Below are 576,716 nucleotides of genomic sequence, written 5' to 3'. Positions count from 1 at the left end.
TAATAGCAAGAATTCATTAGGGTCTATGCTTACTTTGTATTGAGGAATCAAGGACTAAAAACTATATTTTTTAAAGTTGCAGCTAGAAGTTTCATTTATGTATTCTACTTCCTCACTCATACATAGCTACAAAGCCTTATTCATTAATGACAATTGTTTTTGTTAGGTAGGTAGAATAGGGAACAGAATGACAGTGGCTAAAAGACAAGGAAGGGAAAAGCCCTCGAATAAAATAGAGCTGTAACACTGATTTGTCTAAGAGCTATGACACGGTCTGTTTGAGACCTGAGAGCTATAACACAGTCTGTCCAAGACCCAAGAGCTGTGACGCGCTGAGGGCTTTAATGTCCGTCACTTCAAATCTTTGTTGTGACGAGATAGAACCGAGGAGCATACACTCGCCTGACATTTTGATCCTAGCTGATCTGTAAAATGGGGGTCACAGACTTCTCAACATACACAATCTGGAAGAAAAGGTTCTAGTTTATATTTCTTATAGTCATCTGAGCTTGGGAATTTTTAAAGAAGACAACCAGAAAGAGTTTTTCCTGCAGCACTATATTTAGTCTTATTTGTTTATCTTTCTTGTTGCTTAATTGAAATGTAAACATAAAATAATCTGATTTCTGGTTTACCAATCTACAACTGCTGAGCAGTAAATAATGGCATGTCCTTTCTAACCTCAAGAAATCTCAGAGTTGGGAAGGGCAGTTAATTGCCATCTTAGAAGTTCACCAGTGGTGAAGAGCAATGTACCGCCTTTCTTTGATCATTAAGATTAATTGTTCTTTGTAATTCTCAGAAATGGCAATCTGTAAGGTTAATAATATAGAATGGCACAATGTAGATTTTTCTGCCCCTTGTTTTTCTTAACAAATAAGGGCAAAAGTTTAATATTAATTAATTATCACTCATTAACTCATGCTCTTAACACAAACAAAAAACAGTTTTGTGAACTTCTGTTTTTCTAAAAATTTTTTTGTCCCTGGGTTTATGAGAAGTCCTTCTATGTATCAGGAGACTGAATTTTAAAATTATTTTTAAGAATTGCTTTCTTCTCCTTACTCGTCAGTCTTTCTACCTGCCAAAAAAAGAAAACTAACATAACAAAACCCAGGAATTTAGATTTCATGAATCCTCTAATTTCAGCTTTGCTTGAGTAATGGTGGATAAAGTGTCTAAGATGAATCTAAGAGGTGGAAAGACCCTTGACCTCACCTGCTCCATGTTCTCTTTTCCACACCCACAACTCTGGTCTCTGGGCAAGAAACATGCCTGGTTTGTTCTTCACTGAACCCCATTACAGAAGACGAAGTTGAGGTCCAGAGAGTGGAGACTGTTCTCACTCCACCAGTCATTAAGGGAGCAGGGCTCCTAATTTCCTGTCCAACTTTTATTTCCTGCATCCAGGGTCCCTGGAGGATGTGAAAATTCAGAACAGTAATCAAAATAATGATGTTGATATGATATTAGAGCTAAAGGAATGTAGTCATCTAGTCCAATTCCCATATTTTCTAGATAAAAAGTACAAGACCCAGATAGATTATAATTTGTCTGAGGTCATATGCTTTGTCAGAGGAAAAGCAGAACCCAATGATGTTGCTGCATGACCCCCATTACCATCAGAAATCAACAAGTTCCTTGTAGTGGGACCTGGAAAAGAGAGGCCAATTCCTGGAATTTGATAGCTCTTTCATGTCTTTGTTTCTCACAGATAAGTCCTGTACAGGTGACTTTCTCCAAATTGAGCACATAAAACTACTTTGGAGGCCAAAATGATGAAGATCTTCAAGACATTCTTAAATTTCTTGGGTTAATGATGTCATACAACTGGCCTTTGAAAGGAAGCAGGTTAACTCGCCTCCTCTCATCTTGTTGTACATCAAGAACAGAGCCATCTTCTGCCCTAATTGGAGCTGAACATCACAATACATTCTAAACACTCCAGTAAATGTAAGTCCAGTAAATGTAAGTAGTAAATGGAAGTTCCCAGGTGCCATTGGAGCATATATCCAATATGTCACTTTTTAGCTTAAAGAGAAAACATGTCTTAGGGGAGGGGTAGTGTTTAATGGATTGGAGGAAGACTATTGCTTTTAACTGTACTTTTTACTTAACCTATCTCAATGCTCTGAATATTTGTTTCCCCTCATGATGCATATGCTGAAATCCTAACCCACACGTCAAGGTATTAAGAAATGGTGCCTTTAGAAACTATTTGGTTGAAACATACACATTACTATATGTAAAATAGAAAGCCAGTGCAAATTTGCTGTATGACTCAGGGAGCTCAACCTAGTGCTCTGTGACGATCTAGAGGGGTGGGATGGAGTTGGGGGGGCGGAGTTCAAGACGGAGGGGCCATTAAGTATACCTATGGCTAATTCATGCTGATGGTAGAAACTAACACATCATTGTAAAGCAATTATCCTCCAGTTAAAAATAAAAAACAATGGGAAAAAAAGAGAAAATATTTGGGTCTTGGGGGTAGATCCTCACGAATGGGATATACAAGGGACCCCAGAGAACTCTCTTGCCCCCTTTCCATCATGTGAAGATACAATAAAGATGACTGTCTGTGAACCAGGAAGCAGGGTCTCACTAGGCATCAAATCTGCTGTAGTCCTTAATCTTGGACTTCCCAGCCTCAGAACAATGAGAAAGAAATGCTTGTTGTCTATGGGAGTCTTAGATATGGTACAAACCTTCTTCTACTTATGATGGAGTTGAAAATATCACAATTCAAAAATGAATTTAATACACCTAGTGTACAGAACACCATAGCTTAGCTGAGCCTACCTAAAATGGGCTCAGAACACTTACATGAATGAGCCTACTTTGGAGCAAAATAATCTAATACAAAGCCTATTTTATAATAAGCTGTTGAACATCTCATGCAATTTCTTGCATTCTATGCTGAAAAACGAAGAACAGAATGGTTGTAAGTGTATTGGTTGTTCACCCTCATAACCTCGTGACTGGCTGAGAGCTGTGGCTCGCTGCCACTGCCAAGCATCGTGCGAGTATCATGCTGCATAATGCTAGCCCGGGAAAGATCAACACTCATCATTCAGAGAATAGTTTCTGATGAATTCATATTGCTTTCACACCATCATAAAGTCAAAAAATTCTAATTTGAACTATTTTAAGTCAGGGACAGGCTGTATTTTTGTTACAACAGCCCAAATTAAGATACCTATAGCCTACATTTTCAATAGGAAGAACAGTGAAATCTACCTTACTAGACCCTCAGACTTGGCAAGTCACTGGGGACCCTGGTGAGGGCAGCGCTGACTGGGTTTATGAGCGATGGCTTCTAAATGAGTGAAGACAAATCTTGTAACAGTCAAGTCCTTTTGATTCCCTCTCACGTTTATCTGATATTCCAGGATAAGGATATGTTTGCCACCATGGCTCCGAAAATCTCGACTCATTCTTAATTTATTTACAAGTCCTACTCTCCCTGAAGGAAAGACCAGTAACAAAAGCTGCCATTAAATGAGTTCCTCTTTTGTGTAGGTACTGTGCTTTAGATACATGATGCTCATTCTCATGATAAACTGCTAGATCTTATGAAGCTGAGAAGTCCAGAATTTGCCCCACAGGTAAGTTAAGGATAGAGATTATTCCCACTTGTGTCTCAACTGATTCAGGTGTTCTTTACAGATTTGTCTTCTCCTCTAACATAATTCTGGTTTACAGTCCTCATGCTTCTAGCTAAACTGAAGGGTTAAAAATGATGCCCAGCCTTGGAGAAACTGCCCTTGCTCTGGCTGGCTTGCCTTCCATTGTTAGGGTCTCAATAACAAAGAAGAACTGAGGAAGCTCAAAATAAGACTGCTGGTTTTAGTTTTGATTTTTATTTAACCTATAGTCTACATTTTCAACAGGAAGAACAGTGAAATCCACATTACTAGACTCTAACTCAGCGGGGCACTCGGGGACCCTGGTGAGGTAAGATTTGAGTGGGTTTAAGGAGATGTTTGAGCAAAGGAAAATTTGGAGATTGAAGCTTGACACTTCTTAATCAGAATAATATTCAAATCCAAGAAGTGGAGCAAAAATAAGTACTAACTATGGTATAGAGTGGGAGAAGGAAACAATAAGATTAAAAACGTCTTAGAAATACTAAGTACGATAGAGGGAATGTAGGAGGTGATGAGGGTGATAGTGTGGTTGGCAGGGGTGGGGTTTTGGCATAATTTTCAGTGTATACCTAATAAGATTTAAACATGAGCTGTCAGAGGAGTAGTTTCTAGGTTAGAACAAGGTATATACAAAGACATGAAGGATCAGAGGTTTATTACTGTCTTGAAACTTTTGTAAAATATTACATAATTATGTTGACTTCACCAGCAATAAAAATTGACCTACCCTTCACATAGAAGTTAAATCTTGTCCAGGGTTATTCAATAATCTTGTAACATCTAGATATGGCCCAAGAGGACTTAGGCTTTATGTCTTCAGTAAGACTAATGATTGAGTTGGTTTGTATATTAAATTTGTGCAAAACTAATTTTCCTGAATCCAGAAGCTTTCTCCTATCCTAGTGATAAATGAGTCACTCATCCGTACCTTAGTGGTGGCTTAGACACTAAGTCATGTCCAACTCTTGCGATCCCATGGACTGGAGCCCACCAGGCTCCTCTGTCCATGGGATTCTCCAGGCAAGAATACTGGAGTGGGTTGCCATCTATTTCTTCCTGTACCCTAGTAGGAGTGGCATTTTTATTCTCAAAGGCAGTAGCGGACCACAAACGAGTAAAGGTAGATAGTACATGACTGTAACCCATAAGTAAAAAATGTATTATCTCTGTTTCCTAGGACTCAGCTATTAAGCAACATATAAAAGAGGAAATCTTATTACTATTCACCCTAATTTATACAGGTCTTATTGCTACTGTAGTTACATTGCCAACAACTTGTCTGAGCAATAGATGTTGCTATGAAGCAATAGATAGAGGTAGGTAGGTAGGCAAAAGGATCGATAGAAACATAGAAATGCATATGTCTGTGTCTCCATGTGATGTGTGTATACTTAATTATTTTGATCAAATTTGGTTAATTGAAATATTTCTAGAATTCAGAATTTTTAAATGCACATTCAGTTCAGTTCAGTCACTCAGTCGTGTCTGATTCTTTGCAAGCCCATGAATCGCAGCACGCCAGGCCTCCCTGTCCATCACCAACTCCCGGAGTTCACTCAAACTCACATCCATCGAGTCGGTGATGCCATCCAGCCATCTCATCCTCTTACTAAACTCAAATATGCCTTTGTGGACTTTGAGTTTCTTGTCATTAGAATGTGTTATAAATTACAGAATTAGCCTGTGGTGCCACAACCAGAGAAAAAGATACAAAAAGAAAGAAAACAAATACCCTTGCCCCACAGCCTTCCTTTCCCAGAGACCATCCCTACCCTAGGGTAAACTTCATTGTCTTTTCACCTCTTTATGAGGTAGGGAGCTCAGGTTTGGGGTGAATCCATTTATCTCAATGTACCTGAGAGTTTTTTTATGCTATTTTTCAGCCACTAAGTGACAGAAAGGTGTGCCACATGTCCCCAGGTATATGTTTCTGTGTATGTGTGCTTTGTCATTCAGTCGTGTCTGACTCTTTGCGACCCCATGGACTGTAGCCTGCCAAGTTCCCCTGTCCATGGGATTCTCTAGGCGAGAATACTGGAGTGGGTTGCCACGCCCTCCTCCAGGGGATATTCCTAACCCAGGGATCGAACCCAGGTCTCCCACATTGCAGGTGGATTCTTTACCATCTGAGCCACAAGGAAAGCTCAAGAATACTAGAGTGGGTAGCCTATCCCTTCTCCAGAGGATCTTCCCGACCCAGGAATTGAACCCAGGTCTCCTACATTGCAGGCAGATTCTTTACCAGCTGAGCTACCAGGGAAGCCCATGTGTATGCATAAAGTTCTGAAATTTAACATCAAAGAATTCCCTTTACACTACAGGAAGGCCTATGAAAGCTCAGATTTCTCTGTCATGAGATGAGTGGAGTATCTGAGGAAATAGGTTAATCAATTTTAAGTATTCCTCCAATGACATTCTAGAGGTTGGGTATCCGATCCTTCCCATGGCTAGAATCTGAGGAGACTCCTAAAAAGAAACATTCTTAAATATTTGTTCTCATCCATCTCACATCTCAAACTCTATGAGTCAGTAATGTCACTCAGCCAATCCAGAGTAAGACATGTATTTCTCACCATTACTAAGTAAAGTTGTTTTGTACCCACTTCTGTATTAGTGGTTTATATATTTTTAATATTTTAGATAAAAGATGGAACATAAAGTGCCACTTCATGCTATGTAGATCTTCCTTTTCTTATTAATGATTATTTTCTGGATAGACAATATACTCTAAAATCATTAAAAGTGCTGTAGAAAATCAGTGGGTATTTTATTCTTAATCTCTTTGCATACTTCTCTGTGTTTCCCATGATGCCATTTCTGGGCTTTTTGCCCACTCTGAAGATTCTCCTTTAATTAGCTCTGAAGCATCTACTTGCGCAGAAGCTGCAGTTAAGATACAGGTAAATATCTTTCAAAAAAAACCTTATGCTCTACATAATATACCTACAACAAAGTCTAGAGATGATCATAAACAGTAAGATATTTGCTCAGATATTTGGAGAAGAACACACTCACATAAGCAATAGTTACTGAGTTCAATTAAGGATGCAGGAAAAATGTGGTGCAATTCCTGCCCTCCAGAGGTCACATCGATTATTCTCAATTTACAAAGAGTTCAACAAGGTAGACCTCAGTGTAAGTGGAGATTAAGAATGAGCTGTGGGAAAATCAGGGAGAAAAGTCCATATGTAAGAAAGCAATGTGAACAGAAATCTTTTCCATCCCAAGAGGGAACTTGGCTGGGGCATCTTCACCTAAGTCAGCAGTTGGCAAACACTGCGAAGGCCAAGATGGCAAATATATCAAACTTCATGGTCCACACAGTCTTTCACAGCTACTTAACTCTGCCATGTTCCTGTTAAACCTTCAATTTACAAAAACAGGTGGCAGCCAGACTTTGCCTTAGGGCCATAGTTTGCTGACCCCTGATATAAATAATCACAGTTTCAAGTTGGTATCATTAATAGACAAGGAAATAGAAGGGAAAGTAGATTACATGAGGAAAAAAATATGAGATTGGCATTAATAAACATTTGATTGAATATGACAAATATTTCCTGAGCACTTACTATATTCTAGATATGGTATTAGGTATTAGAGTAGTAAATGGCTACCCACTCCAGTATTCTTGCCTGGAAAATCCCATGGACAGAGTATGCTGGAGGGCTACAGTCTACAGAGTTGCAGAGAGTTGGACACAACTGAGCATACATTAAGGTATTGGGTATAAGGGGTAAAAGAAATGAACAAAAATAATCATACAATGTGATAAGATCATATCATGGAGCCACAGCTTTCTGTGTCCTGAAATAAGCAAGCCATGCACATGGGCTCAATAAAGGCCCTCCATTCAAATTACTTTAGTCTCCAAAACACGCTCGTGGCTCAGTAAACTGGGCTAAAATGGGCAAGTTGAAGAAGCTGCCAGTGAGTGCTAGTAAAGACAGGACATTTGATGACTTTTGAATCAAGTGGATGGAAATGAAATTTAAAACTTCAGACAGACAAAGGCTAAATTGTTACTGGCAGCTGAAGTCATGCTTGTTCCTTTAAGAAGAGTGGAAGTTGAAATAGAAGTGATAAAATATTGATACCATAAAGATACGGACTTGTGATAGGTAAGCATATCAACTACTTTAAACTGGATGTGCTCTATGTACCAGAAACTACCATTATAAAAAGATAAAATATGCATCTCTGATGTTACCACACACTGTGAGTATTCACTCAGAAGATTTGCCTATAGGTCAAGTTTGTGGTTATGATGGGGGAAAAGAATGAACCAATCCCACTCCTGGAGAAATTGAAAGAAAAAAGGGGAATACCATTTTGATTATCCAGTACAATGATTTTTAGTATTTGACAAGTTTATAGACCCTTAGAAAATGTAATGAAAAATAGATATAAGATTTCCCACACACACAAAAAGTGTATTTATACATAGAAACAAAATCTTGTAAATCCAGAGGATCAAAGATCTACTGAATCCTATCTGTGGAGCCTCTGCAAGCCTGTGAACCAGAATTTGAGAAACACTGCCTACAGTAAGCCAGACACTTTTCATGTTTATCTCAGGTGATCCACAGACAAAGAGAACAACAGTTGACAAAGGTCCTGTTAATATTATCACCATTTTACAGAGATAAAGGAATAAGGATCACAGCAGCTAAGGAATTTGCCCAACATCACAAGCTAGAAAGTGGCAGAACTGTCTGTGAACACCCGGCTTACTAGTGAAATGGAACTCACATGTGCCTTGTTGTAGCCTTCTACTTGCAAACTAGGAGAAAGTAAACGAAATCATTCTTTTATAAAAACAACTTCTACGAAAACCCAATGGAAGCATTCCCCAAAGAGAAATAAATTCTTTGTTCTTAAATATTGAAAAAGTGTTTTAGGTGAAAACTTGCTCCCCACTTGACCCCCTCCCACCCCTGAAGATATTCACACCCTAGTCCCCAGAACCTGTGAATATGGTACCTTACATGGCAAAAGGAACTTTGCAGATATGATTACATAAATGATCTGGTGATGGTGAGATTATGATGGATAATGCTTGTAGGCCCAATAAAATTGTAAGTGTTCTAATAAAGAACATGGGCAGGTCAGACAAAGGAAAAGACTGTGATGATCGAAGCAGAGGGTGGAGTGATTTGACCACAAGCCAAGGAATGCCAGCAACCCCTAAAAGCTGGAAGAGACAAGAAGACAGATTCTCCCCTAGAGCTTCCAGAGAGAACCAAGCCTGCCAAATCTTGCTTTTAGCCCTGTGCAGTCTTTTTGCAGACCTCTGCTTTTGAACTGTGGTGTTGGAGAAGGCTCTTGAGAGTCCCTTGGACTGCAAGGAGATCCAACCAGTCCATGCTAAGGGAGATCAGTCCTGGGATTTCTTTGGAAGGAATGATGCTAAAGCTGAAACTCCAGTACTTTGGCCACCTCATGTGAAGAGTTGACTCATTGGAAAAGACTCTGATGCTGGGAGGGATTGGGGGCAGGAGGAGAAGGGGACAACAGAGCATGAGATGGCTGGATGGCATCACTGACTCGATGGACGTGAGTCTGAGTGAACTCCGGGAGTTGGTGATGGACAGGGAGGCCTGGCGTGCTGTGATTCATGGGGTCTCAAAGAGTCGGACACGACTGAGCGACTGAACTGAACTGAACTGACCTGCAGAACTTGAAGAGGATGAATTTCTATAGTTTCAAGCCACTAAATTTATGGAACTTTCTTACCATGGAAACTAGAAACCAATACCAAAAGTAAAACCAAGTTATTTATAATCAAATTTCATTTTTTTTTCTGAGCTCCATGAGAGCAGGGAGTTTTATATCCTAGCACCTAAAACAGTGCAAAAAACAGAGTATATGCCCAATAAAATACACAATGAAGCAATGAATGTTCATTGTGGTACCATGAGATTTTACAAATATAGGAGAATTAAAAGTGAACCTAGAGGCACATTCCTACAGGGAGAAAAAAAAAGTTTTAAAATGCTATATATATTAATAGATATAGAGTATAAAGACAACTTTATCTTTGTCATGTGTTTACACCCCAAAGATGCAAATACAAGAGAATTATTAAATAAATGTTAAGGTGAATTGATTGATTATTCAGCCAAATTCTCTAATACACTAGTCTTTTCTTCATATAATCTTTTGTTATCTATGAATGAGGTGGTCCAAACTCAATCTGCTTAGCAAATGACTATATTTTTCTTTTTCCTCACTTCTGATCACTCCTGCTATTCTTCTTGGAACTCGGCAGGGAATGAATTAAGGAATAATGAATCATTTAGAGGTTGCTGTGGGGAGGAGGCTGAAGCTTATGACTCCTACAAACAATGAAGTTCATGTCCATACCTCACAGCATGACTAAAACAAAAGATGACTATCCCCATTCTCTTTACAACAAAAGCCTTCAAATTGATCTTCTATGGCCACTTTGCTTATATTAGGTTTTCCCTCCCAAGGGAAGCTGATGCGGTGATGTTTCGGGTAAAGGATTAAGAAAAAAAAAAGAACTGAAGTACCAAACTCAATAGATGCCTCTTTTCAAGTCCCACCTACTAAAAGCTTTAATAGTTAGGGTCAGTGATTGCTGATGATACCTGGAATTATAGCCATCAGAGGCAGCATCATTAAATAGATATTATAAGTGTGAAAGATGTCCAAGGACAAGAGAGAAGAGGATGAGAGAGAAGAATTCTAAATCCTGTGGCTTAACATAGTTGATTGTATTTTGTTAAAGCAAATATTCCTAGTCAGTAAACAGGAATGTGCTTAGTTAGAGACCAGGACTGCCCAAGGTCTGAATCCTCCATGAGATGGGAAATCAAGGAAATGAAAGAATTACACAGAACATTTACATGAGTAAGACTGTGAGTAATATACAGCACTTATACCACATTCCAGGGGTCAGATCCCATCACTTCATGGCAAAGAGATGGGGAAACAATGGAAACAGTGAGACACTTTATTTTTGGGGGCTCCAAGATCACTGCAGATGGTGACTGCAGCCATGAAATTAAAAGACGCTTGCTCCTTGGAAGAAAAGCTATGACCAACCTAGACAGCATATTAAAAAGCAGAGACATTACTTTGCCAACAAAGGTCCGTCTAGTCAAGGCTATGGTTTTTCCAGTGGTCATGTATGGATGTGAAGGTTGGACCATAAAGAAAGCTGAGTGCCAAAGAATTTATATTTTTGAACTGTGGTGTTGGAGAAGACTCTTGAGAGTCCCTTGGACTGCAAGGAGATCCAACCAGTCCATCCTAAAGGAAATCAGTCCTGAATATTCATTTAAAGGACTGATGCTGAAGCTGAAACTCCAATACTTTGGCCACCTGACATGAAGAACTGACTCACTGGAAAAAACCCTGATGCTGGGAAAGATTGAAGATTGAAGGCAGGAGGAGGAGGGGACGATGAAGGATGAGATGGTTGGATGGCATCACTGACTTGATGGACATGAGTTTGAGCAAGCTCCAGGAGTTGGTGATGGACAGGGAAGCCTGGCATGCTGCAGTCCATGGGGTTGCAAATAGTCAGACACGACTGAGTGAACTGAACTGAGGGGTCAGAACTCTTTTATATGGCTACACACTCCCACCTGCAAAGAATTCTAGGCAATACAGTATGGCTTCAAAACTAAGAAGCAGAGAAAACAACTTGGGTAAAGATAAGTATTCGACTCATTTCCTATTGTTCTTCCCCTCGTTTACTGTGTTCCAGCCATTTTGGCCTCTTTGTTTATTTTTAAACCTATTAAACCAAAGTTCTATCTCAGAATCTTTGTACAGACTGTTCCTAACAACCTAAATGCTGTTCCCGTTAGATATTCACATGACTTTCCCTCTAATTTCATTCTACTTAAAACCAGTTCTTCAAAGAGGAATTCCCTGACCCCCACCTCCATCTAAAAACAGTACCCTGTCGCTCTCTAGTCCTTCACTCTGATTTTTTGTTTTCCTTTATGTAATTCATCACTATTTGATATTATGCATGCATGTGTGCTCAGCTGTGTGTGTGACCCCATGGACCGTAGCTCCCCAGGCTCCTTTGTCCATGGAATTTTCCATGAAAGAATACTGGAGTGGGTTGCCATTTCCTATTCCAAGGGATCTTCCCAATCCAGGGATCAAACCCATGTCTCTTGCATCTCTCACATTGCCAAGCAGATTCTTTACCACTGCACCATCTGGGAAGACCATCTGACATTATCAGTTCAGTTCAGTCACTCAGTCTTGTCCAACTCTTTGCGACTCCATGAATCACAGCACGCCAAGCCTCCCTGTCCATCACCAACTCCCGGAGTTCACCCAGACTCACATCCATCAAGTCAGTGATGCCATCCAGCCATCTCATCCTCTGTTGTCCCCTTCTCCTCCTGCCCCCAATCCCTCCCAGCATCAGAGTCTTTTCCAATGAGTCAACTCTTTGCATGAGGTGGCCAAAGTACTGGAATTTCAGCTTTAGCATCATTCCCTCCAAAGAAATCCCAGGACTGATCTCCCTTAGCATGGACTGGTTGGATCTCCTTGCAGTCCAAGGGACTCTCAAGAGTCTTCTCCAACACCACAGTTCAAAAGCATCAATTCTTCGGTGCTCAGCCTTCTTCACAGTCCAACTCTCACATCCATACATGACCACAGGAAAAACCATAGCCTTGACTAGACGGACTTTTGTTGGCAAAGTAATGTCTCTGCTTTTGAATATGCTATCTAGGTTGGTCATAACTTTCCTTCCAAGGAGTAAGTGTCTTTTAATTTCATGGCTGCAGTCACCATCTGCAGTGATTTGGGAGCCCAAAAAAATAAAGTCTGACACTGTTTCCACTGTTTCCCCATCTATTTCCCATGAAGTGATGGGACCGGATGCCATGATCTGACATTATAACATCTATTTATTTGTTCATTCCATTTTTATGTTTTTCTCACTAGAATGTAGACTCCTAAATGTCAGAAACTTAGTATGGTCTCATAATTGCTGTATTTGCAGCACCTAGAACATTGCCCCATATATGATAAAACACTCAGGAAGAATTTTATTGAATGAAAGATGTTTCTTAATAAAGACTTCACATATATAAATACTGCAATGACTCTATTTTCTAATGACCCATTTTGAGCACAGCCCAGGTTACCTTCTTTCACAAATATCTCTTATTCATTCCACTTCATCCACTAACTCCTATCCATCTTGAATTTAACTCATCTCAAGGATCCTCTCTTTTCCCAAAACTCCAGCTGCTCTGTGCTCCATAGTGCTTCACACATAACTCCTTCCTGTATGGAAGTCAACTGATGATGTGTCTGTCTCCCCCAAAGTACAATTAATTCCTCCTGGGCAGGGCTGTGTATTCCTTAACTTTGTGTCTTTATTGCCTAGTATAATATCTGACATATGGTAGAATCTTAACAAATATCTGTTCATCAGAACTGTTCAATAAGTTTGAAGACTTCTTGCTGCAGAAAAACTTATCAAGAGAAAAAAAAAAAAAAACAACCACTTAGACTTCCCTAAGCAGATTTAATAAGAATTTGGCAAAACATGATTCCTCCCAGCTCCTTCCAAATTGCAAGAATACAAAAATTGTTCCTTGAATCATATATAATTAATGCAATGGTTATTAGAGCTGGATTATTTGTTTTAAATATGTCATTATTATGCAGTAAAGTGGTAACAGTTTAGTATTATAGATGTAATTTGTACATTGAGATCCATGAATAATTGATGCACACATCCTCTTTATGTCATTTTATAAAATTTAGAACATAATCTTATTTTAAATGACTGTAGAGATTTTAGTATTTGTTAGTTTTTAACTTTGGATCATTTTGCTGTTGAATGCATGATCAGAGAAGCCAGGCCTAATGGTAACATTATTGCTAAATGAAAAAAAGATCCATTTCACATTGATATCCTTAATGGTGTAACTTGCAGCAATGTCTTATAAAGAAATGTGGAGATTCCTTATAGGAAATGGATAATTGGAGAGACAAGTTAATCCTGGAACTAACAAGTAGAGAGCTTCCTTCCCAGGTGGCTAAGTGGGAAAGAACCCACTTGCCAATGCAGGAGATGCAAGAGACATGGGTTTGATCCCTGGGTCTGGAACCTCCCCTGGAGAAGGAAATTGCAAACCACTTCAGTATTCTTGCCACGAAAATCCTATGGACAGAGGAGGTTGGTGGGCCCCATTCCATGGGGTTGCAAAGAGTCAGACATGACTGAGCACACACACACAAGTAGTTATAATAACCCATGAGGTGATTAGTAAAATCAAGTATTTTTTCTTAACTAGAGAAGTCTTTATTGCATTCATTTTCCATGTGTATAAAAGGTTTCTAGAAAATATGGTAACAATTGGACAAATGTAACTCCTGTCAGAGACAGACACCTTCAATCTGTAAAAAATAAAACATATTATCTGTGTATCTAGACTTTGTGTATCCCCTTGTACATGTATATATTCTGTGATACAGACATATATTTATGTGTCTATATGCATAAGACATCTTCTTTCTCTCTCTCTCTATATATATACACATATATGTGTACATGTATGTATACATATATATATATATGTATATATATTTAGTATGGTTAATAACCATGCCTCCCAGGGTAGGCAATCATGACTTTTAGAAATCCTATTCCACTATGTTACTTACATTTCATGAACTGATTAGATGTTTGGTTCTGTCTTCACCCATGCCAAAAGAACAGGCTTAAGACACAGTAGCCAAACCAGATGTGAGTTTACAAAATGCATTTGTTCAATTTCTATTTGGATCTTTATCTAAAAATCAATAATGTCTCAGCCACCACCTCATGGTGAAGTCCACCAGAGAAAACTGAGCCAACTGGATATCAATATTAACACAGATATCAATGCATATGAGTCTATAAGATCACTAAAACCAAATATAGCTTAAATTTCTCTGGGATCTTGGGTAGGCATCAATCCCATTGACTCATCAATAATGAGTGCTGTAGTGACTTCAGGTTTCAGAAAGTAAAGTGAGATACCTGGTACAATTCTACGTTTGGGTGAAGGAAGAGGAAAGATAGGATATAAAGAAACAATTTTTCTTTGAGGTGCCAGGTTTTCCCACCATTCTATCAAATAAATCAGGTTCTATTTTGTTCAAATTTGGAAAACACCATGTATATAGAATACAAGTTGAGTTGTGCAATTTCATGATAATTAGATAAACAATCCATCTGGGGCAAATGAGATACATTCATCAGTCTACAAACAATATGCTTAGGATATAAGTTTATTCATTCATTAGTTCAGTTCTTACTGATTACTGATGTAGTAGTGATGCTGAAGGCCAAATCACTGTTCATTCTTGCCATGGTTTCACATCTACTACAGAAGACAAGATCAGTAACTATATATTATTTTCATTTATATTTGGTTTATTTTTCTTCTGTGATGTGATACTCCACATTTCCAACAGGAGTCTTTATAGTTTTGCATCAAAAAATAACATTCCATCTAATTTAATGTAGCTTAGACCTGTCAAGAAGAAAGGGCAAGAGGCCAACCTGCTGACTGACTAATAATTTTAGGCAGGGTCTCTTGGGGATTCAGTATCTGTATGTGGTTAATATAGGCCAGACATTTAGCTTTGCAGTTTGCTAAAATCAATTCCATCAGCTCATCTCAAGTGTGATCAAACTCTGGGGGAATTATTTGGACTGGAAAAACCACAAGAGATGGGCATGCAAACCAGAGTATCAATTTATTTGCATGGTTGATGTACTTGGCAGAGTAAGCATCATTGATCAGGGTAATGCACTAAGGAAACTGAATTAGAGATGAAAAACAGTTGCTCGCATGCTCAGCCTTAGAATTATGCAAGTTAAGGATTCTCAAAAAGTGGTCCATCCAGCTAAATTAATTGTTAAGATAATATTTTTAAACAGCTTTACTGAGATACAGGCTTCCCTAATAGTTCAGTTGGTAAAGAATACACCTTTAATGTAGGAGACCCTGGTTCGATTCCTGAGTTGGGAAGAAGCCCTGGAGAAGGGATGGGCTACCCACTCCAGTATTCTGGCCTGGAGAGTCCAGAATGTATAGTCCATGGGGTTGCAAAGAGTCGGACAAGACTGAGTGACTTTTACTATCACTTACTGAGATATAATTCACGTGTCATACAATTCATCCTTTTAAAGTGTACAACTGAATATTTTTATTGTATTCACCTCTAATTTTAGAACATTTCCAGCACCTCAGAAAGAAATCCTATACCCGTTACCAGTCATTACCCATTCCCTCTTGCCCTCAGCCCTACACCTTGAGGCAACAACTAATCTACTTTCTTTTCTATTGATTTGTGTATCCTGGACATTTTATATCAGTGGCATCCTGCAATATGTGTTTCTTTGTGACTGGCTTATTCACTTAGCATGTTTTCTTGGTTTTCCTATGGTGTATCATATATCAATACTTTGTTACTTTTTATTTCTGAATAAAATCATATTTTATGAATATACTAAATTTTATTTATCTCTTCATGGCTGATGTATATTTGGGTTAATACTAATTTGGGGCCACCATGAACAATGCTGCTATGAACACTCACATACAAGTTTTTGGGTGAACATATGTTTTAATTTCTCTTGGGTATTTCATAGGATAACTGTGGGCTTTCCTGGTAGATCAGATGGTAAAGAATCTGGCTGAAATGCAGGAAATCCCAGTTTGATTCTTGGGTAGGGAAGTTCCTCTGGAGAAGCCATGGCAAACCAATCCAGTATTCTTACCTAGAGAATCCCCATGGACAGAGGAGCCTGGCAGGCTATAGTCCATGTGGTCACAAAGAGTCAGACATGACTGAGCGACTAAGCACAGCACAGCACAGGTTAACTTTGTGCTTAAATCTGGGGGAGGCCTACCAAACTCTTCTTCAAAGGAGTTGTACCATACTTAATTCCCATCAGCAATTATAAGCATTCCAATTTTCTCCACATCCTCACCAGCACTTGTTATTTTCTATTGTTTGTTAGTAGACATCCTAATGGGTATGGGGTAGTATCTCATTGTGGTTTTGATTTGCATTTCTCTAACTAAGATCATGACATCCGGTCCCATCACTTCATGGCAAACAGATGGGGAAACAGTGGAAACAGTGGCTGACTTTATTTTTCTGGGTTCCAAAATCACTGCAGATGGTGATTGCAGCCATGATATTAAAAGACACTTATTCCTTGGAAGGAAAGTTATGACCAACGTAGATACCATATTGAAAGGCAGAGACATTACTTTGCCAACAAAGGTCCATCTAGTCAAGGCTATGGTTTTTCCAGTAGTCATGTATGGATGTGAGAGGTGGACTGTGAAGAAAGCTGAGCACCAAAGAATTGATGCTTTTGAACTGTGGTGTTGGAGAAGACTCTTGAGAGTCCCTTGGACTGCAAGGAGATCCAACCAGTCCATCCTAAAGGAGATCAGTCCTGGGTGTTCATTGGAAGGACTGATGTTGAAGCTGAAACTCTAATACTATGGCCACCTGATGTGAAGAGCTGACTCATTTGAAAAGACCCTGATGCTGGGAAAGATTGAGGGCAGAAGAAGGGGACGACAGAGGATGAGATGGTTGGATGGCATCACCTACTCGATGGACATGGGTTTGGGTGGACTCCAGAAGTTGGTGGTGGACAGGGAAGCCTGGCATGCTGTGGTTCGTGGGGTCATAAAGAGTGGAACATGACTGAGCAACTGAACTGAACTGAACTTTGGAGAAATAGCTATTCAGATCTTTCATCCACTTTTTAATTGGAGCATGTATTAACATTTCATTTGTTTTATTGACAAGCAATGTTATATTGTACAGATGTACCACATTTTATGTATCCATTTATCAGTTGACAGATATTGTGGAATAATGTTTGTATTTCTATGGAGAATGTTGGTGATGTCAGCAGGATGGAGACCCAGGGAAGTGTGTACTATAGAAATTAATTTGGTTTATGGGCCTAACTGCTGAAAGAAGTAATAGTGCCTGAAAGAATCCAGAAAATTTTATAATATACAGCTAACATATTTAAAGTAGGGGGAAGGTGAAGCAGTCTTAGTCTCTGCTCCCCTAAGAAGGTGAAGCCATCTTAGGCAAGGCAGCCAGCCTCTAGATAGCAGTTATACTTGAAGCCATGTATTAGTGCACTCTCTTTCTAGCTGTGTGCATGCTTAGTTGCTTCAGTCGTGTCCAGCTCATTGAGAACCCATGGCCTATAGCCTGCCAGACTCATCGGTCCATGGGGTTTTTCCAACAAGAATACTGGAGTAGGTTGCCATGCCTTCCTCCAGGGGATCTTCCAGAAGGTCCATCTAATTTAAAGCTGAAACTTTAATTACTGGAGAATTAAGTTACTGGAGAAACAGCACCAAGGTACAATTAGCCCATTGCCCTTGGAGAAAAAGGATTGGCAGGAAAAAGAAGGGTCAGGGTGTTCAGCAAGCAAGCTGAAATGCCAGCAAATGGAGCATTACTGAGAAATCAGGCAGAAGTGGGACCACATGAACCAGGAAAAAATGGTAGAGAACAGAGATGAAGGGGGATCATCATTGTAGGGACAGTAGCCCAGAGCCCACCTCAGTCATTTTATGTTCAGTGCAGAAATTTAGTGATATTATTTCTATATTTTACCAGCTAGAGGGTGAAAGTCCACTACCTGTCTTGGTCAGACTTGGCTTTGGATCTGAAGTCTTGAGCATACACGGTAAAAAGCCTATATTAATAGCAACGTAGAACGAGAGAAAAGCAGTGACTTCCAAGCCTCTGTAATCAAAAGATACAATCAACACTAGTTCATCTATCTATCAATCTATCAATCATCCATCAATTCTTTTCATTAGAAGAAAGTGGTAACTCCTCTTTTGAACCCTTTCTTTCAGCACTGGAACAGATTTCTGACCCTTTGGTCTAATACCAAAGCAAGTGGTAGATAGTGTTTATGCCATATTTTAAGATGGGGTGGGGGGGTGGGGGCAAATGGACCTTTAAACATCAAAATCATCCCCAGCCTGTTAAGAAGAAGCTACTATGAGAGCCTTACTGAGGGAATAGCAGGTTTTTGTCTCTTATCGCATGCTAATCCCTGGTCAGATGCTAAATGGTAGAATGTCCTGCCCAAATCCCATGTAAATTATTATTGCTATATTTCTTTTACCATCCCTTTCCAATACTATATATTTATATTTACATAAGTTAAATGTGCATATAAACTTTCAACTCACTCTACAGTTTTCTTTATATAAGCTGTATTTCAGTCCTTTTCCAGATGTTACACCTTGAATATATTGAGTGAACTAACTCTGGAGACCCCTTGCTGTTTTGGTCAATGGCATTTCTGATAGAGACTTGGGATACACCCTAATCTCACTGTTACTTATTTTATTCAGTAGTTAACCAAAATTATTTTTTATCTGTATTGTGCTTGATATAAGTCAAGAAAAAAATCCTGTCCTCAAAGAAATCATAGTCCAGGAGTGGTAGTGAAGAGGTGAACAAATAGACAATGAAATGCCAAGTAATGAACAGGTAGATGCTTTAGAAACACAAAGAAATACTTAACCCAATTCCAGAGTCTCAGACAGCTTTTGTAGAGGAAATGGCTTTCCCTGAGACTTGAAAGATGCATAGGCATCAGCCAAAAAGAGGTGGGGGGGGACCCTGGCGCAAGAAAACATGCCAAAGGGAACAACCTGTAAAAAAGCACTTCATATATTTAAGGGACTGTATCAAATAGCCAATCAGATTCTCTTTCTTGGGAAGTTTGAATGCAGGTTGTGCAGAGAAAAAGAAGAATTCAAAGAATAGTGGTGTAAGCAGAGAAACACAGTTACAAGGTCATTTGCAGGCTTCAGAAAAAGAAGCAATAGCAGATGGCTGCTTCTAAAAGAATAGCTTGACCAAGTCACCAGAGACCTTCTTACTGGACCACAAGCGTCATCGCCAAACACCAGGTGTGCTGCTCTATTCTGAGGGACAGACAAAGTCTCTCTGTGCATCTGTTGTAAGAGCCTACAAGAACTCTTTCCTTGCAGGAAACAAACCCATCTCGGAAATGACTGAGCAATGAAAATTTCAATAGTAGAACTTGAATCCGGGGATGGCTGAATGTAGTGGTTTAAATGATATCACCAGAAACAACTCATCTCTTCCTCTTCATCTGCCAGCCCTGCTTTGCTTTCTGTTGTCTTTATGTTTCCCTCATGCAAGTGGAGAAGGCAATGGCACCCCATTCCAGTACTCTTGCCTGGAAAATCCCATGGATGGAGGAGCCTGGTAGGCTGCAGTCCATGGGGTCGCTAAGAGTCAGACACGACTGAGCGACTTCACTTTCACTTTTCACTTTCATGCATTTAAGAAGGAAATGGCAACCCACTCCAGTGTTCTTGCCTGGAGAATCCCAGGGACGGGGGAGCCTGGTGGGCTGCCGTCTATGGGGTCGCACAGAGTTGGACACGACTGACGTGACTTAGCAGCAGCAGCAGCATGCAAACGTTCTCCAAGTGGCCCCCGCTAGTAGCCTCAGTTTTACATTTTACTAGCCAGGAGACCCCATTCTCCCAAGAGTTCCAGCAATAGCTTGGGTCTTGCACCTATCTGTGAACTGAACACTGTGGCCAGGGACAGGTGAACCTTCTATTGCTCTATCCTAGGTCTTATGTTCACCTTAGATCAAGGTCAGACCCACCTACTCACGTGGACTGAAGTGTGGTTCCTCAGTGGAAAATTGATCAGCAAGGGGTAAATGGAAGCTCAGAAGACAGAAACAGCAGTTCCCTTCCATAAATTGTCCTTGTGTGTCCTTCCCTCCTTGTATCTTTCAAACAAGTTTGCAGTAGCTGATGTCAACTCAGCACATTTTTGTGGGGTTATTTGTGTTTTTTTTTTTTTATTGTTTGCTCCTCATAGCCTGAAAATTCCTGGAAGAAAAATAATCATTTGAAAAATGGTCCTGTATAAAATAGATTTTTACATGTATGACATGCAATTTGTAAATAGAAGTGATGATTATTACCCTTAAGCACATATGGCTAAATTAGCCAAGTGTAAACCAAACACTGCCACACTGCATACCTATGAAGACAGCGTAGGCACAACGGCACAACCAGTGTTCAGAGCCTAAAGTAATTTAGGACTCCTCGCTCATCTTAAAGTTAACTGCATGCCTCTTGTTATAAAAGGATCATTCATCATCTCTGACTTTAAATAGACTAATAAACTTTAAATTGTCTAGCACAACTAAAGCATAGTAAGACCCTTTAAAAATTGAGTTGGCCTGGAATTCAAAAGTTGTTAACAATCAATAGGCAATGTGTCAAGTTTGACAACAGAAATAATATGCCAAGATTTAATCCTTCTGGAATTCAGAGTCTATTAGCAGAGAAAAACAAATAAAAATATAAAATTATAGTACAATTTTTAACTACAACAAAAACTGGTACTAGGTGTGTTTACAGAGGAAGAAGTAATTAAATATGGGAATGGGTGGTCTGGGCAAGGATTCCAGGAGGAGGTGATCGCTAAACTAGATTTTGCCAGATAGATTTGGTAAGTGGCTCTGAGCAAAGGGCACTCTGGAGGTGGGTTAAGGGGGGCACAGATCAAAACAAAGTCATGGTGCTGTGGAACAGTATACTTGTGTTTGCAAACTACTAGGGCAGGAATGGAAAATATGAGTTTAGGGAGCAGTAAAACATGACACTGGTACGACTAGCAGTTACTTGAGTGTCTCTTAGCCAATCAGTTGAACAAGCCTATTGTGAGAATATTTCTGATGGTGAGAATCTAAACATTTGATAGCAGGGCACTGATTAAATGTACAGTAGAATACTGCTGCTGCTGCTGCTGCTAAGTCGCTTCAGTCGTGTCCGACTCTGTGTGACCCAAGAGATGGCAGCCCACCAGGCTCCCCCCCTCCCTGGGATTCTCCAGGCAAGAGCACTGGAGTGGGTTGCCATTGCTTTCTCCAACAGTAGAATACTAAGTACGACCAAAAACGATGCTGTGGAAAGCCATTTAGTATTAGAGGAGGGGAGAAGGAAGGAGAAAGGGAGAAGGAAGGAAGGATTGAAGGAAGGAGGAACTGAAGGAAGGAAGGAGGGAGGGAAGGAGTGAAGGAGAAAAGGAAGGAAAAGTAAAGAAGAATGACAAAGGGGAGAGGAAGGAAGCGGGCGAGAGAGAGAGAGAAGGAGAAAGGGAGGAAACTAGGTAGGAGCCTGACTTAACATGACTTGCCAGAACTCGAAAGGCAGTCAGGAAACATCAAAATGGACCTTGTAGTGAGTCTTCAGCATTTCCATCCTGATTTCTCTGTGAAAGAACTGCTAAGGTCTGATTCTACAGCCTACCTTCCTTCTCTCTCAATAAGAGAACCTCGGTTTCAATTGGGGCACCAGGACATCTAGCCTAGGAAAACCAAAGCAAGCCTGTTCTTCCTGGCTACATGCTCACTCTCACAAACTCCTTGGGTGATCTGGTGACTGTATTCTGGTCAATGACTTGGAAATAGGAGAGTGGGTTCTGGAAAATATTTTTTCCTCCATAAAAAGAATATGTTCCCTTTTCCAATGGAATCCTTTTCTTTCTATTATAGAGGAGAGAAAAGGCTTTTTTCCCTCTATCCTCCTAGGGTCTCTAACTGGGGCCTTGCATATTAGACAGTGAAAATACATATTAATAAGAGAAAAAGAATTAGAGTTTATTAATACGTATCAGGCATAGATGCAGAAGAAACTCAGTGATGAGTAACTCAAAGGGGCAGTTAGAAACTGGGCTTAGAGAACATTTTCACAAGAACAATAAGCTTGTATAGAAATGACAAGACAAAGGAAAAGGGGGTTTAGGCTTTTAGAGGCAGCAAACTGTGGGAAGGCAAATATTAGGGGAAACCTAAGGAAAGGGAAGAATTCCTTTAATACGATTTGTTTGCAGACTTACCATGGTGCAGGGTTCCTATCCTCTTCATGGCCTTACAGTATCCCAGGACAGGGGATGTACGGTAATCCTCACTTCTCAGAAGTTTCTGCTTTTAGTCATATAAGGGAAACTCTAAGAAGGCTTCTTTCTGCAACTGTTGGTTCTCATTTTCCTCTGGTTCAAAATAATCCTCATTCCTAAGCGGCATATTTTGCCATGGCATATTTGAATCCCCTACACTGTCTTGAATGTGGTTTGTAAGGATATGGTTTTTAAGGCAATGGCAGCCATTTTGTAACCACACAGTGATAAAATCTATTTAGAGTCCAGTACTGGGCAGAATGGGCTTCCCTAGTGGGTCAGTGGTAAAGAATCCACCTGCCAACACAGGAGACATGGGTTTGATCCTTGGATCAGGAAGATCTCCTGGAGGAGGAAATGGCAACCCACTCCAGTATTCTTGCCCAGGAAATCTCATGGACAGAGGAGTCTGTTGAGCTACAATCCATGGGGTTGCAAAAGAACTGGACACAATTTAGCAACTAAAGAATAACAACTGGGCAGAATGCATGGATATATAAAAAAAAAAGTTATATAGTCCCTGAGCCAAAAAGTGTAATACAAAGTGTCAAGATACACACATATGAATTAACCAGAAAACAATTACAAAATAACTTACAGTATGACTCAGCATGCAGCACTGATGGGAGTCCTCAAGAATTGATGGTTGCTAACTTCCTCCTGTCGATCAGATCAGATCAGTCGCTCAGTCATGTCCAATTCTTTGAGACCCCATGAATTGCAGCACGCCAGGCCTCCCTGTCCATCACCAACTCCCAGAGTTCACCCAGACTCACATCCATCGAGTCAGTGATGCCATCCAGCCATCTCATCCTCTGTCGTCCCCTTCTCCTCCTGCCCCCAATCCCTCCCAGCATCAGGGTCTTTTCCAATGAGTCAACTCTTCGCATTAGGTGGCCAAAGTCCTGGAGTTTCAGCTTTAGCATCATTCCTTCCAAAGAAATCCCAGGGCTGATCTCCTTCAGCATGGACTGGTTGGATCTCCTTGCACTCCAAGGGACTCTCAAGAGTCTTCTCCAACACCACAGTTCAAAAGCATCAATTCTTCCACGCTCATCCTTCTTCACAGTCCAACTCTCACATCCATACATGACGACAGGGAAAACCATAGCCTTAACTAGATGAACCTTTGTTGGCAAATTAATGTCTTTGCTTTTTAATATGCTATCTAGGTTGGTCATAACTTTCCTTCCAAGGAGTAAGCATCTTTTAATTTCATGGCTACAATCACCATCTGTAGTGATTTTGGAGCCCCCCAAAATAAAGTCTGACACTGTTTCCACTGTTTCCCCATCTATTTCCCATGAAGTGGTGGGACCGGATGCCATGATCTTCGTTTTCTGAATGTTGAGCTTTAAGCCAACTTTTTCACTCTCCACTTTCACTTTCATCAAGAGGCTTTTGAGTTCCTCTTCACTTTCTGCCATAAGGGTGGTGTCATCTGCATATCTGAGGTTATTGATATTTCTCCCCACAATCTTGATTGCCTTCTGTCGATACTTCTTGCCAATCCAGCTAAAATGATGAAGTTTTTAGGCAAGATGTAACATTTAGAGAAGATTCTCATCTCAAATTCTTATCCTTTTAAAATACAGTACTGCCCCTGTTTAAATGCCCCTAAGACCTTTCAGTTAGAACTGGACATGGAACAACAGACTGCTTCCAAATAGGAAAAGGAGTACGTCAAGGCTGTATATTGTCACCCTGCTTATTTAACTTATATGCAGAGTACATCATGAGAAACGCTGGGCTGGAAGAAGCACAAGTTGGAATCAAGATTGCCAGGAGAAATATCAATAACCTCAGATATGCAGATGACACCACCCTTATGGCAGAAAGTGAAGAGGAACTCAAAAGCCTCTTGATGAAAGTGAAAGTGGAGAGTGAAAAAGTTGGCTTAAAGCTCAACATTCAGAAAACTAAGACCATGGCATCTGGTCCCATCACTTCATGAGAAATAGATGCAGAAACAGTGGAAACAGGGTCAGACTTTATTTTGGGGGGCTCCAAAATCACTGCAGATGGTGATTGTAGCCATGAAATTAAAAGACGCTTACCCCTTGGAAGGAAAGTTATGACCAACCTAGATAGCATATTCAAAAGCAGAGACATTAATTTGCCAACAAAGGTCCGTCTAGTCAAGACTTTGTTTTTTCCAGTGGTCATTTATGGATGTGAGAGTTGGACTGTGAAGAAAACTGAGCACTGAAGAATTGATGCTTTTGAACTGTGGAGTTGGAGAAGGCTCTTGAGAGTCCCTTGGAGTGCAAGGAGATCCAACCAGTCCATGCTAAAGGAGATCAGCCTTGGGTGTTCATTGAAAGGACTGATGCTGAAGCTGAAACTCCAATACTTTGGCCACCTCATGCAAAGAGTTGACTCACTGGAAAAGACCCTGATGCTGGGAGGGATTGGGGGCAGGAGGAGAAGGGGATGATGGAGGATGAGATGGCTGAATGGCATCACCAACTGGATGCAGATGAGTTTGGGTAAACGCCAGGATTTGGTGATGGACAGGGAGTCCTGGCGTGCTGCAATTCATGGGGTCGCAAAAAGTCAGACACGACTGAGCTCTGAGCGACTGAACTGAACTGAAATGAACTGAACTGAAGACCTTTCACTAAGAAAGGAAACAGACTATCAAAAAAGCATTGGGCTGGACCCTGGGCTTTAGTCTTGGTAAAGGCTCTGAACAGCTGTGAGACATCACAAAGTTTATTTAAATATCTGGCATTTTGATTCCTGATTTATAAATTAGAGTAATGATTCATTTAATTTGCTGAGCCCTTAATAGTGTAGCTTTAGGTGACAGAGATTTAGCAGCAAAAAAAGAGACATAGCCCCTGCCCTCAAAAACAGTAGAGAGACAATAAACAAATATATACTCTATCAGAATGCAGTAGGAAGTCTGCTAGAAACACATAAAGCAGGCTAGGGAGGACAGGAAGAATGACAGGTAAAGGGGGAGGGAGCTGCTATTGCATATAGAATGGATGAGAACACATCTTTGATAGGAAGGCTGTATTTCCTTTTCCTTGTGGCGTGAAGTGTATCTGTGTTCATGTGTCTGTGAACACATTGCCCTGCTTCTCCAGGGTCAGAGAAGAAGTCAAATAACTGAAAATATGTAAAAAGTGCTTGGTAAATTACTGGGCATTATGTGGACATAACGTATTGTTATTGTCATTATAATTTCAGGTTAAGTCTAAACTCCATAACTTGACATTTAAGATGCTTTACAAAACAATTTTCTAATCTACCTTTCCAGCTTTATCTCCACTCCCCTGCATAAACCTAACTTGCAAATAAAATTTTCACTTTAATTCACTTGGCAATTAATCATGTACCGACTCACATTGCTTCTCCTATTGTTTCTTCTGTTCAAATCCTTTATTATTTTCATTTCCCACAAACTCTGTGTTCCTAATGATATTTTAAACTTGTGTATGTCAGTCTTTCTATAAATTCCTTAAGGTATTCAATAATATGATTTGGCTTTGCTTCATGTACTGATATACTATTTATCATCACTCTGATAGTTATTATGTTTTGGAATTTGGTGTTATACTCAATTTTGTATGGGTTTTGAATTGCTTTATTCATCATGGAACAACGTACCCTTGAGAAGCAGAATTTTTTAAAAAAATTCTGTATTGCTGAAATGAGCCTATAACTGTGATTAGGACTTGCCTTAAGGATTACGTCAGTTCACTCAGACCAATAAGCACCTCCTAATCCTCTGCGTCCACTTCATGACCACAGTCCTAGCCATCCTCTTGGCTTTTTCATGGCCTTGGGATTTCTCTTGCTGGTATACATTTGTTATTGTCTCTTGAATGACTTTCAAGTGATTTTTTGCATTGAAAGAACTTCCCAGCAGTCTGAGAAATCAAGCAGAAGAGATGGATGAGTAAAATATAGTAGAAACTATAGGATAAGTACTAAGTGAAGCTTTGGTAGACATAATGATCCTACCAAAATAGCTAATCCCTGGAACCTCTATCTTACCTTGAATCACAAAAGGGCCTTTGCAGATATGATAAATTAAGGATTTTGAGATGGGGATATCATTCTGGGTTATCTGGATTAACCCAAAATAATCACAAGAGACTTTATAAAAGAGGGATGCAGGAGAGTCAGAGTCAGGGTAGAGGATAAAAGAGGTCTGAGTGATGTGGTCACAAGCCAAGAAAGGCAGGTGCCTCTAGAAACTGAGCAAAGAACAGTCAGGAACAGATTCTCCCCGTAGAGCTTTCAGAAGGAATACATAGCCCTGATGAACCTTTGATTTTAGCCCCATAAAACCAATTTTCAGGCATTGTACCTCAAAAACTATAAAATAATAAATTTGTGTTGTATTAAGCCACTAAATTTGTGGCAATCTGTTATAGCAACAGGAGAAAACTACTGCAGGAGACCTGGGTTTGATCCCTGGATTGGGAAAACCCCTTGGAGAAGGGAACAGGAACCCACTCCAGTATTCTTGCCTGGAGAATCTATGGACAGAGGACCCTGGCAGGCTACAGTCCATGGGGTCACAAAGAGTCAGACATGACTAAGTGACTAACAGGAAACTAATAGAGTAGTTTAATAATTTAAAAAAAAAAAAAGCCTGAGCTAGGGATCTGTCACAATCTAGCCCCTATCACGTTTTTAGTTGTGTAATATCAGGAAAATTGCTCTACCTCAGTTTCCTTTCCTGTAAAGTAAAATTATACCTGCCTTACAGAGTCATTATGAAGACAGATGAAATCATTCATACGAGCATTTTGTAAAGTATTTTGTGTTATGTAAACGTGAAGTGTAAAACTTTAAGTTAAGGCTTTCTTTTTTTTTTTTTTTCTTAACAAGGGTTGGGTATGGAATGAAGACACCCATCCTTATATGTTGCATTATAATAATTCTCAATAATCAACATGTTATTTTAAAAGTGGTAGAAATAGCCTACTGCCGGGATGGCCACCCAGCACACTTGTCACAAACTTCCCTCTATTAACCAAACTGGACATGGCGAATGTGCTTCCCTGGTGGCTCAGATGGTAAAGAATCTGCCTGCAATGCAGGGGACCTGGGTTTGATCCCTGGGTTAGGAAGATCCCCTGGAGAAAGGAATGGCTACCCACTCCACTATTCTTGCCTGGAGAACTCCATGGAGGAGCCCAACAGGCTACAGTCCGTGGGGTCACAAAGAGTCAGATACAACTGAGCAACTAACACACACACACAATGGAGTGCAACATTCTTTGTGCAAGAGCCAAGACACAGCCTTAGAATCCTTCTTAACCTACCTTTAGGAAGTTGCAATCAATCATCTAGAGCTGGCATAAAAGAAGAAATTTATTAAAATCCCTGACTTAGTGGTTTAGAAAGTTTGGTCCCTTGGCCAGCAACACAAACACCCCCTGTGAACTTGTTAGTAACCACAGATCCACAGGTCCACCCAAGGCCTACTGAGTCAGAACCTACATTTTAACAAGATCCCCAGGTGATCCCCATGAATGAGAGAATCTCTTTTGCAGTGTTTTGAATTCCAGTTATGCAGTTACTACTGTGTGACCTGAAGCAAAGTGTCTAAATCATTGAAGCTTTAGTTTTCTCATCAGTAAAGTGGAGAATATCACTCACTTCATTGGGTCCTTAAGAGAATTATAGAGACTGCATATAAGGCATTTTGCACAGTGCCTGCCAACAAATAGTCGGTGAGCATTACCTCTTTTCAGTTTCATTTGCACCATCTGCAGCTGCTAACCATACTACACATCCATTCAGTGTTGCTGGAGCCACTTTCAGTGGACGCTTTCCAAAACCATCCACGCCCAGGAGAGGGGAGTTGGGGCGGTAGGGGGCAGGGGGCAGGAACACTGTCAGCAATGCATTCTCCAAATACGCGGGGCATCATACTTTTTGCAACACCGAGGAAACCTCGGATGGTCTCCTTGGTTTCACATCTCTGCACTTGGCTCTACTGGAACCCGTGTGCTGGAGTCAAGACACAGCCATGGAGTCTGGCGACCTGCGGGTGGAGCGAGGGCCAGAATTCCTGCGGAGCTGCTCTGGGCCCCGGCCCTCTATCTTAATCTCCTTCTGAACTTTCCACCTGCTGCTGGTCTCCTTGCAGCAACACCGCAACCCGCCAGCGGGGGCCCGGATGCCCCCTGGCCCGCAGCAGCCGCCGCCGCAACCCCTTCCCGCGGGACGGAAGGCTGGGCGGGGGCGCGGCGGAGGCGGAGCTCGGCGTCCTGCTGCTGCTGCTGCTGCTGCCGCCGCCGCCGCCGGTGCTGCCGGTGCTTCGGCCGCCGCTCTCTGCGCTCCTGCCACCCCTTCCTCGGATACTCAGGCAGGGCAACACTGTCCGGCGAGGACAGATGGGCGCAGCCCGGGCCTGACGGACGAGCAGTCGGGGACGTGAACTCCCACCTCCAGTTTGGCTCAGTGCCGGGCGGCGGCGGCTGCAGTCCCGGAGTGTGGGGTGGCCCCCGCGGTCTCCGCCCGGCTCCTGCGCGCCGCCTCTGCTCTTTGCATAGTAATTTCAGTTCCTGCTAGCACCCGGCTCCCTACCGGAACAGGTCTGAAAAGGACCGCCGCTCCCGAGCCCGCTGAGGCATCGGTGTGGCGCCGGGAGCCCCTGCGTGTGATATGCGACGGGAAGCCCTTGCCAAAGCGCAGGCAGCGGCCCCGCCACGCCGGAGACAGCCGGGCAACAGCAGGTAGGTGACCGGCGGCCGCGGGAGGAGACGCCCCCCGCGCCACCTCTGCCCATCTTGCAACCCTGGGAGACCACAGCTTTGCGGTGTGCTCGGTACTGATGGGAGATGGATTCGGTCCCACATTTTGCCAGGTGATCCTTTTTGCCTGTTGCTCTCGTTCCCATCCCGTCCTGAGCTCCAGGAGGGGCAGCCTTTCGCGCAGGTGATAAATTTCTCGGCAAGGTCATTGCTCCTTTAGGCTCTGGCTTTGAAGGTAAACCGGCGAAGACGCCTGTTGTTCTTGTTCTTGAGAGAGGGGGATTTGCAATCAGGTCTGCATACTGTGAATATCCAAATAGGGGTGCGTGTGTGTATGTGTGTGTGTGTGTGTGGCAATACTACACATTTTTCTCATTTTTCTACACTTACTCCGTTTAAGGTCCGCATACTATCGTTCTATATAATATACATGCTTTTGTATGCGTGTGTATACACACATTACATACATAGTTTTTCTTGAGATAGGCAGAGAGAGAAGGGCAGGCAGAGGTTGATAAAGGGAAATCATTGTAGAGACCTGTTCAATATCTAGAGGTGAACTTTGGAACCACATTAAATCAGGGTAGACTAGAGGCTATAAACAGTTCTTTGGAGATGGATTTTAGAAAAGAAATCACTGAAAAACAGTCAACCAATACACACAAAAGATCCCTACGCCATCCAGGCAGATCCAAAAGATACAGACAAAATTTCAGACGCAACAATGGGCAGTGAAAGAGTGGGGGGGTGGGGGGAAGAAGGGGGAAGAATTTAGACACTCGAAAGTGATTTTGGCTGGTAGGAAGGCAGCAAAGTCTGGTCAGGTTTAAAGTGCTTTTTAGAGGGGCCTTGGCTTGGGGTGTAGGTAGTTCAAGGTTAAGATGATGTAAATGTCCTGAGAGAAGCATAGGCAGTGGGGAAAAGGCAATGGTTTGGAGGGGAAGGGGAGAAAGGAGGCTCTGAAAGTCATCAAGAAGCAACCACCTTTATTAAGGTATACTCTTCTTCCTGTCAAGGCAATACCTTGGATATGCTCTATCTGTTAATAAATATTTTTCACACCACATTTGTTAAAGATCCATTGGATCGTGTTTTCATTTTGTTTTTGCAAAGAATCTGGGTCATGGTGGGACTGGAGGAAACTGAAGTGTTTACAACACCAGCAAGATTTGGAGAGAGTTGATTAAGGCTTTAGCTTCATGAAATATTTACACATCTCTTGCGTGGGCTTTTGTTTGCTCTTGTTGATAATGCTGCATATTTTACTTTGATAATGCTTTGAGTGTACTTCTTCTGAATGTGCTTATTTTCCAGTTATAAACTCTTCTTTCTTTTCCATTGTGTTCACCACTGGCCTGCCCTGAGTAGCAGCTGTGGGAATAAAGATACAATGAGTCACAGTATAAAGAAGAAAATCTTCTCTGTTGCTATCTGGGAATGGCAGGAGTTTGTATTAGGGAATATTCTTTTCAAATAGGATCGCAAAGAACATCTTTCAAGAGTTTTGCTGCTTTTAGTTTATTGGCAGGGTGGGGGGTTGGTTGTTGATTCATAAACATAAAAAAAGTAGTAATTGCCATGGCAAGCCTAGATGTTATATGACTGGAATTTATTCTGGAAATAGTGCAAAGGAACTTATGAAAATCCATGCAGAATGTGTGTGTGAGACTTCACCTAATCACTAACCAGACTAATGAAAATGATGAGGACAAAATCGCAAGTGCATAGCTTCATGTGGGAAATGGAGATCTGAGGCATGGTCAGAACCCCTAACTGGAGGTCAGGGTGGGTTCCAACCAGCAGTTTTGTGTTGTTTTTTTTTTTTTAATTAATTATTTTTTGGAGGCTAATTACTTTACAATATTGTATTGGTTTTGCCATACATTGACATGAATCCACCACGGGTGTACATGTGTTGCCCATCCTGAACCCTCCTCCCACCTCCCTCCCCCTCCCATCCCTCTGGGTCATCCCAGGGCACCAGCCCCGGGCACCCTGTATCATGCATCAAACCTGGACTGGCAACCCATTTCACATATGATATTATACATGTTTCAATGCCAGTCTCCCAAACCATCCCACCCTCACCCTCTCCCACAGAGTCCAAAAGACTGTTCTAAACTTCTGTGTCTCTTTTGCTGTCTCTCATACAGGGTTATCGTTACCATCTTTCTAAATTCCATATATATGCATTAGTATACTGTATTGGTGTTTTTCTTTCTGGCTTACTTCACTCTGTATAATAGGCTCCAGCAGTTTTAAAATCTGAGTAATTTTTTAAAATTGCCTCAGTACACTTGCCCAATATACTACTTTATTTGTCCCTTCAAAACACCCTTGTTTGTGCCCTACATAAAATTGAAAGAATGTATTAGACACAGCTGTCCTTCACTATATGAATTTCCAGTCACAAAATCTGCACCCTTGAGGGAAACACTAAAATCATGGTCATAGAATCATAAAGTCATGAACGACTGGCCTTGGAGGGTCAAGACACACAATTCCAGTCCCAGATCACATTCAAGCTTTTTCAGTGGCCATTCTTTATGAGGTCACTTGTTGATTCATTTATGCCTTCTCCATATTTTTATCCTGAATTCAACATGGCCCTAGATTGTAGAATAGAAGTCTCAGCCTATAAATCTCGGGAGGGAGGGAGGAAGAGCACAGGGTGCTATGAAAGTCACATTGTGGGAGAGGAGAGGAGTAAGGACAGTTCCCAGGGATTTGAAGGATGAGGAACTAGCCTGGTAAAGAGGACAAAGAAGGGCATTCCTTGTATAGAGACCAAAATATACAGAGGCCGAAGAAGAACAAGTAGTTCTAGGTGGCTGAAAAACTGAGGCGATGAAGATGCAAAGATGGGGATAGAGAAGGAAGTGGATCCATCTTCAAACTGAAGTTCAGAAGAGCTGTTAACTCATTTGATCCAGACGAGTTAGGTAAATACATTCATACTGAGGCTCTGTGTTGTTCACATTACCCAAGTTTATCTCTTTTAAATGTCTAGTAACCATATTTACCTGAATTTATAATAGCCTGATTAAAAGGGAGATATGTCATTGAGAAAGTCAGAATTCTCTGTGCCTAAATTTCTTCATCCATGAAATGTCTACCACCTACCGTGCATATTGTGAAAATAAAAGAGAATGAGGGAATGGAGATTTCAGTTTTACAGAAATTCAGGGAATCTTATCTTTTGACCAGCAGTACTCAGGGCAAAAGAATGGAAAATACTGCATACGCCAAGCATTTAATTGTCCCAGATGACTCCACACATTGGACTACGGTAAAATGGATATCATATCATGCATCGTTTTAAAAAGTCTGAAATCTACTGCTTTAAGTGATACAAAGAAGAGATACTTCCAGTTTGCAAGTCACCTAGAGATCTACTACACAAGCATTTACACCATATTCTGAATAGCAATCAGAATATAGGGCTTCCCTTGTAGCTCAGTCAGTAAAGAATCTGCCTGCAATGCAGGAGCCCTGGGTTTGATCCCTGGGTTGGGTAGATCCTCTAGAGAAGGAAATGGCAACCTACTCTGGTATTGTTGCCTGGAGAATCCCATGGACAGAGGAGCCTGGTGGACAACAGTCTGTGGGATTTCAAGAGTCAGACCCAGCTTAGTGACTAAACCACCTTATAGCAAACTTGTCTTGAGAAAGGTAAAAAAAAAAAAATGAGTATCAAGGTGGGGGGAGAAAATAACAGCAGAATTTCTGTTTAGACTAAAATACGACTCGAAAATTGTTATTTATTTTCTATCTAAGGTTTCTTTTCTCAGTCCTACTACTTTAAGAATGCTAGACAGAAAGGCCATAACGTCAGTCACTTATCTGTTATTTTCTGCCATATTTTTTATTTCTTTTGCAATAATTTACTGGCTAAGCCTTGCTTCAAATGAATTTAATAGTTGAACTACTGAAATTATATGACATACCACAATATAGCATGATTATTTCATTTCTCGGAACACAAATATAGTCTTTGGCACAGAGCAGCAAGGGTGATCAAGTGATTGTCTTACATGGAGCAAATCTTGCTTCTGTTCTCAACAGGCTTCTTTCCTGAGTGCCTTATAGGTGTAGGCTCCCATGCTCGATACTGGCAGCTCTGTGAGGATGAATCAGACCACCTGATACTCAGAATCCCAAAAGGAAGGGATTCTGCCAGAATTTCTTTTACAGTTGCTCTGTGACTTGTCCATCATTTTAATTAAATCTGTAAATATATCTGTATGCATTTTGAGAAATTAACATCTACTGTAACTAAACAGTTATTTTAAGAAGATAAAATCAGAGAAGAAAGTGCGTTATGTGTATTTCTGAAAACTTTTGGTGGGCTTCTGTTAGCTCTTGCTGTCTTTCCTAAGCAATAAAACAATCTTAGAATTTGATATCCTCTTGAATAAACCTTTAACCAAAAGAACCATTGCCAGTTAAAAATAGAGCCTCATGTGCTTCAATTAGTTGATTTGGAAGGCAATCAATATGGAAATTCACTTTTTATAAATATGTCTCGGACTTCTCTTTCATCTTTCTCCACTTCAGAATGTTTACATTCGTGATAATCTAACTTTTTTGCATGAGACAAGTCTGGGTAATAAAAACATGTAGGGGCTGCATTTGAGTTGAAAAGGCATTTGTTAAATTTCATGGAGGAAGACATAAATACATACATATATATACATACTGTTACAATTCAAAGTACTGTCTTGAATGCCAGTGAGAAAAATTTTCATAGCTTTTGATCTGGGCATGTTACAGTTGGCAATACAATAGCAGCTTTCTAATTTTACATGCCTGTAATTAGACTGACAGCTTTATTTTGAAGCTAGCAGCATAACTGAGGGCCTGAATTATTAATTCCAGTCAGTAATAACTCACCCTTAGCTGCTGTGACCTACGGAATCTGAATCTGTAGGTAGGGCTTAGAAATCTATATTCTATAATAGTTAACAAAGGATTTTAATCGCCAGTTGTGGACACTCCTGTTTAGTGTCCAGCCTTTACTTATAAGGAAGAGGAAAGATTACAGATGCGTCCCAGAGAAGTTAATAAATTGTCCGAAACCACTGAGGCAAAACAACCTAGACCTCCGCTTTCTAGTTCACTGATTCTCTGCAAAGGAGAGGAGGAGCAGGACCTGAAGTGAGGGTCTGAGGGGCTCCTGAGTGGTAGGGGGAGGGAAATCCAATTACTCCTGCCTCTTTCTTCCTGGATTGTGAGTCAGTACAGTGATCTCTGTCTCAAGGGTCTAATGAGGCAGAAAAATTTTGAGGATCTACTGTGTGATCTGAGACCAGGCCACTTTCTTGGCCTCACAAATCAGATTCCATTTTAAAATGTTAATTCTTGGGTCCTAAACCTCGTAGATCCCTAAGCTATCCCTAGGAAGATTGCTTTAATCAGTAGTCACAGCCTGTGACACTAGCAGAACCAAGCAAATCCTGAAAAAACTTAAGACTAGAGAGTGAAAATCTATAAAGTCACAAGCACCTTGAAGGACCTCAGGACTGCTGCTAATTCAGTAATGGAAAGCTGGACAGAGACCTCAGAGCTCCTTAAAAAATCACATTTGCATCTACTAATTTTCTGGAGGGAAAGGAGTTAGAATACCTTTTTTTTTTTAAGCCTGAATTGCATACGGCCCAACAAAGTAAGAGATCTAGTTTAGGGGGTATTAATCAAGATGGTTTATGTGGATAGCTTCTTGATTTTGTTTTTTCAGAATATTGACTTCTAAATAGACTCAAATTAAGCGAACCATATTGTGTCTATGGGAGACTCTTTCTTTATAACATAAAGCTTGGAGTAAATGAAATGCTTGAGGGAGTTAACTGTTCAGCGTATTTTCTGAGTAATAAGAGCATCTTTTTGTTTGAATTCTTGTTGAAATTTTTTCTGAAATCTAATACCCTATGCTTGTATGTCTGCCTTAATAAGGACAATATGGCAAATATTATCAGGATTCAGAATTTTGTATTGCCTCTGGGTTTTTATTCTGAATTATATCTGTGTAGGACAGGGCTGCTGAATATAACATAGGATTTTTGAACTGTTTTTTATTCATTCTGATGTGTGTTTTCTCATGATGTACTTTAAAAACTTTTGTTGTTGTTCAAAAATGCAAAAGATGTTTGATTCATTGTGGGTGTTACTTTGTTGGACTTTGATCTTTGCTTTTGCCGTTACATCATTTTGGAACGCTTACTTCATCTGAAATTAGTTTCTCAATCCCCTCAAAACATGGTTTAAAGCTCATTTAATTCAGCAAACTCTCCATGCTTCTTTAGACCTGTTTCTAAGTACTATTTTATACATGAATTTGTAATTTATCCTTACTTGTGTTATTCTCTAAGCATGCCTTACTTTGAATCCTATAAATGATTTCTCCTTGAAATAGGCAAGCAAAAAATGAAGTGACTAGAATTTTTATGCTAATGAGATTTTTAAATCAGAGCTAAGGTTAATAAATCGATGTACATTTCCCCCTGCATCCTTGAATGAGTAAAAATTGCTTATGACAGATGAGTGTAGAGGACTGGCCTTGTTTTCGTGTTGAACAAGTTCTGAAATCAGTCTGAGAACAGAAAGAAATCTGTCAGTGTCAGGGTCAGGGGCTAAGCTCCGACTGAGTGAAAATGCCTCTGCCTTTCCTTTCACTTGGGGGGTGATTTCTTGTCTGCATATGTAGATTCACAGAGCAGGAGAGTCCTTTGTCATTAGCATCTGAGGGGCCTGGTGTGCTTCACTTAAACCTCTCAGACAGGTTTGAGGATGTATGTGTGTGCTAAGTTACTTCAGTCAGATTCTTTAGCGCTGAGCCACCCAGGAAGCCTGAGAATGTAGGTACTAGATCAGAAATTGAAAACTGGCCAACAGGAAGATCATGTTCTATCTGATCTGCAGGTATTTCTTTTTAATTAAGCCAATATTTAAAAATAAGAAGATCTATTATAAAAATGAAACACCAACCCACACTCTCTAAGCCAGAGTTGACTACAGTATGTGCCTTTATTACACCTCAGACTATATTACACTTCAGTCTTTATTACACTTCAGACCCCACTGCTCCCTATTGTCTCCCTGACACTGAAACTGCGTATAATCCCTTGTACTCAACAGCTTCGCTTAATTGTGCGAGCTATAGGTACTGGGTTCTCAAAGCCTGAACTAGATGTTTTCTGAGTCCCACTGAGCTCTCCAGTGCTCTGAGTGTGTTCATGAAATTGATGGGCCTCTACAGAGTAGAGAGATTATTGTGCAGTGTGTAGTTAATTCCTATACACTCTCATGAGAATCTAAACAGTTCTCATCATCAAAATATGTAAATTCTGTGAAAGGGTAATGAATGCAAACTGAGTTGACCTGGTCTGTTAAGAACAGACTAGTGGAAATTTTTGTTTGCTTGCATGCTTTTTATGGTACCACATTGGAAAATATAAAACAAAGAAGCAAAAAGTTTGATCAGTTATCAGTTTACATTGGGTTGCTTTATGTATTGAAGTACAGTTGAATTATAATATTGTGTTAGTTTAAGGTATACAGTAAAGTGATTCAGTTATGTGTGTGTGTGTGTATTCCTTTTCAGATTCTTTTTCCTTCTGGGTTATTACAAAATATTCAGTATAATTCCCTGTACTCTATAGTAGGTCCTTGTTGGTTAGCTTCATATATTTTTAATGCACCATATCTTTGTTTTATTCACAACTCTTTCTGTAGACTCTACACATGTGTAGCCTCCTAAAAGCGCAAAGCATATCTCAAGCTTTCAGTGGATGGTGTTTGGTAGACTGGGCAGTTGAGAGTAAACTGTCAGGGGTGGTATTGACTTGTGTCCCAGTTTGTGACTGTGTCTGTGCAACTGAGGAAGGGTCATCTAATGACGGTCGCTGGTAACGATTCCAACCCGTGGCCACAGCGGCCCGAATCCCTGTGCAGTCTGACCACTACACTGTGTGGAACTGCTCTGTTAATATGGCTGAAAATGAAGTGACCCTGTCAGTGTTGATTTATTCATGCTGCAAATAAAAGCAAATGCCCTTTGGAGACAACAGGCAGAAAACGCAGGCAGAGCCCTGAAGTAGACAAAGCTCTTCCCAGCTCTCTGAAATCTCTGCTACTTTCTCAACTTCAGCTGCCACTCTCCTTCCTCGTGCATACTTCATGCCTGCCACCCCCACATCGTGCCTCCCACTTTACTTCTAAAAACATCCTCGCACCTAATTATTAATCCCAAAGTGTCGGTGCTTCGGCAGCTTCACTCCAAGAAGACAATGCTGAGAATAGTATCAATGGAGGCCAACAGAGGACACGGTGCCACATCAACTGTATGCTTCCTTGGGACAAGAGTGCATTTCCTTCTAGAATATTGTCTGTCCTTAAGTAATAGGCATCATATCCCCTGAAGTATATTGATAATATATATAAAACCAGAGGTGCCCAGTGACTTAAATTGACTGACACTAAAACTTTTATGGTCTCTTATGAAACTATCCTCCTTTTCCCCTGGTGGTTATTTTGACGTTTAAAATTGCAGCGATGGGCTTTTAAAGATCATCCCTCTGGGGTTTGTGGCTTTTGAGTGCTGGGTCCAGGTCTCAGGAGGGATGATAAAAGTTAGTAATCTGAATTGGACTGGGTTGAGGGTACATCAGCACTTCCGTTTGGTAAATCAAATAAAAACATTCCTCAAACTGGAAATAGGAATCGAGTTAGGAGCTGAAGTACAGAATGTGAGAAGGGATTGGCAGAAGGCCCTGATTTAAGGAAGACGGATGTTTGGTTCATTTGGTAAGTTGGATATTGAGTACTTCATAAGTAAGACCCTATGCTATGTGCTAGGGATTCATAGTTGGATAAAACGTAGTCTGAATTCTCAAATAATTCCCAGACTACTGGATTAGATAAATTTATTGATCAATGTGGCTCAGCAAAGTGACAGTGAGCTCTTTTCCTGTCAGGATCTCCAGGAATTCCCCTAGTCGCCTAACAACCAGGCTCCTTTCTCAGTCCCAACCACACACACCCCCGTGCCTCCCTCTTCCTTACTTAGGCCCTAGTGATTCAGATCACTTTCCATCCATCTTCACAGCTTCACTACCTGTTCATCACACCTGGGTTCCTTTTTTCCCCAGCCAGGCCAGCATGGAAACTGGAAGTCTTTCCCCCCCCACTATACTTCCTTCATGAATTTGAAAATAAAAATGTAGACACATGTATTTTCAACTTTATCCTGCTAAAAACAACTAAGAAACAGAAGATCACAAGAGTGACCAAGATGGGGAAGAGAGAAGATCAAGAAATCTTCTGAGTTTCTGCTGGTAGCTAGTCTGAATACTGTAGGGAGTTTCTTCCCCATGAGTATATAAGAAACTCTGTGTAACTCCATCCCCTTCTCTTTTCTCTATTCAGGAAAATATCTACAAATGCAAGTGAGGTGAATAAGAGTAACATTATTATAGAAGTGACTTTATTATCGAGATCAGCATGGTTGACATTAGAAAGAACTGCTTTAATTATTCTTTTAAGAAATCATTTACTGTCATTGATACTTTATCTTTGCTCATAAACTGTTTGTGATACACTAGTGAATTATTAGATGGTTTAAAGGTCATGGTTTTAGAGTATTGCTTAGATTCTCAGGGTTCACGTCCACCCTGGGGGGATGACTTTGAGTTAGATCATTACTGGGTCGTGTACCCACTTCAGGGCACTGAAAATACCTGGCTGTTTTCATAGTTGCCTGGCAAAATGCCTCATACCCTCATGCTGTCTTTTGTTTCTAAGGTGGTGCTCATCACTTTCCCCTGGTTTTCCTCCTCGGAGTTAGGACCCTGGAAGTTCCAATGGTAATCCACGTCTCTGCAAAGCCCTGGTGAATGAGCCCATCTCTGTGTGCTTGCCCCTACTTACAGAACTTCCTAGCCTTGTTGCCTAGAAGGCAGTAGTGCAGGGAGAAGGGGGACGGTACCTGGATTACAGAACTAATGATGATGAGTGGAGAGAACAAAAGGCCAGCCGGACACAAGAGAGAAGAGGAATTTAAGTGGGATAAATAGGAGCAAGAGACCAAAGGACCCACTCTGGCCACTTTGTCATCTTGGTTCCGGCGCATGAGAGAATGGACTACATTTCTTTTTATCTATTTGCTTTCCACTGTAAGGAAACTAAACATGAGCAGATTATACTGTGCTTAGTCTCTCAGTTGTGTCCTACTCTTCACGTCCCCATGGACTGTAGCCTGCCAGACTCATCTGTCTACGGGGATTCTCCAGGCAAGAATACTGGAGTGAGTTACCATGCCCTCCTCCAGGGAATTGTCCCAACCCAGGGATCGAACCCAAAACTCCCACGTGGCAGGTGGATTCTTTACTGTCTGAGCCACCAGGGAAGTTTATAGGTTGGTATAATTAATGACCTCCAGCTCTTTCAAAACTTCATTCTTTAGGCTCGTCTGCCAATAACATCTGCTAAACTCATTTCTCATTTAAACAAATCTATGAGGTTTGGACTTTCCTGGTGGGTCAGTGGTAAAGAATCCACCTTCCCTTGCAGGAGATATGAGTTCAATCCTCGGGTCAGGAATCCTCTGGAGAAGGAAATGCCAACCATTCCAGTATTCTTGCCTGGGAAATCCCACAGACAAAGAGCCTGGCAGGTTACAGTTCATGGGTTCGCAAAGAGCTGGACATGACTGGGCGACTACACAACAACATAGGTTTGTATAATACTATTATCTCCCCCATTTTGGAGAGGAGGAAACAGATTAAAAAACATCCCCAAAGTCCCTCAGATACTAAGTGATGGAGCTGAGAATCCAGAGTTGTCTAACTTTAAAGGCTACACCCTTTACCACTATGCTATATACCTTGCAATATTTTACTATGAACGTTATTAATACTGTGGGTCAAAATATTAGGAATGGACAGGATCTTACAGTCTGCTTTTTCCTATCTCAGATTTCATTCTGTGTTATTTAAAAAGAAAATATGAAAGCTTCTAGATCAGTGATAAGTCATTCTTTTAGCAAACAGGGTGAGCTCAAGGACAAACATTTTAAGTTAAAACTTCATAAGTCATAGTATAGGCAGAAAAATTGCAGAACAAAATGTCTTTTCAGAATATCCAGGTGACACATATGTCATACAAACAACATCTTTGTTTCTTGAAAGAAAAACCAAATATATTCTACGCAGTCACAGGTTTACACATGTGCGCATACACACATATAACAAGAAAGAAAACCGGGCAAGTCTGTGTTTAGCTTCACCTCTGGACTTTGGACCTAGAAACTATTTATAGAACTAGTGTTTCCGTGATTGAGGTTTTAATCACAGACAGTCATTTACTTATGAAAGTGAGCAATTCCTTATTATAGTTTGCCGCTAAGTGTTCTATTTGCAGACTGAAAGATGAACAAAAGGTAATCTATGCACAGGAGGCCCATTTGAGACAAGTTTCTTCTTAAAACTCTATTTCTAATAAACTAATGGTACGTGACAGGAGGATGAGTATACATAGATTTGTCTGTTTTGAACATGAAAATTCACTCATTGCTTTAAAGTCATGATTGCTGCTTTAATTTTTTTAATATTAAAAATAAGCAATTGATTTTTTTTCTAGTTAAAAATAAAAACAAAACAGAAGTCCCCTGCAGGCACTAGGCTTATTGCTGGACTCTTAGCTTCAATCTGGAATGTCTTTACCACTTGGTGTTGTTTCAAAACCCAAAGTCTTTGTTCCAGAGTGTGGCACAGTAGAATGCACTGCTTTCCAAAGTGCGAGAGGTTTCTACCAGTGACCTGTGAGATGAGCTTAGGTAGTATACATATTTACTTTGTATTGAATAGTTACAAATTTATCTTGAAAGAAAAAAGAGTAAATTGTAAAGTATATAATTTTAAATATGCTATATGAAAAATATATCACTGATACAACAAACCTGTGACTTTACAGGTACCATTTCCTAAGGCTGGGCTAGTATTTTTAACTAGTGCACCAGTTACATTCAATTGAATGAAAAATATTAAGTAAAAAATCATTTAGATAAGAGGGCTTCCCTGGTAGCTCAGTTGGTAAAGAATCCACCCGCAATGCAGAAGACCCTGGTTTGATTCCTGGGTTGGGAAGATGTGCTGTAGAAGGGATAGGCTACCTATTCCAGTTTTCTTGGGCTTCCCTTGTGGCTCAGCTGGTAAAGAATCTGCCTGCGGTGTGGGAGACCCGGGTTTGATCCCTGAGTTGGGAAGATCCCCTGGAGAACAGAAAGGCTACCCACTCCAGTATTCTGGCCTGAAGAATTCCATGGGGTCACAAAGAAAACTATTAAGTAAAATATTTTGTAAATGAAAATATTAAGTGAAAAATCATTTAGATAAGAAGTACATAAACCAGAAATCATGAGAGAGGTACACAAATGTCGCAATCTGTGCAGGTGGTATATGAAACCATTGCCCTACGCAGTGCCCTAGGGCAAATGTCATTGCCCTAGGCATCTCAGATTCTCTCTAGGAATGAGAAGGCTGGTCCAGAAATCCCTAAGATCAACTCTAGCTCTAAAGCCCAATTATTTTTAACAGGCTTGCATTTTTTTCTTTATCCTTGGGCCCATTTACTGAATTTTAAGTCTTTCAGCCTTTTCCAGATCTTAAAGACACCCTTCTTAACTGCCCCCCTCCTCTGTCAGCACCAAGCACTCATGCATTCATTCATTTATGCCGGGTACTCCTGAAACAAATATTCTATGGAGAACGTACATCCTAGGTAATGTGGGCAAACAAGAAAGCTGCGCAATTCTATACCCTTGACTTCATTCTTAAATGAGTATACATGTCTGTGGTTCCCACTAAAGTTAAAACCCTCAGAAACGCTGGACTTACGTCATAATCTTTTCTTTGTACTTCCTGAATGACTAAGAGATCCTCAATGGAAAGTCCCTTCATTGATAAAAGCACATTATCAAGGCTCATATTACAAATTTAAAACATGTGCTGTATAAATCCTGAGTAGGATTATATATGAGAATAGACAAAAAGGACTTTCTATATTTCATAGCTAGAATGGTCTAATGCTTGGGCCATTTTGAACACGAAGGGAAAAATACAGTACTTTTTTTTTTTTTTTAAACTTTACATAATTGTATTAGTTTTGCCAAATATCAAAATGAATCCGCCACAGGTATACATGTGTTCCCCATCCTGAACCCTCCTCCCTCCTCCCTCCCCATACCGTCCCTCTGGGTCGTCCCAGTGCACTAGCCCCAAGCATCCAGTATCGTGCATCGAACCTGTTCTGTAAAGGGTAATACAGTTGGTTGTCTAGACATTTTTACAGGTCTGAGTGAAATGAGGAATTTTAACACGTCAGGTGTTTTTTAATTCAGTGACACTGAGGGAGGAATTGAGTTTCAGCAGTGTTTACTGTTTTTCTGTATAATTTACCTGCAAACACATGATACTTAGTCACTTATCGTGTCTGACTCTGCGACCCCATGGACTGTAACCCTCCATGCTGCTCTGTCCATGGAATTTTCCAGGCAAGAATACTGGAGTGGGTTGCCACTTCTACTCTAGGGGCTCTTTTCAACCCAGGGATTGAACCTGCGTCTCCTGCATTGGTGGGCGGATTCTTCACCACTGAGCCACCTGGGAAGCCCAAACACATAGTTATGGTGTAACTATTATTATCACTAGTTTTCTTTGGGAATTTGTCCTTGAGAAACGTTTGAGAAAGTATTGTAAAGCACCTGAGTGTGGTGAGTAGAAATTGTCACAAACATCTGTGTGATGTCAGTAGAGTTCTTTTATGCTTGCCAGCAATTCATAAGATTTTCCTGTACTGGTAAAAAGGATATAGCTGTGGTTTCCTGCTGGGGTTTCTATATAATAGTGAGAAAAGCATCAGAGGATCAGTTCGTTGTGGTCGTTCATGCACTGCTGTTCTTTTCTTTTTTGCAAAAAAACAGGAAGTTGAAGTTTACTCTTTACTCAGTTCAATTATGTTTAATAAGGACTTATCCATGTCCTCCTGTAAAAGAGGATATAAAGATGAAAAATGCCTTTAAAGACCATAAACTCTTAATATTAAGAAAAAGTAAAGAGGTTGATGTACATACATTGTGATTAAAAACTGTGAAATTGTTATCAAAAGTTTAACGTTTATGTTTTATCTTAGCATATATAAGATTCCAAGTGTCACACTGAAACATATTTTGAAGAAACAGCTAGTTAAACAGGTGATTTTTAATGCTAGTAGTTACACCAAAGTTCAAATTATAGTAGTTTCTTAGTTCTGTATTCTCTAGTGATAGCCCAAAATCTTGATTTCCTAGCCCAGTAATTTTGAGGAGAATTGGGCAGAAGAGCATAGTCCAAGTCCTTTTCTCAAAGACAAAGTAAAATGATGTACTTAGATTTAATAAATCAGTATGATTACACTTAACACTATTATACATTTAAAAAGAAAGAAAGCCATGCACAAAAAGAACATTTGTAACCAAGTATGTATTCTGAATGGGGCTTTCCAGGTGGCTCAGTGGTAAAGAATCCGCCTTCCAATGCAGGAGAGGCAGGAAATGTGGGTTTGATCCCTGGATTGGGAAGATCGCCTGGAGGAGGGCATGGCAACCCACTGCAGTATTCTTGCCTAGAGAATCCCATGGACAGAGAAGCCTGGTGGGCTACAGTCCATGGGGTCGCAAACAGTCAGACATGACTGAGCGACTGAGTGTGCATACACATATATTCTGAATAAAAATGATTTAATGGAAACTGTATCAGTTAGGAAAGCAGTACTGTATGGTACTGAGCACACCGAAGAATTGATGCTTTTGAACTGTTGTGTTGGAAAAGACTCGAGAGTCCCTTGGACTGCAAGGAGATCCAACCAATCTATCCGAAAGGAAATCAGTCCTGGGTGTTCATTGGAAGCACTGATGCTGAAGCTGAAACTCCAATACTTTGGCTCCCTGATGCAAAAAACTGACTCATTCGAAAAAGACCCTGATGCTGGACAAGATTGAAGGCAGGAGGAGAAGGGGATGACAGAGGATGAGATGGTTGGATGGCATCACCGACTCAATGGACATGAGTTTGAGTAAACTCCAGGAGTTGGTGATGGTCAGGGAGGCCTGGCGTGCTGCAGTCCCTGGGATCGCAAAGAGTCGGACATGAGTGAGCAACTGAACCGACTCACCACTATGGTGATATGGAATAATGGGTTTATTATAAATTTTAGACCTTGCACAATTGTGGGAGCTTATAGAAAAGTTTATGAAAAGTAGTTGCTTTTGCATCTGGTATTGGGTCTGAAGTCATCATAGGTTAACAGAGCTGGTGTGTGTTGTGTGTGTGTTAGTCAGTCATGTCTGACTCTTTGTGACCCTGTGGATTGTAGCCCGCCAGGCTCCTCTGTCCACAGAATTCTCCAGGCAAGAATACTGGAGTGGGTAGCCATTTCCTTCTCCAGGGGATATTCCTGATCCAGGGATGGAATCCGTGTCTCCTGAATTGCAGGCAGATGCTTTGCCATCTGAGCTACTAGGGAAGCCCTAACAGAGCTGGTAGTGGGAAGAAAAGCTGGATGTTAAGTGAGGATGGGCAAAGGCACACTGGAAGCTATGTCGGACAACTGTCCCATCCAGTCCCAGTGATCTGGGAGAACTGTAGAAGGAGCTGGCACTCTGCATTGCAAAGCTGTTTGTGCACCTGGCCCAGAAGGTGAAGATGGGGATCTGTGTGCTCAGTCATGTCCAATTCTTTGTAACCCCATGGACTGTAGTCTGCCAGGCTCCTCTACCCATGGGATTTTCCAGGCAGGAATACTGGAGCGGGTTGCCGTTCCTTCTTCATGGGATGTGGATTTGGTGGGAGGCAAAGAACCACAACCTGGCTGCTACTTGACTTCACCAAGGTGAGCTGGAAGATCTGTGCCAGCACCTGTTGCACCACATGGCCCTTCTGAGAGTTGTAACACTACTGCTTCACTTCTGCCTTCCAAAGCTCACCTAGATTTTCCTTGTAGCCAAGTGTAATGAAGAAACATTTAGAGAAGAGAATTCTGGAAATGGGTTTCCATCTAAACTAAATTGGCAACTGGTACAAAACCATCACGGAAACTAGTCAATAAATAGAGAAATGTCTACGGTCAGACAGCCCCTTGTTTTTGAGTTCTGTGAGAATCCTTTAAACTGAAGGACTCAGGTTCCAGTCTGCTCATGGATTATGTTTAAGATGTTTTCTTCTATTTATACAAATTTTCTTCTGTGTGCAACTATGAGTTGTTGGTTTACTTACACTCAAAGACTAAAGCTTCAAAAGTAGTATCTATTAAAAAAAAAAGTTCCTGGATTCATGTCATTTAAGCCACTGAGCTCATCACTTCAAAATATATATCATCTTGCAATACAGAAGTTAATGAGATTAACTCAGCACATGGCTGAATGATGTAATGATGAACATATTTTCTGCCACAATAGATTCCAAACTCCATTTTTAGATTTCCGTAGGTGCTGCAGAAGGTTCATATAATATAATGTTACAGAAAAGAAAAGGTTCATTTAGAGATAAGCTGCCTTCTCCACCTCTTTGCAACCCCATGGACTGTAGCCCACCTGGCTCTTCTGTCATGGGATTCTCCAGGCAAGAATACTGGAGTGGGTTGCCATTCCCTTCTCCAGGGGATCTTCCCGACCCAGGGATCAAACCTGGGTCTCCTGCATTGCAGGCAGATTACCATCTGAATCACCAGGGAAGCCCAATGCAGCATGTGTCATTTGCCTATTGCTGCAAATCTCTGCACTGGGTTAGGGTGACAGTGCGCTGGCACCCCACTCCAGCACTCTTGCCTGGAAAATCCCATGGACGGAGGAGCCTGGTGGGCTGCAGTCCATGGAGTCGCTAAGAGTCGGACACGACTGAGCGACTTCACTTTCACTTTTCACTTTCATGCATTGGAGAAGGAAATGGCAACCCACTCCAGTGTTCTTGCCTGGAGGATCCCAGGGACGGGGGAGCCTGGTGGGCTGCCGTCCATGGGGTCGCACAGGGTTGGACACGACTGAAGCGACTTAGCAGCAGCAGGGCTATACATACAAAGGTGGCTAAGATTTACTCCGTGTGCGTGCTCAGTCACTTCAGTCACGTCTGACTCTTTGAGACCCTGTGAACTGTAGCATGCCAGGCTCCTCTGTCCATGAGAGTCTCCAGGCAAGAATACTAGAGTGAGTTGCCATGCCCTCCTCCAGAGGATCTTCACAACCTGGGGGTCAAACCTACGTCTCCTGCATCTTCTGCATTGCAGGCAGATTCTTTACTGCTGAGCCACTGGGGAAGCCCAAGATTTACTTCTTACCAAGAATAAATCTGTAATCTAGTGGGAGAGATAATACAGAGATTCAAGTGAGGGAGAGCAAGTGTTTAATGTGGGCCTAATATGGAAATAGAAATATTCTGGTTCTAAAAAGATGAAGTGTTAAAATACTGTCCCACACTATGCATATAGAATGACAAGGACAAAACAAAAACTTGACAATACCAAGTGTTGGCAAAGCTGTGGTATAACTGGAACTCTCACATGTCACCAATAGGAATACAAAATGGTACAGGGACTATGGAACGTATTTTGGCGGTTGCTTATAGAGTTAAACATTCAGTTACCCCATGATCTGGCACCTCCACTCCTATTAACTTAAGTGAAATTAAAACCTACAGTAACCCAAAGATCTATTTCTAGTGGCTTTATTCATAATTGCCATAACAAGACATACTGAAAATATAGCTCAACTAGAGAATGTATAACCAATCAGTGGCACACTTGTGCAATGGAATACTATCCAGCAGTGAAAAGGAAGAAATTATCGATACAACCAACAGCACAGATGAATTTCAAATATATTATGCCAAATAAAGAAGGCAGTCTGAAATAGCTCTGTACTTTTACTGTTACATGACAATCTGGAAAAAGCAAAGTCAGAAGTGGAAAACAAATGAGTGGTTAAGAGTGGGGGAGAATTTGACTCCAAATGAATGGTCAACAGTCAAGGACTTTCTTTGGGGAATGACAGGATAGTTTTGTATCTTGACTGTGGTGGTGGTTATACAGCATTTATCAAAACACATAGAATTGTACCCCCCAAAAGTAAATATTACTGTACATATTTTTTTTAATTCTTAAAAAAATAAATTCAGCTTTGAATCATGGTCCATAGTTTAGCATCCTCTTTGTTCTGAGATCAGAAAATCAAGCCATATGGAGAAGATGCTAATCCTATTCTCTGTTTATTGACATAGAAAAATGTGCAGACTGAACAGATTTGTGCTCTGATGTCCAGAAATCTTGGGTTAGTTTAGATCTCAAAACTCTCTTTAAATGGATGGAGGCAGGGATCATGGGGCCCTGAATATCAGCTAAGAATTCTGTTGCCAAAAATGCTGTTACGTTAACCATATGGTGGATGTAGGTGAGGGTATTGTGCGCTTGCTGTGTCTTCTACTGGCTGTGTGTGAATGGGCTATGACCCCTTCTCTCACCATATCTCACGTTCACAGACCCTGAAGGTGACTGTTCACTCCAATCTAATTTATTAAGGTCTTATAAAGGAAGTGCTAAACTACATGCTGTGAGCACTAATACCGAGCTACTTAGAGTCTATATCAAAAATGGAGCTTACAACCTAGGGTGAGAGATAAGACATGATAAATCCTGTAATAAAGGTCTTCTCACTGGACTGTGGCTGTTGAGAGATGGAAGTCACCACTTCCTGCCAGGAGTATCAGAAAGGTTTACTTTGAGGAGAAGATGGTGTTTGTCCTGAACTTTGAGATTCTTAGTTCCTAAGGTCTTTGAGAAATGGGTCTTTTCTATCTTATTTACTAGTTTCTTCCATATTTCATCCAGTCCCTGATACACTATGTTTTATTGATACATCAATGTTTTAAAATTAATAAATGAAATAAAAGACAGAGGTGGAGAGCACACACCAGGGGGACATGGGCTGAGCACAGAAATTCAGGCAAATGCTTGAGAGATGCATGTTTGAGAAACTGAGAGTTGTTCTGTCTGGCTGGAGTATTAGGGGGCTTGTGGAAACCAATGTGGTGAAATCAAAATGGTGTTGAAATCAAACTGGAGGTATTCTTCAGTGAATGTTAAATAATATGAACATGTTTCAGTATAGGAAGCCTCTGAAGGATTCTAAGCTGAAAGTGAAGTGATCAGTCTTTTAAGATAATGTCATTTGACAGTGATTATAAGACAGTGACTATTACTGATTATATAAGCTGTATTGAAGCAAAGCAAAAAAACCATACCTTAGGCACCTATACCAGCTCAAGCATGACTTGGAGAGCTCAAGGGTTGGAAGATCGAAACTGGAAAACAAGAGTCAGAAGCCCTGGGATCAATTCCTAACTCTGCTTCTGAGCTATGGTATAAATCACAGAAGTTCCTGAAGCCTTACTCTTTTTAATCTGTAAGGTTAATGTGGAAATTATAAGAAAGAATATCTGTGGGAGCTTTGTATATTCAAAAGAGCTATATAAATGTGAGAAGTATTGTTATTTGAGTCTTGGTTATAGGCAGGAAAGTTGCAAATATTTCTGGCAGAGCTGTGACAGGAGTTGGGGACTGCATGATTATAGGGGATGAGGGATCTGAAGCTGTCAAAACCGTTCCAGGATTTTAAGCCAGACCTGGCTGGGTGACCACTGGTGCTATTAATAGGAACAGAGATGTCAAGAGGGAAAGTTCATTTTGGCAGAATGATGTCGAATATGGGATAGCCAAATTCACCATCCAGTCGCTGTACCATGTTGAGTTTGGGATACTGGCATAACATGCAGGTACGCAGTTGTAAAATGTAGGAGGATGGGAGAGTGGGGAAAAGTGGTGCCTGTAAAGAAGTTACAGCTATTAGATCAGCACCATTAGATACTCTAAGTGTGAAAGAGATTTCCAAGGACAGGAAAGAAGAGGACTAAAGAGAAAAATTCCTGATAAAACCCATGTTTAAGGGTCAGAAAAGGAAACAGTTTCATCTAAGGCTACAAAGGGACTGTCCAAAAGTGGAAATGAAAGTCAACTAGGAAGAATGTCAGAAGGGTTCAGTGGTGAAAACCATGCCTGGAGTTCTCGGCAGATGAGTAATAAAATTCAGTTTCCTTATTTTAAAATTAATAAAGTAATACTTTCCTTGCTGGCTTATTGTGGAAAATAAATAAGACTTAGAGCAATATCTTATACATAATAGTCTTAAAATACGAGCTGTTATTATAGCATTTCTATTGCTATTAGAAATGAAGTCTCATTTTCAATATCTTTTAGGAATTAAAAAAAAATGTAATTACCCAGGCCTTGTGAGTTTTGTGTGTGTCGTGTTCCTTTATAAAACATAAATCATAGGCTAAATTTGCAGCATAATTAACGTCTACCAACCTTTAAAGCATAAAACCGAGCTCCACCATCATTTAAGAAGAGCTCCATACTGTCCTGACAAGAGCATACTATTTTTCAGTGATTCATGAAGGTGTCCTGCTTGAAAAAAATTTCTTCTATCCCTGCCAAAGTTAAAGCAAAGATACACAGGTTAAGAACTTGCCTGTCTGTTTCCTGCTGCTTCCCTAATGTGAAATGTATGATTTATATGGAATTAATGCTATATTTCAATCCTGAAGGTGGAAATGTAAACTTAGTTAACTCAGAAAATCACTAGTGGGGGGGAGAAAAATTAAAAGAATATCAGTTTTATATGTACACTTTTACACTGTCTTATGAATAAGTGACCAGACAGCATAGAATAATCATAAAATCTATTTGTACCATGCTGATTATTTTTTAGATTTATCTAAAAAACTGAGCATCTCTGCTTTGATTCAGGTAAAAACCAGTTTCCTTTAAAACAGTGGAAAAAAATCTTCCAGGATCACATCTTGTGTCTCATCTCAAACCAGCCACCTTGAAAATGTACGCTATTAAAGAAACAGAAAGCACAAAAGGCTTGGGGACGTTGGCAGTTACTCTGGGGAACACTATCCAAGGCAAGGAGCAGGATACTGTATCTTTTAAGATCCTCAGGGCTCTGAAATTCACTGGCACATTGAATATAAGTCCCTTGGTTTTCAAAGCCAGATGTTCTGGGCTTGTTTTCCTGGTGTAGGACCCCAAGCTCAGCCCTTTGTAGGCTTGGACCCTTTGCTCCTTGGGGAGGACCTGTGATTGGGACATTCCTTCCATTCATGGCTCACAGTCCAGGGGGATGAGTCCTGACTACACTGTGTATCTGCTCCTCCTACTCATATTGCTGTGATTTCTCCTTTGTGTCTTTAGTTGTGGAAATCTTTTCTGCACGTCTCCAGGTTGTTCTCATGGATAGTTGCTCTGTAAGTTTGGTGTGTCTGTGGGAGGAGGTGAGCTCAGAGTCTTCCTACTATGCCATCTTGGCCACTTTCCCTCTACAAGTTTTGATTAATCATTTAAACACATGAAGTAATGTGCCATTGAATTTCAGAGCCATGAGGATCTTAAAAGATCAGAGCATAATAGCCCCTTATCAGCTTCTCTCTGAGTCCTGGCACAGGCAGCAGTTTGAAAGAAGCCAGGGTCAAACCTACTTGATGATCTTGGAGAGCCTCCTGGAAAAACAGGAGGCAGCTGGGACTCCCCCTGGGAGCCTTCTTTGGGAACTCATTCTACCACAATAACATCAGCGTTGGCAATCACTATTTTGGAATTGTCTCTATAACCTATTAGTGTTAGGGACACAGCCTTGCCCACCAGTAGGCCATGCCAACCCCCAAAAGACTGTGTAGCACTTTATTTATAATGAAAAAAATCTGCATATAGGTGGACCTGAGCAGCTCAAAACCACACTGTTCAAGAGTCAACTGAATACACAATGGAATATTAGTCAGCCATAAAAACGAAAGCTTGTTATTTTTGACCACGTTTATGGATCTAGAGATTACTGTGAAAAAAGTCAATAAAAAAGCAAATACTGTATGATCTTGCTTATATGTGGGAATCTAAAAAATGAAACAAACAAAATGAAATGAAACTAGACAAATAGAAAACAAATGAGTGATTGCTAGAGGGAAGGGATGCAGGGGGCAAAATAGGTTAAGGAGATGAAAAGGTACAAATCTCCAGTTATAAATAAGCCACTAGGATGTTATACAGCATAACAAAGATGGTCAATAATATTGTAATGACTTTGTATAGTGACAGATGGTTACTAACTTGTGGTGATCATTGTATGGTATATGCAAATGTTGAATCACTGTGTAGTATAATTCTAAAATTAACGTAATATTGTAGGTCAACTATATGTCAATTTAAAAAAACTATGGGACCTCCCAAAGAAATTGATAACACATTTTGTCATCATTTGATATGAGTTGCTGCCCCAACACTGAAATCAAGCACATTTTCTTCTATATAGCAATCAGTAAAAATGAATCTTATCATGGAACCAGCTCATCAATATTTCTCTTTTCTCTTTTTTATTTTGTAAATTATGAAAGTATGATAACACATTTACAAGAGACTTGGAAAATACAGAATGAAGTTACATATAGTCCCACTATATATTACAATTATTTTTAAGTAGATAAATTAAGATCATCAATCTTTCTTTAGGATTTATTGTGATTTGCTGAATTTTCAGAAACATCTCTAAATATACACATTTCTTTCTGTACTTTCATTCTACATTTTAGTTAGTGATTTATTCTTTACTTATTTCAACGTATAGGCCTTTGAAATAATTTCTAGAATAAAATTCAATTTCTTAACTTGGCACTGAAGTCTATTCATAATAGACTTGGGCTGAGAGCCATATTTCCCAATGAATATCCCAAACCATACCCCATTTTCACACAACTCCCAGCTCTCCTCCTTTATATACTCTTAAGTTCCAGGCACAATGGACCACAGTAAGTCTATAATTTCCCATGTTTGAATCTTTCCTTAGGCTGTCTCCTCACTCCCAAAGCTCAACTTTAAAACCTCAACTAACACCCTTACCATGTGCTATGAAATAGCACACCGTCCAGTTTAGTCAGTTCAAATGTGTAAGCCACAGTAGACTAATTTCTAATAACATATAACCCCAAAATGTCAAGGCTTAAGGAAATAACCTTATATGTGTTTCTTAAAATCTTTACCAGCACTTGCAAAAAGCCTTTGAATTTTACTCTAGTGTCATTGAACATTTGCCCTCCTGTACTCTCCTAGCGCTTTCCTTAGTAAGCCTAGTACGGTAGTTGTTCTTAGAGGTATATCTTCCTTAAAATGTTCAGTTCTGGAGCCTATCAGCCAGCTTTTCTGGCATAGCCCACCCCCCAAACTTAACATAATGCCTTAAGCATAGCACTCCTCAATAACTGTTTACTTAGTTCAGTTTTCCATTGAGTTCAGTGTTGAAATTCTTCAGGAATTTGAGACTAGCATAGTAGAGTAAAAAATAATAATAATTTGCTTTATAAGTATTTTCGTGGTACTTCTAAATCCTTATAAAATTAACAGTTTTTTTTTTAAGTGGCTGTATTGTATCTAAGATATTTATCATATTTAAAGCATCTTTAATGTAATGAAATAAAGCATATATTTCCCAGTCAGTACTTGGTGACTTTTCTTCCTTGAGGTTTTTGTTTTCTACTCATTCTGAAAGTCAAAAAACTCCTGGAACCAATGATAAGAGATAAAATAGATAGGAATGTATTTATAATGTATAAGAGGAGATGTATAAAGAAAATGCAAATACATTGAAGCTGGAGTCACATTTTTTAAATGAAAAAAAGGACAAAGGATCTATAGTATTTTTTTAAAGTAAGCTTTCCAATTATGAGGTAGATTCTCAGATGAAAAGAACCTTTATCTGATGTCTTTATCTGATGTGATAAAGACAGAATACAGGAAAGCACCAATGAAAGGTGAATTTTGCTGGAAGAGAAATATCAAAGCCGGTCTGAAGTCAGTCCCAGCCAGAGTATGAAGAATTAAAACGCTGAGGACAAGATTTCTAGGTCATCATGATAGAATGGTTATAATGAGCATCACCCACCTGATAATGTTATCTATATAACTTTAACAAGATGATCAGCAAAAAACCACAATTTTGTTGAAGCAGTTCAGCTTTTGAAATGAACATTTTTGTGTTTTGCAAATCAGTATCCTTGACTTTTATTGACAATTCCTTTTACCACTTTTGTTAAAACATTCAGAGAACATGACAACTACTTAAGTATTGTGTCCTCTTAATCTTTATGTGTAATTACATGAGGAAAATATATTCCTTCTATTAGAAAGAAGGGGTGAGTGTGATTGAGCAACCTCTATGAAAAGGAAAATGTCTATCAGTTAAAGAAAAAGATACATAGATATTTTGCAAAAGAAAAAGGGAAAAAGTTGAAAAGATAAGCAACTGATGAAGTCAAGCTAGGAAATGATGTATCTAGGTGGAAAACTAGTGTATGACTTCTTGTCCACTGAGGATAGATTAAGCAGCTGGAGTAGCAGAGTTAGAGATTTAGGCAAAGAGTGGATGTTCTAATGAGCTCCTTGCTCATAGTGATTCCTTCCCAAACACCCAGTTTCTCTGCCAGTTCTTGTATGCTGAATTACTTTATGTGCCTTTTCCCCAATCTGTGTCAATTCCATTTTGTATAAAAGGTGAATCTTGATAATTTCTTTTGGAAATAATTATGCAGAAAGGACATAGTAAGATTTGAGAAAAGCAAAAAGAAGTGCATTGGAGGACAGAGTCGAGAACTGAGATCTTTTCAGTGCAGCCTAAGGTTCCAAAATATTTTCAGAATTAAAATGTCAAGTTATGGACCATGACCTTTGGTGGTTCTGTGATTATGGAGTGGATGGAGTAAGGGAAGGCAGGTGGGGAAGGGGCAGTGGACTTGGAAGGTTACCTGGCAGTAAGTTGATTAGTAAGAACCTGCAAGTGGTTGTACTGCGACTAACACCACATATGCTGCTGCTGCTGCTGCTAGCCAACACTGTGCAAAGCCTTCTTCCAAGAGCTCACAACAACCCCATGAGGTAGATGCTACTTCCATCCCTCTGTTATAAGCTCTAGGCGCCGAGGAGTTAAGTCATTTACCCAAGGCCACACAGTTCATAAGTGGCAAGCTGGGTGTGAATCCAAATCATCAGATTCTAGAAAATTCTTAACAGTCTTGCTAATGGAGCCTCTCCCACAGAGAAATGTTTCTCAAAGATAAGGTCCACAGTAACTCTAAACTGCTAGTAGTTCTCTAATGCCTTGTGTTCAGTCTCCTGCCCCTGCTCATGCTGTTTTCTTTGCCTTGAGTGACCTCCTCCCTTCCACCCTTTCCTTCACGTGGCTAACTCTTCACCCTTCAGGTCTCAGTTCAGGGGTCATCCTGCTCAGCAAAGCTTTCTAGAACCCTCCTGAAGGTGGTGGGGTCCCTTCCCTCACAGACTTATATGGTGTCTTATGAGCACCTTCATCACAGCACTTACCTGTTACTGTACTGCCTCATCTTGACATCTTGGATAGCCCAGCTAACTCATCCCTCGCATCCAGTCAGTCATGGTGCACAGGAGGTTTCATAGCTTCAGTATTTCTAGATCCATCCCTTCCTCTCTGTTCCTGTGACCATACCTTGGTTCTCTCAGTACCTCCTGCAGTCACCTTCTGAAAGGTCCTTTTCCCTCCAGTCTCCACACACCTGCCCCGTCAGGCCCGCAGTGACTTGCCTGTTGGCAAGGGGAAAGCCCAGCGCAGTCTCAGTTTGTTGCTCCCTTTAGTCTCATCTCTTGATAGATGGCTGCTTTGCACTATCAGCCCTGATCTGGATGGAGCTCCAGCAATGCTCAACAATACATCGTTCCAACCCCACCCCACCCTCAACCACTCCTGCCAACAAGCTGTCTGTCTCTTCTAACATCTGTCCATGAGTTGTTCTCAATGTGCACATGAAATGCCCTCTCCCCTTCGCTGACAACTCCTGCTCAACTTTCTTTTTTTTTTAAATTGAGATATAGTTGATTTACAGTATTATGGTAGTCTCAGATATACAGCATAGTGATTCAGTATTTTTACAGATTATCTCCATTAGAGTTATTATAAATTATTATAAGACAGTGGTGACAATTCCCTAAAATATAATCTATTTTATACTTAGTAGTTTGTATCTGTTCATCTCATGCCCATGATTTGTACTCCCTCCCCTCTCCCCATTGGTAACCACTAGTTTGCTTTCTGTATCCATGAGTCTTTTCTGTTTTGCTACTTACATTTGTTTTATTTTTTAGATTCTATAAGTAATATCATGTAGTATTTGTATTTCTCTGACTTATTTCACGAGTCATAATATTCTCTAGGTCCATCATATTGCTCCAAATGACATTATTTCATTCTTTTTTATGACTGAATAATATTCCATTATCTATTTTTACCACATCTTCTTTATTCATCTGTTGATGGACATTTGAGTTGCTTCCATATCTTACCTATTGTAAATAGTGTGCTCTGAACATTGAGGTGGACGTATCTTTTCTAATTAGTGTTTTTTTCTTTTTCTGGATATACCCAAAGTGGAATTGCAGGATCGTATGATAGTTCTATTTTTAGTTTTTTGAGGAAACTGCATACCAGTTTCCATAGTGGCTGCACCAATTTATATTCCCACCCAAGGTGTACACGTTCCCTTTTCTCTACATCCTCACTGGTATTTATTATTTGTAGTCTTTTTAATGACAGCCATTCTGACTGGTGTGGTCATGTTGACATATGTTCCCTCTATATTCACTTTGATGAGAGTCTTTATCCTGAATTTTGTCAGATGCCTTTTCTGTGTCTACTGAGATGCTTGTGTGATTTTTATCCTTCCCTTTATTAATATGGTGTATCACAGATTTGCACATACTGAACCATCCTTGTGTCTCTGGCAAAAGTCCACCTTAATCACCACGTATGATCTCTTTTGGAGAAGGCAATGGCACCCCACTCCAGTACTCTTGCCTGGAAAATCCCATGGACGGAGGAGCCTGGTAGGCTGCAGTCCATGGGGTCACTAAGAGTCGGACACGACTGAGCGACTTCACTTTGACTTTTCAGTTTCATGCATTGGAGAAGGAAATGGCAACCCACTCCAGTGTTCTTGCCTGGAGAATCCCATGGACAGAGGAGCCTGGTGGGCTGCTGTCTATGGGGTCACACAGAATCGGACACGACTGAAGCGACTTAGCATGATCTCTTTTATATATTGTTGGATTAGATTTGTTAATATGCTGTTGAGGATTCCTGCTTGACTTTCAAGGCAGCCTTGCTGTCACTTACTCTCAGATTCCCTAGGTAGGCCCTCTCTCAGTTTCACCAACAGTGTGATCTCCTAATGCCCTATATCTCATTCCTTCATGAAGCTCATTATATTATATTCCAATCAACCCTTTTTGTTTCTTCCTTCCCCCCTAGGGAGGAACTTCCTGAAGGTGAGAACTGGTATATTTATCATGATACTGTCAGTGCCTGGGATGTAGCAAAAGCTAGATAATGTTTGATGAATGAATTAATGAGTTAATATACATGTTTAAATGTCACATATATAAATACATATAAATAACATTATTTCCACCTTTTGTGCCTGCTGCCTTACCATTTCTCCTTCCCCCTTACTCCTCATTAAACTTGGAGCTGTTCCCGAAGTCCACTTTGCATGTACCATGATCTTTGTGGTTACTTCCACTGACTGCACAGATTGGAATGAGTCCTTTTCCTCTTGTGTTCCTGTTGAAATCTCTGGCACTTAAATTGCCTCTGTCCCCAGCAGATGCCAACCCCTATAGGCCGGAATGAAGTTTTGCTCATTTCTGTGTCTCTCTAGTACCTACCCCAGGCCCAGCACTAGTGTATGTTAAAAAATTTTGAATAGCTAAAAAAAAGTAGTATGTTTCATATTTAGTACTTCAGGCCCTTTATTTAGCTGTATAAGAGTTGAGTGGATACAAAAATAATTACTGTGAAGGCCCTACCTTCATCTCATCTTATAGCCTTCAGTTAAGCAAGAGGTTTTACAAAGCTACATGCTGAGGTCCTTGGCAAGCTTGGTTAATCTTAATAACATGTGGTCTTCTTAGGCCTGAGCAGATGTGGGTGATGTTCTTATCACTTTTAGAAAAAAATAGCCTCCATTACCATCTGAGAGTAATATAATTGCATGTATGACAAATTATTATATTAATGAATTCTTAAAAGCAAACAAGTCCAGCTCATTATAACTATATTAGGTGAATTTCCACAGATTTGTGAGATTTCTGACATAAATTCATAATCCCCATGATAATCAAGTGGGAATAGCCCACTAAGCCACTTCAGGCCATAAAGAGGTCATTTTTAATGAAAAGCACCAACACATCTGCAAAGTAAGTTCTCAGGGTAGCGCCTACACATTTTGGATTGATCCTTTTTAATTAATTCTTCTAAACCTGTGGGTTTATCCCAATAAAGAATGTGCACTGCTGAAGCAAGAGAGAGAACACAGCTGCTCATGGTCAGGCTGACAAGGCATGATGTAAACTTGCCTGGATTCCATTTATTTTATTGTTTAAAAAGGATATAGAATATTTATTTTTGTTAAAAACTGCTAGACAAAGCAGTGAATAAAAATGCAGAGCAAACAATTCATGAGTTGCGATGGCATGGACATGATTCTCATCATAGCTAGTGAATAAAAACTTCAATAATAGAAACAGCTCTTCCTTTATGTTTAAGTGATTTTGTTGGCAATACATTGCACATTATTGGTCTAATGTGAGATCTTATTTTCCCATTAACTTATGTCCACTCTACTTGATGATTTATAACTTTCTATTTGAAGGAAATAAGAGCACACTTCTTTTGAGGCATGTTAAACTTTTACCAGTGTTAACTGCACGCGTTTTTTTTTTCTTGCCAGTGCCAGGGAGGATACCAGGCCTGCCAGACAGGCACTCTCTTTACACTCTTAGACCTTACTGCTTAACAAATAAAAACAAAGGAACACAACTCAATGTTTGACAGCAAAGCAATACCTTATAAAGGGGCCATGCCCCTGCACCGATGCAATGAGAACAGAGGGGAGGTATCTAAATCAGGGGTTGGGAAACGCTTAGGGTGGGAGAGGTCTAAAAAAGTTACCCAGAGGAGGAGATGCTGAGCTGAACTGAGGTTCACAAGGGAATAAAGAGTTAGGAGGAGTGTATTAGTTTCCTAGATCTGTCATAGAAAAATGCCACAAACTGGGTGGCTTGAAACAACAGGGATTTGTTCTCTTGCTGTTCTGCGGGCTAGAACCCGAGACCAAGGTGTGGGCAGAGTTGGTTCCTTCTGGTGGCTCTAAGAATCTGTTCCATGTCCCTCTCCTAGCTTCTGGTGGTTGCCCACAGTGCTCAGATTGTAAACACATCACTCCAGGCTCTGCTCCTGTCTCTTCACAGGAGCTTCTCCCCAGTATTTGTGTCTAGGTCCATTTTCCCCTCTTCTTAATGAACTAGTCATATTGGATTTAGGACTTAACCTAACCCAATGTGACCTCGTGCTGCTGCTGCTGCTGCTAAGTCACGTCAGTCGTGTCCGACTCTGTGCGACCCCAGAGATGGCAGCCCACCAGGCTCCACCATCCCGGGGATTCTCCAGGCAAGAACGCTGGAGTGGGTTGCCATTTCCTTCTCCAGTACAGGAAAGTGGAATGTGAAAGTGAAGTCGCTCAGTCCTGTCTGACTCTTAGCGACTCCATGGACTGCAGCCTACCAGGCTCCTCCATCCATGGGATTTTCCAGGCAAGAGTACTGGAGTGGGGTGCCATTGCCTTCTACAAAGACACTAGTTGTGGGTTAAGCTTACATTCACAGGTTATGGGTGGATCTGAATTTTGGCGACAGTATTGAGAGTATAGAGGGCATTCAAGAAACAGGAAGCATCATGGATGCTTGTTTACAGTTGGATTAAAAGGCTCTGGAGATCCTAACAAGTTATGAGGCTTAGAGGCAACAGGAGCTTCATCACAAAGAGTTTTGTGTGCCAAGCTCAGGAATTTGAATTTCCTCATGGAATGTGTGGGTGTCACAGAAGGATTTTAATTCTGGAAGTTACATGATTATATTTGCATTTTAGAAAAATCTTTCTGGCAGCAGTGTGGAGAATAGAAGAAGGTACAGATTGGAGATAGAGAGATTATATAGGAAGTCCTTGAAATAATTCTGGCAAGAAGTGATAAGTGCCTACATCACATCAGCAGTAGGGAGACTCAAGAGAAAGTGGTCGATAAAGGAGATATTTAAAAAGAAGAATCTCTAAGACATGGTGGCTAGTTGTGTGTGAGGGAGAAGAACAGAGAGACAAGAGTGGCTTTGAAGTTTCTGGCTCTATGTGAGGAGATGGAGGTGACATTCGCTTAGCTAATTGAGAAGAAGGAACATGATTAGAGATCAAGGTGTGTTAGCATTTGAACCTACTTGAGGTAATAACACTTCTAAGTGGAGGGCTGCTGTTTTGGAGACTGACTGACAATTCTGGCTTGAGATTTGAGATTCATGAACATATAAGTAATGGTGCCCCTCAAGTTGAAAGTAAAAAGTGAGACAAGCAGAAGTTCTGGGAAATGCCAACATTTAGGAAATTAACTGAGAAAAAAAAAAAAAAAAGTCAAAGACTGCATTATGAAGGAGACTTCTATAGAAAAGAGGAAAAAACTCTCATATCTGTGAGATAAGAGAGCTTCCAGAAGGACAAGGTGTTCAGACTGTCAGTGCTGCTGAGAAGTCTACAAAGATAAGGAGAGAAAAGTGTTTGTTTTGGCAAAATACAATCATTGGTGGTTTTAGCAAGGGCAGTGTTGGTGGAATGACAGGAATGTCAGAGGAAGAAAAAAGACCATGGTGATCTGGAAGTGACTCTACAGGAAGGGAGGTATGTCGGGATCGTGGACTGTCATTTCAAGATGGTGGATTGTGAGGAATCAGAGCTCTGGTGGAATCAGTAGCTCCATGGGGTTAGGGAAGAGTTTTCCCCTGATGGAGATTTAAACAAGCTGTGATTCAATTCAAATGGGAGAATATGAGGTCTACGGAGTGGCCTTGGGGCAGAGGTGGAAGGTGGGAAATGAGTAGGGACATCTCTCCCAAATAAAGAAGTCTATGAGGGCATGTTCTTAAGGCAGTTCTGGGCTCTCTCGGAGAGCTGCTATGTGGTCATTGTGTTATATGAATAAAAATCTTTCATTCTCCATGAAATGGGCATGTTTTGCTGGCTACCTTTCCCAAACCTTAGAACTATCACATGAGGGGACCTATCCTCCTCCAGGCAAGGTCAGTTATGCCTCTCTCCTTGGGCTTTGCATCTGGAGCATTTAATTGATGCAGGCAGGGGTTTGGGAGATGTCAGTGGGGGTGATTAGAAATAACTTATCCCAGTGACAGTTTTTTCCCATACCCTGGTTTCTTCCTCTTCTACCCTACTTCTGTAGCTTTCTCTTCCATTCTACGGCTACCCTGTGTCTTTTGATAGGCTATAGTGCCAAACTCTGGGAACCACATGGCCTGGGTTCAAATCCAGACTAGCCACACTCTAACTGTGTGATTTGGAGCATGTTACCATTTAACTTCTCTGTGCCTTGGTTTCCACATCTGTGAGACTAGTGATGATGCCTATATACAGGGTTCTCTAGGAATTGATGATTTTAATGCTTAGAATGGTCTCTACTCAAAGCAGATGCTCTAGGTGTTTGTTATTACTTTTCTGATAAATTCCCCTTCTCTGTAAGCTAGTCCGGATCATCTGTTTCTGTGTGCCACCAAGGAATCTTTATGGATACCTCCTTCATTCCAAGTGGGTAACATTATATGATAGTATACTAAACTTGAATATCTCATGTAATTAATACTTTCATAGGGATTGACCACTACCATGGTTTAGAGAGGTGAAAGTTCTCATTTAAGTATCAGATAAAGGAGGTTAGCAAGAGACACTAATGGCATATTTGTACAGAATTTTAGAGAACAAATATGGGTGAATTTTTAAAAATTATTTTGAAATGTGATAACTCCACATTGTCTATTGATAGAAATGAGATGGATATGATAGTTCCTTTCTAAGTTCATAATACATAGAAAATGCAGTGGCCGGAGCATCAGATTTGGAGGCTTATGTCACTCATGTCCCCTATAAGAAGGTAGTATTTCTGAGTCTCAGTTTCCTCAGGCAGAAAATGCTCATGGCTATCTGACATTGAATTCTAGGGTAGTTTGTTAAACAGCAATATTGCAGCAAAGATAAGGAGGCTGATAAAGCGATGGGATTAAGATCTCCTTTAAAGGAAAATAGGGGATAGTGAAAAAAGCCAAGGAATAAATCTAACAAACTCTGGCAGTTAGAACTAAGGAAAAAAAGCTACCCAAGGCAGTCTAGACCAAAACACAGAAGAAAACCAAATAAACTGTGGGTCATAGAGGCTAAAAGAGACACACATCTCAGAGAAGAAACCTTCATGTGTTGAACCTGGCTAAGAGGTAAACTAAGATGAAGCCAGAAAGTGTTTTGGATTCGCATATGTCAGGGTCAGCAGTGATGACAGCATGAGGCTGGGTGGAATGCAGGGATGAAGGCTTATGAGTCAATCATGAGCAACTAGTGACAAGAAAATATTATATATCCAGGAGCCTCAGAACCCAAGGACAGAGGATGGAAAAAGGGAATTTGAAATGACTAAGGCCCAGCAGATGGCCCAGCAAACAAACATGACAATTTTTTCTTGTCTGATTACCGCAGACAAGTAACCAGAAGGTCACCATTGTGGACTGACTCTCCAAGGTCCCATGACAAAAGGGGAAAAGCCAAGTCGAAGATCTGACAGGTGGAGCAGTGAAGGGCAGGCAGCCGCACAGAACAGTATCTGCACGAGGAAGCACAGTGGTTCCGAAGCAGAAGAGTTCAGCCTGTGCTCCCTGGGGCTCCTCGCCTCTCTCCTGGAGTGCACAGTGTGTAGACTGCACACTGTTCCTTGGGGACAGGTGTTCTGCTTTTGCAGGTCTCTCATGCCTTTCCCTGAGATCATCTTGCCTCCCACCTAGACACAGACCCCACAAGGGCAGAATCTGCCACTTCTCCTGAAAGGTCAGCCCACAAAAAGAGGGAACAGTGGCCACTTTCTTCACCATTTAGGCTGGAATCTAAAATTCCTAAAACATTTTGAGAATTCAGCTGTGATCTCAAAAGCCACTGTTATGGAGAATGGACACTTCTGAGGTCAAAATACTCCCCAACTTTAAAGGTTCTGGGAGAAAAATTCTTTGTTTGGGCTGAAGGCCCTTCCCAAAATGTGTGAGAAGCTAATGAATCAGAATGAACTGCTGAAAAGGAAAAAAGATATTTAAAAAGTGTTATGTTTAGGTCTGCCCAAACAAGCATGTGTGTGTGCTTAGTCACTCAGTCATGTCCAGCTCTCTGTGACCCCATGGACAACAGCCCGCCAGGCTTCTCAGTTCATGGAGTGGGATGTCATACCCTTCTTCAGGAGATCTTCCCAACCCAGGGATCCAACTCAGGTCTCCAGCATTGCAGGTGGATTCTTTACTGTCTGAGCCACCAAGGAAGCACTAGAATACTGGAGTGAGTAGCCTATCCCTTCTCCAGGGGATCTTCCCGACCCAGGAGTTGAACCAGGGCCTCCTGCATTGCTGGAGAAGGAAATGGCAACCCACTCCAGTACGCCTGCCTGGAAAATCCCAGTTGAGAAGAGTCAGACACGACTGAGTGACTTCACTTTCACTTTCATGTATTGGATAAGGAAATGGCAACCCACTCCAGTATTCTTGCCTGGAGAATCCCAGGGACAGAGGAGCCTGGTGGGCTGCCGTCTATGGGATCGCACAGAGTCGGATGTGACTGAAGTGACTTAGCAGTAGCAGCAGCTCCTGCACTGCAAGTGGATTCTTTAGCAGCTGAGCTACCAGGGAAGCCCCCAAACAAGCATATTTGACACATACTTTTTTTCTTTTAAAAAAAATGATTCAGTTATACATATACACATATATGTATTCTTTTTTAGATTTCTTTCCATTATAGATTATTACATGATATTGAATATATTTCCCTGTGTGATACAGTATCCTTCTTGTTTATCTACTTTATGTATAACAGTCTGTATCTGTCAATCCCAAACTCCTAATTTATCCCTCCCTGCCCCCCTTTTTTCTTTAGTAACTATAAGTTTGTTTTCTGTGTCTGTGAGTCTATTTCTATTCTGTAAATAAGTTTGTTTGTATCATCTTTTTAAATTTCACATGTAAGTGAGATCGTATGATATTTGTCTTTCTCTGTCTGATTTACTGCACTTAGTATGATAACCTCTAGGTCCATCCATATTGTTGCAAGTGGCATATATTGCACTTTGGCACATATTGCAAGTTGGCCAGGAGGTTTGTTTGGGTTTTTCTCAGGGGAAAAAAAAAACACAGTATGATATATATGTATATCACATCTCTATGTATGTATATACACCATGTATCTTCTTTGTCCATTTATCTGTTGATGAACACAGGTTGCTTCTATGTCTTGACTATTGTAAATAGTGCTGCTATGAACACTTGAGTACATGTATCTTTTTGAATTAGTTCTTTTTTTTTTTTTTTTTGATATATGCCCAGGAGTGGGATTCCTGGATTATATGGCAACTCAATTTTTAGCTTCTTAAGGAAGCTCCAGACTGTCCTCCATAGTAGTAGCACCAGTTTGCATTCCCACCAACAGCGTAGGATGGTTCCCTCTTCTCCACACCCTCTCCAGCATTTATTATTTGTAGATTTTTTGATAATGGCCGTTCTGAGTGGTGTGAAGTGATATCTCCTGTAGTTTTGATTTGCGTTGCTCTAATGATCAGCAATGTTGAGAACCTTTTCATGTGACTATTTGACATCTATGTCTTCTTTGGAGAAATGTCTGTTGAAATCTGCCCATTTTTTTGATTGGGTTGTTTGTTTTCTTGATATGGGGCTATATGAGTTGTTTGTATATTTTTGAAATGAATCCCTTGTCAATCACATCAATTGCAGATATTTTTCCCATTCTGTAGGTTGCCCTGTTTTGTTTATGGTTTCCTTTGCTGTTCAAAAGCTTTTACATTTGATTAGGTCATATTTGTTTATTTTTGCTTTTATTTCTATTACTCTAGGAGATGAATCCAAAAAATGTTGCTGCAGTTTATATCAAAAAATGTTCTGCCTATGTTTTGTCTAGGAGATTTATAGTATCTGGTCTTACATTATCATATCCAGCCTTACTTTTGACATGTATTCTTATATGCTATCATTTTAAGAGTATATCTTCCCTCTACCCATTATGGGAATATTAAGTATATGTTCAAACTGAAGTTGCAGGAGCACAACTCCTGCTGCTAGATTCTTGGCAGGCAGAGCATCTCCCAGCTAACATATCCACTCGACAAATGAAGGTGGGAGAAATGATCCATCAAAGATACCTTTGACTTCCTATCATAGGGATCGCAGAGAAGAGGCTAGGAAACAATGACAATTCGCCTGACAACAATAATAATAATAATCTGTGACTGGTCTTTCCCCATTTCTTTGCATATTACGAAGAATTCACATTATTTTCTAGTACATTTATGTTTCTTCTCTTTTACTTTCAGAGGCTTTGGGGTGAGTGAGGGGAGGATGTACTTCTCATGTGTACCAGATTACTTGTTATTTCTATAGAGAAACATAACAGCAATGTCGAGTTTATCAAAGGAAACTAACCACCATTTATATTAGCCTCCCCCAAATGAAATACTTGAGTATAAATTTAACAAAATAGGTAGAAACTTTATGAGGAAAGCTATAAGACTCTGGTGAATGAAATCAAATGAAGAGATATTTCCATGTTCTAGGATAGGAAGATTCAAAAATGGCAAAATGCGAGTTCTTCCCAACTTGATTTATAAATTTAATGCAACACCAATTGAAATCTCAGCGTTATTTTGTGATCTTGCCAAACTGATTCTAAAGTTTATGTGGAGAGGCAAAATACCTAGAATAGCCAACACAATATTAAAGAAGAACAAAATTGAAGGACTGATGCTACCAAACTTCATGGCTTCCTATATAGGTACAATAATCAAGGCAGTCTGATCTTGGTTAAAGAACAGACAAATAAATCAATAGAGTAATAAAATGTCATCAGAGTTCAGATTTTGGCCCATATAAATATAGTCAACTGATCATCAAGAAAAGAGCAAAGGTAATCCAAAATCACTGCAGATGGTGACTACAGCCATGAAATTAAAAGACGCTTACTCCTTGGAAGGAAAGTTATGACCAACCTAGATAGCATATTCAAAAGCAGAGACAGTACTTTGCCAACAAAGGTCCGTCTAGTCAAGGCTATGGTTTTTCCAGTGGTCATATATGGATGTGAGAGTTGGACTGTGAAGAAGGCTGAGGGCCGAAGAATTGATGCTTTTGAACTGTGGTGTTGGAGAAGACTCTTGAGAGTCCCTTGGACTGCAAGGAGATCCAACCAGTCCATTCTGAAGGAAATCAGCCCTGGGATTTCTTTGGAAGGAATGATGCTAAAGCTGAAACTCCATTACTTTGGCCACCTCATTCGAAGAGTTGATTCATTGGAAAAGATTCTGATGCCGGGAGGGATTGGGACAGGAGAAGATGGGGACGACAGAAGATGAGATGGCTGGATGGCATCACTGACTCGATGGACGTGAGTCTGGGTGAACTCCAGGAATTGGTGATGGACAGGGAGGCCTGGCGTGCTGCGATTCATGGGGTCACAAAGAGTCAGACACGACTGAGCGACTGAACTGAACTGAACTGAAGCAAAAAATTAGTCCAGAAACAGACCTTGCACCCTTCACAAAAACTAATTCAAAATGGTGGATCATAAACCTAAATGCAAAATGTGAAACTATTAAACTAGAAAATCACAGAGGAGAAAACTCAGATGACCTTGGGTATGGTGATGACCTTTTAGATACGACACGAAAGGCACAATCCATGAAAGAAAGAATTGATAAACTGAACTTCATTTAAATTAAAAACGTATGCTCTACGAAAGATGATGCCAAGAGAATGAGAAGACCAACTATAGACTGGGAGAAAATATTTTTAAAAGACATATCTGGAAAATGACTGTTAACTCAAAATATACAAAGAACTCTTAAAATTCAATGAGGAAACAAACAATCTGATTTTAAAATGGGCCAAAAATCTTTAAGAGACACTTCACCAAAGAAAATATACAAAGAGCAGATAAGCGTATGAGAAGCTGCTCCACATCATACTTCATTAGAGAAAAGCAAATTAAAACAACAACCAGATGCCATTACACATCATTTAGAATGACTAAAATCCAAAAAATCAAAATAACACCAAAGGCTGGTGAGGATGTAGAATAAGAACTCTCATTCATTGCTGCTGCTACTGCTGCTGCTAAGTCACTTCAATCATGTCCAACTCTGTGTGACTCCATAGACGGCAGCCCACCACGCTCCCCTGCCCCTGGGATTCTCCAGGCAAGAACACTGGAGTGGGTTGCCATTTCCTTCTCCAATGCATGAAAGTGAAAAATGAAAGGGAAGTCATTCAGTTGTTGGTGGAATGCAAAAAGGTACAACCACTTTGGAAGATAGTTTGGGCAATTTCTTAACAAAATTAAACATACTCCTAACATACAATCCAGCAGTTGCACTCTTTGGTATTTACTCAAATAAGTTGAAAACACACCTCCACATGGATGCTTATAGCAGCTTTATTCATAATTACCCAAACTTGGAAGCAACCAGCACATCTTTCAGTAGGTGAATGTAATGGTTTATCTGGACAATGGAATATTATTCAGTGCTAAGAAGAAATGAAAATACTTGGAAGAACCTTAAATACATATTGCTAAATGAAAGAAGCCAATCTGAAAAGTCTACATACTTTAAAATTCCAACTATGTGACATTCTGGAAAAGGCAAAACTGTGGAGACAATAAAAAGATGAGTGTTTTCCAGGGGTTAGAAGGACAGGGAGGGTGCTTGCTTCTGCAGCACATATACTAAAAAAGAAGGGCTGGGAAGGGAGGAATGAACAGATGGAGCACAGAGTGAAACAGAACACTGAAACAACTCTGTGTGGTTCCCCTTATGATAGAAACATGTCATTATACATTTGTAAAAACCCACAGAATATACAACACCAAGAATGAGCCCTAATGTAAACTAGAGACATTGGATGATATGCACATGAAGGTTCACTGATTATAACAAACATGCCACTCCACTCTGTCGGGGAATGTTGATGGTGGGGGACTTTACGAATGCATGGGGACAGAGGTATATAAAACAAATCTCTATATCTTCTTCTCAGTCTGCTATAAACCTTAAACTACTCTAAAAAAATAAAATCTGAATTTAAAAAATTTTAATAGTATTTCTGAAGATTAGAAAAATTTATCCTTTAAATATTATATATTCTAAAATTAAGTTACAGTTATTAGTGATAGTTGAATTAATCTTAGCTCTCAACTCATTTTAATTTATGAGCATTGGTCTTTAAAGGACTCTGTCTTGTTAGTTAATCAAATAATTAATTTCTCTTTTTCCTTTTACCCCACTTCTATCCTTTTCCTCATCATTCACCCATAGCCCATCATGCCATTTTTACATGTTTTTATAAGAAGGACATTATATCAATATATCTCTTTCTATTGCATAAACTTTTTTAAAAAGAAACTACCTACTGAGGGTATCATTTTCAGCTAGTCTTTCTTCATGTATAAATAATAAGGAAAAGGAAAATCCAAATTCTAAGCAATAACAGAAATGTAAGTGCAACAGTAATTAATGAAATGAATCTCTAATTAAGACAGGGCAGGACAGGTTACATTAAAATGTGAATTAGAATATCATTGCTGCTGCTGCTGCTAAGTCGCTTCAGTCGTGTCCGACTCTGTGCGACCCCATAGACGACAGCCCACCAGGCTCCCCCGTCCCTGGGATTCTCCAGGCAAGAACACTGGAGTGGGTTGCCATTTCCTTCTCCAATGCATGAAAGTGAAAAGTGAAAGTGAAGTTGCTCAGTTGTGTCCGACTTAGCGACCCCAGGGACTGCAGCCCACCAGGCCCCTCCATCCATGGGATTTTCCAGGCAAGAGTACTGGAGTGGGTTGCCATTGCCTTCTCCAGAATATCATTAGCAAACCTATAATAATTTAATTAAAATAAATATTCTGAAAGGAACCTAAAGATCAGTGTATATTTTAATTTATATGTGGAATCTAAAAGATTAAACAAATGTAAGAAAACGGAAACAGACAAATAGAACAAACTGATGGGTTGCTCTCTGAGGCTAAGGGGTTCAGAGGATGGGCAAAATAGGCGAAGGGAATTAAGAGGTACAAACTACCAGTTCTAAAATAAAAAAGTCCTGGGGATGTAATGTACTGCACAGGAGATATAGTCAGTAATATCACAATAACATTGTATGGTGTATAAGCTATAAAAATAATTGAATCACTATATCATATACTTGAATCTAATAAAATGTTGTAAGTCAATCACACTTGAATAAAATGTTTTAAATCAATTTTTAAAAAATCAGTACATAGACGGTAGAATAAATACAAGGCGTAAGAATTGTTTAAAGTATAATTATACATGATTATACCTAATATATAGTAGGTGATCAATAAATATGAGAGAATGGTTACTAAATTCATTGTTAGTATCAAAAATACTCTATTATTTGCTATATGGCAGAGGGATAAAATAGCTCTGAGCTCTGAGACAGGTAATTCTTTTTTTAAGCAAGAATTTCCTGGATTCAAGCCCCTTGAGACAGGTAAGGCTCAGAGAACCTTCCCTTAAAATTAAGTCTGCCTGGCCTAGGTTAATTGTAGACATTATGGAACTGAGAGCTCCACATGAAACTGACCCACTGTTAAGATCAGTTAAGCAGGTTGGGGTTTTGATTTTCCCTTTTTTTTTTTATGAAATGTGTTGGCAGGACCCAGATTGTATTACGGTGACAACATTACAGTTTGTTATTCCTGTTGACGTGGACAGGGAGACAGACAAAGGTCTATTTCACTAAGGAAGAAATAAACAGCCGAGTAAGGGATTGCACAATTACTTTTCCTAGATCTCTTTGCAGGGCTGGCAGGAAATGAGTGAGGAGGAAGGAGGGCTACTTTGTGCTCCTCCTCCAAGGATGGACACAGTTCTCAAATGTCAGCAGGAGCACAGGACTGCCAGAGCAGATCTAGTACAACTGTCGGGGAATCCAAATCTGTTCTCAAGAAGGAAGAAGAAAGCTATCCTATTGTCTTTTATCTCTGATTTGATTCCTTTTTTCCTGATACCAAAATTACTCAAATACAATCAGGATCAAGAATGTGCTGACTCAGCCTGGCATTGAGTGGCTGCTGGCTCTAGGCAGGATGCTACTATTTTATTATTGATTAGAATATCTTGAATAATAAAATGTAGACATCCTTGGTAAAGCTTTAAAATTAGAGATCCAGCATTTGTTCTATTATTCAAGTCACAGGGCCAAACCTGTCTTCTATTTGAGTTCTCTTCTCAGGCAAAGGCACTGCTTTACTCTAAAGTTGCTTCCATTCCCCCCATACCCATGTGTGATTGTACACACTGAGCGTGCACACACACACACACACACACATACATACATACACAGAGGTTGCCTGTCCCCATCCTGGAAAATGTAGAAGTCACCATGACACAGTGCTTGCCATAGCAACTGAAGCTCCTCTGGCTACATCTATAGCTCCTATTGCCTGTCCATGAAGTTCAGATGATTTTAAACTCCTATTTGTTGTGGCTGTTGGATTTAATGCTACAGTTGGGATTGTCTGGGACTTGGGGACAAATTTACTAAGTTTGCAGATGGCATAAACTGAGATAGTCATGCAATGAATTTACCAAATCTTTTTTAAGAAAAATGGAGGATCTACCCAAAAGATGTGATTCCTTCCCTCTTTCCTATTTGCAACATTTCTAAAGCTTTACATGTTAGATTCTGTGTGGGCACCAGAGGCCCAAGATGACCACCTGGTTACCTGTTATTTGAAGCTCTCAGTTAAGCTGTCTGTTTTTCAATCTTTGGGTCACTATAGATATAAATTTGATGGATTTTAGTCAACACTTTTTAAAAATGTATTTTATTGACACATAGTTGCTTTACAACATTGTGTTTTTGGTGTATGATTTAGTTTTATGTATATAATACTTCATATATATATATATATTATAATATATATGCTATGCTATGCTATCCTAAGTCGCTTCAGTCGTGTCCGACTCTGTGCAACCCCAGAGACGGCAGCCCACCAGGCTCCCCTGTCCCTGGGACTCTCCAGGCAGGAACACTGGAGTGGGTTGCCATTTCCTTCTCCAATGCATGAAAGTGAAAAGTGAAAGCAAAGTCACTCAGTCGTGTCTGATTCTTAACGACCCCATGGACTACAGCCCACCAGGCTCCTCCATCCATGGGATTTTCCAGGCAAAAGTACCAGAGTGGAGTGCCATTGCCTTCTCCGAATAATATATATATATTGGCTTAAAATTAAATATTCAAAAAACTAAGATCATGGCATCCAGTCCTATCACTTCATGGAAAATAGATGGGGAAAATGTGGAAACAGTGTCAGATTTCATTTTCCTGAGCTCCAAAATCAATGCAAATGGTGACTACAGCCACAAAAGTAAAAGATGCTTGCCCCTTGGAAGAATAGCTATGTCAAACCTAGACGGTGTTTTAAAAAGCAGAGACATCACTTTACCAACAAAGATCCATATAGTAAAAGCTATATTTTTTTCAGTAGTCATGTATGGATGTGAGAGTTGCACCATAAAGAAGGCTGAGCACCAAAGAATTGACACTTTGACACTGTGATGTTGGAGAAGACTCTTGAGAGTCCCTTGGACAGCAAGATCAAACCAGTCAACCCTAAAGGAAATCAACCCTGAATATTCATTGGAAGGATTGATGTGAAGCTGAAGCTCCAATACTTTGGCCACCTGATGAGAAGAGTTGACTCATTGGAAAAGACCCTGATGCTGGAAAAAATTGAGGGCAAGAAGAGAAGAGGGCAACAGAGGATGAGATAGTTGGATGACATCACCCATTCAAGGGACATGGGTTTGAGGAAACTCCAAGAGATAGTGATGGACAGAGAAGCCTGCCTGGTGTGCTGCAGTTCACGGAGTCACAGAGTTGGACACAACTTAGCAACTGAACAACAACAACAACAATATAAGAATACACACACACACACACACACACACATATATTCTTTTTCATATCCTTTTCCATTATGGTTTATTATAGGATATTGAAATAGTTCCTGTGCTATACAGTATGCTCTTCTTGTTTATCCAATCTATATGTAAGTCTGCATCTAGTCAGCATTTTTAAATGGGATGGAATTGAAATATCAGAAGTATTGTTTTTAGTACCATTTTATTTTAGTGGGCTAAACAATTGTATAAAAATGTGTGTACTGGATTGTGAGGTAATTTTTTAAAGATACATTGTGTCAAAAAAACAAAAAGCTCGAAATCCACTAGTATAGCTAATATATTGACAGAAAAATTTGTGATAGCCTAAGTATTCCATTGAAGCAAAAATCCCATTAATTGCAGTTGTTTTCAAACAGTTGGAAACATGCCATCAGGAAATCAGTGGGAATGAAAGTTTGAATTGAATGGCCAAAGAGTGATTAAAAACATGAAAAAAAAATATTTTTAGAAATCATAAAATAGTAAGTGCTAAGATAATCATGACTGCCATAGTGATATGACCCACCATAAAGCTCTGAAAGGAGATTCCTTATGGGATTAGCAGAGTCAAGAAAATGCACTGATCATAATAAACACCCTCTTCCAACAACATAAGAGAAGACTCTACACATGGACATCACCAGATGGTCAACACCGAAATCAGATTGATTATATTCTTTGCAGCCAAAGATGGAGAAGCTCTATACAGTCAGCAAAAACAAGACCAGGAGCTGACTGTGGCTCAGATCATGAACTCCTTATTGCCAAATTCAGACTGAAATTGAAGAAAATAGGGAAAACCACTAGACCATACAGGTATGACCTAAATCAAATCCCTTATGATTATACAGTGGAAGTCAGAAATAGATTTAACGGCCTAGATCTGATAGAGTGCCTGATGAACTATGGAATGAGGTTTGTGACATTGTACAGGAGACAGGGATGAAGACCATTCCCATGGAAAAGAAATGCAAAAAAGCAAAATGGCTATCTGGGAGGCCTTACAAATAGCTATGAAAAGAAGAGAAGCGAAAAGCAAAGGAGAAAAGGACAGATATAAGCATCTGAATGCAGAGTTCCAAAGAATAGCAAGAAGAGATAAGAAAGCCTTCTTCAGTGATCAATGCAAAGAAAAGGAGGAAAACAACAGAATGGGAAAGACTAGAGATCTCTTCAAGAAAATCAGAGATACCAAGGGAACATTTCATGCAAAGATGGGCACGATAAAGGACAGAAATGGTATGGACCTAACAGAAGCAGAAGATATTAAGAACAGATGGCAAGAATACACAGAAGAACTGTACAAAAAAGATCTTCACGACCCAGATAATCACGATGGTGTGTGTGATCACTAACCTAGAGCCAGACATCCTGGAATGTGAAGTCAAGTGGGCCTTAGAAAGCATCACTACGAACAAAGCTAGTGGAGGTGATGGAATTCCAGTTGAGCTATTGCAAATCCTGAAAGATGATGCTGTGAGAGTGCTGCACTCAATATGCCAGCAAATTTGGAAAACTCAGCAGTAGCCACAGGACTGGAAAAGGTCAGTTTTCATTCCAATCTCAAAGAAAGGCAATGCCAAAGAATGCTCAAACTACCGCACAATTGCACTCATCTCACACGCTAGTAAAGTAATGCTCAAAATTCTCCAAGCCAGGCTTCAGCAATATGTGAACTGTGAACTTCCAGATGTTCAAGCTGGTTTTAGAAAAGGCAGAGGAACCAGAGATCAAAGTGCCAACATCCGCTGGATCATGGAAAAAGCAAGAGAGTTCCAGAAAAACATCTATTTCTGCTTTATTGACTATGCCAAAGCCTTTGACTGTGTGGATCACAATAAACTGTGGAAAATTCTGAAAGAGATGGGAATACCAGACCACCAGATCTGCCTCTTGAGAAATCTGTATGCAGGTCAGGAAGCAACAGTTAGAACTGGACATGGAACAACAGACTGGTTCCAAATAGGAAAAGGAGTTCATCAAGGCTGTATATTGTCACCCTGCTTATTTTTTTTTTAATTTTATTTTTAAACTTTACATAATTGTATTAGTTTTGCCAAATATCAAAATGAATCCACCACAGGTATACATGTGTTTAACTTATATGCAGAGTACATCATGAGAAATGCTGGACTGGAAGAAACACAAGCTGGAATCAAGATTGCGGGGAGAAATATCAATAACCTCAGATATGCAGATGACGCCACCCTTATGGCAGAAAGTGAAAAGGAACTAAAAAGCCTCTTGATGAAAGTGAAAGTGGACAGTGAAAAAGTTGGCTTAAAGCTCAACATTCAGAAAACGAAGATCATGGCATCTGGTCACATCACTTTTGGGAAATAGATTGGGAAACAGTGGAAACAGTGTCAGACTTTATTTTTTTGGGCTCCCAAATCACTGCAGATGGTGACTGCAACCATGAAATTAAAAGACGCTTACTCCTTGGAAGGAAAGTTATGACCAACCTAGATATATTCAAAAGCAGAGACATTACTTTGCCAACAAAGGTCCATCTAGTCAAGGCTATGGTTATTCCTGTGGTCATGTATGGATGTGAGAGTTGGACTGTGAAGAAGGCTGAACGCCGAAGAACTGATGCCTTTGAACTGTGGTGTTGGAGAAGACTCTTAAGAGTCCCTTGGACTGCAAGGAGATCCAACCAGTCCATTCTGAAGGAGATCAGCCCTGGGATTTCTTTGGAAGGAATGATGCTAAAGCTGAAACTCCGTTACTTTGGCCACCTCATGAGAAGAGTTGACTCATTGGAAAAGACTCTGATGCTGGGAGGGATTGGGGGCAGGAGGAGAAGGGGACGACAGAGGATGAGATGGCTGGATGGCATCACTGACTCGATGGACGTGAGTCTGGGTGAACTCCGGGAATTGGTGATGGACAGGGAGGCCTGGCGTGCTGCGATTCATGGGGTCACAAAGAGTCGGACACAACTGAGTGACGGAACTGAACTGTGTGGTGTGATACAGTGTGACCTGTCTCAGTACTCAACATCAGCAGTTCCATTTTGTGACTCTATTGCCTTCCCCTCTCTATCCACTCCCTGCAGTCTTATATTAAAAACCTAATTTTTGCAGCCTTCTCACCAACATGTAGGCCCCGTTTCCAGTTTTTCCATTATTCTCTCTAACTAGTTAGAATTCAAGTCCTGGTAATTCTTCCTTGAAAAGATGTATCGCATCCATGTCCTTCATCTTTCCACTCCCCGTCTCACTGTTAGTCCAGACTGTTGTTTTAACCACCTGTCCATTGCCTTGCTTCCCAGGTGGTGCAGTGGTAAATAATCCGTCTGCCAATGCAGGAGACTCAAGAGTCAGGGGTTTAATTATCTCTGGATAGGGAAGATCCTCTCGAGTAGGAAATGGCAAACCACTTCAGTATTCTCGCCTGAAGAATCCCATGGACAGAGGAGCCTGACAGGCTACAGTCCATGGGGTCACAAACAGTCGGACATAACTTAGCCACTAAATAACAACAAAAAGGGTTATTGTGGGTTTTAAATGAGATAAAGCTTATGAAGTCTTTAGGACACGAGAACACCTGGAGCATAGTACGTGCTCAGTAAATACGTTTCCATATCGTAACACATCGCTAACCTATATGATGGAGTGTACGTGCTTCCAAACAATACTCATCTTCCCTTAGTGTGACGTGCTGAATTTGTATTGTCAAATCCTCCTGATTCACAGACTTCCCACTGTAGCTGTCCTTGAACATGGCAGCCTGAGATGGTTGCCTTCTCCCTCAGTTGCTGCCTTTCCCATGCACTCTAATCCTTCTCTGCTGTGCCACGTTCCAACTTCTGCATCATTTTGCACCTTGTTTTCTGCCATCGTTTGGCTTTTAGCGATATGTGTGATGAGGTATTGTTTCTTCTATGTGTATCTCTAAGCATGAGATTTATAGGAGAGGTGCCATAGCAAATGAAAAGGTTAAAATGCCAGATACGATGAATTACATATAAGAAAAAATATGTTTGAAAGAGTAACAAATAGATGAACCATTTGTATTTCCAAACACAGTGGGGTCTGCATTTGTCTGGCAACTTTGATAAGCTAATTTGATTCTAGTTAACTGAACTTTGTTTTCTTAGTATCAAAGCAGATTGCAGGGAGAATGACTTAGTCACCAGATTTGATATAGGCCCCAGAGGGTATCAATGTGAAGCCACTTTCTTCACCCCTGAGAAACTGTACTAAGACCAGCAGATAAAGTGAAGCCTTTTATCTCTCTTTTTTCCCCACTCCTGTTGTCCTTTTGTACATCAATTTACCACATCCCTTTCCTCACTTCCTTTATACTTTTTCATGTCACTATGTATTCTGCTTTGGTAATTTTAAAATAGTAATTAATCAATAGGTCTCATAATATTTTCCCCCCAGAGAAGTAAAAATACTCAAGCTAAGAATAAATACTCAAGCTTTACATGCTATTAGTTGGTTAAATTAGGCTGACAGTTATACAATAGAATTTTAAATGAAAGGGACATGTATTGCCTAAGTTCCTCAAATATTTGATTTAAAACTTAGTGCAATGAGAACTCTACTGCTACAGAAAAATACTCCTGTCACTCCACAAATATTTTTGAGCACCAATTATGTATTAAACCACAGAACAAGAGATTGGATTCTTTGATAATGCCTAATCATTTCCTTAGGGCTTCCCAGGTAGCTCAGCTGGTAAAGAATCTGCCTGCAATGCAGGAGCCCCCGTTTCAATTCCTAGGTCAGGAAGATCCCCTGGAGAAGGGACAGGCTACCCACTCCAGTATTCTTGGGCTTCCCTGGTGGCTCAGATGGTAAAGAATCCACCTGTAATACAGGAGTCCTAGGTTCGATTCCTGGTTTGGGAAGATCCCCTGGGGGAGGGCATGGCAACCCACTCTAGTATTTTTGCCTGGAGAATCCCGTGGACAGAAGCCCTGGTGGGCTACAGTCCATAGGGTCGCAAAGAATCAAACATGGCTGAGTGACTAAGCACAGCACAGCACAGCCATCATTGTCTTGAAAATTACATGGGAATCTCTGTCACTCAATCTATAGTTTTTTCTAATACTTACGGAGGCTTGAAGAACTGTATTTTGTCCTGTATGGGAAAATATGGTTCTAAATAATGGGGATCTTAACCATGGACCACGACTGAGTAACCTGACTTTCACTTTTCACTTTCATGCCTTGGAGAAGGAAATGGCAACCCACTCCAGTGTTCTTGCCTGGAGAATCCCAGGGACAGGGAAGCCTGGTGGGCTGCCATCTATGGGGTCACACAGAGTCGGACACGACTGAAGCGACTTAGCAGCAACAGCAGCAGCCATGGACCATAGATCTTAACCTTAATCCAAACAAAATGTCATTTAGGCATAATAACCTATTGTATCCTGTCTGCTCTGGTTAATAATTTCTGTAATAAATTTCACAGTTGAGGGATTAAGCCTTAGAAATAATTATGAAATGAGTGAATACAAACTACATTAGCTGTTTGTAGGAGGGAGGAGAAAGACCAGGCAGATGGGGTTGTAGAGGGATGGGGTAGATGTTTTAACACAGACCTAGTTCCAGAAAGGTGCCCTAAAAGAGAAGTTTAGTAATATAACTTTGAGATGAATTACTATCTTTTTAAATAACTGTTTTACATATTGGGCTTCCCTGGTGACTCAGACAGTAAAGAATCTGCCTGTAATGCAGGAAACTCAGGTTCAATCCCTGGGTCAGGAAGATCCCCTGGAGAAGGAAATGGCTACCAATTCTTGCCTGGAGAATTCTATGGACAGAGGAGCCCGGCAGGCTATATTCCATGGGGTCACAAAGAATCAGACATGACTGAATGACTAACACTCACATATTAAGTATGCTAGCCTGCTGAAGAAAAGTCATTATTGCACAGTTGAATAATTCACCAGACTTGTAGAGGAAATCCAGCAGGATAACTGCTACAGGAAGGATAAGAAGCAGGAATTGCCTACAGTGGTCATCTTTGAAAAATATATTTATGCCAGAGTATTAAATATTGTTTTAAAAATCAAAAGCTTTTCCTTCAAGGAAACAATAGCTAACTTAGAAATATTTAGAAATTCCTTCTAAGTGGGAATAAATTCTGCCATCCCACCTTGCCTGAACCTTGATAGCAGGTATATCAAGCATACCTCAACACTATATGCTTCTACCTTTTCTCCTTCCAACTGATATTCTTAAATGTTGCCTTACAATCATTCAAGAGCATATATAAAATTTCACTATTTTTCTTGCTTTCATAGCCAATTTCTCAAGACAGGTATACATATTTAATAACTGGCTCTCTAGGAGAAAAACAGCCCTTTGTTTATAGTTTGGCAGTTTCTGTGTTGCCAGTATTACAGTATTCTGTAAATACTCCCACCATGGCCAGTTTCAAGCTACATGATGTTACTGATAGAGCTGCTGATTATGGAGATCCAGCCCAGCACTGCTTGTAGGCCTGCTATTCCCATCATTCATCACTTAGGTATCTTAGTAGTGGCTCCATAATTTCTATATAAAAAGGAATACACAGGACCAATGTCATTGGAAAGAGAAGCTGTATATTAAGTGCACTGTTTTTATTGGGTTATATGTTTATTTGGAGTTAAGAGGCACAGACAGACAGAGCAGTGCAAGAGCAGTGAAGAGGAGTAACCCCATTCATGCCATTTGCCAGCTTTCACACAGACACCCATTAAAAGTCTTCCAGTCCAGCTTTGGTCCTTGTTCAGTTTCTTTTTTTTTCTTCAGGTTAGAGCTTCTTTATTTTTTAAAAAGTTTTTATTTTATACTGGAATGTAGTTGATTAACAGTGCTGTCATGGTTTCAGATGTACAGCAAAGTGACTCAGTTATACATTTACATGTATCTATTCTTTTTCCAATTCTTTTCTCATTTAGGTTGTTACATAATACTGAGCGGAGTTCCCTGTGTTATACAGTAGGTTCTTGTTGGTTATCCATTTTAAATATAGCTATGTGTACATGTGCTTCCCTGTTCTTTAATCATCTTGTCAACCTTCCCAACATCCTCCCAGTCACTCTGATTTGAAATCTTGGAATCATCTTTGATTCCTCCCTAGCCTTGCTTCCCTCCCACATGGCACCTCTGCCCTAGTTTTCTTATCTCTTTTCTTTTTATATTCTTTATATTAACAACATTGATGGACTCTCCCTACCTTTTTAGGTGGCAGTAGCCTTGTAACTGATCTCCCTCACTGGATTCTTTTCTACTAGTCAGTGTAATTTGAAATCCGCTTCATTTGTAAACTTTCTAACTGTCTCACTGGCCTGTTGGAAAAGCTCTAGTAGCTTTATACTGCCCACTGAAGAAACCCAAATTTGTTAACAAAGCCAATAAAGGCTTTCCAGTCTCACCTGATGTATGGTATCAGCTTTTGGCTCCCCATAGCCATTTTTATGTAACTACATACCAGTATTGGTTGTTTTATACATAGCCTTGCATCCGATAAGTCAGGCACACGTAGGCATGTATTAACTGGTAAACATGTTTAGTGATACTCCTGCTTATGAGTACACTATATTTGAATTTTCAGGACAACCTACTCTTCCTTGAACAACTAGTATATTTTCCCCATGTCTGTGTCTTCTTTTTGTGGATTCTTCTGAATTCCTCCCCACTACAGTTGAAATCTTCTCTTATCATTCAAGGGCAGAGTCAAATTCATGTAGAACTTAAAGATATTAACAAACAAAAAGAGGATATATAATATGTCTTAAAACAAGCAGTAAGAGAGAGAAATGGCTGTGCCTTTTCAACGGCTTAAACCAGAAGCTAGAGACTGACTGCAGGCCAGAATGGAAAGAATGCCAAGGGCTGATGAAGAGCAGTGATAACTCCTAGAAAAGGCATGTTAATGCTGTTGAACCAGAAACATCAGGGTGATTGTAAACCTTTAAGGCAGCAACTACCTCAATGAGGCAGGTTTAACCCCAGATTTCTTCTCAGGTATCCAGTGGAGTCTCATTGTATACTTAGGACTAGAGGGCAGAACTGATTTAGTTAGACAAAGTAAAGAGCTGGTGTAACATCTGAAAATCCAAAGTGAATCGAGAGAAAATAAGATCTGAAAGTGCAATGTTAGAGAAAAACATCCTTCTTACTGATACCCTTAGCAATGGGGAACCCAGAGTTTTCACCTGGGTTATAAAATAGGAAACCTCAGGGTTCTGGAGTTTGATTTGGCAGTAATAATATTTTTCCATTCTTTACATTTTTTACTAAGTTTTACACAGTGGAAATAAGACTACAGGGTTTTAAAAGTACAAAAGAATAAAATTTTTTAAGTCATCCATAAAACTACCATATATCGCACACTAATATTTTCTATATTTCCTTCTATATTTTTTCTGTATATGTGTTTTCTCTACATATTACATTAGATATAAATTTCTTATAGCCTATAGCATCACAGCTTACTGATATAATTGATCAAAACTAGAGAACATAAGAAATTATGAAATGATATGTATATTCTTATTATTTTCCTTCCAACATAAAACATTTCAATTTTCATCATTCACTAGCCATTTGACACAGGGCAGATGGAACCACTAGTTTGAGTTTTGTATCCTTTTTCTTATATAAACTCATAATGGACTCTTTGATACTTTTCTACTTCAGTTTTATTAGAGTAAAGCAAAGAATTTCTAATTAAGAATAAGAATACTAATACTAAATGTTGTTATTTTCCCCTTTTATAGCCATCTTACCCATTCCTAATTTGATCACTCCTTTTTTTTTTTTTTAGTGACCTACCTTTGTCAAGTCTTACCAAAGCATTCACCTTGGTTTCCAAGAAGCAAAAACACTTTTGTTATCAAGTTTTATCCTTTTTTATGCAATACAGTAGTCAAATGATGTGGTGGTGAAAACACAAGCAATTGACATGAGCAAGTTTAGGAAGAGCCACTGACTCTTGGTTTTGATACAATGTAAGTGATAGAAACAGAATTGGGCAGGACCACCAGAGAAGGGGCTACCTTCTGTGAAGGTTCCATGAGTCACGATTCTCACCAGTAAAGCCTACATTGAGAATGGAAAGCTCTTTAGCTGGATGGAGGTTATTTAGAGAGCTCCTGCTGTGTAACCCTCCAATGAATGTCATTGTTCACCAACACTTGCACGTTGTTTTGTTTGCTTCTTTAGGCTCACTTCTCAGAAGTAGAATTATACATAAGCTTAGTAGGACTTCAGAAGTAACAGAGAGTGGAAATCAGAGATTGGCAATTTAATAATGGGCTGGTCTGGAGGACCTCATTGGGAAGCCAATACCTGAGCAAAGGCATTCAGAAGCCCTGTGCTGTCCCTTCACCTGCTTTCACTCCCTTGCCCTCCTGTTCAGCTCCAGCTGCCACGCTGAGCTCTCACCCTTACCCGCAAGTTCCCACCTTTGTACTAGTTGTGCCCTCTGCCTGGAGCACAAAGGGTGAGGTAAGAAGTGCCATTGGTACAACAGTTAACTACAGGAGATGAGAGACAGGACAATCAGAAAAGGTCCCAGGGAGACATTATAATTCCAAAAAGCTATGCATATTTACCCTTCTTGCTGTCTTTAATATGCATACATCATGAATTCATTTTTACCTCATTTTGTGCTTTTGGAAGCAGTAGAGTGTGGGTTCAGACTCACCAGGATTAGAATTCCAACTATTCCACTTACTGAATTTGCAACTTTGGTGAGCTGGATTTCTCTGAGCCAGTTTTCTCATCTGTAAAATAAAGATAATAACCCTCTCTGAAGCTTGTTGAAAGAAGAGTAAGCAACATACAAGGTCTGACAGATGATGAGAGAGGATGTCACTATTAAAAGACAACCGGATCAGATAGTGATGGACATTTTTTAAACTGTGTTAAGGAGCATGTATCTTATTTTATAGGCAATGGAGAACCATTAAAATTGTTTTGAACAGAGAAGTGACATAGTGTATGTTTGTTTTAGGAAGATAACACGGGCAGCAAGTGGAGGGTACGTTTTCAGAATTGGCTAAATGAGACCAAGTAGTATGGTACTGCACTGTTGTGAGACATGATAAATTCAGTTAAGCCTGGTAGAGACACAAGAGGTGGATTTGATAACTGGCAATTAAAATATGTTTTCTAAACTGTATATCTTAATATTTAGTCAATTCTCAAAATATAAACAAAATAATTTTAATCATTCTCATTGATGTTTTGACCCAGTTTCCCAGAGTCTGGCTTTAGGCCATTCTTGGATTTATTGAGGACCAACTGCTCAAGCTACCAGGAATAGGAAAGGAGGGAGGGAAAAAAAGGAAATCAACTGATAAACAGGAGTCAGAGAGTCTGGGAAAAGAATCTTAAGTAAACTTTATTTTGTGGCCCAACAGACATCGCTTTAAAAAGCATTTCTCAGCTGTTGACTTTGAAAAATAATTATATCGCCTAGCTTGGAGCTTGTAGATAACCAAGATGGATACGGAAATTATGGCTTCTTTTTAACTGGTTGCATTCCAGACTGATCTCCTTACAGAACAAAGAGTAGATGGAAAGAGTGTGAAAGGATAGATCAGCACAAATCCATCAACACTGATAGAAAAGATTCAGGGTGCAGATTTTTCTCAGTTTTGCCTAGGAGGGGAGCACGAGCTTTTAAATTTTTAATTATTTTTTAATATGTGTACATTCATATAACTTAAAATTTTAAAAGTACCAAAGAATATGAATGAAGTCTTCCACCCATCGTATTCCCCTAGACACCCAGTTCCCCTCCTCTGAAAACAATTTCTTATTTATCCTTGCAGAAATATTTTATGTATACACAAGCAAAAGCTACTCATTTTTCCCTTTCTAATATAGTTAGTAGCATTGGAAACATACTGCTCTGTATCTTAGGGATTTTTTTTTTTTAACTATCATTATGTTTTTGTCTTACTTGTTGTTTTTCCTAACAATATGTTTTGGACTATTCCATATCATTGGAGAAGGCAATGGCACCCTACTCCAGTACTCTTGCCTGGAAAATCCCATGGACTGTGGAGCCTGGTAGGCTGCAGTCCATGGGGTCGATAAGAGTCGGACACGACTGAGCGACTTCACTTTCACTTTTCACTTTCATGCATTGGAGAAGGAAGTGGCAACCCACTCCAGTGTTCTTGCCTGGAGAATCCCAGAGACGGGGGAGCCTGGTGGGCTGCCATCTATGGGATCGCACAGAGTCAGACACAACTGAAGCGACTTAGCAGCAGCAGCATTCCATATCAATATATAAAAGTTTCCTCATTATTAAATCTGACTGCTTATATAGCAAAGAATCTGCCTGCAATGCAGGAGACCCCAATTCGATTCCTACGTTGGAAGATCCTCTGGAGAAGGGATAGGCTACCCACTCCAGTATTCTTGGGTTTCCCTTGTGGCTCAGCTAGTAAAGAATCCTTCCGCAGTGCGGGAGACCTCAGTTTGATCCCTGGGTTGGGAAGATTCTCTGGCGAAGGGAAAGGCTACCCACTCCAGTATTCTGGCCTGGAGAAATCCATGGACTATATAGTCCATGGGGTCACAAAGAGTCAGACACAACTGAGCAACTTTCACCTAGTTGAACTTAGATGGACATGCCATAAATTTTGTAACTAACCTGCTCCCTATTAATGGATATTTAGAGTACATGTATCAATTAGTACATGTATTTTACTCATAAGTACCTAAGGTGAAATTGTTGAGTCAAAGTGTATTTGACCTTGTATCTTTGATAAATAGTGCCAAAAATGTTGTATTAATTTGCATTCTCAAAAAAATTTGCATCTCACAGGTAGAATATGAAGAACACTATGTTTGACCTGAAAGCAGAAAACTGTATCATTAATTCATATGTACCTGGAGTAAATTCAAAGGCTGTCACATCTACTCATGGTATTCATTCTGAAGATGCTGCTTTCTATCCAAGTGGATACATTTGTCTCCTAGATCAGAGGTTCTCAACTGGGGACAGTTTTGCCTCCCAGGAGACATTTGGCAATGTCTGGAGACATTTTTTATTATCACTAAAAGGAGGTGGAGGTGCCATTAGGGTACAGGCACAGGACCGTCATTCCTCTGTCCCTCCCCACAAAGGGTTATCTGGTCCAAAACATCAGTAGTGCAAAGTAAGAACACCTACCATAGATCAATGTCTACATCCTCCCGATCGTATTAAATATATCTTACAAAACTGCAGCTCCTCGACTCTGTAACCAAATGAAATAATGAGACCTCTGTGCTTTCACAGTACATTTGCTTTTGTTTTTTCCCCAACATTTATGTTGTATTGAAATTAACGATTTACAGGAACTGTGAGCTCCTCAAAAAAGATCAATGTATCTTATTTATATCTGAATATCCAGCATCAAGAAGGTACTCAGCTTATTAAATGAGTGAATGGATATAGAAATACTTTCTAGTTGTCTCATTGTGACTTAAAGTGTGACTTATTTTATATATTTATTTTTTTACTCTTACTTGCTCACTTTCTCTTACTTTCAGTTTTCTTCAGACTTACACAAGTAATTTTTTCTAGCAGACAGAGGAATTGTACCAGGAAGTGTCAGCTGAAGAAGTATGGGCCCCTCCCCTGACTTAAACTTCTATAAACTCTGGTTTATTACTATATCATTAATCACTTAATCATAGACTAGCTTGCTCATTTATAGCTCTGGATTGAATTTGTCTTGTCTCCTCAAATGGACTGAAATCTTCTGAAGGGCAAAATCAAAAATTTTAAGGACCTCAGTGAGGCCTAACTTAGGACTTTACAGACTATAATGCAGGAGAGTGACAGGTTGGTTCATCTTTTTGGCTAATCACAACTCAGACTTCACCCAAAGCAGATTCTGAACTCAACAAGGAAACTGCTGCTGCTGCTACTGCTAAGTCGCTTCAGTCATGTCTGACTCTGTTCCACCCCAGAGATGGCATCCCACCAGGCTTCCCCGTCCCTGGGATTCTCCAGGCAAGAACACTGGAGTAGGTTGCCATTTCCTTCTCCAATGCATGAAAGTGAAAGTGAAGTTGCTCAGTCGTGTCCGACTCCTAGAGACTCCATAGACTGCAGCCTACCAGGCTCCTCTGTCCATGGGATTTGCCAGGCAAGAGTACTGGAGTGGGTTGCCATTGCCTTCTCCCAACAAGGAAACTACTCCTTCTCAAAAGCAGAACACCCATGGGAATTCTCTTGAAGTCCTGTGGTTAGGGCTCTGTGCTTCCACTGAAGGGGGCACAGGTTCCGTCCCTGGTTAGGGAACTAAGACCTTGCAGTGCAGTGCAGCCAAAAATAAATAAAGACTAACCATTTGAAGAAAAAAAAAAAGAGCAGAGTATCCCAGACTGTCCCAGACATGCAGGTCAACAGCAGAAGGTCTGTGCTGCGAGGGATCCATCAGCTTCCTCACTTGGCTTTCTCCCTCCTCCCCACCTTGTTCTCTAAGAGAGGATGAAACAAGAGGAAAGGGAGCAGGGCATGACCTTTGAAAGAATGACATGGCCATAGAGACATGACAAAGACAGGTTAGAACCAGCTAGGTCCAAGATTCAACTTGCAGTAAACCTTGAGTTTCATGACAGGCTCATTGTAATATATTAGCATGTAAATGCCATACCCACCAGCACCATGACAGTTCTGAGGCGGAAGAGAAAAGGCCAAGAAGTGGGCGGTGGCCCAGTTCCTAGAAATCCCTGCCCCTTCCCCAAAATAATTAGTACAGTCCTCCCACTTCTTAGCCTAGGAAATTACTCAGCCCATAAAAACTAACCACGCTATATTTTTAATTTCTCTCTTTCTCTGTCTCTCTCTGTCCTTCTCTTGCACTCTCGCACACTCTCGCATTCTCTCTCCTTCTGAAGTGGGCCTTCTGAGGCCCACACTCCGCATGTGTGTGGGCGGATAAATAAATCCACTTCGTACCTATAAGTTCCTCTCGGAATTCTTTCCCAGGTAAGCAGGAACCTCAAATCCACTGGCCTTAAGAAGAGCCCTGACTGACAGTTGGGGAAGAGCTCTCTTTTCACATGTGTGTCTGGTCACCACAAATCCTGCCATCAGACACTTCATTGTCCGATTCAAGGCCCCAGTGTGACTTGAACTAAATGGCCAAAATCACTAGTAAGCTTTCCTACCACTGGCTGCTAGCTGCGGTCTCCGCCCAGCAGCCCCCTCCAGGGCTGCCACACGTGGGGAGGCACGTGGCCAGAAGGGAAGTGGGTGGAGCCAGAGGCCAGGTTTTAATGAGACGCACCAGTGTGGGTGGGGGAAGGGTGGCAACAGGCCTGCAAGGTCAAACGAAGCGAAGACGAGAATCCTGGTTTGTAACTCTCCCTGGCGCTAATGGATCTTGGAGAAAACTGGGCTGAGGGCAGCTTTGATCCTGTCTATCACAGCAGTTTAAAATGCAAATACAAAAAAAATATGCAAATATTGACTGCTGGGTTTATTTCAACCGCTTGTTGTTTATCTACCTTTAGCCCTGAGATCCTGTTGCCTTCTTTCCAATTAAGACAAGCTTGCAGCTGAAGATCTTCAAAGCTGAGTTGTGGGAGAAAACATTCAGATTCAAATATCTAGAAAGCAAAAGCCGAGTAAATGATACGAGACAGCTTGATTAGGAAAAGGTTAAAAAAAAAAGGCAAAACAAATGTTTAGTCACTCTTCCCTGGAATAGTTCAAGTTTAAATATTTTTAAGACGGTTTTGAAACAGCAACTTTGATATTTGATACCTTAGATACTTAAGTATCTTGGATATTTATAGAAATGATCTTAGGTAACTTTAGATAGTTATCTTCACAGGTAGGACAGTGGACCTACTGAGGGGTTAATTTTTGAAGGTTACTAAAGCTTGAGTCTTGACTTTGCTGAGAAAAAACCCGAAAAGGTCACATTTCCTACTATGATCTAAAAAGAATAGAGCTCACTGTTGTGTTTATTTTTAAGTTAGCTAAAACTTTCCTCTTCAAATGATGGTGTTTGGTCAGGGATTTGGGAGAACATATTGTAAACTTATTTAAGTATTGGGACGTTTAAGTTGGCTTTCTAGAAATAGATTGCATGGTTTCTACCTTCTTAGGTAAATGACTCCAAAATAATATTTTTAAATGATAATAATTTCTGATTGTGTATCTGTTATTTTCCAAGAACCAGCAGAGTGTTTAACTTATTTAAGCTCTATAACAACCCTGGGGCAGGTAAATGCCATTTTGTAACATTCTTCCAAGGCTTCAGACAAAAGGATATTCATGTGCAGTCTTAGAAAGTTTTCCAGACATGAATTTCCTAAAATTATGTACATACATATATGTGTGTATACACATATGTTTTTCTAGAAAGAGTACATAGTTTTCATCAGCTTCTGAGAAAACTCTGTGACCCTTAATGCATTCAAATTGGATAAATCATTATGAAGAGCAGGAATTTCTGTGTTGCCTCGTCTACCTCTATTAGCCTGAGCTAGTAAATGGTTTCAAGGCTATGTTTTCTGAGTTTTCTCTTGTTTCTTTCATTGTCGGGCTACGCTTCTTTCTTGCCCAGGTCATTGAGCTTGCCTCTAGAAGAAATGCCCATCTCTCTCCTGTGTAAAATTGGTTAACAACTTGGACTCTGGAGCCATATGGTCTGGATTTAAATCTGTTCTCTCTTACTGCTTGCTTGCATGACCTTGCCTCAGCTTTCAGTTCTGCAACATGGAACTCAGAGTAGGACCATCCACCTGGAGTTGTTCTGAGTCAAATAAATTCACATACAGAACAATGTTTGGAATATAGAGAACAGTAAGGGAATGCTTGCTGTACTGTGTGCTTCTAATCAGTTGTGAACTTAGAAGTCATCTTTTCAAATCATATTTGACAAAAAGGAAGGATATATTTGTGGTCTTCATGCTTTTCAAAGCTCATTTTTACACCTTTGTTTTTGTCCAGCGCTGCTTACCATGGAATTCAATGAGCTCACAAGCCATGCATTTGTTTTTCTGAAAAACTGTGGAACAAAAGAAAAGCTGAATGGGGAAGGGATGCAGCCTGTTTCTCATGTGCCTTTATTAAAATGACCATTATAACCCAAAGTCTGGGACACAAAAGTCTTGGCGCACAGCAGAGACTGCCTGTCTCTTGAGCCTTCTGATTGACTTTAGATGCAGTTCGAAGGGAAGAACCAGTTTTTCAGCTGATATCTTTGAAGAGTGCATTTGAGGCAGCTATTAGTGTGAGGGTATGATTTTTTAAAGAAAGAAGCAGCAACTGCTTTTCCTAGCCTGTGGGTGTTTTCCTGGGACTGAATCACCTCCCGCTAAAGCTGTGCACTGGCAGGATCTGCTGGGTTCAGAATGCAAATGATCTAGGCAAAGGTTCCAAGTAAAGGGAGCAAATCAAATCGGATTGAATAGGAAACCAGATGATATTTTTTCTTTATCCTTATTTTGAGGATTAACAGTCTCTTATCTCTCACCCCACTGTTCTCCAAGGGTCTTTGTGAACATCCAAATGATGGCTGCAGTCAGATGAGTGTAAGCAGGGACACCGGGGTCCCTGTAACGCTTTCCTAATGTCACTAAAGAGATCTGATGACATCCTGGAGCCCTTGTTCTAGCAGCGCAGACGTCGTTAAGTAGGCAAAGGTCATTGCTACCACAGGATTGTCACCATGATCTGCAGCATATTGGCATCTTGCTGGCCCAGGACTGCCAAGCCTCTCCCCATTCTTTGTTTGCATCTGCAGCAGCAGCAGCAATGCTCTTCCCGCCAGAGCAGCTTTGGAGCAAGTCACAAAGGGCTGCAATTCCCTGCTGCCCGTCTTATTAAGCGTGGGTGTCTGTTATGAAAATAGGCAGCGCGGCTGAGTAGTGGAACCCACTATTTTCAGAATGAGCAGTGGCGGTGTCAGCTTTCAACAAGTCGAGCTTTTCATAACGTGACCAGTGATGAATGCCATTGTAGTCGGTGTTAGTACCGTCTAAGCTGCTGCTAAGTTGCAAACCACTTACAGAAAGAAACTTCCCTCTCCTCTGAAGATACTTTTCTTTCCCCTCTTTTTTTACATTTTCTTTCCAGAGTTAGAGATAATAAGGAGGCAGCATAGAAGGGGCCCAGGCATTACCATTCATAAGAATTCAGTTATAACAAGAATTAGATTGGCCTCGAGTCAGTCTCTGGGCCTCAGTTACCTTCCCTGTAAAAAGTCAGTAGTGTTTACCCTGCAGGCTTGCTGCATTGCTGGAACAAGGCTTAAGCCTTTGTTCACAATTTTAAAGGCAAAAGCCAAAGGGACCTGCTGTCAAAAGGTCAGTTCTCCAACAGACTTAAAAACAAACTGACTTAATGATACCATCAGCTTCTGTGGAATTCATGCCCAATTCAGAAAGAAGTCATAATGCCCCAGAGAGTCTTGTAAGAAAATTCTTATTTGCTGCTGCTAATGAGATGAGATGATAAGGACTCTTTCCTTTACTCACCTCAAGTTGGGCTCCTGTGAGCCCATTTCTTAATTAGATCTCAGTCTTGGTCGTTCTCAATTTGTTGTTGTTCAGTTGCTAAGTCGTGTCTGACTCTTTGTGGACCCTATGAACTGCAGCACGCCAGGCTTCCCTGTCCTTCACTATCTCCCGGAAGTTCACTCAGACTCAGGTGCATTGAGTCGGTGATGCCATCCAACCATCTCATCCTCTGTCACCCCCTTCTCCTCCTACACTCAGTCTTTCCCAGCATCAGGGTCTTTTCCAGTGAGTCATCTCTGTGCATCAGGTGGGCTAAGTATTGGAGCTTAGCTCCAGCATCAGTCCTTCCAATGAATATTCAGAGTTGATTTCCTTTAGGATTGACTGGTTTGATTTCCTTGCTATCCAAGGGACACTCAAGAGTCTGCCAGCACTACAGTTCAAAAGTATCAATTCTTCGGCACTCAGCTTTCTTTCAGTTCAGTTCAGTCGCTCAGTCGTGTCTGACTCTTTGCGACCTCATGGACTGCAGCACACCAGGCCTCCCTGTCCATCACCAACTCCTGGAGCTTACTCAAACTCATGTCCATTGAGTCAGTGATGCCATCCAACCGTCTCATCCTCTGTCGTCCCCTTCTCCTCCTGCCTTCAATCTTTCCCAGCATCGGGGTCTTTTCAAATGAGTCAGCTCTTCGCATCAGGTGGCCAAAGTATTGGAGTTTCAGCTTCAACATCGGCCCTTCCAATGAACACTCAGGACTGATCAGCTTTCTTTATGGTCTATCTTTCACATCCATACATGACTACTGGAAAAACCACAGCTTTGACTATATGGACCTTTGTCAGCAAAGTGATGTCTCTGCTTTTTTATATGCTAAGTCTGTCATAGCTTTTCTTCCAAGGAGCAAGTGTCTTTTAATTTCATGACTGCAGTTACTGTCCACATTGATTTTGGAGCCCAAGAAAATAAAGTCTGTCACTGTTTCCGTTGTTTCCCCACCTATTTTCCATGAAGTAATGGGACCAGATGCCATGATCTTAGTTTTTTGAATGCTGAATTTTAAGATTGTTGCCTTCAGCAACAGTCCCCCTACCCTTGATGTCTCTTCTTAATCATTTTTCATACACTGACCTGCCCCCACCCCACCCCCATTCACATACAAACCTACTCCTTGGTCATAAATCCCTACACATTTTTGTGTATTTGGAGTTGAACACAGTCTTTCTTTCCTCCTGCCATGGGCTTTACCCCTAATGCAATAGCCTAAATGAAGTCTTTCTTATCATTTTAACAAGTGTCAGAATAAATTTCTCTTTAACACAGACCAAAGTTTGCACTCGTACTTCGTCGTGTCCATTGTGTCCAACTCTATGTGACCCAATGGACTGTAGCCCACCAGGCTCCTCTTTCTATGGGATTCTCCGGGCAAGAATATTGGAGTGGGTTGTCATGCCCTCCTCCAGGGCATCTTCCCGAACCCGTGTCTCTTATGTCTCCTGCATTGGCAGACGGGTTCCTAACCACTAGTGCCACCTGGGAAGCCCCAGATCAAAGTATAAATATGAGGTTTTTTAAAGAGGCTAACACTTCTTTGGTGCTTAACATGAGCCAAGACATAACTTGTTTTAAGAGCTAAGTCTATTCCTCACAAGAGCTCAGTGAGGCTGTATTATTATTATTAGCCTCAATTTATGGATTACACTGGGGCCCTGAGATGTTAAATTACTTGCCCAAGCACACAAAGCTAGAGCTATGTGGTGGAACTGATATGTGGTGGAACCCGGGGGCCTGGCCCCAGGGTTCATGTTCTTAAACACAATGCCCGCCTGTCCTCAGAAGACTGAAAATTAGGTTGGGAAGTCTACTGTGTCAGTGCTCTTAAAACAAAGCTCTCAAACTTACCCGTCCATAGGAGCCAGGGTAAATTATGCAAAGGAGTGAAGCAGGCTAGGTGAGGAAGGGTTGTGTGGAGTCTGAAATGCCCCTGCCCTCTAGAAAGACTGACCTTCACATCGCCACCTTGTTTTGTCTTCTGAGGTGGGCGGGAGGGCGGGGGAAGGCAGAGAAAGAGAAGAGAGAAATATGGATTTTTATGAATGATATCTTCAATAGACAAAGAGAAGAGAAAAAGGGAAAGGAGAGAGAGGGGAAGAGAAAGGAAATGGAAGGGAAAGTTGTGCAAGAAACACACAGACAGACCTGCAGAAGGAATTTATTCAGTCTGTGGGCCACCTCATTTAATAACCTCAATTTTAAAGGTTATTAAATCTTATCACAATGTGATCCTACTGATTTTAAAGACTTACTCCTCACTCTAAACCACCAAGTCATTACATTTTTTAAATAACCTATCTGTGTAACCTATTAGAGACTGTGCTGCTGCTACTGCTAAGTCGCTTCAGTCGTGTCCGACCCTGTACGACCCCATTGACGGCAGCCCACCAGGCTCCCCCATCCCTGGGATTCTCCAGGCAAGAACACTGGAGTGGGTTGCCATTTCCTTCTCCAATGCATGAAAGTGAAAAGTGAAAATGAAGTCGCTCAGTCGTGTCCGACTGTTAGCGACCTCATGGACTACAGCCCACCAGGCTCCTCCGTCCATGGGATTTTCCAGGCAAGAGTACTAGAGTGGGGTGCCATTGCCTTCTTCGATTAGAGACTGTAGATTTCTGCTACTTAGTTGGAGAGGAAAGGAGCAAAAGGAGGAGAATTGTTTCTTGAGGTTAAGCAGTCTGTCCAGGGCTCATGGAGATGCAGTGACAATTACAATAGCAAATATGTTTCAAGTAGTGTTGATTTCCTATCTACTCATGAATCAAGAGATTTCAAATTACGTGTGTTAACCAAGCAATCTGGGCTTTTCTTCTTGAATTGATGGATAATTTAACTGCTACTAACAAAGCAAACAAAAAGAAAATGTTCTTTTAAATGAAAACTAGTATAATCAGCTCTCTGTGGGAAATGGGGATCAACTCGGTGACTTATGAGATTTCAGTGAAGTCCCTCATCTTTTCTAAGTCTTCCAGCCTTCAGTTGCTGGACTCTGAGGTGTTCATATTTTACAGTCCTCTCTGGCAAGCCAGGCTTCTTGGCTCTAGCCATATAACAAGGAGATGTCCCCCAACCAGATGTTCTGACCTTCCAGCTTTTTATAGGAGGTGGCCAATGGACTTGTTTTTAATTATTTAAAGTCTCATAAATAAGATACAACTATTTTATTTCCAAAAAACAGCACTCTTTTAAATAGTGTTTTCATTACTATTTCATGTCATGGCTTAAATTTGCTTATTATTTTGAAATTTGGCAGGGCTTAATAATGGCCATTTTGGAGGGAAATGGGATCAATTAACACCTTTTTGTGCACAAGGTTCTGCACTGTGTCCTGAGGAGTGAACAGAAAAGAATCAATAAGATTGTCCCCTTCCCTCCTGGGACTTGAAGGACTTCTGGAGAAATGAGACATTTATACAAGCAACAACAGTACAAAAACAGTACATGAAAAGCACAATACAAAGAACACAGATGGCCATAGCTGTAGAATTTTGAAAAGAGAGAGAGATTTTATGACTTAAAAGGCCTTAGGAGCCTTCAGAAAGGATGGGGTTTAAGTGGGGTTTTGAAGAACAAGTCTGCTTTTTGAAGATGAGGTCAGATAGTAGTACTAAAGGTATAATAAAGACAGATGCCAAAGAGGCAGAGGGAAAATAAGCTTGGGGCACAACAAGTGACTGCAACAGAAAATTCTAGAAAGGAAGAAATGGAACATAAACCTGGGGAAGTGATTTGAATGAGCAGAAAGCAGTCAAGACCAAGGAAGGGAAAATCTTTAACCCATCAATATGAATAATGAAGTTAGAAGAAGAGCTGTTTGGGAAAGAAGATAAATTGGATTTATTGTTAAATGCCATATGATTGAGCAATCAAATACCATTAAACCAAAACACAAAAGTATTTATTTTCAAAATCTGGGCCCAACCAGATTGACCTTTGCCTTACTTTGACCCTAAAGCTGGAGTTATGATTGTGATGTTTGATTTATTATCTATCACATGCAAAAAGTAGGATCTTTGAAATTTGGAGCTGGAAGAGCCCTTAGAAATCATATAATTCATTTTGCCAATGAGTTAATTTGGGGTGCAGAAAGATTAAGTGATTCCCATGAGGTCATAGAACCTGTGAGTGATAGAAGTAATATCAAAACAGTCATCTGCTAATTTCTGAACCATTGCTGTGTCTTCATCACATAGTCTGGTTATTCTTTCTAAAAAAATGTTTATGCATGAACACACATGAATAAATTTTCATATATACTTTTAAAGACTCAGATATACTTGTTAACATCCAAAATTTTCCCACTTTTGGATACCTACATCTCTTTTTCCCTATTTCTAAGTCAGAAAACTCCATTTGCCACCTAATATGTCTCATTATGTATATTTTTGGGACTTATATAACTACACACAAACACACACATAACACATATGTATGTAGAGTTTTTGGTCATTGTTTTACAGAAATGAAAACATATATTCTTTTATGTACCTTGCTTTTCTCATTCAACCATACCTTGGTGAAATTTCTCCCAAGTGAAAAGTTATAACCTCATTAGCTATTTATTTTAATGGTTGTAAAATGCTCTACTGTAGAGCTATATCATGATTTATTCTGCCTCTCCGCCTTTTAAGGAAACCAGTTTGAGTTTTTTGCCTCTACAAATAGTTCTCCAATAGACATGTGTGCACGTGTTAGTCACTCAGTGGTGTCTAACTCTGTGATCTCATGGGTTGTAGCCCACCAGTCTCCTCTCTCCACAGAATTTTACAGGGAAGAATACTAGAGTGGGTTGCCATTTCCTTGTCCAGGGGATCTTCCCAACCCAGAGATTGAACCCAGGTCTCCTCCACTGCAGGTGGATTCTTTACCATCTGAGCTACCAGGGAAAGCATTTTTAATAAACATACTTGTATATTTATCTACATATGCTGGTATTTTATTTCTATTGATAGGATCACTGAGTGAAGGACATGTGTATTTTTAGTTTTAAAAGCTAAACTACTTCCCTAAGAAAGCTGCAACAATACACATTTGCACGTACAATTAATAGAAATACTTCCTTTCACAAGGTCTTCCCAGGCCATGGTGTTACAACATTTTTTAAAAGTTTTTGCAAGTGCAGTTGGTATAGAGTAAAATCTCATTGTTTCTTTATTTGCATTTCTTTGATCACAAATGAATTTGATCATCTTTTCATCAAGTTGTTGGCTATTGGATTTCCTACCTTATAAACTGTGCTTCCATATCCATTTTTCCAATGGATTAATTTGTCTCCTTATAAGTTTTTAAGAACTTCTACTATATTTCAGATATTTTTGCCTGTCCTCTAGGGTTGAAAACACTTTTTTAAACCTGTTGTACCTGTTTGTGTCATCTTTTGCCATGCACAAGTTTTGTCATTTTTTTTAGTCATCTGTGCTGATGTTTTCTCTCATAATTCTGGGTATATTTTCTGCCTTGCCAAAGAAACCTATCTACCATGCTCCTAGATATATTTATGAGCTTATATTTTCTTAACAGAGTTTTTTATTTAAATATTTATATTTTAACCTTTAATCTCTCTAAGTCTATCTAAGATTTATTTTTGGTATAAGAGAGAGTTTTCTTTTATTTAAGATGACTAATGAGTTTGCCAGCCCCTTATATTAAATAATCCATCCTTTTGTCACTAGATTGAAATGCCTCTTTTGTCATATATTAAATCCTCATTTTATATCTGGATCTATTTCAAGATAATCTAGTCTACATATCTGTTTGGGTATTTCTTATTTTAATACTTATTCATTTGATTATAGTTGCTTTATAGGATTTTCTGATATCTGGTAAATCAGATTACACAAATGACTTGAAGTTGTTAGTAAGTGCATATGTAAGTATTAATATGTTAAAAGCCTATTTTCTAGACAGCAATGGGATGAAGCAGAAACTAACATATCAAGATAATACTTGTATAATTAAAATAATTTTTCCATAATCTTTCTTCCCAAGATCTGCATTTATATCAACAGTTGTGGAAAGAAAAGATTTCATGTGCTTGTGAGATCCTATACAAGTGACAAATTGGTATAGTTTCAACCCTCAGATACTGTACTATATTAATGGTACTGTTTCCTTGATTCACAGATTGGTCCTTCAGAGGAATCACCCCTGATTGCATCTTCACTTTGAGCTTCGGCTGCTTCCCTAAAGGAGTGCTGTCCAGGTGCAAGCTCCAAGGTTTTTCCCGGAGAGAGATTCCATGGGGACTGTACCTGACCCTCTGAGATCAGCCAAAACATCCCTGATTGCAGCTTCTGGAGAAGAAGAGGGCCTGGGAGAGGTGCAGGTTGCCTCGCCCCAGCCTCGACCAGAAGTCCTGAGTGAGAACACCAATGGCCTTTCCAGCACTCCTGCAGAGCCAGACCTCAGCCCCAGAACAGCTGCCAAGGCCCTGATGCAGGCCAGTGAGCATGTGCCCACGCAGGCAGCCATGTCCTCTCCTGACATTGTCAGTGAGGTGGGGAAGGCATCTCCCACACTCAACTCTCCTGGCAATACTCAGCTGTCAGGGGGCAGAGAGCCCACAGTACCAGCCCTGTGTTCTGCAGCAGGCAAGGATCTAATACCTGCAACATTTACAATGCCAGCCAATCAGCACATCCACCCAGTTGTCCCAGGCAACCAGCCCCATGCCAGCCCCCAGTCAGGGCCTGAAGATACCCTGGTGAAATCACAGAGAACTGCAGATGGAGGGCAACCTGAGAAGTCAAGTTGTCCGGTGGTGGTCATCTGTGGCAAAGATCAAATGCCCTGTGATTTTCTTTCTCAAGAAACAATGCAGGGAATAGTGCAAACTGAAGATACAGCAGCCAGGTCGTTCAGTCCTACTTCCGCTACTGTAGGTGGACCCGAAGCAGAAAGGCAGCAAGCTGTTTGCACTTCCCAGACAAGGTCCTGTGGCTCTCCAACAGGAGAAGATGGATGTTCGGGGAACAAACCACCCTCTGCCGCCACCTCAGACACCCAGGCCATGACTTCGGTGATTCCTCAACCATCCCACCTCCCTAGCAACGGATCCACGTTTCCTCCAGATCCAGAGAAGGTGCCGCTGGCAGCACAGCCTCAAGTGTCAAGGTTTAAAGAAGCAAGTACGATGACCAGCCAAGCTGAAAATGAGATCAAGAAAACCCCGCCCAGGGCTCAGCAAGATGCCGAGGTGCAGGCAGTGGCGAGTGTCCAGAGCAGATCGGCGTCCACCAGCCCCAGCATCCTCGCTGCATTCTTAAAGGAAACCCCTGCTCCAGAGCGGTTCGAACAAGAACAGCTGCGTGTCATTTGCCACGGCAGCGCGAACCACACGTTGGAGCTGTCTGAGAACACCCTAGACCCCAGGGAGGCGGGTCAGTGCCGTGACCTTATGCCAGCGGTGCACATCCAGACAGCTACAGCTGTTTCTGCAGCTTTCCAAGGAGAAAATAAGTCAGGGAGCCTACCGGGGGAGGTCCTTAAAACCTCAGCCATCAACGTGTCATCCAGTGATGCTCAGGAGACGTGTAAACAAGACGGGAAATCAGCGGGAATGACCCTAGCAGGGCAAGAGCTTACCTTTAGACAGCTTTCGGGTACTACTTCTACCTCCCTGAAAGCTAGCCCCAGTGACCAGACTTCTCTTAGCGCAGGACGTCAAGTTGAAACAGGTCACGGATTAGGGAAATGTGAAACGAAGCCATCTGAGTTTGCAGTGGCAACCACCAGTGGCCACAAACCAGACCCCGACTGCAAACTCTCCGACTACTGTGGCCCTGCCAGCAGAGCCGACCAGTCCAGGAGCTTGGATCTCACTAATCAAGGGGATGCAAGAGAGAAGAAGCTTGCGTCTCCTCAGATAATGAAAGAACAAGAATCTCCTGGCATCGATATCCTGGAGGTGAGGGCAAGGGCAGAGGCCAAAAGCCTACTGCTCAATCCTAAATCTCAAGAAAGTGGAGGCGTGGCATCAGGTGCCAGCCCTACACCCTCCCCAGTTAGAAGGAGCCAGGAGGGCACTGGGGAAGAAAACAGACAGACCAAGACAGCTGCCAGCCTAAGCCTGCCGTCGGATGCCATTGGGGACTCTAGTCCTGGCTCTGGCAAAAGGACCCCTTCTCGCTCCGTCAAAGCCAGCCCCCGCCGGGCCAGCCGAGTCAGCGAGTTCCTCAAGGAGCAGAAGTTAAACGTGACAGCTGCTGCCGCCCAGGTGGGACTCACTCCAGGAGAGAAGAAGAAGCAGCTGAGTGCCGACTCCAAGCTCCAGTTGAAACAGTCCAAGCGTGTCCGGGACGTGGTGTGGGACGAGCAGGGCATGACCTGGGAGGTGTATGGCGCTTCCCTGGACCCGGAGTCCCTGGGCATCGCCATACAGAACCATTTACAAAGACAGATCAGAGAACACGAGAAGTTAATCAAAGCTCAAAGCGGCCAGAGCCGGAGGTCCATCTCCTCAGATACTTCTTCTAATAAAAAGCTCAAAGGCAGGCAGCACAGCGTTTTCCAGTCCATGCTGCAGAACTTTCGACGCCCCACCTGCTGCATTCGTCCTGCTCCTTCTTCTGTGTTAGATTGAAAAGGAACATGTCCAGAAGCCCTTGGATACTGCTACAAGCTTCAGAGGTGTCCATCTGTCTATGTCAGAGCTTACTTAATTTTCTTTCTGAGGGACCAGGAAGAGAAAGCATTAACTCACAGAAATTGCTACTAAGAATTGCTGGGTCCTTTGCTTGGGGCTCCATAAATAAAAAATATTGTTTCAATTTGAAAGGAAGTGAAGAAGTAAGCTTCACTGAAGGTTTACAACCTTAATTAAGAGGAAATAACACTGTTTTTTTTTAATATGATGTTTTTAGAATAACATGCTCATTACACATGTGTCATTTTATATTACTGCCTCAATTTATCACACTATGGTATTTCCATTAAAACCCCTGCTTTATATTAAAAGTAGCAAAGACACTGTTAGCAAATACAGTTATACTTTGTAGTCCAATGCAATAAGAATGCTGATACCACACAAAATTTAAGTAGGTGATGAGAAATATCATGGAAAAAAAATGGAAACAAATTTGACTCATTCCTCAGCTAGAGGATATAAATAAAGTACTTACATGCATAAAATGCCAAATATGAAATAATATTTGTAAACATCTGCATATAATCCTTTTTATAAACCTTGTTATACCTGTTAATAAACATAAGAAAGTTATATTAGGAAAAAAGTTAGCAAACCATTTGAATACTGCCCACATAAAACATGAATTTATGTATATACATTTTCCTACACTAAGGGCAAGGGTCATCTCTGTGATTGTGCTTAGATTAAATTCATATTTCCTTGCCCAAGAGGAAATACATGTGACTGAATTCTTGAAGAGAATTATCATATTATTGATAATACTGAGTTTTATGTTGTTCAGCTGTCTCCAATAACATTCTGCTGAGAATGTTAAGGTTCTGGTAAGGAATTATAAATAACCAATTACCCAACACTCCTTTTCTTATGTTGAAAAAAGGAAAGTCTCCTGAGTAACAAAAACAACAGGTTTAATTGTGGCTCCTGTAAACAGGATGCAGTTTGTATTTTTGTTTTGATTTGGTTCGGTAGCTTCTAATAGAAAATGTAGTCAAATAGAAATGAGCTCCCTTGCTGCTTTTGTATGCAGACTAATATCATCTAATTGCTTAAGACTAATCTGTGGTAAAAAAGGTAATCTCTTCAAGCCTATTAATTTTAAGAGAAATACCATCATATCTCATCCTTCCAACCCATTAAAAGAAGCTGCCTTTACTAAAACATCATTTACTAAAACAGCTTTAGTAAAGCTGCCTTTACTAAAACTAAGCTTTGGGTGAGCTTAGTCCTTGAGAATATAGGCACCTGTTTGAGCTGAGCCCTCACCTGTCTCCATAATGGAAGCGTGTCCTTGGGGCCCATGAGTGTTGTGCAGGGCACTGGCTGGGTGACCAACAGGGCTTGAGTGGGGCTCGTGGGGAAGAGAGGAGTGAGCCCTGGAGGTTGTTGGTTTCCACCTTGCATTTAGAGAATCACTGTTAGTGATGAAGGGGCGTTGGCTGCTTTCTCTAAACTCACTGCCCTGATGAGCCAGGAAAGAATTGTCCAGCTGTATACTATCTCTCCAGAGATTCATAAATGCCATTTGTGTAGTCAATGCAAAGTTTCTATTTTTTTTTTAATTTGGATTCTCTTTTGCAGATTCTGAACATATTGCAGGAGGATATCATACCTCAACTTTAACACCACAAGCTACATCAGACATAAATTAGTCAATAGTCATCAATTTCTTTCAAAGTAATTGGACTGTCTATGAAGCGTACATAAGCAGACCACAGAGCCATTCTCAGAGTCAGAGCCAGAGAATGGCAATTACAGGTGTTAGAATTGAAACTTACAATGAATTTTTAAATAAAGCACATGTTTGTTTCTTACCAGTTGGCCTCTACTAAGAAGACTATCTAAGTAGAAATTACCATCAAATTAGCAGCCAAAATTATTAATAATGAATTGCGTCTAAAACTCTCTCTTTGGGACTTAAATACCCATTGGCTGCAGTGTTCATGTCACTTCTGTAGGAGATGCCTTTGCCAGAGTTTAACCTCCCTCCTGTCTCACTCACTGGCTGTCTCCCTCCCACGTGCTGTGTACACATAGAGAACACCCTCTGTACACAGTGGCAGCTGTCAACAGTACCCGCTCCAGATGGGTGGGCCCAGGTCACCCTCTGCTCTGAACTGTCTAGAACAGGCTGTCCCTGCATTAAAATGGGAAAAAAGGAAGAATTTAGCATCTGGTAATAATATTAGTTTTCATGAGGTTGGAGTAACCATGTGATTTATAAATAGTGAAAGGAAACAGAGGCCAAAGAGAGTTGTAGACATTGTTGTTGTCACACATTAGAAGCAAATTAATAAAATTCAATCAATTAAAACTTAAAGTGTGCTAGAGTCACTTTGGTTTTTCTGGGGACTGAAACTAACCTTTACTTCTTAATCTTCAATTTTTTACTTTCAATCTTTACCACACTCTAAAGATTGTCACAAAATGTTACAAAAGCTTTCTTCTCACTTACTGAATCTTACAGAAGGAAAAGACCTGAAAAAAATTGTCACAGACATAGCTCATCAAATAGATAAATAAGACAGGAGCCTATTCAAAACAGTGGTGTTTCTGCATTATGATCCCCCAAAGATTCTCAGGATAAAACCTTGTTTTGAAAACGCTCTTTCACTTGGATCTATGACACATACACATTCAGGACATCATTTGTGATTCCTTAGGTTCACTCAGCAAATGAAGTTGCAAAACAATTTTCATGGCAGACTCTTTGAACTTGCTCTGCTTATTCGTTACCTGCATGACACACACAGTGTTGAAAGCTGTTTTTGTCCTTATTTCTTTTAGTTATCTTTTGGTCCTTTTAAATGTATTTTAGTTGTTGAAATAAATGGAGGGAATACTTTATTAAGTAGATCAGTATAAGATATTTTTTAAACCAGCAGGAAAAAAGGGATGACTTAGGCCATCCATATGTTTAACATGGGAAGATGTATACCCAGTGAAAATTTTTCATTTAAATACCGATTTTTCTATTTTATGACTACAAGAAAAATGTGACCATTTCAACTGTCATGTATCTACTTATCTTCAGTGTTTTTCTAATTATGTCTTTCTGGAGTATTACCCTTGATGCCACAGACCAACTACTTTACATACACTGAAATCCTAATTAAGCTTTGTGTTTTGGATCCATGGCACGTGTTAAATGTTTTGTTAGGCCAAAGTGGACCAGAAACCTTTTTTGTTTGCATCCAAAATGAAATATTTATAAAAAAATATTACTGTGTTTTCCTACCTTGACAAGTCAGCTCTATTGAATATAATTTGATTTCTGATGATCTTTAATCTTTAGAATGGTCGAATATTTATTATTTTGGATATCAGTGTTCTCCATGTTATAGGTTAAATATCATAACTGGAATAAATTGGACTGAATATGCATGTGTACCATATACCCTAGAGGTTGAATTTTGGAACCAAGTTCTTAACAAGAGCTTGTCATCTTAAGAAAGCAGAAAAGGAAAACTGCTTTGGGTTGTATCTAAGAGTATTAAGGTTTTTATTGTTCTAGCTTATTCTGATAGTCTTCCTCTCATCTCTGGGATTTCCTATCATTTGGGAAATATCTGTATATACCACATGAAGACTAGGATATGATGTGACTTTAAGATTTGTTTACAGAGGACCTATATGAATAGGCTGTTAATGTAAATTGTTTGGCCTCTGTTGTATCCTCTTTGTTACTGTTTTGCTTCCAAAATGTGAGAAACTGTCTTTTCTTCCTCCTACATATTGTGCAAGTGTTTAACAATTTGTCCATTTCTAGTACCGCATAATTTACCACAGCCCTTGTCTACTTTTTAAGAATCAGTATAAAGGAAAACAATACATTAGGATAAGGTTTGCATATATATATGTGTGTGTGTGTTTACTGAATATCACAAATGTCACTTGTAGCCTTGTGTAGGCCTCTACGTGTCTGATTTACTAATCATCTCCAATGCTGCCATGGAGATGACGCTGTTTACTCTCTCCAGCTTTGTCCTAAGCGGTATTTGAAAAACAGAGCCTATGAACTTCCCTTTGTGATAATAATGCAGTGAACTCAGCAGTATCTTGGATAAATAAACTGACCATCTTGTCTCTATCCCTGTTCTGTCTACACAGTGAACCAGAAGTCTCGCCCTCCTCTGCCTCAGTGCTTGCTGTTTTATATTCCCATCTGAGCATTTTCTTTTCTGTTAGCAATGTTCTTGGTTCCATGTGTGGCCCTTTGGGTTGAATCTCCAAAGGTGGGTCAGCTGCTGCCACCTGGCAAATAACAGGTAACGTGCCAGATCTCCTGTCCAACTTTGAAACTTTATCCTTCTTAATGAAATTCTGCAGCCAGCTGAGTAATTTATAAATGTCATTGTGTAGACACATAGGCTGAAGGATATCTACAAAGTTTTAGACATTTTTTTGCAAAAGGGGAAAAATTAGTCTTGGAAAGACTGAAACATATTTCCATGACCTTTACCCTACTGTTGGAAAAAAATGAATTCTCCTTGGCTACAGAAATAAACTTGATTTGCAATGACCAAGGACATAAATGAAGATGGATTGAAGTGGAAAAATTCTGTCTCACAAATCAGTGACATCTACCAGAGTTCATTACAGCTACTTTTAACTGTGAACATTCACCAGCTAAACTACTCACTTGCCACAACCAAATAACCTCTCTCAAAGCAAATCCAGTACATTGGTATATATGTGTAGATAGGAACAAACAAAACAAAAAAACCCTGAAAAATTACTGTTGGCTGTTAGGTGAATCAAGGTGATAATCAAAAGGACATTTGAATAACGGCAAGCCTTGGTGAAATGACTGTGAGGGCCAGAATGGTGCAACAAGGTGTTATTCCCAAGTTTGGTGTGTTTTTCTAAGACCCAGATATCTCAGCTACTCATCCTGAGAATAAAGACTGTTGATAATGAAATTAAAGTCAAGCAATAATGTGCCAAAAAGAGGCAGTTATATCACCAAGTGCATCTATTATGGGCACACCATTATATATTTATGGTTTGCTCCATGAAGACTGACCATAACCCATGGGATAAAAGTAGCAAAGGCATAATTTCTGCTTTCTTGCTGGAAAAACTTACGTAAGAGCTCCATAGAGAGGTACAACACTAGTGAACATTAGATCTGATGGTTAACAGCTCTGTTTTAACATTAGTCAAGACCAAAGGAATCACCAAGAGTCTTGCTAGCTTAAAATTCAAGACAGCTTCATCCAGAAACACGGTTGAAATGGAAGGTTAAATGTATAGTAATTACTCTCCCTGGATACTAGCCTATAAGAAAGCAATTCAGTTAACTCTGCCTGGAAGATTACCAGATTTAGCTATGAAATAAATGGGTTCTCAAATGAGGACTAGCTAAAACGTGAATATGATGTTGTAGATGGGCGTTTCTAAATACTAATTCTTCACCAAGTATTCTTTTGGGTTCAAGCTCGAAATCAACTGGCTGGAGTAAAGATCACGTGTTTCCGACTCAAGCGACTTAGCAGCAGCAGCATTTTACACTTTAGAAAAAGGTACTGATGATCAACCAGCATGATGATAGTTGTGATGACAAATACCCTAATGATTTAAGTGTGTTAAAGAGAATTGAGTGGGGAAGAAACACTAACTTCTTTCTCGATCTTTTAAGATATGGGAGGCCATCCGTTTATTTTGGAGTGAAAAGGATAGCTTGCTTTTTGACCTTGCTGCTAGCATTACTCTTTGTTCCTTTAAAAATTAAATTATTTTTAAGCAAAACTTTTGAGAAGTTAAACATTTTTTTATGGTTCATATTGTTTTTGTGTTATGTATAGAGCAAACTATGAAATGAGCAGAAGGGGCTTACCCATTTAGACTTCGTAGCATTTATTTAACCACATCTTTGAATAAATTATTTTGTAAAATGTTTTCCATCATTTCTGATGTTGGTAACTTGGAAGATTACAGTATTATTCTCACACTCCCCATTCCCTAAAGGGTTGGAGAGACTAAGTCTTGTTTTTAAGGGCATCTGGAAATACCTTTCCCAGGTATTTGAGAAAGGTCTTCAGGGCCTGTAAACCCAAGAAGGAAATATACTAAGAATTACTAAACTTCTAAATGTATTTATCTCTGCTGTACTAACATGTAAACACTATATTGTGCATTACCCTGTAGCTGGTTGTGGTACATCAGTACATTTTGTAAGTATGTACAGTCTGTGAGCAGTTGGTTTTCTATTTTTATGTGTAGGAAAAAAAAAACAAAACAAAACAAAAAAAAACGCTGCATCCCATTTTAAGGCCAAGTTCTGTCATCAGGTAGGCACATGGCCGAAAGTGAATAAAACCAACAGAAGTGTGCATGTGTGTTAAGTGACAGAATTTGTCCTTTCGTTTTTGAAGGTCAGAAAGGGCTGTTGTTTTCTTCTTTTAATCATCTCCCAGAGTAGATAACATAATTATCACAAAGGCTGAATGCAGTCATCAGTAGATTGGCCTGTTACCAAATATGCCAGGGCTAATTCCCCATGCCATTAGTCACAGGTAAGGTCAGTTCTTTGACCACTGGGTTGATTTACATTCCTCACACATCTTCTCTGTGTTGTGTGATTAGGATGTACATACTATGGGTGTGATTGTGTACATACCTTGTATGAATTATCTAAATTCTCAAAGCAGTGGAAAGTAGGAAGAAGAAACAGTTGTTCAAAAGCCTCAAAAAGGCTAATCAATGTGAATTTTCGTTTTCTACACATAAAAATGTATACGTAACATAACTGTAAATAGATTACCCACATATATATGCACACGTAAAGGCATTTTATTCATACTGGTACATTTAAATCGATCACAAATTAAAACAACTAATTGAAAATTGCATCTTTTCATGACTGTTTGGTTTCACGCAGATTGATACCAGATTATATGCTCCTCATTTAACGGTGTTACTCCCTCGTAGCACATTTCCTAAGCGCCAAGAAAGCCCAGCCCCACCGAGTCACGAAAATCTAGGTGATATTACTTGAGACACAGACAGGTACTTGAGCAGCTGCAAAGGTTTAGTGCTGTTCTTTAAGTACCTAATGTTTTATCTGGAAATGACAAACACCGGGGGAAACCAGTTGTGCTTCATAGACTCCTTTTGTGCGTTCGGTGGCGCGTTTATGTGCACAGGCTCAGAAAAGCTCTGTATTGTAGAGCTGTATCTCTAGATTTCAAAAGGGTATATAATCACTCAAGGTGAAACATGATTGCAGGCATTCTTCTCTTGAGATTGGCAAAACAATGTTTAGCAACACCAAAGACAAGTCAAAGAGTAAAGATTTTATTTTTAGAAGTTAGAAATGACACTGGTAGAATAACAGGATGTTAGCAATTGGGATTTCCTTAAAATGGACTCAAATAAATGACTGTTATTGACAGTTGGTGACACTGTGTGGATTAGATAACAAGATTAGAGTCATTAGCCAGCACATGTCAGTACTGGACAGTAGTCAATTTATCACAGTTCCAGTCAGTGAATCGATGTTGTTTTAGTTTCTCTCATTTCTTCAAAAGGAAGTACTCTGTTAGACATCGAAAAGTCTAATCTGGTCCTTAAAACCTAATATGAGTTGATCCTGATATTTTGACACTAATAATTATATTGGCTGGATATTAGGTTGAAGTTATGAAAAGAAATACCAGAATTGCCATCAACAGAAACTTCTGTATGGCAAAGTACAAATATAACCACTTCTCAATAGAAAGTCAATTATACCATTTCATAGGTACTCATATTTTAAAGACTGAATGTGCCATCTTTATATCTTAGATTAAAAAAGGTTAAACACCATAAAAATACTATAATTACAACTACACCTAGCTGTGTTTTTTAACTACCAAAAATGGATGTTAGAAAAGCATACATGAAATCTTCATGTCAATATTTACTGTTGCTTAAAAGATAAATTTAAATTTATGTAATTATTTTGGAAGTCATGTATTAATTTAAGTGCCAACCAGAAAAATTATAGACATCAATATAAGAATCATTTATGTGTGTACTCAGTGGATAAAGACCAAAAGTGTAGTATGATGTTAAATCACTGAAGAAACAGTAATAAAGTGAAATTCCATTTATGAATCTAAAGTTATGTCTTTTCATGATGCCTATAGACAAAGGTCATTAAATTGCTTACTTAAGAAAGTTCCCATCCTCTGTAAATTGACCTATCAATAAAATTTCATTACCTAGGAGAAAAGATGGAATATTATGATTTACATGAGGATAGATCAAGATTTTGAAATTACCTACACATCCACCCTCATTTTGGATTTGAGTTTTGAATGGATGAATGAATGAAATTCAACTGATGACTTAGTTTTATCCTTAAAAAATGTCAAATATGATTTTGTTGCTTTTTTTCACTTTCCATAATAAACGTAATATAGATTAAGAGATACAGTCTTTGTTTTTTGTTATTATTGTTTCTGCCATTGCTGGCAAAGTTGTTCCTTAGCCCTAGGATGTTTAGAATCAACTGATTTTCAGTATGACACAATTCTGCAGTGAAGCTGAAAGTATTTACACTGAAAGTATCAATTCCATTCATTAAAATAGAATTCCCATGCCTGCAGCTCATCTGAGACAGTGGTTTTTCCTGCTCAGCACAGCACAGTGGTATGTGTATACGTGTCCATGTGGCTGTCCATGTATGAACTTTTGCTCAGTGAGAGGTGATGAGAGGTTGATGTACATGGAAATATAGGAAGAGGTAGGGTGCAGGGTATATCTACTCTTATGGAAGCATAGAAACCTATATTCAAGCTTATATTGTCTCATGCCTCTGCCCATGGCCACCAGGTGTGTTGCTGTGGGGTTTCAGCTTTTCTGCCCGCTCCTTGGTAAATAAACCAGCATCCTGCAGTTTATGTTTCCAGAAGGAGATAGAAAACCCAGCCATGGCCTTAAATCCAGTTTAACCATGAATAAAACTAACACTATAGTTAGATCCCTTTTTGCCTCCTTGAATCTGTGAGAACTGGTGAGTTGGATAGATAAAACATTTATGAACTCTAAGGCTCAGATGGGAAAGAACCTGCCTGCAATGTGGGAGACCCAGGTTTGATCCCTGGGTTAGGAAGATCCCCTGGAGAAGGGAATAGCAACCACTCCAGTATCCTTGCCTGGAGAATCCCATGGACAGAGGAGCCTGGCAGGCCATAGTCCGTGGAGTCACAAAGTGTCAGACACAACTAGCACTTTCACTTTCTTTCAATCTTAAAAAATGATTTAGTGAACTTTCCATGAACCTTAAACAGTGATTGTTTCAAAACTTCCAAGGGCCTTGCTCTCCAATGATTGTATGTATAAATACACACTATTCCAGCCTAAATTGATGTCCTGGGGCTGCCATTACCTAACTCTTGAACACTGAGACATTCATTTTGGCAAATGAAACTTCATACATTTCCAAAGATATAAATGCTATTTGTGGAGAAGTTAGATGGTGCAAGGATCCTCAGGAGGGCTGAGATGTTTTATCTTGTGCCTGTAGCTGTTTATGTGCCACCAGCAGGCATTCCTATCATTAGGTGCCATTTACAGCCAACTGTTCTCACACACCCACATCTTTAATGTTAAGTAGTAAACACAAAACAGCCTTAGCATAATCTGGCTTCACTGGACTGACTGTGAATTCAAAATACTTATTTCTTGTAAAGAGTACACCTTTTGTAGACCATACAGGAACTCTTTAAGTCTAACATATATTCTTAATGAACTCATGAATACCAATATTGTTTAATTTCCCTTAACACCATTCTAGACTATCAGTAAGCTAAGTTACAGAGTTCTAAATTCTTTAGACTCTTTGAATCATCTTAATGTCCTATAGCCAGTTTTTCTAAAAATATCATACAGGACTAACATAGTAGAAATTCATATTATCAGGATGGAAGCTGCAAGTGCTCAAAGAAATTTCTGGTGGGAGCACTGGCTTCCCAGGGATGATATTTTCCTACGCCTTTTTTTTTTTTATTCCCACTTGACACCTCTCAATCAAACTACACAAGGACCTTGGCCTGTCATTCAAAACAAGAAAAAAAAGACCTAAACAGAATGTCACTGTCTAAGTGTTTAGAAGCAAGGTAAGACTTCTTAAAAGGCTGAAAGTATTTGATTATTTTCTGTGTTCTTTTTTCCTAAAGTCAATACAAAGAGTAATGATCAAGGGCTAAATATTCTTCTGGGCACTTCTACATATATCTCCACCTTGGGAAGTATTGTATAAAATTGCACATTTTTTCAGGGTTGGATACTTGAAATGGATGTTCAAAAAATGGATGTTCAAAAAGATATCATGGTAATTACCCAGGCTTAGAACCAAAGAATCCTGGGTTCAAATTTCAGCTTTAAAACTAAATTTCTTGGCCCAGTCACTTAATCATTTTAAGCTTCAGTGAGCTCACCTGTGAAATGGAGATAACAATACTTACTCTGCAATATTATGAGGATTAAATGACACAGGGAGAACAAATGTTAGGTCCTCTGGCTACTCCTTTGAGTTTTGTATTCTTTGCTTGAACTTTACCATTAGATTATAAAAAGGCTGGCATTTTGCCACTTTCTTCTATTTAGTAAACTTTTTAATAAATCTAGAAAAGCACTAAGACTGGTTTAAATATGACTATGACATACCTAAATTGTCACTTTAAGTATATTTCCCTTTTTGTTCAAAACATAAGGGTAACACTATTCCAATGTTTAGAGTTATCAGATCCTTAAGAATTAGTAAAAGATTTTGATTAGTTTAACTTTGTCACATCAAATATGATTTTTAAAATATAAAGTTAAATGCTAATTAAAATATTACCAATTCAAAAAAGGAGCAAAGGGGAGAAACAATTGGTAACTTTACATGAATATTTGAAACTTAGATATGATAAAAAAGATTCCATATGCAAATTAAGAGAGGTGATATAACTGACAAAATATTGGAATCTAGAAAAATAGGAAGAACACCTACAAACCAGTTACAAAAAGATGAATACAACACAGAGATTCATCAAACTGCACAAGCAAGCATCATGAACTTGTGAAAATATGCTCAACTCCACTAACAAATCTCTACCCCTCACAGCTGAGTGCTTTTGGAGGAGACCATCCAGATTTACAAAGGCTGAGTTAGGAGCTTTACATGCAAGAGTAGGAAGAGAGTGCTTCACCTGTATTAAAAAAAAAAAAAAATCTGCAAGTTGGAGAACCCTAGAGATGTGTGCATGAGAGGGAGGGAGAGAGAATCAGTGTGTGCGTGCATGCACCCAGAAACAGCACATGTTTGCATGTAAGGGAGGCAGAGGCACGGGGAGAAATCTTAAAAGAATCTGCAGAATGCCCACCAGCGTAGGTTCAAATAAGCCCTTGCCAGAGAGTGCAACACTCAGCAAAGTATGAACTTTCCAGATCCCCTCTGTTCCTACCTCTCCCTGGTCTTCATCCAGATTATCTGGCAGAAATAGAATCTTTTAGGGGTGTAGAAACAAAAAGCCAAATCACAACCCCCTTCTTTGTGTGGGTCTGTGAGGCTGATAAGGAGGGAACTTCCAGTTGTAAACAGAAAAATGATTACTCCATGAGACTGGGCATTTAAAATTTGTGTTGAGACTGCATTTGCAATTTGAATGAACTGTGCCTGCTGAATCGGGGAGGGTCCCCAAAGCTGAAACAGATGATGTCACTAATGATGACCTTGCCACCTGATGGAAAGCTTTGTGTGGACAGAAAATACTGGAAGTTCATGTGACTGAGCCCTGCTACCTGCTTGGCCCCTGAAAACAATTGCATTTGCAACTGCCACTAGTCCAGAGGCTCCAAATCTACCCCTGATTTTAGAAATCGGCAACATCAAACTTTGCATGGGTTGTGGAGGCAGGTGATTCCCAGGTGATTCCTCTTCCGCTTATCCAGACCCACTGCTGCTGCTGCTGCTGCTGCTAAGTCGCTTCAGTCTTGTCCGACTCTGTGCGACCCCATAGACAGCAGCCCACCAGGCTCCCCCATCCCTGGGATTCTCCAGGCAAGAACACTGGAGTGGGTTGCCATTTCCTTCTTCAATGCATGAAAGTGAAAAGTGAAAGTGAAGTTGCTCAGTCGTGTCCAACTCTTCGAGACCCCATTGACTGCAGCCCACCAGGCTCCTCCGTCCATGGGATTTTCCAGGCAAGAGTACTGGAGTGGGTTGCCATTGCCTTCTCCACCAGATGCACTGAGGTAGGCAGAATTCTAAGAGGGCCCTGGAGATTCCCTGCCTCTGATAAGCACATATCTTCCCTCAGTTATTCAGTCAAGCACAGCTGGGGGGGTGATTTTGTAATTAAAGTCCCAGGTCAGCTGACCTTAAAATAGAAAGATTATCTGAGTGGGCCAGACCTAATCACATAGTCCTTTAAAAGATAGTATTTTTTCCAGCTGGTACCAGAAGTCAAGGAGACACATTCTGTCTGGCCTAGGGGAAAACAAGCATCCCATTTGGCTGGTAGAGAGGAGGCCAAGTGGCAAGGAATTGGGACACCTTCGAGGGGCTGGGAGTCTCCTTGCCATCTGACTAGGAGAAGTAAAAACAGCAACTCAGCCCTACAGCCACAAGGAAATGAATTCTGCCAACAGCCAATGAGCTTGGCAGAGGACTCCTAAACTCAGGTGAGAATTGCAGCCTGGACCAACACCTTGATTTCAGGCAGGCAGGACCTGGAAGAGACTCCAGACATGCCGGACCTGTACTTCTGACAGTGGCGCAGTGGTGAAGAATCCACCTGCCAATGTAAGGGAGGCAAGATATGCTGGCTCGATCCCTGGGTCAAGAAGATCCCCTGGAGGAGGAAATGGCGCCCCACTCCAGAATTCTTGCCTGAAAAATTTCAAGGGTGGAAGAGCTTGGCGGGCTACAGTCCTGTAGGGCTGCAAAGAATCAGACGGGAATGAGTGACGGAGCACCAGCACAACAACAGAAATTGTTAAGATAACAAGTGTATACTGTTTTAAGTTTCTGAATCTCTGGTAACTTGTTACATAGCAATGGAAAACTGATACAACTCTCAATTAAGGATTTGAAATTGCCAAAGACCAGTTGCTAAGTCAAGAACTTGTTTCTATCTCTGCCACCCAAATCAAGACATAGGAAGCCTTCCATTCTGGAGTATCCATTTTCCTGAAACATCTGATGGGAGCTTTAATGGGTAAGTACCTGAGTCACTTTACCAATGAAGCGATCCTGGATGTTTTTAGTTGTGCTGGTTCTCTCTCCTGTGCTCTTCACCCTGACTCATCCTGCTCTGTGCACTTGGAGGCTGACCTGGACAGATGGGTACCTCAGCCCCTGTGCCATGCTGCTTCCCCACAACACCCATGTGCTGGCTGCAGACGGGTGGCAGGGAGAAGAGAGAGGAAGGCTGGGACATTTATTTCCCGGATTGGCCCCATGCGTTGTGTTATGCTTGACCAAGCCAGAACCCCTGCCGACAGACCTCTCCATTAGGTGACTCCTGGTTACTTCTCCTGCCTTTGACTTCTCAAGCCTAGGACTCATGTGCTGGGGGCCCCCACCCAGTCACTAGCCCCCTGGTCCTCCACTACTATTTAGTGATTGCCCTAAAACCTACCTATATTTGCACAAATCTCTTTGTAGAATTCTCTTCAGTTATGCTATTTTACAATGCCAACAGTTTCTTAACAGAATTTGACTGTTAGAGTACTCAAAGTGTCCATTTTTAAATGATAAAATGTGGGACTTAAGATACCTTTCTGTATCTTTTGGCTGGCTATGTCCAGCTGTGCCCCTTGACCTTAAAGTATTATTATCTTCTTATTCCCACCTCCCTGTTAGAATACTGCATAAAATTGGAAAACCATTTGTTGGTGTAAATAATGTAGATCCTATGAATATAAGATTTTCTTTACTGTATGATGTGTATGCTTTGTCACTCAGTTTGTGTCTGACTCTTTGTGACCCCAGCCTATAGCCCCCCAGGGTCCTCTGTCCATGGGGATTCTCCAGGCAAGAATACTGGAGTGGGTTGCCATGCCCTCCTCCAGGGGATCTTCCCAACCCTGGTCTTCCGTATTGCAGGTGGATTCTTTACAGTCTGAGCCACCAGGAAATGTCATTTTCAGTAAAGGAGAAGCCTCCTGGTGTGAAACAGGTACCAGAGTGTTACAAGATGCCTCAGATACCAGTGCGTGGCAGGGCTTTTAAGACAAAAGCTTATAAAATTAAAAAAAAAAGACAAAAGCTTAATGAAATGATCTGCCTCATCTTCCCCATTTGCAAAACAGGACAATTAGTATTATTTGTCCCCTACTCACAAATTAAATTAAATTTCATATACAAAAGATTATACTTTAGTAATTTTTTTTGTATTATTGCTATTAATAATAATAACTAAGGTGTATTGATGGTTGACTACATAATAGTCTTAATTCTAAGTTTCTTAGATACATTTCCTATTCAGTCAGTTCAGTCGCTCAATCGTGTCTGACTCTGTGACCCTATGGACTGCAGCATGCCAGGCCTCCCTGTCTATCACCAACTCCCGGAGTTTACTCAAACTCATGTCCATTGAGTCGTTGACGCCATCCAACCATCTCATCCTCTGTCATCCCCTTCTCCTCCTGCCTTCAATCTTTCCCAGCATCAGGGTCTTTTCAAATGAGTCAGCTCTTCGCATCAGGTGGCCAAAGTATTGGCGTTTCACCTTCAGCATCAATCCTTCCAATGAATATTCAGGACTGATTTCCTTTAGGATGGACAGGTTGGATCTCCTTGCAGTCCAAGGGACTCTCAAGAGTCTTCTCCAACACCACAGTTCAAAAGCATCAATTCTTCAGTGCTCAGCTTTCTTTATAGTCCAACTCCCACATCCATACTCGACTACTGGAAAAACCATAGCTTTGACTAGACCGACCTTTCTTGGCAATGTCTCTGCTTTTGAATATGTTGTCTAGGTTGGTCATAACTTTCCTTCCAAGGAGTAAGCATCTTTTAATGTCGTGGTTGCAGTTACCATCTCCAGTGATTTTGGAGCCCCCCAAAATAAAGTCTTTCACTGTTCCCATTGTTTTCCCATCTATTTGCCATGAAGTGATGGGACCAGATTCCATGACCTTAGTTTTCTGAATGTTGAGTTTTAAGCCAACTTTTTCACTCTCCTGTTTCCCTTTCATCAAAAGGCTCTTTAGTTCTTCTTCACTTTCTGCCATAAGGGTGATGTCATCTGCATATCTGAGGTTATTGATATTTCTCCCGGCAATCTTGATTCCAGCTTGTGCTTTATCCAGCCCAGCATTTCTCATGATGTACTCTGCATATAAGTTAAATAAGCAGGGTGACAATATACAGCCTTGACGTACTCCTTTCCTTATTTGGAATCAGTCTGTTGTTCCATGTCCAGTTCTAACTGTTGCTTCCTGACCTCCATACAGATTTCTCAAGAGGCAGGTCAGGTGGTCTGGTATTCCCATCTCTTGAAGAATTTCCCAGAGTTTATTGTGATCCACACAGTCAAAGGCTTTGGCATAGTCAATAAAGCAGAAGTAGACATTTCCTACTACTCTTCACAATAACTCTGTGATGGAAATATTATAGTCCTGCCCATTGTACATATGAATGATAAAATGAAATTTGTAGATGAAATGAAATGCAAAGAGATTCAGTGCATATAGCTAGTGGATGGTGACACCAAGATTCAAACCTACTCAAGCAGTGTTATTGACTTACATCTCACGAGTTCACTAAGGCTGCCTTACTGTACACAAAATGCTGATGACCAAAAGAAAAGGGGGGGGCAATATCAGGATGTTAGATACTACTTCAACAAAATCTAGGGGTTTTCTCAAGATCTATCTATTGGCCCTTACAAAGTTGTATTAACTCAGGCTTCCAAAGTGTTATGTAATGCCTCTCTCAAAGGAACAAACCTTCTCTAACCAGGGGAGGAGTATTAAGAAAACAGAACAATTACTTCTAGGAGAAAATGAAGTTTTCTCAAATGTATTTCCTCTAATTAGTGTGGAAATGGGAGGGAATTTTAAAAAGAAACATGTTTAGGTATCAAAATATCCATTCATACTCTATGTGAACCTCATATTCACAATCACAACACGTAACTATGCTAAGACTGCAAAAAACAGGAGAATGCTTACTGAAACTGTATAAAATTACATGCCCTTATCTGGAAAAAGAAAAAAAAAAGGATCCAGGTGTATGAAGTCATTATTTTATGTGCAATCTGAAGTACAGTTAACACAAATTGATTGAAAGTTATTTCTTGTCTCATAGCAAATGAGATTGCTTTCTACCCTCACAAGTGTTTTAATAATTATTAAGTTAAATTTTTATGAACTTTAGAAATGTAACTCAAAATATATGAACAAGCCTTGAGCATATTTTAAAATAATTGATACAGTTATTAGAAGGTATAAATTTTTAATTATAGTTGCCTTTGTGAAAAAAACAAGGCCCAGTACAACCTCATTTTTCCCTTGAAGGTGAAATCCTCATTTAAAGATACTAATTCTAATAACATTGGCCAAATGTACGGACTGAAACGTTTAAAGTAATTATGAATTTGTAAGTGATGTAATAATTTCATTTTGAGAAGATTTTTTTACTTAATCTTCTAAGGCTTTTGAACTTCCCTGGTGGCTCAGATGGTAAAGCGTCTGCCTACAATACAGGAGACCCAGGTTCAATCCCTGGGTCGGGAAGATCCTCTGGAGAAGGAAATGGCAACCCACTCCAGTACTCTTGCCTGGAAAATCCCATGGGTGGAGGAACCTGGTAGGCTACAGTCCATGGGGTCACAGTCGGACATGACTGAGTGACTTTACTTTCTTTTTTTCCCAAGGCGTTGGATGACTTGGAAGAAATATTCTCAATCTTTAAAAAGTGAAAACAAATCATTTCTCCTTCTGAGAACTTTCCAGGTCATTATAACCAGTTTTGCCTTTAACTGGGGGAATTTTTCTACAGTAGGTCAAATGTCAACCAGAATCTTAATCCAAGAACCTATTATAGACTTAAACAAAATGACATCAAAAGAGCCATTGTTTCATTCAGTAAACATAAATTAGATACCTCCACCAAGCACATGTGTGACATTGACAAACAGGTGTGTTGAAAATGTGAATTACCCACACTCTAATAGCTTCCCAGATATGTAAACCACGAAGCACAGCAGTATCAGAAAGTCCGCAGTGGAACTCTTATCAGTTACCACAGGAGCCCAGAAGGTGAAGCTCTGACTCCCTCTCTGGAGTTCAAGCCAGAAGTTAGAGGATGGGAACAGGAGAACACAGTGCGTAGTGTGTCACACTGTGCATTTGCACGCCTGTGTAGTTGTAGTAACTTGTACTGAAAATGAAAGTGAAGTCGCTCAGTTGTGTCTGACTCTTTGTGATCCCATGTCCATGGGATTCTCCAGGCCAGAATACTGGAGTGGGTTGCCATTTCCTTCTCCAGAGGACCTTCCCGACACAGGGATGGAACCCAAGTCTCCCACACTTCAGGCAGACTCTTTACTGTCTCAGCCACCATGGGCTTCCCTTGTGGTTCAGCTGGTGAAGAATCCACCTGCAATGCGGGAGACCTGGATTCGATCCCTGGGTTGGGAAGATCCCCTGGAGAAGGGAAAGGCTATTCATTCCAGTATTCTGGCCTGGTGAATTCCATGGACTGTATAGTCCATGGGGTTGCAAAGAGTCGGACATGACTGAACTTGTAATGTCACAAATTATTTGTCAGTGGATATATTATATCATAATACTGGTAAAGTTTAATGTATATTCTCACACATTCACACATTTATCAGTGAGCTGTGATCATTTTAAGTGGATAGTACCATGAAATGAGCCCCGAAGAATTGATGCTTTTGAACTGTGGTCTTGGAGAAGACTCTTGAGAGTCCCTTGGACTGCAAGGAGATCCAACCAGTCCATTCTGAAGGAGATCAGTCCTGGGATTTCTTTGGAAGGACTGATGCTAAAGCTGAAACTCCAGTACTTTGGCCACCTCATGCAAAGAGTTGACTCATTGGAAAAGACTCTGATGCTGGGAAGGGTTGGGGGCAGGAGGAGAACAATGGAGGATGAGACGGCTGGATGGCATCACCGACTCGATGGACATGAGTTTGGGTGAATTCCGGGAGTTGGTGATGGACAGGGAGGCCTGGCGTGCTGCAATTCATGGGGTTGCAAAGAGTCGGACACGACTGAGACTGAACTGAACTGAACTGAACCATGAAAAATAATTGAGTGAACACTTACAGATAGTATATTTACTATATAAAACATGTATTAGTAAGATATGAGGTAACATGTGGTGAGGTATGATGTGTAGAAATGAGCCCTCTTTATCCAAAACCCCTAAATCATTTTTGGAACCAGCAGTTGAGGGCAGCACATCATGACCTAATATAATGTTTTAGAGTATACTTTGTTATAGAAAAAAAATGTGAGGCCATTGTTTCCTTTCACCTTGACACTATTGAGTTCATGATCTCTGAAACATGAGCATGACAAAGAATACCATATGTCAGAGTAGGATTAAAAAGATCTACTGGCGTCCAGGGTTTGTTAACACAAAACTGTAAGTCACATGGCATTCTTGAGTGGAGATGACATGTGGGTCAAAACAGGTGAGAACTAGAATGTCAGTTGCTCATTGTATTCTCCTTGGGCCTCTGATGAAGTCCACCCTGAGGTGCTCAGACTGCCCCCCAGGACTTACAGCATGAGGGGGGGTGCCTCACGCAGCCATCAGGGTCCGGTATGTAAGGGTTTGAGGTGGACGCAGGGTAATGGCCGCCCACCTGTGGTAAGACCGCACTGGTGCCTCTAAGAAGTCAGTTCGGACCACCAGGCCCGTCACTGTCCACATCTTGCCTGTTGTGATGAACCTCAAAATGAAATGCCAAGAAGCAACAGAAGTCAATCAGAAATTATGCCATTAATCAAAAACTCTCTATCATGTCCTTCCATGTTAAAAGAAACGGTTATTTTCCAGCCTGGAACTCAAGGGTTAGAGGTTGCCCAGTTCTACCTCATAATGCTTATCTCATGTGTGAAGCCTGTCTTCATCACAGAGAAAGGCAGGTTAGCGTGGTCTGGGTTTTCTTTCTGTCTCTACTTCCACTCTTGGGATATTGGAGAGTCTTCAAAATGAAAATTCTCCCAGTTTAATGTAAAAGGGTCAGAGAGAAGCAAACCTCCTCTTTTCACTACTGGCTATTCCGTCTGCAGATTTCAGTTTCTCCTCCCATAGTATGAATAGGATTCAAATCTGAGTCCTCTGAGCCCACATCATTGCCTATAGTAGAAAATGGTATCTCAAAAATGTTAAGAATTTGTAGCTATCAGCCCCACTCCTCCTTCAATGCCCCTCCATCTGGGCACACAATCCTATATTCCTTTACGATGAGAGGGAGAGGCAGAAACTCAGTACTTTTTAGGATTTAGCATTGGATATCTCATACCATTGCTACTGAGATATCCATTAGTCAAGGACCAGACTCTAGGGAGAGAGGGAGCAAGAGAACATAAATCCCACTGAGAGGAGTGTCAATCACCTTGTAAGAAAAGCATGTGAGATTGAATAAACAGACTGATGCAACCATCTTTAGAGCATATAATCTTCAGTCTGTCACACCCTCTATCCGAGTAAGAAGGGCCCAGTCCTTAGAGATATAATGGCTGTTCTCTTCTTCTTCTCAGGGTAGGGAAAATAATTTTATTTATTCTCTTACAAGGATGGACAAAATGTTTCCTCTTAAATGAAAATTGCATTAAATATATTCATATCCAATTGGAAGTATATAAACTTGCTTCTGCCAAATGAATCCATCAGTGGGAATAATTAAACCAAGGTTCGTGTAGGAATTGGCAGAATTAGGAGGGAGATTGTGGACTCAAATTTCTGATTAGGTTGCTGTAGTCTGTAAGAAGTAAATATTTTATCTTCATCCTGTTTCCAGCACAGAGCTAACCCTGTTGGAATTTCCTAAATGATGAGAGCTTTAAAGGTGTCTTTTGTTCTGTAACTTAGGTGGGTTTTGGACCAAAACCTAAGGATGGGGGCTAGTTGCCGGGGAAACTAATCATGTGATTAGAGGTTCACTCAGAGAAGGATTCTTGCCTGGAGAATCCCATGGACAGAGAAGACTGCCAGGCTACAGTCCATGAGGTAGCTAAGAGTCAGACACAACTGAAGTGACAACTTAGCATGCACACACAGAGAAGGAAAGGCTTCCCATGAGAGTCCCATGGACAGCAAGGAATTCAAACCAGTCAATCCTAAAGGAAATCAACCCTGAATATTCATTGGAAGGACTTGTGCTGAAGCTGAAGCTCCAATACTTTGACCACCTGATGCGAAGAGCCAACTCATTAGAAAAGACCCTGATGCTGGGAAAGATTGAGGGCAGGAGAAGAAGTGGGTGACAGAGGACAAAGATGGTTGGATAGCAAAACCAACTCAATGGATATGAGTTTGAGCAAAGAGATAATGAAGGACAGGGAAGCCTCACATGCTGCAGTCCATGGGGTTGCAAAGAGTCAGACACGACTTAGCAAATGAACAACAGAGAAGAGGGGCTGGAAGCTAGTTCAATCACCAACGGCCAGTGATTTAATCATGTCTATGTAATGCTGCTACTGCTAAGTCACTTCAGTCGTGTCCAACTCTGTGCAACCCCATAGACAGCAGCCCACCAGGCTTCCCTGTCCCTGGGATTCTCCAGGCAAGAACACTGGAGTGGGCTGCCATTTCCTTCTCCAATGCATGAAAGTGAAAAGTGAAAGTGAAGTCACTCAGTCATGTCCAACTCTTAGCGACCCCATGGACTGCAGCCTACCAGGCTCCTCCATCCATGGGATCTTCCAGGCAAGAGTACTGGAGTGGGGTGCCATTGCCTTCTCTGGTCTATGTAATGAAGCCTCCAGAAAATCCAGAAAGGATGGGAATCAAAGAGCTTCCAGGTTGGTAACATATGAAGTTTCAAGGAGATTGGTGAAATGGAATGCACATGGGAGCTTTGTGCCCTTCCGCATTGCCTTGCCTTACGTATCTCTTCCATTTGGCTATTCCTGAGTTGTATCTTTTTATGATAAACCAGTAATCTAGTAAGTAAAATGTTTCTCTGAGTTCTGTGAGCTGCTCTAGCAAATTAATCAAGCTCAAGGAGGTGGACATTGGAACCTCTGACCTATAGCTTGTTGGTCAGAAAGACAGGTGGCAGCCTGGACTTGGACTGTCTCCAGGTAGAGAGTGTCAGAATTGAGTTGAATTGTAGGTCACCAGAACTGTTTGGTAATTTGAGGAAACATCCCCCACCCCTGATACACATACACACTAAAATTGGATGATGAATCTTTGAGAACAATTTAGAACCAAAGAGTACTTTACTTGTTATAATATCAGTAACTAGTAGCTTTATATCCATCATGAAAATATGTCCAAAAAGTACATAATAAAGAATGCTTTATAAAGCATTTTAAAAATAATTTTTATATTTTTTATAATAAAGGTAACACAATATTGTAAATCAACTATACTTCAATTTACAAAAAGAATGCAGTAGGTAAAAGTTTATTAGAAAAAATACTCAGCAGTTTATTGGAAAGTTAAGTCTCTTGCAACAACTTCCCTGTAGGGACAGAAAAACAGCATGGATAATTTGGCTAAAACACCCTTTGAATCCCAAACTCAAAAAAAGAGCAATTAATTTAAAACATTTGTACCACATAATGATCTAAGACTTGGTTATTAGTAAGAATGGAATAGCATTTCATTTTCCTATTAATAAATACAGAGTACAGAGTAAATTAACAAAAGAGTTGTAGACTATGGACTTGAGTAAATCATTCTAAGGGAGGAAAAAGAATTTTTCCACTATCTGTCTGAGTTCTTACCTGAGACCTCTTTAGTAAAACATAGATTAATAAGAAAAAAGCAAGCAGGTTATTAGCGTGTATACTTCATGAATACATGGGAGAAACCCAGGAAAAAAAAAAAGTGCATCTCTCTGAGGTAGGTTAGAATTCGGGCTTACATATCATCATAGGGAAAAGGGAAAGGGAAATAGACCTTTTGGGGCAGGGTAAATGATTTTTAGGAAAAGTGAATGGTCCCTTAGAAGAATAGATTGAAGTTATGGTAGTTAGTGACAAAGTTTGTCTGGGTGTCTGCTGTAATGTAACTCCTCAGAAGAGGATTTATGACAATTTAGTTTCTTTTGGAGGATCTGTCTTTTGGAGGAGGGTAGTTCAGAGAGAGTGTGTCTGTACAGTTGCCATTTCTCAAGTATCTACAGTTCAAAATAACCAGTATACTAAAGGGCACATTCTGAGGTGGTGCGCTACTCTTTATTATCAAGAATTTCTAGTAAAATAATTGATACAAGTACCTGCCTTCTAGGTGTTTGAAGTCCCTGAAGTAGGTGTTTGTTTTTTTTTTTCTTATACATTTCTGAAATCTGTTAAATACTTTAGGTTTTCTACATTTAATCACCTATATTTCCTCTCTTGCAAGAAATTTTCGGTTAAGCAACGATAATTTCAGTCAAACCTTTGTCTAACATACTGCATTTTGAACAGACATGGTCTAAAGAGAGAACTGGTCAAACTTGAGAGCAGGGAAGCAAAAAGAAAATCTTGGTGGATGGATCCTCAGTTCTGTGCCCTGAAAGAGAAAATGTAGCTAAGTTTCCAAGGTCCTGTCTGGATTTTGAGACCTTGATAAAAAGCCTTTTCCCTCTCTATGGACTGGGGGAGACTCCTCCTGCAGAAAAGAGAGAGCCGCCCTACCCCGTGCTTGAGACTCCAGAGTTAGCTCAGACCAAGGTGTGAAAGCTTGGAGTGCCTGAGAAAAACCAAGCTGTGACTGCCCTCTGCTGGACAGGCCTAGATGACCAACCTCTCTGAGACTGCATAGGACTAGATGCCAGCTCCCCTTCACTCTCCCTCCTGCCTACTAAGCTCATCACTACTCTCGCTAGGCTACTTGCTACAGCCTCTATGCCACCATGCTGGCCCTTTCTTCTCCTGAGATGTGTACTGTGGCTTCTTAGGTAGTGCTAAGTATGCACTGCATTTTTACTTTGCCCAATTTTTAAGCAAGGTGACATTCTGCCACAAGTCTGAGATACCATTCTCTCCTCAGTTCCACCCAAAACTCCAACGTACTTTATCTCTAGGATGTAATGGAATACCAGCAAATGTGACTACTTTGCAATTCACTAATTTCTCTTTACATTTGCCGAGTTCCCTTCTATGTAACAGATGGCTATGGGCTAGTGATCTTAAAATTGACTGAGAGGAACAGAGAATAAGAATAGAGAACCACTGAGTTAGAAAAAGAGAGCTGAGTTCCAATACTAACTTTATCACTCCAGGCCTCATTTATCTCTGTATGGAAAAAGATAAACTATATCACTATTCCGAATTTAAGGTCCTTAAGAGTTTAAAATGTAATCACAAATATCTGGGAAATACAAACAACCTATGCATATGTTAGCCAAAACATCACATTTCTAAAGACATAATTATATAATTATTAGTTAAAATATATAATTTAATAATTATTACTTTCAGTTCAGTCGCTCAGTCATGTCTGACTCGGTGATCCCGTGGACTACAGCACACCAGTCTTCCCTGTCCATCACCAACTCGCGGAGCTCGCTCAAATTCATGTCCATCAAGTCGGTGATGTCATTCAACCATCTCATCCTCTGTCGTCCCCTTCTCCTCCTGCCTTCAATCTTTCTCAGCATCAGGGTCTTTTCAAATGAGTCAGTTCTTCCCATCAGGTGGCCAAAGTATTGGTTTCAGCTTCACCATCAGTCCTTCCAATGAATATTCAGGACTGATTTCCTTAGGATTGACTGGTTTGATCTCCTTGCAATCCAAGGCACCCTCAAGAGTCTTCTCCAACACCACAGTTCAAAAGCATCAATTCTTTGGCACTCAGCTTTCTCTATAGTCCAACTCTCACATCCATACATGGCTACTGGAAAAACCATAGCTTTGACTTGATGGACCTTTGTCAGCAAAGTAATGTCTCTGCTTTTTAATATGCTGTCTATGTTTGTCATAGCTTTTCTTCCAAGGAGTAAGCATCTTTTAATTTCATGGCTGCAGTCACCATCTGCAGTGATCTTGGAGCCCCCAAAAATAAAGTCTGTCGCTGTTTCCATTGTTTCCCCATCTATTTGCCATGAAGTGATGGGACCGGATGCCATGATCTTAGTTTTCTGAATGTTGAATTTTAAGCCAACTTTTTCAGTCTCCTGTTTCCCTTTCATCAAGAGTCTCTTTAGTTCTTCTTCGCTTTCTGCCATAAGGGTGGTGTCATTTGCATATCTGAGGTTATTGATATTTCTCCCAGCAATCTTGATTCCAGCTTGTGCTTCATCCATCCCGGAATTTCACATAATGTACTCTGCATATAAGTTAAATGAGCAGGGTGACAGTATACAGCCTTGACATACTCCTTTCCCAATTGGAACCAGTCTGTTTTTCCATGTCCAGTTCTAACTGTTGCTTATTGACCTGAGAAATTGCAGATTTCTCAGGAGGCAGGTAAGGTGGTCTGGGTTTTGTTGTTGTTGTTATTATTACTTTGGCACTAGACTGATTATTACTTTGGCTCTAGACTAATGCATTTGGTTATTTTTGCTTTAATTTGTAAATTATCTACATAATACAAAAATCTTGGGACCACATCCTTCTGTGGATTTAAATGACTTTATCATTTAATCCAGAATTTATCTGATACATCACCCTCGTCCGTATAACTATCAGGTACCTCCTTAATCATTTTTCCCATAGTTACTTCTGAGAATACCTGGCTGCTAAGTCGCTTCAGTCATGTCCAACTCTGTACGACCCCATAGACGGCAGCCCACCAGGCTCCCCCATCCCTGGGATTCTCCAGGCAAGAACACTGAAGTGGGCTGCCATTTCCTTCTCCAATGCATGAAAGTAAAAAGTGAAAATGAAGTCGCTCAGTCATGTCCAACTCTTAGCGACCCCATGGACTGCAGCCTACCAGGCTCCTCCGTCCATGGGATTTTCCAGGCAAGAGTACTGGAGTGGGGTGCCATTGCCTTCTCCGGAGAATACCTGGAGAGTTATACAAATACCCACAAACCAGTGAACTCCTGTTTGCCCTCCTACCAACTCGATGATAACTCCACTCTGCAAATCCGAGATCGTAAGCACCACCACCTGGGTTGCAGACACTGTCTAGGGAGGTCCGCCAGGCCCATGAGGTTGTCTGCTTGACTTTCAGTGCTACAGGACTCTTGAGTTGCTGATAAGCTTGTACACCCTGTAGTTTTTGTTACACTGAGGTTAAGCCAGATTCAGCACAGAATGAAGCAGAATGGCTTCTCCCCATAAAGCCCAGATAAAGCCATGGGCCCTAGCCAAGTTGAAAGCTAAAGAACACATGCTGTCAACCACTGTCTTACAATCTCTGAAGCCCCACCCAACCCTTCTTCATTCTCCTCGACAGGAAAAAGAGGGGAAAGCATTCTCCTGTCCAGACTCTGTTCCCCCACGCTTGAGTTAATCCACTGGAACATCAGAGCTCTTGGTGAAACAGATTAATTCAAGGGAGTCAGTGGAGGAAAAGTAATAAAAAAAGATCTTAGTGGTGATAAAATTTGAGAACTCTGAGCTGGGTGACGCTTAAGCCCCCATTCAGTACTCTTGATGGTATAGCCCTCCTGGCATCACCTTGTCTCACCAGGAATGTGGGAGTTTTCTTGATTGGCTTTCTTGGAATACTTTGTCTCTGTTATTGTTGTTGTTCAGTCACTAGGTCGTGTCCAACTCTTTGTGACCCCATGGACTGTAGCATGCCAGGCTTCCCTGTCCTTCACTATCTCTTGGCGTTTGTTCACACTTACGTCCATTGAGTCAGTGATGCCATTTCTACTGCTCTGACCTGCCACCAATTCCACACTTGTTCTTCATTCTCTTTTTTCCTAACATGCATTACACATCTTGTCTAAGCAGTACAATTTCTATTGTTTGTAGTGAATTTATTTTTCCTACTTAGATGTCACCAGAGAATAATTTGATATTAATGAGCTTCTTTATATATTATAAAGGAGACAATATCCTCAAATTTGAGTACTTAGATGCTTTAGAGATATCACCTATTTTGTGATATCATGTAATATATGTGACAGATCATTCTAATACCATTTAGAGAACAAAGAATATGGACTATTTTATTTGTTGCCAATAAAATGGCAAAACAAAGATTTAAAACCAGTTCAGTCTTCAAATCCATTCTCTTAAATCTCTTCTCAGAAAAGCTAAGAAAAAAGGAAGCAAAAAAAGCTTTTGCAATCAAAATAAATTTCACATATCCATGCACTAAAGCTTATTAACTCTTCTCTAAGGGAATCTCTCAGACTCTGAATCAGAGCCTAGAATATTCACTCTAATCCCAATCCCGTTTCTAAATTATCTGTTTTCTAAATCTATGTCAGATAGAAAACAGCCTGTTGACAGCTGTGAGAGGAATAAATGATGTAATTATCAGATTCAGAGAAAAGAGGAGACAGGAAAGTTATAAAACTTAGTCTCACAAACTGAAAAATTCCCAGAAGGGTAGGCCTGCTTAGAGGCACACAGCGGTACATTCTAATATCAGATGAGTGCAATCGTTGGTGTTCATCAATTCTGAGGCCATTTTGTCACCCTTATACCCTACTTACAATAACTCCATTAAATTTTCCAAAAGACATGAATCAGCAGCTTCAAGTTCTCATTTATACACCTTTTTTCAAAACTTAAAGATAACTTTATGCATTGAGTATTCTAGAACCACTGTTGGAAAACAATTGATTTTATCCAACATGAAAGTTGAATTTTTAAGAGTTATATAAATCTGTTTTTGTAAAGCTCAAGAAGAAGCAAAGTAAAACACTGTTTTGTTTAAAGTGAAAAGAGAAAGTGAAGTCACTCAGTCATGTCCGACTCTTTGTGACCCCATGGACTGGGGTCTACCAGGCTCCTCCATGCATGGGATTCTCCAGGCAAGAATACTGGAGTGGGTTGCCATTTCCTTCTCCAGGGGATCTTCCTGACCCAGGGATTGAACCCAGGTCTCCCTCATTGAAAGCAGACGCTTTTAATCTCTGAGCCACCAGTTTTGTTTAAAAATATATGATAAAATAATTTTTTAAGCCATACATTATAAAAACAAAACTTTTATACACAAAGGAATAATGGTCCTAAAATTTGAGACAGTGATTTCCTCCAAGAGGAGACAGGGAGATGAAATAAGCAAGTAACCCAATTCAAAAATGGACAAAGGCAAAACCAATACAATATTGTAAAGTTAAAAAATAAAATTAAAAAAATGAATAATGCCAAAAAAATAAATAAATAAATGAAAAAAAATGGACAAAGGATTTGAATACACATTTATCCAAAGAAACTATCAATAAACCAATAAGGACATGAAAAGATTCTCAACGTCATTCTTTACTCATTAGGAAAATGTGTATGAAAACCACAGACACCATTTCTCACCCACTAAGGTGGGTATACAAAAAAGACAAGCAGTAACAAAGGTTGCCAAAGATGTGCAGAAACTGGCACTCACGCATGGCTGGTGAGAATGTAAAATGATAATTATATTGGAAAACAGATTATCATTTCCTAAAAAACATTAAACAAACTTACCATGCGACCTTGCAATTCCAGTCTTTCACATCTACCTAAGAGAAATGGGTAAATTCTAGGATACATAAAATATCTCAATAAAACTTTTTTTTAAGAGCATAACAGATTTCAACTTTTTCCTCTAACATTTTAGTAGGCTACCCACATATTCAAAGCCCCTGTGAAATTGTTCTTAATTGAAGCAACACATGACTGTGCTGTTAGGCTCCTTCTAGTTTGCATAACTGACAGGTGGAAAGGAGAGGCTTAATTACCCGCAAATTACTCTCATTATCATTCCTTCCAATTTAAACAGCCAAAGTGCGGTTGTGAGTAATGTCACTAAAAATGTGCCAGTTTGCACTCCTGAAAACAACAGGAAAAATACTGATGACTGGCGACCTTTGAGTCACTGGCCCTGGTAACATGGGCACAGTCAGCTTTGCCTCTGCCTTGGATCAGCCAGAATATGTCACATGTTTTACCTTAAAGTCAAAGAAAAGGAGTTGATAGTAACTCTTATTTAAAAGAAAATGATCAACTTTTGATTCACCTTTAAAATTATATATGTAGATGATTATCTACAGGGCAAAATAGAAAAGCAGATGAACATGAACATAGCTGAAATGCATCAAATCCAAAAAGGAAAAAGAAGATTCACTTGGAGACATACGTGCTGTTCCTCTGAGAAACTATTCCTTTGGTTCTTCACATAGGACTTGACAAGGTTCAACATGGCCTCTCATCCATATTTCTCTGGAGACTCAGGTGACTGTTTCTGTGATGGTTGTTTTGAATGGACACATATTCTAAATTTATGTCTAGTGTATTATTGCTCTATGGAGTTTATGGTGGTTGTTTTTTTAATGTAACTGTTCTGAAAGCCTTTTAGAAGACCTAGGATGAACTTAATGGCTTTGTTTATGCTGTTTTGGAGAGCAGGTTCTTTCTGCCCTGCAAAATGAAAAAGTTATTTGGGGAAACACAACCAGACTGGCATATTTTTTCTCAGATCTGTGGTAATGTTACCATGAGGCTAGAACTGTCAGACCAAGACTGCAAAGCCATCGAGAGTGCCATTAGCACTGAAATGCACACAGCCTAATTTTCTATTACTGGCGATGCAAAAGGAAAACACCGCAGAGCAACAAGAGAATAACATGAATTATTTCCCTTTTTATTCATCACTTTATATTCAACCAGACAGAAAGGTAAAGAGCAATGGAGAGTTCTCCATTTGCTAACAAAGCAATTTAGATTCATTAAACATCATTGGCCACCTTAGAGGAAGTATCCTGGACTTAGACATTGTTCAAGGACTTCCCTTTTTTATGGAATATCTTCCTCTTCAATCTTCTCCTGATAAAATTCATTACTTGAGTTTGGAATGGAGAAAGGACATTACTGGGAAAAATGAGGAAAATCTGAATAAAATCCGTCATTTAGTGAATAGTATTGGATCAGTGTTAATTTACTACTTTTGCTTATTGTGCCAAGAGTATGTAAGATGTTCACCGGAGGAACAACTGGGTGAGGAGTACACAGGAATACTCCTTTGCAACTGTTCTGTAAACCCAAATATATTTCACAACAAAACCACTCGAGAAAACAGAGAGTTACTAAACGTAGAACAACAAAATTCTACTCTTCCTGTGAGAAATGGGTCAGACAGCTTCCCCATGATGTCTGTTTTTATCCGCTACCAGTGAGAAGTGAAACTATTACATACTCTGATGGCCTTTTGTTTGTTTACAGCACATACCACATTCTAACATTTATAATTGATGTCCATGTTTAATCTCCCCTGTTAAGAAAGCAGAAAGGGTTAGGACCCCAAAAAATGTGAGTTTAAATTCTAGTTTATCAACCTTGGGTGAATGACTTAGCCTCCCTAAGTCTCAGTTTCTTCATCTAAAGAAGTGAGATTAACCAGTTAACTATAGATTCGATGATCTTACATGCATAAAGATCTTTGGGAAAAGCCAAGCACCTCACAGAAGCTCAAAATATGTATTTATGTGTTGATCCCATTACCCTTATTATTAGACTATGTTTCTTGGTATCAGGGACATTTTCATCACAGTTCACAGTGACTTGAAATATGGATGCTCAGAAATGGGTTAGTGAATTGAAGTGGTTCCAGAATATGTTTTTTTCAGATTGATGTGTATGTCAAACATTCCCATTTAACTCTCTATTCCAGTAATTTATTTCTCTAAATTATTATTTCACTTGTTACAATATTCTCAATTCTCAAAAGTATACATGTATATTCAATTATATCTAGCCCAAACCATTAAAATTTCACATGAAACTATTATAGGAGAAAAGGGTTGTTTTTTTTTTTCCCCATATTCAGTTATTGAGTAAACCTTAAATGTTCCCCTTTTCTATTTCTCTCTCTGGAGCAAGAATTTACCTCTCACTACAACTCAGTAACCCGTGGGCTTTACATTCTTGGGCTTGTCAGTGCCTGTTTCAGGGGACCCTGCTCAAAATCTGCAGTGCTTGCTCTGGTTTGTTAATATCTTCATTTCCAGTCACAAAGCAGACTCTATATATTCTAACCCTACTCATACCTATGTGTTTTGGGACTTATCAAAACTGAAGAGAGCTGGAGTAAAATAACATGACATTTTCACTTACTTTTTATATGAATATTCTGAAAACATTTATTAGCATAAATCTAATTGTTTTCTCATTCACTCATCCATTCTCTTTGACAAAGGGTGATTGATTATTTAGTACCTACCAGCCACTAAACAAAATACTGAAAATATGAAAAAAAAAAAACCCAGTTCCTACCCTAAATAAGTTCGTGTCCTCTAGACAGACAAACTTGTAAACAGCTCATTAAAATGCAATGTGGACTGTGCAATAAAAGGACGTTATGGAACATTATGGGATCATAAAAGAACATTTCAGTCTGGGGAGAAGAGGCGCATCATGACTCCAAAGCATAGTTCTCAGCCAGAGCTGCCATGGAAATTATCTGGGCAGCTTTAAAAAATACTGATTCCTGGGAGCCACTTACATACATTCAATTATGATCGGCCTGGGGTGTTTTCTTAGGGAATAGGATTTTTTCACCCTCTACTGTTCTAAAGAACGAGAAGAATCTAGCCAGGCTGAGGACTGGGTAAGTGAAGAAGGGCATGGAGAAAGGGTATGTCAAACAGACAGCAGCATGAGCAAAGCCACTGAGGCAAGGAAGAGGAAACTGACAAGCATTCCAGTTTTGTGAATGGGCAGTGTTGTAAGTAGGCTTTCGATGTTCTGAGAGCAGAGGTAGGAAGTGAAATGAGAGGTGAGCAAGGAAGCCACGTGCTGCATCAGGATAACAGATTTGGAGCAAAGAAATCCCATGGTCAGATTTACATTGTAGATCGCTTCCTCTGCTAGCTGAGTAGAGGGGGGGCGGGATTTTATTGGGTTGGCCAAAATAATCGCTCAGGTTTCTTTGTATGATGTTATGGAAAAACTGGAACAAACTTCTTGGCCAGCCCAATAGATAGCCACGACTGGAGGCAGGCAGAATGAATCAGGATGTCCAAATGAGACACGAAGGCCAGAGTCTTGCAACGGCATTAGGAAGAGATTCCTAAGAACTGTTTGGAAAGTCATATTAGCTGGCCTTAGATATTGCTGGGGTGTGGTGAAAGGGGTGAAAGGAGAAATCTGGTGAACGGGTGAATAGAGATTACTTCCTACTGAGACAAGTTAGTGATGGCAGTAGGTTTAAGAGGAAATGTGATCTGCTCAGCTTGGAACACAGTGCATTTGAGACATCTGTGGAGCTTTGAGATGGAGATATTGTACTAGGCCACCTGGTCCAGGTTTCAGGATGGATGAGAACATGGATTTGGACTCATTCAAGGTTGCTTTTGCTTTGCCTGGATCCTGAAGCAGCAAATAAGCAATGTAAAGATAGGGATGTGACAGGCTGACATAGTTCCTCATTGTCTCTCTTTTATCTTAAGGAGACATATTGCAAATGCAGTGTCTTGGCAGTGTATGTGAACAATTTTTCCACCGAGACAAAAGAATTACAGATCTATGGGCTTTCCTGACTTTTATATCCTCAGCCATGTCCGCACCCAGCAACTCATGGTAACATTTGAAGCTCCGGTTCTGCTGTTCCACAGACCATATTACACAAGCCTACTATCTGGGTTCTGAGGCTTGAAATTCTTGCCTTATTAGTACCAGATAAGATGCCTTATCTACCCAAGTCAGTCTGGTCACATATATCTTGTAGGTTCTTTTAGTTATATCTCAATAGGCAATGATATTTGGAGGAGTGTGAATAAGGGCTAAGCCTCCCTGTGACTTCAATACCAGGTTATAAAGAAAGCAAGTTGCAGACCAAATTCTGCCATAAACACAGATATTTATTAGTGTTCCACTCTCTACTCTAGTAACAAACCACCCTAAAACTTAATAGAGTATGTTAATAAAAAAATTGATCAGTCCATCTAAGAAAGAAATGGAAAATTTTCTTCAGGCCAAATTTGAGGATTATAACTCAGGACGAGCACCTCAGAAAGCTCTGAGAACTCTTCCACCCTTGAGAAGTCAAGGCACAGTTGTATAACTTTTTTGAGACAGAGAGCTGTACATTAGATGACGTATGATTGACAGTTTACATAATCCAGATCTAGGCTCCATGTGACCCCTTATGAGATGAAGAAGGAATGGCATCTTTAAGGAATTGCCTTGTTGATGCTAGGGGAATGTTGCTTCTTATGGTTGAGCAGGTATTTCTGCTGTTGGGAAAGGATACACAGTGCAGAATGTAGGGAGAGGGAAGGCCAAAGGGCAGAGAAAATTTTTGTTTTAATTTTTTTTGTCTTCCCATAAAATAAAAATTTTGTTTCAAAGCTGAAATAACAATCTTACTATTAATATCTCACAGTTCGGATGTATAACTGATCTCAGCTGGGTGATTTTTTTTCCCTGGGATCTCTCAGTTGTCATGTCTGCTGGAGCACAGACAGATTGAATATCCATGATGGCTACTCACACGGCTGGTTTGAAAGCTGGCTTTGGTTGGGAGCTCAGTTGGAGCCACAACACCTGTGTGTGTCCTCTTTTTTGTGGCCTGGCTTCTTCCCACCACACGGCATCTGGAAGCAGGGCAGTTAAGGGCCATACCCAGAACTGGCAGAGTCATTCCTGCTGTGCTCTATCACCAACCATTCCAGCAGCCACAGGAATAGTCCATATTCAGTGGGATAGAGAAACAGGTGCCTATAGCTTGACGGGAGAGTGACAAGGTCACATTGTAGAAGATCAGTCTGTGAGAATACAATCTGCCACAGTTAGCAAACTGGCACAATGCAGCCATGCAACCCGTTCTTTAAGAAAGATGAAGCCTCAGCTTTTCATCCTTTTTGTTGCTCCAAAAATATTTTTCATAAAAAGCTTCACCTGAGGCAAGTGTAATACCATTCCAGAAATAGGGTTTGGCTGACTGCGTTTTTTGTGGTTGGCGGTGGTGGCATATACATGGCATCAAGGAATATGGACTCCTTGAGGCCCATGGAACACCTCAGGGATTAAGCTCAGGACACCATTCCAAAGTTAACAGGGCTTATTAAAGTCATGCACTCTGTGTATTCAAGGTTGGTGAATGCCTAAAATATTCAGCACACGTATTCCCAGGTGGGTCAGTGGTAAAGAATCCACCTGCCAATGCAGGAGATGCAGGAGACATGGGTTTGATCCTTGAGTCAGGAAGATCCCCTAGAGCAGGAACTGCCAACCCATTCCCATATTCTTGCCTGGAAGATTCCATGGACAGAAGAGCCTGGCAGGCTACAGTCCATGGGGTTGCACAGAGTCGGACACAATTGAGTGAGCTTGCACACATACACTTCCCCACTATCAGTGATATTGTGAGATCAATGAGTATTTTTAGGCAATATGTGAAATGATCATCAGGCACTGGGGAACTGCTGCATTTGTCTACACAGGAGTTTCTGGGAATAGGTTTGTTCCTCACCCAGCACTGATTGCTAGAGACCATTGGATATGAAAGTCTGAGCCTTTGCAGAGACCTCAGGGTTGGAGATTTTAATTTAGAAAGTATTGGATATAAAGTTTTAAGCCATTTTTAAACTATTAAAAAAAATATGAGGTTGGATGAAATCCCCCAGGAAGGGTGAGTACAATGAGAAAAGCAGTGATTCTTGGTCAGTCTCTGTGTCTTCTTAAATTTCTTTCATCAATGTCTCATAGTTTTCAGTGTAGAGACTTTCATCTCCCTGGTTAAATTTATTACTGTTTTATTATTTTTGTTGCAGTTGTAAAAGGGACTGTTTCCTCAATTTTCTTCCTGATGCTCTGTTATTAGTGTATCAAATCACAACAGCTTTTTGTGTATTGATTCTGAAATTTTACTGAATTTGTTTATTAGTTCTAACATTTTGAGTGGGACTTTTTTAGATTTTCAATATATACTTTCATGTCCTCTCTAAATAGTATAACACTTCTTCCTTTCAAATTTGGATGCCTTTTTTTTCCCCCCTAATTGCTCTGACTGGGACTTCCATACTATGTTGAATAAAAGTGCAAGAGTAGGCATCCTTGTCTTGTCCCTAATCTTAAAGGGAATGGCTTCAGCTTTTCACCATTGAGTACGAAGTTAGCTGTGAACGTGTCTTCTATGGGGGCTTCCCTTGTAGCTCAGTTGTTAAAGAATCTGCCTGCAGTGCAGGAGACCAGGGTTTGATCCCTGGGTTGGGAAAATCCCCTGCAGAAGGAAATGGCAACCCACTCCAGTATCCTTGCCTGGAAAATCTCATGGACAGAGGAGCCTGGTGGACTGCAGTCCAAGGCATCCTTGTTTTGTCCCTAATTTTAAAGGGAATGGTTTCAACTTTTCACCATTGAGTACGAAGTTAGCTGTAAACTTGTCTTCTATGGTCTTTATTATGTTAAGATATGTTCCCTATTTACCACTTTGTTGAGAGTTTCATCATAATTGAATGTTGAATCTTGTAAAATGATTCTTCTGCATATATTAATATGATTAAATGATTTCTGTCCTTCATTTTGTTAATGTGATGTATCATCATTATTGATTTGCATATGCTAAACCATCTTTGCATCCCTGAAATAAATTCCATTTGAACATGGTATGTAATCATTTTAACGTATTGTTGAATTTGGTTTGCTAATATTTTTTGAGGATTTTTGCATTTATGTTCATCAGGGATATTGGCCTGTAGTTTTCTGTTCTTGTGGTGTCCTTGTCTGTTCTTGGTGTCAGGGTAATATTGGCCTCATAAGTGAGTTTGGAGGTGTTTCTTCCTCTTCTTTTTTTGGAAGCATTTGAGAAGGATTGCTATTAAATCTTTTTAAAATGTTTAGTAAAATTCGCCAATGAAGTCATCTGGTCCTATACTTCAGTTTGTTGGGAGGTTTTTTGATTACTGATTCAAGCTCCTTATTAGTAATCAATCTATTCAGATTTTCTGTTTCCTCATGATTCAATCTTGGTTGATAGTATGTTGTTAAGAATTTTTGTACTTCTTATGGATTGTTTTGAGGATAGACAAACCTCAAGTTTTTATTTTTAAAAGCTGAAAGTCACTGAAGGAATTGTGCTTGGTCATCCCTTTGGGGAGTGGGATGAGACTTGAATAACTTTAAGAGAAGAAATCAAAGTAGTTATAGAAGAAAGGATGTGGAAATCTTCAAGTAGGAAGGCATAGCCCTGGAGGAGGGCATGGCAACCCACTCCAGTATTATTGCCTGGTGAATCCCCATGGACAGAGGGGCCTGGTGGGCTACAGTCCATGGGGTCACAAAGAGTCGGACACGACTGAGCAACTGAGCACAGCACAGCACAGGAAGGCATAGAAATTTCAACGTGTCCTGGGAGAAACAGAGAGTAGTGTCTCCTATCTCTGAAACCATCTTAAGGCATAGCCAAACTCACAAAGGAATTAGATATGGGCCATATAGGAATGCTGAATACCAGGCAGAGTGGCACCCCACCTCAGAGAGAACTAGCAGAAAATAGGCACAAAATAGTAGAGCTGCCAGTCTTTGGGTGGGCCCACAGGTTTGGACACTGAAATATCAACATTATATAAGACTGGATAGTTTCACGGTCAAGGCTTTGGGGGAGTGGCATTATAATACTGGTATACATTTGGAAAACAGATGATATTTGTTCCAAACAATGGAGCCTAATGAAATTAACCATGCTTTAGCCAGTCATCTTCTGAGATAAGGCCTATACATGTTTAAAAATTACATGTTATTATTATTGCACTCTTTTTATCTCATTGCCTTGACTAGAGTTTGGTTCTCCACAGACGATGCTACTCTTTCTGTGGGAACTTGGTCTCCCAGTTCTCATGTATTGAAGGGTCACATGTAGGGCTGTCATGGCATTCTCTGGCAGTTCATTGCTTCCAGACCTTGGGAATCCTACCTTTGTAAAGCTTAGGTATCTAGCTAGGGCCTTCAAAGTGCCTTTTCTGTCAATGACCTGATCTTACGTCTTCCCCTTATTTATTCAATGTCTTGGGCTCTTGCTGACCCATCTACCCCACACTCATACCACTGGAAGTTTCAAGGAATATGTAGACTGTTGAGTAACCAGCTTGTGGACATGTGACCTATGCTTTCACACAGAGCTCCCCACTGAAAAGGGCTCAACACTTGGTTACATGTTCTACTTCTGCCATCTTAAAGTTCTCAGCATTTTTTTTTTTTGGTCCATGCCAAACCACTCTTGTACAAAAGACCCATTGTTAATTTTTTGTAATAAAAAGGGACTTCATCTTAATTACAAGGTTGTATTTAAGATGGCAGGTTTTCCAGTGTAGGGGAGATTTTGAAGCTAAGTGTTCTATCAGCTCCTGCTGATATACTTGCCCTGTATCTTTTGTTGTTTACTCCTTAAGAAATGTACAGTATATTGAAACTGCAGCTTCCAAGGACTGCTGTTCAGCTAATCATGAAAACTGTTTAATACTAGAATGTTGTCTCTCTGTGTGTCTTTCATTTAAATTACAAAGTTGGTACTTTCTTGAATACCTTTGTGTGGCCTGGACCACCAGTGTCTTTGTGAGGAAGATTAGGTGAGCAGTAAGCATGATTTTCCATCATTTTGGAGATGAAACAAGGTGAACAGCAACTAAATGACTTGTCCAAGGACAATAATGACAAAAAGTGTTGTGGTGTTCAGAATCTCAAATTTATAATTCTTTAAACCACTGTTCACAGTGTCTGCTTGGCAAGCTTTTCCATTCCTTCTCTGCCAGAGGGGAAGGCAAACAATTGACCTTATTTTTTCCAAAAGTAAAGATCTATTTGCTAAACATGCTATCTAAAATTCCTGCAGTTTTTTCATTTGATGATATGGACAACATTTGTAAAATTTGTACACAGCAGCATATGAGTGCCTATAGATTGAGCCCTTGCTAAGCCTGGGGTTAATTTAATTTTTACATTTGAGACAAACTGACATATGTGCCCTTCAGAGGATTCTCTAAGGTTGCAATGCCAGTTAGGTAATGTTTCTGCAAAAATGACTGCAATGGACTGAAGGTGACCCCAAAAATTCATATGTTGAAATCCTAACCTCAGTGTGATGGTATTTGGAGGTGGGGCCTTTGAGTGGTGATTAGCTCATGAGCAGGGCTCCCCAGCCTCTGGGATCTAATGCCTGATGACCTGAGGTGGAGCTGATGTATTAATAATAGAAATAATAATAGAGGTAAAGTGCAAAATAAATGTAATGTGCTTGAATCATCTCGAAACCATGCCCCCACCGCAGTCTGTGGAAAAACTGTTATCCACGACAACTGTCTCTGGTGCAAAAAGGTTGGGGACCGCTGGTGAGGAAGACCGGGCCTCACAAATGTAACCAGGCCCCGAGAGGTCCCTTGTCCCCGTCCGTTCTGCCTTGTGGGGACACGGCAAGAGAACAGTTACGAAGGAACCAGGAAGTAGGTCCTCATCAGAGTCAAATCTGCTGGCATCTTGTTCTTGGGCTTCCAGCCTCCAGAACTATGAGAAATAAATTGCTGTCACTTAGAAGCCACCCAGTCTGTGGCATTTTGTTATAGCTGCCCTTACCCAATGGCATTATGCAGCCCTAAAAATGAAAGAAATTCTGTCACATGTAACAACATGGATACCCCTCAAAGACTTTATGCGCAAAGGACAAATACTGTATAATTCAACTCATATGAAGTGTTTAAGAAGTCAAAATCATGGAATGAAAGTAGAAAGGGGCTGAGGATAGAGTTTGTTTTGTAAGAAGATAAAGTTCTAGACAGCTTTTCTGCTTTTTTCGGTGTCTGTTGTTACAGCAATGAGAATGTACTTTACACTGCTGAATTGTGCATTTCCTTCTCCAGGGGATCTTCCTGACCCAGGGATCGAACCCAGGTCTCCCGCATTGCAGGCAGACACTTTAACCTCTGAGCCACCAGGGAAGCCCCTAAAAATGGTTACAATGGTAACCAAAAACCATGAGAGAGACCAAAAAAAAAAGAATATCAGAGGGTAATAAGTGTTACAGAGGAAAATAATACAAGTAGGAAGAGCCAGAAAGCACCTGTTGGGAGGTGGAGAGAAGTCTGTGGTCCAGAGGATGGGGTGCTGAGGAAAAGACTTGCTAGATTCAAGGCGTCAGGGAAGTCCTTGCTGACATTTGAGGACATGTCACCCGTGTGGATAAATGAGGGAAGGTGCAAAAAGAGGGAACTGCAAATGGAAGGCCCTGAGGCATATGATGTCTGATATATTCTAGAAACATCAAGAAAGTCACTGTGGCTGGAACCAAACAAAGACTAGGGTGAGGAGTCAGTGATGAGGTAGAAGAGGGTTGAAGCGAGAGAAAGCCACAGATAATGTAAGACCTGGAAGCCATTTTGAGGAGTTGACTTTATCCGAGTGACACGGGAAACCATGAGTAAAGGCAGACACAGGCCCAACAGTCCAGAGCTATTAAAATTATCCAGGAGGGAAAATGGATTTAAGATTAAGATGTGTTTTGAAAGAAGGACCACAGAATCATCCTGACAGATTAAATAGAAAGGGAAAGGGGGGAATGAAGGATGATGCCATGATCTCCCCTCACATGATTACTCCTGCCTGGTCTCAAGTGGCCTGTGCTCCATTCACTATCTCATTTTGGGGGTGATTTGCTCAGATCTGTTCTCAAAAATTTACGGAGAAGGCAATGGCACCCCACTCCAGTACTCTTGCCTTGAAAATCCCATGGAGGGAGGAGCCTGGTAGGCTGCAGTCCAGGGGGTCACGAAGAGTCGGACACGACTGAGCAACTTCACTTTCACTTTTCACTTTCATGCATTGGAGAAGGAAATGGCAACCCACTCCAGTGTTCTTGCCTGGAGAATCCCAGGGACGGGGGAGCCTGATGGGCTGCAGTCTCTGGGGTCGCACAGAGTCAGACACGACTGAAGCGACTTAGCAGTAGCAGAAGCGGTTCTCAAAAATTTACTACATCTCATCTTATTTATTACCCTGCTTGAAAAATAAAACCCCTTCCACATAAGTCATAACTACAACCCCAAGCCTTAGTCACAAGTATAATCCAAAAGCAACAGTGATAAAATCTAAGGAGTCATATCAGTCAGCTCACCAGATAAGTGTCTTTGGCTGAGCTGCCACTGCCAGAAGGAGTAGGCCCAGACCCCTGGAAATGACTCATTCACATAAAACACATGAAAGGAAATAGTAAGTTTATTCTGAGATCAAACTCCGAGATGTATACAGTAGAATTCAAAATCTTCTTTCTTCTCCAACTTTTATATCATTTCTTCAGAAAGCATGTCATATTCCTGGGAGGAAAATAGATTGAGTTGCTCCAAAGCCATTTATTTGAAATGTCTAACTAATAAATTTCAGATGATGACTGTTCTGGCACATTTGAAGGACTTCCTGGATCATTTAAAAGAATATGTCTTAGTCTGAGCAATTATTGGGTAAGTCAAAATAGACTAATTTCTAAGACTAAAGTAGCTCCAAAATCTCAATGGCGTAACACAAGGAGATGTATTTCTTACATGCACACAGGGTCCTGAGGTAGATGCTCCTGGTTATCTTGCTTTCCCAGGAGGATCCACTCCACATGGTGACTCAGAGTGTCAGAGCCACACAGGCAGCACGGGAATCACCTTCAATATTCTTTTTTTTGTTTTTCTTCCACCGTCTCACGGGCCTTCATTTCCAGACAAATGGGCAGGGAAAGACAGAGTGGAAGATGACACAAGCATTTGATATCAGGTGTACAAGTGGCAACTTCCATTTACTTTGCTGTAGTCAGAACTCAGTCACATGTTCACAAGTTGTAGCAGGAAGGGTGTAACTGGAGCCTTCCTGCGTGCACAAAAAGCAGACAAAATGATGGATGGTGAACAAGTAGTGTCGTCTCTGCAATAATTTCCTATTTGTATCTTTATTTTTTTTTAATTGAAAAAAAATTACTTGTTTTTTAATTGAAGGATAATTGTTTTACATAATTTTGTTATTTTCTGTCAAACATTTTTATTTAACTTCTCGCCTAACCCCAAAGCACATGACTTAACAATTCTGGCCTATTTTTAAGTATCATGAAGACAAGCAGCCCAACATAAAATCTCTAACTTTCTGTTCTTGGAATTTGACAGGAAATCAGAAAGACATGTATACATGTATCATGTATTTGATCCCTTCAAATCAATATTCTGTTTTTTTAAATCCACTTATGTTGAAATGTGTCACAAACAAACCAAAAATCATAGAGAATAATGTAATGTCTGCTGTGTGTCCTAAGATGATTGGGCTTTTAACATTTTGATGATGTGATGACTGTGGAACAATATCTCTATGGTTTTAGTTGGCATTTCTCTGATAACTAGTGAAGTGGAGCATCTTTTCATGTTTGTGTGCTATTTGGGTTCCCTGTGATCTGCCAGTTCACTATCCTTTCTCCATAATTCTGTTGTATTGTATATGGCAATGGTGATTTCATCCCTAAGGTGTGCTCAACTCTTGCAACCCCATCTATCCATGGGATTCTGCGGGTAAGAATACTGGAGTGGGTTGCCATTTCCTTCTCCAGTGGATCTTCCCAACTCAGGGATCAAACTCACATCTCCTGCATTGCAGACAGATTCTTTATGCTGAGCCACAAGGGAAGCCCTGTATTGAATATATTTTTTCATATTGATATGATATGAATTGATTGATTCATATCAATATGATATGCTTGATATGATATTATAGTCATAGTGAAGTGGTAGTAAATGCTACATAAGAGCAGATGGTGCTACACTACTGCTGCAGTCTGACCCTTCTCTTATGACCTGTAGCTATTCCATTTGGCCCCAAACTAACATACCCCACTCAGCACAAAATAAAATCCTGCATGCCACCAGTACCACCCTTCTGAAAGACAGCCTGGTAACTACAACTATGCATTACTCCTGAAGACTTGCAATAGTAGAGTCCCAGGAAGAATTCTGGTCAGTATCATTTTCTCAATTTCATTGTATTTCTGAGGAGATTCTATTGCATCAGTGGTATTTCAGTGTCCATTATAAGCAGGCATCTAATCAGAATTTTAATCCCAATTTGAATTAAATAGTCAAAATTTGTATGAGGAAGCACAAAAAAGGTGCAAGAAACAAGAAAATGAGTGAACAAAGAAAGGATGCCATCGGCTGCAATTTTCTGGTGATCTTGCTGAGCTACATGGAAAGTTTGTTGCATGTGAGGATCTACTGTTTGCAAAAGTGTCAGCAAAACCTAAATGGAAATATCTCCTTGCTCCAAATGTGCTTAAAGCAAATATGCATAAGTACCTATATTTCATTATAAGCAAACATGCGTCAGGAACTTATATTTTACTAACACCATTGGAAGCTATAATAACCTAGATTTCTGCATTTGAAAATGCAAAACAGGGAGGAGGCACAGAATGCTTGATAAAGCAGTTGCCTTGTCAGAGGCTCCATTTATTCTCTTTTCTTATGCACAGACACCCATTTTATATTTGCTTTTCAGCATGAGCAGATAATACCATAACATATTTGCCTTCCGGCCAAATAACTTGTTTAATGAGACCAACATCTACTGGCAGATCACTGAAGGTCACACCAGTTTAACTATATTGCAAGACTCCTGTTTTTACAAAGACAAGCTTCACTCTTAATAGAAAAAGATTTAAACAGATGCATAGCAGGGTCAGAAGAAAATACCTTTTTCCTACAGGTACTGCTCTGACTTAGTTACCTAAAAACTAAAACACACCCTCTCTTCCTAAGTCCATCTGCCTTTGATGGTGTCTTTGGAAAGAAGGGAGGAACTCTTACTGGTCATTACTATGCAGCAGTGTTTCTTGATAAGGATAGGAGTTGAGGAAGCTGCCTTGCTGTCTCTCTTGGAGGCGTTTCAAGTCCAAAAAGCTCTACCAAGGTGTAAGGAAGGAAAGTTTTCCTTGACCCTCCTTAGGGTCTCTGGCTGCATCTGAAAATTAAAGGGACAAAAACAGATTAACAGGAGAAAAGTATACACATTTATTTATTAAAATTTATGTGATTTGTGAGCCTTTGTGAGGAAATGAAGACTCAAAGAAATAGTTCGACCTGAGTATTTGATGCTAGCTTTGATGAAGGGTGAATAGTCATGGAGCAGTATGATAGGTTAAGGATTATGGGTAAGTATAGCAAACTGGGAACACTTACAAGTCCTTTCCATTCAGATTCTTCTTGGCATACTTTGTATTCAAAGGTAAAGATGCTCCTTTCCTCCAGAAATAGGGAAGATACCTCTCACATGAGGAATTTATGATCTGTTTTAGGAAAGAGGGTGGGGACAAAATTAGAGTGATCTTCTTGCTTCTGCTGTTTTCTCCAACTCCCTCAGCTTAAAATATTTCATACATCAAGGTATCGTGTTTTGGAGTAGCCTGTCCTGAATCCCACTGAAGGGAACCCTGCAATGTAAACTGACATGGGCAAGACACCAAGCTGCTGATCTTCCTCTAGTCTCACACAGATCTTCCAAAGATTGAGTTTCCTTCTACAAAGTACCACATCCTCAGTATCCTCATTCTGCTGAGAGAAGACTGCCTCAGTGCACTGAGGTGGAGCTCTGGAAACCCTGACCTGGAGCCACAGTCATGGCCTCATCAGGGCTCATGTTGACTCTTTCTTGGTGATGTAATTGGCCGTTCCCGCTCCATGACACCATTTGGTGCTAAACCAACTCCAGATTTACAACAGCAGTCAACAAGAAAATGAAATTTCATTGGGAGGAAAGGAATATGGAGTCAAGTGTGGTTTCATATCACTTCTTATTTAGAGTGTTATGTTTTCTTAAAGCTCAACATTCAGAAAACAAAGATCATGGCATCTGGTCCCATCACTTCATGGGAAATAGATGGAGAAACAGTGTCAGACTTTATTTTTTTGGGCTCCAAAATCACTGCAGATGGTGGTGACTGCAGCCATGAAATTAAAAGACACTTACTCCTTGAAAGGAAAGTTATGACCAACCTAGATAGCATATTGAAAAGCAGAGACATTACTTTGCCAACAAAGGTCCGTCTAGTCAAGGCTATGGTTTTTCCAGTGGTCATGTATGGATATGAGAGTTGGACTGTGAAGAAAGCTGAGCACCGAAGAATTGATGCTTTTGAACTGTGGTGTTGGAGAAGACTCAAGAGTCCCTTGGACTGCAAGGAGATCCAACTAAAGGAGATCAGTCCATCCTAAAGGAGATCAGTCCTGGGTGTTCATTGGAAGGACTGATGTTGAAGTTGAAACACCAATACTTTGGCCACCTGATGAGAAGAGCTGACTCTTTAGAAAAGACCCTGATGCTGGGAAAGATTGAGGGCGAGAGGAGAAGGGGACAACAGAGGATGAGATGGTTGGATGGCATCACTAAGTCAATGGACATGAGTTTGGGTAAACTCCAGGAGTTGGTGATGGACAGGGAGGCCTGGTGTGTTGCAGTCCATGAGGGTCACAAGGAGTCAGACACGACTGAGCAACTGAACTGAATGTTAACCAAAGTCAGGTCTGGCTGCTTAAAATTCCCTACAAGAGACAAGTGTTGGTAGAAATGGAAAACGTTATTTTAATCAGAAGATCAGCAATCTTGAGAGAGGGTGGACTTGTGTCACAAATGTGTAGGCTTGTTGACCCTTGTCATCTTTCTTTGGATGCTATCTTTTTCACAGTTAGTTTATAAGAGTACTACAGAGGAAGCTGAGGAAAAGATGTGCTCATCTTTTAATTACTTATTTTTCATTTCTGTTTCTTTGATCTAAGGAAAGAACCAACAGGTTAGGCAAAGTGCTGTGTGATCAAAAGATTTGAAATGCGTGCTTAATCTGGCGGTTAGTTAAAATATAGCTTTGCCAAAGTGACAAGACAAAAGAGGTCTCCTGCAGAGAGCTCCTTCCTGCAAAGAGCTCTTTTCCTGCAAAAAGCTACTTACACTAATACAAAGATCTGCAAGTTAAGTGAGGTTTCCTGCAGCTAGGTTAGACTTGGACTTGGTTAAAACCTCTGTGGGTTTATTCCATTCCCTCCATATAATGACTTCTGTTCCAGCATTGAGCCTCCAAGTTCAACTGTATGGCCAGAGAGACTGAAGAAACACATTTCATAACTGCTTTGCCCTGAAATTTTCAGATGGACTCTGTCTCACTCATATCAGCACATGGACAGAAATCTTAGCTGACAATGAGGTGATAGCTCCAGATATTTGACAATTCCCAATCCATATCTTAATATACATTTCTGCTGTGCTGCAGTCTGGATATTACATCCATTCTACAATACATCAAAACACATGAACTACTCAGATAGTGGTGGCTAATGTAGCACACAAAACCTAGCAGTCTTTCCAAACAGCTAGTATTTTAGAAGGACTAAAGAAACAAGAATGTTTCTTTAAGTCGCTGCTAAGTCGCTTCAGTCGTGTCAGACTCTGTACGACCCCATAGACGGAAGCCCACCAGGCTCCCCCGTCCCTGGGATTCTCCAGGCAAGAACACTGGAGTGGGTTGCCATTTCCTTCTCCAATGCATAAAAGTGAAAAGGCAAAGTGAAGTCGCTCAGTCGTGTCCGACTCTTAGCGACCCCATGGACTGCAGCCCACCAGGCTCCTCCGTCCATGGGATTTTCCAGACAAGAGTACTGGAGTGGGGTGCCATCGCCTTCTCCAAATGTTTTCTATAGTAGTTAAAAAAATGCCATAATAGTAGGTATCACTAATTACATGCTTACTATTTGCCAGACACAATGTTGAATCTGATATAAAAAAGTTGTATATCTTTACAGTCTTTAAATCAAATTATATATGAGACCCAATCCTGCCAAACTCATTAGAAAATCTCAGTTTTATTCTTTGCTGGGATCACCCAAAAGCATGTGAGTTCTGTGTGCTTTCCAGAAAATGGGGAACAGCCTCTGTGTTGTTTGGTCCCCTTTTATGCAGCTATTATAAACTTCATAAAAATGGCCAAGCAGGCAGTCTTAGCATTTCTGTGCCAAGCCTGGTTGTGGGGATGTTTCGAGGCTGGGAGTCTGGGTGCCTGGGTCCCATCTCTGAGGAGTACCACAGAAGTGCCTATCAAGGCTATGCTGCCACCCGCCAGGACAGTAGATGTGGGCTCAGGCTCCCGCTCCTCTTGGGATCCACAGATCTCTGGACTCATCCCAGCCTGGGAAAAGTCTCTCTCCTCCTCCTTGCTACCTCTGCTTTCCTTTTCTCTGGCATATTTCCAGCAATAAGCTTAAGTTTACACATATGCAAAAAAGCAAAAATGTTTTTTTCCCAACCCTTTTAGGGTCCCTCTTGCTTCCCTGATAGCTCAGTTGGTAAAGAATCCACCTGCAATGCAAGAGACCCCAGTTTGATTCCTGAATCGGGAAGACCCACTGGCAAAGGGATAAGCTACTCACTCCAATATTCTTGGGCTTCCCTTGTGGTTCAGCTGGTAAAGAATCTGCCTGCAATGCGGGAGACCTCGGTCCGATCGCTGGGTTTGGAAGATCCCCTGGAGGAGAACAGGGCAACCCACTCCAGTATTCTGGCCTGGAGAATTCTATGGACTGTATAGGGTCTCAAAGAGGCAGACATGACTGAGCAACTTTCACTTTCAGGGGCCATCTTATGCTGGGTCTGAAAATTAAACTGATGAAGACAGATTAATAAGAGAAAAGCTTACAGTTTTATTTACTATTAAAAGTTTTACCTGACACAGGAGACTTCATAAGGAAATGAAGATCCAAGGGAGGAGTTAGACCTGAGTATTGCATGCCAGGTTTGAGGAAGAGTGGATAGTCCTGGAGGAGTGGGCTAAGTTGAGGAGGTCAGTGTAGTAACTGAGGGAAACTCAGCAGGGCCTATTGTTGGGAGTCTTCCTTGGCATCCCTCTGTCTTCAGAGACAAGGATGTGCCTTTCCTCCTGGTACAGGAAAGGCATCTCTCACATGAGGGTTTTCTGAACTGTCAGAGAGGGGTTCGGGAAAGTTCAGACTGACCTGCCATTTTCTCCAACACCTTCCACTTAAAATATTCACTCTTCCAAAATGTGAATGGAGCATGGAGGAGAGCATGGCAGCCCACTCCAGTGTTCTTGCCAGAAAAATTCCATGGACAGAGGAGCCTGATGAGCTGCGGTCCATGGAGTCACAAAGAGTCAGACACAGCTGAAGTGACTGAGCACACGGGCACACACATCAAGATGTGAATGGGGTAGTTTGTCCTGAGCCCTATCACCGTCAAAGGAAACTGTCCTTATGCTGCAACCACCCTTGCCACAGAAATAGAGGGATTCAGACTACCTCAGAGAGGAAGAGAAAAGGAGAGGGGGAGGGTGATGGAGGGGCAAAAAGGAAGAAAGGAAGGAAATAAAACAGTAACAGTTCCTTCCTGCTGATTTCTATACCATAAGTATAATAGCTATAAATTAGTGTCTTTATGCCATGTATCTCATTTAAGATTCACAATAACCCTACGAGACAAGTGCAGTTGTAATGTTCACTCTACAAATGAGCCAGCTGAGGTTTAAACAGTCTGTGTCCTGCTCTAGGTTGTACAATTAGTAAATGATGAAGCCTGAATTAAAAACCAGATCCACCTGATTCTAGATGATTGCGGGGAGCTGCCCGTGAGAATGGGGTCCTTTGTCCGAAGGACACAGCTCTGGGAGCTGCCTCAGTCCTTGAGGGTTTGCTTGCAAACATAGCTCTCTGTCCCACCACCCCAGAGATTAGGCGCTTATTTACTGCAGGCATCTGGAGTTCTGTGCAAACTTCTCACACACAGAGAAATGTTATCTGGTGTAAGAAATAATAACAGGGTGCCATTCCCATGCTCTCAAGATTTCTTGTGACTGTTTGTAAGATGTATAGGCCAACCAAGAAAAAAATGTCAACTGTCTTGTCTTTCTCACGCTTTTCTGTATAAATATAAGATGCTGAATAAAGTTGGTGTCAGACTGCGTCCCTTCGTGGAGACGTGTCTGAACCTCTCGATCCCATCTTTGTTGTAGTCTCTTGCTTTAGTTTCTTTCTTAGCCCCGCCGTGCACGTTCTCGGGACCTGATCGACTTTGCCAGCTGGCACCGGCAGATGATAGCTTATTAACCACAAGAAATTCACCTCTTTAGCGCAAACATCATATCATTCTGTGAATACAGCAGTGTATCTAACAACACGTCCATCTCCTAGAAGGGACTCAGTAAGCATTTACCAACCAAGTAACATGTAGGCTGTGGTTTCTTAACACAATTTCATTTTCCTAAAATGTATTTGCCCTCAATATGATTTCCAAAAAGAGCTTACCCAAAGTGATATTTTGTCAGAGAACACACGTTTTCCTAAAATTTGAGCACTTTTATAACCATCAACTAAGGGTCAAAAGATTGTCTTGTATATTCTTTTTGTCTGCTAAAAGGGGCACCAAAAAAGTAGTCATTTGCCAGAGGTCACTGTGAAGTTGGCCAGAATGAAAGCAGAATTGAGTTCAAAGCTATATTTACCTGTGCCCTATGCAATGAAGTGAGGATTTTGTTTATTCAGAGAGAGAATGGTTCCTCTCTTGTGATAGCTATGATATGGTTCCATAGCTATGCATATGGAATGGTTCCAGGCTTATGGTAGCAAATTTCTTTATTCCTTGTTTAATAGGGCTACAAAGAAACTTGATAATTTTATGTATTAAAAAAGGTAAGGACTGAAAGGAAAAGTAGACCCTTGCTGTTTGAACTTTCTGTTAATTTGTACTGTCTTGGGAGAAAGTAAGTAACATAAATTTATGCTGTTCATTGGTTGTTACTCCTTTCTATGAATTGAGTGCCTGTCCAAGCCGGAAGATTCCTTCTCCCTTGGCTCTACTGAGACCACTAAAGTCCAGGTGGCACTGGGGACAGTTGGTCATCATTTCAGTGGCCACTCCTGATGTGTGAGCAAAGTCTGAAATTGTTAAATGTGGGTAATTTACAAGGCATCACCTACAAATTTCTCAGAAATTCTCAGTACATATTCCAAGAGTTGCTGTGTCAAACACTTTCAGAGGATAACATTTGGTCCTGCTAGTACTGTGCAGCACTTAAACCAAAGTGCTTAGCACCTTCTGTAGCACTTTTAAAATTTCAGTCTTGCTTTTAGCAAAAGATGGAAACCAAATACAAAATGTTAATAAGAGCTCACTAGCGTTCAAGACAACTCTGGGGCTTAAGCCTAAATTTATGCAAGAAAGGAATTAGCAATAATCAACCCTTTGAGAAAGGAGTTTAGGGGTTTTGTTGTGTTGGATATCTAAATTGAGAGAATTCACTCCAATTTTTTAAAATTAATACTTATCAAATAGTTAACACACCAAAAGTAACACAGATTATAGTGCTGCCATATTCAGTTAGGTCCAGCCAGAGCCAAAATTTATCCATAATTAATCTGATATTCTTTAACTTAAGTTACTATAAAAAAATTATAATGACCATTAGTTAAGAATTACTGAATTGACCATGACCTTTATGCAATTTATTATTATATTAATTTTGAATATGTTTTAAGCTATATACTATAAAGCACTAAGAAAGCAGTGTAGTTCTGGTATTAATTTCCAGTCTTGTGTCATAAGGATGTTGGAGAAATCCTTTGAGACCAAGTTTAGATTTATGTCTATATCTGATTCTTGTATTCACCCATGTAGTCATGGCTGCTGATATAGATCCAGATCCAGATATAGAGACATAGTTGTTGGTGACGTTTTTTGTTTTACTGATCTTCTCGTGACTCTTGTTCATAGAACCTGATGCCTATTTTGGGATTATTATTTCTTTGCATCTCTCTGATAGCAGTTTCTCAAAGTTCACTTTATCAACCTTACCTCCAAAGTGCTTGATTTCCTTTTTTTTTTTTTTTTATAGTCTGGTTATTACTGTTACCCAGGAATTCTCACTCTGTCTCAGCTGTGATGAAGTTATAAATGGCCTATGTGGGGAAACAGAGTAATTGTCCAAACACCCAAGAATTCTGCCTACTACTCAAAATCACTGGAGTCTAACTTACACCATTAAAAAGGTAGATAGGTTGAAGATCCTGGGTTTTTAATTGCTTAACTGTTTCATATGACTTTTGTAGGTTGCATGTGTTAACACATATTTAAATTGTTGTTATTTAAGATAAAAAAACAAAATTAAGAATTACTCTATTTCCTTCTATGCATACTAGAACTCCACTATTGACAATTTTCTCCTAGTTCTGAGAAAATTGTAAAATTGGGGATTCATGGAATATGGTTTATATACAGTTTTAAACAAACAAGAAGAAATATGGCAGGGGTTTGTTTTCATTCCAGTGATGAAAATCCCATTGCCAGAATTCTCAAAGCTCTTTATAAACATATCTTACTAAGCAATTCAATTTCCATTCTCCAAATATTGTACCAAGCACAGTACCAGGGGCTTGATAAAGAAAAATGAATAAGACTAAGGTCTTCTCTTCAAGGAGATGAGAATCTAACAAAAGAGAAAACACATAAATAATAAAAGATCATTTATCTCAGAAAAATTAATGTGTAAGGGAGTATTTCTAGAAAGAGTTGTATTTTATTATGTATGATCATATTTATAAAACAAAAATGACTTATTTTCAATTTCTTCAAAGTTTGCTCACATGAGGCCTACATTGGCCCCTGTATTTAAGAATAGCATCTACCTCATGCTTTATGCTGCCCTAATTTTTCTGCTATCCAATAGCACTTGTTACCTTCTGCCGTACAATGTAACGTGGTCCTTTATTTTGCTTGTTTATCATCTCCTTCTACTAAAATACAAGCTCCATTAGACAAGGTTTTTTATTTGTTCACTAATGCGTCCTGAGAACCTAGACACTACCTGTGTTTTGTAATGTTCAATAAGTGATTACTGAATGATTGAATAAGCTTGTGATTTGGATTATACAACATATTTATATTGGAGAAGGCAATAGCAACCCACTCCAGTATTCTTGCCTGGAGAATCCCCTGGACAGAGGAGCCTAGAAGGCTACAGTTCATGGAGTTGCAAAGAGTCGGACACAACTGAAGCGATTTAGCATGAATACATGCATGTATTTGTATAAATGACTAGCATATATATGAGTATATATGACTAGTTTATGATTTGGATTAGATAATTCATCTGTTAAATATTAATTGCCTAGCAGTCATCATAAATTCTTATATGATTCTATATTATAAAATTATTTTGTTTCCTGGTTCAGATTTTCTCAGGAATTGAAAAACTGAGGAAAGTTCTATCAGAAGGATAAAAATGAAATAAATGTATTTTCAGGCAACTAAAGACCCAATTTTTCATGTATTAAATGGAATCAGGATATTATGTTCAAATTATTGCTAATTTGAATTAGGTAACAAAATTAATTTTAATGTGAATAGAGCTAGGTATCCATTGCTGCTGATAGTAATAATAATCTTATGAAGTAATTAATCATTTGGTAGTTGTGACTCTTCAGGAAGAGTTTAAGATTTCCACTAAAATATTGTACCTTTAAGTTTCTTTTTTTTTAATAAGAAATTTGGGTTATTGAATTTTAAAGTTACTACATAACCTGGATTTTTGTAACTTGGCTAAATTTTTAGAAGTCAAATGTCTAAATTTTATATCACATTACTCTTTATGTATATCACCAATCTGAAGAAGCTGTATGTTTTCCTGAATCATCCTGTTTTTGTTTTATTTTGTTTTTATTAGAATGAGACAAAGAAATGTATTTTTAGGAACTTTTGGAACATGTTAGTAGATACAGCCTATATAAATAAATAGTTTAACAAACTTGTCAATTGAAAGAAATACAAAAAGCATATTGGTCTATGCGAGATATCATATATGGTGTAAGAAAAAAATGAGAAAACAATGAAAATCTTCCACCTTTAAAGCTAATGTAATAAGCAAAGACTTTAAAAATAGCTATTCATACTGAGAAAATAATTTTTGAGATAATATAAAAGTGTTCAAAGTGCATGAAGATAGAATGTTAAATTGAAAATTTAACATTTGAACTGTGCCTTTCTATGTAGTATTTTGATATGTCTATACATTGCAAATTGATCACCATGATAAGTCTGGTTACCATCTGTCACCATACAAAGATTTTACAATGTAATTGGCTGTACACTTCATCCTCATGACTCATTTATTTTGTAACTAGAGGTTTGTAGCTCTTAATCTCCCTTGCCCATTTCACGCATCTCCTCTCCCCACCCCTCCCCCACACCCCCTGCCAGCAACCACCTATTTGTTCTCTGTAGTTATGTTTGTCCATTTGTTTTATTTTTTTAGATTACACATATAAGTGAAATTCTATGGTATTTATCTTTGGCTTTGCATCTTTGAATTAAGATTCTATGTAGAAGATAGTAGGTTGTTTGGTTTTGGTCAAGGTAGGGTGTTGTGGGTTTATTTTTTAACTTTGGTCAACTTGTTTTCCTTTTTTAAAAAGAAAATTATTTTAAAATAACTCTTAATAAGAGAGTTAGTGTGACCAAATACAGAATTACTATGTGGATTGTCAAATGTTAATGTGCCTAAGAATCTGCTATGGACCTTTTTTCAAATGCAGATCCCTAGGCAGGCATTCGGAGAAGGCAATGGCACCCCACTCCAGTACTCTTGCCTGGAAAATCCTATGGACAGAGGAGCCTGGCGGGCTGCAGTCCATGGGTTCGTGAAGAGCTGGACACGACTGAGCGACTTCCCTTTCACGTTTCACTTTCATGCATTGGAGAAGGAAATGGCAACCCACTCCAGTGTTCTTACCTGGAGAATCCCAGGGACGGGAGAGCCTGGTGGGCAGCCATCTATGGGGTCACACAGAGTTGGACACGACTGAAGTGACTTAGCTGCAGCAGCAGCAGCAGGCAGGCATTGCTAAGCATGTATGAAATGAGGCCTAACTTCCTAACAGGCTCCCCAAATGAGTCAGAGGATATGCTGAGAAATATGGGTTCAGTTAAAAAATAATCATAAGCCTGAGACCAATGACATGAACTTATATTGATTTTGTCTAGTTTAAGTGATATAATCCAAATTCTCAATATTTAGTATACATACTAAATATAATATATATATAATTTATAAATAAATATGCCTATATGTTGATTGGCATATTTCATTTATTAAATGGTTATTTAACTATTTTTATATCTGAAGTAGTAGATAGAGCATAGGAGTCTGAGAGAGCTTGGTTCAAATCTTGGTTTCATTGCTTAATTAAGTAAATAATTTTGGGAAAATTATTTAATCTCTCTGATCCTTTTCTGTTTTATATGATAATAGTGCCTAAATCCTTGCTGAGAATAAAAGAATTAGTGGATGGAAAGTGATTAACTTAGTATCTGAAGCAGTAAAATACTGGAAAACATTCAACTGGGCTATGATAATTCTGTTTTATGAAGTGTTTCATTGAATACCCCTATTCTGGCTTAGTAATTAAGCCTTTTTTTGCATTTTTGAGAACTATTTTGTATTTTTTAGCTTTATTGAGACATAATTGACAAATATATAGTAAGATTTTTAAAGTACACACTATGAGCAATTTGATATACTCATATATTTTGAAAAGATCCCCAAGTCTAGTTAATTAAGACATCCTTCACCTCACATATTTATCTATTTTTGTGTGTGTGAGAACATTTAAGTTCTATACTCTTTGAAAATTTCAATTTTATAATGTTATCAGTTATTGTCACCATGTTTTACATTAGGTTCTCAGATCTTATTTATCTTATAGCCAGCAGTTCGTACTATTTACCAACCTCTCCCTGGTGGCTCAGATGGTAAAGAATCCACCTGCAATGTAGGAGACTGGGGTTCAATCCATGGGTTGGGAAGATCCCTTGGAGAAGGGAATGGGTACCCACTTCAGTATTCTTGCCTGGAAAAATCCCATGGACAGAGGAGCCTGGCAGGCTACAGTTCATGGGGTCACAAAGAGTCATACATGACTGAGGTACTCACTGTCACTTTCCCTATTTCCCCACCATACCATAGGATCCAGCGAACCCACTTCTGGGCGTTTATCACCAAAGGGAATGGAAACAGTATATCAAAGAGATATCTATATTCCCACATTCATTGCAAAGTTATTCACAGTAGCCAAGATATAGAAAGAAATAAGTGTTCTGATAATGGATAAATGGATAAAGAAGATATGGTGTATTTTTCAGCCATGGAAAAGAAGGAAATCTTACCATTTGCAACAAAATGAATGGGCCTTGAAGGCATTATGTTAAGTGAAATAAGCCAGATAGATAAAGACAAAAAAACTGTAAGGTATCACTTGTGTATGGAATCTGGAAGAAAGAAAAAGTCAGACTCATAGAAACAGACTATATTATGTGTTAAGGCTGAGAAACTGCTTTGCGCCATGACTTTGCCAGTCATACCTATTTGCTCTCAGATCTGTCTGCCTTCCCTCCCAAGCTCTGTTCTGCGCAAAGGGAGTTAACCCCTGCAACTGTTTCCTAGAACCCCTTGCTACCTAGCTTCTTCAGACTGTGAGAGACACTAAAGGCAGATTGAAAGATGAGAGAGGGGAGACAGGGAGGTGACAGTTCTTGCAGGATCTCCTCTGGGCACCAGCTACTGAGACTGCTGGTCTGGGTTCTGGTGGAATACCTCTTCCCAGTCTCCTAACCCCTACAGGCTGCCTCACCTTTCCCTATCTACTTTTTCCACTTTAATAGACTAGAGTGTTTCTAGTATAAATTATTCTGATTTGGGGACTCAGAAGTCCTTTTTAAAGTAACTTTTTAATAGTAATTAAGTTTTCAACATATAATGTTTTGCCCTATTACGATTTCAAAAACAAATCATTATTTAAGACAGAGAAAGTCTATATAGAGACTAAGAATTGAGGAAATTTTAGTTTCTTATTTTCCTCCAAAAGAAAAAAAAAAAAAATTGGCACAGTCACTCCGATCCCTACAATCAAACTGGTTTTCCATTGCATGAGATTGTATATTCTTTGTTTTAATGTAGAAATAAAAAACTAGATAAAGAGTTTTCTAACTTCATATACTATAATCTTTTAAGCATATGTATGGGGAACTTTGGGAGAATGCAATGGCACCCCACTCCAGTATTCTTGCCTAGAGAATCCTGTGGACAGAAGAGCCTGGTGGGTTGCCATCTATGGGGTCGCACAGTCAGACACGACTGAAGCGACTTAAGCAGCAGCAGCAGGGGGAGGTTTAAAAAGATGCAAAATTGAATAGATATATCTTGCATGCTAGTCACTCAGTTATGTCTGACTCTTTGCATTCCCATAAACTGTGGCCCACCAGGCTTCTCCATCCATGGGATTTTTCAGGCAAGAATACTAGAGTGGATTGCCATTTCCTACTTCAGGGGATCTTCCTGACTCAGGGATCAAATCCACGTCTTTTATGTCTCCTACAATGGCAGGTGGATTCTTTACCACCAAGCTACCTGGGAAGCCCAGATAGATATATCATCATAATGTTAATTAGATTATGCTGATTTTTCAAACTTGTACACTCTGTACAAACTCGGAAGTTTTATATCACTTTCTGGCTGCCAGACTTAGCTTATGAATTGGGTATGGAACTGCAGCCAAGACTGTTATCTACTGAACTGTCTTCCATTGTGGCATCCAAACACTCACAGTTTGGTCCTTGCATCGTTGTTGTCATTTAGTCACTAAGTCATGTCCGACTCTTTGCAACCCCATGAACTGCAACATACCAGCCTTCCTTGTCTTTCACTATCTTCTGGAGTTTGCTCAAACTCATGTCAGTTGAGTCAGTGATGCCATCCAACCATCTTATACTCTGCTGTCCCCTTCTCCTGTCCTCAATCTTTCCCAGCATCAGGGTCTTTTCCAGTGAGTTAGCTTTTTGTATCAGGTGGCCAAAGTATTTGAGCTTTAGCTTCAGCATCAGTCCTTCCAATGAATATTCAGGACTGATCTCCTTCAGAATGGACTGGTTGGATCTCCTTGCAGTCCAAGGGCCTCTCAAGAATCTTCTCCAACACCACAGTTCAAGAGCATCAATTCTTCAGCACTCAGCCTTCTTTATGGTCCAACTTGCATTAGCCCAGTTTTAACTGAAATTGCTACTATCCAGATTTGAGATGAAATTTCCAATATTTTAGAACATTTGAAAAGTAACCCAACACATTCGAGAAGGAAAGTAAACATACTTTCCATAAACTTGTCCTGCAAAAAGCAATATAGGTTCCAAACCAAGACTCCTGATGAATTTTTCATAAATTTTCATAATTTCATAGTTAACTAATATTAAGAAAAAAAATAAAATAAGCATTTATACTACCTCAAGAGTTTGAAAATCTATGAACTTATATAATTTCATAAAGTAGGTATTCTTATTCATATTTTTAAATGAAGAAATAGTTTAGAGAATTTAATTAACTTGGTTGTCGTACTATTTGTAAAAGGAGTAAAGATATAAACTCAGATCTCTGAAGGAATTCGTGCTTTTTATCACTATATGGTTTCTGGGTAGAGTAAATTCCCTTAAGAAAATACTTTAGCATTGCCTAAGTCAAGGTCATCCACCCTGGTCCTGGTGTCACCAGGATTTTCGCTGAAGCCTCTAATAGGTTAGGTTTTCTCTGAGTTCAGACCTCTTGTCACTGCTTCCACTTTTTCCCCTTCTATTTGCTATGAAGTGATAGGACCAGATACCATGATATTAGTTTTTTTAATATTGAGTTTCAAGCCAGCTTTTTCACTCTCCTGTTTCACCCTTATCAAGAGGCTCTTTAGTTCCTCTTAACTTTCTGCCATCTGCATATCTGAGAATGTTGATATTTCTCCCAGTAATCTTGATTCCTTCTTGTGATTTATCCAGCCTGGCATTACACATGAGGTACTTTGCATATAAATTAAATAAGCCAAGTGACAATATACAGCCTTGTCATACTCCTTTCTCAGTTTTGAACCAGTCTGTGTTTCATGTCAGCTTCTAACTGTTGCTTCTTGACCCACACACAGGTTTCTCAGCATATAGGTAAGGGAGTCTGGTACTCTTATCTCTTCAAGACTTTTCCATAGTTTGTTGTGATCCAGAGTCAAACATTTTAGTGTAGTCAGTAAAGCAGAAGTAGATGTTTTTCTGAAATTCTCTTGCTTTTTTTATGATCGAAATGATGCTGGCAATTTAGTCTCTGGTTCCTCTGCCTCTTTGAAACCCAGATTATACATCTGAAAGTTCTTGGTTCACATACAGCTGAGGCCTAGACTGAAGGATTTCCAGCATAACCATGGCAACATGTGAAATGAGTGCAAATGTATAGTAGTTTGAATGTTCTTTGGCATTGCCCTTTTCTGAGATTGGAATGAAAACTGACCTTTCCCAGTCCTGGGGCCACTGCTGAGTTTTCCAAATTTCCTGGCATAGTGAGTGCAGCACTGTCACAGCATCATCTTTTAGGATTTGAAACAGCTCAGCTGGAATTCTATCACTTCCACTAGCTTTGTTCATAGTAATATTTCCTAAGGCCCACTTGACTTCACACTCCAGGATGTCTGGCTTCAGGTGAGTGAACACACCATCATGGTTATCTGGGTCATTAAGACCTTTTTTGTACAGTTCTTCCGTGTATTCTTGCCACCTCTTCTTAATCTCTTGTGCTTCTGTTATGTCTTTGCTGTTTCTGTCCTTTATCATGCCCATCCTTTCATGAAATGTTCCCTTGCTATCTCTGGTTTTCCTGAAGAGATGTCTAGTCTTTCCCATTCTATTGTTTTCTTGTATTTCTCTGCAGTGTTCATTTAATGAAGTGTTCTTATCTCTCCTTGCTATTCTCTGAAACTCTGCATTCAGTTGAGTATATCTTTCCCTTTCTCCTTTGCCTTTTGCTTCTCTTCTTTCCTCAGCTAATTGTAAAGCCTCTTCAGACAACCACTTTGCCTTCTTGCATTTCTTTTTCTTTGGGATGGTTTTGGTCACTGCCTCCTATACAATGTTGTGAACCTCCATCCATAGTTCTCCAGGCACCTGGTCTACTAGATCTAATTCCATGAATCTATTCATCACCTTCACTGTATAATGGTGAGGGATTTGATTTAAGTCATACCTTAATGGCCTAGTGGTTTTCCCTACTTTCTTCAGTTTAAGCCTGAAATTTGCAATAAGGAGCTCATGATCTGAACCACAATCAGCTCCAGGTCTTGTTTCTACTGACTATAAAGAACTTGTCCATCTTTAGCTGCAAAGAACATAATCAATTGGATTTTGATATTGACCATCTGGGGATGTCCATGTGTAGAGCCGTCTCTTGGGTTGTTGGAAAAGGATGTTTGCTATGACCCATGTGTTCTCTTTATAAAACTCTGTTATCCTTTGCCCTGCTTCATTTTGTACTCTAAGGCTAAACTTGCCTGTTATTCCAGGTATCTCTTGATCTCCTATGTTTGCATTCCAGTCCTCTATGATGAAAAGGACATCTTTTTCCAGTGTTAGTTCTAGAAGGTGTTATAGAACAACCCCTCTGAGAACAACAGTAATCCAAAACTAACAACATCAAATGCCAGCAAGACCGTAGAGCAACAGGAACTCTCTGTTCATTGCCAGAAGAAATGTAAAATGGTACAGCCACTTTGGAAGACAATATGTCAGATTCTTACAAAACTAATATTTAACCATACAAAACTAACATATAATCCAAGAATCACTCTCCTTGATATTTACCCAATGAATTTAAAATTTTTATCTCCACAAAAACTTGTACATGGATGTTTATAGCAGTTTTGTTCATAATTGTTAAAACTTGGAAGCAACAAGATACCCTTAAATGCATATTAATAAGTGAAAAGGCAAATCTGAAAAGACTACATACTATATGATTGCAGCTATATGGCATTCTGATGGCAAAACTATGGAGACAATGAAAAGGTCATTGGTTGCTAGGGGAAGTGGGGGAAAGTATAAATAGGTGAAGCACAGAGGATTTGTAGGGCAGAACTACTGTGTATGATATTATAATTGTGACTACATGTGAAAACCTAGAAAATGGACAACTCCAAAAGTAAACCTTGGTGTAAAATATAGATTCTGGGTGATAATGATATGTCAATTTAGGTTCATTGATTAAAACAAATGCACCACTCTGGTGGGATATCGATGGTAGGAGAGACTGTGCCTGTATGGTGACAGTGGGTATATGGAGACTCTATACTTTCTTCTCAGTTTTGCTGTGAACATAAAACTACTCTAAAAACTAAATTCTGTTGATTTTTATATATAACAATGCAGTGCTAAGTTGCTTCAGTCATATCCGACTATTTGTGACCCCATGGACTATAGCCCACCAGTCTCCTCTGTCCATGGGATTCTCCAGGCAAGAATACTGGAGTAGGTTGCCATTTCCTTCTCCAGGGGATCTTCTCAACCCAGAGATAGAACCTGTGTCTCCTATATCTGCTGCACTGGCAGGCAGGTTCTTTACCATTAGTGCCACCTGGAAAGATATATATATGTGTGTGTGTGTGTGTATATATATATACACATACACACATGCTGAGAAGCCAAATCAGATGAAAGGAAATATTCAAAGCTCTTATTTTGAAATAGGAAAACAGACCAAATTTATGTTGCATAGGAAGAGAAGGAAATTAACCCTTATGAAAATCTGCTTACATAATAACTCTCTTTACAATTTTTACAACCTTTCTGTAAGTATTATATTCAGTTCAGTTGCTCAGTCATGTCCAACTCTTTGCAACCCCATGGGCTGCAGCATGCCAGGTTTCCCTGCTGCTGCTGCTGCTAAGTCGCTTCAGTCATGTCCGACTCTGTGTGACCCCATAGATGGCAGCCCACCAGGCTCCCCCGTCCCTGGGATTCTCCAGGCAAGAACACTGGAGTGGGTTGCCATTTCCTTCTCCAATGCATAAAAGTGAAAAGGCAAAGTGAAGTCGCTCAGTCGTGTCCAACTCTCAGCAATCCCATGGACTGCAGCCCACCAGGCTCCTCTGTCCATGGGATTTTCCAGGCAAGAGTAGTGGAATGGGGTGCCATTGTCTTCTCCTGTCCATCACCAACTCCCAGCACTTGCTAAGACTCATGTGTATTGATTCGGTGATGCCATCCAACTATTTCATCCTCTGTCGTCCCCTTCTCCTCTTGCCTTAAATCTTTCCTTGCATCAGGGTCTTTTCAAATGAGTCAGTTCTTCACATCAGGTGGCCAAAGTATTGGAGTTTCAGCTTCAGCATCAGTCCTTCCAATGAACACTCAGGACTGATTTCCTTTAGGGTTGACTGGTTTGATCTCCTTGAAGTCCAAAGGACTCTCAAGAGTCTTCTCCAATACCTCAGTTCAAAAGCATCAGTTCAGCACTCAGCTTTCTTTATAGTCCAACTCTCACATCTATACGTGAATAATGGAAAAACCATAGCTTTGACTAGATGGACCTTTGCTGGCAAAGTAATGTCTTTACTTTTTAATAGGCTGTCTAGACTGGTCATAGCTTTTTTTCCAAGGAGCAAGCGTCTTTTAATTTCATGGCTGCAATCACCATCTGCAGTGATTTTGGAGCCCAAGAAATAAAGTCTGTCACTGTTTCCATTTTTTCCCCATCTATTTGCCATGAAGTGATGGGACCGGATGCCATGATGTTCGTTTTTTGAATGTTGAGTTTTAAGCCAGCTTTTTCACTCTCCTCTTTCACTTTCATCAAGAGGCTCTTTAGTTCCTCTTTGCTTTCTGCTGTAAGGATGGTGTCATTTGCATTTCTGAGGTTATTGATATTTCTCCCAGCAGTCTTGATGCCAGTCAAGTTTACATATGTATCTTTGGGCTCAATGTTTCTGAAAAGATACATAAATCTGTTTTATCTTTACAAAGTGAAAGTGTTAGTTGCTCAGTCATGTCTGATGCTTTGTGACAGCATGGACTGTAGCCTGCCAGGCTCCCCTGTCCATGGAATTCTCCAGGCAAGAATACTGGATTGTGTTGCCATTCCCTTTTCCAGGGGATCTTCCTGCCCCGGGGATTGAACCCAAGACTCCTGCATTGCAGGTGGTTTCTTTACCGATTGAGCCACCAGGGAAGTTTTATCTTTAGAGAACAACTTGATTGCCACGCACATAAAATGCCCATGATATGCGGCTTTCTGGGATTCAAGGTACTGGGCCCATATATTCATGATGTCTGCTCAAGACAGCATGAAATTCTTGAACACTTTGAGGACGTTTTCTTTTTCTGTTGATCGATCAGCTATCTGAATGAGAAAAAAAGAGAGATAAATATGAAAATAGAAACTCCATTACCTCTTTCCCAGGCTCCCACAGTTTTCAGTGCGGTGTCTATGAAGCTGCTCTAAGAGCACGGTGTAGGCTAGGGGAGAGAACAGTGGCAGCTGCTCTAAGAACACGGTGTAGTCTAGGGGAGAGAACAGTGGCTTCAGCAGCAGACATCATAGCTGCAGTTCTGGTCCAGCCATTTACCAGCAGGCCTCAGGTGTGTTAAGCAACCAGCTGGGCCTCCATGACTCTCTTTGTAAATGGGAATAATGTTTAGACCATATACTTATTACATGCATTACCTAGCATGCAGATTCAGAGAAGGCAATGGCACCCCACTCCAGTACTCTTGTCTGGAAAATCCCATGGACGGAGGAGCCTGGTAGGCTGCAGTCCATGGGGTCGCTGAGGGTCGGACACTACTGAGCAACTTCACTTTCACTTTTCACTTTCATGCGTTGGAGAAGGAAATGGCAACCCACTCCAGTGTTCTTGCCTGGAGAATCCCAGGGACGGGGGAGCCTGGTGGGCTGCCATCTATGGGGTCACCCAGAGTTGGACACGACTGAAGCGACTTAGCAGCAGCAGCAGCAGCAGCATGCAGATTTTTGAAAGCTTTTTATTTTGAACTAAAATGGGCCAAGCATGGTATGTTTCATACTTCTTAAAATAACCACCAAGCTACTTCATGTATCTAACACTTTGAATGATACCAAGCCCTCTCCAAATTTTTAGATGGTTGACAATAAAGTAGATACAAGAAAAGGAGTCAACAGAAGAGGCTCTTCAAAGATTTGTGAATGTTAAAAGGATTGGCAGTTGAGTATTTCAAGAAATCTTCATTTCAGTAGAAAATCCATAATAGAATTAAGATGTATCTTTGAAGGCACAATGAGTTACTCAAAGAATGCTCCAGTGATCGAAAAGTATACTTGCTTGTGTGGGGGAAGGTCCCTGGGGAAATTCTGGAGCCTGTTTCAATATCTGATATAAAAGCCAACAGTGCCTTCCATGATGTGGGTGTTCAGTAATCAGAGTCAGAATCTTACAGATAAAAAGGACCTTTGAGATCAAAGTAACTAATTATGATTGACATTCCCTCCTGAAAACACACTGAGAGCACATATAAGCAACGTGAGTTTTCACACATTTTTACTATCAGAGTAAAATCTGCTTTGGGACACAGAGCAGTGGTTTTCAGGATATTCCTGTAATTCAAAAAAATAAAGCCTCATCATTTCATGGTCCATTAACTGGAATCTATTTTGCACAAGTCTAACATCACTTTCTACAACTTTAGCTAATGCATACAGATAAGTTATATCACAGAAGATACTTGACTTTTTAATCTGTACTATGAATCTCCATCTCCCTGAAATCACTGTTAAAATCTTTTATTTCACTAATCAGAGATACTCGAATTTAATGTTCTTCACCGAAAGACTTATATTGCACGGAAAAAGACCTAACATATTGTTCTAACTCAACCATAAAACAAGATCAGATAATGAGGTATAGATCTCTGCTGGCTTGTGTGAGTCACATATTTTCCAGTAAATGGAAAATCAAGAGCATTTTGAAGAGATGCAGACGGGAAAGGGCAGAACTTCATTATAAAAGCCCTGAGCTCAAAGACTATATGTGAAATGTCACAAAATTCATTTGCTATAATATTTCAGTTATTATTTTAGTAGCACAAAGGCAGCTAATTTCATCTCATAGTTTCATGTCATGCTGGAAAGAATGCATACTAATCAGAGATAAAATTCACCAGCCAGGAGTTCAGAGCCAGTTACCACTGACTCCTTAGAGGATGTAGTGTCTAAGGAGATACCATTGCCCCCACCCACAAATTGATGACATTTGAGTGCCTGTAAAAGACAAATACTTGTGTGAATGAGTTTAAACAGAAGGTGCTTAAAGTAATTACACTTTAGGCTGCTAATTTTACAAAAAATTTTTGTTTGCTTAAATATGTTCTGGGCTCCAGCTTCCAATTAGTAGTTGATCTAAGTATTTTATTTAGCATCTCCCTCAAACTGGATATTGTTTTAAGTGTCTTTAATGTTAACTCATTTACACCACCCAAGGATTCCCCTAAGAATGGCTAAGAAATGACACAGAAGAATTTGAACCCAAGAAGTCTTGCTCTGGAGTCCATGCACTTACCTGCTATGTTATGCCAACTCTTTCAAACACTTTGCCTGTTATAGATCCAACTGTAGAATGCCTTGGAGAAGGAAATGGTAACCCACTCCAGTATTCTTGCCTGAAGGATCCCATGTACAGAGGAGCCTGGCAGGATACAGTCTGTGGGGTCACAAGAGACAGATACGACTTGGTGACTAACCCACCACCACCTTAAGTGGGCTTCCCTGGTGGCTCAGACTGCAAAGAATCTGCCTGCAATGTGGGAGACCCAGGTTCGATCCCTGGGTCAGGAAGATCCCCTGGAGAAGGGAATGGCTACCCACTCCAGTATTCTTGCCTGGAGAATTCCATGAACAGAGGAGCCTTGAGGGCTATAGTCCATGGGGTTGCAAAGAATCAGACACGACTGAGTAACTAACACACATAAAATGCCTACTAATCAGAGATACAATTCACCAGCCAAGAGTTTAGAGCCGGTTACCACTGCCTTAAGGAGCTCCCCTGACTCATTAGAGAATGAAGTGTCTAAATGACATTCCAGTGCCTGTAGAAGACAAATGTTTGTGTAAAAGAGTTGATATAGTTTATAAAGTTTGTAATAATTTATATGGTTTATAATATATCACTTCTGTACTCACTGAGTGTCAGGTGCTGTGCTGAGCTCTTTATGTGATTAATAGCTTTTTATTCCCCTATCAACCCTGTGGGATAAGACTACATTTAACTGATGAGAAAGTGAGCCCAGAGAGGCATGGTCCTTTGTTGATCATCACACTGCCAGGGGGTGACAGAAATGAGACCAATCCCAGGTCTGGCTGTGGCCAAAGTCCACAGTGTAACTAACAAGTTCTGCTTGTCATTTTTAAGAAAGGGGCCAAGGAATCCCTTGAGGAAATATGGACAGGAAAATGCCAAAATTTTAGGCTAATTGTGCTTTTACAATACTTTCTGTATAAATCTTGAAAATGAAGTAATTCTAGAGCAGGAAGGACTTTGATAACATCTAAGCCCCAGCCCCCTCCTTTTATTGATGAGGGCCCGAGACTCAAGAACTCTCGCAAAGTCACAGAGATACAAAGCCAGAACCACTGCCAACTGAAGTTTTGTTCCAGAACTCCATGGCACTTTTTGGTAGCAGTGCAACCCAAGTCATATAGCAATTTGGATTATAAGTGAAAACATCTATATCTAATTCCAAACTATAAATTTTGTTATCTGTGTGGAGCTCAATAAACCTTCCTTTGCTGAAATTATCCTTTTGGACTGTATTACAATAGCTTAAAGGTCATTTATTCATGCTTGCTGAAGCATTTTCAATGACTGGATGAAAATATTTATGTTTACACTGTTTCCTGATTTTTAATGTATCCTTTGGGTTTAAAAAAATTCACTTGTCATCCTGTTTGTCTTTAAAGATACTGTTTTATTGAAGGGAAAAAAAGAGATGTACTTCTTAAAAGCCTATAAATCCTCCATGCTTTTAGTTGTGATTATTACTGTAACAAAAGAAAGACAAGAGCTTTTAACCTGAGACAATCACCTTTTTTTCCCCGCTATTCATTGTGTGACCCAAGTTCATTTCTGTGCCAATTCCCTGCATACCTCAGAAGTCTCTACCTCCTGCTTATATCCTTTGTGAGTCTGAGGTTGTTGCCTCCTTGTTCCCAGTCATTTCTGGGCCCTCTGCCATGTTCTTCCTTACCTTGACCTGGTGTTCTTGCCTAAGTGGAGAGAGTGGATGTGGGGAGCAGCATGCTCCTTTTCTCAGCATGGAGATTTCTCAAGTCCTTCAGCAGTAAACAAAGATAGAGACAGCATTGATGGAAATGCTATGGCTGCTGTAAAAAGAGACAGAATCCTCCCAGGTCAACTGCCTGACCACTTAGCTGATTTTCTTAAGATTTAAGAATATAGACCGGTGCTCCCTTCATGGAAATTTGGTTTATTATGAGTGACACAATGGAGTTTATGTTTCATTGAAGAAGTTATAGTCTGAGCCCAGGTGGTATATCACCATTTAAACCCCCCAGATGTCAAAATGACACATAACTGGAGGTGGGTGGGAAGGTGAGGTTGGGAAAAGGGGTCAGTGGATAAACAGGAACAGCTTCCTCAGGGCAAATGACTCAGTTATTAAGACCCCCAGAAGTTTTCTGGACAGAAAAGAGAGAAATTGAAGGAGAGGTTGTTCAAGAGGAAAGAGGTGGGGTGAGGGTAGAGGGCACCGCATCACTTGCTCAGTCACTTAGTCCTATCCTACTCTTTGGGACCCCATGGACTGTAACCCACCAGGCTCCTCTGTCCATGGAATTTTCCAGGCTAGAATACTGGCGTGGGTTGCCATCTCCTCCTCCAGGGAATTCTTCTGTCCCAGGGTTCAAACCCGCATCTCTTGCATCTCCTGCATGGGCTGGTGGGTTCTTTACCACTGCACCACCTAGGAAGGCATCATATCACTACTCAAGGCTAATGTGGTCCTATCTGCTTCTGTGCCTGGGATGTACCTGGGGAGCTCACTGGTCCCCTCAGTGTCTCCCATCACTGGCCAATCTCAGTGAGAGGGTGTGTCTTTTCTGGGCCCCTTACAGCCCCGGTGGAAAAGGAGCTGGAGGGCATGGGAGGTTCTGTTCCCTTTGTTATTTCATAAGTGAACTTGGATTTGGATGACACTGTCTTCAGTACATCTCTGACTGCCTAAAGTGGGATAGGCGGGGCCATCAGTCAGATGGCATTTGTCATTGTCACCAGTTACCAGCACAGTACCTCACAAGAGGAGCCTCCTGTTCCCTCTGGAGAGGTGTCCCCATTTAGGAAATGTGAACTAAAGTAACCTCGCATGATAAAGTTCTCACATAAAACAGATATTTGATCCTTTTTTCCTTTTGAAAACTTCAGGGCATTTTTTTTTTATCCTTCTTCACATATTCTTATCTATTACTAAGTTAGTGAGACTTTTGAAATGTCATTGTCAGCATTTTCAGGCTATGATTTTCCTGTCTGATTAACAAAGGCCTCTTGTACTTTCTCTCCCTGCTTTCAGAAAGGTGAGTGCACTTGATTTATTCGTGATATTCACAGGGAGCTTGCAGTCTCAGCCTCCTACTGCTGACTTTCTGAACTTGACCTTGGGATGGTCCAGAAATTACATGTATCTATTTAGATAAGGTAGTGACAAGTACCTTTATGTTGAGTTGGTCTGATTGAGCACATTGATGTATAAGCCGGATAAATTTCTCCTACATTCTTCATTTTATTTTATTTTAAAAGCAACTCTCCTTCACCCTTCAGAATTGACATGTATTGACATTCATCAAATGGTTTTCTTGCTTTAGTTTGGAGCTAAGATACTAGCAAGGAATAGCCAGCAACTGAAAATTTCAACTAAAGCTGATGTATGGAATGCTTATGGAAAAGGAAATGGCAACCCACTCCAGTATTCTTGCCTGGAGAATCCCATGGAAGAGGAGCCTGGCAGGCTACAGTCCATGTGGTCACATAGAGTCGGACACGACTGAGTGACTAACACACACACGGAATACTTTACCATAATAACAGCTCACTTCTTTGAGTACTTACTATTCAAAGTCAATGAAATAACGTTTTACATATATTATCCCAGTTAATCCTCACAACACCATGAGGTGGGTAGCCCATTTTACAGGTGAAAAACTGAAGCTCATGGACTATTTTTGGTTCATCATAGTCCCACAAGTAATATGTGAGGGAACAAGATTCATATTTAAAACTGATTCCAAAGCTTTTTACTGCCAAACACTTGATTCTACCTCAAGTAGAATGTAGTTAAATAATATTTTAGGATTATAAAAATGCAATTCAGTAGTTAAATGTGTCCTTTCTTCACACTGCAATACTTCCTTTCAGAGGAGAAAAATTAAAATACAAATTGGCAAGATTTCCCGATTTGTTGAACATGAGTCTCCGATTAGAGAACTATGTAAAATCATGTTGAAAGTTCAGTCTCTTCTTGGTATTATGTAGCTATTCCAGAGCAGCATCAAGAGCCATGGAACTAAAGACTTTTCCATTAACAAAATACTTCCTCTTTCTGTCCAGCTTGATTTAGCCCGTGTAGAAAATGCCAAAGCTGAAGGAAAGGCACTTGCCCCTGTTAGACACACTTTTTTCTTTGCGTTTTTCCCCCTTGACTTCTAAGAAACACCTATGAGTGTGTCTCATGAGAGTGAGTGTGTACCGCTGGAATGGGATGAGAGAGGGCAAGCAGGGTTCATCAGCATCTACCTTGCACTGAGCACTGCGTTTCTCATGTGTGCATGCTGAGTTGCTTCAGTTGTGTTTAACTCTTTGTGACCTAATGGACTGTAGCCCACGAGGCTCCTCTGTCACTGGGATTCTCCAGGCAAGAACACTGGGTGGGTTACCATGCCCTCCTCCAGGCGATCTTCCCAGCCCAGGGAGCAAACCTCCATCTCTCATGTGTCCTGCATTGGCAGGCAGGTTCTTTACCACTAGTGCCGCCTGGAAAGCCCTACATTTACTCAGTTAAATTCTGCATCAACCCCATGAGTTAAGTGATGTTGTTCCTATTTTATAGCTGAAGAAACCCAGGCTCAGAGAAGTCTAATAGCTTCTAAGTTGCAGCACTGGAAATCAAACCTAGGGTTAATCTGCTGCTGATCAAATAAATAAGTAAATACAAAATGTGGTATATGACATATAATTTTAGATCAGTAATTACACAAGATTTTCAGAATGTAGGATCTGTAATATCCTGCAAGATATCCTGGCAAGATGTCATAGACTTTTATTATCTAACGTATGGAGGCCATAATTATTTTTTTTTACAATTCATTACCTGGTTTTCTAATATAGTGCTTTACTATTAAGGCTCTGGAGACCCTTGTTTAAGCTTTAATTAAGCAGTTTACTTGAAATATGAGTATAAGACTTTAAGCTTGGCACAGAATATTACAAATTGAAATACCACTCAATATGTCATTATAAACCAGGCTGTTTGTTTTGGAGTGATGTTGATATTTACAAACCACTTGCCGATAAAAAGAAAGACTGTTTTATGCAAAAACATTAAAACATGGGCAATCGAGATTTCTATTCTTATTGTCTATTTCCAGTAAATGAAAGGCTCTGTTCATTCATGCAGGGCTTGATAGTTGTGGAAAAAATCATTCCCATCCAAGTCTCAAGCACACAGCAACAGAATAATTGCTAGTTTCAAGAACAAAAGAGCAGTTTGAAACCATCTGTTTGAGAGTGGACTTGCTATATCAAAGATTTCCTACTGGACAAATTTCTAGACAAGACAAAGCCTCCAGAAGGAGATAGAAAGTATGTATTTTGTGTTAATACATCATTCCAAAATTTGTCATTAGGCCTTTAAAAGTAACAAAAGCTGATTTTTCTATCGCTGTTTTTTTGGTTATATCTGTCTGTTATAATAGGAAGCAATTTTTCTATTTCTGGGGTTATTTCTTTTGAGTTCTCCTCAGCTACATTATACACAAATATGAAAATAAATGTGGCAAGACAGAAAGGCTCAGGCCTGAAGGTATTAAGACAGTTATAATGCTAGATCTTTGTGAAATTTCAAATGTAAGACATTCTGTTTCCTTAGGTATCAACTCAGATTTCTTCCTTCCCCAGTTTCAAGTAAAGAAGAAACCAAAAAAAGTATTTTCATAGGTAGGAAGAAAAGTTAAGTATTATTTACTCTTTTTTTCCAAACATATTAAATGATCTGTCTAAGGTCCTAGAATTATGAAAGAGTTAAAGAAAAAATTTACCTGATTTCAGTATCCTTACATTTTCCCCATTAAATTATCCTCCCTCTCTTAAGATTTTAGTATGTGAGAGGTTTAAATTGTACCTCTTTTTAGCCATGGACTAGATTTGTTGTAAATCATAGAAATTTTAGAGCTGGAATAATTTGTGTTGTAAATTTGAGATGGAAAGAAATCTGTGAAGCTGTGTTAGGTCTTGGATACTCATTTCTGCGTCAAGGACAGAACTGAAAAAACATTAACACTGAAACTTTGCTTCTTCAATAATTGGGCAAAGTTACTTGTGGTATATCCACATTTGTTTTTCCAACCTAATTTGAGTTTCTTCCATTCTATAACTAGAGAGTTTGGCTGGTTAGTTTGACTGCTCACTGCAATGCAAAGAAATGGACTTTGGGAATTACACAAGACTAGGCGTGTGTTGAAGCTGAAACTCCAATACTTTGGCCACCTTCCGATATGAAGAGCTGACTCATTTGAAAAAACCCTGATGCTGGGAAAGATTGAGGGCAGGAGGAGAAAGGGATGACAGAGGATGAGATGGTTGGATGGCATCACCGACTCAATGGACATGGGTTTGGGTAAACTCTGGGAGTTGGTGATGGACAGGGAGGCCTGGTGTGTTGCGCTTCATGGGGTCGCAAAGAGTCGGACATGACTGAGCAAATGAACTGAACTGAACCAAACCGAGGCCCAAGACTAGGTGTGATAGGAGCAACCAGCCTAATCTGTTTGAGAGATGTTAATACCTACTTCATAGTTGTTGAGAGAGATTAATACCTACTTCATAGTTACATTTAGTGATGTAATACTTGTCAAAAATCTAGCATAGGGTTCTGGCACATTCTAGGCACATCTGTTACTAACTCCCTTCCTTATTTCTCCTGAGTATGAAACAAATCTAGCATTTAATCTGTTTGCATGTGTTTACCTCTGTGTTTATTCTTGAGGCTTCTCCTACATGTGAGCGTTTTATATCTCAGCTCACTGGGAGCTCCCACTCTTTAAGGGCAAGAACCACGAGTCTCTCATTGAACCATAAGGTCTCTGGATATGAGTGTTGTTTTTTTTTTGAAAGAAAGGGTGGGGCTTGTAGTAGTATCAGGAGGTAACTTTCTGAATGTTCCTGTCTTGTCCTCCGAAAAACTCTTTTTTTGATAGTATCTGCTATAAGGGCTGAAAGTGAAAGTGAAATGGCAACCCACTCCAGTGTTCTTGCCTGGGGAATCCCAGGGACGGTGGAGCCTGGTGGGCTGCCGTCTATGGGGTCGCACAGAGTCGGACACGACTGACGCGACTTAGCAGCAGCAGCAGCAGCAGCAGCAGCTATAAGGGCTGTATTAAAAGGATTCTGAAGTCATTGGAAAGACTCTCTGGTCGACTGTTGCCATTGGCACAAAGGGTAAAGGCAAAGATGGCACTCTTGTCATGAATGAGTCATCCTTGTTATGAATTCATGGGGGAAGGCAGCTGGACTAAGTTAATCTTTGAAGTCCTGTCCCTGCACCAATAGCTAATGGAGGCCTTCATATGCAGTAGATCCTCAATCTGTATTTCTTCACTTCATGTATAAATAAAGTACATAGCAAGCAGTATGTGCCTGAAAGTGATGAATCAATAAGAAAAATCTAGACAAAAGTGAATATAGATGCTTTAAAGCCATTATCTGTCAAGTGGATCAGCAAAATTCAAGGATTTAAAGAGAAAGGAATACCTGTGAGATTTTCTTTAAAATGTGTTGGACTGGGAATTCCCTCTTCTAGTAACACAGGAACACAATTTTAAATCATGCATTGCATAAAATGCCATTTATGTGTGGCATTAATTCCTCCCACTATGATGCAGATCACTTCCATTTGTTATGTCCAAGTTGAAATATTAACTCTGAGAATATATTCTCTATAGTAATCCTTCCAGGATACTCCCAACTACATCTCCTGGCACTGCTTTAGTGATGGGATAATGTGTGGGGATGTAATAGGACCACATAAAATTTAATAACTCTCCAGAAGTGTTCTCCTAAATGAGCTATTCAGATCAGCCAATTAAGGAAAATCAGGTGGATATTTGTTATTGAAAAGACTCTGTACATAAATAGGGAGAAAGGAAATGGGGGAAGGTATCAAAAATTCCTTTGTTTTGTTCTTGAATAGAACTTTGGTGTGTCACAATATGAATTTTCTGCAACCCGAGGTTATGCAGTGTAAAGGGTCTTTTCTTTTTAAGTTGTCTCAGTGGGTGGCATATATGAGTCGATTAGAATCCATGTGGAAAATCTTCACCTGATGTTCTCTGTCTGCCCGTTCACTTTGGCATAGCCAAAAACAATGGTATGCTGTTTGTGTGCCTGGGAACTTAACTCTGTGATATAACTGTTTTTGACCAGAGTTTCAAAACTGAGCTTCTATACACATGTTGATTAACACAAAAGTGCCACCTATAGATTGATGATAAATTACATGAATACCTGTGATTCTTATTCTTTCAGGATCATACTTTTAAGGAATCTATAGTCCAATTAACATCAACAAGGAAAACTTGGTGATTGCAGTCACTTATCACAGGTAGTACTCCTGCCTGGAAAATCCCAAGGACGGAGGAGCCTGGTGGGCTGCAGTCCATGGGGTCGCTAAGAGTCAGACACGACTGAGCGACTTCACTTTCACTTTTCACTTTCATGCATTGGAGAAAGAAATGGCAACCCACTCCAGTGTTCTTGCCTGGAGAATCCCAGGGATGGGGGAGCCTGGTGGGCTTCCGTCTCTGGGGTCGCACAGAGTCAGACACGACTGAAGCGACTTAGCAGCAGCAGCAGCATCACAGGTAGTTAGTGGAAAAGAAGGACTGGATTCCACATATCCTCAGTTCAGTTCAGTCGCTCAGTCGTGTCCAACTCTTTGCAACCCCATGAACCGCAGCACGCCAGGCTTCCTTGTCCATCACCAAATCCCTGAGTCCACCCAAACTCATGTCTATTGAGTCAGTGATGCCATCCAACCATCTCGTCCTCTGTCGTCCCCTTCTCCTCCTGCCCTCAATCCTTCCCAGCATCAGGGTCTTTGCCAATGAGTCAGTTCTTCAAATCAGGTGGCCAAAGTATTGGAGTTTCAGCTTCAACATCAGTCCTTCCAATGAACACCCAGGGCTGATCTCCTTTAGGATGGACTGGTTGGATCTCCTTGCAGTCCAAGGGACTCTCAAGAGTCTTCTCCAACACCACAGTTCAAAAGCATCAATTTGGCGCTCAGCTTTCTTTATAGTCCAACTCTCACATTCATACATGACTACTGGAAAAAACATAGCCTTGACTAGACAGACCTTTGTTGATAAAGTAATGTCTCTGGTTTTTAATATGCTGTCTAGGTTGGTCATAACTTTCCTTCCAAGGAATAAACATCTTTTAATTTCATGGCTGCAATCACCATCTGAAGTGATTTTGGAGCCCCCCAAAAATAAAGTCAGCCACTGTTTCCACTGTTTCCCCATCTGTTTGCCATGAAATGATGGGACCAGATGCCATGATCTTAGTTTTCTGAATGTTGAGCTTTAAGCCAATTTTTTCACTCTCCTCTTTCACTTTCATCAAGAGGCTCTTTAGTTCTTCTTCACTTTCTGCCATAAGGGTGGTGTCATCTGCATATCTGAGGTTATTGATGTTTCTCCTGGCAGTCTTGATCCCAGCCTTTGCTTCTTCCAGCCCAGCATTTCTCATGATGTACTCTGCATAGAAGTTAAATAAGCAGAGTGACAGTATACAGCCTTGACATACTCCTTTTCTTATTTGGAACCAGTCTGTTGTTCCATGTCCAGTTCTAACTGTTGCTTCCTGACCTGCATACAGATTTCTCAATAGGCAGGTCAGGTGGTCTGGTATTCCCATCTCTTTTAGAATTTTCCACAGTTTATTGTGATCCACATAGTCAAAGGCTTTGGATAGTCAATAAAGCAGAAATAGATGTTTTTCTGGAACTCTCTTGCTTTTTCCATGATCCAGAGGATGTTGGCAATTTAATCTCTAGTTCCTCTGCCCACATATCCTAACACCTGACAGACTCAGTTTAGATCATCTCTATCTCTCTGCCTATTACTCTGTGTGAACTTACTCAAAGCTTTTCTGAATCTGTTTCTTTATATGTGTCATTATGAATGATAAAATCATTGATCTCATATTTCAAGATGCTATATAATTTAGAAATGTTATGTTAAGTACTTATTTTTGTGCCCAGCACAAATTAGGCACTCAATAAATAATAGTAGCTATTGTGATTTTATCATTATTATTATTCTTTCTCAGTCTAGTAGGAACAAAATGTTAATAGTTGCATAGGATTTGTCTTTCAGGATTGTATTTTGAAGCAATAATTCATACTTTTCAAAGTTAGGTAAGAGTCATTTAAAAATGTTATGGTAGCCAGCCTCCAGAATGGTCCCCAGTGATCCCAACCTGCTGATATTCACATGCATAAGTAATCTCATCCTGCATTGTACCAGTTAATCTGTGTGGCCACTATAATATAGCAAAAGGGACGGTATGTATGGTAGGTGGACTGCTGGCTCCTGAAATATATCTACACCCTAACTCCCACATCCCAAACCTATGACCATATTGAATAAATTACCTTACATGGAAAAAAGGACTTTGCAGAGGTGATTAATTCAAAGAAATTTGAGATGCGATTATCCTGGATTATCTGGGCCGGTCCAATGTAACGAAAAAGATTCTTACAAGATAAAAGAGGCAGTCAGAGATTTGAGGATGCTATGCTGAGGACTTTGAAGACAGAGAAAGGGCTATGAGCTAAGGAATGCGGATGGCCTCTAGAAGCTGAAACAAGGCAACGCCTAGAAGTGGACTCTCCTCTGAAAGGAACACAGCCCTTGTCCACACCTTGATTTTCGCTCAAAGAAACTCATTTTGGGCTTCTGGTCTCCAGAACTGTAATATCATAAATTTTTGTGTTGTTTAAGCGACTGAGTTTGCGGTAATTTGTCACAGCCACAATGGGAAACTCATACAGTACGTAACTTCCAAGATTAGGTCATACAAGACTGTGGCTTCCATCTTGGGTTCCATCTGTCTATCTTTTGCACAGCTCACTCTGGGGGAAACCAGTACAGTGTTGTAAGGACACCTAGGTAGCCTCAGGAGAGGCCCACATGCAAGGAACTGAAACCTACCCACAAACAAGGGAGCTCAGAAGCAGATTCTTTAGTCAAACCTCAGATAACTGCACCCCCAGGAGACAGCTTCATGAGAGACTGAGTCAGAACCACCCAGTTCAACCACTCCTATATTCCTGATCTATAGAAACTGTGAATAATGAATGCTTACTGCTTTAAATTGCCAATTTTCAGGGTAATTTTTAGTACTTCAACAGATAACTAATACAATATCCTATGTAGTTGCCTCCCACACACAATCAGGTTGCCTTGTGTGACCAGTAGACTACTGCAGAAGTGATGGTGTGAGACTTCTGAAGAAAAGCTTCTAAAAACTAGTGCAACCTCTTTAAACCTATGGAGAGTCAACTCTCGGGAAAGACAGATGCTATGTCATGAGGATACTCATGCAGCCGAAGGAGGAACCAGCTCTCCCATACTACCTTGTCACCATGTGAGAGCCAACTAGGAAGTATATCCTCCAGCTTTCAAAGATTCTAGCCCTTCTGCCTTTAAGTCTTTGATCCGAGGCCTCAGACATTGCTGAGCAGAGACCAGACATACCAGCTGTGTCCTCGATGAATTCTGGACCCACAGAAACTATGAGATAGGGAATGTCATTTTAACCCAATTAGTTTTTTTTTCTTTTTTTAATATAAATTTATTTATTTTAATTGGAGGTTAATTACTTTACAATATTATATTGGTTTTGCCATACATCAACATGAATCTACCATGGGTGTACATGTGTTCCCCATCCTGAACCCCCCTCCTTCCTCCCTCCCCGTACCATCCCTCTGGGTCGTCCCAGTGCACCAGCCCCAAGCATCCTGTATCCTGCATCGGACCTGGACTGGCGACTCGTTTCATACATGATATTATACATGTTTCAATGCCATTCTCCCAAATCATCCCACCCTCTCCCTCTTCCACAGAGTCCAAAAGACTGTTCTATATGTGAGTGTCTCTTTTGCTGTCTCACTTACAGTAACCCAATTAGTTTTGAGTGCTTTGTTATGTAGCAATGGATACCTAGTACACTTGTATTAAATATTTAATATTTCCCACTGCATTTTGGGCTTCCCTTATGGCTCAGCTGGTAAAGAATCTGCCTGCAATGTGGGAGACCTGGGTTCAATCCCTGGGTTGGGAAGATCCTCTGGAGAAGGGAAAGACTACCCACTCCAGTGTTCTGGCCTGAAGAATTTTATGGACTGTATAGTACATGGGGGTCACAAAGAGTCGGACATGACTGAGCAACTTTCACCTCACCTCACTGCATTTTGGGATTCCTTCGTGGCTCAGACAGTAAAGAATCCACCTGCAATGCTGAAGACCTGAATTCAATTCCTGGGTCGGAAAGATCCCTTGGGGAAAGAAATGGCCACCCACTCCAGTACTGTTGCCTGGAGCCTGGCCAGAGGAGCTACATGGACAGAGGAGCCTGGTAGGCTATAGTCCATGGGGTCACAAAGAGTCGGATATGACTGAGTGACTAACACTTTCACTTTTTCACTACATTTTAGAAAAATACTTTTTGATGTCTATAATGTAAGTGTATAAGTACCTTTTCAAAATGGCCAATTAGATGTGCAGACAACAATTCTCACATTCCTTTTCCTATAATCAGAATCTCTATTGATACTGTGTAAGGTGGAAGTGAAAGAGGAGAGTGAAAAAGTTGGCTTAAAGCTCAACATTCAGAAAACTAAGATCATGGCATCTGGTCCCATCACTTCATGGGAAATAGATGGGGAAACAGTGGAAACAGTGTCAGACTGTATTTTTGAGGGCTCCAAAATCACTGCAGATGGTGACTGCAGCCATGAAATTAAAAGACGCTCACTCTTTGGAAGGAAAGTTATGACCAACCTAGATAGCATATTGAAAAACAGAGACATTACTTTGCCAACAAAGTTTCGTCTAGTCAAGGCTATGGTTTTTCCAGTGGTCATGTATGGATGTGAGAGTTGGACTGTGAAGAAAGCTGAGCGCCGAAGAATTGATGCTTTTGAACTGTGGTGTTGGAGAAGACTCTTGAGAGTCCCTTGGACTGCAAGGAGATCCAACCAAGCCATCATAAAGGAGATCAGTCCTGGGTGTTCTTTGGAAGGACTGATGCTAAAGCTGAAACTCCAATACTTTGGGCACCTCATGTGAAGAGTTGACTTATTGGAAAAGACTCTGATGCTGGGTGGGATTGAGGGCTTTAGGAGAAGGGGACGAGAGAGGATGAGATGGCTGGATGGCATCACCGACTCGATGGACGTGAGTTTGGGTGAACTCCAGGAGTTGGTGATGGACAAGGAGGCCTGGCGTGCTACAATTCATGGGGTCGCAAAGAGTTGGACACGACTGAGCCACTGAACTGAACTGAACTGAAGATGGATATCAGAACTGATAACATGTAGCAGACTCGATTCTTGCTATATGTTTTGGACATATAACAGCTTTATTTTTATAGCCACAACTCACAAAGGCATAAATCTCCATAGCTGAGTTCACTTTGCTCACATATTCCTTATTTCATGTGGTTTTGATGTGTTGAAGGTATGCAAGAAATGAGGCTTATTGACAGAAGCTAATTAAAAGCAATGTTCAAGCGTAAGTCCTGCTCTCTTGGAAATTCAGTTGGTCTATTTAAACTCCAAATTTCATTTCTGGACAGCAGCCCTCTTACATGTTTTCCCTTTCCCTCATTCTCCCAAGTAAGAGGAAGAAGCTTACTTAATGTCGTGAAATGGGGCTGAGGAGACCCATCTAATCTGTGCATTATTCATCTTCTTTAAGCTGCAGTTCATCCAGCCTCACCTTGGGATGTTCTGTGTTCTCATTTCGCTGGCTGCTGAAGCTTCCGAGGCTAATGTAACTAGGAGCATCTGTTCTCTTCCACAGGCAGTTCCTGGTCTTCCCACTTTGCACACTGTCCCCACCTTGCTCTTGCCCTTGACTTATATTAGTGCTGCTAATCCACTGAAACTTTGCCATATTATCAAGTCACCCTGCAATCTCACAAACAGCATCTACTCTCTCCCCAGAATAGAGACCCTCAAGCAGGCACAGTGGCTTTCAATGCTCAGAACCTCCTCACGCATCACAGTGAGTATGGGAATTGACTTGTTTCCCTTCTATATGCTCTGGGACTGAGGGTCACTGGGGGGATGGGGACTAATTTTCTCAGTGAGCCTAGCTTCTCCAGCTTGTCTGTCAGAGTGCTACAGAATTTTAGAATACCTTCTTACTTACATGAATACAGGAACAATTCTTTATCTGTCTGGCTAAGAGGAAGCCTGGGAAATTGTTGTTGTTGTTGTTTTTACATGCTCTATGTAACCAATTAAATATGGGAGACCTAATCATCAGCAATTTAATCTTCTAACTTTTAGGTAGAATTAACATGAGTGATTTGTAAATTCAATCTATATGTATTCAACATGGAGCAATGCTAGATAAATGCATTTAAAGACCTTCTTAATCATGCCTACATGTGTGCATAGAATTGTGTTTTATTACAGTAAACATGCCTATTCATACCTTCCACAAAACAGCGTGCTGTATGTGGCACTGTGTCATGTACCAGACCACACAGCATTTATCATCAAGTCTAGCAAGACTGACATGATCCTGTTTCAACCCAAGGGCAGCTTTTGGGGGTAAGGGCCAAGGAGTCCTAAAAAAATTCAGCAATTCAGTCTATGCAAACAATGGAAGAAGAGAATGGAGAACATAATTAAAAGTCCTGTGTGCGTCTCCATAAACAAGGTCTCACTCCGGGCTGGGCCTCCATGGACACCCAGCCTTGAGCTGTATCTCTCAGGGGGAAACTCTCAGGAAAAGCCTGGGAGACAAGAGTTTCCGACCTCTATCACTGAGCTTATCCTATAAACCACTTTCTCTGGCCTCTTTCTTTCCCTGCCTTCACTTGCCACTGCTTATGCCTTCCTAGCAGTATAAAGAATGATAACGGCTAAGAGCACAGCTTCTAGAGACAGACATCTTGATTCCAGTTCCAGCTTGACCACTTATTAGCTGTGAGAACTGGTCATGTTACTTAGTTTTTCTTTGTGTTACTTTTCTGGTCTGTGAATAAAATGAGGATACTAGTATCCACCCCATTGGGCTGCTGTGGGAGACTAAATAAAATCTATATGTTAAGTCCTAATGCTGGGAAACAATAATTATTCAGAGAAGGCAATGGCACCCCATTCCAGTACTCTTGCCTGGAAAATCCCATGGATGGAGGAGCCTGGTGGGCTGCAGTCCATGGGGTCGCTAAGAGTCAGACATGATTGAGCGGCTTCACTTTCACTTTTCACTTTCATGCATTGGAGAAGGAAATGGCAACCCACTCCAGTGTTCTTGCTTATCATTATTTTCCCTCTATTTTGCCTTCCCACTCTCTATTAGTTAGCTCAGCTACCAGAACAAAATACTGCAGACTTGGTGGCTTAAATAATAGACATTTACTTCTCACAGTTCTGCAGGCTGGAAGTCTAAGATCATGGTGTCAGCAGGGTAGGTTTCATTCTGAAGTGTTTTCTCTTGTCTTGTCAGCAGCTGGTCTTGTGTGTTTTCCCATGACCTCTTCTTTGCGTGCACACTGGGTCAAGAGAGAAAGTGATTGATCCCTGATATTTCTCCTTATAAAGACAGTCCTATGAGAGCACCACCCTTATGACCTCATTTAACCTTAATTGGTTCCTGAGAGGTCTTATCTCCAAGACAGACACACTGGGGTTAGAGTGTCAACATATGGATTTGAGGGGCACACAAACACTCATATGTAACTATTCCTCCCTATGTCCACACTCAATTTCTTCGTTTACCCCCACTTCCTATACCTAAAGTCAAAACTAATTTGCTAAATGGCTAGAAACTCTTGGTAAAAGTCACACAAGTCAAAATGTCTGATGCAATAGAATGCTAGGTATTTCACAGTTTCTACCTTTTGTTAAGAGATGTCCTCTGGGTTGGTCATGAGCTTGTGTCTAGTTAGTAATGAAGAATAGTTTGCAACACTTACCTATTTTGCAAACAATGCTGCCTAAAACACTATCCCAAAACTCAGTGGCTACAAATAATAAGTGTGTCTTGTTCATACAGCTGCAATCAGGCACAGCTCACAGACTTAGCCCGTGTGATTCTCCTGGCCTCAACTGGCCTCTCTTGTCTGCCTGGGAGTAGATTACCTATTGGCTGGCGTGTCTTTCTGGGCTGCATCTGGCTGGAACAACTCATCTTTCCAGGTCTCATTTTCCATGTCTCTCACATCCTCCCAGCAGGTTTCCCCAGACATGTTCTTCCCTGAGGTGCGGCAGTAAGCCCATCTCCAGTCCTGGGGACAGACAACAGAAAAACACTTGAGGTATCATGGGAAGAATGAGGCATTATAGCCATTTTGCCACCTACTCCAGCAAAGAGCATTTCACTATCTCTACCTCTCTGCTCCTTTTTTTCACTTTAAAAATTCATAAGTTTACATTAGAGAGGGTATGTGATCACACATCATGTGTGTTAGTGGAAAAAGTTTTACGTAATTCACCAATTACCATTTGAGCACATAAATCATATTTTTGTAAATGAGACCATGGTGCCTATAAGAAAAAAGTCTTTCTTCATAAGGGTAGTGTGTATTTTGGTTCTTTGAGTTTGGGTTGGTTTTTTTGTTAGGAAACATATTTAGAGAAAGTTCTGAGAATAATTTAACTTCATTTCTTACTGTTTCTCAAATTGAGAAACTTTTTTCTGTGTGCTATATATCTCACAGAAAAGAGTATACGAATATACATTATATGGCTGAAAAGTATCAAAAGCTCTTCTTAATGTATTATTAATACATTCTAATTATCTTCTAGTTGAACTTAGTCTCCAGTTGTGGCCGAGCGTGAGGGAATTTGATTTGAGGAAACTGAACTGTGCTGTGCTGCCCCCGTGTGTACTGTGCCTGTAAGCACCATTACTTCCCATTCTCATCTCTAGAATACTAACCGAAAAAAAAAAAAAATACTGCAATGGAGACATATTGTCCTTTTAAAAGGAGGGGCTTCTTAATCCTTTTTGTGCTCATGGGACTCTTCAGGAACCTATGGATCTCTTTTTAGAATAATGTTTTTAAATTATGAAATAAAATAATAGAGTTAGAAACTCTAAATACAGTTACCAAAAGATTAAAATGAAAATGTGTAATAAACTAGCATGTATACTTCTTCATTAATAGGGCTTCCCTGGTGGCTCAGACGGTAAAGAACCTGCCAGCAATACCGAAGACCCAGGTTTGATCCCTGGGTCAGGAAGATCATAGTAACAAGGAAATTTTAAATGACAAATATACCATAAACCAGCATGTATACTTCTTCATTAATATATTAAGTAAATCTAGTGGCCAGTCTAATAACTTCTTTGATCTCAAATAAGTAAATAGTGTAAATATATTTGAGATACTGACAACATGTCATGTGATTTGAAAATGTGTGTCACATGCTAATGCTATTATGGTTTGTTGCTTGTATTCATACTTGAAGGAAATGCTAAACTATAGTTAAAAATTATTACAAAAATATTGTTATTTTTTCCTAAGTTGACAGACCACTTGGGTTCAAGCTATGAGCCATTTTGGATACAGAGACCCCAAATTAATCATTCCTGACTCTTAATATAGTTAATATTTGATCACTAAATAAGGAAATATTAGACATCAAAACTTCCAAAAACAAATTTCATTAAGAACCTACAAGTCTATAGAAGTCTTCTTTGAATAAGGTATATTTAAAGAACAAAGCATTATTTTTTTGCTCATAAATATTATTTTTCTACATCATGCTCTAATCAACATTTATATGATGTAGGATATTTCTAATACTTTTATGCATGCATGTGTGTGTACTCAGTTGTGTCTGATTCTTTGTGACCCTTTGGACTGTAGCCAGCCAGGTTCCTCTGTCCATAGGATTTTTCAGGCAGGAATACTAGACTTGGATGCCATTTCCTCATTCTGGGGATCTTCCCGACCCAGGAATCGAACCTGCGTCTCCCGCTTCTCCTGCATTACAGGTGGATTCTTTACCTATAGGTCTACAAAATAGATGCTAGGTTTTATTTGATTTCTTAAGAAACTGACTACCTGGATTCTGATCCAAGACTTGTCTTTAATTGATTCAATGACCTTGTACATTTCTCTCCTTTGCCTCCCTCTTTCCTTCCTCCATTCCTCCCTTTCTCGTTCTCTGCTACCTTCCTTCCTTCCTTTTTTCTTCCCTCCTTACTTTTCTCTGTTTCTTTGCTCCTCTCTCCCTCCTCCCTCTTCATTTTTCTTTCTCTCTCCTCTTGATTTTGCCTTCAACACACTTTTAATAAGAGACAAACAAGTGCTAAGCAGTGTGTGATGATCTAAGGGACTTCACAGTTAATTATAATAGAGCATGATCCAGAGGCAGATTGACCAGACACCTAAAGCAGCTTAAGCTTCTGTGTACAGCCACTCTCCTCTATATCTGCAAGGTCTGCGTCTGTAGACTGAACTCAGAGCAGATTGAAAATATTCAGGAGAAAAATCTTTTCAAAAAGTTCCAAAAAGCGCAACTTGAATTTGCCATGCTCTGCCAACTAATTATATAGTATTTGCATTCTATTCACAAGTATTTACATGTTACTTATATTTCATTAGGTATTATAAGTAATCTGGAGATGATTTAAAGTATACAGGAGGATGTGTGCAGGCTATATGCAAATGCTACACCATTTTATATAAGGAACTTGAGCGTCTGTGGATTTTGGCATCTGGCAGGGGTCCTATCATTTGTCCCCCTCAGACACAGAAGGATGGCTGTCTTACTTTCATGGTTCCAAGGAGACTTGGCAGTGATTTTACATGTTTCTATAGTTTTATAAAATTTATAAAGTGAGAAATTTAAACCACAATCAGTTAAGATCACTATCTCTTTGAATCTCTACTTCTGCTCATGTTCATTGCTTTTAGAGTGCCTAGGCATTTTGAGATCCTGTTAAGCAGAAGCTGAGCAAGGGATACATTTAGATTGGGTTTAGTGAGATACATTTATGTGGATCATACTCATTTTCATGTACAGGGTAGATTCCCAAGGGTACTGTCAGTCAATACCTAAGAATTTTATCTAGTCAGTTTCTTCTGTTTAATTAGTTTTTGCATACTTATGAAGAAGTCTACATATAATTTGTCATTTTAACCCTCAAGAAGGAGGTAGTCAAGTCTGTGTGGCTATGAAGGTTAACATTACAAAGGCCTTTCCTCACCAAGATGAAGTGATATTTGATCTTTTCCCACTTGAAACACTAGACTCAAGTAGAATAGTTAGAATCTATTCCATTTAGTGTATCTCTATAAATACTGTCTCTAAGACAGTTTTTGGTTGTTTTAACACACGGTTCCATGAAGTTAATCAAAGATGTTGCCTATGACCGAAACGCCATTTCCTAAGGAGACTGCTGCTTTTGCAATATGCCAACCTGGCTGGGCTAAACTCTGTTTCCTAGAACTCTCTTTCTTCTGTGTCTCTGATTCAGCCTTCAGGAGATTCTTGTGTGAGATTTGAAGGATGGAGGTGAAGCCGCAGACATTTTTATAACTCACACACATTGTCATTTATCAGCTTTTTTACCTTGTTGGTGGAAAGCAGCTGCTCCATTTTTTCCAGGACCCTCTTCATTGCTTCTGGAGAAGGCAATGGCACCCCACTCCAGTACTCTTGCCTGGAAAATCCCATGGACGGAGGAGCCTGGTAGGCTGCAGTCCATGGGGTCACTAGGAGTCAGACACGACTAAGTGACTTCACTTTCACTTTTCACTTTCATGCATTGGAGAAGGCAATGGCAACCCACTCCAGTGTTCTTGCCTGGAGAATCCCAGGGACAGGGGAGCCTGGTGGGCTGCCGTCTATGGGGTCGCACAGAGTCGGACACAACTGAAGTGACTTAGAAGCAGCAGCAGCTTCATTACTTCCAGCTCCTAGGCCTGTAGTGTTTTTATAATAGCTGCACGATGAAGGCTCCTGGCTTCTGCAAGACTCCCATATCCTCAACCTCAGACAGGAAACACAGGTTTCAGTCTCTCCTGAACTCCAGCTCTTGCTCATGGGTCAAGCTTGTTCTCTCTCTCCCCCACTTACCATCCATCTTCTCCTCCTGATGACCTGCCCCATGGACTTGAAACTCCAGCAACAAGAATGATAGCTTTACAGAGACTGTTTTACCAACTCCCACCATTGCATAAAATCCAATCCCTATCACAAATGACTGATTGTCACAGATGTATTTCCTAATGGTTCTGCTTCTCTGACTGAACCTTGACTGATACAAAGACATACACATATTTACATAAATATACTGTGGTGGCTCATTAACTCCCAATCTTTCTCACTGAAGGAGCTGATGACTATGCTTAACCAGCATAGCTCAAGGATAATCTGTGTTCTGATTCTGTCTGGATCCCTCAATCCACCCCAGGATTCCCATGTCCCCATGTTCCAGTCCTGCGGTGTCCCTGCTGGAAGGTCATCAGAGACAGTGATGCTCAGTGCTCTCAGCCTTAGCCCACTACTCTTTTATTCTCCCCTGGTTCACATTCTCTGGGGTGTTATCCACTTTCTGTCAAGCAGTAGTGTTGGGAGGGCCACTTAAAAGCCTAGAAGAGTCACACTGAGAATGGAGCCACCCACTCTGCAGCCGTGGACCTTCTCTGTATGTGTTATACCATTCATCATGGCCTGGCAGCAGGAGCTTGGAAATGTGTAGGCTTTACTATTTAATCACTTCATGTCCATCATCCTGTGAGTGATAGTAGTGCTAGTTGTTAGCTTAGCATTTCCTCCAAAAAACTATACACTAGGCCAAGCTGGGCTTCCTTGGCAGTGCAGTGGTAAAGAATCCACCTGCAATGTAGCAGATGCGGGTTAGATTCCTGCATTGCAAAGATCCACTGGAGAAGGCAATGGCACCCCACTCCAGTACTCTTGCCTGGGAAATCCCACGGACAGAGGAGCCTGGTAGGCTGCAGTCCATGAGGTCGTGAAGAGTCAGACACAACTGAGCGACTTCACTTTCACTTTTCAGTTTCGTGCACTGGAGAAGGCAATGGCAACCCACTCCAGTGTTCTTGCCTGGAGAATCCCAGGGACAGGGGAGCCTGGTGGGCTGCCGTCTATGCGGTTGCACAGAGTCTGACATGACTTAGCAGCAGCAGCCAGTATTTTCGCCTGGGAAATACTATGGATACTGAAGCATGGCGGGCTACAGTCCATGGCGTGGCAAACAGCTGGACATAACTTAGCAACTAAACAACAACAACACAAGCCAAGTTACATCCCTAAAATCCAGTTTATGGCTCTAGAATAGTATTCCGTGAACATAGATTCCCAAGGGGGTGGCTATAGAGTGTTGGGTTGCCTCAGAGTCATTCCCAAATTTACTTATACAAACATCAGAAGAGATTAAGCCTTTTATTTCATATTTTGCACATTTTGCACATCCTTTAAAAATAGCTTTTAAATGTAATAGCTCAACTATCAACTTTTATTTGAGGTCTTCCTCAATTCCTCCAGACAGAGCTAATATCTTCTTTTTATGATTATAGCAAAACACACATTGTATAGTGATCAGATACTTGTCCAACTTATCCACAAGACTACAATCATTTAAGGTTAAAAAAAAAATCACACTTTTTTCACCTTTGCCTAACTAGGGCCTAGCATATTAATGAATTTTATTAAAATTTTGATAAATGAATACTTAAGTTTTTGTCATCTCTAAATTTAGTCTTCTCTATATTAGGAAAAATAACTCTTAATTACTTTTTAATGTTACCAAATATCTGGATGTGTCAATATATTAATAAGCTATCTAAAAATTAAAATGTTACTACTATTTATGACCCTCTGCAGCAGTGTTATCCAGTAGAACTTTCTGCAGTGGTGGCAGAAATTTCCTTCTGCAATTATGAACTTGAAATGTGGCCAGCACAGCTCTGGATATTTGAAAATATGTAAGCATTTCTACAAAGATAATCTATAGTATAACTTTGAGTCTTTTAAAAATGCTACAGACAAAGTTCTATTGATTTCCTCCCTCTGAGAGTCAGTTTTTTAAACTTGAACTCACTGTAGATATAAAGGGGAAATATATCATGTGAGAATAAATATTGATAAGATAATCTTCTCCCAAAATGGTCTTTCCAGTTGAGTAACATCTTTGATTTTTAGCTGTTATTAATAACTTTCAAAATGTTTCCCATTCACTCATGATATTTTCTGTTCAATTTTTTAAAGATTTTTTTTTTAATTCTTAAAGAATCTAACAGGATAAAAGATAACCCTGTCAGACCAATGTCATCTATGTCATGAGCTCATAGTAGTTTTTCAAGGAAATTTATGACTATGAGTAGATAGCCATCTGGGGCTTCCCTCGTGCCTTAATGGTAAGGAATCTGCCAGTCAATGCAGGAGACATGGATTGGGTCGAGACAGTCCCTTGGAGAAGGAAATGACAACCTACTCCAATATTCTTGCCTGGAAAATCCCATAGACAGAGGAGCCTGGTGGGCTACGGTCTGTGGAGTGACAAAGAGTGGGACACGACTTAACGACTGAACAACTGAGACCCATTTTATGCAGTATATATTTTTACTGTAAAATGAATATACTATTGTTGGCCAATAATCTTCATTTTAATCTCTGATTAAAAAAACTTTTTCCTGAAATTATAGAACCATTCTTTCAAAATAACTATGCATAGTTTACTAAACATTTTTATATAGAGCTGTCTATTAAACACAAGTATTGAGTTCAGAAGTTTTGGTTTGGGGTTGGGAAGGGGCATTTTTGCTCTTTACTTCAAAAAGAGACAACAGAAAAAAAACAAATCTATAAAATTATTAATTAATTCAGTATTCTTGGGTTAAATACATACAAAAAACACTCAACAGCAGTAAGAAGGTTTCAACTGGTAAAGTTTATGAGAGGACTGTAAAATTGATGATATATCTGAAGTTCTATCATATCTGTGTAATGTATTTATATTTATCAAGGAATCCAAAAGATAAAGGCATGTGAACATTTTTTAAAAATGGCGTATATTCAGAGATTGTATTAATTTAAGCCAAGGATCTCAAAAGAATTAGCTAATCAACTAGACTCACAATGGCTCAATTTAAAAAAATTCACATTTACAAAGCATTTCATCTATTATTTAACTGTAAAATTTTTTAAAGTAAAATGAGATCCACTTTTCAAAAGCATCAAGTGATGCTGCAAGCGTGAAAGCCATTTAAGATTAAAAGGAATTGCAGGATAAGAAATACAGAAAATGAAATCTGTTCTTTACATAATATTCAAGATTTGTATTTATATACTACATTTTTGAGAATCTATGCATTTGTTTATACAGACCTGGGTTTAGGTATAGGCTCATCACTTATGTATTCTTGAACAGATTCTATGCTTCAATTTCTCCATCAGAAAACTATAGATAATCATCATCATGACTTTTATATAAGAAGCATTTAGAACATTAAGTACTCAATAAATATTAGTCTCAAAAAAGGCAAAGTTGGCTAAAAGAAGTGCTTTTTCTGAAATTCCACATATTCAGGTCTCTCATCTTTAGTTTATTTCTTAAAATGTAAATTTTCATAATATAATCTTCAATAATGCTTTTATCTTTCAAGTATAAGCTATAGCAAGATAAATCAGGGCAGTTGTAAGCCTGCAGAAAGAGCAAAGGTTAAGAAATTGCAATTGAGTCAAACTAAAATTCTATGTACTGCTTTTTTAGTGCCTAAGACCATATGTGAAAATAATTATGAAAAGTAAATTTAACAGCAGTAGCAAAAGTAACCTTTTGCAAGTGCATCACAGAAACAGTTGTTAATATCATTACATTACAACTTGAAGTTGCTAGTGGGATTCTAATGAAAAATTTGAATCTTTTTGAAAAAATCAGAAGTAACAGAAAGGAAAAAAAAAAAGCAATCTTTATTCTATTCCAGAATTCTAGTATGAGATGAATCACAAGAGGGTGAATCAGTAGTGACAGCTGGGGAAAAAAGAAAAGTAAGCAGATCAAATCCCTAGGGCCTGAAAGAAGAAAGGATTATACTGCAAACTGACCTCAGATGAAGAGATGACCCAGTGCTTAACCAGCAGGAAGGCCCATATGCTACCTAACAGCAGGGAGACGGGAAAGATGCCCAGTCAGGGATTCTATCAAGCCTCTGATTAGATAATGAATAGAAATATCATTGGAGTTAGATCTAAGTCTAAATCTTGGCTCACTGCATCACAGTGATGCAGCGTTAGGCAAGTTGTTTAAACTCTCTAAGCTTCATTTTCATTCCTGTAAGATGAGGATAATATTTGTAGTTTCTTACAGTTTTATTGCATTAAAAAACACAACATCTGTGAAGCAATTAGCATGATTTCTGGCAGAAAGTAACTTTGATAATATTATTTGAAGATGAAGCAAGATCCCTAAGTAACTGTAGATTACTGGATATTAAACTATTAACCACCAGGTTGAGTCTTTGAGCTATGAATTGACTGATAGCTCTACACTAAGTTTTTTTTATTAAAGATGTGTCTTTTTTCGATTTGGGGAGTTTTTCTTAGGTTCTCTTATGTTTTGGTTTGTTGATCTTTCTCATGACCTCCTAACCCAGTGCTTCCAAACTCAGCTATAATGGGATATGAGGTCAGACCAAAAATGTCTCTATGCTTCTGAAAGTCAGGACCAGTCTTGTTATCTCATTTAGAAATGTTCCTACTGAATTAACCACCCTAAGGAAGGCTTCTGCACTTAGAAAACAGTGTAGACCTCATGTGCACGGGCTTCAAGGTGTTACACCTATCACAAAGACAGGGAAGGCATATATAAGCAGGTTTCATACAACTATTAATAGGATGTTGAGTTGGTTATTTTGAAATATAAAAAATATCATTGAGGTAAAACAATTCTATTAGCTGGAATTTAACTTTTATTTTCGATGTAAGTTTATTCAGATGTTTATTTCAGATGTAACAGCAATGTTAAAATTAATAAGTTTAATCTTAACTGCACCAAATAAACAGCTATTTAAGTATTTTTAAAATTATTCCCTCCAAAAAGCTTTTCTTTCTACCCAACATACCACAGTTTTCCAAGTTCTTTTTTTGAAGGACTTTGAATTGATGAGTAAACTGCTTTGGGGATATTTTAAAACTTCTTTCCTCAAATGAAAAGCAATCTGGACAAATTATATATTACATAGATTTCCCTGCAGATTCTTTTCTTTAGAACCTAAATGTAATTACCATACAATATAATTTTTACCTATTTACCCTACAGAAAAAAACCTGAATGTCCTAAAATATACAATGGATATATCCTGTGACCTTCCAGCTAATAGAATTGTGGACAATGAAGTCACAAAGTTTTCTGGACATCAAGGTAAGAATTTTTCTCAAAATATATCTGGATTCAGAATCACACTAATTTAATAGTGCTATTTCCTAGACTGAAACTTAAAGGAGTTATTAGAACTACTTTTAAAGTGTCCAATTTCATATCAACTTTATAATGCCTTAGATTTATCCATACTAATGAAAACCATTTTGCACACTGGCAATCTACTCTAAAACTACTTATCTAAAAATGTGAGGGCCTCCCTGAGAGTCCAGTGGTTAAGACTTCACCTTCCAGTACAGGGGTTGCAGGTTCAATCCCTGGTCAGGTAGCTAAGAATCCATGTGTCTTGAGGCCAAAAACCCAAAGCTTAAAACAGAAGTAATATTGTAACAAGTTCAATAAACACTTGAAAAATGGTACATATTAAAAAAAAATCTTTAAAAATGCTAAATCTGCCCATGATGATCATAGTATTACTAATTTTCTCACCTAATAATAGCCTTTCTCACTTCTTCCATATCTGGTCCAACATTACTTTAAGATTTAAATTTATGTTTTCAGACTATATTTGCTATCAGATATAGAAAAATGAAAGACCCCAAACCTCAAGTGATATTCAGACCAGCTATCATGTATAATGAACACATTTTTATAAGCTGGACTTTATATATTTCTAGCTGACATAAAACTGTTTTATGAACAAAAATATTAATAATTTAAAAATAGTTTAATCTACATGAAGGCTTGTATAATAATCCTATAATGTGATTACCTCATACTGTTAACGTTAATGAAACAGGATGATTTTTCCTGAAATAAAATAGCACTTGTTTGGGAATCAAGTAATAAAGGTATTTCACTCAGGAAATCACTAACTGGCTTAACTGGGTATGTATTAATATACAATGATCAGTTTCATTATGTAATACTTTTTGACGCATCTACATGTTTTAATAAGTCAGAAATGTAATAATAAAATAATGATAATGAGCTATTGAAAAAAATCAGAGTGTACTGTGAGGTGTATCCTTTAGAGTATAATTCAGAAAGCACTTGTGGACTTAAAATATTGCTTCTCTAAAAGTATTTCTCAGCATGCATATTCAGTTAGAAAAAAATATTGTGAATTGTTTGGCGATTTTGACACTTTACAGTTCCTAAAAGTGGTATCTGGCAGTAATGTCCTGGTGCCTTCAAGGACAGGGGCCATCGAAGATTTCTCTCTTCACCTACAGCATTGCTGTTGCATGTAAAATTTAACTATCATCCACTTGCAGATATTACTTTTTACACATGGATTGTCATTGCTTATAAAACACATATGGAAAAAATTCCATTAAAGTAAAAAGTTATATACTACTTACCATAGAATAAACAATGAAATTAAAAGATTACCACAATTAAATTTAATCTAAGTAGGTCTTAAAATACAGCAGTTTGCAAAGCAATATGGTAATTCATTGCCTTTGGAACTCTCAGTTCTAGACACAGATAGAACCTTTAAACATATGGGCTAAAAATTGACCCTAACATCATAAGTGCTAAGGCTTTTTATATCTTAACATGTTTTTGTTCAGTTTTAAAATAAGGGCCCAATTGTGAACAAACAAGCTCAACAGAGTTGTGGCCAAAATTTTAAGATTTGATAACTGTTTAAATAATTGACATTAAAATGACACATCCATTTTTTTAAAGGCCACTTAAAAGGAATTGGAGAAGGCAATGGCACCCCACTCCAGTACTCATGCCTGGAAAATCCCATGGACAGAGGATCCTGGCAGGCTGCAGTCCAGGGGGTCGCTAAGAGTCGGACACGACTGAGCGACTTCACTTTCACTTTTCACTTTCCTGCATTGGAGAAGGAAGTGGCAACCCACTCCAGTGTTCTTGCCTGGAGAATCCCAGGGACGGGGGAGCCTGGTGGGCTGCCATCTATGGGATCACACAGAGTCGGACATGACTGAAGTGACTTAGCAGTAAAAGGAATATTTAAATCAACAAATAGTGATGTTTATCTGTAGTTGTACCTATATGCTAAAAGTATATAAATATTTTAAAATAATTAAAAACTTTTTATTGAGGGGATATTGGTCTATAACATTATATATATTTCATGTGTACAACACTGTATATTTTAACTTTGGTATACACCACAGCATATACCACATTCACCACCAAAAGTTTAGTTTTCATCTGTTACCATACAGTTACCTATTTGGTCTTCCCTTCCTTCCCCTCTGGTAACCACTACTCTTTTCTCTGCAACTATGTTGTTTGGTTTGGTTTATTCACATCTTATTTACTTATTTTCCATATATGAGTGAAATCAGATGGTATTTGTCTTTCTCCACATTGTCTTTATTCATTCATCTGTAGATGGACATTTAGCAAGAAAAATATCCAGGACATCCATATCCTGGCTATTGTAAATAATACTGAGATGAACATAAGGGTACATATAGTTATTTAAAATTTATTGTTTTTAAATAACTACCTGGAAGTGGAATAGCTGGATCACATGGCAGTTCTATTCTTAACTTTTTGAGGCATCTGTATACTGTTCTCGTCACGTATGGATGTGAGAGTTGAACTATAAAGAAAGCTGAGCACTGAAGAATTGATGCTTTTGAACTGTGGTGTTAGAGAAGATTCTTGAGAGTCCCTTGGACTTCAAGGAGATCAAACCAGTTGATCCTAAAGGAAATCAGTCTTGAATATTCATTGGAAGGACCCATGCTGAAGTTGAAACTCCAATACCACCTGATGCGAAGAACTGACTCATTAGAAAAGACCCTGATGCTGGGAAAGATTGAAGGCAGGAGGAGAAGGGGACAACAGAGGATGAGATGGTTGGATGGCATCACCGACTCAAGGGACATGAGTTTGAGTGGGCTCTGGGAGTTGGTAATGGAGAGGGAAGCCGGAAGGGCTGCAGTCCATGGAGTCGCAAAGAGTCAGACACGACTTAGTGACGGAACTGAACTGAGTGACTTAGTAGCTTCACAGCAAGGTACTTGGGCCTAAATTTTTCTTCATTTTATACTGGTATACTTTCCAATGGATATCTTTGTTAATAAGTGTTTTTTAAAAATTACCACTGCTATCTAATAAATTGATTTACTTTTATATTCTGGAGACACATGTAGCTATTAAGTAAACTGTCTTTAGCTCCTCAAGTGCCCATCACAGTCAGAATCACAATGTGGTTGATTTAGCAGGGAATTAGATTAGGTAGTTGAACTGCTTTCTCTCTCAGAGGTGGAAACTGATGTCAAGTGTGGTTAAGTAACTCAGACTTCTGATGCATAGTCTAAAGGTTATATTAAAACCTTTCTTCTTCTTCACATCACTACTCAATTTAAATCACATTTAAAAGGTCAGATTTTTCTGGACCAGTTTTATATCCTCTTCATAACCTATAGCATTCATAGCCTACTAAGGAGGAAGTTGTTGTTCAGTCATTAAGTCATGTCCAACTCTTTGAGATCCCATGGAATGTACCATGCCAGGCTTCCCTGTCCTTCACTATCTTCTGGAGTTTGCTCAAATTCATCTTCATTGAGTTGGTGATGGTATTTAACCATATCATCCTCTGCCACCCTCTTTTCCTTTTTGCCTTCAATCTTTCCCAGCATCAGAGTCTTTTCCAGTGAGTCAGCTGTTCACATCAGGTGGCCTAAGTATTGGCGCTTCAGCTTCAGCATCAGCCCTTCCAATGAATATTCATGGTTGATTTCCTTTAGGATTGACTGGTTTGTTCTGCTTGCCATCCAAGGGACTCTCAAGAGTCTTCTCCAACACCACAATTCGAAAGCATCAACTCTTCGGCACTCAGAGTTCTTTATGGTTCCTCTCTCACATCCATACAAGTGCTGTTTTTTAGGGCAAATGCTTATTTGCCAATTATCTTGAATCTGTAAACAAACTTGCTACTTTTTTTTTAACCAGAACATCACATGTATCAGCAGGGTTTTTTTCTCCCCTAAATCTGTAAAGTCTAGTCCTATAATGCCTTTGAACATAAATTTTGTCCTAAAAACCTTGCAAAATTTTGTAGTCCCTCTAGGACTCAACTCTTGTCTTTTAACTCTGCAGTACAGTTAGACTTTAGCATAGCCTTTATAAATCACATGAAGGGAGAGGAAATAGGAAATGGCATTTAGGATGACTTCTGTGTTGACAAGAATTGGACTCAGCTACTTTGAGCTACAAAGTGGGAGCAAAGTATTTCAGCTTCAACACAAAATACAACACCCATAAGATCAAGGAATAAAATGAAATTGAATTGAAGCCTGTCAGAAATAGGCTAGTTTTTAATCTGTTTACCCCAGAAGAATTCTTTAAATAATTTTCAAGTCTCAAGGAATTCCCACATATATACTGTTATACCTACAAATCACAGAATGTTAATGTGATCACAAAATTATAGATTTTATTGTTTAGTTGCTAATTCACGTCTGACTCTTTTGTGACCCCATGGACTGTAGCCCACCAGGCCCTTCTCTTCATGGGGTTTCCCAGGCAAGAATACTGGTGTCAGTTGCCATTTCCTTCTCCAGGGTATCTTCCCAAGACAGGGATTGAACCTGCATCTCCTGAATTGACAGGCAGATTCTTTACCACTGAGCCACACCAGGGAAGTCCTAATTTATAGATATAGTAATCCAAAAAAGATTGTCAATCATTTGACTACTGGGGATATTTATTAGCCAAAGTGTATTTCTCTCTCCCCACAAAAGACACCAACTCTAATGTATGTTGGTAGTGTAGGCAGAGAAAATTTAGCTTCCTTTTTATTTTTATTTCATACCTGATTTTTAAACCATATCCAGTGTATTAGTGCAAGTTCTCCAAGACACCAAGATAGGATTAAACATGCAAGGATTTTATGAGAGAAATACCTTTGAGAGAAAGAGCCTGAGAAGACTAGGAGAGCCATTGGACCATGAAGGCATACATGAGCTTGCATGAAGGCGAGAGGAAGAAAGGTTAGGTGGAAATGGTCTCCATGGCTGTGAAGTCCAAGGAAGGGTCTTCAGTGCTCTCAGCGAGTCTCTGAAGCAGAGTCAGCCATCAGAAGGGTCTGATGCTATCAAGGTATAGGCTTGCTTCCGTGCTCCTGTCTGGGGTGTGACCTTAGCACCAACACATCCATGGAGTTCAGAGCCCAGCAGCTGGGATCTTGGTCAGTTAGGTTCCCTGTAGCTAAACCTCTGCAAAGCACACTCTCATTGCCATCACACCTAAGATGGCCAAAACCTTTATCATAAATGTCCACTCTACAAGTAGCTAATGAGATTTAGACTATGTGATTCCCCCCACTCTACTTAAAACTAAAATGACTATTTACCCAAACTTTCTTGAAAAAGAAGTTACGGTTAGCTTACTTTTCCTGAAATTAACACCTTTCTTTCCTTTTCATAATTTTTTATAGTAGGTCCTTCTTGGTTACCTACTTTAAATATAGCAGTATATGCATGTCAAGAGCCATATAAAACAAGCATAAGAAATTTCTGTTAAATAGTTGGTTTACACCAAAAAATGTGATTTATTTTTCTTAAGATAGACTTAGTTAATTTAAATTTATAAATTGATTTAGCCAATGTTATTTGCAACTTGAAAATTATTGACAGTACAATCAGTATAGCTACTAAACCATAAGACAAGAGAATATGAATAAAAGTATCTCTTAAGATAGTTTTTTATACAAAACTTTGAAACAATTATTTTTTTCCTGAGTAACACTTATCAGGCGCCTAGGCCTAGCAGTTATGAAATTACTACATATATATGTTAGCTTTTAAAAATCTCTTTTATATACCCGTTGCTGCTAAGTCACTTTAGTCGTGTCTGACTCTGTGTGACCCCATAGACGGCAGCCCACCAGGCTCCGCCATCCCTGGGATTCACCAGGCAAGAACACTGGAGTGCGTTGCCATTTCCTTCTCCAATGCAGGAAAGTGAAAAGTGAAAGTGAAGTCGCTCAGTCTTTGCCGACTCTTAGCGACCCCATGGACTGCAGCCTACAAGGCTCATCTGTCCATGGGATTTTCCAGGCAAGAGTACTGGAGTGGGGTGCCATTTACTTATACATAAAATTGTCATTTTTGAAACTAGGGTATACAATAAAATAAATGAAACTTCTACTTGTTTTTCTAATGCACAGTTACTCACTTCAGGAGTTAACGAGGAAAACACAGGTGCATTTAATTTTCAACTAAAATGAGATGATTTTAATCCCTGCTGATAATGACTGTTACACAATTCAAAGCTTGCTCACGTATGTAATGAGTAGGAAACTGCAACAAAATGTTCTCTGCCTTCCTATGAATGACAGAATACTCTTCTTTCCTAGAAATCCAGAACTTGTCTAGGGGAAGATCAGTAAGCCTCATCTTGACTGCACGATCAGACCACAGCTTACCAAGCTCTTACTCTTCTCTCAGAGTCAAGTTCTCAAGGCTGAGCAAATGATTCAAAGAAAGGGTCTCTCTCCTCTGTTGGAAGAAAGAGATAATACTGTTCCATTTTGTTCTGTGGTTCTTCCATGCTAAGTCGCTTCAGTCATGTCCACCTCTGTGTGACCCAAAGGACTTAGCCCACCAGGCTCCTCTGTCCATGGGATTCTCCAGGCAGGAATACGGTAGTGGGTAGCCATTTCCTTCTCCAGGGGATCTTCCTTACCCAGGGATCTAACCCACGTCTCTTATGTTTCCTTCATTGGCAAGCAGATTCTTTACAACTAGCATCACTTGGAAAGCCCCATGGTTCTTCTGGGTGATTTCAGTGGCTCAGACGGTAAAGAGTCTGCCTGCAGTGTGGGATACCCAGGTTCAATCCCTGGGTTGGGAAGATCCCCTGGAGAAGGAAATGGCAACCCACTCCAGTATCCTTGCCTGGAAAACCCCATGAGGAGGGATTTTCACGGAGGGAAAATCATAGAGGAGCCTAGCAGGCTACAGTCCTTGGGGTCGCAGAGTCAGACACGACTGAGTGACTTCACTTTCACTTAAAGTCTGGCTAATAATCTCTACTCTCAAACCCCAGCAGCAGTGAGAGAATTTCAAAATTTCCGATTGCACTGTAATTTTTCCAGAGATTCAGATTGTTTTAAATCAAAGAATCTTGTTACTTAAACAGAACTTTCTTTAGGGTCTTGTGGATACTTGTTCAGCAGGTTCATGTGATGAAAAATGCCTCTTAAGTAGCTAGTTGCTGTAACCTCCCTTCATCAAAACACCCCACAAAATCTGGCCTACTGTTTCTTGAAAATCCTCCTATAATTCACATTTTAGCTAAAACACGCATTGCAAACTCTTCCTCTGCTTAGTCACATATTTTATATATAATAGGTCTATGTGATCTTCTTAGATATAATAACACAATTTTAAGACATTTTGGAATGAGCTGATCTTTAATAAAATTAATCATTTTGTACCAACATTTAGAAACTTTTTCATTTCATCTATAAGAGTTTTTTGACATTAGTATCTCTCTGAAGAAAGCCCTGTGTTGTAATAACTTCAGATCCAAGAAACTCAACAAACCCAAGCACAAGAACTAAGAAGAAAATTATGTCAAGGTACATCAGACTTCTCCAAACCGGTGGTAAAGAAAAGATCCTAGCAACTAGAGAAAAGGCTTGTTAGATACAGAGAAACAAAGGTAAATATAACATTAGATTTCTCATCAGAAACTATACAAGTGAGAAGTGAGTAGAGTAAAATCTTTAAAGCAGTGAAAGAAAAAGCCATCAGAATACTATAACTCCCAAAATACCTTTTAAAAATGAAGACAAAACACTTTTCAGATGTACAAAAACCAACCAATTTCATCAGCAACAGGACCATATTACAAGAAATGGTAAAGGAAGTTCTTTGGTCAGAAGGAAAATGATACCAGACAGACATATGAATCTATACAAAGGAATAGAGTATTAGAAAAGGTAACTCCATGGTTAAACATATAAGAATTTTTTTCTTTTAATTTAATGTTCTTATTGTTAAAATCTGTAATTAAAACTAATTACAAAGTAACATGTGGTTTATAACATTTGTGAAAGTAAAGTATATTACAACAATAAGTGCAAAGATAGAGAAGGGAGAAATGGAAGTAAACTATTGAAATGTTCTTATACTATATATGAGGTGGTATAATATCATTTGAAGATATACTGTGATAAATGAAAAATACATATGTACACCCTAAAGCAACAATTAAACTAACAGAAGAGTTATAGCTTAAAAGCAACCAATGAGATAAAATAGAATCAGAAAAGATCTAATCTAAGAAAAGTCAGGAAAAGCAGAAAAGGTAAAAAAAAAAAAAAAAAGATTCTTGTTGGAAAACAAATAGCAAAATTATATATTTAAACTTAACCACATTAATAAACACATTAAATGAAAATGCTCTCAATACCCCAATTAAAAAACAGAGATATATTGATTTTGAAAATACTATCCAATTATATGCTACTTACAAGAAGTCTACTTCAAATATAAAGACACAAGTAGGTTAAAAGTAAAAGTAAAGAAAAAGATATACTGTGCTAACACTAACCAAAAGAAAGTATCAAAGAAAACAAATTTAGGAGCAGAGAATAATACCAGAGATAAAAAGGTCATTTCCTATGGATAATGAGGTCAATTCATCAAGATCACATAGCAATCCTAACTGTTTATGTATATAACAACACAACTTTAATTACATGGAGCAAAACTTGACAGAATTGAACAGATAAATCAACAAATCCAGAGTTATGAGAGATTTCAGTATGTCTTTTTGAATTATTGATAGACCAAGTAGATAGAAAATCAGTAAAGATATAGAAAATGTGAACAGTACTATCAAACAACTTGACATTTATAAAGCACTCTACCCAACAGCAAAATAGATATTATTTTCAAGTGGACACAGAACATCTACCATAGATGTTCTGTGTCCACTTGAAGACAGACCATATTCTGGGCTAGAAAACAAGTCTCAATAAGGTTTGTTATTTAGTCATAAAGTCGCGTCCGACTCTTTTGTGATCCCATGGACTGTAGGCCGCCAAGCTCCTCTGTCCATGGGCAAAAATACTGGAGTAGGTTGCCATTTCCTTCTCTAGGGTATCTCCCTGACCCAGAGATTGAACCCACATCTCCTGCATTGGCAGGCGAGTTCTTTACCACTGAGCCATAAGATGAATCAACTCATACAAAGAAAGTTTTTTGAGCAAAATAGAGTTAAATTAGAAATCAATAGCAGAAAAATCTCTGCAAAATCACCAAGTATTTGGAAATTAAATAATATACTCCAAGATAACTCATGGATCTGGAGAAGGAAATAGCAACCCACTCCAGTACTCTTGCCTGGAAAATCCCATGGACAGATGAGCCTTGTAGGCTGCAGTCCATGGGGTCGTGAAGAGTTGGACACGACTGAGTGACTTCACTTTCACTTTTCACTTTCATGCATTGGAGAAGGAAATGGCAACCCACTCCAGTGTTCTTGCCTGGAGAATCCCAGGGACAGGGGAGCCTGGTGGGCTGCCGTCTTTGGGGTTGCACAGAGTCGGACACAACTAAAGCAACTTAGCAGCAGCACCAGCAGCAAGTATAAGAAAGGGAATAATAAAGATCAAGGTGGAAGTCAATGAAGTTGAAAAACAATAGAAAAAAAAATGCATAAGACTAAAAGCTAGTTTTTTGAGATCAAGAAAATTGATAAACCTCTAATCAGACTGATAAGAACAAAAAGTAAGCACAAACTGGCAGTTACAGGAATGGGAGGAGTGACATTATTAGGGATTTTACAGATATTTAAAGTAAAATGGGAGAATATTATTGACAACTTTATGCCAGTAAATTTAACACATTAGAAAAAACACCTTGCAAGACATAAATTACAAGGCTCAGTCAAAAAGGAATAGATTAGGTGAAAGGCCATATATCTACTTTTTAAATTAAATTTCTAGTTAAAAAACCTTCCCACAAAGAAAATCCCAGGCCCAGACGGCTTCTGGAGTGAATTCTACCAAATGTTTGAGGAAGAAATACTATCAAGTCTACACATATTCTTCCAGAAATTGAAAAATAGGGACTATTTCCCAACTCATTCTATGAAGCCAGCATTGATCTGAGATAAAAACTAGACAAAGACATTAGAAGAAAGCAAAACTATGGCCTAATGGTCCTCTTGAACACAGGTGCAGAAATTCTAAACAAACTTTTAGCAAACCGAATACAAAATATATAAAGGATAATACATAATGACCAAATGGATTTTATCTCATTCTCTAGGATGCTTTTTCCACCTGAGACTTTGTTCTCAACATGCCATGCAGGCGATCCAGCTGACAGACCATCTGAGCACCTAGCCAAAGGGCAACATTAACTGTCAGCCAAGGGAGTGAACTGTTTTAGACTCCAGCCCAAATGAGCCACATTATAACCATAATTCCAACTGATATGTAACTGCAAATGCATGCAATACCCCATTTGAAAACTGCCCAACTGAGCTTATCCTGAATTCTTAACCACAAAAGTGCCCAAGAATTAAAAATAAAATAAAATTATCATTTTAATCCACAAAAACAGGAACAGAAATAGGGAGCTTTCAGTGAAACAGCTTTTTGCCCGAAGAATTCTATGGACAGAGGACCCTGGTGGGCTACAGTCCATGGGATCACAAAGAGTTGGATATGACTGAGTGACTAACTTTCACTTTCTACCCTAAACAAGTGAAGTTCTCCTAGGGATAAACCTACTCACTTAGATAATGCTTCCTCACAGATTTTTAGGATTTAACTCTTAACTATAAATGGCTAGCCAAAGAAAATAAAACAATAAAATCAGGGAAACAAACCAGAAAAGAGAATCCCCTAAAATCAGAGACAATGTACAGAATAATAGGTAAGTTAATTTATATTTAAAAAAATCTTCAGAGAGTTGAGAGGATCAGATCAGATCAGATAAGATCAGTCGCTCAGTCCTGTCCGACTCTTTGCGACCCCATGAATCGCAGCACGCCAGGCCTCCCTGTCCATCACCAACTCCCGGAGTTCACCCAGAGTCACATCCATCAAGTCAGTGATGCCATCCAGCCATCTCATCGTCTGTCGTCCCCTTCTCCTCCTTCCCCCTATCCCTCCCAGCATCAGAGTCTTTTCCAATGAGTCAACTCTTCGCATGAGGTGGCCAAAGTACTAGAGTTTCAGCTTTAGCATCATTCCTTCCAAAGAACACCCAGGACTGATCTCCTTCAGAATGGACTGGTTGGATCTCCTTGCAGTCCAAGGGACTCTCAAGAGTCTTCTCCAACATCACAGTTCAAAAACATCAATTCTTTGGCGCTCAGCCTTCTTCACAGTCCAACTCTCACATCCATACATGACCACAGGAAAAACCATAGCCTTGACTAGACAAACCTTTGTTAGCAAAGTAATGTCTCTGCTTTTGAATATGCTATCTAGGTTGGTCATAACTTTCCTTTCAAGGAGTAAGCATCTTTTAATTTCATGGCTGCAGTCACCATCTGTAGTGATTTTGGAGCCCAGAAAAATAAAGTCGGACACTGTTTCCACTGTTTCCCCGTCTATTTGCCATGAAGTGATAGGACCAGATGCCATGATCTTAGTTTTCTGAATGTTGAGCTTTAAGCCAACTTTTTCACTCTCCTCTTTCACTTTCATCAAGAGGCTTTTGAGTTCCTCTTCACTTTCTGCCATAAGGGTGGTGTCATCTGCATATCTGAGGTTATTGATATTTCTCCCAGCAATCTTGATTCTAGCTTGTGCTTCTTCCTGCCCAGCATTTCTCATGATGTACTCTGCATATAATTTAAATAAGCAGGGTGACAATATATAGCCTTGACATACTCCTTTTCCTATTTGGAACCAGTCTGTTGTTCCATGTCCAGTTCTAACTGTTGCTTCGTGACCTGCATACAGGTTTCTCAAGAGGCAGGTCAGGTGGTCTGGTATTCCCACCTCTTTCAGAATTTTCCACTGTTTATGGTGATCCATATAGTCAAAGGCAAAGTGGTTTAAAACAACACAAATATATGAACTCATAATTCTGGAGGTCAGAAGTCCAAAATCAGTCTCATTGGGCTGAAGTCAAGGTGTCAGAAGGGCTGCATCTTCCGGGAGGCTCTGTGAAGAGAATCTATTTCCTTGCCTTTTTCACCATGTAAAAAACACTACATTCTTTGGCTCATGACCCCTTCCTTGAATCACTCCAATCTCTTGCTTCTGTTACTGCATTTCCTACTACTGACTCTGATCCCCCTACCTACCTTTTATATGGCCCCTTGTGATTTTATCACTAGACCCGTTCAGGTAGCCCAGGACAATCTTCCCATCTGAGGAACCTAACCTTAGGATCTGCAAGTCCCTTTTACCGTGTAAGGTCACATGTTCACAAGTTCCAGGAATTAGGTTGTGGATATCTTTGAATGTGGAGACAATATTTGAAACCACATAAAAAGTATTGAAAATAATTGTCAGGTCTGGGGATAGAGACCTAGGGATAGGAAAGGGATTTGCTGTTACTAATCTTATAGTATTCTTTGACTTTAAAACTATGCCCATTTTTCCTTTGCATCAGTATATATTAATTTATTTCACAAATAAAATTTTATAAGTATTTATATATATATCTCAAAATGTTAACTATGGTTTTCTTTACATACTTTTCTTAATTTTACCTTCATTATTATCCAAAGTTTTATAATAAGCACACAATCATTTTATAATGGGAAAAATCAATCATTTAAATTTTATATAATTTTTAACTTTTCAAAGTAAATTAAGTTCACGATATAAATGAATAGCCACATGTTCATATCTGCCATATAAAAGGTACTTTAAAAGCTGAGGTAGCTATGACTACTAGACTATGTTTTTCTTTTTTAATTTTTTCTTTTTTGGGGCCTTGCTACAAAGCATGTGGGATCTGAGTTTCCCTGAAGTGGAAGCATGGTATGTTTTTTATATTTCTTGAGAGAAGATTAAAAAAAAATTTAGTCTTTCCAGTGACAGATATGACTGATAGTATCAATTGTTAGAAATAACTATTGATCAAGACATAAACAATTATTAGAAGTTAGAGTTTCAAAAGATTTGTGAAGAGACACTTTCTTCCAATAAAAAGTAATTTATTTTCCTACAAAGTAAGCAAAACAAATGAAAAACCCTTTCATGAATTCTTTTCTCTCTCTTATGGAAAATGCATGCTTAATAGTACCATGGAGTAAAAAGATCACTAGATGATGAAGAAATGACTTTAGTTATTTTGATTAATTTGCCACAAACACTTTGTTGTTGTAGTAGGTCCAATCAGGAACTCAAAAATTTAGAGAATTTTTTTTTTTTTAATTTTTTAAAAAAAAATCACATGCTCCCCATCCTGAACCCTCCTCCCTCCCAATGAGAATTTTTTAAAAAATTTATTTTGGATCAGAATTGGCCAACTGTCCTTCAGGAATGGCTTTTTTTGCAACGCGGGAGACCTACGTTAGATCCCTGGGTTAGGAAGATCCCCTGGAGGAGGGCATGGCAACCCATTCCAGTATTCTTGCTGGAGAATCCCATGGACAGAGGAGCCTGGTGGGCTACAGTCCACGTGGTCTCAAAGAGTCAGACACAATTGAGCGACCAAGCACTGCATGGCACAGCAATGGCTTTTATAGGGTTTATTCTGGGTCACAAAATGAAACTGCAAAGCCAGGACAGATTAGTGAATATGTTAGAATGGATTGAGTGTCTGTGTGCAGAGCACTTAAGGCACCTCTCAACTAAAAGTGGGAAAAATATTTTCTCAAGGAACTGGTCTCAGAAGAGCTTACCAAGCCCATTTTCACACAGAAGCTTGCATAATATCGACAACCAATTTCCTTTAAGAGGAAAAATATTAAATGGAAACCTTTTCATCCTTTGTTATTGTTCAGTTGCTCGGTCATGACTGACTCTTTGTGACCCCATGGACTGCAGTATGTCAGGCTTCCCTGTCCTTTACCATCTCCTGGAGCTTGCTCAAACTCCTGGCCACTGAGTCACTGATGCCATCCAACCATCTTGTCCTCTGTCATCACCTTCTCCTGCCTTCAATCTTTCCCAGCATCAGGGTCTTTTCTAATGAGTCAGCTCTTTGCATCAGGTGGCCAAAGTATTGGAGTTTCAGCTTCAGCATCAGTCCTACCAGTGAATATTCAGGACTGATTTCCTTTCAGATTGACTCGTTTGATCTTCTTGCAGTCCAAGGGACTTCAACACCACAGTTCAAAAGCATCAATTCTTCGATGCTCAGCTTTCTATGTAGTCCAACTCTCACATCCATACATGATTACTGGAAAAACCATAGCTTTGACTAGATGAACCTTTGTCAGCATAAAAATGTCGCTGCTTTTTAATATTCTGTTTAGGTTGGTCATGGCTTTTCTTCCAAGGAGCAAGCATCTTTTAATTTCGTGGCTGCATTCAATATCTGCAGTGATTTGGAGCCCAAGAAAAAAAGTCTATCATTGTTTCCATTGTTTCCCTGTCTGTTTGCCACGAAGTGGTGGGACTGGATGCCATGATCTTAGTTTTCTGAACGTTGAGTTTTAAGCCAGCTTTTTCATTCTCCTATTTCACCTTCATCAAGAGGCTCTTTAGTTCCTCTTTGCTTTCTGCCATAAGGGTGGTGTCATCTGCATATCTGAGGTTATTGATATTTCTCCCAGCAATCTTGATTCCAGCTTGGACTTCATCCAGACAAGCATTTTGCATGATATACTCTGCATGTAAGTTCAATAAGCAGGGTAACAATATACAGCCTTGATGTACTCCTTTCCCAGTTTGGAACCAGTCTGTTGTTCCATGTGTGGTTCTAACTGTTGCTTCTTGACCTGCATACAGGTTTCTTAGGAGGCAGATAAGGTGATCTAGTATTCCCATTTCTTGAAGAATTTTCTACAGTTTGTTGTGATCTGCACTGTCAAAGGTTTTAGCATAACCAGTGAAGCAGAAATGAATGTTTTTTTGGAACTATCTTGCTTTTTCTATGATCCAACAGATGTTGGCAATTTGATCTCTGGTTCCTCTGCCTTTTCTAAATCCAGATTGAACATCTGGAAGTTCTTGGATCATATACTGTTGAACCCTGGCTTGGAGAGTTTTGAGCATTACTTTGCCAGTGTGTGAGATAAGTGCAATTATGCAGTAATTTGAACGTTGTTTGGCATTGCCCTTCTTTGGGACTGGAATGAAAACTGACTTTTTCCGTCCTGTGGCCACTGCTGAGTAATTCATATTTGCTGGCATACTGAGTGTAGCACTTTCATAGCATCATCTTTTAGGATTTGAAATATCCCAGCTGGAATTCCAGCACATCCACTAGCTTTGTTCGTAGTGATGCTTCCTAAGGAGCACTTGACTTTGCACTCCAAGAAGTATGGCTCTAGGTGAGTGATCAAACCATCACTGGGTTAACTGGGTGATTAAGATTTTTTTGCATGGTTCTTCCATGTATTCTTGCCTCCTCTTCTTAATGTCTTCTTCTTCTGTTAGGTCAATACCATTTTGTCCTTTATTGTGCCCATGTTTGCATGAAATGTTCCCTTGGTATCTCTAATTTTCTTGAAGAGATCTCTAGTCTTTCCTATTCTATTGTTTTCCTCTATTTCTTTGGATTGTTCACTTAGGAAGGCCTTTTTATCTCTCCTTGCTATTCTTTGGAACTCTGCATTCAGATGGGGATATCTTTCCTTTTCTCCTTTGCTTTTCACTTCTCTTTTCTCAGCTATTTGTAAGGCCACCTCAGACAGCCTTTTTGCCTTTCTTCTTCTTGAGGATGGTATTGATCACTGCTTCTTGTACAATGTTATGAACCTCTGTCCATCGTTCTTCAGGCACTCTATCGAATCTCATCCCTTCAGTCTATTTGTCACTTCCACTGTATAATCATAAGAGATTTGATTTAGGTCATACCTGAATGGTCCAGTGGTTTTTCCTACTTTCTTCCAATCTGATTTTGGTATTAATCATCTGGTAATGTCCACGTGTAGAGTCGTCTTTTGTGTTGTTGGAAGAGGGTGTTTGCTATGACCAGTGCATTCTCTTGGCAAAACTCTGTTAGCCTTTGCCCTGCTTCATTGTATATTCTAAGGCCAAACTTGCCTGTTAATTCCAAGTATCTTTTGACTTCCTACTTTTGCATGTCTGTCCCCTATGATGAAAAGGACATCTTTTTTGGTGTCCTTTCATCCTTGGGCTTTAGCAAAGCAAAAGCAGAGTATATTGCATTAGATTTCTTTCTTATTACCTAACATCAATTTTTAACGAATGTTCACTTTATATAGAATTAGAATTAACCTAGTTACACAATAAAAATATGTAGTTATATAATAAGAACTTTTGAGTGGTCACAATGTAAATGTATTTAAAGGATATGCTATGCATCAGGTAACCCTTTATTAGAAGTTTCACATTTAACATAATAACTTTGGGTGAGTTATAGTTATTATCATGTTGAAGATACAAAATTAAAATTGATCAACTCTAAATATGTTCAGAATTTGGTGAATAATTTTCTTTATAAAGGAGACTATTAACTTTGCTTGTTAAATAGGCCTTTTCTTATGTGCATTATTTAATATTTATTTATGAAAAGGAGGAATATAATATTAATTAAAATGATTTTTGGAAGCAGCTTTCTATTTTGATCTTGCATAGGAACAGACTGAAATATAATACAAGATCTGTCAAGTTAGAGAATAGTTATATTTTCACATTAAATATTTAATTCAAATTTGTTAAACTTTTTGCTCCAATGAAAACTAACAGTTACTGTTAAAGACTTCTTGGAGTATTTAAAGGGCAATATTTGCACACAGTGTGGCTTCAAATGAATTTACATCATGTCACTCTGTTACTGGGAGAGGATATTATTAAAATGTAAAGTTATTGCTAAACATGAAGACAAAGTAACCATCTTTAGACTTTTAAAGAAACAGCGGTGACTTTCATTATTATACTTACAAGAGGATGAAATTCAGAGTGATTCCAGGACTTTCACAAGGTCATGTACCTCGTTATGGGTTAAAGCAGGTCTATGATGTATGTCTCCTATTTACAGGCCAGAGTTGTTTCTCTTACAGCTTTCTTTGTGAGCATGAATGCAGGAAGATCAGGTACTACCAGCACTTTGAGCATTTCAATTTGTAATCTGCAGGACTCTCTCACTCTTTGCAATCTATCTAGCATTCCAATGCCAAGCCCATTAAATGCTAGTAGCACCTCCACATTCCCCCCAGCTTTAGAGAGATGTAATTGATAGATAACACTATGTCAAGTTTATAGTACCTGTGCTAAGTCACTTCAGTCATATCTGACTCTTTGAGACCCCATGGACAGTAGCCTGCCAGGCTCCTCTGTCCTCTGTCCATGGGATTCTCCAGGCAAGAATACTGGAGTGGGTTGCCATTTCCTACTCCATTATTTCCAACTCCATTATAGTATCTGCACATTCTTAAGTGCTTCTCCTAAAACAGTCCTGCCCTGGTTAAGAAATACTGCATATATCAAAAGCTCATGTATTAGGAGGAAATGATGAATAAGACGACTCCCAGATGTCTCATCAAATCCTCTTACTTTCACTTGTAATTCCCTAAGTGTGCACTGGCTTTTCTTGAAGCCTAGGGGAAGAGCTTCTGATCTTTATACTTCCATTGCCAATGTGTGTTCAGAAGTGAACAATGAACACCACTAGGAGCTGTAACTAGAAGTGAGACCTTTTTACACCTCTTTGGTTTTTACCTTGCGGATTTTTATACCTACTGTGGATTTGTTGAGAAACGCACACAAAGATGACATTATTTATCACCTATTAAATATAATACAGACATGAATTTGACCAAACTCTGGGAGATAGTGGAGGACAGAGGAGCCTGGTGTGCTGCAGTCCATAAGGTTGCAAAAAGTGGGACACAACTTAGTGACTGAACAACAATGACCATTAAATAAAAGAACATTTAATGGTTCTGATAAGAGATCTTTAGTGGAAGAGTTGGAAAATTCATTTGTATGCTAGATATCCAGACTTATCCTTTGACAGTCCTCGGTGAATAAGCTAAGTCAAGTAAGAAAATGTTTCTTTATTATAGTTATATAAGGGTATTGTAAAGTCATAATCCCAGACTGATTACACAAAATGTGAGAAATTACTGTATATGTGAGTGTGTTTATTTAACCAAACACATACCACCTTCTGTGTGCCAGGAATTGTTATAAGCACTTTACACATGTTTATTCAGCTAATCCTCACAGCATCCTAAGGTAGATCTAGTCCCTACATAAGATCTGTTTCCTCATCTATAAAATGAGGAAACAGAAATGGAGAGTACAATCACACAGCCAGCATACGGCAGAGTAAGAATTCCCACCCAGGCAGGCAGGACCCGTAGTCATTTTCTTCACCACCTTACTATTATTCTGCTTCTCTACAACACAGGGATAACAAGGCAACAGAACATTGTGAAAACCAAGTTTAGGATTTTGGCCAACCGGAAGAAAACCCAAAGTTGCCACTTGCAAATCAGATGTTGTTTTGCTGCATCTGAAACAACAAGGCTTCTCGACATCTTTTTGTAGGAATTTCATGAAAATCTCGTTTTCCCAGGCCCTGGTTTTATAACCTAAATATCCAAGAGAAAAAATATATTAGTCAAAAGAGCTATATATTTGTCTTCTCTTTTTTATTAATATAAGATGGCCTCACATATGTGAATTTTAATTTTTGACTTGTTAAGCTTAAACAATAAGTAATAGCAAAGTTAGCTATTACTAATAATAGCTAGTAATAATAATTACTATTATTGCTAGTAATAGCAAATTTTTTTTCTTTAAACAAACCTGTCCCACATTTCAGGAAAAACCCTGTTTAGATGTTCCATATCCTCTTTATCAACTAGTGGTTTGAGCAGCTCCACTAGGAATAGAGAACGGTGATGGAGAAAACTTTGAACACCATTCTAGTCCCAAACAGAAAAATTTTCCTTTCAGATTGAGATTTTATGTGTCTAAATAAAATTAGTTCCTTCTCCTGGAAGCCAGAATATTACCCTTGCTATACTGGAAATGATAACAATTTTATGTTCATTTTCATATATATGACTCCTCTTTCCTTATAATCCATCAAAACAAAATGACTTTTATTGTGGATATATGACTGGGATTCCACTGTGAGTGATATAACAAAGCATTTAATCTTGTATTCCCAATTCCTAAAAGAGTACCTGGAATTTAGGAAGTACTTGATTTATGTGCTGAATAAATAAATTATAGGAAAATGGCAAAAAAAAAAGAGGAAAATATGTCTTGATCAAAATATACAAGTAAAATATGCTTGGATAGTTATTATATTTATCATTTAAACTGGTTTATATAAAAAATAAAATTCTTGTTGGTGACATTAGATTTCACATTTCTATTTTCTATTTTGGTGGATAGGAATGAGTATAAAAAGATCATCCAAATTTATAACTGATAAATAATTAAAGCTCTTTTGTTCTCTAACACTTTATATTGAGTAACATTTTACTTAAGTCAGCATTATTCTATATAGACTTTACATTTAAGAAATACTTTCTTCTTCTAAAATTTCAGGGTCAATACAAACTGATATGTCAAAGTGAGAACCCAGTCCTTGGTGTTTATTTTATACTGACTGACAATATATTTGCCATTGTAGGTTGACACCAAATATATATGAACAATGAGCCTTACTTCAGAAAGCAAGGATCTTGCTATGCAAGAGTAAAGTAATAACTGAACATGGAGGGGAAGGGTGTGAATGTGGAAAATCTCAAAATGAGAGAAAATATCAAAGTTTACTTTTTCAATATTTTTTTCAGAGCAAATTTTAGCATCCATTCCTCCTCCTAAAATATCAAGTTAATTGTCATCCCAGTTTTATTTGAAAATCTTCTCTCTTCCACACTTTGCAATGCTGTTTAGAAGGGACAGTCCCTGCCCTAAGCTTGAGAGAGTGGGCACTGATTGGGTTAAGCCAGGCAGTGGGACCCTTGTGCTGGCCACAGTTCAGGCTTAGGCACACACATAAGCTATCAGAGACAATTAGGGATGTGGAGACATTTGCTGGAGGTGGATTTGATGCTATGAGAGCATGGGTCTTGGAGCTCAACAACATGTTTCTGTGATGAGAGAAGCTATCACATAAATGGGGGGTGAAGCTGACTTACAAGATGCTGATTACAAAGATGGACACTATGAACATGGGTAGAGTCCTTAATCAAGCCACATCTAAAGCCAAGCTCCTCCCTGGACTTTCAAATCTAGTGCCTAATAACCTATTGCATTCCTCCTTTTAAACCAGTATGGGTCGAAGTATGACACTTGCATTATGAAGAGGCATAATGAATTTAACAATGCAAGTCAGGCTACTTTTCAGGCAGAAGCACAATATGGAGAAAATGTGAAGGTCATTCTTAAGTACTTTGTAAAATAAAGTGGAAGAATGATCATCCAAATTGAGAAATATTGCTTCTAATTATAGTTATATTGTTATCTTTTTATTTGAAATTTTCTTTGACTTGCTGTTTTATAAAGAACTGAAATGGACATATCTGTTTGATTTGTCTAAAAATTGTTGTGCTTTTCAATATTGTTGTTTAGTTGTTAAGTCATGTCCAACTCTGTGCAACACCATGAATTGTAGCCTGCCAGGCTCCTCTGTCCACGGGATTTTCCAAGCAAGAATGCTGGAGTGGGTTGCCATTTCTTTCTCCAGGGGGTCTTCCCGACCCAGGGATCAAACTTGTGTCTTCTGCATATTCTTTACCACTGAGCCACCTGGGAAGCCCTGTTTCAATATTACCTGACTTTAAATCACATTCAAAGTAGTTGGATAGAATAAATGTTTAATCCTTTGACCTACAAAATCAAGAATATGAATTGTTTCTATAGATCTATGAACTCTAACAGTGGGCTTCCTCTCTTTCCCCTCACCCTAGGCCTGCCTCTGAGAGGCACAAGCTGTGGTGTTTTAAAACCACAAAAAAAAAAAAAAGGAAAAGTAATTTATGTTGACAACTGAATGTCCTACTTTACCCTTTTTATTTTTAAGAGGTAGGGATGTTTCAAGGTTTGCAGAGTGGAGGCTGTTGCTTTCAGTTAGGTTCAAATCCAGCATAGTAAGCTGAAAAGGAAATTTAGATTAGCATTAACATTTGTAAGTGAAATTTATGATTTACAGTGGAAAAAACTGTCTTAATGTTAATTTTCAAGGCAGTTGCTTTAGAATGTGCTTCACATGTTCCTCATTTGTCCTCCACAACTTTGGAGACACTGGAGACATTGTCACGAAGTCCAGCACAGGGCCAAGGGGCTCACTCAGTGTGGCCACATGGGTCTCGCCTTCCTGCTTATACCCCTCAATTCGCCTTTATTTTCATTCCTATTCTTTCCCTCCTTTCCCTCATCTTTTCGCTCTTCCTCCCTTTTGACCAACTCCATTTTCCTTTAGTTAAGGAAATAGACTTGGTATCTGGGAGTACTGAGATATGCTGATGGAGGAAGAGACTCCCCTCCTCATCACCATCAGTGTTCTGCCACCACTGAAAGATACTAGAATCAGTTTGTACTTAACCACTCTAATTTTTCTTCTCTCATTATCATCTATTTAATATTTTTAAATTGTAAAATATCACACACACACACACACAGAAAATCACGTGTGTATGTTTGCTCAGTCATTTCCAACTGTTTGCCACCCCATGGATGGTAGCTCACCAGGCTCCTCTGTCCATGGGATTCTCCAGGCAATAATACTGCAGTGGGTTGCCATTTTATTCACTAGTGTATCTTCCTGACCCAGGGATTGAACTCTCTTCTTCTCCATCTCCTGCAGTGGTTGGCAAGTGGATTCTTTACCACTGAGCCACCTGGAAGCCCCACATAACACATTTACTGTCGTTACCTCTTCAATTGACTGTTACTGGATTCTGCCTCCATCCCTCAATGATCCTGCTCTGCTAAGGGTCATCATGACTTACCTGTAAATATTATATTGATAACTATGTTTTAGTTTTCAAAGTTCTCTGTAGTTCCTTTCCAAATCTGCTTGATCTTTAAGTCTCCTATTTCTTGCTCATAGTTTAAAGAGATACATACCTCTCTTTGTATAAGCTAAAGTTTGCTATGTTTGCATTCTATAGTGATTCCTATAAGTAGAGTCTCAGTGAGTCTGCTGCTGCCCTTGGTTGTTTTTGCTGGCTCTTAATTAAAGTGCCTTGTGAGATCTTGTTCTTTGGAACTTTATCCGTGGAAATTTTTTGAGGATCGTGTTAAAGTTGTATCCCTTCAGAGGGGATTTATGTTCATTCCTACCAACGTTCTGCAACCCACACTACCTAAATTAAATTGTCAGCTGGATGGTCTGGATAGACAGAGTAAATCCATATTGGAAACCTACACAAAGTCAGACTCATGTTTACAGATTCTCAGGAAAGATATTTCTGTTCCTCTCACCCAGTAACAGGGTCAATACAGGAGAGTTTTCTTGTTGCTCCTCCTGAGCCACAAAGTGAAAAGTGAAAGTCGCTCAGTCGTGTCCGACTCTTTGTCTATACAGTCCATTAAATTCTCTAGGCCAGAATACTGGGTTGCCTTTCCCTTCTCCAGGGGATCTTCCCAACCCAGGGACTGAACCTGTCTCCCGCATTGCAGGTGGATTCTTTACCAGTTGAGCCACAATGGAAGCCCCCTGTGCCACAAGTTTATTTCTAATTTCTTTTCACTGAAGATGTAAGTCTTTTGTGGTCCCAACTTTATGGGACCTTTTCTCCTCTCTCTCTGGCTTTTATTAAACAATTCTTTACTGTAGTTATTTGAGTGGATGATGCTGCCCCATGTCTTTATTGTGAAATGCTCGAGAACAGAACTTTTATCTTAGTCATAAATATAGTGCTCTGAATGGTATTGATTCATTCTTTCAGCCAGTCTTTATTGAACACTTTCGTGCCAGGATTATTTTGTATTCTGGATATACAAAGATTGTCAAGGCTTTCAAAGTCCTTGCTGTCCTGGAGCTTAAGGTTGTTAGGTTTCACTGGAGGTGTTACCAAAAAAAGCACTAGTGAAATAAATTATCCAGTGATGAGTAGTAAGAGGAAAGAAGATATAACTGTCAGCCACAAAAGAGGGTAAGGTTACATTTACAGAAACAGCAGCAAAAAGGACCGAGAGAGTTAAAATCAGCTACCTAAGGAGGCAGTCTAGAACCAAATCTAGATTCAGAGTTGTCGGGTAGGGCTCAAAAGGAGAACAAACTGGCTTAACTGGAATAGAAAAGTCTAGAAGTAGAAACCTAAGCAATAGCCCAGCAACACTTGTAGTGTTCTTGAATGTCTTGCTTTTTACCACAGCTCTGCCATGTATACACACATCATTTAAGAGCACTTGCAAATAAGATGATGACAATGGCTCTGAGGGGTACCTCCTCCTTCTCCAAGCTTCTCCCTCAAAAGATGGGGACTTGCTCATCTCTGCCTGCATTTCAGTCCCCTATTTTTAGTCTTACTACTTCAAACATTTATATGTGCTTCTCTACTTTTGTGTGTCTTTTCATTCTCTATTTTTCCTCTATTCTTTTAAATTTCCTGAGTAACAAGGGTGATAATTATTTTAAAGACATGACTCTTCAGGGGCCCCTAGATAGCTTCAGGGTGGGGGTTGCTTTTATTAGAAGCTTGGGCCTTTCAGACCCATCTCCCAACCTTGGGGTAAAGGAAGGCACTGGAGATTAAGTTAATCATCAATGGCCATTGATTTAACCAACCATGCCTGTTTATAGGATTAAAGCTCCATTAAAAACCCCTAAGCAACAGGGTTCAGGAAGCTTTCAACCTGGGAAACACATCCATGTACCAGGAGGGTGGCCCACCTACCTCCACAGGGACAGAGGCTCCTATTCTTAGGACCCTTCTGGACCTTACCCTACATGTCACTACATCTGACTGTTCATTTGTATCCTTTATAATGACGTGTAATAGTACTTGGGGGGTTGTGGGAACCCCCAGTTTTGTAGTCAAGTCAGACAGAAGTGAGAGTAACCTGGGGTCCTGATACTTGCCACTAACACCATAAGTGAGGGCAGTCTTGTGGAGCTGAGCCCTTAAACCTGTGCGGTCTGGCTGCATTAGTTAGGGTCAGAACTGCAGGACATCTAGTCAGTGTCAGCTGGAGAAAACACTGTGTATTTTGGTGTCAGGAGGGGAAAATACCCTCCAGGGTCCTACCAAATTTGATACCAATACTGTAATCACACCTTTAATAAAGATCATGCTGGAATCATATTCATTTGTTACAAGAAGGTAATCTGCATTCCTCATATTTATTCCCCTGATCCCACTGAAGACTCAACTAACTGCTTCAATGGCAAGAAGCCTTCCCAGTCCTCATCAAAATTTATCTTTCTCTCATATTTTATTTCTCTATAATGTATCTTTAATCAGACACCTTCACAATCTGCTTTGTGTTAGAATAGGCAAGGAATGCACAAAGAACAACAAATCATGGAATAGGTACAGGGTATAGGGACAGCGTACAACATACCTGATCACTACTCCTCAAAACTGTCAGTGTCATCAAAACAAGTACATTCTGAGAAATTGTTACAGCCAAGAGGAGCCTAGAGAGATATGAAAACTAAATGTAATGTGGTGAGATCCAGGAACAGAAAACGATATTAGGTTAAAACTAAGGAAATATGAATTAGTTACAGAAAAACAAACAAAAACCTATTATGTTCTGATGATAATGTAGGAAATGAAGAAAAGAAAAGGAAGATTCAGGAAGACCTTTCACTAGGTAAGATGTGAAGACAGCATTCAGATTCTTATCAAAAAGGAATTGAGACATCAGTGTTTCCTTTTACTACTCTAGATTCATGAGAATTCTATATTCAAAGATTGAAAGATTATGACACCTGAGTTTAAAATTCAATTACTTGCTAATTAAGCTGATATTAGCTGTTAAAAGAGTTGTGAAAATATATTATTCTTAGAAATCCTGTAAATTATATTCTTCATGGAAGTGATAGTAACAATAGTAATTTACTGAATACTCTTGTCTCATAAATATGGCTGTGGATGAAATATGTTAATTTAGTAAATCACAACTGTGTCATCATAAGAATTTTCTACATTTGTGATCCCTACAAATGTCTGTTTTAATTTCATTAAAAAATGATATAAGCAAAAAAAAAAAAAAAAAACTATTACGTTAAGTTATATGGATAGAACATATAAACAAAATGTGTTATTCTTAAATAATGTATAAATTTAACATAATTAATTCACATATAAATTAATTTTTTAAATGATTTGTTTTTATATAATTTATTTTTTAAATATATAATAAATTTTATATAATTTAATGATTAATTCACATATAAATCATTAGAAGTTTGACCAGTAAAAATTGCTATTTGGCTACATTTTGATAGCTCTACAATTTACTTGAATGAAATAAATGAAATAAAGTAGTATGCATTTAAAAAACATGCAGTAGTTAAAAGGTTACCTTATCTTTACTCCTAACTTAGTAAAACACAAGTCTATGCAAGAGCAATCAACAGCATTATGAAAAAACAATTCTGAAGTTAGATTACCTTTTAAATATCTAACTTTTGTATGTTCATATAATTGTGCTTTTATAAAAACATATCTGTTAAAGGCAGTTTTTATGTACCCCATTACCTCTAGTTCTATTTTCAAAAAAAAGGCAAGATTTACAAAAAAATTTATATTTCAAAGAACCTAAAAGATATAATTATTTTACATACCACTAAGAAAGACAAATGCTGTCAACTAACTGTAAGACAAGATTGATTGTAAGAAGTATCCCAGTTTTGCAGGTATTAAAATGTTTATCTTTAGAATCAGTGAAATACAGTAGTTTTTCTCATGGTGGAAACATTTTTATTATACATTGTGCCAATTTAATTGGTGAGTATGGTACTGAATATTTGTGTAGTGCAGGAGAAAACCCTTCATTCTCTAGTTTTTATAGAAAAGTAATTTAGGTATTTCATATAGTAAGATAAAATATCTTATTAATGCAATGAGGGGAGATACAAACTCCCCTAAACACTAAAATGTTAGCAAATGGCCCCCAAAATCTGATTTTGGGGGAAACAAAAATCAAAAAATGGAAATACTGTTCCCTAAAAATTGTCCATCAATAACAATAATTAAAAAAAAACAACCAAACTTTGTAAGTCAGCTTTGTGTTACGATTATTATGTTGAAACAGCTTACAATATGTTAGTTTGGATTAGATCACATAGATTATCAAGACTCCTATTGAATTCATCTTTTAAGTTACATTTTTAAAGCCAAAAAAGTAATCTAAAAAATCTGGGTTCTTTATCAAAATAAATTAACACAGCAAGTTTATATGCATTTCTCATTTAGAAAAAAATAGTATCTTTAAGATTTTATTCTGTTATATGACTTTTTTTAAAAAGATCAATTGCTTCAATGGATTGAAAAAAAGAACTGTTTTCCTTAGGCTTTCTTTTCTTAGGTTCAAAGGTAATTGTGTTTTATTGGTAAGTTCCAGATGATCAACATATTCTGAAATGTAGGAAAGAATTGGGTATCTGTTGGTCTTAGAAGAAATTACACATGATTTGGTTTTAAGTTTAGCTATTAAGGTTTCTCTTGAGAATAAAAGCACTCTTGATAGTTACTTCACACATTAATGAAGCTGAGTGTTACAGGCAATTTTTTCTCTTCTAATTTAAGAAAAAAGTTAAATGTTCCAAAATCTCACTGATTTCTTTAATATCTGTATAGTAAGTCTAATATATCATATCCCCCAGTGATTTAATTAGCTACAGTGATATTAGCCATTCATTACAGAGTCATTATGGACATATAAAAACCCAAAGGTCTATGTTTGAAGTTCTAGGGATATTCATAAATTACACCTAGAATTCCATAAAGGAACTATACTAAGTATGTTCATATCCATCTTTAGGTTAACCAAAAAATGTGGAAGACAATATGCCTTACACATTTCATTCAGCATTTATAGCACCTTTTGTTTCTGGCTTTCTAAATATACTAAACAGGTACTCTCTTGACATGGGTACACAAGCCAGACAAGTTTGGGGTAACCTAGACCAGGAGGAAAAGTAGAGTTAGGAACAAGGATGGGCTCCAGTGCCCCCTATCCCCAGTGATTTCCATGTAGAAAGGATGTTGGCCACCCTGGTAACCAGAGGAGGGAGGCATGGTTGGATCTACTTCTTCCCCCAGATCTATCTTTTGATCAGAAGAAAATTTAAAAGATGCCTTCATAATGACTATACCTGTCAGTTGCGTGGAGCTACATTGAAGATTTTTCTGAGCCTGATAGATTTACAGTGATATGCAGCTGCCTGGGGAATGATGCTGGTGGATGCATTCTCTGGAATGACACACACTCAGCTAAAGGTGGTTTTAAGGAAGACCTTGGTGGAGAGCCTCATAGATTCCTGCAATCTCGATGTCCGAGGGGGTGAGGGGGTGTAAAGAGGACCTCTGCTTTCTGCAAGTGCTGTGATCCCTGTCGTTGTCTCAGATAGCAGTGTTTGGTTGGGTCTCTGCCAGCTTCCTTTGGGAACTCCCTCTGAAAGGGGTATTATACATCCCCAAATTGGTATTAAGGATCACACATGCCTGGTACATAGCAGACATTCAGGACATGAACTGGGAACATTTCTTGTCCTTCAGGAGACAGAATCTCAGTAAGGGTCCTCCCACCTGTATCAAGCAAGCAGGTGCTGGGCTGGACTCCAGCATGGAGTGGGATTGGGATTGCAATCCAGCCCTCGGAGGTGCAGTCTAGAGGAAGCCCCTACCCGTGGCCACTAGGCCACGCTGTCGGAGCTGAGAGAAGCAGCTTCTACTTCCTTCTTGGCCGCCTAGTGACTGTGTGACCTGGGGCAGATGAAAACCTCTTCTCAGGGTCTTGGTAGGGAAATCATCTAATTTCTCCTCTAAGCTGGGACATTTGAGAGTAAAAAGGGTGTTGTAACACACCAGATAATCACATAAACCAGGGATGCTGCTGAGCAAACCGGGCCCGGTGACCCTGGACTCATCGTTACACGGGGTCTGTGCTGATAGTGCTGCTTCCTGACCGGGTGCCAGTCTGCTCCTCCAGTTTCCCTCATTTACAGAAGCAGTTTGCATTTCTGCCTTTAGCATACAAGCTCATTGTCTCACAAAGATGCCTTCAGCTGCTTGGAAGAACCCATTTCTCTGTGAGCTCCATTATCCCACATCACTGCTAAGGCAGGGACTCCCCCGCCACCCCCATGTTTTGACCGCTGGATGAGACCTTATGGTGACTGATGGCACACACTGTATTTTTAAGGGTCTGTGGAATTCAGCACTGCCCTCTCACTTGTGCAGGCACCCCAGTGAACATTCCCTGTGATAAGGCAGTGCCCTAGACCTCAACAAGGATGCTCAGGCCTCCTGGAGGTCTGCACAGAGCCACCATTCTCCAGGCCAAGCCTAGCAACCAGGGTTGTCAATGAGCAGCCCTAGGTGCCTAATAGTGGTGTTTATGAATGCTTGGAGTGTGCCCATTTAGCGCACAACCCTTTTACATATGAAGAAACTTGGGGTTCAGAGAGGTCTGAAAAGCTGTCAAGGTTATCTAAGGAGAAGACAGAGAAGCTGGTATTTGGACAGAGGACCTTTGTGACCATGAGGTCACAAAGAGTCGGACACAACTTAGCTACTACTGTAAAACAACAATCACCCTCATTCTGCTTGGCCAGAGTTTCACAGTGTTGTTGCTCAGTCGCTAAGTCATATCTAATTCTTTGCGACCCCATGGACTGTAGCCCGCCAGGCTCCTCTGTCCATGGGATTTCCCAGGCAAGAATACTGGAGTGGGTTGCCATTTCCTTCTCCAGGGGATCTTCCTGGACCAGGGATGGAACCCATCGCCTCCTTCAGTGACAGAAGATTCTTTACCACTGAGCCACCAGGGAAGCTCTTCACAAAGTGTGCCAATGATATATATAAGATAATTTTGGGTTACAGATGTTATTTTTTTTAAAGTTTATATTTATCTGAACTAGAAAGAAACTGCAACTGGCACATAAGACCTGTGATTTTGCTTAGGATGGAGCTAAAGCATATGTTTAAATGAGAAAAGGTCAACTTTATGAAAGTATTAGTAAGTGGACCTAGTACCCCTGAAGGCAGGCTAAATTTGGAATGCAGGTCCTAGCTTTGATTTGTAGTATGTTGTGTGGCTCTGGCCACAGCACTGGAGGCAGAGGGTCTCTGAAATCGTGGCCTAAATAGCTGTGCCCTGCTTCATGTCTGCTGTGCCACTTAGTCCATGATCTTAGCTAAGTTGGGAAAAATAATGAAGTGACCAGAGAGTTCAGTCTGAAGCTAGATTGAGAACAAAAAAGAATCCCAGAACAAGAGTACCATTATAATCCTATAATTCTGCTTGAATTGACTGTGGCACTGATCTGGGCCTTGCCAACTCTATTATATTTACTGAGCACTCAAAGGTTTCCAGTCAACTCCTATATTATTCTCTGAAATTGAATTATGAAATAGTAAATATTCCTACTACACAATTTTTTTAAAAGTATGCTCACAGTTGCCAAACACTTTCCATTTGGTCTGAGTTCTGTTAGTCTTACAAATCCTCTAAAAAAATATCAACTTCCATTTATACATTTATTTAAAAATAAACTTTTGGATATTTTTCTTTACAGTGCACAAGGTCAAATGAGAGCACATTATTTCTGGGCTTCTTAAACTAGGATACATATTAGGAGCGTGGGGTTAACCAAGATAACACAATGTGTTGTCCTAGAGAATATAATTAATATAACAATACCTGCTAAAGGAAAAACTTTTTTGAATTACAATTAATTATGGGATTAGAATGCACCATTTATATCATTGTTATGATAAAACAGAATTAAACCATTTCAATGTCATGACTGAAGGAAGTTTGAGAAGTTTTTGTTAGCAAAAAAGCTCTGTGTGTGAAAAATGCAAAGCAGTATTCAAACACGTCATTTCCAGGTTTCAGAATCCCTTTGCACCCACGAAGCCAAACAGCTTCAGGGCTTATGTGCATAAAGTTTCATTTCCTCAAGCCTTTTTAGAAGATGAAATATGTATTAATAATAATGTATGAATTCTCTCAAAGAAAATATCTTCTTAGAGGTTGTCTGAAAAGGCCTCTCTCGAACTTAAAATTTCTGCTTTGTCAAAAGGCAGAATTCTGAGCTCTAACAGTCCTCATGAAGGACTGTCAGAGCTTCTGAAATCTCAAATTAATCACAACAAAGCTCCCTATATGGCTGAACCTAATTACTGTAAACAGTCTCCTGTGACATTTCTTTTGCCTTGATGTTCTACTGATCTGTTAGTTTAGTTTGATATTTTAAGTCTTCTGCTAACTGCTATTTTATCTGCTTTAGAGATATTTTATTACTTCAATGAATGAGGCCAATATTAGTAACAGATTCTATGAACAAAGCCACTATGTATGTTATTAGCAGGCCTGGAGCAAAGAAACTACAATTCCATTCCCATTTCCTTTTCTAATTCAAACTCAGATGTCTTAAATATGCCTGCATACCCCCATTGTGCCTAGCAGTAGACGGTCAGGAAATGACTTCTAAATTGGATTAACCTTCCAGTTTTCACTAAAATACATTATGACTGTATTTCAGCTGAATCTAGTCACCTGCATCTCTTTTAACTCACCTCCCTAAAATGTAGCTACATGAGGGATCTGCTGAGCACATGTCTGAAACTCATTATTCCTGCAACTCAGTAACAGTAGCTAGTAACAGTAGCTAACACTCAGAGAACTTATTCTGAGCCAGGTCCTTTTCTAAGTCTTTATGACTTTAAAACCCATTTATTAACTCATGTACTCCTCACAAAAACTCCTGCAGGCAGGTACTATTCCTATTTTACAGACGGGTTAAGTAACTTGCCCATGGTTCCCTCAGCAGTGTAGGCTGTTTCTCAGGTTTGATTTAATGTCAATCCATTGTTCATGTGATGGTCCCACAAATGCGATGTTTGCTTATATTCCCAGTATTGAATTCTTACAGAAAAATTTGCTATATGAAAGCAAATGATGTACTGGGAAGCTTTAAAGTGTTATATCAAATAGCTTATTAAAAACTACTGACATATCTCTACTAATAAAGGGTCAAAATGACAGATAATACAATTTAACCCTCACTCTCTTCTAACAGGCAATGATTTGGAAAATGAAATCTATTTTTCTGGAAGAGTGATGGCATTCTTTCCACAACTACGAAGGAACTCTCCCTACTGTCACATGAAATAAAAGTGAAGTGCAAGCCCTTTCCCTGAGGACGTTTTAACCTGATTTTCTTCTTCCCTCATTACACTCAGAGACCTAATCTGAACTGCTGGCTGTCCAAATACTGTCAGTACAGAATGCCGTATTTCAGGCTTTAAACTATTTTCCTTAAGTTCTCTGCTTTCACAGTGAAATACATGTACTTCCAGTATAATCTCTGCTGCATTCTACAATTTTCAGCAGGTAGAAAAAATCATAGACATGGAAACTTACCACCCCTCCCCCAACGTATTTCAGTTTGGAAACTGAAGTTCAGAGAAAGTCATAAAACTTCAATTTAAGAAAGATTTATTGATTGCCTATAGTGTGCGTGGTCCTCTATTAGACAATGACATTCAGGTACAAAACAGACATAGGCGCCCTGGCCTCAGGTACCTTATGATCTAAATTAGTACAATACAGATTAGGAACAGTAGACAAACAAGGTACATGTCAACTTCCTAGAATCAACATTCAAGTGCAGTAATTTACGTAATCCAAAATGGCATCTAATTCTAAAGTCATTTATAAAATGCATTTGGCTTTGAAATCCACAGCAATTCAAATAAGAAATTAAGTTCCACTGCAGATAAAGTCACACAGATGCAAATACACTGAAACTCTTAAGAGCCTTATTAATGACTTTTGTTATTCTGGATCTTCTGTTTTCTTCTTATTATGGTTCGAAGCCTTCGCAATACCAGTTTATCAGACAGAAGCATGTCATCTTGTTGTTCTAGATAATCTAGTAAATTTTCGGTCCATTCAAGTGCAGCTTTATGGCTGATATGCTTCTCTGGATTCAGTTCTGTTTTTCTCGTCTTACTGGAAGGCTTGGTCTCGGCAGGCCTGGCCTGGTCCTCCACACCTTCACTGTCAGTTAGGACCTGACAGCTTGAATCATTACTCCGAGAGTCAAACCACTGATCAATATTCTCAAGGTCAACATGTTCACAGTCTTCTGTGTTCTGTAAAACTGTTGCTAAGTTAGCTGCTAAAATGGCTCCTTCATCAATGTTCATGCCTGAATTCTCTTCAGTGCCAGGGAAAAGTTTTTTCCATGCTTTGGTTATGGTACTTGACTTTATCATGTTCCAAGCTCTTGACACTTCATAAATTGCATCTAACACTGTCAAGTTCTTCCAGAACATTCTGGGGTCAGTTCCTTCATCCATGTATTTCTGGAGAAGTCCTGCTCGGTAGTATCTTTTTACTGTGGCTAGAACTCCTTGGCTCATAGGTTGAATGAGACTTGTGACATTTGGTGGTAAATATTTCACAATTATTCTGCCATCATCTGAACTCAACAATTCTTCATTTGGATGTGCTGGAGGAAAGTCCAAAAGGAGCACTGCTTTTTCTAGAAGCCCCTTGGATTTCAAATGCTTCTGTACCTGTGGCACAAAGTATTTTTCAAACCACTGTCTGAAAACAGAATGTTCTATCCATGCACTTTTTTGACTGAAATAAGTGACAGGAAGGTTTGAAAGGTCAGCTCCTTTGAATGCACGAGGTTTTTTTGCTTTTCCCACAACACAAAGATTAAGTTTGTGTAAACCAGTGGCATTTGCACAACACATAATAATGATTCTCTCTCTGCTTGATCTATAACCAGAAGAACTTTGCTCAGTTTCAAGAGCTAATGTCCTTGATGGTAGACATTTCCAGAACAATCCAGTTTGATCAGCACCATAAATTTGTTCTGGTTGTAGATTCTCTCTCTCAACGAATTCCTGAAAGTTACCACAAAACTCACTGGCAGCAGTTTCGTCTCCTTTTAATTTTGTTCCTTTACCAGCAGCCTTTGGAATACCATGGCGCTGCTTGAATCGAGTCAGCCAGCCAGAGGATGCATTAAAATCACCTTCCATCCCCAGAGCATCAAAAAAGAACTTGGCTTGTTTTGCACAAATCGTTCCCGACACTGGAATTCCATCTGTTTTCTGTTGGTTAAACCACTCTATCATAACTCTGTCAAGTTCTTCATATGTGGACGACTTCATAGATTTACGTTTGGATACCCCACTTGTAGGATCTGAACTGTTGGCATAGTTTATTATCCTTTCTTTGTTCTTTTTAATATCACGAACTGTGGATTCACCAATTCCATATACCACGGAAAGCTTTTTGAAAGAGATGCCCTCCTCCAATTTCTTAATAATGTCAAGCTTGTCCTTAATGGTCAACACCACACGCTTTCGTTTCCCCAACATTGTACCTAATATTTTAGAGGATTACTACAACAAGACCTTTAATAAGTTAGATTTGGACACAATGAGATTTAAAAAATGGTGTTTTAAGATCCCTTTCCTGCCCCACTAGGACCTAGATGGACAGTGTGTTGGCCAATTTCCAGGCCAAGCCTATGTGACTCTCTTCACTTTGCTCTTTTAAAATTTACAAACTCAAAACAACAAAGACTAGCTCCAATTAATCCTATCTTCTATCTTGCTTCTCCTAAGTTTAAGATCTTTTCATGAACTGTAATCTCAATGGTGATGATAACCCATACTGTATTAGCAAGGTCTCTAAAACAGTCCTATTGTGTACTTAATTGTTTTTGCCATCCTATGGGTGAGGCTCTATGTTAAAGGAACTAAGTCACTGGTGGACGAATTTAGAGAAATGTGCTAGGGAACAAAGTTTTTAAGACAGGACTTGCAAACTTAATAAGAAATTATAATGGGAAAACTCACCCCCTGACTGCTGTCCTTGTCAGGCAGTGCACTGTATGGAATGCTGCCTCCCCGGGCAAGGACTGCTACAGGTTACGCAAGAGAGTGATAATGGAAATCATAGGCAAGCAGGAGAAGGCAAGCTGAACAGAAGTGAGCAGTGCAAACAAGGCTGAGAGTGGACAAGCAAGAAACTCCGTACTTTAACACGACACAAACTTCCACCTAATGTGTTTGGCAACTGAAAAGGGAAAAGGCTGACCAGAAGTGGTGTCACATGATTAAAGAAAGCGTAAAAAAAAAAAAAAAAAAACTTCATTGGCAGAAATCAGGACTCATGGTAGAGACTATGGGGTGGAAGGCTCAGTGAAGATGTTACGATAATCCTGGTGAAAGATGATCCTCGATGGGCCAACAGAAGCAGTTCCTGTCGGGGACTGTATAGGCACTCCAAGCCTCCGAAAACCTAAAGGAAAATACCAAAAACATTCTTCGTTCAATATCAGGGTCTGTGGCATTACCCACACCTATCCTGCAACTGTGTTGAGAAAATTAACGCCTCCTATGAATGTGATGGCTAAATACAACAAACACTGCTTTGGGGCATTACACACACAGTGTCAAGGAGCGGGACCTGAATTGCCTACCTCCTGAAATTAAGAGGTCAGAGAGCAGCCGTGTTAGCGAGGGCCTTTCCCCGCAGAAACGCGGGACGTCTTTGCTCATGGAGAGGGAGCCCGGATTCCTCCGTGGTCGCCAGCAACCAGGATGTCACCACCGAAGCCAGCCAGCGAGGGAGAGGGCGCTTGGCCCGGGGGACACCAGTCCACGGGCCGGGGACATCGCTCTCTGCCTGACTTCGCGGCGACCAGACCAATCTGAGAGCAAATGGAGTCTCCCGAGGGAGGCTGACACCGGCAGCGCGGCGGCGGCAAGAAGCGAGCGTCGCCGCCGGAGCCGGAAGGCGGGGGATTAGGGGGCACGCGCGCGCCCCCGCAGGAACGTTGTGTCGGCGAGGGGGCGGGGCCTGCGCGAGCGAGCGCGCGCGGCCCGGGGGCGGGGTCTCGGGCGAGCGGGTGGGAGGAGGCGGGCCCAACCTCCTTGGAGTCTCAGGGCGTCGCGTGGCTGCTGCTAAGGGCCGGGCTGCTCCAACCTGCAGACTGCTTCGCCCGCCAGCAGGGAGCGGTGCAAGCTCACCTTGTCTTAGCCCTTTTCCCAGTGTCCCGGCTCTGTGGGCGAGGCTTCCCCCCACTCTTACGGGGAATAAAAATCGCACCCTCGGAGGGCTCGCGGGAAAGCTGCGCCGCCTCGGGTGCCTTGAGCACGATGCGAATGGGGCAGGGCGAGCGCACGTGGAGCTTGTTTACAAATAGCGGCCCGGGCGTCCGCGCCTCGCAGCGCAGACTCCCGGGAGTCCCCAGCCCGCCCGCCAGGACAGGACGAGCCGGAGCAAGAATCCCGAGTCAAGGTATAAGCGGGGGGACGCGGCTGCTGGCCGAAGGCAGGGAGGCTGGCTCCTCGTGGGGAAAGGGGTCAGGCGAGGACGTAGGGCTGAGCTCTGCAACATCCATCCGAGCGAGCCCCGGAGAGGTGGGCGCGCCGCCGAGGGCGGTCAAACTGCGTATCCGGTCGCCTTCCTGCTGGGTTGCTCGCGGGTGAAGTCTCAGTCTGTAGAAGCTACTCTGTGCGAAGCTGACGGAGCCCGGGAGACGGGAGAGCCTGTGGGAAGCTCCCTCGTGAGTTTCTTGCCGCTCCCTTCACTCTCTCTGCCTCTAGGTAGTAGTAAGGGAATTTTAACAAAGACTCCCTTGGTTGGTTTGAATCCGAGATACACTACGTTTCTATTTGGGCGTTTTAAATGAATCAGTTGCGGGCACCTGTGCCGTTATAACCGCTGCGAGGGACCGTGCCTTGCCGGCGTGGCGGGACTCGCTTCCCCGCAGGGCCGGGAGCCTTCCCTAGAGAAGCGAGCGGCTACACAGTCCTGCAGCACCTGTTTACCGAGGGCACGCCTGTAGCCTGTCCTTTATTACTCTTTTTTTGGGTACAATTTGAGAAAAATGCAAGTCTTTTAGTTAAGCCTCTCGAATTTCTGAAGATAAATGTCTAACCTTTTTCGTTCACATAAAGTAGCATAGTAATTAGTCATTTATTTGCAAAGGCCACTTTGTTGCCAGAATGTTTCAAAAGGGAACTGACCTGAGCAGTCTTACTGCGGAGATGATTTTAAGGCTTCTAATTCTCTGACTTCCTCACCCAAACTGCTCATTTTCCTTCCTCAAAATCACAGCTTTTCCCCATCTGACGTGTTGGAAAATCTTTGATCTCCTAGTTATACTGAAGTTGTAAGTGGTTTTTGACAAATGTCTGCTTTTCCTCTCCCTCCCCTCATGTCTTGGTCCACTATATTGGATAAAATGAAACTTCGTGCTAGTTTAGTATCATTTTTTAAAGTTACCCTCTTTTCTGTGATAGCTGTGGTGGAGGTGTTTTAGTCGCTAAGTTGTGTCCGACTCTTGGATCCCCACGGACTAGACTGTAGCCTGCCAGGTTTCTCTCTCCATGGGATTCTCCAGGGAAGAATGCTGGCGTGGGTTGCCATTTCCTTCTCCAGTGATATTTAATAAGAAGCGTGACAACAGGTGTATCTGAGGTATGAAACATTATTCATTCCTCAGAAGGAAAGGGAGCTGACATTACATGTAGCCAGAAGTTAGCCTGGTTTTCCCCTCTCACAGCCTACTGGCCCCATAATATTTAAATAAAATGAACTCTGACTCTTACCTCTATCCCCCTCTATCTCTGGAGTTTCATTTCCTTCCAGACACCTCTCGGATCCTCTCTGTTTCTGCTGAATTCTCCAGCTTGTTGGTGTCTTATCTCTTATAGCTGTTCCCTTTTCATCACTTTGTGTAAGTTCAAATTTGGAACATAGCCCACATTTCTTGTTTTCCTCAAACACTACTTCGTAGGAGACCCTTGTCTGCCCAAGACAGCTTTAGACAAGATTTATTTCATCTAACAGACTTGTTCCTTTTTTGGAGGGGAGGGGTCACTAATTGCAGTAGATACATCAATACATTAGCTATAAGAGTAGGGAGACCTTAAAATAGAATGCATGTTAGCCTTGTTTTATTAAGAGACTGGCTGGCCATAGGGAACTGCTTACTGCCAGTTCTTTCCATTGGGTGTCACAGCCTTGCTCTGTCTTGCTGTGACGTCCTTCCCTTTTCTCGCCAGTGTTTTTCTGTCTCAGGGTCCCTTCTGTCCTTCTCTCTCAGCCACCTGTGAAATCTTACAATTCTTCTTCCTTTATTACACAGAGCAACTTTATATTCTGTATCTGTTTTCCAGTTGTCCCTTACCCTAATCAAAAGACACGTCACTCCTTGTGGAATTTTGCCACCAGTATTTCTTTCCTTCTGCATATATGCAGTCTCTCCTAAATCCTTCTAATAGTAAAGTTTGTGTTACCTCTGTTTTATGTACAAGGATGCAAAGCTTAAAGAAATGTATGAATGTATCAAATATAGGTTGTTGAATGGAGATTAATCTGACTTTGAAGCGTGTTCTGCCCACACTATCACAATTGAAGTATTAACTCAAACACATGAAAACAGGAAAGTAAACTTGTGGGTTTTTTTTTTTTTTTTTTGAAAAATTAAAGTCTCAGTTTATTAAAATGAAACTTTTGAAAATAACCTACCAAAAAGGCATTCTTGCTTGAGAGTACTTCTAAGTCTGCAACTGAGTTGATCAGACACAGCATTTGGTTTATGGAATGTGGGTTTTCTTAAAACTACTCCAAATCACCTGAAAGTGGCTTATGTTTCTGACCATTTACAAGTCCTAAATTTATTCTTAATGCATAATAGTATTGCAGTGGAATAGGAGACCTCTAGAATAAATTCTTGATTTTATAGGCACTGCATTTTAGGTTTCCATTTAGTTCATCACTAACCTCATGCACTTGGAAGTTTTTGTTTGATACCTGAAATTACTCCAGTAAGCTTAGGATGAGGACATGTTAACATCATTCCATGTGTATTAAACTGATTTAATATCAAGTAGTATTTCTCTGTTAATTGAAATTTTTACTGCCAGTGGGAAATCTGTCACTTTCAAAAAAAATGTACTGTTACCTATTTTAAGAGACATAAAATATTAAGGGGAATTTTAAACTAAAACATAATTTGGGGTTGTGTTTTAGTGCTAACAAGCTGTGAAACAAGCTCAAGCTGGGAGTCAGGTAGAGCTTATTATAGGATTTGGGTAAGCTGGAATCAAGATTGCCGGGAGAAATATCAATAACCTCAGATATGCAGATAACACCACCCTTATGGCAGAAAGTGAAGAGGAACTAAAAAGCCTCTTGATTAAAGTGAAAGAGGAGAGTGAAAAAGTTGACTTAAAGCTCAACATTCAGAAAACGAAGATCATGGCATCTGGTCCCATCACTTCATGGGAAATAGATGGGCAAACAGTGGAAACAGTTTCAGACTTTATTTTTCTAGGCTCCAAAATCACTGCAGATGGTGATTGCAGCCATGAAATTAAAAGACGCTTACTCCTTGGAAGGAAAGTTATGACCAACCTAGATAGCATATTCAAAAGCAGGGACATTACTTTGCCAACAAAGGTCTGTCTAGTCAAGGCTATGGTTTTTCCAGTGGTCATGTATGGATGTGAGAGTTGGAGTGTGAATAAAGCTGAGTGCCGAAGAATTGATGCTTTTGAACTGTGGTGTTGGAGAAGACTCTTGAGAGTCCCTTGGACTGTAAGGAGATTCAACCAGTCCATCCTAAAGGAGATCAGTCCTGGGTGTTCTTTGGAAGGAATGATGCTAAAGCTGAAACTCCAGTACTTTGGCCACCTCATGTGAAGAGTTGACTCATTGGAAAAGACTCTGATGCTGTGAGGGATTGGGGGCAGGAGGAGAAGGGGACAACAGAGGATGAGATGGCTGGATGGCATCACCGACTCAATGCACGTGAGTTTGAGTGAACTCCGGGAGTTGGTGATGGGCAGGGAGGCCTGGAGTGCTGCAATTCATGGGGTGGCAAAGAGTTGGACATGACTGAGTGACTGAACTGAACTGAACTGAAGGTGATTTTTAGAGACATTTAAAGAAAGTGAAGGGTCTGTTCTTGGTTGGGTGCTTTTAGAAAGCAGAGGCAATTTTACTATTAGGCATCTTCATTTTTACCCCAGAAGCCGAAGGAACAGGCTTCTCCTCATTGGAGAAGAAGCAGTCATCAATAAAATGAAAGTTTGTACTTTGAAGTCTCTTTTAGCTGTAAAGTTATTTTACTGTATATTGTAGACAAAAGCTTGTTCATTTTTATTATAAATGTTTTCTTTTAAATTAGTTAAAGGGGGGAACACTTTCCCACTTAAATTTCTTGCCCCAAGTGTGAGGTCAGATTGCTCATCAGAAAGTCATTTTCCTTAAAAAAAAGAAAAGGTTATGATACTGAAAGGTGACTTATAGTCTTGTGTTGTATAGATGCTCAGTAGGCTTTTATGGCTTCCCTTGTGACTCAGCTGGTAAAGAATCCACCTGCAATGCGGGAGACCTGGGTTTGATCCCTGGGTTGGCAAGATCCTCTGGAGAAGGGAAAGGCTACCCACTCCAGTATTCTGGCCTGGAGAATTCCATAGACTGTATAGGCATGGGGTCACAAAGAGTCGGACGTGACTGAGCGACTTCCACTTTCAAGGGGCTTTTAAACTTAATTTAGTTTTCCATATTTCTTTGTTGGCTGGCGGTAGATTTTCAGCTGATAGGCAGTATAGGCACAGATAAGAGAATGAGTTCCTGGGAGGGTAGAAAAGATTTAATAGGGTCAGAAGAGGGAAAATTGCTGGTGGAAATGTTAAAAGTTAGGAAAGCAGGTGGATATAAATTGAAGAACCAGTGAATTGCTGATTGATGTCAACAATGTGGGTGGGGAATTTGAGTGAGATTACACACTGCCCGCCTTATGTTTCCAAACTTGCCCAGTGTCCAGCTGTTTGCTAAAGGAGCCCACAGTTTTGTCAGGTGGATCAAATCAGGTTTATTGAGAGCCTCCGGTGCCTCCCTCTCCCTCTCCATGGCAAATGCAGCGTCATGGTTTCAGGCTCCTCATTCTTCTTCTTTAGCCTACAAAGTCTTTTGCAGGCTACAAAGTTAATCTGTACATCTTTCAAGTTCTAGTTTGTCCCCAAAGCTGAGTTTTTCAAGATTACTTAGACCCTATGGATGAGAATCGCCTGGTGTGTGACTTATAGATTCTGGCGCCCACTTCCAGGATGAAGCTCAGGAATCCTTATTTTCGGTGAGCATCACAAGTGTTTGTAATAGGCTAAAGATTGAAAGCCTTATACATTGACAACCACTGTGAATGAGATTCCTCTCTTAAAACATTCTTTTGGGAGAGTTTTTCTTTTCTCTTCCCCTCCTACCTTCTTAAATTATATGCAATATTTGAAGGAAGATATAAAATACAGAAAAAAAAGGAAACAAGCATACCAATATTCAGAAATAACTACACAATATTTTGGTGTGTATCCATCCTCTTTCATCAGGGTAATTATTATATATGTAATGTGTGTATGTATATGCATGTTTCAGTAAGAATTTGAAGTTATATACATAAATTATATACATGTGTTTATTAACACATTATAAATATTTTAGATATTGTTGATTCTAATCAACCAAATACCGTCAGAAACACATCTTTGCCCAGTTGGGCTTACTACTAAACAGAGAGTCTCAGAAAAGAGGGAGTCAGGTAGAGCTTATTATAGGATTTGGGTAAGGTGATTTTTTATAGAGATTTAAAGGAATTGAAGGGTTTGTTTTTGGATGGGTGCTGTTAGAAAGCAGAGGCCATTTGGCTATTAGGCATCTTAATTTTTACTCCAGAAGCCAGAGGAACTGGCTAGAGTCCTTGGAGAAGAAGCAGTAGTCACTCTTACTAACCTGGAGAGGAGGGTGTTTGATCATTTTTGTGGTAACATAGCTTTCCCCTTCTTTCCTGGTGAGATTTTCTGTTCAGGCAGGATTAAAGAGTGATCTTGTTTTTGTCTTGATTGATTGCAGTCATGGAGAATCCTTCTCTAATGTCTATGAAATTAATTACATTCCTCAGGGTAACACCATACTTACCTTGTTCAAAGCTTTCAACACATACTTGAAGGCTCCAAGATTCAAAAAAGTTTAAATAATAATTATTAATTCTTTCAACCTTGAAGCTATCCCTAATGCAACTGGCTAGTCATTGTAGTTCCACCTTATGAGACTCCCTTATGCTTGAAGATGATAGTTATTAACGCCTCGTGATGGTGTTCATGAAACTCAGTTTTGATCAATTCTAGAAGTTTCTATCACCCAAAAGAATACCCCCTTTCCCTCCATCCCTCCGTCCTCTTCCTCAGCCCTTGGCAACCACTCGTCTTTATGGATTTGCCTATTCTAGGTATTTCATATAAATGGAATCATACAGTGTGTCCTTTGTGAATGGCTTCTTTTCCTTTAATCAAATGTTTGCAAGTTTAATCCTGTTGTAGCATGCATCACTGCATCAATTTATTACTGAATAATTGTTATATGGATACCCTGTGTTTCATCTATCAGATGATGGGCATTTTGCTTGTTTCTACTGTTTGACTATTATGAATAATGCTGTTGTGAACATGCAAGTACAAGTTTTTGAGTGCACATATGTATTCATTTCCCTGAGGTGTACCACAGATTGGAGTTGCTAGTTCATGTGGTAACTTTATGTATAACCCTTTGAGGAGCTATTTTCTAAAGCAATTCACCATCTTATAGTATGTGAGGACTCAATCTTATTCAGACTGCTATAACAAAATACCACAGATCAGGTAGCTTATATACAACAGAAAGTTATTTCTCACAGTTCTGGAGGGTGAGAGGTCTCGAACCATGGTGCCAGCAGATTTGGCCTGATGGCTGGTTAGGACTGACTTCCTGGTTGACAGATGCCTTCTTGTCATGTCACCACTTGGTGGAAGGGGTGGGGGATCTCTGTGGGTCTCTTCTATTAGAACCTATTAGTGAAAGCTCCACCCTCAAGACCTAAGCACACCCCAAAGGTCTTGCCACCTCAGGCTGTCATATTGGGCATTAGGATTTCAGCATAGGAATTTGGAAGGGACATGGACTGTCAGACCACAGCAGGCTCCAGTGTCTTCACCAACCCTTGTTACTGTCTTTTCTGTTCACAGCATCCCAGCAGATGTAAACTGGTATCCGGTTGTGGTTTTGCCTTGTATTTCCTTATGGCTCATTGGAGCATGACTTGATTAGCTTATTTACCAATTTCATATATCTTTTTTTTGCAGTGCCATCTATTCAGATCCTTAGTTCAGTTTTTAATTAAATCACAATAGAGTTACAATAATAAGTTTAAAGTATTACAATTTACTGTTCTTCCACTGGCTTTCCTGGTTGTTCTTAGTCGCTCAGTCGTGTCTGACTCTTTGTGAGTCCATGGACTGTAGCCCGCCAGGCTCCTCTGTCCATGGGATTCCTCAGGCAAGAATACTGGAGTGGGTTGCCATGCCCTTCTCCAGGGGATCTTCCCAACCCAGGAATCAAACCCAGCTCTCCAGAATTGCAGGTGGATTCTTTACCATCTGAGCCCCCAGGGAAGCCCATGAATGCTGGAGAGGGGAACCTATCCCTTCTCCAGGGGATGTTCCTGACCCAAGAATCGAACCTAGATCTCCTGCATTGCAGGTTACCAAGGAAGCCTGGCTTTGCTAGAGAAGAGACATAAAGAACTTGCTGACGAACATCTCTATATCTAGAACAACTGATGTGGACAATATTTTTCATGATATGCAGTCACTTAAGGATTCTTGTGATAAATTCTGGCCATCTAGTCAGAAGAAAAAATTATGACTTGTGGATGAAATTAGGCGTCCTTTTATCTGACAAATCTATGAGCTTTGGTTTGTGCTAAATTGCTATAGCTAACTCCTTTTGAATTTCTTGTATTTTTCTTTCTCTTAGTCATTCATTGTGTTCTTTTTAGTTTTGTTTTAGTGGTAACTCTTTCTATATTTGGAGAAGGCAATGGCACCCCACTCTAGTACTCTTGCCTGGAAAATCCCATGGACTGAGGAGCCTGGTAGGCTGCAGTCCATGGGATCACTAAGAGTCAGACACGACTGAGCAACTTCACTTTCACTTTTCACTTTCATGCATTGGAGAAGGAAATGGCAACCCACTCCAGTGTTCTTGCCTGGAAAATCCCAGGGATGGGGGAGCCTGGTGGGCTGCTGTCTATGGGGTCGCACAGAGTTGGACATGACTGAAACGACTTAGCAGCAGCAGCAGCAGCATGGTGCAATTGACAGTCTTCAAAGAGTCATCCTTTTGGAGATATGTTTGAAATATACTTTATTATTATCTTTTTCTCCTTTGTAAAATAGTGGCAGAGTCTAACTCTGCCCTTCCTATTTGTATTTATTTTCTTTCTCAACTTAAACCCTGACACTAAAAATCTGAAAGGTGGTGGTAGGTGATAATTATCTCTTTTCCTTGGCTTTTCATATTTTTCCTTTTTTGCTTTGTTTCATATGGGTGTGTATTCACATATATCAATTTATATGTGTGTGTGTGATACATTTTCCCCTCAGTTAAGTTTAGTTCAGTTGCTCAATCGTGTCCGACTCTTTGCGACCCCATGAATGGCAGCACGCCAGGCCTCCCTGTCCATCACCAATTCCCAGAGTTCACCCAAACTCATGTCCATCGAGTCGGTGATGCCATGCACCCATCTCATCCTCTGTCGTCCCCTTCTCCTCCTGCCCCCAATCCCTCCCAGCATCAGAGTCTTTTCCAATAAGTCAACTCTTCGCATGAGGTGGCCAAAGTATTGGAGTTTCAGCTTTAGCATCATTCCTTCCAAAGAACACCCAGGACTGATCTCCTTTAGGATGGACTGGTTGGATCTCCTTGCAGTCCAAGGGACTCTCAAGAGTCTTCTCCAACACCACAGTTCAAAAGCATCAATTCTTTGGTGCTCCGCTTTCTTCACAGTCCAACTCTCACATCCATACATGACCACTGGAAAAACCATAGCCTTGACTAGATGGACCTTTGTTGGCAAAGTAATGTCTCTGCTTTTCAATACGGTGTTTATGTTGGTCATAACTCTCCTTTCAAGGAATGAGCATCTTTTAATTTCATGGCTGCAGTCACCATCGGCAGTGATTTTGGAGCCTAAAAATAAAGTCACCCACTGTTTCCACTGTTTGCCCATCTATTTCCTATGAAGTGATGGGACTGGACGCCATGATCTTAGTTTTCTGAATGTTAAGCTTTACATCAACTTTTTCACTCTCCTCTTTCACTTTCATCAAGAGGCTCTTTAGTTCTTCTTCACTTTCTGCCATAAGGGTGGTGTCATCTGCATATCTGAAGTTATTGATGTTTCTCCCAGCAATCTTGATTCTAGCTTGTGCTTCTTCCAGCCCAACATTTCTCATGATGAACTCTGCATATAAGTTAAATAAGCAGGGTGACAATATACAGCCATGATGTACTACTTTTCCTATTTGGAACCAGTCTGTTGTTCCATGTCCATGAACATGTTCCATGTTCCATGTCTAACTGTTGCTTCCTGACCTGCATATAAGTTTCTCAAGAGGCAGATCAGGTGGTCTGGTATTCCCATCTGTTTCAGAATTTTCCACAGTTTATTGTGATCCACACAGTCAAAGGCTTTGGCATAGTCAGTAAAGCAGAAATAGATGTTTTTCTGGAACTCTCTTGCTTTTTCATTGATCCAGTGGATGTTGGCAATTTGATCTCTGGTTCCTCTGCCTTTTCAAAAACTGGCTTGAACATCTGGAAGTTCACATTTCACGTATTGCTGAAACCTGGCTTGGAGAATTTTGAGCATTACTTTACTAGCGTGTGAGATGAGTGCAATTGTGCGGTAGTTTGAGCATTCTTGGCATTGCCTTTCTTTGGGATTGGAATGAAAGCTGACCTTTTCCAGTCCTGTGTCCACTGCTGAGTTTTCCAAATTTGCTGGCATATTGAGTGCAGCACTTTCACAGCATCATCTTTCAGGATTTGAAGTAGCTCAACTGGAATTCCATCACCTCCACTAGCTTTGTTCATAGTGATGCTTCCTAAGGCCCACTTGACTTCACATTCCAGGATGTCTGGCTCTAGGTGAGTGATCACACCATCGTGATTATCTTGGTCATGAAGATCTTTTTTATACAGTTCTTCTGTATATTCTTGCCACTACTATTCTTAGTATCTTCTGCTTCTGTTAGGTCCATACCATTTCTGTCCTTTATTGAGCCCATCTTTGCATGAAATGTTCCCTTGGTATCTCTAGTCTTCTTAAACAGATTTCTAGTCTTTCCCATTCTGTTGTTTTCCTCTATTTCTTTGCACTGATCACTGAGGAAGGCTTTCTTATCTCTCCTTCCTATTCTTTGGAACTCTGCATTCAGATGCTTATATCTTTCCTTTTCTCCTTTGTTTTTGCTTCTCTTCTTTTCACAGCTATCTGTAAGGCCTCCCCAGACAGCCATTTTGCTTTTTTGCATTTCTTTTCCATGGGGATGGTCTTGATCCCTGTCTCCTGTACAGTGTCATGAACCTCTGTCCATAGTTCATCAGGCACTCTATCTAACAGATCTAGTCCCTTAAATCTATTTCTCACTTCCACTGTATAGTCATAAGGGATTTGACTTAGGTCATACCTGAATGGTCTAGTGGTTTTCCCTACTTTCTTCAATTTAAGTCTGAATTTGGCAATAAGGAATTCACGGTCTGAGCCATGGTCAGCTCCCTATCTTGTTTTTGCTGACTGTATAGAGCTTTTCCATCTTTGGCTGCAAAGAATATAATCAATCTGATTTCGGTGTTGACCATCTGGTGATGTCCATGTGTAAAGTCTTGTCTTGCGTTGTTGGAAGAGGGTGTTTGCTATGACCAGTGCATTCTCTTGGCAAAACTCTATTAGCCTTTGCCCTACTTCATTCCGTATTCCAAGGCCAAATCTGCCTGTTACTCCAGGTGTTTCTTGACTTCCTACTTTTGCATTCCAGTCCCCTATAATGAAAAGGACATCTTTTTTTGGGTGTTAGTTCTAAAAGGTCTTGTAGGTCTTCATAGAACTGTTCAACTTCAGCTTTTTCAGCATTACTGGTTGGGGTATAGACTTGGATTACTGTGATATTGAAAGGTTTGCCTTGGAAACAAACAGAGATCATTCTGTCGTTTTTTGAGATTGTGTCCAAGTACTGCATTTTGGACTCTTTTGTTGACCATGATGGCTACTCCATTTCTTCTAAGGGATTCCTGCCCACAGTAGTACATATAATGGTCATCTGAGTTAAATTCACCCATTCCAGTCCATTTTAGTTCACTGATTCCTAGAATGTCGACGTTCACTCTTGCCATCTCCTGTTTGACCACTTCCAATTTGCCTTGATTCATGGACCTAACATTCCAGGTTCCTATGCAATATTGCTCTTTACAGCATCGGACCTTGCTTCTATCACCAGTCACATCCACAACTGGGTATTGTTTTTGCCTGGTCCCTCCCTTCATTCTTTCTGGAGTTATTTCTCCACTGATCTCCAGTAGCATATTGGGCATCTACCGACCTGGAAAGTTCCTCTTTCAGTATCCTATCATTTTGCCTTTTCATACTGTTCATGGGGTTCTCAAGGCAAGAATACTGAAGTGGTTTGCCATTCCCTTCTCCAGTGGACCGCATTCTGTCAAACCTCTTCACCATGACCCGCCCGTCTTGGGTGGCCCCACATGGCATGACTTAGTTTCATTGAGTTAGACAAGGCTGTGGTCTGTGTGATTTGATTGACTAGTTTTCTGTGAGTATGGTTTGTGTGTCTGCCCTCTGATGCCTCTCGCAACACCTACCGTCTTACTTGGGTTTCCCTTATTTGGACATGGGGTATCTCTTCACGGCTGCTCCAGCAAAGTGCAGCCACTGCTCCTTACCTTGGACGAGGGGTATCTCCTCACCGCTGCCCCTCCTGACCTTGAACATGGAGAAGCTCCTCTTGGCCCTCCTGCGTTCACGAAGCCACTGCTCCTTGGACATGGGGTTGCTCCTCTCGGCTGCTGCCCCTGACCTTGGGTGTGGGGTAGCTCCTGACCCCTACCCTTTTCTTTTTATAATGATGCTTGTAGATCTCACAAATTTCTATTTCCCCCTTTTTCTTTATCATCTACATTGTGTTCTTTTCCTTTGGGGATGTAATAGTGAAACTAGCTAACAATTTGGAAAACCCCTGTCAACAGTGTGCTGAATTGATGTGCAATTACATGATTGCTTCTTTTAGAAAAAATTTATGGATTTATTAAATCTATCATTATAATGCTGACTGGACTTTTAAAATTTCTCACTTCAGTTGGTAGTTTGTTTCCAGTTATGTTAAAAAGAAACAGGCTGATAAATTTAACAATAATCTCTGTTACCATAACACAGGAATTATTTTGCACTGACCTTGTTCTGAAGTTGTTGGAATTTTTTTTTGTAACCAGTAGATGACTTTAATTTATTATTGCTACAGTCCCTGAAGAGCAGGTTTTTAGGTAGTTTTTCTGACGTACCTTTCAAATGCAGTATTGACTTCAACTAACCAACTTCCCTCCCTCCCTCCCTCCCTCCCTCCCTTACACTTTTTATCTTTTTACTTTTGATTGAAGGATTCCCTTTTGCATATTTTGAGAGTCTTTGCACATGACTATGAAATTTATTTTTCTCAGTTCAGTTTCTCAGTAGTGTCCAACTCTTTGCAACCCCATGGACTGCAGCACACCAGGCTCCCCTGTCCATCACCAACTCCCAGAGCTTACTCAAACTCATGTCCATCGAGGTGGTGATGCCATCCAACCATCTCATCCTCTGTCATTCCCTTCTCCTCCCACCTTAAATCTTTCCCAGCATCAGGGTCTTTTCCAATGAATCAGTTCTTCATATCAGGTGCCAAAGTATTGGAGTTTCAGCTTCAGTGTCAGTCCTTCCAATGAACACCCAGGACTGATCTCCTTTAGGATGGACTGGTTGGATCCCCTTGCAGTCCAAGGGACTCTCAAGTCTTCTCCAATACCACAGTTCAAAAGCATCAATTCTTCAGCACACAGCTTTCTTTATAGTCCAGCTCTCACATCCATACGTGACTACTGGAAAAACCATAACTTTGACTAGATGGACCTTTGTTGGCAAAGTAATGTCTCTGCTTTTTAATATGCTGTCTAGGTTGGTCATAGCTTTTCTTCCAAGGAACAAGCGTCTTTTAATTTCAAGGCTGCAGTCACCATCTGCAGTGATTTATCCCAGGCTACAGCAGTTAATTGCTTGACCACTAGGCATTTTGTGCTCAGTCACTAAACTGTGTCCAACTCTTTGTGACCCCATGGACTATAGCCTGCCAGGCTCTTTTGTCCATGGGGTTCTCCAGGCAAGAATACTGGAGTGAGTTGCCATTTCTTCTTCCAGGGGATCTTCCCAACCCAGGGACTGAACCCACATATCTTAAGTCTTATGCATTAGTAGGTGGATTTTTTTTTTTTTTTTTATCACTCATGCCACCTGGGAAGTCCACTAGGCATTTTACCATATTCCAGTGAAGGGGAACACACATTGTTATATATAAAGTGGGGATTTAGTAGCAATTCATATCTGTAAATAGTGATTAAATTATTTGTTGTGATTATTTTAGTCACTAAGTCATGTCTCACTCTTCTGCGTCCCCATGGACTGTAACCTGCCAGGCTCCTCTGTCCATGGGATTTCCCAGGCAAAAATATTGGAGTGGGTTGCCATTTCCGTCTCCAGAGGATCTTCTCAACCCAGGAATCGAACCAGCATTTCCTGCATTGGCAGACAGATTCTTTACCTCTAAGCCACCCAGGAAGCCAAAACAAACAAATAGAGCTATAGTAACGTGAAATATTCCTACTGAACAGTTAGCTGCCACATGAATGTACAATAATCTTATAGTAATGCTCTTTCCGTCTTTCCTAACAGTCCATAATAGTCTAGCATATTCATGCATTTTAATGCTTTATAATTATAAATAATATCCATAAAAAGTCCACTGTTTGCAATGATGTTTTCTTAATAATTACTTTATTGTTAAATAAATACGTGACATTTTGAGTTTTGATTCTGTTTGTACATCTTTCCAGCAGTGGTTGGGCAAGTAACTTGATTTCTGAGTTTCAAATATCTTTTCATTATAAAATGGGAATGATGGCATTTGCATCCTATGTTTTTTTATGTTGATTGAATGAGATAATACAGGTAAATGTGCTGAGTAATTTTTTAAAATCTCTTTTGCTTTAGTATTTCTCAGTTGGAATATTGGTTTACTGTTTATTCCTTGTAATTAGCGGTGATGTTCATAATACGCCTTTACTCTTAGTCTTGTCACAACTGGAAATCAGATGTGTTCTAAAAAGGGATTTGCTGATTGTATTGTATTGCATTTGTGAGAACACTAATCTCAGAGAAGCCTGGGTTTGAAACGTAGCTTTGTCCATTGTTGGCTGTGTAAGTCTGAACCTTTGTTGATCTTCAGTCTCTCATTTGATAAACATGAATATTACCTATATTGTGGAATTGTTACCGTAACTAAATGAGAACATATGTGAAAGACTTCGGCAATAAACAAACATTAGTGATTGTTTCAGAGAAGGCAATGGCACCCCACTCCAGTACTCTTGCCTGGAAAATCCCATGGACGGAGGAGCCTGTGTGGGCTGCAGTCTATGGGGTTGCTGAGTCAGACATGACTGAGCGACTTAGCAGCAGCAGCAGCAGTGATTTTTTCCTATACCCCCTCACAAGTTAAAACAACCTTTAATTCTAGTTCTGGGAGTAATTATTCAGTTACTATTTTCTTATTAGCTCATGACTTATTTTTTTACTTTTCTGGATTTTTAAAAAATATTTGTTTAAACCATCTTATTTATTATAGTCTCACAATGAGTTAGGTACTGTGCTGACCACAGGTCATATATTTTAAAACATATTAATAAAAAATGTTTAGGTAACTAAATTCTTATTTTTAAACAATCAGAAGTAACTGCTTTAAGGATTTTAACTTAAGGGTTAAGATTTGAAAAATTCAGTGGAATCTTCCTGATTGAGGTTGAAAATAAGGAACTCAGATATTAAAGGCCACAAACATATTTTCCGTAAGCACTGCACTCCTTGTTTCTTCTGTTAGAGATTTTATGTGCTTGCAGATATAATTATAGAATGTAATTTTATGTTCTAATTTTTTTATAAAAATATAAGTATTATTTTTCCAGTGGTCTTGAGATGTAAACGATGTAAACATTGTGTAAGTTTAAAGTACACAGCTTGATGACTTGATATAGGGGTATATTGTCGAATGATCACCACAGTAAGTTGAGTTATATCATCACCTCACATAGTTGCATTTTTTTTTCTTGTGATGAGAACTTTTAAGATCTACTCTCCAGAAGCTTTCAAATATACAACAATATTATTAACTAAAGTTGCCATGCTATATATTACATCCCCAGGACTTACTTTTCTCACAACTGGAAGTTTGCACCTTTTAACTACCTTTTTACTTCATCACATATTTATTATTCTTGACTCTTTTTCCTCCTTCAGATCTCCAAACTTTTTCTCTGAAATCCCTTAGAAGCTGTATTCATGTTCACACTTTTCAGTTCTTTGTCTGATGACTCTCACGTAATCCCTATTTCTTTTAACTTTTAAATGATCCCAGAGTGCTTGCAGGGGCAATCCAAGATTTTGCTACACATTTAATACATTAATTGTGCAAATATTTATGTTATGAAACTTACCAAGAAATTGAATAAGATAATGCTCTATCCCTCAAGGAGTTCTCAATCTAGAAAAATAGGTTTGCAGACAAGAGCAGTGCCATGTGTAAATGTTATACTAGTGGTTGAAATCCGACATGGGTCCACCAAAGGGATAACTTTCATCAGGAATGCTAATGACACTGGTGCCAGGCATTGAAGTGAGTGTGTTACTTTCCCAAGTGGAAAGAGGAGACAAGGACGTTCTGGTGAACAAAGGTTCTAAAGTAGGAAAATATAAGCCTTACTTAATTCCTGGGCAACAGTGTATTCGTTTCCTATTGCTGCTGTGACAAATTACCACCAATTTAGTGACTTAACATAATTTTATTTATTGTTCAAAAGGTCTGAGGTCTGCAGTCAGTTTCACTGGGTTAAAATCAAGGTCATTCCTGTCCCTCTAGAGGCCACCTTCCTTCCTTGGCTGTGGCCTCTTCCTCTCTCTGCAAGCCAGTACCTTCAAATCTGAGTACAGTTCCTCCAGCTCTGACCCTCCTGTCGTCTTATAACGACTCATGTTATTAGAGGTGTCCCAGTGGTAAAGAATCTGCCCACAGTGTGGAAGACCCAGGTTCAATCCCTGGGTGGGGATCCTCTGGAGAAGGGCATGGCAACTCACTCCACTATTCTGCCCCAGAGAATTCCACAGACAGAAGAGCCTGGTGGGCTGCAGTCCATGGGATTGCAAAGAGTTGGACATGACTGAGTGACTAACATTACTACTGCCACCTTGCGATTAGGTGATGCAGGATAATCTTCCCCATCTCAAGATCCTTAATTTAACTACATCTGCAAAATCCTTTTGCCATGCAAGGTTACATATTCACAGTGGGTATTAGGATGTGAACATGTTTGGGTGGTTATTATCCAGCCTACCATGATCAAAAGACTAGAGTTTAAGGTATATAATAGCAATAGCAATTTAAAAAAGAAAAAATGGCAATTGGAAAAAATTCTTGCCTGGAGAATTCCATGGACAGGAGACTGGCAGGCTACAGTCCATGGGGTCACAAAGAGTTGGAAACGACTGAGAATTTAATTTTAAAAAACCTTGAAGTTGTGTTAAGGAGTTTGGAATTTCATCTATATGCCTGCATTTTTTATTCTTATAAAAGTTAAAAGTATTGGATGCTCACTTCACTGTGCACACACTCAGAATCCAAATACAATTAGGTGGATGAACACAGAACCCTTGAACCCCATCTGTGGAGCCCTTAGACCTAAAAAGAAGCTGCAGGAGAGGAACACAGTAAAAAGCTGTTTCAGAAATATAGGGTTGTAATTGTACCAGAGAGATACTGATGAGATCCGCATTTAAAATATTTAAATATTTTAAATGGCCATGGGAACAGAGAGGAAATTGCTTTGAAAAACTTTTAAGAGGTAGAATAAATAGGCTGTGGAGATTTTCTACTACTACTACTACTACTAAATCGCTTCAGTTGTGTCCGACTCTGTGCAAGCCCATAGAAGGCAGCCCACCAGGCTCCCCCGTCCCTGGGATTCTCCAGGCAAGAACACCGGAGTGGGTTGCCATCTCCTTCTCCAATGCATGAAAGTGAAAAGTGAAAGTGAAGTCGCTCAGTCTTGTCTGACTCTTCGCTACCCCATGGACTGCAGCCCACCAGGCTCCTCCATCCATGGGACTAGATTTTCTAGGGAGGGATTAAAAGAAGCCAGAGGAGGCTGAAGCAACCTTTGAGATGTTTATGAAAATGATCCTACTGTACATTTCCTACTGAAATTTTTTCCTACTTTGTGCTGACTTCTGGAGTCTACCTGAAATCAAATGCAACTTTCTGTTCAAACATGTTGTTTGCCAGCTAATTAATATCTCCTTTTAGTAGGGTCACTGTATAACAAGTAGTCCCAATTAGGACAATGATTTTTAGAGCCATTTTTAAAATATTAAGTCAAACTTACTTTAAAACACCAAGCTAAAATTTGTATTTCTTTATAGCTTCCGAGGCCAAAGGTATAATCGCTTCACTAATACAGTTACTTAAACCAAAGGTGAGAAAGAATTCAAAATTACTTTTGAAGAGAGACAAAAAGCCTCAAGTTTCTTGTGGTTCTGGATTTATACAGCAAATTTGAAGACTGAATCAACACTGGCAGTGACTCACATTATTTTCAGTGCATGGGGATGATGAAAGAAAATTCAGCACATGAGAGGAAGATAAGGAAACCCCCTTCATGGACAGTTTTTTCTTACTGCTACTTAAGGCTGTAGTCCAGAAAGTCCCCCAGTACATAGAGTATGCTGGGGTGGTCAACAAAGCCCTCCTTAATTCCCATTTCATGAACTGGCCCACGGGACTTTGCCCTGGTGTTAGTGCAGAGGGGAGTGAAAAGATCTTTTCCAGCGCAAGACAGACTTGGGTGAGTCTGGGTTCTTAGGACCCTTGGGGAGAGGATCCTTCTGATACCCTGGCAATAGCCTTTGCTGGCGTCTGCCTACAACGCGGAAGACCCGGGTCCAGTCCCTGGGTTTGGAAGATCCTCTGGAGAAGGAAATGGCAACCCACTCCAGTACTCTTGCCTGGAAAATCCCATGGAGAGAGGAGCCCGGTAGGCTAAAGTCCATGGGGTCGCAAAGAGTCAAACACAACTGAGCAACGTCACTCACTCACTCACTCTTAACCTCAGCTTTCCCATAGCACTTTTAAGAGTAAAAGGGGACCCGATTAATAATTACATTAAGTCAGCAAACATAAATTGAAACTCTCCCAGGTAAACTGGAGTACCCACATTATTAGGCACTGCTCCAGTGTCCTGGAAAACAAAACTTTAAAATCATTTTCCATACCTCTCTTGATTAGGTTGATATCTTTTTTGCCTCTTAAGTTAATTATTCATCTTAAGAGTTCTTTGTACAAAATTCATGTGACTTATCCTTCACTACATGAATTCAAGACCTGTTCATCTCAGCTGGATTATTACTAACAGAGTCCATTTATCTGTAAGGAGTCTCCTTCCTATCCTAGCACCTTCTCATCAGATGTTCAGGTGAATATGACACTAGTTGGGCTTCCCTGGTGGCTCCGATAGTAAAGAATCCACCTGCAGGAGACCTGGGTTCGATCCCTGGGTTGGGAAGATCCCCTGAAGGAGGGCATGGCAACCCACTCCGGTATTCTTGCCTGGAGAATCCCCATGGACAGAGGAGCCTGGTGGGCTACAGTCCATGGGGTCACAAAGAGTCTGACATGACTGAGCAACTAAGCACAGCACAGCAGCGTGGCACCAGTTTACTCAAGCTGTTCATTCTACTTAAGAACTTAGAGTAGTTTCTCATTGTTTATGAGGTCAAGCCAGTGTTTCTTTGCTTTTCCAGTTAGTGTCAGTTCCCCTGTTCATCATACAGACCCACGTTAGATGCCCTCTCTTTCCCCTTCCGTCCTAGTCAGTGACCTCTGTATAAGTCAGCTCAACACCTGCCTTCTTGGTGGTCTAGCTCCAATCACTTTCGTCCATCCCATCTTGTTCTGTCTTCCAATTTTAGACTTTTCTCAAAGACTAAGTTCACATTTCAAATTTGATTATACAATTTAGTGTTTTATATTTGGTAATTGAAGGGTTAAGACTCAAGTGCCTTCAGGAGCCATAAGATAGTTGTAAACTGAAGCTGGCAGAATGACAGACAGTAGGTATTGAGTGCCTGGATAATCCTATGGGTAGAGAAGCCTGGCAAACTACAGTCTGTGGGGTTGCAAAGAGTTGGACACAACTGAGCAACTGAGCATGCACACACATGTTGATTGCTAGCAATAGTGATGTTCACCCATGTAGAGGTCCATGGCCTTTCAAATCACTATGGAAGTGATACAAAATGGTCAAACAGAATACCTTCACAAATTGTGCAATTGATGTCCTAAATATTTTTACATACACTTCATAGTTCAAGTAATACACCGTTTCCTGTACATCTCTTTAGCCATAATTCCTAGAATATTAATAAGGTATATATTGTGCTTTGTATATAAGTGCTTGTGAAATTGAAAAGTTAAATTGTGGCTTTAACAAATTTATTGGGAAAGTAAAACTTTTCCAAAAAATTGAGTATTAAATAAATAAGCTATGAGGATATATTGTATAACACAGGGAATATAGCCAATATTTCATAGTAACTATAAATGGAGTATAACCTTTAAAGTTGTGAATCATTTTGTTGTACAATCAAAACATATAATGTTGTAAATCATGTATCAGATCAGATCAGTTGCTCAGTCGTGTCCGACTCTCTGCAACCCCATGAATCGCAGCCCGCCAGGCCTCCCTGTCCATCACCAACTCCCGGACTTCTATACCTCAATTTAAAAAAAAAGAAATAAAATGTGACTATTCTCTTGTTTCCCAGGCCTGAGGCTAGGAGGATTACCATAGATATTTAGTGCTTCCTGTTCCCAAATCAGCCCTCTTGTCAACTTCGTAGTGGGCTAGGCCCTGATTTTCTCCTGCTATGGAGATTGGTGTGGTGGATCTGCTTTGGCTTCCAAGCAAGAAGGAAATTATGTCAAGCAGTCTAGCCTCAGCCAAGAGGCATGCTGAGAGTTGAAGCAGAGTTATAAATAGGACTAGAAGAAGGGGCAGTAGGAAGCTAGCAAGGAAGTAATAGAAATGCAGATCAAACAATGCAGCTTAAAGAATGACCCACAGATTCGGGGTTTCTAAACTTTGGGTCATGTCCAAGAGTAATGAGATCAATACTCAAAACCTGAAAAGACAGCTGAATTTTTTACTATTGTAGTAAGGGAAAGCTATGCTGGTCAGGCAGTCTTGTGAGCAGAGCAGATGGCTATCTTAAGAAGTGTGGAATTAGAATTGGTGCAGTTTTGGGGGGTGTTGGCATCATCTGAAGGAGAGTGGTTACTCCAATAAGGTGTTTATTGATTGGTTGGCACTCAGAGGCATGTTTATTAGAACTTTCTTTGTTGGCCAGAAGTGATGGGTTGGCTTAAAAAAAAAACGATCGGTTTACTGAAGTAGGTTACCAGTTGAACAGATTTAAATTAGTTATTTTGGTTATTGGTTTCCCTGGCTACAAAGTAATCAGTCTTTTCCTAGGACCATGGTAATTGTTTTTCTCCTGAAGTGGAATGGAAATGCATCTAAATTCAGAACAGAGAGGAGATCATCAGCTTTAAACTGGTCCTTTTTCAGGGAAGCCTTTCAGAAAATACATAGGAGAAGGTTCAAATGTAGCTGTTGTCACAAAGCAGATTAACACACCCAATAAAGACTTCATTCCTACTGTTTTCTAAGGAACCAGAGTCCATAGACTAGTCTTTCAGTAGGTATATGAGGACTCTAATGCCCAGTAATGAGCAAGGGTCAGTGAACTTTATAAAGGGTCAGATGTAAATATTTTAGACTTTTGGGTCATATGTTCTGTCTGTGTTGCAGCTGCTCAGTTCTGCCATGGTACTGCTACTGCCAGAGTATCCGTATGCATGTGTAAACAGATGCGTGTGACCAGATTTGGTCTGGAGCAGCTGCATTTGGCAGGGCTTTCCTGGTGGCTCAGTGGTAAAGAATCCACCTGCCAGTGCAGGAGACTCAGGAGACACAGGTTCAATCACCTGAAGAAGGAAATGGCAACCCACTCCAGTATTCTTGCCTGGGAAATCCCATGGATAGGAGCTGGGCAGGCTATAGTCCTTGGGGTCACAAGAGAGTTGGACACAATTTAGCAACTCAACAATGACAGCAACAAAGCTGTATTTGGCACTCAGGCTAGTTTGCTGACCCTGATATAGAACAAGGGCATCCACTGTGAGGGATCCAAACACCAAAATATCTGAACCCTTCTGTCTGACAGAGAGTATGTAAATACTAAATAGTTGCTGACTGGCTGACTTCTGATATACTGTCTAGCCGAATGTCATTGATTCTGGGCCAGGTTGGGAGTCTCATTGAGAAATAGCTGGGATAGGGCAGGAGCTGGAGTAATGAATCCAGCTTGGAGTCTTTTTTGGACCCCAAAAAAGCCTCCATTGTCCCATTTCTAATGGGCCACCAGTGCTTCATGCTACAGTTGCCACCTACCACACAAGCCACCCTGATATTTGCTGGTCCTTGCTACATGGCTGATGGTACTGTGTCTACAGGCTGCTGCTCTTCTTCTGGCATCTGTTATAGCTACTCCCGGTAAAGAGATTGTGCCCTTTGATATCCATTAGCTCTGCCATCTGACATTAGAGGGACTGGCTTCAAAGCATTTTTTTAGGTGTTTTGGAGGCTGGAGGATGACCTGGTCCTTTTCCTCCATGAATCTTCCCAGGTCAAAGGGTGACTTAAATGACAGTGTCCAAGGGGCCTGACCATCCATTGTGAAATAACCTTGACATCTTTCTCCAGGGTACCCAGGAATCTTCTTGAAAATAGGACATCTTTTGTCCTGGCTGTGCTTTTTCAGCATTTTTGGAAGTAGTCATAGAGTTAGCCCACCAGAGCAGATTCTTCAGTAAAGCACTTTAAAAAAATCCCTCTATCCTTTCTAGGAAGAATCAGTAGTTCATATAAGCAAATCTCTTGACTGTGGCTTGTGTATCTTAAGTTCTTTATAAATCAATAATCAGGAATATACGTGTATGACTGCTCAGAGAGCTTTCTGGAATTAATTGAACTCTACTATTGCTTTCATTCATTTGAGGGTCAGGAAAATAGTAATATTTCAGGCTATGATAACAGATATATTCTACAAAGAAACAAACTTTGTAGTCAAGAGAGCCTTCTGGTGCTTTTTGTTAAATGGCCTATTCAGGGTTTCTTTTAACAAATGATATCTAGTCACCGCAGAAAAATAAGGATAAAAATTTGTTATCACAGTACTAATTTTACTTTATAATGGTATTTAAGAAGTTACTGAAATTAGGACTAAATTTTTTCCCTCCTTCAATCGTCCTTCTATAGTATTATCCAAAAATAGAAAAAAGATAAATATATACCTATTAGAAACAATAACAGAAAGTATAATTTTTGATTCTCGAATTTGATCTGATATTACTGAATGCTTTTCAAATTCATCGTTAAAAATTGGAAGAAGAGCAATAATTTTGAAAGAGATGGAGAACGAAAAAAGACTATTTTTGTTTGATATTTAAATCAATTATAAAGTTAAATACCTGTGGCAGATTCATTTGATATATGGCAAAACCAATACAATATTGTAAAGTTAAATAAAATAAAATTAAAAAAAAGAAATTATTCAAATATTATAAAAATGATTTAGAACTAGGATAAAAAACTAGATAGAATATACTAGCCTGAAAAATATACCCCAGGATGTACATGTACATGTGTGTGTATTTATGAATTTAATATATAGTATACATAGTATCACAAGTGGGAAATGAAAAATTTGCCGAATACATGGTACGGAGTCCTTTTATTGAGTATATGAATTAGGCTAAAGACAAACTTGTTCTATATACATGCATGTATATTCACATATAGGACCTTCAAATATAGTATCTTACCGGGAGTCTTGTTTCATTCTTACATAAATTTTATTTGGTCTAGTCTTATAAGAATGCTGTACTCCTCAAGGTCATTCAGAGGTCTAGGGTTTGTTCTATCAAGTTACTCTGTCATCTTCTGGGACATTGTCCATCTTCTCCATGGTCAAAGCTAGGTTTCTGGTGCATCCTCATTCCAGCTTGTGATGAAGGGGAGGGGATTGTGATGAAAGGGAGGGAGAGTAAACGTGAAGCAAGGAATTTCCTATTAAGCATAGGACACAGAAGGTGCACATATTCTATTCGTACACATTCTGTTCATGCAGATCTGATCACTTGGCCCTGTCTACCTGTGTGAATGGTTAGGAAATGTCGTCTCCAGCTGGGTAACTGTGGGCTCAGCCACAACTCGGGGGAAGAAAGAGCTCCAATATTATCAGAAAGAGAGATGATATATACTGGAGAGAGTTAACAATCTGGACCATAGTAGTTATATGAAAATAAAACATCAATTTAGATCCTATCTTTTACCATACTTTGAAACAATTCCAAGTAGAAATATATAGTCAAACCATGTGATAAGCATCCAAAATTGTTAGCATAGCATAGCACCGGGCAAATGGTAATAAAAATCAGTGCTTTATTACAATGACTTTATAAAAGAGACTGCAATGGAAAAGACTCCATTTGGTAAACAAAATAGATCAAAGAGAGTTCACAGAATAAGAAGTACAAATGACTAATAAGTATTTTTCATATCTTTAATGTTATGATAAAAAAGAAATATAAGTTTGAAAATGAGAAATCATTTTCACTAAATTAGGAAATACTTTACAAAATATTCAGACCTTGGATAGGGTAAGTTGAAGAATAAAAATTGCCAGAGCCAGTGTGTGTCAGGAGCCTTGATACATGTTCATATTCTCTGTGATCCAGAAATTTTGTTTTCAGGAGTCTTTACTAGAAAGAAAAAGATCAGATTGAGAACAAAGCATTATTTAAAATCATACACAGATAAAATTGGAAACCATATAAATGTCTAAAAACATTTTAGGGAAAGTGACTAAATGGTTATATATACAGAATGTAGTATTATGCATGATTAAAATAGTTTATAGCACTAACAATATGGGATCTGATGAGATGTTAAGTAAAAATATTAGGATTTAAAATGATCAGAAATTGGATTTAAATTACATTTTTAAAAAAGCATAGAAAAGATCCTGGAAGTAAATATGTTAAATGTTTCTGGGTGTCCTCTGTTATTCTTTTGCTACATCTTGACTTCTTTATTAGCATCTCTAATTTATTAATCAAAAGGTTTCTTTACTGACTCCTCCCTCCTACCATTGGATGATCTAGGAGAAAAGGTACATACGTTGTCGGTAAGGTATATAGCACCTGGCCCAGTGTAGGTAATGCATATTGATTGGGTAACGTTGGGTGATGGGCCTTGAGATGACCTAATTTTTTTATTTTTCACCATGGACCAGCAATATATATAATCAGAAAAAGAAGACAAATTTTGTGTTAGAAAAAGTTTATGTTATGATTTTCTTTAGTAATCAGCCTAGTTTTCTAATGGTTGAACGGGAAGCAGAGTGATTAAAGTCTAGATTAATGAAGAAGTGAAAAAAAAATGTATCTTTGTAATAGAGAGGATTCTGTCCATTGTCCCACCACCATTCCCTTGTATGGCCTTGGGATTGTGTTGCTGTGCCTTGTGAAAGTAGAATCTGTGCAGTGTTACATGTGCACCTATGGAAATAAAACATAGTTGGTCAAGTCTTATGGATCGCTTAATACAATTTGCTGTCTTGGCTCCTTTGCAGGTACTCTTGGTTGGCTGCAGTTAAACAAAGAATACTATATTTGGAGAAAAGTATTGTAATTGGATCTGATTTCATTTTTCCCTTTTCCTCCTACCTCCTCCCCTTAAGAGTAAATATTAATATGTTTTGTAGTTGGGGGCAATTAAAGTCTTTTAAAGTTGGGTCAGGTGAAACTTCCCATGTAATACTTGTTACCATTCTCTTAAATGTGCCAGTTAAAAAGATTTGACAGAAAAGCGGTAATTAAAAAAAAAGTACCATTTCTTTCTGGCTTGTATGAAATGGATATTTTTACCTATCCGCTCAAATATTTGGAAATTGTCAAATGAGATTTTCTAATGATGCAGCATATGGGGTAGAAAATTCTGGAAAAGTCAGCTGGAGGCTAACTTTCCAGACCATAAATCGCATATGTTGAATTATGGATGTCTAGAAACATGTTGTCTGTGTTTATCACCAATGTATGTAAGATAATCTGAAGCTAATTAGAAGCAGTATGTAACAGTTAAATAAAGTAGAGCGTTCTCATTTGGAGCAATGCTGACAGAATAAAGGTGGAAGGAAGAAAATTTTGATAAACTTTAACTGATTCTTCCTTAGAAAAGTGAGGAATATGCTTTCAGATTTAAACCTGAGTGTAAATAGATGAATTTTTCTTAGAGATGAGTATCGATGGAAGCAAATGTGCCTTTGCTTTCTGCACTTAGTTAAATGTGTTAATAAATGAACACCACCTGTTAAGGTAATTGGTGCTTTCTGAACCGAAGAAGCCTGTGTGTGGCATCTAACAAGTCAGGTTTAAGAAAAAGATGTCAGCGACTTAAGACCCAGGTCACGTGACTCCGTCAGTTCACCAGTCCTAGAAGCTGTGGATCAAATTTCAACTCCAGGCAGTCCTCCCAGCCATGTGGGTTTAGCCAAATCAGAAGCAAACCCACACTTCCGAAAATGTTAGGAGCTGCCCTGGACTTTCCGTGGGGCCTCTGGATCTGGAGCTGTGTTTTATATCAGAGCATATCGACCAAATGGAATTCTAGTGTTTTGCTGCTGTTTTGATCATTTCATCCAGCCTCCGTCAGATCTGCCAGGCGAGATGGGGGCTGGAGCTCTCGCCATCTGTGTGAGTACAGGCCGCCTCTGTCTCGGTGGACGCTGCCAGGGCCCAGGAGAGGCCTCTGCCCTCCTGGTTTGGAGGAGATGTCTGTGTGACTTTGTTTTTCCTTCTTAGGAGGTGTGGGGAGATTTGTTAAGTTAAATTCCTAACTATTCACATGGACATTCAGCAGTATTTGGGGTGGTATTCCATGTTATCGTCCAGTTTCCTTTTCCACATGAAGGAAGATGTGTGCTGAGTTTACTCAGTTAAGTAAACTTACATACTGTATGTAGATCACTCTCCAGTGTTTTATTTATTTTTTCCCCAGTGTTTTAGACTTTCTTGTTCTGAGTTAAGTATGAGTTAAATTGTAGTTATTGGACATATGTTGTGCCTAGATTTAGAGCAAACTAAAAGAATTAAAATAACCGTCAATGTCTTTGCTTCCAAGAATGTATGTAACATTTTTCTATTTCACATTTTTGTTTTAATTTAGTAATTCTAGAATTTTTGTTTTAGCATGGTTGCTAAAAGTGATGGTGAAAGAGCTAAGTTGATAAACGTGTGTAAATCCTTAACCACCCGTACAAACTTCTGGTTATAATACAGTAGCAGTAATAAAAAACACGGATATAAAATCCATGGAGAAAGGTGTGTATTTCTAGGGCTGAAATTCATGAATTTTCAAAAAAAGCAATTCTCTTGGTGCTTACGAGTACCCTTTTGCAATAACCCAGTATATCTACAATTACATAAATTACAGAATGCTGTAATTACATCTTTTTAAATAATACACAGAAAATACATCTATCGCAAATTGGTACTGTTTTCCAAGGGGCATTTTATTTGTCCTGGAGGTTTACTAAATGAGAAATAGCTTACTCTGTATTATCATCTTTAACTGCTCTCTAGTGTTTCATCACATTTTGATCAGATCCTGTGAAGTGTCAGAATGAACTGTATTTTTGTTGTAGTTCTGGTGGCATCCTAAAATATCTAGAAACATCTGGGAAATTTTTGACACGTAGGCCCAGAATGGCCACCAGATGGTGCACTAACCCCATGGATTGAATTTTTTTAGTAAAACTGTAGGAAAACTCCCTGGTTTTCAGCTCAGAACTTCTCAGCATCCTGTGTCTTCCTAACTCTTCCTTTCAGCCCCGATGCTTGGATGCCTGTGCAGCTGGGAATCTTTGTATCACTCCAAAGACTTTCCTTCAAGATCTTATTTTTCTTTGTGGAAAATAACGAGCTTATATTTGACAGCACAGGTCTGCATTTTTCCAGCTTTATGAAAGAGAGACTTTAGAGCTGGAAATGTGTAGAGTAAAGCAGCAGATTGACCTATTAGCCCTGACATTTGCAGACATCTTATTGTTTGATTGGATCTTTGCTACTTGCTCTTATTCTACATATATTGGTCTCTGCTGCTGCTGCTAAGTCGCTTCAGTCGTGTCCGACTCTGTGCGACCCCATAGACGGCAGCCCACCAGGCGCCCCCGTCCCTGGGATTCTCCAGGCAAGAACACTGGAGTGGGTTGCCATTTCCTTCTCCAATGCATGAAAATGAAAAGTGAAAGTGAAGTCACTCAGTCGTGTCCAACTCTAGCAACCCCATGGACTGCAGCCCACCAGGCTCCTCCATCCATGGGATTTTCCAGGCAAGAATACTAGAGTGGGGTGCCATTGCCTTCTCCATATTGGTCTCTACCTTGACTAAAATGCAGACTAACACATATACAAAATTCCATATTTTTCCTTAATTTATATCCAAAACATATACAAAATTTCATTTAAGGTTGATATAGAAATCTTACAATTTAAGAGATTATTTGCTCCCAGGAGAAATAATTCTTAATCATTCCTACTCTTTAACTTTAGCTTGGTCTTTGATTGTGCTGTGTCCCAATTTTACTTTAGGGGGAAGCACAGTTTTAGGAATCGAAGCATGGTATTTCTGGAAAAAAGGCTATTGAAGATGAAAACACTTTATGTTTCTGACAGAAAAGTGAGAACTTTAAACATAAATGAATTCATGTGGGCTCATAAACTTAATAGTTTGGAACTTTGCTGCCTAGACATATGTGTAGTAACTGCTCAGTATCCTGTTGCTGAAGATAGCTGTTCTTCAGACAAAATAATTGAGTACCAAATGTTTGTAAAGTGTGTGTATGGGTGTCTGTGAATGAATTCTTGAAATGGGAAGACAGGTTTAAAGATTTTCAATTCCTAGTTCTATTGACTTTCTCATCCTCATTTCCTTTTGATATTTTCTGTTTCCCAAATTGCTAGTGCTGTTAGTAAAACTGTAATGAACTCAGAAACTTACTTAAATTACATAGAAGAGGTTGATTCTTTACTGCGACATACTTACTTTTCCTCAGTAATCACCCCCAGGCAGAACAGGAAACTTACACTTGCCAACTGGCATTATCTTAGTTTCTTCTAGTTTTTAGTACATTTTTGGATGACTCAAGCCTTCTCAGATGAATCCTGAGTCTTTCAGATTCCCTGCCCTTCCAGGTGTTCTGTCCAAGGTGCCATGTGGTCAGTTTGAGGATAGGTGGGCTGAGACTGGGGAGTGGATGTTCTAATGGATGAATAAAGGGGGGACCTTGAATGCCTATGTATAGGTTCTTATACTCTTGACTGTTCTGCTGTGTGAGTGAATTTAGGGACCAAGTCAGTGACTGGTGAATTTGGGGCTCAGTTCTCTTGGTATTGTCAGGCCCCGGCTATCATTCTGTCCTGACTTAGCCCCAACTCTTGGTAGTGCTGGCTACAATTTGAGGGGTATCCCAGGTTTTATAGCCTTTGTCCCTAATGTGGGCACATCCACTCCTGTAGCTTCACCACCTGGTGCTATCAGCTACCTTATTATACACATAGCGCAGACAGGCCACAGTACAAAAAGGCTTGTGGACCAAATCAGGATACTCTTGTAGATTTATTGCACCAACCTAAGACACCGAACATGGAGAAGGCCATGGCACCCCACTCCAGTACTCTTGCCTGGAAAATCCCATGGATGGAGGAGCCTGGTGGGCTGCAGTCCATGGGGTCGCTAAGAGTCGGAAACAACTGATCGACTTCACTTTCACTTTTCACTTTCATGCATTGGAGAAGGAAATGGCAACCCACTCCAGTGTTCTTGCCTGGAGAATCCCAGGGACGGGGGAGCCTGGTGGGTTGCCTTCTATGGGATCACACAGAGTCAGACACGACTGAAGTGACTTAGCAGCAGCAGCAGCAAGACACCACATAAAGCAAGGGGGAAAAGATGAGGTAGGTTTACCTACTTGGAAAGGGTTTAAATGGGACCAAAAGACGACACTCCCCAAGTCCTGTGTTACATAATGTTCATCTTTCCTGTCTTTCTTGCCTTCTTGGCCATATCAACCTTCTTTGATCATGTTACATTTTTGAAGACCAGTATTGAGTGTGAGCTGGCTCAGCAGATGGAGGGGGCAAGTGTGCCTAGGTATAATTGTAACTTGCTAAGACATCACTGCACAGCTATGAATTTTTATGTGCATATCTCAGGCAGAAAGCGCATGGGGCCAGAATGGGTAAAATCAATGGGCGACTTAGTAAAGACATAAATAATTGGTGTCTCATAAATATCAGGTGCTTAACTTGGTTCTTTCATCTCTTTTTAATCATCTTCAACTTTTTCTGTGTAGAATATGTCTACCAAGCTATCCTATGTCCTATGTACTGTCAACACTTAGTTCTATCTGTTCTCCTTACAGTTTCTCTTGTTCTCAATTTAGCTGAACCAAATCTTCCTAAATAATACAGCAAACAAATATTATGTAAGAGCAGAGTTTCAAGACTATCAGAGATATCGTCTTGGTAGTTTCTAGTTTGATTATTTGGTACCAATTTCCTCCCATGCAGACTACATTTAGGTTTTTTAAATGCCATACTGAATTTCATTTTTTTAAAGCTTTATTTGAGATTTTTGAAAAGCATGGGCTTTGTTTGGAGCCTGGCATACCTGAGTTTAAATATTGGTTATGTTACTATACTCTGATCTCAGACATTATTGAGCAGTATGCTACCTTGATAGTAGATTTTGGGGACTACTTGACCATCTGTTTAACTTCTTAGCATAATTTCTGTCATCTAGTAGGCAACCCTGGTGGCTCAGATGGTAAAGAATCTGCCTGCAATGTGGGAAACCTGGGTTTGATCTCGGGGTTGGGAAAGTCCCCTGGAGGAGGGCATAGCAACCCATTCCAGTATTCTTGCCTGGAGAATCCTCACAATCAGAGGAACCTGGTGGGCTACAGTCCATGGAGTGTCAAAGAGCTGGACACAACTGAGCAACTAAGCACAGCACAACAGCACAGTAGGCAGCAGTTTGGACAGAAAGGATCATGTCTTATTTGCATTACTTGCTTTTTGCTCAGGACTGGGCAGTAGTAGTTGTTCAATAAACATTTGCATAGGACAGATCAGTCATGGCCTAGGTTTTGCAGTTCCCTGGGTATATTTTATTTTTGAAGACCTTCAAGAATCTGAGAGTGTATCTGCAAAGGCATCTATCTTCTTGGTGGTGTTTTTTGTGTGTAAATGCAGTTTTCTATTAACAAGAATTAGCAGGACAATTATAAATGTTTTGTACTTTTAACTGTTTGAGTCTCCAATTGAATATCTCAAGAATTCTTACTGTGAAGTCACATGTAGTCAAAAGATCCCACACATCCATTCCATTTCAGATGATGTTCAGTCTGGCCAGTGTGTAGCTTTCTCTCAGATGGGCATGTAATCTGCTTCGATCGAAGTAACTAGCACTGCATGTTCCAATAGATAAAGCTTGAAATCTCAGTAGCTTGAGGCATGAAAATTAACTTGTAGATAACTCAGAGTCTCATGCAAGTTGTCAGAATCTCTCTCCCATCTGGTGGCTCTGGTATGTAGGCTTACTCCATTCTGTGATCTATTTATTATCTTAGCATATTAGCATGTATCCCCTAAGTTATCTGAGGAAAAGAAATGGAGGAGGCACACACGCTTTTTATCTGTCTCACTCTGGAAGTGACTCATTATTCTTCTCATGATTCATTGCTTTGAACTAGTCACATGTTCCCACCTAAATGCAAAGATAGTTGGTTCATGTGTAAACAAACAGTCTCCCTGGCGGTAACCTAAATTGCTCAAACCAAACAAAGAGAAGGACATATGTTCCATGATTAGGGTAGCAGTCTGTCCCCAACTCCCTACTGAATGTAAACAATGAATTAAGTACACCAAGTGCTGCTGGCAGATACGAAGAGAGAAGGCAGCCTAAAGACCTGCTTTTAGATAATTGATTAATAAATGGCAAGTAGTGGTGACATTCACAAGCCATTGCACCTACCAAGTTAGGCTTCCATTCCTCTCAACTCCTTAGTAGTAGTTTAATGTGTTAGTAAATGTCATTATTATTTTAGCTAGTTCAAGCTGGAATTTCAGTTGCTTGCATCAGAAACAACTAATACACCTCATCATTTGGTGGCTTACTGTTTTGTGGTTTGGGGAAGCTCATCATGCATTGGAATGAGGCAGGATTTGAAAGGCTGGAGACAGGGCTTTGAGTCTTGGCTCAGCCACTTCCTGGCTTGCCCAACATGACCCTGAGCAAGACGTTTAACCTCTCACTTCCCATCTGTCACAAGGGGATATTGAACTGGATTGTTGTGAGAAACCAAACAAACACTAATGTGAAAATACATTGTGAACAGTACAGCATCATAAAGTATTATCTTTGTTGCATGGCTATCTGCTTGCCTTAAGGTGGTGTCCTTAATACTATCATTATCTGTCTTAAATAATACAAAAGGAACTCTATGATCTGAAGGGACTATTTATATTATTGGATTTAGATCAAATTTCAAACAGGATTAAACATTTAATTTTGTTTTTTTTAAAACAATAAACCAAGTACTGAAGACGACTAGATGAATGGTCAAACAAAGATGTGTATGTCTTCACATTTAAATTGTGTTGCAAGGAGAGTTTTCATCTTTGCCCTTCAGAATCAGAAGTCAAAATAGGTCAATAACAGAGTGATAGAGAAATGTATCTACTCAGTGTGGATAAAGTCAGTAGTATCTAGGTTATTTCAGGTTTTTTTTTTTTTTTGGAAGAATGGTTGGCTCTGTGGATGGGTTTAATTGGTTAATACCTGTGCAGAAGATTTGGGGGAAATTCTAGTTACAGTGGTGGAAAGTGCAAACTAGCATGAAAGAATTAGGCCAGTTAAGTAGGGAAGACTATACTATAATAACTTTGATTAATTGTTTCATATCTTAAAGCTGACTTAGGGAAATTAAATTTCAGAGAAGAAGCTTGTGTCCAATAATTTCTGAAATAGAGATCATAAGAGAGCATATTTGAGTTGTTCTCTGTAACGATGAATTGACAACAGTTGATGAAGGGGTAGTGCAGCAAGTCATAGCATAATTGTTTATGTGTCATATAATTAAATATAAGTTCATATAGGTAACAGGCAGTTTGGAGATTTCTGTTTAAATTTATCATTCAAAATGAATGTTTTATGGAAGGATTCTATATGATTTTATTTTATGACAATTCTGAATTATTACAGTTACTCCTTTAAGACTAAGTTGGGAGAGTTTAGCATATCAGATATTAAAATAACAGGAATTAAAACAGTTTAATAATGACTAGCTACTTGAAGAAAGATAATTGCTGTATTTCTTCCTCTTTCAACTAGAGATGGATCAAAGATATAAATATCCAAGTGAAGTCATAAAAATACTAGAATAACACATGTGTGAATTTAAAGATTAATTTTGGATCAAGGAATGTATTTCAAAGGAAACCCAGCCCTGAAGAAAAAGATGGGTAAAGTTTTCTGCCAAATAACCAAAATGTCTGTACAACACAAATATCATAAGTTAAATGCCAGAAGGAAACTAGAGCATATATTTAAAACACACATGACTAAAACAAGATTAATTATTTTAATATAAAAAAAAAATCCTACAGATCAGTAGGAAAAAGGAAACCACCCAATTAAAATTAGGCAGAGCTTATGACTAGAAGGCTCACAAACAAGAAACGTAAATGCAAATTCACAAAGAAAATTGCTCAATCTCATTCATAGTTAATTCATGAAATTTTTTAATACTCGTTGATAAAATGGGAAACAGGCACTCTCATATGCTATGAATCAAGCTGTAAACCATGAAAGCATTTTTGTAGGGCAATGTGGCAATACTTATTAAAATTTATAATTTATACAGTAAGTTCAGAGAAGGCAATGGCAACCCACTCCAGTACTCTTGCCTGGAAAATCCCATGGACGGAGGGGCATGGTGGGCTGTAGGCCATTGGGTCGCTAGGAGTCGGAAACGACTGAGCGACTTCACTTTATTTTTTCACTTTCGTGCATTGGAGAAGGAAATGGCAACCCACTCCAGTGTTCTTGCCTGGAGAATCCCAGGGACGGGGGAGCCTGGTGGGCTGCCGTCTACGGGGTCGCACAGAGTCGGACACGACTGAAGTGACTTAGCAGCAGCAGCAGCAGTAGCAGCATACAGTAAGTTAAAGGGAAATTTATTTTGCTTTCATATAATCTAGTAGCAAGAAGCTCCTCTTTTAACTCTTGGAGGTAATATTAAAAAAATTACAGCTTTATAAGCCTGTCCATCTAGCAATTGTGCCTCTAAGAATTTATCTTATAGGTATCTGTACAATTATGTAGAAATGTTTGCATGATTGCTTATTGCTGAAATACTTGTAATATCAAGAACTGTAAATAACCTAAACATCAGTAAATAAGATTGGTTAAGTCAGTTATAGTGTCTTTATAGTGTAATATTAGCAAATATATGTGCTAATATGGGAAGGCCTCCAAAATAAGCAAAAGCAAGGTAAATATACAAATAGTATAGTTACATTTGCCTTTATATATGTGTGTGTGTGTGTATATACACACACCCAACATTTTGTTTATTCATCTTTTGATAAGCTTTTGAATGGTGATCTCTAATTTTTGACTGTTGTGAATAATGCTACTATGAACATTGGTCTACAGGTACCTGTTTTAGTTCCTGATTTTAGGGTATATACTCGAAGTGTAATTGATGGATCATAGAGTAATTCTATATTTAACTTTTTGAGGAACTTCTATTTGCCATAGTGCTATATCATTTTACATCATCACCAGCAGTGCATTAAGGGTTCCAATTTTTCTACATCCTATGCCAAAGCCTTTGACTGTGTGGATTACAATAAACTGTGGAAAATTCTGAAACAGATGGGAATACCAGACCACCTGTCCTGCCTCTTGAGAAACCTGTATGCAGGTCAGGAAGCAACAGTTAGAACTGGACATGGAACAACAGACTGGTTCAAAATAGGAAAAGGAGTATGTCAAGGCTGTATATTGTCACCCTGCTTATTTAACCTATATGCAGAGTACATCATGAGAAACGCTGGGCTGGAGGAAGCACAAGCTGGAATCAAGATTGCTGGGAGAAATATCAATAACCTCAGATATGCAGATGACACCAACCTTATGGCAGAAAATGAAGAAGAGCTAAAGAGCCTCTTGATGACAGTGAAAAAGGAGAGTGAAAAATTTGGCTTAAAGCTCAACATTCAGAAAACTAAGATCATGGCATCCAGTCCCATCACTTCATGGCAAATAGATGGGGAAACTGTGGAAACAGTGGCTGACTTTATTTTTCTGGGCTCCAGAATCACTGCAGATGGTGACTGCAGCCATGAAATTAAAAGACGCTTACTCCTTGGAAGGAAAGTTATGACCACCTAGATAGCGTATTGAAAAGCAGAGACATTAGTTTGCCAACAAAGGTCCGTCTAGTCAAGTCTATGGTTTTTCCAGTGGTCATGTATGGATGTGAGAGTTGGACTATAAAGAAAGCTGAGCAGCGAAGAATTGATGCTTTTGAACTGTGGTGTTGGAAAAGACTCTGGAGAGTCCCTTGGACTGCAGGGAGATCCAACCAGTCCATCCTAAAGGAGGCCAGTCCTGGGTGTTCATTGGAAGGACTGATGTTGAAGCTGAAACTCCAATAATTTGACCACCTGATGTGAAGAGCTGGCTCATTTGAAAAGACCCTGATGCTGGGAAAGATTGAGGGCAGGAGAAGAAGGGGACGACAGAGGATGAGATGGTTGGATGGCACCACTAACTCAGTGGACATGGGTTTGGGTGGACTCTGGGAGTTGGCGATCGACAGGGAGAACTGGCGTGCTGCGGTTCATGGGGTCGCACAGAGTCGGACACGACTGAGTGACTGAACTGAACTGAACCCAGCTTTTTATTTTCTGATTTTTTTTTTGATAGTAACTATCTTAATGGGGGGACTGTGTGGTGGTTCAGGCAGTAAAGGATCTGTCCACAATGCAGGAGACCCAGATTTAATCCCTGGGTCACGTGGGTCCCCTGGAGAAGAGAATGAAAGGAGTTGCAAAGACCCGCCTGAGTGACTAACATTTTCACTTTTCAACTTGATGGGTGTGAAGTATATCTAATTGTGGTTCTGATTTGCATATGGTTAGTGAGTAGTGAAATCGAGCATTTTTTGTGCTTATTAGCCACTTGTCTATCATTTTTGGAGAAGTGTTTATTCATTTTTGAAATGGGTTTTGTTGTGTTGAGCTGTATATGTTCTTAAACATATTTTGGATATTAAACTTGTATCAGATATATGATTTGTTAACACTTTTTCCTGTTCTGTGGATTGTCTTTTCACTCTGCTGATAGTATCTTTAATGTACAAAAGTTTTTCATTTTAATGAAATACAGTTTCTTTGTCTTTATTGCATGTGCTTTTTGGTATCCTTATTAACTTTGGTTATTTTGTTAGGTTACAGCTATTATTTGTTTCTTGGCAACATTTTTTTAATGAGTTATTTCAAGGAAATTGTGATGTTCCTTTATTCTTTTAAAAATACTGTCAGTTTAGTTGCTATGTTCCTTTTTCCTTACTCACATTTCAGTGAGATGAATTTTTGTACTTCAGTATGAAGACGGTCCTGTGGGGTGTAGCAATGAGAGGCCAAGGTAGCTTTTCAAGTTTTCAACGCTGAGACTCCCTCCTGTATTGCTACCAAAGGACTGTTTTCTTGAATGTGGCCCTTCTGTTTGCCCATTGCTCCGCCTTCTCTCAGAAGCTCACCTGGTCAGGAGAGCTCTACTGACTTTTCTTCATAAACTTGCTCTCCAAGATCATGAACTATTAGGTGGTGAATTTTCCTGGTGCTCCTGATAACTGCCTCTTGGGGTCCCTGTAGATATTTTCTATACCTTTTTCCTCTACGAAGTTGAGCCCTGTTCAGCTCCCAGAGTGTGCTCTATCTTTAAAGTAATACATATTTGTAGGAGATTTTTAAGAACATCCACTCCTGGGCTCCTACTGATCCTCCCCAGACTCCTCCTAGAGCTGGTGTGATGTCTGCGATAAGTTTCCTGTCCCATCTTTGCCTTTAGCAGCAATAATACACATATTGGACTTTATAGCTTCTCTGTCTTCTGTTGATTTACTTTTCTGCTTAATCTGCTTTGTATGTCTCTGAAAATATAGCTGTTTTGTTTCATAGTGTTTTCTTTAAAACAGTATTTATCTTTTTAAAAGTATTAACCTAAAATAAATTATCAATTAAAAATGATGAATCAAGTATTCCTTTACTGCTTTGATTATATATAAACTTGCTGTGTAGTAGGGGTCTGTATTGAGTAAACAGTTAGCTTAATTTGTAATCAGTTCAAAATGTGTGAGGTTAATTACATGTCTCATCCTTGAAAATATTGAGCCGTAATGCCGATTGCCTATTTACACTATCTGTTAATAGACGCAACATACTGACTGTACTGAGTAAAAGATAGAATAAAGAACAGGACTGTTAGCAGAAAGAATGTTAATTTAGGTTTTAAACATATAGACAGGATTTCTAAGAAAACTTTGAATTTCTAATAAAAATTTTATAAATTTTGATACTAATGTGCAAAATGATTTTATCTTTATCTTTCAAAAGTCATACCTGTATATTTTAAGAAATTGAGATCCTAGGAGAATAATTAGATCATTAGACTATCTACCAACCACAAGCCTTGACCACAGTGCCTTTTTCAACCTCAGTCTTTAGTTCACACAAACATTTGAGTACAGAAGTGGTTGAGGATCTCTGAATTGTTTTGAGAAGAAATCAGAGTAGTTTCCTGGAAGAAGGATGATAATGATCATGATTGTAACAATTGGTACTTACTAAGTGTGCCAGACACTCTTATTCTTACATATATTTGAGCTGCTTGCAACCTCATTTATGGCTATACGCCAGGAACTCCTGGTATCCCCATTTCATAGATGGGGACCCTGAGAGTAAGTGACTTGTCCAGGTTTGCATGGCTAATGATATTGGAATGGGATTCAAAACAGAGTCTGGTTCCACGGTCCATGCTCTAAGCCAGTATGCTATGTTGTGTCTGTAAGAAAATGATAAAATTTGTATGATCTGATCTCTTTGTCAGCTGTTTCTGATGCTACATTTAAGACTGCTTTCAAAGTTTCATTATTACAGGTTACTTTTTGGCTGCTTACTCACCAGATAGACCTGGTTGACTGAAATTTTCCATGTATTCTTTTGAAAGATACAGGTTTTTAAACTCACACCAAAGTAGTAGTGGTTACAGATTTGACTTAATAACTTCCTTGGTAACAGAAGTGACAGTTCTTGCCCATACTACTCTGTAGTAGCTAACACTATGCCTTATTTAGAATATTAATAGATACTAAATCTGTGTTACAACTGTATTGTTGCTGTTCAGTCGCTCAGTTGTGTTTGACTTTTTGCGACCCCGTGAACGGCAGCATGCCAGGCTTCCCAGTCCTTCACTATCTCCTGGAGTTTGCTCATACTCGTTTATAACTTTATACATTTGCTGAATTTTACTAGGGAAATCTGGCTTTCAAGTATGACCTATTAAAAGATGTCCATGAAAGTTGATGTGATTTTATAGACTATAAGATTCAAAATCAAATTGTAACTACAGAAATCCTACTAAAAATCACAATTGTAGGATTTTCTTTGTGTAGCTGTCGTGTGTCACATGTAGTAGTTATCATAGTTTGTTACTATAATTATATACAAACTACTTTAATGTTAATATAAATTTAAATTAAGGAGAGGAACATGGAGTATGATGAAACTCTTACCAGCTCCATGACGTTTACCAAATTACTTCTTAACTCTTTGATCTTTGTTTCCTCATCTCTATGATGGAGATACTGTTTCTCTTTTTAGATTGTAAAATCTACATGAACCTGCACTTACAATATTGACACTTTAGTTAGTTTCATTCATTCTGAAAAGGGTATATTTCCCCTAATCTGCTTCCCTTGTCCTCAAATAAAATTTTTTGCTTTTTGCCATCTTTTTAGGGTTTAGAGTTACAGATGCATACATTTACATAGGACACATGCTTTATTAAAAACAACCCTCACTTAATTATGTTAAACCATATTAAAATTTATCTTTTAAATTACTTCCTTGGGGACAATTTTTCTGTTAAAAGGAAGAAACAAACCTATATGAGGTTTTCACTGTGATAACGTGAATGAACTGTAAATTGCATTTTTAGTTATAACATGTACAGTCTTGTTGAAATTGCTTAAGTTGTGATTACCTGAAACTTTGCTATTTCAGAGATTATAGCATTTTGAATGTCAAAGAGAACTGAGTTGATTTTATGTGCCAATATGTCAGTGAGATATTCAGATATAATCAAATCAGAGACATAAGTGTTCCTTCTACATATTTATATTTTCTAGTCCCTCAAATTAAAGCTACCTTAAGATGACATCTAGATAAATCTTCGTTTTCCGTAGTGTCTTACTATTACAGGATCTGCATGGGATTTCAGTGTTCTGACAAACGTTTTCTTTTCTTGTTAGCAGGTACTTGTGAGTCACACCCCCGGTTACTGTAGTAATCTGTCTTAGATACTGCAGTGTATCGCTCCCTCTCTTAGATACGGTTAAGTTGTGGCTTTAGGTTTCTCATTATCTTTCACTTCTTTTAATCAGTATATCCGTGTATGCCATTCCTAACACTGAGCAGCATTAGAGAGTTGTTAGGGATTTAGGTTTGAGTTGACATAAAAATAAGTGAAGACCACTCCTCTACAGCCTCCAATACTTACCCTTCAGCTCAGGTGACTGTGTGGTAAGCATGCAGCCTCCTGTGGTAAATGTAACTGACTGCTCTTTTTTCTCCCGCTATTTTAAGCAAAGTAAAACAGCGGTTCGGCTGAAAGAAGACATGAAAAAGATAGTGGCGGTGCCACTACACGAGCAGAGGAATCCCACCTATACCAAGTTGTTTGGAGTCAGTCTCCAGGACCTTCACCAGCAGGGGCTGACCGAGAATGGTGTTCCAGCTATCGTGGGGAGCATAGTGGAGTACTTGACCATGCACGGTGAGTCCAGTCGTGTTGTGTGACTCTGCTATTTTTACAAAAGAATGTTTCAGTGTGAATTCATCATGCATTATTAGAATATTCCCTAAAACACCTTAATCAGAATATTGAATTATGGCATAATATACCCTGCCTTTATAAGAGGATGTTAAGAGCATTATGACTGTTTAACATTATGTGGAAAATACTTAATTCAGCTTACCATGGAGAAATCACTTTAGTAATTGAGGTTTCTAGTTTGGAATGATTCCTAGTGTAAAGTACTAAAAGACACTGTTTTAATATTAATGCTGAGTTCTCTTGACTTGTTCCCTCTGAGAGTCAATACTTTTTAATGTAACAGAATACTTTGAGTATCTCTTTCGGTTTGAGGTCAGTCATGAACTTATTGAATATGTTGATTGCTTTCAAAACTCAGCAGAAATAGCAAAAGAAAGTATTATGTATAACCTACTGTGGTGTTGGGAGGGGGCATTAACTTTTGGAATGGTAAAATTGTGTAAAATAATTATAGACTGCCATAGAACATTGAATGATAAAAAGAAAATCATATCCTCTCTTTGTTAGTTAGAGAGCAAGTATGTTTTACAGCTTTTTAAATTATTTTATTTAAAATAAGACTTAAAAACGTCTATGACTTGAGAGAATGTTGTTGTTCAATCGCTCAGTCCTGTCTGAATTTTTGTGACCCCATGGACTGTAGCACACCGGGGTTCCCTTCCTGCCTGTTTCCCACAGTTTACTCAAATTTATGTCCATCAAGTTGGTGATGCCATCCAACCATCTCATCTCTGATGCCCCCTTCTCCTCCTGCCTTCAATCTTTTCCAGCATCAGGGTCTGTTTCAGTGAGTCAGTTCTTCACATCAGGTGGCCAGAGTACTGGAGCTTCAGCTTCAGCATCAGTCCTTCAGTGAATATTCAGGATTGGTTTCCTTTAAGATTGACTGGTTTGACCTCTTTGCTCTCCAAGGGACCCTCAAGAGTTTGAGAGAATGATGCTTATCAAATGAGGGCAGGGTGATGGGAGAGCTCCAAACTATAATAAATATCAATAAACTTTAAGAGATTTGGAAAGAAGCTGTTCTGAGGGAAGAGCTTGTAATCTTCATTTTCTATGCTGAAACAAACATTTATATACTAAAACAAGACTCTCTGCAGAGTAGAATATGAAACTTGTGGGTATTTTTAAAGGTAAAACTTGAGATTTGGAAGACATTCTGTACTTTGGGCAGTTTGCTTCACCTGACTCTTGGCATGATTCCAAGTCAGTTGCCCCTGCTGAGGAGGAGGCTGCAGGGAAATGTTCCACCTTTCCTATGTAGGGACATGTATGTGCTGTAACAGGGACTGAATGGCAGACAGTTCAGGCCTCAGAAGGTGTTTTGTGTTAATTGAAAAACAGCCATTTGCTCAGGTTATTTGGTATGTAGATGAGAAAATATTATAGTATTTTGCTTTGAAAACTGAAGAGCCAGGGACTCATTGCATTCTTACCTCCTAGGAGTTAGTGTTTTGGGAGGAAGATAGCTGCAGGAGGGTGAGATTCTTAGAGAACAGTTCTGGATTTGTTCAAGCACGTTAAGCAGGTTAAACACAAAGGTGTTATATGCAGTATGGCAGGAAGATGGGCCCTTGGCCTACAAAATCTTAAAGCCAGGTGTTACAGAGTTAGAGGTTTGACAGGACTTAGTTACACACTCACTATTAAGTAAAACTGTAACCTCTGACTTAGATACGAGACGATCACTAGATAATTCATTTAATATCTTAAATAGGGTTGTTTGGTATTACTCATTTGGATGCCAAATGTGACAACCTAAGATAATATTTTCATTATGGCATCACTGATATTCTGACCTTTTACCCAACAATGATTAAGTAATAGCCTTTTGAGGTTACTCTTATGTAAAATTGGCCTTCCCTGGTGGCTCAGACCGTAAATAATCTGCCTGCAATGGGGGAGACCTGGGTTTGATCTCTGGGTCAGGAAGATCCCCTGGAGAACGGAATGTCATCCCATAACAGTATTCTTGCCTGGAGAATTCTATGAACAGAGAAGCCTGACTGGCTGCAGTCCATGGGATCACAAAAAGTTGGACACAACTGAGCGATTAACACTTTATGTGAAATCATTTTTATTTTTAATCTTTTAAAACAATATTGAATAACTACTAAATGTATGTGGTTTGAAATTCAGAAAGGTATACAGTGAAAAGTCTCTCCCTCCAAACCCTGTCCCCTGACCATTCATCTCGCCCTCCCCAAAACAATATACTAAACTATTTTTTGCTACGTTCTTGCAAAGATATTTGAATATATAAGCAAATTTGTGTATTTTCTGTTTCCCTTTTAACATTAGCACATCATGCACACTGTTTATGAATCTTCTTTAAAAAAATCACTCAATGGTATATTTTGAAGACTGTTCCATTTTGCATAAAGAGCTTTCCTCGTTTAATTCTTTATTCCTCTGCATGCTGTTACACTTTATATGTGTGTCACTGTGTTAACTAGTCACATCCTGATCAACATTGAATTGTTCCAGTCTTCTGATGTTTGCAGACAGTGATTCAGTGACCGACCTTTGACACGTATCGAGCACTGTGATGTGCCTATAGACTAACCTTCTGAAAATGGGCTTATGGATCAAAAGATATGTACACTAATAATCTTAGGAATTGAGCTAGTTTACATTCACGCCATCAGTGTATGAACATCTGGGCAAATTTTGAATTAGAGATTGCGTTTCTTCTATTTCTCCTTAGTGTACCCTTCATTGTACTTTAATAGGGTGGATTCAGGTAATACAAAACTAAATGTTTTAGTGGGCTCAGGCAGCTATCAAACACATGGCCCCTGCACTGGAAACACGGAGTCTTAACTACTGGACCACCAGGAAGTCCTTCAGTCCATCATTCTTAGCCAGGGTTAAGAATACCCTGGTTAAGAATATGTGTTCAAAATATACATTCATCGACAGTACCTCAGATCTACTGAATCAGAGTCTTGACAGGCACCTGCCCTGTGTTTTGAAAAGCTATGTAGTTAATCACACTGTAGACAACCTGAAGCTGCTTTCTGTATTTGAAACTATTACTTTAATAAACCATAGGGCCCGTGTAAGTTTGAAGTGTGGTATGGAGTTTGAGGAGCTTCCCTGGTGGCTCAGTGGTTAAGAATTTCATCTGCCCGAATGGATAAGAAAGCTGTGGTACATATACACAATAGAGTGTTACTCAGCCATTAAAAAGAATACATTTGAATCAGTTCTAATGAGGTGGATGAAACTGGAGCCTATTATACAGAGTGAAGTAAGCCAGAAAGAAAAACACCAATACAGTATACTAACACATATATATGGAATTTAGAAAGATGGTAACGATAACCCTGAATGCGAGACAGCAAAAGAGACACAGTTGTATAGAACAGTCTTTTGGACTCTGTGGGAGAGGGCAAGGGTGGGATGATTTGGGAGAATGGCATTGAAACATGTATAATATCATATGTGAAACAAATCTCCAGTCCAGGTTTGATGCATGATACAGGATGCTCAGCGCTGATGCACTGGGATGACCCAGAGGGATGGCATGGGGAAGGAAGTGGGAGCGGGGTTCAGGATGGGGAATACATGTACACCCATGGCAGATTCATGTTGATGTATGGCAAAACCAATACAATATTGTAAAGTAATTAGCCTCCAATTAAATAAATTTATATTAAAAAAATAAATAAAATTAAAAAAAAAGAATTCCGTCTGCCAATTCAAGAGGCTTGGGTTCAATCCCTTGGTCAAGAAGATCTTCTGGAGAAGGAAATGACAACCCACTCCAGTATTTTTGCCTGGGAAATCCCACGGGTAGAGGAGCCTGGTGGGCTACAGTCCATGGGGTCCCAAAAGCATCGGACATGACTTAGTGACTAAACAACGAAAACAAAATGGAGTTTGAGGGCAAGATACTTCAGTTGGTTTTGTTTCACTGTTTTATAGCTTAAGTCAACAAGTATTTATTATGCACCTGTGAGACAGTAGGCACTCTGTCAGATATGGGATTAGGGATGATTGGTTGTATAATTAACCGTATTTAGATATTATAGTCATACTTTGTTGTTTAATGTAAATGTAGATATCTAACAACTTGCTGTGAGGGAAACCTTTTACTATTATAAAGGAATTTTGAAACAGAAAGTGCTTATCAAGCTCTCTATTAAGATCTTTTAAATAGACTTTTCTTTGGCCACCTAATGCAAAGAGGCGACTCATTGGAAAAGACCCTGATGCTGGGAAAGATTGAGGGCAAGAGAAGGGGGCAACAGAGGATGAAATGGTTGGATGGCATCAGCAACTCAGTGGATATGAGTTTGAGCAAACATCTGGAGATAGTGAAGGACAGGGAAGCCTGGTGTGCTGCACTCTATGGGGTCACAAAGAGTCAAACACACTGAGCAACTGAACAACAAAAATAGACTTTGGGTTTTTATAAAAACCAAAAAAACCCACAAAATTTACATGTATTTTTCCATTCAAAGGAAAATCTTGTAAGTTATGAGTCATATCATGTTTATACTGATTGCTGCTGCTAAGTCGCTTCAGTCGTGTCCGACTCTGTGCGACCCCATAGACGGAAGCCCACTAGGCTCCCCCGTTCCTGGGATTCCCCAGGCTAGAACACTGGAGTGGGTTGCCATTTCCTTCTCCAATGCATGAAAGCGAAAAGTGAAAATGAAGTCGCTCAGTCCTGCCCGACTCTTAGCGACCCCATGGACTGCAGCCTACCAGGCTCCTCCGTCCATGGGGTTTTCCAGGCAAGAGTAGTGGAGTGGGGTGCCATTGCCTTCTCCGTTATACTGATTAGTTATTTTAAAATAACTAATGTTGTTTATTGTGTTACTGGATTGCTTCTACTTTAACATGAAGATGCTGTGGGATATTTAAATAGTGTAGGATTCTCTACTTACCACCAGATGTCAGAATATGCATACATATTGTCATATGACTGTCTGGGCCAGTGTGCTAATAAGAAAAATTCTGACTTCTGGCATGTTCAGTTTCTGTTGATGGATTCATACGATCATATATGTATTCTTTAGATTTTTAAATACTTCAATTGTAGCTGTCAGTGCTGTATACATTATTTTTTGGCATTGCTAATCCATTAAATTGATGTTTCATTATGATTAATCTACATCTCCTGAAATCAAATGTGACAGAATCTCAAATGTATGAGAGTAACTCCATAAAGCTTTCTAAACATCTCCTCCCTCTGAACGTTTCTGTCGTAATCATTTCCTAAAAATTTATAATAGGAAACATTAGAGACTGTATAGTCTGATAAGTTTCACATGGGTATTGTATATAAGTTCATAAGGGACTTCAAAAAACTATATGGATTCTTTTTGCCAGAGTAAAATAACCATGTCCTGATTGAAAAGTCACTAAATATCCTTCGCGTTGTTTGGGTGAGAAAAGTTCCTGAGGGAAGAGAGTTTTGCAAATAAGTGAAATCAGGGCAGAAAAAATGGTTTAGAAGCATTGACTTTGATGACTTCTATTTGTAGCTTCTCTGTCCTTTATTAAGGTCCACAGGGATCAGGAATGTTTAAGACTAAAGCCAGTTCTTGGAGCTGGCTAGTTATTTTTTAATAACTGAAAGTACATTTGTTTGAGGGAAGAGTCAAAAATCCTTGTTGGAAGAGGGAACCTCAGGTCAAAGCTAGAAAATTACTGTGAAATCAGATCCAGGGGCATTTGCTGGGCCAAAAGCAGGCTCTCGAGCTGGGTAGATAGAGGACTATATTGTCAAATTATGTATCTTCAGAATTAAAATTGTTTATTATCCCACAGTTCCTATGGGTTAGAAATTCAGACACAGTTATGTCTTCTGTTTTAGTGTCTCTTTTAAGGCTGCAGTCATGGTGTTGGCTGAGGCTACCATTCATATCAGGACTCGACTGGGTAAAGGTTCACTTCCAAGCTCCTGCATGTGGTTGTTGGCATGATCCAGTTCCTTGTGGCCTGTTGACCTGAGGGTCTGGGTTACTCACTGACTGTTGTCCAGAAACTGCCCTCACTTCCTTACCACGTGGACCTTTTTGTAAGGGAGCTCACAAAATAACAGCTGATTCATCATAGTGAGCAAACAAGAACAGTCAGAGGGAGAACGCAAGCAAGCAATGTAGACATCACAGTCTTATAACCTAATCTCAGAAGTGAGGTTGCAACCTCATCACGTTCTCTTGTTTAGAAGCTAGTCACTAGGTCCAGACCACACTCAAAGAGGGGAGGGGATTCCACATGGCATGGATACCAAGAGGTGAGGGTCAGGCACTAGGGCCGGTCAAGAAGCTGCCTAGCTCACAAACTGCCTGCTGTCTCCTCTATTACATGGTGGCCTAGCCATACCAATTGTGAAATATTTTTAATATCATCTCTGGTTTCACCAATTTTTGCCAAAATTGAGCTAAAATTCATATCCATTTTTGATACTTGTGTTCTTCATAACCCAATAATATGTGTATATGTAGAAGTACAAAAACATCTTATCAGATGACAAATTCCATAAGGATCCTGGTGGTATTTGAAGTTTTTTTCTCATAGTTGGTTTTTTGTTTTGGTACCTAACATACTGCAGGGTATTTTGCTGAATTAAAGGATTCATGAATGTCTTATCAAATTACAAAGTAAATGAAATTAGCTTTCTTTTTCTTTAGAAAGAGAAATACAGTTAGAGGAAAGAGAGAGAAACCAGGGCTGATAGGAACAAACACCTGCCATCTAAATAATTCAGATAGGCTTCAGTGCTTAGGTGGTTGGCTGAAATTCACCATTGGACTCTCAAAAAGAGAGTGGCGAGTTGAGTCTGTGGGTTACTCTTTTCTTAGATTGTTTCTCACACTTTCAACATTCCTCCACCATCTGACTCACTTGCTTTCATGGTACTTTGTCTTCTTGAACCCAGCACACTGAGCTGGAAATCATTGTCCTCGACCTCAAACCAGCTGCCACCCTTCTACCACACCCCGCCTCCACCTCATTCTTTACAGTACTTTTTCCTGAATCCCTAGTTTTCAAATATTAAAGTTACTTTTCAGTCTTCCCCACTTCTCTGTTTTCTTTGTATGCACCAAGTTCCCAAATCATCTTTATTCTTTCCTTTGCATTCCCTTCCCACCATAGTGTCTGTCTTACTGCCTTATATAGACTGTAGTCACCCTAAGGCAAGCTCTCTGCCCTCTGCATTCTCTACTTAGCTAGCTAGGTCTTCTTTCAACCTGGTTTATGTTGTCTGCCACAGTCAAACACACATTTAATGCTCCATTGATAAATTATGATAAAGTCTTTGCCCTTTGTCTTGACATGCATTATCTTATACTTAACCCTTTCTTCCATTTTATTAACTCATGACTGATAAACACTCCATATTTCCACCTGCCTACCTACTCTCTGTTCTCCTCTCTCAGCTTCTCTATTCATATATTGGTTTCTCTTTGTCAGGGATCAATTAAGTTTTTTGGGTTGTGATGCTTAATCCTTTTGTGGCCCTCTTTAAGAGAAAGAATACAGAATTAAGAGTACATAAACAGGGATAGAGCACTGGAGAGGGCCCCAATAAATGAGAGGCTTCTCCATGAAGCCTTCTCTGCTTAGCCCAACTAACACAAATAATCACAGATCAATAGGCCAAAGGCCAAGATCTTTTCTTAACTACTTTGCAGTCTCTAAGTCTTACAGTTTGTATTTATTGATTACTAAAGAAGTAATGGTTCTTTATCAAATAATTGCAAAGGTAATCACATACAGTTAAGTTTCTTGCATACATGTTATTCTTTTTTAAATAGTTGTTCTCAAAATGATAAGTTGTTTATGGAGCCCAGAGTAAATTTCTGTTGTATACCGTAGAAGATTATATGAATGACATTTCTTTGTAGAGTAGTGTGTGTTCTGTGTCTGTTGTGTCCTGACCTTATTTTTAGAGGTCAGCTTTCACAACAATCATGTATGATGTTTTGGGTTGATATGTAGTAAATGGGAAAACGTATTATTCTAAGAAAACATTTTTATAAATTGTGAAAATCTTCCAGTGCTTGATAATTATTCAGGAAAGTTTGTACTGTGGTTTATTTGTTACTGTTCTTTCGAGTTTGTGTTTGTGAGAGACCTCTGTTTATTTTCTGTGTCATCTTGGCTGTTTCAGGACTCACCCAGGAAGGCCTTTTCCGGGTGAATGGCAACGTCAAGGTGGTAGAACAGCTTCGATGGAAGTTTGAGAGCGGGGTGCCGGTGGAGCTAGGGCGAGATGGGGACGTGTGTGCGGCGGCCAGCCTGTTAAAGCTCTTCCTGAGGGAGCTGCCCGAGAGTGTGATCACCTCCACGCTACAGCCTCGCTTCCTTCAGCTCTTTCAGGGTCAGTACACCAAATCCTTCTAGGAATTAAAGCAATTTTATTTTTCACCTAACAGATTTTAAATATTTACAATTCCTCCATTACTGTCACCTTGCTATCTTATTCTAGATCCTTACCTTCTACCCTAAAATAATACTAAATTATGAAATGCTATTATTAAATATAATTTCTAAGACTGTTGGCATATGAATATATAAATGACATAATAGTTAAAACCCCTGGTGCTTTTGGGCCAAAGAAATTCTTTTCTGACTAGTTAGTGACTGCCATCGAAGTACTGAGGCATTAAATTTTGTGTAGGGAATATTAATTAAATTGTGTTTGCTTAGTGTCCTTTGAGACTGAAAAGTCACTAGTGTGCTTTCTCATAAGCAGTATTGAGTCCTAAAATAGTATTTGTTTTATATAGTTGAAGTTAAAATTGATTGTTTAGAGGTTCTTAAGCATCTGTTTTTCTTTGAGGTAGCGTTCATTTGCAATATAATATTAGTTTCAGGTGTACAACATAGTGATTCAAAATGTTTATATGTTATACTTCATTTAAAGTTATTATAAAATATTGACTGTATTCCCTGTGATGTCCAATATATCCGTGTACCTTATTTATTTTAAATGTAATAATCTGTGCCTCTTAATCCCCTACCCCTACCTGTCTTGCCCCTTATCTCTTCTTTCTTCTCATTGGTAGCTACTGGGATGTCCTCTATTTCTCCAAGTCTGTTTCTGTTCTGTTATGTGTATTCATTTGTTTTATGTTTTTCAATTTCACGTATAAGTGATAAGACAATATTTGTCTTTCTCTATCTGACTTATTTCACTAAGCATAATATTGTCCAGGTTCATCCACGTTGTTGCAGATGTCAAAATTTCATTTTATTTTATGGCTGAGATATGTGTGTATACACACACACACACACACACACACACACACACACACACACATATATATGCTATGCTAAGTCACTTTAGTCGTGTCCGACTCTGTGCGACCCCACAGACGGCAGCCCACCAGGCTCCCCTGTCCCTGGGATTCTCTAGGCAAGAACACTGGAGTGGGTTGCCATTCCTTCTCCAATGCACAAAAGTGAAAAAATAAAGTGAAGTCGCTCAGTCGTGTCCGACTCCTAGCGACCCAATGGACTACAGCCCACCATGCCCCTCCGTCCATGGGATTTTCCAAGCAAGAGTACTGGAGTGGGGTGCCATTGCCTTCTCCGATATCTATCTATCTATCTCTATATCTATATCTATGAAAGGACACTTAGTTGGCTTACATATTTTGGCTATAGTAAATAGTGCCACTGTGAACATTGGGCTACATGTATCTTTTCAAATTAGTGTTTACATTTTTTTGGATATACGTATATCTAGAAGTGAAATTGCTGGATCATAATGGTAATTCTATTTTTAGTTTTTTGAGAAAACTCTATACTCGTTTTCATAGTGGTTGCACCAGTTCTCATCAATATTGTACAAGGCTTCCCTTTTCTCCACATCCTCAGCAACATTTGTTGTTTGTGGTCTTTTTCATGATGGCCATTCTAACAAGTACGAGGTGGTAGCATATTGTGGTTTTGATTTGCACTTCTCTAATGATGAGTGATGTTGGACATCTTTTCATATTCCTGTTAGCCAAATGTATGTCTTCTTTGGAAAAATGTCTGTCTATTCAGGTCTTTTTTTCCCATTTTTTAATTGATTTGGTTTTTATTGATAATGAATTGTATGAGCTATTTATATATTCTGGATGTTAACCCCTTACTAGTCATATCTTTTACAGATATTTTATCCCATTTAATAGGTTGTCTTTTCATTTTTTTCAATGGTTTCCTTCACTATGCTGAAGCTTTTACATTTAATTAGACCCCATTTGTTTATTTTTGCTTTTGTTTCCTTTGCTTTAGGAGATAGATCCAAAACAATACTGCTGCAGTTTGTGTCTTGCCTATGTTTTCTCCCAGGAGTTTTATGGTTTGGGTCTTAGATTTAGGTCTTTAATCAATTTGAGTTTATTTTTTATATGGTGTGAGAAAATGATCTGATTTTATTCTTCTAGATATAACTGTATGGATTTCCAGCACCAGTTATTGAAACAACTGTCCTTTCCCATTACATAGTCTTGCATCTTTTGTCACAGATTAGTTGATAAGCGTGTGAGTTTATTTCTGGGCTCTCTGTTCTGTTACATTGATGTAGGTGTCTGTTTTTGTGCTGATACCATACTGTTTTAATGACTGTAGCTTTGTTATAAAGTCTGAGGTCAGGGAGCCTGATTTCTCCAGCTCCATTTTTCTTTTTCAAGATTGCTGTGGCTATTTGGGGCCTTTTTTTTAGCCATACAGATTTTAAGACTTTTTTGTTCTAGTTCTGTGAAAAATGTCATAGTAATTTGATAAGATTGCATTGAATCTGAAGAGGGTCTTGGAGCCTCACCTTTATGACCTCGTGTAACCTTAATTACCCCTGTAAGGGTCCTGCTTCCAAATATTGGAGTTTAGGTCACATTAGTCACATTTAACCTGTGACTTTGTAGGGACATAATTCAGTCCATAGTACTGCTTTTTTTTTTTTTTAAATTATCAGAATTTTCTGTATGTATTATTAAAAATTAATTAGTAAAATGCCTACAGAGGATGCTAATTAGATACTGTCTAGAATAGAAATCATTAATTACTACAGAACTGATGTTTTTTTCTTAGAAATCTTTAATGACTAGCAGAGATAGGAATAAGGAATGAGTTTAAAATAAATGATAAGCTGTCTAAAAAATACTACTGGGTACTGTTTTTGTTCTTTGTATAATTTTCTGTAAATTGTTTGTATTTTAATATTGATTCTCTGTAAGAATTTATTCCTTCTTGTGATAATAGGTGCTAGTTAGTGACTACTCACTGCGTAATACCTAGAAGTTACTTTATTTATATAATCTCTTTTGATTCCAGCATCAACTCTAATGAGATACAGAGAAAATAAGATTCATTTTGGAGGAGGATATTACAGCCTGAGGTTTAGAGCATGGGCTCTGGGTCCATTCTGACTAGTGTGCCTGCTGCCAGCTGCATTAGTATGGACGGTTACTTAACCTTTCTGTGTCTTAGTATATTAGGTATCTATTGCTACCTAACAGTTGTCTGAAAACTACATTAAACATGTATTTTCTGTCAGGAAGTTGCTCTCAAGAGTTGTCAAAGGGCTGCAGTTATCTGAAGGCTTGACTGGAGCTGGGAGATCTGCTTCCAGGGTGGTTTGTCCACATGGCTGACAGTGTAGTGCTGGCTCTTGGTGAGACGCCTCAGTTCCTTTCTCTGTGAGCATTTCCTGATGGCTACTTGAGTGTTCTAATAACATGTAGCTGGCTTCCCCCAGAGTGTGAGCACATCAGGAGCGATGGAAGCCATCCTTTCTGTGACCTAGCCCCAGAAATCAAATAGCATCACTTGTACTACATTATGTTCATTAGGAGCATATTCAAGAGGAGAGGAATTGGGCACCATCTTTTGAAGGAAGAAGTGTCAGACTTTGTGGACACTGTAAAAACCACCACACATAGTTTTACTACTATGGAGTGCACTTCCTGAGCTTGTTGTGGATACTGATTTATCCACTGAAGCAATTAGAACAGTGTTGGTACCATATATTTAATAAATGTTAAGTTGTGCTTCTCAATTGTGGCAACCCATAAGAATTGTCTGGGAAGCTTTGAAAAATCCCAGAGATCACTACATCCTAGACAAACTAAATCATCATCTCTAGAGATGAGACACAGGCATCCATAGTTTTAATGCAACCTTCCATCCCCATGCTTATGTATCAGTTTATCCTCAGCTCTTGCTCCCACCCCTTGGTTTCTTGATTATATAAAGATGAACCATTTAGTGTGATTTCCTTCAAGTTTTTAACTTTTAACCTTAAAATTAGTCCCTTTATTCTAATGTCCCTGTTTCCTAAATAAAAAAATTACCAAAGTTACAGAAGAGTGAATGCACCTACCTGCCTAATGATTAAGGAGGAGGAAGGAAAGGGGGGAAAGTGAGTTCCAGTTTGGAGTTAAATGAAGATTTCAAAATTCTTGCCCAGATTAATTGAAACTGCTTGAACTTTTGGTTGTTGTTCCGCCTGGTAAATCACACAAAATGGACCAAATCTTCCAGAAATTCATCAGGAATATTTTTGGAATAGCTATCAATTATCAATTTTTATTTTTTGAAATGTTTTATATAATTTTAATGAAAGTGTGAGCCTGCAAATATTGCATGTTACAAATAGTACCGGACTCCTTTATATGAAATCAGTGATTAAAATTTTTTTAATTATAAATTGAGATAAAGGCATTGTTGCTTCCCAGTTGGCTCAGTGGTAAAGAATCCACCTGCTAATGCAGGAGCTGCAGGAGACATGGGTTCGATCCCTGGATCAGGAAGATTCCCTGGAGGAGGAAAAGGCAACCCACTCCAGAATTCTTGCCTGGAATATCCCATGAATATCCCTGGAATATCCCAAGAGGAGCCTGGCAGTCTACAGTCCATGGGGTCTCAAAGAGTCGGGCATGACAGCGACTGAGCATTCACACACGCAAAGGCATTGTTTGGTATTTTATTGCTCACATAGAAAAGTAGGATACTGTCCTGTGAACAGTGAGCTTACAGGTTTATTAGGGGAATAGAACAGGTACACAGAAAGCCAGGATATACAAAACAGAGTGAGTTTGAGGGGAGGAATCCTTACTAAATCAGATGATAAGAAGGGTTTATGAAAGAAGGAAGTGATCCTTGAACTGGGACTTTTGGAGGGCTGGTAGAATTACCACAAATGGTGAGTGCTTTAGGAAGAAAGGATTACAAAAACAAAGGTGTTTGGAAAACAGAGGTACATGATTGCAACAGTGAACATAGCGTGTGTTAGGGAAGAGGCGGGGATGAATGGTTAATACAATCGGTTTGGTGGTTTGTCAGTAACATTTTTAATCAAATACTGAAGTGACACATTCTTAAGTAATTTTATTACTTGATAAAATTCATCATCTTATTGCTTTTAACATTTTCCTTTATTTAAAGAAATCTTTTTGTCAGACTAATATATGCATATGGTTTTATTAAAAAATTAAATAAAGTGGAAAGATTTACATAGTAAACCCCTAAACATGCTTTGGCTGCCCTTAATTTTCTTTCCCAGAGGAAATCAGTTTTCATTTGTCTAGCTGTTCTTTTGATATTTCTTTCCATTTGATAATATAATGTTTTATCTTGATTACTTACTTCCGGATATTATCTCATTGTTTCTGCTAAAGAAATGTGCAGGATTAGCTTTGTTACATTGTTACTTACTCCAGTATCATTCTACCACAATTTTAGCTGATAATTTTTGTACGTATTTAATTAAGGTATGCCTTTATAGCACTATGTAAGGGTGTGTACTTGTGTGAAGTGTATTGCCTGATGTTAATATCTCAGATTTATAGGGAATTGTGTGAATGAAAATAATCTGCATTTTTTAGATTGCTCCAATGCATCCACCATTGCCTGTTTTTTTCAGAATGTCAAATAATTTGTCAATTGTTTATTTCTGGGGAGATTTCTCTTGGCCCCTTTTTCTTCTCTCATCTAAACCCCAGTAGTAGGTGTCACCCTGAGCCTCCTTCCCCAGTCTTCCCAGACCTGCCCTTCCTGGCAGTCTTTTCTCTCTATTGTGTTGGACACTCAGCAGATCCCTTCAGCCTGGAAAATATTGTCTTTTGGTCTTGGAAATGTACCTGTATTATCTTTTATTGTTCCTGTAGAGGTTTGATGATCATCTTTAAATTCTGTTTTCTGTGAAATTTAATAAATTTTATTTTCTGACCTTATTTTAAAATTTTAGCCTTTGACTTTAATATTGAACATATTCATGCTCTATTTTTTTTCGAAGTACTTTGTTTTATTGCACTGTGTTCTTCTTTCTGAGATACAAATAAGGCTTTTGGGGATGTTTGTTTATGTGGCTTTGGTTTGGTTTTCTTCCCCCCTATATTTCTGTTTGCGGGATTTCTTTTTCTCTCTTTACTCAAACATATGAGGATCTTTGGCTGTCGAGATTTAGGAGTAGCATTTTGTACGTGGACCAGTGGGCTTGTCTACTGGCGTGCTTCACTTCAGGAGGATTAGATGGTGGGGATAGAGGAAACTCTAGCTGTTTCATTGGGGAACCACAAATGTCAGTATGTGGGCATATTTTTCTCTTCAGCTATTGAGTTCCTTGAGCAGGAGTGGGAGGGAGATGGGAAGTATGCTAATGGGCCTGTTATTTATTGGCACATTTTCACTCATCTTCCCGTTTTCTGCTGTTTCCTCACTGTAGACCTTAGCTGTTTCAGATGTCCAAGAATTCACTGATGCCATGCAGAGCCTAAGCCTCAGCACTCTTGCCTGCTGGCTCGCTTGCCTGGGTGCTGGGGTGATGGAGGCTGCCTGAAGCTTGACAGGCTTGCATGCAGTCTGTCTGTTTTCAGTCACTTGCATTCACTTCCAAATGGCTTTGAAATCTCTTCTCCTTCTGTCTTCTCTGCTGTTCTTTTTTTGCCCATGGGTGCTTACACTTTTTAAGCATCATTTTACTGTCATTTAAATAGGGTTTTGGGAAGAATATGTGATCAGTTTGTTTCTTTAAATGGACATTCTCCTTTACCTTTCACCCATCCCATGCTTGATTTTAAATGGGGAGAATTTTATAATAGCAGCTGTGTAAACAATGTGTGAGAGTTAAGTGCCTCTGAATTTTAGCTTATGAGCTTTGATAATTTAGATTGCATCTGTTTTTCGTAAGAAAACCACCCTAGTAACACTATCTTAATCAGCATAATGCCTGATTGTAAAGAAAGCTTATTTCATTTGCTGACTTGGGGCTTGAGCCTTGCACTATTTTTTTTTCCTTACGTGAGGAATTCACTAGGTAAGTTTGAGTTAAGGCTGTCTTTTGTCTATTCTATATCATAGTGTCACTGGCATTGTTTGATGTGAGCTGAATGGTTTTGCCTTGCAAATTATAATGTACTAGTTATTAAGTCATTACCTCTTGGGTAGTAAGAGCACCATAGGAAAAATGAAATATTTCCTTCCCTAGGTTCATTCCTTCTTACTGAGAAGTTCCTTTCCTTTCAAAATTCTTAAACTCACACATTTTTCATAGAAACGTTTCTATGAAAAACAATCATTATATTAAACTCCAAGTCTAAGCCCTTTGCATTTTCAGAGTGTGCCTTTTAGGTTTTCTATAAGCAGTGCTAAATATATAAATTATGCATTTTGTCCTGGGTAAAGACCTAAATACAGAGCAGAATTAAAGCATTGCCATCTGCCCAAGCTGCCAGTCACTCAGATGTGTGAAACCTCTACTGGAATAAATCGAAAACGTGGTGCCAGGAAACGCAGGTTTCCACACATGACTTTATACATTTTTATGATATTCCAGTTAGTCCTGCTTCCATCCAGATCCACATGACAGGAAAAAAAGCCTTTCTTATTTATAATTCCCTATGATCTCTAAGGTTGTAGATCCTAATAGCTAGATGATCTTTGGTTTACTGAGTACATATAAATATTTTCCTCTTAATGGCCTTTGACACTGTGAGATAATGTTAAGTAATGCGTGGGATTATGCAAATTTGGAAAGGTCAAGACTGAGCAAAATTATTCTGCATTAGAACAACTGGTCTTGAGGTATGTATGTGTTGTGAATGTGCGTGTATGTAAATTTGCTGAAATCCTTGGTTTACTCTTGTCTTTTCAGCTGTGTTCTCTTTATCCTTGATGGCTTACACCTTAAAAAATTCCTGTCATCTTAGTGAGATATGAAGAGGAAAAGTAGATAAACTCATCTTTAATGGAAAGTTCTCTTCTGACTTTTTCCTACACTGGATTTTAAAGTCAACAGAATTGCCTTATTTTTTTCTTGAGATACAATGTACATACCATAAAACTGACCTTTTTAACGTGTACAATTTAAAGTGGTATTTAATGTATTCAGAGAGGGCAGTCATCACTACTATCGGGTTTTAAAATATTTTTATCATTCCAAAAGAAACTCCAAGCCTATTAGCATATACTCCCCATTCCTTCCCAACTTCCCCCCTCTTCTCCTACTAGTCGTAGGCAAACACTAATCTACTTTCCATCTATACAGGTTTGTCTCTTATGGCCATTTCTTATAAATGGAATCACACAATATATTGTCTTTTGTGACTGTCCTCTTTCACTTAGCATAAGTTTCAAAATTCATCCATCTTGGAACATAAATCAGTGTGTTGTTCCTTTGTGGCAATGGCACCCAACTCCAGCACTCTTGCCTAGAGAATCCCATGGACGGAGGAGCCTGGTGGGCCACAGTCCATGGGGTCGCTAAGAGTCGGACAAGACTCAGCGACTTCACTTTCACTTTTCACTTTCATGCATTGGAGAAGGAAATGGCAGCCCACTCCAGTGTTCTTGCCTGGAGAAACCCAGGGACAGGGGAGCCTTGTGGGCTGCCATCAATGGGGTCGCATAGAGTCGGACACGACTGAAGCGACTTAGCAGCAGCAGCAGCAGCAGTATTCTATTGAACGACTATGCTGCTGCTGCTGCTGCTAAGTCACTTCAGTTGTGTCCGACTCTGTGTGACCCCATAGATGGCAGCCCACCAGGCTCCCCTGTCCCTGGGGTTCTCCAGGCAAGAACAATGGAACGGGCTGCCATTTCCTTCTCCAATGCATGAAAGTGAAAAGTGAAAGTGAAGTCACTCAGTTGTGTCCGACTCTTAGCGACCCCATGGACTGCAGCCCACCAGGCTCCTCTGTCCATGGGATTTTCCAGGCAAGAGTACTAGAGTGGGGTGCCGTTGCCTTCTCCATTGAACGACTATACTACACTGTATTTATTCATTCATTAATTGATGGGCATTTGGGTTGTTTTCACCTGTTGGCTCATAGGAATAATGCTGCTATGAACATTTATGTACAAGTTCTTATATGGACATATGTGTTCATTTCTCTTGAGTATCTATCTAGGAGTGAAACTACTGAGCCAAATGGTGCCTTTAACATTTTAAGAAACAATTTTCCAAAGTAGCTGTACTATTGTGCATTCTCATCAGCAATTAATGCAAGTTTCAATTTCTTTACACCATCAACAATACCTGTTATTGTCTGTGTTTTTCATTTTCATTATTCTCATAGTACAGGCATTGGAGTTTTATAATAACATGAAAATTATAGGCTTGAAGGGGAAAAAGAGAGATCCAGAAGCTCCAGGGCCATGAAAATAATGCCTGTTGGGGGGGGGGTTGGAATAAATTATCACAAACTGAGTGAAATCTTCAGTAAATTCTGCACTCTTCATGAATGCTTTCATGAAGAAGTCTTATTTAGATTGAGCTGGAAGAGGGAAAGAGAGAATAGCCAACAAAGGACTTACTAAAAAAAAAAAGGTAAAACAACCTGTATCAATAGAATCAATTCATAAAATACTGAAAATTTGTTTATTGTTTAAATTGTATTGGTTTGAAGCAATGCCAAGTGACCAGCTTGCTAGCCACCTGCAGCTCTACCTGAACCGTGTTAAGCTCTGTCCTGAACCCTTGCTTTGCTGAGCCCGTGAGCATAGTCAGCTTTTACACTGAGTCTATAAACAATTTGAAGACTTCAGGGGAAGAAGGGGACATCCAAAACAACCTTAAATAACTCTGGGTAATGGTTTAAGTCACAGGACATCAAATAAGTCCAGTCCACTTACAGCTGAGCAATAGTGTCAGCTGGCTCAGTAGTGGGGATTAGGTAGAATAGTAGTAACACGATTTGCACTGAAACTACATACTTACTGTACTTTGCCCACTTACGATAGCACTAGCTTTATGGAGAAAGCCAAGTTTTATTGGCAGCAATATTGCCAGCAGTTTTGAAGATTAGTGTCATTGTGGGAGGCTGCCCCTCCTATATTAGAATGATAGCTTTTCCCATTCTCTGGTGTATAGACATTCCTACATTATAAACAAAATCTTCAGCTGTTACACCCTTGTGTCTCACATTTAGCCTAGATGTGAGCTCCCAGTTTTGCTATATGGATAGATTATTTAAATGCTTGCTATGTTTTTAATTGATATCTTCATCTCCACTGACAGGCATTCAGTGAATGTCTGCAGCATAGATTTGCTGATGTACTACTTGGTGTCACTGAGCATTAGTTTTTGGCTATAGGACTGAAATGTAAAGCATCATCTAGTTCTTGTTTTTCCTGCACCCTTTGCCTTTGCTTTCACATGCAGGTCCATTCTGGGAGTGGCAGTGTCGATCTAGATACAGGCTAATTTGGCAATAAACATAACTCTACATCTTGCAGGAGCTAATCAGAAAGATAAGATTTGTAGTTTTATTAATAACGTCTAAGAACAGGTTGTCATTTATTAATTTTTATTAGTTACTTTATCATTCCGCCCTTTGAGAAATTTGTGTGAGGATTTGAGAACTTTGTCATGGGCAAGGGTTGCAAGAGAGCTGTAAAAATATAACTTCTCCTTTCACATGGAAAAATACCAATTCCATTAATCATAAGATAGAATTATGTATATAAACTTCTCATCACTCTAAAAAGACATGGTTCCACTCACGAGAAATAAAATGCAGAGGTAAAACCGAGTCTAATCCAGGATAGCTGGCATTTTATCATGATTTTCCCCATTCTTCTGCATGTTTAGAAAGAAACAGAATTCGTGTTTTGTTTATTCTTAGTTGTTTTATGAAGCATTTTGTGCCCAGAAATTCTTAAGAGTCTTTTATTAAAATGCTGTTCCCCACATATACCCCAGGACCTAAGATGTTATATTTGATTGTAAATGAATGGAGATTCCTACTCCCAGTAGTAGTTTCCTACTACTCCTCACCAGTTCTGCTTATTTATTTGTTGATTCAAGAAACATTTAAATATTGACATATTTGAGACAGTGTGCTAGGTTCTGTGTGATAGTGATACTCATAAGTGAACTTTGTAGGCATGCGCTGATCAGAGCCTATGCTCTGAGGTCAGACTGCCAGGATTTGAGTTGCAGCTTGGCTGCTTGGTAGTTGTATGAACATGGAAAAGTTAATGAATGTCTCTGTTTCAGTCTAGTCATCTCTAGCTGGGAATGTGTGAGATTGCTACTGCTGCTGTGACACATTACCAGAAATATAGTGGCTTAAAACATCACATACTTGCTATCTCATTGTTCTATGAGAACTGTGTAGGCTCAGCTGGTTTCTCTTCTTCAGGTCTCACAAGGTCAAAACCAAGGTGTCGGCCTGAGTTCTTGCTTCCAGGCTCATTGAGTTTTGGGGAGCTTTCAGTTCTAAGTGGCTGTGAGGCTGCAGTCCCTGATTTTTGCTGGCTTCTCTTTCTGGAGGCGGTCCACATTCCTGAGCTAGTGGCCTTTCTCTAGCTTCAGAGTCAGCATCAACTCACTGTTCTAATAGATTAGCAAATTTTCATAAATCCTTGTGTGAGCATTAATGAGGAAATAAAAAGCTACTTCAATAATCTGGCGCCATGAAGCTAAATATTTTGGTTCTTTTAATAGCTGACCTTCCCATGGCCCTGAGATATATTGTAGTAGAGATTAGCATTTTGTCAATTGTGTTTTTTTTTTTTTTTTTTTCTTCTTCTTGAGGCTAAGATTGTATGTACAGTATAACTTCCTGGCCATCAAAAAGTCAAAGCACATGACAAGCACTAGGAGGAATGTCCAGATAAGAGTAGGGTGCCATCCCGTGATTAGGTCCATTATTGCTGATTATGATTGTAATCTCTTTTTAATGAGAGCAAATACTTGTCACATGCTTCAGTGTTTGCTACCTAATCTGGAACAGAAGTTCTGGTGGTACAGTTTTCTTCAACTGCTGAGTTGGAACAGAAGTTCTGGTGGTACAGTTTTCTTCAACTGCTGAGTCATTTACCTGTATACCACACATACTGGGTGCTAGTTTTTTGTTCATGGTTTAGCTTAAAAAAAAACACACACACACACAAAAACGGGTCACATTCAGCCAATAATGAAAATCTTGTAAGAAACATGAATAATTTGAAATGGCACTTTTCACTAATAGAAAAAGTTAGTTCTTCTCCTAGGAAAAGATTGATACTAAGGAAAATGATGACTGTTTCAATTATTAACCATTATTCCATGTACAAAGTTTTTTTAAGCTCTTTGGGTTCATAAATTATACACATCCTAATTTTTATTCCAATTTAGTTCTAGAAGTAACCACACTTTTCTGAAACAGTTAAAATATTTTAATATATCTGCATTGTGCAGTGCATAGTTGCTCAGTCGTGTCCCTCTTTCCCCAAATAGAATATGCTTAATAAAAGCATGATGTTTATTTTGTTTAGTGCTGTATCCCTGGTGTTAGAGACAGTCAGACACACAGAAAGCATGTGATCAACACCACACATAGTGTGGATAAGTATACATTAGGAATAAGTGTGCCCAAGATAGAAGCACTGCTCATTCTTATTTATGATGTGAGACCTTGAGACATTGTCACAACCAGTATAAATGTAAGGATGTGAATGAATACGGTACTCCTTATTATATTTAGGTATCAGTGAATCAAAAAGTAATGCAAACAATAATAGTTATTATGAACTTTGTTTCTAGAAAACATCAAAAGGCATCTTCTTAGGCACATTTGCACCCATACTTGCCTACTCAGTGCTAGGCTGGACATTATAAATGTGTGGAGCAGTTATTAATCTTATATGGAGGAAGACTTATCTGTGGGATAGCTGCAGGTGGGCAGTAAAGGTGATATTTACCCCAGATTTCTGGAAAAGCAGTATAAATTGCAGATCCTCAGTATTATTGTGGGTGCTAAGTTGCTTGAGTCGTGTCTGACTATAACCTGCCAGGCTCCTCTGTCCATGGCATTCTCCAGGCAAGAATGTTAGAGTGGGTTACCATGCCCTCCTCCAGGGGATCTTCCCAACAAAGGGATCTTAACTCAGGTCTCATGTAATTATTTGGTATGAAAAGAAATGTTATGCTAATAAAGTCTTTACTTCACTGCCGATATGTTTGAACAAAGACTCAGGAGGTAAATTATGAATATTAAGGTCCAAGTGTGGTACACTGCTGTCAGAGCCGCTGAAGTAGGGTGAACCAGTGAATCTGTCCTCCATCAGAGGAAGCGGGAATGCTTGTGGGTAGGAGGAGATACATATGTTTTCCCCATCATACTTATTTTTGCTTTTGGAGACCATATTTAGTGATTTTTTCATTCATGCCATGAAGGATTTCATGGTATTTTGTTAAGTTGGAGATTCTCTGAATAGATATCTCCCTTCCCATTTTTTGGTCAGTTTTATTTCCTGGGAAATTACTCATTATATTTCAAAATAGTGGAAGTAAATCATCAAAGTACTGCAGCTTTTCAAAGATGTCATAAAATCCTAACTATTTTAAAATTTTTTTTTTTTTTTTGATCTAGTGTCTTCACACATTGCCTGCCATAGGGTTTGAAGTTTCATTTCAGAGCCAGAAGGGCGGCCAGATGTCCATTGTCAACACTGTTGGAAAGCTGTTGCTTATACCCTGAAATGCTGGGAATTAATCCACATTTTAGAAAGAGAGCACACACCCATGAAAACATCCAGACTCACTTTGCCTTAGTCACCATAAGGAAAAAAAGGCAAATAGGAGTACATTTTCTGTTAGTTTCTTTTTTGTTCTATTTTATGTATTTATTTTGACTGTGCTGCATCTTCCTTGCTATGCGGGCTTTTCTCTAGCTGCAGCTAGCAGGGTCTGCTCCCTAGTTGTAGCGCACAGGCTTCTTAATGCGGTGGCCCCTTTGTGGATCCCAGGCGTTAGGGCATGTGGGCTTCAGCAGTTGTGGCTCTCGAGCTCTAGAGCCCAGGCTCAGTAGTTGCGGTGCATGGGCGTAGGTGCTCAGTAGCATGTGGAATCTTTCCAGATCAGGGATCAAACCTGTGTCTCCTGCATTAGCAGATAGATTCTTTACCCGAAACCACCAGGGGAGCCCCTCTTAGTTCACATTTGTCTTTTTAATATAAAGGTATGAAAAACGGATAGTTATCAATTCATTTTTAATCACTCCCAACAATTATTTCCATTTCGTATGTATTTCTACTAGGCAAGATCATAGTACAGTGGAAAATGATGTGATAATATGCAACATACCACATCTTTATGGATTATCAAAATATTTGGATATGATTTTTTTAAAAAAACGGGTTTTCCCAGTGGTTCAGTATAAAGAATCTGCCTGCCATTGCAGGAGACACAGGTTCAATGCCTGGTCCGGGAAGATCCCACATGTCATTGAGCAACTAAGCCCCATGTGCCAGAGCTTTTGGGCCTATGCTGTGGAGCCCGGGAGCCACAACTGATGAGCCCACGTGAAACAGCTATTGAAGCCCTCATGCCCTAGAGCCTGTTCTCTGCAACAAGAGAAGCCACTGCAATGAGAAGCCTGCACACCCCAACTACAGAGTAGTCCCTGCTCACTGCAACTGGAGATAAGAACAGCCAGCACAGCCAAAAAAATTACTATGAATAATTTCTAGTATCAAGAGATCTATTTGCCCTGAAATTATAGTTTACTGGATCACATTGTTTGTGATCAATAAGAAATGGAGTTATTCCAGTCATGAATAGAATGTTCTCCAATATGATTCTACCAAAGAGGGGACATCTATACATTTTCAGCATTGCTATTTTTGACAGCATCACTTATTCTAACATTCATAAAGGTGAAATGGGTTCGTATTAAAAGACATTTCACTGAAACCTCACTGCATTCATAAAACCAAGGTAATGAAGGTAAAGCAAAACATTACTTTGCTTATTTAACAAACACTTAACATAGCACTTAGTATGTGTCACCTACTTTGTTTTAAATACTCTGCAAGTGTCAACTCTAATCCTCATCACAACCCTGTTTCATAGTTGATTTGCATTTTTTGCTAAGTCGCTTCAGTCGTGTCTGACTCTGCGTGACCCCATAGATGGCAGCCCACCAGGCTACCCCATCCCTGGGATTCTCCAGGCAAGAACACTGGAGTGGGTTGCCATTTCCTTCTCCAATGCATGAAAGTGAAAAGTGAAAGGGAAGTCGCTCAGTCGTGTCCGACTCTTAGCGACCCTATGGACTGCAGCCTACCAGGCTCCTCCATCCATGGGATTTTCCAGACAAGAGTACTGGAGTTGAGTGCCATTGCCTTCTCCAGTTGATATTACCCTTAAAAATAAGGAAACAGTGCAGTGAAGAGTCTGAGGTCACAAAAGTAGTAGGTAGCTAAACGTGCTTCCTAGCCTGCATTCTTATCCTGTGGTCTACAGCCACTGTCAGTGGCAGTCTATGACTTTCTGTGTTTTCACTTCTTGCTATTGGACATTACTTATGTATCTGTAATGCTGGCACTCTTCTTCCTTTGCATCTTACTTGCCTCACTTTTCTGTTTCTTACACTATTGAATGGCTGGAGCAGCTGGCCTATCTAAATTAAAGAATCCAATGTGTGTTAAATGTTCAGTTCAGTTCAGTTGCTCAGTCGTGTCCGACTCTTTGCAACCCCATGAACTGTAGTATGCTAGGTCTCCCTGTCCATCACCAATTCCCAGAGTCCACCCAAACCCATGTGCATTGAGTCAGTGATGCCATCCAACCATCTCGTCCTCTGTTGTCCCCTTCTCTTCCTGCCCTCAATCTTTGCCAGCATCAGAGTCGGCTCTTCACATCAGGTGGCCAAAGTATTGAAGTTTCAGCTTCAACATCAGTCCTTCCAATGAACACCCAGGACTGGTCTCCTTTAGGATGGACTGGTTGGATCTCCTTGCAGTCCAAGGGACTCTCAAAAGTCTTCTCCAGCACCACAGTTCAAAAGCATCAATTCTTCGCTGCTCAGCTTTCTTCACAGTCCAATTCTCACATCCATACATGACCACTGGAAAAACCATAGCCTTGACTAGACAGACCTTTGTTGGCAAAGTAATGTCTCTGCTTTTTAATATGCTGTCTAGGTTGGTCATAATTTTCCTTCCAAGGAGTAAGCATCCTTTAATTTCATGGCCGCAGTCACCATCTGCAGTGATTTTGGAGCCCCCAAAAATAAAGTCTGACACTGTTTCCACTGTTTCCCCATCTATTTCCCATGAAGTGATGGGACCAGATGCCATGATCTTAATTTTTTAAATGTTGAGCTTTAAGCCAACTTTTTCACTCTCCACTTTCCCTTTCATCAAGAGGCTCTTTAGTTCTTTTCACTTTCTGCCATAAGGGTGGTGTCATCTGCATATCTGAGGTGATTGATATTTCTCCCGGCAATCTTGATTCCAGCTTGTGCTTCTTCCAGCCCAGCGTTTCTCATGTTGTACTCTGCATATAAGTTAAATAAGCAAGGTGACAATATACAGCCTTGACGCACTCCTTTTCCTATTTGGAACCAGTCTGTTGTTCCATGTTCTAACTGTTGCTTCCTGTCCTGCATACACGTTTCTCAAGAGGCAGGTCAGGTGGTCTGATATTCCTATCTCTTGAAGAATTTTCCACAGTTTATTGTGATCCACATAGTCAAAGGCTTTGGCATAGTCAATAAAGCAGAAATAGATGTTTTTCTGGAACTCTCTTGCTTTTTCTATGATCCAACAGATGTTGACAATTTGATCTCTGATAGGTTGTCATTATTCCCTGAAAGTATCTTCTGTAAAGGATTTGTTTGTCCCTATGATAGAAAGTAGTATACAGAATTACTTAAGATGGCAACTTTACTATTTAAATATCGACAAAACAAATCTCTGAGAATTGAGGGAAACTTTTCACATGTCTGCCTGTGAATTTTGGTACATTGCTGGATGTTTTTGGCTTCATACAAGGTTACTGGGGCTTCCCCAGTGGCTCAGTGGGTAAAGAATCTGCCTGCAATGCAGGAGACACAGAAGACTAGGGTTTAATCACTGGGTCGGGAAGATCTCCTGGAGGAGGCAATGGCAACCCACTCCAGTATTCTTGCCTAGGAAATCCTTGGATCCTGGCAGGCTACAGTCCAAAGGGTCGAAAAGAGTCAGATAAGCTCAATCCAGCTGAGCAACTAGGCACACACAAAGTTATTAGACTTTTGTATGAAGCATATATCAAATTCTAAACTCTGTGACATGTGGGTGATTAAAAATCTCCTTAAAAATTTAAATATTCTGTCCATTTTCTCTATGCACAGACCCCTGATTATTGAGTTTGGTGTCACTCATGGTGATCCACGTAGGTCTCTTAACATCAAGTTTTTTCAACCAAGAGATTCTTGTTTTTAACAGACTTGAAGGCAAAAATGAAATGGAAGATGTGCTATGGATAAAAGTCCAGCCGTTATCTTAATTTATGGCAAGAAAACACAGAATTGAAATACCACCCTATTTTATTCACTGAATAAAAAGCTTGTGGTTTTCAGGATGTCTTGAATAAGTCAGTTATTCTTGAAAATTAAATGCTTGAGGATCAAAGAAAAAGCAAAAATGCCTCTTTATAATGTCACATCTCAGTCCCTGGAAATGATTTCTGAATTAAATGTTGGGATATATTGTACTTGTGTATCTTTTTTACTACTGTTAAATATACCTGAGAACAATTTTTCTTCTTTTTTTTTTTCCCAGATGACAGAAATGATGCTCAAGAGAGTAACTTAAGAGCCTTAATAGAAGAGCTGCCAGATACCCACTACTGCCTCCTCAAGTACCTTTGCCAGTTCTTGACGAAAGTAGCCAAGCACCATGTGCAGAACCGCATGAATGTTCACAATCTTGCCACTGTATTTGGGCCAAATTGCTTTCAGTAAGTTGGTGAACTTTTGCTGTTAGTTTCATCACGTATCCCCTTTTCCTTTATAACTGCCTAAAATTACTGCGATGTAGAAGCATATTTCGGACTAAGAAGTCAACCAGTTTATATTGGAGAAATTCCGTCTTGGTATTGGGCATTTTAGCCTTTTTTTAATCCCAATTTTTGAGAAGGAAGCTGTGCCTTTTTATGAAACCATAATTTTTAATGTTTCAAACAACTTTATTTAAAATTCTGGGAATTAGTATTACTTTTATTAAAAACAACATTTAAAAATCAATTTAAAAAATTGATTAGAAAAAGAGGGAATGAGTTTGATATAGTATGTAATTTTTTTGTAAATCATTGCTAATGGGTGGAAAGTAACAAGTGGAATATGTCAGTGACAGAAAAATGTAACTTCAGCTACATTTGTTTTCTAGGAATAGATTAGAAATAAACTAATCTCCTTGGTAGATGCTATATCACTAGGCACAAGAACTTTTCATAAAGCTTTATATTTTCCCTGTTATTCCTCAAAGGTGTTTAATCATTAATACACGAAATATGATCTTGAAAACCAGAGACTTTGCTTTTAGCTTTCCTATCAATATTGCTGATATCAAATACATTCCTTCCACTTATAAGGAAAGATGAAGAAAGAACATTCACAGTTTAAAGCTCTAAGAAATTCTCAACAAGTTTTTTTTTTTTTTAATAGTATATCTGCTTATCCACTCCATTAATTTACAGACTCATTCAGCTGCATGGAACTAGTAATAGTACAATCTTCAGATGACTCTAAATATAAACTCTAGCTTAGATCATAGTGACTACAGGGTTGCAAGATATTTACAGTCTTCTGTGGAGAAAAGTTCTACCTAGAACAACTATCTCCTTTGTAATGTGAGAGAGCACCGTGTTTATTGAGTACAGTACTAAGTGCTGTACTCATTTATCTGATTGAGTCCAAAGAGGCAGACTTGGTTTATTTTGAAGTTCCCATATTTAGGATAAGAAAAAAATAGTTCAGTTCCTGTGACCACAGTTAGGTCAGTGAATATAGTCCATAAATGTTAATAAAGATCATTGGTAGAAAGTCTGCCATTTAAGGACAATTCTCACATCATGAAGCACTGAACAACAAATGAAATACTTTTCTTAATAACTTAGGCGAAAACAATGTATACATTGTATGGTCAATAGAATGAGATGGTCAGTAGATGAGGAGGATTTTTTTCCAAAGGGGAAATCCTCATTAAATGCTATAAATTTTAGATACAAGGTGATATTTTTAAGAAATCTACAATCATAAAGCTGGAAGAAAATACACCAGTAATATATGATTGGTGTTCTGGATACTAGACTTCTAGGTGACTCTTAATTACTATGTTTTCACATGTATTTCCAGTTACAGGTTATTAAATTTAGTTGACTAGGTAATATTATCATTGTAAAATATTCAAACAGTGTAGAGGTATATTGAATAAAAATATCCTCCAGTAGTTCCTCCCATTCCAACCTCCTCTCTAGAGAGAAAATTAGTAGCCAGGTGTGTATCCTTTTTGAACACAGCCATAATCTATTTTAAAATATGAATGGGATCAAGGTGTGTGTGTACTGTGAAGCTTGATTGTTTTTATGGTAGCACTAGAACTTTTAATGTCAAAAGATCTATAAACCTCATTCTTTTAACTATTAGATAATGGGAATTTATTCTAACTTAGCTCTACCTCAGTTGATGAGGGCTGAGGTTGTCAATTTTTTGATACTAAAACAGAATTATAGTGTACATCCTGAGTGTGATTCTTTATGTACAGCTCTCTTACTGCTTTGTGGGAGTTCCTTAGATCTTCTGGAAAATAATCTTTGGTCTGTTATAAACATTGCAAACATTTTATCCTATTCTGTTGTTTGTCATTTAGTTTTATTTATGGTGCTTTATAAATTTTTTAAATTTTAATTTAATGTATCAACTCTTCCTCTTTTTGCTTATCAGGATTTAGGTCTTAATAATATTTCTAAATAATATTAATTATGTTCTCTTGCTTAATAGTGATATATCATAAAAATATTATAACACATATTTTTCTTTTGTCACATTTATAGACTTTTTATGCTTAGGTTTTTACTTTCTCTAGAATTTTTTGATCCAGTTTGATTTTTCTTCCAGTAGATAGCTAATTATTACTAGACCATTCATTGAGTAGTACATCTCTTTGCTAATTTACAATACCAATTCAATCACATATTACTTTCCTGCATAAATGAATTTGTTTCTGGTGTTTGTATGTTTCCTTCCTGTTCTCCGTATCTTTACCCTTTAAGAGGAATTTTGGAGTCTGCATGGTAAGTGGTATCTAATTGTGGTTTTGATTTGCATTTCTCTGATGACTAATGACATTGAATATTTTCTTATATGCTTATTGACCATTTGTGTATCTTTGGAAAAATGTCTATTCAGATCCTCAGACTGTTTTTACTTGGATTTTGTCTTTATGATTGAATTGTAAAAGTCCTTTGTATATTTTAGATATTAGTCCCTTATCAGATGTGGGATATGCATATATTTTCTCCTATGAGTTGTCGTCTCATTTTAATGGTATCCTTTCAAACAGAAAATGTTTAATTTTGATAAAGGCAAATATATTTAATTTTTCTATTGTTACGTATGCTTTTGGTATTGTATCTAAGGTTTTGCCTAACTTGTTAAGATTTTTTAAAAGAGCTTTATTGTTTTAACTCTTACACTTAAGTCTATGGAGTTAATTTGCAATTAATTTTTGTGTGGTATAAGAAAGGAGTCCAGTTCCATTCTTTTGCCTGTGGGTGTGCAATTGTCCTAGTACCATTTGTTGAAAACTGAATTGTCTTGGCACTCTTGTCAGAAATTGGTTAACTATATTGTTGCTGCTGCTGCTGCTGCTAAGTTGCTTCAGTAGTATCTGACTCTGTGCGACTCCAGAGACGGCAGCCCACCAGGCTTCCCTGTCCCTGGGATTCTCCAAGCAAGAACACTGGAGTGGGTTGCCATTTCCTCTTCCAACGCATGAAAGTGAAAAGTGAAAGTGAAGTCGCTCAGTCATGTCCGACTCTTCACGACCCCATGGACTGCAGCCCACCAGGCTCCTCCGTCCATGGGATTTTCCAGGCAAGAGTACTGGAGTGGGGTGCCATCGCCTTCTCCGAACTATAGTGTTAGGACTTATTTATGCACTTTCAGTTTTATTCCATTGATATATGTCTATCCTTATGTGGTTACCACACTGTCTTGATTCCTGTCACTTTTTAGTAAGTTTTGAATTCAAATAGTGTTCATCTTCCAACTTTGTTCTTTTTCAAGATTGCCCCTTTTGTTTGCATAATAATTGTAGAGTCATATTATAAATTTCTGCAGAAAAAAAAAAAATAGCCAGCTGGGATTTTGATAGGAATTCTGTTGAATCTGTAGGTCAGTTTGGGGAGTATTATTGTTATATTCAGTTCAGTTCAGTCGCTCAGTCGTGTCTGACTCTTTGCAACCCCATGAATCGCAGCATGCCAGGCCTCCCTGTCCATCACCAACTCCCAGAATTCACTCAGACTCACGTCCATCGAGTCAGTGATGCCATCCAGCCATCTCATCCTCTATCATCCCCTTCGCCTCCTGCCCCCAATCACCCCCAGCATCAGAGTCTTTTCCAGTGATCAACTCTACACATGAGGTGGCCAAAGTACTGGAGTTTCAGCTTCAGCATCAGTCCTTCCAAAGAAATCCCAGGGCTGATCTCCTTCAGAATGGACTGGTTGGATCTCCTTGCAGTCCAAGGGACTCTCAAGAGTCTTCTCCAACACCACAGTTCAAAAGCATCAATTCTTCGGTGCTCAGCTTTCTTCACAGTCCAACTCTCACATCCATACATGACCACTGGAAAAACCATAGCCTTGACTAGATGGACCTTTGTTGGCAAAGTAATGTCCCTGCTTTTGAATATGCTATCTAGGTTGGTCATAACTTTCCTTCCAAGGAGTAAGCGTCTTTTAATTTCATGGCTGCAGTGTATGATGGTGATCTGCAGTGATTTTGGAGCCCCCAAAAATAAAGTCTGACACTGTTTCCACTGTTTCCCCATCTATTTCCCATGAAGTGATGGGACCAGATGCCATGATCTTCGTTTTCTGAATGTTGTTTTAAGCCAACCTTTTCACTCTCCTCTTTCACCTTCATCAAGAGGCTCTTTAGTTCTTTTTCACTTTCTGCCATAAGGGTGGTGTCATCTGCATATCTGAGGTGATTGATATTTCTCCCGGCAATCTTGATTCCAGCCTGTGCTTCTTCCAGCCCAGCATTTCTCATGATGTACTCTGCATATAAGTTAAATAAGCAGGGTGACAATATACAGCCTTTATGTACTCCTTTTCCTATTTGGAACCAGTCTGTTGTTCCATGTCCAGTTCTAACTGTTGCTTCCTGACCTGCATACAGATTTCTCAAGAGGCAGGTCAGGTGGTCTGGTATTCCCATCTCTTTCAGAAGTTTCCACAGTTTATTGTGATCCACACAGTCACATATTGGCATAGTCAATAAAGCAGAAATAGATTTTTTTCCTGGAACTCTCTTGCTTTTCCGATGATCGTCCAATCCATGAATATGGGATGTCTTTCTTTTTTTTAATTTATTTTAATTGGAGCCTAATTACTTTACAATATTGTAGTGGTTTTTGCCATACATTAACATGAATCAGCCAGGGGTTTACATGTGTTCCCCATCCTGAACCCCCCTCCCACCTCCCTCCCCATTCCATCCCTCTGGGATATCCCAGTGCACCAGCCCTGACCACCCTGTCTCAGGCGTTGAACCTGGCCTGGCTATCTGTTTCATAATATACATATTTCAATGCTATTCTCTCAGATTATCCCACCCTCGCTTTCTCCCACAGAGTCCAAAAGACTGTACTATACATCTGTGTCTCTTTTGCTGTCTCGTATATAGGATAATCATTAACCATCTTTCTAAATTGCATATATATACATTAGTATACTGTATTGGTGTTTTTCTTTCTGGCTTACTTTGCTCTGTATAATAGGCTCCAGTTTTATCCACCTCATTAGAACTGATTCAAATGCATCCTTTTTAATAGCTGAGTAAGATTCCATTGTGTTACTGTACCACAGCTTTCTTATCAACTCTTCTGCCAGTGGACATCTAGGTTGCTTTCATGTCCTGGCTATTGTAAACAGTGCTGCGATGAACATTGGGGTACACGTGTCTCTTTCAATTCTGGTTTCCTTGGTGTGTATGCCCAGCAGTGGGATTGTTGGGTCATACGGCAGTTCTATTTCCAGTTTTTTAAGGAATCTCCACACTGTTCTCCATAGTGGCTGTACTAGTTTGCATTCCCACCAACAGTGTAAGAGGGTTCCCTTTTCTCCACACCCTCTCCAGCATTTATTGTTTGTAGATTTTTGGATGGCAGCTATTCTGACTGGGATGAGATGGTACCTCATCGTAGATTTGACTTGCATTTCTCTGATCATGAGTGATGTTGAGCACCTTTTCATGTGTTTGTTAGCCATCTGTATGTCTTCTTTCAAGAAATGTCTGTTTAGTTCTTTGGGCCATTTTTTGATTGGGTCGTTTACTTTTTGTGCAGTTGAGCTGCAGGAGTTGTTTGTATATTTTTGAGATTAATTCTTTGTCAGTTGGTTCATTTCCTATTATTTTCTCCCATTCTGAAGGCTGTCTTTCACCTTGCTTATAGTTTCCTTCCTTGTGCAAAAGATTTTAAGTTTAATTAGGTCCCACTGTTTATTTTTGCTTTTATTTCCATTACTCTGGGAAGTGGGTGATAGAGGATCCTGCTATGATTTACATCAGAGAGTGTTTTGCCCATGTTTTCCTCTAGGAGTTTTATAGTTTCTGGTCATATGTTTAGATCTTTAATCCATTTTGAGTTTATTTTTGTGTATGGTGTTAGAAAGTGTTCTAGTTTCATTGTTTTACAAGTGGTTGACCAGTTTTCCCAGCACCACTTGTTAAAGAGATTGTCTTTTCTCCATTGCACATTCTTGCCTTCTTTGTCAAAGATAAGATGTTCATAGGTGCATGGATTTATATCTGGGCTTTCTATTTTGTTCCATTGATCTATATTTCTGTCTTTGTGTGTACCATACTGTCTTGATGACTGAAGCTTTGTAGTATAGCCTGAAGTCAGTCAGGTTGATTTCTCCAGTTCCATTCTTCTTCTCAAGATTGCTTAGGCTATTCAACGTTTTTTGTATTTCCATACAAATTGTGAAATTATTTGTTCTAATTCCCTAAAAAATACCATTGGTGGCTTGATAGGGATTGCATTGAATCTATAGATTGCTTTGATAGTATACTGATTTTCACTGTATTGATTCTTCCAATCCATGAGCATGGTATATTTCTCCATCTATTTGTGTCCTCTTTGATTCCTTTCATCAGTGTTTTATAGTTTTCTATATATAGGTGTTTTGTTTCTTTAGGTAGAATTATTCCTAAGTATTTTATTATTTTCGTTGCAATGGTGAATGGAATTGTTTCCTTAATTTCTCTTTCTGTTTTTCTCATTGTTAGTGTATAGGAATGCAAGGGATTTCTGTTTGTTAATATTATATCCTGCAACTTTACTATATTCATTGATTAGCTCAAGTAATTTTCTGGTAGAGTCTTTAGGGTTTTCTATGTAGAGGATCATGTCGTCTGCAAACAGTGAGAGTTTTACTTCTTCTTTTCCAATCTGGATTCCTTGTATTTCTTTGTCTTCTCTGATTGCTGTGGCTAAAACTTCCAAAACTATGTTGAATAGTAGTGGTGAGAGTGCACACCCTTGTCTTGTTCCTGACTTTAGGGGAAATGCTTTCAATTTTTCACCATTAAGGATAATTTTTGCTGTGGGTTTATCATATATGGCTTTTATTATGAGGTATTATTGAGGTATGTTCCTTCTATTCCTGCTTTCTGAGGTTTTTATCTTAAATCAATCTTGAATTTTGTCAAAGGCTTTCTCTGCATCTATTGAGATGATCATGTGATTTTTACCTTTCAATTTGTTAATGTGATGTATCATATTGATTTGCAAATCTTGAAGAATTCTTGCATCCCTGGGATAAAGCCCACTTGGTCATGATGTATGATCTTTTTAATATGTTGTTGAATTCTGTTTTCTAGAATTTTGTTAAGGATTTTTGCATCTATGTTCATCAGTGATATTGGCCTGTAGTTTTCTTTTTTTGGCATCTTTGTCTGGTTTTGGTATTAGGGTGATGGTGGCCTCATAGAATGAGTTTGGAAGTTTACCTTCCTCTGAAATTTTCTGGAAGAGTTTGAGTAGGATAAGTGTTAGCTCTTCTCTAAATTTTTGGTAGAATTCATCTGTGAAGCCATCTGGTCCTGGGCTTTTGTTTGCTGGAAGATTTCTGATTACAGTTTCAATTTCTGTGTTTGTGATGGGTCTGTTAAGATTTTCTATTTCTTCCTGGTCCAGTTTTGGAAAGTTATACTTTTCTAAGTATTTGTCCATTTCTTCCAAGTTGTCCATTTTTTTGGCATATAGTTGCTGATAGTAGTCTCTTATGATCCTTTGTATTTCTGTGTTGTCTATTGTGATCTCTCCATTTTCATTTCTAATTTTGTTGATTTGATTCTTCTCCCTTTGTTTCTTGATGAGGCTGACTAATGGTTTGTCTATTTTATCTTCTCAAAGAACCAGCTTTAGGCTTTGTTGATTTGGGCTATGGTCTCCTTTGTTTCTTTTGCATTTATTTCTGCCCTAATTTTTATAATTTCTTTCCTTCTACTAACCTGGGGTGCTTCATTTCTTCCTTTTCTGGTTGCTTTAGGTGTAGAGTTAGGTTATTTATTTGATTTCTCTCCTGTTTCTTGAGGTAGGCTTGTATTGCTATGAACCTTCCCCTTAGCACTGCTTTTACTGAATCCATAGGTTTCGGATTGTTGTGTTTTCATTTTCATTCGTTTCTATACATATTTTGATTTCTTTTTTGATTTCTTCTGTGATTTGTTGGTTATTCAGAAATGTGTTGTTTAGCCTCCATATGTTGGCATTTTTAATAGTTTTTTTTCCTGTAGTTGATATCTAATCTTACTGCATTGTGATAAGAAAAGATGCTTGATATAATTTCAATTTTTTGAATTTACCAAGGCTAGATTTATAGCTCAGGATGTGATCTATCTTGGAGAAGGTTCTGTGTGCACTTGAGAAAAAGGTGAAATTCATTGTTTTGGGGTGAAATGTCCTATAGATATCAATTAGGTCTAACTGGTCCATTGCATCTTTTAAAGTTTGTGTTTCCTTGCTAATTTTCTGTTTAGTTGATCTATCCATAGGTGTGAGTGGGGTATTAAAGTCTCCCACTTTTATTGTGTTATTGTTAATTTCTCCTTTCATTCTTGGCAGCATTTGCCTTACATATTGCAGTGTTCCTATGTTGGGTGCATATATATTTATAATTGTTATATCTTCTTCTAGGAGTGATCCTTTGATCATTATGTAGTGTCCTTCTTTTTCTCTCTTCACAGCCTATATTTCAATGTTTATTTTATCTGATATGAGTATTACTACTCCTGCTTTCTTTTGGTCTCCATTTGCGTGGAATATCTTTTTCCAGCCCTTCATTTCAGTCTGTATGTGTCTCTAGGTTTGAGGTGGGTCTCTTGTAGACAATATATATAGGGGTCTTATTTTTGTATCCATTCAGCCAGTCTTTGTCTTTTGGTTGGAGCATTCAACCCATTTACATTTAAGGTAATTATTGATAAGTGTGATCCCATTGCCATTTACTTTGGTTTTTTTGGGTTCAAGTTTATATACCTTTCCTGTGTTTCCTGTCTAGAGAAGATCCTTTAAGATTTGTTGAAGAGCTGATTTGGTGGTGCTGAATTCTCTCAGCCTTTTTTGTCTGTAAAGCTTTTGATTTCTCCTTTATATTTGAATGAGATCCTTGCTGAGTACAGTAATCTGGGCTGTAGGTTATTTTCTTTCATCACATACTTAAAGTATGTCCTGCCATTCCCTCCAGGCCTGAAGAGTTTCTATTGAAAGATCAGCTGTTATTCTTATGGGAATCCCTTGTGTGTTATTTGTTGTTTTTCCCTTGCTGCTTTTAATATTTGCTCTTTGTGTTTGATCTTTGTTAATTTGATTAATATGTGTCTTGGGGTGTTTCACCTTGGGTTTATCCTGTTTGGGGCTCTCTGGGTTTCTTGGACTTAGGTGGCTATTTCCATCCCCATTTTAGGGAAGTTTTCAACTATTATCTCCTCATGTATTTTCTCATGGCCTTTCTTTTTGTCTTCTTCTTCTGGGACTCCTATGATTCGAATGTTGGGGCATTTAACATGTCTCTGAGGTTGTCCTCATTTCTTTTAATTCTTTTTTCTTTTTTCCTCTCTGTTTTATTTATTTCTACCATTCTATCTTCTACCTCACTTATCTTATCTTCTGCCTCAGTATTCTACTGTTGTTGCCCTCCAGAGTGTTTTTGATCTCATTTATTGCATTATTCATTATTGATTGACTCTTTTTTATTTCTTCTCCGTCCTTGTTAAACTTTTCTTGCATCTTCTCAGTCCTTGTTTCCAGGCTATTTATCTGTAACTCCATTTTGTTTTCAAGATTTTGGATCATTTTTACTGTCATTATTCTGAATTCTTTTTCAGGTAGACCCCTATTGCCTCCTCTTTTGTCTGGTTTGGTGGGCATTTATCATGTTCCTTTACCTGCTGAGTATTTCTCTGCCTTTTCATCTTGTTTAGATTTCTGTGTTTGGGGTGGCCTTTCTATATTCTGGCAGTTTGTGGTTCTTCTTTATTGTGGAGATTCCTCCCTGTGGGTGGTGTTGGACGAGTGGCTTGTCAAGGTTTCCTGGTTAGGGAAGCTTGCGTAGGTGTTCTGCTGGGTGGAGCTGGATTTCTTCTCTCTGGAATGCAATGAAGTGTCCAGTAGTGAGTTTTGAGATGTTTAGGGGTTTGGTGTGACTTTCGGCAGCCTGTATATTAAAGCTCAAGGCTATGTTCCTGCATTGCTGGAGAATTTGCATGGTATGTCTTTCTCTGGAACTTGTTGGCTCTTGGATGGAGCTTGGTTTCAGTGTATGTATGGATGCTTTTGGATGAGCTCTTATCAATTAATGTAACACCAGGGGTTCTCTGGTATTCTCAGATTTTGGACTTAAGCCTCCTATCTCTGGTTTTCAGACTTATTCTTACAGTAGCCTCAAGACTTCTCCATCCATACAGCACTGTTGATAAAACATCTAGGTTAATGGATAAAAGATTCTCCACAAAGAGGTACATCCAGAAAGGTTTGCTGAGTTACATGGAGAAGAGAAGAAGGGAGATAGAGGTGACCAGGAGGAGAAGAGGGGGAATCAAAAGGGGAGAGAGCAATCTAGCCAGTAAACAAATCCCTGTGTGCCCTCCACAGCCTGGAACACCCAGAGAGGTTCACGGAGTTACATAGAGAAAAGAAGAGGGAGGAAGAAGATAGAGGTGACCAGGAGGAGAAGAGGGGGGTCAAAAGGAACAGATTTAGCTAGTAATCAGTTCCGTAAGTGTTCTCCACAGCCCAGAATACCCAAAGAGATTCACAGAGTCAAGTAGAGAAGAGAAGGGGGAGGGAGGAGATAGAGGTGACCTAAGGGAGAAAAAGAAGAGTCAAAAGGGGGAGAGGGCAATCAAGCCAGTAATCACACTCCTAAGTAAAAATGGGTACTGAAGATTGGATTCTTAAAGGTACAAAATTAATAACAAATACCAAAAAGCAAAGATTAAAAATCTAGAGTAGAGGTTAGACTCTCAAAAATACATTAAAAAAACAAAATCACAAAAATTATAAAAAATATATATGAAGTTTGCTTTAAAAATAAGGTCTTTTTTTGTGAGGTAATAGTAGATTATAAAAATGAATATTAAAGAAATAATAGAATACTTAAAAATTTAAAAAATTAAACATTTAAAAAATGATAATAGTAAAAATATATCTATGAATTTCTCTGGAGCTGTTGCAGGCAGTGTGGGATCAGTTCAGTTTCAGATAGTTCCTTGTTCTAGCTTATACTTCTCAAGATCTACAGACCCCTTCCAATGTACTCCGTGCTAACTACAGGGTTTTAACTGTTGCACGTCACTTCCAAAGTGGTTCCCTCTGTTTATTTTGGCTTCTTCTGTTTGCAAGTCTAAGTCTCTTCAGTGTCTAATTTCTGCCCTGACACAAGGGGGCAAAGGTGGTCACTTATTTAGGCTCACTTTTTCAGTCGTGCTGTGGAGAGGGAGGAACACTGCAAACAGATATCACTGGGGTGTGTGGGGAGTGCTCGCAGTGTCTCAGCTACACTGGGTTTGCCCCCAGCATGTGTGCTTTCCCAGTCTACACTGCTCAGGCTCCAGGTTGCTCTGCAGGAGAACTGTCTAAAGCGGGCCCTGGGTTGCATGCACTCCCCAGGTCTAAGCCACTCAGGTTCAGGTTCTTGGTTACTCCACAAAGGCACAGCCTCCGTCAGGCCTTAGTTTTGTGCCCGTCCCAGGTCCGAGCAGCTCAGGTGACCAGGTGCTTGGTGAGCGCACTCTCCCCAAGTGTGGTGCGTCTTATCGCCTCCCCTGTCCCAGCCTTTCGGTTTCCTAGGACCCCTGTCTCAGGTGTGCCGTGTGTCTCTTCTGGAGAGCTGATCTCACTGCAGCCCTCCTGGTGGATGTCAACCGTCCAAGATCCCAGAAGACTTGGTTAGCAACTGGGAGCCTGCTCGCAGTTTGGTAGAGGATGCTGTCTCTGAGGCCGAGATGCCACCTGCCTGCCTCTCTGTCTCTGGTGGGGCACGGGCCAGTCCACAGCCAGCTTGATCTCCTCTGGTATTCACTCAGTCCTTTGTTCTGTGAGCGGGCCTGGCAGTGCCTTAGGTTAGGGCTTTTTGCAGGAAAGTTCTCTGTCTCTCTCTTTCTCTCTCTTTGGCTATCCCACAGTTTGGGTTGCTATCTCAGTTAGCTCCCTCAGATTACCCTCAGGGCATTCAGGCCCCGTCCTTACCCTAAGCAGTGCAGCCTGTGCCTCCCTGTTCAGCCCCGCCTTGGTGGTGGCAGATGCCTATTCTGGTTTCTAAGACAAGTACAAGTCCTCCTAAAGAATGTTATTGTTAGAGATTGGAAGAAATTTCTTTTTCCAAGTGTTGATAATTATTAAAATGGGTACTGGATTTTCAGTGGTTTGGATAACATGGCATAATAAAAAAATTATGCTAGTCTTTGTTCTGTGATTTGGTAGGTTTGACTTTCTGCTTTGTTATTCTGTTAAGTTTTCTGTAAAATGGGACCTACAGAATTTGCTTTGAAACTTAAGTGAGACCATAAGAGAAAGTCCTGGTGCCTATTAGATAATTGATAAAGTGGTATTGAAGTATATGTACAGTTAGTTGCTTTAAGGGGAAGATCAGGTTTTGCCATCATACCAAGCTTAATGAATTGGGCTCCTTAGAAACAATACAAGAGGCATGACTTTCTTTTTACTTCATTTGTCTTAGTTTTTACTTTCTTCTGAAATATATTATTTCTTAGAGTATTGAATATGTCTTTTAATATTTAAGGAAAATATTTTTTCTTATCTAGTAAAACGTCTAAATGCAAACCAACTTCTTCAAATTATTAGACATGTATCTTGTGACCTCCCCTAGATTGCCTTGGTATTTACCAACCTCCAGGACCAATCTACCACCAGGGATTTTTTTTTTTTTTTAAGTTTGGGGTTTTTAAATTTTATTTTTGTCGTGTTATTTATTTTTGGCTTCACTTGGTCTTTGTTGCTGCACACAGGGACTACTCTCAGGTTGGGGTGTGCTCGCTTCTCTTGTTTTGGAGCATGAGCTCTAGGCAGGTGGGCTCAGTAGTTGTAGCTCGTGGACTTAGTTGCCCTGTGGCATATGGAATCTTTCCAGGGTAGGGATCAAACTCACATCCTGTGCATTGGCAGGTGAATTCTTAACCCTGTACCACCAGAGAAGTCCAGGGATTGATTTTTCACCTGCTTTGGGAATGCTGGGTCCTTTCCTTGGGTTTCTGCCTTGCAGTTGAGCCAAACAGCCACCTGCCCATAGCTTCCCCCATCACTTCTGGGCCCTGGACTAGGATTTGAATTCCTGATGGACTGGATAAAGTAACTTGGAAGTCTAGAACAGTTAAATGTCTCTGAGTGAACCATAGCATTGGGGAACAGGAGTGAGGAGGAAACCAGGTAGATGCCTGCTTTCTCCCTTCTGTGGAATCTTCCATCCCATAGCCTCTCTCCCCTTGTATCCCATCTAGTGAATTCCAGGCTCTCAAACACAGCATCTTTTAAATGAACTGTTGTGTGTCTTGGTATTCTTGTAAAATAGCTATGCATATTGTTTCTTGTTTGACATCCCCACTTGCTGCTTTTCCTCACCCTTGCTAACCTGTCCCCTACTTCAAAGTAATCTACTAACATTCCCATCCTTGCCTCAGTCTCAGATGTTTTTTGTTTTGTTTGTTTTTGTTGAGAATCTGCTCTAAGGCACTGTGTACCTGAAGACCCAGCAGGCTGTAACAATACAGGAAGAAAACTATTTTCTTTAGACATGGTGAGGCTATTGTACTTTAAGAATTTTAAAGAATAACATTGGCTATGCATGATTTTTTTTCCACATTCCAGCTTTGGAACCTGATTTCCTCATAAACAGCAACTCCACTATAAATGGAGAAGGCAATGGCAATCCACTCCAGTACTCTTGCCTGGAAAATCCCGTGGATGGAGGAGCCTGGTGGGCTGCAGTCCATGAGGTCGCGAAGAGTCAGACACGACTGAGCGACTTCCCTTTCACTTTTCACTTTCATGCATTGGAGAAGGGAATGGCAACCCACTCCAGTGTTCTTGCCTAGAGAATCCCAGGGACGGGGGAGCCTGATGGGCTGCCGTCTATGGGGTCGCACAGAGTCAGACACGACTGAAGCGACTTAGCAGCAGCAGCCACTATAAAATTTTTACTTCTTCACTATTATTACATGAATCCTTTGAGTTTGGGGGCTTTCCCAGTGACTCAGACTGTAAAGAATTCTCCTGCAATGCAGGAGACCTGGTCTCCATCCCTGGGTCGGGAAGATCCCTGGGGAAGGGAGTGGCTAACTACTCCATTCTTCTTGTTTGGAGAATTCCATGGACAGAGGAGCTTGGCAAGCTACAGTCCTTGGGATCACAAAGAGTCAGACAAAACTGAGTGAATAACACTTATCACTTTCACTTTTGAGTTTCAAGTTTCCTTTGAGAAAAATTATTCAAAACTGAGAATATTAGGAAAATCTAAATATTTGTATTTACTCTTAATTTTAAAATCTGTCTGTTAAATAGACATTGATGAAGAGACCAAATACCCTCTAATGATGCTTTTGCTGAGAGTTTGAGGGGGTTAATATTCTTCACATTTTGCATTAAACTCATTATGTAGACCCTTGGCATTAAATCAGCTGTATACAGTTTCCATCATTTAATAAAATCAATGACATCAAAATATCTAGTAATTAAAGCAGATCTGCTGATTTCTACAGATAAGTAAGCCGTTTTGATCAAATTCTACCTCATCCCTTTGCTTTCCTTGTTTTTTGTTTAGAGATCTATAAATTAATCCCATCCTTTGAAACAAATATTTAAATGTTAATAAGTTAATCAGTAATATTAAAGGTCTTTCTGATGCTCAGAGATTAATCAGTCTTAGATTTTTAATAATAAGGCCTTCGAAATGTGCTTCTGAGATACTATGTTTTTGCTTAGAGGCAGCATCAAAATAGTCTTAAAACTGCTATTCCATTCAGTTAAGTCGCTCTGTCATGTCTGACTCTTTGTGACCCCATGAACTGCAGCACTCCAGGCATCCCTGTCCATCACCAACTCCCAGGGTTTACTCAAACTCGTGTCCAGTGAGTTGGTGATGCCATCCATCTCATCCTCTGTCGTCCCCTTATACTCCTGCCTTCAATCTTTCCCAGCATCAGTGTCTTTACCAGTGAGTCAGTTCTTCATATCAGGTGGCCAAAGTAGTGGAGTTTCAGCTTCAGCATCAGTCTTTCCAATGAATATTCAAGACTGATTGCCTTTGGGATGGACTGATTGGATCTGCTTGCAGTCCAAGGGACTCTCAAGAGTCTTCTCCAACACCACAGTTCAAAAGCATCAATTCTTTGGCACTCATTTCTTTATAGTCCACTCTCACATCCACACGTGACTACTGGAAAAACTGTAGCTTTGACTAGACGGAACTGTGTTGGCAAAGTAATTTCTCTGTTTTTAATATGCTGTTTAGGTTGGTCATAACTTTTATTCCAAGGAGTAAGCGCCTTTTAATTTCATTGCTGCAATCACCGTCTGCAGTGATTTTGGAGCCCCCAGAATAAAGTCTCTCACTGTTTCCCCAGCTATGTGCCATGAAGTGATGGGACTGGATGCCATGATCTTAGTTTTCTGAATGTTGAGTTTTAATTCAACTTTTTCACTCTCCACTTTCCCTTTCATCAAGAGGCTCTTTAGTTCTTCTTTGCTTTCTGCCATGAGGTTGGTGTCATCCGGATATCTGAAGTTATTGATATTTCTCCAGGCAATCTTGATTCTAGCTTGTGCTTCATCCAGCCCAGCGTTTCTCATGATGTACTCTGCATATAAGTTAAATAAGCAGGGTGACAATATACAGCCTTGATGTACTCCTTTTCCTATTTGGAACCAGTCTGTTGTTCCATGTCCAGTTCTAACTGTTGCTTCCTGACCTGCATACAGGTTTCTCAAGAGGCAGGTCAGGTGGTCTGTATTCCCATCTCTTTCAAAATTTTCCACAGTTTGTTGTGATCCACACAGTCAAAGGCTTTGGATAGTCAATAAAGTAGAAATAGATGTTTTTCTGGAACCCTCTTGCTTTTCCATGATCCAGCGGATGTTGGCAATTTGATCTCTGGTTCCTCTGCCTTGTCTAAATCCAGCTTGAACATCTGGAAGCTCATGGTTAACATATTGTTGAAACCTCTGAGTATTTTGAGCATACTTTACCAGCGTGTGAGATGAGTGCAATTGTGCAGTAGTTTGAACATTCTTTGCCACTGCCCTTCTTTGGGATTGGAATGGAAACTGACCTTTTCCAGTCCTGTGTCCACTGCTGAGTTTTCCAAATTTAGTGGCATGTTGAGTGCAGCACTTTCACAGCATCATCTTCCAGGATTTGAAATAGCTCAACTGGAATTCCATCACCTCCACTAGCTTTGTTTGTAGTGATGCTTCCTAAGGCCCACTTGACTTCGCATCCCAGGATGTCTGGCTCTAGGTGAGTGAGCACACCATCATGGTTATCTAGGTCATGAGAATCTTTTTTGTACAGTTCTTCTGTGTATTCTTGCCACCTCTTTTTAATATCTTCTGCTTCTGTTAGGTCCATACTATTTCTGTCCTTTATTGTGCCCATTTTTGCATGAAATGTCCCCTTGGTATCTCTAATTTTCTCAAAGAGATCTCTAGTCTTTCCCATTCTATTGTTTTCCTCCATTTCTTTGCACTGATCACTAAGGAAGGCTTTCTTATCTCTCCTTGCTATTCTTTGGAACTCTGCATTCAAATGTGTGTATCTTTCTTTTTCTCCTTTGCTTTTCGCTTCTCTTCTTTTCACAGCTATTTGTAAGGCCTCCTCAGACAGCCATTTTGCTTTTTTGCATTTCTTTTTCTTGGGGATGGTCTTGATTCCTGTCTCCTGTACAATGTGATGAACTTCCGTCCATAGTTCATCAGGCACCCTGTCTATCAGATCTAATCCCCTGAATCTATTTGTCACTTCCACTGTATAATCGTAAGGGATTTGATACCTGAATGGTCTAATGGTTTTCCCTACTTTCTTCAACTTAAGTCTGAATTTGGCAATAAGGAGTTCATCATCTAAGCCACAGTCAGCTCCTAGTCTTGTTTATGCTGACTGTATAGAACTTCTCCATCTTTCTGCAAAGAATATAATCAGTCTGATTTCAGTATTGACTATCTGGTGATGTCCATGTGTAGAGTCTTCTCTTGTGTTTTTGGAAGAGGGTGTTTGCTATGACCAGTGCATTCTCTTGGCAAAACTCTATTAACTTTTGCCCTGCTTCTTTCTGTACTCCAAGGCCAAATTTGCCTGTTACTCCAGGTATCTCTTGACTTCCCACTTTTGCATTCCAGTTCCCTATAATGAAAAGCACATCTCTTTGGGGTGTTAGTTCTAGAAAGTCTTCACAGAACTGTTCAACTTGAGCTTCAGCATTACTCGTTGAGGCATAGACTTGGATTACTATAATATTGAATGAACAGAGATCATTCTGTCGTTTTTGAGATTGCATCCAAGTACTCCATTTTGGACTCTCTTGTTGACTATGACGGCTACCCCATTTCTTCTAAGGAGTTCTTGCCCACAGTAGTAGATATAATGATCATTTGAGTTAGATTCACCCATTCCAGTCCATTTTAGTTTGCTGATTCCTAAAATGTCTCCTATTTGACCACTTCCAATTTGTCTTGATTCATGGACCTAACATTCCAGGTTCCTATGCAATATTGCTCTTTACAGCATTGGACTTTGCTTCTATCACCATTCACATCCGCAACTGGGTAGTGTTTTTGCTTTGGCTCCATCTCTTCATTCTTTCTGGAGTTATTTTTCCACTGATCACCGGTAGCATACTGGGTACATACCAACCTGGGGAAGTCATCTTTCAGTCTCCTATCTTTTTGCCTTTTCATACTGTTCATGGGGTTCTCAAGGCAAGAATACTGAAGTGGTTTGCCATTCCCTTCTCCAGTGGACCACATTTTGTCAGAACTCTCCACCATGACCTGTCCGTCTTGAGTGGCCCTACACGGCATGGCTCATAGTTTCATTGAGTTACACAAGGCTGTGGTCTATGTGATCAGATTGGTTAGTTTTCTATGATTGTGGTTTTCATCCTGTCTGCCCACTGATGGAGAAGGATAAGAGGCTTATGGCAGCTTCCCTGAGACACTGACTGAGGGGGAAACTGGGTCTTGTTCTGATGGGCAGGGCCATGCTCCATAAATCTTTAATCCAATTTTCTGTTGATAGATGGAGCTGTGTTCCCTCCCTGCTATTTACCTGGGGCCAAACTATGGTGGAGGTAATGAAGATAATGGCGACCTCTTCAAAAGTTCCTATGCATGTACTACTACACTCAGTACCCCCAACCCTGCAGCAGGCCGCCACCAACCCACGCCTCTGCCGAAGACAGACACTTTTGGGCAAATCTGGGTCAGTCTCTTGTGGGGTCACTGCTCCTTTCTCCTGGGTCCTGGTGCACACAGGTTCTGTTTAGACTCCAAGAGTCTATTTCCCAGTCCTGTGTAAGTTCTGGCAGCTCTATGGTGGGGTTAATGGTGACCTCTTCCAAAAGGGCTTATGCCATACCCTAGTCTGCTGCACCCAGAGCCCCTGCCTCTGTGGCAGCCCACTGCTGACCTGTACCTCGGCAGGAGACACTCAAACACAGGTCTGTCCCACTCTCTGTGGGGCCTCTGGACCCTGGTGCACACAAGGTTTGTTTGAGCCCTCTGAGTGTCTCTGGCGGGAATGGGGTTTGTTCTAAATGCAAATTTGCCCCTCCTACTGTCTTGCTGGGGCTTCTCCTTGACCTCTTTCAAATCTTTCAGAAAAATAACACAGTTAGTGGTACCAAGTCAATAACTCGTAACCTATGGTTACATGATGTGTGTGTGCATATGTGTGTAATTAGGTATTTGGACTGCATCAATTAATATTAGATGAGTTCAGCTAAATTTGTAGACATAAACAGATAAGCCTAATAATATTACCATCATCCTGTCATCTACTGCTGCTAAGCAACTTTGTTTGGTTGGTGGCCTAAATGTTACTTTTGGGAAATTGGCAATTCAGATTGAAAAATGTAGATGGTTGATCTTTTAAAAAATTAAGCCCAAGCCCTAGTCTCATGTATTCATAGCCTGTTAACATATCTGTTTGTAAAATCCAAGCCATTCATATAATTTTTAGCACAACTGTATATATCATCATCATCTGTAAACATGTTTTTTAGCAATTAAAGAGTGGATAATTGGAGAATTTGGTCTTCCTCTGATGAAACCTGGACCTATCCCTTCCCTGGTTATTTCATTGCCTGAACTGCATTATCAATCCCTCGTCACTTCTAATTGTGATAATTAACTTTCCAGTTGCCTTTTTTTCCAAAATGGGTATGTTCATTTTATATTATGAAGGTAACATATATTAATTAAAAAAAAAACTTTTTTCATACCCTAAAGCCACAAATATAGGGATGAAAATGAAAATCATCCATAATTCTATACCCAGATTCAGTCACTGTTCATACTTTGGTTTACATGCTTCCATATTCTTTTCTCTGCATGCTCACATATATATTTGCGTTTGTTTGGTTAAAGATGGGGTAGTATATTAATACTTTATCACCTTTATTTAAAAATTTAATGTCATCTATGGTGGCATTTTTCCATACTTGTAATTTCACCTCATCATTTCTAAGGACTGCATAGTGTTCTGATCTTTTGATCAATATGCTTTACTTAAGCCATCCCTGTAAATAGCATTTCAGAATTTTTTTCTCAGCAATAATAATAATAATAGGTAACATTTATTGAGTGCTTACTAAGTTCCTGGCAATGTTCTGGGTGTGTTTTTTTTGCTTGCCTATTTTATTCTTAAAATGCTATTAGGCAATTACTATTATTGTTTCTGCTCATGAAGAAACTGAAGCACAGAAAGTTTAACTTGCTGAAGATCACATGGGTAGGAAGAGGATTGCATCAGAAGTCTAAATCCAGACAGTCTGGCTCCTCGATTCCAAGCTCTTAATCACCGCTCAGTAACTCCTTCCCCTATAAACAGCATTGCAGAGACTATTCTTGAACATACATTTTTCACACTTCACTATTTTCTTTGAATGTACTTTTGGAAGTGGACTTGCCTAGTCAAAGAATATTTGTCTCATCAAAATTTTTTTTCATTGAGAGGTTGTACCAGTTCACGCTGGAGCAGCCACCTCCAAATGTGTTCCCATTCCCACACCTTCTCCAGTACTGATGTTATCATTCTTTTTCATATTTTTCAATATAGTAAGTGAATGTTATTTCTCATAAAGAATTTTACATATTTATTGTGAGGTTTAACCTATTTAAGCTTGAGTCCCCACACAATTTTTCTTCTGTGAATTGTCTTTTTTTCAGTTTTTCTAAGCTAGTGGGAGTTTTCTTTCAGGTAACTGATTTGTAAGAGTTCCTTTAGTAGTACAGCTATTACTCTATTGTTATGTATTGAAAATACTCACACCTTGTAAATCACAGTTGAACCTCATAATTCTCTTTGCCATAAAGAAGTTTAAAACTTTTATTAATCCTGTATATCAATTTGTGTTGTTTGGGTTTGGTGTTATCCAGAAAAGACCTACATCAAAGTTATAGGATATTTGCTTATATTGTCTCAATATTTTTGTAGTATTGTATTTTCATAATTAAATCTTGAATATATTTGGATATTAGAAATGGTATGGTATGGGAATCTAAAATTATTAAATATTCTCCTATATTTTATCTCAACATATTTATAATTTTTAAAATATTTAGGTACTGAATTCACTTTTAATAGTTAAAAGAATGAGCAATATAAACATTTTTACTTTAAAAATGGTATTCTTCCACTTCAGTTTTCTTTTTCAGGATTTTCCTGGGTAATTATAAGCATATATTCTCCCATAATGTCAGAATATTTTTCTAGATTAAGAAATTTCCATTGATTTTTAAGTTTAATTAGGTATAGTTGAGATATTTAATGTTGAGCCATTCATTCAGTAAAATGACGTATCTCCCCATTTAGTCCAATTTTTACTTACATATTTTTTCCTAAAATTGTAGATGCATGGAAAAAATATGTAAAGTTGTCAAATATACAGTGAAAAATCCAGTAATCCCAGGTAATACCAGAAATGCTAACTTTGAATGTTTTACATATTTTTCATACCTCTAAAAGAAAATTCAATTTATTAATGTCATGGCTGCTGTCTGTAAGATTTCAAGTAAAAACTAGTGCCATATGTCTTGCTTGAGCATAATCTTAAAAATAACCATTGACCTTTCAAACTTTTGTCATCATCTTTCAGTAATCACAAGCGACAGATTTAGGCACACATGCAAATATATATAAATATCTGCATTGAGACATATTTCCTAGCTGTTGACAAAATCCAGTGACAAATTTATATTCTCAGCATTACATGTGGGCGTGTGTATGTACACTTATATAATAATCTCCAGAATTATACCCCCATATCTACCTTCTGTATGTGCAGGTTCTTTTTTTCCCTCTAGTCATAGAGGAGCAGAATGCTATGAGTCCCTCTGTTATTAAATTAGTTTTGTGACTTGAAACAGTCATTTAACTTTTCTTACCTTTTATTTGCTATTAGGTGATACATGAATTTCTTTTCAGCATTATGATTTTGTTGTGACTTTAGGTTTCTAGAATTTTTATATATTTGGCAAATTTATTAACTTACCAAATATTTTTGAGTACATACTATGTACTAGCAGACCATGTGCCAGCTCTTGGCAAAACAACATGGTTCAGACCCTCAGGGAGCTTGTACTCTCTGGGGGAACAGAGAGACTCCTTAAATAATTATTGAATTACAGTTGTGATAAGTGTTGCAGTGGGGTTTGTAATAGAGATCCCAATCATGTGAATATATGAGTGTGTATGCCAGGGCAGTGGCTTGTGACTCATTCAAATTTAGCTGACTTAGAGTTCTTTCTCCCTTTTAGTGTTCTCAGCATCCTCCACATTCTCTTCATTTCCTCTTTGATTTTGATAACTTCTTAACTGGTTTTCCTTTTCCCTCTCACTCATACAGTCCAAATCCACACTGTTACTAAAATACCTATTTGAAATATAAATCAGATCCCCTCCCTCTCTTATTTCCAAGACTTTAATTCAAGGATATTTCTTTCTTCCACCATAACATTCAAAGTCTTTAAGTGATTTGGTCCACAATTTCTTGTGTAGCCTCTCTTCTTCTCCTACTACTTCCCAAGAATTATCCATTAGGGATCAAGAGCTAAGCAGCTGTAATTAGATAAGAGTAAAATCTGGCTGAGCTAGAGTTTGGAAGTCATTCATTGTCTTCTTGAAGACAAACTGGACAGACTCTTCAAAAACAATGGCATGCTGGGAAATTTCTATACTAAGTGATAAGAAAAAACATTTGGAGAGATAAGAGGAATATAAGCTAGTGAAGCACCACCAAAGCCAAAGAAAATGGAATTTCAGGAAATAATGAACTATAGAAAGGGATCAAGGAGAAAGAGAACTGAGAAAAGAATCCTGGATATGCAGATATAGTGATCATTTGCATCATTCATTGTTTACACATAATGACACTTCTTATTGTTTACAAAAGAACAATCTTCAGAATAACACTATTAAGAAAATATTATGAGAAGCATAAAAATAAGTCTACCTCTGGAATGAAGGAAAAAAACGCTCTGTTTGTAGAATGAGTAGTCATTTTAAGGTGCATTAATATAAATTATGACTGGCTGAATTTTTCAACTTGGATTTTTAAATTTTAAATTTTTAAGCTTCTCAGCTTTTTACCATAACTTACAGTCTTTGTTAAATTTGTCTTGCCTCCTCTAAAGTTTCTATTAGATAACAAAAGTGGGGGGGTGCAGATAGGTTTGTTGTCAAAGTAGAATGTAAATGATGGAGGACTTAGCTTGTTGTCAAAGTAGAATGTAAATGATGGAGGACTTAGCTTTTGATGAGTTCTCTAGAATCTGTGATTGAATAACATGTTGATTGGAATATATTTGTTTCAGATTGAGCTCAGGTAGAATGTCACATCACTTTGATTTTTAAAGATTTAACAGTTACAGTTGGAAAAAACAGAGACCCTGTTCATCGTTAAAGAGAAACTGGTGATATGATATCTCATTCTTCTTAATGTAGCTAGTAAGCAAAAATTTGTCCCTTGGTAAGCCTAAAGAATTATCTTGATGGGTCATGGGAACTATTCTGTGGTAAATCAAGATGTAATAAGACGTGGTTCAAGTTTTATGTAATTTGGCATAGAAAGACAGTGTAAGGTGGGAGGAAGGTTCTAGAGAGAGGCATATGTATACCTATGGCCAGTGTTGAATGAAGAAACCATCACAGGCAAAAACCATCACAATATTATAAAGTAAGTAACCTCTAATTAGAAATAAAAATTAAAACGGTTGACATAGCCAGACTGTCTTGGTTTAAACTTTACTTCATTACTTTCTAAAAGTAGGATCTTGGACAAGTTTTTTAACCTCTCATTTCTTTTGTTGCAAACTAGAAATAATAGTATTAGCTATCCTATTTAGTAGTTGTTAGCATATGCGAATATATGTGTATGTAAATGTATATATAGCTATATATGTATAATGCATATAAAGCTTAGAACAGTTCCTGGAACCTATTCATATTATATGATTACAGTTTAGTGATTTTCTAGAAAACCAGATTCTCTTTAGTTTGTAAATTTCCCCATGATAGGGCTTCAAGTCAATTGACAGTATTGTAGCAGGAAATTTGCCCTAAAGGTAGGAAAAAAGTATATTTTGGAAGAAAGAAAAATGTGCAGGGACATATAAAAGGTTAGGCACTATTATTTCCTAAATATAATTATGATATTCACTTCTAATATAAACCAATATAATTTCTTTGTGCATGGATTAATCTAGGGGATTAATCTTGCTTGTAGATGTACTTTTAAACATTTTTTAAAATATTGCTTACATTTATTTTAATATATTGCTTTTCTAGACCTTTTTTGTTTTCACAGAATTTCCTAGGTCTTTTAAACTCCTTTTTAACAGCCCCACACCCCATCACATCAAACATGTTAAAATGCACTGACAACCCATACCATTATACTTTATTTTAAAAATTGATTTCTGTTGAACTCTAATTGAATAATTCATATAATACTATAATCTGTTGAGTTTTCTTTTTGGATTTTGGAATCCTGAGATCTCACACATTTTCATTGTTTCATGAAAACTCATCATCCAGCTGTAGGCTATAATGGAAATAATGGCCCTATTTCAAATTTTGTAAAGCTCACGGTGACTCAGTTAAATAGTAGCTCATCTTCAGCTCTGCTCTGAGTTCCCTCTTCTTTATATTGTGTAATTAGTTGGATACCTGTTCTAGTTCTGTCTATATAAAAACAGCTTTCCCTGAAGAAATTAAAGCCAGCAATAGTGCTTTTCTTATTAGAGTTCATGTGTACCCTGAGACAGGATAGGGTCAGATTTAGTTATAAGAATATACTGATAGTATTGACCATGTGAAACCTAGTCTGCAGCATTTAGCTTGAGTTTTGCTTAGCTGCACCAACAGGAACATTGGGCGCACTGGGAGTTTCAGTTCAGTTCAGTCACTCAGTCGTGTCCAGTTCTTTGTGACCCCATGGACTGCAGTACACCAGGCTTCCCTGTCCATCACCAACTCCTGGAGCTTACTCAAATTCATGTCCATTGAGTCGGTGATACCATCCAACCATCTCATCCTCTGTCGTCCCCTTCTCCTTCTGCCTTCAATCTTTCCCAGCATCAGGGTCTTTTCTAATGAGTCGGTTCTTCACATCAGGTGGCCAAAGTATTGGAGCTTCAGCTTCAGCATCAGTCCTTCCAATGAACATTCAGGACTGATTTCCTTTAGGATTGACTGATTTGATCTGCTTGTAGTCCAAGGGACTCTCAAGAGTCTTCTCCAACACCACAGCTCAAAAGCATCAATTCTTTGGCTTTGGGGAGTTTAAACTGAAAGTTTAAAGACTGGGTGGGAATGTAAATTGGTATGGGCACTATGGTGTTTTTTTTTTTTTTTTTTTTTGAGATAGATTGACTTCTTATTTAGTAAAGAGCTGAAATTCTCACCTAAAGTATATGGCCATTTACTCACCATTTATATGGCCAGAATTTTTAGAAATGATAAGATTATGAATTAGAGGATATAATTTTTATTATTTTAAAGAATTCTTTGAACAAATATTCACCATTAATTCTCTTTTTAAAATATTTATTGGAGTATAATTAACTGCTGTATTAGTTTCTGCTATATTGCAAAGTGAATAAGTTATACATATATCTACTCCTTTTCATTTCTATTCCCATATAGGGCATTACAGAGTATTGAATAGAGTTACCTGTGCTATACAGTAGATTCTTATTAGTTACCTTTTTATATATAGTGATGTATATATGTCTATCCCAGTCTCTCAATTTATCCCTCCCCACCCTTTTCCCCCCTTGATAACTGTAAGTCTGTTTTCCACATCTGTGACTATTTCTCTTTTGTAAACAGATTCTTTGTATGCTTTTTTTTTAGGTTCCACATATAAGCAGTATCATCTGATATTTATCTTTCTGTGTCTGACTTACTTCACTCAGTATGACAGTCTCTAGGTTCCTCCATGTTGCCTCAAATAGCACTATGTCATTCCTTTTTATGGCTGAGTAATATTTCATTGTATATATATGTACCATATCTTTCTTATCCATTCCTCTGTCGATGGACATTTAGGCTGCTTCCATGTCCTGGCTATTGTAAATAGTGCTGCAATGAACATTAGAGTGTGTGTATCTTTTCAAATTATGATTTTCTCTGGGTATATATCCAGGAGTAGTAATTCTGGATTATATGGTGCTTCTGTTTTAAGTTTTTAAGGAAACTCCATACGGTTGTCCATAGTGCCCATACCAATTTACATTCCCACCAACAATATAGAAGTGTTCCCATTACTTCATACCCTTGCCAACATTTATTGTTGTATATTTTTTGATGATGGTGATATTGACTAGTGGGAGGTGATACCTCATGGTAATTTTGATTTGCATTTCCCTAATACTGTGGAAAATTCTGAAAAAGTTGGGAATACCAGACCACCTAACCTGCCTCTTAAGAAACCTATATGCAGGTCAGGAAACAACAGTTAGAACTGGACGTGGAACAACAGACTGGTTCCAAATAGGAAAAGGAGTACGTCAAGGCTGTATATTGTCACCCTGCTTATTTAACTTATATGCAGAGTACATCATGAGAAACACTGGACTGGAAGAAACACAAGCTGGAATCAAGATTGCCTGGAGAAATATCAATAACCTCAGATATGCAGATGACACCACCCTTATGGCAGAAAGTGAGGAGGAACTCAAAAGCCTCTTGATGAAAATGAAAGAGGAGAGTGAAAAAGTTGGCTTAAAACTCAACATTGAGAAAACTAAGACCATGGCATCTGGTCCCATCACTTCATGAGAAATAGATGGGGAAACAGTGGAAACAGTGTCAGACTTTATTTTGGGGGGCTCCAAAATCACTGCAGATAGTGACTGCAGCCATGAAATTAAAAGACGCTTACTCCTTGGAAGGAAAGTTATGACCAACCTAGATAGCATATTGAAAAGCAGAGACATTACTTTGCCAACAAAAATTCGTCTAGTCAAGGCTATGGTTTTTCCAGTGATCATGTATGGATGTGAGAGTTGGACTGTGAATAAAGCTGAGTGCCGAAGAATTGATGCTTTTGAACTGTGGTGTTGGAGAAGAGTCTTGGGAGTCCCTTGGACTGCAAGGAGATCCAACCAGTCCATCCTAAAGGAGATCAGTCCTGAGTGTTCATTTGAAGGACTGATGCTGAAGCTGAAACTCCAATATTTTGGCCACCTCATGTGAAAAGTTGACTCATTGGAAAAGACTCTGATGCTGTGAGGGATTGGGGGCAGGAGGAGAAGGGGACGACAGAGGATGAGATGGCTGGATGGCATCACCAACTCGATGGACAGGAGTTTGGGTGAACTCCGGGAGTTGGTGATGGACAGGGAGGCCTGGCGCGCTGCGATTCATGGGGTCGCAAAGGGTCAGACACGACTGAGTGACTTCGCTTTCACTTTCATGTGCATTTTGGCCATCTGTATAAGAATGGCATTGTGTCTTTAACAGCTCTTCTCAGATATAAAAAAGGATGTTGAAATTATTATTTCAAAGGTGCTTTGCAACTCCAAAATTCTCATAACGGTAACAAACTTTTCTTAATCCTCATTCATTCAGCAAATATTTATTGATTGCCACACTGAGTGAATTCAGGTCCAAACTCTGCCATTTACAATTCAAACCATAGGCCCTAGGACTGTTTCCTTAACTCTTCTGAGTCTCTGTTTCCCCATCTGTAAAAGAGTTCTTTTTGGTGACTTATATACACATACACACACACACACACACTTATACCTGCACACATATATATATACATTTTACTTTTATTGAAGTATAGTTGATTACAATGTTGTGTAAATTTCTGCTGTACAGCACAGTGATTCCATTTTACATATATATATTATTTTTTTAATTTTATTTTATTTTTAAACTTTATATAATTGTATTAGTTTTGCCAAATATCAAAATGAATCCATCACAGGTATACATGTGCTCCCCATCCTGAACCCTCCTCCCTCCTCCCTCCCTATACCATCCCTCTGGGTCGTCCCAGTGCACTAGCCCCAAGCATCCAGTATCGTGCATTGAACCTGGACTGGCATCTCGTTTCATACATGATATTTTACATGTTTCAATGCCATTCTCCCAAATCTTCCCACCCTCTCCCTCTCCCACAGGGTCCATAAGACTGTTCCATACATCAGCGTCACATTAATATCCTTTTCCATTATGGTTTATCACAGGGTATTGAATGTGTATCCTTGTGCTATATAGTAGGATCTTGTGCTTTATCCATCCTATGTATAATAGTTTGCTGCTAACCCCAAACTTTAGTCCTTGCCTCCCCCACCCCTTCACACTTGGCATCCATAAATCTTTTCTCGGTGTCTGTGAGTCTTTCTTTTTTGTAGGTTTGTTCATTTGTTTCGTGTTTTAGATTCTGCATATAAGTGATTGCATATATTTGTCTTTCCCCCTCTGACCCACTTCACTGAGTATGATAGTCTCTAGGTCCATCCATGTTGCTGCAAATAGTATTATTTTGTTCTTTTTTATGGCTGAGTAGTTGAGTAGTATTCCGTTATGTAAATTTACCACATCTTCTTTATCCATTTATCTGTCAGTGGACATTTAGGTTGTTTCCATATCTTGGCTATTGTGACTAGTGCTGCTGTGAATACTGAGGTGCGTTTATCTTTTCAAATTATGGTTTTTTCAGAATATATGCCCAGATGTGGGGTTTCTGGATCATATGTCAACTCTGTAAAATAGATCTAATATCAATATTTACCTTACATAGAGATAGGATTAAGTGGGTTAAGATACGTACAATGCACGTACATAGCAAGGACTCAGGAAGTATTATCTATTTTTTCCCCTAAAGGAAATATGTAGTGCAAAGGCCCAAAGATGAGGATAAGGTTGGCATGGTCCAGAAATGGAGAGTAGATCCCTGTTTCTTGAACATGGTAGAAGATGATGACATGAAGGGAATCTGGGCCAAATTATGTAGAGCTTCCTCTACTAGAGTGAAGAGCTTAGACTGAGTTCTCTGCACAATGGAAGGTAGTTGGCAGGTTCTAAGCAGGGTAGTGGGGGGCATGTGTGTAGGACTGTAGACAAGCCATCAGAGGGGTTCCAGTGAGGGGGGTGGGGATGGTGGTATGGCCTCAGGAGATGGTGGTGGAGCCAGAGTGCCTAGCAGGTTTGAAAATGCTTTGAGCACTCAGAATCATCTGGAGGAGACCCCTTAGGGAGCGGGTGAACCAGGATCAAGAAAAGAAGGTCCAGGCCTAAATCTCCATCCCTGGCCCTGCCCCCTCCCTTTCCTGTTCCATTACTGTGTGCCTGGTGGTCATTTTCACTTGTCCAGAAATCTAATTTGCCCCCTCACCCTGCTTCCCAGACTTCCATCAGTTCCTGTTTCTGCCATTCTCTGTTCAGGCACTATATACCTCCTCCTTCCTTAGCAATGCTCATGATAAAAATCAGTTATAATACTGTTCCAGTCCTGAACGCTACCATACTTAAGTTTTTCCTGCCATCACCCTACTCAGACTCTCATCATCTTTTCTAAACACTACCATCCTTAGCAGTTGAAGTCTCTGCCTTAAGACTGTTCCGCTCTCATTCTGCTTGTGTAGCACGTTCTGATGTTAAAAGTGCTTTCATGTCTGCTATTCAATTCGAATCTATAAAAAAAAAAACTTCACATCCCCTCTTCTGATGCAGAAGCTGCGGCAGTGAGGGATTCTGACTTTCAAATCAAACAACTAGTAAGTGGTTAAACAGAGATCTGGCCCAGCCTTTGATTCTCTATGCTCCTTCTTCTATATTGCAGTCATTTGTTTTCTCCAACATGGATAGTAATACACTTAGAATGCAGTCTTTGTCTTGTCATTTATTTGCTCAGAGCCTGATATTGCCTAGGAGAATATTCACCTCTTATGGGCAAGACTTTCCCCAGTCGGGCTCGGCCTCTACTACTGTGTGTCCCGCTGTTCTTGCCTGGAACCCTCAGCTCAATGTAAACTGTCCCACTGTGTTCCTACTTACATACGTTGTTCACACCTTTCTTCCAGTCTTCTTTTCCCATCCCTTCCTTCCACTTGAACCATCCTGTGAGTTTACTGGGGAGCCAGCTTGTTCCCCAGCATCCTCCAGGAACCCTTTCCTGGCCACTCCTATCCACAAGCTCTGCATCCTTTGCTAGCAGTTTGGAGCCTGGAGTTAAGCCTGGGATGGAGACCCATCTCTGCCACTTAAAAACTATGCCTTCTAGATGAGCCATGTAACCTTTTTTTTTTTTTTTTCTTTTTTTCTTTGAGCCACCAGGAAACGGTGTTTACCATCACAGTTCGAAGTAGTTAACACCTTGAATTATTTGTTATCACTTATATCCCCTAATGGTATTTAATATAATCATCAGTGAGTGAGTGAAGTCACTCAGTTGTGTTCGACTCTTTGCAACCCCATGGACAATAGCCTGCCAGGCTCCTCCAGCTGTGGGATTTTCCTGGCAAGAGTACTGGAGTGGGTTGCCATTTCCTTCTCCAGCATGTAACCTTTCTAATCCACAATTCCCTATATTTAACATAGAAGTTATGAAAATCATTGCAGAGACTTGCCATAAGGATGAAACGTAATGAACTCATGTGGAAATGGTATGTCTTTAAATGTTACTGCTATCACTAATAACTTGTAGCATTCAATTATATGACCTTCTTGAAACATCGTTTATATTAATACCATTATTATTTAATTTCCTCATAAATATTTCTTGTCTCCTTTAAAATGTATGCCGCGTTGATGGAGGAGGTTGGTTATACTTCTTTGTGTGTGTTAGTCACTCAGTCATGTTCAACTCTTTGCGACTCATGGACTGTGGCCCACCAGGCTCCTCTGCTCATGGAATTCTCCAGGCAAGAATACTGGAGTGGGTAGCCATTCCGTTCTCCAGGGGACCTTCCTGACCCAGGGGTTGAACCTGGGTCTCCTGCATTGCAAGCAGATTCTTTACCGTCTGAGCCATATGTAACCCCAAAGCCCTTAATAGTGTTATTTATAGATTCCTGTTGAATAAATATAGTCTTGTGAAGATGCAGAGGTGAAGTAAATGCCACTGATTCTTCGAAAAACAAAACATTAAGGCAATTACTTCACTGGAATTTAAATACTCATTATGCCAGATAAGGTGAAAAGGGCAAGAACAGGAAAAGAAATACGAGAAGAAAATGGGAAAAGATGGGGACAAAATAAAAGCCTCTAAATACCTTTGGAAATTAAGTCAGTGATTAATCTGCTATTAAGAAAAGTACAGCGTTTATCCTCTCCTGCATTTAGGACAGAAAAAGATTGAGAACAAATGTCAAGTGTTCTAAAGTCAAAATGTTTCATTGTGGAATAAGTAATTATTGTATCCTACTTCATCAGAGCTTGATTCCATGTCAGGGCCAAGAAACTCCAAAAGTTTTTTTTTTTTCAAGAATAAAATTTACCTTGCTTCTGACCTAGTATTTATATACTTGGTATGTTGGGAACGGTGATTGTCCCCACTTCCCCATTACTTAGAACAGGTGGTGTGAAGTTGAAGCTTTAGAAAGGTGTGTCCTGCATGTGTGTTGTTATCAGGTAATGCAGATAATTCTTGTTATCCACCCTTCTTGGCCATTGGACCCAGACAGCCTCCCACCTTGAGTCAACAAACCTTCAGTCAGTAAGCACAAGCATAATGGCAGGTCCTCTGTGGAAAGGAATAAACAGGGAAAGTAAGTATGCACTGGACTTAATTGTGGAGAACAGAGACCTGGCTCTATCACTCAGCCAGTCCCGTCCATGTGGCAGCCTAAAACTCCTGGTAGCAACGGAGTATCAACTAAATTACCATCTCCAAAAGAATTTTCCTTCCTTCTGCCCCATTACACACCCCCTGCCCACAGTAGAACTGACTGTTGATTGAAGTTTGGTTTGCTTTTCCTAAAGTTATGTTGGCACAATGCTTGTCCCCCTGATTTTTCTTTCCATTGTTCTCTCCCACATCACAAGTCAGATGGAATGTTTCTCATTTCTATAGTGAGGAAAGAAAAGGCACTCCTTAGGCATCATCTCACACAGGGCCTGTACTATAAATTAAGGTAAATATAAAGATGACAGTTTTTGTAGCTGAACTTCTAGAATAGTTAAAATGTTAACATCAGTTCAGTTCAGTTGCTCAGTTGTGTCCGACTCTTTGCAACCCCATGCATCGCAGCACACCAGGCCTCCCTGTCCATCACCAACTCCCGGAGTCTACTCAAACTCATGTCCATCGAGTCAGTGATGCCATCCAGCCATCTCATCCTCTGTCGTCCCCTTCTCCTCCTGCCCCCAGTCCCTCCCAGCATCAGAGTCTTTTCCAGTGAGTCAACTCTTCGCATGAGGTGGCCAAAGTAGATTGTACTAATAAAAGCTCTAATAAAGTAATTTGGTACATTCCATCTAAACAGGAGATAATCGCATATGAAATACTGGTAGTATTGGAGAAAGTATCATTAAACAACCACTTGATTATGGAAGGGAGTGAGATTATTTGTTCTCTTATGTTTATTGAACAAATTCTCTGTTGTGGGCACCATACTATGTATCAGATACACAGTGAGTGAACTGGAGAGACATGCCTGCTACCCTTAGTGATCTTATGTTCTTGTGGAAAGAGACGGACAAAACTACTTTACAAATAGATAATAATTACAATACAAATAAATAGTAATTACAATATAAAATAATAATTACAGTAATACTAGTGTTAATTAGGTGTCAGGCACTGTTCTGTCCAATTTGCATATATTAACTCATTTAATCCTAACCACAACCCCATAAATTAGGTAATACTCTCCCAAATTTACAAATGAGGAAAGAGACATATGTAGGTTAAGTAACTTTTATACAGTGTCATCGAGCTAGTAATATAAAGAGCCAGGATTTAAACTTGGATACAAGGCTCAGAGTCTGAATTCTTGACTTCCACACTGTAACTACAGAACACAAGGGCCCTAGAGTCAAAAGCAAGATACTGACTTAGAGAATACTGAAGAGAAAGCATGATGATTTTCTAGTAGGTTAAAAGTTTAGATCCTACTTTAGTAATTGCAGTGGTTAGTTTTGCGTGTATTAAGAGATACATCAGTGGTGGTTAATTCAATATAAAATTTCTGATTAACCTTATGAGCATTTTTTCTTTGTAATTCGTTGGAAGAAGTACTAATGTGGTTCCTTTTAATATAAAATACAAGGAATCAGGATGGACTGAAAGTAATGAATATTATAACTGAATGTCAGAGAGTCAACTTTAGTTGAATCCTATAATTAATAATAAAGTAGACAATAAATTAGATGGAAAAATAAAATAGTTTTTGTTGGGCATATTAAGATATAGCCCAGGTTCTAGGCAGATGGGTTATTCATGGTCCCCCTAATGCTGTAATTCTTTAACAATTACAGGAAAAAGGCCAGATGTGAGAGGGCACAGTGAAATTTTCACTTTTTTTTTTTTCTGGCACACAATGCCCAGTGCCCAACATGTAGTGCCCTCAGTATAAATTTTGTTTCTAATTCTATAGGTAAAGGAGGGGAGGAATGGAGCCCACCTGAGTTTAATTATTTTGGGAAAAGTAAGCACCCAGAATTAATCTGAATTGTACTAATAATCTGTTTAATTCAAATTTAATAAGTAGGAGTCCAGTTGGCAAACCACTTGAATTATCCAAAAGTATACACAGTTTTCAAACTGTTCTTCAAAAGATTAAAAATAGAGTTATCATATGATCCAGTAATGCCACTTCTAGGTATTTATCTAAACATTGAAGGCAAGGTCTCAAAGAGATATTTGCAAATCCATGTTTATAGCATTATTCACAATAGCCAAGAAATAGAAACAACCCACATGTCTATTCATGGTATGTGATACATACATAAAACGAATATTATCAGCCTTAAAAAGGAAGGAAATACTGTTACAAGCTTCATTGTGGATGAACCTGTAGAACATCATACCAAGTGAAGTAAGTCACAAAAAGACAAATACTATATGATTCACCTTATATGAGATATCTATTCAAATTCATAGTAGCAAAAGGTAGAAAGGTAGTTGCCAGGGGCTGGGTGATGAGGGAAACGGAGTGCTGTTGTTTAATGGCTATAGAATTTGTTTTGCAAGATGAAAATGGTTGGACATCTGCTCCACAGCAATGTGAATATACTTAACCCTACTGAACACTACACTTAAAGATGGTTAAGATAGTCAATTTTATACGAGACAGCAAAAGAGACACTGATGTATAGAACAGTCTTTTGGACTCTGTGGGAGAGGGAGAGGGTGGGATAATTTGGGAGAATGGCGTTGAAACATGTATAATATCATATATGAAACGAGTCGCCAGTCCAGGTTCGATGCACGATACTGGATGCTTGGGGCTGGTGCACTGGGACGACCCAGAGGGATGGTATGGGGAGGGAGGAGGGAGGAGGGTTCAGGATGGGGAGCACGTGTATACCTGTGGCGGATTCATGTTGATATATGGCAAAACCAATACAATATTGTAAAGTTAAATAATAAAATAAAATTTTTAAAAAAAGATAGTCAATTTTATGTGACATAGGTTTTTTTTAGCCACAATTTTTTATGACAGTCTTTACATAAGACAGTTTGTAGAAACTAACAACATTGTAAAGCAAATATATTCCAATTTAAAAATAAGTAATATGGAATATTTTTAAAAGATAGCTTTCCATATATTCATCTTCTTTTTTGGTGTTTTAGATAGCTACAACATTTGCACATTTTTCCTTCATTCTTTTTTTTTTTTAATTTTATTTTATTTTTAAACTTTACAATATTGTATTAGTTTTGCCAAATATCAACATGAATCCGCCACAGGTATACATGTATTCCCCATCCTAAACCCTCCTCCCTCCTCCCTCCTCCCTCCCCATACCATCACTCTGGGTCGTCCCAGTGCACCAGCCCCAAGCATCCAGTATCGTGCATTGAACCTGGACTGGCGACTCGTTTCATACATGATATTACACATGTTTCAATGCCATTCTCCCAAATCTTCCCACCCTCTCCCTCTCCCACAGAGTCCATAAAACTGTTCTGTACATCAGTGTCTCTTTTGCTATCTCGTACACAGGGTTTTGTTATCATCTTTCTAAATTCCACATATATGCGTTAGTATACTGTATTGGTGTTTTTCTTTCTGGCTTACTTCACTCTGTATAATAGGTTCCAGTTTCATCCATCTCATTAGAACTGATTCAAATGTATTCTTTTTAATGGCTGAGTAATACTCCATTGTGTATATGTACCACTGCTTTCTTATCCATTCATCTGCTGATGGGCATCTAGGTTGCTTCCATGTCCTGGCTATTATAAACAGTGCTGCAGTGAACATTGGGGTACACGTGACTCTTTCCCTTCTGGTTTCCTCAGTGTGTATGCCCAGCAGTGGGATTGCTGGATCATAAGGCAGTTCTATTTCCAGTTTTTTAAGGAATCTCCACACTGTTTTCCATAGTGGCTGTACTAGTTTGCATTCCCACCAACAGTGTAAAAGGATTCCCTTTTCTCCACACCCTCTCCAGCATTTATTGCTTGTATTCTTTTGGATCGCAGCCATTCTGACTGGCGTGAAATGGTACCTCATAGTGGTTTTGATTTGCATTTCTCTGATAATGAGTGGTGTTGAGCATCTTTTCATGTGTTTGTTAGCCATCTGTATGTCTTCTTTGGAGCAATGTCTATTTAGTTCTTTGGCCCAGTTTTTGATTGGGTCATTTATTTTTCTGGAGTTGAGCTGTAGGAGTTGCTTGTATATTTTTGAGATTAGTTGTTTGTCCGTTGCTTCATTTGCTATTATTTTCTCCCATTTTGAAGGCTGCCTTTTCACCTTGCTAATAGTTTCCTTTGTTGTGCAGAAGCTTTTAAGTTTAATTAGGTCCCATTTGTTTATTTTTGCTTTTATTTCCAATATTCTGGGAGGTGGGTCATAGAGGATCCTGCTGTGATGTATGTCGGAGAGTGTTTTGCCTATGTTCTCCTCTAGGAGTTTTATAGTTTCTGGTCTTACGTTTAGATCTTTAATCCATTTTGAGTTTATTTTTGTGTATGGTGTTAGAAAGTGTTCTAGTTTCATTCTTTTACAAGTGGTTGACCAGTTTTCCCAGCACCACTTGTTAAAGAGGTTGTCTTTAATCCATTGTATATTCTTGCCTCCTTTGTCAAAGATAAGGTGTCCATATGTGTGTGGATTTATCTCTGGACTTTCTATTTTGTTCCATTGATCTATATTTCTGTCTTTGTGCCAGTACCATACTGTCTTGATAACTGTGGCCTTGTAGTAGAGCCTGAAGTCAGGTAGGTTGATTCCTCCAGTTCCATTCTTCTTTCTCAAGATTGCTTTGGCTATTCGAGGTTTTTTGTATTTCCATACAAATTGTGAAATTATTTGTTCTAGCTCTGTGAAGAATACCGTTGGTAGCTTGATAGGGATTGCATTGTATCTATAATGTTCTAAGAGGATCGCTGTTTACTTTCCGTTCTGCCCCAATATCTGATCTTTGTAATGTACAGAAAGACGTTTTGTTTGAGAGAGAAATCCACTGTCTGTCTTTGATAGAGGAATGTTCTGAAGATAGAAGCACTGTGTGTGCTCACAGGGGGCCAATTCAGAGTCCACTCTGGATCACCTTGTGGTTCATGAATAATGCGAGGCATCTTTCCTTTTTAGGTTTCTCCCTCAGTGAAAGACATTGTTTTTCTCACTGAAGGTGAGGACTGACCTAGTGTTCACCTCCTAGAGGAACAGAAATGTTATAGCTGTTGCAGTGGTAGCATGAGTTATATAAGGCCAGGTCTAAAGCAGAGAGTCAGACACGACTTAACAACTGAGCACACACACCCAAAGCACCCTTAGTGTTACTGGTTCGATTGTAACAGCAAGGCAGGTATCGAAGATGCCAAGTTGTACTGTGTTATTGTTTTCCCATTACGTTAGAGAAGGCAGTAAGAAAACTGATAGCACTATGAGAAACATCTGTGGATATTCTGTAAAATATTTTGTTGAAAGCAGAGTGCATGTTGGTTTTGTGGGTCACTGTGCTTACTTGTTGGTGCTTTCTCATTAAAGAGATTCTGGAAGAATGTAGTTGTGTTCACTGTGTTACCCAGACTTTTAGGTCTTGGGTCAAATGCTCCCTCCCCTAGAAGACCTTTCTGAATAATACTTTTTAGCCCCTAGACAAACCAGTCCCCCCAATACAGAATTGTTAACTCCTGTTTGTACCATATGCCAGCTAGTAGCAGTTTGTGCATTTCTTATGGAAACATTCTATTAATTATGATAATTACATAATTTTCTTCTCCTTCATCCCATTATATAAGCTCCTTTAGGGCAGGGGCTGTCTTGCCTTTTATCTTGGTCTTGTCTGAAGCACTTCCCACCAACAAAGAAAGCACTAAATGCTTAGTAAATATTTGTTGGATCGAACTGAGCTGACTGTTTACATATTCATTCCATTAACTGTTGTGGTTGTTGTTAGTCGGCTGAAAGATATGCAAGTCCAGTCCATCACTGGCTTCTGTTGCCTAACCTAGGCAGATTGCAGCTACTTTTATTTCTTGTTGACTATTCAGGAGGTTTTTGTTTGTGTTGAATGGAAGTCAAACCTATTGAGTTTTCTGGTGAACGGAAAGTTGTATATAGCATCTCTTCTTCATTGATGCTGTTGTTCAGTGGGACCTGCCCAGGAGTGTACTGTACACCAAACAGTTTACACCCAGCATTCACTTATTAATTAGCTTGTCATCAGATTACTCATCTACTGCTTGTCCCTATTAAGTAAATATGGATATCTCCATGCGTGAAATATCATTCATGTCGGTACGGTCTGTTTCAAATAAGTAGCCTACCATATTATTTATGGGCTTCCCCAGTGGCACTAGTGGTAAAGAACCTGCCCACCAGTGCAGGAGATATAACAGACGTGGGTTCAATCCCTGGGTCGGGAAGATCCCCTGGAGGAAGGCATGGCAACCCACTCCAATATTCTTGCCTGGAAAATCCCATGGAAAGAGGAGTCTGGCGGGTCCATAGGATCGCAAAAGTCAGACACAACTGGAGTGACTTAACACGCATATTATTCACACATTTTTAACATCAACTAACAAGACTGTCTGGTCCCTCAAACATGTAACAAGGAGCTATGAAATATAATTATTATTTTTTAAAAAAAAGCTTTGAAAAAATAGCCCTGTTCATTGCCTTCTTAGTCTAGGGAAATTTATTATCACCTTATTGAGGTAGAAAGATTACAGTCACCCATCAACATTACTTACTCAATAGAGATATATTTTTTAAGGTTAAACATACTGTGTTATGAAACTCTGGTATAAAATTAATTTTCAGTACTATCAGGGAAGTGATTTTAAATCAATTGACCTAAGATTATGCCAGTTAAATACGTTCCAAAAGAGTCACCTTTGGAATGCCATTTGTTACTCATGGGTAGAAGAGGCTTTTTTACCTTTCATTAGTATGTTTTTGTTTACTTTTTTATAAAAATTATTTCTGTAAAGTATATAGTTTGATGTTTGATAATGTCTTTTTACTAATGAAAATTGTTTTTGTAAATGTAATACTGAAGTGCCGTTATCTCATCTTTAAGGAAAAGGTTTCAGATGAAACTGTCTGGTATTAGTACTGTCTTTCCTGGTGGCCAAACTATTGCTGTAGAATAAGGGAACATCTTGTTAAATGTTGTTTGTTTGGTCTGGGTGAGGTAATGATACTTTTATCAGATTGCTAAGCTTCACTGAAGCATATACTCTCATCACTTCTAAATGTTTTTAATGAACATTATTCCATTATAATGATACTTGCTCCTTGTTAGGTAACTAAAATATACCCAAAAGGGCAAAAGGAAAAAGTAAAAATTACCAAGTGACCTACTGCTCTCCACATTTTTCTGAACATCCTTTTAGAAAATCTCTACATAGAAATTTAAAGGCATTTTCCATAAAAGAGCTATTCATGTTTGCTATTCTGTTACTAACTTTATCATTTGGGTAACATGCCATGAATATCTGTATGTCAGCAAATATTAATCTATATACTAGTTGTAATAGCTATTATAGTATTTCCTTATGCTGAATAATTTGCTGTATTCTCTCTTATGAATATTGAGGTAGTTTACAAATTTAGAATAATATCCACCCATGCTTCAGTTTCCAGAAAAGCCCAGAAAGTTTGTTTACTCTGAGTGACTAGTGCACATCCCATAAATATTGTACTCACTTCTAGCTGTGTCATAAAGTTAAAATCTAGTTTTTAGATAACTCTTTCATGACTTGATACACACAGACATATATATGTATGTACTGCTGCTAAGTCGCTTCAGTCGTGTCTGACTCTGTGCGACCCCGTAGACGGCAGCCCGCCAGGCTCCCCCGTCCCTGAGATTCTCCAGGCAAGAACACTGGGGTGGGTTTTCATTTCCTTCTCCAATATATGTATGTACACACACATTCAAATAAACAACTCTTTGATGATAGCAACCCAGTAACCCCTTGTTCCCTCCACTCTGGAGCCTCCCCCCAGCAGCCCACCCGCTACACAGATTGCATTTAAACTCCCTAACTTGGAAATTCTGATTCCCAGTGTTTTTACCACCTCCTTTCTTCCCCTCTGAACAGCTGTACAAATGCTGGATTATTCCTCTTATTCTTTCATTTTCACAGGCAAAATATTGGTTTTTTGTCCTTTAGAAAATCCTTTGTCTATTTAAAAATGCCTGTTCGAATCTTAATCTCTCTCATCCTTTCCTCCTCTCTTCTCCCAGTCACCTCCTTTCCATGCTTCTCCTTTTCCATTTCTCTCTCCTATCTCTATTCCTCTTTCCCTAACCTGTTCTTTTCCCCTTCCACTTTCCATGGTGTAACAAAATATCTACTATGTGTAAAAGAATAAGATTCCATAAATTCTGAGGTGGAATTAAGCATCATTGAAGTAAAAAGCTATATTTTCAGCCCTTCAAATGGACCAAATCCAGAAGTTTCCATTTAAATTAGCCCTTCAAGTACCCCCATTTGAGACACATTCAATACATCATGCATCATACATTCATCTATTCCTGTGTTCCCCACTGCCTCCTCCCCATACCACTCAAGTTTCACTAAGGCAGTAATTTGTTTTTATATTTCTCTTTTCTTGGCAGATATAGGTGCAGCTTCTTAAATGAAGGAGTGAGTTTTCTGTAAAACATAACTTACACTCTTTCATTTTTAAAGTGAGTGTTTCGTTTTCAAGCTTTCATTCCAACTATATTGTTTTCTGTTTTTTTGGTTTTTCTATTTCAAGTGTATAGTATTATATTTCAAAACCTTTTTGGAGTATATTGGTTGCTCTAGGCTAACTTGGAAAATCACTGCTTGATCACTGTGTTTGTCAGAATTATCAGATAATTCTGATTATCAGAAAGTGTCTCCTGAATTCTAAAACTGGCTTAAGGTGAACTTTGGAATACAACTTAAGAGGGAGCCTCCTTAAAGAAGTATTAATAATTAGTACAAATGTACTGTTGTGCTACCTAATGAAGTAGTTCATCAGTTTCCATAAGAAGTACAATTTTGTTCTAGTTTCTTTATGAGTTTTCTTCTCATTAAATTTGTGTTTTTAAATTAGAAACTGTTCTTTGTGTTACAACTTGCACAAGCCTTCTGCTTTACAATGTAAATTGTTACATATGTGTTCCACAATAATCCTGTAAATTTTTTCAAGAAGCAGTTTTACAAGAGACAATGCCTCCACTTAGAAAGAGACCCTACACTTGATTGTAAGCTGAAAAGGGAATTCGGAAAACCATGTTGGGAAAAAAAAAAATCCAGAAAATCAACGTGACAGGATCGGAGATAGGTTTGTTGCAGGAAAGGGGACCCCTTCCAGGGCCCGAAATTGGGCTCTTGTCTAACACTCGGAAATGAATTGTCCAAGGAGACACATGTACTGACAAAGCAAGAGATTTTATTGGGAAAGGGCACCCGGGTGGAGAGCAGTAGGGTAAGGGAACCCAGGAGAACTGCTCGCAGTCTTGGATTTTTATGGTGATGGGATTGGTTTCTGGGTGGTCTTTGGCCAATCTTTCTAATTCAGAGTCTTTCCTGGTGGCGCGCGCATCGCTCAGCCAAGATGGATGCTAGCGAGAGGGATTCTGGGAAGTGGATGGACACTCAGTGTCTCCTTTGAGCCTTTCCCAACTCTTCCATATTCCTTGTTAGTTCCGTATTCCTTGTTTGTTCCGTATTCCTTGTCAGGATTTCCTGTCATAAAACAACTCATGCAAATGGTTACTATGGTGCCTGGCCAGGGTGGGCGGTTTCAGTCAGTGTGCTTCCCCTGACAACTGCCCCCTGAGAGACTTCATACTCAAGATACTTCTTGGGAATTGGGGTGGAGGTCTTTTTCTTCTGTAACTTCTTCCTGCTGTGCATGGGCGTAGGCCTGCCTAGCAGAGCAGAAGTCTCTCTCTACCTGATCTAAGTTGGGGTGTTCCACATCTGAAACCAGCTTCCACCCTTGTAGTAACAGCAATTTAGTTTGAAACTGTTGGCTCCTCTCAGAGATGAAATAGAAAGGGCTCAAACAGGAGACCTAACAGGATGGTCATCACTGGTCCCCAGAAACAGGAGGCAGCCTTTGGGGTGAGGTCTGCAGGGTTTGTGACTTTTTTTTTTTGGGCCAGGCAACTGATTAAAGAATGTGATAAAATTCAAGATATATCGAGATGAGTATTCTGCTTTTAAGATGTTCTAGTAATCATGATAAAGAAAATGAATGGAGAACCTTTTTTGTGCTTTTTCCTACCTGTTCTTTCCTTGAGAGTGCTCAGTTAGTCATCTTAGTACCTTTTTATTGTAGAAAAGAGGTTGTTTATTGTTTTACTCTTTTGTATATTTTATCTTCCTTTGAAGCAGATGATGTACAAGGAGTAGAACCAAAGGATTGTTTCTGATCAGCTGGGCAAACTGGCTTTTATCCGTCTGTTTTTCTTGACTGTTTTATTTTTGAACTTACCATCTTTTTTTTTTTTTTTTTCAGTTTTGCTTCCACTCAGAACTAGTATAAAATTTTTTAAACTGCCTTTCTCACATAAAAATAAGCCTTGGGATGTTGAAAATTATGTTGTTTATTTTTTAAACAAGGCAAAAAAGAGAGAAAGACAGTAGCTGACAGTTTATTTTCCTAAAGGATTTCCTGCAGCATTTTCACTTATGTCCTGCAGAGAAGTGGGAGATAGCACTTGTCTTGTGTAGATACTTCCATGCATGTGACTCGCAACCATTTTGAATTTGAGATGACCACCCCTAGAACTTTTGGCAGTGAGATATGTTTTTAAGATCCTGGAATCATTTCTTTCTGAGTGTCCAGGGTATTTTGAGGAGACATTTCAGAGCCGTGCCTGGGCCTTCCTGCCTTTACTGTACTCAACCGGGGTAGGAATATGGTGCTTAAGCAAGAGTGGACTTGGATGCCTGAGTAGATTTGCTTTTAAATCTGCCAGAGAAGTGAGTTCAGTGGACAGAAGACCTGGCCCCCCAAAATGCCCGTGTCTGTGTCGCTTTATATGGGGAAAGGAGAGGCCAGTGTGTGCAGGAAGAGGCCACCAGCTGAGGGACGCAAGTGGCCTCTAGAAGCTCAAGGGTGAGGAAGCTGATTCTGCCCTGGAAGGAACACAGCCCTGCAGACGCCTTGATTTTAGTTCAGTGAGACCCATCTTGGACTTCTGGCCTCCAGAACTGTAAGATAATAAATTTGTGCTGTTTTAAGCCACTAAGTCTGTGGTAGTTTGTTACAGCAATAGGAAACTAATATAGTGACCTTGGGAAAATTCCTTAAACTTTAAGCCTCTGTTTTTCCATCATTTTTTTTTTTCTCTATAAGAAAGCTTCTTTGAGGTATATTTTACATATCATAAAATTCCCCCTTTTCACATATACAATTTAATGATTCTTGGTCATTTTTCTGAGTGGTATGCTGCTGCTGCTACTAAGTCACTTCAGTTGTGTCCAATTCTGTGTGACCCCATAGACGGCAGCCCACCAGGCTCCCCCATCCCTGGGATTCTCCAGGCAAGAACACTGGAGTGGGTTGCCATTTCCTTCTCCAATGCATGAAAGTGAAAAGTGAAAGGGAAGTCGCTCAGTCGTGTCCGATTCTTCGTGACCCCATGGACTGCAGCCTACCAGGCTCCTCCATCCATGGGATTTTAAGAGTACTGGAGTGGGGTGCCATCGCCTGAGTGGTATAACCATCATCAAATCAGATTTAGAGCATGTTTTTACTCTTCCCATGAGACCTTCCATGCCCACTTTACAGTTAACCCAACCTCCTGGCAACCATTAATCTACTCTCTCTTTAAAAATCTTCCTTTTCTTTACATTCCATATAAATAGAATCATACCGTATGTGCTGTCCTGTGTTTCTTTCACTGTGAATAATATTCCTTGATGTCTGACAGAGATTAGAGAAGTACCCTTCTTCCAGAATTGTTGTGAGGGCTAAATCAGATCATGAATTCAAAGCATTTTGCATAGTGTCCAGCATATAGTAAATGTTCAATAAATGTTCTTTTTCTGCTACTTATTATTCTTTTTGTTACTTTTTTCAGATTTCTGAAAAAATTCACAAAAGCATATTTTGACACACACTGCTACTGTTGCTCTTCTAGTCTTATTTATGTTGTGAGTAATGTGAATTTAATTTGTATTAAATTGATTTTGGGGAGTGGCCTAAGAACTTAAATACCACGCTTACCTTTTCTTTCCTTTTGAGATTATGTTCTGTATACTGGGTGACTGATTTACAGTGTGAATTTTTAGAGCAAAATTATTTACTACTTAGGAACTGCCCGTATTCAGATGGATTATATGAATATTCTGAACCTACCTTGAAATTGAGAGGTCTTTTAGATGATGCTCTGCTGCTACAAAACTGAAAGGAAAGAGAAAGAGTAAGCAGCATCTGATCTTAAGAAAATCTTTGTGAAAGTCACAAATCTTTGAGGGATATTAAAGAAGCACTTTGGAGTTTCTTGAATTTTGACTGGCAGACCGAGATCCTGATGGGATTTGAATCAAGAAAATAAGAGTCAGAAAAGAAGAAAATGTTGGAGATGGGAAAAGCAAGTAACAGCCTCTGTTCCAGAGTTGTTATAGCCTGAGAAAGTTGTAAAGCCTGAGAAAACTAAAGCAGTAGAGAATTACCTTATACAGATGGTACAATACGGACAACTAAGGGGGAAGGTATCAGAACAAGGTTTAATAGAAACCCTCGAAAAAGTAAGCCAACAAACAGAAAAGAAAACAACAGGTAAATTCAACAGAAGAAATGTAATGGACTCTGATGAAGATGGCGATCATTGAATTTGTCTAGAGACTGGAACTTAACAAAATAACTCTAGGACAGATAATACTTCGCAGAAATTAAGATCTGGTGGTGTGTTTACTTTGTTTATTGTCTATATACCTTTTTTTTTTTAATTTAAATGTATTTTTTTTATTTTATTTTTAAACTTTACATAATTGTATTAGTTTTGCCAAATATCAAAATGAATCCATCACAGGTATACATGTGCTCCCCATCCTGAACCCTCCTCCCTCCTCCCTCCCCATACCATCCCTCTGGGTTGTCCCAGTGCACTAGCCCCAAGCCTCCAGTATCGTGCATTGAACCTGGACTGGCATCTCGTTTCATACATGATATTTTACATGTTTCAATGCCATTCTCCCAAATCTTCCCACCCTCTCCCTCTCCCACAGAGTCCATAAGACTGTTCCATACATCAGTGTCTCTTTTGCTGTCTCGTACACAGGGTTTTGTTATCATCTTTCTAAATTCCATATATATGCGTTAGTATACTGTATTGGTGTTTTTCCTTCTGGCTTACTTCACTCTGTATAATAGGCTCCAGTTTCATCCACCTCATTAGAACTGATTCAAATGAATTCTTTTTAATGGCTGAGTAATACTCCATTGTGTATATGTACCACAGCTTTCTTATCCATTCATCTGCTGATGGACATCTAGGTTGCTTCCATGTCCTGGCTATTATAAACAGTGCTGCGATGAACATTGGGGTACACGTGTCTCTTTCCCTTCTGGTTTCCTCAGTGTGTATATACCTTTTAAAAATAAACTTGTTATGCAAAATAGAAAAAAAAAACACACAACTGATTTTGAAAGCAGTTAGAAACTGCTTCTCTTTTGCATCTGGTTTTGTTAGTTGTTTAAGCCTACTGCCCTTTCCTTCTTCCTGACTCTTCACCCCGAGCCCACCTATAAATGGCTTTAGGGCAGGAACCTGATTTGACAATCTTAGAAGTGTCAGTGTCTTGCCTAGCTTCCAATACTTTGATTGCTAATTGGATGAATGGTTGGCTTTATGGATAGATGGTTAGCTGACATTGTAGTGTTTAGAAAAAGTAGCATAGCTCCTCTTGGACAATAGCATTCTCCTGTGTTCCTCTGGACTGCCCCTCCCCCCCAAAAAACAGATGAAGGGAATAAGTTCATGGTAGTGAAATCAGTTTTCTTTGTTGCCACTGATAAAGTATCTACCTTTTCTGAAAATTGACAAAATGCTTTGGTTGAAGAATATAAAAATACATAGTACCTCAAAAGGTTTTATGTATTATACAAACTAAGTTGTCTTATTTTGGATTCTTTTAAGACACACTTTGACTTAGTTGTAGGTAGATCAGTTAAATTCAAGAAGTCTAACATTTTGTTCTTTTTTAATTTTTTCAAAGAAATAAATAGCCTCCCTAAATGTTCACATCATTTGTGAACATGTTGGCTCATTTTAGTTAGGTAAGGCTGAATTTTCAGAATTTTTGCATCATTCTTATTTTGTTCTTTCTTTCTTACTGTTTAAACCCTTGGTTGCTGTTTAACACTTCTGTATAGAAAGAAGCAAGGCACAATAGCCAAGAGGTGGAAGCAACCCAGGTGTCCACTGATGGACGAATGGATAAATAAAATGTGGTATATGCATGCATACAAGGGAATAGTCAGCCTTAAAAAGGAAGGGTGTTCTGTCACTTGTGACAACATGGATCAACTTAAAGGACATTACACCCATGTGAAATAAGCCCACAAAAGCACAAACACACATATCGTTACAGTTATATGAGGTATTTAAAATAGTCAAATTCATAGAAATAGAAAGTAGAACGTTGGTTACTAGGGGCTGGGGGCATGCACAGGAAGAGAGGAGTTGTTTAATGGCTGTAGAGTTTAGTTTTGCAAGATGAAAGAGTTTGAGAGATCTGTTTCACAATATTGTGAATATACTTATACTCAACCTCTACGCTTAAAAATGATTAACATGGTAAATTTTACGTTATCTGTTTTTACCACAATTTAAAAAAAGGAAGCAAGGAGCTGAAATTTCAGTTAGTCAGGTTTGCTTCTTGAAGAAAGTTTTCTGGAGTAGTCAGTGGGCTAAGGTTTAGAAGATAGCACACATATGTACACATGCATGCATGCATGCTAAGTTGCTTCAGTCATGTCCGACTCTGTGCGACCCCATGGACAGCAGCCCACCAGGCTCCTCTGTCCATGGGATTCTCTAGGCAAGAATACTGGAGTGGGTTGCCATTTCCTTCTCCAATATCTGCACATGCTGCAGGATAAAACAAGATGGAGGTGGTTATCATCTCCTTTACTTTTTACCATGTTTTAGCTAAAATTCATGAGACTTTTTGGGGCTTCCCTGGTGACTCATGGGGAAGGAAATGGCAACCCACTCCAGCACTCTTGCCTGGAAAATCCCATGTATGGAGAAGCCTGGTAGACTATAGTCCATGGGGTCGCAAAGAGTCAGACACAACTGAGTGACTTCACTTTCACTTTCTTTCTGGTGCTTCAGATGGTAAAGACTCTGCGTGCAGTGCAGGAGACCTGGGTTTGATCCCTGGCTGGGGAAGATCCTCTGGAGAAGGAAATGGCTACCCACTTCAGTATTCTTGCCTGAAAAACTCCATGGACAGAGGAGCCTGGCACACTGAGACAGTTCATGGGGTTTCAAAGAGTTGGACACAACTGAGTGACTAACACTTTCTTTTGCTTTCACTTTCATGAGACTTCTGCCAGTTTATAACTAGACAGATACCATGAAGCTCAGCATAAGATGGAAACAATTTATTTCAAACTATTTTAAAGGTGATTTTGAGACTCTGAGTTTTCTTACTCTTTTGATAATCAATATTGTGCATCCCTACTGGGTTCAGAAAATGCCCTGATACTATAGCAACGAAGGATGCAAGTTTGACTTTTCAGTAACATTACAGAATGAACTCTTGGTAAAGACCATGTGTTTCTTGGTATTTATTTCTCTGTAATCCTTGCCAATGTTTCTTTAGCTCTTTTGGAAGCATTCCAGTTCCAGTCCAGGTGTTATCTAAGTCAAAGATGGCTACTTTTGCCTATGAGTTGCTGATTTGAGGAGTATCTCTTCTCATAGGAAATGAAATGTGTTCTGAATGCTATTCATTCTGATGCTAACAAGAACATTGGGTGTATTCTTTACACTATGTACTATATACTACAAGCATATGGTATATATATACACAAAGAAAAAAATTTTGTGATGCCATTAACACTTTATTTTTCTCAGTTATATTGAGATGTACTGGCATATAACATTTGTAAATTTAACATATACAATGTGTTGATTTGATACATTTAAATATTGCAAAATCGTTACCACCATATCATTCTTTAACACCTCTACCGTGTCACATAATTCCATTTTTTGTGATGAAAACATTTAAGATCTACTGTCAGCAATATACTGTATATAGTATAGTATTTTATAACAATAATCACCATGATATACCTTAGATGGAATTCCATTTGAGCTATTTCAAATCCTAAAAGACAATGCCTTGAAAATGCTGCATTCAGTATGCCAGCAAATTTGGAAAACTCAGCAGTCCTGGCCACAGGACTGGAAAAGGTCAGTTTTCATTCCAATCCCAAAGAAAGGCAATGCCAAGAATGCTCAAACTACTGCACAATTTCACTCATCTCACACGCTAGCAAAATAATGCTCAAAATTCTCCAAGTCAGGCTTCAACAGTATGTGAACCGTGAACTTCCTGATGTTCAAGCTGGATTTAGAAAAGACAGAGGAACCAGAGATCAGTTGCCAACATCTGCTGGATCATCAAAAAAGCAAGAGAGTTCCATAAAAATATCTACTTTTGCTTTATTGACTATGCCAAAGCCGTTGACTGTGTGGATCACCACAAATTGTGGAAAATTCTGAAAGAGATGGGAATGCCAGACCACCTGACCTGCCTCTTGAGAAATCTGTATGCAGGTCAAGAAGCAACAGTTAGAACTGGACTGGAACAACAGACTGATTCCAAATTGGGAAAGGAGTACATCAAAGCTGCATATTGTCACTCTGCTTATTTAACTTATATGCAGAGTAGATTATGCGAAATGCAGGCTGGATGAAGCCCAATCAAGATTGCCGGGAGAAATATCAATAATCTCAGATATGCAGATGACACCACCCTTATGGCAGAAAGCAAAGAAGAACTAAAGAGCCTCTTGATGAAAGTGAAGGAGGAGAATGAAAAAGTTGGCTTAAAAGTCAACATTCAGAAAACTAAGATCATGGCATCTGATCCCATCACTTTGTGGCAAATAGATGGGAAAACAGTGTAAACAGTGAAAGACTTTATTTTGGGGGGCTCCAAAATCACTACTAATTTAAAAGACTCTTGCTCCTTGAAAGCAAAAGCTATGATCAACCTAAACAGCATGTTAAAAAGCAGAGACATTACTTTGCCAACAAAGGTCTGTCTAGTCAAAGCTATGGTTTTTCCAGTAGTCATGTATGGATTTGAGAATAGGACTATGAAGAAAGCTGAGCACCAAAGAATTGATGCTTTTGAACTGTGATGTTAGAGAAGACACTTGAGAGTCCCTTGGACTCCAAGGAGATCCAACCAGTCCATCCTAAAGGAAATCAGTCCTGAATATTCATTGAAAGGACTGATGCTGAAGCTGAAACTCCAGTATGTAGGTCACGTGATGCAAAGAGATGACTCACTAGAAAGGACCCTGATGCTTGAAGGAAAGATTGAAGGTGGGAGGAGAAGGGAACAACAGATGATGAGATGGTTGGATCACATCACCAACTCGATGGGCATGAGTTTGAATAGGCCCTGGGAGTTGGTGATAGACTGGGAAATCTGGCATGCTACAGTCTATGGGGTTGTAAAGAGTCAGAGATGACTGAGTGACTGACCTTAACTGATGCATTAGATTCCTGGACCTTACTCACCTTATAACTGAAAGTGGAAAGTAACTTTTAATTAAATTGAAAGTGCGCTATAAAGATCAGTTCTGCTTCTTGGAGTACGTAAGAAGCCATGTATAGTAGTAGCCTCTGTTGGAAATTTAAGATGATTTAGGTAACTGCCCACCCTTAAGATATTAATACTTACAGTCTAATGTAGAGAAATACATTCATAGCAAATTGAGATACAAAACAGACACTTTTAAGTGCTATAATAGAAGATTAAACGACTTCCTTGAAAATAAGGCAGAAGCAGCTAATTTTGATGGGGGTAGAGGTACAGCTTAGTTAAAACTTAGAAGATAAGTAGATTTTACTAGGTGAAGATGGAGAGGAAAGACTCTCCAGGAAAAAAATGTATATAAATGTGTGTGTGTGTATATATATATATATATATATGTGTGTGTATATATCATGAGTAGAAGCTCTGAGATGGAAAATGTGTTATTATGTCAGAGGACCCTAAGGAGCAGGGGAGAAAATGATGAAAAACGACTAAAAGTGACATGAGGTATTCAAACTACTAACATTCTGATCCTGATCACTTTTGGTCAGTATAAAATTTAATAGCAAGCCAAGAACCAAAAGTGATATTCTCTGCTAACAATGAGAAGTTTCCTAGGTAAGGCACTAAAGTTAATCCTTTAAATGAAAAATGAGGTTTCCCCCCTTCTGATCTAAAATGAGAACTTGTTGTAAAGTTGAGTTTCTACAAAGTCCCCATGTTTTGTTCATGTTGGTAGAAGTCCTACGCATGCCTGCTCTTCTGTTCCATCACTGGCATTCTAAAGCCATTAGGAATTGACACTCACCTCACGTCACATCACCAGGGTACTTCTTCAGAAAAGTAGAATTACAGAAATGGAAGGTATCCAAATACCATTAGGACAAAATTCAGTTTGAGAGTGAGGAGGTTTCCAGAGTGGTTCAGTGCCCAGGTGACAAGTGTGAAATGTCAGTGGCAGCCCAGGACCACAGTAGCTCTGACTCTGAGCCGAGGGCTCTTCCCAGCCTCCAGCACAGCAGGGGGGCTGGCAGAGGGATACCACCACTGTGCCTGGGCCCCACTTACCTCCCTGTTCCTTGACGTGTTTTAGCTCTTCTGTCTAAAGCTGATCATCTGAAATGTAGTAGATACCCTGACTGCTTCTGCTAGCAATTTAATAAGAGCTGAATGGAGTTACTAACCCATCATTCTTAATCTACTGCTTTAACATCAGCCACATCCTTGTATAAAAATGAGAGTCATGGAAAATTTCCCTCAGATTTTAGATTGGGGCCCCCCTAAAATCTAAACCCCTCTCTTTACCCGAAATCCATTAGATCTTTTCTGATTGTGAGCCTTTCAGACAGAGTCTTTGAGACAGCAGCTCTTAGTCTCTCTCAATTCTGGTAGAGGTTTGGAAAACCGCATCTACCCCTTTATCTTTACCTCAGTTTTCTCCTTGTGTCCCCACTATAAACAGATTTTCTATAAAATATTTAAGGAGATATTTTGTTTTAGTATAACATGGCAAATTTTTGAGAACTCTTAAAAGTGGTAATAACAATACCCCAATCTTCATGTTTAAGTATATCAATTCCTATCTGATTTTTTTCATTGTAGATTTAATAATAACTATCTTTAACATTACTTTTTCACTATTTTAGTTGAAAGCATGTATATAAAATAGATTGAAATGTACCTAGTTATCTAGTACAAATTTTTTTTAAAATTACTTATTCACTTTAATGATTGGTAACTGGATGTTGAACATCTGGATATTTTAAAATATCTAAATAGTTCATATAAAATTTTATAATTGCTAAAACATTGATTGAATATTATGTAGACTTGATTGTGTACTTGTTGATACAGTAGTCTAGAATTTTCATTTAGGAAGTTTTATATTCAACTAGTGCTTTTAAGTAGGAAAGATTAACTTATCAACTGGATGAACATCTTAGTTCTTAAGAAGGGAAGCATTGTGGGGTGTGGGTGGAGAAGTTCAGGTACAAGAACAGTTCTTGAAATTTTTGTTTTCATTGCCTCACTTCAATTCCAAGAAGCATTAGTGAAGTGAAAGCGAAAGTTGCTCGGTCGTGTCTGACTCTATGTGACCCCATGGACTATACAGTCCATGGAATTATCCAGGCCAGAATACTGGAGTGGGTAGCCAATCCCTTCTCCAGGGATCTTCCCAAGAAGCATTCAGATCAGATCAGATCAGTCGCTCAGTCGTGTCCGACTCTTTGCGACCCCGTGAAAAAGAGATGGGAATACCAGAACACGAAGAAGCATTAGGAGCTTTATTATTGAATGTGATCTTTTAAAACAATCTTTCAGCTCTTCATTTATACTAATATTTTATTTGAAGCATGTAAACATAGTACAATCACAGTAGTCATTAATAGGACAGTATACATGATTATCAGGCCTGACCTCCAGTGATTGCTTTCAATAAAAAATGTTTCTTATACAAAACTAAATAAGGGGGAATGTCCCAGCATATCAGCATGTTTTATTGCAAAACAATTAGTTGAGGACGTAATATTTGCATGTAATGTATGTGGACAAGATTGGGTGATATGATCTGATGATAATACAATTAGGTACATTCAGCCCTCAGTGAACAATCATATTCTAAGGTTTTTCATGAATCAAACGATAACAGTCCACAGAGAGTTTACAAATGAAGCATCTCATTACTCACTGCCTCCTTAAGCTTAACTTTTGTTAATGACTTAAATTAAGATGTAGAAGACTTTATGCATATGAAAGTTGTCAATGAAACAAAGCCGAGAAGGATAATTAATTTGTCGACTAGCAAGTCTAGAAATAAGATTGAAGACCACTACCAAAATGTTAGATGTTTCTTTCTATCTTATAAGTGGAAAAAATGGATGGAGACTTAGCAGATTGATATTTAAATTTTTAGTCTTGAACTCTGACTCTCAAATCAGATCTAGAAAAACCTAGTTTAATAGCAATTCCTACGAAAAAGACTAAAGAATTTTAGGCAATTGCAAGTTCAGTGTAGACCAACAGTGTTACTTTGAAAACTAGAGTCTTACTCTGCATAATAAAAAGCACTGGTATGGTTATTTATAGTTTGCAAGGCACCTAAAATTTTTTTGGATTATTGACATACAATGTATATAGTGTAAAATATCCATTTTGGTATAGTGTTCTGAGTTTCAACAAAGTCATACAGTCATATCACCACCCCCACAATGAAGATATGGACCATTTCCTTCATTGCAGACAGTTCCCTCATGTCCCTTTTAGCCCACCCTTCCCTTTACTCAAGCCCCTAGTAACCACTGATTATTTTCTGACCCCCATAGGTTTGCAAAGCATTTTTCACATCTCTTTTTAAAGTTCTCATAATGTCCCTACAGCATTTAATATTACCAACATGTCTATTGTAAAAATGAAGTAACTAGGGTTCAGTCAAGTGATTTTCTGAAAGCTGCACTACATAAATAGTGGACCCAGGACCTGAACCTTCATTTTCTAACTCAGAATCCCAAACACTTCTTTGATTCTTCCATCTAGCCCTTTGCTCCAAGAGTCCCACCCTTCTTTCCATTGTTCAGTTACGTCTGTGTTGTAATGTGCTTAGTCACTCAGTCGTGTCCAACTCTTTGTGATCCCATGGGCTGTATCCTGCCAGTCTCCTCTGTCCGTGGGAATTCTCCAGGCAAGAATACTGAAGTGGGTTTCCATGCCCTCCTCCAGGGGATCTTCCCAATCCAGGTATCAAACCCAGGTCTTGCCCACTGCAGGCAGATACTTTACCATCTGAGCCACCAGGGAAGTCCTCAGACATTCACAGTAATGAGCAATGTTTCTCAATATTTTTTTCATTATCATTCCCATAAGGAGTCTTTTTAGAATCTTTTTCCTAATCACATGCCCTCCACAATTAATTTTTAACATCTTAGATATACTGTGTATCTATGGGTATACTGAAAATGTCTCTGCTTTTTGTGTGTTAGCTGCTCAGTCATGTCCGACTCTCTGTGACTCCATGACTGTAACCCACCAGGCTCTTCTATCCATGGAATTCTCCAGGCAGGAATACTGGAGTGGGTAGTCATTCTCTTCTCTAGAAAATCTTCCTGACCCAGGGGTCAAACCTGGGTTTCCTGCATTGCATTTACTGTCTGAGCCACAAAATTTTTTTTTAACCCATCCCCCAAGAACCAGTGTGCCTCACTGGGGACAATATAGCCCCCACTGAGAACGCTCAGACTAAAACTAGACCAGAATGATCTTCAACCATTGTCCCATGTCCCATTGTCCCATGCATGGCACATGACCCTTGAGTGAGTATGAGACACATTCACAGTCACATCCAAATTTTCATAACACTGAAGATTTAGAAAATAGCAGAGCAGACTTTTGGCAGGATGTTCATCAAAGTGCCTTAAGAACATGTAGGTAAGTAAAATCAGCCATTACACATAATCTTTAAATATTATTTAATAGGAAAAGTTAAAATATGACTAACCTAATTTTAAAAAATAACTTTTTAAAAGTTAGCTTTTAACTTCGATCCAGACTTCAGCTATAATGTGACAAAGTAGTTCTACTGAAGAGTAAATATTAATCTTATTTTATTAAGTGCCCCAGTGGATATAATACGTAGCTTTAACATGTTGTTAATGTGAATATAATTATTGCAAAATGTATCTTGTGGCATCATTTTATCTGCCTTCCATCATGCATAGCTGAAGAGGAATCTTAGAGGAAACTGAGTATGATGTTTGCTGTGGGTTTTTCATATGTGGCTTTTATTGTGTTGAGGTAACTACCTTCCATTCCTAGTTTTTGAGTAGGTCATGAAAGAGTGTTGAATTTTGTCAAATTCTTTTTCTGCGTCACTTAAGATAATCATGTGGCTTTCTTCCCCCTTCCTTCTGTTGATGTGGCATACTACATTGATCAATTTTTCTATGTTGAAACATCCGTACAAGAATGAATCCTACTTGATCATGTACATAATCCGTTTAATAGGCTGATGATTTCTGTACCTAATAATCTGATGAGAATTTTTGCATTAGTGTTCATAAGGGATTTAGGTCTATAGTTTCAGGGGATGTTTGTTTGCTTTGAGGTCTGAAGTTTTATTGTAGTCTCTGTCTGGCTTCGGTATTGTTGTAATGCTCCCCTCATACAATGAGTTACAAACTGTTCTCTGTTCAATTTTTTTAAAATGCTTGAAAAAACAATATTACTAATTTTTCTCTAAATGTTTGATAGAATTCATCAGTGAAGCCATCAGGTTCAGGGCTTTTCTTTGTTAGATTATTTTGATTATTGATTTGTCTTCTTACTAGTTTTAAGTTTATTAAGATTGTCTATTTCTTCATGATTTAGTATTTATAGGTTTTCTGTTCTTAAGAATTTGTCCATTTCATCTAGGTTATTCAGTCTGTTGCTATTTAAATATTCATAATATACCCAACCTTTTTATTTCTGTAGAATTGATATTAATATCCCCATTCTCATTTCTGACTTTAACCATTTGAGCCTCCTTTTATTTTTCTTAATCCATCTAGCTGAATATTTGTTAATTTCATTGATTATTTCAAATAACCATCTTTTGGTTTCATTGATTTTCTTTTTTGTTTTTTATTCTCTAGTTCATTTCTTTGCTATAAGCGTTATTATTTCTTTCCTTCTGCTAGCTTTGGATTTTTTTTTTTTTTTAATCTTGAACTGAAAGAAGATTCAAGCATTCCATCCTAAAGGAAATCAGTCCTGTGTGTTCATTGGAAGGACTGATGTTGAAGCTCAAACTCCAGTACTTTGGCCACCTGATGCAAAGAGCTAACTCATTTGAAAAGACCCTGATGCTGGGAAAAATTGAGGGCAGGAGGAGAAGGGGACAACAAATGATGAGATGGTTGGATGGCATCACCGACTGAATGAACATGAGTTTGGGTAGGCTCTGGGAGTTGATGATGGACAGGGACACGTGGCGTGCTGCGGTTCATGGGGTCGCAGAGTTGGACACGACTGAGCAACTGAAATGAACTGAGTTCCTTAAATTGTAAAGTTAGGTTTTGGATTTGAGATCTTTTTTTGTTTTTTAATGTGTTTATAGCTGTTTATAGTTATAAGCTCCCTCCTTAGCTGTATCTACTTTGCTGCATCCCGTAAGTTTCAGTTTATTGTGGTTTGTTTTCATTCATCACTAAGTATTTTCTAATTTTCTCTGACAGTTTTTCTTTGATCCATTAAGTATGTGTTGTGTAATCCCACAATTTTGTGAATTTTCCAATTTTCCTTACGTTACTGATTTCTAACTTTAACCCCTTATGGTCAGAGAAGGAACATTGTATGATTTCTTTTAAAATGTGTGTGAACTTAATTTGTGGCCTAACACATGGTCTGTCCTGAAAAATGTCACATGTACACTTGAGAAAAGTGGGCATTCTGTTGTTGGATAGAATATTCTATATATGTCAATAGATCTATATTATTTGTTGTTTTTTGAGTCCTCTAGTTCCTCACTTCTCTGTGGTTATTCTCTCTGTGGTTCTACATGGGGCATCGAACTCTTTCTGGCTTCTATTGAATGATCTATTTCTCCCTTCAGTTTTGTCCATTTGTCTGTCATTAGAAACATAAATATTTGTAATAATATCTTCTTGCTGAATCGAAGTGTTCATTACTCTATGATGACCTTCTTTGTATTTTGAAACCTCTTTTGATTTAAAGTTCATTATGTCAGATAGTTTGCTTATTACTGTATGAATGGGATATCTTTTTCCATCCTTTTTATTTCTAACCTGTTTATGTCTTTAGATCTCAAGCCTCTAATTGACAACATATGGTTGGATCATGTGTTTTTATCCATTCTCCAATCTCTATCTTTTGATTGGAGAATTCAATCCATTTATATTTAATTACTGATATGGAGGGACTTTCTGTCATTGTGGTGTTTATTTGCTATTCTCCTTATAGCTTTTTTCTTCCAGTGTTACGGAGATGTAGTTGACATAGGCTGCTGCTGCTTCTAAGTCGCTTCAGTTGTGTCCGACTCTGTGTGACCCCATAGACAGCAGCTCACCAGGTTCCCCTGCCCCTGGGATTCTCCAGGCAAGAACACTGGAGTGGGTTGCCATTTCCTTCTCCAATGCAGGAAAGTGAAAAGTGAAAGTGAAGTCACTCAGTCGTGTCTGACTCTTAGCGAACCCATGGACTGCACCCTCCCAGGCTCCTCTGTCCCTGGGATTTTCCAGGCAAGAGTACTGGAGTGGGTTGCCATTGCCTTCTCTGGTAATTGACATGTCAGTTCAGTTCAGTTCAGTTCAGTCGCTCAGTTGTGTCCGACTCTTTGCAACCCCATGAACTGCAGCATGCCAGCCCTCCCTGTCCATCACCAATTCCCGGAGTTCACTCAAACTCATGTCCATCGAGTTGGTGATGCCATCCAGCCATCTCATCCTCTGTCGTCCCCTTCTCCTCCTGCCCCCAATCCCTCCCAGCATCAGAGTCTTTTCCAATGAGTCAACTCTTCACATGAGGTGGCCAAAGTACTGGAGTTTCAGCTTTAGCATCATTCCTTCCAAAGAACGCCCAGGGCTGATCTCCTTCAGAATAGACTGGTTGGATCTCCTTGCAGTCCAAGGGACTCTCAAGAGTCTTCTCTAACACCACAATTCAAAAGCATCAATTCTTTAGCGCTCAGCTTTCTTCACAGTCCAACTCTCACATCCATACATGACCACTGGAAAAACCATAGCCTTGACTAGACGGACCTTTGTTGGCAAAGTAATGTCTCTGCTTCTTAATATGCTATCTAGATTGGTCATAACTTTATTTCCAAGGAGTAAGCGTCTTTTAATTTCATGGCTGCAGTCACCATCTTCAGTGATTTTGGAGCCCAAGAAAATAAAGTCTGACACTGTTTCCACTGTTTCCCCATCTATTTCCCATGAAGTGATGGGACCAGATGCCATGATCTTAGTTTTCTGAATGTTGAGCTTTGGTTCCTCTTCACTTTCTGCCATAAGGATGGTGTCATCTACATATCTGAGGTTATTGATACTTCTCCCAGCAATCTTGATTCCAGCTTGTGCTTCATCCAGCCCAGCATTTCTCATGTTGTACCCTGCATGTAAGTTAAATAAGCAGGGTGATAATATACAGCCTTGACATACTCCTTTTCCTATTTGGAACCAGTCTGTTGTTCCATGTACAGTTCTAACTTTTGCTTCCTGACCTGCATATAGGTTTCTCAAGAGGCACATCAGGTGATCTGGTATTCCCGTCTCTTTCAGAATTTTCCAAGTTTATTGTGATCCACACAAAGGGTTTGGCATAGTCAATAAAGCAGAAATAGATGTTTTTTGGAACTCTCTTGCTTTTTCGATAGTGCTGCATAAATTTAAAGTATATAGCATAATGGTTTGACTTATATTGCTAAGTTGCTAAGTCACTTCAGTTGTGTCCGACTCTGTGCGACCCCATAGACGGCAGCCCACCATATACTATATACATTATGATTACCATAGTAAGTTTAATAACATTCATTATGTCATATAGATACAAAATAAAAATAATTTTTCCTTGAGATAAGAGCTCTTAGGATTTATTCTGTTAAAATATTTTCATATAACACACAGCAGTATTAATTATATTTAATATGTTGTACATTGGGCTTCCCTTGTGGCTCAAACAGTGAAAAATCTGCCTGCAATGCCAAAGACCTGAGTTCAATCCCTGCATCAGGAAGATCCCCTGGAGAAGGAGATGGCAACCCACTCCAGTTTTCTTGCCTGGAGAATCTCATGGACTGAGGAGCCTGGAGGGCTACACTCCATAGGATCACAGAGAATCAGACATGGCAGAGTGACTAACACTTGCCCTTTTTGTTGTATATTATATCCCAAGTACTTACATATCTTAGAAATGGAAGCTTTTTTTTAGTTCATTTCCTGCATTAGTATTCTCTTTTGTGTTAAGTTATTGTCTTTTTTTCTTTCTACTGAAATGTTTCAGTTCCTTTCTTGTTTCCTTTTTTTGAATATCCTATGGCTCTTTTCCTTGTGGTTACCATAGGAATTACATTTACTGTCCTAAAGTTTTAATATTCTAATTTGAATAAATACCAGCTTTACTTCAGTAACATACAAAACTTTGCTCCTTTACAGCTCCAGTTTTGGTGGAGTCTTCAGGATTTTCTCCATATGATATCATGTCATCTGCAAAGAGTGACAGCTTTACTTCTCCTCAGTTTCAGTGTCTTTTATTTCTTTTTCTTGACTAATTGCTCTGGTTAAGACTTCCAATACGGTGTTGAATAAAAGTGGTGAGAGTGGGCATCCTTGTCTTGTTCCTGATCTTAGAGGAAAAATCTTTCAACTTTTGCCCATTGAGTATGTTGTTAACTGCATGCTTGTCATATATGGCCTTTCTTATTTTGTGGTACCTTTGCTCTGTGCCCACTTTATTGTGAATTTTTATCATAAATGAATGTTGAATTTTGTCAAATGCTTTTTCTGCATCTGTTGAAATGATTGTTATTTTTGTCTTTCATTCTGTTAGCCTGGTGTTTCTCATTGATTTGCAGGTGTTGCACCATCTTTCAGTGTCTGGAATAAATCTCATAGTATGATCCTTTTAATGTACTGTTGAATTCAGCTTACAAATACTTTGTTAAAGATTTTTGCATTTATGTTAATCAAGGATATTGGCCTATAGTTTTCTTTTCTTGTGTCCTTGTTTTGGTATTGGGGTTACTGATAATTCTTTTGAATCACTAGTCTCTTAGGTTTGCAATTACAAACCAAAGTTACAGTACTAGCTTTTAAACTAACATTTTTTTGTACTCTGAGTGTGTTAGTCTCTTAAATTAGAAAACAGAAAGTGTAGTTCCAGATCATTGTTACACTAACACAAGCTTTTAAAAGTGCCCATGTATTTAGCTTTATTGAAATATTCATTTCTCCATAAAGCTCTATTTACTGCCTTGTGTCCTTTCATTTCACTGTTCGGGATTTCCTTGAGCATTTTTTGCAGGGCAGGTTTGTTGGTCACTAACGCTCTTAGCTTTTGTTTATCTGGGAATGTCTTCAATTCTCTGTCACTTTTGAAGGATATTTTTGCTACATATAGGTTTACTAGTTGACAGTTTCTTTCTTTAGCATTTTGAATATATCAGTCTCTGGCCCCCAAAGTTTCTGATGAGAAATCTATTGATAATCTAATTGAGGATCTCTTGTATGTGATAACTCACTTCTCTCTCATTGCTTTCTAGATTCTGTCTTTTCCTTTTCAAAGCTTGAGTATAATGTGTCTCTGTAGGTCTTTGAGTCCTTAGAGCTTCTTAGACATTCATATTCGTTTCTTTCATCTTGGAATTTTCAGTCATTATTTTTCAAATACTTTCTCTCTTTTCTTCTCCTGGGACTCTTATGTTGTGTATACTGACTCACTTACTGGTGTCCCATAGGTTCATTAGGTTCTGTTTGCTTTGCTTAGGTCTTTTCTTTTCCTCCGTGTTCCTCAGACTCAGTAGTCTTCATCGTCCTATCCTCATGTTCACTGATTCTTTCTCCTGCCTTTGAATTCTTTTAGTGAATTTCTCATTGCAGTTATTGTACTTTTCATCCCTAGAATTTCTTTTGGTCTCCTTTTTGGGTTTTCTTTCTGTTTATCAATACTTCCATTTTGTTCACACATTATCTTCTTGACATTTTCGACATCTTCCTTTGATTTTTTGATCCTCTTTAAGACAGTTGATTTACAATCTTTATCTAATATGAGGTGAAGTCGCTCACTCGTGTCTGACTCTTTGTGACCCCATAGACTATAGCCTACCAGGTTCCTCCGTCCATGGAATTTTCCAGGCAAGAGTACTGGAGTGGGTTGCTATTTCCTTCTCCAGTTTATCTAGTATATCTTCCATCAATTCTTTTCCTAGCACATTATCTGTTGATTTATTTTTTCCTTGAATGAGCCATATTTTCCTGTCTCTGTATGCCTTGTGATATTTTTGTTGAACAGAGGTCCTTTAAATCAAATAATGTAGTAACTTTGGAATTCAGATTCTCTTCCTTCCCCAGGGTTTGCTGTTTCTAAAATTCTTGTTGACTGGTTTTTGTTTTTATTGTTATAGACTGTCTTTTTACCAAGATCAACCTTACGTGTAACTTTAAGGTCTTTTCAGGTCTGTTTTGAGCCTTTACCTGGGCATGCACCATCATTTTCTGATTTTCCCCATGTATAACGGATGTTTTTGAACGTCCTGATTTTTAATGTCTGATTCCCAAAAGTGGAAAAAGGAAAAAAAAAATTTAAGTGTCAGAAAAAAGGGGTGCCAGCCCTTTAAATCTCCTAGAGGTCACTTCAGCTAAGAGGGAGGGCTTTTCAACAAGGGAGAAAGATGCAGCAGCAACGGCTGCCCACGTTTTTGCACCTCAGATGCAACAGTCAACATTCAGAGCACAGATCCCCAGTATTTGGAAGACAAGATCCTTTTTGCTTATCCTGGCTCCCACAATCTGTATACAGGCTGCTTAAGGAATATGAGACTATCTTCCTGCCACATGAATGGGGTGGGGAAGAGTGGCTACTCTGCTAAGAGCTAAAATTGACCAGAATTAACTGTAGTTTACTGTCTGCACCTTCCCCAGATGTTGTAAACCTTCAGTTCCAGAATATCTTGAGTTTCAAAATATTTCATCAGACAAATTCTGCTAGTGTAATTGTTGGTTAGGTAGTGAGACAGATTTCTGGTGCTTTCTACTCCACTATCTTTCCAGAATCCTCCCCTTAACATTTTTTTCTCATTTGCTTTTGCCTGGGATATTTAAAGAGTGGTAAGTGTAAAATTGATAAGCTTTTATCAATGGAAATAACCATATGGCAGAAAGTTATAATTGCCAAAACTCTTTCCAACAGACTGCTGCATCATTGCTGCAGAAGGTCTTAAGGAAGGCATGTATCCTGTTACTTAATGAAGCTTTAGCCTTACATCTGACTAAAGAAAGATATTGCAATACAATGATTGAGAGTAAGTGTATCATATCGAATACCTTGAACCTAATTTCAGAATAAGACAAAATGTGCAAAAGTTTCTATTTTGTTACAACTGATGATTGTCTACTAGCACATCTCAAGACTGGCTGTGACTTTCTGGTTGAGAAAGCATCCTGAGAGGATGAAGTTGAAGAGAGGTTATTTGCCCCAACATGCTTAACATATAATGATGGAACAAACACAGGAGAATAACAATAGATGTTCTGGTTCAAACAGGATAAAATTCAAGATTAAAAATTTTAAAAGTCACTGGCTAATGACATTTCTGATATCCAGCCCAGCCAATATTGGGAATCTAATGACTAAGTTTCAAAGCCTGGGAATACTTCTCCATGGTTTTCAACTTCACGCTCTTGGTTCTGTCTTTTGAGACATCATTCATTTTTGATGAAAGGCAGCACATGTTTGTAGCTGAGTAACTTATCAGCCTGCTTCCTGCCAACTGAATTTTGGAAATCTAATGGCCTCTTCATTTTACACCCGTTTTGTCCCTTTCATTCCAAGTTGGCAGTGTTTTTGCAGAAATAGGTTTCTCAAAAACTTACAGGTCTTCTGTGAATTTCATTGGTATTCACTCCATTAGAAAAAAGACGTATCCTCAGATCTTTCCAAGATAACCCTTTCTCTGTTTCAGGCTCATGCTAAAATGGCTTGACAGGCAATGCCTTTAAATTCCTGGAGGCTCTCTGGTTTAATTGAAAGGATGGGTGAGACGCACCCTTACTCATCTTTGTCTAATGGAATAATCTGAACTTTTCATGTTTCTGAGGTTTTAGCAAAGGTTCTCATCATCACACACTCAGCCTTTTTCATCAAGCTTACTTTCCGAACAGTGAATCTCTTAATTTCAGTGTCTTTTGCCATCTGTGTGGCTTCTTTGGTGGCTCAGATGGTAAAGAGTCTACCTGCAATGCAGGAGACCCGGGTTTGATCCCTGGATTGGGAAGATAACCTGGAGAAGGGAATGGCAACCCACCTCAATATTCTTGCCTGAAGAATTAATTCCACGGACAGAGGAGCCTGGTAGGCTACTGTCCATGGAGTCACAAAGAGTTGGACATGACTGAGTGACTAACACTTTAACTTTCTTTGCCATCTGTAGAGTTGATTTTTAAATCAAGCCTTATTTTCTTTTTGGGTTTCCCTTGTGGCTCAGCTGCTGAAGAATCCACCTGCAATGCGGGAGACCTGGGTTCAATCCCTGAGTTGGGAAGATCCCCTGGAGAAGGGAAAGGCTACCCACTCTAGTAGTCTGGCCTGGAGAATTCATGGACTGTATAGTCAGTGGGGTCGCAAACAGTCGGACACGACTGAGCAACTTTCACTTCACTTCACTTCACTTCACTTCACTTCACTTATTTTCTTTTTACTTGGCAGTTTTCACCTCAGTTTCCCTCCTTTCCCCTGACCTCCTCTTCCCCCCGCCTCTGATTTACCATAAGTGGCAAAGAGAAATCAGGTGGCACTTTTACAGCATTGCTTGGAAATTTCTTGCACTGTCTATACAAACTTGTTGCTTAAAAATGTGCTTCCCACATAACTGCAGAATACAATTAATTGCACTTTTCTTTCTGTCAGCAAGTGAGGGTCTACCTTTCTCCAATTTCCAGTAGCATGTTTCTTATTGTCTTCTGTTACTGGACATAGTGGGTCAGTCCATCATCCCTTGAAGTGCTTAGGCAATGAATACACCAAGTACTTTTGATCAAAACAGAAGTATTTATTATTTGTGACAAATTAAGAGACAGGGAGATGTTTCGCAAAACACTGTCTCCCCAAACAGGAAGATGAGTGATGTTTACAGCTGTGAGTGCATACACTTTCATGACAGAGTGAGTGTAACCTTCAGTTTATAGGTGGAGTTCTAGATGGGCTTGCACAATGCAACAACATGCTCAAACATAGTCTCATGTTCAAAAATGGTAGCAATCCCAGACCTTGGCGTGGGGATTTTAACATTAAAATGAAGCAAAAATCACTCTAGGTTGACAAACTTCAGGTACCTAGTTGAATGAGGTCATGAGGGTCAGCAGAGGTCACCAACATCATTCCTTAGGCTCCAGTTAATCTGGTGGCTCAGTGCTCGAGGGGATTTGGATCCTACAGAACGACTCAAGAATGTGCTTCAAACTCTGATCTGTACCTTTGAAATAGAAATGGTAGTCTTTATGACTAATTTATTATCTTTCCTGTGGTTACTTCTCCTCCTTAATAACAGTCATTTGTTCCTGCCTTCTTTGTTCTACTTAAAAATCATTATTTACCAAGACCTAGCCTTTGTTTCCATTTGAAGCCCCAGGAGGCCATAGTTCATCTTTTCCCCAGTCATCAGTAAACAGAACACAAATGGGTTCTAAAATCCATGCTCCAGTTCTCAACCTAAATTTGTCTAGCGTGTGTTGCAGCTTCTTTCATTGCCTATTATTTGACCTCACCCCTTCCTTATTACTGTCTGGCTAGCACTTCTGAACTCTCCCCAGCAGTGTCTGTAAAGTCCAGATTTCAATGAAAACTCTGTTGAAGGCATTTAGGCTTTCTCTGTCACGCCAGTCAAATTCTTACAGTCTCCTCTCACTATCCAGTTCCAAAGACATTCCACATTTTAGATATTTGTTATAGCAGCAACCCACTTCCAGGTATCAAACTCTGTATTAGTTTTCAGTTGTTGTACAACGAATCACCACAAATGTGGTGTCTTAGAACAACAAAAATTTGCTATTTCATGCTTTCCATGGCTCAGGTGTCCAGGCACAACCTAGCTCGGTCCTCTGCTTTTGGTCTCACAAGGCTGAAATCAAGGTAACAGCTGGGCTGCATTTTTATAAGCAGACTTGAGTTTAGGTGGCTTCCCTGGTGGCTCAGACGGTAAAGCGTCTGCCTACAATGTGGGAGACCCAGGTTCAATCCCTTGGTCAGGAGGATCCTCTGGAGAATGAAATGGCAAGCCACTCTAGTACTCTTGCCTGGAAAATCCCATGGACGGAGGATCCTGGTAGGCTACAGTCCATGGGGTCACAAAGAGTCTGACACAACTAAGCAACTTCACTTTTCACTGAGTTTAGGAAATTACTTGCTTTCAAGCTCATGAGAGTTGTTCACAGACTCATTTTCTTGCAAGCTGTACCCTAGCTTCTTACTGGCTGTAAGCTAGAGGCCTCAGGTCCACATTAGTCCCATGGTGTATGGCACTCTCACAGGCCCTCTCTGAACGTGCAGCTTATTTCTTCAAGAGCAGAGAAGAATCCTCACTCCAGTCTGCTAAGATTGAGTCTTAAATAATGTAACGTAATCATGGGAGTGACGTGATATGACTTTTGCCATATTCTCTTGATCAGAGGCAAATCACAGGTACTGCCTTCACCTGAGGGGAGTACAAGAATGTGATTCATTGGGAGTCACCTTAGGGTATGTACCCCAAAGGTGGTATAGGAGGCTGAACAATGTCCCCCCAAGGGAGCAAGTTTAGAAGCCTTGGAAACTGTGTATGTTACTTTATTGGGAGTAAAAAAGGGAATTTGCAGTTATAATTAAGATAGAGACCTTCGTAGTGTGTGCTCAGTTAGTCATGTCTGATTCTTGCAACTCCATGGACTGTAGCCCACCAGGATCCTCTGTTCATGGAATTTCCCAGGCAAGAATACTGGAGTTGGTTGCCATGCCCTCCTCCAGGGAATCTTCCCGACTCAGGGATCAAACCAGAATCTCTTGCATTTTCTGCATTGGCAGACAGATTCTTTACTACCTGTCACCTCAGAGATCTTCAGATAGAGATTATCCTGGATTATTTATGTGGGCAGTGAGAGTCAGTGTCTTAGCCCCAGCCCAAATGCAATCTCATGTATTCTTATAAGGGCCAGAAGGAGATTGGGCATGTACACAGAGGAGAAGGTCATGTGAAGGTGGAGTAAAGAGAAATTTGAAGATGTTGGCCTTGATTGAAGATTAAAGTGATGTGGCCACAGCCAAGTAATGCTGCCAGCCATATTCTCTCTCTTGAGCTTCTGTGGAGTGTATGATTTCTTTCCAGTAATACTGATGTTACTCTTCTGGCCTCCAGAGCTATGACAGAATAAATTTCTTTTTCAAGCCACCCAATTGGTCATAGCTTTGTTGCAGCAGCTGTAGGAAATTAATACAGATGGATATTAATTGATACATCTTTGTTGCTTTTTGATGTATTTCACTGGTTACTCAGTGAGGTTGAGTATCTTAAGATTCTTGACTGTCCATGTGTTTTCTTCTATATGAGTTTGTCAGTTTGTCTTTTCTCTATCTTTTAAAAAAATAATTATTCATTTTCTTATTGATTAGTAAGAATTCTTTAGGTGTAATTACTAAATCCTATACCCATTACCCATGTTACTAAAGAGATATTTCTTTCAATCTATAGCTTGTCTTTCCTTTCTCTCTCTCTATATATATATGTATATGTATGTATATAGTGTCTTCTGCATTCAGATTTGTATACTTTTTTTTAATTATGGAAAAATTTAACATACCCCAAAGAAGAGCAAATAGTAATAATACATCTTCCATGTGCATAATCAACAACTACCAGTATTTTTCCCAGAAATATCTTATCCTTTCAAGTTTTGTGCCTTTTGTGAATTATCTAAGAAATCCTTAAATAAAGATCATATTGCTATTATTTGTGTAACTGAGTGTTTCTAACATGATAAAACACTCATTCTTTTTGTCGTAACACTTATTCTTTCTAGCTTTTGCTTTTTTAAAAAAATAAATGTTAATACTTTATGAGTAACAATTTCTAACATATGCAAAGCATTATTGATTGCACCCATGTTAACCTATACCTTCTTCCTGAACAGCATGTACTTTTATTATTCAGCACAAGCTATTAATTCAGATCTTGGGAACTTGCCAGTTGTCCAAACAATACCTATGTGTCACCACAGAGCTTATTGAAAATCCCATGTGTCCTTTTGAGAAGGCTGATCAATCATTCAGGAAATGTAAAAGTATAAGCATGAGTCAGCTGTGCTGGCATTGTGCTATTACAAAGTAATTGCTCTCAATTTTTTCCCTTTATTTCTAGTGTGCCACCTGGGCTTGAAGGTGTGAAAGAACAAGATCTCTGCAACAAGATAATGGCTAAAATACTAGAAAATTATAATACCCTGTTTGAAGTAGAGTATATGGAAAATGATAACCAGAGGTGTGAAAACCTGGCAAGGCTTATCATAGTAAAAGTAAGTCAACTTTGATATTTAATTTTTAGTATTGCTAATTTTGAATGGTAATCATTCTGTCATAAAAAATTCCTTATGAATATACCTTCAGATGATTATTCCTATGTTTGTTGAGTCCTTTTTATGAAATCTGTTCTTTGTGTTGTTTGTTAAACTGATATATATTCTTCCAAGACTGAAGAATAATTGTGGTTTGATGTTTCCCAGTAAAATCATCTCAAAAGCACTTCCGTGAGCCCAGTGCTGTGGTCAGTTGTGTGCACCACATGTGTATGGAAGTCTGGTGTTTCAGCAGGGAGACGTGCTTAAGTCTATGTCCACCAGTGCTAGCTTACTGAGTAAGCAGCAGATTCCTGAAGAGAGTGTTATTCTGTCTTTTTGTCTCTCTTGTGCCTGGCACACTTCCAAGTTCAACTTCAGATTGAAAGTCCCATATATATGGTCCTTGGTAACTATCACCAGTACCAAGAGTAGTTTTAAAACTGATAAAGGAATCTTGACAATAATCTCTAAATCTTTCTATATGTTGGCAGATAAGTTATAATATATCTTTTTCACATTAGGTAAATGCGTGTAAGTCTCTACAGATTTACTATTGAGAGTCAGAGGATAATCATCCAAGCCAAGTGCTTTAGGTAGGGACTAGAGGGAGGGCATATTATTTCTTTCTCATTCATATTGAGGTAAATCCTTATGGAACTGATAGGGGAGGTTCCCCAGGAGGTATCCTGAGACTTAGCACATTACAGACCACACTATACTCTTGTTGATTCATATGGCCTTCAGTGGTAAAACTGGAGGCACTTGGTTTGGGCACTGAAGGGGTATTTTCATCTCTTCTTCCAGTTGAGGCATGACTTTGAAGAAGAAATGAAAAAAACAAGGGGTATCACGTGGCACTGAACCAAAACAGCTAAAAGAAGGCCAAAGTGAGCTTTTCCTAATGAGGGCTTATGTGTGAATACAACAGACTCCCTGTAAGAAATGGAGTATATATGAGAGGAATGCATTTGATGGGAATCTTGCCAACCTGATAAAGAGAACTTTTTTTTTTTTTTTGCCTTTTATTTTTTATTTTTTTACTTTACAATATTGTATTGGTTTTGCCATACGTCAACATAAATCCACCATGGGTGTACACGTGTTCCCAATCTTGAACACCCCTCGCACCTCCCTCCCCATACCATCCCTCTGGGTCATCCCAGTGCACCAGCCCCAAGCTTTAAACTGAATTTTGTGGGAAGGGAAGAACAGTGCCCAGATACAAGGAGCTGCTTTGGAGAATATCAAGTGTAGCCTAACATGAAAGTAACATGGTAGCTGAGAAAATATAAGGATTCACAAGAGAATATTTAAAAAAAATAAAAACTTGTATCACTTTTGCTATGAAAAATAATTTTAAATAGAAAAAAATATACCTTAAATATATTTCTCTAATTCCAATCATGCTTTCTAGAGAGTCTCTTTTTAAATTATTAAAAAATGATTGACTTTGTTTCGGCTGTATCTCTGATAAACACTTTTTAATACAACATATGTTTTAACTATGGCCGATAAGATAATATAGTAAACCTAAAATAGAATGAAAATAAATTAGTATGATTCCATTGGCAAGACAAACTTGCTGGGATACCAATAATCACTAGAATATGCCAACGGGAGCTTAAATGTTGTGTAAATAAAATAACTCCTGTTGAGATCTTTGGAAGAGTGCCCTGTTTGGAAATATTTGAGCTGCTCGGTTTAAATATGAGCATACAAGAAAGATAAACTAGTAATACTGAATGAACCAAATACGGGTATCTCAGGTGGATGAATATGACTGCTACTCTCCTAATGCAGGTTTCACATCTGGCCTAGAAGCAGATAAGTGTCATCACTGGAAACTCCACATGTCTATATGTTGAACCATCATTCTGTTAAAACAGAATATTTAATGTGTTTTTTTTTTTTTTTTGCTGATCTTGCTAATAGTCTTATCTCTCATATGGTAAATAAAGCAACAAGGGAGTGTGGTTTTCTGGACTTAATTATAACCAATAAAGATGTAGTGGAAGTTATGGAAACTAGTTTAATGGGATGGACCAGGGCCATTTTAAGATCCATAACAATAAAGAATACATTAGCTATGGTTAGATATGTATACCTGGACATTGTTTAGAAAGCAGATTTTTTCTAAAATTCCCAAGATCATAGAAACATTTGAAATAAGCCAAAAAGAAGCTGGATTGAAAAGGGATTGGGAGGTTCAGAGTGGTATCATTAACATACTGGAAAATGGAAGAGCAACAAAGAAAAACAAGGTTTCATTCTCATGAGCTCAGCTTTTAGAAGGATGTAGCCAAAAAGAGAAACGGGCACAGAACAAGTGATAAATACACTGAAGTGAATGAGACGTGGAACATCTGAGCTGAGAATAAACTGAGGCTCATGAAAAGTACTGAGACAGAGAAAAGGGTATTTAAGGAGGAAAAGTCCTAAACATACCCACTGACACACCTCTGTGTGCCCCAGGGTAGGACACAAAGTGTTAGATGATGTTCTCATGTCCCTTGTGGGCTAAATGAGAATGGGGGCCCAGAGAAATATAAATTTGGATTCATTTGGACCTAGGTGAAGAACTTTTTCTGAATGTTGGAATGTAGATTGCTGTTTTGTTCAGGGGTGGTCTCTATAATTGTGTAATTCTCAGTATTTTAATAATTGGATTGAACAAGCTCATACTAAGCCCTTTTGAGAGTGAAATAAAGCTGGAAGAATAGGTCAGACACTGGATGGCTGGATATGTAGACCAAGTGTGTGTGTGTGTGTACAGCCCTTCCCCTATCCTTCCTTGCTTAACAAGAAGAAAAATCACCTGCTTTATTTGAGCCTGCAGCAATGGGCTGAGGTCAGACAGGCCCCTCCCTCAGCCCCAAATGTTGGTTAAATCATAAATGGTTCATAATACTATCCTCTTTAGTCAGTGATTGACTAAATTGTGTCGACTGTGACACAGTTCAGGGCAAAGAGATGAAAGGGAAAGTGTGCTGGGGGCAGATGGCTTCTAGGAAGTATTTTCATCCCTGATTACAGAAAAGAGAATGATTTGAGAGATCTGAGTTGTGGTTGCCTCTGGGTGGAGTTATCCTGCTTTCAGATCTTCTCATGGGAAGGCAGAATGCAGGTGCCACTGCCACCTCCTTTTGCCCCTGATGAATGTGCTGCTGATTCACTGAGGTTGGCAGCTAAAAGAGAAAAAAGCCTCAGTTCCTCATCATTGCTCATCTGCCAAGCCAACCCTCAGTACACATACCTCTGAACTTTCAGTTACACGAGGGAAGTAAATGCCCATATAAGATGAACTACTTTTAGTTTAGCTGTCTGTCTCTTGCAAGAAAAACATCATTTCTCATGGAATCAGTACAGTTGGACAGTCCTATGCTTAGTTTCATAGCCAAAAGGAGACCAACACTTGTTATTAATAGTTCAATTAAAAACCATACATGGATTTTACCTAACATCTAACACAGTATGAAATGTCAGTATGACATGATTGCCAAAAGTTAAAAAACAAAAACCCACAGACTGATTTACTGTGGTACCAATAGTACTTAGAATAAAGAATGTAGGTCTCCTTGAGCTTGGTATAGGTCAGGCAGTATCTGTAGTATTAATTTTATTTTGAATACTACATTCACACTGTCCTGACAATCACCACTGGCCATCATTTATCCTCACTAAATATGTATTTGCCATGGTGACTATCGTTTGCTTTACTTATCCGTCCTCATGACTTCGAAATCATAAATAGCCCCAACCTATCAGAAGAACAATAGAGCCATATTTCTCACTACCCATAAAACACCATATGGTGCCTGAAATTTCTCACACCCACAACATCACCTCTAGAACTTTGTCTACATTCTGCCCTCTCCAGCCTTAGTTTCTCAGCCTGTAGCCTGCCGAGCTAGAAACCTCAGTTTGCCCTTACTTTCCTTTCCTTTACCATTCCCACAGGGACTAACATTCTGCCTTAGGTGTTTCCTTTGAAATGGGTGACTTGTGTCCACCCCCTACCACTGTTTTAGATTAGGCCTTTTTCTTCCTTTTTTTTTTTTTTTTGTTAGTCGCTCAGTTCTGTCCAACTCTTTGCGATCCATGGACTGTAGCCTGCCAGACTCCTCTGTTCGTGGGATTTTCCAGGCAAGAATACTGGAGTGGGTTGACATTTCCTCCTCCAGGAGATCCTCCTGGCCCAAGGATCGAACCCAGGTCTCCTGCATTGCAGGCAGGCTCTTTACTGTCTGAGCCACCAAGGAAGCCCCTTTTTACTGCCACAGAATTTCAGACTGTTCTGCCACTTCTAGACTCAGCCTCTCCCCATCTCCTTTCTACCAGTGATAGAATGATGTTCCCTCAAAATAAATCTTACTATATCATAGTCTTAACTTAAGTAAATAAACCCTTTGCCATTATTGTTTTGCCCTCCCCCGCTTTTGCTGACAATAGACCATCAAGATTTCTTTACATGGAATTTAGACCCTTTATACTTTGTCCCCAAGCCAAACTTTCCCTATTGAATGCTTGAGTGAATTTTGAATTTTACTTGTTGTCTTCCTGTTTCTCTGATCTCTCTTCCATCTCCTTTGAGAATTCTTCCTTCTCTTAGTCTGAATTAAACATTATTTCCTAAGTTCATTCTTAGGTCTTCAATCTAGAGCTCTCCCTGGCACACCATACATCTATGTCTACCTACCTAGTGCTCACCTGTGCCTGCATGCCCCATGGATTTTCTCATGATTTTCCTTGCCTTTGAAGGTCTGAATGCTCCATTTGATGGGCGTAATGAATGGCCTATCCATCCACATAATCACTCCAGGTTGATGTCCATCAGTCACTAAAAGTGTTTATTCTATTGCTTAAGTATCTCATGAGTCTCTCCCACCCTCACTGGCGCTTCCTTATTGCCTCTCACGGAGCCAGGACAATTCTACACCTGGCCCATGAGCACATTCACCTGGTGACCCAGACTGAGTCACAAAACTCGTGGCAGGCCTCCAAAATCTGTATTTTAAAAGGCTTCCTTGACAATTTTCATACTCAGCCAGATTTGGGAACTGATTGATTCTCAGGAGTCTGCTGCAGTAGCCTTCTTGCTGGTTTTCCTGACTCTACTCTGCCCCTTGACACGGTCTTCACTCTTCTGCTGCCTAAGGCACTTCCTGTCATGCAAATATGACCATACTGCTTCCCATATCAAAATTCCCAAATCAGGGTCCTTTCAAATGAGTCAACTCTCCGCATCAGGTGGCCAAAGTATTGGAGTTTCAGCTTCAATATCAGTCCTTCCAATGAACACCCAGGACTGATCTCCTTTAGGATGGACTGGAAAGGACTCTTCAGAGTCTTCTCCAACAGCACAGTTCAAAAGCATCAATTCTTCGGCACTCAGCTTTCTTCACAGTCCAACTCTCACATCCATACACGACTACTGGAAAAACCATAGCCTTGACTAGACGGACCTTTGTTGACAAAGTAATGTCTCTGCTTTTTGATATGCTGTCTAGGTTGGTCATAACACATTCCAGGATATCTGGCTCTAGGTGAATGATTTTAGTGTTTGAGGTATATTTCCAGATATGCTTTTTAAAAATGAATTATTTCATAAACTGTAAAACTATTTTAAGTGGAAGTTTTTGGATGATTGGGTTATTAAGTGGCTCTGTGGAAAATGACAAGGAATTTCAAGAAGTTAGTGGGGAGAGGAAGCAAGGTGGGGAACAAAAGACCTTCTAGGTAGAAGCGTATGCTTTATGTTGAAGTTTCATGTAGTGGTGACTGGACATTTCAGGCTGGACCATAGAAAGTAGCAGGAGAAAGCTAGAGACTAGTGTTAAATTAGGATAGAGTTCAGCTAAGTAGTTAAAACTTGTAGGAGTCAGAGAATGATGAAAGATTTTAAGAACAGGGTGAATTTGATCTTAGCTATATTTAGATTTTTAGTTTATCCCTTTGACATGAGTAGGAAGTTGACGTGACTCAGTAAAGCATTTTTGTAACGGGCTGTCAGTGCAGTCGTCTAATACCTATTTTTGCTCAGCTGACTCTGGTCAAAGCTGATCATGGCTTCTGCAACACTTTCATCAGCCTCACTTCCAGACAGGCTTCCTCTACCAGGAAGTCAAAGCAAAGATAAGGACAAAGGTTTACCTGCATGCTTCCTCCTTCAACTCCCTTTTCCCTGTCATTCTCTGGAAGTGAACCTCGGGCCCTTCAGGGTTTTTCTAGATTTGTTTTTCTTTTAACGGTTTGGCCATGTCCACCAGATCTAGTTACTTCAGTCAAAGGAATTTTGAATAGACCTCTTAGGACTGTGATATTTGGGAAAATGTGTAGTCCACTGGAGGTCTGAGAGTTTGTATGTTGGCTATTGGCCTTGTGGTCCACATTTTGTTGAATTTGATAAGTAATATTCATGATTGGATACCTATAGTTACGGCCATTTCTTACTCACGGTGCAGCTTTCTTTTCTTCTTCATTATTTTTATTGTAGTTTCTAAAGAAGAACCTGGATGGAAGTACCTTTTTTTTGGTATGCTTTATTAGTTGATAAATGCCAAAACCTTTGACTGTGTGGACCACAACAAACTGGAAAATTCTTAAAGAGGTGGGAATACCAGACCACCTAACCTGCCTCTTGAGAAATCTGTATGCAGATCAGTAAGCAACAGTTAGAACTGGACATGGAACAACAGACTGGCTCCAAATAGGAAAAAGAGTATGTCAAGTCTGTATATTGTCACCCTGCTTATTTAACTTAAATGCAGAGTACATCATGAGAAACGCTGAGCTGGATGAAGCACAAGCTGGAGTCTAGATTGCTGGGAGAAATATCAATAACTTCAGATATTCAGATGACACCACCCTTATGGCAGAAAGTGAAGAAGAACAAAAGAGCCTCTTGATGAAAATGAAAGAGGAGAGTAAAAAAGTTCACTTAAAACTCAACATTCAGAAAACTAAGACCATGTCATCTGCTCCCATCACTTCAGTCAAATAGATGGAGAAACAGTGGAAACAGTGACAGACTATCATTTTGGGTTACAAAAATCACTACAGATGGTGACTACAACCATGAAATTTAAAAAATGCTTGCTCCTTGGAAGAAAAGTTATGACCAACCTAGTTCAGTTCAGTTCAGTCGCTCAGTCGTGTCCTACTCTTTACGATCCCATGAACCACAGCACGCCAGGCCTCCATGTCCATCACCAACTCCCAGAGTTTGCCCAAACTCATATCCATCGAGTCGGTGATGCCATCCTCATCCTCTGTCGTCCCCTTCTCCTCCTGCCCCCAATCCCTTCCAGCCTCAGGGTCTTTTCCAATGAGTCAGCTCTTTGCATGAGGTGGCCAAAGTACTGGAGTTTCAGCTTCAGCATCAGTCCTTCCAATGAACACCCAGGACTGATCTCCTTTAGGATGGACTGGTTGGATCTCCTTGCAGTCCAAGGGACTCTCAAGAGTCTTCTCCAACACCACAGTTCAAAAACATCAATTCTTTGGCGCTCAGCTTTTTTATATATATATATATATTTTTTTTTTTATTTTATTTTATTTTTAAACTTTACAATATTGTATTAGTTTTGCCAAATATCAAAATGAATCCGCCACAGGTATACCTGTGTTCCCCATCCTGAACCCTCCTCCCTCCTCCCTACCCATACCCTCCCTCTGGGTCATCCCAGTGCACCAGCCCCAAGCATCCAGCTTTCTTTATAGTCCAACTGTCCCATCCATACGTGACCTCTGGAAAAACCGTAGCCTTGACTAGATGGACCTTTGTTGCCAAAGTAATGTCTCTGCTTCTTAATATGCTATCTAGGTTGGTTGGTCATAACTTTCCATCCAAGGAGTAAGTGTCTTTTGATTTCATGGCTGCAATCACCATCTGCAGTGAATTTGGAGCCCAAAAAAATAAAGTCTGACTGTTTCTACTGTTTTTCAATCTATTTGCCATGAAGTGATGGGACCAGATGCCATGATCTTCATTTTCTGAATGTTGAGCTTTAAGCCAACTTTTTCACTCTCCTCTTTCACTTTCATCAAGAGGCTTTTCAGTTCCTCTTCACTTTCTGCCATAAGAGTGGTTATCATCTGCATATCTGAGGTTATTGATATTTCTCCTGGCAGTCTTGATTCCAGCCTGTGCTTCATCCAGCCCAGTGTTTCTCATGATGCACTCTGCGTATAAGTTAAATAAGCAGGGTGACAATATACAGCCTTGACGTACTCCTTTTCCTATTTGGAACCAGTCTGTTGTTCCATGTCCAGTTCTAACTGTTGCTTCCTGACCTGCATATAGATTCCTCAAGAGGCAGGTCAGGTGGTCTGGTATTCCCATCTCTTTCAGAATTTTCCAGTTTATTGTGAACCACACAGTCAAAGGCTTTGGATAGTAAATAAAGCAGAAATAGATGTTTTTCTGGAACTCTCTTGCTTTCTCATTGATCCAGCGGATGTTGGCAATTTCATCTCTGGGTCCTGTGCCTTTTCTAAAACCAGCTTGAACATCTGGAAGTTCACGGTTCACGTATTGCTGAAGCCTGGCTTGGAGAATTTTGAGCATTACTTTACTAGCGTGTGAGATGAGTGCAATTGTGCAGTAGTTTGAGCATTCTTGGCATTGCCTTTCTTTGGGATTGGAATGAAAACTGACCTTTTCCAGTCCTGTGGCCACTGCTGAGTTTTCCAAATTTGCTGGCATATTGAGTGCAGCACTTTCACAGCATCATCTTTCAGGATTTGATATAGCTCAACTGGAATTCCATCACCTCCACTAGCTGTGTTCATAGTGATGCTTCCTAAGGCCCACTTGACTTCACATTCCAGGATGTCTGGCTCTAGGTGAGTGATCACACCATCGTGTTTATCTGGGTCTTAAAGATCTTTTTTGTAGAGTTCTTCTGTGTATTCATGCCACCTCTTCTTAATATCTTCTACTTCTGTTAGGTCCATACCATTTCTGTCCTTTATCGAGCCCATCTTTGCATGAAATGTTACCTTGGTATCTCTAATTTTCTTGAAGAAATCTGTAGTCTTTCCCATCCTGTTGTTTTCCTCTATTTCTTTGCATTGATTGCTGAGGAAGGCTTTCTTATCTCTCCTTCCTATTCTTTGGAACTCTGCATTCAGATGCTTATATCTTTCCTTTTCTCCTTTGCTTTTTGCTTCTCTTCTTTTCACAGCTTTTTGTAAGGCCTCCTCAGACAGCCATTTTGCTTTTTTGCATTTCTTTTCCATGTGGATGGTCTTGATCCCTGCCTCCTGTACAGTGTCACTAAGCTCTGTCCATAGTTCATCAGGCACTCTGTCTATCAGATCTAGTCCCTTAAATCTATTTCTCACTTCCACTGTATAATCATAAGGGATTTGATTTAGGTCATTTATGAATCATCTAGTGGTTTTCCCTACTTTCTTCAGTTTAAGTCTGAATTTGGGAGTAGGGAGTTTATGATCTGAGCCACAGTCAGCTCCTGGTCTTGTTTTTGCTGACTGTATAGAGCTTCTCCATCTTTGGCTGCAAAGAATATAATCAGTCTGATTTTGGTGTTGACCATCTGGTGATGACCATGTGTAGAGTCTTCTCTTCTCTTGTGTTGTTGGAAGAGGATGTTTGCTATGACCAGTGCATTCTCTTGGTAAAACTGTATTAGCCTTTGCCGTACTTCATTCCCTACTCCAAGGCCAAATTTGCCTGTTACTCCAGGTGTTTCTTGACTTCCTACTTTTGCATTCCAGTCCCCTATAACGAAAAGGACATCTTTTTAGGGTGTTAGTTCTAAAAGGTCCTGTAGGTCTTCATAGAACCATTCAACTTCAGCTTCTTCAGTGTTACTGGTTGGGGCATAGGCTTGGATTACCGTGATATTGAATGGTTTGCCTTGGAAAGCCATGCCTGTGGGGCCACCCAAGACGGGCAGGTCATGGGGGAGAGGTCTGACAGAATGTGGTCCATTGAAGAAGGGAATGGAAAACCACTTCAGTATCTTGCTTTGAGAACCCCATGAACAGTATGAAAAGGCAAAATGATAGGATACAGAAAGAGGAACTCCCCAGGTCGGTAAGTGCCCAATATGCTACTGGAGATCAGTGGAGAAATAACTCCAGAAAGAATGAAGGGATGGAGCTAAAGCAAAAACAATACCCAGTTGTGGATATGACTGGTGATAGGAGCAAATTCTGATGCTGTAAAGAGCAATATGGCATAGGAACCTGGAATGTTAGGTCCATGAATCAAGGCAAATTGGAAGTGGTCAAACAGGAGATGGCAAGAGTGATCATCGACATTCTAGGAATCAGCGAACTAAAATGGACTGGAATGGGTGAATTTAACTCAGATGACCATTATATCAACTACTGTGGGAAGGAATCCCTTAGAAGAAATGGAGTAGCCATCATGGTCAACAAAAGAGTCCGAAATGCAGTACTTGGATGCAGTCTGAAAAATGACAGAATCATCTGTTTGTTTCCAAGGCAAACCATGACCAACCTAAACAGCATATTAAAGAGCAGAGACATTACTTTGCCAACAAAGGTCCACCTAGTCAAAGGTATGGTTTTTCCAGTAGTCATGTATGGATGTGAGAGTTGGAGTGTCAAGAAAGCTGAGCACCGAAGAATTGATGCTTTTGAACTGTGGTGTTGGAGAAGACTCTTGAGAGTCCCTTGGACTGCAAGGAGATCCAACTAGTGCATCCTAAAGGAAATTAGTCCTGGGTGTTCACTGGAAGGACTGATGTTGAAGTTGAAACTCTAGTACTTTGGCCACCTGATGCAAAGAACTGCCTCATTGGAAAATACCCTGATGCTGGGAAAAATTGATGGCGGGAGGAGAAGGGGACCACAGAGGATGAGGTGGTTGAATAGCATCACTAAGTCAATGGACATGAGTTTGAGTAGGCTCCAGGAGTTGGTGATGGACAGGGAAGCCTGGCGTGCTGCAGTCTATGGCATCGCAAAGAGTTGGAGACAACAGAGCATTTGAACTGAACTTGAACTGAAAGGTCAAAGCTGTATTTCTGAAAAACTGGGTTAAGAGAATCACATCTTTCAAGTAGGCATCTAATAGCCATAGTTTATAAGGGCTTTCCTGGTTGGCTCTGTGGTAAAGAACCCACCAGCCAGTACAGAAGGCATGGGTTCAATCCCTGGTTTAATTTCTCTAGCTTCAGAAGAATTTTGGAGTTCTCTCATAAGATGATTTAAATCCCAACTTGAATGAAACTTTTCCTTTATCGTCTTCAAGAATTAACTTAATCATCTAGAAATTTATATACACAAATTTAGTGGCAAAACATATGGTTGAAATAATAGACCATAAAATCTAAGCAGCATTCATTAAATAATCATCAGGTGCATACCATGTCCAAAGCATTGTTCTAGGAATAGGGGCTACATCAGTGAGTGAGAGACAAAAGTCTCTGCCCTATGAATCTTATATTTTAATGAGAATTGCGTAAACAATGGGCAATACAAAAAATTAAGGGAATGTAGTTTGTCAGATGGTAATATGTCTGTAGGGAAAAAGCAGGGAAAGGTGGTAGTGCTGGTGAGGTAGGGGAGTGTCATTTGCTCCTTGAAACAGGATGGTCAAAATGTTTCATTGACAAGGGACGTTTGGGCAGAAACTTAAAGGAAGTGAAGGAATAAACCATGAAGACCCTCGAGAGAACAGTACTGCCTGCAGGAAGAAGAGCAGTACAGTGTGTCTGTACTGTGTTCCGAGTAGAGTTGAGAAGGCTGTGGTTGGATTACAGTTAGCAAGGGGAAAGTGAAAAGAATTGAAATCACATAAGCAACAAGGGACCAGATCATGTATGCTTACAGGTCATTATTGGGACTTTGATCTTTATTCTAACAGTACTTTATTAGATAGTACAGAGCAGAAGAGTTCCCCGACAGGACTTATCTGTTCCAAGGATTACTTTAACTGCTCGCCCAAGAATAGACTCAATAGACTGTTGAGGACAGGCAGAAGCAGGGAGATCCACTGGGAGTTTATCACAATAGACACATTAACTATGGTAGCTTAGACCTGGGTTGTAGCAGTGAAGCTGGGGAGAGGAGCTGAAAGGTAAGTTAGGATATAAAAGAGCAATACCATAGGAGGCCCTGGAGACTCCAATTAGGCTGAAGAATGTTTAAGATGGGAGTAGATAAGCAAGCAAGCTGGAAGAGTAGGGGATTGTGAACAGAGTGGGATGTTTGCATTAGTCATTTTGGAGGTGGAGTGATCTGGAGCGATGATAAGGTTTAAGTTGTGTTTATGAGAATGAGTAACTGACATGGAGGAAAGAGACCATTGGGAAGAGACGGTAGGGATGATTAAGCTGATAGTTTTTCATTGTATTTACCTCAGAGGGTGGCCGATACTGAAGTGGACAGGAAAGCTGTGACTTTGGTCTAGGTAGGATAGCCATATTATTTGTATATTTTGTGCATATATAAGTATATATATTTAACAGGGTTAATGTAGAGCCTCTTATATATATATTCATAAAATAATGTGATTAAAGTGTTACTAAATATCTCTCTAGAAGTAGTCAGATGAATCTCACTATATTCCAAATAAATATCTTGTGAAACTGTCTTTACTAGACAGTGTTGCTATTACTCAGTATATCTTTGGGAATTTATTTTAAAATTGTCTTCAAATATATGTCATTCATGTGTCATGTTTTTCTATGTATTATTAGACTGAGAAATCTTTGTACTTTAATGTTCATCTGCTTATAGATAATAGTCAGTAGTCTTTTCGAGCCACAGCAGATCACTAAGTTTGGGAGTGGTAATTAAATAACTACTTTTGGTTTTAAAACTGAAATCTGGATATAAAATATTATGCTCATTTTCCCTTGTGGTTCATATGCAAACTCTCATAGCAGTTATTTAAAATGTCATGAGCAAAAGGAAAATCTTAGAACAGACTTCAAGATGATTAGTTCAAGGGACTTGCTCACTTATCAATATATGTTTTGGCAGTTTGATTACCAAGTTTATTCCTAAAGAGTCATTTCTCATATAAACTCTTATATTTCTCAAATAAACATCACATAAACTTCCTAGAATATTTCCCATGTCTTTTCCATGCTCAAAAACATTGCATGTCTCCATTTTTCATTTAGAGCTATAATCTAAAATTAGCTTCAATACATGTTTGTTCACTTTTTTAAAAAATTTAATGCCTACCCTGTGTAAAGATCAGGACTATGTGCTGGGCCTCTTCAGAAAATAATAAGATATATCTCTGTCCCTAAGGGAATTTACAGTCTACAAAACACAAATAAAATCAGTGCAGGAACAGAGGGATGAAAAGAAGAAGGGGGACTTCATGGCAGACACTGTGCTAAGTTCTTCTGTACATATGATCTCATTTACTTCTTAAAGTAATCCTGAAAAGTAAGTGATCTTAATCTGGTTTTGCAGATGAGGAAATCTAAAGAGTAAATTATTCAAGCTGAGTAGCAGTAAATGACAACTGGATTTTGAATTCAAAGTACTGATCATAAGCAAAGTATAGAAATAATCAAAATTACAGTTCTTAATTGGAATATCAATACCATGAACATTTATACATTATTCATTCTATACCTATTACAGCAATTTTTTGTCAGGGGAGGACTTGAATTCTGTTCTTCTGACTCCAGTTCTACATGTTTTTACTACTCCTAGCCTTCTCTATAGCCCTTCAAGAATACTCCAAATGGGTAACAGTCAAGTCATAATAGGAAAAAAAAAAAGTTTTGGTTTTTATATTGTTATTGGATATTTTGTGTTTAGCTGTGTTGTCTCTTTGTGTAAGTGGATTTACATAGTGAAGATGACCTACCAAAATCTGTAGGTTATCACTGTGAGCAGCAGGAAACTCAGAGGGAGCACTAAATTCATTTGCTCATTTCATCAAATCAAACCTTTCTTTGGATCATGAGCTATGCCTTCCAAGGCATAGATTGTTTCCAAGTTTGAAGGTTAAAAAATATTCAATGATGGTTAATAAAAGCAGAGATAATAGAGCATGACAGAATGTTGTTTGCTTGCATGACTCAAATGGGCACTTTCCAGAAGTGGAAACTGATTAGATTATCAATACGCATAAAGCATTAAGTAATAAAAGCAGTTTTGAAAGTTATTATTTAGCTTGGCATACTATTATGGCTACAGTTTTTAGACCACAGTCACATATTTACAATTCAGATTACTATGAATTTCTTCTCCCCAGACGTTTTGTTTTATGGAACTCTTACAGAGAAACATTAGAAGGTCATGTCTACTCAGGAATCATTGGAATAGATTAGATATATATGTGCCAGGTGTTAAATTCCTTCTTTCCTATTCTGAGGAATGTTTAACAGAAGATAGACTAAGTTGCTTTTGGTTATGAAAACATTATTATACTGGGTAATCTTTAAGCTACTAAGTGAGACAGCAATACTTTGGCACTGACACCTTAGAAGTTGCCTACTTTAAATCACTATATTGTGTGTATTTGGCAAATAGAGGCACTCAATGAATAGCAAGAGAGTATTTGAAGATTTTCAGAGATTACTTGTATTTGCTTTAGAACTGAATTTCTCATTTTCTTCAGTTGGCCTCCTAGGGATAGAAGCTATTCTTCTGTGGACCAGAAGTGCTTAGAAAGTAATATCCCTCTAGGAGCAACCCTTAACCAATGACAGAATTATGGGGGTATAAATTCCCAACTATTTACTCCTTGGTTGGAATAATTCTGGGGTATGTATTTTATAGAGTGTTCTAGAGCTTCTCCGCAGGTTGCAGCTACAGAACCACTAAAAAAGCTCTAGTAGCTTAATAATTGTACCCCTTGTTGACTCTATTTTCCCTCAATTATTGTCCCATTCTCCTGCTGGACTACTCACATCAACCACCTGCTCTCAATACTTCTTGCAAAGTCTACTTTTGCTTGGGGGAGTGGAGGTCCAACTAAGACATCTCAAATTCTCCTTCTCCTAGGAAACCCTCTTTCATGCTCCAGGTACATTTAATCCCCATCTCCTCTGTTGTCTTAGGGCACTCTCTCTCTCCTCTGTGAGAACACATCTTACATTCTGCCTTGAACCGTTAGTTTTTTCTCTTATATTGCATTGTAGCTTAAGAAAATAGCTCATATTTTTCTGTACCTTGGGTTTTCTCTAAAAGTTGTGGAGTAACTCATATATTCCTGTGTCTTCCAGAGCACTTATTCTAATCCCTTATATTTAATCAGCAATGTCCATTGAACTGTACCATCTATGTATAAATAAAAGCTGACTCAAATTTATTTCAGGAAAGTCACAGATAGACAACATAATCTGGAAAACAGTACATGGAAAAAATGAGAAATTCATCAGAGATAGAAGTTATAAAATAAAAGAACCACATTGAAATTATGGAGCTGAAGGATACAAGAAATGAAATTTTTAAAAAATGCAATAGAGAGAAACTGCAGACTCAGTCAAGTGGAAGAAAGAATCATCTAACTCATACATAGGTTATTTGAAATGATCCAATCCAAAGAGAGAAAATAAAGAAAACCTATAGAATTTTATGACATCAACTGAACCATATTTGCATTATGGGAGTCCTAGGAGAAGAGAGAGAAAGGGGCAGAAAGCATATTTTTTTTTTTTAAATAATGACTGAAAACTCCCCAAATCTAATGAGGGAAATGGACATCCAGATTTATGAATGGTCTTAAATACGAGCAAACCAAAGAACACTACACCAAGACACATAATCAAATTGTCAACAGTCAAAGACAAAGACAAAATTTTGAAAGTAGGAAGAGGAAAATAACTTACCATATATAAGCCCCACACTCCCACCTCTCAGTAAGACTGAGTGTATTTCTCAACAGAAACCTTGTAGGCCAGGAGAGAGTGAAATGGCATATTTCAAAATGCCAAAGGAAAAAAAAAAGTAAAAGAAAAAGAAATCTATGAATTAACATTTTACCTGAGAAAATTATTTTTTTAAGAATAAAAGAGAAAAATAAACTGAAAGACAAACAAAACACAAAGTAGGCAAGAAAACAAAAATGAAGGGAGTTTGTCACCACTACCCCTGCTTTGCAAAAAAAAAAAAAATGCTTAAGGGAGTTCTTCAAATCAAAATAAAAAATATGGTAAACTGCAAGGCAGAACTGTATGAATGCATAGATCTTACTAGTAAAGGAAAAATAGACACAAACACAGAATAATGTTACACTTGTAATGGTAATATGTAAATTACTTTTCAGCCTACTATATAAGATAAATTGTTAATGAATACACAATTTTTAAAAAAGCAAATTCTGACTACAGAAACACACAGTGTTTGAGTTGGTAAAAAAAAAAGTGTGATGGAAGTTGTTATCAACTTCAGTGATTATAGCTACAAAATATTTTATGCTCAAGGTAACCACAAAGAAAAAAACTTATAATCAATATACAAAAGACAAAGAGAAGAGATCCAAAGCAATTCACTTCCAAAAATTATCAAATAAAAAGAGCAAGAGAGGAAGATGGGAACAAAAAATGCAAAACAAACAAAACAATGAAAAATCATTGTTAAGTCTTCACCTATCAATACTTTAAATGTAAATGCATTGCACTCTCCAATTAAAAAGGAATAGTATGGCAAATAGGTTAAAAAACAAAATCCAGCTATATGCTGTCTACAAAGGATTCACATTAGATATAAGGACACACAGAGGCAGAAAGTTGAAGGGGTAGGAAAATATAGTCCATGAAAATGGTGACAAGAAAATGGTCCAAGAAAGCAAGTCTGGCTGTGCTTATATGAGGAAAAAAAAAGTAAACTTTAACTCAAAGACTATCTCTAAGACAAAGAACATTATATTATAATGATAAAATGGTCAATCCAATGGGAAGGTTTAACAGTTATATATGTACCCAACATCAGAGAACTTAAATATATCAAGCAAATATTTACACATCTGAAGGGGAGAAGTGAAAACGGCACAATAGTTTTCAGTAGTGGATAGAGCATCCAGACAGAAAATTAATAAACAGCTACCTGGAAGAACACTATATACCAAGAGAGCCTAAAAGGCATATTCAGGACTTTCAACCCAACAACAAAAGAGTGCACATTCTTAACTGCACATACAACATTCCCCAGAATAGACCACATCTTAGGTCACAAAGCAGTCTTACCAATTCAAGATTGAAACCATCTCAAGTATCTTTTTTTTTTTTTTTTTTAACCTCAGTTGAATGAAACTAGAAATCAGTAGCAGTAAGAAAATGGGAAAATTCACAAATTCATGGAAACATGGAAACTAAACAACTTATTCTTGAAGATCCATTGAGTCAAAAAGAAAATAGAAAAGGAGTTTAGAAGGCATCTCAAGAGAAACAAACATAAGCATACCAAGACTTATGGAATACTACAAAACCAGTATTAAGAGAAAAGTTTATAGTGATAAATTCCTGCATTACAAAAGAAATAAGATTCTCAAGCAACCTAATTTTACAACTCAAGGAACAAGAAAAAGAAGACCACGTTAAGCCCAAAGTTAACAGAAGGAAAAGAAGTAATAAAGATTAGAACAGAAATAAATCAAGCACAAAACAGAAAAAAAAAATTTTTTTAATCACTGAAAGTTTTTTGAGATTTTTTTTCTTTTTTAAAAAATTTATTTATTTTTAATTGAAGGATAATTGCTTTATAGTATTGCGTTGGTTTCTACCAAACATCAGCATAAATCAGCTGAGAAGTTTTTAAAATCAACAGGACCTTAACCAGATTTACTAAGAAAAAAGAAAACTGAATATTAGAAGTAAACATGAGACATTACAGTGGATACCTTAAAAATAAATTGATCATAAGGGATTATTTTGACCACCTGTGTGTCAAAAAATTGGATAAGCTGGAAGAAATTAATAAATTCCTAGAAACATACAGCCTGCCAGAACTAAATCAAGAAGCAATAGAAAACCAGAATAGACTCATAAATAAGTAGATTGAATCAGTAATCAAATACCTTCCAGCAACAAAAAAACAGGTACATGAGAAGGTGCTCAGCATCACTAATCATCAGAGAAATGCAAATCAAAACTAAGATAAGTGGGACATAGACAAATATTGTATAATCTCACTTATATATGGAATCTAAAAAAGATGAACACATGAATGCAGAGAGTAGATCAGTGGTTGGCAGAAACTGGCAAAAGAGGGAATGGAGAGATGTTATTCAAGGGGTACAGAGTTTCAATTTTGTAAAATAAGTTCTGGAAAGCTAATGTATAGCAGTATAACTTTAGTTTAAAATACATATTGTATCCTTGAAATTTGCTAAGAGTATACATCTGAAGTGTTCTTATCACACACATAAAAAAGGAAAAAGTAATTATGTGAGGAATGGATATGTTAATTAGCTTGATTTAATGCTCATTTCACAATGAATATGTATTTCAGAACATTAAATTGCCTACCTTTAAATATATGCAATTTTCATTTGTCAATTATACCTCATTAAAGCTGGAAAATAAAGTAAACAGATGACAACTAGACTTCCCATAGAACATTAATCTAGGCACCCTGCAGTGTAAGAGCAGAACAGTCTGTTCACAGAGCTGCCATTGGGATAAATTAGCTTCAGCTGTTCTCAGTTCTTGAGTCTTTGCATTCCTGGTATGACAAGAAATGAATATCTAATTGATAGTTGGAAATATCTTGGAAGACATGCCCATTTAACTGGAACATGGAGGCCAATAGGAAAAGGATAGCTTTCTGAAACTCTTTCCCTAAAGAAAAGAGAATGGATACTAGGCATGCCAAAACATCAGTTGTCTACTCTGGTGCTATTGAGACAAGAAAGATTGAAACACTCATTATATTTTTGAGTCTGGATGGGAAATGAGACACGTAGGTAACTGTCACAGGCAACAAGTCATCCAGGTTATATTGTTCATGGGAAGTAAATATGACAGGAAGATGGGTTGAAGGGCTTTGGATAGCAGGATAAGTGCAAATGTAATCTGTCATTGGAGGCAATTAAGACTTTTTAGGAAAGGAGTGACTCAGAGTCATAAATTAGAAAAATTAATGTGACATTAGTGTGAAGGTAAATTGAAGAAGAAGTGATTTTGAAAGTTTATTTTTTAACATCAGTCTGTTTGATCATTGAACTATCATTGATTTATTTTTTTAATTTTATTGAAGTATAGTTGATACACTGCTGTTTTAATTTCTGCTGTTCAGCAAAATGATTTACATTATTTTCCATTATGCTTTATCACAAATTATTGACTATGGTTCCCTGTGCTATGTAATACGACCTTGTTGTTTATCCATCTGATATGGATAAACACCCTACACTCCTTCCCCCTTGGCAACCACAAGTCTGTTCTCTTTATCTGTGAGTCTGTTTCTACTTCATAGATAAGTTCATTTGTGCCATGTTTTAGATTTTACATGTAAGTGATATCATGTGGTATTTTTCTCTTTCTGACTTACTTTGCTTAGTATGGTAATCTCTAGGTCCATCCACACTGCTGCTAATGAGACTATTTCATATTTTTATAGCTGAGTAATATTCCACTGGGCTTCCCTGGTGGCTCAGTGGGAAAGAATCTGCCTGCCAATGCAGGAGACGTGGATTCATTCTCTGGATCAGGAGGATCCCCTGGAGAAGGAAATAGCAACCTATTTCAGTATTCTTGCCTGGGAAATCCCATGGACAGAGGAGCCTCATGGGCTATAGTTCATGGGGTTGCAAAGAGTTGGTCTTGACTTAGTAACTAAACACCAACAAATATTCCATTGTACATATAAATATACACTACATCTTCTTTATCCATTCATATGTCAGTGGACATTTAGGTTATTTCCATGTTTTGGCTATTATAAGTAGTGGTGCTATGGACATAGAGTTGTATGTATTTTTTTGAATTACAGTTTTATTTGGATATATGCCCAGGAGTGGGATTGCTGGAATCTATGGCAAGTCTATTTTATTTTTTTGAGGAACCTCCAAACTGTTTTCCATAGTAGTTGCACCAACACACATTCCCACATTCCTCTTACAGTGTAGTAGGATTCCCTTGTCTCCACACCCCATCCAGCATTTGTTATTTGTAGACTTTTTAATGATGGACATTCTGACCAGTGTGAGATTCTACCTCATTGTAGTTTTCATTTGCATTTCTCTAATAATTAGCAATATTGAGCATCTTTTCATGTGCCTCTTGGTCTTCGGTATTTCTTCTTTGAAGACATGTGTATTTAGGTCTTCTGCTAATTTTTTGATTGAGTTGTTTGGTTGTTTGTTTTTTGTTCTGTTGGTCTTCCCCAGTGACTCAGCAGTAAAGAATCTGCCTGCAATGCAAGAGAAGCAGGAGACATAGGTTCAATCTCTAGGTTGGGAAGATCCCCTGGAGGAGGGCATGGCAACCCACACCAGTATACTTGCCAGGAAAATTCCATGGACAGAGGAGGCTGACGGGCTATAGTCCATAGGGTGGCAAAGAGTTGGGCATGACTGAAATGACTGAGCAGGAGCACAACACAGAATTGTATGAGCTGTTTGCATATTTTGAAAATTAACCACTTGTCAGTCGTATTAGTCACAAATATCTACTCCCAGTCCATAGGTTGTCTTTTTTTGTTGTTTATGATTTTTTTTTTGCTATGCAAAAGCTTAAAAATTTGATTAGGTCCCACTTATTTTTGCTTTTATTTCTGTTGTCTTGGAATACTGACCATAGAAAATACTGATGCAGTTTATGTCCAATAATGTTTTGCCTGTGTTCTCTTTTGGGAGCTTTATGGTGTCTTGCCTTATATTTAAGTCTTTAAGCCATTTTGAATTGATTCTTATGTATTCTGTAAGGATGTGTTCTAACTTCATTAATTTTCATGTGACTAACTTTCCCAATACTACTTGTTGAAGAGACTGTTTTTTCCCATTGTATATTATTGTCTCCTTTGTCAAACTTCAGTTGACCATAGATGTGTGGGTTTACTTCTGGGCTCTCTGTTCTGTTCTATTGATCCATTGTCTATATTTTTGCCAATACCATGCTGTTTTGATTACTGTAGTTTTATAATATTATCTGAAGTCTGGGAGCATTATGCCTCTTACTTTGTCATTTTTCCTCAGGATTGCTTTGGCAATTCTGAGTCTTTCATGGTGCCATATAAATTTTAAGATTATTTGTTCTAGTTCTGTGAAAAATATCATGGGTAGTTTAATAGGGATCACATTAAATCTGTAGATTGCTTTGGGTAGCATGGCCATTTAAACAGTATTAATTCTTTCAGTTCAAGACCATGGGACATCTTTCCATTTGTTTAAATTATCTTCAATTTCCTTTATGGCTGTTTTGTAGTTCTCAGCATATAAGTCTTTTACCTTTTTGATGAGATTTATTCCTAAGAATTTTTCATGCAATATTCAAAAGAATTTTGATACAAAATTAAAAGAATTTTGATGAAATTAAAATTGATGTTTATTTATATTCCTTTTCTGATATTTCATTGTTAGTGTAAAGAAATGCAGCAAATTTCTTTGTTAACCTTGTACCTGCTACCTTGCTGAATTCTTTATCAGTTCTAGTTGGTTTTGTATGGAGTCTTTATGTTATATATATGTAGTATTGTATCATCTGCATACCATGACAATTTTATCTCTTCCTTACCAATTTGAATACCTTTTATTTCTTCTTGTTTGATTGCTGTGGCTAGGACTTCCAGTACTATGTTGAATAGAACTTAAGAGAGTGAGCATCCTTGTCTTGTTCCAAATTTTAGTGGGAAGGCTTTCAGCTTTTCACCATTGAGTTTTATACTGACCATGAATTTTTCATAAATAGCTTTTATTTTGTTGAGGTATATTCCCTCTATACCAACTTTCCTAAGGGTTTTTATCATGAATGAATATTAAATTTTATCAAATATTCTTTCTGCATCTATTGAGATGATCATATGGTTTTTGTTTTTTTGTTGTTATTGATGGAGTGTATCACACTGATGGATTTGTGTATGTTGAATGATCCTTGTGACTCTGGGATGAATCCAATTAAGAGTGCTGTATATGATCTTTTTGTGTGTTGTTAGATTCCATTTGCTAATTTTTTTGAGAATTTTTGCTTATATATTCATCAAAGAAATTGGCCTTTAATTGTCTTTTTTGGTAGTATCTTTGTCTGGTTTTGGCATCAGGGTGATGATGTCTTCATAGAATATCTGTGGGAGTGTTCCTTCCCCTTAAATATTTTGGAAGAGTTTGAGAAGGATCAGGTTTTTCTTTGTATGTTTGGTCAAATTTGCCTGCAAAGCTATGTGATCCTGGACTTTTTTTTGTAAGGAGTTTTTAAGTTACAGATTCTATTTCACTACCAGTGATTGTTCTGTTCAGGTTATCTATTTCTTCTTGATTCAGTTTTGATTTATTTCTAGAAACTTGTCCATTTTTTCTAGGTTATGTAATTTTTTGGCATGTAATTGTTGATAGTATCTGTTATGTTTGGGTGGGGATTGGTTGGTTGGTTGTATTTCTACGGTAGCAGTTGTGATTTCTCCTCTTTTCATTTCTCATTTTATTCATTTGGGTCTTTGCTCTTTTCTTCTTGGTGAGCCTGGCCAGAGGTTTGTCAATTTTGTTTGCTGTTTCAAGGAACCAACTCTTGATTTTGTTGATTTTTTATATTTCTGTTTTTTTAATCTCTATTCTATTAACATTTCCTTCCTTCTGCTGGCTTTAAGATTTCTTTGTTTTTCTTTTTCTAACTGTTTTAGGTGGTGGATTATATTGGATTAGTTGTTTATTTGAGATTTTTCTTGTTTCTTGAAGGCCTGTATTTCTATGAACTTCCTCTAAGAACTTCTTTTGCTGCATCCCATAGATTTTTTTATGGCTATGTTTTCATTGTCATTTGCTTCAAGATATTTTTAAATTTCTTCTTTCATGTCATCATTGATCCATTGGGTATTTTCTTTTTTTTTTTTTTTTGTAGTTTGCTGTTTAGTGTCTATGTAATCATTTTTCCTCATTTCTTTTTCTGTGGTTAATTTCTAGTTTTATGCCATTGTGATCAGAAAAGGTGCTTGAAATAATTTCTGTACTCTTAAATTTGTTAAGACTTGTTTTGTGCCCTAATATGTGATCAATCCTAGATAATATACCATGTGCACTTGAAAAAAAGTCTGTCCTCTGCTTTTTTTTTAGTGTAATGTCCTGAAAATATCAATTAAGTCTAATTTGAACTACCATTTATTAAACACCTTCTATGTTACAGGCAGTATTCTGTGAACTAGAGCTGTAGGTTTAATTAAAAAAAAAAAAACAAAACTCTGCCCTCATAGAGTTTGCCTCTTTAGTAAGGGGACACAAACAGTAAACAATTAAGGAAATTAACATGATATTTAATGATATAGTCTGTGAAGAAAATTAAACCATGATAAGGACTTGAGATTAATGGTGTGTGAGAGGAGAAAAGGAAAGTGAAGTCACTATTTTCTATAGAGAATTGAGGGAGACCTCTCTGAGGTGAGTGGAGATCACAGTGATTTGGTGGAGTAAGTCATGTATATAGATATGAGGAAGAAGAGCATCCCAGGCAGAGAGACCAGCAAATAAAAAAGGCTTGAGTCTGGCCTTTGCTTGGTCACTTACGACAACAGATTCAAACCCCTGTGCAAATCAGTAAAAAAGTTAGAGCTTCTTCAAGTCAAGACTGTGAAACAAGAAAACGTGGTGGACTAACTTAACAAAGAAATGCACAGATATTGAGAATAGATCTGAAATCTCCAGCACGATATATGGACACACAAACCAATCTTAAACCATAAGGCACCGTGACAGAAATAAAGCAAGTTGTGAGTAACTGGGGAGAGCTGTTTTTGATGAGATTATTACAAAAAGCTTCTCTATAAGAGGTGACAGAGCGAAAGGAAGAGAAAACTATAATGGATTGTAATTATACAATCACAAGTCTAGATTCTAATGTTTAGAAGAAAGAAAGCATTAGTCACTCAGTAGTGTCTGATTCTTTGTGAACCCATGGACTGTATCCCGCCAGGCTCCTCTGTCCATGAGATTTTTCCAGGCAAGAATACTGGAGTTGGTTGCCATTTCATTCTCCAGGGGATCATCCCCATCCAGGGATTGAACTCGGGTCTCCTGCATTGCAGCCAGATTCTTTACTGTGTGAGCCACCAGTGAAGTCCAAATTCTAATGTTTAGTGATGTTTCGATCTTTAATTTCACCATCCCTTGCTATATTCATTCTCATTCCTTTTTCTTTAATTAGAAATGACTGGCTGCCATTCTCTGTAAAGCAATTTTCAAGAGACTTAAAAGACAGTTAAGGTTGTACCTGTGCATATTATAGTTGCAGTTTATAAAGTAATGAGTTCAAAGTATTTCTGACACTTTATTACTTCTCATCTCCTCCATTTATATTTCCCTGGTCCAAGCCCAAGAACTACAGATTTCTTCCCAAACATTTATATAATGAAAATCTGTTAAATGCTAGTTTAATTCAATTTGTTCCATTTATTTATGTAAAGATAACATCATAGTGCTTTTAAGTTTTAATAAAACATCTTGTTCATTTATTATAGTCAGTCAAATTAACATTCATTTTGCAGATACAGATGAATTAAAGAGGAGACATTTATGGTATTGTAAGAAATGGTCTGCAATCTGCCAGTGACATTTATTGTATTCTGGTTGTGTGCAAAGTAGCAGTGTTCTTTGTATCTCTTTCCTGTAGGAGGCCTTAGGCTTTGGCTATTACACTCACTTGTAATCATATCAGCATTGCTGTCTGTCCTCTGATCTCCAAGTCACTAAGTTCAACCAAATCACTTGTTGTGGTTTGACCCCAGCCTACCATCTGCAGCTCTCTGACAACTGCCTGTTATAATAGTAACTTATTTGCCACCTGCCCTCACTCATCATCATATTATCCAAGTAATAAAAAAATGTATTATTATCTGATTCTCAATATCAAGGAGATTCATCACATTTCTTTAGTGGTTGGAAATTAATACTAAAAGGAAGGGAAATGTAGGAGTCGGCATTGTTCTCTTTATTCATTCAAAAAAAATTTATAAAATACTAATGAATACTCAAGACCCCATGCCCTTCTCTAGGGGATCTTCCAACCCAGGGATCGAACCCAGGTCTCCCGCATTGCAGGCAGATTCTTTATGAGCCACCAGGGAAGCTCTACTGAATACTGGGGATACACTAAACAAATCTCTATCCACATGAAACTTTAAAGTCTACTGAAGTTAATATTAACATGACTTCCCTAGGGGCGTTGGTGGTAAAGAACCCACCTACCAATGCAGGAGACATAAGAGACACGGGTTCAATCCCTGGGTCAGGAAAATCCCCTGGAGAAGGACATGGCAACCCACTTTAGTATTCTTGCCTGAAAAATCTCGTGGACAGAGAACCCTGGCCGGCTATAGTCCATGGGGTCGCAAAGAGTCGGACACAACTGAAGTGACTTAGCATGCAAGAAATTAATGTATGATAAATAAATCAAATGTAAAATAAAATTGTGAATTACAAATTAGAATAAGCACCGTGATTGAATTAAAGCAGATTAATAAGAGTGTTGGGGCTTCCCTCATATTTCAGTTGGTAAAAGAATCCACCCACCTATATTGCAGGAGACCCCAGTTTGATTCCTGGGTTGGGAAGATCCACTGGAGAAGGCATAGGCTACCCACTCCAATATTCTTGGGCTTCCCTTGTGGCTCAGCTGGTAAAGAATCTGCCTGCAGTGAGGGAGATCTGGGTTCAATCTCTGGGTTGGGAAGATCCCCTGAAGAAGGGAAAGGCTACCCACTCCAGTATTCTGGCCTGGAGAGTTTCATGGACTGTATAGTCCATGGGGTTGCAAAGAGTCAGACATGGCTGGGCAACTTTCACTTTCAGTAAGAGTGTAACCAGGGAAGCCACTTTAAATGAGGTTGTTAAAGCAGGCATCTCTGAGGGGATGACATAGGAGCTGAAGAATGAGAATACACCAGCCATGCTAAATAAATGGTGGAGAGGCATTCCAGGGAGAGGGAACATGAGGGGCAAATGCTTGAAGGCATGAAGGGTCTTGGAGTATTTGAAGGTTGAAAAAGAAGGCCACTATGGCTGAGTCATAGTAAGGAAGGGGCAAGTGGTGTAAGTGAGGTTAGAGAAGTATGGATGGGCTAGAACTTGCAGGGCTATGTAGATAATGATAAAAAGTTTAGATTTTATTCCAGGAGTAATAAGACATTGCTTGTGGAGTGACCTCATTTGATTTATGTATGTAAAGTTTGTAGAAGGCAGGACGATTGAAGTAATTTAGGTGAACAATGATGGCTGTGACTGAGCTGGCCATGTACATAGAAGTGAATTAATCCCAGTTTACTTTGGAGAGTGCTGACTAGACTTGATGGTAGGGTTGATGGTGGGCATCAAGGTCAATACCTAAGACCTTGGCTTAAGTCACAGGGTACCATTTGATAATCTGGCAAAGACACTCAGGACTGACATAATATGTTTTTGCTGATAAATCAAAAGCTCAGGTTTGGGCATACTAAATTTAGGTGCTTATTAGACGGCAAGGTGGAGTTGCCAAGTAGACAGAAATAAGTAGCTTAGTAGAAATGTCAAAGATAGTGATACAAATTTAGGAGTCACTAGATATTGTTTGTATTTAAAAGCAGTTAAAATGCTCTGAGATCATTGTATCATTTGGGAAAAGACTTCTCTGCATCAACCCTTGAGTCACTCCCAATTTCATTCAACACATATTTATTGAGCTCCTGCTATATGAGGCACTTTCAGTGGCATGTAGTTTTAGTAATAAGTAAGAAAGACCCTAATAGGTGGCTCAGACAGTAAAGAATGTGCCTGCAATATGGGAGACCCAGGTTTGATCCTTGGGTGGGGTAGATCCCCTGGAGAAGGGAATGGCAACCCACTCCAGTATTCTTGTCTGGAGATTCCATGGACAGAGGAGCTTGGCAGGCTACAGTCCATGGGGTCACAAAGAGTCAGACATGACTGAGCGACTGAAACACACACATGAGAAAGACAAGTTATTGCTTTCATAGAACTTCTATTTAGTAGAGGAATGGCTCAGATGGTAAAGAATCTGCCTAGAGTGCGGGAGACCTGGGTTTGATCTGGGTTCGATCCCTGGATCGGGAAGATCTCCTGAAGAAAGGAATGACAACCCACTCCAGTATTCTTGCCTGGAGAATTCCACGGACAGGGGAGCCTGGCAGTCTGTAGTCCATGGGTCGCAAAGAGTCGGACACAACTGACTGACTAATACACACACAGAAAACAAACCAATAACTAGTAGATATGTAACTTTATTGTATAGAGGAGAAGCAGAATCCAAAGAGATCACGTGAAGTTAGTCAGTGAGTTAGGCAACTTTTTTCCCTCCCAGTGATGATTTGGCAGCTACTAGAAGTAGGCACCCGGGTCACATGTGGCTAAGAACCTGAGTAAGATGGAGACCAAGCTCTGAGTGTTTTCAGTACTTCCTGTGGCGTAGTGACCACTTAAAAAATAAACACTAGAACAACAACAAAACAGATTTGGGGGCATGAAAGCTAAAGAAGTAGAGATCATGAAAACAGCTATTTTGGAGGAATGGATTATAAAGGAAAGAAAAAAACTTGGGACCACCACTAATAGAAGAAGTAAGATTAAGGAAGTGAGTTTTGTTTGGTTATTTAGGATCATTACAGAACCTGCCTGTGATTATGGGAATTGTCTAATAGAGAGGGAGTGGGAGGGTAGAATTGGAAGAGTGATGTCCTTGAGAAGATGAAAGGAGACAGGATTGAGGGTGGCATTAAAGGAATGGTTGATTAGGACCAGAATCTTCTATTGTAACTGGAGGAATGGAGAGTGGCTTGTAAATTTGATGGGGGGATATGGAGGAAGGGTGATGAGAACTTTCTCTGATGTGTCTCTTTTTCCAGTGAGGCAAAAATGGAAGGAAAGGGTTTTGAGAAAAGAGGAGACATGAAATAGCATCTTGGAGAATAGAAACCTTACTAAAGAAATATAGCAGGATTGTTGTGAAGATTTATGTTAATACATTTAACATTGGCAGTCAACCACTTCTATAATTTTTTCCCAGCCACTTTCAGTTGCTCCATTCTCAACACAGAGAAGGCATATCACTGGATTCTTCCTTTTATGAGATAAATGCAGTGATTAAAGACCAGAGGAAGGAAATGAAGGGCATTAGAAAAGGAATGAAAGGTCCTGAAGTGTAAGCTGATTAAGAAGGGAATTAAAAACAAGAGGAATGCATAAAGGATTGCAAAAAATTAGAAAGGGATATTGTTCATTGATTTGGTTTACTCATTCACTACAATTGAGGTTCTGCTATGTGCCAAACTGTACTGGGTCCTGTGAATATATTCACAAGTGATAGGATATAGGTCTTCTCACGTTGTGAGTGATATAGGTCTTCTCATGGAGTAGTGTGAGATGGATAGTGAAGAATTGAAACCACTCAGTGTTAAAGTCATATATTGCTGAGCGCAGTGAAGAAATAGAGAGCATCCGCAGGTGGGGAGAGCAGCAGTGACACGGATGAGGTGTTCAGGGAGGGCGTCCTCTCTGGTAAAAACTGAACAGAGACCTGGATGAAGTGCAGGCACACTCTGTGAATATCTGGGATCAGTGGGCTCGGCTGAGGGAGCAGCAACTGTGTTTATATTGTTTAATGTCATTAGTGGGTGAATGGCAAGGCCAACAAAGCTGTGATAAACAAGGTATTTTTTTCTTTCCCTATTGTGTTTTAAAGTGGTGTTTTCATGATACCAAAGTGACACGGCAGGTTTAAACAATTGATTGTTGCTCAGAGTCATTAGAATGGGCAGTCAGTTCAGTCAGAAGTCTCATTCAAGCAGTTGAAATGTTTAAAATAAATATAAATATACCCTGTGTAATATATTCGTGTCTAATTTATCATTCCATCCTTCAGTGACCAGCATTGGACTGCCACATGTAATGGGGTTCAGTTAATATTTGAGAGAATTTCCGTGCACACATGTAGTTTAATACCTACAAACAAAAACATCCCCACTTCAAACCTTTGCCAAGAAGTTCTTCTAAGGGGAGAGTTTAAACACAAACCTGAGGTTCCTTGCCTTTGCCCTGAGAACTGGGGATTAGCTTTAAAAGCCTTGCTTTTTAAATGTAGATACAGTTTATGTACCATACAGTTCACTTGTTTACAGTATGCAGTTTATTGAGTTTCAGCAGGTTTACAAAGTTGTACAACCATTACCATTATCTACTTCCAGAACATTTTTGTCATGCCCAAGACCCTGACAGCTGCTAATCTCCTTCCTGCTGCTATTTGCCTGTTCTGGACATTTCATATATGTGGAATCACACAATATGTCTGTCATTTTGTGTTTGGCTTCTTTCACTTGGCATATTGTTTTCATGATGTTATTAGCAGATATTAGTACTTTATTCCTTTTTATAGCTGGACAATATTCCATTGTGTGAATATACCATTTTTTAAAATCTGATCATCAGTTGATAGACATTTGGGTTATTTACATTTGTGGACTATTATGAATAATGCCACTGTGAGCACTCATGTAAAAAGTTTTGTGTGGACATATGTTTTTAATTCTCAGGTATATGCCTACAAGTATAAGTGGCTTTTGAAAAGCACGACTTTAAAAAGGCTTAATCTTTAAACTGTTTCTCATAATGTATTACTGAGTTTCCACACTATATCTGTTTTAAAACAATAAATTCAGTTATTACCAGTTACTGATTTAAGCTACTAGTTGAATTACTTAATTTTTCTCTAGAAATCTGAGTACCACTACCCTGCAGGGAACGTTGCCAGTGTTCTGTAGCTCACTGCCGCTGCGGGGGTGCCCACACCTCTGCAGCATTCTGATGGCACTCTGGGACTGCAGCTCTGAAGAGGACGTGGCTTACCTTTGAGTCAATAAATACTGTTTCCTGGAAGAATCATGAAATCTTGAAATTTAAGACTAGATAGGATTCTTGAGCGCATATAATCAATCCCTTTGTTTTATAGATCTTTGGACTGAGGGAGAGATCCAAGAGGTTAAAATGCTTGCCTGGCTTCCTAGAGATGATTAGTTCAAGAACTAGGATGAGAAAGCAGATCTCTTGACTCTGCATTTTGTGCTGTGACTACTAAACTTCACAATGACTCTGTTGTCTGAATTTGAAGTCATAAAACAAAAAATAAAAGAATTTACGTAGGTGGCACTTTCAGTTAAAAGTTTACAGAAAGCATTTGCAGAGTCTTTTAGGGAAAAGCTGACTCTCAGCTTTATATTTATTAATTCACAGGGACAGGGAGGCAAAATAAGGGTGGTACCATCACTTTTAAAGGGAATACCATCACTTCTAGTTTATGCAGGAGGAAGAAAGAATTATAGGCATTTATAAACCCAGACAGACATAAACAAGGGTCAGTTGTTCCTATTAACTTCCCTTACCAGTCAGCCTTCTTTCTTCTCGTCACCTTCTAACATTTACTTACTAGCAGTTTAAAAAGAGGTATAAGGATTATACCTAATTATATTATCCAAGTGTAGCCAAATTACACAACAGATTATGCAGTTAATAACTTGGGCCTTTTAAATGTCATTCTGGTTACAGTTTATTCCTCTCACAGTGAGTCAGAAACGGGAATGGGTTCATTCACTATTTCCAGTAAACAGCTTCCCACCAGCAGGTGTTGTGACTGGTGGGAATGGGTGGGACTGGAAGGCACACTTACTTGGACATCTCAGAAATGTACCCTTGATCCGTACATAGGGCTGTGCGCGAGGCCACAGGCAGCTGAGTGTGTTGGCAGCACTGCAGTGACCCCCCCACACCCCCCACTCCAGCTCACAAGACGCTCTGATCTCCTCTGAGTCTGGGGATACTGCTCCCTACAAAGCAGAGAACAGGTGCCAGGTGCAGACCTGTGGCCCAGGCCCCATGCTCTGTGTGATTTTGGTCACATCGCCTCAGGATCCACATCTCTCACTTGTAAAATCGGGGGAGGGTAGCTGAACACTGTTTCTTTAAAAATTCTCTTGGCTTAAAATGCTGTAGTTCTACAACCTACTCTTTTAAGATGCTGAGTATATTGGATGATAAGTAGTATCTATAGATCATAAGAGCTCAGGCTTTAAAGTAATTCAAAACCATCTTTGAATCCTGTGTGACATTAGGCAATTTACTTAACTTCTGTACACTTTTATTGTGTAATGTTAATAGTTCAAAGGGGAATAATGATAATACAATTATAGTACTTAACTCATAGACTGTTGAGGTGGAAATGGTATTATAAATGCAAAGTCTTTAGCACCATGCCTGACATATCCTATAATTTAGTAGTTATTTATTAGTAGTGAGTAGTATTATTATTTCTGAGTAGTATTATTATTTCCTTTAGGGATGTTTTATACTAATAATATACTGTTTTCTTTAGAAACAAAATAATCCCAGCAAATTTTAGTAACATTACAAGGTATGTAGACTGTAGTTTTGTTTAAAAGATGATGATCTTAAAAAAGGATGATGATTAATTAACTGTGAGATGAACCTGAAAAAAACTCATTATTTAGGTGATTGAATGGTAGGCATGATGGGAAAAGAAATGAGATGCAGAGGTAAAGGTTATGGAGCAAGTAAAAGAAATCTGACTTATTCTTAGCATTATTGTCAACTATCATCTTCCTGTTACATATTTTTGTTCTATCTTAATCTAGAGATAGAATCATCTAATGGAAAATTTACTAAACTTAATGGCTATTCAGAAGTGAATTCCTGTATTATTTTTTAAAACAACAAGATTATTCTTTTCATGTATTCTGTTCAGTTCAGTTGCTCAGTCATGTCCGACTCTTTGCAACCCCATGAACTGCAGCACACCAGGCCTCCCTGTCTATCACCAACTCCCTGAATCCACCCAAACCCATGTCCATCAAGTCGGTGATGCCATCCAACCATCTCATCCTATTGTCCCCTTCTTTTCCTCCCCTCAATCTTTCCCAGCATCAGGGTCTTTTAAAATGAGTCAGCCCTTTGCATCAGGTGGCCAAAGTATTGGAGTTTCAGCTTCAACATCAGTCCTTCCAATGAACACCCAGGACTGATCTCCTTTAGGATGGACTGGTTGGATCTCCTTGCAGTCCAAGGGACTCTCAAGAGTTTTCTCCAACACCATAGTTCAAAAGCATCAATTCTTCGGCACTCAGCTTTCTTGATAGTCCAACTCTCACATCCATACACGACCACTGGAAAAACCATAGCCTTGACTAGACGGACCTTTGTTGGCAAAGCAATGTCTCTGCTTTTTAATATGCTGTCTAGGTTGGTCATAACTTTCCTTCCAAGGAGTAAGCATCTTTTAATTTCATGGCTGCAGTCACCATCTGCAGTGATTTTGGAGCCCAGAAAAATTAAGTCTGACACTGTTTCCACTGTTTCCCCATCTATCTGCCATGAAGTGATGTGACCAGATGCCATGATCTTCATTTTCTGAATGTTGAGCTTTAAGCCAACTTTTTCACTCTCCTTTTTCATCAAGAGGCTCTTTAGTTCCTCTTCACTTTCTGCCATAAGGGTGGTGTCATCTGCACATCTGAGATTATTGATATTTTTCCCGGCAATCTTGATTCCAGCTTGTGCTTCCTCCAGCCCATTATTTCTCATGATGTACTCTGCGTACAAGTTAAATAAGCAGGGTGACAATATACAGTTTTGACTTACTCCTTTTCCCATTTGGAACCAGTCTGTTGTTCTGTGTCCAGTTCTAACTGTTGCTTCCTGACCTGCATACAGGTATTATGTAGAAATAAATAGTAAATCTATCCAACCCCAAGTAAGCTGCCACCCGTAATCTCTGCTCTTATTTTTCCATGTACTATATTGACGTGAACCAGGGACTTAGAAGCTTAATTATTTTGTAAACAGATACTCCGATATTTTTTCTCAGGATATTGATATTGTCGCTATTCAGTAGCAGTTTGCTAAACAATATGAAGGAATTTGTTTTATGATAAAATATTTATAGACTCAAAACCCATTTGTTAAATACTTGGAGAAAGTTGGAAACTCAAAGTTTGGTGTTGATGTCTTGGAAAATTACTCTTTCGTTCTCCAAAGGAGAGGTGAGCTGTCTGTGAATATGTAAGTGACATGATATATCATCTTAGAATGTGTATGTCCTATAGGTGCCATCGGAGAAGGCAATGGCACCCCACTCCAGTACTCTTGCCTGGAAAATCCCTTGGACACAGGAACCTGGTGGGCTGCAGTCCATGGGGTCCCTAAGAGTCGGACACGACTGAGTGACTTCACTTTCACTTTTCAGTTTCATGCATTGGAGAAGGAAATGGCAACCCACTCCAGTGTTCTTGCCTGGAGAATCCCAGGAACCGGGGAGCCTGGTGGGCTGCAGTCTATGGGGTCGCACAGAGTCGGACACGACTGAAGCGACTTAGCAGCAGCAGCAGCAGCGTAGGTGCCATACTGATTCTGTCACTGTCTTATGTTACTTCACTGTTGTATGTGATGAATAAAAGAAATGTTTTGGCTTCTCACTACAATCTCAGTAGCTTCTGGTGTGAACAACTCAATCCAGAAATGATTTTCACTATATTGTAATTTCTGTTTAGGGTAGTATTCTTCAGTCTCTAATGTTTCTTTCATACTTCTTTTATAGGAGGCCAATTGTAAGAACATCCTTCTAACAAAAGATTTTGAAAGAGACACACTAAAGCCATCTCCAAAAACCAAGGTAGGCTATCTCTGCTTTTTAGGCAGAAACATTTAGGAAGACTCTTTCTTTTCTTGTGTTCCCATGTTCTGTTCCTTGCATTTCCCTCAGCACCACCACCCCACCTTCTTTGGACCTAGTGGTCTTAAATATAACATATACTTTATATGTTATATTTACTGTGTAATCCAGGATTATCGTCATCCAAAAATGCTCAACACACTTATTATTTAACAGTGATATTTTTATTTTTGTATTGCCCACTATTTTTTTGTATTTTACATTGATGTATAGTTGATTTACAATGTTGTGTTAGTTTCAAATGTGCAGCAGAGTGATTCCGTTGTACCTATACTTACATCTATTACTTTTCAGATTCTTTTCCCATGTAGATCATTACACAGTACTGAGTAGAGTTCCCTGTGCTGTACAGTAGGTCCTTGTTGATTACCTATTGTATATATAGTACAGTGTATATGTTAACCCCAGCCTCCTTATCCTCACCCCTACCTTTCCCCTTTGGTAGCCATAATTTGTTTTCTAAGTCTGTGAGTCTGTTTGTGTTTTTTAAATAAATTCATTTGTGTCATTTTTTAGATACCACACATGAGTGATATATATTATTTGCCTTTCTCTTATATGACTTACTTGACTTAGTATGATAAGCTCCAAATCCACCCATGTGCTGCAAATGGCAATATTTCATTCTTTTTTATGACTAATATTCCGCTGTGTGTGTGTGTGTATACGTATACACACCACATCTTCTTTATTCATTCCCCTGTCAATGGACATTTAGGCTGCTTCTGTGTCTTGGCTGTTGTAAATTGGGGTGCATGTATGTTTTTGAATTATGATTTTCTCCAGACATATGCCCAGGAATGGGATTGCTGATCATGTAATAGCTCTATTTTTATTTTTTTGAGGAACCTCCATACTGATTTCTATAATGTCTGTACCAGTTTACATTCCTACCAACAGTGTAGGAGGGTTCCCTTTCCTCCACACCCTCTCCAGCATGTATTGTTTTAAGACTTTTTGATATGAACTATCATACATATGACTGAATAAAGGGTATAATGTGTAAAATTTTGTTTTCCTTATTAAGACAATTTCCAAAATGCACATATTTGTATTGCTACTGAGAAGAAAAACTCATTTAACTGAAAATATTTATTTGATACACCCAGAAGAGTGATTGCATTAACTTTAGAGCCCCTTTCCAAATCTTAAATCTTTTAAGTAGAACTTCTCCTATACACTGGGCTTCCCTGGTGGCTCAGAGGGTAAAGCATCTGCCTGCAATGTGGCAGACCCAGGTTTGATCCCTGGGTTGGGAAGATCCCCTGGAGAAGGAAATGGCAACCCACTCCAGTATTCTTGCCTGGAGAATCCCATGGACAGAGCAGCCTGGTAGGCTACAGTCTACGGGCTCACAAAGAGTCAGACACGACTGAGCGACTTCACTCACTCACTCTCCTATATACTAGGTGTATATGATATTCCTAACTGGCCACGGTATATTTAAAATTTTATTTATTTTTGACTATTTTGGATCTTCTTAGCCGTACACAGGCTTTCTCTAGTCGTGGTGAGCGGAGTCTGCTCTCTGGTTGTGGTCCACGGGCTTCTCACTGCAGTGGCTTGTTTCAGAGCCCCGGCTCTAGAGCACACGGGCCTCAGTAGTCGTGCAAGGTTCAGCAGCTGTGGTGCACAGGCTTAGTTACCCTGAGGCACATGGAATCTTCCCAGACTAAGGATCAAACCTGTGTCCCCGCATCGGCAGGAGAATTCTTAACCACCAAGGAAGTCCTGTGATATTTATAGAGATACTTTTTGTTTTTCTCCAATTCTAAGACAAAATTTTCTCCAAATTTTCTTGAGTACATTGTGGGCAAAATTTTAAAGGATTCTTGTCTTTAGTTTTAATTGCACATTATTATAAAAATGATTTTGGCTTTATTTTTAAAGGCAAATCAAGTTAAGTGTGAGTCATTACTTAGTATCTTACAGTTAGAGGCTACAGTTATTTTTTTTTTAATTTTTTTAAAATCTTTTTTATGAAACTTTTTCCACCTTTTTTTTCTGGAAAATTGTTTTAACTACTATGCTTTTCTTTCCAGATCAGACTATTTTTTTAATCTTTTTCATGTATTTTCTATACAAATTTACATAGCTTCAGTTCTCTAGAAGAAATCTTGTTTACTGTTAAAAATTCAGTGTCAAAAATATGCTCACCAAAACAAATGCATTGAAAAATACAGGATTTGAGAAACATTTTTAGGTAACATTTGCTCCTTATTTTCATTTTTATTGATATTCCTACTTTTAGGTGAAGAGACCTTAGATGAATCACTTTCTAAATATAAGATAATCTTGAAACCTGTCATAAAAATTGTTTGAAGGGATACTTTTATTCTTATGAAATTAATCCAATTTGGAATATTTCAGGCATATAGAGAATCAATAATTAATGTGCATTGATTACGCTCTGTGAGTCTCAGTGTATTGTTTTTGACCAAGCTAATTAAATAGAGAAATTGCTTCATTATTTAATCTGCAGTTTGTGACTTTAGCTTTTTTGTGGTCTTACATGAGCAAGTTTAAATTTACATGAGCACGCTAATCTTTGCTTAGCTTTGCTTACTTTAGAAGTGATTAAAATCCTTGTAGTTTCAAATCCCCAGAAATGAGGCAGAGCATGTGAGCTACACAAGATTATAAGGCACTAACTCCTTCACCCAGATTGTATTAAAGATCTTTTTTCCAGAAGTTGATCTTTGAAAGCTGAAGCTGAAAACACCTTCAAAATATAGTTGATATAAAAAACAAAATGTGGATGGTGTGTCCTTTCTAGAATGACTTAGGGAACTGTGAGAATGATGTGTGTCCTTGGTACTAATGTTACTTCATTTGGCCTCCATAGCAGTCTTTCTCAGACATCTCTAGTTACAGCTGTATGTGCCTTGGACAGCTAAATATTTCTGATCCCTATATGGCTAGAGATGTAAAATGGTAATCCAGAAATGGCATGTGTCCCATTGGCTCTGGAGATGTCTCTTTAGTCTAAGCCATCTGTCCCCATCTGTGTTCCCTCTGCTAGCTGTTGTCTCTGCTCTTAGGCAATGGGGAGGATTGTATTTCTCTCCCTTACATAGGAAAACCTCTTCCTGACCTGACTCTGCTGGAAAAAATAAATGATACCTTCATTACAGAGTGCCGTGATACTTCCTGGATGAGCAATGATCACCAGCCCTGTTAGTTCAAGGACATGCTCATATAACCATTTCATGCCCCATACTGGATAGACTGCATATGCAAACAAGTAACTGGTATAGATGATATAGAGGGGAGCATTAAACAGATTTTTAAAGAGGTGTAAAACATAGACATAGCTTCTTGTAACCTAGTATGATCATGATTTGAGGAGAAGAGACAAAATCTTCTTCTGCCTAATACAAATGCCAGTGGCTCTAAATAAGCCTCATAGCTCATATTCATTGGTCAAGTATAAACCCTGAAGAGGATCCAGGAATTGAGGGGAAAAAAACTCTCTTTCTTCTCTCTCCCCTTGGTGTATGACCTAGACTTCCCACTGAACTTGCTATGTTCTTGTTGACCTTGGTTAAAAAAAAGTTCAGGCCATTGTATAAGAAGGACTGTCCAATTAATTCAGTGCTGGGTGAAGGTATAAAATACAAGATAATCTATTTCCTTTCTGATTCCCTGATAGCTCAGTTGGTAAAATTAAAATTACAAGCACATAATTGTTTTAGTCACTAAATTCTCCTAGTGCTTTTATAGATGTTTCTTTTAGTAAACCAAGTCATATTAACTATAGAATGTGTGATAAAAATAGTGCAATTATAAAGTTATGTAGTAGAAGCAACTGTTAAATTATTTCTATTTTCAGAGGTTAATGATTTCAGGGATTATGCATCATTTATGAAGGAGATTTTATTCAAAATGAAACCAGTTGTCACATTTGTAGTTTCTTAAATTATTTTTAAAATGCCTATGCCTATTAGCAAAGTAAACTAGAAACTTAGAATAATGTAGAATTTTGAGAAATTTTAGTGACAGTATAATTAAATTTACAAATTAAGTCATTTAATAAACATTTAATTTGACCAAGATTAAAGTTATTTTAAAGTCATTGTTAATGGATGTGAATGTATTTTGTGGTTGCTTTAATTTATAAAACATTCTAATTAGTATTCTGCTTTTCCACTGAACGTTGTTTCAGTTTGTGTTTCCATGTATCAGCTTAGCTTGTGTGCTTATCTAATAAAAGTAATAGCAGTAGTAGCAGTAATAGTGATGATTGCTAATACTGATCAAGTGCCAGACACTATACTTAATATATATATATTATCTGATCATAACATTTCATATGTTGTCATACCATATTCAGCTATTTTGAAATTTTGAAACTGCTTCTAATTATCATTAATATAAAAAGCCTTACTTGATAAGTGTTAACCAAAGAGTAATTTTTAAACACTTTTATTTTCTTAGGTTTTATGACGTATAATAAATTAAAAGATACAAATTGTTTTATGATTAATATACTCTAACATACCATCTCTCTGCCCTGTTTTGAAATTGTTTACAATTTAAATACATGTTGTTATAGATTAACTGAATGCCTGTATGTGTATGTGTGTATATATATATATATATATATATGTATGTATGTATGTATAATAGATATCATAATTTTGTAGGTTTTATAATTGTATATTAAAATGTACAGTCTATCACCTTCTGCAGTTTTCTTTTTCCTGTTCAATAAACTGTGTCCTATCAATATTCACTTTCAGTAAGAATATATAATGCAGTTTACTTAGATGTTCTAGATTTTTCTATTTAGTTTATCTCCAATATTTAGATGACTTTCAGTATTTTGTTATTACAGATCCATTTTAAGTGAGTAATTTTAACATGATACCTTTTGCACCTATAGAAATAGGATCATATGTACATACATCTTTGTCCAGGTATTACAAATACTCTTAAAATGGGCCAGTTTCCATGTTCAGTGGCTGTGTGTGACTGTTTCCATTTTTTAGTTCAGTTCAGTCGCTCAGGCATGTCAGATTCTTTGAGACCCCATGAATCGCAGCATGCCAGGCCTCCCTGTCCATCACCATCTCCCGAAGTTCACTCAAACTCACGTCCATTGAGTCCGTGATGCCATCCAGCCATCTCATCCTCTGTCGTCCCCTTCTCCTCTTGCCCCCAGTCCCTCACAGCGTCAGAGTCTTCTCCAATGAGTCAACTCTTGAGGTGGCCAAAGTACTGGAGTTTCAGCTTTAGCATCATTCCTTCCAAAAAATCCCAGGGCTGATCTCCTTTAGGATGGACTGGTTGGATCTCCTTGCAGTCCAAGGGACTCTCAAGAGTCTTCTCCAACACCATAGTTCAAAAGCATCAATTCTTCGGCACTCAGCTTTCTTCACAGTCCAACTCTCACATCCATACATGACCAATGAAAAAACCATAGCCTTGACTAGACGGACCTTTGTTAACAAAGTAATGTCTCTGCTTTTCAATATGCTATCTAGGTTGGTCATAACTTTCCTTCCAAGGAGTAAGCATCTTTTAATTTCATGGCTGCAGTCACCATCTGCAGTGATTTTGGAGCCCAAAAAAATAAAGTCTGACACTGTTTCCACTGTTTCCCCATCTATCTGCCATGAAGTGATGGGACCAGATGCCATGATCTTCGTTTTCTGAATGTTGAGCTTTAAACCAACTTTTTCACTCTCCTCTTTTACTCTTATCAAGAGGCTTTTTAGTTCCTCTTCACTTTCTGCCATAAGGGTGGTGTCATCTGCACATCTGAGGTTATTGATATTTCTCCCTGCAATCTTGATTCCAGCTTGTGCTTCTTTCGGCCCAGCATTTCTCATGATGTACTCTGCATCATGAATGTTAAATTTTAGCAAATGTTCCTTCACATCTGTTATGATCATTGCCTGGTTTTTCTCCCGTATTCGTTTATTGTAGAGAGTTATATTCATAGATTTTCTAATCTTAAAGCAACAGTGCCTCACTGGAATAAACCAATTCTGAACCTTACCTTGATACATGTTTTTAAATACCTTGAAGGTTTTGGATAACTGATATTTTACTTAGTATTTTTGCATCTAAGTTAATAAAATGTTTTGTTAATCAATTTTTGGTATAAAGGTTGTGCTAGCCTAATAAAATGGACTGAGGAGAATCTTTTCTACTCTGTGAAACAATTTAAGATGAGGGTTATCAGTGCCTTCATTATTTGATAGAATATCTATAAACGTGTCTGGGTCTAGTGAGGTTTACTGATTTATGTGTTTTTAATTTTGTTTTGCTTTTTAAATTTGTTTGGCAAGTTGTTTTTTAGCTGCTTATTCAATTTATTTTGGGCTTGTAGTCCTATTCATGTTTTTATTCTTAATTATTAGTTTTTTATTAAAATTAGTTGATTTCTAATAATATATTACTCCAGGTATATAGTATAGTAATTCAAAAGTTGTATAGATTGTATTCCATCCATAAAGTTATTATAAAATGTTGGCTATATTCCTTGTGCTGAAGAATATGTCCTTGTAGTATATTTATTTTATATGTAGTAGTTTGTCCCTCTTAGGTTGTTTCCATGTCTTGGCTATTGTGAATAATGCTGCTATGAACATTAATGTGCATGTATCTTTTCAAATTAGTGTTTTTATTTTCTTAGGATATATACCCAGAAGTAGAATTGCTGGATCATATAGTAGTTCTATTTTTAGTTTTTTGATGTTATATTTTCTAGAAAATAGTCTATTTTAATTAATTGGCATACAAATTTTAATCTTTCCTCTTGTTTTTAAAATCTTTATTGTAGTCTTTGTTTTATTGTAGTTATTGTATTTGTTTCCCTGATTCATCAATCTCTGTTATAATTTACTCTATATCTATTATTCTTAAGGTAAATCTTTTTTCTTAATGTTTATCACTTTTTCCTCCACAGACGTATATTTTAAATACGTTTTCTGTGATGTGATACTGAAGCTTAATGACCAGTTCTTTTAAATATATTTGCTTTACTTATTAACAGCCTCTTCTGATGTGTTGAGTGTCTTTATTACATTAGAGAATTTTTTTGGAATCATGTCATTTTCTCCCTTCCTTTTATTTTGGTAATACTTTCACAATGCCAGGACATAGTGAACCCTTAATAAATAATTAAGAACAAATCAATCAATCAATTTTTAAATTTTATATCATATAAAAGCAGTGTCGTTTGTGTGTGTGATTATAGAAAATTTGTGCTTGTAAAAATCTAGTAAAATTTAGCACATTTTCCTGTGGAAAGAGTTCAGTAACCACTAAACACAAATATTTCTGGAATTTAAGATTCTGGGCTTTATTTCTTTTCCTGATTTGTTCCTTTAGAGCTTTTCATCTTATAATTTCCCATGAGATTTGTGTGCCCCCATATGCTTGTACATACAGATATATGTTTATTTCACCAGATAGAAAATGTTCTATATTTTTCCATCTTCTCTATATAAGTTCTGGATGATAAAATTCTCTTTGCTTCTTTCATTATCTCGGGAAATCACTTTGCAAACCTATCTCTTCAGTGCTAAGTAGTGTAAAATTTTGAAAAGTGAATACCTTTGTTCATTTATTACTAGTTATATCTACAACTAAATCTTTTATTTTTTGCAAGCATATTCTTTATTTAGTTTCATAAATCACCACTAATCTATTGGAAGAATTCCTGGAATCTCTTTATGATTAATGACATATAGATTCAGTTATTTAGATAATATTCTCCTATGTTTTATGATATTTTTAAACATATATATGCATACATGCTAAGTTGCATACATGTTATCAAGTAAAAAATAATACAGAGTTAAATAGTCATTTTAAAAGATAATATAAATATGGTATATCTGCGTGTACCTGCATAATCTCTTAATCTAATAACTTGGCTAATGTAACCTCTATACTTAGCCTCTTTCCAGATGCTATAACCTGCTGTGACCCCAGGCCCAGGAATGGAGGGACCTCTGTGAAATGTCTCTTGACTAGCACTGCTGTGGCATGCACAGCATAGCTGGCCTGGTCTCACTGGTCCTGAGAACCCAGCTTCCTAAGTCTGGGTCTAGATACTTGCTCGCTAACTTTCTACAACCAAAATGATCTCCTCTTGCATATCTGCTCTGCTTTGAGAAACAGCCTGAAGCCCATGCTCAGTTTGGACATTTCATCTTATCTCTTCTGCACTGTGTGCCTGGGATGCAAAGTTGAAAAGACTCTGTTTCTTACCTGAAGGAACTGGAGCCCAGACATATATACTAGCAACTAAATTAAGACATCACTATGCCGGACTGATTTTCTGATCTCAGATCTACATTTGAGTTCACTGTTGTATTTGGCAAACAACCAAATCGTAACCTGATTGCCATGATTGCTCATTAGCCCTAAAGATCTCACTGACCTTTTTGTTCCAGTTTCCCCTGGTTTGTCCTGTTCAATAAGTATGACCAGTCCGATCACAATCATTAGTGACAACTTTTGTAACAGCCCCATAATATTAATGACTTCATTTATAAAGTTTATTTCTCCCTCCTGTCACAGTCCAATGCAGCCAGAGGAGGATTTATAGGTAGAAAATGCCCAAACAGTGATTCAGGTCTCAGGCTGCTTCCATCTTTCAACTATGTCATCTAAAAAGTGACTTCTAATCTCAGGAGTGGAGAAGGCAATGGCACCCCACTCTAGTACTCTTGCCTGGAAAATCCCATGGACAGAGGAGCCTGGTAGGCTGCAGTCCATGGGGTCACTAAGAGTTGGACACGACTGAGTGACTTCACTTTCACTTTTCATTTTCATGCATTGGAGAAGGAAATGGCAACCCACTCCAGTGTTCTTGCCTGGAGAATCCCAGGGATGGGGGAGCCTGGTGGGCTGTCATCTCTGGGGTCGCACAGAGTCAGACATGACTGAAGCGACTTAGCAGCAATCTCAGAAGTGAAAAAGAAAAAAAAAGTGTGTGCAGAGTTCATAGATACTTAACTGCCTTAGCAACAGAAGCTACTCTTGTCCCTTTTGCTCACATTCCAGAATTCAGTAACATTTGTGGGAGTCTGTCAATGTAGTTTTCCAGTGTGCCCAGGAAAAGGAAGATGAACTAGGAATTGATGAGTACATAACATTGTTCTTGCTACAGCCTGCCCTTCTGTTTGCCAAATACATTTTTTTCCATTTCTCTTACCCTGCAGAAAACACACTCAGTCCTTCTGTATGGATGAAAACCCAAAGAACCAGCCAGTCATTACAACCAACTCAATCTCCAAAATATCTAGGAGACACATCAATGCTCCATCAGGTCTAGACATGGTTCTCCTTATTCTGAGACTCTGTGAAATTAAAAGACAAATTGTCCATCCTCCACACACATCCATCCCATGTACAAACAGTACTCTTTGTACTAAACAGTCCCACTCTCACTCCAGGACACACACATACACGTGCACAGAAGTCATGGAGGCACTTTCTGTGAGGAATTGCATGTCCTTTTCTCTCTGAAAGCTGCCTTCACCTTTTAGAATTTCCTCCTTGGCATTACTCCCTTGTCAGTGAGTGCAGTGATTATATCTTCCTTAAACTACAGCTTGCCTGCTGTTCGTGGAAGTTTGGTGTCTCAGGAATTGTTTTATGTCTTGCACAGCGAAGACTTCTTTAGTTTGGCCTGATATTGTTTTGTGGTAATGGTAGTGGTTTGTTGATTCTTTTGTGGTGGTGTGAGGCAAGGTTTATAGTAAACTCCTTCCAAATGTAAAAACATGATTAACATCCAATCTGTTTGCTTTCAGTCATTTCCATGAGGCAGTTAAAATCCTCAAAGTATGTTGTTTTCTCCTCTGCCTTCAAAGCTCATTGGAATTCCTCCTTAGAAGAAATTAACCAGAATCCTACTGGCAAGGGATTCTGGGAAATGCAGTTTCCTTTCTTTACACCCCATGCCATACACAGCTGTCTTATAAAATCACATGAAATTATGTTTCAAATAAGTACCATGGACTATCTGCAATTAAATTGATTCCAGTTGACTTTGTGGAAGAAATAGAGGTTAAGTCAAATTTTTGTGTAACAGAAAGAGGGTTTTAGAACGGTAACAAAAAAGGCACATGTATGAACAAAAAGATAATAATTATTAGAGGGTTGGGTATTTGTTTTAGCCATGTTTGATGACAAGAGGAGAGTGAGATGACTTTAAAAATAAACAGATCTTTGGCTGTGGACGTTACAGAAGCAACTCTGTCACTCAACAGCAGTGTGTCCTGAGGCACATTACAGAAGATTTTACAACCTCAGTATCCTAACTGATAAAAGATAATAACGTATAATAATCATCTTATAGATGTCACTTTTTGAGTTTTTACTGTTTGCTGTTGCTAAGTCACTTTAGTAGTGTCCGACTCCTTGTGACCCCATGGACTGTAGCCTGCCAAGCTTCTCTGTCCATGGTGTTTTCCAGGCAAGAATACTGGAGTGGGTTGCCATTTCCTCCTCTGGGGCGTCTTCCCAACCCAGGGATCGAACCAGCGTCTCTTAGTTCTCCTGAATTGGCATGCAGATTCTTTACCACTAGAGCCACCTGGGAACTGTTTGCTAGACACTATGAAAAATACTTCTGATACTACTTTATTAAACCTTCATGACACTATAAGATAGAAATTACCTTTATCAATCTATATTGCCTAGGTTACACTTCAGTAATAAAGCAATCGCATAATCCTAGTGGCTTACACCTACATTTGTTTCTTGCTCATGCCACCTGTCCAATTTAGATTGACAAGTGGGCTCTGTTTATTCTGGTTGCTTGAGGATCTTTTCTGACAAGAGTTCAGTTCAGTTCAGTCACTCAGTCTTGTCCTACTCTTTGCGACCCCATGAATCACAGCACGCCAGGCCTCCCTGTCCATCACCAACTCCCAGAGTTCACTCAAACTCATGTCCATTGAGTCGGTGATGCCATCCAGCCATTTCATCCTCTGTCGAACCTTTCTCCTCCTGCCCCCAATCCCTCCCAGCATCAGAGTCTTTTCCAATGAGTCAACTCTTCGCATGAGGTGGCCAAAGTACTGGAGTTTCAGCTTTAGCATCAGTCCTTCCAAAGAAATCCCAGGGCTGATCTCCTTCAGAATGGACTGGTTGGATCTCCTTGCAGTCCAAGGGACTCTCAAGAGTCTTCTCCAACACCACAGTTCAAAAGCATCAATTCTTCGGTGCTCAGTTTTCTTCACAGTCCAACTCTCACATCCATACATGACCACTGGAAAAACCATAGCCTTGACTAGATGGACTTTTGTTGGCAAAGCAATGTCTCTGCTTTTCAATGTGCTATCTAGGTTGATCATAACTTTCTTTCCAAGGAGTAAGCATCTTTTAATTTCATGGCTGCAGTCACCATCTGCAGTGATTTTGGAGCCCCGAAAAATAAAGTCTGACACTGTTTCCACTGTTTCCCCATCTATCTGCCATGAAGTGATGGGACCAGATGCCATGATCTTCATTTTCTGAATGTTGAGCTTTAAGCCAACTTTTTCACTCTCCTCTTTCACTTTCATCAAGAGGCTTTTTAGTTCCTCTTCACTTTCTTCCATAAGGGTGGTATCATCTGCATATCTGAGGTTATTGATATTTTTCCTGGCAATCTTGATTCCAGCTTGTGCTTCTTCCAGTCCAGTGTTTCTCATGATGTACTCTGCATAGAAGTTAAATAAGCAGGGTGACAATATACAGCCTTGACATACTCCTTTCCCAATTTGGAACCAGTCTGTTGTTCCATGTCCAGTTCTAAGAGTGAAGTGAAGTCGCTCAGTCATGTCCAACTCTTTGCGACCCCATGGACTGTAGCCTACCAGACTCCTCCATCCATGGGATTTTCCAGGCAAGAATACTGGAGTAGGTTGCCATTTCCTTCTCCACCCATCTCAAATGTGGCCATTGTGTTGCCAGAGGAAAAAGAGTTCTGTGGGATCTTGCATTGACAGTTAAATGCCTTGCATGCATGCAGGCTAAGTCACTTTAGTTGTGTCCAACTCTTTGCAACCCCATGGACTGTAGCCTGCCAGTCTCCTCTGTCCTTGACTCAAAAATAATTTCTTCACTTCTGGTCATAACTCATTTAGCCGGAACTAATCATATTGCATCACCCACCCACAATGAAAACAGGAAATACAACTCTATTATGTGCTTGGAAGAAACTTTAACAGTACTTACCAATATCTTCATTTTTCTTCTTTCTTTATAGATGAAGGACTTCCCTATAGCTCAGACAGCCAAAAAATCTGCCTGCAATGCAGGATACCTGGGTTCAGTCCCTGGATCAGAAAAAACTTCTGGAGAAGGAAATGGCAGTCCACTCCAGTATTCTTGCCTGGAGAATCCCATGGACAGAGGAGATTGGCGGGCAGTTGGTGGGATGGAAAAGAGTTGGATACGAGTAAGTGACCAACGCTTCTACTGCTAGTTTAATAGTACTTACCAATACCTTCATTTTTCTTCTTCCCTTATACATGAGAAAATGGAAGCTTAAGAGAAGCTAGTTAATTTTCCTAAGGTTATATGGATAATAAGGGCCAGATATATTTGAACCTAGAGACCAAACTCTTTACCCTCATAGCGCCTCTCCCATTACTGTAGTCCTACATGGTGTATTGCATTATTCTGCCTCCATGGCAGAGAAGTTGTGAGAATTAAAGTTCACTAAGTAATTGATGTACTGCCTAGGACATGGAGTGAGCGTGCAGGGCCTTTTTTCTTCATTTTTAAAAAATTTATTTAACCATAACTTAGAGTCCTTCTTAGGTGTAAAAGCTCTGAACTGTTTTGTAGTGACTTTATTTTCTCCATGATGACAACAGCCCTTCTCAGTTATCCACATTGGACATGTCTGTGTAAAGGTGTCCTGTTGCACATGACTTCATATTCTCATCAGCCATCCTGAAAACCACTCTATATGTCAACTAAACTTTTAGCATACAGGACTTTCTCAGGCTGTCCTACCAAACTCTCAATGTAATAAGATAATTCTCAATGTAAAGATAGGCTTTAGAGGGGTATCCTAGGAATCCAACAACCTTACCAGTACTGTGGATATTGCTATGGAAAATTACAGGGTAAGTTTCATATTAGGCCACAAAGTTTGGACTTTTTCCTCAATGTGATAAATATTTATTTATTGTTGCACACTATCAGATGTAGCTGTAAAATGTACTTGTTTGTTAAGGCCTCTCATACCCAGAATTTATAGGCATTGAATAACTATAAATGCTAAAGAAGTTTCTTAAAACCATCACTAGATACTACCTCAGTTCTTATAATCCTGTCATTAGCTTTACCTACTTATTATATTGAAAAATCAATATTGAATGTTTGTTTGCTTTGCCTCTTAAAATTTTAATGGAATGAATATTAAATAAGAGAACAAAATTCTATCTGTGGAATATAACTCAACTCCTTTAAACTGATTAATTGAAGCAACTTTACTTCCTATTTTGATATATATGGTACATTGGCAATAAAATGAATTACTCTTCTGCCCACAAAATAAAAAAAATTACTGGTGTAGTGATAGTGATACTAGTATAGAGCTTTCTGTTTCCAAATTAAATAGGTTACTGGTTTCATAAACAATCTTTTTATGGGAATAGAACTTTTCTTAAAAGTTCCACATTGTGTCACCTTAAATATATCTCCATCCCACAGAGAGTGTGTCAGGAAGTGTTCAAAAAGAAAAAAAAAAAAAATCTACTCAACTAAGTAAACTTAAAATGAGCACTATTGAACTCACTGGGAGGGAACATGTTCAGGGAGGGATGCAATTAGGGAGTAAGATTCAAGTGAAAGTAGAGGTGAACTGAAGACCCTGAATAGGAGAAGGTACTCATAAATTTAACCTTATTAAGCCAATAGTGGGGAGCCACTGAAGATTTCTTTTGTTAATTTCATCGTAAAAGGAAAATTACATTGAAAAAGACAGTAAAGGAAAATAGCAAAAATCTAGCTCCTCCCTTTCTACTTCTATTAATATAATCACTATTAGAATTTTAGTAAATAATTTTTGCGTCTTTTCCTACATATATGTGAATGGATTTGAAAAATATATAAGCAATTTTATTTTCTACTATTTTCCCTTAATATATTTTATAAGCATTTTTCTTTGTTAGTACAGACTTCATAATAACAGTGATAATCATTCTCACATTATTTTATTTCAGGTTTTCGGTGATTATAAATACTGTGAGTTAAACACTTTCCAGCATAAAGTTTATTTCTTAGCAAGAATTATGTCTTCAGGATAGATTGCTAAAAGTGGATTTACCAGTTCAAAAGATAAAAATATTTTTATGGCCCTTAAAACCTATTGCTAAGTTAAATTTTTACTAAAGAGTTATAAAAATTTACACAGCTACTGGAAAATATGAGAGTGCCAATTGCATACATCCTCATCAGCATTAGGTATTATGACTTAATTTTTGTCTATGAGCCAAAAGGACTAAAACTAAGACTTTGTTCTAAATTGCTTACTTCATATATTGCTAATGAAATTCCATGTATTTCCGCTTGTTGTGCATGCAAAGTGGCTTCAGTCACGTATGACTGTTTGCAATGGTGTGGACCATAGCTTGACAGGTTCCTCTGTCCATGGGATTCTTCAGGCAAGAATACTGGAGTGGATTTCCATGGCCTCCTCCAGTGGATCTTCTTGACCCAGGGATCAAACTTGTGTCTCTTATGTCTGCTGCATTGGCAGACGGGTTCTTTACCATTAGTGCCACCTGGGAAGCCCATATTTCTGTATACGGGCTTACTGTTGTTTACATTTCCTCTTTTGGTATCTTTCATTTCAACGTACTTATCCATTTAGCTCTCAGTTGCAATCTTAGTGTCTTTCTTAAGAAGCTATGAGAATTAATTGTATATTAAAAATACTAGCAGTGAAGTTTCGTGATAAAAGAAGTGAGGGGACCAGACATAAGTGTATATTAAGATTAATCTGCATATGGTGTACTGAATAGATTTTAGAACAGAATCACCAGTGAGAAAAATTCTGTATTACAATATTTTTTAGAATGATGCTGGTCTGACACTAGGCAGAGTTGTTTTTTATTCTCCCATTTCATTCATATTACAGTATGATAATGCTATACTTTTCAAACTATTTTCCCCTTTAAATTTTCATCATTACAGTAAATTTTCATGACATAAATGTTACCTGTTCTTAGGGAAGAAAGAAGCATAGAGAAATAGTTTCTTTAGATCACAAGCTCAGGATGGAAGCATAAATTTATACTGCCAAAGTCTCAGTTTAATCTTGAGTTCTGAAAATTGGCATAATCAGAGAGAATGTAAATACATGAATTATGCATATTATTGCAAGTAGTTCTATTTTATCTTGGCCCATAGTGATTTTGCTTACGTATTCTGAATTTTGCTCACCTTCTGAGGTTAGTCCCTTTGGTCATTTCATGCTGAGTCATGTCTATTTTGATTATTGCTTCTCTTTGTCTTATCAGACATTTAGCCTCTATTGTTGTGGTTTGCATCATTTACTTTATTTCTTCAAAATAATAATTGCCTACATTATGACAGACACTGAACTAGAAGATAAGCACTTAGATTTTAACTTGGTAGTGGAGTTTTCAATCCAGTGAGGAACAGAGACTAACTCTCAAATATTTAGTTGCAAATTAAATGCATTGCTAGGAAGGACAGTAGCATGCACTGACAGCCTGTAACAGTGGTGCCTGTTTTAAAGGGATGCATCCAGGGAAGAACTCTTGAAGGAGGTTACATTTCATCTGAGACCAAATAGGAGTGAAAGTAGGTGAGGAAAGAAGGGAGGTTGGGGGTAGAGAATTTTTAAACATTGTAGCAACATGTGGCAAGGGAGGACCTAAGGAGAGACAGTTGAAGCAAGGCTGCTTGCTGGGAGGCTGAAGTCCACTGAGAGCAGCAGAGAGCACCTTCACCTGAGGCTGAAGAAGGCTTTTGTAGGCTGTTGAGAATTGGGGCATTTTGCCAAGACAAAATGAGAAACCACTGGAGCGTGACAGTCACTCAGTCGTGTCTGACCCCGTGAACTGTGTATGTAGCCTGCCAGGCCCCTCTGTCCACGGAGCTCTCCAAGCAAGAATGCTAGAGTGGATTGCCGTTTCCTATTTCAGGGGATCATCCTGACCCAGGGATTGGACCTGGGGTCTCCCACATTGCAGGCAGATTCTTTACTGTCTGAGTCACAAGAGAAGCTTTAGATAAAGAAAACTGCAACAACATTTATGTTTAGAAAATATAAATCTAGTTCCTATGTGGTGAATAAAGTCAGGAGAGAGCAAAAATGAAAGTAGGAAAATCAGTCGGGCAGCAGTTGCAGTTATTGGAGCAATAATGTATGGAAGCCTGGAATGGATAGAGATGAGGAAGGCAGACTTAGTTGGGATCTTTATTAATGACCTCACTAGAACTGGGTGATGGATTTGGTGTGAGAGGTGAAGGAAAGGCAATTGGCAAAGATGGCTCTCAGGTCCCTGGTCTGGGGAACCAGCTGGCTGGAGACCATGTACCTGATGGTTTGAACCCCAGATCTGCTGCATGCTCTGCAAGCTTTCTGCTTTAGCATCTCAAGCTTCCAAATAGATTGTGGTTGGATATAGGTTTGGAGCTCAGGAGAGGTCTGAACAAAGGTACAAGATTAAGATTCATTAGCATGTTTTTGGAATATGGTGCATGCATGAGGTGTCAAAATCTTCCCTCTATAATAATATGAAAACTAAGGAAAGCCTAGTGTAGTAAATTTTAAAATGTATTCTTTGCTTAAAATGTCAACACTGCTCTGCCTGTATTGAAGTCATCGAGAAATTGTGTAGGTACCGAGTAACCAAGATAGAACTTGTATTGTAAGAGGGTGTGTTGCAGAGGGAACAGCACGTACAAAGGGAAGGAGATAGCGTGAATGTTTACAGTCTTGCAGTTTAGAGGATATAGTGTGTCTAGGGAAGTGGCAGGAGATGGATGTGCAGAAATAGTCTGCTGCAATTTATATGATGTCAGAGAGTTTGGATTATAGACTATAGGAAGCAGAAAGCCATAGAACAGTTTTTGTTGGGGAATAAGATCAGGTCAACAGAAAGAATTAAAAAGGAGGAGACTCATGAGGAAGCTACAAGTCCAAATGAGAACTGGGAAGGGCCTGACTAATGTGATAGGTAGGGAAGGAAAGTAAATAGATAAAAAGCCTCAGGACTTGGTACAAGGCAAGGAAACAGAGGAATGCCTTCCAGATGGACATTTTCTTCCAGATGGACATTTCAAATGGACATTTTATGCCTTAATCAAGGTGAGAACTAGAAGAAAAGGAACTTACTTGAAGGCTGGGAAGCTGATGAGTTTAGTTTGGGTCTTGTAGAGTTGTGGCTATTTGGGGAAAATGTAGAGGGGTTCTCTCATAAAATGCTAAGACTAACAAAAACATACTTTGAACATTCATACAGACTTTGACAGGGCAGATACGAGCATAACATCATGTTTATTGATTAGGCCTTAGCAAAAAATTAAAAGACTGCCTGTGAATCATTTTTTCAAGATCAGGAAATGGAGATAAGACAACCAATTTGGTGTTGACAATTTTAATATACCTGGCAAAATCTATCTTACCTTCTATGTTTGGAAATTTTGAAGTGATTCTTGGTACAATAAAATGTAATTATATTCCTTAAAGTTTCAAAAAGTTGGTTTTCAAGAAAATCTCCATTTTGTGTTGTCCATTGAGATACCAGTTTTCTTTTCAGTTAACTGTTACAGTTTGATTTTCACCTATAGACCCATAATATTGATGGGTAAAGATTAGTAGATAGCTTATTTTGTTTTTAACATTTTGTCACATCTACTTTCTCTCTCCTTTTTGAAAATAATTTTCAGACATCATGTTTTCAACATACATCTCATAAAAACCAAGGACATCTTAATTCCATTATTGCACTGAAGAAACATAACATTGATAAAATAAATATAGGATAATTTTTAGTCCTTATTCAAATTTCTTCAGTGGTACCCCAAATGACTTTAAAGTCCACCACCTGATCAAGGATCCAGCATTGAGTTTATTGTCATATATAGCATTGAAGGTGAAGGTGAAGTCACTCAGTCGTGTCCGACTCTCTGTGACCCCGTGGACTGTAGCCTACGAGGCTTCTCCATCCATGGGATTCTCCAGGCAAGAATACTGGAGTGGTTTACCATTTCCTTCTCCAGGGGATCTTCCCAACCCAGGGATCGAACCTGAGTCTCCCGCATTGGAGGCAGACGCTTTAACCTCTGAGCCACCAGGGAAGCCTAGAACAGTCATCCTGCCTTTTTTTTTCTTTCATGATATTGGCATTTTTGAAATTTTTGAAAGACTCTTGAACAGTTGTCATGGGACAGAACAAAGGTGGGCAAACCAGTTCTTTGGTCAAGACCCACCACTTGTCTTTGTAAATAAAGTTGTATTGAACACAGCCATACCAGTTCACACAACAGCAAGTTGCATAGCTGCAACAGAGACTTTATAGCCTGCAAAGCCTAACATGTTTACTATCTGGGCCTGTACAGAACAAGTTTGCCAACAGTTATTGCAGAATGTCCCGTAGTTTAGTTTTATCTCACTGTTTCTTCTTCTAGATCGAGGGTGACCTTTTTGTTGTGTGCTCTCCATTGTGTACCAGAAGCGTAGAATGTCTGTTTCGTTATTTGGTGCTGAGTTTGATCACTTGGTTTAGGTGGTGTCTTGCCAGATCTCAAGTTAATCTGCCAGTTTCATGGTTGCTACTAGGAGACATGAGACTCCTAAGTTTGAGATGAAGGACACCTTCTTATTCCCTGCAGTAGCAATGTTGTTATTGTTCAGTCACTAAGTCTTGTCCAACTCTTTGTGACCCCATATGCTGCAGCACGCTAGGCTTCCTTGTTTTTCACTGTCTGACAGAGTTTGCTCAAACTCATGTCCATTGAGTCCAATGATGCCAGCATTTTTTAATGCTAGTTGCTCAAACTCCACTTCCCACACAGTGATATGAAGAGGTTCATAGGGATGATACCTTAGCAGTTGACTGTGTTACCAGAGAAGTGTTCTGAATTTAGGGAACCTAACTCTTTTATAACAGGCAGTAAGCATGACTGCCCTTTACTCCAGAGGGAGAAGCTATCTCTGACTTCCAAGGCTTTAAGGAAACCAGCTTTTGCTCCAGATGCAAATCTTTCTAATCTTCTAAGACTGTTCATTATACAGACACCTTGAAAAGACAATTTAGAACAAAGGCAGTTAAGTGCTTTTGTTTAAGACATGCAGGAACATGAGAGACCTATAGAGAATTCTCTCCTTGCATTACTATGTTCATTGAAATGAGAGAGAACCTTTTGTTGTAGCATTCCCAGGAAAATTCCTGAGGTTCACGGTCATAAATTACTGTGGCTGGAAAATAGGAATATACTAATTGACTCAGTCTAGGCCACATGATTCACCCTAAGCCAGGAGAGGAGTCACCTTCTTGGGAACCCCATTGCACACCAATAGAAATTGGGGACATTGGCAGAGCAGAAGCAGGGATATGAGCATTGTGGAGGCAACCCAAAGTTACTCATTCCTCATACTCTACTGAATATCACAGTTAAAATGTGAAAAAGATATGAATGTAATCTGGGGCATTTTATTATCAGCAAAGGTTAGTGTCTGAGGACGTTTTGGCCCAAAACTGTTTATTGCCCAAGTCTTTCTTCCACCACTGTAGCTGGAATAAGTATTATAAAATGCTTTGTTCAACACTGTGTACTGAATAATAGTCAGACCCTTTAGCACAGTACACATGCCTTTAGCAGTGTGACTTCAGCACAGCCCTTCAGCCTCAGCTCTTGCCCCCACTTCTTTGTACTTGCTCCATGCCCAGGCACTTCAGGTTCCTTATTTTGTACCTTTGTTCCTGTTCCTATTACCCTGTGAAAGGCCTTCTCTCCTCACCACTGTCTGCCTCAGGCAGAGTTGATTGTGTGCCCTGTATATATTCTCAAATAATATTGCATATATTATACATCCTTTATAGCTCAGTTGGTAAAAAATCCACCTGCAGTGCAGGAGACCCTGGTTTGATTCATGGGTCAGAAAGATCCAATGGAAAAGGGATAGGCTACCGACTCCAGTATTCTTGGGCTTCCCTTGTGGCTCAGCTGGTAAAAAATCTGCCTGCAATGCAGGAGACCTGTATTCAATCCCTAGGTTGGGAAGATCCCCTGGAGAAGGGAAAAGCTACCCACTCCAGTATTCTGGCCTGGAGAATTCCATGGACTATATAGTTCATGGGGTTGCAAAGAGTCGGACACGACTGAGCGACCTTCGCTTCACTTCACTTCACTTAACACAATTTTTTCTAACATTTATCATCGTTCATATGTATATATTCATGCAGTTATGTGATTAGAATTTGTCTTTCCTACTATACCACAAACTCCAGGGTGCAGAAATAGGTCTGATTTATTCCCCCTTATTTATTCCACCTCAGCTTACAGACGGTAAGTTGCTCAGTAAATATCTGTTACTGCTCAGTAAATATCTTATAGTAATATAAGAGGCAGGGTGGCATAATAGTTAAGATTGCTGACTCCTTCGTGAGATTGCCAGAAATTCAAATCCTAGATTTGTCGCTTTATTAGCAAGTTTAAGTTCTCTGTATCTCAGTTCTCACCTTGATAACTTGAGAATAACAGTACCTAATTCATAGGGTTGTTTTTTTAATTTAAAAAGGGGAACTATACATACTATATTATGCCTCCTATTCAGTAAACATAGCAGTTAGCTCTTACTGCAGTTGTGCTCATTACTGGAGGTAGGAGTCTGTGTGTCTGTCTCCCTGCTCGATACTCTACTTCTTTAAGACAGCAGCCAGCATCACTAATGATGCCAGGACTTAGCCCGAGGCCCAGCATGCTGTAATTGTTCAATAAACACTCACTGAATTGCATTGTTGTCAAATTTGAGGAATGCTGTCTGAGATTAAATCACTAGGTTAATTTGGTAATAGTGACATGTGGTCCCAAGTTCTGCAGTCCTTTATTGTATCTGTTAATTGTTAAAATTAATAGCTCTCACATCTCTCATTTATTATGTGCTTATTCTGTTCTCAGCGCTAATGGAATGCGAATTATCTCATTTAATTTCCATTATGTCTTAGGAGGTGTAGGTTTTCAATTATACAGATGAGGCAGTGCAGCTTTGGAAAGTAGACTTGCCCCAAATCATGCAACCAGCAACAGGAAGAAATATGTAGAATTCAAAGCCAGTTTCTTCCCCAGAAATGCATATGATGTAAAATAAAATACTTATATTTATGACAGTGAAAATGGTTTATAATGTATTGAGAATAGGTATTTTACTAAAACCAAATAACCCAGTGACGTCTTCCAGTTTGTTGCACTGAGCTGGGCCGTAATGGAGACTTCTGCCAAAAGGAAAGAAACTCCACTGACTAGATCTTGTTATTCCCAGGTGGCTTTGCGGATTAGGGTTCATTAGTTTCAGAGTTTGGCAAAAGGAGTACAAAACATTCCATCAGCTTTCCTTGTTTATAGTAAGACCTCTGTTTAAAGAAAGCTTGGACTACAAAGAGCATTTTTTTTTTATCCCTTTAATCATTTTTTGGCAGTCATGCTCACAACACACATTGACAAATACGTGCAGATAGAAGTTGCTGCCCTGCTCACCGAAACAGCACCTTCAGAAAGAGCCTTAAATGCAATATTCTGTTCCTTTACTGTTTTTGATGTGGGAGGTGCTTTCCCTCCCCTGAAAAATGTACCTTTAATTATGAATTTATCATAAAAACACAACCAGATCACTTGATAGTTACTGTTCACAGACATGGGAGAAAGAATTATACTAGAAGTTTCCAGAGGAGGAAGCTCATCTGTTGCTGAACAGTATGAGAAGTCTTACAACCAGGTATCCTGCAAATACGTATCTTTCCCTGGGGAGTTAGCTCTCATTTTTTTTGGAGACACCTAGGCTGGGTTGGGTTACATGCCCTCATATTTATGCATAGAGGAATAAGCTAATATTTTTTATTTATTTTTTTTCTTTTATTTATTTATTTTTTTTAATTTTATTTTATTTTTAAACTTTACAATATTGTATTGGTTTTGCCAAATATTGAAATGAATCCACCACAGGTATACATGTGTTCCCCATCCTGAACCCTCCTCCCTCCTCCCTCCCCATACCATCCCTCTGGGTCGTCCCAGTGCACCAGCCCCAAGCATCCAGCATCGTGCATCGAACCTGGACTGGCGACTCATTTCATATATGATATTATACGTATTTCGATGCCATTCTCCCAAATCATCCCACCCTCTCCCTCTCCCACAGAGTCCATAAGACTGTTCTATACATCAGTGTCTCTTTTGCTGTCTCGTATACAGGGTTATTGTTACCATCTTTCTAAATTCCATATATATGCGTTAGTATACTGTATTGGTGTTTTTCTTTCTGGATTACTTCACTCTGTATAATAGGCTCCAGTTTCATCCACCTCAACTCACCCATGACATTATCAGAAGACATTTTATGTTTGATTAGTATTTTGGTGAACTCATCTGATTAGTTTTCAGAAAATGGATTACTTTTGAAAAGTAACTACTTTCTAGTATAGCCACTATGGAGAACAGTGTGGAGATTCCTTAAGAAACTGGAAATAGAACTGCCTTATGACCCAGCAATCCCACTGCTGGGCATACACACTGAGGAAACCAGAAGGGAAAGAGACACGTGTACCCCAATATTCATCGCAGCACTGTTTATAATAGCCAGGACATGAAAGCAACCTAGATGCCCATCAGCAGATGAATGGATAAGAAAGCTGTGGTACATATACACAATGGAGTATTACTCAGCCATTAAAAAGAATACATTTGAATCAGTTCTAATGAGATGGATGAAACTGGAACCTATTATACAGAGTGAAGTAAGCCAAAAAGAAAAACACCAATACAGTATACTAACACATATATATGGAATTTAGAAAGATGGAAACAATAACCCTGTGTACGAGACAGCAAAAGAGACACTGATGTATAGATCAGTCTTATGGACTCTGTGGGAGAGGGAGAGGGTGGGGAGTTGGGAGAATGGCATTGAAACATGTATAATATCATGTATGAAACGAGTCGCCAGTCCAGGTTCAATGCACGATACTGGATGCTTGGGGCTGGTGCACTGGGACGATCCAGAGGGAGGGTATGGGGAGGGAGGAGGGAGGAGGGTTCAGGATTGGGAACACAGGTATATCTGTGGTGGATTCATTTCGATATTTGGCAAAACTAATACAATATTGTAAAGTTTAAAAATAAAATTAAAAAAAAAGAAAACTAAAAAAAAAAAAGCTAAAAAAAAAAAAGAAAAGTAACTACTTTCTGAAAATATTACTTTTTTCCATTTAAATATAAAGAACCTGTAGGGGAAAACTGTAGTCTTAAATAGTTTATAAGTAAATCCGTCTAACTAATTCATTGGCTGTGTTTTAGGGAGGGAGAATAATCAACGAAATAGTTCATAAAATGTTTTCAGAAAGAAAATACGATATTAAACATTTATTATTTATTATAATATATTAGTATATATGTATACAATATAATATTATAAACATTAATATTATATTAAACATTTATTAATCACCTATTATATGTCAAAGTTATAGGCAGAGGAGGCAACAGTGTGAAAGACATACACTCAGGTGTCACTAAAGTAATGAGACTGACAGCAGGTAAACAATCACTTGCAACATGAGAATAAAGAAGCTAATATCTGCTTCCTTAAAATTTCAACCCTCTCTGAAATCAGCAGGCTGCTCACTCCTTGCCTACCCAGCAGCTGAACAGAGCTAGAGAAACCCACAAAACTAAGCTGATAGCTCACTTAATTTTTTTGCTGAGATTTGTTGACACATACCACTGTACTAGTTTTAGGTCTACAGCATTATGATTTGAGATACATGCTGTTTGACCCTGAACAGCACAGGGTTGAACTGCTCAGGTTCACCTGTCCATGGGGTTTTTTTTCCCCCAGTATTTACTGCATGACCCATGGTGTGTCGAATAACTCATGCAGTACTGCAGATATAGAGGGCATATGGTAAAGTAAAACTTGAATTTTCATCAGCATCTCTAATCCTCTGTGTTTGTTGTTCAAGAGTCAGCTGTGTGTGTTATGAAGTGATTACCACAATAAGTTTAATTAATATCCATCATCACATATAGGTACAACTTTTTTTGTTTATTGTGATAAAAACTTTTAAAATCTACTTTTTTAGCAACATTCAAACATGCAGCACAGTATTATTAACTATTGTCAGTACGTTGTACATAAAATCCTCAGGACTTATCGTATGCCTGGAAGTTTGTATCTTTGACCACATTAATTTTACCTATTTCACCCACCTGCTTCCCCATTCCTCTGGCAACCGACAGTCTATTCTTTGTTTCTTTGGGCTTCTTTTTTTTTTGTTTAGATTCCACATGTAAATGAGATCACGTAGTATTTGTCTTTCTCTGTCTAACTTATTTCACATAGTATAATGCTCTCAAGGGTTCATCCAGTTTGGTGAAAATGGCAAGATTTCCCTTTTTTCATTGTGTGTGTCTGTATCACATTTTATTTATGTGTTTATTTGTCTATGGACACTTTCACTGTTAATATTATAAGTAATGTTACAATGAACATGGATTTGAAGGTATCTTTTTGAGATAGCGACTTCATTTTCTTTGGATACAGGCTCAGCAGTGGAATTGTTAGGTCATATAGTAGTTCTGTTTTTTAGTTTCTTGAGAAACCTTCATACTGTTCTCCATAGTGGCTGTACCAATTTACATTCCCACCAACAATACACAGGGTTCCCTTTTTTCCATATCCTTGAAACTTCTTTTTTTTTTTTTTTTTTGATAATAGTCATTCTAACAGATGTGAGATGATATGTTACTTTTGATTTTGATTTGTAGTTCTCTGATGATGATTGATATTGAGCACCTTTTCATGTACCTGTTGTTGACCATCTGTCTTCTTTGGAAAAATGCAGATCCTCATTTTCTAATTGGATTTTTTTTTCTATTGAGTTGAATGAGTTCTTTATATAATTTGGATATTAACCTCTTATCAGATACATGACCTGCAAATATTTTTCCTGTTCAGTAGGTTACTTTTTTATTTTGTTGGTATCCTATGCTATGCAGAAGCTTTTTAGACTGATATACTCCTACATGTCTATTTTTTGTTGCTGTTGCCTTTGCTTTTGATGTCAAATCCAAAAAACATTTTCAAGACTAATGTTAATGTGCTTACCTCCTATTTTCTTCTAGGAGTTTTATGGTTTCAGATCTTACATTCAAGTCTTTTGATGTGTTTTGAATTTATTCTTGTGTATGGGGTAAGATAGTGGTCCAGTTTCTTTTCCATGTGGCTGCTCAGTTTTCCCAACACCACTTACTGAAGATACTATTCTTTCCCCATTGTATATTCTTATCTCTCCTTTGTCATGAGTTAATTTACCAGATATGCTTGAGTTTATTTCTGAGTTTTCTATTTTGTTCTGTTGATCTGAGTCTGTTTTTTATGCCAATACCATATTATTTTATTTACTGTAGCTTTGTAATGTGGCTTGAGTTCAGGAAGTACAATGCCTCCAGCTTTGTTCTTCCTTCTCAAGATGCTTTGGCTATTTTGGAGTCTTGTATGTCTTCATACATATTTTAGGACCATTTATTCTATTCCTGTGAAAAATGAAACTGGAATTTTTATAAGAATTGCATTGAATCTGTTTATTGTTTTGAGTATTATGTAGAACATTTTAACAATATTAATTCTTCCAACCCATGAGCATGGAGTATCTTTCTATTTATTTGTTTCTTCTTCAGTTTCTTTCATCACTGTCTTCCAGTGTTCATTGTACATGTCTTTCACTTCCTTGGTTAAATTTATACCTAGATATTTTATTCTTTTTTTTTTAAATTTTATTTTATTTTTAAACTTTACATAATTGTATTAGTTTTGGAAAAACCATAGCCTTGACTAGACAGACCTTTGTTGACAAACTAATGTGTCTGCTTTTTAATATGCTGTCTAGGTTGGCCATAACTTTCCTTCAATTAGGCAAAATAAAAGTTGACATATTGTTAATAAAAGTTAACAAATCAAAAAGGAAGAACTTTTGCTTGCAAATGACATGGTCTTGTGTACAGGAAACCCTAAAGATGCCACCAGAAATAACTATTAGAACAAATGGGTTCAGTTAAAATCAGTATTCAAAAATCTGTTGTGTTTCTATAACTAATAATAAACTATCAGAAAGTGAAATTAAGAAAATAATTCCATGTATAATTGCATCTAAAGAATAAAATATCTAACTGAACCCATTTGTTCTAATAGTTATTTTTGGTGGCATCTTTAGGGTTTCCTGTACACAAGACCATGTCATTTGCAAGCAAAAGTTCTTCCTTTTTGATTTGTTAACTTTTATTAACAATATGTCAACTTTTATTTTGCCTAATTGAAGGAAAGTTATGGCGAACCTAGACAGCATATTAAAAAGCAGACACATTAGTTTGTCAACAAAGGTCCATCTAGTCAAGGCTATGGTTTTTCCATTGGTCATGTATGGATGTGAGAGTTGGACTATAAAGAAAGCTGAGCACCGAAGAATTGATGCTTTTCAACTGTGGTGTTGGAGAAGACTCTTGAGAGTCCCTTGGACTGCAAGGAGATCCAACCAGTCCATCCTAAAGAAGATCAGTCCTGGGTGTTCATTCGAAGGACTGATGTTGAAGCTGAAACCTCAATACTTTGGCCACCTGATGTGAAGAGCTGACTCATTAGAAAAGACCCTGATGCTAGGGAAAATTGAGGGCAGGAGGAGAAGGGGACAACAGAGGATAAGATGATTGGATGGCATCACCGACTCAATGGACATGGGTTTGGGTGGACTCCGGGAGTTGGTGATGGACAGGGAGGCCTGGTGTGCTGCAGTTCATGGGGTCGCAAAGAGTCAGACATGACTGAGCGACTGAACTGAACTGAATTGCTCTGGTAACACCGTGTTGAATAAAAGTCACATGAGTGGCCACATTGTCTTTTTCCTGGTCTCAGAGGAAAAGCTTTAAGCTTTTCACTGTTGAGTATCATGTTAACTGTGGCCTGATCATATATGACTTTTATTATGTTGAATTGCATTCTTTCTATACCCATGTTGTTGAGAGGGTCTTTTTTTTTTTTTCATCTTAGGTTGAATTTTTGACAAATGCTTTTTCTTTATTGAGAATATTATGGTTTTTATCCTTCATTTTGTTAATACAGTGTTTCACATTTATTGATTTTCTGATATTGAACCATCACTGCATCCCTGGATTCAATCCCATGTGATTATAGTATGTGATCCTTTTAATGTATTTTTTAATTTAATGTATCATTGCTGATATTTTGTTGAGAGTTTTTACATGTGTGTTCATTAAGCTTCCCAGGTGGCTCAGTGGTAAAGAATCTGCATGCAATGCAGGTGACTCTAGTTTGATCCCTGGGTCAAGATGCCTCAGAGAAGGAAATGGCAAGCCTCTCCACTGTTCCTGCCTGGGAAATCCAATGGACAGAGGAGCCTGATGGGCTGCAGTCCATGGGATCACAAAACAGTTGGACACAACTTAGCAACTAAACAACAACAACAGTGTTCATTAAGGACTTATTGTTGTTCAGTTGCTCAGTCGTGTCCAACTCTGCAATCCCATGGACTGCAGCACACCGGGCTTCCTTGTCCTTCACTATTTCCTGGATTTTGCTCAAACTCATGTTACTGAATCAATGATGCCATCCAACCATCTCATGCTCTGTTTTCCCCTTCTCCTCTTGCCTTCAATCTTTCCTAGCATCAGGGTCTTTTCCAATGAATTGGCTCTTGGCATTAGACAGCCAAATTATTGGAACTTCAGCTTCAGCATCAGTCCTTCCAATGAATATTCAGGATGGATTTCCTTTGATAGACTGGTTGGATCTCCCTGAAGTTCAAGGGACTCAAGAATCTTTTCCAACACCACAGTTCAAAAGCATCAATTCTTTGGCACTCAGCCTTCTTTATGGTCCAACTCTCACATCTGTACATGACTACTGGAAAAACCATAGCTTTGACTATACTGACCTTTGTCATTAAAGTGATATATCTATCTAGGTTTGTCATAGCTTTTCTTCTAAGGAGAAGGCATCTTTTAATTTCATGGCTGCAGTAACCAGCCACAGTGATTTTGGACCCCAAGAAAATAAAGTCTGTCACTGTTTCCATTGTTTCCCCATCTATTTGCCATGAAGTGATGGGGCCAAATGCCGTGAACTTCGTTTTTTGAATGTTGAGTTTTAAACCAACTTTTTCACTCTCCTCTTTCACCTTCAACAAGAGGCTCTTCAGTTCCTCTTTGTTTCCTACCATTAGGGTTGTGTTTTCTGCATATCTGAGGTTATTGATATTTCTCCCAGCAATCTTGTTTCCAGCTTGAGCTTCATCCAGCCTGGCATTTTGCATGATGTACTCTGCATATATGTTAAATTATAAATTGTAATTATCATTAAGAATATTAGCCTGTAATTTTCTTTTCTTCTAGTATCCATATCTGGTTGGTATCAGGGTTTACTGACCTATAAAATGAATCTGAAAGTGTTGGCTTCTCTCTTATTTTTTGTAAGAGTTTGAAATTTAGTATTAATTCTTTGAATGTTTAGTAGACTCCATCAGTGAAACCATCTGGTTCTGGACTTTCGTTTGTTCAGAAGATTCTGATTACTGATTCAGTCCCTTTACTAGTAACTGGTCTGTTCAGAATTTGTTTCTTCAGTCTTGATTCAGTCTTGAATCAAGTCTTGGTAGATTATATGCTTCTAGGAATTTATCTGTTTCTCCTGGATTATCCAATTTGTTAGCATATAACTGTTCTTAGTAATCTATGGTCATTTGTATTTCTGTAGTATCATTTGTAACACTTCCTCCTTCACTTGTTTATTTGAATCTTCTCTTTTTTTCATTGTGAATCTAGCTAAAAGTTTATCTGTTTTGCTTATCTTTTCTAAAATCTAGTTCCTAGTTTCATTTTTAGTTGTCTTTTTAGCCTCTGGTTTATTTAATTCTACCCTGATCTTTGTTATTACCTTTTAACTACTAATTCTGGGCCTGATGTCTCACTTTAAATGTGTGACTACCATCCTCAAATGGGCCTTCATTTTGCTGGCAGTCCAACTGCTCTCTCCAGTCCTTTCTCTCTACTCTCTTTTAAACACTGTTGTATACCTTCTCCTTTGTCCTTAACCTACAACATCCCCCTTCTCATTGTTCACTCTCAGATGATGACCTTACTTCCATTTGAGAACATCAAGAGAGAATGTCCATCAGTTCTCACCTTCATCCACTCTGCACCTGTGCCGTGCTCTCCCCTTTCTTCCACTCACAAGAGATGTGCTGTGTTGGCTTCTCTCCTAGAGCAGCCCTCCCCTGTGGATAAGATCCCATACCCTCTACCCTCTCCTCCTTTCTGGGATCATCAGGTTTTTTGTCTCTCTACCAAGTCAATCCCATTAGTGCAGAAGTATGCTGTATCTCCAAACTTAGTTGGGGGTGGGGGGCAGGGGAGGACCTTTCCTTTTGAGAGCTTCTCTGTTGGCTTAGATGGTAAAGAATCTGCCTGCAGTGCAGGAGACTGGGGTTCAATCCCTGGATCAGGAAGATCCCCTGGAGAAGGTAATGCTGGCTACCCACTGCAGTATTCGTGCTTGAAGGATCCCATGGACAGAGGAGCCCAGTGGGCTACAGTCCATGGAGTTGCAAAGAGTCAGACATGACTGAGCAACTAACACGTTCAACCTCTTTCTTGACTCCAACATGCCCCTCATCATTTAACCTTCACCCATTTGCTCTGCTATTTCTTACAACAGAAGTCCTCAATGAATTATATAAGCTTGCTGTTTCACTTCTTCTCTGTTCTCTGTGTAACCCACACTAATCAGTCCTGCTACAGAATGAAATGGTTTTGTCAAATGATGCCACTTTGTGAAAATCAGTGGCCAGTTCTTAATTTTCATCTTATTCACCCTGTCAGCAGCATTTGATACACTTGGTCATGCATTCTTTTTTAAAGATGTAATTTTTTGATGTATAATACAACTTTTTGAGATATAATTTGTGTACCATAATACGTGAAAGTGAAAGTCACTCAGTCGTGTCTGACTCTTTGCAACCCCATGGACTATACAGTCCATGGAATTCTCCAGGCCAGAACCCTGGAGTGGGAGTGGGTAGCCTTTCCCTTCTCCAGGGGATCTTCCCAACCCAGGGATCAAATCCAGGTCTTCTGCATTGCAGGCGGATTCTTTACCAACTGAGCCACAAGGGAAGCCCAAGAATACTGTAGTGGGTAGCCTATCCCTTCTCCAGTGGATCTTCCTGACCCAGGAATCAAACAAGGGTCTCCTGCATTGCAGGCAGATTCTTTACCAACTGAGCTAATTATAAATTTGCAATTCAATGATTTTTAATATATTCACATATCCAAGACATTTCATCACTTCATAGAGTAACCCCATAATCATTTGCAGTCACTTCCCATCACTCAGTCCCTCGTAGCCAGTGATTTACATTTTGTCTCTCCAGATGTGTGTGTTCTGGACATTTTATATAAATGGAATAATCCAGTATATTTCCTTTGCATCTGCCTTCTTTCACTGAATGTGATGTTTTCAAGATTCATCTCTGTTATAGCATATATCATTGCTTCATCCCTTTTTACTGCTGAATAATATACTATTATATGGATATACACATTTAGCTGTCCATTCATCTGGCAATGGATATTTGAGTTGTTTCCATTCTTTGACTTTAGTGAGTAATGGTGCAATGAGCATTCACATACAAGTCTTTATGTGGACCAGTGTTTTCAAATTGCTGGATTATATGGTAACTGAATTTATTCCTTCCTTGTTGAGACCCCTTTCCCTTGCCTTTCAGGACACTGATAGGTTTCCCTCTACTTTACTGTCCACTCCTTAGTCTGTCTAACCTTGGAGTGCTCTGGAGGTCAATTCTTAGTCTTCTTCCCTTCTCTATCTAGATTCACTCTCTAGGTGATCTCTTCCAATTACTTGGTTTTTGAATACCATCTATATACAGATAATTTCCAAACATGTATTTGCAGTTCAAGCCTCTCAACTCTTAACTCCTGTATCTAACTGCCTCCATGACATCTCCACTTGTCTATCTTATGTGCATCTCAATTCTAGCATGTCTAGAGCTATAAACTCCTGATTTACCCACCAGAATCTCTACCTCCTGCTGTCTTTTCCAACTCCATGATGGCAGTTCCTTTTTTTCAATGTTAGGGCCAAAACCTTTGGAGTCATCCTTGAATCCTTCCTCCTGTCCATGGCATCAGCAAATCCTGTTGACTCCATGTCCAAAGCATGTCCAGAATCCGGTCTTCTCTCAATGTCTCCCTGATCCAATTCACAAACTTCTCAGTTACTTCCTAGCTGGTCTCCTTTAATAACTCTAACCAGCCTTTTCTTGATGTAGCAGTAAGGATCCTTTTAAAATGAAAGACCTGTTTCTTCTTTGTTCAACACTTTATCAAAGTTTTTTCCCCCTCAAGGTGAAAACCAAAGTGTCAGAAGTGCCCACAGGTCTCCATGATCTGAGCCCTCTGCTGCTTCAGTGACGGCACCTCCTGCCACTTCTCTTCTCACTCATTTGTCTTCAGCTACAGTGGCCTCCTTGCTGCTCCTCAGACTTGCAAATCATGCTTCCTCCTCAGGATCTTTGCACTGCTCTGCCTCTGAAATGCTCCTCCCCAGACATTCTTCTGAGACTTTCCTTTATTTCTTTAGGTCTGTGGTCAAGACTGCCAGTGGCCTCCCAAGATCTAATCTCCTTCTCTTTCTTGGCTGGGTACACGGATGCACAGCTATAAGACCACTTTCCCTAATTTCCCTGGCAGCTGTGTGTCACCATGACTAAATTTTGGCCAATAAAAGTAAGCAGTGGGATTTCTCTCTAAGGTGGGGTGGGAGGGGGCTTACCTTTCTTTCACTCTCCCTTCATTCTCCCTTCACTCTCTCTCTATCCCACAGTGTTTGCAACACAAACCAAAGTTTCTGCCCTCATGGAACTTACATCTGCTTGGGGGAAAAGACAAAAATTAACGAAAGTAGATACACAATGTGTTTGATGGTACTGGATGCAGTGGAAATAAGTAAAGTTCATTTCAAGTCACTTAGTCGTGTCTGACTCTTTATGACCCCATGGACTGTAGCACACCAGGCTTCCCTCTCCATCACCAACTCCTGGAGCTTACTCAAACTCATGTCCATCGAGTTGGTAATGCCATCCAACCATCTCATCCTCTGTCAGCCCCTTCTCTTCCCGCCTTCAATCTTTCCCAGCATCAGTGTCTTTTCAGATGAGTCAGTTCTTCACATCAGGTGGCCAAATTGGAGTTTCAGCTTCAGCATCAGTCCTTCCAATGAATATTCAGGACTGATTTAGTAGGGTCATGTTAATAGGGAGTGGGGCATTTTGCTGTTTATTCTGTACTGTCAGAGATAGCTCCACTGATAAGGCAGAATTTGAGGAAAATCTTACATCAGTTTGGATTAGGTGGTCTTTTTTGTTGTTGTTTGTTTTTTTTTTTACATAAAAGACCCTGATGCTGGGAAAGGTTGAAAGCAGGAAGAGAAGGGGACTGAATGACTGAACTGACTGACTGACTGAAAGAATCTGCCTGCAGTGTGGGAGACCTGGGTTCGATCCCTGGGTTGGGAAGATCCCCTGGAGGAGGGCCTGGCAACCCACTCCAGTATTCTTGTTTGGAGAATCCCCATGAACAGAGGACCCTGGAGGCTTACAGTCCATGGGGTCTCAAAGAGCTGGACATGACTGAGTGACTAAGCACACAAACCCCAAACAACCCTGACTTTAACAAGATAGAAATGTATTTCAGGACTTCCCTGGCATTCCAGTAGTTAAGACTCTGCATTCCCAATACAGGGAGCACGGTGAGTTCAGTCCCTGGTCAGGGAACTAAGATCCTGCATGCCACACAGCACAGCCAAAAGAAACAGAGCTATAAAAATATATTTCCTCCAAATGAGCAAAATCTGTAAGCCAGGCTAGGAGGGGTAATGAGGCTGTTGGAGGTCACTACAGAGCCAAGACGCTTTAGCTTACAGCTCCTCAGAGCTGCAGTGCAGAGCTCCCTGCCTGGGTGTTGCCATCTGCTTTCCCACCAGGCCACAGAAGGCGTGTTGCCGTCCTGCACTTCCATTAATCATTTAGTTTGCCCTGAATTTGACAGTTCATTACTTCATTTCTCACCTTCACTTTGGTCAGGAGAAGGGGGTTTTAATAGTCAAGTTTCCAATTCTCTGTACAATTCTGGACAAATCATTTCAGTTCTGTGACCCCTGTACATTATTTCTGGGATGATGGGATTAGAACAGACCTCTCATCAGCTTTAAAACTAAGTGATTAAAAGCCAATACAATATTGTAAAGTAATTAGCCTCCAATTAAAATAAATAAATTTATAATAAAAAAAACTAAGTGCTTCTAAAATAGTCATTTAATTTCTGACTCTTCCACCTATTTTTCTTGCATGAACATGAAACTTGTGTGACCAGCCATAATCAAGCAATTCAGTTATTTAATTTTAAGTTTATTTTTTCCATTTTAACACTTACCTTCAAAACCTTGAAGAGAAATTATTTACTTCTCGATAATTTTTTTTAATTCTGAATCAGCATACATTATTCTAAGGATTTTTTAAAAATTCACCTGCCCAGGATCTATTGGAGATGGAAATGGGAAATGAGGTGGTAGGATGAATTTTGGCAAGTGTACCACTTTTTAAAAATCTCCAAAGGATATTCTGATGTGCACCCCTGGGGAAGAAGCACTGCTTCCTGGCATTCCATCTAGCGTCAGTAGCATCCCTCTGGATCCCTGAGCATCCAGAGAACATTTTGTTGTAAGGCCCCATCACCCTCTAAGTTCACAAGAACTTGAGGCCAAAGGATTGCATTTAGGGTTGGATGTTAAACATTCCCATTGATTGATCATTGATTTTTATTAGAGATAAATGATCAAAATTTTCAAAGCAGATTTTTATATTACTAATAGAATGAGAATTTGTAGAAATCTTACATTTAAATTCCTACTCAGTTTACACACCTGAATTTTTTTCCTGATGAAAGACCTAAAGTCAGAAACTTGAACTTAGTAATGGCAGATGGAACTGTATTGATGCTAGTGAGAGGCCTCACCTTACTGCCATGTACAGATTTCTCTATGAGCAGCCCCTGAAAGATGAGACTTACTTGAGCCTAAGTCCCAGGCCACATGGCTCTACTACGGGGCTGCTTAGTTCAAGTAAATGCAGTTTCCTGGTGTTGCATTAATAATCCTCATGCTCTGTAAATTTAGATTCTACCCATTTCTTTACATAGCTCTTTTTCAACTAACTTAATTTTGAAACTGAATATAGATGGCACTTTTAAAATAAGAATAATTATGCTTACACAGTGGAATTAATCTGCTTTATGGTATCAATATTTGTAAAAGAAAGGTAGATACTATCAGTTCGTTCTGTTATTCATTTATTCATTATAGGAATATTTAACAGTCTTCTACTATTTACCAAATGCAACTCTAGGATGCAAGGCAACAGCAATTAACAAAACAGACAAAAAATTCTACTGTGATAGCCTGTAGCTTTTACAGAGGGGAGAGGAGGTGTGAGAAGAGTTAACCAAGTCCTAAGAGGTTTGTTACTTACTTGAGCCACACTGTGAAACCGTAATTAATCTGATCTATTACATTTCCCTGGGTTGGGATCAAACCTGTGTCTCCCACATTGTAGGCAGATGCTTCACCGTTATCTAAGCCACCAGGGAAGTCTAAATACATTTCAAGATGAACTTTTTATATTGTGAATTTTTTGTTTTTTCACATGTGAGTAATTTTTCTAATCAACTTAGTTAAGATGATTTTATACCAAGTATGGATTCACTCTAAAATTTAGATTAAGATGAGATTTTAATTAGTTATAATTTTACCATTGACCCATTTATACCAAAAAAAAAGAGAAAAAAAAGATATGCGCAAGAAGCTACCTTGCAAATTTTCTTAAAGCATGTTAATAACTTACTTTAAAAAAAAAAAAAAAAAAACCTGGAACATTAATTAACTTGCACTGTCAGTTTAGTTCAATCGTTCAGCCATGTCCTACTCTTTGCAACCCCACAGACTGCAGCACGCCAGGCTTCCCTATCCATTACCAACTCCCAGAGCTTGTTCAAACTCATATTCATTGAGTCGGTGATGCCATCCAACCATCTCATCCTCTGTCGTCCCCTTCTCCTCCTGCCTTCAGTCTTTCCCGGCATCAGGGTCTTTTCCAGTGAGTCAGTTCTTTGCATCAGGTGGCCAAAGTATTGGAGCTTCAGCTTTAGCATCAGTCCTTCCAATGATTATTCAAGACTTATTTCCCTTAGGATTGACTGGTTTAATCTTGCAGTCCAAGGGACTCTCAACAATCTTCTCCAGCATCACAGTTCAATAGCATCAATTCTTAGGTGCTCAGCTTTCTTTATGGTCCAACTCTCACATCCGTACATGACTACTGGAAAAACCATAGCTTTGACTAGATAGACCTTTCTCAGCAAAGTAATGACGTGGTCTGACAAAACATGGTCCACTGGAAAAGGGAATGGCAAACCACTTCAGTATTCTTGTCTTAAGAACCCCATGAACAGTACGAAAAGGCTTGCACTGTAGCTGGCTCATAAAAGATTGATCAGATTATTTATCAGGAGAATTGATAGCTGCTGTTTAATAAATAAGTCTCACTTCTGAAAAGCAAAATTTAAATCATTTTTGAGCAAAATCAAAGGCTTTTAAAATTTTTTCTAATTTAGAAGGTTTTAAAAAATGTTTAAGCTAAAAATGCCTTTTATAAAAAAATTAGAGCAAAACATGTGTTTCCTGGTACTTATTTCACCATTTCTTCCTCTGAAGGTGCTAAGTTTAATGAACGTGAAGGAAAAGCAAGAGGCTTTGTCCTCTTTGAACAAATGACAAGTGCAGGACAGAAAAGGTCAAGGATATTGAGAAAGTCCAGTGAACTTTATTTAGAAAGTCTAAATGTTAAATATTAACTTTTCTGCTTTCATCCTGCTATCAGTTTCCCTTCATCATTGAGCCTTGAGTGTAATTTTCTGCCCTGTTCTAATCTCCTCTTGAAGTACCTGATGGTGGAAAGAATAGACTTTTACCGTTTCAGAATTCAAGCACAGCACTCCTAAGACCAAAACATTAAAGTTTGTTAGACTTAAACTTTTAAAAATTATGTATTAATAATATAGTTTCATAATAGTGTGCCAAATTGTTATAAATTTTTCTACAGTTGATTCACATGCCCATCCCTTTTCTAGGAAGAAGCATAATAGGAAATACTCACCTATAAAAGTAAAGGGGGCTACAGGTTTCAGAGAGATTGGTCCCTGTCCACTAAACTGAGTCCCTCCTGTTTCTGAACTCACCTGCCATTGCTCGGTTTCAGAGCAGATAGCTCCTACCCCACACCTGCGCATGGCACAGAGTTGTGCCCTCACAGTTACAGATTTTACATGGATAAATATCAAAACAAGTGTTATTTTTTCATGTCTTTTCTTTTTAGTCACATCAGTGTTTCAGGGTAAATCAGATTGTGGCATCACAGACATGTTTTTCTGTGGTGCTGGATTCTTTGTTCAGTTTTTAAAGATTAGACCATGTTAAAAACCTTTGTAGTACTGATTAAGGCAGAATTTGGTTTTGGACCTTTGAAATTTATTCATGTATGTTTTATTTTTTGTTTGTTTTTAATTTTGTTAGTACAGTTAATTTATAGTGTTGTGTTAGTTTCAGGTATACAGCACAATGATTCAGATATATAGATATATAGATACTCATTTTCAGTTTCTTTTGCCTTATAGGTTATTACAAAATATTGAGTAGATTTCCCTGTGCTATACAATAGGTCTTTGTTGTCTATGTTATATGTAGCAGTGTGTATATCAGAGAAGGCAACGGCAACCCACTCCAGTACTCTTGCCTGGAAACTCCCATGGACCGAGAAGCCTGGTAGGCTGCAGTCTGTGGGGTCTGGAAAGTCAGACACGACTGAGCGACTTCACTTTCACTTTTCACCTTCCTGCATTGGAGAAGGAAATGGCAACCCACTCCAGTGTTCTTGCCTGGAGAATCCCAGGGATGGGGGAGCCTGGTGGGCTGCCGTCTATGGGATCGCACAGAGTCAGACACGACTGAAGTGACTTAGCAGCAGCAGTGCGTATATGTTAATCCCAAATTCCTAATTTATCCATCCTTCCAGCATCCCCTTTGGTAACCATAAGTTTGTTTTATGTATATTTTAGATATAGTATACCTAAATAACACAAGTATTATTAGATATATATATATATGCTTGTGTTAAGTCGCTTCAGTCATGTCCGACTCTGCGACCCTATGGACTGTAGCTCACAAGACTTCTCTGTTCATGGGAATTCTCCAGGCAAGAATACTGGAGTGGGTTGCCATGCACTCCTCCAGGGGATCTTCCTGACACAGGGATCAAACTCGTGTCCTCGTGTCTCCTGTGGTTCATGCAATGCAGGTGGATTCTTTACCACTGAGCCACCAGAGAAACCTATATGTATATGTGTATACACACACACACATTTACACACATTTTTATTTGCTAACTCACACTTATATATCACAGCACACTGTATTATCTATCATAACAAAACTTTTTCACAGCCCCATTAAACCTTTGTAGATATTTTAATGACTAAATATACTTTCATCATATACATAGGCCATAATTACCTATTATAGTAATTTGTTTATTTAGAATGATTTTATTTGGAACATATTATAAATAAAAATATGATGAGCACATTTTCCAAATAGTTTCCTCGTATCTGATTTCTTTCCCCTAAGATCATATTGCTAGAATAGTTCAGTGGGTGCCACAGAGATAAATTTAAAGAAAGTGTTAATTACTAATGCCCTTAAGAAAAGAAGAAAATGGGTTGCATTATGAGATATAATGTGATTTTTATTAAAAAAAAACCTTTTTTTCTTATAATTTAGCATTTAACTTATGACCAAATATACAGGGTGTGGTAAGCACAGGCCCTGAGGCCTGGCTCTCTGGGTTATAACTGTGTCTCTGCCACTTCCTCACTGGACAGACAACTCAAAGTATGCCTCAGTTTCCTCAGCTGTGAAATGGTAATAATTATAGTCCCTGCCTCTTTGAGTTGTTGTAAGAATTAATTAATGTATTTAATGTAATTAATTAATTAATATAAGGGTTAATTTATGTAAATCTCTTAGAACCATGCTAGCAGAGTGTCACTAAATATTTATAACACTAACAGCAATAGCATCTAAGAATATTTCTTAATTTTACATTTTCAAAGGTTTTTCTTCTGTTTCTATCTCCCTGGCATCTCAAATACTAACATATTTCAAATTACTTCTTAATTAAATTCTTTCATACCTGCAAGTACATGCACAGAATGCGCCTTTCTAAAGATTCCTAGAATTGTTAGTGTTTGAGTTGTACACATAAATCACGCGACATATGCCTAGATCCTTATCTCAAACAGCCAAAGGCAGAATGCTTAGCAAAATGTTTTTCATAGATGTTTGGAGGGCTTTAATAGTTTTCACCTTCAAGTACAAAAGTTATCACAAAGATCACTAAAATAAAGGAGCAAAAGTAGTGTGAATTCGTGGATATCTTCAATGGAAAAAGAAAGCTGTCTACCCTAGTCAGTATCCCAAACCCTTGGCCATTTTTCTGCTGTAGTCACGTGCTCTGAAACTGCAGGTGGGTCTCTTCAAAGGCATTCACTCTGTTTATTACAATAAGATATTTATTTTTATTGCAGTAAATCTGTGCCCCACAGGGCTTGCCTGAATCTCATGGAAAGTGAAAGTGATGATCACTCAGTCATGTCTGACTCTTTGCAACCCCATGGACAATACAGTCCATGGAATTCTCCAGGCCAGAATACTGGAGTAGATAGCCTTTCCCTTCTCCAGGGCATCTTCCCAGCTCAGGGATCAAAGCCAGGTCTCCCACATTGCAGGCAGATTCTTTACCAGCTGAGCCACAAGGGAAGTCCAGAACCTCACTGAGTCACTAGCAATTCTTGGGTAGATAAGGCAGGGCTGTGTGACCTCCTGACCCATTCTTGCTAAGTTCAGAGCTGATCTTGGCCCGTTATATGTTAACATGCCAATGACAAAAAGGGAGGACACAACCAGAAGAAAAGCATAGAGAAATGGCCTCCATATAGATTTCTTCTTCCTGTTCGCTCTGAAGCAGGGTTCCTCAAAGTCAGCTGTACTGATGGTTTGGAGCAGATAACTTTTTCATGGCAGGCTGTCCTGTGCACTGTAGAATGTTTAGTCACATCTCTGGCTTCTACTCACTAGTTTGCAATGTCACACACCCTTGCCCCTGTCATGTAGTTGCTGGTATCTGAATCCTAGTATGGCCTTCAGTTCTGTTCTGTTCCGTCGCTCAGTTATATCTGACTCTTTGCGACCCCATGAACCGCAGCACGCCAGGCCTCCCTGTCCATCACCAACCCCCGGAGTCCACTCAAACCCATGTCCATCGAGTTGGTGATGCCATCCAACCATCTCATCCTCTGTCGTCCCCTTCTCCTCTTGCCCTCAACCTTTCCCAGCATCAGGGTCTTTTCAAAAGAGTCAGCTCTTTGCATCACGTGGGTAAAGTATTGAAGTTTCAGCTTCAACATCAGTCCTTCCAATGAACACCCAGGACTGATCTCCTTTAGCATGGACTGGTTGGATCTCCTTGCAGTTCAAGGGACTCTCAAGAGTCTTCTCCAACACCACAGTTCAAAAGCATCAATTCTTCGGCGCTCAGTTTTCTTCACAGTCCAACTCTCACATCCATACATGACCACTGGAAAAACCATAGCCTTGACTAGATGGACCTTTGTTGACTAATGTCTCTGCTTTTTAATATGCTGTCTAGGTTGGTCATAACTTTCCTTCCAAGGAGTAAGCATCTTATAATTTCATGGCTGCAATCACCATCTGCAGTGATTTTGGAGCCCCCAAAAATAAAGTCTGCCACTGTTTCCACTGTTTCCCCATCTATTTGCCATGAAGTGATGGGACCAGATGCCATGATCTTAGTTTTCTGAATGTTGAGCTTTAAGCCAACTTTTCACTCTCCTCCTTCATTTTCATCAAAGGCTCTTTACTTCTTCTTCACTTTCTGCCATAAGGATGATGTCATCTGCATATCTGAGGTGATTGATATTTCTCCCGGCAATCTTGATTCCAGCTTTTCCTTCCTCCAGCCCAGCGTCTCTCATGATGTACTCTGCATTTAAGTTGAATAAGCAGGGTGACAATATACAGCCTTGCTGCTGCTGCTGGTGCTGCTAAGTCACTCAGTCATGTCCGACTCTGTGCGACTCCATGGATGGCAGCACACCAGGCTTCCCAGTCCCTGGGATTCTTCAGACAAGAACACTGGAGTGGGTTGCCATTTCCTTCTCCAGCACATGAAAGTGAAAAGTGAACGTGAAGTCGCTCAGTCGTGTCCAACTCCTAGCAACCCCATGGACTGCAGCCTACCAGGCTTCTCCATCCATGGGATTTTCCAGGCAAGAGTACTGGAGTGGGTTGCCATTGCCTTCTCCATATACAGCCTTGATGTACGCCTTTTCCTATTTGGAACCAGTCTGTTGTTCCATGTCCAGTTCTAACTTTTCCTTCCTGACATGCATACAGGTTTCTCAAGAGGCAGGTCAGGTAATCTGGTATTCCCATCTCTTTCAGAATTTTCCACAGTATATTGTGATCCACACAGTCAAAGGCTTTGACATAGTCAATAAAGCAGAAATAGATGTTTTTCTGGAACTCTCTTGCTTTTTCGATGATCCAGCAGATGTTGGCAATTTGATCTCTTGTTCCTCTGCCTTTTCTAAAACCACCTTGAACATCTGGAAGTTCATGGTTCACGTATTGCTGAAGCCTGCCTTGGAGAATTTTAAGCATTATTTTACTAGCGTGTGAGATGAGTGCAATTGTGTGGTAGTTTGAGCATTCTTTGACATTGCCTTTCTTTGAGATTGGAATGAAAACTGACCTTTTCCAGTCCTGTGGCCACTGCTGAGTTTTCCAAATGTGCTGGCATATTGAGTGCAGCACTTTCATAGCATCATCTTTCAGGATTTGAAATAGCTCAACTGGAATTCCATCACCTCCACTAGCTTTGTTTGTAGTGATGCTTCCTAAGGCCCACTTGGCTTCACATTCCAGGATGTCTGGCTCTAGGTGAGTGATCACACCATCGTGATTATCTGGGTTGTGAAAATCTTTTTTGTACAGTTCTTCTGTGTATTCTTGCCAACTCTTCTGAATATCTTCTGCTTCTGTTAGGTCCCTACCATTTCTTTCCTTTACTGAGCCCATCTTTGCATGAAATGTTCCCTTGGTATCTCTAATTTTCTTGAAGAGGTCTCTCGTCTTTCCCATTCTATTGTTTTCCTCTATTTCTTTGCATTGATAGCTGAGCAAGGCTTTCTTATCTCTCCTTGCTATTCTTTGGAACTCTGCATTCAAATGGGTATATCTTTCCTTTTCTCATTTGCTTGTTGCTTCTCTTCTTTTCACAGCTATTTGCAAGGCCTCCTCAGACAGCCATTTTGCTTTTTTGCATTTCTTTTTCTTGGGGATGGTCTTGATTCCTATCTCTTGTACAATGTCAGAAACCTCCATCCATAGTTCATCAGGCACTCTGTCTATCAGATCTAGTCCCTTAATTCTATTTCTCATTTCCACTGTATAGTCATTAGGGATTTGACTTAGGTCATACCTGAATGGTCTAGTGGTTTTCTCCACTTTCTTCAATTTCAGTCTGAATTTGGCAATAAGGAGTTCATGATCCAAGCCACAGTCAGCTCCTGGTCTGGTTTTTGCTGACTGTATAGAGCTTCTCCATCTTTGGCTGCAAAGGATATAATCAATATGATTTCAGTGTTGACCATCTGGTGATGTCCATGTGTAGAGTCTTCTCTTGTGTTGTTGGAAGAGGATGTTTGCTATGACCAGTGTGTTCTCTTGGCAGAACTCTGTTAGCCTTTGCCCTGCTTCATTCTGTACTCCCAGGCCAAATTTGCCTGTTACTCCAGGTGTTTCTTGACTTCCTTCTTTGCATTCCAGTCCCCTATAATGAAAAGGACATCTTTTTTGGGTGTTAGTTCTAGAAGGTCTGTAGGTCTTCATAGAACTGTTCAACTTCAGCTTCTTCGGCTTTTATGGTCGGGGCGTAGACTTGGATTACCGTCATATTGAAAGGTTTGCTTTGGAAACAGAGATCATTCTGTCATTTTTGAGACTGCATCCAAGTACTGCATTTCAGACTCTTTTGTTGACCATGATGGCTATTCCATTTCTTCTAAGGGATTCCTGCCCACAGTAGTAGATATAATGGTCATCTGAGTTAAATTCACCCATTCCAGTCCATCTTAGTTCACTGATTCCTAGAATATCAATGTTCGCTCTTGCCATCTCCCGTTTGACCACTTCCAATTTGCCTTGATTCATGGACCTGACATTCCAGGTTCCTATGCAGTATTGCTCTTTAAAGCATCGAACCCTACTTCTATCACCAGTCACATCCACAACTGGGTATTGTTTTTGCTTTGGCACCATCCCTTCATTCTTTCTGGAGTTATTTCTCCACTGATCTCCAGTAGCATATTGGGCACCTCCCGACCTGGGGAGTTCATCTTTCAGTGTCCTATCTTTTTGCCTTTTCATGCTGTTCATTATGGAGGCTATTTTAATGTGAACTGGCAAAATCGAATAAGCTGCATGTTACCTTTTTGTACCTTAGAATATTTTTTTTGCATAAATTGTTGAATCAAATTTAGAACCCAAATTTTCACCAAACCTACATTCATTTCAATATTGAGAGAAAATGTACTACTTTTTCAGTGTTTTTTAATTGATATTTCATGTTTATTCTTATGAAAAGTCACATGAAAAATGAGCCCCTGTATGAAAAATATAATCACATGTATTTACATTTTTCATATTCTTTTGCTGTTTACCTGAGTATTTCTCTTGGAAGTACATATTGTTGGCTAATATAGCTATGAGCTATAGTTAGTTCATAATTTTTTAGAATTTTTCTTTGATTTTCATGAACTTAGGTATATTCTGCAGAGAAATGCAACTGAAGAGTTGATTGATAATCATCAGATTTGGGCAGATTTTACATAACAACTATACTAGTAAAGCCTAGCTTTTACTTAGTGTTTATTTTGTGTTAAATGTAACTCTTTGCTAAATTAGTTTCATGTAATCCTCATAGTAGTATGAATGTACTAAATATTTATGTTCATAATTTTCCCCGTGTAATTTTTTAAACATTAAGCCTAATATTTAATTTTTTATTGGAGTATAATTGTTTTGCAATGTTGTGCTAGTTTCTGTTGTACAACAACATGAATCAGCTATATGGACACATATATTCCCTCCCTCCCTCCCTCCCACCCCTATCTCACCGCTCTAGGTCATCAAATCTCTGAGCTGAACTCCCTGTGCTATACAGCAGGTTCCCACTAGGTATCTATTTTGCACATGGTAGTGTATATATCGGAGAAGGCAATGGCACCCCACTCCAGTACTGTTGCCCGGAAAATCCCATGGATGGAGGAGCCTGGTAGGCTGCAGTCCATGGGGTCGCTAAGAGTCAGACACGACTGAGCGACTTCACTTTCACTTTTCACTTTCATGCATTGGAGAAGGAAATGGCAACCCACTCCAGTGTTCTTTCCTGGAGAATCCCATGGATGGAGAAGCCTGGTAGGCTGCAGTCCATGGGGTCGAACGGAGTCGGACACGACTGAAGCGACTTAGTAGTAGCAGCAGCAGTAGTAGTAGTAGTAGTCAGATCAGATCAGTTGCTCAGTCGTGTCCAACTCTTTACGACCCCATGAATCGCAGCACGCCAGGCCTCCCTGTCCATCACCAACTCCCGGAGTTCACTGAGACTCACGTCCATCAAGTCAGCAATGCCATCCAGCCATCTCATCCTCTGTCGTCCCCTTCTCCTCCTGCCCCCAATCCCTCCCGGCATCAGAGTCTTTTCCAGTGAATCAACTCTTCGCATGAGGTGGCCAAAGTACTGGAGTTTCAGCTTTAGCATCATTCCTTCCAAAGAAATCCCAGGGCTGATTACCTTCAGAATGGACTAGTGGTGTATATATATGTCAGTGGTACTCTCTTGTTACTCTTTTTAATTGTCCATTATCCTATCCTCTTGTTCACTCAGTGTCTTGGGAATATCTTGTAGTTGAGTGTCTGACAGTAAGTGTTTATTAATGGGTTTAAAACTTTGCTAGACTTTTTGCTTAAAATGTTGTTTTTAGTCACCAAGTCATGTCCCACTCTTTTGTGACCCCATGAACTGCCTGCCAGGCTCCTTTTTCCATGGGATTTCCCAGGCAAGAATACTAGAGTGGGTTGCCATTTCCTTCTCCATGGCATCTTCCCAACTCAGGGACAAAACTTGTGTCTCCTGCATTGGCAGGAGGAGTCTTTACCATTGAGCCATCAAGGAAGCCCAATAAAAATGTTACAAATAATATAAAGAAGAAGAAGGGGAAATCTGGTTGAGACCACGTGACCTAGAAACTCGAGATGACTAAGATTATGCTATTAGATGACATGCAATGAAGTATAGAGTGTGTGGTGGTGAGTTAACAGAAATTCAGAATTGGGAAAGGTTATTTAGACCTGACAGTAGTAGTTAGTGAAGCTCTGTGGTCAGTGTATTCTTATCTCAACTTCATAGGAAGTTAAGATTTGATTTGGTTGGTGATTGGTCAGTGATCAGCAGATGACATTCTAGGTGAAAGGACAAGGGAGAGACAGTCCTCAAGGTGAGAAAAAGCTTCCAGAGTAACAAATACAATTGATCCAAGTTTTTGAAAATTTCCTGCGATTCTGACATGATTTTTACACATTTTTAGGAAAAGAATATTGATCATATTCTCATATTTTCTGACTTAAAATAAGACAATGTGAGAGTATTTCTGGGGTTGGAGAGACCTCAGGTATAAAAGGTCTGTACTCTGAGTATTCATTTGGCATTTGTGTTGTCCGTGATTCCAGAGATAGAAGAAAAGTAAAAATATGTTATTTTTTGCATTTATTTCCTTAATTCAAAATGTATTACACCATGCTTTGCCCTACAAAAGATTACAATGGAAACTTGCAATCTGGTGTGTATTTTGCTTCTTGGTAGTGAATATTTCTGCATAACTGTCCCACACTGGAATTCTTTATTTCACTGGTTCTCATACTTATTTTCTTCTGCTTCTTTCTAGCTATTTATTCTATTCTTCTAGGTTGCTGTCTTATATACTCTCATAATCTCTCATTACATAGAATAGTTATTTCTAAGGAGGCATTAGGCCTGGGGAAAATTGGTTTGAGAGTCCAGGAGAGGTGTGTGGATCATATATGGTTTGAAAGTTCCCCTCAGAAATATTGGTATCACCCCTTTACTGTACCCTTTGCTATGGGGAACACATGTATACCTGTGGCGGATTCATTTTGATATTTGGCAAAACTAATACAATTATGTAAAGTTTAAAAATAAAATAAAATTAGAAAAAAAAAGAATTTTTATACACATTTTTATTTCTATATCTCAGTTGATATTTTTCTGGAGTATGATTAATAGATTATTAATGAATTCAAATAAACTGTCTTCAGTGTCTTAACTGGAAGGTTTTTTAAAACTCCTTTCTCTCTCTTTTTCTAATTTTGTGTTTTAGATCCGCAAATCCAGTAGTGAGGGATCTATTTGGACCCACAGGGTACCACACCCAGAGCTGTCTGAGGGCGTTCCTCAGGTCAGCCTGCAGCTAAGTCGGAGAAAATCCTGCTGGGATGACACGAGTTCAGCAGAGGATGCTAATGCTACCAAGTTGCTGTCCAGGTTAGCATGTTTCTTTTGTTTACATGTCGTGTATCGCCATCTGTGCTAAGGTACAAGGCCCTCATCTGTAGGTGTGTTTACACATATCTACCACCAGGGTCATCAGGATACAGATCAGTGAAACTGTTTAAAATTTACCATAACTTTTGAAAATGTTCTGATCTTATCACAGAAGCATTCCTGGTTTGTTATATTTTGTTTTCTGGATTAAAACAGATTATTTAGTCAGTCAGTCTATGCTAGCCTCACATTAAATGTTGGAAGAGTTCTTTTCTGGATGCCTTTCATAATATGTTCAGTGGCCAATATTATCTGCAGTGGGGATTTTACAGTTGTTACTAGAACCAACTCTCACTAACACATTGTTAATATTGCCTTTTAAGCATTAGATTGCATGTTAAACCTAAAAGCAAACTTCATTGATATACTTGAGGACAAAGGCATATAATTTTCTTAAAATAGGTAAAATGGGGTCTGAATCTTTTTTACTCCTAACATATAGAATTTTTCCTTTTAAAAGTTTTTCATCTTTTTTTGTAACTTACAACCTATTTCTATAATTTAAAAAAATCACTACAATAAATTTCACTAAGAATAAAATTTAAATCCTTTCTATGTCTTTGTAGTAACAGAATAGATAGTGTGCCACTTTTTATTTCAAAAATGAACTTATGGAACTGTTTTCATTTGCAGTTGCTTTCTAGAACAAGTTTTTATTTAGTTCATAAATTTGAACCAGGAAAAAATAGTGTGTGTGTGTGTGTGTGTGTGTGTTTTGTACACATACACAGCTTTCTCTAAATATTTTCTTAGGGAAGTTTCCATTTTTCTCCTTAACAATTTATTGGTTGATTCAGTCTTAACCACAAGGTGTGGCATTGTGTATTAAATATATTGCATGCCCTTATTCTCTAAATACAGTATTCATTTTGATTTTCCAACTTTTTTCCAAAGATTTGTCAAGAAGCATTTCATCAGGGCTTTTCATAGTATTGATTTATTTTTTAGTTGCTCCTACTAAAGAAAAAAAAAAAGGCAATTCAGCAAAATCTATTTTTGTCAGTCCTATCTGATAAGCTTGATTGACTTTACAAAGCAGTGAATAAAGTCATTCTGTTTGCACTTACTAAAATCATTGCAACATATTTATACATAACAGTTTGATTTTCAACAAAATTACAGTATCAATTTTAACAACAAAGATAACACTAAGAAAGAACCTTTGGCACTGAAATGCCACTTCCTCCAGAATGAGGAAGTGTCCTGTGATTTTTCAACAATAAGTTTGATTTCTAGAGCTTTAAGAGTTGGTTTTTGGCTAACAGTGTGTTCTTGATAACTTGAAATTTTTAGAGTTTAGACCTTGTTCAGTAGTTTTTCCCAGGTTGGCTGACTTTGATCATTTTTCTTCTTAGTTTCAAATCTTAAACATTTGCTTCTTGAGATGTAACAGAAGTATGAATTTTTATCAGCAAGAGTTCATTATTTTTCTACTCTTCAGATAGTAGCAGTAAAAATAAAAGCATAAGGAAGTAACACACTTTAAAATGTGATATTTTGAGAGTTCAGAGAGGAGTTCACTATCATTTATTGCAATTGACTGACTTCTATCTTGAAAAATTATTTATGTATATGAATAACATTTTTCTGTATTTCTGTAATAGTCTAAAACTGGCTTTGAGGATGTTCAGTTCAGATGCTCAGTTGTGTCTGACTCTTTGCAACCCCATGGACTGCAGCATGCCAGGCCTCCCTATCCATCACCAGTTCCCGGAGTTTACTCAAACTCGTATCTGTTGAGTTGGTGATGCCATCCAACCATCTCATCCTCTGTTGACCCCTCTCCTCCTGCCTTCAATCTTTCCCAGCATCAGGGTCTTTTCAGATGAGTCAGTTCTTCCCACCAAGTGGCCAAAGTATTGGATCTTCAGCATCAGTCCTTCCAGTGAATATTCATGACTGATTTCCTTTAGGATGGACTGGTTGGATCTTCTTGCAGTCCAGGGGACTCTCAAGAGTCTTCTCCAACACAACAGTTCAAATCCTATAAAAAAACAATGACTTTTCTAGTCTTCATAGAATCTTTCTCTCAGAATGGCATGAGAAAAGCTTAGGAATAAACTATCTTTTGATTTTGTTAGAGCTCAGTGGAGCTGTTTTATACTGACTTCCCAGCCAAAGACAGAGGTGCTTAGTGATAGGTTCACTTCATTCAGTAAAGACATTTAGCTAGTCCGTTTATATCTTCTAAAACTGACAGCAGCAATTCCTAAAATATTGTCAAAAATTCTTTTTTTTTTTTTTTTGTAATCCAGATGCTTGCATTACCAAAATTCACAGTAGTCTGAAAGGCATAACCTCTATTCTGACATGCCAACTCTGAAAGAATAAATGTCATCATTCTCCACGTTGTAAGTACAGTGCTTAAATTTGGCAGGTCAGAGACACACACAGAAATGAGGATGTTGTTGGACAGGTGCATCCCTTAAGCAAGTCTGGAACATTCCAGTTCTTCTCCCTACATGGTAGTAATCTTATTTTGCTCCTTTTAAAAATATCAAGAACAGTACTTGTTTTGTCATTTACACAAGAACTAAACTCTAAGTATTAACTTGTATGTTAGTAAGCAGGCTGTTTAAAAATTCTTCTGGAAGAGAAAGTCACACATCCATCCTAAAAAGAGAAAGGAAAAATACACAGTATATGTAAAGTTTAAGATGTTAAAATGATTTAACATTTCAGGGATAGCAATATTATCTATTTCAACATGTGACATAGATAAATGATCATTTTTCATGTTTCTAACACTGTACTATATTATTTTCAGAATTTAATTTTAGAACTTAGGATTAATATTTCTAGTCTTTTATATGTTTAACAATATTTATTATAATGTTTTATTTGAAAGGTTATGCATTTCCTTGAATGTGTGATGTTTCTTAAAGGCCAAAAAAAATTTCTAGTTTTGTTCTGTAAAGTCAAAGTGTAGAGTCAAAAAACTGTATGTATGTTGTACGATTCCCTTTATATGAGATGGCCAGAAAAGGCAAATTTATAGAAACAGAGGTAGATTTGTGATTGTCTGGAAGCCAGGAGGGGACTGTGAATGTATAGGAGATTAGTTATACATGCCTGCTGCTGCTGCTGCTAAGTCGCGTCAGTCATGTCCGACTCTGTGTGACCCTGTAGACGGCAGCCCACCAGACTTCTCTGTCCCTGGGATTCTCCAGGCAAGAACACTGGAGTGGGTTGCCATTTCCTTCTCCAGTGCATGAAAGTGAAAAGTGAAAGGGAAGTCGCTCAGTCATGTTTGACTCTTCGCGATCCCATGGACTGTAGCCTACTAGGCTCCTCCGTCCATGGGATTCTCCAGGCAAGAGCACTGGAGTGGGGTGCCATTAGAGGAGCCTTATTTAAGGCAGTGAAAACGTTCTGAAACTCTTTTAGGGTGATAGCTACACCACTTGGTAAAATTACTAAAAATCATTAAACTGTGTACTTGAAAAGGTAGATTTTATGATATGTAAATACACCTCGGTAACATTGTTTTGAAAAATACAAATACAAAAGAATATTGGAGTGAGGAGAAGTGGATATGTTTTAACAAGAAATGAAACACATGAAAAGATGCTGAATGTTGCTCATTTTTAGAGAAATACAAATCAAAACTACCATGAGGTATCATTGCACCCTGGTCAGAAGGGCCATCATGAAAAAGTCCACAAACAATCAATGCTGAAGAGGCTGTGGAGAAAAGGGAACCCTCTAACACTGTTGGTCGGAATGCAAATTGATACAGCCACTATGGAGAACAGTGTGGAGATTCCTTAAAAAACTAGGAGTAAAACTGCCATATGATCCAGCAATCCCACTACTGGGCATATACCCGAGGAAACCATAATTGAAATGGCCTGGCTTTAATTCTGCTTCACTGAAATCCCAGAGGCAATTCTGTCAGCCCAGGAACCCAACAGAAGAATGTGTTTACCTGCCAAAACCAATCTATAAAGACCAGAATATGTGTTTGCTCCTTCAAATGCACAGATACCAATACATGGCTACACAGATCATGGAGAATCAGACAAACATGATATCACAAAAGGAAACTAGTAAAGCCCCAATAACCAAACCAAGTAAATGGAAATAGACAAGTTTTCTAAAAAGAATTTTTTAAAATTATGTTTTAAAAGCTTATTGAGATGCAAGAGAACATTGATAGACAACTAAATAAAATTTAAAAAACAGTACTTAATAGATCAAGGAGTATAATAGAGAAATAGAAACCATGAAAGGAGTCAAACAGAAATCCTAGAGCTGAAGACTACAATGACAGAACCAAAAATTTGATAGAGTTTCAACAGTGCAGACTTAATTGTGAAGAATAAAGAATCAGCCAACTTGAAAATAGGTTATTTAGCTTTAGTTGTAGGAACAAAAAAAAAAGAATGCAAAAGTGTGACAAAATCATTCAAGACCTAGAGAACACCATTAAAGAAATGAATATACACGACTTAGAAGTCCAAACAGGAGAAAGAGAAAGAAAGAAGAAATCTTATTTTAAAAATAATGGCTGAAAAATTTCTGAATCTTAAAAAGGATATGGATATCCAGATGAAGCTAAAAGAACCCAGAACAAGGTTACTTTGGAACATGTTATACAAATTGTCAGAAGTCAAAGGCCAAAAGAGACTCTTGAAAGGAGTATGACAGAAAACAACTCACCACATACAAAGCAACCCCAGAAGGCTGTAAGTGGATTTTTTGGCATGACCCTTGTAGGCCAGGAGCAAATAGGATGATATATTTTTCTTGTGAAAGAAAAATTTGCCAACCAGGACAGTCTGACAAAACTGTCCTTCAGAAAAAGGGTTAAAATATTCAGTTAGAAGATAAGTAAGCTCTGGGCATCTAATGCTCTGCTTGATGATAGTTAACAGTACTGTGTTGTATACTTGAAATTTGCTAAGAGAGTCAATCTTAATTGGTCTCACCAGAAAAACTAAACTGTAGCCGTGAGATGATGGATATGTTAATTTGCCTGTTTGTGGTAATCAGCTTACAATGTATACCATCAGGGCCAGATCACACTTATATACCTTAAAGATATACAATTTGTATTTGTCAATTATACCTCGGTAATGTTAGAAAAAATTACATAGCATACATGTAACATTTTGGTCTGCGTTACAGTTTTGTCAGGTGACCCTGTAAAAATATTTCAGGTCTGAAAAGTAACCTTGGATGAAGAAACCATGATTCTTAAAAGGTTGTTCATTTAACAGGTATTTATTGAGTTAGGTGAATTATTGAAGATCACATAGTTAGTTGACAGGCTGAGATTAATATATGTCTTCTGATTGTTTTCCAGTCATTTCCCACCTACCTTCTACCTTGATTTACTTCACCTTTCATGTCTTTATACTTCTCTCTTCAACCTGATTGTGACTTTCTGAATTAGAGGGACTGAGTCTTACTAGGTTTTGTTTGTTTTTTTTTTTTGCATTCATGATAGTACCTACTAGTCATACACTTAGCCGATCCTGCCATAGTCATTATTCTTGTAATATTATTATAGGTGCTCAATTTGAATTTAAATTCTACTATCTTTATCTTGACTGACTTAAACTTCTCTGAGATTGAGGTCTGATTCTAAAATGGTAGAATTTTATGTGTCAGTTCTCTTTCCTATGGTCCTTGGAAAGTGTTCTTCGGAAAACGTTCCCAAGGGAACCCTGTACTGCCCACGCTTGAAGATGCCACAGAATTCCAGACAGCTGTACTCTCTCATCATCCTCACTAACTTTCTGTGCTGTCTTCCCATGGGATGGGTCTCTGGCCCTGATGGTGCATTTCTATCAGTGATGTGCTGCTTATTTATGTAGGAGAAGTTCATTGTTTTATGAGGCTCATTACCTCTGTGTGCAGCTCTCCACCCTTGTGGCAGAAATTGTGTCTTGTAATGTTTGCTAGATGATTCTTCATATTTTAGTCACATTACAGTAGTAGATCTCATAAGATTCAGATGTCTAATGATTAATAATTAATCAGTATTCAATAATATTCGCTGTACCCATTGTCCTTCAAGATAGCTTATCTATTAATCCTGGCAGTTAGCTATGACTTTCTTCATTTCTGAAGTCCAGCCAGCCCCAGAAAGCAGCCATAATTATCCTGTGTTTGTACTTCATAAAGGGCACTCCAGTTACTTCCTGAACGTCTTATCTGTTCCCTGGAATGCTTCACTCTCTGCTACTTGGAAAAAATGTTTGCAAATTTTTAAGTGACAAGTAAGGCTGAAATAAAATTAGGATTCTTAGCTACAAGATTCATAAGCATATCATGTACAGTGTAATTTGAAAAACTACCAAATATAAATGTGCTGCTGACTCCGCAAGGTTTCCTGCGATAAGTCCCGTATGAGGAAAGGAAAGTCTAAAAACCACTTTGTGAAAAGCATAGTGGTAAGCCTAACCACACAGTTGACTTACAGAGTTACTATTTTTTGAAGTGTTCAGACTCCTTGGCCTTCATAACAAAGATTTATAGGAAAGTAGGTTTGAAATGTCCCCAAGGCCCCAGGCTGTATTAGATAAAAATATCTAACTCTATTTCTAAAGATAGTTCCCTAATCTATTCTTTACCGCCACTAGCTCCCATAATAAATATTCCAGGGTCATCTTAGATAAACTCTCTCATATACATTGAATAACTATTAAACATATTTCTAGTATTTTTAATCACCTTTTTCCCTATAATTTAAAATCAAAGTCTCTAATATTTCTCTAGTTATTTTGATGGTTAAAAACAGCAATTTATCCATTCACCAAGTCTGCCACTCAATACAGTTGCTCTATTCAAGTTTTTGCATTTCACTAGAATGCAAATTTCAATTTGAATTTTTTTTTTTTTTACTAAACTCTATTTATAGTATGAGTGGTTGGTGAAAGGGAAGGTAAATAATGCTAAAGAAATTTATTATGATGTTTGCAGATCATTCCCAGTAGCATGTAAATTACCAGAGTATATCAGGACTGCTCTGGTGTTCGTTGAAATTATTTTAGTAATTCTAAGTCTACAAGCTTTTATTGGGCACATTCTTTGTACTGCACATTTTGTGCTGGGCCCTGAGAAGTCAAAGAGGACTAGGGAACAGTCTCTAACGTTCAGGGGTCTCCTAGTCCATTAAGTGAGGCAACTTATATGTGGTTAACAATGGTATGAAATGCAGAAGGTTTAAAAGTGACATAATAGATATGTTATAAAAGCAAAGAGGACTTCTCACTGAATAAATGTCAAGTCATTCAAGGCCTTTAGAAACACGGCTCATCCAATCTTCTTGACTTACTCTTTATCAGTTCTTTATTCTACTAAACCCAGGTTACATTGCAACCACATTAACCATATATCCCAGTGGTTCCACACATCTGTATCTTTCTTGATGTGTTCTCTTTATCTGGAGTGTCCTTATTCCACTTTGTCAGTGGTCAATTTTCATCTCCTCTAGGAAGCTCCCATTAACTCTTGCCATTTCGTATAAGTAGAATCACAGAATACATGCCCTTCTGGATCTACCTTCTTTCACTTATCATATGCTTTAGAGGTTCATTCATATGAATGAAATATCAGTATGTCATTCCTTATGACTTAAATAATATCCCATTGTATTAATGTGTACACCACATTTTTAATTCATCAGTTGATGGACATTGGGATTGCTTTCACTTTGGGGCTATTACAGATAATGCTAGTATGAATATTGGTGTGCAAGTCTTTCTCTGGACATATTTTCTGTTCTCTTGAGTATATGCCTAGGGATGGAATTTCTGGATCATATGGTAAGTCTGTTTGATTTCTTGAAGAACTGATAAGCTGTTTCTCAAAGTGACTGCTTCATTTTGCATTCCCATTGGCAATGTATGATGTTTCCAGTTTCTTCACATCCTTACCAACGCCTGTAATTGTCTTTTTATTGTAATCATTCTGATGGGTGTGGAACGGTCTCTCATTGTGGTTTTGATTTGTGTTTCCCTAATGACTAATGATGTTGAGCACTTTTTCATGTGTTTATTAGCCATTTGTATATCTTCTTTGGAGAAATGTCCATTCAAATTCCTTGTCCATTTTTTAAAAATTGGGTTATTTGTCATTTATGTTGAGTTGGAAAAATTCTTTATATGTTCTGAATACTAACCTTTATCAGATACATGATTTTCAAATATTTTCTCATTCTGTGGGTTGTGTTTTCACTTTTTTGATAGTATCATTTGAAGAACAAAAGTCTTTATGTCCTTATTGTCCAGTTAATCTGTTTCTTTCTTTTGTTATGATTTTGATGTCCTATCCAAGAAACCGTTGCCTAATGCAAAAACAAAGATTTACATCTATGATTTATTCCAAGAGTTTTATAGTTTTGCTTTTATATTTATATATTTCGTTCCTTTTGAGTTAATTTTTAGATACGGTGTGAAGCACAGGTCCGGTTTCATTATTTCACATGTGGATATTCATTTGCCCCCACCACCATTTGTTGAAAAGATTATTCCCTTCCCATTAAATTGTCTTTTTGGTTTCTTTGTCAAGCATCTAAGTCTGATGTTAGAATAACAAAAACAAAGCTAAACATAGTAGCTCTTTTCTCACCACATTTGTTTTCTGAAAACATGAATTTCACTTTAGTAGAGAAATAAGCATGGCTTAGATTTATAAAATGTTATAGCACAATCCAAAGATTTTGTCCTATTTCACACAGCAATTAAGAAAGACTTATCTCCTGCCTCCCCAATCTACCAGTGTATCCATAGCTGTACCCTTACACTCTGCCTTCTCTTCTTTCTCAGTGGGTGAACTGAACTTGTACCTCTCTGGGGTCAACCCTGTGCTGGTACTCTGAACCCCATTCTCTCTCACTCACTCAAGGACTAAGTTAGAATAATCACTTCCTTTCTCTATGACATCAATTTCGCCTTTCCAGAGTTTTCCCATCAGCATAGAAGCATTTTATAATAGCTCTCAGTATTTTTTAATCCTCCCTAGGAACAATATCCCTCTTCATTTTTAGAGCTCTGGTAAAGGATTGTATGTACTTGCTGTCTCCATAGCCTTTCCTCCCATTTCTTTCTTCAACCCACACACCACTGAAATTGTGCTTGTCAGGAACACCAACAATCTCCATCTTGCCAAATCCAAAGGTCAGTCTACTGTTTTCATTTTACTCTTCTCTTAGCAGGATTTGACCGAACTAATGACTGTTTTGAAGCACTTTCTTCACTTTGCTTCTGCAATACTACACTGTCCTGATTTTCCTCTGATCTTATTAGACACCCTTTATTAGTCCTGTTTGCAAAATCTGTCTTTTCCAGACCTCTCAAAGTTGGAACATGGAAAGGCTCAGTCCTATGACCTCTTCTCAAGCTATGCTTATCATGGGTATGTTCATCCAGGTCCACAGTTTTGAATACCACGTTCAGGCCTATGACCTCCAAAATTATACTTCCAGCTCCAACCTCTCAGTATAATTATATTCCAAAGTATTATATCCATTTGATAGGAAAAGCTACTTAACCTTGGGGTACCCCCCAATGCAAAGCAAAAATGTGGAACCCTCTGTTAAAAAATGAGAATTTTAAGATGGCAGCAGCAGAGCATAAAACAGATATGGGGCTTTGTGTGCATTGTCCATGGGAAACTGCATATTTCATATTCCCATGATGTCAGCCCTGCCTATTGGCTACCTGATAAATGTTCTTGGATATTGAATGAGCGTATTACACTCAATCTATATAAAGCAAAACTCCTCATTTACACTTCTGCCTAAAAAAAGACAATCTCATTTCTACCCAGGTTTTCCCCCATCTTAATAATTTGTACCATTCACCGAGCTGTGATCAGTCACTTCAGTTGTGTCCATGTCTTTACGATCCCATGAACTATAGCCCACCAGGCTCCTCTGACCATGGGATTTTCCAAGCAAGAATACTGGATTGGGTTGCTGTTTCTTTTTCTGGGCGATCTTCCCAAGCCAGGGATCAAACCTGTGTCTCTTTTGTCTCCTGCATTGTCAGGCAGGCTCTTTACCCCTAGCACCACCTGGGAAGCCCCACTAAATGCATGGTAGACTTTAAAATTATTGTTTAACCGGTAAGTTGTATCCAAATCTTTGTGACCCTATGGACTATAGCCTGCTGGGTTCCTCTGTCCATGGGATTATCCAGGCAAGAACAGTGAAGTAGGTTGCCATTTCCTTCTCCAATTCACCCAGTTACTGAGGCCAAAAATTTGTTATTCCTCTATTTTTCTCAACTGATTCATCAGCAAGTTCTGTTGGCTCTCCCTTTGAGGTATATGCTCAAATATCTGGCATCTAAATTTTCAGTCTCAAATCATCATCTCACAGATAATTTTTCATTACAAAGAGAAAACATTCTTTTATAGTGGAAAAATCTATGAAATCACTACTTGAATCAAATGATTAAACTTGTCATTGTGGATAGGAATATAAGAAGCATAAAAATATTTTTGAGGAGTAGAAATGTTATAGAAATATTTTACTGGTTATTAAATGTAGTGTAATAAAATAGTACATACTGCATAATCCTTATCTTTTATTGTAAAATATACATAAAATTTACCATTTCATCCATTTTTATGTACATAGTTTGCTGGCATTAAATACTTTGCATTGTCCCATCTTTATGTAATTATATAAATTATATCTAAATAGAGAAAAATGAAAGGACATAGAATCATATTAAATAATGCTTATGTAAGTAATGGGATTGTGTTTGACTTTTATATTCTTTTTTCTCTGTATTTTCTAAATTTTCTCTGTGAGTATAGATTATATAATTTGCAACAAGAAATAATGTCTGTTATATTTTAAATAAAGGATGACAAATGTTTCAAGAGAGATATAGATTGTTAGATATAAACTGTTAGATTTTAGAGAAATCATATAGAGCTACAACTGAACTGACTTTGGACTTAACAATTATGGCTTCACTCATTTAAGAGGATAAAATCCCTTGGGTGGTGGAATTCGAAAGAGCAGTGATGAGAAGCCCAAACAGGCTGAGTTTTATCTGGATGAGTGGATATGGGTTCAGAAGGGGGATTCCAGGCTAAGAGAAATGCCTGAACAGGAACAAATGGACAGCAGAGCACATCTGTGACCATGTGCAGTTCAGCCAACCTGGACCTGCCATTCATGTGAAGGAGAGGGTAATAATATATGTGGATATGGAGAAGCAGAAGGGCCCTGCTGTATGTGTGAATCAGTTCAGTTCATTCACACAGTCGTGTCCAACTCTTTGCAACCCTGTGGACTGCAGAACGCCAGGCTTCCCTGTCCATCACCAACTCCCAGAGCTTGCTCAAACTCATGTCCATTGAGGCAGTGATGCCATCCAACCATCTCATCCTTGTCATACCCTTTTCCTCCTGCCTTCAATCTTTTCAAGCATCGGGATCTTTTCCAATGAGTCAGTTCTTTGCATCAGGTGGCCAAAGTATTGGAGTTTCAGCTTCAGCATCAGTCCTTCCAATGAATATTCAGGGTTGATTTCCTTTAGGATTGATTGGTTTGATTTCCTTGGAGTCCAAGGGACTCTCAAGAGTCTTCTCCAACACCACAGTTCAAAAGCATCAATTCTTCGGCACTCAGCCTTCTTTATGGTCCAACTCTCACATCCATACATGACTACTGGAAAAACCATACCTTTGACTAGACGGACCTTTGTCAGCAGAGTAATGTCTCTGCTTTGGAATAGGCAGTCTAGGTTGGTCATAGCTTTTCTTCCAAGGAGCAACCATCTTTTAATTTCATGGCTGCAGTCACCATCTGCAGTGATGTTGGAGCCCCAAGAAATTAAGTCTCTCACTTTTTCCACTGTTTCCCTCTCTATTTGCTGTGAAGTGATGGGACCAGATGCCATGATCTTTGTTTTTTGAATGTTGAGTTTTAAGCCAGCTTTTTCACTCTCCTCTTTCACTTTCAGGGCTTCCCTGGTAGCTCAGATGGTAAAGCGTATGTCTGCAGTGTGGAGACCCAGGTTCGATCGCTGGGTTGGGAAGATCCCCTGGAGAAGGAAATGGCAACCCACTCCAGTACTCTTGCTTGGAAAATTCCATGGATAGAAGAGCCTGGTAGGCTACAGTCCATGGGGTTGCAAAGAGTCGGACACGACTGAGCGACTTCACTTTCACTTTTATCAAGAGTCTCTTAAGTTCCTCTTTACTTTCTGTCATAAGAATGGTGTCATCTGCCTATCTGAGGTTATTAATATTTCTCCTGGCAATTTAGATTCCAGTTTGTGCTTTACCCAGTCCAGCATTTCTCATGATGTGATCTGCATATAAGTTAAATAAACAGGGTGACAATATATAGCCTTGACGTACTCCTTTCCCAATTTGGAACCAGTCCATTGTTCCATGTCTGGTTCTAGCTGTTGCTTGTTGACCTGCATACAGATTTCTCAGGAGGCAGGTAAAGTGGTCTGGTAGTCCCATCTCTTGAAGAATTTTCCACAGTTTGTGTGTGTGAATAGAATTTCAGTTTTACTTTGTTAAGCTATGAAAAGCAATTAAAGCTTTTTGATATTACAGTAGTGTTTTGGGAAGATCAGTTCTGTATAATCTGTATTTATTGTGGGAAAGACCAAAATCCATAACCTACTATGAAAGCTGTCATCCAGAGGCTGTGTGTGTGTGTGTGTGTTCAGGCAGTCAGTTGTGTCTGACTCTTTGCAGCCCCCTAGACTATAGCCTGCCAGGCTCCTCTGTCCATGGGATTTTACAGGCAAGAATTCTGGAGCAGGTTGCCATTTCCTACTCCAGTGGGTTTTCCCAACCCAAGGAACTGAACAGGATTAAACCTGTGTCTCTGGCATCTCCTGCACTGGCAGGCAGATGCTTTGCTACTAGCACCAACCTGGGAAGCTCCCATTCAGAAATTAACTAATAAAAATTTTAACTATGGGGAGGGGTGAGGAACATGGAAAAGAACAGGTATAGTGAACTTACCAAAAATGAGAGAGGCAATATTATCTCATTTAAGCTTCTCTTTGTGACACAGTATCCATTCAGTTATCATTTGGTTTGGCCACACTCTCCCATTTATCTGTTTCATATAGAGTGACTTGAAGTCTAGGCTAATATTTCTAGAGGTACTCATATTTGTCCAAACATATTTTACTAGGTTGTTTCCAGACTTTTCAAATTGGTTTATTTTACAATTTAGAGTTGTCTTCCTGAAGCAACATTTTGGAAACCTATTATGAAATTAGAACTCACTTTTCAATGCATTTTTTTCTTTTTAAATAATGAATTAACTGCATTGCCTATTTGGAGGAGACTGTTGCTTTTATTAACTTTATGTATTTATTTATAGGTCCTAATTTATTTGAAATTTTGTTATCTAACTCTGTACTAAATTCAGTACTAAAATTCAATGAGGAAAAAGTTTTTGGATTCATTTATGAATTCTAATAATGCTCTACACATGAATAGCACTAGAAAAAGAAGATATTTACGTTATTTAATGCAATGGGTCAGTTCTCTGAAGTGTTGAATTTCAAATAAATTTTTAAAGTCAGATCCTTTAAAATGCTGTAGGGATGTTGAAACTTTAGGGCACCACTACTGTGATTTTTTGATTTTTTTTTTATTGAGGTACAGTTGATTTACAGTGTTATACAATTAAAGTGTACAATATAGCAATTCACATCTTTATAGATTATTCTCCATTTAAAGTTATTGTAAAATAGTGGCTATATTCCCTGTGCTATATAATATTTCCTCCTAACTTATTTTATACCTAACAGTTTGTACCTTTTGATCCCCTACTCCTATTTTGCCCTTCCCCTCTTTCCTCTCCCCACAGGTAACCACTAATTTGTTCTCTGTATCTGTGAGTTTGTTTTTATTTTGTTATGTTAATTTGCTTTATTTATGTGATTTTTTTTTAAATGTGACCTATTATTGGTAATACAAATGATCACTATTTCCTCTTATTTTCTTCTTAATATATTTTCATTTATTCATTTATTGTATGCTTGAAAGCAAAGCATTCCACTTTATGATAAAATAATTTTACCAGCTAGTGTATTGCCATTGAGATATTTTTTGCTCATGGTCAGTATTTTATGTCTCAGAAAGATGAAGAGTTTATGTCTGAGGGATACAGAATCAACAGTGATTACCAAACAGTTACCATATCACAGTAAATAATTTTGGCATTTCTCAAAGGGAGCCCTGCTGAAGTCAGCTTCGCCTCTGCAGGAAATATCATTTAACAGGGTGAAAGGTCACTGGGACAGTCTCAGGCAGCTGATCTCAGGTGTGGTAGCAGCTGTTGTGTGGGGCATGACTTATTTTGTGAGAACAGAAATGCTATTATCTGGGCTCCTGAGGGAGATTTGGAGAAAGTCATGCCCAGGGAGTCCCATTCCAGGAAAATGTGCTCAAGCACTTATTTATTGGCAGTGGTCACTAACTGAGATTCCATCTGGCAAAAATGTGGATTTTTCCCTGTCCCAGAAAGTTGGAGAACAATTATGTAAGTTGTTTCAAAGAATTTATTTTTAACCACTTTTTATGAAGAGATTGCAGTCCCTCTGTTGTTAGAAGAAATTCTTTTTTAAAGAAGAAATAGAGCTTCTGTATGAATTTCTATATAATTGTGTATTTATGTACCATAGATTGCAATTGTCTTTTTTCTTTTTATTTATTTTTATACAATTTTAATGGTTGTCCTCCATTTTCAGTTTTTATGCAATATTTTGGCTATATTCCCCATGAGTAGGTACTATATTTATTATAATATACTATATTCAGTTTTTGGCTATATTCCCCATGAGTAGGTACTATAACTACTTGTCTTTTGATTTGTCAGTCTTTCTGGTGAAAGTTTTGATGCCTGTATTGGAAATGCTGGAACCAGTTAGTGAAGTCAAGGTGTCAATGGGGTGGAAAGGGGAACCCTGAGTGGTGCCTCTCCAGCTGTGGAGCCTTTCAGCCTTGCCCTCTACCCGCTATGGCAGCTCTACAGGAGCCTAAAACCCAAATAAGTGAACTGTGGGTGCCACTGTGGGCTCCACCAAGGCCTCAGGTGTGTTTTAATGAAACAACTCCATACACCATTTTAAAAGCAAGATCTATCATTAGAATTAAAGAGGTGTGTCTTTGGAAAAAGGGGCTTCTCCTGTGGCTCTATGGTAAAGAATCCACCTGTAATGCAGGAGACGCGGGTTCGATTCTTGGGTCAGAAAGATCCCCTGGAAGAGAAAATGGTGACCCACTCCAGTATTCTTGCCTGGAGAATTCCATGGACAGAGGAGCCTGGCCAGCAATAGCCCATAGGGCTGCAAAGAGTCAGACACAACTGAAGCGACTTAGCATGCAGCTTGTCTTTGAAAAAACAATTACATAATTTCTATCCCCATGGGATTTTTTCCAGCAATCTTTAATTATATACTAAACAATTCAAATAAGTAATGAAATATTTTAATTATGTTGATTTTATTATTTTTTATTTGGGCCTTAAGTAAAGCAAGCATCTTTGTTTCCGCTGTAACTAAAAAAAATTAGTTTACCTAACTAGAAATTTCTTATTCCTATTAGCATGAACCTGCTTTAAATGTCACTGTTTTGCTTTCTAAAATAAATCTTTTATGAGGCTTTATAATCATTCTTTGAGTTAAGAAATGCTATAGTTTTTTTTTTTTTTAACATAAAAACAGTTGATAGTCTACCTGTCATTTCCATGTATTTATTTCTTAGAGGAATACAATTTAAAATACAAAGTTTAATTTTCCATCTTTTCTGTTTGTTCCTCTTCCCCTCAATACCCCATGCCAACCACTTCCTTCACCTACTGCAACAAAGCTGTCTTCTACCATTACACAACACACACACACATGCAGTCACTCACTCACTCTCATACTTTGTTGACTCAGAGTAGCAAAAGAGGTTTGTTCTGGTCCACTGTCTGTCTTTGGTTCTGACATCCATTATTACACTGTATGTTGTTATTGCTTAGTCGCTAAGTCATGTCCGACTCTCTTGTGACCCCAGGGACTGTAGCCCTCCAGGCTCCTCTGTCCATGGGATTTCCCAGGCAAAAATACTGGAGTAGGTTGCTATTTCCTTCTGCAAGGGATCTTCCCGACTCAGGGATTGAACCTGCGTCTCCTGCATTGCAGGAGGATTCTTTACCACTGAGCCACTTGGGAAGCCCTTATTTAATATATTTGCACTCACCTAAATATACAACTCAGACCAAAAGAAAGGATTCTTTCTTTCCTGTAGCCAGTTGATAATGTGTGCTATTGATGAGTAAACATAATGCTTTATCATCTTTAAAAGCTTTCATATCGTGGAAATGCTGTGGCATTCAGATGCCAGCTTCATATCAGCCACTTGCTATCTGCATGCTGAAGATAACTTCTTCATTTGCACAACTATTAAAATGAACACAGCATAACTTCTCAGTACATGCTGATAACCTTCATGCACCACCCCTTCAGTTTCTTCTCCCTTCTCGCCTTTATTTTTGACACTGGCTGTGGTCGATAATGATCCTATCTGCTGATGAGCCCTGGACTTCACTAGTGTTCTCACCCTGATTGCTGGAGAGCAAGTTTAGTCAGAATCCTGTGCAGTGGTACCAGGTATCTAAATTATATGTACCCTAAAAATCCTGGCTTCATAATTACAAAAACTCCTGTCAGATTTAGTCATTACCATTTATGAATACTGTGTGAGCATCTTGTGGAAGGTTTTGCTCTTTAGTGCAATTTATAAAGATTGATAAAAATATGAGGAAGAAACTTTGCCTGAGAAGTACTTTCTTACCAAACCTGTAAGAAAGAAATTATTTCAACATATTTTTTCTTAGGAAACAAATCAATCTGATGTTAAAACAACATATGAAAACAAAATAATGTGGCCAAGAAATGTTCTCAGTTCTTCAGTTGCTTCAAATTGATGTTGAAATTAAAACAAATGAAGCCACATCATTTTTGGAGCAGTTGTTGCTCTTGATATCACAAGTGCAAACAAACCTATTGCCAAACACTTGGAATCTGCTGAAGAAGTTATGTAAGAAAATTAGAAGTCTGCAAGCCAGCTGAAATGTAGAAAAGGAAATAGACAGCCTGGGAGAGATTGGGTAATGTAAAGTGCTTAAAAGATTTTGAAAGTTTTGGATAGAATCTTACTTTATGCATCTCTACGATAGCACACCAGTGTATAACCCCAATAGTTTATTTCTTTAACTAGTTATTGGTTATCATTATCCTTCATTTGAATCTAAAAGAGGTGTCGACTTTATCTCTGATGCAAACCTGGAGAAGGGAAAGGCTACCCACTCCAGTATTCTTGCCCAGAGAATTCCATGGACAGAGAAGCCTGGCAGGCTACAGTCCATGGGGTTGCAAAGAGTCGGCCATGACTGAGTGACTTACAAAAAACAAACCAAAAGCCTAAAATAGGAAATGTTTAAAAAGTAGGTAGAAACATTGCTTGGTAAGTGAAAATCTAATCAAAGAAGCTATGCTCAGACTCTGAAGAGAGATTGATATTCATTCATTCATTCAGCACTGTTGGATGTCTGCTCTGTGTAATGGCTGCGGGAAAAATACAGTTGTTACCTGGAGAACTTTCTTTCCAATAGGGAGAAAATATTTAAATTCAAATATTAAAGAGACATTGTGCTGGGCAAAGGGCTGTCTGAGTTAAAATGGGTAAGAGTTTTGTTTCATCTTGCCTAATTCTGAGAGTGCACAGAATTTTTCCAGGAGAAAATGGCATGGGAAAATAGTCTAAACAAAGGGTAGATGTTTGGCATAGGTAAGTTCAGAACAGATTTGAAAATGGTGTCCAGGTAAATCTGGATTGGGTTCCTTAGGTGATATAAGCAGCTGATCTGGAGGAGAATATTGAGGTTAATCAGCAGTCTTAATCATCATATTAAAAGAATTGGAGTTCATTTAAGAGGTAGCTGGGAGCTCCTAAAGCTTTTCAGAAGAGCAGTGAGTATCCAGTTCGCAACCACAGTAGGAAATTCACTCTAATAATGAAATGTATTCACTGGAGATTGAATGGATGCAAAAAGATCATCCTGAAGGTTATCATGATACTGTAGATGACCAAGACCCACTGAGTAAAGAGACATGACAGAACAATCAACAGATTTGGTTGATTTGGAAAGGGAGGAGTAAAGATGACTCATGCTTTGAGTCTGATGCACAGAAAGAATCATAACATCATTAACAAGAGGGGCCAGGAGGAGGAGAATTGGGGAATCAGATAATATGAAGCTTTGAACGTGTTGATTAGGGTGATAATACTAATAATTATTGAGCACTTATTTGCCAGGAACTATTTTACGTGTTTTATATGCATGATCTCATTTATTCCTCAGAGCAACTTCAGAGCTTTTAAACAGCTTGCCCAAGTTTACGCTGCCTGTCTGTGGTAGAGCTGGAATCCAATCCCTAGGAGCGTAATTCCAGAGTGCACTTTATTAAACTCTAATGGAGTGCCTGTATTGAAAGATGTGGGGCTAGAAGATGAGGCGGAAAGGGTATAAGAGAGGAGGGAAGACAGATGAAATAAAAGGAGGATGGAATAATCAGGACGCTTGGAGAATGCCCAGGAAAGATCACAGAGAACCAAAGACTTTCAGAAAACTGAAGACGGGTGTTTCTGTAAAAGTTAAGAGGAGAACGAGATCTAAGCCAAGGCATTTAGATTAAGTGACCAAAAGAGCATTGGTGGCTTCAAAAGCAGTTTCAGACATGTGGTGAAGTCTGCAGTACATCGGTGTGAGGCAGAGGAGTAATTTCGGGGAAAGTGGGAGGAGCAGAAGTAGGCTTTGGGCAGCCTGTCAGTGGGAAGGGGAGGCAAATGGCACTGCGTCACCAGAGGGTAGGAGTGCTGAGGGAAAGCTTTCAAGGCTGGGGGCACTCGCTAGGGTGCCTGTCGGACTGGAGACAGACTTAAGATGGGGGAGAAGAGAAAATGATGAGATTCAATACATGGATAAGCAGTTTGAGTGGGGATGTGTTCCCCTAGACTAGGAAGAAGTCAAAAAGAATCAAGCAAGGTGTACGTGTGTGTGCATGTGTGTGTGTGTGCGTGCGTGTGTGTGTGTGTGTGTGTGTGTGTGGATGTGTTCCCCTAGACTAGGAAGACATCAAAAAGAATCAAGCAAGGGACGTGTGTGTGTGTGTATGTGTGTGTGTTAGGTGTTAGTGGTGGTACTTCAACACTTAATGCAAAAGAGACCAAAGGAATAGACTCATATTTGATGATCTTGACTTTCTTCGTAAATTTAGGAAGCAAAGTAATTAGTGACATAAGAGAGGTTCAGATTTGTAGTATTGGAAATCAGCAGTTTCTTTGGGAATGCAGTCAGAGATCAAAGACAGCTACAAGCTTGACACATGGTACTGAGGTTCAGGCCAAGATTAAATAGGACTTTTTAATCTACCCAGTTGCCAGCATTCTGTGACTTTCTTTTGCAATGTTTAGCAGCCTGGCAGTAGGTCACCCAGCTGGCAGGATGTATACAGGGTGAAGAAGCAGAGGATGCTAGTGAACCTGTTTTGGAAAAACTGAATGCTAAGGACAGCCAGCAACGCATCTTTTTTTAAAGCTGTGTGCTCGTCGGTTTAGGTGCAGGTTGTCCTCCGCAGACGTGGACAAACAGGTGGAGCTGAAGAGAGAGCTCAGGAGGAGGAGGGGGAGTGGGGGAGGCCGCGGTATGCTGGTTATGAGAGGTGCACCTTGCAGGGCGTGTGGAGGAAATGTGGTCCGGGAGTCCAAGTTTGAGAAACTGGCACTGCAGGGGTTCAGAGAGTGGAGCTTCTGCTACCTGATAATGAGGGATTGACATGAGGATGTGGGCCGTGGAGTAATAAAGCTATTCCAGTGATCCAGACTCTGTTGTGGTTTGAGAGGAGGAGCTGCGGGCCAAGTATAAATTCAAAAATGATCATCTAGTCATGCCCTGAAAATCAACCAAAAGTGAAAGGAGGAATTATTATAAATAAATAATGGAGACTTGAAAGGGCAGGTAATTACTGAGTTATAGTGTTAGGTGATTTTCAGAAATAACCACTGACATCTCACTCGTAATATGGCATGTTAGCGAGATGTTGATAGGAAGATTTATCAGGAAATGTATGTGGAATCAGATAAATTTTAAATGTTAAAATTTGACATTAAAATTTGAATGTTCCTATTTAGTATTTTACATCTAGTATGTATTGAATGTAAATTATTATATGAGTTAACATATTTTTTGTAATGCTGGGTCCTTTATTATTGGTCTTATGTCTCTTTTAGCCATACAGTATTGATATATTCATAAAATTAAAAGAGAAGATATTGTTTCTATCACTTGAATTTTAACTATTTCTAAAAATATGTTATCCTATGAAATATTTTAAAAACTCATGTAGAACAGATTAAGCACTATGCTGTACAGAAGAGATCTGAAGCAGACCTGAGCAATCCTGAAACCAGTTTCTGTTCTGCCACTAACTTTCCATGTGAAGTTTCCAAATTGCTTCATTTTCTAGTACCAAGTTTACTCATCAGTGAAATGATGTCATGGTATGTAACAGTGATTTCCTATCTCCAGAAATGAAGTGTTAAGCAAGATACAGAGATGCATTTTTGAAAGGTAAAAAATGTAAGAAATACGTAAAACAAGGTTATTGTTGCTGGAGAATGATTAGAGTTTCTAAGTCTAGAATCAAAACACTGTACTGATACCTTCAATAAAAGTAAGTTCTGAATTTACTTTAAAACACTTAAAACTTCCACTGTTTTAAATGGCTGATTTTAGTTATTGATTCTATCATAATTTCTAAATATAACTTTTAGGATGACTAATCCATCATCATAAATATGATAGAGTATTTAGTTGGACAGTGAATATTTTTATTAGTAGGTATAGCAAAGGAGAGTGGATGCTTACAGTAGGGCTTTGTATTCTAAATTCAGAATTATGAGTGATCTGTAAGAAATCTGGGGAAAACTACAGGGGAAAAGGATACCTTTTTGGTCATACAAGCCCCCTCTGTTTCTGAATGTTGTGGACTCTGGCCCTCTGCCCTTGTACTAAAAGTGATGCTCTGGGCTTTGTTGTAACTCTCAGCAAGTCCTATGCTGTGAAGGAAAGCTTAATAAAATATATTTCTAGGTTTGTTCTGCAGTATTTGAAACCTATGGATTAACAGTTATGTTCCTAAAACAACACATTAGTATTCCCCACTGAAGAGGAAAATAAGGGAAAGTTAGGTAACTAACAGGCATTTAGCAGCCCTTATGAGAAGCTGATTTGGTGTTACCTGTAAAAAAAAAAAAATCAATAAATAACCAACCTACCAAAAATATGCTGGTGATATTCTTAGAGGAAAATGGGTATTTAAATAAACACATTCAATTTTATAAGGATAAAATGCAGAAATAATAAGTTGAAATATTTCCATGGGAAATAGTCACATTGATCCCTTGAGACCCTGAGCAGTCAGTCTTAGGACGTGTGTTCTCCCCAGAAATGAGAGCTACGTGCCTTGGGAGATGTCACCAGTGACTAGTAGCCACCGCAGTGTAAACATCAGCAGGAAATAAATATGGGTAGGGCAGGGGTCTAGAAGAGTGCCTGCGTGCCTTCTGGAAGAGTATCACGCCTTTCAGTGTTAGTGGTTTGATTTTTTTTTCTTTGTTCTTTTTTAAGAAGAAAAGAGATAGGACGCAGCTTATTCCTTCTGTCACAGAAACCTTCAGTTTCAGAGGCAGTGTCTTTCCTTGACAAATGGATTTCCTTGTTGGCAGTCTCAGTACTGAGGAGTCAAGGGACTCTGCTCTTGCCGCAGTTATTGGTTGTTTCCCCAGACTGACAAGCCCGTCTGTGGAAGGGCTCCGAGGAAAGTTTCGTGTTACCAGAATTAGGCAAGCCCGCTGAGGAGCCCGGGGAGGAGCAGCAGCCGCCGCAAAAGAAGCAGCGCCTTTAAGCCCTCCAGCAGCTGCTCCTCTGATTGGCTGGGTGGTTCAGCTGCTTCCCTGGAACAGAGGTCAAAGTGGACTGCAGTGGAAATGTAAGAGAGGCAGCGATCGAATAGCACTGCTTGAAGAAGTTTGGAGGCAGAGAGCAGCGGGACGCTGGCAGACTGCAGAGCAAGCTGCTTCTCCGGCGGTGAGGCGCAACCTCCCGCCCCCAGCCTGGCCCAGCCGCTGTGAACACCCGGTCCCTGCACAGACGCCCCCACTAGGCGCGGAAGAGACAGTTGTGAGGGTCCCTTGCTAATTTACAGACAAGGATGGCTTGTGAAATCATGCCTCTGCAAAGGTAGTATTCTTTCCTGTTTGGGTTTTTTCTTCCGTATTTTCTGAGTGGTGTAAAACTATATAACTTTGCCGATACTTGGCATCTTTCAGTAATCTGCTGCAAACTCAAGACCAGAAAAATGTAAACATATTGCTTCTTATGCTGGCACTTATGCCCAACTTCTTATCTTCTTCACTGTTCGGTGAAGAAGAATAAAAATAAATATAAGAAAATAGCTTTGACATCTGAAGAAAAACAGAAACTGAAGAATATATTGAGCATGCTTAAAATAAAACTGAATTAGAAACTGAATGAGTTTCTAAGTGATGTTATGAAGCTGTGGTGAGCTCTAATCTCATTTTGAAGGATGACGACAGGGGAAAGACCTTTTAAAAATGCATTTTAGGAGCCCTCTGCATTGAATTTTATATCTAGACAAGGATTTTCTATCAATAAGTAATTTATAATACATGGACCTAGATGTAAAGATATTATTTCCCCATGAATAATTCTAGATAGGTTTATTACACAGATGACACCTTTAAACAAACAAACCAAACTGCTCTGTAAGAATGATTGAGCACAAGGCTCTGTTTTGTTCATTAATGGTTGTAATATGGATTGGGGGGTGGGGTGGAGGAGTTATACTAAAGAAGAGAAAAGTAAGTTTAAACAAAAGGCATGTCAAAAAAGATCACTGTTGGTAAATTAAGTGAATAAGATGTCCCAGAATGTTGAAGCTGAAAGTCACCTCTGAGGTGACGGAGTCTAGCCCTCCAGTTTCACGACTAGAAGATGAGGCTTGGGGTAAATCCTCAGTTGCCCAAGGTCATGTTTTAGGATTTTTAGAATTTCTTTTGCCAATCATGTTATACTATTTCAGCTACAACTGCTGTACATGCTGTGGCATTTGATTCTATGTAAATGCTTCCTCTAAGAAAACTATAGAGAGTTTTATTAATGGAAGTGATTTTAAAAGTCACGTAGTAAATACGGTTTATCCATAAGAGGGAAACCTAGACAAAAAATGAATTTCTTTTTTAAAAACCATTTTACCAGACGGTTATGTTTTAATATGAAAATAAGGCAAACCAAAGTTGAGTGTTCATTTGCAAGATGGTTCCTGCAGATGTACCCTGTGAGATAAAATGGTATAGTTTTTCTTTCGCTGTAATGACAACTGCACTGTAATGGAACTTGATGCGGATGTCCCTGGAATTCCTTTTCCAAAATTGATAACCCAAGGGAGCAGAAAGTGATTGATGGATAGATCTGAAATTTGTTTATATTAATTCAGTGGGAAGTGCCATGCATTTGAAACTTGCAAGAAGACTAAAAACTAATGTACACTTTTTGGACTCTTGATGTAGTTTCCAGCTTTAAAGCTGGGGGCTTATTTTTTCTTATAACGGTGTCAGTTCTTAAGTGTCTTAAGCACATCCTTTCTAGAACTGAACTCTGTAATAAGCTGCACAATGATATAATAACTGTTAAGAAAATAGATCTGTATTCTGCTAAAATATTGTTTAGGGAGTTAAGTTGATGAAAGCTAGAATAGAATCAGCGTAATTTCTTCCAAAATTATTAGTCCTTAGTCCTTATTAATTATTAGTCCTTATAAATAAACCTATGTGAGAGGAATAATGTGAATTTGCATTCAAGATTGCTGATCACTGTATTCACTGTCTCCCTATGTCTGCGGATTTAATTTGGTTACCTTGCAATCCTCACTTCAGCCTGTGCCTGCCTGTGATCAAACACCTCTTGAAGGCAAGGAACAGGTAGGCTTGTGTGGTTCTCTTTGTTAAGGGAAGTTAAGCGCTTGTGTAGAAAGCTTTCTGGTTCCTACACATAATTGCTTCTTCCAAGCCCAATACAGTGTTTGGCTACAGTGTCTTTCTGTGATCTCTAGCAGAGGTGACTGTTGCCAGCCACCCCCACTGTTATCCTGCCTGGAGCAGGAAAGTTGCAGAGTCTTGCATTGTGGGCCGAATGCATTGCTCCATTCTGTTTAAGAACAGAGGGGCTAGAAACTGAATTAACAGTGGATGAGGGAAAGAATAACTTTAAATACCAGTTAAGAGAAATTCATGCTCACTCATGTTTGTACTGAGCAGAGAGCCCAGTGCTTCTCATACTTTAGCTGCATGAGAATTACCTGGGGAACTTATTTTAAAATCAGTGTCTTCCTGCTCCTCTCTTTCCCTAGACTTACTGAATCTGAATCTGGGTGTGACAGGGAAGTATTGACATTTTAACAAGCTTCCTGAAAGTAAGTGTGGTACAAATGGTCCACGCACTCAGAGAAACACTGATCTAAACTCTAGTTAATGATTATAACTTATATAAAGCCATTGACAGCAGGTATATGTAAGATGCTAACACTATACTACTCAACATCCCCGAATAACATATTGAATATCAGGACCTTATGTGAAGTGTCTTTGTCTTAATTGATGTTTTCATTTACTAGACGGTCAGTGTTACATATTAAAACAAAAGATACTTACAGTGTCTTTTAATGTTTTCTTTATGACTGAATACCACTCTGTATTGCCAGTGATACTAAGGGAATGAAGACACAGTTCTGCTTCAGAGAGCTCACATGCTAGTGAGGACACAGACACATTACCAGACAATTACATGTGGTGAATTCAGTAATGGACATTATAATTAACATGATAATAGAGATGTGCCTGCATGGATAATATTACCTTATGTTTTATTTAACCTCATATAAGTGTATGATCTTTTTAGAGGGCATATTTGTACCCCAATGTCTACTTAGCTTGTAATTCCCATGAGTGACTTTTTAGCCTTTCTTAGCATGTTGTGAAAGTATATAGAAGATAAATTTGTTACTGCTAATCAGTAACTAAGATGAGAATAACAGATTGAAGGCTAAGAAGGAAGTAAAATACTTTGGTTCCCTTTAATGTATTTTACTATCTGTTTATAACTTAACATAATTTGCAGACTTTCTCCAGGATGGAAGTGACTATGTTGAAACTTACCATTTTTAGGAAAACTGCAAAGGCTGAATGTTTAAAATTTGATCCTCTGTAAAGAACTCAGTTCTTAAAATTCACTTCAAAATGACTTAAACTAATGATAGATCTTATAATACATCTATTGAGATGGTTAAATTATTCTAGTTATTTTTAGAAATACTAAAATATTTGTGCTCTGTAGCATTGTATTGATATTCTTGACAGCTAAAAAAGTGCTTCCAAGGAAATTGAATAATATCGGAATTAAGTAGAGAAACTATATAAAGATTTGAAACAAGTTTTTCTCAGGTACTAAATTTACCTTCCGGGTTTACCTGGTGGCTCAGTGCTAAAGACGCTTGCCTGGTGGGCTCAGTGGTAAAGAATTTGCCTACCAGTGCAGGAGACGCGAGTTCGGTTCCTTGTCTGGGAGGATCCCCTGGAGAAAGCAGTGGCAATCCACTTCAGTATTCTTGCCTGGAAAATCTTCTGGACAGAGGAGCCTGGAAGGCTATAGTCCATGGAGTCGCAAAAGAGTCAGACAAGACTTAGCGACTAAACAACAACAAATTTACTTTCTATCACTAAAGAGATAGTTTATTAGACTCTAGACTTATACCTCAAGCGCCTTTTGTGATTCATATTCCATTGTATTTTTTTTTTCCTTGGATATTGTGGATCTGTAGGTGAGGATCTCCATTTTATATGTAGAAGGTTTCAATAGGCCAAGAAATAGTCTTTACTCACTCTTATGTCCATGACAAAGCTCTCAACTTCACAGTAGTATTTTGATTTGCTAGATTAACTTTCAGATAGTCACTAACTCATCTTATGGCCACAAAAACTAATGATGGAAGATGAAGTTAAGTGCACTAATGACTAATCTAGATTCCTTTGATTTTAATGCATTGTCATCTGCTTTCACATCCCTTTTTCCATTTGATTTATTTATAAAAGTGGGAAACTGAAATCAGTAATGTCAGTATAACTCTCTTTTCATTACTTCATCAAACAAATTATGATATTCAATATACATAATTGAATATTTATTTCATGATGGTGAAATATACCAAATTGCAAATTGCAATGGCTCTTTAAGAAGATTTATAGCAACAGTATTAATTAATATATATTAGTGATCCAGCATGGGAAAATTTCACTGAACCCCTTATCAATAGAATCCATCTGGCCTTTCTAAGTATTGGTTTTTGGAATATTCTTTTGCAAACAAGTAAACTTTGGTAACATGGGGATGATGGGGGACTTAACCAAGGAACAACCCCGGCAATAATGGGCCAGCTTTTGAATCTCCTGTGTGATGTTAGAGAGCCCTCTACTGTTTGTGGTGGTGACGCCTTAGGTTAATTTATCTGAAAACGCATGCTATTCCAAACTTGTTTGCACTTTGATAGCACTCAACCTCCCCAACCTTCCCTTCTATGACCCACCTCAGTCTCAGAGGGAGTTAAAAGCTGCCTTACCTCAAGTCTGGGTTAACCCTTCCGGGGTTGAGTATCTGAACTTTGATTTCATCACCAGTGTGGTCTGTATTTGATAGTAATGAGAATGAGTGAGGACAAGGAAGACTTCCATGGGCTCTGCTGTCATGTGATGGTTGCAGTGGCTCTGAAGTCTAAATATTTGCTGTTTACCCCAAACAAAGAAGCTACTGTGAATTAAAGTGACGGTTATTCTTAAACTTTACAGAGATCACCCTATCTAAACTACTGGGGGAAAAGGAGAGGTATTAGAGAGTCAGCAAAAAACAGTGGGGGAAAGCAATGAAAAAATAGTAAACTTGCTGTCAAGAAACATATCCAGATATCCAGATGCTGGCAGTGAGTTAGCCATGTGAATTTGGGCAAGTCATTTTCTTTACCTAAGAAGTGGGGGTGATAATGCCTAACATACTTACTTAGAGGGGAAATTTTGTAGTTAAAGAATATTATCAGATCAGATCAGTCGCTTAGTCATGTCCAACTCTTTGCGACCCCATGAATCGCAGCACGCCAGGCCTCCCTGTCCATCACCAACTCCCAGAGTTCACTGAGACTCACATCCATCAAGTCAGTGATGCCATCCAGCCATCTCATCCTCTTTCGTCCCCTTCTTCTCTTGCCCCCAATCCCTCCCAGCATCAGAGTCTTTTCCAATGAGTCAACTCTTCGCATGAGGTGGCCAAAGTACTGGAGTTTCAGCTTTAGCATCATTCCTTCCAAAGAAATCCCAGAGCTGATCTCCTTCAGAATGGACTGGTTGGATCTCCTAAGAATATTATAGTTCTTCGTAAATGATAAAACTATTCAAATTTATATACTGGAGCTTTAGTCCCTAGTGTGATGGTATGTTAAAGTGGGACCTTTGGGAATAATTAGGTTTGCATGAGCTCATGGAGGTGGGGCTCCCATGATAGGATTGTGCCCTTACAAGGAGATAAAGGTACCAGAGCACAATCTCCCCATCCACCGACCCCATCCAGGTGGAGGTACAGCAAGAAGATGGCAGTCTGCAAGCCAGACAATCTCTGGAAATGTGAGAAGTCAGTGTTTCTGTTGTTGAAGCCACCCAATCTGTGGCACCTTGTTATAGCAAACCATTAAGAATGGTGAAAGTGTTAGTTGCTAAGTTGTATCTGACTCTTTGCAACCCCATGGGCTGTAGCCTGCCGGGTTCCTCTGTCCTTGGGATTCTCCAAGCAATAATACTAGAGTGGGTAGCCATTCCCTTCTCCAAGGGATCTTCCCAACCCAGGGATTGAACCCAGGTCTCCTGCACTGCAGGCAGATTCTTTACCGTCTGAGCTACCAGGGTAATAATTGAAAGAACTTAGTAAAAAAAAAAAAAAAAAAAGTTTACTATTCCCTTTTGCAGGTACCACCTATTCCTTTACTTTTGTTTCAGAGCCAAAGATTAGGAAATATTTCAATGTATTTGTTAATGTTTTAAAAATATTCTCTTATCCATTAATATCAACCCACTCAAAAAAGAAACTTACTGTATATTACATTCTAAATTGCTGCCTCCCAAAGGCGATCTTGCTATATCTATAATAATGATAAACAGCACTTTGCTGAACAAGAATCTCAGAGACAAATGAAAGCTTCCAGCTGCCTTGAAAACAGTTTTGTGACTAAACCAAAAATTTCTTTAAGCTCCACACAAAGCTTTGGCTTTGCAATGAAGTGAAAAAATTTTCTTTTCCTGCTCTCAAGCCAGAACAAACAGATAGAGTATGTGGCAAGCCCGTATTCAAACATTGCCTTGCCCGAACATATCCTTTTCTGGGTTCACAGTACCCTACAGAAAGTACAGTGTTTACATTACTGGCACAATGGCAGCACTCCCACCTCTAACTGTGCAGTGGGAGAAAATAAATTCTCTAAATAAGGGTGGGAGAAAGCCCGTGGCACAGTTGCAGTTCCATTAATTTTGGAATAACAGGGAACAAGATAACTTAAAATAATCAACATACAGCTATCTGAGAATGCATCCAGTTGGGAAACTTAATTTTACAAATTATAAACGGTGTGTGTTTTCAAAATGCATAATCACATGGTCGTGTCAGCACTCAGCATGGTCTGAGTGATGCTGATTTTATTCCTCAGCCACTGACGGAACACTCAGAATGTTCTGGGTACCTTGCTAGGTGCTGCAGGGGACAAAGATAAAGACCAGTCCAGGAGGTGAGGCCAGCTTCCAAACTCTGGAATTCTGGCATCATGTGCTGGGCACTGGTTTATGGCTGTGGACAGAGTGTCTGGGAACCTGCATGGAGAAGTCGCTCCCCTCTCCAGGGTGATGGAGATGGCCTCCCAGATTAGATGACATTTGAGCTGAGAGATGAAGTATTTACCAGACAGAGAGAGAAGTGCCGGAAGCATTCAAGACAGAGGGAACAGCACGTACAGACAGGGTTACGAAAGTGCAGTGCGAGGTTGATGGAAGCTCGCTGCCCTTGTGTGCCAGGTTCGGACATCTGGACTTCACCCCAAAGACAAAGAGGAAACAGGAGAGGCTTTCAGGTTAGGAAGATAAATCTGATGGGAGTATTAAGGATAAACTGGTCTAGGTGGCAGGGGAAAATGAGTATTGCCACTGTGATGGACTAAAGCAGTGGAAATGGAAAGGAAAGGTCAGATTCAAGTGATGTGTCTCTTTTTGAGATAGAATCAGTGCAGTTTGGTGACCGACCATGAGTGGGGGTGAGGGATTTTTTTTTTTTTTTAAGGAGAGCAGTTGGCTGTTAATACAACTGAAATTATTATAACAGGAATGAGGACTCTAGTGACTTCTAAACACATCTCCAGCCAGGATCCCCTGTAAAGTGCGATGTGAGACTCTCGGCTGTGTCAGCCAGTCCACAGGTAGTAATAGTTTCCTTTTGACATTCTCACTGTAGGAAAAGATGCAAAAGAGACAGAAGGTAAAGCAGTCCCACCCCTCCCTGCTTAAAAGCTTTACATCCTGTTGCTGACAGGCACACACCCTCACCAGTCCCCTCCAGTTCCCTAGAGATTGAACAATGTTCATTAGAAGGGCATCCAGGGACAGAACTAGCTGGGTAGAGGGACAGAAATAGAGTAAGATGCTCCCTAGTTCCTTCCAAGTATACTAGTTCTTTGAATTGAAGAGACAGAATATAGGTGATAAAGAGTGCCACGGTCATTAGTAATCTCTAGAAGCTCTCAGTTGTATCTGACTCTTTTCGACCCCATGGACTGTAGACCGCCAGGCTCCTCTGCCCATGGAATTTTCTAGGCAAGAATACTGGAGTGGGTAGCCATTTCCTACCCCAGGGGATCTTTCCAACCAAGGAATTGAACTCACATCTCTTGCATCTTCTGCACTGGCAGGTAGATGCTTTACCACTTGTGCAACCTGGGAAGCCCAGGTCAGTAAGGAAGGTGAAATCAAAAAAGACCATGGGTCCCTGAGTCTCCTTCTTGACACCATCCTGTGGTATAAGCAGCAAAAGGATATTGAAGAGACCTGGAAATCCTCTATCAGCTCCCCCATGCTCACCTAGAATGACTCTCACGTCTATATTGCTAGGTGTATCTGGACCTGCTTTCTCTCTGATTTTCTCTGTGATCCAGGCTCAACAAAATCTGTACTTTTTTGGCCCAGAGCTGATTATGACAGTGGGGCAGAGAAGAAAAGAGTGTTTGCTGTCTGTCCTATGAGAATGTAGATCTTACTTCAGCAACATTCATTGTGTATTAATTATACCTCAAGCCAGGGAGGTGGGTTTTTAGCATAGCATTTTTCAACTGTGGGTCATGACCTTTTGGTGGTCATAAAACCAATTTAGCGGATTGTGACTAGCGTGTTTTATATAATTTTATATAAGTGAAATATGACAAAATAGAAAATATGCAAAGTAAGAATAATGCTTTGAAATGTGTGTCTCTTTTACGTGTCTGTGCACTGTCACAATGTAAAATGTGTTTCTAACTGGATCGTGGCCAAAGTTTTTCAAAACACTGACTCCGGAGTGCTTATTGAGGATACTTTATTTGAATGAGAGGTTAGTACAGGAAGTCAAATCCCCATGTCAGTGTGGGAAATCGATTCTAGTCTTAGCATTCTTACAGATGAAATTCCAGAGTACAACTTATGTGTAAGATGGAGACACTTTTGTTAGGCAGGTTCTTTTTTCTGGATTTGGGGGGGAACATGTTTTTAGTAGAATTGTTTTCCTAGCACGGCTGTGAGAAAACACCACAAACAGGGTAGCTGAGAATAACAGAAATTTATTGTCTCACTGTTCTAGAGGCCAGAAATCCCAAATTAACATGTTGGCAGGGCCGGGCTCCCTCAAATGACACTGGGAAATGAGTTGTCCCTGGCCTCTCTCCTTACTTCCAGGAGTTTTTGGTTGGTGGCAACACAATTCCAGTGTTCACGTGGTGTGCTACCTGTGTGTGTATCCACCTCTGTCTGCTCCAGAAGGGTGCTGGTTATATGAGTTAGAGCCCATTACGGTAGCTTTAACTTGATCATCTCTGTAAAGACTATTTTCAAACATGATCATGTCCTGAGTTTCTTGGGGTTAGGGGAAACTTTTTGAGGATATACTATTCAGCCCCAAACAATATATTTCAAATTTGTACTAAGCAATCAAGAAAAGAATTGACTTATTTCCCTATCTTATTGGGGGGAAGGTTGCAAATTTTGGGAAGCCTTTTGTTTTGCTTCCAAAGCACAATACCTCTTCGTGTTAGCTAAAATTTCTAGTCTTGTGAACATTAACAGTTTCAGCTCTTTGCATTTACCCATTGGTCAGGAAAAACCTATTTGCTCTTGAAGTTAAGTGGTTTGTTTTTATTTCTCCTGGCGGCTAGGTGTTGCTTTCTTAGTTAACAGCATACAAATAATAAAACTGTAAGCGAAGTTGCTTGGGTTTATAATAAAGAACTATACATATATCTACAAAAATCTCCCCCTGTACTTACAGGGGCAAACAGTTGGCCAAAAGTTGATCTGAAAACTCTTGACGTTTGTTTTCCAAAAGTAACAAGGAGAATGTTTCCTACTGTGTTCCTGAATGGAACAGAACCAAAAATCTGAGCGGCAGAACACCAGCTGCTCCATCACACCCCAAATGGAGGGTTATAAATGCTATAAATGGGGGGTTATAAATGCTATAAATGGGGGGTTATAAATGTTAATGCCTGACACTGTGGATAAATCAAAAAGGCTCAAGTATGGCACTTTATTTTTTGCAGAAGAAGGAAGGAAAGAAAATGTGCTAATTTTCACTCACCTCATTATCCTTGAAATTTCACCTAAGAAAATTCTTCCATTTAGCACATTTGTTGCAACATGAGGAGAAAACCTGAATTCCAGAGAAAATGTTTACCTAATACTTTTAATTTTGTCTTTTTACTTGTCCCTCCCTTTTTCTCCTCCTTTGGCTATTTGCGTTTTTTAAGCCCCAGTAGAAATTTTTTTTTCTGGTTTTTCAATGAATGGAACTAATCCTTACCTATTTTGCTGTACTTTTCAATACCCAAGGAACACTTACAAACTGTTTCGTCTAGCTCGAATCATTTGAAAATGTAGTTAAAGTGTGTAGCTAAATATGCAGATTATGTTAATTTTGGGGGTAGCCAGCCACATTAACCAATTAGTAAGTTGGACTAATTGGAACATTTATCGTGACAGTTCAAAAGGGAATTGAATGGAATGGTGGTTTGATCCACTAATTGAGGGTCCATTCTGAATACCTCAGTCTGGGAATTCTCCCAACAGTACTTGGTTTTTCTTAGGCATAGAAAGCACCACGCTTTTCGCAGTTTCAGTTAGCTTGCTGTGTAATTAAATCGATAGGCATTACACTCTGTGGCTTCAGTTTAGAAATGAGTGCAGCTCAGGAAGAGATCGTAAGTCTACGTGTCATCCATTTATGTGCATTTACCAATCTTGAGTCACATCAAAAGGTAAGTTAGTATAGCACAGGAAACTCTACTCAATATTTTGTAATGATCTTTATGGGAAAGAATCTGAAAAAGAAAGGATATATGTATATGTGTAAATGAATCACTTTACTGTACACCTGAAACTTACACAACATTGTAAGTCAATTATACTCCAAGATAAACTAAAAATTAAATGTAAAAAAGGTACGTTAGATAGGCCCCCACTAAAACCCTTCTATCTTTGTTATTGCCCTTCTCAGCTGTAGCTTCTTAGATTTGGACTATTACTTGGGTCTATTTGATAAATGTTCTTCCCACAGGCAGCTGTTATGAGAGAATATAACACCACATGTCTAAGGACATTAAGCACTCAATGGCCTGATGAACATGAGATGATTGCTCAAATCTCTCAATGTATTTGAATTTTTTAAAAAAGCAAAGCAATTGGCTGCTTAAACTTGGCTATTATTCAGAGTCAGCAAACAAGAAATAATTAAAACATGGCGTTTTTACTAGTAACCAAGGAAGAAATGGAATGAATTCCAAGTTGCTACAGTTTGTCATTGGCTTCATTTCATGACACACACTCCCCTTTTCATTCACAGTACATGTGCTTATTTTTAAAAATTGAAAGTACGTCTGAATTAATTCTCAATTTAAAATTTAGGCAAAAAATTACAACTCAATGTCACTGGACATGCCTGAGATTGATGTAAAGCTAGCAACAGGCATAAATAACTATAAATAGGTGGTTGAGGGCATATAATAGTAGTCCAGATATTCCTTTTGCACAAAAGTAGAAATGGTGATCTTTTCAAATGTTTTACATTTCAGTGTGTAAATTTTGTGGAAAAATTTATTTTCTCTGTTCAATTGGAAGAATTGTCCTTGGCCATTTTTCCTTGAACTTGCTTTTAAAATCTGTGCATAAAATTGATTTTTAGAATTAATAGACTTTATCTGAAGTCGATGCTTTAGTTGTTTCAGAATTTATACTGTAGTCAAGATTACATTACTTTTATGAAAGGGAAAATAGAAATAGGCTAATATCAAAATTAATTATTTTCCTCATTTTCTTTTCAAATTTTCTTTTTATTCTTGGATACTGTGCATAGATTGCTGTCCCATTGACTGCTACTGACTAAGCAAATCTAATACTGAGTTAATACTGAGTCTGGTTCATTTCATTTAAATAACAGTGCTTAAACATTGCTCAAAATTTAAGGACATATCCAAATTAAGAATTTCTGATTTTGTCTTTCATTGACAAATTTACCTTGTGCAAATGCAGCCTGAAAAAATAAGTAGAGACGTGAATGTAGGGAGCGGACATGTGGATGGGATAGGGGAGGGAAAGGGGGGATGAATTAGGAGATTGGTATTGATATATGTACACTGCTATGTATAAAATAGATAACTAACGAGAACCTAGTGTATAGAACAGGAAACTGCACTCAGTGCTCTGTGGTGACCTTGGTAGGTTTAGTAACTCAGTCTTGCGAACCCATGGACCGTAACCTGCCAGGCTCCTTTGTCCATTGAATTTTCCAAGCAAGAATTCTGGAGTAGACTGCCATTTCTTTCTCCAGATCTTCCCGGCCCAGGGATCAAACATAGATCTCCTGCATTGCAGGCTGACACTTTTTACCAACTGAGCCACCAGGGAAGCACTGTGGTGACCTAAATGGGAAGGAAATACAAACAGGGGTACAACATTGTAAAGTAATTATACTCCAAAAAAATAATTTAAAATATATTTGCTCATGGTTTAAAAACTCATGTTTCTGTCAAGAGGCATTCTTGACATAGTGCCAATACATTTTAATAAATTAATCACCTTGTACGTGCTATCAGGTATAAAGCATTATGAGTGGACTTTGACTAAGGTTGGTGTAGAGTTGCTATAATCAGAAGCATGGCACTGAGCTTATAAAGTCCACAAGATATTGTGCCAGAATGAGGACGTTCATCCCATCATGTTTTGATAGACTAAAATTGAAGGCAAGACAGTGAACAACAAAAAGTATGTTTATTGTTTGCACTTCACTAGCCGTGTGACCTGGGAGAAGGCAATGGCACCACACTCCAGTACTCTTGCCTGGACAATCCCATGGACGGAGGAGCCTGGTAGGCTGCAGTCCATGGGGTCTCGAAGAGTCAGACATGACTGAGTGACTTCACTTTCACTTTTTACTTTCATGCATTGGAGAAGGAAATGGCAACCCACTCCAGTGTTCTTGCCTGGAGAATCCTGGGGACTAGGGAGCCTGGTGGGCTGCCATCTATGGGGTCGCACAGAGTCGGACACGACTGAAGCAACCGCAGCAGCAGCCGTGTGACCTGGATAATTATGTGCCTGCTCTGAGTCTGCTGTTCTCAAGAGAGGCAAGTACCAGGGAAGTTTTTGTGAGGATTTACATGAGATAATTAGTGTTAAGCACAAGATAGTGCCTCACTGATGAATAGATGTGTGAAGGAGAGAAGATGTAAAGGAAGAAATTTGATTTTGATTGCCTCTGTTGACTACAAGGACATTTTCATGCATGCACACAAAATATTGGCCAAAGCACATGAACAGCTATGTTCAGAACTCTGCATCATTAAATTATCTCCCAAGGCACTTCTGAATTTTAAGAAAACCATCCATATTGTTAACTGAACGTTTACTAAAGAAACTTTGTTAATTTTCTTTAATATTTGTTACATGTTAGAGTTAAGGATCTGTTCTGGGCAAAAATGTGTTTAGTACACTGCTCACATATTCCTATCTTTTGCATAGTGTCAGTTATACTTACTGTTTTTGACACCAAACCCTTGGTTAGGAAACAAACCCAATTCTAACATATTTATAATTTAAGTGTTTTCAAGGACTATTTTGATGTCACATATGTAAGCCCCTTGTGCTGGTCTGGCTTAAAGTTATCACTCCTGTAAAGCACGGCTCCAGGGGTTTCTTTCCAAGACACCTGGAGGATTCCCAGGTGTAGTGTCTGTAACTCATCAAGCCTTGCCCTCAGCCCATCTGTACTAGAGTCAAGAACAAAGCTGATCTATCCATTTACCTTTCACTTGAGAAGAACTGGCACGATCAATTACAAACAGCAAAATCTTTGACAATATAAACACTAAGATTCCTAAGTGATATTGACATTGGAAATCAAAATCATGAGAGAGTGAAAAAATAATGTCATTTTTTATATGTCGTCTTGTAGCCAGACCGTTTCTACTTCCAGGGCAGGGTTGATGGGTATGTGTGTGTGTGTGTGTTACACTATAACTTGTAATAAGATTTGTGTGTGTGTGTCTGTTATACTACAACTTGTAATAAGATTTTTGGTGATTGCCAAGGTAACATTACGAAGAAAACTTTTCTCTTTTCATCAGTGATATTTGTCGTGTACCACAAGGGTACAAGAAGATTAATTGTATTGGATTAACTTTATCTAATACATTTATACTTTTTTCTGTTTAATGTTGAACACATTTAACATAGATACCTAGTCATATATCCAGGGGAATGGCTACTTAAAAGCAAATTTTGCATAAGTGCATAATCAAAAAAGTTCAAAATCCACTCTAGTAGACCTGAAGGGGAGAGACTCATTATTTGTTTTGAGGTCATTTATCAAAAGAGAAAAGCAGGTAAAAGAAAGGAAAAATATTTCACTGTAGTATACATTTTATATTTTTAATTAAATACTTTTAATTAAGCTTCATGTTGTTTCTGTGTTATTTGAGGAACTTAAACTGTTTTTATAGTAGTTTCATTTGTGTCCTTTCTTGTTACTTACCTTCATTAATACCTTGGGTGTAGCTGCAGAAGGCAAAGAGCAGGAGTGTTGTGTACTGGTGCCTGGGCATTGCTAGAGCATCATACACTTAGGAATATTTTGTTGACTCTTTCTTATTTTCATATCATGTTAATGAGCTGTAATTAACTTTATTGAGATAATTGAGTATGTAATAATTTTAAGAGTTTGTGTAATATATGGGCTTGGGCTTTTAGAATAAGGTAGTTAAACAGTTCCTCTTGAAAGTATGATGTGAATTACTTTTGCCTTAGGCTAATATTGAAAGAAACCTCTCTTGATCTCCCTTGAAGAAGTAATTGGTCTTGGCTGGGTCCAAGGTAGAGTGTACTCTACTAACTTTACTCCATGGTGAGATTAAATGTGTCAAAACAAAATTTTTGATAGGGGGAATAGAGTTTTAGTAAAATTGAGATGTTATGATGTTAACAGAAATTAATTCAAATTTCATTTTCCTTTTAGTTCGCAGGAAGATGAAAGACCTATGTCACCTTTCTATTTGAGGTATTTATTTGATTTTTATTGGTCTGTTACAGGGAATTGGGGGAGGGTTAAGAATTCTTTGGTTTTGTCTACATTAATTCTTTTCAATAGAATATTCTGTCCTGTAGCCAGACTAAGCTTATTAGAATCCCTTACCATAATGTTCATGCTATATTTTTCTCTCTTTAGTTTAAGAAATCTTAAAAAAGTTTTAATATAGTTGAAAAGACTAAAATAAGATATTTGGTTTTAAATTCAAAGATGTCAAAGTAGCCATTTTAATTTTAAAGTCTGCCTAATGATCAGGCTGTAACCTAAATTTTAAAAACTCCGTTCCACACATATATGCAAGTAGGGAGATCTCTGAGCCTAAGGCTCACTTGCTGAAGTACTCTTGGGTTATGTCAGATCATTTTATATGGTAGTAAAGTATGAAACTAACATTCAGCAAGTTCATGGAGTTCGGGATTATTTTCTAAAGTTTACGAAGTCAGAATGATAACTCTTGAAACAGGTAAGTTTACATCAAAGTAGATGTTAGATGAGATCACTTCCCTACAGACTAAAAAGTTTTTGTATTGATGTGATTATCAATGAACCACCTCATTTAGGTAATGACCTAGAGCGAGGTTTTTCTTACTTTTGCATTTCTTTCCTCACTACCTACCTACTTCAAAGGCTTAGAAAATATATTTGAAAAAAATATGACTGTATAAATTCAAGTTTGAATTGCTGAAGTTTTCTTTAACTTTTCCTCAATTTTGAATTCTACTTTTTAAAAAGTGTAAGGATATGACATCCATATTTTGTTTGTTTTTTAAATCTGATTTGTTGCAATAGTCTTAGAGTTAATGACAAACCCACAGCAAACATTATCCTCAATGGTGAAAAATTGAAAGCATTTCCTCTAAAGTCAGGAACAAGACAAGGGTGCCCACTTTCACCATTACTATTCAACATAGTTTTGGAAGTTTTGGCCACAGCAATCAGAGCAGAAAAAGAAATAAAAGGAATCCAAATTGGAAAAAAAGAAGTAAAACTCTCACTATTTGCAGATGACATGATCCTCTACATAGAAAACCCTAAAGACTCCACCAGAAAATTACTAGAACTAATCAATGATTATAGTAAAGTTGCAGGATATAAAATCAACACACAGAAATCCCTTGCATTCCTATACACTAATAATGAGAAAACAGAAAGAGAAATTAAGGAAACAATTCCATTCACCATTGCAACGGAAAGAATAAAATACTTAGGAATATATCTACATAAAGAAACTAAAGACCTATATATAGAAAACTATAAAACACTGGTGAAAGAAATCAAAGAGGACACTAATAGATGGAGAAATATACCATGTTCATGGATGGGAAGAATCAATATAGTGAAAATGAGTATACTACCCAAAGCAATTTATAGATTCAATGCAATCCCTATCAAGCTACCAACGGTATTCTTCACAGAGCTAGAACAAATAATTTCACAATTTGTATGGAAATACAAAAAACCTCAAATAGCCAAAGCTATCTTGAGAAAGAAGAATGGAACTGGAGGAATCAACCTACCTGACTTCAGGCTCTATTACAAAGCCACAGTCATCAAGACAGTATGGTACTGGCACAAAGACAGAAATATTGATCAATGGAACAAAATAGAAAGCCCAGAGATAAATCCACGCACATATGGACACCTTATCTTTGACAAAGGATTAAAGACAGTCTCTTTAACAAGTGGTGCTGGGAAAACTGGTCAACTACTTGTAAAAGAATGAAACTAGAACACTTTCTAACACCATACACAAAAATAAACTCAAAATGGATTAAAGATCTAAACGTAAGACGAGAAACTATAAAACTCCTAGAGGAGAACATAGGCAAAACACTCTCCGACATACATCACAGCAGGATCCTCTATGACCCACCTCCCAGAATATTGGAAATAAAAGCAAAAATAAATAAATGGGACCTAATTAAACTTAAAAGCTTCTGCACAACAAAGAAAACTATTAGCAAGGTGAAAAGGCAGCCTTCAGAATGGGAGAAAATAATAGCAAATGAAGCAACTGACAAACAACTAATCTCAAAAATATACAAGCAACTCCTACAGCTCAACTCCAGAAAAATAAATGACCCAATCAAAAAATGGGCCAAAGAACTAAATAGACATTGCTCCAAAGAAGACATACAGATGGCTAACAAACACATGAAAAGATGCTCAACACCACTCATTATCAGAGAAATGCAAGTCAAAACCACTATGAGGTACCATTTCACGCCAGTCAGAATGGCTGCGATCCAAAAGTCTACAAGCAATAAATGCTGGAGAGGGTGTAGAGAAAAGGGAATCCTCTTACACTGTTGGTGGGAATGCAAACTAGTACAGCCACTATGGAGAACAGTGTGGAGATTCCTTAAAAAACTGGAAATAGAACTGCCTTATGACCCAGCAATCCCACTGCTGGGCATACACACTGAGGAAACCAGAAGGGAAAGAGACACGTGTACCCCAATGTTCATCGCAGCACTGTTTATAATAGCCAGGACATGGAAGCAACCTAGATGCCCATCAGCAGATGAATGGATAAGAAAGCAGTGGTACATATACACAATGGAGTATTACTCAGCCATTAAAAAGAATACATTTGAATCAGTTCTAATGAGATGGATGAAACTGGAACCTATTATACAGAGTGAAGTAAGCCAGAAATAAAAACACCAATACAGTATACTAATGCGTATATATGGAATTTAGAAAGATGGTAACAATAACCCTGTGTACGAGACAGCAAAAGGGACACTGATATATAGATCAGTCTTGTGGACTCTGTGGGAGAGGGAGAGGGTGGGGAGATTTGGGAGAATGGCATTGAAACATGTGTAATATCATGTATGAGACAAGTCGCCAGTCCAGGTTCGATGCACGATGCTGGATGCTTGGGGCTGGTGCACTGGGACGGCCCAGAGGGAGGGTATGGGGAGGGAGGAGGGAGGAGGGTTCAGGATGGGGAGCACGGGTATACCTGTGGCGGATTCATTTCGATGTTGGGCAAAACTAATACAATATTGTAAAGTTTAAAAATAAAATAAAATTTAAAAAAAAATAGTCTTAGAGTTGGATTTTAATTCAACCATCATAGTTCTGAAGTGTGTCGTAGGACATCAGGCTTGACCAAGTAACTGGTTTATAGTAGTGTTCTGCCCTTTAGAGACTTGAAGCATGTTGTGTAGTCACTTTGTGGCAAGAGAGGGAACATTTGGGATATCAGTTTGAGACAGCATGGTGGTCCATTTGATTCATTCTGGTTTCCTGCCAGCCAAACTAGCACATTCTGGTTTATAAGCTATCTTGACTGTGCAATTGCTATAAACCCATGAGGATGTTGCTGGGTACACAGGGATGCTAGTATTCATTATGTAAATACACACAGTAATATCAAGAAAATGATTATCATATATTAATGGAAATTAAGTTCTAAACAGTACAGAAGACTGTAGCACCAGATCCTGATGACTAATGAGAACTATTCTCTGATTTGTCTTATTTTTATTACTCTGGGTAGCATCAATCTGTGTTTTGCATAGTACTGAATTTTATTTTTTACCACTCTTTTAAAAAGCAGGTGGGGAAAATGGGGTTATAAAAATCATAAGTCCTCAGATACATATTATTGTGTTTTATAGTGTAAGTTTTGTAATTACCTAGAGTAATACTGTAGTCTTAAAAAAGAAATTCTGTACTGCCAAAATGAAAGCAAAAGAATGTAAAGAAAGTTAACATATTTATTGAACTCATGATAGACCCTATTTGGCCTTTGGATATGAAGAGTAATAAAAACTAGAATATGATGGAAGTGGTGGGGGGACATGCATACTGCCCACATTTACAGTACAGGTAAAGTTGTAGAAAAAGGAAACATTCCAACAGGCATTCTTGTCACATGAGGGGAATTTAAACTCAGTGGAGATACTTCATAAATGCAAAACTAGCAATTATTTGGCCCAAAATTAAAATTTTCAAATGTAGCTTCCTTTGCTGAAAAACATTACATGGTAATCTTTGAAATTATATAAGAATTAGATTGGTCCAAGCTAATTTAGATTGTTTTTTGCCTACTTGACATGAAGCAGGAAGAATCTGTTGATAAAACATGAATCTTTTTTTCCAAATTATTTTCATGGCTGGTTTGAGCTTGACTTTTCCTGGGTTATTCTAGCATGCAGAATTCAAGTAGAAAAAATGTTATGTGATTATTCATTATGATTAGATTCTTCTAGATTTTTGGACTAGAACCATTAACATGTCCACTGATAATTTAATTTATAAATCAGTGCACTTTTTTTGTACTACCTCAAACAAGAGCAAATGAATGCTTAAATGTTTTAAATATATTTAAATAAATTTTTCTAGCGTCCTGTCTTCCATTCCCTTCTCTCCACTTTATTATAATTCCTTTGCTGCAGTGTTAGGAAAGGGGCATTATTTATGACTAATGAATTTCATAAAGATTTGTTAACATGTTGAAAAACTAAATTGGCTCTTTTAAATCCAAAATAATTTTTTCTGTGCCTTTAAAAAGTAAAACATGACTGGTAGTTGCAAAATGGTGTCTTCCCTGGCTAGGGGTATTGAATACTAAATATTGTATATCAACAGTATTGATTGGTTAGCTTTTTCAGAGGAGGAAAAGGCCAAATCAAGAGATGAGATACATCTAAGATGTGTATTCACCAAAAGTTCGTTCAACCACAAGCAGCCCGGTAGTGGGGATGGGTATTTAATGGTAGGCTATTCCATTTGGTGGTTTGTTCTGAAAGGTCTAACATGAAGTAGAACAGCACATCTCAGTGGCTGCAAGTTTGGGAGTGGGCAGTCTTCAGGTAGACCAGGTCAGAACAGAGGGAAGATAAAGGCAAAGCAGGCCTCCCATTTCAGAGGAAGGAGAATAGATGATCCATAAAGGAACTCAGATACAAGAGATTAGATTGGCATCCAGCCATTGCAGTGGACACAAGATGCATTATCTACAACAAGAGAGAATCTAGAGTAGAAATGAAGAGCAGATTGAGAGGCTATAGTGCACTAGTGGAGGTTCCAGGACTTCCCTGTGGCTGGGGGAAGGTGGTGGAATACAAGGACAGAGAATGAGAGGGGCCATTTCATTTGTTACCTTGCTCTACCTTTCACCTTGTAGAACTGCAGTTTCTGCAATTGCTCTTCTAACAATCATGGCTAAACCACTTGTTAATCTACTGGACATTTCCATTGTCTTCAAGCCTTTCTGTAGTAAGGTGGGACTTTTATAAATAGACATACACTCAGATATTCTCATTCTGGGTTAATAATTTTCTCTGATAAGAATTGTCTTGTCTAACTCCAGTACTTCTCCAGCCTAACCTAACTCACCATAGAACCATTTGTCCTTTTTTGCAAAAGAAAGAAATAGTAGCTACAAATCTACACCTGTCACTGTCCCCATGTGGCAAGTTGATTGCAGCTTGGTATTCACTTGCTAAGTCCTGTCTGACTCTTTGTGACCCCATGGACTATAGCACGCCAGGCTCCTCTGTCCTTCAGTGTCCCCTCGAGTTTGCTCAAATTCATGTCCATTGAATTGATACTATATAACCATCTCATCCTCTGCTGCCCCCTTCTCCTCCTGCCTTCAATCTTTCCCAGCATCAGTGTCTTTTCCAATGAGTCAGCACTTTGCATCACGTGGCCAAAGTATTGGAGCTTCAGCGTCAGTCCTTCCAATGAGTATTCAGGATTTATTTCCTTTAGGATTGACTGGTTTGATCTCCTTGCGGTCCAAGGAAGGGACTCTCACGACTCTTCTCTAGCATCACAGTTTGAAAGCATCAATTCTTCAACACTGAGCCTTCTTTATGGTCCAACTCTTAAATCCATATGTGACTATCAGAAAAACCATAGTTTTTACTATATGGACCTTTGTTGGCAAAATGATGTCTCTGCTTTTCAATATACTGTCTCAGTTTGTCATAGCTTTCCTTTCAAGGAGCCAGAGTGTTTTAATTTCATGGTTGCAGTCACCATCTGCAGTGATTTTTTTTTTTTAATTGCAGCTACAGTAGCTCAAACAGTAGGTGTCATTGTTCCCCAGGTGCTTATTAGAGATTACCTGCCCTGTTGAAGTGATTAAGGAAATGAAAGAAAGGGACAGTCTATGCCAAACCCTTAGTGAAGGGTTTGCTGCAAAATAAACACAGACCTGTACACTAAAGGTACAGAACATACTTGGCAAAGACGCCCATACTCTGACTTATTTCCTAGTCTAGGCTGGAATCCCAGAAAAGGAACCCTTACCTCAACTGCTCAGATTAGTGTGAAAGCAACTTGGAGTAGGTGTTCTCTGGGCCACATGCAGCCTGTTGTTTGAATTCTTTTGGTAATGTCCAGTCAGATCTGATTGGGATCTGTGGGTAGTTCTATTTATCGAAGTCTTCAGCATCCACAAGCCCAGGTTTTGGTTTCTTTGGTCATTTCCACTAGGAGTAGAGTGCTTGATCTCCGCTTTCTGTTCCTCCTCATCTGTACCTGCTTACATCTCCCTTCACTGCCTTCACCTTCCTTAGGGGCTATGGTCAGGTCCTGTCTTCATCCCATCCCACCCAACTTTGACCCATGAATTCCTTCTTTTTTACAAATTCCTGGATTATGCACATACCTAGAACCCATCTTTGCCTGTGCCTTAGCAAAATCCTGACTATATGCTTCAAAGACTGCATACCTATAATCAGTCTTATGTGGTGGGATCTAAACAGCTCACCTGGCCTCTAAATGTTGGCTCCTCACTTACCTAACACTTGTTTTTTAGCATCTTGATCCTCCTCTGCTCTCCCCTTCTCATATTGTGCTTCACTGAAACCCTTAAATTAACAGTTGTTATCTATTTCAGCCCTAGTTTTAATACTCATGGTGCAGATTGAAGCTAAATTACTATTTTAGCAGGTTTGGAATTGCTTAGGGTCAGTTTCAGAATTTCAGATGTTTTCTTGTTTTCCTGAGTCAGGAACATCAGTTAGATTTATTTCTAAACTAGTTGTTTGGTACACAAACTCAATATTTAGGATTTTGTTTTTATTCCTAGATTCCAGGAAGCATCAATTTTATGAAAGTCTTCTAACTGCAGAATTTATGTTGAAGAAAAAAATTTAGCTTTGGATAAATTCAGATTTAAATAGACACTGGATGAGATCTGGAAATTATACCACTCTTATCTTGATATGCAGAGATTTGGAAATTATACCACTCTTATCTTGATATGCAGAAAAATTCTTTCTAACTCACCTTTAATAGCTTCTGGGGGCTTTTCCACACAACTTGTGCTGTGCTAGAATTTCAATGTTTGTGATATGGGGGAGTAACATTTATTAAATTTTTAATCATTTACTTTTCTCCTTAAGCATAATACATGTTTTCTAAATTATCATTTTAAGGTAAAAATTTCTTATTATTGGGCTTCCTGGGTTGATCATGATAAAGAATCTGCCTGCCAATGCAGAATACATGGGTTTGATCCCCAGGTCAAGATGAACCCCTGGAGAAGGAAATGGCAACCCACATAGGAGCCTGGTAGGCTACAGTCCATGGGGCTGCAAAAAAAAAAAAAAGGGTCAAACACAACTTAGTGACTAAACAACAACAGACAGCTTCAGGGGGGGTTACTTTTCCAGCACCTTGTGCTAGAATTTCTGTTTGTGATTTTGTGGGGGGGACGGTGTATGTGGTAATATTTATTAAATTGTTAATAGTTTATTTTTCTAAGCATAATATAATGCTTAAAATTATCATTATTCAATGTGATAACTTGGAGAAGTATATTACCAGACATTTTATTTGTTCATAAGACTATTTCAGGTTACTAACTAGAAGGTAGAACAAATAAGCAGGTTGTTTATTTAATTATCTGCTTGATGTTTCACCCAAGATGATAAAGTCAGCTAGGTATTTTGGGTGTCTTTAGACCCAGATAACTGTTTACTTAAAATTGTTTTTTCCTGTCCATTTTGACTAGAACAGTATCTCTAAATTGAGGTACATCACCTCTGCTTATGGAGCTGTTTCCTTTTTTTCTTGGTGGTAAAATAGAAATAAAATTTGCCATTTTAACAGTTTAAAAGTTTTTAATTGTGATAAAATACACATAATATAAATTTTACCACCTTAAGCATTTTTAAGTACATTTCCACTAGTAATACACAAGAGTACTGTTTTTTCACATTCTTGTCAGCATTTGTTATTTTTCTGTTCTTTGTTAATACTATCTTTATAGTATGAAGTATGTGGAACTCATTAGAGATGCCAGGATCTCACTGGCCAAGACCCTGAGTCTCAAGAGGGCTGTTTTTTCATATTTTCAAAAAGTGCCATACAGCAGTCTTTTCAAAAAAAATAGTCCTGAGAAAACTGAATATCCACACGCAAAAGCATCAAGTTGAACCCTTACCTAACACCATATACAAAAATTAACTCAAAGTAGATCAAAGATCTACATGTGAGAGTTAAAACTATACAATTCTTAGACGAAAACATCAGCCAAAAGCTATGTGACATTGAATTTGGCAATGATTTCTTAGATGTAACACCAAAGGCACAGGAAAAAGGAAAAAAATTGACAAATTGGACTTCTTTAAATTTTTTTAATTTTGTGATTTAAAAAACCACACTGTCAACAGAATAAAAAGCCAACTCACAAAATGGGAGGAAATATTTGCAAATCATGTATCTGATAAGGAATTAATATCTAGAACAGATAGAGAACTCTTAAAACTCAGCAACAAAAATAACCAAATTAGAAAATGGGTTAAAGACTTGAATAGGCATTTCTCCGAAGAACATATACAAATGGCCAATCATCACATGAAAAGCTGCTCCACAACATTAATCATCAGCAAAGTAAAAGTGAAAGTCGCTCAGTCGTGTCCGACTCTTTGCAACCCCATGGACTATCAAGTCCATGGAATTCTCCAGGCCAGAATATTGGAGTGAGTAGTCTTTCCCTTCTCCAGGGAATCTTCCCAACCCAAGGACTGAACCCAGGTTTCCCTCATTGCAGGCAGATTCTTTACCAGCTGAGCCACAAGGGAAGCCCAAGAATACTGAAGTGGGTAGCCTTTCCCTTTTCCAGTGGATCTTCCCAACCCAGGAATTGAACTGGGGTCTCCTGCATTGCAAGCAGATTCTTTACCAACTGAGCTATCAGGGAAGCCCCCAATCATCAGCAAAATACAGATCAAATCTACAGTGAGATACCACTTCATACCCTTTAGGATGGCTACTATAAAAAAATAGTAATAGCCAGTATTGGTGAAGATGACAAGACACTGAAACACTTGTGCATTCCTGGTTGAAATGTAAAATAGTACAGCCACTATTGAAATTAGTTATGGTGAGTCCTCAAAAAATTGAACTTAGAATTACCATATGACCCAGTAGTTCCATTTCTGGGTATATACTCAAAAGAACTGGAAGTAAGGTCCAAAAGTGATGTTTGTGCACTCATAGTCATAGTAGTATTATTCACAATAGCCAAAAGGTAGAAGATAATGTCCATCAATGAGTTAAATGTTCAACAGTGAGTTAATGGATAAACAAAGTGCAGAATATCCTTACCGTGGAGTATTATTCAGCCTTTAAAAAGGAAGGAACTTTTGACACATGCACAATATGGATTAACCTTGAGGACATTTAGATTAGGATGGTGCAAATGTAATTGCAGTTTAGGACTGTGAATTTTAAATCATTATAACTAGGCTCAAGGATATCTTTATTAATCAAAATAGGAACCATTACAATCAACACGTTTTTGCCAATGGGAAATAAGTTTGTTTATTCCTGTAGCATAAAAATCCATGATTTTGTGAACTCTTGGAAATCATTTTCTGCATCCTGTTGGTTGTGGAAGCATTTTCCCTGCAGAAAGTTGTCAAGATGCTTGAAGAAGTGGTGGTTGGTGAAAGGTCAGGTGAATATGGCGGACAAGGTAAAACGTCATAGACCAATTTGTTGAACTTCTGAAGTGTTACTTGTGCAACTTGCAGTGGGGAGTTGTCGTGCAGAAGAACTGGGCCCTTTCTGTTGACCAGTGTCAGCTGCAGGCATTGCAGTTTTCAGTGTATCTCATCGATTTGCTGAGCATACTTCTCAGATGTAGTGGTTTCACTGGGATTCAGAAAGCTGTAGTGGATCAGAACAGCAGCAAACCACCAAACAGTGACCATGATCTTTTTTGGTACAAGTTCGGCCTTGGGAAGCGCTTTGGAGCTTCTTCTTGATCCAACCACTGAGCTGATCGTTGCCAGTTGTCATATAAAATCCACTTTTCATTGCATGTCACAATCCAATCGAGAAATGGTTCATTGTTGTTGTGTAGAATAAGAAAAGAGAACACTTCAAAATGACAATTCTTTTGATTTTCAGTCAGCTCATAAGGCACCAGCTTATCGAGCTTTTCCGTCTTTCCAGTTTGCTTCAAATGCCAAATGACCATAGAATGGTCAACATTGAGTCCTTCAGCAACTTCTCATGTAATTGTAAGAGGCTCAGCTTCAGTGATGCTCTCAGTTGTTATTGTTCAGTCACTCAGTCATGTCTGAATCTTTGAGACCACATGGACTGCAGCATGCCAGGCTTTTCTGTCTCTCCCTATCCCCTGGAGTTTGCTCAAATTCATGTCCATTGAGTTGGTGATGCCGTCCAACCATCTCATCCTCTGATGTCCCCTTATCCCCCTGCCTTCAATCTTTCCCAGCATCAGGGTCTTTTCTAGTGAGTTGGCTCTTCACTAGGTGGCCAAAGTATTGGAGCTTCAACTTAGGATTGATTAGTTAGATCTCCTTGCAATCCAAGGGACTCTCAAGAGTCTTCTCCAACACCACAGTTCAAAAGCACCAATTCTTCAGTGCTCAGCCTTCTTTATGGTCCAGCTCTCATATCCATACATGACTACTGGAAAAACCATACCTTTGACTAGATAGACCTTTATTGGCAAAGTGATGTCTCTGCTTTTGAATATGTTGTCTAGGTTTGTAATAGCTTTCTTCCAAGGAGCCACCATCTTTTAATTTCATGGCTGCAGTCACCATCTGCAGTGATGTTGGAACTCAAGGAAATAACGTGTGTCACTGTTTCCATTATTTTCCTATTTGCCATGAAGTGAAAGAACCAGATGCCATGATCTTAATTTTTTGAATGCTGAGTTTTAAGCCAGCTTTTTCACTCTCCTCTTTCATCTTTATCAAGAGGCTCTTTAGTTCATCTTCACTTTCTGCCGTTAGAATGGTGTCATCTGCATATCTGAGGTTATTGATATTTCTCCTGGCAATCTTGATTCCTGCTTGTGATTGATCCAACCTGGCATTTCCCATGATGTGCTCTGCATATAAGTTAAATAAGCAGGATGATAATATAAAGCTTTGATGTATTCCTTTGCCAATTTCCAACCAGTCCGTTGTTCCATGTCTGGTTCTGACTGTTGCTTCTTGACATGCATACAGGCTTCTCAGGTCAGGTATTCCCATCTCCTCAAGAATTTTCAGCAGTTTGTTGTAATCCACCCAGTCATAGGCTTTTAGCGTAGTCAATGAAACAGAAGTAGATGTTTTTCTGGAATTCTCTTGCTTTTTCTATGATGCAGTGGGTGTTGGCAGTTTGATCTCTGGTTCCTCTGCCTTTTCAAAATCTAGCTTGTGCATCTGAAAGTTCTCAATTCACATACTATTGAAGCCTAGCTTGAAGGACTTTTAGCATTACCTTGCTAGCATGTGAAAAGAGTTCAATTGTGTGGTAGTTTAAACATTGTTTGGCATTGCCCTTCTTTGGGATTGGAATGAAAACTGACTTTTCCAGTCCTGTGGCCACTGCTGAGTTTTCCAAATTTGCTGGCATATTGAGTGCAGCACTTTCACAGCATCGTCTTTTAAGATCTGAAATAGCTCAGCTGGAATTCCATTGCTTCCACTAGCTTTGTTCATAGTGATGCTTCCTAAGACCTGTTTGATTTCACACTCCAGGATGTCTGGCTCTAGGCGAGTGATCACCATCGTGGTTATCCAGGTCATTAAGACCTTTTTTGTATAGTTCTTCTGTGTATGCTCTCAGTTGGTTGTGGTCAACTTCTGATGACCAACCACTGCACTCCTCATCTTCAAATGTCTCGTCTCCTTTGCAAAACTTCTTGAACCACCACTGCATTACACATTCAGTAGCAGTGCCTGGGCTAAATGTTGATGTTGTGGGTTGTCTCCGCTGCTCTATGACCCATTTTTGTACTCAAACAAGAAAATTGCTTGAATTCACTTTTTGTCTAGCATAATTTCCTGGTCTAAAATAAATATAAAATAAACAGCAAGTAATAAGTCATTACAAATAATATAAAGCAATAAATGCACATTAAAATGATGTATAACATAGCCACATTTAAGAATGCATTCCAATATCAAACAAAAAGTTTGATATTAAAGTTCAACAGTGCAAAACCGCAGTTACTTTTGCTATAAAGACCAAAACTAGAGACAGTGTTATCACAGTGATAAAGAAGAAAAACATTTGTCAAAGATCACACCATCAATGAGGATGGACTGAGAAATGTTCTCTGGCCTTGCAAACTTCATATTGCACCATCTGAACAACACAGTAACCACAAAGAGAGAAGGAAGGCAAAAACACTGACTTGGATTCCTTCCAGTGTTTACTGCTGACCAGAAAAGCAAGTGACATTTCCCCCAGCTGAACACAAACTTATTTTCTGAACCATCCAGATCTGAGTTGTGTATTCTTTTTCATCTCCTATTTAGAGACTAGAACATTAAGTCCACAAAACAATAGAGAGGAGGGGGCATCCCCCTGAGGTGCTCAGTTACCTAACAAAGGCATTTGAGAAAGGGAGATTATTGGATTTAATGCATTCTTTCAAGTGTACACTGCTCAAAGACAAAGTACAAATTTGTTTCTGATTCTCCAGCTTAATCATAAATTGGACCACAAGTCCAAACAGCAAGTCCACTCAAATATGCATTGTAGATTGTCCAAGGGTAGACTCATGTCCTGGCTTTTAAAGTGTACATCCAAGAGAAGCATCTGCCCATAGCCAAGGGACAGTGAAGTAAACTCAGAACAATATGCCCAGCCAGGTTTTTGATAAGGGCTCTGCCTGAGTTGATTGTTTCCCCTTATGAACCACTAAGCAGATAGAACTATTTGGGACCTATTAAGAGAAATTACAAACTAAGAGAAAGGATGATTTGCTCTGAGGACTCAGAGTAGAAACAGATTTCAGAGGATTGCTTTTTATATGATTCAGAGGAAAACTTGGGAAGTAGTATTTGCTACTGCTGTTCTCAAAAATGCTCAAGGATATAACCAACCTCTTTCAAACATGAGTAGGAACCTGTAAGGGGAGAATAAGTTTAGAATTAAAAGGCTAGAGATACAGAACAGCTGAAATGAGGGAAAGGGTAGCCTAGAAATGTATTTGCAGATATTGTTAAAACTTTGCAAGGCAGTAAAGAGCAGAGAGTATTTGAAATAAATCAAGTTCATGATGAGAGAGAAACTTGAGAAGTTCTTCCAAAATGAAGAAAAGGATAAAAGAAAAAAAAAAAAACTATGAGAGAAATTATGTTAGATATGAAAATCAGAGATTGGAAAGCCAACCTGAAAATTATGATTCTAAGAAGGAAACCATACTAATAGAAATAGAAGTTAATATATACTTCTCTTATTAGAAGTATATCTGTTCAGGCTCAGCAATATCCGACTGTTTGCAATCCCACAGACTGTAGCCCTCCAGGCTCCTCTGCCCATGAAATTTTCCAGGCAAGAATACTGGAGTCGGTTGCCATTTACTTCTCCATGGGATCTTCCTGACCCAGGGATCAAACCCTTAGAAGAATGCATACTTCTATTAATAGAAATGGAAATCAGTGTCCATATATACCTAGTTACCGGCTTCCCTGGTGGCTCAGCTGATAAAGAATCTGCCTGGAATGCAGGAGACCCAGGTTCAATTCCTGGTTCGGGAAGATCCCCTGGAGAAGGGAATGACAATCCACTCCAGTATTCTTGCCTGGGAAATCCCATAAACAGAGGAGCCTGGCAGTCTATACGGTCCATGGGATTGTAAAGAGTTGGGCATGACTAAACAAGAGACATTTTATTATTTATTATATACCCAGCTAAATGTGAGGTGAATCTAAAAAAATATTTTTTAATTAAGAAGTAGAAACCTGATTATAATCATTAGTGGAGGATCAAAGACAGTGATGAAATTCTCAATTTCTTGCAAGGAAGGTCAGAGAGTAGAAGCAGGAGTCAGGAGTTGTAGGGGGCTTTTCTGGTTGATTGTTTTTTATTTTTGTTTTCACTGTTTATTTATTTAAATTAAGTAATTTATTTTAATTGGGGAATAATTACCTTACAATATTGTGATGGATTTGCCATACATCAACATGAATCAGCCACAGGTATTCATGTTTCCCCCTGCCCCATCCTGAAAGCCCCTCCCAAATCCCTCTCCACCCTATCTCTCTGGTTGTCCCAGAGCACAGGCTTTGTTTTTTTGTTTTTTTTTTTTTAATTTAATTTTATTTTTTAACTTTACAATATTGTATTGATTTTGCCATATATCAAAATGAATCCGCCACAGGTATACACGTGTTCCCCATCCTGTTGTTTGGGTTTTTGTTTCAGTTTTGATAGTTATAGATGTTTGGGTATGAGAGACAACAACTAGAATTGTGCATAGGACTCCTATATCCCCAATCACCTCAGAAGAGCAGAGACAGAAATCAAAGGAAAAGAGAGCTCCAAACTTATAAAACATAAATCAAAATGCAAAGCTGGAACAAATATTTCAGTTACAACTGTGTAAGTATATTAAATGCTTTGATAATAGCTAAAAATGCTTTTTTTAAATGACTACTTGAACTGTTTTGTTCAAAAGAGTTATACCTAAAACAAAATAGCACAGGAAGATTAATAATATAGGATTTATTTGATAAGTATGGATAGAGAGAAAACAGATAGCAATAGCAATATCAAAACAACTAAAGTTTAAAGCCAGATCCATTAAATAGGACAAACCTAGACTTACTTTATTGGGTAAAATTCATACTAAAACTATAAAGGTTATAAATAATAAGTATGTATAAAATAACTTTGCATCATCATATAATTTTTTTATTTTTTTAATTAATTTATTTTAGTTGGAGTCTAATTACTTTGCAATATTGTGGTAAGTCATATAAATTTAAACTCTTAACCGAGATAAACATGCAAACACATTTGAAGTATCAAACTTATACATACCACTATATGTCTATAACAAACAAAATTTATAAAATAGCACTGAGAATTCAATAAAATTAGTAAGATTTAAAATAAGGAAGCATCACATTCACTAAAGTTTGCAACCTACAAATAGGGCTTAGGCATTTCTGCTGCTTCCTAAGAAATTACTCAGCTATCTCTAAAGATTCTTGAAAAGTAGAGATACTAGCAGTCATATCTTCTAACCACAGTATAATTAATAACAAAAAGTTTCCAATCAACCCATGGAAACTCTCCTAAAGGGAGGAAGAATTTCCAATAGGAAATAAAAATTTCAAGTACAAACTGGAAGAAAAAGGGGAAATGTACATATCAAAATCTGTGGAATGAGATCTAAGCTCTTTTTAAGAGGTACCTTCTTAAAAAGATTGAAAATAAATGAGCAGCTACACCTTCAGAATAAGAAGTTATAAAAAGGAAGAAAAGCAACCTCTTGGAAACCCGAAAGGATTTAATAGTAATAAAACAAAAAAAGCAGAACTGAAACTTGAATCCAGGAACTTGTTCTTTGAGAGTAAAGATAAAAATGAAAAGAATAAAATAGAAAACCTCTGGTAAACGTGGAAAAAAAAAAAACTGAACAATACTAGTAATCAGAAATGAAGTTTGCTGTGAGGGATATGGTAGTTTTTGAAAGACTGTAGAATGCTTCATGCCATTTTATGCTAATAAACATGAAAATAGATGAAATTAAAAGTTTTCTGGAATGCATAAATTTTGAGAAGAAAATTTCCACACGAATCCAAAAAGTACTTTTAGTAGTCTGTTTTAACTCTAAGAAAATAAATAGATGTGTAGTCAAAGATTTATGTGAATAGTAGCATTATTTGAGACCAAGATTAGGTCTATTATTAAGGACATGTCTAAAGCCCATTACATGAGATAGAATCAGAGCTGTGTAAAGTTGCGTGAGGTACTGAACCTCTTGGAATGTCAATTTCCTCATCTATAAATGGGTATAGAATATATAGTGGCCTCTCTTTTCATTTCTTAATTTTGCTTTATAAAGACCTTAGTCTATAAACTAAAAAAGAGAAAAGACTCTTAATTTCTTTTTATGCAAAACATGTTCGATGCAGGATACAGGAAGCTTGGGGCTGGTGCACTGGGATGACCCAGAGGGATGGTATGGGGAGGGAAGAGGGAGGGGGGTTCAGGATGCGGAACACGTGTACACCCATGGCAGATGCATGTTGATGTATGGCAAAACCAATACAATATTGTAAAAAAAAATAATAATAATATAAAAATTTTTTAAATACATAAAAAATAAAAGCTGGAGGAAAAAAAATAAATATATAAAATGGAAAACCCAATAATTAGGGCCTGGAAGAAGCTGTACAAAAGGTATTTTGACGTTTTGATTGGCTCTGTTTAATATTAGAAAATATTTAATATAGAGTCAAAATTTAAATTGAAGAATAATTTTTTCCTTCAAATCAGCCCTAAATTTAAAGGACTAGGTTGTGTGTGTTTCAGTAAAAAAAATGTGAGGATAAATATTTTCCTTTTCCTGAGTCACATCCGGTGACTCAGTAGTATGTTTTCAGCTTATGTTCTGTATTGTATGCACAGTATATAATTTTTTAAAAATGAGGCTTTTTAAAAATCCTATAACACAAAATAGTGATGTGATTTTTGTCAAATCTAAATATCTATAAATGCTCCTTTAAATTTCTGCATATGCTAATCATAACTAAAAGTTAAAGCAAAGGGAATAAATATTGAGGAATTAGTGTATTTGTTTTAATATAAGACACTGTAGAAAATTGAATTAAAATCATGGAAATAATTTAGAAATCCATTATACAGTTACGAGGAAATAATGCTGTAATTATGATGTTGATACTGTGTATCAACTTTTAGTATTTTCAGATGATACTAAAAATACTGTATTCTGTTAAATAAGCAAATTAAAAGTTTCATTTTATTTTGATGACTAGTTACAGGATCTTCATCCTTAAGTTGAAACAGACATCACGTAATTGTCTTTTAAATTCTTACTCATTAAAAAAATTTGAGAGAATATAAGTATTATTTCTAGAGGAAAAGGATAATTCTGTTAGACCTAATGGTTCCCATTAAAACAATATCTTATGGGCAGGATTTTACACCCCCTAGAAAAGAGAACATAGTGAAGTTAAAGGACAGACAGAAAAAGAGAACACATGCTTGTTCAAGATATCTGGTTTCAGAGATTTGGAAGTTTTCTTTATTTCAAGTCAAAAGATCCAATTAATGAATCACTTGTCAACAAGTGTTCTGTGCATCTTATCACATGTAAATTTTATAGACTAATATTTCTGAGTATAATCATATCTCAAGAATGTTTTGCTAATAGAAATAAAGAATAAATATATTTAACTATGTCATAGAATATATTTCAGAGTAGACTTACTATCTGTTTTGAATGACCATACCAGGAGAACATTGACTCGCACTATCACTTAAGTAGACTTGGGTAATGAAATTGACCATAATGCTGGATTTGCACATGTGCTTATTTATTTAGTTTTGAATAATCCCTTCATCAACATTAGGAAATGAACTCTTCCATATTCAAGTATTTATATTGCATAAATAAAAGATTTTCTTAGCAAATCAGTCAAGGGCTCTGAATGAACCCTTGACTGATAATGAACAATAAATGATAACAATAAACAATGACAATAAACAATAAAATGAACGATAAATAATAACAATAAACAATAATGAAAATAAACAATAATAAACAATAGCAATAAACAATAACAATAAAGTTCATTATTCTTAGCTCTCTGCAGGAGATAAAAAACATGTAGATGGAAGTCTTTCACTTTAGCTTATTTGCTTATTGCCTTTTTGTTAGTGTCTTAAAATTACCTCTGTGAGCCAATTATAACAATGGAAGCAGTCCCTATTTCTGCCATTATATATTCGTAACTTGTTAAGCATATCCCACAGAAACTGTAGACATGATTGGATACCTGACCAAAGCCATTTTGGAATCTGATAAACCTTAACTGTGACTGACACCGTCATAAAACTAAATATGCAGTTATAACCTTTTGTAATGTTTTAGACTTTGGGGCAATAAACTTGAAACTGAGATCATCTTATTAACTTTTATAGCTCGAAGAAAATCACAGAGATCACTAGCCAAGGCTTTCATTTTCTGTATGAAGAAACCATCCCAAAGCAGCCAAGCTAACCAATAATCTGACTATGATTGCCGCTAATTCACTACAGATTCAGGACCGGAACCTCTCTTTTCTGATTCCCAGTGGATAACATTCTCTTTTCAGAATATTTTCTTTAGAAAAATTCTGTTTTAAAAAAGCCTGGAAGTATGGACATGTTAAGTAATATCAAAAATTCCAAAGGCCTATTACAGAAACACAAAAATATAAATTTTTATAAATTTGACCTAAGAGAAGTGTATTAACAAAAATCAATATGATTTAATTACTAAGTCTTATTATTGATTTATTCATTTATTTTGCATCCTGAGAAAGGCTCTTTAAGACTGATTTAGATGGCTCGGGTCATTTTTCTTTAAGCTCTGAGGAAAATTTTGATGTATGGCCTTTTATTAACAGAGTAAGTTTTCCAAATCGTATCTAAAGCACTTAGAATGTTTAAAAATACATTACCATGTGTAAAATAGATAACCAACAGGAATTTGCTGTATGGCTTAGGAAACTCAAACAGGGGCGCTGTATCAACCTAGAGGGGTGGGGTGGGGAGGGAGTTGGGAGGGAGTTTCAGAAGCCAATATGTATACCTATGGCTGATTCATGTTGAGGTTTGACAGAAAACAGCAAAATTCTGTAAAGCAATTATCCTTCAATTAAAAAAATTAATTAAAAATTTTTTAATTAAAAAATATAGTGGTTGTGATATCTAGATCATTGAAGTTTTAATGAATTTTAGTTGCAAGGATTTGGAACCTTGTTAATCAATGTCTTCCACGAATCAACAGCATCATGATCACTGGGGAATTTGTTAAAAATGCAAAATCCCAGCTTCCCCTTCCCTCCACCTAGACTTACTAAATCAGAACCTGTGTGTGAACAGGATCCCAGGTGATTCTGATGCACGTTAGAGCTTGAAAAGCACCTACTCAGAGAGTTACGAATCTCAGGACCTGGTCCCGTTTGTTGTCATTCCCTTCTCTGTTTCTTCCCCACAATTTTTCATCTTCTCCTTCCTGCTCACCAAAAAGGAATATCAAAATATCATTATGTGCTTAAAAGCAAAAAGAAGATCAGATCAAAAGTGTATAGAAGGAAGGAGAGGAAATGTATCTTCCTTCTGAGATGGCATGGCTGGCTGATTGGCTGACTGTACTTACATGTCTTTGTCGTGTTTTTAGTATCTTAGCAGATCTGTATTCTTTTGCCCTCCTCTGGGTTCTCCCAGAGTCATTATTCACATTGGCCACTGCTCCCAAAAGCAAGGTTGTGTAACTGCATGAGAAGTGGAGTACAGGAGTAAATTATACAGTGTTTAATTTACAGAGGGTGAGCCACAAAGCATCAGAAGTCAGGACTGCCCGTTCCAGCTGAGGGCAGAGAGCAGCAAAGGATTTATTATTGGTTATGTAACCTGGAAACCTCTGTGAATAGCAGACATTGTGAGACAGAAATCGTTGTAATTAAAAGCAAAGTTAAATACCTAAGTCCATGCTTCCATATACGAAGATGACTGTAGTGAGTGTTTCTTCTAGTGAGTGATGGACTGAAAGTCTAGTATAGTGATTAGGAGCTTAGACTCTTAAGCTAAAACTCTTTTGGTTCAAATTCCAGCTCATCTACTTCTTGACTCTGTGACTGTGAGTGAGTTACTTAACCTCTCTAACCTCTTCATTTGAAAATAGGGAAAAGAAAACAACTGTCCCTACCTACTTCATGGGGTTATTGTAAACAGTAAATGAGAAAAGCTGTGTAAACAATACTTAGCACAATGTCTGAAACATAGTGAGCACTCAGCAATCATTAGGGTATGTTTGTTTGTTCATTCATTTATTAACGAAGGTTCTTCTCCTAAGTTTCTCATAACTACACAATAGCATTTTTTGTACAGGTTTTCTGGGATTTGTGGTGGTGTGTGGCTATGACAAAGAGCTTTAGCTAAAGGGATTCTCTGAGGCGGAAGAGTGAGTGTCTGTTGATCACCTCTAGGATAATGACTACTGTATTGGGTATGGTGCTGGTGGTATGTAGTGTCATGAAAGAAAATGAGAAATGTTACAGAGTCCCTTGAGGCACTTAGAGTCTAAATGGAAAGAGATGAGATGCATATGGAAGAAGCAACACATTCATATGCTGAAAATTCTGTAGTATAAATGAGAATGCCCAGAATGATTGAAAGGCAGCCATGAATATTGATCTTGCTACTAGCAGTTTGTATTCTCTTCAGGTGTCTTTTACAAAGAGGGACTTGAAAGTGGGAGAACTATTAGATTTGTTAGGCAAAACGGTAGTTTGCATTGCACAAAAGATTTTTTTTTAATTTGATACTTTTGAACCTTGATTTACAAGGCAAGTAAGCACCACAGGGCAGAATGTGAGAAAGTACTGCCACTGGTGCAGTTAGAGCAGCCACCAGCCTGCACCTCCCTGTGCCAAGGTGCAAATCAGATGGTATTCTATCGTTTCACTGTTCCGCTTTATATTGACTATTTTTTTTTCTTTTACTACTTTTCAATACTTTCAAAGAATTCAGGATTTGGAGAAAATGAGAAAAATGAGGAAGTTTATAAATGCTCGATAGAAGGGCATTAGGTGTTAATTAATTAAGTGTTAAGATGAAACGTTGGAGAAGGAAATGGCAACCCACTCCAGTACTCTTGCCTGGAAAGTCCCATGGACGGGGGAGCCTGGTGGGCTGCCGTCTCTGGGGTCGCACAGAGTGGTACACAACTGAAGCGACTTAGCTGCAAGATGAAACGTTATGGAACTCAAGGTGTTTTTCCATCGTGAGGAACTTAGGCAGAAGAGGTGGCTCAGGGAGAGTCCTGGAGAAAACAGTGTTTGTTCCCCGTTCTCTGCCCCCCACCACCCCTGCCCAATGTTTAGAGCAGTTTTAAGAAGATGCTCCTGTCTGTAGGTCTGAAGGGAATGGGCAGGAGAGATGGACTTGGGCTGGGGGAGCTAGAAACAGAAAAGCAGTCAGCTGCAATTAACATTTCGGAAAAGAAGAAGACCCTGGACTTAGGACCATGGCAGTAGTCTGAGAGGTAGAGATGGTTTTTCCAAGATCACTTTTGAAATTATCTGTCATGGACATCTTAAAATGGAGAAAAAAATGCTGTTTGGAAGTAACCACCCAGGGCCATCTCTAATCTAGATAAGAGAAACCAGCATCTGTCAGTGGGTGATAAACTGTCATATGAGGGTTGCTCAGGGCCTGGCTAATACTTCCAGCCCAGGATCCCCTCATAGGTTTTGTTCACAGGCTCTGGTGCTCTGCTTAATCTGATGTCCTTTCTTTTGCTTCTTTTTCAGCAGTGCCCACGTATCCCAAGTCAGCAGTGTGTCATCAACTGGAGAGTAAGTGGTCCAGATTGGGCTTTTTTCCCCTCCTTTCACTTACTAAGCAGTAAAAAAAAAAACAAAACTATTCTAATGGTGTGCTGCATTGGAAGATTAATACAGTACATAACCAATGATGATTTTTTGACTACCCAGAGGAAAAGACTAAATAAGAAATGTTCCTATTTGAGTTTCTGTGTGGGCGTGGGACTGGAGAGAGCTTGGCCATGTGAACATCTGAGATTTTCTATTTATTTCAGTCGAAATAATGTTAGTCAGTTAATATGTGCAAAGCAGTCTGTGATTTAAGAAGTGTCTTGCCACTAAAGGTGAAGGTATGAACATACATTTTACTTCTTCCTTCATTTGTTTTAATCAGCCTCCATTTATTGGCCACCTGTAATACACTAAGCATAGTGTTAGGTGTCTGAGGTTAAATAAGCCTTGGGCACTGTGTTTGGGGACTTCCCAGGCTGATAGAACACAGAAAAGGAAGGAAGTTAGTGATGGCAACAAGTCCTTTTTCCTCTGGGCAGTGGCAGTGGAATTAATTCTAATTAATCTACTAGTCACACTTAATTCTACTTTAATTCCACTAGTCACAAAAGTCTGAATTCCAGTTTTCTACCCCCACCTACTCTCTGACCACATTGTTCATTGTGCTTCAGCTATGTGACACAGCTGGGGCCTGGGTGGGCCATTTGGAGCATTTTCATCAACAAAGATCAGGGGGATGAGGAGTGGTGTTGATATCAGGTGGTATAATAAGGAGGAAGAGAAAAGAATTAGAAGAAGCACTAATTAGTATAAATTTGGATCTAATAGAGCTTCTTTGGTGGCTCAGATGGTAAAGAATCTGCCTGCAGTGCAGAAGACCAGGGTTTGATCCCAAGGATGGGAAGATCCCCTGGAGAAGGGAGTAGTTATCCACTCCAGTGTTCTTACCTGGTTGATTTGGGAATTTTTTTCTCCTCCTTATTAGACAAGGAAGCAATCAGAGGGCAGATTTGATCTCTCTTATCTTTATGAATTTTAAAGAGATTCTAGAGTTATGCCAAGACAGACATATTCTTGCCTGTTTATTTCCTAACAACTTCTTATGTGACTTGTATAGTGTTTGGAAAAGGTGTGGGTTTGGTATGTGTGTATATATTAATTTATTTAGATTCCTAGGTACCACTATTAGGTCATCTCAAATCATTGGGATGTGGAGTTCAAGATATTAAAGTTCTTATGCCCAAGTCAGACTGCACTTGTTTTAATGAAATAGTTTTAATGAAACTAGTTTTAATGAAATTACTATAAGTCTATTATAAAACTACCTTTGGAAAATCTAAAAGTTCTTAAATTGTTAAATTTTCAAAACTCATTTTATTTAACTAAATTTATTCCTCAGTCTGACCATTTAAAACTATATTTTTTTATTTTAACAGCTTTATTGAGGTGTATATACAAAAACTATACACATATTTAATGGACACAGAAAAGGAAGCAAGTTAGTGATGGCAACAAGTCCAACTCAATAATTTGAGTCTGGATGTGATTCTTTTCTCAAGTGAAGGAAGACACGCTTTGAGGACTGTCTGTTTAGAATTCTTCATGCCTGCTTATTCAGAATTAAATAATGAAGTGATAAGAGTTTAGGTACATTTTAAGACTATATAGCTTTAAAAATGATACCTTATCTTATTATCACTTTTGTCAGCCCCTGTGCTTACCTGTTTTCTTCAGGTTGAATAAAATAAATCTGTCCTTCTCTCTTCAGTAGTATATATTGGGATGTTTGCATGAATACATTTTCAATCATATTAGGATGTTTGTATGAATACAGTTTCAATCATTTATATCACAATTTAACTGAATAGAGATTCAGAAAGTTTTACCCTTCTGTTATTAAGAGTAATTGCTCTGGTAAGTTGTTCTTTTTTAATAGTGTTATTTTCTATGTAATTTTTTCTTCAAGAAATTCAAATAGTAGGGATCATAAAATTATTTGTGCCAATTTGCTTTGTAAGTCATACTGTCTTCCCCTGCAGAACTGGTATGAAATCTGGATGATACTTGCCTTTGTAAGAATAGGTTCATTATTATTCCTTGAGGGAAAAAAATCTTTCCTCGTTCTGCCTTGTATTAGATGATCCTTATTTCCTGAATGCCTCCTGTAATTGTTGCTGGATCTGCTGTGAGCATTTCAGTAATTCTGGACCCACAAAGATGGAAAACGCAATTATCTGATTGGTGGAATATGTTGCATTTAGTTTTGTTTCTCATTCACGGTGCAAATATTGGAGGATTAATTTCTCATACTGTCTTTGCTCATGAAGTGGTAGTAGATATTCCATTGGAAATGCTGATATTTCCAATATTATGGGGACTTTTTAATTGAAGAATAGTTGATTTACAATGTTGTGTTAATTTATGATTATACAGGAAAGTGATTCATTCTTTTTTAAATATTCTTTTCCACTATGGTTTATCACAGGATACTGAATATAGTCCTCTGTGCTATACAGTCGGGCCTTGTTGTGTATCCATTCTGTATTTTAAAGCTTGTTCTGTTAACCCCAACCTCCCAGTCCATCCCTCCCCCAACCTCCTCCCCGCTTGGCAGCTACCAGTCTGTTCTCTATGTATGGAGCCATATTTTTAAACACAGTTATTGATTTTTTTTTTAACCAGGCTCTTAGAAAGAACCATCCGGTCAGCTGTAGAACAACATCTTTTTGATGTTAATAGCTCTGGAGGCCAAAGTTCAGAGGACTCAGAATCTGGGGCATCATCATCTTCCTCCACATCCACCAAACAGCGACGACGCCAGGCTAAGGAGCAGGATGAAAGTCGACACAGCAGAGATGTGTGAGTTGGCATTGATACTCTTGTTTACATTTGCTCTCTTCTTTTAAAAATATACGATACATGTCCGAATTCATGATTGTTATAGCACTCTCATTTCAATATTCAGGTTAAAACTTTAAAAGTTTTCATTTTGACGCTTCTAAGCTTGGTTAACATTTGGAAATTCACACGTGATTGAATAAATATTTCATTTTCATCTGGATGTTTCATATGTGGTGGGAAGCTACCTCTGATTTAATACATTTCATGGCTTTCTCGTCAATATCTTATTTAGAGGGATCCTGCACCATTGGAGGAGAAAATTGCCAGATGCCTGTCTAGAGGTGGTTTTTTCCCTTGTTAGACAACATTCAGCTTGCTGTTAGATTTTCTTATGAGCCAGCAGATTCCCCTACTTATATTGACCTGATTAAATACCAGAACGTCACTGGAATGCTCTGACAGTTGATAATGTTTTAGTATAAGAAAGGCTGAGCTCAAGTCTAACAAAAGAGGAAATGCTTGAGTTCTTTATTATTACAATGTCTCATTTTAAAGCATTCTCTTAGCATGAACTTCAAGAAGAGTATTACAATAAACTCTTCTCCATTAAAAGCTTTGATAAAAATAGAAATGAATAATTACCATTCATGTTATTGAATAATCATGATTTAAATTGTTAAGGAAAATAAATTTATATATAATAGACTATATTCTCATATTTTTCCTGAAAGTTTCGCCTACTGTAGCATTTAGTCTCTATAAAGTTATTTTGTACTTCTTATTAAATGTCAAAGACTAAACCAAACCCTAGTTCCCCACATTCTTTTTCATCTGGATTTGTCATCTATGTCAAAATGTTTATGGGGAAAAAGAAACTTATCTTTGCTTAAAGAAAGATATAAGACAAATAGTACAAGTAAATTCCATGCTGCACATGCACATTATTGAGATATTTAAGAGCTATTTTAGCAAACATAATTTTAAAAATTAAAAAGTATCAGTTATATAACCCACTGACTTTTCATGTGATAATAAGCAACACTTTTTTGAAAACATTTGTTTTGGAGCTGGTGGGTAGGAGGAGGTGCTATAACATTTCCTTTTAGCAAATAGGAAAATTATAATATAGGACATATTTACATTTAAAATTAGTTACTGAGTAAGCTTTATAGAAAATGTTTAGGAATATAATTAGTTTGTATACAGCCTATATTGTGTTATCCATCAAGCACCAGTTATTCACTTAACACTGTTCTTAGTCTCTGCTTTATTTTTTGCCACACTGTATGCAACAGCACTGCATTTTTAAAATCCTTAGTGTGTCACGACATCATGCTTTCTGCCCTTGTTGTTGGGACAGAGAGGAGCATGTTAGCACAAAGCTGGGCAATAGTCCTAGTGGTGGTAGGTGCATTGGGTGGACCAGGGAGGACCATGGCAGGGGTAAAGTCAAGAGTGAGCAGGGTGCTAGCCAGGGAGAGAAATATGAAACAGAGCATAAACACTCCTGCAGAATTTAAATACAGTTTCCCACATCTGAGGATGTTTCTGTAGAAGTTACCTTGATTGTTCTCCACTATCAACATCAAGGGAACAAAAGGAGATGGAGAATGGAAGAGACTAACTAACCATCTTGTTGCAGGGAGGGGCCCCCCTTCCAGAGCCCCAAACTAGCCTTTTGTCTAACACTCGGAAGTGAATTGTCCAAGGAGACACATGTGCTGACAAAGCAAGAGACTTTATTGGAAAAGGGCACCTGGGTAGAGAGCAGTAGGGTAAGGGAACCCAGGAGAACAGCTCTGCCATGTGGCTCAGCTCACAGTCTCGGGTTTTATGGTGATGGGATTAGTTTCCGGGTTGTCTTTAGCCAATCATTCTGACTCAGAGGGCTTCCTGGTGGTGCAAGCCTTGTTCAGCCAAGATGGATGCCAGAGAGAAGGATTCTGGGAGGTGGTCAGACATGTGGTGTCTCCTTTTGACCTTTCCTGAACTTTCCTGGTTGGTGGTGGCTTATTAGTTCCATGTTCCTTACCAGGACCTCCTGTCGTAAAACAACTCATGCAAATAGTTACTCTGGTGCCTGGCCAGGGTGGGTGGTTTCAGTCAGTGTGCTTCCCCTGACAATCTGAAGAGGTGCCCATGAAGCTGTAGCCTTTTCCTCCTCTGGAGTTCCTTTATCGCTCATCCTTCTCACTCATCATGGTCAACTGTGTGTTGAGTGAGAGAATCTTGGTGTGCAAACTGTTTATGGCAGAAGAAACTTACAGTTTCACTTGATTCATTTCCTTAGTATGTGGTCTGGGCAATCAGAAGTCCCCTTTCCATGCTCCTTGTTAGCCTCACCCTCCTGGTCATAAGGCCCCTCCTAACCTGTCACCCTGGTCACTGTCATGTCTTGAGAGTCCTTCTCCTTTAGCTTTCAGCCAGTACTGAATGGCTGCTCCAAGCTCTCCACGGCTTTGGAGGAACAAGGCCCTCTCTCTCAGAGCTCTAGCTCTGCTACTTTTGCCCCCCACCCAAGGGCCTCTTCAGTACATCCCAAGAGATGCACTTACATGGTGTCAGATTTGAAAATGTTAAGAATCATTACTATAGCCTATAGCAAGTATGTTTTTCTCAGTGTTCGCTTATACATAATTGATTTGTTTTCTAAGATTTCTGTCAAGTTTTGCTTAAAAAATTAGGAAGAATTAAAGCTACACTTCACTATCTTCTATTCAAAACTATTAGCCCTATGGAATGGTTTTAAAATGTTTTTGAAAAATCCATGATATGTTATTTTGCCTGCAACCATTTAGAAAAATATCCCCATGTTTCAGGGTGAGGTTGGAGAGTCAATAAAGTCTGTACTAATACCATTATGACATTTTTTTAAAAAAGCAATGCAGAAGACAGACTAGAAATACTTTAATGTACATGATTTCTTATTTGTCTCAGTTCATAAGGAAACATGATCAGGCTTATATTATTATTTATTACACTAAAATTGTAAAAGTTTAAGGAATATATTCATTATGTGAGAGAGCTCAATTTAATTCTCATTTAAAAATTGACCATCTGCCAGAAGCATGAAAATATTGTTGAATCTTGGTGGTGGATATAAGGAAGTTCATGGTGATAGTTCCTGTATTTTTCTATGTTTGAAAGTTTTGTAATAAATATTTTTTAAAAAGTAAAGCATGGCTATTGAAAATGATTTCAATTTTCTAAAACACAATGAACTAAAAAATTATACCTGTTTTTATTATATAACTATGATGTTAAATTCCTACTGCAAACTAAAAGAAAATCGTGCTATCTTAGAGTATTAAAAAGTTCAGTATTGCCAGAACATCATGTGTGCATGCATGTAGGGGAAGGAGGAAACTCTGAAAAAAGAAAACCTGAGATGTGGAGAGCGAGTGTGAGAGGCCCCCAGGATCTAAGTTCAGGTTAAATCGCGGTGACGGCAGGTGTGCGAGTCGGGATATTACTGGAAGGACCGTGCTCCTGTGCTCCTCAGGGTCGCCCAGGCACCGACTCACACAAGAGCAAAGAGCATCCTTTGAGGACAGCAGGATTTCCACCTAAACACAACTGCACAACTAGATTTGGGAATATTTATTTGAACAGGATTTATTCCAGTCATTCATTCACTATTCAAAAAGATTAGAAAATAAACTTGGTCCTTTAGTTTCTAAAAATAATGTTTAGCTTTTGTATTAATCTGCTCAAGCTGCCATAACAAAGTACCACAGACTTAAACAACAGGAGTGCATTTTCTCACAGTTCAGAGAGGTCGAAGTCCGAGATCAAGGTGCTGAGGGTGGGTGCTTGCTGAGGCCTCGCTGCCTTGCTGGCAGTGCCTGCTCAGTGAGGGTGTCCTCACACGGCCTTTTCTCCGTGCTCTCCGGTGCCTGCCTCTTCTTATAAGGATGCCCGTCCTCTTGGATTAAGTCCCCACCGTCATGACCTCACGCAACCTTAGTTACCTCCTCAGAGGCCCTGTCGCCCTGGCAGGTAGGGCTTCCTCATATGAACTGGGGAGGTGGGGGACACCGTTTAGTCCTTCAGTTCAGTTCAGGACCTCAGTTGTGTCCGGCTCTGTGACCCCATGGGCTGCAGCACACCAGGCTTCCCTGTCCATCACCAGTTCCAACAGCTTCAAACCTAAAAATTCCTCCATTAAAAAATTATAATTGGATCTATATCCCAGGAATTAAGAAAATACAAAGGCAAAGAAAGAGACATAGTTAAATATTAAACTCATTGTGAATTTGAGAGAGATTTAAGAGTGTTTGTATACGTGCCTGCATGTTAGTCCCTAGCAACTTTTCCTCATGTGTTCATTTATTTTATACTTGGAATATTTCTTATAAATGTAATATACATCTTTTATATAATTTTACTAAATGTACATATGTGTACATTAAAGGTATAAAATAAGGCTAGATTAAATATGGAGTATTAAAAATCACCAAGATAGTGTAATGGTGAAAATATTATGATAATATTTAATTCATACTTTTGCCTCCATGATAGCCTAAGACACGATATGAATTTAAATTACAGAATAAATATTTAATTTACTCTGTTTCATTTGGGGATATGATTGATAGTAAAATATGTTCATTTATTTTTACACTTTGGAGCTCACTAATTTCAAATACAGTTTTGGGTGGTTAGGAGTTATCTTTATATATTTTTAAAATTGAATTATAGTGGATTTACAGTGTATTAATTTCTGCTGTACAGCACAGTGATTCAGTTACACACATATATATACATTCGCTTTTATATTATTTTCCATTATGCTTTATCCCAGGATATAGAATGTAGTTGCCAGTGCTATACAGTGGGACCTTGCTGTTTATCCATTCTATATGCGACAGTTTACATCTGCCAACCCCTAACTCCCACTCCATCCCTCCCTCCCATCCCCTTGGCAACCACCAATCTGTCTTCTATGTCCGTGATTCTCTTTCTGTTTTGTAGTTAGGTTCATTTGTGCTATATTGTAGATTCCACACGTAAGTGATATCGTGTGGTATCTGTCTGTCTCTTCTGACTTAACTTCATTTAGTATGGTAATCTCTAGTTGCAGGGAAGTACCTTTAAGGTCACACCATGACAGAGAGTAAGTCTCATTCATTTGTACCTGACCAAATGGTGGTGCTGCTGCTGCTGCTAAGTTGCTTCAGTCATGTCCAACTCTGTGTGACCCCATAGACGGCAGCCCACTAGGCTTCGCCGTCCCTGGGATTCTCCAGGCCATTTCCTTCTCTGATGCATGAAAGTGAAAAGTGAAAGTGAAGTCGCTCAGTTGTGTCCGACTCTTTGAGACCCCATGGACTGCAGCCCACCAGGCTCCTCCGTCTATGGGATTTTCCAGGCAAGAGTACTGGAGTGGGGTGCCATTGCCTTCTCCGAAATGGTGTTGCACTGATGGTTTAATTTGTTCTGTGATGTAGTAAAAGACAAACACTTTGACAAGTACTCTAATTTTCGTGAAAAACCTCTTAAAAGAGAATGTTAAAATGCTTAAGGGAAGCATTTCAAGAGCGTTAAATGAATTAAATTCTGTAATTAAAACTTCTAAAACTAAGTCATGAAGGAACTTTAGTTATAAGCTTTCATTCAGAAACTGGTACTGGGAAGTAATGAATCCATATTTCAGTTGAAATGCTTTCTTTGTATTCCGTAATTCTTGTTGTATCATTTTTACCCAGATCATAAAATATAGGCAGATTTAGGTATTAATGCATTTATACTGTGATAAAATGTCTTTCTCAATTGGAGAAAATCAGTGTCCCATTCTGGAGAAAAAGATGTATTTCCTTTTCAGATTTTTCTTAATATATTATATTGATTTATAAGATCCATGTACGTGTATGTATGTATGTATATAAAACCTATGAATAATGGAAAAATGTCTTTGCAAGTTTGCACAATTCCCCTGGTTTTGAATACAGATTACTTTCGGTACAAATACAAAAGCTTTTCATTGGTAGAAACACAGCCCTCGCCAGTTTGCCTTTAGGAATAATTTCTCTTTTAATCTGATACATTTGGCACCAAGTGGTCTCAGGAGTAGCACTCTGCTCAGATTTTTATAAAAGATGAAACATGGAATTTCTAAGCACTCTTCTTTCTGCATGATGCAGTGTCTTTAAAACATCCTTTTTACCTTTTAAAGTAAAATGAAGCTAATTTTTTTTTCAATTCAAGGGGACGTCTCAACAAAGAAAATATTCCTTCTGGCTTCAGCAATCTTGATGAATGTATGTTGAATGCTTGTGAAGTGGAAAAATTATATGAAAATACTTCTGGTTATATTGGAGAAAGGGGTAAACCTAAACGTCAGAAATCCAGTTCCAAACTTTCTGAGCTCAATGAAAATCAAGATGGTCTTGTGGTAAGTGCATGATTCTATAAAATTTTTACTTGTAGCCAGTTAGGAAATACCACATCTCTTTTCCTTGCTTTGTAAAAAGTAAAAATTAATGTCAAGCTTGAGTTTCACAGAATTATAGGACATGAGTTCTGAAAGAGACCTTAGAGGTACTAAGTATACACACTTTTATTTCTTTTTAATAACTATAAAAATCAAGTTCATGAAACACTGTATTTTGCCAAAGGAAGCAGAAACAGCACAAACTTTGATTTCTATGTTATTGAAATTGGTCTGACTTTTATCTCATTCTTTTGAGCATTTTTAAACTTTATTTTTAGAATAAAATTATCAAAGCATTTTTCCTTATTTTCCTCCATTTTATCTGTTCTTATTTATATGAATATAACAAATTAATGAGTTTAAAGTGAGGTAAAAGAAAAATACATATGGAAATAGGATCAACTGTCTTTGTGTTTAGAAATCCCTTTGTGTTCAGAAATTTAATTTCAAAGCTGTACTCTATAGTTTTTTTTCCCCTATCTCCTAAACAGTTACCTCAGACCTAAATGCTGGTTTGTGAATTTGATATATAAGTTATGCAAGTGAGTTTAGTCAATAACTCAATACTTACCCAGTTTAACTATAAGTATACATCATCCTTTATTGTGTATGTTCAGTTTCTTTGAAAAGTGAGAACCAAAGTCTGTCTTCTGATTTCCTTTAGCTTTCAGAAATTTAATCCCCCCAAAAAAACTGAAGTTGAATTTTATAACATGAACTGGAGTCCCTAATAAAAATAGGTAATATCCATTCTCTCACAGTGTTTAAAGCCTCTCTTCTGGTTTATCTCAGCAGTTTTTACCTCCATGCTGGGTTTTCTATAAATTTAACAAAACTCATGGACCACCTCTTTTCCCATTGTCAGTTTCTGCCTGCACTCAGAGAAAATTCCCAGTTTTATTCCTTAAAGAAAATATGCATAAATGCATATCTGGGGAAAGCATGTTTGCTCCATTCCCCCCAGATGTCCTGATGCCCTGTTTCTGGAAGCAAACTGATCAGCTAGAGTAAACACAGTCACCCACCTCAGCCTGGTGTCTGACACCGTTCTACAAATACAGCTTCCCAGGCGGTACCAGTGGTGAAGAGCCCATCTGCCAGTGCAGGAGACATGAGAGACACAGGGTCTCTTGATCCCTGGGTCTGGAAGACCCCCAAGAGGAGGCTGTGGTAGCCCACTCTAGTATCCTCACCTGGAGAATCCCGTGGACAGAGGATCCTGGTGGGCTATAGTCGATGATATCGCAAAGAGTTGGACATGACTGAAGCGACTTAGCATGCATGCAAGCTTTGGAACCATTATACATTAAATAGTTTTTAACACTAACTTAATTCTTATTTGAAGGAAAAGTAAAATTTTTAATAAACTAAATGATACTAACTCCGTTAGCTCTTTATTCAGCCCATGATTTGTTTTCATCAATGTTTTTTTCCACCAGGAATAGTATCTTAAATTAGCTAAGTGGTAGTAGCTAATGAAACTGGAAAAGTATATTTATTCCTTAGAATACATGTGTGATTACTAAAACTGTGGACATAGTTGATGTTTAAAAACATTTGGATGAGAGAGCTTAATTCCATTCTGTGGTTTTTTTTTTTTTTTCTGTGAAAGGATTTGTCCCCATCTTAGCTGCCAGTCTCCACATTCCAGGATTGTGCAGGTCACATGTTAACATAAGTGAGCTAAGTGGAACGTGTCTTTGTTGCAATGAATAATTTAAAGCCCTGCCAACACAACTCAGACAGAAGCACTTTCTCATCTGTGAAGTGAGGGTATTCTCAAAGATATTTCCTGATTCTCATATTCCATTAATTTTAAATCTCATCTTCACAGGTAACCAACTACAAAGCAAATAGCCAGGGAACATGACAGTGACTACTGCTTAGACTACATCCTGAAAGTGAAGTTGTGCTTCTTAACTTCCTACTTACTTTTAAACTTCTATTTTTACTTTCCCCCACTCTCCTCCAAAACCTTCTCTTATTCCTTTACAAGCTTTTTATACACTGACTAAACTTTTGTTTCTGGAAAACATATGTAATAGTATACCTTCTCTGTGCCAGGAAGTATTTCAGAATCTGGGGATACATCTGTGAGACAAACAGGCAAAAATCACTGCCTTCATGGAGCTTACATTCTAGTGGGAAAAACAGACAAAATCAAGATAAAAAAGTAAACCATGAAATATATTACATAGTGATAACTATTAGTAAGAAAAATAAAGCAAAAAATGAGGCTAGAAATTATAAATGGGCAGAGGTTGCAATTTTAAATAGAGTTTTTAGAGATGGCCTTCCAAGAATTTGATATTTGAGTGTAAAGATCTAGAGGAAGTAAGGAAACAAACCATACTATCACAGCAGGTTCAGAGACGCCAAGAAAATCACTTATATGAAATGTTCAAGAAACTGCAAAGATACCATTATGGTTAGAAGCGAATGCGGACAGTGAAAAAGATAATGGAAGGTGAGGAGAGAACAAATTAAGCAGGGCCTCATAGAACATTGTAAAAACTCTGCCTTTAATCTGGGTGAGATGAGAATCCGTGTGAGGGTTCTAGGTAGAGCGGTGATGTGACTTACTGAAATTTGGTTTGACCACTGTGTTGAGAACGGAAAGGATGCAGCCAAGGGCAGAAGCAGAGAAACCAATTAGGAAACTGTTGCAATAATCTAGGTGTGAGCTGATGATGGCGTGAACTAAGGTGATCCTCAAGCCAGCACATATTGCCTTGCAGGCTGCGCAGGGCACTGCGGTAGGGGACATTGTTCACATTGACTAAAATGTCCTCCTAGAGTACTGTATTGCAGTCGTCATGAGGTAATAGATATATTTTGATATATTTTGAACATAGAATTGACAAGATTTCTGATATTACCTGTGTAGTATGAAAGATAACGCCAAGGGTTTGGGCCTGAGCAGCTAGAAGGTTTGTGAAACCGATTTACTGAGATGGAGAAGAGAGAAATTTGGGAGTAGTATCATGGTTCAATGTTGGACATGTTTTTTTGCGTTTGTTTGTTTGGCTATTCTCTGTCTTAGTTGCGGTATGCGAGATCTTTGATCTTCATTGCACCGTTTGAACTCTTAGATGTGGCATGTGGGATCTAGTTACCTGACCAAGGAACGAACCCAGAGTATTTAAAGTCAGTATACTAGATGAAGTAATCAAGGGTGTGAGTTTGAACAGACAAGGGAAGTGACCTCAGGGACCGTGAGCCCTGAGGCCTATGAACATGCAGAGGATGGGGAGATAACAGGGAACCAGTAGAGGAGACTTAAGAAGGAAACAACAGCAAAAAAGGAGAAAATGAGGTGTGTTTGATGTTTTGGAAGCCAGGTGAACCGGGTATCTCTAGCTGGAAAGAAGGTCAAATGGTTAACCGAGTAGAACAGTGAGAGTTTAGCCATTGGAATTAGCAAGCTGGAGATCACTCAGTAAGAGCAGTTTTGATGGAGATATGGGAGCAAAGCATTTTCCAGAGAAAACAAGAGGAGAGGAACTGAAGAGTTTGAGTGATAATTTTACAGTGATCTCGCCAGCCCATAACACAGCGAAAAAGATCTAAAAAGGGCAACTTGCAGATTAAGAATCTCTAGAGTGGGAACTGTCTGTAGTAATTTGCCTTGTCCTTTTCCCTTTTGAACTATCATGAGCAGCAGAGACTGAGAGACTGCAGATAGTTCTGAACTCAGAAATTAGTGGTAGTGAGTGGCATTGAGTACCTCTAACGATTGCTGTGGTCAGAACCTTCTGCTCTCTTCCTGCACCATCAGCTCACATCTGTGCTCTTGAGCCTCTCTCAGAGGGAAAGCTTTTTTGCTGTTTTTGTCTTTGAACAGCTAAAACAGCAAGTTTGTGTTTCAGTGACTTCCCTCTTTCCTGCTTCAGAATTTCTCTAGATCTCCACCCGTTTTCTTACCTGCTCAAATAATAAACGTTTTTCTAAAATCTAAGATTAAATATCCTTGAAATTTATGTTTTCTGCATCTCTCTCTCTACGTCTTGTACATGTGCAAACATATACACACTCACTCACTCACTCATGCACTTTTCATTGCTTCCTCACCACTAGCTCATTTCTGTTGGCCTAGAAAATGCCTCTATCTCAAAAATATTCTTTCTAGGGCACAGTTTAACAGTTTGAATCAAAAGCCATAATTCAGGCATTTTATCTAATAATCCTACCTCTGCTATCCTGCTCTGGAGATAGCATCATACATATGAAAAGGACCAGAAGTACTGATTTGCTCACCACATGGTTGTCTATAATCATGGAGAATTAGAAGCAATTTAAATGTTCAAAAGTAAGAGACCAGATAAGTAACATTTGTATGTCAATTCAATAAGATATGCGTCAAATAAAAATTACGGTTCTGAAGACTATGTAATAAAGTGAAAAATGTTTGGCAAAGTATATTTTAAGTGCTTTGCATATATTATCAATTTTAATCCTCCCAATAACCCATAAAGTAGTAATTATTATTATTAATACTCTCATTTGAACATGAGGAAAATGAAGCACAGAAGATAAACAGCTGTCCAAGGTCACAAATAAGTGGTGGGGCTCGGGTTCCATGATACTCTCCTTCAAAAGTAGGTATATAAGGAAGCAGTATATATAGTGCGTGCATTTATGTGTGAATGCAAGTATATAAATATGTTCCTAGAAAAACACACAAAGGAAATATACCTAAAATGACTGAACAGTAGTATTGTGCTGGTGATGGTGATGGTGGAAGTATTAGGGGCAATTTTTACTCCATCCAAATATTCTTTATGTGATTCTACTAATGCCTTAATAAGATTTACATTTATATATTTAAAAAAACATAGTCTAGTAGCCCTTTTATTCATAAACAGCATCTGTTTAATCTCATGTACACTCTCTGAAATCATAGGCAGGGATCAAGGAAGCAGCTTAGGTCTTACACTCAGGCCTGAATTTCAGTTCCAGCTTTATCACTTAATAGCTATGGCAAGTGAGCAGTTACTCTGTAACATGGGAGTATTTATCTCTCTTTGTGGTTTTTTGTGAGATATAAGTGCAATGAAATGTGCTAAATAATAGGAAAAACTGAAAACAGTACCTATATAAGTTCTTTCTGCTCCCTCTGTTCTGATGGTCAATCTTTGCCCTTCATTTTGCCATCAAAAATTTTAAACAGTCTGCAGACATTTCCATTTCTTTCCATACTTGCTAATGAACTCCTGTAATTCAGATTCTACCCCCACTTCTCTGAAGAAACTCCTTTCTCTGTGTCGCTGGGTGACCGTGTGGTTGTTTCTGGTATGTTAAGACCTCTGTGCTGTTGTTGGCTTGGTCCTTGGCCTCCTGAAGTCCTTGTGGTTCTTGACCCTCTGTCCCTTTTTCTCAGAAATCTTTCTCCCTTGACCTCCAGGATGTTGATCTCTCTTTGTCCTCTTAACACAGTGACCCTATTCCTCGTTACTGCGTCCCTCGCTGACTGGTTTTCCACAAGACGTGCTTAGATGTAAATGTTACACAGATTATCGCCTCATCCCTTGCCCATCAGTACTGCACCTGAGAGCTTCTCTACTTCTGCGGTGTCAGATGTCACCTCTTTGGAAGTGACTTCCAAAGCAACACTTCCATGATGCTCTGTGAAGCTCACCTTAGACAGTACTTTCAGGTGAACATGTGAAAATCAAATGAATCATCTTTTCCTCCTTAGTCTGTCTTTCACTCATCTGATTTCACAGGTCCTCATCTTCTTAGTCATTTTCTAAGGCCTTTCCTTTTCCTTGTTCCCAGTCCTTCTTCCAGTGTTTGTCACACGTCAAATCTAGTTGACTCTACTTTAAAAATATGCCCCCCTTTCCCCTTTGTACTGCCATAGCTGAGGCACTTTTTATAACTAGTCTGGAATATCAGGACAGCCACCTAGCACATCTTCATGCGTCCACTGTCTCCTCCATCCCCTCCAAACCATTTTGCCTGTTTATAAGAACAATCATTTACCTAATGTTGAAAATCTCAACTCTTGGTTTTAATGCAATATAGCCCAGCAAGAACTCCTGTCAAAAACCATCTGACAGTGATTCTCTTGAGTGGTGTCAATATAAGGTAAAAAAAAACAAACCCACCGTTTGAACCGCAGATGGAAACGTATTCATTCCTTCAAACATACAACAATGGACTGTATGACAGGCGCTGTTTTAAGCACAAAAGACAAAATGGTGACCCAAACAGACACACTGTCGGCCATCTGGAAGTCTACATTCTCAAAGGATGAGACGGATAAGAAACAAACCAACATGTAGTCAGATGGCAGCACGTGCTGTGGAGAGAAGTGAAGCGGGGTGAATCAGATTGGGTGTGGGTGGGAAGCTGAGGATGGACACTGAGCAGATTGAGTCTTCAGGTCCGGTGTCGCTGAGAATGGCGCTTATGCAGGGACCTGTGAGGGAGGAGGGATATCTGAGGAGAGACTATCCAGGCAGAGGGAGAACAGCCCTAGCCTTTGGAAGATGAGCAAAAGGCTCTCCTGGTCAGAGCAGAGTTGAAGGGGGAGTGCTGTAGGAGATGAGGTCAGAGGCATAGCAGGGAGCCTGATCCCTTAAGGCTTTGTAGCCATTTTTAGATCTTTAGCATTTACCTTGAGTGAAATGAGAAGCCATTAGAGGATTGAAGAGAAGAAAGCAATTTTCTGAAGTACCTTTTGAAAGGATCACTCTGGCAACTGTATAGCCCAGGAATGGTGAGGGCTGTTCAGATAGAACCTGTTTTTAAAATTAAGATAGTATTAACAGTGTAGCAGACTACAGTTGGAGCAGTAACCAAATACAGAAGTGATGATGGCAAGGACCAGTGCTGTCAGTTCGCCATCCACCATTGTTCCCCAGTGGCCAGCGTAGCTCACCACTCACAAAAAATGTGTTTTAAGAAAAGTGAGCGAATGAACGGCTGCCATATCATTTAGTGTGGTAGCTCAGGTGATAAAGAATCTGCCTGCAGTGCAGGAGACCTGGCTTCCATCCCTGGGTTGGGAAGATCCCCGATATCCACTCTAGGATTCTTGCCTAAAGAATCCCATAGACAGAGGAGCCTGCTGGGCTACAGTCCATGGGGTCACAAAGAGTTGGGCACAGCCGAGCAACTAACACTGGCACTTATACTTGCTTTTTTAGGGTAACGAGTAACAAAATGACCCAAAATTCAGTGCCTTGCACACCGTCAAAGTTCTTTCTTCTGTGACAATCTAAAGCAGTTTCGGGCTCGGGAGAGGGGTTAGAAGACTTTCTCCACACAGTGTTTCAGGGACTCAGGCCAACTGCCTCTAGCTTCAGCAACTAGCTTCCCGAGCAGTCGTGTTTTTCATCTGCATTCCAGCTCACAAGAGGAGAGAATGAGTGAGTGTCAAGGCATGAACCTTGTGAGGCAGCTAATTAGGCAGGCCTGGAAAGCACACATACAGCTTCTCACATCCTATTGAAGACCTACCTACCTGCTGAGAGGCTTCATTCAGATGTGCTCTCACTGGGCACGTGGCTCCATCATCACTGTGCAAGAAAGGTGGAATGGATTTGGTGGACAGCTAGCAAGCTCTTCCATACGTGTCCTCTTACAGTACCAGGAATTCCTTTTGAATATGGATTAATTTATACAGTTTTAAGCTGTAAAACATGAAGTGTACAAAAGAATACAAAATACTCAAATTTGTCATGAATCCTTTGTTAATGAGAACATATCAGATACCTTCTCTTACAGCTCAAGGCTAGAATAATGAGCTTGTTTTGCCTAGCAGTGTTCCATGTAGCCTTCAAACTGAATTGTTTGTATATTGAGAGAAGTCATCTGTAAAGGCTTGTTGGGCTTCTCTGGTGGCTCAGCGGTAAAGAATCTTCTTTCAATGCATGAGACACGGGTTCAAGCCCTGGGTCAGGAAGAGCCCCTGGAGGAAGACATGGTAACCCACTCCAGTATTCTTGCCAGAAAAATCCCATTGGCAGAGGAATAACTCAGACACAACTGAAGCGACTAAGCACAGCACACACACAATATAAAGGCTTTGTCAGCATTTTATAGTTTTAGAAGCCAAATTTGTTTGTGCTCCAAGTGTTTTCAAGTATTTCAATGATCAAACAGGTTTGAGCCTAGCTGTCAATGCCAAAACAGAGAAGGGGCCAGGGGGAAGAACTGAAAATAAGCTCCACAGTCTTAGTTTTTTCAAAGCTTTTGCTCTTTATAGATCTTAGGTCATTTTTATAATTGAGGAGAATGGTTCTTAAAATTCAATTTCTCCTGACACCCCCAAATTGTCCAAGTAAATTATAGAGAATTTGTATGTTTTCAAAAGTCTCTGGTAGGCCTTCTATGAGGCAGAACTAGATTTGTCTGTCTTTTTTAGTGCAATTCTAAAAGCAGTTTTTATCAAATTATACTTAAAGACATAATCTGCCCTTTGCTCTTTCTTAAAATTATCTATTACCTTTAAAAGATACTAATTTTAGGAGACTAAAATTAAATTAATCCAATAAGACATGATGTTTTATAAGAGTTCTTTTACTTCCAACTTTAATAAATGAAAACATTAATGAGCTCCTCTTTTACCACACCTGGAGAAGCATTTGGCACATAAAACAGTTAAAAGCCTTCAGAGGTCATTGAGCCTCTGTTTTCTCATAAGACCAGCACTGTTAACTACAGGGCATTTGAAAGTCCAGTAGCATCCTTGTCTTACAATGGAAGCTTTCTAAATTTCAGCCATTACTTTGACCTGTCCATTTCATTTTCTCCTTTCCCCATCTCAGTGAAGTGGGGGACTGGCTGATCTATTTCTTAATCTTCCCTCTCCAAACCCTTAGGCAAAGAATGGAAGTCAGAATCTATAAAGTGTTTAGCACCCAGGGAAAATAGGTACTTTTGTTATGTACTTCTAGATCTTTCCTGCCCTTGTTAGTCTCATTCTTTAAAAAATTGCTGCAGGTTGCCAGTTGTAACATGTTCTTCACATATTCCGGTTTCCAAAAGGTATAGGGGCAACCTAATTACTTTAGCAAAGGAACACTGTGTTCTCGCATGCTGCTTTGGCGAAAGCAGACTATGACTACAGTAGTCTCAGATGTGTGGAAGACAACATGAAAACTGGGATGATTACAAAGCTTTAGAGAGAAATACTGAACGGTTTTGAAAGTCACCCTTTGTCAGTTACATCTGTAGAAATTCAGGTCCTTAGAGAGTTGTTAAACATATAGATCAAACATTTTGTTAAAAGTGGAGGAGGCGAGAGAGTTGAAGTTACAACTTGTCTTAACCATGAAAATCAGCTAAACTTTCTCACATTTCACACCTGCTTTTTGCAAAGCTTTCTATTGTAAAACACAACTATATATTTTCTGTAATTCTCAAAGCCTATGTTGATTGTATCTTGGTTCTTTCTGTTTTGGAAAAAAAATCAATCATCTAACATTCTGCTAACTGAAATATCTTTAAATTTATATTATGGTTTATTTTATGTTCTTTCTGAATGTATCTTAGCCTCCCACCTGAAGATTTTTATTTCTTCTGGAATAGTTATTTGCATATAATTATAAAGGTATTTCATGGCCAGTGGTTTAATGTGATTTGAAGGTTGAGGGTGGTACTTTCCCTAGGAATTCATCTTTCAGAGCTTCAGGGAAATTTAATACTATTGCACTAGATCTTACACTAAAGATTTTGATACTCTGTTGAAGATTACCAGTGTGAACAAAGATTCTTTGTCACAGATGGATTGCTCTTTATCAGGAAAATCACATTCCAGTAATAAGAGCCACTATGCTCTGGCTTAACGAGAGCCGTTTTAGAGAAGCCTCTTCTAACTCAAACTTTAGAGGTAAAAAATGTACATATTATTGTATGTTTATATATATATACATATATATATTTAAATTTCTCGGATTCCTTAAAATTATCTGTGTAAATTATCTAAACATGTCAGTGGATATGTAGTAATGGCAAGCACAAACACTGTCTTACCAGTTCCTGGGACATCATCTTAACTGTGGGCAAATAGCAGTAATATATTTCCTTGGAGATTACACAGTTTTAGAAATCATAATGACACCACCAACAGCTAGTATTCACTAAATGTATAAGACATTAGCGTAATACTTTACATGTATTACCTCATTTCATCCTTACGACCGCCCTATTGTTGCCAACCCCACTTTACAGCTGAGAAAACTGAGAGTCAGTAGGATCTTACAGTTAATAAATGATGGAGCTAAGAGTCAAACCCAAACATTCTGACTCCAGAGCCACTATTAATAACTCTTATGGTATGTTGTCTCCCTTGTTTTTATACTGGATGGAACCTGGGGCTTTAAACTTTTAAGAGTCACAGACAAGTTGACCATACCACCATAAATGGAAAATAATTTATCTATCTACCAAGCCCAAGATTAGTTATCTACTCTATACGCTTGTTTTGTGGAGATTTTTGTATATCTCAATTTCATAGGATCACTGTGAGCCTTAATCAGATGTATTTTGCAATGGGCTTTTCACAGTGGAAGATTATAAATGTGTAGATGAATGCATGTTGCTTCAATGTGTTCTTTATTTTGACAACACAGAATACATGGATTGTACTTAATAGTCTTTTAATGCAGAAATGAATCTTTGAGTTCAATGAAATTCAGGTCCAAATCTCCAAGGCAGCTGTGCGTTTGAGTCCACCAAATGCAAACGTGCTCTTGTTTGCATGTTTGTAATCTTCCTGCATGGGGACGGCTTACTTTGTGCTCAGTCACCTGAGTTGTATTTAGAAACTGTTGGCTGTTTTCACAGAGGCAGTCAAAAAATCTTACTAATATGCCTCCCAATAAGTGTTAAGCCCTCTCCGTCAGTCTGAAATACATGCTACTTGAAGTAAGTTTCCTGTTTACTTTTGTCCGGCTTGGCTAATATAAAGATTAACATTAAATATCACAGAAGAAAAAGCTCTTAAGTTAACTCCATGTCTTTGTGATGGCTATTTTGCAGTTTAGATACAAGCTGCATATCCCCTCAGATCATTTTGACAAGAAACACTGAAAAGATGTTAAACAGGCAATGAATGTGACATTGGCTTCTGATTACATTAGAAGTCAGATTCCTCAGGTCTAGTTCTAATGCTGCCCTAATATTCTGAGAGTCTGGGTTTTGCTCTACTTACCTATAAAATGTGGACAATACCTAAGAGGAACACTGTAGGCCATGATGACCATCTCTGTGCTGCTGTCAGATGTTTTTGTTAATGGAATGAAGTTCAATATACAATTTTATACCAACAGTGTATAATAAAGTGTCATGCTGCTACTGCTAAGTCACTTCAGTCGTGTCTGACTCTGTGCAACCCCATAGACAGCAGCCCACCAGGCTCTGCCATCCCTGGGATTCTCCAGGCAAGAACACTGGAGTGGGTTGCCATTTCCTTCTCCAGTGCATGAAAGTGAAAAGTGAAAGTGAAGCCGCTCAGTTGTGTCCGACTCTTAGCGACCCCATGGACTGCAGCCCACCAGGCTCCTCCATCCATGGGATTTTCCAGGCAGGAGTACTGGAGTGGGGTGCCATTGCCTTCTCCAAATAAAGTGTCATAATTTTACCAATTTTAACAAAGTTGGGAATCTGAGGACTAGAATTAATATCTACTTATTATCTGATGTTTCTATCTTAAAGAAAGAAGGGTCTGTTGTTATGTACTTCTTACCATTACTGCTGGACAACGAGTAGTTTGTTTTGTTACAGAACATGGAAAATCTCAATCCCACACCATCTCATGAGAGGACTGGATCTGATCATGTTGAACTGATATCCGATGGAAGGTAATTTTAAAAGTTTTCTCCTAACGCCATTTATAAGAATGTGAATAAACTTTTTTTTCACTTAGTGCAGTGTGCTTTAAAAGAACTAAAAAGCATAAAATTAACAAACTCTATATTTACCAACAGCATTTTATAGCAAGGAAAATGCTTGAGGATGGGAAAATCTATGGTGCTATTAAAGACAGATAACCATATTTGTGTTTTGTGTTGTTTCTAGGTTTTAATTTTTTGTTTTGTTTTTTTAATTTCATAAGAATTTTATTTAGAGCTACTGAACTTCTAAAACAAGTAAAATTATAATTTCAATGAATGAGAAGCATTATTATAAAACAGAATGACAGTTTATATTTTGTTTGTAGCAAAGAAAATGAAAAGGATGGCAGACAGAGCCAGCATCTTGAGGTGAGTAGCCACCAAGTAAAAGTAAGATTGTGACTGTGACAGGACTGTCCCTACGTTCTTGAGAGTCCCTGGGAAGATTTATTGGCTTATCAATAAGGGGTGACAAGATTAAGTGACAGGACTACAGTTGTTGAGAAAGGCAAACATTGAGACATAAAAATTACTTGAGAAATCGTAAGAACTCTATTCTTTGGGTTTTTTTTTTAAATTCTTTTATTTGACTTGTTAAGATAAACTTTAATACCAGGGAGATTTCTCCTTAGATTTTTTTCCATATAAGACAAAAGCCAAAGCTACTGGTTTGATTTTCCATGAATTCAAGCATTTTTTTAAGTGATTGAGACAGATAATAGTGACTCATAGTGGATTTGTCACAGAGATAATTTCATTAATTTTCAAATTAACGTAAAATCATTTCAAGGTATTAAATTCATTTCCTGAGTTTTGTATCTTGTTTTAAGTAAACGACAGAGAAAATAACGTCTAACTCCCTTCTATCGTCTGTATCTTAAAGTTTCGGTGACTTTCCTAGCTTCCTTGTTGTCCTCTGGTGACATTGCTTTCCTGACCCAAGTATTTGATTTCCTTTGTCCCAATGCTGGCTTCCATTCAGTGTGCTGAGCTTCATTTTTCATTCATACTTGTGTATATTACTCACTACTTCCAAATGCTTCCAACTGCACCTTCAGTCTTATGATCAGCTTTCTTTTTGGCAAGAATTAAAGCTTTCTTCAACCTGTTCTTGGATTCTGACTCTTGATATGTTAATTATGCATAGAACCGCCCCCTCTAACCACTGATTCCTAATCATTTTTGGGCAGTAACCTCACTCACTGATGGGTTGTTCAGTAATATATATATTGAGTCCTACTGTGTGCAGGTAATGTGCCGGGAGCTGGGATTTAATAACAGCTGCAGTTCCTACCTCCATAAAGTTTTCCAATCTAGAAAGTTAAGAATTCAAAAGCTATGGACCCCCTTCTTAGAAAAACGCACACTTATGTTGAATTTGGTATAAAATTGCTGGAAATGAATGGCCACCTGACACGACCACCCCCCAATTCTCTAGATTCCTCATATTTCCTCTTTGTCATCTGTCATGGGCACTTCTTCATTAACCCAGCCAGACAACAGGAGGGGAGGCTTCTCCTTGACTTCATAGCTTCTGAGCCACTGCTTTCATCTTTTCTTTCCAACTCCTTTATGCTTCCTTCCTTGGGACCCAAGCAAAAAGCAGACCTTCTTTCTCATCTCTAGTCACAGTTTTTCAGAGCACAGTGTCCCCATGATACTGTTTTAGTTTCCTTCTGTTTCATCCTTTTTCTGCTCCCTTCCTCTTCTCACAACGAGCACCTACTCATCGTGCCATTGAACATTATTTTAAAGAAAATGGCTTTGCCAGCCTCCTGGAGAGGTATTCTCAGTTCTCCCCTTTTCTGCCTCTTATCTTTAGGAGATAAAAGGGTAGAGAACAGCCTTTGGGATGAACTATGTAACATTAACTCATAAATTCCAAGTGGCACCCAAACAAATGGGTGCTGAACTCCGTTTGTCTTGGTGTTTTTGTGGACAGCTCTCACGGCAGATGCATCACAGGGAAAGAATCTCAAACCTTTCTTCCACGGGCCAGGAACTATTCTTATATGTGTTGCCCATGTGCATTTACCAATCAGCACCTAGCCCACCGTTGGCACTTCTGAAGCACTCACTATTAATAATCATTGTCATCATGGTCGTTTCAGTGAGGAGATAAAATTAGGCAGTGAGTTAAAATCCAGACTAAGCTCTCCGTGTCATCCTTCTTTCACAACCGCACCAACGGAGGGGAAAAAGGCATCACTCCACAAGATGAGGATTCTGTTTCTACTCATGACCGCATGTGTTTTCTTCACTGAAAGAAAGATACTTTATGATTGATGAAGGACTGTGAAAGATCTGACTTCCATTTTTAAACCTCTTTCCCTTGCTTACAGTCTATTATAATTTCCTACATTTTAATATATGTAGCACTTTCTAAAACTTATGCAGCTCAAATTGTCTGGTTTTCTGATAATACTGCACTAATTCCTAGATTGCAGAAATGAAAAGTGAGTCTAGAGGTTGGTTACCCCTCCTAGAATTCTGTTTAGCTGGTATTTTTTTTTTCAATTTCCTATAACATCAGATTTACATGCCCACTATGAATGGATATGGTAATGTTCCCAGTTTCATTTCCTTTGTTCATTTCAATCCTTTGTTGCATGTCTCGTTAATTTCTTTTACCTATACACCTGCTGCTGCTGCTGCTAAGTCACTTCAGCCGTGTCCAACTCTGTGCGACCCCATAGATGGCAGCCCACCAGGCTCCGCCATCCCTGGGATTCTCCAGGCAAGAACACTGGAGTGGGTTGCCGTTTCCTTCTCCAGTGCATGAAAGTGAAAAGTGAAAGTGAAGTCACTCGGTCGTAACCCCATGGACTGCAGCCTGCCAGGCTCCTCTGTCCATGGGATTTTCCAGGCAAGAGTACTGAAGTGGGATGCCATTGCCTTCTCCGACCTATACACCTAATCTTACCCAAAAGGAGAGTCTGCTGAGGTCTCAGATGGTCAGTGATGAGAATTATCCTTTTCTATTTCATCTGCATTTCTTAAAGTAGTTTGTATTAAAATTCATTTAGTGACACATTGGCAATGGGGGAAAAAATGTTAGAGTCACTTCAGAGTGCCAACAATTTAATTATGATTTCTTCAGCTAAGTTTTGGAAAGGTTGATGTTTTTATAAAATAGGATGATACGTGCTGGACGAAATAGGGTGACACGTGCAAGAGCTGAAGCCCCCTGTTCCCTGAGCATGTGGAGTTCGAAGACTTTGTTCTGTTGTTTGTTTTTAAACTCATTTGACAAGTGGAAGTATCCAGGAGAGAGGTCGTCCTTAAAAATAGCAATTTCTAGATTCTGAAAGATAACCCTGAAAGAACAGGTTTTCAGAGTTCTGTGGAGTGTTTGCTTTATGTTTCAGCTTGATTCCTTCTGACAAGCTGTTTTCTATTGTTGAAGTATTTCATGTTCCGTATAAAATCCAGAACGGTAAAATGATAACCTTATATTTAATCCTTTTGTCAGAAAAGCAAAACATGTAAAAGTTTTTAATTATGTGGTAGAATATGCCGTTATCTGGGAGAGGTCATTATAGTCAGAAGTTGAAGGTTAATAAAGTGTTAAATTCCTTCAAGATATTTTTACATTCTTTATGCTTTCTAAGCCTACTGCTTAGAAGGGCTTAGAAGCATACCTTTGATAACAAACAGGACATTCATAATAAACAAAAGACTATTTCCCTTTTTCTTATCCTGCTTCAAAAAAAAAAAAAAAGGAAGAGAGAAGGAGAAAAGATAAGACTTTCTAATCAAGCATGAGAATTAATATTAGTTATCACAGGAGCTTAAGTGAAGGCTTGTATTTGCATTGAGAAGGTTTGAGATAAATTCTGAAATATCCTCATCAACAAGTATTTATGAAATGGATGACTGTTATTTCAGCCTCACTGTATTTCATGGAAGCTTTAGGATTTTGGAGAAGGGAATGGCAACCCACTCCAGTATTCTTGCCTGGAAAATTCCATGGACAGAGGAGCCTGACGGGCTACAGTCCATGGGGTTGCAGAGTCAGACACGACTTAGTGACTGAGCACAAGTACTGGTTTTGAAACTAGAACCAGAAAGATTTGAAAAGCTCTGTTTGTTTAGATTCACTTCCAATTCCATCCAGTCTTGAAAGGCTACTGAAGCTTGGTAATTCACATGAATTTGGGGAATTTGTTATGTTTATTTTCCTTTCTTGTCAGGCCAAACAGTAAATGTTTACACTTCATGTGGCTCCTTCCTGTGCACACTGCCTTGTGGAGGGCGCTGATACTGTCCTGCCTGTCTCTGGTGAGCTGTCCTGCCACTTCCTATCCAAATCCCGGGCAGGTAGGGAGAAGGGGTGGAACAAACATTCACCATTTGAGGCCAGGAAAGGAGCGGAGGGCGGCAGAAGATGAGATGGTTAGATGGCATCACCGACTCAACGGACATGAATCTGAGCAAACTCCGGGAGATAGTGAAGGCCAGGGAAGCCTGGCATGCTGCAAGCCATGGGGTTTCAAAGAGTCAAACGTGGTTGAGAGACTGAAGAACAACAAGAAGGAGCAGAATGAGTGAAGTCCGGCCAGGCCCAGCCAGCCAGGGACAAGTCTTAAGAGGAGTCAGGTGGATAGACTGGTAGTTAATGGCTCCCTGACCTGACCATGGAATGTAAACTGTGGCCCCAGGCTAGGTGAGCTCTCTTGTTTGCTCCCTAGCATCCTGTGCTTTTCTTCTATAACATGCATGTGACTTGGCACTTATATGATCAGTGAATCCCTTCCACTCTGAATCCCCTGTCTCATTAATCCTTGTAATTCCAGTGCCTAGCGCGTAGTATGTGTTCAATAAACACTTCCAAATGAATGAATGGGAAAGGGAGGTAGTGTATAAGTGGAATTAGCATTTCTTCTACAGTTATGACAAGCTAGCTCTTTTTACACTACATATTTTTCACTTTATCTTCCCAACTGTTTGAAGTTATGGTCCTGTATTAGACAAAAAGAATCTTAAAGTTTACTCATTGAAGATCTTGCTGCTGGTCACCTGTGTTTGAACTCAGGTCTCTAACTCTAAAACCCATATCTGCATGCCATGTTGTCCCTCCTAAGAGCCAGTCACTCAGTTTATTTCATCACATAAATATTTAGCATGTTTTCATACGGTGCCACATTTTTTACAGGGTTTTGTGTGTGACAGCACAAGGATCTCTGAGTTGAAAATTATGAAATGAATGCATTTACCTGGATTTAACTGAAGATACAATTTGTGTAAACAACGAAAGTTGAAACCAAAAGATATTTTTGGTATTTAAGACTGTCCTTGACATTTGCACATTAATGATCTAATAGGAGAAACAGACAGTCACGTAGGCAGGCCCGATGCTCCATGATAAGACTACTAGAGGGTGGGAAGCCTGGCAAGGTGCCTCATCAGACTAGGCTGACAGATATTTGAAGTAAGAGGGGTTTTTGGCTCATGTGTTGCTACAAAGCGGTATCCTTACTCCATGTACATGTATACCTGGGTCCACGCTATCAGCCCCCTCTGCAAACACCAGCAAGGTGACCATGTCCGCAGAAATTGGGAATCAGGTCTTCAGATACAGCAGCAGACGAGAAAAAGAGCACCCTGGGGGACTGGTCAGAGCCCAGCAGCACAGGGCCGTGAACGTGCTAGTGAGCGAGCCCTGCCAAGTGCATCCACGGCTGTGTGAGCTCGTGTGGGTTTATGAAGGACACATCTCTCCCTTGCTGTGCAGAAGATCAGCCAGGGAGTCTGGAAATTCGTGTGTATCAAGCTCGTGTGTGTATAGGTCTTCAGTGTGAGTGACGCCCTGTTATTTATGGCACAGCGCACGTTCTTGACTCCAAGTACAGGACCTCTTTGCTGTTCCTAAACATACACAACATGACCATGCCTCAGGGCGTTTGCACTTGCTTTCCTTCTTCCAGGAATACTCTTCCCTCAAAGAGTGTCTCCTTTGTGTCTCTGCTCACATGCCACCTTAATGGAAGGGCCTTCCCTGGCTACCCAATATGAGATAGCAGGCCATGGCCCCTCCCTTCAGCATCCTCCTTACGCTGCTCTATTTTTCTCTGTAGTCTATGTCATTGCTTGACTTCTTTTTCTTTATTAACTGTCCCCTTCTGTAAGATTCATTAGGACAGAGATTCATTTGGGCCACTGAAGTTTCTCCAATGTCTAAAAAACCATCTAGCATGTCATAAGCCCTCAAAAGTATTTCTTAGATAATGACTAAATAAATTTTTCTTTGTATCTCTAGCACCAGATATATAATAGACAGCCCTATTACATGTATATAACATGTAATATACACTATTATAATTGAATGGTGGGAGTTTAGTCGCTAAGTTGTGTCCAGCTCTTACAACCGCAGGGACTGTAGCCCACCAGGCTCCTCTGTCCATGAGATTGTAATTGAATAAACTAGTAAGGTTTAGACCTGATTCTCTTTGTTAGAATAATAGAGTCCTGTCAAGGCCGTCCATTCCAGTGTCCTACCTAGGGTGGTGCTCCCTCTCCCACATCCCTAGCTCCCGCACTTTGTGTGAACACCGTGAAGGGCAGCTCACCAATTCATGAGGTAGTCCGCTGTTGCCTTGCACCAAAATCAAGTTTCCAGAGCTCCACAGAGCACAGTTGAGTCTATTCCTCTAAATGTCAGCTCCTAAGTGCAGGGAGCTTGCACGTCACACAGATCCCGGGACAGAATGGGTGCATCAAACTGTGTTGTTGAAGGAGTGAATAAACCCAGACATTTTAGAGAAAACAAAAACTTAGGAAAAATTTTCTAACTAATTAATTTCTAGTTAATTTTTTTTACTTTGAAATTGGTGCAAATTCACATGTGGCAGTCATAAAAAGTACAAGTTTTAGGTCAGCTTGTGTGTCTGCGGAATTTGGGGATTTCCCACGTGTCATGTCAAGCACCTCAGACTCTCAAGCACTCTGAGGGGACACGGGGAGCAAAGCCAGCAGCTGGTGTGAGCAGAGGACACAGGTTGCCTGTGAGCCCAGCTCTAGGCCTGCAGGTGTTCCCAGCAGCGTGCATTCCCATGCCTAAGACATCAGCCTGGAAAACACACATTTCTCCGTTACTAGTCTTTTTGTTTTGTTAAGTATTTGTTTCACTGTGTGGCTTGTGGGATCTAGTTCCCTGACCAGAGATCAAACCCAGGCCCCCTACAATGCAAGTGTGGCATCTTAGCCACTGGGCCACCAAGGAAGTCCCCTAGTCTGTTTTTTAAAATCCTTCAATGACTTTCCATTATCTACCACAGGATAAAATCCAAACTTAGCCCAGCGTGCAAGGCCTCTGTCAGCCCAGCCTCTGCTCATCCAGCATGCGTGTCATCTGTGCTGAAGGCTGGCACCCGAGCCTCATCTCTCCTGTACTCGGCATCCCCTGCTCCTGCCCAGCTCTGTGCCCACAGCCTCTCCTCCTCCTCCCCTCTGTATGGGGTGCCCTCCTCCCCGACCCCTCTGACCCCCACAGCCCAAACCACCTTTACTGTTGTTGATCAATGACAGGAACACGAGTTCCCCTTTTCTCTAATATTTTTTCTGAATGCATCCAAGACTCTGCCCTGCCCTCTGCTGTAGCACGTTTCTCCTTGAATTGCAGTTGTATAAGCCTCCTCTAACTCCTCTCTTGAGCGTTTTGAGAGGTAGCAATATTTTACTCATCTTCCTATGGTGCCTAATAATAGTAAGAGGGATCACTTCTATTTGTGTGTCTCTGCCCCAGGCACCATGCTTAGAGGCCTCTCAGATCTTCAAAGGAACCATGCAAGACAGGTGTTGTTAATGCTGTTTTATAGTTTAGGAAGTGGAGGCTCAGAGAGATGAAACAGCTCAGCCAGGGCACCGAGCTGCTCAGTTGTTTTTCAATCCCAAGTCTGCCTGGGAGGAAAACCCCGATCCGCTCCACCGCCTCACAGGGTCAGCGCTTCACAGATGTTCCTGGTGAAGAAAGTGCCATACTTACACCATGGAATCACATTTTTTATATTCTTCCCTTTTATCTGTCTCTAAGTATAACAGGTATTAGAGCTCTTTGTTGAGGAAATGTTTATTTGCTATATGAGGTTCTGACACACACACAAATGGTGACTAACTGACGCTGTAACTTTTAAAAAGCTGAGTGCCAGATTGGGTCCTTCAACACTGGTCTCATTAGGATTCAGCTCAGGGAACAAATGATTTTTGTGGCATAAATACTTAATCTGTGTGTGTTTTCCTCCCCCCTGCCCCCCCCATATAATAGACAAGCAGAATTTTTAAAGTGTCTTAAAGCCCCAGATTTCCTTGGCATTTCCATCTGACTTTCACGAACTGATTGGTGATATTTCATTTTATCCCAAATGTGAAGAAAATGCTTCATTTCATGGAAATACAGTAGTAAAAGCCCTGACTATTCCCCTGGTGATATCAAAGTAGGTTGAATAGCTATTAAAAGGAGCTGGAAGTCTTAGTAGTGCTTTATTTTAAGCATAAGAACATTTCTCATACATTAACAGAATCATTTATGATTTCCAGATGTTTGGGGTTTTTTTTTAATTTAATGATGATATATTTGCTCAAATAAATTTCCAGTTATTCTCAAAGAAAATCTTTTGTACAAATCTGTGCTACTGGAGAAATGTCTTTGTGAGGCAGCACTTTTGTTTATAATTTTGTGACAGGGGGAGTATGACAATGGTTGGGTTTACTGGATGCCAAAAGAACAAGGTAAAAAAAGACTAAATTGCAGTGCATTTTAAAAAATATAAAATCGCTTAGTTAAGATAGCCTTGTGTTGAGGGGGAGTTTTCCCATTCCTCCGATGTCCCCGCCTGGTGCAGGTGCCACCAGTAAATAAAACCAAGGGTAGCTGAGTATTTAATATTCAGAGTAGATGAATAGTAGGAAAAGAAGTGACAGTTGCATATTTGTAAGATACAAATTATGCTTTGCCGACTTGCCAGCTCTTGGCTTTTACTTTAAAAAATAAAACAAGTCATGCTCCCTGTATGATTTTGGCTCATTTCCAGAGTCCGTATTCCTTACTGCTAGCTGGTAGCTAGCAAACCACCCCCCTCCACCACCACCCGTGCTGTTTGAATTTGCGCAACAATGCTTGAATACCCAGAGCTCCTCCATAAATAGTCTGTTCTCCCCACACTGTGGCGAAAACAGTCACAGGAAATCTGGGAATGTGCAGCTAGCCCCGCTTAATTGCTCTAAGCCTCCAGGGCCAGCAGGAGAGCACGCGTGTGCACAGCTTCTGCTCCTGGCCCTGCAGGACTGTTTACCTAAGGGGCAGAGAAGGCTGCGTGAGAGAGACACCATGTTGCTGCTACAGCCTTAGCAACAGCGGTAGCTGAGTTTTGGGTTGTTGTTTACAGTCTGGAGAGCCATACTCCTTTAAGGAAACACAAACTCCTTTTCCCTCCTTCCTGGCCCCAGTCAGTTATCATCCAGTCTGTCAGCTGCCAGCAGTTATCAGGAAGAACAGCCCTCGGAAATGATCTTGTCTTTCTCCCAGAAGAAAAGTTAAAGGCACGCAGATGGCAGTTGCTTTTTGCATGCAAGTGACCAGCTAACATCCAGGGGGCATCAGGCTGTGATTTTGGTTTTAGTGCCGGGGACACCAGCAGCTGTGGCTTGGGAGGTTTTGTTCAGCAGGAGTGGAATTGCTGCAGACGTTTTTGGGTCTTGGTGAGCAGTAGAGATTTGAGGACCTTGTGCTATTGTTGCAGAACCCCACAATGAAGATCCAGGAGCATCCCAGCCTGCCTGACAGCAAGCTGCAGAGGACTCCGGATGCTGATGACCAGCAGGAGAGCTTTGTGTCCGAAGTGCCTGAGCTGGACCTGACTGCACTGTGTGACCAGAAGAGCTGGGAAGGTAAGGTCATCAGATATTTGGATGATTTAATACTGGAGAATCACATGTAAATTAGCAGAAAGGAGAAGCATGTTGGGTGCGTGGGTGAGAGCGAGAGCTGTGCATGCAGAAGTAGCCACATTTCTAAATGACCGAAAATCCTTCCCCTGACATAGGGATGTGTCACGTTCGGTGTTGCCTAGAGTGATTGCGATCTAAGAAGGAAAAATGTGCTCGCCCTTTATTCTAGTGTCACCTTGCAGCCCCTTTTTTTTCTTTCTGACTTACCAGGAGCACTGAGATGTGAGTGCATTTTCCCTCTAGGAGTACCAAGCTGAGTAACACAGAACTGGTGTGCATTTTGGATTCGCTGTCAGTGTTACTAACCTTCCCCCTGCTACGTGCCAACCCTCTACCTTCCTCATTAAATCTCCTCCCCATTTTTCAAGAAGAATACTTTGATTTGCTTTGCTTCTACGTCTGTTTTTATGGATAAATTTTTAAAATCCAGGTTAGCAAACATAAAGAATCTGCTTATCAAAGAGAACACTGAATAAAAGTGCTTCGTATTGAAAGCCTGTAATATAGTTCTTGAGACTGGTTTTCCTAGAGATCTTTGACAGAAATGTTAGACATTTATCTCTGCAGAAGAAGAGGATATCCTCATCTTGTCAAACCTGTATTTCAGGGAGGATCTGCAGTAGTTCTCTCAAGCTGCTGTTCTTCCATGATCCATATGTCTGCATCCAGACACGTATCAGAGTGTCTCCATAAGTGCCCATCTGCCTCTGGACAGTCTGTGTGTGTCTGAAGGTAGAGAGAGGGGGAAATTGTGCTCCTGAGTTCAGAGCCGTGGCCTGAGTTAACACAATGACTTAAAGAATCACAAGTATTAAAATAAAAAGTCCGTCTTTTTCAGAAGCACCTAAGTTTGCTTGTCTTCTGCCCCCACCTCTTTTTTTCTTAACCAAAAAGTATTCATTATGTTAATGATTTTAAGATGATCTAAGAAGACCACAAGGTGAAAAATAGTAGCACCATGATACTTCTCGAATCCAGGGCTTCAGTGAAATGAAATCAAAATGTTTTTTACTCTGATTTTCCCTCTTTGCAATATAAGAAACACATTCCAATTTTTTTTTTTTTTTCGTGTAATTAGGTGGTGAATCTGAGATTTTTGTCAGATCTTCCCAGCTATCCACTGGGGGGAAAATTCAAGGTTTTTTGTTTTAAGTGATACATTCCAGGGTAGTATTTATTGTTCTTTTCTGTACTTTGAAATAATCAGGTGTGCTTTTAATTCATACATTAAAAACAGCCTACCCCACCAAGGTCCCATGGTAGCCACTGTTGCACAAATAAAAGAAAAAAAAAAAAAAGCAGTAGCCAAAACAAATGCTGTTTGGGCTTCAAGAATATGGTCTCCTTATATTATTAACATACAGCTCTAGATTAAAAGCTCTAGGATTTTTTGGTCAGAATTCAAATTGGCCACATTACCTTGATGATTTATTCAGGAAAGGGGCTAGTAGAGTCTCCTCCTATTGAAGTGGACTCAGCTGTTGGATTTTTTTTAATCATAAATTTCTAGTCCCTTCCAACATACTTAAAGAAGCTAAATATAAAGCAGAAAAAATGTCTCCAGACTGGTTGAAAGCTAACTTATAATTAGAACTATTTCATTTCTTTATATTAAGAACTTTCTGCCAGATAATAATATGAGGGAAATAACATTTTGTATTGGGAAACTGGGTGAAATTTTTAAAGCTTATGCCAAGAAAAAAAATACATTTTATTAGGATTGTGTTATCCATATAATTTATAAAATGACTTGTTTTAACTTTTTCTTTTTGCCAGTTACTACATTTGTCATTGAACTTGCATACCTCAAAAATCTACATGGTTTCATTTCAAGGTTGTTTTGATTGTTTGGTTAGTGCTTTCAGTATATTTATTTTTATTCATTTATTTTAAGTGTCCAAGTTACATTTTAGCATTAATACAGCTGTAAGTATAGTCCAAATAAAGGAATATTTTGCATGAAGGATAGTTAAGCTGAAAGTAATCATTTAAGCCACTGAAATATCACCTTTTTCTATAAGTTTAGTGAAAAACAAAATGGTCACTCCCCTGTAAGGAATAAACTTTGTACTAATTTAAACTGTGCAACCAGTGCAACAAAATATATAGTTACTGAAACCATATGAACCAGTATCCATCTATAAGTCTCCATCAGTAGTCTCCAGACCCCCATGTAGTGTAACCAACACTTTCTGATTTGTTTGCTTGTTCTCCTTCCCCACGCCATGGCTCATACTCTCTCATACATGTAGAATAATAGAATATCAGGTGAGAAAGTACTTAATGAGCAACCTCCAAGTACTGGCCACTACAGTGTAAGCTTTCATGTGAAAATGATGTTCTGTGGCTTCTGAAGCATATGGTATTGGGAAAATAAAAAGAAAAATGAAGCTGTTAATGAGTTCCATAGACTGCTCAGAGTGGAACCCTCTCAAAGTGAATGGAGGATCAGAGTCCAGTCCCACTCATTGACAGATAAATAATACACGCTTGATCTTTTTTCCTTTATGAGTGGAACCCTCTCAAAGTGAATGGAGGATCAGAGTCCAGTCCCACTCATTGACAGATAAATAATACACGCTTGATCTTTTTTCCTTTATGTGTAGCTGTGTATTAGGGCATATTATTTGATCTGTCCACGTGAAAGCATCATTATCATCACTATTACTAGAGTTTGCCCTCTCCAAAATTAAATGAACACCCAAATCAAATGAACTGTCTTAGTTATTTAAAACCCTTGAAAGTTACATAATTAAAATGTCCATAATCAGCCAACTCATGTTGATTTAGGACACCCTTGTGGAAGTACTAAGATGTAAAAATTCAGCTACTCTATTAGATTTGTCCTGGTGAAATCAAGTTTTATAGAACATTTTTTAAAGGGTATAAAGCACTTCAGATATCTTATTCATCACTTACTGCTTATCTTATCAAAAATAACTGTGGGCAGGAAATTCTGTTTAAAAAATATTAGAGAAGCAAGGAATCTTAAAGATCTTACAGCTGAACCCTCACATTATACAGCTAAGAAAGTTGAGGCTAAAAGAGGCAAAGTGATGATTTAAGATCACAAAGTCTCCTGACTTCCACCTAAATGCCTCTTTTAAGCAATGCTAGGTCAGTGTCATAGCAGGCAGTGGACTATGATAGTTAAGAGGCAGACACATGGAGAGCTCAAATTCTGGCTCTACCACTTAACTAGCTTTGTGGTCAAGTTAGTCAGCAGGTCTCAATAGGAGACATAGTACATAATAACAAACAGTAGGGGCTTCCTGGGTGGCTCCATGGTAAAGAATCCGCCTGCCAATCCAGGAGTTGCAAGAGATGTGGATTCAGTCCCTGAATCGGGAAGATCCCCTGGAGGAGGAAATGGCAACCCACTCCAGTATTCTTACTAGAATAATCCCACGGACAGAGGAGCCTGGTGGGCTACAGTCCATAGGGTTGCAGAGAGTCAGGCAGGACTGAGACAGCTGAGCACAGTGCAGCACAGCTGTAGTAGTATCTACTTAGTACGTTTGTTGCAGGGATTATATGAGCTAACATACAGAGTGCTCAGCACAACCATGTGTTAGTTTGGACTGATGAAGCGGGCTAATAAGGTTCTGATAGTTTGTGGTGAGACTGTTGGAACAATTTAACAGAACAGTCATTGTTCTCAGGTTACATTTTGGAATTCTAAGGAAAATTTTATGAAAGGATTTTCCCAGTAAAGACCCCCCACCAATGGGGTTTCCATGTCCCTGTATCTGGGATGTAAATATACCTCCAGCACTACTGGGTAGCCTCCTCGGAAGACTGTATGACATCACACCAAGTAGGAATGACTCTGAGTAACACATACGCAGTTAAAAATGAGGCATGGAAAACATCAACTCCCTTAATTCTGTGCAGATTTCTTAGAGAAAAATCATCTCAGTAGCTCATTTTCTTTTGTGTAGTAAATGGATCCAGCCAGCTAATGCAGAGAGGAGCTGCGACCCGGTGATCGCATTAGCATCAGTCAGAGCTGCATTCTCTCCTCCCACAGTGAATCTCCTTTATTTCCATGTGTGCTGTACTGTCTGAACTGGAGCTCCCCAGGGACCTATTCTTATTTGTTACTTAGGTAGCAAGCATACAGCTCTTTTCTCTGTTATTTCTGACCTGCTGGGATGTCAGCTAACCTGGGCAGATTAATTTTTAATAGACGTGCCGTACTTATGTCCAGAGTTCTTTTCGACCAGACACATGGCTAAAATCAAAACCACCATATCCAGGGAATTCTGGTCCAGAGAGGGAAACACTTTTGTTTTACGGAGTCCTATAAGATGAAAATCTAATTTGAAGCCTCAAATCTTTTCTCTTGTCCCTTTGAATAATTATCTTGCAATATCCTCGTCTATTTCATTGCTCTAGAATTACTGGTTAAAATGTAAATTATTCCTCAAGCCCACAATTGGGAATTGTCAGTGAACACATCCTCAAATTGGCTTTCTATGCAGGTGGGTAATGCATAGGACATACTATCATGGACTGTGTTGTTCTTCTCAGTTCAGTCTTGTTATTCTATTTGAGCACCAACTATCAAAACATGAGATAAAAAAAAAAAAACCCATGAGATAGCCTTGTATTCTTAGAATATTTCAAAACAGAGGAACAGTTGGTCTTACTGAATCTTTCATTATATTGAACTATGTATAATTATGTAACTCTTTTGAATAGGAGCCCTAAGTTGTAAGACTGTATAGAATTAAAGGAAAGGGAAAAGAGAGAGAGAAATCATATAAGCATTTCCAGATGCATAGGTGAAAAACTTCCCTTCTGTTCTACCTGCGCTTAATGATGAAATATTTATTTTTACTTTGTTACCGCTGAAATTCTTAATGCTATCATATTTCTCTGTTTTAAAGTAACGAATCTCTTGGAGATTATCATACTAAGAGAAACATCAGAGAAAGACAAACCATTTATATGTGGAATCTGAAAAAATGATGCAAAAGAACTTGTTTATAAAATAGAGACTCACAAACAGGAAACAAACTTATGTTATCAAAAGGAAAAGGGGGTAGGGAGGAATAAATTAGTAGGAGTTTGGGATTAACAGATACAAACTACTATATATAAAATAGACAAACAACCAGGATCTACTGTATAGCACAGGAAATTGTATTCAATATCTTGTAATAACCTATAATGGAAAAAGAAAAAATATTACATATATATATGTATAAAACTAAGTTACCTTGCTATATACCTGAAATTAACACAACATTCTAAATCAGCTATGCTTCCATTAAAAAAGAAACAGAATCATACAGTAAAAATTAAAAAATGAAGTCAAGAGACAGAGCTAGAATTTCTTCAGCTGTGTACTTCATATATACCACTGGTGACACCAGGAACATGGCACATCTGGTCTTCTTATCAGTGAAGTGATGGATCAAGAATGGAGGCCCAGAAGACTAACAAAAAGGCAATCTGACGGATGGCCCCATGTTAGTCACAAAGCATCAAACAAGCACAGTTCAGTTCCGTGATTAGTATTTTGTAGTTAACTCAGGATCACAGTTTACTTTTTACCGGAGACACACTTGGTTAATGGTCACAGACACGTACTGTGTTTTGCAGAAATGGTACATAGAGACCACATAGTTCAAAACTCAAAGATTAGTTGTACTATATTTTAAAAGCTATTCTGCTAGATTCAGACAGATTAACGTACTTCAGGACCTAAAATAACACCTTTCAAACTAAGGTATGATGCACAGAAATGTCACACTAGCCAGCACAGCAGCATGCCAGCATCAACAGCAGACTTTGTTTTCCCTGTCAACCATCAAAGCCTTCCCCTGGGTGTTCTGCTCCTTTACCACTGCCTTCGGCTTGACTGTTCAAGCCATCTTAACCCTTTCCCTGTCCTGGCTCCATTGACTTTAGTCCTTATAGAAAATTACTGCTGTCCTATGAAATACATGTCATCTGGTCGGTTTAATAATTCCATTTTCTGCAACTGCACATTACATTCTTATTATTTTTCTAGGGATTACTCTCCACTCACCCTCTGCTTCCCTCATCTCCCCTCACTTCTCAGTTACTTTCACTTTTTCTTGTCGACAGTACCAAGCTGCTCATATCTAAGCCCTGCCACTTAGGAGGAGCCAGCCAACCGCATCAGTACAGATGATGAAACAACTCCTGTTTGTCTCCTGCTGTAGCCAAGTCTATTCTCTGCCACTCTTTGAGACTCAGTAGGCAGGACTCTGTCTTTAACATGCTTTGATTGTTTAAAGTATTTATATTGTCATCTGTGTTATAAGATGACTTGGTTGTCTTTAAATTTTGAGAACCTGTGGACCTCATTACACATGAGGTTAATTTTTTTTTTTTATTAATGTGCTTAAGTCTTACTACACTGTGGGATCTTAACATTTTTAAGATAGTCATCCTTGTTCCTGAAGCACCTGGCACATTCTAAATTGAAGCAGTGTCCAGGAGGGCAGGAGTCTTGAGTTTCTAGATCCAACTCTTATCACTAATTAGGTATTTGCTCTTGAATTCCTTGGGTTTCAGTTTCCCTATCTGTAACTGTTGAATCAAAGCAGTAGTTCTCAAACCTGACTGAATTATGATCACTTGAGAAGCTTTTTAAAGACTCTGTGTTTGTGTCTCACATATCTGGATCCTCACCTACACATTCTATTTGGGTGGTGTGAGACCTGTATGTTAGAAAAGAAAAAAGTGAAAGTCATTCAGTCATGTCCAACCCTTTGTGACCCCATGGACTATACAGTCCATGGAGTTCTCCAGGCCAGAATACTGGCGTGGGTAGCTTTTCTCTTCTCCAGGGGAATCTTCCAATCCAGGGATCGAGCCCAGGTCTCCCGCATTGCAGGAGGATTCTTTACCAGCTGAGGCACAAGGGAAGCCCAGGAATACTGGAGTGGGTAGCCTGTCCCTTCTCCAGGGAATCTTCCTGACCTAGGAATCAAACTAGGGTCTCCTGCATTGCAGGTGGATTCTTTACCACCTGAGCTATCAGGGAAGCCTGAGCCATCAGGGAAGTATGTTAGGAGTTATTTATATTTTCCTCTGTGACCCTGATGTGCAGCCACAGTTGAAAAGTCACTGGATTCTTTGTTGTATGAAGTTTCAACCAGCTTTAATGTTCTATGATTACAGTATGATTTTTTTAAGTAAAATATACTAAGTAAGCCCTTTTTTAAGATGATATTGTGGATTTTAGAACTACTTCGATAGCAGAAGGGACAATTGTTCCATGATTCAAACTGAGGGAATCCCAGAATTTAAGATCATGGCCAAATTCCAGCTTTGTGTAAATGACAATATCCACAAGGGTATTTAAGACATAACCTTGTTTTATAAATGAAGAAAGTATTACAAACGAAATACCATACATCATCTGAGATCTATCCTTAAAGAATGTTAGATAGGATTTGTTTAATGAGGAAAAGAACACAAGGTAGGTCTTGCAGTAAAAATAAATGCCACCCTATTCCCTCACAAAGTGAAAAATCAGGATTTTGTGCCCCTTTTTTTCTTCAAGATTGTCTAAAATAACTCATACTGATTTATTCTTTTTTATTTTTGTGCATATTTCTTACTTTAACTGCAGTCTGATGTTGTTCAGTCAGTCATGTCTGTCTCTTTACGACCTCGTGAACTGCAGCACGCCCGGCTTCCCTGTCCTTCACTGTCTCTCGGAGTTGGCTTAAACTCATGTCCACTGAATTGATGATGCCATCCAACTTAAGTAGCCTCTAAAAGTTCCAAATACAGACCATGCATTGTAGACATGCTAAATCCCAACATGCTAAAGCAAAAGCACACAAAACAGCTTATTGAGTGACCTCAGCAGAGGCACAGCCTGAATCAATGGTCTCTCCCAAGGCGAATGCGATTCCTTAACCCAATTCCCATGGATGTCCAGCCATGATGCCAAACCCTTTGCTCACAGACACATAGGCATTTCTGTTCCATAACGCCCTCAGGCAGAGAAGTGCTCCTCAGTGATCTGCCAGGAAAGTTGGAAGCTCACTTTAATGGCTTTTCCTCAGGGCAGCCCTAGCACATTGACTTTTGAAGGCAAGTGAAGGTGGAGATAAGAGAGTAGATGATGGCTCAGATTCGCTGATTCAGGTCAGGGCATAGCGTCTTGAGTCAGAACCTTCGATCTAAAATGTGAAACTGAGAATTCCCTGGTGGTCCAGTGGTTAGGACTCCCTACTTCCACTGCAGGGAACACAGGTTCAATCCCTTCAGGGAACTAAGAACCTGATTGCCATGTGGTGTGGCCAAACAAATGAGCTAATAAATAAGTAAAATGTGAGACCGTCCAGTGCCTCCTCAATTCAGTGCCTCCTAATGCATTCAGAAAACTTGGGAAACAGGTGTGCTTTAAAGAACAATTTTGCCCTCTTGCCCCTGTTCTTTTCCAGAGCCTATCCCTGCCTTCTCCTCGTGGCAACAGGAGAGTGTGGACGCTGACGAAGCGCGCCTCTCCCCGCAGGCCGGGCGCCTGATTCGGCAGCTCCTGGAAGAGGACAGCGACCCCATGCTGTCCCCCCGCTTCTACGCTTACGGGCAGAGCCGGCAGTACCTGGACGACACGGAAGTGCCTCCTTCTCCCCCCAATTCCCACCCTTTCATGAGGTGTGTTTCTTTGTGTTGCTGAGGTCCATCCATGTAACTTTAAAAGGGAGAGGAATGTTACCCATGGCTAGTCATGTTTTTAGCTAGGTTGTAAGTATATCTCCATCCAAGTGCACAGGCTCTGTTGTAACTTTACATGTGACCTGTGACCCGACTACAGCATCACCGACCGAATCTCCGTTAGTGCCCCCTTTCCAAAGCTCTCTCAAAGTTAGCTGTGAAGTCCACATTTCAGTCCTAGCTCTGCCCGGTGCAACGGTGAGCTGGAGAAGATTGGATGTGTTTAAAAGGCAGGACATACGGAGCTCAAGGTCACAAAATGTAATCGCAGTCAGCTGTCTTTTATTTGAGAGGATAAGCACCCCTCCATGCCACACCCCTTCCCCCCCAGCCCCTCCCAGCAGGCAGTGACCCCTCCTGGGAAGCTGACCCCCACACTGTGCCCCTCACAGGCGCCGCAGCTCCTCTCTGGGCTCCTACGAAGATGAGCAAGAGGACCTGACTCCTGCCCAGCTCACTCGAAGGATTCAGAGCCTTAAGAAGAAGATCCGGAAGTTTGAAGACAGATTTGAAGAAGAGCGGAAGTACAGAGTGAGTGCTCACTGGCTTCTTTCTGGACCCTCCCCGGAAGCGATGTGTCAGTGCGCGGACTACTCAGAGAAGTGGGGACAGTGCAGGGAGCTTTGTGGGGAATCACCAAAGGCAGTAAACGCTGGGCAGTAAACCCCGATAAACTCCAGTATGGTGTGTCAGCATTTTCCTTGCACAGTGTATCCTTACAAATGAATTGAAGGCTTTCGCATTTGTCTTGTAAATTGATCAGTGATCGGAAATGGGGAAAATCATTAAGTGAAGTATTTTGTTTGGCTAAAACTTAATTCAGAATTATCTTATAAAATTTAACTGGTACTGACCTTATTCTTCTCTCAGCTCTATCCTTAGTATTTCCTATAAGAATAACAAAAAGACATTTTTCACAGGGGTTGTTGTGTAAAATATCATATACTCCACTGCTTTCTATCTTGTTAGGCTGACAGGGTGAACCCTGCAGATAATGGAAAAGAGGTCATAGACTCATGGAAGTCGGTGACCCTAACGAGCCAGCGTTTTGTCTCTGAGGAATTCTTTGAAAGCATCAAAAATAACCAGATATAAAGAAGGATAATGGAATTCCACCTGTGAAGTTGCTCTGATTAATCACAGTTCATTTATTATTCCAGTGGAACTCAGCTTTTCCTTGCTGTTTAAAACGATCTGATCATCAAACTCTTCTGTCTCCTGCCCCAATTCCAAAACATTTACTCTACGTTTCCTTTTCGCAGCCTTCCCACAGCGACAAAGCAGCCAATCCAGAGGTTCTGAAATGGACAAACGACCTTGCCAAATTCCGGAAACAACTTAAAGGTAGGGAAAGCTCTAGACCTATGGCAAGGTCTTCAGAGAACAAGCCAAGCACAGAAGCTGTGATCTTACCGCACACTGAGAGCCACTTACCACTCAAACGTTCCAGGAAAGACAGGTTCCTTGAAGCTGACTCCCAGGACCCTTAGCATTCATGGCACACTTTCTCTGTATCTTCCCATGACCTCCGTCACAGGGAAACCCAGATCAAAGATGCTGAGAATTCTGCAGGGTTTTTTTTTCCCCCCCTAAATAACTAATCTAAGAATGATGGTTTCAATTCAACACTTTTTAAGAACCTATTTAATCCAAGGTGTGGATTATGAAATAGCTTATGAAAAGAATTTGGTCCCTGTCCCTCCCAGAGCTTGCTGTCTTGTAGGACACAGAATCATATAAACAAAGGAATAGAATACAAAGTGAAAATAATTCCAAAGTGAGATATATACATCATATGGAAAAGGTTGGCCAACATTTGGGTTCTAGACCTGCAAATACCTGTAAATGCTATGGGATTCGGTATGGGAAGACATCGGCCTCGTTCTGAGAACAGCCCACAGGCTGGTGCAGCTAAAGCATGGATGTTAAAGAACTAAAACTTTCTCAGGAATTAGGGTGAGGAAACCATGCCAGATAATACAGGAAAACATTATCATTTTCTTAAGTTTAAGAAATAATAACCCAGGGATTTCAGCTAATAATATAATTAGATGCTTTCTGGGGGGAAAAGAAGACAGGACTAAGCACTTGTTAACAGCAAGAAAAACAATCTGGGTTCAGCAGACGTCAATTCCCATACATCTCCACCCCCAAATCTTTTCTCTTAGAGTCCAAACTGAAGATATCAGAGGAGGACCTACCCCCCAGAATGCGGCAGCGAAGCAACACACTCCCCAAGAGTTTCGGCTCCCAACTTGAAAAAGAAGATGAGAAAAAGCAAGAGCTGGTGGATAAAGCCATAAAGCCTAGCGTGGAGGCCACTCTGGAATCCATCCAGAGGAAGCTCCAGGAGAAGCGGGCAGAGACCAGCCGTCCGGAAGACATTAAGGTGTGATTCTGTGATGAGCCCGAGAAACTGCTAATCCCAAACCATTCCAGTCACTGTGGTAGGGTGGCAGGGCATGCCCTGGGGTCCCAGTAGGGAGGGTGATGAGTACCACCTTTTTATATCTCCCTCACCCTCCCCTTCCACACATTGAGACTCCAAAGAAGCAGATGAAACCAGCTCAGAGTGCTTTTTAACTATAGGTCCTTTGGTTTGGACTGCAAATAGAGAGCAGGAAATCCTGTTGTACAGGTTGCAGGATGGAGTTGTTTCAGTTAAGAGATAGTTTGGTGACTCTCTGAGGTAGGAGGATTAGAGACAAGCCTTTGGGAATGTGTATCCTGTAACTGTATTCATCGCCGGAGCCATTAGGCTAAGCCCCGTGCACCTCACAGCCTTGCTGACCTGAGTCCAGCATGCCTTTGCCACCACGTGGGAGAAAGGAGTACTCATAGGTGATGATTCTGCTGTGCTGTGTTCCTAGCTACACATCAGGAACAGCTAATTCCTAGCTTTGGATGAAGCTAGTGAGAGCTGTTGGGTAAACATTCTTTTTAACCTTACTGTGGGAAACTTGTTTAACTAAATAAAGCAGTTGCGATGTTCACAAATGTTTTCCCTGCTCTCATTTCTCTGTCCTTGTGTTTATACAGGATATGACCAAAGACCAGATTGCTAATGAGAAAGTGGCCCTGCAGAAAGCTCTGTTATATTATGAAAGCATTCATGGACGGCCGGTATGTGAATGCACTGAATTTTCTTTTTTTTTTTAAGTTATTTTTTTATTGGAGTATAATTGCTTCACAATGTTGTGTTAGCGTACAACATGAATCAGCTATCTGTACACATGTATCCCCTGTCTCTTGAGCCTTCCTTCCACCTCCCCGCTCTTCACCCCCGTCTAGGTCGTCACAGAACATCAGGCCGAGCTCCCTGTGTTATACAGCAGCTCCGCACTAGCCATACGTGTCAGTGCTGTTCTCTCTGTTCATCTCACCTTCTCCTTCCCCAGTTGGGTCCACAAGTTCATTCTCTACGTCTGCATCTCTGTTCCTGCCCTGCAAATAGATTCATCAGTACTGAATTTTCTGACTGGGGTAAATTACCAGGCTTTGAAGTGGATCTTCTGTGTTCAGTATTTTGCAGTTGAGGTGTCCAGATACTTAGCTTACTATACATTTTCACCAGAACTAAGTTTTTTGAAGCCTAAACCCTTGATAAGAGTTCCACTATCTAATAAGTGCTAAATTTAATTAAGTTCCAAAGAAATATCAGTTTGCAAGTAAAATGTAGCCTCTAGTGTCCTGCTTCCAGTAGAAGATAGTGGAGGGGGGTATGAATTGCTACACAGAAGCCTAGAGTGAAGAAACATGTCTGCCCCTGTAAGCTGTCATCACCAGCTCTAAGCATTCTTAGCCATAAAAGGAAGGTGCTAAGCTCAAGTGATCTGCCCTAAAATTCAGTTTCTCTTCAGTGCAGTTTGCAACCCGTGTTTGCTGAGAAGTTTCAGCCGCCATGCAGAACTAAAACCGAGAGGAATCTAAAATGTGGCTTTAGAAGCATTTGAGGCAATTTGTTATTCAGCAAGCACATTTATTCCCTGGATGCTGTTAGTCCTTGGGGAGACAGTAGTTCAACAGGCCTCCACTCTATTCCTAAGGGAGCTTGTAATCTGATCTCCTTGTCAGTGACTCTTAGTAACCTTCTGTTAAGAATGTTGTCAAGAACCCAACAACACAAGTTCTTAAAAGCAGGTGTAAAGAAGCAGGAAGTTTATATTCACAGATGGACTTTTATATCACCAAAATGCATGGACCTCTTTTCCAGTCTCAGTCACAGCTATGCAATGGAGAGAGTCTTTGCATCACAAATATGCTCTTTTAGGTGAAGAAATTTAGAGAATAGAGCACTAGACTACAAGACCTGTGAGAGCAGGGGTTCTGAGTTTTTTGTTTTTTGTTTTTTTTTTACCTAACGGTAAACCTGGACCTCAGCATCTACCTGATGCAGAACATGTGGCCAGTTATCTGTCTAATGAGCCTGCCTGGTATTTTGATTCTGAGTTTATTAGGTTTAAATTAAAAAAAAAAAAAAAAGCTGGAGTTGATGATTGATTTTGCTGGCCTGTCCCTACAATGGAAAAATACTGGCACTCTGGGATAATGGTCATGTTTCAAGCCAACTGTTGTTCTGGACTTTTTTTAAAGGCACTGAACCAAACAGTAAATGCTCTGGAGCTCAGATGTGTTGTGAAACTTCGTCCTTCTCTTCCAGGATATTCAGAACTTGCGGAGATAGAACTAATCCCCTTCTCCACTAAAGACTCAGTGCCTCTCGGTGTCCATCTCCTCACAGCCCCCAGGCAGGCCTCCGTGAAGGAGGTGGGGCTTGTGTGTCTTCCTTCTTTTCATTATATGGATTCAGGGTATGACAGTGATAGACTCCTTTAAAGACTGTCAGCTGCGTTCTAGTCTTCACCCTGCTGCCGCAGCAGGGGGCTATGTGCCGTGGTACTTGTTGCTCCAAGTTGAGCACAGTCTCTCCTCCTGCCTGGACCGTGGCAGTCAGCAGGCACTAGGCTCACAGCGTGTGTTGAGCCGCTCAGACGTGTCGGAATCTTTGCAACCTCATGGACTATAGCCCGCCAGGCTCCTCTGTCCATGGAATTTTCCAGGCAAGAATACTGTAGTGGGTTGCCATTGCCTTCCTCCAGGGGATCTTCCTGACCCAGGGATTGAACCCGACTCTCTTGCATGTCCTGCACTGGAAGGCTGATTCTTTACCATGTGCCGCCTGGGAAGCCCTAGATTCAAACCCAGCTCTGCTGAGACGGGCTCTGTGTCTCTAGGCCACTTAGGTAACTCCCTGAGCCTCAGTGATTGGTCTGCATAATAGATGTCTGTTACAGTAGGTTGTCATGGAGACTAAGTGACATTACACACACACATATACCTGCAGGCTGTCTGGCACTGACTGAAGAAGCAGGGCAGAGTGGCTTTGTGGGGAGTTAGGTGGGACTCCTCCATAAATGACAGGTGTCTCTTCTGGTACAGTTATAGGTTCTGCCCTCTGCTGTCTACTTCTTATTAAATAATTTAATCAGGAAATATACATGCTTTAGCTCTTACCAATATGAATTTGAACAATTAATCCTTGGCCCTTTCTTTCATCATTCTTGCAGAGGAAGGAAGAACATTTCTGGACCTGGATTCTAGCATCTCACAGGTCAAGGGACACATGCTCCAGGAAGTTTGAGTGTCATTTATTCCTGGTCCCAGGTCAGGCTCTCTGCCTCTCTCTGGAACCTGATACTCCAGCCTCCTCAGGAGAATAGAATTCACTTGATATCTTGCCAATCCAAAAACCAGAGAGTGAACTTTTCATTCTTAACATCTGTTGTGTTGCCCTGGACCCTGAACTCACAAATAACATTTGGGCAACACTCTTCTTAAAAGAAAAATACAAGTACTCCCAGAGCTATACTGTCATTCCAAACCTTCGCTTTTTAGGTTTTAGCAGGTGCTTAGAGCCTGGTGGTTTTTTGCTGAGTCTGCAGATTCTGATATGAAAGAGCACCAACAGTCAAAATCACCGGCCAAAATAGTTATCTGCTGCCTCTGTACATTGTTTAACAAGGTGGTTTGCTTTAACGGGACACCCACAGCGTATGAAAAGCAAGAACATAGTCGTCTACACACCAGCACGTAATTCCCTGTGAATTATTATTAAAATGTGTCCCTTTCAACATGTAGGGCTCTCATCAGAAGACCACGTCCCAGAAGTACAGTACATGGCTGCAGCCCCCCATGACCCCTTGTGCAGACCCAGATGATGGTGTAGAGGGGAGAGCGTGGGTGGGTCCACAGAGCTTCTGGGTTCTTATTGGTGTATTTCAGTCTTGTCTTTTAGAAACTGGGGAACTAAGCAGACACTAAGCATATCGTGTTCAAATTTAAGTACAGATTCTAAAGCCACATATAAAGGGTATCATTTGTTTATCTGTTGGCTGGGCAGGTCTGATCTTTGCCCAGTCAGCCCACTGTTGTTGCCTGATAATAAAGGAGGGACAGTCACCGTTTTCTGACTCAATGAGACAAAAATGCAGCAGGTATAAAAATCCATCTCCTTTACCTTCTCCCACTGGTAGTCTTATGACTCATAGGTACCACCTCCACACACATTCAGAATATTTTTTGTTTTACTGAGGAGATTCTGGGGCAGTGTAGTTTCCTGACTACTGTAATTTCTTGCTGCTGCTCAGAACAAGAAATCTCTGTGAACTCAATATGGGCAGAACTCTCAGCTTGGAGGCAGAATTTTTATCTCAAGATGAAAACAAGATTCTTTGTCTTAAGATGTCATCTGTATCTTAAGATGGCAATTCTTTATCTTAAGATAATCTTGGCCAAACTCTGTTAGGGGAAAATGCTATCCTATGACATCTTTGTTATGTCTTGTGGTTACTATGTTAAGGTCCTCCTTCGTGTCTTGCTTATTTGTTAATGTATAGAAAACTGGACTGGGAGTCAGTCCACCTGGGTTCTTGAACCAGCTCCGTTGCCTTAGGCAGATCATTCCTGAGAGCCCTCCAGTGTTTCGCTTTATCATATTAGAAAGTAAGACTCTTCTAACTTTAATATTCCGTGGTCCTAATGTTATTTCTTTCTTCAAGTTAGAAACTTCATTCTTTTTATCTTTCACCTTTGTTACACCCTTCAGCTAACAGCAACCAAATCAGTATTTCTGTAGAGAAGCTTTATATGAGGCTGAGTGGAACGCCATCACAAAAGATAAATATGTTCACCTAATCAGGTGGTGGCTCAGATGGTAAAGCGTCTGTCTACAATGCGGGAGGCCTGGGTTCAATCCCTGGGTGGGGAAGATCCCCTGGAGAAGGAAATGGCAATCTACTCCAGTACTATTGCCTGGAAAATCCCCTGGACAGAGAAGCCTGGTAGGCTACAGTCCATGGGATCGAAAAGAGTCAGACACGACTGAGCGACTTCACTTTAATCAGGCTTTTGTGATTTCTGTCTGAGACTTGCCCTTACTTAAACATGGATAATATTGGCAGGTGTTCCCATTGTACTTTGATGTATTATCTGAGACTTATATAGCAACTAATCAGAATAGTAAGAGAAAAGTAGATGAAGATTTCTTTGCATCAGAAAACAAAGATTTAGTGGAAGGTGCTGCTTTCAAATCCATTAGATCTACATACCTAGATTTTTATGTTGTCATGATTTGTGTACAAAAATACATTTTAGTCTTAACCCTATTTCTACACATTGAAAGCCATTCAGAAGTGCCCCTTAAATGAAAAACTAAATAATGACTTGAAGCAGGAAGAGTGAAATTACATTGAAAAAACGGTATACTGTATGCTTGGCCTAAGGGCATTTTCAAACAATTACGGATCGTGAAGATTTTCTAATCTGAATTCTACACTTTGCCTATCAAGAAACTGAGGCTCTGAGAACTTTACTGGCTCCTTCTAAGGCCTGTTACTGGTTTTAGTGGAATCCCTGAGCAGCTGATGACTGGAGAATAAGAGATGTCCACTTCTGAGCAGTTTTCCCATGGTCCACTTAATGTCAGCACCCCTTTTTGACAGTTCAGCCAAGGTGCTGCTTTGTTTCTCTAACTGTTGGTTAGGTTTTGGCTCCACTCCCAACTCCAGCACCGATAATTACATGAGACTTGGCTTGATAATGGGTAAAAGTTGTATTGAGCTTCAGTATCACCATACCTTTGGCTTACGGCATTTATCGTGAAAATAATTCTAGTGTAAATCAAGTGGTATTCTTTCCAGACCTAAAGATCATTGATTTGTTGGTGTTTAGATAGATCTATCAAATGCCAACACTGGCTGACGGTATCATGGTGAGTTTTGACTCTTCGTAGTCAACAACTGGATTTTATCAGATCTCTCACAGGTGATTAGTTCTAAACATCATTATTTTTTTTAACTGTTATATTGGAGTATAGCCAGTTAACGATGTTGTGATAGTTTCAGGTGGACCGCAAAGGGACTCCGCTTTGCATTTACATTTACATGTATCGGTTCTCACCAAACTCCCCTCCCATCCAGGCTGCCATATAATATTGAGCAGAGTTCTGAGGGTCGTTAATTTTTAAAAGGAGCAATTCATAGAAAATCTAAATATCAGTGTTATAAGCCAAATATGGGCTTCCCAAGTAGTGCTAGTGGTAAAAAGGCTGCCTGCCAATGCAGGAGATACAAGAGGTGTAGGTTCGATCCCTGGATCGGGAAGATCCCCTAGAGGAGGTCATGGCAACCCACTTCAGTAGTCTTTCCTGAAGAATCCCATGGACAGAGGAGCCTGGCGGGTTACAGTCCGTGGGGTCACAAATAGTCAGACACACCTGAGTGACTAAGCAGCACCAAAGCCAAATATTAATGTAAGCCAGCAATCCTCTTCATCTACTCTAACTAGAAAATTTAGTTTTCGAACAAAGAATTAGAAAATTGATTCTGTCGAATTTTCCATATCGGGCTAATTTTAGCAGTAAGTCTCCTTCCAAAGTCTCCTTTCACAATCCAAAAATGTTTCTGTGAAGCAACTGCAGTTGACCCTTGAAATAATGCAGGAGTTGGGAATTGTTCAACGCTCAGCATAGTTGACAATCTGAGTCTAACTCAGAGCCAGCCCTCTGTCTCCACGGTTTTGCCATATCCAACATTCTGAATCCATGGGTGCAACCATGTGGCAGATTGTGTAGTAATGCAGTATTTACTGTTGAAAAAATCTGCATATAAGTGGACCCATGCAGTTCAAACCCATGTTGTTCTAGAGTCAGATACAGTAATAGGATGCTATTCCTCAGTGAGGAAATGCTGGCTCCTTATTATTTTTATTTTTCATATGGCTTTTGGTCACTAAATATCTGTTATTTATCTTACACAGTAATATTTCACCACATGTCATATGTTGACAATTAGGATGTACCTTAATTTCATATGCAGTACATTTAGTGGGTACTTCTTGTATTAAAAAAAATTATTTCATGTGTTCCACTCCTAAATTTTGTCATTTTACATGTGAGATTATCCAAGTCATTTATTTCTATTCCTCACACTTATTTGTGGCTATTGTTCAACTTCTTGAAGTATAAGTACAGAAAAGAGCCTAAATTTTAATTATATATCTTGGTAATTTTCACAAGGTAGACAAATCCATGTAATCAACATCCTGATCAAGAAATTAAAAATGGCCAACCCTCTGAAAGCCCTTATCATGTCCCCTTCTAGTCAATACCATGACCTTCCACCCCACCAACAAAAACTTGACTTCTAACCTTACAGATTTGATTTGCTTATTTTTGAACTTTATATAACTAGGACCTTACAGTGTATATTCTTAGGTGTCTGGCTTGTTTTGCTTGGCTTTATTTTTGTGAGATTAATGCTGCATATAGCTGTATTCGTTCATTTTCATGGCTGTGTAGTATTCAGTTTTGGAAACTTAAAATACTTACTCATTCTACCATTGTTGGGCATGTGGATGGTTTCCAGTTTGGTGGTGCTATAAATAGTGCTGCTCTGAACATTCTTATATGTGTCTTTTGGTAAACTTTAATCCAGGTTTGTTTGGTGTGTACTTAAGGACAGAATTGATGAGTCATGTGTTTAGTTTAGGAGATACTGCCAAATAGTTTTCCAAAGTGTTTCAGCCTTGCCAGTACTGAGAGAGAATTCCAGTTGCCCAGCATTATTTCTGACACTGGACACTGTCTTTCACATTAGCCATTTTGGTAGGTATGTTCTCGTAATACCTGTGGTTTGATCGTCACTCTTTTTTTTTTTTTTTTTTTTGTATGAAATAGTTCTTATGGTCCCTTCAAACAGTCATACTTTATGAAATACCAAATGTAAAACTCCTTTTACTATGACAGATAGTAAAAGCAAGAAAATGCCACCTCTTGATATTTTGGTAACAGAAAAAGATAGAAATAAGTTATTATTATTGCTTATGGCAGAAAATGAAGCCACAAGATGACAGTAAATAAATACCACAAGATTGGCAGTATCCTATCTTGGCTTGTGAGATTTATCCAAGGTTCTCTTATTGTTGATCACTTTGAGAAAGGCAAATAAAAAACAGGTAGCAAAGTGTGATCAGTTCATGCATTATCCAGACTTGTCTTCAAAGTTGAAGGCCCATAAGAGAGATGGTCAGAGCTAATACTGTTGCCCTTCCTCATATCTGTAAGCCTTGCCTTATGTGTACAATGGAAATAAAATGCAGAAGAACAACAGCAAACTTGAAACAAAGATACGTCATCTCTTACTCCATTTTAGTAAACAAATGCATACTTACGAATTTGGCACACCTGTCTATATTTGAAATATTCTTTCACTCATCTTGCAGACATTTATGGGATATTTTTATCATGTCAGGCACTGAAATAGTTACCAGAACAGTTTACAGTTCTGGGGGCTGGAAGTCCAAGATTAAGGCGCTGGTGTCTGGTGAGGGCCCCCTTCCCAGTTCATAGCCAGCCATCTGTTCGCTGTCCTCACATGGCAGAAGGGATGAGGGAGCTCTCTGTGGTCTCTTTAATAAGGGCACTAATCCTGTTCATGAGGGCACCATCTTCATGACCTAATCACTCCCTGAATACCTCACTTCCAAAAACCATCACATTGGGGATTCATTTTCAACTTATGAATTGGGAGTGGGGGCGTGCGGGGAGGTGAGTTGAACATAAACATTCCATCCATAGCAAAGCATATGTGAATTATAAGATACACAAGGCTGTATTAGGTGACTCAAAGGAGAGAATGAGCAGGGCTCCCAGAATGGGGCGTGTCGGAAGAAGGCTGCACAGGGAGGGAGGTGGCTCTTGAGGTGGAATTTACCAAATCGAAGAGCAGAGAGGAGGCCACTCCAGGACAAAGGGAGCTAGACAAGGAGGCGTGACACTCCCTAGTTTCCTTCCGGAGCTTGAGTTCTAATGGGGAGAAGGTGATGGGGCTTCAAATACTATGCCAGGGAGCCGGGCTTGATTTCTCCTCACTGTCTATTAGAGTCTGTCCTTTAAACATTTTTGGACCCTGAGCCAGATTTTAGGGACACAGAGATGAGTGAATCCACGTATTCTATCAGCATATATTCCTTGAAAGCCTGTTTGCTTGCATTTGTCCCTAAAAACACAACACAGTTCCATAGGGAAGAGAGACATTTTTAAAAAATGATCACAGAACTGCAAGGTAAGTAGTATAATAGAAATATTAATACATGTTTTCTTCTTCCCAGGACCTAGAAAATAGTGAATCATCTGAAACTCTGAACCTTCCAGAATTTTAAATAGAAAACTAATAATTAATAAGAATCACAGTTTTGAGGAAAAGTAATACTTCTGAGGGAGTGATTTCAAGTGATTTGCAACCAAAGTAGATATTTTAAATTTTCATTGACTCATGGTTATCAGTTTAAATAAATTTTACAAGAGTGGGGAGTCTTCAGTTGAATCGCCTGTTCTTTCTCTCAGTCCACAGCATGCTCGGTCAGCATAGCCAACAGGAGTAGGTCTCTCAGCAATCCTGTTCTTGCCTTTCAGGTGAGCAAGAATGAGCGTCAGGTTATGAAGCCGCTGTATGACAGGTACCGCCTGGTCAAACAGATCCTATCCCGAGCCAGCACCATCCCCATCATTGTGAGTACTCCACGCCCAGTGGTTGACTTCCGGGCTAAATTATTAGGGCACTAACTTGCCTTCTCACGAAATAACAGTCTTTCGTAGTTGAACCTGCCATTAATATCAGTGGCCCCTAAACTTGAAGGATGAAAAATTTATCAAAGACTTCAGAGGTGACATTTGCCAAAAATGAGCGAATCTGAAGCTGACAGTTTGTTCCCCTCTTGGGTGCACAAGCTTTGGGCGTATGCTTCTGTCTGACACGTGCTGGGTCAGCGTCCCCGTACTTCCCTTAGAGACAGAGCATCCGGGAAATGGTGTGCTTCGCCCAGGGGCCACTCCACACAGAGTGCCTCTCTGGTCATAGGGGCCTCGGTTAGTGTTCTTCGCTCTGCCTCCAAGACGGAGATCCGCCCTGCTGGAGTCATACCCGGGGAGAAATCCTGTAAGGAACTCAAGAGAGGAAACTGCTTCTTTTTGGAGATGTAGGAAAGAGTGAGGTAAAGAAAAGGGAGGGCCACCATCCTTGGACTTCGCTGCTTTTGGCCTCTGAATTGGGATTTTGTCAAGAGTAAGGAGCAGCGACTGGCCCTCAGTTCTGGGAAAAAGCCTTTCGGGCACTGGCCAGCTTACCCCATCCCTCATGCCAGCCCAGCTGCGGGGGTAGTGGTCGTGCCCTTTCCAGCTTGTGGGGGACCTCTGCCTTGGTTTCAGTGCGCTCATCTCCTGGGACCCTGGGGGCTTCCTCTGTTGGCCTTTAGACTTTCTAACCAGCAGACACGGCCTCGCTTTTATGTTGTTGCTGAAATGCATATTCTTTTTAGCTGCTGCTCTTCTATTCCTGCTTTATATCTTCTTGTTTATTTCCAGGCCCAAGATGTGGTCCTTATATGTCTTATAATAGTGTATTTGTTCAGACAAACAGAGGAGGGTTCAGGGTCTTCAGTCAGGTGTGTTTGAAGAAAGCTACCTTTCTAGAAATTTCCTGCAGAATATATCAGTAAACTAACCAACAAAAGGATTAAATTTAAGGAACCCTTTTCATTCTCCAGTCAGGAGCCCTTAGTAGCCTGAAATAGGGTGAATATACAGCCTGTGTCTGTAACCTTTTGCATCACTTGATGAGCGTGCATTGTTATTTGTTGTTCTGGAAGTTATGGTCACCAGGAGGAAAGAGGGAGGAGGCAGGAATTTTTCTGTGTGTTTGGTTAACGTACTTGCATGCCGTTCTTGCTCCTGTGTGGCCTCTGTGGTTGGTGGGGTGGGCGGGCAGGCTCTGCAGTAAAGCAGCCAGTTGGACGAGAACTTTGGTTTGTTTCTGGTTTTCTGCCATGTAACCTGCCTATTAACACCTGTCGCAGGGTTCCCCCTCCAGCAAGCGGAGAAGCCCTTTGCTGCAGCCAATTATCGAGGGCGAAACTGCTTCCTTCTTCAAGGAGATAAAGGTGAAGACCTCCAGCTGCTAACCGCGTGCTACACCTGCCCCAGTGTCCCCCACGTCCCTCCCGGGGACGGAAAGGCGCTGTGATTGCGCCCCCTGGTGACGGCTTCCTGCAACCTCCCCTAAAACTCAGTAGCTGCTTCTAACCAACTTCAAACAGTCCTCTTTACGTTTTAGGCCAGCTGATCTCCTTCGTTTCATTTCATTCCCTCACTGTTTTGTACGTTGCTGTTTGTTTGCTTTTTACTTTGCTTGTGGGGATCTGTCTTGTTTTACAATGTTTTTCGTTTTGTTTCCCCTTGGAGGAATGGATTTTCTGTACTCTGAAATTTTGTCAAAATAACTATTGGATAACTTTCTTTTTAAAAAAAATATCTCATTTACTGAGTTTATAGAAAAAAAAAATTAACAGAGGCAATATATGTAGCATGTGATAAAAAATAATGATTTTATAGACAAAAACCTTACTTTTCTTTGACAGATTTGCGGGTATAGTTTTACCCACTCTCCTCCTTCCTCTTGCCTTCCCCCTGGCACATTTCGCCCTTGGTGCTAATTTCATAATCTGTTCTTGATCTGTGAATGTAGGCTTGTGACAAGCAGTCGACTAGAACATACTCTCTGATCTTTTCCCCAGCAGTAATCAAAGATTGTATGCAGATAAACCTTGTCTTCAGTGGCTACTTTTTGCTCGAATGGGGGTACCCTCTGTGTCCAGACAGTTGTAGAGACCTAACTGGCCCGGACTAGAATCAACCTCTTTCGTATTTTTGTTTCTAGACAATTGAACACACTGACTGCCATACACAGGGCTCTAGAGATGAAAAGACAAAGATTTTTTTAAAAATCAGTGATTGTTTTTTTAGCAGGTAAGTCAGAAGGGGGAGTAAAACTCCAAGGAGAAGTGAGTTTTACGAGTTTCACTTTTGTCGTATTTCTGTGGCAGCCTCAATCCTGGGGTGTCATTTATTTAATGAACTTAGAAATAATTATTTCAAAATGTGGGGGCCTTGTTCCCGTAAGAACCACTCCATTTTCTTGCCCGGTTCTTCCGCTGTATTTGAGGTAGGGAGCCAGAAGCTACAAAGCCGTCCCTTCTCTTTACTCTGTTCTTTTTTACCTCTCAGGGAGCTTAACTACCTCATAGCCCTCACTTTAAGGTGTTAGACAATGATTGTGCTCCCTATCCGTATTCTCTTCAACAGAACTTGTTTATAAAAAATTCTGTAAATGTGAAATTTAGGCAGATTTGCTCCATTGTATCTTCAAAATTAGAGCCATTTTCTCACAATAAGACTTGATGTTAATGAAATAAGACAAATTTTGTCTAGCTGATCGTTTCACACAAGAATTAAATCACCATAATTGAGGAAATGGGGGTGATTGTGTGTGTGAAAACCAGCATATTGCTCTTAGAAGCTTGAGCTAAACTGTTCCTAGATAAAAATGTGTTCTTTAACACATCCAAAATATGACACTTAATAATTATCTCATGAAACAAATGGTAGATAAATGAATTAAGCTCTTTTTAAAAGAGGATGTCCTTCCAAATCTTGTCCCTGAGCTCGGTTTATTTTTTTCACAACTATGTTTTGGCCATGGCTCTTCTACTGGCCCTCATGATGGTCACAATTTCCGATAATTGTGAAATGATTACATTGTTCTTGAAAATCGTGTTGTCCTTCAGTTCATTTTGTCCCAGTTGGCCATGTTTATCAGCATGAATTTGGATTGTATTAATTCTCAGCAGTTCTGATACATTTTAGGATTTGGTGTTTGTATGTGCAGAGATTTATCTAAACTGTTTGAAAACTGTCCCTGGTTTTAAATGTTTATGGGAAGACACCAGCTGTGTGTAAAATAGCTAAAAACTAAGTAGTTTTTATAACTACCATTTTTTTAAATGCTCAAAAACAATATAGTAATTATACAATGTGTAATTTTAGAATGTATACGTTTAATAACTATAAAATGTCATAATTAATGAAAATCATTATTATTGTGTGACTTTCTGCTTAGGGGCTTAGTTTGACCTCCAGAGCAATGTGGACTAAGCTTACAGCTTCTTCCTGAGAGCACTTCCATATTTGTAGCCACTGGCCCTGCTCACTCCCAGCAACACCCTGTGAACACTCTTCCTCCAGGTTCTTACTCTTTCTCGTGTGACCTGGGCTCCAGACCTTCCCAGTCCTATAGCTCTGCTCTCTACACACACACACCAGTCTATCTGTATCCCTCTTAAAAACGGATACCCAGAACTGAATATTATTCCAGTGGTTTAGCAGGACAGTGGACCAAGGACTAACCCTGACCTCGATCTAGATGACTAAGGCTCTTCAGTTCTCCAGGTCTATGCCTACGTGACTGTCAGCATGCATGAGTTCATCTTAGTCTTTCTAGGGCAGGGTGTCTCAACCTCAGTACTATAAACATTTGTCCCAGATAACTCACGGTTGTGGGGGATCTGGCCTCCCCCCTCCAGTATAACAACCAGCAATGCCTCCAGACTTTGCCAAAGGTCCCAGAGGGGGCAAACCTGCTCCCAGTTGAAAGCCATGGCCTGTGGTCCCATCTCCTTTTCCAAGGATTACTTAGTGTCCATGTGTCCAGATTTTTTATTTTGTAATCTAATTATAGGACCTTGAAGTTTTCCAACTTCTTACTTTTCATTCTTCTATCCCAGACTTATGAAATAGATTACGTCTAGGTTTTATATTGGAGAAGGAAATGGCAACCCACTCCAGTATTCTCTCCTGGGAAATCCCATGGACAGAGGAGCCTGGCAGGCTACAGTCCATGAGGCCGCAAAGAGTCGGACACGACTGAACGACTTCACTTTCACTCTTCACCTTCATGCATTGGAGAAGGAAATGGCAACCCACTCCAGTGTTCTTGCCTGGAGAATCCCAGGGTCGGTGGAGCCTGGTGGGCTGCAGTCTATGGGGTCGCACAGAGTCGGACACGACTGAAGCGACTTAGCAGCAGCAGCAGGTTTTATGTTCTAACACACTTACCCACTGTGTCATCTACACATTTAGTGACTATATTTGGTGCCGTATCCAAGTGGTTGACAAATACTGAAAAGGCTGGGTCAAGTACAGCCTCCTGGCTTGAGGCTTCCCTGCAGATTTACGTCAACATTGCAGCGACACTCTGCATAAATGTTCACAGTCAGCTTTCCTTTCACAGTCATTGTCCCTCATTCTTTACTGAAATCCAGATATCCTGCCAATCCTATCAAAAAAGGGAAAATGGCTAGCTTTCCTGATTTGTGTTCAAGAAACCAGTGTTAGTCACTGTTGAGCACTGATTGTTTTTCAGTTGCTCATGTGTTATCTAGATGTTGATACCTTCTAGAATCTACTCAGTATCCACAGCAACCTGATGGTCTTATAATCTGAAGATGTGTTTTGCTGTTTCTTTTGTCCTGTGTTTTCCACAGCTTACTGAGAACAGCTTTGTGTAGCTTTGTCTCCGAAAACGTTGATTCTCCCTTCTGTGCAGGGTGTAGTTTCCGTTTGTTGAGTTCTCTCAAGACCTTGGGATCTGATTGGTAAAGCTTGGACCCCTGACTTCATTTCTTATCTGTCTCGGGCAGTGCCAACCAGGGTTCGATCCCTGGGTTGGGAAGTTCCTCTGGAGAAGGGAATGTCAATCCACTCCAGTATTTGTGCCTGGAGAATCCCATGGACAGAGAAGCCTGGTGGGCTACAGTCTGTAGGGTCGCAAAGAGTCAGACACGACTGAGCGACTAACGCACATAACACACACACACACACACACACACACACACACACACACACGGGCTTTTGTATACTCTTTGTTTAAAAGACTTTTTTTTAATGTGGACCATTTTTAAAGTTTTTATTGAATTTGTTACAATATTGTTTCTGGTTTTTTTTTTTTTTTTAAGTATGTTTTGGTTTCTTGGCCACAAGGGGTGTGGGACCTTCACTCCCTGACCAGGGATCGAACCCGCACCCTCTGCATTGGAAGGTAAAATCTTAACCACTGGACTGCCAAGGAATTCCCTAATATACTCTTAATAGAAATTTGTATTTCTCATTTAAAGCTGAATTACTGAAATAACAGGCATTTATTGAACACCTAATACAGGCAGACATTGGCCGAGTTCGGCGACAGCAGTGAAAGATCCCAGACCCCCCCGGGTTCCCCCCAACCAGGGAAGGGCGGGAAGAGGCCGGTGGCGCTGCCCACAGGCCAGGTGCCCCGCGCGATTGTCTCAACTGTTATAAAACAATGCAGATGGGACCTGCCACTTCCTTACAAAAAAAGAGAAACTTCTCGACTGTTGATGGAAAAGCCACTTTTACCCTTTAAATTTTAAAACGATTTTCATTTTGAGAAACTAATAATGAAGCTCTTACTTCCATGGATCAAGAAAAGAGACTGAAGATCCGAAGTGACAGCAGAAAGAATCTAGGAAGGCCACCTAGTTTTTTCCAACTTTACCTTCGTGTCTTCATAACAGTAGTTTCATTGTAGCTGTGTGATAGTCCTTTTCTTTTGCCTGTTTGTTTATTCATTCACATGATTTCAGAGGCACCACCATAAACGTACCAAACTCTGTGATAAGAGAATCAGCACACACAGTTTGAATCGTGTACTTTGCCATGAGCAGTGGCTCCTCCTGAAGCCACTCGGTTTACCTAACAACTGATGTTGTGACCCTGTTGTTCATGTAGCTGAATGCCTAACCAATTTTTTAATTTCTTAAGATACTCTTTTCTGGTCTGACTGTACATTTTGACAGTGAATTATTTCCTTTAAGAGCTTTCTTTCAGACTCTGACATCATTTCTTAGATTCACGTAGCTTCAAATTGACACCAACATATTGTCGTTTGACCTCATTATTTTTCTAACCACATTTTTATCAAGGTAGAGAATATCACATTTTTCTTAGAGTCTTGGATGCTGAAAAATACAGCTGTGGCCCTTAGAAATTCTTTGAAAAAGAAATGTTTCATGAGTCCAGTAATGGAAAGATAAATATTTTGATCTTCTCAAAAGTTTCCTAAAATTTTATCAAGCAACCACAAATACTTCATAACCTCACCTTTTATATAGAAAGGATGCATTGTTGAATCTCTGAAATTCTTCATAGCTTAATAAAAATAATTCTGAGACACATAAGTAGTGAAATCTTTAAAGCACGGATTTCTGGTGGTGAATTTTATTATGTATTGTCACAATGCTGAGAATTTTTAGATTCATTTGCTTCGTTTGCTTTTGGGTATAAATTCTGATGATTTTTTTCCTTCCTACCCTCGGCCTTGACAACTGTTAATTGTACTGTATACTAATTTTTGATAGTTTTTCCCCCCTATTGAGAAGCTGTGTTTAGTGTTTGTCTTAATTTCTGTGTGTATATAGATATTCAATAACATATCCATCATGTGCATACGTGTTGCTAAACATAGATATGTAGAAGAAACTGTATGGGATCTGGATAATTAAATGACTATGAGATGATACTAGTAATGAAAGAGGGCCTAAAAAAGTAACCAGATTTTTATTAGGGTTGCTGTGTATCTCCAGGAAGAAGAGGAGGGTTCAGAAGACGATAACTACACGAAGCCAGACTTCATGGTCACCCTGAAAACTGATTTCAGCGCGCGTTGCTTTCTGGACCAATTTGAAGATGACGCTGATGGTTTTATTTCCCCAATGGATGATAAAATACCGTCAAAATGCAGCCAGGACACCGGACTTTCAAATCTCCATGCTGCTTCCATGTATGTTGCTTTGGTGGTGTTATTAGAATGTCATGATGAAAATAATTTTCTGAAATACTGTTTTACCCTTTGTACTTAATGGCAAAACACAAATGACTTGCCTAGGATGTATCTCTATGGATAAAACAGAGTTTGTTTTAACTCCTGGCTCAGTGTTTTTAGAAGCTTCATCCCATGTTGTCTGAGGGAGCATCTGAGATCTTGCTTAAACAAGGGGAAGGCCTCTTTTAAGGGACCTGTCTCTGTGTGTCACAGCTCACCATTTAATACACTGAGTACAGATGACATTTCTTTCTTCCAAAGCAAAACATAACAGAGTGCCCTGGGATTTCACATGCTTGAAGAATTTACAAGTAGCAGAAGCTTTGGCCTCCATTTCTGCTCCCTCGACAGTTCCTGCATTTATACGCTTTTCCCATTCTCTACAACCCCTATCTCGTTGCACAATCACAATATTTCTTAACAATTCAGATTTAACTCAATTTTCTTGAACTTTTTCTGCCCCTCTTAGACCAGAACTCTTGGAACACCTTCAGGAAATGAGAGAAGAAAAGAAAAGGATTCGAAAGAAACTTCGTGATTTTGAAGACAATTTTTTCAGACAGAATGGAAGGTCAGCGCATGTATCTTTCTTCCCCTCCTCCTCCTCACATGCAGCCCTCTTTTTTCTCTGTCACATCTGTGCAAAGCCTCCCACCTGAGAGCCACCCTCCCTGCATCCTGTATCCTGGCCCTTGGCTGTGTGCCCAGGGCTCCTTCGAGGTTTACTGTGACATGGTGAGGTGTGTGTGGTCCTTCAGGAGGAAATGCTCCTTGGCGAACATCCAAGACTGATACAGATTCAGCTGATGTTTCTAAAACTAACCTGTCACATCAAATTCTAATCTAAGAGGAGCAGCGTAAAGCTAAGTTTCTAGTGAACAGCACTGGTTTTGATTTCTGGTGTTGTTTTTTTAACCTTAATAAACTTGAAGGAGGAATAAGGAAAAGGGGTACTCTAGATCTTGCTGGTTTTTAAGCTCATTTTAAAAGCAAAGTTGTCAAGTCATGAGAAATACACCAGAAGCAGGAAGGCGGCCTGATTGATAGGGTACCAGTGAGTTTTAAGACATAATGTTATCGTCGTCATAGAGCCTTATGCTGCGGAATAGTCTTCTGTGTTTGCAAGTGACCACACGCAGAATGTGCTACTCAGGTCACAGCAGAAGACAGGGTAGAACAGAGAATAGGTTTCCTTCTCTTACACTGGAGCTGAGTTTATCATTTTAAAATGTTTTATTTTAATCCAAATTATTTAAACAGTATAAATACAGTTTCTCTTTAAGTCCCCTTTCATAATTCTCAAAAGAATTGGAAAATAAAAATACCATAAAAATTAACATTTAAAATTTAGTATATTTCTGTTGATTTTCATTATTGTATAAATTTATTTTAGGATTTCTGACTTGGATCTGTCCTATAATGACTTTTCAATGAATTTTTATACCTAAATATCTGCTTTTCTTTTTCCGTGAATTGTAGGATATTTTTAAAAACGTAGATAAAATAAATAATATTCAAAATAATAATGCATGCATGCATGCCATATTGCTCAGTCATTTTTTGCAATTTCACTCTTTGCAGCTCCTCTCTGTCTATGGGATTTCCCAGTCAGGAATACTGGAGTGGGTTGCCATTTTCTTCTCCAGGGGATCGTCCCAACCCAGGGATCAAACCTATGTCTCCTGTGTCTCCTGTCGCATTGCAGGCAAATTCTTTACCCACTGAGCCATTGGGAAAGTCCCAAAATAATATTCTAACACCAAAGACAAACCAAAGGATTAACATTTTGATTTGTTTCATTCCAGTCTTCTTTCCAAGCGTATTTTTGGTTTGTATGTTTTATTTTTTCCCATATATTTATAATCGTGTTATGCACAGACATCCTATAATTATGTAACTTGCACATGTTTTAAGAAAATAGAATTGATGGGAATCAATAACTATCATACAAGTTTAGAACCGTCAGGGACTTCAGATTTCAGGGTGTGATTCATATCTGACACGAATGAAGCCTCTCAAAGGGCACGTCTGGGGTTGGGGTCACACACCCCCTTCCCTTCCCTGCCCTCTTCTTGGAGTCATACAGGATCCTTCCTTGAGCAGGCAGAACAGAAATAAAATCAGTTCACTGAGCAAAATTAAATGAACCCCAAGCTATCCCCGTTTCCCATTTTTTGCTCTTGAATAAGAAGGAAAGGAAGCCTGGTGTTTGAATGTTTGACGTGTACATTTCCAAGTGAGATGAGAAGCAGAGCAGCACCACAGTGGCTGAGGATGTGGGAACAGCAGCGCTTCTTCAGGTCCTCCTGCGGGTTGTATTAATATTAGATCCAGATTCACGAGCACAGCGCGCACCCTGTAATCAGCTCTCGATTATAGTCCTTGTGCATATAAACGTACACATAGAAAATTACTCAGTAAACTTTAAAGGCTTATTAGTGTTCTCTGATCCAATTGCTGAATTCCAAGGCTGATTTTTATAATAAGTAGGAGTATTAACTATTTTTTTAAACCCTGTAAATTGAGTATACCAATTGCTAATTAGAAATTGAGTGGTTCATTAGGTGAAGTATATAAAAATGAGAAAGCATTAAGTATAAATAAAGGCTTTCAGTATATGGAGACTCTTGGTGTGAATTTACATGTAGCCATAACAGAGAGAGTTTCTACATTTCTTAGTCCATCCTGTCTTTCTTCAAGATGCCGGAGTAACTCTAAAACTCAGTTGCATGGTGCCATTTGCGGACACTGTCTCTCACTGCTTGTCTAAACACAGCTCCAGTCTTGATACCAATGATGCTTGGCAACGCTGATTCTGTGGGGCGATAAACTGCAAATTTCCACATGATGATAACTCACCCAATGAACAGTATCCTCTAGGAGAGACACTGCCTGATCATTAGCCCCTTTTCTCTTTGTTTCCATTAGAAATGTCCAGAAGGAAGACCGCACTCCAATGGCTGAAGAATACAACGAGTATAAGCACATTAAGGCAAAACTGAGGCTCTTGGAGGTGCTCATCAGCAAGAGAGACACTGATTCCAAGTCCATGTGAGGAGTCAGCCCCATCCGAGCAAGGGGGTGGGGGGAACGCAGGGGGAATGTCCCCCCTCCCTCCCCTCCCCCCCACCTCTCCTGGTAAATAGCAGCTGGGCAGAAACTGGAAGGCAGCCTTGGAGCTGGACCTGCGCCCTCCTGCCTGCAGGCCCTGGGGGTCAGCCGTTTCCATTGCCTGCCTTGGAAACCATCTAGGTGGAAGGAGGCCACCTACCCCCATGCCAAAATTTTGCAAGGGAATATCAAGATCTCTGCATACCTGTGTGCACACAGACACACACATACGCTGCAGTGGAAGCTTGCTGACACTGGCAGCGGTGAATCACTACATGAAGACACACTCGTCTACAGAGGATGTACACTGTTCTTCTGGGATAACTGAGCAACAGCATCCTCTGTCTAACTGTGACAATAACAAGCTCAGGACTTCACTCTGGAGAGCGAACTTGCTGCGCACATTCGTGTTCTCTGTGGATCCCATCCAGTGGGAGCCTGCATCGGAGCCCTGTTTGCTGCCTCGGCCATTCTTGTGACCTTTCCACGGAGCCACGCCTTTCCCCACTTGTGTGAATTGCTTCTCCTTCAGCTCTGGGGTAGATGGAAGCTGCACCTGCCTGGGAGAGCAGTGCAGCCCTCTATCTGATGTTGTGTTTCTTCGAGATGTCCTCAGATGACAGAGAACTGATCCCTGACTAGGGCTGGACCATCAGCAGAGGACAGATGGGATAGAGAAGTAGCTAATATCCGTGCTGGTGTTTCAGTTAGGCAGCAGTGAAGAGAATTTTTTCCTGAATGTTGACTACACTTATCAGCTTCAGAATTTATGATCGAACACTTAAGCAAGGGGAAGGCCACTGGTCTATTTGGTTTGGTTTTGGCTCTAGCTAGACAAAAGGGTCTTGCTTAATTCCTAGGTTAAGTGTAGAGGATCATGAGAGAGAAAGAGCCTGTATTTTAAGCCTTCTGTGTACTTACCAGAGTTTAATTTTTTTTTTTAAGTAAACCTGCACTAAAAGTCTTCTCTAACTGAAGGACAAGTGTAGCCCTCAGAGCACAGCCCAAGGCAGAACCTAAATCACACTGTTTTGAAGATCCTGTATAAAGAGAAAATAATGGTGTGTGGCCAGTTAAAATGATAGTTTCTTCAAAGATGGTGTTGCAGAGCTATCTGTATTAGACATTTTGGAGGGACCAGGGAATTTAAGACAGCAAATCATCCATCACCTCAGTGTGCTGATGTTATCTGGTGATTGGTTAGTACTTTTTGACCTTCTGTGTCTGCACTAAGGAAAATGAGTTCTGGTTCTGCCTGTATACCCTAGCCCACCTCTGTGCTCTGGGAGGCTGAGCACAGTATCTGCCCACCAGCCACTGGTTGCCAAGAGAAGGTGTTTCAGCAGCTCTGCCTTTTGAAGATAATGGTGCAGGGTGAACAAGACAGCAAAGGGTACCATTCTGTTTTCTTTAATAATAATAACGGAGAAAAGTCTTCCTGATCAGTTGTCACTTTCCAAAGTGGGTTCTTGAGAAACTGGTCAGATCAGGTTTGTAGCAGCATTTTCCATTTTGAGGTAGTGGCTCTCTGTTGGTTAAAAATTGTTCAAGTTAGGAGTAGGGGGAAATAGCTTTAAGTTTGCTCTTTCATCTTCTAGAAGCACGAGCTGTATGTTGAAAGCACCCTGGTTTAATCCACACACTTAAAGACGGTACGTAATCCTACAATGTAGTTCGTTTGGTATTCTCTGCTCTACTGTTTACACTGCAGATTGCTGTAGTTTCAAGGAGTTATATTATAAATGAAATGATGCACTTTAGGATGTTTTCTATTTTTGAAATCTGAACATGAATCATTCACATGACCAAAAATTGTATTTTTTAAAGAAATACATGTCTAGTTTGTCCTTTTTAAGTAATTACTCTCTCAAATAAGCTATAATATAAATCACATCATTACCAGTTAACTTTCAAAGCACATCTGTCTAAGTATTGTTTTGAAAATACTAATATGCTACAACACTTTCAAAGAGAGAAGGCTATATAAATGAGAAGTTACGAAATGTTTTGCAATCTGTTGTTTCTGCCAAAGGTAAATAAGTAAAAGATTTAGTCAGGAATCCCCTTTGAAATTTGTATGATTGAATAAAAGTATACACCAAGTTATAGTAAAATAAATCGCGTATGCAATGTCGTCTTTTCCTTTGTAGTTTATAATACACTTCCTAGAATGGTGCCCAAATTACGGGAGGGGAGTCCTGTTTTCACTAGATTCTAGCTGAAGACACGTTAGTCAATAGGTTCTGGCTCTGCCAGAAGTGCTGGGGCAAATTTGTTTCCACAGCAACCATTTCTGCAGCCTAGAGTCTCAAGGCCCTAGAGGCAGAGTCTTAATTGGCTTCATACAGAGTACACTGGACCACAGTTTTTCCTTTGCTCTCTCGGGAATGCATATGTGTATTTACTAACACATGCCAACAAAATAAATGTCAAGGGTTATTTAATAACAAGGATAAGTAAAAATAAAGCACGAATAAACTTAATAGTACGATTATAAGAATTAGAGATAGCAGAGACTTATAATTTTCCAAGCATTTGCTTTTATTGTTTTAGTCTCGCGTAAACCTTGAAACAGATGTTTATATGGGCTATGGTATCATCACTGCATTTCCTCTTTGAAGCATTGAGGTTGATCTTACTTTTTGACAGGTATGTGCAAGGTTTAGGATAATGGCCTGCTGTGAAGTGTTTCACAACAGGCAGAATTTGTTTCATGCCAGTACAAGAAAGTCTGCACCAGCTCACTAATCTCTGATTCAGGTCAAATTTCTCTGAAAGACCAAATCACATTTCAAACTGGAGAATTTTTTTTTTTTTAACTTGTTAGCTGTAATTCATTGTGAGCTAATAATTAGATTTCTTTGCTTTGGTTGCCCGTTTGAAGTCCAATGATTATTATTCAGTGGCAAGGCAGGGATGAGCAGTGCCTCTGTTTGTAATATCAGTGTGATTTGTGTTTTGTCTCATCCTGACGCAACACTTACATGTGGCAGAAGAGTCTGAGGCAGGGTGTGCCTGCTCCCAGGTGTGGCATTTCTAGCCCAGGACAAATGCTTCAGGGCTGTGCTTGTATCATAAACATGGACTGTGGCCAGCCATCTTGGAGCCCTGAGGGCTGGGCATCTATTAATGTGGTTGAGCTTAGAATTCCTCTTAAAGTGACTATTAAGGTCTATTATCAGAATTGAAGGGCAGCTGTAGTGCCAATTAAGTTTATTCTTTCAGGAGCTGCCTAGTTCTCAGTAGGCATAATTGGACCCTCCTTCCTGAACTGATCATAGGTTTACAAGAAAGATCAAAATTTAAAGTTCGTTGATTAATTTTTTAAGAGCTCTTAACCTGATTATGAAGATACCATCTCTCCTAAGGGTATATTTTTTAAGCATTTATACTTTATTATCTTTGGTGGTATATTTATAGCTGAATGCCATAAATGCTTAACTGCTTTGTGAAAATCTGATTGTAGTCTAAATTGGCTTTGATCTCAAGACAAGTATTCCTGAATATTGCTTCCCGAGGATTTTTCTTTTGAGAAGAGAGCTGGTTTCTGCACCAAGACCAACACCTCTGTGATATTCTTTCATAATATCCATTTGGTTAAACCAATAGGTTGGGACAAAACTAGACTAAAACGCTGAAGTAGTTTCCTCAGAAACCCATGGGTTTAGCAGAAACCAGAATGTGCTTTCTTTTCCTTTGATTAATTCCCTTCCTTTATATTTTTTTCCCCACATGATCCTCAAATTCTACTGAAGAGTACCTTTTGTCAAAACATAGGCTAAACATATTTTCAAATCTGTAGGTACTGAACTTGTGCATCCTGGCACTTCTTCACAGGGTGGCTGACTCGGCAAGCCCCAAAGATGGGTGTTCTACATGTCAGCCACTGCACTGGGGCATTAGTGACTTTCCTGAGTAGAGGTCACTGCCCTTGGGGGCATATATGCTCCTCCCCCATGATCCTTCATAACAGAAGTATGTGGATACGCCGGGGTCAATTAACAGGTCCACACAGATATGTATCAAAATGAAATGTGTACATCTACAACTTCATATTGCTATGAAACTGCACTTATGTCTCTAGAGGATCTCATTTGGCCTGGAATCCAGCCAATCTGATCACATGCGCAGGTCAAGAAATCAGTTTGGCAGATCTGACTCTCAGTCTGAAAGCATCTATATGATCATGAAAATCTCCACGAGTGGATACAATTTTAGTAAATAACATGGGCCCAGAACAATGTTTACATGACATGTAAGCAGAAAGTCTTTGAAATTACCGTTGTTCCTTTTTTAAAATGTAAACTGAATGAAAAGATGTTATGTACATTTTTAAAGTACATGACTGTATTTTGTATAAACATAAATAAAATATTTTTAATTGTGAGAGTTCCGAATTTTTTGACAGCGAACCGTCCTGTGGGGTGTGACCTTTCCCTTCAGAAAGGAATCAAGCTGCTCCCTTGAGCGCCTCAGAAGCCCACTGAAGATTAAGATTCATTGTTCTGTCTCCATGGGAGGCACCAGAAGGTGAAGCAAACTGGGCACAAGCGAGCCATGCCGTGATGGTCAGGAGGAAAATGGGCTTGTGCTCTGCTCAACTGCCTTTCAAATCCACGGGAGGGGGGCTGAAGGGATGCAGAAAGAAAGGCACTTAAAAAAAATCATGTAAGTATATCTCCAAAGTCTAGGAGGCCATCACAGGTAAATACAGGAGCCATTCACTACTCTGAAGCCAAAGAGGCAGGAAACGGTGACATGGGAGAAAAGGCATATTGCAGTTGTGTGAGGTGAGTAGCTGGCGGTCGGTGGAGGTTAGGCCTGCAGGTATCCTTAGGCTGCACGTGTTATAGACGCTCTAAGTGACTCAAGTACACATTCAAAACATACTAAACCTGAATTTTTTTTTTTTTAAATTAAGGCTTGGCGTAAGGACCTTGTCACAGTACTGACACCAGGATTTGAACTGAGATCTGTCTGACTCCGGAGCACGAAAGGTGCAGTGCTGCTGATGGCGCACTGGCATGGCATTCTGCCTCAATTAAACCTCACCCTGAGTAATGCACTTTTTGAAACCCATGCGGCAGGCAGCATATAGCAACCATCCATTTTCTTAAATCCTATTTTGACGAGGACCCTGTGAGGGCCCAGAAAGTGATGCTAGTCCAAGTATACCAGCTTCTGCAGCCTGTTAGAAAACCGAAGGTCCTCCACTCTGCCTTGCCCGACTCCTCTGGAAATGTTTTCGCTCCTGATCCTGTCCATTTGTAGCACTATGGGCAACCTGAATGGGAATTTCAGAACAGGAACCAACAGGCGTAGGTTAGGGGAGAGGGACAGTCCTTATCAGGCCTCTCAATGGCCTCATTACCTCCTCTAGAAATGGATTCTGAATTTTGCAAGACAAATATATCAGGGTTATCCCTAAGCTGGGTCAGCTTATCAAGGCTATAAATACACAGCTGAGTTTCATATTCAGTAAAAGCCAAAAGTCAAAATTCCCAAACGTGTTTTTAGAATGCTGGCTGCCTGGCCGACAATTGGGATTTGGCAGGAACTGGGCTTGTTGACAACTTGCTTCTCACTTTTCCTCTCCATCAACAAGGCTTGTACCACAGGATGGATCCTAGAGTTCAGCATCTTCCGGAGAACGTGGCCCAGTGCAAAACACAGCGAGAACCGAGTCCAAGACCTAAGGACTTACGTTTCTCAGCTGGGCCTTTGTGTGCATCTATTGCTTGTTCCTGTGAATTCTGAAACTCATACTCTTCCACGTTTGAATCCTTAATTTCTCAAAAGCAATTTAAAGATGCTGAGAAATCCTTGTCATGCTTCTGGTTCTGTAGCAGAGTATTTCTTGGGTAAGATATTCTGAGATATTGTTATCTTTCTGTAACTATTATTTTACTGAAGTATAGTTGGTTTACAGTGTTTCAAGTGTACAGCGAAATGATTCAGTTTTATATCTATATATGACACACACTTTTTCAGATTCTTTTCCATTACAGTTTATTACAAGATATGCAATGTGCTATATAGTAGGTCCTTGATTATTTTACTTTCAAAGAACTTAAAATTCCTGGACAAGATTAGAGGAAGGGGGCGGGGGGAACACAGGAAGAGAGTGAAGGGTATGTTTCTCTCTGGTAGCAGAGGGCAGGGCTTCTCAAATTGGTCAGGGGTCTTTAGTACAGTAGCCCTGCGGGAGCTGGCAATCTTCACTTTTCTGACAAGCCTCCAGGTGCTGCAATGCTACTGAGCCAAAGACTGCACATTAAGTAGAGGATGCAGACGACATCCTGGGTGTTTGCAGGAATGAGCAGCTCCGATCAATTCAAAATCCTGAGTTGACAGAGGCGGCACACAACAGTCCCAGTGGAGACCAGATGCCGTCTGACGCGTAAGGTCCAGACTGCAGACAGATGGCCCAGCTCTGCAACTTGGGCACCTTCCTTACCCTCCCTTTCTCTGTTTCTTTACCGTAAAAGAAAATGGGAATAACTGTAGTACCTCCTTATTGAGGTTATTATGGGAATTTACTTGGATGAACATGAAAGATTTACTACAGTAAATCTTGGGTAAATGGTGGTGGTGGGCTATTATCATCAGCATTAAGACAAAGATTCTTTGTGGGCCAAACAGACATTCTGAATCACTACAAAAAAGGAATTGTATTTTCCCCCCACTACCACCCTCCTCTTCACCCTCAGGTGCCATGTTTGCATGTAGTCAGCAACAGAGGCACACGTCTAGCACTTTAAGCACAAGTCAGTACTAACCAGTGAGCAAGATTTTATGTGAGCACTGACCCATTCTCTCGGCAGGGAAAGTAAAATTCTGACTCTTCTCAAGCAATTTACATCAAAACCTGCATGCAGCTTTCTCCAAGAGACTTTTGCTTGCTAAACCCCTTCCCTCTCAAAGCAGGGCAGCCAACCCCTCTAGGTCTGCTTGTCCCAAAGGCACCACTGTGGGAGGTCCCTATCTGCTCAGACATGTCAAAAGAATTAGATGACAGTGCCTGTGTCCGGCGCAGGAAAGGGACAGAATAACCTTGGAAATAATTTCTAGGTCAGCTGGTGTCCTGAAATTTCTGTCTCAGGGTGTATTTTTAAACAACTAAAAACGAAGCATACCCCAGGGAGGAGAGTTGCTCCGATTCTGGCAAGCTCCTAACCAACATGAGTTTCACCAAGCCTGTGAGCAAGGCTGAGACTAGGAGAGGGCCTGGGGTCGTCTTCCGTTCCTTCATCAGCCCCGGGGTGGAAGGCTAGGGGTCAGGGGAGTGGAGGTACCCCAGCTCAGGCCAGCAACAGCAAGCTGTGGTTCAAATGACCTTCCACTCTCACTGAATGAAGCCCTCCCCCCCATTAACTCAAATTTAGAAACTCCAGGTCTCCTCTCTGAACAGACTGCCAGACTTGAACTTGAGAGCCCTTAAGCCTGCTATACCAGACTGAGCACGAGAGTACCCAGGCACAAAAGGGTCAAGAGACTGGTTTTTAACAAGAAGCCTTTAGCAGTGGAAGACTGGTTTCTCTGGGACCACAGGCCAGTACCTAGTTGGCACTTGCTGTTGACCTTCGTTCTCAAGAGCTCTGGCCTCTTATGACACCATAGGGACTGGGGTTGTTTCTTAATCTGCTTTAGTGTTTGCCTTTATCTGAGAAGTGTGTGTGTTTTAGATCTTATTTAATTTCTCAGAAGTTCAACGTCAACGGGAGCTGAATCAGTAATTCCTAGAGATTGTATCCAGCTGCCCTAGGATTAGGCCCAGGAAAATCAGCTTTTAAAAGATCTGAAGATTGTGTGATTGTGCATCCTGCCAAGCATCTGGCCACTCTTGGAAGAAAAAAAAAAAGCTGACGTCTGAACTAATTTTCTCCATGCCACACATAACTCAGGGGTACACACTCCATTACTTTTATAAGGAAATAAAGCGCCAAAGCCTGGATCAGCTAATCCGTGGGAGAGACTGTTATTAATACAGATGCAAAGAGTCTTCCCACAGTGGGTAGACGCCTCCTCCAACTCTTGTTCTGTTGCATATCCTGGTTTCTTGCTCCACAAGTGAGGTTGAGCAGTCTCTCTTGACCTGGGTTGTAAAGGCGTGCTGGTAGCATCTATGTCACATCTAACTGGAGAGTTCCCTTATCTCACCCACAGGAGAGTTTTCATCTTTTCTGAAGACATGAGGACCTGCTGTCTTCCTTACCACAAGCTCCTCCTCAGCTTTGTGAGATACTGTTCCACAAGGCAAGTCTGCAGGTGGAGCCTGCCAATGGCTCCTACCAGTGCTGCAGAAAGGCATCTCTTAAAAATGAAGACATTCACAAACCAGAAGACTCAAAACTCAAACCAAGTAGTACAAAGGCAACATGGGCATCATGTCCTTAGATATTCTAGACACCTGGTTTATTTTTTTTTCTTTTTTTTTTTAATTTTATTTTATTTTTAAACTTTACATAACTGTATTAGTTTTGCCAAATATCAAAATGAATCCGCCACAGGTATACATGTGTTCCACCTGATTCAAAATCTCCTTGGCTTCATTTTTAAGAGCCAAAGAAAACCGGAGACAGCAAACACTGACATTTCTTTTTGAGAGGAAATGATAAAATCCTGCATGTCAGCCTTATTTGCTTTTTCTTCTACGCTTGACCCTAACACAAAATATTCTATTCATTGGGTTGTACCTCAAATCTGTTTTGATATTCTGTTGTGTGTCCTCCTCCATTCCACTTTTCTCTCCATCACCTGGTCAACTATGATTTGGCTATTTTTTCCTTATTTTTTCCAGTTTTATTGAGATATGATTGACATTGTATAAGTTTAAGGTGTACAACAGGTGGATTTGAAGAGCTAGTTTATTGTAAAACAACCACCATCATAATAGCATTAGCTAACACCTCCATCATGTCACATAACTATCATTCTTCTTTGCAGTTAGAACATTCAAGATCTACTGTCTTAGCAACATGCAAGTATATAGTACACTATTATAAACTATAACCACTATGCTGTTCATTAGATTCCCAGAACGTATTCATCTTATAACTGGAAGTTTGACCAACAAGTCCCCTTTTGCCCCACTCTCCAGCACCTTTCTATTCTGTTCCTATGGGTTAGGCTTTTTAGATTCTACATATAAGTGAGATTTGGTCTTTCTCTGACTTAATTCACCTAGCATAATACTTTCAAGGTCCATCCATGTTGTTACAAACAGCAAGATTTTCTTTTCTTATAATAATACTCCACTGTTACATACACCACAATTTCTCCATTCATCCATTGACAGACCCATTGTTTCCATGTCTTGGCTGTTGTGACTAACACTGCAGTGAACACGAGAGTGCAGATATCTTTTCAAGATCCTGGTTATATTACACTGTGGGTATGTACCCCCAAGTGGGATTGCTGAATCACACGATAGTTCTATTTTTAATTTTTAAAGGAACCTTCATAATGTTTTCCATAGTGGCTATACCAATTTACATTCCCACCAACAGTGTTCAAGGCTTCTCTTTTTTCCACATCCTCACCAACACTTGTCTCTAGTCTTTTGGATAACAGCCACTTTAAAAAGCCTGAGATGAATATCTCCTTGTGGTTTTGATTTGCATTTCCCTAATGTTTTGCAATGTTGAGTACCTCTTCATGCACCTGTTGGCCATTTGTATGTCTTATTTGAAAATGTATTTATTGAGTTCTGCCTATTTTTTAAGTCAGATTATTTGGTTACTTTTACTATTGAGTCAGATGAGTTCTTTATGTATTTTGGACACTAACTCATCAGATATATGATTGCAGATATTTTCTCCCATTCCATAGTTTGCATTTTTATTTGTTGTTTCTTTTGCTGGGAAGAAGCTGTTTAGTTTGATATAATCACAATTATCAAGTTTTTGTTGCCACGAATTTGGTGTTATATCTCAAAATCATCACAAAAACCAATGTCAAGAAGCCTTTTCTCTGTGTTTTCTTTGAGGAGTTTTAGTTTCAGGGGTTGTGTTTAAGTCTTTATTAATTTTTGTGAATAGTATAAGGTAGGGGTTCAATTTCATTATGCATTCGGCCATCCAGTGCTACCAACACCTTTTGTTAAAGAGGCTAGTCTTTCCTCACTGAATATTCTTGGCTCCCTGTCAAATATTAATTAACCATATATTGAAGGTTTATCCTTTTTTATGCCACTATGATGCTGTTAATTACTGTAGATTTGTAGGATAGCTTGAAATAGTTATTGGCTGTAATAGTATTTAAAACAAGAAGTGTGATCCCTCCAATGTATTCTTTTTTCCTCATGATAGCTTTGACTATTTGGGATCTTTTTTGGTTCCATACAGATTTTAGGATTTTTTTTTTTTCTATTTCTATGAAAAATGCCATTGGGACTTTGGGAGGGATCACATTGACTCTATAGATGGCTTGGGGTTATATGGATATTTTTAACAATATTAACTCTTCTGAATCATGAACATAGGATAGCTTTCCATTTCTTTGTCATATTCTTTTTTTGTCAAAGTCGTGTATCTCACAGCGTACATATCTTTCACCTCCTTGGTTAAGTTTATTCATAAATATTTTATTGTTTTTGATGTTATGATGAAGGGGATTGTTTTCTTTTATCCTTTTTCAGATATTTCATTGTTAGTATATAGAAACACACCTGATTTCTTTTTTTTTTTTCTCCTGCTATCTTAGTTTTTCGGTTTTTCAAACTTTAAATTTTTTATTAGCAATGTTAGCAATGTTGTGGTGAACAGCGAAGGGACTCAGCCATGCAAATACATGTATCCATTCACCCTCAACCCCCGCCCCCACCCCCACCCGCATCCAGGCTGGCACGTAACATTGAGCAGAGTTCCATTTGCTATACAGCAGTCCTTACTGGTTATCCACTTTGAATATAGCAGCGTGTACATGACCTTTCCAAACTCCCTAACTATCCCTTCCCCCCAGCAACCATAAGTTCATCTTCTAAGACCTTGAGTCTCTCTTTGTTTTGTAAGTTCATTTGTATCATTTCTTTTAAGAGTCCACATAGAAGAGATGTCATACAGTATTTCTTCTCTGTCTGACTTACTTCCCTCAGTATGACACTCTCTACTAGGTCCTTCCACATTGCTGCAAATGTCATTATTTCATTCTTCCTAACAGCTGAGTAATATTCCACTGTATATACGTACCACATCTTTATACATTCCTGTGTCAATGAACATTTAGGTTATTTCCATGCCTTGGCTCTGTCCCTTCATTCTTCCTGGAGTTATTTCTCCACTGATCTCCCCCCCACCCCCCTACTGATCTCAGTAGCATATGAGCACCTGCCAACATGGGGAGTTCATCTTTCAGTGTCCTTTCTTTTTGCCTTTTCATACTGTTCATGGAGTTCTCAAGGCAAGAATACTGAAGTGGTTTTCCATTCCCTTCTCCAGTGGACCACGTTTCATCATAACTCTCCACTATGACCCGTCCATCTTGGGTGGCCCTACACAGCATAGCTCACAGTTTCATTGAGTTAGACAAGGCTGTGGTCATGTGATCAGATTGGTTAGTTTTCTGTGATTGTGGTTTTCATTATCTCTGCCCTCTGATGGAGAAGGATAAGAGGCTTTTGGAAGCTTCCTGATGGGAGAGACTGACTGGGGGGGGGGGGGGGGGAACTGGTTCTTATTCTCTTGGGCGAAGCCATGCTCAGTAAACCTTTAATCCAATTTTCTGTTGATGGTGGGGCTGTGTTCCCTCCTGTTGTTTAACCTGAGGCCAACCTATGGTGGAGATAATGAAGATAATGGCGACCTCTTTCAACAGGTCCCATGCACACACTGCTGCACTCAGTGCCCCCGGCCCTGAAGGAGGCCACGGCCAACCCACACCTGGACACTCCTAGACACTCACAGGCAAGTTTGGGTCAGTCTCTTGTGAAGTCACTGCTCCTTTCTCCTGGGTCCTGATATGCACAAAGTTTTGTTTGTGCCCTTCAAGAGTCTGTTTCCCAGTCCTGTGTAAGTTCTGGAGCCAAAGCAAAAACAACACCCAGTTGTGAACGTGACTGGTGATTGAAGTAAAGTCTGATGCTGTAAAGAGCAATATTGCGTGGAACCTGGAATGTAAGGTCCATGAATCAAGACAAATTGGAAGTGGTCAAATAGGAGATGACAAGAGTGAACATTGACATTTTAGGAATCAGAGAACAAAAATGAACTGGAATGGTGAATTTAACTCAGATGACCATTATATCTACTACTGTGGGCAAGAATCCCTTAGAAGAAATGTAGTAGCCATCATAGTCAACAAAAGAGTCCAAACTGCAGTACTTGGATGCAATCTCAAAAGTGACATAATGACCTCTGTTAGTTTCCAAGGCAAACCATTCAGTATCACAGTAATACTAGTCTATGACCCAACCAGTAATGCTGAAGAACAGTTCTATGAAGACCTACAAGACCTTCTAGGACTAACACCCAAAAAAGATGTGCTTTTCATTATAGGGGACTGGAATGCAAAAGTAGGAAGTCAAGCGATACTTGGAGTAACAGGCAGATTTGGCCTTGGAGTACAGAATGAAGAAGGGCAAAGCCTAACAGAGTTTTGCCACGACAATGCACTGGTCATAGCAAATACCCTCTTTCAACAACACAAGAGAAGACTCTACACATGGACATCACCAGATGGTCAATATCAAAATCAGATTGATTATATTCTTTGCAGCCAAAGTTGGAGAAGCTCTATACAGTCAGCAAAAACAAGACTGGGAGCTGGCTGTGGCTCAGATCATGAACTCCTTATTGCCAAATTCAGACTTTAACTAAAGAAAGTAGGGAAACCACTAGACCATTCAGGAATGACCTAAATCAAATCCCTTACGATTATACAGTAGAAGTGACAAATAGATAGAAGGAATCAGATCGGATAGACAGTGCATGAAGAACTATGGATGGAGGTTCGTGACAATGTACAGGAGACAGTGATCAAAACCATCCCCAAGAAAAGAAATGCAAAAAGACAAAATGGTTGTCTGAGGAGACCTTACAAATAGCTGTGAAAAGAAGAGAAGAGAAAGGCAAAGGAGAAAAGGAAAGATATACCCATTTGAATGCAAAGTTCCAAAGAACAGCAAGGAGAGATAAGAAAGCCCTCCTTAATGAGCAGTGCAAATAAATAGAGGAAAACAATAGCATGGGAAAAACTAGAGATCTCTTCAAGAAAATTAGAGATACCAAGGGAACATTTCATACAAAAATGGGCACAACAAAGGAAAGAAATGGTATGGACCTAACAGAAGCAGAAGATATTAAGAAGAAGTGGCAAGAATACACAGAAGAACTATACAAAAAAGATCATCAAGACCCAGATAACCATGATGGTGTGATCACTCACCTAGAGCCAGACATCCTGGAATGCAAAGTCAAGTGGGCCTTAGGAAGCATCACTACGAACAAAGCTAGTGGAGGTGATGGAATTCCAGTTGAGCTATTCCAAATCCTGAAAGATGACACTGTGAAAGTGCTGCACTCAATATGCCAGCAAATTTGGAAAACTCAGCAGTGGCCACAGGACTGGAAAAGGTCAGTTTTCATTCCAATCCCAAAGAAAGGCAATGCCAAAGAATGCTCAAACTACTGCACAATTGCACTTATCTCACACACTAGCAAAGTAATGCTCAAAATTCTCCAAGCCAGGCTTCAACAGTACATGAACCATGAACTTCCATATATTCAAGCTGGTTTTAGAAAAGGCAGAGGAACCAGAGATCAAATTGCCAACATCCACTGGATCATCAAAAAAGCAAGAGAGTTCCAGAAAAACATCTACTTCTGCTTTATTGACTATGCCAAAGCCTTTGACTGTGTGGACCACCACAAACTGTGGAAAATTCTTCAAGAGATGGGAATACCAGACCAGACCACCTGACCTGCTTCCTGAGAAATCTATATGCAGGTCAGGAAGCAACAGTTAGAACTGGACATGGAACAACAGACTGGTTCCAAATCGGGGAAGGAATACATCAAGGCTGTATATTGTCATCCTGCTTATTTAACTTATATGCAGAGTACATCATGAGAAATGCTGGACTGGATGAAGCATAAGCTGGAATCAAGATTGCTGGGAGCAGTATCAATAACCTCAGATATGCAGATGACACCACCCTTATTGCAGAAAGTGAAGAAGAATTAAAAAGCCTCTTGAAGAGTGAAAGGGGAGAGTGAAAAAGTTTGCTTGAAACTCAACATTCAGAAAACGAAGATCATGGCATCTGGTCCCATCACTTCATGGCAAATAGATGGGGAAACAATGACTTTACTTTGGGGGGCTCCAAAATCACTGCAGATGGTGATGCAGCCATGAAATTAAAAGATGCTTGCTCCTTGGAAGAAAAGCTATGACCAACCTAGACAGCATATTAAAAAGCAGAGACATTACTTTGCCAACAAAGGTCCATCTAGTCAAAGCTATGGTTTTTCCAGTAGTCATGTATGGATGTGAGAGTTGGACTATAAAGAAGGCTGAGCGCCGAAGAATTGATGCTTTTGAACTGTGGTGTTGGATAAGATTCTTGAGAATCCCTTGGACAGGAAGAAGATCCAACCAGTCCATCCTAAAGGAAATCAGTCCTGAATATTCATTGGAAAGACTGATGCTGACGCTGAAACTTCAATACTTTGGCAACCTGATGCGAAGAATTGACTCATTGGAAAAGACCCTGATGCTGGGTAAGATTGAAGGCAGGAGAAGGGGATGACAGAGGATGAGATGTTTGGATGGCATCACCGACCCAATGGACATGAGTTTGAGTGAACTCCGGGAGTTGGTGATGGACAGGGAAGCCTGGCATGCTGGAGTCTATGGGGTCACAAAGAGTCGGACATGACTGAGCTACTGAACTGAACTGAATCCCTTATCATTTGCAAATATTTTGTGTTAAGAATTTTTGCATTTTTATTTGTCAGGGATATAAGCCTATAGTTTTCTTCCTTACAGTGTCCTTTTCTGGCTTTGGTACCATGTTATGCTAGCCCCATAAAATGAGTTTTGGAGTCTTCCTTCCACTTTCATCTTTTGGAACAATGTGAGAAGGACTGGCATTAATTCTTCTTTAAATGTCTGATAGAACGTGCTTAGTCACTCAAGTTGTATCCAACTCTTTGCGACCCCATGGGCTGTAGTCTGTCAGGCTCCTCTGTCCACGGGGATTCTCCAGACAAGAATACTGGAGTGGCTTGCCATGCCCTCCTCCAGGGTATCTTTCCAACCCAGGAATAGAACCCAGGTGTCCTATATTGCAGGGGGATTCTTTATCATCTGCGCCACCAGGGAAGCCCCGAATTTACAAGAGCAATCTGGTCTATGGCTTTTCTTACTGGGAGGTTTTCGATTATTGATTCAATCTCATTTCTCATAGTTCATTTGTTTTGATCTTCTATTTTATTTTCATGATTCAGTCTTCTTAGTTTGTATGTTTCTAAGTGTTTTTTTTTTGTTTGTTTTGTTTTTTAACTGATGGACATTTGGAGTTTTTTTTTTTTTTTTTCACACAAATCCTGAGCTTTATTGGGGAGCATGATTTTGTAAACATACTTTTTACATAAGTAAGGTTATGAGATGGAGAAGGCAATGGCACCCCACTCCAGTACTCTTGCCTGGCAAATCCCATGGATGGAGGAGCCTGGTAGGCTGCAGTCCATGGGGTTGCTAGGAATTGGACACGACTGAGCGACTCCACTTTCACTTTTCACTTTCATAGGTTGGAGAAGGAAATGGCAGCCCACTCCAGTGTTCTTGCCTGGAGAATCCCAGGGATGGGGGAGCCTGGTGGGCGGACACGACTGAAGCGACTTAGCAGCAGTAGCAGCAAGGTTATGAGAAAAACAAGTTTGAAAGAACTTAGCTATTCTTATAAATTATATCATCTGCTTGCTTATGGACAGATTTTCTCTAAATGATTCAGGTGATTTTTTTTTTTTTTTAGTTCTACCAGTTTATTGCTACCAACCCATCTCCCTTCCCCCTCCTCAGGCATGCATACTCAGTCATGTAACCCCATGGACTGCAGCCCACCAGGCTCCTCTGTCCCTGGACTTTTCCAGGCAAGAATACTGGAGTAGGTTGCCATTTCCTTCTTCACAAGTGATTTGTTTTTAATACTTCTGACTTCTACATCTGTGTTTTTTTTAATTGGCATATAGTTGATTTGAAATGTTTTAGTTTCTAATGTACATCAAAGTGAAGAAGTTATATATAAACACATATCACCACTCTTTTTTAGATCTAGTCCCCATATAGACCATTTATATAGAGTATTGTGTAGAGTTTCCTGTGCTGTCTGGTAGGCCTTATATCTATTTTATACATAATAGTCTGTCAATCCCAGTCTCCCAATTTATCCATTTCTTGCCCCTTATCCCCTAGCAGCTGTAAGTTTGTTTTCTACATCTGTGACTCTAATTCTGTTTTGTAAATAGGCTCATTCATACCCTTTTTTAAAGATTCCACATACAAGCAGTATCACATGATGCTTGTCTTTCTCTGTATGACTTACGTCACTTGGTATGACAGTCTGTAGGTCCATCCATGTTGCTGCAAATGTAATTATTTCTTTTTTAGCTGCGTAATATTCCATTGTATATATGTACCATATCTTCTTTATCCATTCCTCTGCTGATGAACAGGTAGATGGCGTCCACATCCTGGCTATTGTAAATAGCTCTGCAATGAACAAAGTGCATGCATCTTTTAGAATTATGGTTTCCTCCTGGTATATGCTTAGGAGTGGGATTGCTGGGTCATATGGTAGTTCTATTTTTAAGAAACCTCCATACTGTTTTCAATAGTGGCTGTGCCAATTTACATTCCCACCAACTGGGTGGGAGGGCTCCCTTTTCTCCACACCCTCTCTAGCATTTATTGTTTGTAGATTTTTTGATGATGCCCATTCTGACCAGTGTGAGGTGATACCTCATTGTAGCTTTGATTTGCATTTGGAAGGAATGATGCTAAAGCTGAAACTCCAGTACTTTGGCCACCTCATGTGAAGAGTTGACTCATTGGAAAAGACTCTGATGCTGGGAGGGATTGGGGGCAGGAGGAGAAGGGGACGACAGAGGATGAGATGGCTGGATGGCATCGCTGACTTGATGGACGTGAGTCTGAGTGAACTCCGGGAGTTGGTGATGGACAGGGAGGCCTGGCGTGCTGTGATTCATGGGGTCGCAAAGAGTCGGACACGACTGAGCGACTGAACTGAACTGAATAGTGATGTTGAGCATCTTTTCATGTGCTTCTTGGCCACCTGTTATGTCTTCTTTGAAGAAATGTCTGTTTAGATGTTCTGCCCGTTTTGTTTTTTCTTAATATTGAGCTGTATGAGTTGTTTGTATATTTCAAGGATTAATCTTTTGTCAGTTGCTTCATTTGCAAATATTTTCTCCATCCTGAGGATTGTCTGGTTTTTTTTTTATGGTTTCCTTTGCTGTGTAAATGCTTTTAAAAGTTGAATTAGATCCCATTTATTTTTGTTTTTGTTTTCATGACTCTAGAAGGTAGGTCAAAAAAAGGATCTTGCTCTAATTTATGTTGAAGAGTGTTCTGCCTGTGTTTTTCTCAAAGAGTTCTATAATGTCCTGTTTCTAAGCGTTTATCCATTTCTTTTAGATTATCCAATTTGTAGGTATGTGATTGTTCCTAATAGTCTCTTAGGATCCTTTGTATTTCTGTGGTATCCACTGTAATGTTTCCTCTTTTTAATTTATAATATTATCTATTTGAGTCTTCTTTTTCTTAATCTAGCTGAAAGTTTGTCAATTCTACCTTTCAAAAAACCAGCTTTTAATTTCATTGATCATTTCTGTACTTTTTCTGGTCTCTCTTTCATTTATTTATGTTACCCGCTTCCTTCTGCTAAATGTGGGCTTAGTTTCTTCTTCTTCTAGTTCCTTAAGGGATAAAGTTAGGCTGCATTTTTCTTTTTAATGCAGACATTTATTGCTACAAACTTTTCTTAAAACTGCTCTTGCTGCATCTCATAGTTTTTGGTATGTTGTGTTTTAATTTGTGTTACATTCAAGGTGAGTTTTTAATTTTCTTTTTGTTTTCTTCTGTGACCCAATTGTTTGTTTTGGACTATGTTGTTTGATTTCCACTTGTTTGTGAAAATTTCAGCTTTCTTCTTGTTATTGATTTCTAGTTTCATACCATTGTGGTTGGGAAAGATATGATTTCGATCTTAAATTTGCCACGACTTGTTTGCCAAGAGGTCATAAGACCTCTTATGTGACCTGTTGTGGAGAATGTTCTGTGTGCATTTAAGAATAATGTGTATTCAGTCTGTTGGATGGAATGTTCTATATCTGTTTGTTTGATTAATTGGATCTGAAGTATAGTTCAAAAAAAAACAAGTGTTTCTTTGGTTTTCTGTCTAGATCTATCTTTTGTTAAAAGTGGAACACTGAAGTCCTCAACTATTACTATATTTTGTCTATTTCTCCCTTCAGATCTTTGTTAATATAGCAATCCCTGCTCTCTTGTGGTTTTCACTTGCATGAGTATCTTTTCCCACACCTTCACTTTAAGCCTGTGTGTGTCCTTAAAGCTGAAGTGAGTCTCTTGTAGGCAACATACAGTTGAGTCTTTTTTTTTTTAATCCCATCAGCCACTCTCTGTTTTTATTTGAGAATTCAAAGATTCATATTTAAAGAAGTTATTGAGAGGTAAAGACTAACTAATGCCATCTTTTTGTTTTGTGGCTGTTTTGAGGTCATTTGTTACTTTCTTCATCTATTGCTACATACCTTTGTGAGATGTGAGACGACTTTCCACAGTGATATGCTTTAATCTGGGCTTCCCCAGTGGCTCAGATGGTAAAGAATCCTCCTGCAATGCAGGAGACGGTCAAGATGCCCTGGAGGAGGAAGTGGTAACCCACTCCAGTATGTCTTGCCTGGAAATTCCATGCACAGAGGAGCCTGGTGGACTACAGTTCATGGGGTCGCAAAGAGTTGGACATGGCTGAGTGACTAACACAACAACAATGCTTTAATTGCCTTCTCTTTATGAATCTACTGTAGGCTTTTGCTTTGTTATTCCCATGAGGCTTACATAAAGCAACTTATATATTAATCTACTTTAGGCTGATAATCTGATGGAGTGCAAAACCCTTTTACTTTCCCTATGTTTTTATGTCAAAATTTACATATATATTCATTAACAAATTATTATAGCTGTAACTTTTTAAAAATACTTTTGTCATGTAGCTTTTATACTAGCATTAAGTAACACACCACCATATTAGAGTATTCTGAATCTAACTATATTCTTCTCTTGACCAGTATTTTGTGTATTTTTATATGTTTTCAGGTTACTAATTGGCATCCTTCATTTCAGCTTGAAAAATTCCTTTCAGCATTTTCTTAAGTAAAGTCTAGTGGTGGTGTGTTAGGCAAAGTATCTCACCTTCATTTCTGAAGGAAAAGTTTTCATAGGTAAAGTATTCTTGGTTGGCAGTTTTTCTTCTTCAGTACCTGAATATATTATCCTCTTCTCTTCTGGCTTGTAAGGTCTCTACTGAGAAATCTTCTGATTTCCTAATGGGGGTTCCCTTTTATGAGACTTTTTTTTTCTCTTGCTGCTCTAAAATCCTCTATTTCTTATTTTAGACAATTTTTAATGTATCTTGGGAAGATCATTTTAGATTGAAATTTTGGCATAACCTAGTAGTTTCAAGAACTTGGAAGTCCAAATTTCTCCCAGGTTTGAGGAATTCTCAGCCATTGTTTAAGTGATTTTTCTACCTCTGTCTCCACGTCTTCTCCTTCATACATTGTTTCTCTTACTGGTGTCCTCTAAGTCCTGTAAGTGTTCTTCCATCCTTTTCATTCTTTCTTCTTTCTGCTTCTCTGATTAGATAATTTCATCTGTCTCATTGATTCTTCATCTTGTTCAAGTCTGATGTTGAAGGTCTCTGTTGAATTTCTCAATTCAGTCATTGTATCCTTCAGCTCCAAAATTTTCTTTTTCAGATTTTCTATTTCTTTATGTACATCTTGTTCTTATACTATTTTACAGATACTATTCAATTATTTGCTCTCTTATAGCTCTCCAAGCATCTTTAGATAACTATTTTAAATTCTTTATCAAGAATTTCCTGGGTCTCCATTTCTTTAGGGCTGGTTATTTGAAATTTACTAGATTCCTTTGGTGGACACATATTTCCCTGATTCTCTGTGATCCCTGTAGTCTCTCCTAGGTGTCTTGTGCCTTTGACGAAGCAGTCACCTCTTGCAGACATTATGGATTGACTCTGGTACGTGAAGACTTTCACACCTGGAAGGGTTGGGGGAGAGCACAGCACACTGTGACCCCAGGTCAGGGGTGCAGGGTAACAAGGTTATGTGATGGCAGTGGGTCCAGGAGCGGGGCGGGGTCACGGTGGTGATCCCTTTGGTTCAGGTTGCCGACATCTATAGCATCAACTGAGTGGTCCTTGATGAATGCTGCAGGGAGTCCCCAAAGGCTGCAATGGCTGTTGGGGTCCTTAGCAGCACCCCTAGGTCCAAGGAGCAGGACCGGTTGTGGTGCGTGGAACCAGTGGTGTGTACACACAGCTGCGGGGGTCAGCTACAGACGCCTGTGTAGTGGCAGGGGCCAGTTGTAGACACACACCTAGTATTGGGGGCCAGGGCCCACTGTGAGCACCCTGGCAGCTGCAAGGGTCCCTGGATGTCTGCATGTTCTCCCATGGCTGCACAGTCTTCCCTGGGTGTGTATACGGCAAGGGAGGTGCCTCCAGTGACAGGAAATCAAGCTGGCATGGACAAGTGCACAGCGGGAGGATTCAGCCCCAAGCACACACACAGTGATGGGGCATCTAGCCTGCTGTCCTGCACTCACACAGCAGCCTGGACCTGCTGCTGGTGAGGTCCTTGGGCTCTAGCAGGGGCCAGACTGGGGCAGGCTGGGGAGAAAATAGGTAGGGACTCAGGTGGCTGACATCAGTGAGTGCAAATGCCTGTGGAGTCCCTAGTGGCTGTGCTGTCTCTCGGTTTCTTCAGTGGTGAAAGCTGCTGGAATATCTGTGGAGCAGGTGGCTAGGAACTCCAGTCGCTCCTGCCATGTGCCTGCTTCTGGGAGCCCCTGCTTTTCTCTCTTGTTCCTAGCCATACCTCTCAGTATCTTGGCTTTGCCAGTCTCTGAGTAACGTGAAACTAAAGTGGAACCTTCATAAGGTGACCCAAAAGGCTGGGGAAGCTGGTCACTCACTCCATGCCCCCTTTCCTCTTTCTAGCTAGAAGCTCCCTCTTGGTGCCAAGCACTGCTGGCTTTGGGGATGGGATGATGCAGAAAGAATGAAGCTGTCTTCCCTTTTCTGTGGGGTTATTCTCAGGTTTGATGTTCGACTGCATCGCTGAAGTTTAAGTGGACTCCAGAGCTGTTTATGTTCATGGATAGACAGCTACATGTTGATTTCTGTGGAAAATGCTGACTGGGGATCCTGCACTGCACTTTGGTGGCATCGCCTCCAGTCCTGCACCTCAGAAACAGTCAGAAGAGATACACAGAGCAAGGTACGTGGGAATGGGCAGAAAGCTCAGTGTCCTCACCAGGCACACCACTCTCCTAGTACCTCTGCATGTTTACCAACTTGGAATCTACTATTTGACCATCATTCCTATGGTCTGGGAGAAGTTAAATCCTAGGCTGACCACTCGTGCCAACAGACACCAGCTCCAGTGGGACCCACTGCAGATGACATAGGAATGGCACACCCTATCAGTATTTAATCCTATGATCATAGAAGTGACTTTACTGAACTACACAGTGGCAGTAAAACAAAGCACAGGGTATCTCCGCAGATAGATGCTCAGGAAAGTTACCTGCCACATCATTGTATCTCTAGCTATCTATCTCTAGTTAAATTTTGCTTCCTACCTTTAACAGCTGGGCATAATAGAGATCACAAGTCCACATCCTACCAGTTTAACAGAAAGTTATTTTCTCTAAGCTTTCATTTTTTCATGTGAAATTAGAATGATAATTATACTTACTGAGAGCTGGTTATGTGCTAGGCACTGTTCTTTGTACTTCCCATTAATTCATTTAATTCTCATTATAACTCCATGAGAAAGGTATTATTTTTATTCCCATTTTAAATAGGAAGAAAATGATACAGAGAGGTTAAGATACTTGCCGGAGGGCAGTGGTGGCATTTAAACTGAATAGTGCATAGATAATGCTTGCTGCAGGGTCTGGCACACAACCAATTCATGATAGTTTTTATTACAGTAAAAACCTGGGTGCATATTTTTTGGGTTAATCTTAGACAAAGCTTGATTTTCTTACACCGGTGGCAGAAAGTCCCAGACACTTGTTCTCTCTATTCAATATCAACTATGACCAAGTTCCTCCTAAGACTTTAGTAAGTTATCCACAGTTTTATTATGGTTCCTCCAAGTCTCCTCTCAAAAGGGTGGGGCAAATCTTTTTCTATAAAGGGCCAGGTATATGGTAGGATTTGTAGGCCAGTAATTGCTATTACATATCCTTTTCGTCCCAACCCTTTTAAAATGTAGAACCCATTTTAGCTTGCAGCCTGTAGTTGGTTGGCTCTCTAGGATAA

The 576,716-nt window shown here is 39.2% G+C and overlaps 3 protein-coding genes and 1 long non-coding RNA gene across 49 annotated transcripts; 2 read left to right on the top strand and 2 right to left on the bottom strand.

The window, feature by feature from the left end:
- Positions 1-28,910: 28,910 nt before the first annotated feature.
- Positions 28,911-106,266, top strand: GPRIN3 (GPRIN family member 3). 2 transcript variants are annotated; one of them, XM_086407798.1, is made up of 3 exons: positions 28,911-29,383; positions 95,329-97,833; positions 99,431-106,266. In XM_086407798.1, exon 2 carries the CDS (start codon positions 95,444-95,446, stop codon positions 97,784-97,786), a length of 2,343 nt encoding a protein of 780 aa, XP_086263924.1. In that variant the 5' UTR covers positions 28,911-29,383; positions 95,329-95,443; the 3' UTR covers positions 97,787-97,833; positions 99,431-106,266. The 2 variants fall into 2 exon arrangements, with proteins under 2 accessions (XP_086263924.1, XP_086263923.1); XM_086407797.1 differs by lacking the exon at positions 28,911-29,383 and adding an exon at positions 29,493-29,514 and having other exon boundaries at positions 95,329-106,266.
- Positions 30,371-85,780, bottom strand: LOC147370954 (uncharacterized). The gene is made up of 3 exons (XR_015166237.1): positions 85,636-85,780; positions 81,373-81,451; positions 30,371-30,772 (listed from the first exon to the last, which is right to left on the bottom strand). It is a non-coding gene; the product is annotated as an uncharacterized LOC147370954 (long non-coding RNA).
- Positions 106,267-110,902: 4,636 nt separating the features above from the next.
- On the top strand, positions 110,903-558,488 carry FAM13A (family with sequence similarity 13 member A). Of its 43 annotated transcripts, XM_086406411.1 has the most exons (28): positions 110,912-111,042; positions 174,458-174,518; positions 185,766-185,867; positions 260,442-260,631; positions 268,826-269,035; positions 286,678-286,855; positions 352,885-353,038; positions 386,776-386,850; positions 399,131-399,322; positions 432,859-433,022; positions 457,095-457,139; positions 470,041-470,082; positions 491,901-491,945; positions 494,607-494,783; positions 500,973-501,159; positions 512,935-513,011; positions 513,371-513,413; positions 522,782-522,929; positions 531,428-531,641; positions 532,094-532,232; positions 532,964-533,045; positions 533,870-534,090; positions 534,741-534,824; positions 543,673-543,768; positions 545,112-545,195; positions 550,752-550,948; positions 551,460-551,561; positions 553,919-558,488. In XM_086406411.1, exons 3-28 carry the CDS (start codon positions 185,838-185,840, stop codon positions 554,043-554,045), a joined length of 3,303 nt encoding a protein of 1,100 aa, XP_086262537.1. In that variant the 5' UTR covers positions 110,912-111,042; positions 174,458-174,518; positions 185,766-185,837; the 3' UTR covers positions 554,046-558,488. The 43 variants fall into 43 exon arrangements, with proteins under 43 accessions (XP_086262541.1, XP_086262547.1, XP_086262548.1 ...); XM_086406415.1 differs by lacking the exon at positions 457,095-457,139 and having other exon boundaries at positions 110,903-111,042; XM_086406421.1 differs by lacking the exon at positions 545,112-545,195 and having other exon boundaries at positions 110,903-111,042.
- TIGD2 (tigger transposable element derived 2) lies at positions 203,928-220,941 on the bottom strand. Of its 3 annotated transcripts, XR_015165651.1 has the most exons (5): positions 220,550-220,941; positions 219,924-220,368; positions 210,421-210,496; positions 206,917-207,004; positions 203,928-204,482 (listed from the first exon to the last, which is right to left on the bottom strand). XR_015165651.1 is itself a non-coding variant. In XM_086406476.1 (2 exons), exon 2 carries the CDS (start codon positions 219,438-219,440, stop codon positions 217,863-217,865), a length of 1,578 nt encoding a protein of 525 aa, XP_086262602.1. In that variant the 5' UTR covers positions 219,441-220,368; positions 220,550-220,941; the 3' UTR covers positions 217,520-217,862. The 3 variants fall into 3 exon arrangements, 1 of the variants encoding a protein (XP_086262602.1); XR_015165652.1 differs by lacking the exon at positions 210,421-210,496; XM_086406476.1 differs by lacking the exons at positions 203,928-204,482; positions 206,917-207,004; positions 210,421-210,496 and having other exon boundaries at positions 217,520-220,368.
- Positions 558,489-576,716: the final 18,228 nt, after the last annotated feature.

The sequence above is a fragment of the Bos grunniens genome, chromosome 6 (assembly GCF_055505025.1).
Source record: "Bos grunniens cultivar Pamir isolate PY7600 chromosome 6, Bosgru_T2T1.0, whole genome shotgun sequence".
Lineage (NCBI taxonomy): Eukaryota > Metazoa > Chordata > Mammalia > Artiodactyla > Bovidae > Bos > Bos grunniens.
The sequence above is the reverse complement of the archived record's forward strand: the minus strand, read 5'-3'. Positions and strand labels throughout refer to the sequence as shown.

Coding starts and splice junctions, on each gene's coding strand:
- FAM13A (XM_086406411.1), top strand. CDS start 185,838: ATGAAGTCACAAAGTTTTCTGGACATCAAG. Junction 399,323..432,858: donor TGGAAAAGAGTTGGATACGA/GTAAGTGACCAA, acceptor TTTGTGTTTTAG/ATCCGCAAATCCAGTAGTGA. Junction 551,562..553,918: donor TTTTTCAGACAGAATGGAAG/GTCAGCGCATGT, acceptor TGTTTCCATTAG/AAATGTCCAGAAGGAAGACC.
- TIGD2 (XM_086406476.1), bottom strand. CDS start 219,440: ATGTTGGGGAAACGAAAGCGTGTGGTGTTGACCATTAAGGACAAGCTT.
- GPRIN3 (XM_086407798.1), top strand. CDS start 95,444: ATGGGGACTGTACCTGACCCTCTGAGATCAGCCAAAACATCCCTGATT.